The 519,991-nt window shown below is 43.6% G+C and overlaps 4 protein-coding genes and 1 pseudogene across 6 annotated transcripts; 4 read left to right on the top strand and 1 right to left on the bottom strand.

Annotated features, from left to right (window-relative positions):
• The first annotated feature begins 110,648 nt into the window (after nt 1-110,648).
• LOC149456817 (U2 spliceosomal RNA) lies at nt 110,649-110,770 on the top strand (annotated as a pseudogene).
• Nucleotides 110,771-119,722: 8,952 nt separating this feature from the next.
• CCN1 (cellular communication network factor 1) lies at nt 119,723-122,403 on the bottom strand. The gene is made up of 5 exons (XM_089684419.1): nt 122,218-122,403; nt 121,892-122,105; nt 121,241-121,588; nt 120,870-121,072; nt 119,723-120,670 (listed from the first exon to the last, which is right to left on the bottom strand). Exons 1-5 carry the CDS (start codon nt 122,278-122,280, stop codon nt 120,371-120,373), a joined length of 1,128 nt encoding a protein of 375 aa, XP_089540545.1. The 5' UTR covers nt 122,281-122,403; the 3' UTR covers nt 119,723-120,370.
• Nucleotides 122,404-134,484: 12,081 nt separating this feature from the next.
• DDAH1 (dimethylarginine dimethylaminohydrolase 1) lies at nt 134,485-353,619 on the top strand. Of its 3 annotated transcripts, XM_089684417.1 has the most exons (10): nt 134,485-134,731; nt 135,352-135,529; nt 192,844-192,940; nt 315,641-315,740; nt 318,466-318,539; nt 320,095-320,214; nt 339,809-339,952; nt 343,216-343,385; nt 348,385-348,469; nt 353,264-353,619. In XM_089684417.1, exons 3-8 carry the CDS (start codon nt 192,932-192,934, stop codon nt 343,330-343,332), a joined length of 564 nt encoding a protein of 187 aa, XP_089540543.1. In that variant the 5' UTR covers nt 134,485-134,731; nt 135,352-135,529; nt 192,844-192,931; the 3' UTR covers nt 343,333-343,385; nt 348,385-348,469; nt 353,264-353,619. The 3 variants fall into 3 exon arrangements, with proteins under 3 accessions (XP_089540543.1, XP_089540541.1, XP_089540542.1); XM_089684415.1 differs by lacking the exons at nt 134,485-134,731; nt 135,352-135,529; nt 192,844-192,940 and adding an exon at nt 221,431-223,262; XM_089684416.1 differs by lacking the exons at nt 134,485-134,731; nt 135,352-135,529; nt 192,844-192,940; nt 348,385-348,469 and adding an exon at nt 221,432-223,262.
• A 15,306-nt stretch (nt 353,620-368,925) lies between these two features.
• Nucleotides 368,926-392,678, top strand: BCL10 (BCL10 immune signaling adaptor). Its single transcript, XM_089684414.1, has 3 exons — nt 368,926-369,233; nt 384,837-385,125; nt 389,539-392,678. The coding sequence occupies exons 1-3, from the start codon at nt 369,183-369,185 to the stop codon at nt 389,907-389,909; spliced, it is 711 nt and encodes a 236-aa protein (XP_089540540.1). The 5' UTR covers nt 368,926-369,182; the 3' UTR covers nt 389,910-392,678.
• A 7,530-nt stretch (nt 392,679-400,208) lies between these two features.
• CUNH1orf52 (chromosome unknown C1orf52 homolog) lies at nt 400,209-412,332 on the top strand. Its single transcript, XM_089684413.1, has 3 exons — nt 400,209-400,500; nt 401,807-402,011; nt 411,870-412,332. The coding sequence occupies exons 1-3, from the start codon at nt 400,231-400,233 to the stop codon at nt 411,914-411,916; spliced, it is 522 nt and encodes a 173-aa protein (XP_089540539.1). The 5' UTR covers nt 400,209-400,230; the 3' UTR covers nt 411,917-412,332.
• Nucleotides 412,333-519,991: the final 107,659 nt, after the last annotated feature.

Below are 519,991 nucleotides of genomic sequence, written 5' to 3'. Positions count from 1 at the left end.
CATCCCAGAACTATACATGAGGATCTTGCCAATGATCTCAAGGCAGCTGGGACCACAGTCACCAAGAAAACAATTGGTAACACACTACGCCGACAAGGAATGAAATCCTGCAGAGCCCACAAGGTCTCTCTGCTCAAGAAAGCACATGTCCAGGCCCATCTGAAGTTTGCCACTGAACATCTGAATGATGCAGAGGAGGACTGGTTGAAAGTGTTGTGGTCAGATGAGACCAAAATTGAGCTCTTTGTTATCAACTCGACTTGCCGTGTTTAGAGGAGGATGAATGCTGCCTATGACCCCAAGAACACCATCCCAACTGTCAAATGTGGTGGAAACCTTCTGCTTTGGGGGTGTTTTTCTGTTAAGGGGACAGGACAACTGCACCGCATCAAAGGGACGATGGACGGGGCAATGTACCATCAAATCTTGGGTGAGAATCTTCTTCCCTCAGCCAGGGCATTGAAAATGGATTGTGGATGGGTGTTCCAGCATGACAATGACCCAAAACACACGGCCAAGGCAACAAAGGAGTGGCTCAAGAAGAAGCACATTAAGGTCCCAGAGTGGCCTAGCCAGTCTCCAGACCTTAATCCAATTGAAAATATGTGGAGGGAGCTGAAAGTTCAAGTTGCCAAACGTCAGACATCTGACCTCTGTGATTGCCAACAAGGGATTTGCCACCAAGTACTAAGTCATGTTTTGTGAAGGGGATCAAATACTTATTTCCCTCAAGAACATGCAAATCAGTGTATCATTTGTTAGACATGCATTTCTTTTGAATTTTTTGTTGCTATTCTGTCTCTGTGTTACAATACACCTACCATTCGATTTTTAGACTGATCATTTTTTTGCGAGTGGGCAAACATTCAAAATCAGCAGGGGATCAAATACTTATTTCCTTCACTGTGTGTGTATATATACAGTTGTGTTCAAAATAATAGCAGTCAGACATCACTAACCTGATCAATCACTGTTTTTGGTAGAAATGATATTTCTACATGGCAAATAATTTACTAGCAGGTGTAGTAGAGTAATAGAAATCCAATAGACCCAACAGTCATGACATGCATGCTGCTGATTCTGTGTAATTGAATCACTAATTGAAAGGGGCATGTTCAAAAATAATAGCAGTGTGGAGTTCTATTAGTGAGGTCATTCATTCTTTGAAAAATAGGATCCCTTATTTAAGGAAGGAAGACAGCAAATGTTGTACATGCTGGTTACAGTGCATTTCTCTCTGAAATTCTGAGGAAAATCGGTCGTTCCAGACATTGTTCAGAAGAACAGCGTACCTTGATTAAAAAGTTGATTGGAGAGGGGAAAACATATAAAGAAGTGCAGAAAATGATAGGATGCTTAGCTAAAATGATCACAAATGCTTTAAAATGGCAACCAAAACCTGAAAGACGTGGAAGAAAGCGAAAAACTACCATTCGAATGGATAGAAGAATAGCCAAAATGGCAAGGACTCAGCCAACCATCAGCTCCAGGAAGATCAAAGAAGGTGTAAAGTTCCCTGTGAGTACTGTTACAATTAGAAGACGCCTATGTGAAGCCAAGCTATCTGCAAGAAGCCCCCGCAAAGTCCCACTGTTGAAAAAAAGACATGTGCTGAAGAGGTTACAATTTGCCAAAGAGCACATTGACTGGCCTAAAGAGAAATGGCGCAACATTTTGTGGACTGATGAAAGTAAGATTGTTCTTTTTGGGTCTAGTGGCCGGAGACATTTTGTCAGACGACCCCGAAACACTGAATTCAAGCCACAGTACACTGTGAAGACAGTGAAGCATGGTTGCGCAAGCATCATGATATGGGGATGTTTCTCATACTACGGTGTTGGGCCTATTTATCGCATACCAGGGATCATGGATCAGTTTGAATACATCAGAATACTTGAAGAGGTCATGCTGCCTTATGCTGAAGAGGAAATGCCCTTGAAATGGGTGTTCCAACAAGACAACGACCCCAAACACACCAGTAAACGTGCAACATCTTGGTTCCAGACCAACAAGATTGACGTTATGGAGTGGCCAGCCCAATCCCCGGATCTTAATCCAATAGAAAACGTGTGGGGCGACATCAAAAATGCAGTTTCTGAGGCAAAACCAAGAAATAGAGAAGAACTGTGGAATGTAGTCCAATCATCCTGAGCTGGAATACCTGTTCACAGGTGCCAGAAGTTGGTTGACTCCATGCAACACAGATGTACAGCAGTTCTCAGAAACAGTGCTTATACAACGAAATATTCATTAAGTGATTCAAAGGAAAGCAAAATCTTCAAACATTTCTCAGTTTATATAGTGAATGTTTGAGTTTGTAAAGAAGAATACAAACACTGCTATTTTTTTGAACAGTCTAATATTCACTTTTCTTCAATTTTTTTAGAGGAGCAACACAAATTTGATATATTTTTGTTCATGTTTTGATTTGGAATAGAATGTGTAGTGTTCCCAACGCATTTGAGTGTATGGAAATAAAAGCTATTAGAAGGATTTTCAGCTTTATTCACTTTTTTCAACACAGTGCTATTATTTTGAACACAACTGTGTGTGTGTATGTATATATATATATATATATATATATCTTTTGGTGGTATTCCCCTGGTTGCTGTATATCGAATGGGAGCTGGTCTTTATATTGGTGGAGCATCGATGGTTTCTCTGTCTTTGTTCTTTCCTAGGACCTCACTGTCTTGTATGTGTTCCCTACAAGTGCTGGGCTAATTTTTGATGTACAGAGTACTGGATGTGACCCTGTTTTAAGCAATAACTTCTGTTCATTTTACTATGGTTTCTGAATAAATTACATTTATCTATGGACATTTTGGACAATATCCTTGATAATTACTGATACCGCTGTCTAGACTAGTGCACAGCATACAGGTTTCTTCAAGAGAGGCATGTTGCAGACTCGTCAGGGGCCGGAATTTCAAAGAAAAAAAAAAGGCTTTGGCATTGTCACGTAAAGCCTATGGATAACATTTAGGAGCATCTAGTAAAGTTTATCATTTGAAGTTTAAATATGGGCATGAGCATTAACACAGCCATTTTTTGTTTTTCTGTGTTCCCCCTGTAAAATAGAATTATTAACTGTTGATCCTGCCAGTAAATAGTTTTTTTTGGACCCCTTTCCATTGACAGGGTGAAAACTGTTAGTTTTGTCATTACATTGAGCAGCAGTGTTGTCATCCTGTGGCCTGGGAGGTCATAGATGGACAAGTAGATTCAAATAGACTTTAAGTGACAAAAAAAAGTAAAGCTTAACACCAGCCAACACTTTTTAAGAAGTTATGGTAATCATTTTAATTTATTTTGGAAAAAAATGTTTCAACCACATGAATAAAAGCAGACCATTGTAAAGCACCCCCTGTAGTGTTAGAATGTTCATCCTAACTCCTGTAACTACCACTTTTACTGGACCATTTTACCTTTGTGAAAATTTTAGAAAAATATAAATCAAGGAACCTGGAATTTAAAAAAAAAAATAATGAAAGTCCATATACTGAATACTTTCATTACAGGTATCAACCAAATAATTTGCCAGAATACAGTATTCTTTCTTTAGTGGTCTTTGTAAATGCTAATGCTGTTTGGATTACATTTTCCAGATATGTCGAGTAAGAAAAGCTTTTTACCCTCTTAAAGGTTTCAGCAGGCTTTTCACATTACTTCTGATTTGAACTTCTTCCACCAAAGTCTGTGCAGTGCTTCCTCTTTCCCAGTCTAAAATGTGAAAAAACGTAAATGTCATTTATCAATTGGAAACCTGGGTTGATATACACAACTGCCTTGATGAAATTAACGCCACATAAGTGCCCCCATCACAGAATCTGAGTGCTCCTATACATTAGAGCTCTCTCCTTGAGTTAGAGGTCTCCCAATCACAGGATCCGAGTACCCCTATACATGAGAGCCCCCTAACACTGAGTGCAAGTGACTACAATACATGAGAGCCACCCCCCAATCACATAAAAGTACCCCCCCACGACAAAGTCTCCCCATCACAGAGTCTATTCATCCATCACTGATGCAGGGAATATGGAATCTCGTGCTCTTAGCACCCTGGGGGAACCCAAATGGCACTCTGGGTGAGAATAACTATTATAGAGGGTAGGATCATTCAATACAGGTTTTGCCTTCTGGGGTACAGGGTGTCATTGCAAGACAATAAAAACACAGGATTCATGTAATTAAACTACTGGGCTTTAATATTGCATTTAACATGCTTTTAATTAATGCCGATGTGGGTTAAAGAGGTTTTTTTTTTTTTGCTGCTTGTTCATTTTAAGAATGTATTATTTGAATGTGTCGTCTGTGTGGTCCAGCTTATCGTGCAGTCTTTTAAAATGGCTTAAATGTTTGAAGTCAGTGTAAATTATTTCTGAAACTGAACTTGGCTACGAAAGGCTATTTGATGTACAAATATTTTATTGCATGCTTGCCAGCTATGTGTCTGTAATAGGGTCTTTTAGTGTTTCTTTGAAAGAATGTTGCCATTTTTCCATAGAAATGCGTGCTTTTTTTGTATGTACATGTCTGATCCATGTGCTTTGAAATTAATGCCCGACTGAAAATACTTTGGTCCATCTGGGAAATATTTTATTAGCTGCATGCGATCCTCTACAGTAATATAACCTATTATTGGCCAGCCAGCAGTGGTTATGCTGGGGGAACTGGTTGTGGCCATAAAATACTTCAGTTACAATTTTAAAAAAATAAATACATTTTTATATGTGTGTGAACTATGGTTTTCTATAACAAGGAAAAAAAAATCCAAATATTTCCTTGCAATAATGACAACAATAATGAGGACAGCACATTCATAGCCAAAACTTTGTTTCATTATGTGCCTAATTCATTTTATAACTCATTTGATATTTAAACCCAAGAGCAAAAATGTAATATAAAGGAGTTTACCCATCCTTTCATGTGGTTGCGGCATTCGGTTCAGCAAATAACAGAAATTACCTATTGACCAGAAATGTCCTGATCCGTACATCAGACCTGCATGAACATATACTCTCTGGGATGCATGTGGAGAGCCGTGCAGCTGACCACCTGTCATTGATTTGAACAGGCTGCCTACATGGGTCTTCACAAAACATCTCTGTAACTCACATGGGTGAACATCAGTACGCCCGTGTGACTGAGTCCTAAACAATGGATTTTTTCTTTTACTTAAGTTCATATTTAAAAAAATAAATAAAAATGCAAATATAAAATTTCAGTAAAAAAAAAAAGGCCATGGGCTTTAAGCTAGAGGAAGTATCATTGGAGTAGGAGTGCTATGATCATTACACTTTGTAGCTCATGTATTCACAAATCTCTGTGGGGGGAAAAGAACCCTGTCACATGGGGTGGGGGTGCTTAGCTACATGTTACACCCTAAACTGAGTGTGGCACGTTGCAAAAGGTGGAGTTGGCCTTTAAAAGCTTTCTTTTTTTTATTAATGTTTTTAGGCGTTAAGCCTAAGCACAGTGCCTTCTCCTAGACCAGCAATGGGCAAACTACGGCCCGGCGGACCTTTTAATCCGGCCCGCGGAGCGTGATACATTGGCTGTCAGGATGTGTGTAGGCGGGGCAGCGTGACGAACGTGAGGGGAGCTAGGCTCCTCTCACAGTCCGCCCTGAAGACCGGAACGGCGCGGGAACACGGCGAGAGGAACGCGCGGAGCAAAGGTAAGTGAATTGACACAGGGGGGACTTGGCTTACTACTTGGGGGGGAATAGTACTGTGGGGGATGAAATACTATATGAGGGATGAATTAATATGGGGGATGAATTACTATATGGGGGATTAATTACTATGCTTACTATGGGGGAATATTACTATACTTACTATGGATGACACATACACATCATTCATCTACTCTTGGTCCGGCCCCCGGGGCCAATATATGAACCCATTGTGGCCCTCAAGTCAAAAAGTTTACCCACCCCTGTCCTAGACCCTGCCTCTCCTTGTTGATTCTCATATACAGAATGGCCCTGAAGCTGAGAATGTAGGTGTTCCCTGGTTGCAGGTTCCACCCACCATAGCTGTCGATGCATAGCAGAAAATAATGGGGTTTATTTACTAAAAGTGGAAAGTGCACAATCTGGTGCACCTGTGCATGGTAGCCAATCAGCTTCTAACTTCAGCTTGTTCAATGAAGCTTTGACTATAAAACCTGGAAGCTGATTGGTTTCTATGCAGAGCCACACCAGATTTTGCACTCACCAGTTTTAGTAAATGAACCCTGTTATTTTCTGCTAGGCACTGACAACCCCCCCAATGTGTCTGGAAGATTCAGACGCAGCAGCCTCATAAAATCCTACTGAATTTGGTTGCAGTTAATCATGTGAGCTATTTTTTTGCTTCACAAATTTGCTGAAGCAATATGTATCATAGACGATTGCTATTTTTTAACATTCATAGGCAGCACAGTAACTAACTGGTTAGCACTTCCTCCTGGCAGCACTAGGGTTGTCGGTTCAAATCGCAACCACTGCACTACTTGCCTGGAGTTTGCATGTTCTCCCTGTGCCTGTGTGGGTTTCCTTCTACACCTCAAAGACATGCTGGTAGGTTAATTGGCTTCTATCTAAATTGGCCCTAGTATGTGTATGTATGAATGTGAGTTAGAGACCTTAGATTGTACACCCCTTGAGGGTTAGGGACTGATGTGAATGGACTATATATATGTAAAGCACTGCATAAATTGCCAGCTCTGTATAAGTACCTGTAATCATTTTTTTCCCTACCATTCTCATCCCTATGTGCTTGTGTAAGATTTTAGTGATTGAGTTTACATATCCTTTACAGTCTAAGTTTTGTCAAAAAGTCTATTGTTTTGTGTTTTTTTTAATTAGCACAAGGGACGTTACTTCCATTCAATAAGGAGTGCCCTTTGGGCTACTTGATGAGATTTTAGTTGAAATCTTCAATCCTCTGACAACCCCCTTTCCCCCCTTTTTCCTGACAGTAACAATCTCCTGGTGCAGTGGGGGTTAATATGAGCCAAGTGACCGGTCATATGCACTTGCCAAAGAGTGCTGACTATACCCGTCCGTTCTGCCCTCCTCCATTCATAGAAGCTATATTCTAGCTTCCCTCAATGAAAAGTGATCTATGAATGGAGGAACTTGCCTCCTCCATAGATCACAATTTATTTACGAAAACTATGGTAAATGGAGGAGGGGGGTCTGAAAGGGCAGGCTTAACCCTCATGCTTATGATAGACCACTCAGCTCATATTAACCCTCATTGCACCAGAAGATTACCAAGAGGGGGAGGGGCAGAGAAGTTAATATTTCAACTAAAACCTCAGCAGCAGCACAAGGGGCACTTCTCACTCACTGTAAGTAACATTCCTTGTGCTGATTTTATAAAAAAAAAAATCTTTTTGACTAAACTTAGGCTTTAAGATGGTAAAAACTTTTGTAATGTGAGACCAGGGGAGCTACATTTCGGAGTCATTTTGACAGTCGGTGAATTTTTTAGAGTTATTTTTGTAGTTTTACAAAAAGACAAAAAACTGCACTAAATGCGTGGTAAAACACAAAATAAATAAAAATAAATTATATTGCTGTCACTCCTAATAAATCAATATAAACAAAAAGAATCCTCAAAGTGATGCAGTAGCACAAATTACAGATACATAAGTGTCAAGGTGAAAACTGATAAAGGTGAAAGAAAATACAAGAAAGTCCTTATACATCCGGTGCCTGCATTGGTTGGGGAGTGAGGCGCGAGCTGAGGAGTACTGAGAATGAAAAACTCTGGTTTCAAGTTTTTACCACAAAGATCACGATATTCATCTATCTGTGAAATGCTGTCTGTGTATCTTGGAAAAGGGAGAACTTGGTGATTGGAGATGATTGATATCAAGTAGGAGTTGATCTTCTTCCCTTTGGATAATACCCTTTGAGCGATTTAGCCAGCCATGAGAATGGGGGGCATGGCCATGTGGTGAGTGCACATCCGAAAGGGGGACACCACGTAATTTGTACAAGTGGTGATTTTCTTTTGGAGAATTTGAAGACTTATGGGATTATAAGGACTTTCTTGGACTTTTTTTTCACCTTTATCAGTTTTCACTTTGACACTTATGTATATGTAATTTGCACATAAGTCTTCAAATTCTCCAAAGAAAATCGGCACTTGTACAAATTATGTGGTGTCCCCCTTTCGGATGTGCACTCACCACATGGCCATGGTTGGCTAAATCGCTCAAAAGGTATTATTCAAAGGGAAGAAGATCAACTTCTACTCGATATCAATCATCTCCAATCACCAAGTTCTCCCTTTTCCAAGATACACAGACAGCATTTCACAGATAGATGAATATCGTAATCTTTTTGGTAAAAACTTGAAACCAGAGTTTTTAATTCTCAGTACTCCTCAGCTCGCGCCTCGCTCCCCAGCCAATACAGACACCTGGTTTATAAGGACTTTCTTGGACTTTTTTTCACCTTTATCAGTTTTCACTTTGACACTTATGTATCTGTAATTTGCACTACTGCATCACTTTGAAGATTCTTTTTCTTTATATTTTTGTAGTTTTATTTATCTTGATGGAAAAGGTGAATCAACATTTTTTTAAAGTAACTTTTTTTTCTTAGTGAAACCTGTTGGATACCATTGTAGGCTGTTATAAGAGTTCCATGATGGTCCTTACTGTCCTCCCCCATATGCAGTCATATAGCAGCACATGAGCAGCACAGTGGCTAAATGGTTAGCACTTCCACCTGGCATTACTAGGGTCGTTGGTTCGAATCCCAGCCACGGCACCACCTGCTTGGAGTTTGGATGTTCTCCCTGTGCCTGCGTGGGTCTCCTCTGGGTACTCCGGTTTCCTCCCACACTCCAAAGACATGCTTGTAGATTAATTGACTCCTGTCTAAATTGTCCCTAGTATGTGTATGTATGAATGTGAGTTAGGGACCTTAGATTGTACACCCCTTGAGGGTTAGGGACTGATATAAATGTACAATATATATATGTGTGTAAAGCGCTGCGTAAATGGATGGCGCTATATAAGTACCTGAAATAAATAAATAAATGATATAGCTGCTTTATATAAGTTGCATCTGTTCTTCATCAAGCTGAGGGGGTAGTTGGGCTCTGGGCAGGGGTCGGCTGGCCTTTTATGTGACTGCATTTACGTATACCTGAAACTCCTTCACATCCCTAGAGCTACAAAATTCCAGGCACATTCCTTACATAAGACAGGCAGTTGTTGCCCTGCTATTGCTTGTGTAGAATATGGATCTAATATTTTTGTAACGGCATAGCTGGTAATAATTACATTTATGTCATTTTAATAAACCTCTCTAAGGGTGGCCAAAGGTATCCATTCTCAAGCTTGTAACACTCAGGCCACGTACTAGGTCTCCCCTTAGGGGCGATAACAAGCTCTTCTGACATTGAAGAGGAAACAAGGGTATCATTAAAGGTGCGCAGCCCTATGCATTGGTTGCATCAAAGGTAGGCTACAACAGGTCAGCACTTTGACAATAATTCTGAGAACAGATGATTCACAACCCACCTCTCCTGGTGAGACATTAACCCGTGTGTAACCAGCGACATATCTGAATGTGTTCGGTGTATCTTACTCAGCATTAACGAAGGATAGGCGCTTGTCGTCTTTGCATGACAACAATCTTTTCTGACACAAGATGGCGCCAGGCAATGATGCAATTACAGTTCCATATACAAGGAGCGTGAACCATGTGGAATGGCCGTGTTGTAGAACAGAGAGGGCCTCTCACCAAGGTGCCTGTAGGAAGAATTAGCTCTCACATTCTCTAGGGGCCCATTGAGACTTGTCCACTCTGGGCCGTTGTGCTAGCGCACATCATGTTGCACATTAATATGCATTATGTTAAGCAGCCCAGTCAAATGAATAGGCTGCCAATGCATTAGAATGGACATAACAAATTAGATGTGCACCATTTTTAAGATGCAGTGCATTACTGTGCATTGTGGTGTGTGGCTTTAATGCTTCACATTTCTGTAATGCACCATAACTGAGATTTATAAATCAGTCCTTACCCAAAGATGAAATAGGGCATTCAAATGCACCAACAGCTGGACCAGAGTTTATAAACAAAGGTGAGGTTTGGGTTCCCCCCTGGGGTGAAGCAAACATTGGATGCAATTTGCACTGGATTAACATTATGCGCTGCTTTGGTGGTGGCTGGCCACCAGCACCATGGCAACCATTAAGATCTAGGGCAACTTGTGGCCCACATGTGGCCTTTTGGGGTCTCTGATGTGGCCCTCCACCTCAAACTGAATGCAGGAGTTTTGGTTCACTTTCAGAAGTGCACTTCGCCCACAAGATATAATAGAAGTCAATGGCAAAGCACAGCTAACCTGCAGGAAAGCCACAGGTGCACTGTGCTGCTACCGGGGTGTGGGTAACCGCAATCTTATAACGGGCTCAGGACAGTAAGAGCTTGTTTACATTTGCCATTTGTGGGACAGTAAAACCCCATAGTTGAGACTTTTTTTTTACCACACCCTCTGCAACCACTGCTGTAGCATAAGGGGTTGCAATGGCAACCCCGACCCATGCTCCAGGGGGCCCGTGTGGCCTCCCTCTCACATTCTGTCTTACACTTGGTACAAGAGGGGTGGCATATACAGGAACCGATCCTCTCCATTTTCCTCCTGCAACTGCTAAAAGCTTGTTTTTCCTCCTCTCCCTCCCGCTGGCATTCAGTGGCTGCAGGAGGAAAATGTTCATTACGCTATTTAAAACTAAAGATGTGAAATTCTGAACCATTCCATTTTATTGTGGCCCGTGACCAGTTTACAAATCCCTATGTGGCCCTCGCTCTTCAAAAGGTTGAGCACCCCTGATCTTGGGTCAGGACATTAGGGGGTTTATTTACTAATACTGGAGAGTGCAAAACCTGGTGCAGCTCTGCGCAGAAACCAATCAGCTTCCAGGTTTTATTGTCAAAGCTTAATTGAAAAAGTTGAAGTTAGAAACTGATTGGCTACCATGCACAGCTGCGTCAGATTTTTCACTCTCCAGTTTTAGTAAAACAAGCCCATGGTGTACTTTCTGCACCATGGCAATGCATGGTGCTGACCTAGGACAAGTGGCATGCAGGGCTGCCCCCAGAGATCAGGAGTGGACAGACTGCACCTCTGTCCAGACCTGGTCCACCTCTGGCCATCTGCCATGCTGCTGGAGTAAGGTCGGACTCTGATGGAAAGAGATGACTCTGTGATGATTGTATTGGAGAGAAACCCTTGTAGTTGGGACTTTAAAGGCATCGAAAAAGTAAGTAAAAGTTACAACAATCTTTATTAAATATAGATATGTTGTCAGCAATAAAACATGAAAGAGGCGGTAAATTGAAAGGTAAGTACAATGCTACCATACAAAGATATATCAACATTACAGAGTTCCTAGATAGCATCTGACGTGTTTCAGAGTAAGTCTACGCCTTCTTCAGGGACGCGACTTTGTGCATGAATGGTATAGCCTCTAGAAGCTCAAACATACCTATTGAGATCATACAGCAATTCTATACAATGTCATTATGTGGACATCACATACATACACACTCACAGCATATTACAGTGAGAGCCAGAGAAAGAGAAGTAGATTTCCGCCACATTAAAAGTATTTGGTGTATAGCCGAGTTTGCATATTCTCCCTAGACCACAGGCAGGCACCAACCAGGCCGGGGCCCTCCAAGGAGGCACTGAGGCCGCACTGACAGCCACAAAGGCAAACTACGTACAAAGGATAATAACTACCATGTAGGCAAGAAAAGGGGGTATCATGTTGTTTTTTATAAAAAGTATGCTAACTAGTAGGTCTAACAAAACACCCATCGTTCCTAATGTGAGTACAAATTCTGTTAGAGCCAATATTCTCAGGGGACTAATGAAAAAAGCAGCTCCATACATACAGTAAGATCCTTCAGTTTTATAGACAAAATTGATCCTGGAACCTGGAAAGAATATCAGAACAAAGGCACAAGAAACCCATGTAAATCACAAAAAGGTGTGTATAGATGTAGTCATATATTCCACCCCATTCAGGAGCAGAAAAACAAGACAAAAAGAGAAACGGGGGCCAGCTTACCTAAATGGAGAACTGACTGCAAGACCACACAGTAGTATGTCAGGCTTGTCACCCAAGTATAAAGAAGAAAGAGTAAGATCAAAAAGGGGGATCTATTTATATCTCCAAAAGTATACGCAAAAGTGACTCTGTGATAGTGGGGACTTTTATGTGATGGGGAGGACCTCTGATGGGAAGCGGAGCTTTCAATGTGAAGTTAATTTCATCAAGGCTTTCGAGCATATTGTCCAAGGCTTTTGTTTCCTATAGATTTGATGACATTTACATCAGGGGTGCCTCAAGATTTGACATACTTTTAAAGGGTGCCATGACTGAAAAAAAAGGTTGAGAAATGCTGAGCCAGACAGTATACTGTATACAAGCTATAAAGCAATGGAACAATAGAGATTGTATGAGAAGTTCCATCCTGAATGTTATTCCTCCAAAATCAACCAGCCCAGGGATCTCTTTGCAGATTGGGCTTAGTTGAGAGAAGCAGTTTATCTTACCCCACTGTTCTACTGGTTGTCTTTATGTCCATGTGTATCTTCTCAGTAGCACCATTTTGGCATAATGAAAATAGTTACTTGGACACTCTGGGAACTCTCAGACTGCTGGTGGGTTGTTAGGAGAGGCCATTATAACTAATGTTTTTCAATCTCTTATCAGAGGTATTTTTCAAGTAATTAATGTTTTACTGCACATTGTTCCAATATTGCAATAGTATAGATGCATTAAAACAGTAGTAAAGTCTTGACCAAAGAAAAAATTCCCATCCCATACTAGCAGGTTATGAAAAACGTGCCTAAAAACTAAGCTCTCCAGTGGTGTGCTGTCACCACTACAGGGCTTCCATCATCGCCCAGTGTTTGTTCTGGGTTCAAGTCTGCCATCCCTTCAGAGCACATGTGCTGGTGACTTCACCAGCTGCCCAAACTAAATGCCTCCTAAATGGTGCATGTTTAGGAGATATTCCTTGTACCTAAAGGTAAGCGTTATTATAAGCTTGCCTGTACGTATAAGTGAGCAAGCAGTGTTTACTACCTCTTTAATACTGGTGTTGCATATAAATTGCTTTCTTTCAGCCATTTAGCTTCACCTTTTTTGCTAGGGTAGGCCTCAGCATGGGAAAAGCTGATTAGTTTCTAGGAGGAATCATGGACAATACATTACTAAAGTGAAATGTTTTATGCATAAAATCTAATATTGGGTGAAAAGTAGCACAGATATAGGCTTCGTGTACATGGCTGCAAAAGGGAACATAGCGTGGAATCTATATAGGAGGCATAAGGAATCCCCAAGTGCAACATACAGCTTCCCATTGCAATGAATAGCTGTATGCTGCTATACAAGGGTTTACACTGGCGCTTATGTAAACTCATGCATGCACACCCCTGTACATCCCTGGAAACAGTCTGTGTATGTTGGTATACATGAGTGAGTTTATGCAAGTGCCATCGTAAACCCTTGTATAGTAGCATACACCCATTCACTGCAATGGCAGGCTGTACGCTGCACCTGTGGCTCCCCAATGCCGACTATTCACACGCCATGCATTCTGTACACATTTAGGTGGCTGTGTGCAGAAGGACAAAAGTGGTCTTAAGATCTGATATGGCCTTTTTCGTGTTAAGTGCATGCATGCTAATTAATGTGTAAGTGAAACACTTACTGCTATTTATTACATCTCACAGGGATCACTCCCTGACAATGCCTTTATCAGCTTTTCCTTCCAGTAGGACAGAGCCATCTTTGTTTTGCCATCACTGGGACCATCATCTACTTCCTGGACTGGGATTCTGGTTCAGAGATGACACAATCATGTAAATCCTGCTGCCTGCATAGATTTTGGCTGTGTGCATCTAAACCATGTGGACTACTGCTGCAGCCTGTAACCTTGGACTAGCTACAAAGTTACAGTGCGATGTTGCAGTCTGATCATTGCTGTAGAGGAGACCAAGGAAATGCTTCCTCCTACATGCAGCAGACTGATGGCATCATCTGAACTTAGGGAAAGTCACTGGACTGGAGCTCGAGGACTGATTTTGAAAGATAACAGGTGGGGCTTTTTTTTTAGAAATATACTGTTTCTGTATATATCGACATGCCCAAAAATTATTTATGTAGAAATGTAAAGTTACTGAAAGGTTCGATTAACTTGTAGCAGCTCAAATATCCAGATAAGGGGGTGGCCAGGAGTCAGAGTATGCTTGTATTTGTATATGCTATGTTGTTTGTACATACTCTCCTAAAATGACATTACCATTAAATCGCCGTAAGTGCTGCTTGTAGGAAGAAGTCAGAATATAAATTTTTGTTTCTGCAAGGAGAGACCTGAAAAAAATATGAAGTAAAGAGATCCTAACACAATCCTCTAGTTAAATCCTTATTTATATTTTGCAGACACTGGCCTAACTGTTTCTCCAGACTGAATATGGAGGGAGGGTGGGTGACATACCAGGACTGCACGAAGAGGAGATGTGGAGCAAAGTCTTGTGTTTATTAGGAGCGGAAACCCATAAAACACAATTTCTATTTTTGCTGATCTTACTCATGCCAGGCTCATCTTTTATTTTCATATTACAGGCATAAAACCTTTAGAAGTGAAATGCTAATTTTCCTTCTGTCAACTGGTGAAACTGTTATTTCCATTTTCTGGTGCTAGCCGCCACTGTATTTAAAGAGAACGTCTCGGTAACATGAAAAATTCAATAGTGGCTGATGTCAATACTTCTCTAATTAACTAACATGCAATTTTCTATATAAAATAAGTTACATTGCCTAAGCAGGTAAGGCTGTCCAGGTTCACCTCCACCTTTTACAGGTGTGTAACAGTTTTTGGTGTCTTTTTCAAGTAAGGGACCAACAGGCTAGTGTCCGCAGCCATCCATGAACCAGTATCCAGAGTAACTGACCAGTCACTGAGGTCTACTGCTCATCTAAGACCAATCAGTACCTGTAGCCATTCAGAAACCAGTTACTAGTGTCTGCTGCCATCCCTCAACCAGTCACCAGTGTCTACTGCTGTCCTGGAACCAACCATCAATGCCATTCAAGAAGCAGCCATCAGTGACTCATGCTTGCCATAAATGAGATGCTGTCACATAGGACCCAGGGAATAAAGTCTGTTGACATCTTTTAGCCAGCTCCTTTTGTTTTCTACTATGGCTGCACCAGAGTTGCAATTCTTGATCTGTTCATAAGCTGGTCACAGAAGACTCACTGTGCCTTTAGAGACAACATCCAACTAACAGACAGTACATTCCCTTAAAAGAGCAGTGTAAGTCCATGGACAGAAACAGAGTCATCAAGTCATCAGACTGATGGACAGATCAGATGCAGACAAACCAATCCCAATCATAGTCTTCTTCATAAAAATAGTCAGATTAAGGACTTACAATAGCAAAGTTAATACATCAATGATTAGAATAAGCTGAGGAGAAACACAGTCCAAACAATATTCAGAGTAATCAAGGCCATGAAAAGACAGAAGTCATGCAGACCGGTACCAAGAGCATGAGCAGACAGACTAACCTGTTAATCAGACTCAGATGTCCAGCTAATATTCAGCAGTCTACTTAAACTTTCTTTATAGGTCAGGTGTGAAATGCAGAGCTTTAGTGCTGGAAACGACCAGCGGGTGACGAAAGCTCAAAGTGATAATAAATACTTTTTTTTTACCTAAAATACAAAAGAGGTTTATATTTACCTGCTCTGTGCACTAGTATTTCACAAAATGGCCCCTTACCTCCTCTTCTGGGATCCCTTGGCAGTTCTGTCTGCAACTCCTCTTTTTCATGTGCCCCCATAGCAAGCCACTTGCTTTGGGGGCATATGTGCAGGCCAGGCTGTGTGTGTCCATAGACACATGCAGTGTGGCTTGGCCCCACCCCCCACTCCCTCCTCACTGGATTTGATTGACAGCAGTAGGAGCCAATGGCTCCCGCTGAAAGCAATCTGTCTGGTGAGACCAGAAACAGAAATTAACACTGCTGCAGATGGGCACAGCTCTGAAGCGATACAGGACTCAGGTAAGTATATGGGGGAAGGGAACAACTAGTGAAAGGGTTTTTATTTACTTTAGTGCAGGTATTAAAGTATATAAAAAAAACCCTGTGACTCTAGAACCACTTTAAGACTGAGTATTACAATCAGCCATCAAGAAGTTTATATTATAGCAACATTTCCAAAAGGGTGCAGTATATTCCACTGATGAAATACCACTTGAAAATGGCTTTCTGTAGTCATATGAGAGAACAATACAACTGCTATTTGGAAAGTAGCATGACAAAAAAAGGAATGAACAGCAGACAATGCCATGGGAGATGAGGAAGTGATCAAGCAAACACTGGAGAAGCCTAAGCTTGAAAGGCATAGCTGAACAATATTACTGCAATGGTGTGGCACCTGTAGTCCAAAAAGACCCTGGACCATATTGTTAGCAGCAAGTTCATTGATTTGTGAAGGTGATAAAACTCTGCATTATAAAAATCATCTCAGCATCTCATAATTAGACACCATGAAATTTCAATGATATACAGAAGCTGCAGAATACATTTTTGTTGTAAGAGGTTTAAAGATGTTTGAGATAAAACTTAATAACTTGAATTCCTTGTCAAGGGAAAACATATAGTAAGTCTTCCATCACAATCTGTTTTTAATACAGCCTTCAGAAATAATCTCCTTTGCCATAAATGTTTGCATTTGCTCCTAGAAATATTTCCGGACTCCAGAAACGTTTCTTAGAAAACATCACATATGATGAGAGCTTGGATGCGACCTAGGCTCTTAGCTCCAATTGCCTTTCTTCCCCCTAGACCAATAAACTGGAAACTCTTGTCAAGTGGGATACGGTGGAGATCGCTTAGTAATGGAGCTTTATTTTGGCACAAATTACCCAACTTCTTGTTGCGATGGGAGGATGACATAATTGTGTTCAAAGAGAAGTAGGTCACACATGTAAAGATAAAAGCATAATAGTTGGTGGCTGGATCCAAGCACGCAAGAGGTCGGCCAAAGGGCATAAGTGCGAATGATTTGTAGAAATTATTTTGTGGGACATGTACTTCAATATACTACAATGACCAGATTGCTCTGGTAATCATTTACACCTGTTCCAACCAAACCATTGTCTGGAGGTAGGGTTGTGAAAGTAGAGTTGTAGTTCTTACTTCTATACCTGAGTTCTTCAATGTTCTCTTTAATTTTTGGTGAGTGCTCTTGATATCTAGGACAATTCAGCCTGTTCATTTGTATTGGATGATAAGCCTTCTTACTCCTAAGTTGGGTTGCCAAGTTTTCTGGGTGTGGTGGGTGAAGCTATTATTGTATTGTTCTGTTTTCCCATTCTCCCGTGTTCTTCAACTGTGTAAACCCACAAATAATGGAAATTATCAGCTATGGTTGTATCCTTTATACGTGACCTAGGATTAGATATATTTTTTATGTTAAGGCTGTCAGACAAGCTGGTATGTTACCTCCTGCCATACACTGAGAATAACTACAGCTGCTTCTTGTTGTCATATATCAAGGATGAGAAGTGATAATTATTGCTGTTGAGGCAAGAGTTCACTAGCCAATATGGAATGCAAAACTCCTCTATCCAAGAAATGAACTTTCCCGCAGCAATGTTTTTTTTTCCCAGAGAGATGCATTTATTAGGTTCCAGCAAAGGACACCAGATACTTGCAACAGATGACAAAATTCTGCAGAATATATGTAAATATTACAAATATTACTCTTTTAAAATACTTCATATCAAGCATAGATACACTACACAGTCCAGCATATGTCTAGTCTATAATATGCATCCAGGTAGCTTCCATGCATGTGTGTTATGCTTCCATAATGATGCTGTGTTAGCAATCAAAAAATCTTTTACTTGATATACAGTTTCTTCCCACCATCTAAAAACAGCTGATTGGTTGGTCAAGCATTTTTCATTCTAACATGAAAAGACCTTACTTGCATTTTACTGAAAGGAACAATTAAGACTTACGATTAAGCTATAGTGTCTACAATCCCCATTACCAGGACAGTAAACAACTGAACATCTGACCAATTAACATTTTTTATATTACAATTACACAGGAACCGCTGGCCTGTTGAGTAGACATGGCATAGGAATAGTCTGCCAGCTCTATTAATCTTTATGACCTCCCTTTTAATGTGTAAATGGACTTGTCACTGGTCTGTGTATGTTCATTCAATATCCATCTTTACACACATGCATATATGCAGTCATGGCCAAAAATATTGGCATCCCTGCATTTCTGTCAGAAAATGCATCACTTTGCCCAGAAAAAATTGTTGCAATTACAAATGTTTAGGCATCTTCATGTTTATTTCTTTTGTTTGTATTGGAATCACACAAAAAAGTGGAGAAACAAAAAGCCAAATCTGATACATCCCACGCAAAACCCCAAAAATGGACTAAACAAAATTATTGGCACCTTCTCAAAATTGTAAGAAATAATTGATTTCCAAGTTTGTGATGCTCCTGTAATTTGCAATTAAATTCACATGTATCAGTTAACAGATCTTAATGTTCCATTGTCAAGAAATTTACAGCCCATGGCACTGTAGCTAATCTCCCTGGACGTGGAGGAAAGAGAAAAACTTGATCAAAGATTGCAATAAAGGATTGTTCAAATGGATAAAAACCTCGATCAACTTCCAGACTAATTCAAGCTGACCTACAAGCACAGGGTACAACTGTGTCAGCTTGCCATCTGAATGAAAAGGGACACTATGGTAGGAGACCCAGAAGGACCCCATTGCTGACACAGAAACATAAAAAAACCAGATTGGAGTTTGCCAAAACTTACCTGAGGAAGCCAAAATCATTTTGGGAGAATGTGCTGTGGACAGACAAAACAAAATTACAACTTTTTGGTAAAGCCCATCATTCTACTGTATTAAAAAAAAAAAGCAACGAGGCCTTTAAAGAAAAGAATGATGTTCCTACAGTCATACATGGTGGACTTTCACTGATGTTTTGGAGTTGCTTTGCTGCTTCAAGCACTGGATGTCTTGGATGTGCATGGCATTATGAAATCTGAAGACTACCAAAAAATTCTAGGATGCAATGTAGGGCCCAGTGTCAGAAAGTTGGGTCTCTGTCAGAGATCATGAGTCTTACAGCAGGACAATGACCCAAAGCACACGTCAAAAAGCATCCAGAAATGGTTTAAGACAAACCGCTGGAGAGCAATGAACTGGCCAGCAATGAGTCCAGATCTCAATTTCATAGAGCACCCGTGGAGAGAGCTCAAAACAGCAGCTGGGAAAAAGAACCCTTCCAATCTGAGAGACATGGAGCAGTTGGCGAAAGTAGAGAGGTGCCTAAATATTTGTAATTGCAACAATTTTCTGGACGAAGTGGTGCATTATCTGACAGAAATGCAGGGGTGCCAAACTACACTTCTCCCTCCAGAAACTCCATACCATCTTTGTTAAGGCATAATTCGGGGTTACCATCTGCATCCTAGACTGAGATGTTGGCTTAGAGATGACACAATCATGTAAATCCTGGAATCTGTGAAGTTTAGTTTTTTTAGGTTTTATTTTTCCTTTCTTTCCACCTGGTGATCTCACCAGTTACACACTTCCTGTCATAGGATGCTTCTACTCTACACTACCCCAATCCCATCCCTATTCTCTTAGGTTGCAATAAGGGCAGAGCTTATGTGAAACTAAAATAAAGTCCCAATAACTGCTTTCCTTCCTGGTCAGGTGTGTTTCCTAATATACCTTACTGCATTATCTGCTGGGAGCACTTTTACGTTTTCCTGGAGTTAAGCTATAAAGGATAAGTGCATTTTAAAGGGTGTGTAAAGCCCAAAGTATTGTGTTTTATCTTTGGATAGGATAGAGAAGAGTTAAAAGCTCTATTAGATTTTTTTTTCCATTTGAACATCCTTGGGGAGATTTCAATTTAGTTTGTGTGCCAGAGATGAAACAGAAAATTTGAGTAAATCTCTGAGATCAAGGAGAGCTCCCCTCTTAAACAGTTGTTTCTGACACTATGAGACAATTGCACTTATCATTTTTACCCATTTATCTTGACCTAACCAACCCCTCCTCAGCCTCTGTTGACTGTATACATCCAGTGCCGCAAGTCTCGCTGTCCTGTCTGCAGTGTCCCAAAGCCAGAGATTAAGAAAGATGGCTGACAAGGCCTCATGAAAGTCTATGGGGCGCTAATGCACAGGTAGCACTAGGATGTAAAGAAACACCAGAGGTCACAACTGCCAGATCAAGGTAAGTATGCATCTGTGGAAGGGGAGGGGGAGTTAGTTTAGCTCAGGGCAAAGGGGCAGAAAGGATGTCATAAAGTACATATCCTTTAAAGTTAAAATCCTGGTATTGATCCAGCATTGACCAATGCAAGTATGTACATTGTACAGTATGTTTCATTCCCGTGGGATCCCTGTGGAAGCAGGAAATCAATTATACAATGAAACTACAAAGATCTCCACTAGCTTCTGGATCCTGTGCCAAGTGGCTGCTTTGCACAGGAGGTCCTTCACTTGGAACAGGCTTAATTCAAAGAACACTGCATTTCCTCAATGAATGTAAAGTGCTTACTGGTTGGAAAAGGTGGACATCATGACATCACTGTCCTGCCTCTCCATCTCATCCACTCAGAGAATACTTTGCAATAATTAGGAAAATGAAAAATGCTCCCTGAATAGCACCTGTTGACAACACAGCAGGGCAGCTGCTTGACACAGGATGTGAAAGCTAATAGAGATCATTTGAGTAGAGGTACCTGCTCCAGTGATGTCAAGCTTCCATGGGGAATTCTAAAGAGTTCTGTAGATATTTTTCCTTTATTCTTTTTCTGTTGACAACTCTAAAATTTTGAATTTACCATAACTTTTCTGTCCAGCGACAAAGGTTACCAGGATATAGGAGGGGTATATATATCCCAGTTGAAGCTGGAAACCATTGTAGTAGGCACCACTCCTACACTGATTGCCGCTAGCTTTCAGGTTTTGGGTTAAGTAGGGAAGGGTTAGAACTCGGTGTATATATATATATATATATATATACACACACACACACACACATATACCCAGATTTCTAACCCTTCCCTACTTAACCTGAAAGCTAGCAGCAATCACTGTAGGAGTGGTGCCTACTACAAGGGTTTCCAGCTTCAACAGTGATTCCACAGTTATGGCACATACTGTACATAGTTACATTGGTCCAAGCTAGGCCAATCGAACTATATAACATTTCCTTACCTGTCAAACATAGGATATCTCTCAAAACTTTCTGCATTATTAGAAGGATAATTGGTTACAAGACACTACTTACAAGACCTAGGAATTAGCAGCAATCATTGTAGTAGTGATAATTACTACAGTGATTTCCATCTTGCATGGTTATCCCACTAGTATGATACATACATATTTACGAGGGGCTTTTAAGTCAAACTGGGACTTTAGAGTTTATATAAGAAAATAACAAATTTCAGGGAGTGAAAACTGCATTTATATTTCGACATACTCCCCTGCTACATTTATACACTTATCCCAGCGTTTAACTAATGCCTGGAAAGCTTCGGCCTAGAAAGATTTGTCAGTATGCCTGAACCATCCTAGGACAGCCTGCTTCACTTCATCATCAGTGCTAAAATGCTGACTTCCAAGGAACTGTTTTTTGGGTCCAAACAGTTGTAAATCACTCGGAGTGAGGTATGGTCTGTAAGAGGGATGTGGTAATATCTCCCTTGTCAAGTTGCTGTAATGTGAATGTAGTGAGGTGAACAGTAAGACCACATGCGTTGTTCTGGAGAAACAGGAAGCCCTTAGTGATCAAACCAGGCTGTTTTTTCTGCAGACGCATATGCACATCACTCAGAACATGACAGTGATATTCCTGGTACCAAGCGTGTGCTAACTTTTCGAAAATGTTTGTGAATGATTGTGTTCACCGTTAGTACTGAAAGATTCATCTCTTGTGCAATTTAACGACATGTTATGCATCAGTTATCCAGGATCAGGTATTCCATGCACTGAATGTTCACAGAAATGACTACTGTGGGCTGGGAACCACCACAACTGGGATTGTCATTGACAGACGTATGGCCACCTTTGAAATGTTTACACCATTCAAATGTCTTACTGCGGCTGAGCATCTCATCACCGTACTGTGCCTGAAGTCTTCTGTAGATATCTACGGGTTTTTACGCCTTCGTTCACAAGAAACTTCATCACCAAACGCTGTTCCATGCACACACTAACACTGTTGTCTGCCATCTTGATTAACGGTCTCTGGACTGGCCCGCGACATGTGCGCCGCCTATCAGTAATAGGACACGCTACTGCTGCGTGTAGTACCACCAGGCTAACATCCCTTTTTATACCTGTAAAATAAAAGTCCAGATTTGACTTGAACGCCCCTCCTATATTGGACCACGTTGGGCCAATGTATCTATGTAAAAGTTGTCTAAACTTCAGCAATAATGTGCAAAGCTGTCATGTTGGTGGGAATTGGAGAATATGGCAGCTGCATCTCTCTTTGCAGACATACAATATTTTCCACCTGCAATGGATGATACTATTTTCTGCTCCTTCTAAAAGTTTGTGGAATGTTCTTCTGCTCCAGGGAGTGGTTCGTAATTTCTCCAACTTGTACTGTCATGCTTTTTTTTCCAGTGCCTTTTTTATATTATTGATGTCCCACAGCAAATATTTCATTTTTCTTCATTATGGAAATAAACGATCACGTTACATTATTGTATGGGATGAAAGCGGTATGGAATACAAAATTCGAATATCTAAAGGATGCAATGAAAAATGTCTTCTGTCTGCTGTTTTTGTCTTGACTGTTGTTATAGTACAGAACAGAAGAATCATTTTGCAAAGATTAATAAATGTTGATTAAATTTTCCTGGCACAGACAACAACCAATTCACAATAGTAGCTTAATGACAGCAAAGATTAAATTGGTTTAAGTAGAACTCCAGCTTAATCTTTGTTTCTTTTTTATTTTAGATCCACAATGGAATGGTTGGAATGTCTGCTGGGTTTGTATCAGTGTCTGTAACCCCAGTAGAGAAATATGTCTTTTCTTCCTGTCCAAGAGATAAGTCCGGTTATGTGATCCCATGTCAGCCAGCGCCGAGTGGTGACGTCACCCATATGCTTTCTATGGCCAGCGTCAAGTGGTGACGTCACCCATATGCTTTCTATGGCCAGCGCCGAGTGGTGACGTCACCCATAGGCTTTCTATGTCCCATCTAATGTCGCTACTCTCTCTTCTCCCCTGAAGCCGCCCCTACCTATCTGACACAGGCATCATGTGACCGGACTGGTTTACCGTGAAAATAGGTAAGTATACAGATGTTTTCTTACACATGTTAGACAGAACTAGCGTTAGGCGTGGGGAGGGAGCATTTTTAACCACTTGCCCTCTGGAAGATTTACTGCCCTTCATGACCAGGCCATTTTTTGCTATACAGCATTGCGTGACTTTAACTGTCAATTGCGCAGTCATGCAACACTGCACACAACTGAAATGTCACTTTTTCACACAAGTAGAGCTTTCTTTTGGTGGTATTTGATCAACATATCCAATAAAGTAATTAAAAAAATAAAATTTCGTAATAAATTTAGGCCAAAAAATGTATTCTGCTACATGGCTTTGGTAAAAAAAAATTCACAATAAGTGTATATTAATCGGTTTGCGTGAAAATGATGGCTTCTACAAACTATAGTATATATACTGGAATTTTTATTTTATACTAGCAATGGCGATGATCAGCGACTTATAGTGGGACTGTGATAGTACGTCAGGCATTCTGACACTAACTGACACTGGGTGGGAACTGACACTGACATCTCCAGTGACCCTAATACAGTGATCAGTGCTAATATAAAGCACTCTCACTGTACTAATGACACTGGGCAGGAAAGGAATAACATATGGGGCGATCAAAGGGTTAACTGTGTCTTAGGGAGTGCTTTTACTGTTTTCTGTGTGGTGTTTTACATCTCCATCGGCAGGAGAAAGATCTGTTTTGTTTACATTCACAGATCTCTGCCCTGTCAGTTGCTCCACCAATCACCTGGTCCTGTCCATGAATCGCTGGCTGAGACCCGGTGATTGACACCTACAGGAACCACTTGCAACACCTGGAAATGCAGAATCATGTATATACACTAACTTACCAAAAGTATTGGGACATCCCTCAAAATCATTGCATTCAGGTGTTCCAATAACCTCCATGGCCACAGGTGTATAAAATCAAGCACCTAGGCATGCAGACTGCTTCTACAAACATTTATGAAAGAATGGGTCGCTCTCAGTAGCTCAGTGAATTTAAAAGTGGTACCGTGATAGGTTGTCACCTGTGCAACAAGTCCATCCGTGAACAAGTCCATATTGCTACTAAATATTCCACAGTCAACTGTTAGTGGTATTATAACAAAGTGGAAGCAACTGGGAGCAACAGCAACTCAGCCACCAAGTGGTAGGCCATGTAAAATGACAGAGCGGGATCAGCGTATGCTGAGGTGCTCAGTGCGCAGAAGTCGCCAACTGTCTGCAGAGTCAATAGCTAAAGACCTCCAAACTTCATGTAGCCTTCAGATTAGCACAACAATGCGCATGAAATGGGTTTCCACGGCCGAGCAGCTGCATCCAAGCCTTACATCACCAAGTGCAATGCAAAGCATTGGATGCAGTGGTGAAAAGCACGCCACCGCCGGACTCAAGAGCAGTGGAGACGTGTTCTCTGGAGTGACAAATCACACTCCTCTGTCTGGCAACCCGATGGACGTGTCTGGGTTTGGTGGTTACCAGGAGAACGGTAGTTGCCTGACTGCATTGTGCCAAGTGTAAAGTTTGGTGGAGAGGGGATTATGGTGTGGGGTTGGCCCCTTAGTTCCAGTGAAGGGAACTGTTAAGGTGTCAGCATACCGAGACATTTTGGACAATTTCATGCTCCCAACTTTGTGGGAACAGTTTGGGGATGACCCCTTTGTGTTCCAACATGACTGCACACCAGTGCACAAAGCAAGTTCCATAAAGACTTGAGCATTGCATTGATACATGATATTACTTTAAAGCAGAACTCCGGGAAAAAAAACTCTTTACATGTCCTTGTTGCTGATTTCCTACCTTCACTGAATATGTCATCCATCTTCTGGTTCACTCAGTAGTTGCTCTGAAATAACTTATTCATTTTCAAATTAAACTGTTAATTCTTTGTGGTTTCCTGTGTGTTAGATTGGTGGCTGCTATGCATCCTATTCCCCCAGCCACTGGTCTTGGCACATCCCTTCTGTAGCTCTTTCTCCAGGAAGCTGTGATGTAATTCAGCCCCACTTGCAGTGGTAGGTGGACTGAAACTCTCAGATACTTTCAACATGTACAGGCCTAGTGTACCCACCCACATTCACTACAATTCCCTGTAGTTGATGGGAACTGTAGTTTCCTTTTACTGCAGAGAGAGAGGAGTGGATATGATGCACTCCCTGCTGTTACATCTCCTCTTTGCCAGAGCAGATGCTGTTATCTTTTAAATTACAGAGATGAGGTCATAAAAATTCAATTAGACTTTTCTCCTAAATGGTAAGGAATGGATTTTCGAAATTTGATTAAGTGTTTAGTGTTTTGTGTAGGGGGGTGAACTAATGGGTGTTTTTTTATTTTTTGCCTATCCCAGAGTTCTTCTTTAACCTCCCTGGCGGTATTCCCGAGTGTAGCTCGGGGTAACATTTCAGTACCAAAAGCGGTAACCCCGAGCTACACTCGGGAATACCATGCGGCACTGCTCCGGCATGTGTTCTTCACTTACCTTACCCTGTGCTCCCACGATGTGTCCCCTGCAGCGTCCCCGGCCATCTCCTCCGGCCGATGCCGGCATCCGGCTTCTGTGTCCTGTCCCTGTGACGTCGGGACGTACGGGCGCCGGCGGCGGCGGGAAATTAAAAAATTTTAAAAAATGTCATTTTTTTTTTTTTTCATTTTACACAGTAAAACATTGCTGTTTCAACCTATTTCACATACATATTGTCCCTAGTGCTTTGTCCGGTGCCCTGCCTGCATTTTGTCTGTTCTTTCTGCCTGGAAACTGAGAAATGTCCATGGCGTCCAAAAAGTGTCCCTTTAGGTCAAAAGCGGTTTAGATCAGCTAGAGAACAGCGATAGTAAATCAGAACCACTTACAGAATTGAGTGATAATGATTCGTGGGGGAAATTCGTCATCAGAAACTGAAAACGATTTTGCGACTGAGCTCAGCAATGTGCGAACTTGGCGCTATATTTCACATTTCAGTGTTTTTGGTTTGATTATATTATTGAATTAAATTTTTTATTATTTTTATATTATTTTTATGATTATTTATTAAATTATAATTTATGATTTTGTGTTTCAAATTTTATCATACCCGGGATGTTTACTAGACTCTTGTTCGGACAGATTTCAGTGAGTTTTTCCTAAAAATTACAGCCTACAATAAAAAAAATACATATTTCCATGCAAAAAAATGGTACCGCTTTCAGCACCAAAAATCTGAAATAATCATACCGCCAGGGAGGTTAAGCAAGATTATATTGCTGTCTATGTTCCTATTGGGGAGATTTCTCCTTACTTCCTATTAGGGCAAGACGTGATAGTAAATCCCTTCAGTAGGGACACAGAGGGAAAATCTCATCAATGAGGTCACGGACAGAAATAAAAACCTGTTGGAATGTTCATTCCCCCCAACTCCATCCACAACAAAAAGAATATTTGGATGGAGTTTTAATATAGCACAGGCTCCGCAAAAATCTTCATTACTGGAGCATGCACCCCTCTTACACCTCTATGTTTATTTATACAGGTACTCTTTAACCATAGATTCCCTGTGAGCTCAGCAGGATAGGTTCATAGGGTCATCATAAATAGTAATCGTACTATAATCTCATGCCTAGCTCATTTGCCAGGACTTGTCGGCCACACAGCAGGGAGCACGTTGACAAAAAGCCCCTGGAAACCTGGCTTTTGGGCCCCTATATGGAAGCGATTGAAGTGGATCAAGCTGTGTACTAATTTCTAAACTGAGTCACATCTGGTTGAGAGGACTGAGCACATCTGTTGACCCAAAAAGCTAATTTGATGGACTTTAGCCAGTGACAGGAATGAGTTAGCAGGAGAAATATCTGGGAGGCTTAGATAGTTTCCACTTCCAAACAGAAAGGGGATAGCTACAACTACACAAAACAATGGCAGCCTTCCATCCGCTTTGGATCTCAACTACACTAGAACAAATTATCTTGAAAGTGGCTGCCCTGTGAGTTTTGTGTTTTTCTTGCTGATAATCTGTGCTGGTGGAGTTTGTATAGGGCAGGCGGGCGGGATAAGATTGGGAAACTGGCTACAAGGGTCTGCAAGGATTGTAGACAGAATAAGGGCCCCTTTATACTTCTGCATTGCAGCAATGCATGTAGCATGAGTTGCTATGTTGTGGTGCCATTAATTCTGAATGGTACTTGAACACACTAAAGAAGGGAGTCTCTAAACAAAAAAGCCAGTTTATTGTCTTTCAGGCTTTAGGGGAGCCAAAATGTGCAAAGAAAAAACTGGTCACCTACCCAGGTCTATAACTGGCTTTTTAAACAGTGAACATGGAAGGCGGCACAAAGTAAAAAATAGGACTATCCAGTTCAACTTGCCAGCCTACCCCAGTCTAATAATGGCTATTGTTGGCAAGGAACATGGATAAGTATAACTTATCAAAAGAAGGGGATAAGAAAGCCAGTTCAAACTGCCAGTCAGTTAGCCAACTATCAAAAACCAAGTTAACCTGTCTAAGAACATGCGTTTAAAAACGGGTTTAGTTAGCACACATTTGCAAATACATACGTAAGCCACAGAGCCACATCACGGCACCCAAATGTGTCCAGTGGGAGTGGAAAAATGGCATAGCACCTATTATCAGTAAGCAGAGCAATATTGCCTCATCATTGGTATTAGTGGCAGGAATAATATCTTATTGTTGTCAGTGGATTAAATAATGCTCCATTATTGGTGTCAATGGAAAAAATGGTGCTCCGTCATTGGTATCAGTAGGAGGAATAGTGCCGTGTCAGTGGGAGGAATAGTGCCCTGTCGTTGGTGTCAGTGGAATAAATAGCGCCCTGTCATTGGTGCCAGTGGGAGAAATAGTGCCCCATCATTGGTGTCATTGGGAGAAATAGTGCCCCATCATTGGTGTCATTGGGAGAAATAGTGCCCCATCATTTGTGTCAAATGAAGGAATAGTGCCTATCGTTGGTGTCAGTGGGAGGAATAGTTCCCCGTTGGTGGTGTCAACGGAAGGAATAGTGCCCTGTTGTTGGTGTCAGTGAGAGGAAAAGGGCATCATTGTTGGTGTCAGTAGGAGGAATAGTGCTCCATTGTTGGTGTCAGTGGGAGGAATAGTACCCTGTCATTGATGTCAGTGGAAGAAATAGCGCCCTGTCGTTGGTGCCAGTGGGAGGAATAGGGCCTCATCATTGAGGTCAATTGAAGGAATAGTGCCTATCGTTGGTGTCAGTGGGAGGAATAGTTCCCCGTTGGTGGTGTCAGTGGAAGGAATAGTGCATCATCATTGGTATCAGTGGAAGGAATAGTGCTCTATCGTTGGTGTCAGTGAGAGGAATAGCGCCCCATTGGTGGTGTCAATGGAAGGAATAGTGCCCTGTTGTTGGTGTCAGTGAGAGGAAAAGGGCCTCATTGTTGGTGTCAGTAGGAGGAATAGTGCTCCATTGTTGGTGTCAGTGAGTGGAATAGTGCCCTGTCATTGATGTCAGTAGATGGAATAGTGTCAGTAGGAGGAATAGTGCTCTATTGTTGGTGTAAGTGGGAGGAACAGTGCTTCATTGTTGGTGTCAATGGAAGTGTAGTGCACTCCCTAAGAAACCACTAGTGAACCTGTCCTATTCCTCTAGTTAGAGCACTCACAGCCAGGCACACAGCATTTTCTTCACTTTTCCACTGGCTCAAAGGAAGAGTCTAGGGTTGTCTATTTTTGGGGGGAGGGGGTTTATTGGACATAGAACTTGGATGGGGATGAGGGGACCACAGGATATCCCAAAACTAAAGAACTGGACAACTTAAGGACCCTTTACCTATCTTGCTAAATTGTGAAAAGGGGACATCCCATAGAATCTTTATGCTGACGGTGACTAGTACACCTTCTAGGGCCAAAAGGTAAACACAGTCGCTGACTTTCCATCACTGGGGTAATTTACTCACACTCATCGGTTGCCTCCTGTTAATATCCACCAGGCCAGTGAGGGAGATGCAGACTCACCACTATAGGACAGCTTGACTCTTTCTCACCAACTTTCTGCTGGCTCTCTCTTGTGAGATTCTCCACACCCAATTCGATTCTGGGACTAAGCTTGCGAATAGGCCCCCCCAGATAAACCTAGCTGTAACCTTGATGTCTTACTAATAACTACTTCTAGTGTTCTGCCCCAGGGGTAGAGCCCCCTGCACAGGGGTCTCCTCCAGCAGTACTGGACCCAGGAACTCTGCATCTGCTGCCTCAGGCCTCTTTAAGGGCTGTCCCTCCACCTACTTGGGACACCTCCCCAGGGATCGGCTGGAGTCTCATAAATATTCAGGCTGCCCACTCTGTTCTCCCTCCCACTATAAAGTCTATAATACTCTAAAACAGTGCTCTCCAAATTGTGGTCAGGGGTCCAGATGCTGCCCTCTAATTGCCTTTATCTAGACCTTGGGGTACTGTTCCACCAACTGACGTCAATAATAGGGCACCATTCCCGCTACTGACACCATCAATAGGGCACTATTCTTCTAATTGATACAACAATGGCACACTATTCCTTCCATTAAAACCAATGAAGGGACACTGATACTGGAGCATTTTCTACTGTCACTGGCTACAGTCCGGCCCTCTAAAGCTTGAAGAACAGTAAACTGGCCCTTTAGAAAGTTTGGAGACCCCCTGCTCTGGAATACAGTGGGAAGTAATCAGACCAGCAATCCTAAATAATCAACTCCAGCTCCTCTGATTACAGAGGAGCCAACTAAATTTACCTAACAGCCTACACTACACTAGGAAGGTGCTAGAGAAGGAATGGTGCCTCATTGTTGGTGTCAGCAGGAAGATTAGTGCTTTGCAGCAGTAAGAGGAATAGTGCCACAAGAGCTGGGTCAAGGCAAGTGAAGGGCCGCAGTTTGGAGATCACTGTGCTAAGGCATTGCATCTGCGTTGTAATGCAGTGCATTGCATTAGAAAAGAAAGGGTTGTTGGGGGGCGTTGGCAGTCCATTTATTTTAAATGAGCCCACCTTAAAAAAAAATGAATGCTCATATTTATGCAGAAAAAAATGTGCATTTATTATTCTTTTACATAGGAGCCTGCAAAGCATTGTACCTGCAGTCAGTGGATCCTGGAAATATTGTCATCTGTTTAGACTTAGAGAGCTGGAGGAAGTGCCAATGGACTACAAGTTCAGTGATTACCGCACTCTTGTTTCATTGAGAACCAGAAGTCCACCTTTAGTTACCCCATCTTCCGCTCCTCTGCACTGCTAGACCAGTCCCCACAGTGTCTTCTCCTTCAAGCTCCAGCAATCTAGGGTCCTGACGTAAATAATTCCTATAGACTATGGACCCTGCATTGGATGTAATGACGCCAAGGGACAGTCCACCACTGGAGAGTGGGGAGCACGACCGGCTGGGGAGCAAAGGATCAGGTAAGTAAAAGCGCTTCTCCTCTCCCCTAGATTAAATGCACAAATAACCCTTGCAGGGCTGGTGCAGTCCCACTGCAAATAATCATTTTCAAATTCCCCAGAGTTGGTCTTTACTGCAACAAAACTTAACTCGTGTTAATGCACCCCAAATAAGTAAATAGTATTTAAGGCCAAAGCTTTTTTTTTTTCTAGTTTTGCCTAGTGTTTAAGGGTTGGTTAGAAGATTTGAGGGAAACAAGAAAATCAAAGTTTTTTGGTGCCAGAACAGGAATAGTGGGGAAACCTTTCAATGGGGACATCTGTTTTGGTAAGCGCTGTCCAAGAGGGGATTTTACCTTTTTGGTTGTGTGGAAATGGAAATGATCCAAGTAAAACACAGATGGCAAAATAAAGACCGGACTGGGGTTTTAACCATGCACTATGCTATTAAAAATGAAAAGAAAAAAGTTTGGTATTAGATACACAAAAAATACAAAATATATATATTATTACATGTATTACAATATGATATTACAATATTAAATATATGTAATATTACAATATCCTATTTTTCCTATTTGCACCAGTGCTTTTTTTTTTACTTTAAAAAGCATTTTTTTTCTGCAATCAGTGCATGCCATATACAAAGTGATTTTTTTTTAACTTATACTTCCTCTGTCGCATTCTGCTGCTCCTATGTCTCCATGTAAAGCAACAGTCTTTAAATTCCTTCCCTCTGGCCATGTAGCATCTCATTCTTTATAAAGTAAAATAATATCATTTACAAAAAAAAGCCTAACTGGGATACAGGTCATTGTGCTGTTGAATAAAGACCATTATATTACCTATTACGTTACAAAGCCCACCTATACAATAATATTCCTAGGCACTTGCATTGCATAAGCTGCGAGGAAAGGTGTTCTAAGGCAAGATGATGAATTTTCTTTTGACTTTTATTTTTTTATTATTTATGCTGCTTTTGCTGAGTAACTAGCAATGGCAACCAGAGGTTGATACTAGTTCAGATACTCTTCTTAGTCACATTTAAAAATGCATGCAATGAAACCACTGCTGCTACACAGAGAGCAAGGGTCCCTCAAAGCAGCTGCTGGCAGGGATGGGCTTTTCTACTCAGGCTGTGGCTGTTTTAGAAAGAAAACAAACCGTAAAACATTGAATACCTTTTGTTTTGACATATCTAGAATGGGGGTCTGCAAGCCATCGATCACGATCGACCACGGGGGCAACTGACAGACTGATCGGGAACACAGCCCAGCACATAGTTTTTCCCCCAGCCTCCGTCACTCTTCTCTTCACTGCAAAGTGGTTAGTGGGAAGAGTCACTGTACTGGATAGAGGGCGGGGGTGGGAGCTGCTGGAATTTTTCACATTACCCAGCAGGTGATTGGTTGCCAGGCAGTCTTAGCAACCAATCACCAGGTCCTGCTCCCGCCCTCTATCCAGTACTGTCATACTTCCTGCGCTCTGCTCTGCTATACACCAGTGTAGGGTAGGAGAGTGCTACCTACACACTGGTGTGAAGAGGACATCAGACACTACAGTGGGGGGGGGTGTAAGGGACAGAAGACAATGCATGGGGGGGCGGAGGACACTACAGTGGGGGGGGGGGGGTGTAAGGGACAGAAGACATTGCATGGGGGGGGCAGAGGACACTACAGTGGGGGGGGGGTGTAAGGGACAGAAGGCAATGTATGGGGGGGTGGAGGACACTACAGTGAGGGGGGTGTAGGGGACAGAAGACATTGCATGGGGGGGGTGGAGGACACTAAAGTGGGGGGGTGTCAAGGGGATAGAGGATACTCCATTAGAGGAAGGGGTGTAAAGGACAGAGGACACTACTTAGGGTGTAAAGGGAACAGAGGACACTACAGTTGGGGGGGGGAGTAAAGAGGACACTACATTGGGGAAAAGGGTGAACGGGACAGAGAACATTGCATGGGGGGGTGAAGGAGACAAATGACACTGCATTGGAGAAGGGGGGTGCAGAGGACATTACAGTGGGGGAAGGGTGTGAAAGGGACAGAGGACAATAATTTGGGGGGTGGTGGGGTTGCTGAGGACACTACAGTGGGGTTGTGTGAAAAGGACAGAGGACACTGCTTTGAGGGGGCACAGTGCACTGCTATGGGGGTGCAGAGGACACTACAGTGAGGGGGTTTGTGATGTGAAAGGGCCAGAGGACACTGTTATGGGGGGGAAGGGGTTGATGTGAAAGGGGACAGAAGACAATGCTTAAGGGGGGGCATAGAACTGTACTGTGGGGTGGAAGGAGGGCATATGACACTATAGTGGGGAGGTGATGTGATGGGGGGCAGGGCACTGCTATGGAGAGGCAGAGGACACTACTGTATGGGGGGTAGAGGATACTACTGTGAGGGGGATGATGTGAAGGGGAGAGGAGGACAATAGTGTGGGGGGGGGGGGGTCACAGGACACTATACTGTGTTGTTATTGGGGGCTTGATTTTTTTTTTTCCCCGGGGATCTTTGATTTCCTCCATGTTGTCCATTGGATGCAGCCACTGATCGGCCAAAAATACGACAAGCTCCTTTGACAAAAGTTGACTGAATGACTATTGTCAAACAACGCAGACCCAGCAGGGCCACTCACTAAACGAATTTGTAACAGTTTGTCGTGATTCGCTGAAATTTGCACACTGTATGCCCATCTTTATCGGCTGGTAAAAACAAAGGAAAACAAGCCAGAAAAAAGGAAACTAAAGCAGCCACCACATCTAAGGACTGGTAAACTGCAATATAGAACCATTCTAGCTTGAGATCCACTTTAAACCCTGGCAACGCCAGAGGGGTTCAAATTTTTCCATAGTCAAAATAGTTTGCTCAGTTGATGTCTTAGGGTGAAATCTAAAATTTCAAGTGACCTATTTTCTATATTCTGGATCCCTTTTTCAGTTGAAGGGGGTGTGTGGCACGTGTTTGGAGATTAATTCTTTGGCTGAATATCATAGAAAGGGTGTAACAGATTTTAATACTTTTGATCAGGTGAAATATGAAACAGTGTGATCCACGACTTCTTGCCAAACTATGAACTCTTAATTAAGCTATGTTTGCTTTTTGTTTTACATGAACTATTAGCCAGAGAAAATATGTCCCATAAAGGATTGGTGCTATGGCAGAAATATAAGCCTGTAGCCTTGAGCTCTGTGAATACCAGCCAGTGCATGCGATGGAAACCTAGTCTTCATATGACATATGCCCCAGAGATTTGGGGCTGCCAAATTATGCGTGTACCGTGTAAAAGAAGTAAACCACGGCTGCTTTATAGATGATCCGTAGGCTAATTTGAGTAAAAAAAATCTTTTTTTTTTAAGCAGGTAAACAAATAAAAGATTTATATTAAAAATTGTTTTTTATTTGTGCGTTCAAAGGCATAGAAATTACTGTATGGTATATTACTCATACATTTTAATTTATTTTAGCGCTGCACTATTGTTTTGTGATGTTTATTATACTATGTATGGTATATTAATAACTGTAAAGTAAGTAAAGAAATGTTTGCTTCTGAATCTGAAATTCACTTGTATATCCAAAACTGTTTAACCGCCTCCCGCCCGCCATATAAGGAAATAACGGGCACAAGGCGGTTATTACCCATCAGTGCCACCTGTCAGTGCACATCAATGCCACATATCAGTGCCTACCAGTGCACAGCAATGCCACATATCAGTGCTCATCTGAGCTGCCTATCAGTGCCAGTTAGTGCCACCTATGAGTGCTGTCAGTCAGTGTTGCCTATCAGTGCCCATCAGTGCCACCTAACAGTTCCAGTCAGCACCGCCTATCAGTGCCAGTCAGTGCTGCCTATCAGTGCCATATATGAGTACTGCCTTTCAGTGATGTCTGTGAATGCTCACCAGTGATGCCTGTCAATGCCCATCAGTGCCACCTACCAGTGCCTCCTCATCAGTGCCCATCACTGCAGCCTCATAAGCGCACATCAGTGAAGGAGAAAAATTACTCATTTACAAGATTTTATAACAGAAACTAAGAAAAAAACTTTTTTTTTTTAAAGTTTTCAGTTGTTTTTGGTTTGTTTATCAAAAAATAAAAAACCCAGTGGTAATTAAATACCACCAAAAAAAAGCTCTGTCTAAAAAAAAGAATAAAAATGTCATATGGGTACAGTGTTGCATGACCGCGTAATTGTCATTCAAAGTGCACACGAGGACGTGCAGCTGCAGTGCTTCCCTCCCAGACTCTTATCCTTAAAGGAGGCTCTCACTCTTTGTCAGTGCTGACTGGTCTTCATCTAATTCCCTGTATCCTGCTGTATCCTGTGTGTATCGGTTACTGACCTGGCTTGCCATCGACCTGCTCTTGGATTCTGTTTATGCTTCTGCTCATCGGTTTCTGATCCTGGCTTCCTCCTGACCTTGTCCCTGTCTGATGTTCTGGTACCTCATCACCTGCTCGTTGCTGACCCTGGCTATTACTCTGCCAGCTCCAGTCTGGCTCTACAGTCCTTCTGAGTACTTGTCCTGGCTATCCATTATATCAGCTACGGTTGTCACAGTGTGTTCCGGCCTCACGCTTATCATAAGTTCTGGCAAGCCACGTACCCAGATCTTGCAGTTCCAGTGAAGTGCCTCCTTAACCTCAGCTGGCCATTCCAGCATCCCCTCTGTTCCTGACTGGATGATCGGCTTGATTCACCAAGGCTACACCACCAGCCGCAAGTTCTACAATCAATACCCAAAGGCACTCGTTTTTCTCCTGTCCCATGGCACCATCTGTTCCACCTTCAATGGGGCCTGGGTTGGAGATACAAGAGAGGCTGACCTCATCAATTCAGACTTCTATCAGGTATGTGACAACCCCACTGGATATAGCTGACATGATGCCCTGTGCATTCAATGTAGTGATCCGTACACCATACACTGCATATCCATCACAATGTGCGCAATGGCAAGTGCTCATTGCTCATTTCTATGGACAGATTTGCATCAATGTCCTTTTCAGCCAACTGGGGGCACTAGAAAAAGATGTCTCCTTTTTCCTCTCTTGTACGCCACTGAGGTAGAACCTATGGCTGCTTGACTCAGGAAACATTCCTATATTAATGGTCTACAGCAGGGGTCTCCAATCATTATAAACAAAGGGTCAAGTTTACTGTCCTTCACACTTTATGGGGGGCCACAGTGTGTTGGCAGCAGAAGTAGAAAATGTCCTGAAATTAGTGGGAGTAAAGAATGCCGTATCTTTGGTATTAGTGGGAGAATAGTGCTCATTTGTTGGTGTCAGTGGGAGTAATAGTGCCCTATTGTTGGTATCAGTGGGAATTACAATGCTCCATCGTTTGTGTCAGTGGAAGGAGTAGTGCCTCATTCTTGGTGTCAGTGGGAGGAATAGTGTTATAAGGGCTGGATAAAGTCAAGCAAAGGGCTACATTCAGCCCTCGGGCCATAGTTTGGAGGCAGTGTGAGGACGGGCACCATTTTGTTGTAGTCAAAACCTTGTTGAATCTAAAAGGAGAATTTAATTTGTTTTTCCAGAATCCTCAGCTTAGATATGCAGCCACCTGGAAATTTAGGCCCGTATTAACTATACTTGCAAAAATGTGTTTGGCTGCTGGTTATGGCTAGAGCTTCTCCCCCAAAAAATTATTTTGAAATTCTAAGCAGCTACAGATTATCTTCTTGAAAACTTACTGATAAGCTCACCTATCAATATATAAATTATTGTATCTATTTGACACCAATTTGGTTACCAAGATAGAAACCACCTTCTAATCCATTATGCCCTAAGTGTCAAGTGTTTTTCTACCAGATCCAGTCCTACCCACAGCTCTACTGGAAGCAAATAATAAACTTTATGCATGGTGTCATGGGTTCCCTAATACAATTATACCTTTGGCTATACCTGCTGGCTCCTCCTGAGTCTTTAGAATGAAACATTTATCTGTGCACTTGTTTTGCTTGCGGTATTGTTTACTGCCAAGAAGCTGATAACTAATACGTGGACCGAGGCTGGGGTGCGTAGCTTACAACAATGGAAAGTGTGGATTTATAAAACACTCCCATTTAAAAAACTGATCTATTGCCACAGAGGTTGCCCAAAAACATATAAGAAAATTCAGGATATGTAGCAGGCAGAATTCACTACTTGCTGTCCATCATAATAACCACATAATCCAAGTATTAACCAGGCCCAGCCCTGCTAGCTTCTGAGGTCAGACAAAATCAGGCGCATCCAGGGTAGTGTGGCCATAGGCCTTACCCCCCCATGTCTATTGTTCACAGCAATGTGTGTAATTAAAATGCTTTAAATGAAATGTGATATTGTGATAAAATACAAAAATATAAATCAACAAAGTGTTTAAATCCAGGAATGAATATAGAGGCATATACACTAGAAAATACACTAGGACCGAATAGAAAGTGTTCTACAAGCCATGATGAGAAAATAGAATGAGCTCTTCAGGCTGTCACCATCATAGTAAGATCTCCCCGGTGTCGGTGCTCACATACAAGGTTTATGAAATAGTGCGACCCTCCATATAAGAGTGGTCACATACGCATAGTCAAATTCCCCAGAGAAAGGCGCTCTCTCCAGGCTCTGCTCAGAGGCACCAGGAATTTTGCTTTCAGTTGTCACCCACAACTTGTAGGGAACCACTGCACCACTGGAAATTAGCTCAGGGAATTCCTGTATGGCAACTGGCACATATAAATTTGCATGCACGCAATATCGCGCTTAGAAATGAGCACAGGTGCATTGCTAATAGAAATGAGCATAGGCTCGCGCATGCTCGCAAGAGTGCACACACGCGGGAGCGTGCTCACAGTTTCTGGCGTCAGATGGACTATTTAAAGGAGGCTCTCACTCTTGTCAGTGCTGACTGGTCTTCATCTAATTCCCTGTATGAATATAGAGGCATATACACTAGAAAATACACTAGGACCAAATAGAAAGTGTTCTACAAGCCATGATGAGAAAATAGAATGAGCTCTTCAGGCTGTCACCATCATAGTAAGATCTCCCAGTGTCGGTGCTCACATACAAGGTTTATGAAATAGTGCGACCCTCCATATAAGAGTGGTCACATACGCATAGTCAAATTCCCCAGAGAAAGGCGCTCTCTCCAGGCTCTGCTCAGAGGCACCAGGAATTTTGCTTTCAGTTGTCACCCACAACTTGTAGGGAACCACTGCACCACTGGAAATTAGCTCAGGGAATTCCTGTATGGCGACTGGCACATATAAATTTGCATGCACGCAATATCGCGCTTAGAAATGAGCACAGGTGCATTGCTAATAGAAATGAGCATAGGCTCGCGCATGCTCGCAAGAGTGCACACATGCGGGAGCGTGCTCACAGTTTCTGGCGTCAGATGGACTATTTAAAGGAGGCTCTCACTCTTTGTCAGTGCTGACTGGTCTTCATCTAATTCCCTGTATGAATATAGAGGCATATACACTAGAAAATACACTAGGACCGAATAGAAAGTGTTCTACAAGCCATGATGAGAAAATAGAATGAGCTCTTCAGGCTGTCATCATCATAGTAAGATCTCCCAGTGTCGGTGCTCACATACAAGGTTTATCAAATAGTGCGACCCTCCATATGCATAGTGAAATTCCCCAGGCAAAGGGCGCTCTCTCCAGCCTCTGCTCAGAGGCACCAGGAATTTTGCTTTCAGTTGTCACCATATACATCCACAACTTGTAGAGAACCACTGCACCACTTGAAATTAGCTCAGCAGGACCCATGCACATATGATAAAAGAGACACTCCACATAGCGTAAAACCATTCATAAAAAGGAATTTATTAAGTCTAAGCACAATACTTACAATCATCCAGAAGTACAACATCATATCACATGGCATAGCAACATGCAATTCCAACATCAAAGGTGGCCACCATTCCTTCGCACATGCGCCGTAGCATGTATCTGGGTCTGCCCTATCAGTTTCATCACAAATGACGTCATCAGGGGCATGACTCTTATATGTTTAGGTCCAGTGTTCTCAGACTACAGTGCCATATACTAATTTGTGATCTAATATTTCTAAAGATACTACTAAGTTCCAAATATCCATTAACACAACACTTTTAGCTTTGGTTTTCATGGTTTGTCAGCCGATTATACTCTAATTTTATGGGCTTTGCTATATTATTTTGCAGCTACCCCTACAAACAGTCTGTGATTAGGTCTCTCATTTAATTTGTCTTCAGCAATCTGATAACTTGTCAATTATCTATGTAATGCATTCCTTCTGTGTATGCTATATTGCAGAGACCTTGTCCTATCTATTCCTTTGACTGAATAAGTACGACATAGGTGCATGTCTTTGTCGGAATTAATGTTGTTATTTTATGCTCATTTCAATACTAATAAAAATGCCTGGATTAGAAAAATATTACATACATTTTTTCCATTTTCCACCAAGCTTGTCTGCAGTCCCACTTTGTACATCCATGTTATTTCAGATGGTGCTGGTTTCTAGGAGTTTAATACTGGAGGCCCATCATTCAGATGGCGACGTACAGTGCAAGTTGACACAGTTGTACCCTGCGCCTGAAGGTCAGCTTGAATTTGTCTGGAAGTTGATTGAGGTTCTTTAGCCACTATTAGAACAATCCTTCATTGCAATCTTTGATCAAGTTTTTCTCTTTTGTCCAGAGAGATTAGATACAGTGCCATGGGCTGCAAACTTCTTGACAATGCTGCGCACAGTGGACACAGGAACATTAAAATCTGTTCATTGATACAGGTGAGTTTAATTACAAATAACAAGAGTCACAAACTTGGAATGCAATTATTTCTTACAATTTTGAGAAGGTGCAAATAATTTTGTCCAGTCCATTTTTGGGGTTTTGCGTGGAATGTGTCATATTTGGCTTTTTGTTTCTCCATTTTTTTGTGTCATACCAATACAAACAAAATATAAACATGAGAATGCCTAAACATTTGTAATTGCTACAATTTTGTGGGCAAAGTGGTGTATTGTCTGGCAGAAATGCAGGGGTGCCAATATTTTTGTCCATGACTGTAAGTGCCTATTACAGTATGTGTTCCTGGCAGTATATTGGAGCTTTCTCTAAGACACAAGGGGGTTTATTTACTAAAGCTAGAGCGTGCAAAATCAGGCTCACTTCTGCCTAAACACCAATCAGCTTCTAACTTCAGTTTGTTCAATTAAGTTTTAGAAATAAAACCTGGAACCTGATTGGTTTTTATGCAGAAGTGAACCTGATTTTGAACTCTCCAGCTTTAGTAAATAAACCCCAAGGTGGCATGTCAGTAACCACGCTGTCCCTTTAGGAGGACCACCCAGCATACACTTAACAAACACATAAAGAACCCATTGACCGTTAAACCAAAATTAAGTAACTGTTGAATAGCACAAACATAGAAACATGCCCACAGTTAAGCTCTAAAAGCTGTTATGTAAGAAATATGGCATTCACCATTGCATACTTCCTTATGGGATGGATTTATGACCCAAATACATCAAACCTGTTCCAATCAATCGCAAAAAGATTCTGAGATAAAATATTTTCTTCTTTAAACTGCAAAAGTTACTGGAAAAGCAATTGAATGTCTTTTGGCACATTAAATATTTTGAGAACTATAGTGATGAACAGTATAACCCTTTTGAGTTACGCATCCAAATCTTTGTTACGAAAATTGATCCTGGCTTTGAGCAGCTGTGGGGAAACAAATGTCCAAAAATGTTCCTAGAATATGCTGGAATGGCTTATTGAATATTATAGGAAGGAGTTACTTGATATTGACGAGGAAATACAACGGCTATATTCATAGAATGTGAGAACTCTCCTCTTGTTTGGGAAAAAGGAAAAAGAAACGAGAGAGCATTTGGAGGAATTCCATAACAATCTAACTGACAAAAAAGACAAAAAAAACACCTAAGGGACAAAATGGCGTACTGTGGAGGTCAATAGACTATGCAACATAGAATGAGACCATATCTTTATAAGAATCAGATAAGACAAATTTCAAACCCAACTATAAATGAAAATAGATCTGATTCATCACCCCATTCTTTTTTGTCATCACAGTCTACACAACAGTTGTGGTATCATTCAGATGATTACACATGCACAGGACACAAAATAATTTAAGATGGTGGGTATGATAAATCGCCCGCTCCGCTCCTCCTAAGACATCTTGCTCTCTAGCTCCCTTGTCAACTCCTCCCACGCTCACCACCAGGACTTGTCCAGACCCTCTTCCATCCTCTGGAACTCCCTATCTGCAGTATGTCCAGTTAGCCCCCACCCTGTCTGCCTTTAGGCAATCTTTGAAAACTCACTTTGCCTACCCCACCTCCACCTAAGAACTGTACTTGAGCCACCTCCATCAGAACATCGCCTACAACTATCACCTTTTGTATTGTAAGATTGTAAGCTGCACAAGCAGGGCCCTCCTATTCCTTCTGTACTGAAATGTATTGTAATTGTATTGTCTCCCTTTATATTTTAAAGCGCTGCACAAACTGTTGGCGCTATATAAATCCTGTATAATAAAAATAATATTGATAATGATACACGGTTAGATGGCATCCAACAATGGAATATTACTCCTCATAAACAAAATGGTGAGGTTTCAACAAAATTGAGAGAATCCAGTGCCCATTGATTTTGCACCCATACAGGGTCCGACATATGATGGAGGCAATCCTTTGATAAAATGTATTATGGTAATGGATAATTTATATAATGTGGTTATGCAAGCATCAAACAACACTCCATTAGGGACATACATAGTCAATGCACAGACCTCAACAAATGTTAACCAGGGTAATCAAGTAGATGGGTCACAACCCTTGAGAGCAATCCCCAAAATTCTTTTTTTTTAAACAACATGCATCAAGCAGAAAGAATAACTTTACACAAGGAGGAGGAATGGAACAATTTCTGCTCAAAGTAACCCAGGAAAAGAGCAATTAGAGGTACTTAACCTCTCATCATACCAAATATCGACTTCTTAGATTGTAAGCTTCAACGAGCAGGGTCCTCTGATCCCTCCTGCATTAATTTGTATTGTAATTGCACTGTCTGCCCTTATTTTGTAAAGTGCTGTGCAAACTGTTGGCACTATATAAATCATGTATAATAATAATAATAATATTAGCATGAAGTTTAAGCTGGCCGTACTTTGAGTGAACTTAGGCCGGTTCCTAATGAACTGGCCAAAATTCCTAATGTGGGTGGCCCTGTCATATCTTATTCCCCACCCAATATTCTTCAACTGAAAAATCAAAGGTGCCAGATGGAACATTTTTAGGTGAGCAGCAGCTGTATCCAATCATTTGCAGCCGCAGTTTGGGTATTCTGATGGCACACAGCTGTCAGAGTAGAGTGAGAACAGCAGGAGATTTCCCCATTTGCGCTGGATAGTGTGGATGAAGGAATCCGTTAGATTCTGTTAAATCTAGCTGTGTATGGCCAGCTTTAGTCGTCTGGGCCTCGGTTTTTGCCAGTATGAATATTTGCACAAGCTTGAGACAATTATGATGTCAACCTTTTTGCCCATAGCTTATTGTTGAAGGTATTTATATGATGAAGAGCATAGTCTTTTGACATAGCAGTTTGATAGGAAGGAATAATGGAAGGTTTTTGACATACAGGAAATATGTGATCCAGCTTTTACAGGAGAATGAGAGGGGCAAACTTTCTGGAGTTGCTGATGCTTGACAGTTTTGATAATATGGCTTCCAACCAGGAGGGAATGGAACAGTTACATGATAGCAATATTGGTCTTTAAATTATAAAAGAAAATCTAGGTCATTCCCAGCTTTACACATAAATGGTAACATCTGTGCTTTTGTACAGCAAGTCAGTAAAGAGATTTCAACAACTATCGCTAAACACAAATTGACTGATGAATTTAACCAGACATCAGAGGCAAGGTCGGCTAGCCCTCCAAAGAATCATCAGATAGTAATTAAACCACCGGATAACGGAAGGTATGTAGTAGTTATGAATAATGTTCAGTATCAAAATATGTGCCATGATATCTTATGAAATAGGAAATGGTATCTCAACCCTCTTTGATATGTATTAATAACTTTTGAAAGCAAATTGCTGGAAATTATACGTAAGGCTGGTCTGATTGACAAGAGTACATTGGAATACTTTATTATTGAGCATCCCTATATGCCTATGCTTTATGCTTTGCCAAAGACGTATTAGAATCGAACCCCCCTGGGTAGACCCATTATCTCGGGAGTTAGTTGTTTGACTGAAAAAGCAAGTATGGTTACTGATGACTATTTGAGACTGCGTGCCATCTATTTATCTTAATGCATCTAAATTATTGAAGGTAGTTGAGGGATGACCATACCTGCAGAGGACATCTTCATGGTGTTGGCAATTTTAGCTCTATATTGCAGTATTCCTCATAGCAGGAGTCTCCAAACTTTGGAAACAAAGGGCCAGTTTACTGCCCAATAAACTTTAGGAGGACAGGACTGTGACTAGTGGGAGTAGAAAATGCACTGGCATCGGTGGTAGTAAACAATGCTATAGGCGTGGTGGTCACTGGGAATAAACAAATTACATCATTGGTGTCAGTGCGAGGAATCGTGTCCAGTCACTGGTTTCAGTGGGAGAATTAGTTTCTCATCTCTGGTGCCAGAGGGAGGAATAGTACCCCATTGTTGGTGTCAGTGCAAGGAATAATGCTTCGTCTTTGGTGTCCCAAGGACTTGATAAAGGCAAGCAAAGGGCCACATCCAGCCCATGGGCCACAGTTTGAAGACCCCTGCCTCATAGTAAAGGAATACAGATGTTGGATATTGTTTTGAGGGAAAGAGAACAAAGTTTTGGCCTTATGATACATTTATTTTGTAATTATTACAATATATACATATGAAAAATGTCTTTACATCTAGACTGTAAGCTCGAAAGAGCAGGGCCCTCAATCCTCTCATGTTTTGCATTGTATTGGTATTGTTCTGTCACATGTTCTGTCCCCCTTTGTAATGTACAGCGCTGAGCGAACTATTGGCGCTTTATAAATACTGTATAATAATAATAATAATAATACATTCTGGAGTCCCACTACTTCCAGTTGCAGGGGGCTGCAGTGGGACTTGTGCCCTATATTATGCAAACCTGTAGCTGTTTTATGATTAGGTCTTGTCTATGTATCTTCTACAATCAATATAGTGTAGCACTACTTAATAATACATTAAAATAACAATATATTAATCAATCCATAATGACCCGTAGATTAAAAAAAACATAGTCCATCATTCCATAGTGTCACAAACCACCAGTGGCAGAGAAAAAAACTTTTTAATCAGTATGCCAACAAGTGAAAACATGCATTCCACCACATGATCATCCTAATATGTTCACCTACTCTTCTGACCTTCAATAATATATGAGGTCACACAGCACATTTTATCGCGCAGTGGGGTTGATCAGCATGCCCAAATTTACTCCACAGATCCTCCTTGTACGCTCTCACAAACTGCTCAGACACGAAAAGATAAAGATCAGCGGCATTTAGTCGGTTCCCACTCAGTGTCAGTGCCCACTGAAATATAACAGTCCTGCTATAATTCGCTGATCGCCATTACTAGTATAAAAAAAAATCCAGTAAATATACCGTCATTTGTACATGCCATAACTTTCACTAGGCACACACTTAACCCCTTGATTACCCTGAGATCTTAACTCCTTCACCGCCAGTGTCATTAATACAGTGACAGTGTATAGTTTGTAGACGCTATAACTTTCATGCAAACCAATTAATATACACTTATTGGTATTTGTTTTACTAAAGACATGTAGCAGAATACATTTAGCCTAAATGTATAAAGAATGTATTTTTTTAACATTTTTTTATTGGATATATTTTGACATTATTGACATTATTTTGACATTATATTTTGAAATGTCATAAAATATCCTATTTTATGACATTTCCTTTCTACTGAATATTCCACGGTCAACTGTTAGTGGTATTATACCAAAGTGGAAGCAACTTGGAACAACAGCAACTCAGCCACGAAGTGGTAGGCCACGTAAAATGACAGAGTGGGGTCAGCATATGCTGAAGCGCACAGTGCGCAGAAGTCGCAAACTGTCTGCAGAGTCAATAGCTAAAGACCTCCAAACTTCGTGTGGCCTTCAGATTAGCACAATAACAGTGTGTAAAGAGCTTCATGGAATTGGTTTCCATGGCCGAGCAGCTGCCTCCAAGCATTACATCACCAAGTCCAATGCAAAGCGTCAGATGCAGTTGTGTAAAGCATGCCACCACTGGACTCTAGAGCAGTGGAGATGTGTTCTCTGGAGGGACGAATCCTGCTTCTCTATCTTGCAATCCAATGGATGTGTCTGGGTTTGGTGGTTGACAAGAGAACAGTACTTGCCTGACTGTATTGTGCCAAGTGCAAAGTTTGGTGGAGGGGGGATTATGGTTTTCAGGGGTTGGGCTTGGCCCCTTAGCTCCACTGAAGGGAACTCTTAAGGCATCAGCATACCGAGATATTTTGGACAATTTCATGCTCCCAACTTTGTGGGAACAGTTTGGTGATGGCCCCTTCCTGTTCCAACATGACTGCGCACCAGTGCACAAAGCAAGTCCTGACCTCAACCTGATAGAACACCTTTAGGATGAATTAGAGTAGAGACTATGAGCCAGACCTTCTCGTCCGACATCAGTGCCTGACCTCACAAAGTGCTTCTGGAAGAATGGTCAAACCTTCCCATAGACACACTCCTAAACCTTTTGGACAACCTTCCCAGAAGAGTTGAAGCTGTTATAGCTGCAAAGGGTGGGCAAACTCAATATTGAACCCTATGGACTAATACTGGGGTGCCATTAAAGTTCATGTGCGTGTAAAGGCCGGCCGACCAATACTTTTGACAATATAGTGTATGTAAAGAAAAAGGAAATTATGCAACAGCACGCAATCTTGAGATGTATGATATCTTTAAATTTGTTTTTCATGTAAACCAGGGGCGGACTGACCATTTGGAAACTCGGGCACTGTCCGAGGGCCCGGGGTCAGTAGGGGGCCCCATGAGATGCCCCTGGTACCTTTTTCATAGGCTTTTTTGAGTTTGAGCAAGGGCACAAGGGCCCCATGATCCCCTATTGCCCGGGGGGCCCATGAGTTGTCAGTGCACCCCTGATGTGAATAGAAAAGACTGTAAGTTTTTAATTGTCAACATTTTGTCTGTTCATTTATACATGCTTATTAGTAGCTTGATAGATAGGGTAGATGATCTTTAATACATCCTTACATGTTTGTTTTTTTTTTTAATGCAAGCAGTGTAAGTACCTACATTTGACTTTGTATTGGCTTCTTGCAATGCCTGTACAGCGGAGGTCAGACTAAGGGAGGGAGAAGTTGCCCAAGTAGCTGGTCAGTTATGCTGCACTGTAGTGTGATATAACGGTGGCCACTAGAGGGCATATTTACAAATTTGTATGTGACATACAGTGAACAAATAATGGAATAGCCAGGGAGTAAAACCGAAAATGACATCAGACATGACTTACAGCTAAACATTATAATCGCTGAAAACACTATATAGATTCTTTGTACAATTGTTATATTAGGTCTACTTTTCATAGATGGTGTCTTTGTTACACTGTTTCAGCTTGGAGCAGAGTTCAGCCACTTGGATCGCACCGAGAACCGACACATAGCTGGTTGGATAACACAAATTTCGGCTACTGTATGTTTTGCTTCTGCACTCGGCAGTTAAAACAGGAAGTCTTAGGCTTGGCAGAAATCGAGCACTTTTGTTTTTGTGGTTAAGTGCAGAGGAGAGTCCAGCCCCACACCCAGCTCTCTCCAGAAAGGCTGCATGTCTAAGATAACGGGCGTTTAATTCCACACAACTATGTTAAACTAAAGACTGCTGTTTGCTTTCATATTGATGGTACTTCCTAAGATAAACTGGCCTCCAGCCCTTCATAAAACAGTCTGTCTGACTTGGATGCTAAAGTGGGATTCTGGATAAAGCACTAAGTTACATAATATACACTCACTGGTCTCTTTATTCGGTACACCTGTCAATTTGCTTGGTAGCACAATTTGCTAATCAGCCAATCACATGGCAGCAACTCAATGCATTAGGCATCTAGATGTGGTGAGGACGACTTGTTGAAGTTCAAACTGAGCATAGAAATGGGGAAGAAAGGGGGTTCAGTGACTTTGAACATGGCATGGTTGTTGGTGCCAGATGGGCTGGTCTGAGTATTTCAAACACTGCTGATCTACTGGAATTTTCACACACAACCATCTCTAGGGTTTACAGAGAATGATCCGAAAAAGAGAAAATATCCAGTGAGCTGCAGTTGTGTGGATGAAAATGCCTTGTTGATGTCAGAGGTCAGAGGAGAATGGGCAGACTGGTTTGAGATGATACAAAGGCAACAGTAACTCAAATAACCACTCGTTACAACCAAGGTATGCAGAATACCATCTCTGGATGCACAACACCTTGAACCAGATGGGCTACAGCAGCAGAAAACCACACCGGTGTCACTCCTGTCAGCTAAGAGCAGGAAACAGAGGCTACAATTCGTACAGGCTCACCAAAAATGGACAATAGAAGACTGAAAAAACGTTGCCTGGTCTGACACAGGCCGGCTCTCTCTCTCTGTGGGACGCCGCCACGTCATGAATGATCCTCCAGCTGAGGGGAGGGGTGGCAGAGGGGAGGAAGAAAGGACAAAGGAAGATGCCCGATGTGTGGGGCCAGTGTAGCAGCTGAGCTGCCGCTCCTTACAGTGTTCCTCTCAGACTCAGTGCCTTACTGCAAGCTAGCTAGCAGCTGCTTGTCACTGTGGAGTTCCAGCCCTTCTCATTCATCAACGGAGGCGGAGCTGCACCTGCGGAGGAAGGTTGTTTCTGTGTGAGTGTGACCCAGCTGGCCAGCCATCCATCAGATGTGCAATGTGTCAGTGAGTGATGACATCATAGCAGTCCCACCGCCTGCTCTTGTGTCGGATCTGTCACTGTGTGGGATCGCTCAGTTCTGGTGTTCTCTGTGGGTGGGCTGGGCTGTCTGCTGTCACAGCATTTTATTTCCCCCCATTGCCTGGGAAATTCCAGCCCAGTCCAGGGATCTGTCAGAGTGTGAATCCATCACCCTCCACTCACTGCAACTGTCACCCCACCACTGCCAGCCACAGATACAGTCCGTCCGTGACACTGATTTTGTCTTTAATATTGGTGCTGGTTGCATATTATGGCACTTATTTTTGCAAATCAAAAGAAATTAAGCAGTTTCATGTTTTGTTGATTTAATATTGTCTACTGTTTTTAAAATGCTTTATTTATTTATGTTATTTTCTTTTTTTTGGGGGGGGGGGGGCGCAAGGAGCTGATCTTGCCTAGGATGCAAAATAGTCAAGCACCGGCCCTGCTTGGTCCCATACACTTAAATTAGTCATGGTACAACCTGCCAAATGCGACATGTTGTTTTGCTTTGCAGGGTCAAGAAACAAAGAGACTGTTCCTTCAGTACAGCGTCCTATGTTGCTTGTCAACACAGAGCTCTGGGCTGTCATGATTGGGCACAGCTGATCAGCAGGTCTGGCCATGAATCACTAGCCGGGACCTGCTGACAAAATTTGGCTGTGTACAATCACAGTGGGAATTTTTTTTTATTATTTTGTTTTTTATTTTTTTTTTTTTACTATTTTTTTTGGAAGCCCTGTTGGGGGGCTTTGGTGAGATATCAGGGGTCTAAACAGACCTGGCATCTCACCTTTGATAGGGAAAGGAGATTGAGGACACAGCCCTCGAGCTCCATCTCTGCAGCCTCAGCAGCACAGAATGAATAGACAAGAATATCTCTGTACAGTGCTTCCAGTTCATTCATAAACAGAAGAATAGTAAACACAGTTTACTATGCCTCAGTTATGAATGGACAAAGTCAATGATCAGTACTGATCACTGACTGTCCATTCAGACAAGGAAGGTGCCAGTAAATTACATATTTACTGGCCCCTTCCCGATCTCCATTCTGACAGTTCTCCCTCAGCACCTGGCGGGAGAGGAGAGGGGGGAACCCGGCAGCACTGTGTGGGAGGAGGGGGGCCAGGAGAGAGCACACAGGGGCCCGGAGAGAGCACAGGGGGGACCAGGAGAGAGGACAGTGGTCTGAGGGTAGCAGAAAGAAGATGGATAGGAGAGGTGGTGGGGTGGCATATACAGGAACCGATCTGTCCATTTCTGTAGTGCAGCTGCTGAATGCCTGCAGGAGGGAGAGGAGGAGAAGTGAGCATTCAGCGGAGACAGGGGTGAAATGGACAGATCGGTTTCTCTATATGCCGCCCCCACCTCCCCTCCTATCCAGGCGGTCCCAGCCTACAGGGCAAATGCCCAGTGTGACCTATGGCCGGTCTTTACGTCACTGTGCCAGTAGGAGCCACCCATTCACATTACAATGTGGAAGTCTTGACCTGAAGTGGTTAATTTGTGCCGTGAAGCAAAGCATTGCAGTCTCTGCACAGGCTTGAGCGGCTGCATGTCCTTCTTTAGGGGGGTAGTTCGGGGGTAATGAATACCATAGTTCAAATTCATAGTTTTACTGCCCCCCTGGCTGCCCATGTGAACAAGGGGATTTTCACTCACTCCTGATGGATTCCCTCTTACTTCCTGTGGTATTAGGCCTCTATACTAAAAAAAAAGGGTCAGTGGGACTGAAAGGGAAAAAAAGGGACTGTCCCTCTAAAAGAACATATGGGAGCTATGAAATAGCAATTTCACTGAAATCATCCATCACTCCGCTGATTCTCTCAATTGGATGACAAAACTACAGAGAGCCCCAGAATTAATAGGACGGGAGAATTCCTTTAGTCTTCAATATAAATGTCAATCACTGAGCCATTTATATAAGTGCCGTGATTGTAAACATCCATCCATACCTGCAGTCCGGCACATTCTGTTCACCTGCTCCAGGGCAGGAGATATAAGAAAAAACATGTCTACCGACAGCCTGCAGCTAACATCGGATGCTATGATGAGAAACTGGAACATTCAAGGACTAAAAATGGATGTACACTGTATGATGGGGTACTAAACATGTTCAGGTGCTTTATTGGTTTACAAGGTAAAACAGCATGAAAAGAACATGTTTAGGTCATGTATGATACATTGCCTGCTAGTTACAGAGAAGTTATTTAGTTATTTTTTTGCAGGGAGTACACATTTTGTTGCATTTGCCAAGTTATAAACATTTGTTTATAGTAGTATCTTGTAACTGATTAACCTTCCCATAATGCAGAAAGTTTTCAGCGATATCCTATGTTGGCCATGTATGGCAATTTATACATCGTTCCATTGGCACAGCTTGGACCAGTGTAACTATATATATATACATACACATTATATTTACAAAAGTATTGGGCCAGCCCTCCAAATCAATTAGATTCAGGTGTTCCAATCCCCTCCATGGCCACAGGTGTATAAATACAAGCACCTAGGCATGCAGACTGCTTCTACAAACATTTGTGAAAGAATGGGTCACTCTCAGGAGCTCAGTAAATTCAAGCGTGGTACCGTGATAGGTTGTCCATCTGTGCAATAAGTCCATCTGTGATATTTCGTTGCTATTAAATATTCCACGGTCAACTGTTAGTGGTATTATAACAACGTGGAAGCAACTGGGAACAACAGCAACTCAGCCACAAAGTGGTAGGCCATGTAAAATGACAGAACGGCGTCAGCGCATTCTGAAGCGCACAGTGCGCAGAAGTCGCCAACCGTCTGCAAAGTCAATAGCTAAAGACCTCCAAACCTCGTGTGGCCTTCAGATTAGCACAACAACAATGCATAGAGAGCTTCATAGAATGGGTTTCCATGGCCGAGCAGCTGCATCCAAGCCTTACATCACCAAGTGCAATGCAAAGCGTCGGATGCCGTGGTGTAAAGCACACCGTCACTGGACTCTAGAGCGGTGGAGATGTGTTCTCTAGAGTGACGAATCACACTTCTCTGTCTGGCAATTGCCAAAACGGTACTTGCCTGACTGCATTGTGCCAAGTGTAAAGTTTGGTGGAGGTGGGATTATGGTGTGGGGTTGTTTTTCAGGGTTTGGGCTTGGCCCTTTAGTTCCAGTGAAGGGAACTCGGCATCAGGATACCAAGACAATTGGACAATTTCATGCTCCCAACTTTGTGGGAACAGTTTGGGGATGGCCCCTTCCTGTTCCAACATGACTGCACACCAGTGCACAAAGCAAGGTCCATAAAGACATGGATGAGCGAGTTTGGGGTGGAGGAACTTGACTGGCCTGCACAGAGTCCTGACTTCAACCTGATAGAACACCTTTGGGATGAATTAGAGCGGAGACTTTGAGCCAGGCCTTCTCGTCCGACATCAGTGCCTGACCTCACAACTGCTCTTCTGGAAGAATGGTCAAACCTTCCCATAGACACCCTCCTAAACCTTGTGGACAGCCTTTCCAGAAGAGGTGAAGCTGTTATAGCTGCAAAGGGCGGGCCAACTCAATATTGAACCCTACAGACTAAGACTGGGATGCCACTGAAGTTTATGTGCATGTAAAGGCAGGCAATATAGTGTATAAATATAGGTATATACCCTTCCTTTGTCCTGGCAACCAATGTCACCGGGATAGAAAAGTGATGGAAATGTCAACATTTTAGAGTTGTCACCAGAGCAAGAATAGAGGGAAAAAAATCTACAATACTTTTTAGAATTCCATGTGGAAGCTTGAAATCATCGTAACAGGCACCACTACTACAATGATCTCTACTGGCTTCCGTGTATTGTGCCAAGTATCTGCCCTGCTGCATTGTGAGCACAGAAGGTCATTCCATTAAGACGGGCACCATTCAGGGAACACTTTCCATTTTCTCAATAAATGCAAAATGTTTTCTGATTAAGCAAGATGGAGAGGTGGCTTGAAGTGTGATGAAGTGCTGCACCGCTGCTAAAAGGTCCAGAAGTGAGTTTATTCCACTAAAGATTGAAAGAGTATCCAATGCATTTCGTGGGTCCAAAAAAGTCTTATTCATCAGGGCTAGGAAAAACCAATCCATATCAATGCAATATTAAAGTGTTACTAAACCAAGGACCCTGCATTCCCTATATTCGGTCTTCCACACTACACAGAGAAAATGGAAATGCAATTATTTGCATTTAACTGCTAAATACAGTACCTTTTCTCATCAGCAGTATATGGCAGCCTTGTGACTTCCATCAGTGTCCAGCAGAGCACTGGTTTAAGTTTGTAGGAGGAGTTTTCATTCTCCTCTGATTGTCCTACGAGACTGCAGGACCCCTGACCTCTGTCTGGGCAGTGCTGATTGCCCCTGTGTCGATCACATGCACTCTCCAAAGTAAAAAAATACTCTCTAGCAATACACACCAAACTGAGCATGTGCTGCTTGCCCCCGAAGCTTTGTTCTATCAGCAGATGGATTAGGGACAGTAGAAGAAGGGGAGGGTGGGAGAAGACAAGATCAAACATCCTTTTTCAACAATGCAGAGGATTAACCCCTTAGGTTCCACAGTGAGTATAACAAGCATGCTTTACTGCATATACAGACTGGTTTTACTGTTGTGGGTTTAGTAACACTTTAACTGCTTGCCAGCTGTCGATCAACAGGTCCTGGCCAGAGATTCTCTACCAGCACCCAGTGATCACCGAGGAACACTGACAGGGGAGAGGTTTGTATGTAAACAATACAGATCTGTCCCCTGTCAGCACCAGCATGCTGCGTTGTATTGCTCTGCATAGCAGAGCAATACAAAGCAGCATGATTACATAGTAAAGCACACACAGACAAAATAGTAAAACAGCACACAGATAACCCTTTGATTGCCCCAGATGTTAGCCCATTCCTGCCCAGTGTCATAAGTACAGTGTCAGTGCTTTTTATTAGCACTGATCACTGTATTGGTGTCATTGGGATGTCAGTGGCAGTTAGTCAGTTCCCCCCCAGTGTCAGAATGCCCGCCGCAGATCCGCTATAAGTCGCTGATCACCACCATTACTGGTATAAAAAAAAAATCCAGTATATATACCGCCATTTGTAGACGCTATACCTTTCACATAAACCAATTAATTTACACGTATTGGGATTTTGTTTTTAGCAAAGACGTAGCAGAATACATTTTGGCATAAATTTATGAAGAAATTTAATTTTTTCAAATTTTTTGCTGGATATACAGGTGAAACTCGAAAAATTAGAATATCATGCAAAAGTTCATTTATTTCAGTAATGCAACTTCAAAGGTGAAACTAATATATGATATAGACTCATTATATGCAAAGCAAGATAGTTCAAGCCGTGATTTGTCATAACTGTGATGATTATGGCTTACAGCTTTATGAAAACCCCAAATTCACAACCACAGAAAATTATAATATTGTGAAAAGGTGCAATATTCTAGGCCAGTGGTTCTCAACCTTTCTAATGCCGCGACCCCTTAATACAGTTCCTCATGTTGTGGTGACCCCCAACCATAAAATTATTTTCGTTGCTACTTCATAACTGTAATTTTGCAGTGGGAGGACTAGCGCCCCATCACTGATGTCAGTGGGATGAATAGTGTCCCATCGTTGGTATCAGTGGGATGAATAGTGCCCCATCGTTGGTGTCAGTGGGAGGAATAGTGCCCCATCGTTGGTGTCAGTGGGAGGAATAGTGCCCCATCGTTGGTATCAGTGGGAGGAATAGTGCCCCATCATTGGCATTAGTGGGAGGAATAGTGTCCCATCATTGGTATCAGTGGGAGGAATAGTGCCCCATCATTGGTGTCAGTGGGAGGAATAGTGCCCCATCATTGGTATCAGTGGGAGGAATAGTGCCCCATCATTGGTGTCAGTGGAAGGAATAGTGCCCCATCATTGGTGTCAGTGGGAGGAATAGTGCCCCATCATTGGTGTCAGTGGGAGGAATAGTGCTCCATCATTGGTGTCAGTGGGAGGAATAGTGCCCCATCATTGGTGTCAGTGGGGGGAATAGTGCCCCATCATTGGTGTCAGTGGGAGGAATAGTGCCCCATCATTGGTGTCAGTGGGAGGAATAGTGCCCCATCATTGGTGTCAGTGGGAGGAATAGTGCCCCATCATTGGTGTCAGTGGGAGGAATAGTGCCCCATCATTGGTGTCAGTGGGGGGAATAGTGCCCCATCATTGGCATCAGTGGGAGGAATAGTGTACAATCATTGGCATCAGTGGGAGGAATAGTGCCCAATCATTGGCGTCAGTGGGAGGAATAGTGCCCCATCATTGGCGTCAGTGGGAGGAATAGTGCCCAATCATTGGTATCAGTGGGAGGAATAGTGCTCCATCATTGGTGTCAGTGGGAGGAATAGTGCCCCATCATTGGTGTCAATGGGAGGAATAGTGCCCCATCGTTGGTGTCAGTGGGAGGAATAGTGCCCCATTGTGGGTGTCAGTGGGAGGAATAGTGCCCCATTGTGGGTGTCAGTGGGAGGAATAGTGCCCCATTGTGGGTGTCAGTGGGAGGAATAGTGCCCCATTGTGGGTGTCATTGGGAGGAATAGTGCCTCATCATTGGTGTCAGTGGGAGGAATAGTGGCCCATCATTGGTGTCAGTGGGAGGAATAGTGCCCCATCGTTGGTGTCAGTGGGAGGAATAGTGCCCCATCGTTGGTGTCAGTGGGGGGAGGAATAGTGCCCCATCGTTGGTGTCAGTGGGGGGAGGAATAGTGCCCCATCGTTGGTGTCAGTGGGGGGAGGAATAGTGCCCCATCGTTGGTATTAGTGACACAAATGATGGGGTACTATCCCTTCCACTGACACCAATGATACTTACCTTGCTGACTCCTGCTCCAGCCTGGGCTCGCTCTCTCCCTCTCCCATCTACAGCCTGCATACCTGGCTGCAGCAGCAAAAATTGCACTTACCTGTCAGCTGTCTTCTTTCTCTGGCCTCTTTCTTCACTCGCTCCTGCAGCTCCCTCGATCTTCTTCGATCTCCGCGCGCTGCCGCTCGGCTCCTCCTGTCCAAGCTCCACCACCTCGCCGGTGATTGGCCGCCTGTGTGCCTCTCCTGAGCTACAGTTCCGGTGGCCAATCAGCGGCGAGGAGGCGGAGCTGTTGAGTGATCCTGGAGGTGTGGCCAGGTTACAGGGGCAGCATATCATCCTGCCCACAGATCGCCTGAGACAGGAGCGGTGTCTCGGTTCCTAAGACCATCGGAAATATGTGTTTTCCGATGGTCTTAGGCGACCCCTGTGAAATGGTCGTTCGACCCCCAAAGGGGTCGCGACCCCCAGGTTGAGAACCGCTGTTCTAGTCTCTAATGCAGGCCATAGACGGGTCAAAAACTGGCCGTTTTTTTAAAAAAAAAACAAAAAATCGGTCATTCAATAGGCCGACGTTACCACCAACTTCTCTCATGCGCAGATTTTTTATCGGTAAAAAGATCGGCCGATTTGCCCATCATTTTTCCAACTTCACCGATAAAAAAATGTGCCAAAATCCCAAAAAACGGCCAACCAATTAACCCACTAACGGTGCAAAAATCAGCCGATTTCTAACACCTGCAAAGGGTTCCTGAGCCTTTAAATGGTCTCTCAGTCTTGTTCAGTAGGAATCACAATCATGGGAAAGACTGCTGACCTGCCAGTTGTGCAAAAAACCATCATTGACACCCTCCATAAGGAGGGAAAGCCTCAAAAGGTAATTGCAAAAGAAGTTGGATGTTCCCAAAGTGCTGTATCAAAGCACATTAATAGAAAGTTATGAGGAAGGGAAAAGTGTGGAAAAAAAAGGTGCACAAGCAGCAGGGATGACCGCAGCCTGGAGAGGATTGTCAGGAAAAGGCCATTCAAAAGTGTTGGGGACTTTCACAAGAAGTGGACTGAGGCTGGAGTCAGTGCATCAAGAGCCACCACACACAGACAGATCCTGGACATGGGCTTTAAATGTTATATTCCTCTTGTGAAGCCGCTCCTAAACAACAAACAACGTCAGAAGCGTCTTACCTGGGCTAAAGAAAAACAGACCTGGTCTGTTGCTCAGTGGTCCAAAATCCTCTTTTCTGATGAGAGCAACGTTTGCATCTCATTTGGAAACCAAGGACCCCGAGTATGGAGGAAGAATGGAGAGGCACACACTGCAAGATGCTTGAAGTCCAGTGTGAAGTTTCCACAGTCTGTGTTGATTTGGGGAGCCATGTCATCTGCTGGAGTTGGTCCACTGTGCTTCATTAAGTCCAGGGTCAACGCAGCCGTCTACTAGGAGATTTTGGAGCACTTCATGCTTCCTTCCGCAGACGAGCTTTATGGGGATGCTGACTTTTCCAGCAGGACTTGGCACCTGCCCACACTGCCAAAAGCACCAAAACCTGGTTCAATGACCGTGGGATTACTGTGCTTGATTGGCCAGCAAACTCACCTGACCTGAACCCCATAGAGAATCTACGGGGCATTGCCAAGAAAAAGATGAGAGACATGAGACCGAACAATGCAGAAGAGCTGAAGGCCACTATTGAAGCATCCTGGTCTTCCATAACACCTCAGCAGTGCCACAAGCTGATATCTTCCATTCCACACCGCATTGAGGCAGTAATTGCTGCAAAAGGGGCCCAAACCAAGTACTAAGTACATATGCATGCTTATACTTTTCAGAGGTCCGATATTGTTCTATGTACAATCCTTTTTTTATTGATTGCATGTAATATTCTAATTTTCTGAGATTGTGGATTTGGGGTTTTCATGAGCTGTAAGCCATAATCATCACAATTATGACAAATCACGGCTTGAATTATCTTGCTTTGCATATAATGAGTCTACCTCATATATTAGTTTCACCTTTTAAGTTGCTTTACTGAAATAAATGAACTTTTGCACAATATTCAAATTTTTTGAGTTTCACCTGTATTTTGTAGCAAAAAGTAAAAAATATTGTTTTTTTTTTTCAAAATTGTTTATAGCGCAAAAAATAAAAACTGCAAATGCAATCAAATAACACCGAAAGAAAGCTCCATTTGTGGGAGAAAAAGGACGTAAATTTAATTTGGGTGCAGTGTTGCATGACCGCACAATTGTCAGCTAAAGTAACACAGTGCCGTATCGCAAAAAATGGCCTGGTCAGGAAGGGGGGTAAATACTCTGAAAGGCAAGTGGTTAAATACAATATCCCCTTCACAGGTCATTGTTAAAACCAAATAGTCAATAGTATTGGATGTGTAAAATAATGGAGTTGGTTAACACTGAATAAATAACTATTGCATTCTAGAACAGGAATTATTTTTTCAAAACAGCCTTCCCGGCTCTTTTATTTCAAAACACACTTGTCCCTATAGTTCACCTTTACCAAAAAACTGCCTATGCAGATACAAGGAATTGTACAATGACCATAGGTGTAGGCCATTTATGTACCTCATGACTGCCTGACTGGAAAACTTCTAAGACATTGCTAAGGACGTTGCTAAGAGAAGCCTAGTGTGACTTCTCACCTCCACCACCACAGGAGCAAGCTCTTAAACACTGAGATCATGCTACTGCATCAGGGGAAGGAAACCACAGAGGAAAGGCTTTGAACAGAAACACAAGGCTTCTCTTAGCAGCATCCTTAGCAACGTCTTAGAAGTTTTCCAGTCAGGCTTCATGAGGTACATACATGGCCTACACCTACAGTATAGCAAGGGCATTATTCAGCTTTGGTCAGTGCTGCACAGCTTGCTTTTATCTACAGACATTCCATATCTGCACAGGAAGTTTTTTATTATAAAGGCGAATTAACCCTTTAAATACATAGTTCACCTTTACAAAAATAAAAAACAACCTGCCTATGCAGGTAAGGGGTGTCTGTAGATAAAAAACAAACCATGCAGTTTTGACCAAAGTTGAGTAATGTCCTTGTTTTAGGTGTAGGCCATTTACGTCTCTCCTGAAGCCTGACTGAAAAAGAGAGGTGACATGTCCCTGTCCTGTCTTGTTGCTAGGACACTGCTAAGGGTCACTCCCAGCCAGTACTGTTCACCTCCACCATCACAGGAGTGAGCTCTCAAATGCTGAGCTCAGAGCTACTGCATCAAGGGAGATAAAGCACATGTGAGGGGGTTTGAATCCGAGAAAAACCTCACTCCTGTGAACAGTAACAGCTAGGACTGACCGTTAGCAACATCCTAGCAACAAGGCAGGATGAAAGGATGCAATTTTTGGGAATTATTCAGTCAGAGTTTATGAGGTATGTAAATGGCCCACACCTATAGCAAAGGCTATTCAACTGTTCAACTTTGGTCAAAGCTGCACAGTTTGTTTTTTATTAATAGACACCCCTTATCTGTATAGGCAGTTTTTTGGGGGGGTTTTGGTAAAGGTGACGTATACCTTTAACCGCTTTCCCGCCGCCCTATAGCAGTTATACTGCTACAGAGTGGCAGGGATGCGCAAAATCACGTATATATACATGATTTCGCATTTCCGGGTAGGGGGTGTGCGCCCTACCCACGCCACTATTAGCGGTCTCTGCTGTCAATCGCTGGGTCCCAACCGGTGATTACTCACAGGCACCCGGTGATCGCCGAGCATCTCCGACGAGGGTGGGGGTGAGAACTGTGTGTAAACAATACAGATCCCTCCCCTGTCAGCTCCTGCACACTGCTTTGTATGGCTCTGCATAGCACAGCCATAAAAAGCCACGTGCTTACAGTGAAACACACACACAGCACACAGTTAACCCTTTGATCGCCCCACATGTTAACCCCTTCCTGCCCAGTGCCATTAGTACAGTGTCAGTTTTTCATTAGCACTGATCACTATATTGGTGTCACTGGGGATGTCAGTGACACCAAGTCAGTTCCCCCCTAGTGTCAGAATGCCCGCCGCAGTCCCACTATAAGTCGCTGATCACCGCCATTAATAGTAAAAAAAAATCCCACTATATATACCGCCATTTGTAAACGCTATAACTTTCACGTAAACCAATAATTTACACGTATTGGGACTCTTTCAGCAAGGACGTAGCAAATCACATTTTGGCCTAAATTTATGACGAAATTTGATTTTTAAAATTTTTTTACTGGACATGTTTAATAGAAAAATGTCAAAAATATTGTTTTTTTCTCAAAATTGTCGGGTTTTTTTGAGAAATATATATTTTATTTTTATATAGCTCAAAAAAATGTAAAACACACAAGTGATCAAATACCACAGAAAGAAAGCTCTATTCGCGGTAAAAAAAAAAAGGACGTCATTTTAATTTGGGTGGAGCATTGCATGACCGCGCAATTGTCAGTTAAAGTAACGCAGCGCTGTAATGCAATAATTGGCCTAGTCAGGAAGGGGGGTAAATCCTCTGGAGGCCAAGTGGTTAAAGCTTGTGCCTAGTGACCCGAAAGTAGATCGGTATAAGAGGGTCAGAAGGATTTCATCCAAAAGAGAGGGCTTGTTTGTGTGTGAGAAGGCCACTGTGTAAGTCTACCTGAGGGGTAAAGATTAAAGCCAGGAGTTATAAGTGGGCTTGGTCAGTGCGGAAAAACAAAACAAGAAGGCCTCAGAATGTGCACAGCTATGCCTAGAATTTTCTGCAGGGCGCACATTCCAGTGAGATAGATTTCCCTCACACATGACGCAAGAGTATTAGCTTAGAATATGACTTGTAGAAAAGTTTGTTGTTCCAGTACTTCAGCCTCTTTTTCTTTTCCATCCGCAGTGACCTCCATAGAAGCGATTTTCTTCAGGATTATGACAGAGGGCTTACAGGCAAGGTGTTCCCCCCATATGGGCTCATTCACACCAGCCCACCGCTGCCCTACACAGTTCCTTTGCATAGGTGAGACAGTTTGCCTTATGTACTAATGTTTCAGTTCACACCAACAGTCTGTGTCAGTGTACCCCCCCCAAAAAAAAAAAAAAAGCATTTTGTGGTGTATTAGCGTACATAACAAAGTTAAAGTGGTTGTAAACCTCAGACATGAAATATGAACAAAGCATATCCCTCTATAGCAGGGGCGGACTGACCATTCGAGCACTCGGGCAGTGCCCGAGGGCCCTGGGTCAGTAGGGGGCCCCATGAAATGCCCCTGGTACATTTTATAGGCTTTTTTGGGTGTGCTTAGAGTGTGGGCAAGGACACAGGGGCCCCATGATCCCCTATTGCCCGGGGGCCCCATGAGTTGTCAGTCCGCCTCTGCTCTATAGTGTGTACTTGTGTCAATTAGCACTAAGTGTCACTTCTGCCTGCTGCCTTCTTCCTCTGTGGTCAGCATGAGTCACTTCTGACAAGTTTTCCTGACACAAGGATAAAAATGGTGACAGAGGAGGGAACTCCAGCAGATTGACAGCCTCAGCTCCATCCCTGTGAGCTCTCCTCACTGAGCTCTGCAGAGTGTAATTTCAGCACTAAGTGTCACTTCTGCCTGCTGCTTTCTTCCTCTGCGGTCAGCATGAGTCACTTCTTACAAGTTTTCCTGACACCACGAAAAAAATGGTGACAGAGGAGGGACCTCCAGCAGATTGACAGCCTCAGCTCTGTCCCTGTGAGCTCTCCTCACTGAGCTCTGCAGAGTGTAATTTCAGCTCTTCGACCCCTTTTTTGACACTTCTACAAGCACTTTCAATGGATGTAGAGAAGAGAACATTGTAGATAAGCAGGTACAACTTATGTAGGAGGATTTGTTTCATCTCTGTGTATCACCTGAGGCCAGTCACTTCACTGGGTGTATGTAAGGGTTTACAAGCACTTTAAATCTGAATTTCAGGTATGGATTTTCCAACTTGGACCAATGGATGTATGCAGATGCCATACCTCGGGGACAGAGGCTAAGTGGTAAGCACTTCCACTTAACAGCACTAGGCTTGTCAGTTTGAGTCTCAACCAGGGGCGGACTGACAACTCATGGGGCCCCCGGGCAATAGGGGATCATGGGGCCCCTGTGTCCTTGCCCAAACTCATAAAAGCCTATGAAAAAGGTACCAGGGGCATCTCATGGGGCTCCCTACTGACCCAGGGCCCTCGGGCAGAGCTCGAGTTTCCAAATGGTCAGTCCGCCCCTGGTCTCAACCACTCCCTGTGCCTGCGTGGGTTTCCTCTGGGTACTCTGGTTTCCTCCCACACTCCAAAGACATGCTGGTAGGTTAATTGGCTCCTGTCTAAATTGGCCCATGCGTGCATGAATGTGAGATAGGAACCTTAGATTGTAAGCTCCTTGAGGTCAGGGACTGATGTGAATGTACGAGCAATAGATATGTAAAGCGCTGCGTACATTGACGGCACTTTATTAGGCTTGGTTCACATCTGTGCTGGTGGTGCTGCTGTGGGACCCGCACAAATACCTGCAGCCACACCACCCACACAGAGAAATGAGGGACCCATTTCCATTAATTCTAACGGCACGTCGCCCGCACTGGAGATTGCAACCATACTGGGAACCTCGGTTTCCGTGCGGGCTGCAATTTCCCAAGTAGTCCAGGGACTTCTTCCCTGCATGTCCCGGGGCGCAGGAGTCCATTCAAATGAATGGGCTGTCATGCCTGCGCAAATCGTGACCCACATGGCCTCACATATGTGAACCAGGGGTAAGTCCATGTAATAAATAAATACCTCACTGGTCCCTGTGGAAGCTGGAAATCACTGATGTAGGCGACTATACTACAGTGACCACTGTTGTCTTCCAGGTCCCATGCAGAGCGCCTACCCTGCTTCACAGTGAACACAGAGAGACACTAGCTCAGAACAGGTTCACACAATGCCTTGCAATTTTCTCAATGAATGTAAATCATTCTCTGGTCAACTTCAGTATAACCATCCTGTCGTTTTTTTTCCCTGATTACTGCCGGTGGCTATAGCAGCCAGCAGTGATCATTGTATTCTGCTAGTGGGAAAGGCTCCCTGCCGGAAGAACACAATAGCGCTGCAAGGGGAAATGGGAGTCTGTTGACGGGGGAATGGAGGATTTTATTTGGTTGAGGGAAAGAAAATTGCATAACATATGGCCTAACTTATTCTTTTTGTTCTTTTGCCCTGACCGAAACAATCCCACCCTTCCCCTCTACAATTGCATATGTAGCCCTACCCTCTTGAGGGCTGCTGTGTTTTTGGATCCCCCCTAAGCCTTGCTCAGCCAGGCAACACGCATTCTTTTTCCACACTTGCATCCACAGTCTGTGAACAGTCCAGGAGTTTGGTTTTTGGTATTTTATTAAGGGAAATAACTTGGATGGGGTAATAGGGATTATGGGATGCCCAACTTGAATGAATCAATGCTCAGGGACAACTGCCTTCCTATGTACAGAGAAAGATCCTGGACTGTCCTTCTCCCTTGATACGGTCAGTCTTTACAAATCAGCAGCAAAGGCCACTTTTGGGGTAGGAACTCTCAGCCCCTCTGAAAGTTAGCCCAGATTGTTGCAAACTACATGCAGAAGTATCTCCTTTCCCTTGTAGAACTGCTTCCAGCTCCACAGCCTGCAGACACTACCAGCCCTCCTGGCTGCTCTGAAGATCTCCAAGGACAAGGATAAAGGGTTAGGCACAGCGCTGTCCCTTGAAAGCTTGCTACATGTGGCAGTCTCTACCCTTGTAAATCCCTGGGTGTGCTGATGTACTCACGCTGTCCTCCTTGCTCCCAGGTAATGATCCTGTTCATACCGTGAAACTGACTGGGTCTTCCTGAGCCAGCCTAAGCTCAGCTTGGAGGCAAGATCCCCCCCCTAGGCTTGCTGGCAGATCCCTATGACTACGTGTTTGGACACCAAACGCGTCAGAGTATAGCCGCAGTGTCCCGACATTTTACCGCCGAGGCCCACGCCGGTCCGACGGCCATATTGGATTTCAGATGCATGGTCAGTACTGCATGTTTACACTTTATTGTGATCATATCTTTGGCTAATAAATTATTGAAGCAGTACTACTCTATCCTGGCATCCTTTTTTGGGGGCTCTTGATTTGAGCCCCACCACCTACAGAAAATTCCATCCAGATGAGAGGTGCCATTGATGTTCCAGGAGTGGGTGCTTACCCAGAGATTGACGCTTTCATGACGATCCAGCTGACTTCATGAGTTATATATTCTTTAATGTGCTATAATATTGCGCATCTGGTGAGTGCGTAATTTTTATCACTTGTGTCACACCAGAAGAATTTTGATTGGTCACCTGGATTATGAGTCTCACGTCTACTCTTTAATGGAAGGACTTTTTCACTTTCACGCACCTGTGACCACTTTATCTTGAGGTATATGTGCACTTTGTCACTTTATGTTTGACATTATGTGGGCACTTATTTGTCATTATTTTATAACAGTTTAGCTCTGTACCATCAAGACCTTGTCACACTGCGCTTTGATTTTAGGCTTGCTGTTTGCCGTGTATTGCAATATATGTTTAGCGCTGCACCACCTGTATATATTGTTCACATTCAGAAGGATTATTTGGTATCTTTTTGGTGTATTCAGCAGCTTATCAATTAGCGCTCACTTTTATATATTTTTTGTAAGATCCCCCCCTAGACCTAGGTGACCCTTCCCAGGTGACCAACAGCTTCCTCAGCACTCCATCTTCCACCTGACTCTCCCGCTAGCATGACTCTCCCTAGCCTTACCACATTACCAGGGCCTCTTAGCCTGTGATTGGTCAGACTCTCATGAACATGCATATTTAGGTCTCCACCCCTTTTGCCCACTGGTTTCCAGAAGCTTCCATGGGCCTCCAGAACCAGGTGAAGGCGATAGGGTCCCAACCTGCTGAGTCACCCAGCCTGACTTGCAGTAACCTGACCTAATTACAGACTCCCACAGTTACCATGACTCATGCCATAATAGATTTACCTACATTAACACTAGTAGCACACTAGAGGGTTCTATACATACTTACCAACATCAGATGGTGTTTGTTTACTTCCAGAGGTGAAAGGCTCCCTCTCCTGGCTGCACCTGCACAGTACAGCCCTATAGATCTCTATGGGACTGTTTCCTGGGAGGAAGATGGCCCAGTAAATGTCTATGATGCTGTACTGCACAGGCTTGACCTGAAGAGGGGGCCTTTCACTGCTGGATGTAAACAAACAACAGACAGTTTTGGGGTTACATTAGGTAAACTCAGCCTTTGCTGGAAGAGAGGGAGAGAGTGCACTGCATATGTCTGGAGTTTAACACAAGGAGAACACTTGCCTGTAAGGCTAGGGGTGGGAGACAAAAGGTTGGAGCATCCTAGCAACAAGATAGGAACAAGGCAAAGCCATCTAAAACGTTTTTTTAGTCAGGCTTTATTGGGGGTACAAATGGCCCACAGGTATGGCAATTATATGAAGAATTTCAAAAGCTGCAGTTTTTCTTTACTTTTTAAGGGCCTTTGACTGCATATGCAATTTTCTTTCAAAGGTGAACTAACCCTATAAGTTCAGAGGTTGGGCTTAGTGAGGTGCTAAGCATTAAATGGTGGGTTAGGGGTTAAATCCAAGCATTAAATCCCAAGTGTTCAAGGACCATCTAGTTGCTGTGAGCCCCCCCCCCCAGCACTTTAGTGCAGTGGTCAGCCCTGCTGCTACAGCCTGTAAAGTCTATGGCAGGCTGCAGCTGAATGGGTTGTACTTACGTGTTTAAGACCCTATGTGCTCAGGAATGAATCCTCAGAACATACAGTTGTGCTCAAAAGTTTGCACACTCTGGAAGAAATTGTAAAATGTTGGCATTGATATTAAAAATATGACTGATCATTGCAAAAAAATATATTTAAGGATAGTGATCATATGAAACCATTAATTATCACACAGGTGTTTGGCTCCTTTTTAAATCATAATGATAACAGAAAACACCCAAATGGCCCAGATCAAAAGTATACATACCCTGCAATGTTTGGCCTTGGTACAGACAAACACAGGTTAAAATGGCAATTAAAGGTTAATTTCCCACCTCTCAGGCTTTTTAAATTGTGTTAGTAATGTCTGTGTATAAATAGTCAATGAGTTTGTTAGCTCTCACGTGGATGCACTGAGCAGGCTAGATACTAGGCCATGGAGATCAGAAAAGAACTGTCAAAAGACCTGCGTAACAAGGTAATGGAAATTTATAAAGATGGAAAAGGATATAAAAAGATATCCAAAGCCTTGAAAATGCCAGTCAGTAGTATTAAATCATTTATTAAAAAGTGGAAAATTCAGAGATCTCTTGATACCAAGCCAAGGTCAGGCTGCGCAAGAAAGATTGCAGCCACAACTGCCAGAAGAATTGTTCAGGATACAAAGAAAAACCCACAGGTACAGTGGGGAAAAAAAGTATTTAGTCAGCCACTAATTGTGCAAGTTCTCCCACTTAAAAAGATGAGAGAGGCCTGTAATTGGCATCATATGTAGACCTCAACTATGAGAGACAAAATGAGAAAAAAAATCCAGACAATCACATTGGCTGATTTGGAAAGAATTTATTTGCAAATTATGGTGGAAAATAAGTATTTGGTCACCTACAAACAAGCAAGATTTCTGGCTCTCACAGACCTGTATCTTCTTCTTTAAGAGGCTCCTCTGTCCTGCACTCATTACCTGTATCAATGGCACCTGTTTGAACTTGTTATCAGTATAAAAGACACCTGTCCACAACCTCAAACAGTCACACTCCAAACTCCACTATGGTGAAGATCAAAGAGCTGTCGAAGGACACCAGAAACAAAATTGTAGACCTGCACCAGGCTGGGAAGACTGAATCTGCAATAGGCAAGCAGCTTGGTGTGAACAAATCAACTGTGGGAGCAATAATTAGAAAATGGAAGACATTCAAGACCTCTGATAATCTCCCTCGATCTGGGGCTCCACGCAAGATCTCACCCCGTGCGGTCAAAATGATCACAAGAACGGTGAGCAAAAATCTCAGGACCACACGGGGGGACTTAGTGAATGACCTGCAGAGAGCTGGGACCAACGTAACAAAGGCTACCATCAGTAACACACTACGCCGCCAGGGACTCAGATCCTGCAGTGCCAGACGTGTCCCCCTGCTTAAGCCAGTACATGTCCGGGCCCGTCTGAAGTTTGCTAAAGAGCATTTGGATGATCCAGAAGAGGATTGGGAGAATGTCATATGGTCAGATGAAACTAAAATAGAACTGTTTGGTAGAAACACAACTCGTCGTGTTTGGAGGAAAGAGAATGCTGAGTTGCATCCAAAGAACACCATACCTACTGTGAAGCATGGGGGTGGCAACATCATGCTTTGGGGCTGTTTCTTCACAAAAGGACCAGGACGACTGATCCATGTACAGGACAGCATGAATGGGGCCATGTATCGTGAGATTTTGAGTGCAAACCTCCTTCCATCAGCAAAGGCATTGAAGATGAAACGTGGCTGGGTCCAACATGACAATGATCCCAAACATACCGCACGGGCAACGAAGGAGTGTCTTCGTAAGAAGCATTTCAAGGTCCTGGAGTGGCCTAGCCAGTCTCCAGATCTCAACCCCATAGAAAACCTTTGGAGGGAGTTGAAAGTCCGTGTTGCCCAGCGACAGCCCCAAAACATCACTGCTCTAGAGGAGCTCTGCATGGAGGAATGGGCCAACATACCAGCAACAGTGTGTGCCAACCTTGTGAAGACTTACAGGAAACGTCTGACCTCTGTCATTGCCAACAAAGGATATATAACAAAGTATTGAGATGAACTTTTGATATTGACCAAATACTTATTTTCCACCATAATTTGCAAATAAATTCTTTCCAAATCAGCCAATGTGATTGTCTGGGTTTTTTTTCTCATTTTGTCTCTCATAGTTGAGGTCTACCTATGATGCCAATTACAGGCCTCTCTCATCTTTTTAAGTGGGAGAACTTGCACAATTGGTGGCTGACTAAATACTTTTTTGCCCCACTGTAATCTCAAAAGAAATACAGGATGCTCTAGAAAAAGGACAGTATGGTTGTTTCAAGAAGCACAATACGATGATACTTGAACAAAAAATGAGCTGCAAGGTCGAGTTGCCAGAAAGAAACCTTTACTGCACCAAAGCCACAAAAAAGCCCGTTTACAGTATGCCTGACAACACCCTGATACAATGTACTGGCAGAAAGCTTGCGCTGACAATCTGCAGGAGTCCTGCACGGCACCAGTGATATGCTGATTGCTGGTGCAACTCTTTCTAGGTTCCGAAAAAAAAAATAGTTAATGCACTTTTTTACTTGCAAAATAATGTGGATTTATTATTATTATTTTTTTAAACGGAGAACTAATCATTTAAGCTTTTACAATAAAGCCTGGAAGCTGATTGGTTATACTGCCCAGCTGCACCAGATTCTTTGTGCACCAGTTTTAGGAAATCCCCCCCCATAATGTGTTACCAAAGTAAATGCCAAACAGATAAGATGTGAAGCCTACATTTAATTATTTTTCTTTTAATGAGAAGGTATTTACGTTCAATGTGAAATGTCTCTTGTGTTGTTGGCTGTAGTCCTAGTTGAAATCTTTTATCTTCTTCCACTTAGTAATCTTCTGGTGCTGCGGGCAATAATACGAACCAATGAACCTATCTTAGACACTAGTCATGAGTGCCGACTATGCCCTCCCTTTCTGTGCTCCAGTAGGCAGGTGCAGATTTTCCTCCATCCAGTTGGTGACGTTGGGCCATCATACAGATGGAGTGAAGCTTGTTAGAGGAAATTGTTCCCCCATGGACTCCATTGGTGTCTCAGAGGGAGCAGCTGTCTAATTGGACACTGCAACCTCTGGCGACCTTCAGTAGCCATCTTGGCTGGGGGAACCTTTTAAATAGGGGTCCTCATGTCATTGTGGTGTGCTTCTGGTGTGTTAGGGAAAGAAACTTGCACGTGAAGGACAGTGATTAGCTCAGGGTCAGGCTCCTGGTGAGGAGGGATAGCTCAGAGAAGGCTCCTTCTGCACTATATATATTCAGGTGAGCAGTGCGCAGAAGTGGAGCCAATGCGGGCAACAGGAACATCCTCCACTTCTTCCTAAAAGGGACACTACCCCTGATAACGGAAGCAGTCCTCCATTAACATATCCTGTGAATGCTGAAACTGTATATTCCTTGGATTGATGATTTCAGTACCAAAAAACCATTTATATGTGCACAGCAACTGTGCAAGAGTTATATAAAGGACATTAGTGCATTGCATATTGTGTGTACACTTCCTTTACAAGGTAAAGGCCCTGTTGACACTCCATTCATAGAAACTGTATTATAGCCTCCATGAATGAAAAGCACTCTATGAACAAGAGAAGGTGGACCTTTCATTCATCCGCCTGTTCTCCATTCATAGAGCGCTTTCATTGATGGAAGCTACAGCACAGCTTCTATGAATGGAGGAGGAATGCAAAAACAGTGGGTGTAGTCCGCACAAGTGCTTGATAAGTGCCTATGACAAGTCTAGCAGTTGTATGACCTCCTGCAGCGCTGGAAGATTACCTGAGGCAGAGGAAGGAAGATTTCAGCTAAGAGAGCAGCCATCAACACAAGGGACACTTCTCATGTAAGTAATGTCCCTTGTGCTGATTAAGTAATGTCCCTTGTGCTGATTAAAAACGTATAACTAAACTTATGTTTTAAATCTACTATACTGGATCTCTTTAGGAGTTGAGTTCATTTAGGAATTCTTCACTATCGTCACAAACAAGGGTTCTCAGATCACCAGCTTGCCAACCATACCAGCCAATGAACCTATCTTAAACACTCTGATGTAAGTACTGTCCCTTGTGCTGATTAAAAAATTTTAACTAAACTTATGTTTTAAATCTACTATACTGGATCTCTTTAGGAGTTGAGTTCATTTAGGAATTCTTTACCTTCGTCACAAACAAGGGTTCTCAGATCATGAGCTTGCCAACCATACCAGCCAATGAACCTATCTTAGACACTCTGATGTAAGTACTGTCCCTTGTGCTGATTAAAAAAGTTTAACTAAACTTATGTTTTAAATCTACTATACTGGATCTCTTTAGGAGTTGAGTTCATTTAAGAATTATTCACCTTCGTCACAAACAAGGGTTCTCAGATCACCAGCTGGCCAACCATACCAGCCAATGAACCTATCTTAGACACTCTGATGTAAGTACTGTCCCTTGTGCTGATTAAAATTTTTTAACTAAACTTATGTTTTAAATCTACTATACTGGATCTCTTTAGGAGTTGAGTTCATTTAGGAATTCTTCACTTTCGTCACAAACAAGGGTTCTCAGATCATCAGCTTACCAACCACAGGGGGCATGGTTGATTGATGCCTAACGACAATGCCTAGATGAATTTGGGAACTTCTGGGTAACAAGGTTGTGTTTATTTTTCAATTGTGACCGGAGCATGCCTTTAATATCAGGGCTCCTTCCGTCGTTCTGATTTGATTTGCTTTGAACATGTAGGAGGGAGGCAAGCAGGCCATGTTCCATCTGTGATTTTATTTGGTTGCAGTCGAAATGTTTGAAGAATGCGGAGCTGGCTTTCTCAATAACACACAATTTGAATTGCTGTTTGTGTTGTTGCTATGCGATTGGATTAAACCGTATGCAGATGCGGATTCTGGTCCGAGCTGTGTACGCGCACTGTTTGGGTCGTCATGGCAACGCCTGTGTGTTGATTTGGTGGAAATTTGTAAATAAGTCCCAGGGAGGGATGTGCATGTATTATAAACACCAGGAACAATGCTACACAGCAAAACAGGCAACAACGTCCACATTGACCATTGGATTCAGGGGAGGATTGCAACATCCATAAGCTTCGGGACAATGCGCATTGAGAAAAAAAATGTTTATGGAAGACAAATAGCAATCATGATCATGTTTACAGGGGTATTTAATGAAAGCAGCATGTGAATTTAAAATGTGGCGCTGCTGAAATAACTAAATATGATCTATCATTTTACATAGTTTCCTTGCAACGGGAGAGCAATTTATACTCAATGACGCGTTCAATAACGTTGTGTCTATGCTGACTGCTTCCATTGCATCATGCTGACAGCACAGGTGAGGTTACAGAGCAGAATAGGGGAAGATCAGACCTGTAACCTACCTTAAGGACGTGTTTGCACTTACAGTTGGAAGTTTTCTTTACAAATAAAGCTTAATGGGTTAGTTCATCTTTACAAAGAAAAAATGTCAGTAGGTAAAAACAAACTGTGCGTCTGGGACCAAAATTGAATAATACCCTTGGTATAGTCATAGGCCATTTATGTACCTCATGAACAGGGGTGGACTGACCATTTGGAAACTCGGACACTGCCCGAGGGTTCGGGGTCAGTAGGTGGCCCCATGAGATGCCCCTGGTACCGTTTATCATAGGCTTTTTTGAGTTTGGGCAAGGACACAGGGGCCCCATAATCCCCTATTGCCCGGGGGGCCCCATGAGTTGTCAGTCTGCCCCTGCTCATGAAGCTTTATTGGAATACTCCCAGGACGTTGCTAGGACGTTGCTAAGTGAAGCCACCCCCCTCTGTCATTCCCTCCACTGGCTTCCCAGTGCCCAACGCATTAAATTCAAACTAATAACACTGACGTACAAAGCCATTCATAACACTGCCCCGAACTACCTCACCGACCTGATACCCAAATACCACCCAACCCGCACTCTTTGCTCCTCACAAGACCTCCTACTTTCTAGCTGCCTGGGCTCCTCCTCCCACGCCCGACTGCAGGACTTCTCCAGGACTTCCCCCATCCTCTGGAACTCACTACCCCAATCTATCAGACTGTCACCTACCCTTCTCACCTTCAGGCGCACCCTGAAAACCCATCTCTTCAGGGAAGCCTACCCCACCCTCACCTAACAGCCGATCTCCTCCACTCCTCCTACCACTCCATCCCCCACAGCCACTTCCTCCTGTGCCACTATCCCCTTCCTCCTAGATTGTAAGCTCGAAAGAGCAGGGCCCTCGAACCCCTCGTATGCTGTTTTGTTACTGTATTGTCTCATGTACTGTCCCCCACTACTCTGTACAGCGCTGAGCAAACTTTTTGGCGCTATATAAATACGGTATAATAATAATAATAATAAGCCTAGTGATTACTGCTCACCTCCTGCATCACAAGAGTGAGCTTTTTCTCTGATTCAAACCCTCTTAAATGTGCTTTCTCAGCTCTGATGCAGTAGCTCTGAGCTCAGAGTTTGAGAGCTCACTCCTGTGATGGAGGAGGTGAGCAGTGATGACTAGGCCTCACTTAGTAATGTCCTGGGAGTATTTCAGTAAGGCTTCTAGAGGCATATAAATGGCCTACACCTATAATAAGGGCATTATCCAACTTAAGTCAAAGCTGCTCAATTTGTTTTTATGTAAAAGCCTCCCTTATCTGCATAGGCAGTTTTTGGTAAAGGTGAACTAATCCTTTAGTTAAGTTTTTTTTTTTTAATTTTGAAAAGTATTAGAGCACATTTTTAAAAAGCCATGCGTTTACAAGGTGTTGGCAGGTACAGTTAGCTAGTTTGCTACTAGGTGTCTCTGTGCCAGAATAGTTTCTGGTTTCAGCAGAATTTCATCATCAGGTGCGATAGCCCTTTAAGTTAGAGCCCTCCTGCAGTGATGTCAGGGGTGAGTCAGTGCCCAGTTATAAGCTAGGTTGGGAGGAGCCCTGGTGGACTTGGGGCATGGGAGCCAAACACTCCACAGCAGTTCAGATGTAACCAGCAAATGAAGGCCCTGGACAGGGTAGGGAGTAGACCTGCATCCAGGAGAGCCGGCTTTAGACTTCCTGATCCTTATGGAAGTGGGGGCTAGGGTGGGTTGCAATAGGCCAGACCAAGAGTTCCCTGAGTGAGGCTATTCCCTTGGAGGGTCCCGGGAGAGGTGTACCAATGTAGGAGGTGCCTACAGAGAACCCAGTCCTAGGAATACCAATAACCCCAAGTGCAGAGAAAAGCAGAGAGGGAGATGGATGTTCAAAGTGCTGCAAATGCTTTCACATGTGACTGCTGCAGACCGTCCACTATTTGTGATTGACTATGTATTGTCAAATGACTCCAGAATGTATGTCGATGTGATGTGACTGTTATGCCATTTCCTGAGTACCATCACCGCAGCAACCTTATACATGTGTGGATATTCCTTCCTTGGAATATAAAGGTGAACTGCCAGGAATGTTGTGTGGAGGCATCAGGCATAAAGTGGGCACAATATGGACAATGGTTCAGCTTTAACAGTCGGAATAGTGTTGAAGAAAAGAACAAGAGCAGGACAGGGACTTGTGCTTTTGGAGTCATCACTAGCTCATTGGGAAGTCCCTCTTACAAATGTACACTTTGTGATGTGAAATAGTTCCCCTTTAAATCCTAGGTAGCTGTTGACACCAACAACATATGACATTTGCTGAGCATTTTGAAAAGTCCTGCAAGCAACCTCTTTGGTGCATTTTTCAAAAGTACCTTCAATTGTAGTTCAATAGCAACGCCCCAAAAACCCATAAAAACGCAACTGCAGTTTGTTTTGGTGAGTTTTCTGAGTCACATGTCCACTTTTCACAGGTCCAGCAAATGCACTAAAACCTTGATATGTGTTTTTGCAAAAAAGTGCACCAGTGTGAAAGGCTCAACTCTATCCTTATCCTTATCTTTCCCTAATCGTAATGTAAACCCAATTACTAACATCTCATGTTGTATAGGCTTGTTTTGTTTTTTACTTTTTTATATGCATCCTGGTATAATATCACATGCTCCCCCATACCCAGAATCATTGGGTATTTCCTGAGGGCTCTAGGGTGAAGTGTGGCAGAAGAGTAGTAAATTGAGGGTGAGCTTTCAGTGTGAGTTGAGCTGCTTTGAGAACAACTACAGTCAGGTCCATAAATATTGGGACATCGACACAATTCTAACATTTTTGGCTCTATAAACCACCACAATGGATTTGAAATGAAACAAACAAGATGTGCTTTAACTGCAGACTGTCAGCTTTAATTTGAGGGTATTTACATCCAAATCAGGTGAACGGTGTAGGAATTACAACAGTTTGCATATTTGCCTCCCACTAATTAAGGGACCAAAAGTAATGGGACAGAATAATAATCATAAATCAAACTTTCACTTTTTAATACTTGGTTGCAAATCCTTTGCAGTCAATTACAGCCTGAAGTCTGGAATGCATAGACATCACCAGACGCTGGGTTTTATCCCTGGTGATGCTCTGCCAGGCCTCTACTGCAACTGTCTTCAGTTCCTGCTTGTTCTTGGGGCATTTTTCCTTCAGTTTTGTCTTCAGCAAGTGAAATGCATGCTCAATCGGATTCAGGTCAGGTGATTGACTTAGCCATTGCATAACATTTAACTTCTTTCCCTTAAAAAACTCATTGGTTGCTTTTGCAGTATGCTTTGGGTCATTGTCCATCTGCACTGTGAAGCGGCGTCCAATGAGTTCTGAAGCATTTGGCTGAATATGAGCAGATAATATTGCCCGAAACACTTCAGAATTCATCCTGCTGCTTTTGTCAGCAGTCACATCATCAATAAATACAAGAGAACCAGTTCCATTGGCAGCCATACATGCCCACGCCATGACACTACCACCACCATGCTTCACTGATGAGGTGGTATGCTTAGGATCATGAGCAGTTCCTTTCCTTCTCCATACTCTCTCTTCCCATCACTCTGGTACAAGTTGATCTTGGTCTCATCTGTCCATAGGATGTTGTTCCAGAACTGTGAAGGCTTTTTTAGATGTCGTTTGGCAAACTCTAATCTGGCCTTCCTGTTTTTGAGGCTCACCAATGGTTTCCATCTTGTGGTGAACCCTCTGTATTCACTCTGGTGAAGTCTTCTCTTGATTGTTGACTTTGACACACATACACCTACCTCCTGGAGAGTGTTCTTGATCTGGCCAACTGTTGTGAAGGGTGTTTTCTTCACCAGGGAAAGAATTCTTCGGTCATCCACCACAGTTGTTTTCCGTGGTCTTCCAGGTCTTTTGGTGTTGCTGAGCTCACCGGTGCATTCCTTCTTTTTAAGAATGTTCCAAACAGTTGTTTTGGCCACGCCTAATGTTTTTGGTATCTCTTTGATGGGTTTGTTTTGTTTTTTCAGCCTAATATGGCTTGCTTCACTGATAGTGACAGCTCTTTGGATCTCATCTTGAGAGATGACAGCAACAGATTCCAAATGCAAATAACACACTTGAAATGAACTCTGGACCTTTTATCTGCTCATTGTAATTGGGATAATGAGGGAATAACACACACCTGGCCATGGAACAGCTGAGAAGCCAATTTTCCCATTACTTTTGGTCCCTTAACAAGTGGGAGGCACATATACAAACTGTTGTAATTCCTACACCGTTCACCTGATTTCGATGTAAATACCCTCAAATTAAAGCTGACAGTCTGCAGTTAAAGCACATCTTGTTTGTTTCATTTCAAATCCATTGTGGTGGTGTATAGAGCCAAACATTTTAGAATTGTGTCAATGTCCCAATATTTATGGACCTGACTGTATGTGCTGAATTGTGCCTCAAATCACAAATGTTATTTGTCATGCATATTCATCACCTTCTTGTGATAATCAATACCACATGTATCATAAACAGGTGAAGACAGGATAATATATGTGTACAGAACAATTATAAGTGTTAAATAAACAAAGTGTCCATAAGTATAACTCTATTAAAACTCCCACAAATTATGAAAAACTGCTACAAATGAAAAACTACTGTGTTCAGGTGTGACACCTCTGCCATTTTTTATGGGAACCCTCTAACCTTATCTTATTTACCTCTAAAAAACAAATCTTGTGCGCATTTTGCTTTTAGAGCCTGGGCAGTGCTGTCACTCCACTGATGTTTCCAGATCTCATTAAGCATCAAGAATCAATAAATATAACTGGCTGATATACAGAAACACCATAGTGCTCTCTGCAAATCAAAATATTTATTTATATAATAAAATCGAAATGAAAATAGATCACTTTCACTTTAAATCACTCGAACTGGGGAGAGAGAATGAGCCTGGCACTGCTATAGCAGTGTATTTTGATTCTTTGGGGATGAATTGCTCCACTATGGCTGCAGCTATAGAAGACAGTGAAGGCCAGTGAAGGCTTTTTTGGAAGCTCATTTACTGCTTGTTAAGAATATGTAAATCCTTGTGTAGCCAAGTCTGGTAGAGGTTACAAACATTTCTTTCCCTGTTTGGAAGCTTCACTCCTTCCATCTCATTTGGTGGCAGCCCGTCTAGCACCCAGCCTGAGTGCTTCCATCAAAAAACTGCTTCCTCATCGCTAGGACACAGAAACAAGGTATAATAGCTGGGCATTGCACCCAATAACTAGACAACACTAGCTTAGCTGCCACTGGAACTTTTTATTGAACAGAAATGCAGGTTTTATACACTTCAAAAATAGGGGCAGTCCCAGGATGAACAATAAAAACAAATATTACACATTGTGATAAACATCCTACACTGATTAGGTAACGAAGTAACGTTAATATAAGACTAATCCCATCATGTAGGAACCTCTAGGAGGACACAGTAAACACATAACAACTTAATAAACAGATTGCAGCAAGAGACTTCAGCATCAGGTTGATTATATTAACCTCTGCTCTGAGTCTAGTAGGGGAGTTGAAGCAGTCAATGCTGGTTTGGGCACAGAGACCCCAAATCTGTATCCTGGTCCTCCAGTTCTCAGAGTCTGTGTGTTTTGGGGAAACATGGACTTGAATCCAAAGAAAACTATTCCAAAGATGTCCCCAGGCACACACCTTCAAAAGAAAAGAGCTCCCTCAGATGCCAGGGCCCATGGTCAGTAGGCAAGAGGCAAGCCTGCAGTTCCCTCCAAAAGCTCCTGTCCCAGTTGGGTTTGTAACAGACTAATCAAAAGTATATATAAATGTCACAAATATAGGCAAAAGCCTAAATAATAGCTCTCTGTCTCACCATAAGCATTGGTGTTGGTTTAAACTGAAAAGATAATAGCAAAAAAGAATACAGCTGTAAAGAACAGACTGTGTGCAATCGGTAATTACAAATACCCAAGCAGAGTAGCATATACACCAAATTATTTACCAAAAAACTTTATTAAGTATAATCAAAAGATTAGTTGAAGAACATTGCTATGGCAAGGAGCACACACATACAATAGCCATATCCAATGAAATAAAGAAGTGAAATAAAAGAATACGTCCATACTAAGGGCGTAGCAGTTGGTCAATATTGTGCATTAAAAATGGCTATGGAATCCAAGTATATTCCAATGCTTTGATTAGGGAACTATACAACGAGTTACTGAATTGCTAAATAAGCAATATGAGCTTTTCGCCAGTATCATGCAGTAATCCATGTAAATAGAGCTTGGTAGTGAATGGTTTATGGAAGGTTTTGCAAAGGTTTGGATCAAACACATCCGTTAGGCCTCCATACGCTCAAATATAGATCGATGTAATCATCTTCAAAACACCTGGATCTGATTGCTGCGTTGTGGTTAACATGAAGATGTAAACAATAGGATCTCAGTGATAGTTTCCCAAGTCTAGTAACCATCTCCAATCATTGAATATAAGGCATGATGAGGAGCAAGAGCAGTGACATAAAGAGATCTTGTGGATCATATAATATGATACTCATATAGTTAATGTATTGTTCAAAAGTTAGGGACTGCCTAAGCAGTGATGTAATCAATAGTGTCCACTCAATGTGAGGAGTTATTACAGCTCATTCAGGAAAGGATAAGCATATATATAAAAAGGAAGTCCAATGCAGTATATATTGAACAAGGATAGTGGTGGTTAAAGCATGAGACCATAGCCGAATACATTGGTTTGGTTGAAATAGTCACTTACTGCCACCTCCGATCAATGCACTGCTGTAGATCCACTTGGTGGTATGAATGTTTCACTTTCCAGTGTAGAGCTGTTCCCATTACCTCAAGTTGGTACTATTAATGTGCCTCCATAGTGCTCAGCGGAAATAAAGGTTACTCCAATACGGTGTGCAGTATGGATTGGCTTCCAACTGGCCATGTGGAATCCAACATGGGGACACTTGCATACGTTATTTTCCGGACGTGATGATGTCACTACGTTGACCAACTGCTACTCCCTTAGTACGGACATATTCTTTTATTTCACTATTTTATTTAATTGGATATGACTATTGTATGTGTGTCCTCCTTGCCAGAGCAATGTCCTTCAACTAATCTTTTGATTATACTTAATAAAGTTTTTTTGTAAATTATTCGCTGTATATGCTACTCTGCTTGGGTATTTGTAATTACCGACTGCACACAGTCTGTTCTTTACAGCTGTATTCTTTTTAGTTTGTAACAGACTGCCTAGTATATTGGCAGTGACAAAAAAAACTCTAAAAAGTACCAGATCCAGTTACTATGCGATGGACAAGCCTTATAAAGTAAACAAATACTATAACTTCCTTTACCTACAAAAAGTCAGGGGAAATCCAAAAGTTGTCACCAGAACATGAGGTGAGATCTTCCAAAAAGGACACCTGTTCTGGTGATCACTGTATAAGAGGGGAACTTCTCTCAGAAGTAGAACATTTCCTTTCACTTTCTATTGCATCTCTGTAAGCTCTACCCTACACGTTTCGTCACTTGATGTCCTCACGGAGCCCTTCCGCTCCATGAGGATGTCAAGTGACGAAACTCAAAGGGTTGAGCCTTGGAGTGACGTCACCACGCCCAACGAGCTGTCGGCATCGGCTGACACCAAAGCAGGCTTTTTTAAATTTGTGCTGTATACGCTGTTCAAGCTAGTGTCGGCTTTGACACTACGGAATGTGAGTGTAATTAGTTCCCTCTCTCTTCCTTTATGAATGTGTTTGATGTCAAGAAGATATTAATGTTCAATGAACCTCTACCGGTTCCAGATGAACCTTGGTGCTGCATTTCCATGGACTTTATTTCCGAAATTCCCCCTTCAGCTGGTTCTACTGTTATCTGGGTGGTTGTGGACAGGTTTTCTAAAATGTGCCACCTAATTCCACTTCCAGGACTTCCTTCGGCCGTCACATTGCCCTCCAACTTTATTAAGGAAATCTTCTGTCTTCACGGTATGCCTTCTCACATCATTTCGGATAGAGGAGTTCAATTTACTGCGCGCTTCTGGAGGGCTCTAGCCATGTCCTTCAGTGTCGAGTTGGACTTCTCTTTAGCTTTTCATCCGCAGTCTAATGGCCAAACCGAAAGGGTCAACCAGAACGTGGAACGCTATATTCGTGCTTTCATTTCGGCCAATCAGGATGATTGGGTAGACCTTCTACCATGGGCAGAGTTTGCCCTTAATAACCATGCCAGTGCCAGTACTGGTGAGTCACCCTTTTCACGGTGTATGGTCATCATCCTTCGGTGCCATTTCCTGTTCCTATCTCCTCTACGGTACCCGCGGCTGCAGATAAACAACGATCATTCAATTCCATCTGGGCAGAGGTTTCTAAGAATTTACATCTGGCAGCTTCCAAGAACAAAACAGCTGCAGATCGCCATCGCCGCGTGAGTCCCAAATTCCTCCCTGGTGACAAGGCTTGGCTCTCTACCAAGAATATCCGTTTACGAGTACCCTCTATGAAATTTGCTCCTCGTTTCATTGGTCCATTTACCATCCTCCGCCAGGTCAATCCAGGTCAAGCTTTCAAGCTTCGTCTCCCTTCACATCTTAGAATCCCTAATGTTTTCCATGTTTCTCTTTTGAGACCATATAGTATCAACAGGTTTTCCTGTCCTCATCATCATCCTTCCCCAATAGCGAGTACTTTGGATCAGCATGAAGTCAAGCAAATCTTGGATTCTAAGTTCATCAGAGGGAAGCTTTTGTATCTTATTGACTGAAAGGGATATGGTCCTGAGGAGAGGTGTTGGATTCCTTCTGCTGATGTTACTGCACCCCGTCTGGTAGAATTTTTTCATCAGAAGTTTCCCCTTAAGCCTGGCCCTAAAAAAGGGGGGAGGCCTCGTAAGAGAGGGGGTACTGTCACAAGTTAACCTGCAGCCTCCTGTTGCTTTGTCTTACCTCCTTGCTGTTTGTGTTTCCTTCACATGTGTGTCTCTCTCTGCTCACCTATGGGCGTCGTCTGCTATTCCCTGAATTTTATGTTCTTCCCTCTCATCACTTCCTGGCCCGCCTCCTTGTCTGCCTGTCTATTTAAGACCTGCTCAGTCTGTCCCACATTGCCTGAGCAAAGTTTGTTGTCTGTGCTCCCCAGTGTTCTTCCACATATCCGGTTTAGTGTTTCTGTGTACCGACCCCAGCTTGTCCCTGACTTCTTTCCTACATCGTCCACCTGTGTACCGACCCCGGCTTTGTTCCTGACCTTGCTTGTCTTCCGCCTGTTCCGACTTCGGCTTGTCTCCTGGATCTCTTAGTCTACTCCCATTGCACCCTACTCCCGCTAGCGGTCTCTTCTACCACAGCTGGGTGTACCTGGGGGCCGCGACCTGGTTCCAGCCTGCTCCAAGTCCATCCCCCCCATCAGGGGCTCTGGTGAACAAGCAGGCTGGCGCTTACACTCCGCGTCCTGGGGAACCCCAAGCTGTGGATTAAGAGCTCACCACCACCGGTGCTGACAGTTGCTCCCAGAGCGAAAGCGTGTGTGCTGGTTTATAATTTGATCAGCATGTTGCTCTGATGAGTTTATTTAATTCATCTGGTGGTGAATTTTTCACTGTGTTTTGGGTTTATTTCAAGAATTAACAGTTTGGAGCACTGTATTTTAAGATAACACACTTTTTTTTCTCTATCAAGTTGCACCTTGGAATTTGATGCAAAACATTTTGTTTACGTATTATTTTATACTTAAGGACACTATTATTGGACATATTTTGATGTTTGGTATTGATTTTTTAGAATATATTTTTTTCATGATGAAATTGGACATTTCATTTGTTTGATAAAATAAGTTTATGATATTTTATTTGCATTTAAGATCATATTTTTGGATTTTGATACACTTTTTTCTTCTTTTTCAATTAAAATATATTTTCTTTTCATGTTTTATTGATGGTTTTATATTATTGATTATTTGGTTAGAGCGCTACCTTTTTTCTATTTTTGTCACTTTTTACCTTGTTTGAGGGTGAGGTTTTAGCTGCTCTTTTATTTACAGATTTATTATATTTTTTTGTTTAATTAGGTGTTTTCTATTGGCATTATACATACCCTAAACTAAAAGCTTGATTGAATGTTGATCTCGGTTACCCTTGGTCACCACTTGATTGACTTCATACCACGATGATTTTTTGTGTAGTGTCTTCATACCCCATTGTGTCTAGTGACCCATAACAAAGATCCAGGTTTAAGATGTGCCGATTACCTGCACTGCACTCCTTTAATAATATCAGACTAGGCATGAAAGGAAGTTTAAATCTTTACATAAGAAAGTTCAAAACATGACAAAGTCCACATGCATGAAAACTTTTCTTTCCTACGTCCCTACATCCTAACTCAGGCTTGTGTGCTGCCCCAGTATACCTGCAAAGGTGTAGTCCACTTACTTAAAAAAGTGCAAAACGTGACAAAGTCTACATGCATGAAAACATTTCATTCCTATATCCCGACAACCTAACTCAGGCTTGTGTGCTGCCCCGGCATACCTACGCTCCTATCGCGATATCCTGACAAAGTCACGCGAACGGTGACGTAACGCATAGATACGCAAGGACGCAGCATCCGGACAGCGGTGCCGTACTTCCGGTACGGCCGCCATCTTAGTCCACCCAGGAAACAGGCACTTTTTACCCATGCAGTACACCCATGCGTGTGGGGAGAACCGTTCATTATGACATTATGACTTAATGTAAGTGCAAGTTTTATTCTACAAATAAAGCACTTTACTTTGGCATACTACACTATCAAAGTGTCTCCTTATATTTACATTATCTTGATGAGTGGTATACCCAGCGGAGATTAGGAGCCAGTGCTTCCAGTGTATCATCCCCATGTGATGAGAGGTCTGAAGGAGCTTACCTGACAGCATTGGAGGAAGATCCTTTGGTGATCTTGAAGGCGCATAGGCCCAGTGGGCCACAGAGTGGAGGTGAGGAGGCAATTCAGCCATAGGAGGAGAGTCACTCACCAGCACTGGAAGTTTTGTGTGATCACGCACAATGCATGAATTTCTACTATGTTGAACACCATCACTTACCATTTATGAACTTTGCATATCCACCTTGAATAGTTCTACCCACTGGTCACGTTATAGAGTGGGAATGAGGGGGGCACGTTTATTGTTATTTTTCAATATTAGTCACTTTAATATTTCTCAATAGTGTCTCGGCTTCAATTATATCATTGTGTTACTTTGATATATTTAAAAGCATTATTGTACTATTTATTTGGTACTTGTTTGGATTTTATATAAGTTTGTGATTGAACGCTGCACACCCCTTTTGTATGTATTAGTTTTACTGTATGGTACCAGTCTGAGTGCGAGCTGCTTATAACTATAGGTACTCCATTAAGCGCAGGAGGATTATTTAATATTTATACACCTGCAAAGGTGTAGTCCATCAACGATAGAGTCCCCGGTTATTGGCAGTGTCCAGCACCTGGTGACTTTGGGGTGAATCCCTAGTTCCCTACATTATGGAAGCAAGGTGCCAGGCAGAAGCAGAATGAGAGCTCACTTCAGCTCGCTTTCTCTAGCCTAGGAGTCCAGACCACTGTCCCTTTTATATGATCAGGATCAATGGGTTGGACCCAAAAAGCCCATCAAGAGGAAAACCTGGAAACTAGGGTTAACCCTAACCCTCCTGTCTGAGGCAGCACCTAGCTACCTAAATATCAACCCGCTTACAATCTAACCAAGTTGGTTTCCTATCAAATTTTGTTTGCAGTCATTCATATGAAACAACTTTGTTTCTTGAAAGAGAGGAAATAAGCAGAGAAATTTCTAACAGGCAGTCATATCTGTCCCCTGCATCCCTCACATGCAACCTGGAATTACTATGTCCCGGCATTGGACTGAACTGTTAAGACTTGTTTGCACCTAGTGAATTGAGTTGCAGTGACCTGTGTTAAAGCAGAGATACAACAAATATCATTGCTGTCTATGTGCCTAGTTCACACCAAAGGTTTGCGTTGGTGTACACTGTCACAAACGTGTGCACCAGAGACTGATGCAGTCCGCCATTTGTTAAGAATCTCCATTTTCTCCCCTCACTCTCCCTCCCCCCTCACTCTGAGAGTCACAGTGACAGTGCATGTGTGTGTTAAAAAATGTCACAGGAGGGTCATAGGAGCTATAAAGGCCCCCCAGGGAGCCGGGGCCTAGCTATCCTAGAACCTGTGCCATTTCACACCTCGGAAGAAGATAAGGCAAGCTTTCCCAAGAGTTGAAAGAGATTCTGACCTAATGAACCTAACTCAGCATAGGTGACAGAATCAGATAACACTTCTCAAAATCCATTTTTCCCCTATGTCTCATATCTTGGAATATGAGAGACTTACATAAAAGTGGGACATATCGTCAGATGGACGATGAGCAGGCGAACAGCTTGAGGGGTCACTCGCCTTGTCTCAGACACACAGGAAAGCAGAAAAATAGATCTCGTGAACCGTTCAGTGTACACTTTCATAATTCATATCTAATCAATCCTCAGACTTGTCTGCATAATAATCTACCCACGGGTGCAATGTCACTTGTGCAGATGGAAAGTTATAGGCCAAAAGATGAGTTATGGGAGATTTGTGCTCTGGTTGAGGCATCCACCCATATCTCCACGCCCTAAGCGGGGATTGGTCTTCGACTTCAGAGCCACCCCCTTCTGGGGACTACAAAATAGGCTGTCAGGCCTAAGAAAGGAAGTTGAAGAATTCTCCCATTGACCATCGTAACATAGGGAGATCAAAGCACCCTTCTGCTCTGAAACTTGGATCTGCTAACCCAGGACTTTGGCAAGTACTTTAACCCTTTCACCTCTCTCTGATATCTCTTTGCTGTGCTGTGGTTCTTTATATATTTATATATATATCTTAGTTACATCTTTTTTCTGTAAATATTTTTATTGCACCCGTTTGACCTTTTAGTAATAAATCTTTCTTTCTGAAAGTGTTGAACTGTTTCTATAGCTCTGTATTGCAATTTACGAATCCCTGCCTCTAAAGAGAACGCTACTGTTTGTTTAACCCTCTGTATAACAGGCCTGTGTTATGACCGTGTTATGCAGTCGATTATTTCAATCATTATAGCGTTATAGCTGATATTGCCGAGTTTCCTCTTTCTCTGACAAAAAGGAGGTGGTGGCAGTGTGAAGGGTTAATTGTGTAATTACAAAGAAAGTGGCTACATTATGAACAGAATGTGATACTCAGAAAAATTTCCAAAAATTATGCTTTATTACACATATAAATTTGACATTTGGGCAATCGCCCTGGTTTCCCATCACCTCAGTATGAGACAATACACACAGACCTAAAACCATATAAAATGACACCAAGACCGGTCTAAATACATGTGCAACAAAGACAGTGACTACTAGAGTCTAAAGTCTTTGTAACACTAGCGCATAGGTGAACACTTCCCACAGGAGGTGTATGCAAAAATTATACCATAGGTATACCATATAACATGTTGTAAATATGTAGACATATGCTACTACCAAAATGGTTATATCCCAAACAGGGAGTTTCAAAAAATTATACTATAGATATAAAATATCACATGTATGCAATGCAGCAAGCACAGTATGCGTCAAAAAGAGAGGCATGCCTCTAGGCCTATATAAGACAAAAAATGAATGTCATATATGTCCGGTCATGCGCACTAGGTGGAACGCACGCTGACCTACAAGGAGGAAGCCATTTTCACATGCCATGAGGCAAGCTTAAGCAGCACAGGCGCCGAGAAGAGGTCGGAACCCGCGGTATATCGGCTGATGTCAGCGGTGGTTCCCTGGCCTCTCTGGCCTTGCACGGCAGTACTTATGAAGGACATCTTTTCCTCTCCTATTATCCATTGCGCAGGTGGTGAGTGGACTGTTACAGGACACTAGTTATATGGTCCTATGTGATCGATATGACCTATACATCTCATATAGAGTGAAAGCTCCTCCAGTGACTTTCCACATATTGTCTGTTTCACTACAGGATGGGGACATCATGGTGCTTTTCATAGGAAACAAGATATACCACGTGTATCTCAACAGGCAGAAGATCTATTGGGATTTGTCTTGTTTTCCTTACAGAAAGTGGTGTGTAGTCCACATACAGTGGTGAAGAAACCATTTCAAGCAGTGCTCTGCTTTTTGCATCTATCCTTCCATCCTGGTAACAAATGGGGCTTATTCTTATTTAAGAGCCCTAGGAAACAGTCGCCTATATTACAGATGAATGGGCCCCAACCATATGTGCCGGCATAGGAATGTACTGCATTTTATATATGACATTCATTTTTTGTCTTATATAGGCCTAGAGGCATGCCTCTCTTTTTGACGCATACTGTGCTTGCTGCATTGCATACATGTGATATTTTATATATATAGTATAATTTTTTGAAACTCCCTGTTTGGGATATAACCATTTTGGTAGTAGCATATGTCTACATATTTACAACATGTTATATGGTATACCTATGGTATAATTTTTGCATACACCTCCTGTGGGAAGTGTTCACCTATGCGCTAGTGTTACAAAGACTTTAGACTCTAGTAGTCACTGTCTTTGTTGCACATGTATTTAGACCGGTCTTGGTGTCATTTTATATGGTTTTAGGTCTGTGTGTATTGTCTCATACTGAGGTGATGGGAAACCAGGGCGATTGCCCAAATGTCAAATTTATATGTGTAATAAAGCATAATTTTTGGAAATTTTTCTGAGTATCACATTCTGTTCATAATGTAGCCACTTTCTTTGTGAATTTCTTTTCACAACCCCTCCTTTTTTTGCATGTCTTTTTTGGCTACTGAATGGAGGCCATCTACTGGGTGATATGGTAATTTATTTTACAACCTCTAAATAACTATCTTTAATTAATTGTGTAATTAACCTGAACCAGTAACAATCGCCCAGGCTGCCGGTACATTGATTGTGGTCCATTAGCTGGAAAATTGTTGTGCAGGGTGTAGCTGGGTGTGGCATTGTTATGCACATCACATCGCGGTTTTAGATCGGCTAGTCCTTCGGTCACGAGTTGGGTGAGAAAGTCTGGGGTCTGATGCCGCAATTGTGACATACACTGGGAAAAAACGTAGACATGCCGCATTTTTTTTGCAGTGCATTGACATTGAAACCAACAAAAATGCACAGCAAAGAATTTCGAAAACAAGATTTTTTTTTGCGAAACTTACTCTTTCATATGGCCGATGAAATTTACAACCCCTCTAAAAATTGATTCATGGTGGATCACTGTTCCGAGGTGGCTGATTTGATATGTTGATTTTCTTATATTTTACCTTGAAATACTGCACCAAGACCTCACACACTTTTGGCATGTGGTTGAGGTGTAACTGCTTTGACTTTTAAGGGGCATATTTGGCAAGTGGAATGCCTGCCAAATGGGATATGGCAAGTTAAATTTACTGCACTGCAAAGATTTATGGCTGTGACAATATGAACAGATTTGAGTGGCAGCCATATCGGCTTGTAAGTAAGCAGTTGGTAGGTGGGTGTGATAATAATGCAACTCCTCCGCTTATTTTTACCACCCCCTTGCCACCTGTGTTAACAAGGCCTTACTAAGTCCCTACTGCCAAAATAAATGCTCTATACCATTTTGGGGGGGACTTCAGTTCCGCTTTAAAAGGAATCTGTCAAACGCAAAATCCCTTTTGCAGAGACTGTCTTCCTCAAACACTGAGCTGTATATGAGTTCCAAGGCAGTAGTGTTACTTGCAGTAAAGCTGAACATGTTCAGCTTCATTGTACCAAGATCAGTCCTTAGTCTGGGTGTCAGAAAACAGTGCAGCACACCAACCTGGCCCAGCCTTACTGTCTATTCATTAGGGAAAGGAACCCGAAAAGGCATCTCACATCTGTTTCCAATCAACATGCCGACTGTCCGTTCAGCTCCAAATTTTACAAGCATTTTTTGTGTCTACTTCATTGTGTTTACTGAATTTTGCGTTTTAAAAAAAAAAAAGGATTAATTCTCTAAAACCGAGCAGCGGCCTTGTGTAATAGTTGGAGATTTTATAATACGCACAGGCACATACCTGCGTGAGCAGCTCCATGTGAAGGAAGAACGGGAAAGACAAATGTACTTTATTTTCCTCCGTATAATTCCTCCGGTCACATGGGAACATGTGGAGCAGATTAAAAGTGTTTTAATTCTTTTGAAGAGTAAAACATATTTTGAGACCACTATCAGACGGTAAATTCACAAAAGCTGGACTCTTCTTAAATGAAAACGACTTGCGGAGGCAAGCGTGGCTAGTTGTGCGATGCTTTGATCCGCACAGACTCAATATTGTTCGTATTGTATGCCTGTATGATTCCATCTGTCTGGGAGAAGTTGGTCAGATTGTATCTGCTGCTTGGGGTTAAACTGTACTGTGAGAAGCAGCCTAAACACAGCCCGGCTTATTGAAAGTTCTAGATACCATAGATGGGGCTTTCAAGGTACTTGTTATTTGTAAAATTTTAAATTATTTCTAAATTACATAAAAAAACAAATACCCCATTAATGAAATTAAAAAAAAGGTTTTTAATAAAACTCTGCTCATGTCTTTTTTAACACCATGTTAAAGTACAATCCAAAGGCAACAGCACTGCTCCAAGCACTAAACACCCCTAGTCCTCCAACGAGATGCTGAGTGCCATGGAGGACTAGGGGACTTCTGCACTCTGCATTACTTATCCTGACCCCAGCACTCTGTGTTACCTACTCCTGACTCCTGCACGCTGTGTTACTTACTCCTGACCCGTGCACTCTGCATTACTACTGACCTCTGCACTCTTACTTACTCCTGACCCCTGCACTCTGTGATACTACTGACCCCCAGCAGTTTGTTACTTACTCCTGATCCCTGCACTCTGTTTTACTTACTACTGACCCCTTCACTCTGTGATACTACTGACACCTGCACTCTATGTTACCTACTTCTGACCTCTGCACTCTGTTTTACTTATTACTGATCTCTTCACTCTGTGATACTACTGACCTCTGCACTTTACATTACTTATGCCTGACCCCAGCACTTTGCTTTACTTACTACTGACCCCTGCACTCTGTGATAATACGGACTTCTGCACTCTGTATTACTTACTTCTGCACTTTGTGTTACTACTAACCTCTGCAATTTGCATTACTTACTCCTAACCCCAGCACTTTGCTTTACTTACTATTGACCCCTGCACTCTGTGATAATACGGACTTCTGCACTCTGTATTACTTACTTCTGCACTCTGTGTTATTACTGACCTCTGCACTCTGTATTATTTACTCCTGACCCCTGCACTTTGTTTTACTTACTGCTGACCCCTGCACTCTGTGATACTACTGACCTCTGCAGTAATTACTCCTGACCACTGCACTCTGTGATACTACTGACCTCTGCACTTTGTGTTACTTACCACTGTCCCTTCACTCTGTGATACTACTGACCTCTGCACTCATGTTATTTACTCCTGAACTCTGCACTCTGTGTTACTACTGACCTCTGCATTCTGCATTACTTACTTCTGACCCCTGCTCTCTGTTTTACTTACTACTGACCTCTGTGCTCTGTAACACTACTGGCCCTCTGCATTCTGCATTTTCTCCTGACCCCTTCACTCTGTAGAAAAAACCCCGCCAAAAGCCAAAAACAGCAGCTGTAAAAATGTCCAGTGTGCATGAGGACTTTAGGTTTTGCTCTATGACCCACAAGCTCCTGATTTGATTACTCTCACTTTGTATCCCCAGGATTACCTAGATAATTCTGGAATATAGGTGTGGAGGAATGTAAATGGAAAGCATGAATTGAATGCCTTAGCCATCTTGTGGACCCTTGCACAGGTGGCTGCAGGGTATAAATATAAATAGTTTGGGCTCTAGAGCAGTTTTGTCTTATCCAGAATAAGAGAAGTCCAGCCTGGAGGGCACGCTGCCCTCCCAGGCAACCCTGCCATGTGCTTGCTGTTCATGCGGCCTCAGCCGAACTAGTTGAGAGGCCTGGAAGCTAACTGAGGGATTGCCTCATGATGGATCTGGTCTGGGACTACTGGCAAACATTGAAAAGTGGTATCCATTCTTCAGAGGGCTTGTGAGTACAGACTGTGTGAAAGATACTAAAGACTGAGTCTGTGAGCCACTGCCAACCATCCCTCTGGTGTTTGAGAGTCAGCTGAGAGTGCAGGAAAAAGGGGGTACCGGCTGGTATCCTAAAGAGCCTGGTCCATCTTATTTCTTGCTAAAAGGACTTTGCTCAAATTACTGAAACAAGTCTGTGCCTTTCATCTGCTTCAGCTAACCCAAGACCCTTACTGGCCCCTGCAAGGACTGTGCTTAAAGTGCTGCAGAAGAAGAAAGTGTCCTCAGATGGACATAATTCTTTTTGGAGCACCCCACTTTTCCCCAATCCCCAACCAATTTGCCCCCCCAAAAAACCTTAAACAGAACACCCCTGGACTGTTTACTGAGCCAAATAGTGACTGTGTTTGTGTGTCTGGCTGTGGGGCAGAATACGTGAAAAGACCCACGGGACCTACTGTATATAACTGCTGGCTCCTACGGGGGTACCACTACATTTATGCTGTACTCATGTAAATGTTAGAACGTATAGTGGTGGGGAGGAGGGGGGGGCAGAAATAAAAAAAAACATTTGCGACTGCATAGGAGGGGAGAGTTTGAACAGAACAACCTTCATATTGGAAGTTAAGTTTTGCTTTATTACAATTACCAAGGAATGTGTTAAGACAAATGCTGATTGTCCTAGAACAGGATGAAAGGATGGGAAGTGTGATAGTTGATTTATTCACTATCATCTACATATAAACATGCATCTCCTTTAAAGTTCCTTCATAAAACGGGAACACAATTGACAAACAGAAATGTATTGTCACGTGGTCAGAGACTTGAACCCTGAACCCTCAAGTTAAAAGTCTGAGGCTCATTGTGTTGGGGGAGAGAGGGAAGATGCCTCTCCATTTTTTGTTCTAAGTCGTCCTCAGTTGCCAGCCAGTTATGCAAGGTCGATTATGGACTATGATGGTCCAATTGTTGCTCAATGCTCTGATTACGGTCTGGTGACGGCTCAGTGTTTTATTCTGTTTTTTGTTTTTATTCCTCTTTTTCTTTTTCTCACTGTTGTAATATCTGGAAGGTTGAAAACTTACATTATTCAATAAAAATTATTATGGAAAAAAAAATGTGAGTTTCCAAACACTGAACTATCCAGGCTCTATAGTAGATGGTGTTTCACTTTATAGGTAAGTCCTGGGATATACCTCCAAAACATGCTTCAGTGCTGATATGCATCTGTGCTCTCCAAAAAAAATGGATATATAAAAAAATACAAGCAGTACAACACTAAACATTTACCTATTATATTAGGGGGTCCCAAAAATTTATGCCGACCACACAGATATATTGAGAAATCTGTATGACTTGCATTTCAAGGTTACTCTACACTTCAGGGTTTGTTGTGGTTTCTTTATAGGACCTGGCTGTGTTGTAAAGCACTTGTGAACCAAGCCCCATAAAGTGTTGAACTCAATACCTATCCTAAAAAGTGGCAGTATTATTCTGTCATTATTAGAGTGTCATACATGAGTACTTGTAACGCTGGTGTTACATTGTACAACTACAGTACAGTCTCCTTTATATTTACCCAAACCAAGGGCAGGACGAGGCAGAAGACACACCCTAAAATTTAGAGTTAAAAATTTTAGTTCATTCTTTTAATTTTTATTTTAACTAATTTATTAAAGTGTTATTAAACCCAGGACCCTGCAATCACTATATCTGGTCTTCCACAGTAAACAGAACATGGAAATGCAATTAGTAAATATAAACTGCTAAGTACCTTTTTTCATCAGCAGTTAGAGCAGTCTTGTGACTTCTATCAGTGTCCGTCTGTGCACTGGTTAATCTTGTAGAAGGGAGCTTTAATTCTCCTCTGACTGTCCTATGAGGCTGTATGACCCCTGCTCCACTGTCTGGACAGTGCTGATTGGCCCTGTGCTGATCACATGCAGCCTCCCCCCCAAAAAAAAAAACCTCTCTAGCAATACACACTAAACTGAGCATGTGCAGGGTCTCTCCTAGGGAACTGTACTATCAGCAGATGAATTGGGGACAGTAGAAGAAGTGGAGGATCAGAGAAGACAGGGTCAAACAGCCTTTTTACATGATGTTGAGGATTAACCCTGAGGTTCCACAGTGAGTATAACAAGCATGCATATACAGACTGATTTTACTTGTGTGGGTTTAGTAACACTTTAAAGGGTGCACCTCAATGTTCTCACCTTGGGTGCCTGAAGAACCTGCCCCAGCACTCACCAGAACTATGCAATTTGAGACCCCTACCTAAACAATCTATCCAATCGGGCAGGTCATTACCGTACATAAAAAAGTTGCAAATACGAAGTGCACAGAGGTTCCAGGGGATATTTAGATAACCACAGTATGGGCAGCTCCAACAACTCATCTGACCAGCAATGAGACATGAGCACAAAAAAACAAATAATGGAGCGCTCCCAACTCTGTGGAAGTCAATAGAGTCACAAGCCCAGGAATAGTCTCAATTGAAATTCATTTTATTCATTTTAATGTTGGGTTAAGAAGCATGACATGTAGGAGTGCCTAGATTGATACATCACCAAGCCAGTGGAGAAGAGAAACACATATTCCCAGAAGCTGGAGGATGACACATGATCCTGGACCCAACAGTGGGTTGCTCAGCTCAGGAGGGTGTGTGGATGGCAGCCGCTGGGATCACTAAGGGCTCGTTCACACTTGACTTTATTTCTAACTCTTGCCAAATGCCCCTATAGCGTTTGACAGGCGTTAGACAGGCGTTTGTGAAGCGTTTTTAACGCTCCTTAAACGCTCCCCAAACACCCTATGCGCGGTTTTGAGGTGGTTGATAGGCATTTGCCAAGCGTTAAAACCGCACCACGAACTCCTATAATGAAGTTAAATGGTTTTAACGCTCCGCAAACACCTCACAACTGCACACGCATGCCAGGCATTTGTGGAGTGGCACCATAGACTTGAATGGGAGGCTTCAACTCCTCCTGACTGGACCCGAGGCTTCAGTTTTGCCGCAATCGCTTCCGTGCGAACAGCACTGTGTGCTGCCATGTGCAGAATTTTCATAGGCATTTGAGAAGCATTAAAAACGCTTCACAAACGCCTGTCTGACGCCTGCTGACAAAGCTAGTGTGAACGCAGCCTAAGATGGCACGTCCATTAAACAAGGGCTGGTGAGGGCAACGTGGAAGCCTCGGGGAGCAATCAAACCATGTCAAACCAAAGAAGAGAACATGATAACATGTTTCAGGGACTTGCCCCTTCCTCAGATCATGTCATGACATGGTTTGAGTGCTCCCCTAGGCTTCTAGTTTGCCCTCACTAGCCGTTGTTCAGGTGGTCTGTCGCCAGGTGCATGACATAACAGCCAGATCTGGAACACGTGACTTCCAGCAGATGTACCATCTTAGTGATCCCAGCAGTTGCCATCCACACACCCTGCCCACTGTCCTGAGGCTCCTGAACTAAACAACCAACTGTTGGTTCCAGGATCATGTGTCATCCTCCAGCTTCTGGAAACGTGTTTCTCCTCTCCACTGGCTTGGTGATGTATCATTCTGGGCACTCCTACATGCCATGCTTTTTACTCCCAGTTAAAATGAATTTTGATTTTAACTGTTCCTGGGCTTGTGACTCTATTGACTTCCACAGGGTTTGGGAGCATTACAGTACATACAGTAGTTGGGAGATCCAAAAAATATTGGACAATCAGACTGCAATGGCCAGCATACTACAGGCTTCATTCTCTCCTAAAAAACCACTGCCTACATTTGTAGCACCCACTTCTAGTTAGGGTGCTAGGTAGGTTTCTTTTTTGGCTCCATTGTAGTGAATGGAGCAGTGATTGATTGTGTTGGTCTGATCAGAGTTTTCCTGAGCTTAGAGTTTGATTAAACCCACCTGCCTCTGATAAAAGTTTCCAGAACATGGGTCTGTGAGATTCAAATGATCAGTTGAATATTTATCATGCCCCAGCCAATCCCTGGAAGGAGGCATTCAGAAGGTGGCTAGGGAGGTGATAAATGTGAAGGAGGCTTGAGCACATTGTTCTTTTCTCTCAAAGGAGAGTTTCAGTTGTCTGAGGGGCTGTTGCCCTTGGGAGATAGAGAGACAAAAGACAGTCTGGGCCTCGGAAGCTGCTGGGATATCGGCCTAAGGAAGACTGCCTAAGGATGACATTTGCTGGAAGGCACTCTACCAAAGTCTTAGGTGTTTGGAGAAAGTACTTGTTATCTCTCTCACTATGGAACTACCTGTTAATGCTGGGTGGCAAACAGCTCCTGAGACACTATGAGCAAGTGCCAGAAGGGAATGGCCACATCTGCAGTAGGGTCCTAGATATACTGGCCATTCCCTGCTACCTCCAGAAAAGCTGCTTTTGGAAGAGACAGAAGTTTGTCCTCCTATTGTTGCTACTGATCGGGTTTGGAGTATCTGGTGACCCTAAACATCTCTCATGTTAAAGTTCTTCAGCAATAAATACTAAAAAGATATCCCCTAGACTGAGCCTGAATTGCTAGTATGCATGGGACTGAGCTTGTGTGACTGGCAGCCTCTGTACTATTGTGGGAGACCTGGGAACATTCTCAGCGGCCTCTTCGGGAGTTGGCAGCCTCTGTACTATTGTGGGAGACCTGGGAACATTCTCAGCGGCCTCTTCAGGAGTGAGCTCTACACATGCTTTTTAGCAGCTCCTTCAGATGGATTAATTAAAGTGCATCCAAAGCCAAAATATTCTCTTTTTGAATAGAACCCTTGGCAGTTTTATTGTTATCTATCTGTGTCCCAACTTGGGAGAGTCATCCTAAAATGCTGAGTTGTCAACTGGAACAGGACACATGTTTCAGGGACAACTGTCTAAATAGGGGTTTCTTTTAAGTTGAAACGATTTCCGCTCACTTCCTGTTGTACATATTCAACAAAAATTGAAGAAAATTCTACCTAATAGGTCATGACAGCAAAAAAAAAACCAAACAACATACCACAAAACACAAAAATGATGCAGGGCTTATCCATACCTTACTCAAGTAAAAAGAGCATAAGGTTTTGATTGCCCTCTTCTTTTCTTCTTCCTAGTATTCTCTATCCCAAGCTCATCCAACCCATAATTTCTCCCTTTCCAGTACCCTGCCCCCCCCCCCCCCCCCCCACACACACACATTTTTACTGCTTACGCTTTCTCCTCCCACGTCATTATTACATATGAGGTTTTCAAAAGATGTCACCAACACCCCCTAGCCTAAAATACACTATATTGCCAAAAGTATTGGGCTGCCTACCTTTACACGCAGATGACCTTTAATGGCATCCCAGTCTTAGTCCGTAGGGTTCAATGTTGGGTTGGCACGCCCTTTGTAGCTATAACAGCTTCAACTCTTCTGGGAAGGCTGTCCACAAGGTTTAGGAGGGTGTCTATGGGAATGTTTAACCATTCTTCCAAAAGTGAATTTGTGAGATCAGGCACTGATGTTGGATGAGAAGGCCTGGCTCGCAGTCTCCGCTCTAATTCATCCCAAAGGTGTTCTTTGGTTGAGGTGCACGCCAGTCAAGTTCCTCCACCCCAAGCTTGCTCATCCATGTCTTTATGGACCTTGCTTTGTGCACTGGTGCACAGTCATGTTGGAACAGGAAGGGGACATTCTCAAACTGTTCCCACAAAGTTTGAAGCATGAAATTCTCCAAAATGACTTGGTATGCTGATGCCTTAAGTGTTCCCTTCACTGGAACTAGGGGGCCAAGTCCAAACCCTGAAAAACAACCCCACACCATAATCCCTCCTCCACCAAACTTTACACTTGGCACAATGCAATCAGGCAAGTACCGTTCTCCTGGCAAATGCCAAACCCAGACACATCCATGAGATTGCCAGACAGGGAAGCGTGATTCGTCGCTCCAGAGAACAGACCAGTCTCCACTGCTCTAGAGTCCAGTAGCGACGTGCTTTACACCACTGCAACCGACGCTTTGCATTGCACTTGGCGATGTAAAGCTTGGATGCAGCTGCTCGGCCATGAAAACCCATTCCATGAAGCTCTCTGTGCACTGTTGTTGTGCTAATACCACTAACAGTTGACCGTGGAATATTTAGTAGGAAGGAAATTTCACGGATGGATTTGCAAATGTGGCAACCTATCACGGTACCACGCTTGAATTCACTGAGCTCCTGAGAGTGACCCATTCTTTCACAAATGTTTTTAGAAGCAGTCTGCATGTCTAGGTGCTTTATTTTATACACCTATGGCCATGGAGGTGATTGGAACACTTGAATCCAATGATTTGGAGGGCTGGCCCAATACTTTTGGCAATATAGTGTATTACCCCCGCCCTTCACTTTATTTTTATTACAGGTATTTATATAGCACCGCCAATTTTATGCAGTGTTTTACATATATTATACATTCATATCAGTCCCTAACCCTCAAGGAGCTTACAATCTAAGGTCCCTAACTCACATTCATACATACAAAAACTAGGCTTAATTTAGATAGGAGCCAATTAACCTCCCAGCATGTCTTTGGAGTGTGGGACAAAACTCACACATGCACAGGGAGAACTTGCAAACTTCACACAGGTAGTGCCATGGTTGGGTTTTGAACCAATGACCCTAGTGCTCCTAGGCAGAAGAGATAACCACTTAGCCACTGTATTGTACATTATGGTACTTACACTGCTTGATTTAACCGCATTCTGCCCGCCATATAGTAATATGACGGACGCTAGGTGGTTCTCTCGTTCTGGGAGGACGTCATATGGCGGTGCGCTGTGTCCCTCAGACACAGCAGATCACAGATCCACAGAAAGAGCTGAAGATGTCGGCTCTGTTATGTGATCAGCTGTGTCCAATCACAGCTGATCACATGTAAACAGGGAAATGTTGGTTATCGGCATTTCTCTCCTCTCGAGCTGAGACTCGAGGGACAACCGGTAATCGGCATTCCTCGGAGGGGACATGTACACAGATCATCAGAGCACTGATGATCAGTGTGCCCTAATGATCTGTGTAGCCCCAGCAGCGCCACCTGTCAGTGTCCATCAGTGCCAGCTCTCAGTGCCCATCCATGCCACCTGCCAGTGCCCATCAGTGCCACATTTCAGTGCCCATCAGTGCCACATCAATGTCACATATCAGTGCCCATCTGAGCTGCCTTTCAGTGTCACCCATCAGTGCCAGTCAGTGCCACCTATCAATGCCAGTCAGTGCCACCTATCAGTGCTGCCAATCAGTGCCACCTATCAGTGCCAGTCAGTGCGGCCTATCAGTGCTAGTCAGTGTTGCCTATCAATGTGCATCAGTGCCGCCTATCAGTGCCTGTCAGTGCTGCCTATCAGTGCAGCCTAACAATGCCAGTCAGTGCCACCTAACAGTGCCAGTCAGTGCTGCCTATCAGTACCAGTCAGTGCCACCTATCAGTGCCATATATGAGTGCTGCCTTTCAGTGCCCATCAGTGATGCCTGTCAATGCCCATCAGTGCCACCTACCAGTGCCTCCTCATCAGTGCCCATCAGTGCCACCTACCAGTGCCTCCTCATCAGTGCCCATCAGTGCCACCTACCAGTGCCTCCTCATCAGTGCCCATCAGTGCCACCTATTAGTGTCCATCAGTGCAGCCTATCAGTGCCCATCACTGCACCCGCATTAGCGCACATCAGTGAAGGAAAAAAATCACTTATTTACAAATTTTATAACAAAAACTTAGAAAAAATTTTCAGTGGTTTTTGGTTTGTTTAAGAAAAAATAAAAATCCAGAGGTGATTAAATACCACCAAAATAAAGCACTATCTGTCACAAAAAATTTGAAAAATTTCATATGGGTACAGTTTTGCATGACCACGCAATTGTCAATCAAAGTGCAACAGCGCTGAAAGCTGGAAATTGGCCTGGGCAGGAAGGGGGTATAAGTGCCCTGTAGGCTAGCGGTTAAACAAATAAAAAAACCAATGATATATTAATGATTACAGAGCTGCCTTTATTTATATTTTTATAGCTTTAGAAAGAATATTAAAAAAAATTCTTATAAGGAGTATTTTTTGCTGGCAAAATGGAGCTCATATGGGAATCTCTCCTAGAGGAAAAGGGACAAAATTAATGAGAAGATTTGTAATGATAAAAGCTATGCGCCCCTCCGATGCACTTCTCCAAGTATGCATTCTCTGATTTACATAACCCTTCATTGACCTTGAAAGGTAAGAGGCAGAATATCTCCTTCTTCTTTAAGATGTTGATTGATATGAGTACACGGGAGGTTTAAATTTAGCCTTGTCTGAAATATTCATCTAAATCCCAGCTTTTGGGACTTTTTTTTGCAAGAACTTTTGCACTGACAAGTACACCACTTTCTATACAAATGCCATATAGTATTTAAATTCCAAAACAGCTAAATTGCCTTTGGCAAGGAACAAAAAATGTTCTATCAGAAGATATAATGCTGTAATTTTTCAGGGAGTGTCAGAGAGCCAGTGGTAATGTGCTTTAAAAATGCTGAGGAATTTTATGGTGAAAAAGGAGAATTTTAAAGTGCAACTCCACCCCCCCTTTTTACGTTTTGGGGCAATTTAACCCCCTGCTGCATATTTAGCAATTTCCATAGGAAGATCTGGAAGCTCTTCCCCTGTGTCTGTAAGATGGGAACCTTGAAGCTCATCTCAGGGCAAACTAGCCATTACACAAAATGCATGTTTCAAATTCCGCTTTATGCATTAACATACGTTCTTAGAGCCAGCCTGTCTGGAAAGTATGGTCACCTGCTGACATGGCACCATCCACAAGCAGCTTAACTCTTCAGTCAGACAAAGAAGCAGAATCCAATGCAATTTTGCTTCAACTAATGGATGTTTTTCCAGTCTTTTAAAGTATAAGATGACATTGACTTTCCTGAGCCCTGTCTCTCTGAAGACTGAGTGAGAGAACATGGAGTAAGAGGAGAGGGTCTAACTAGGACTAAACCAACTAGCACTAAACCGGAGGGGAGGACAAAGGAAGATAACCAAAATCACACTGTAAAGTAGTTGCCCAGAACTGCCAGTAGATGTCAGCATAATACAGAAAACTGTTAACCTAATGCAGTTCAATACAACACATATAAAATACATGAAAGTGGGCAGAACAACCTCTTTATCCATAACTGAGAATTAGAAATGTATCCTCAGCTGTGAGGGGCAGATTTATAAATATCCTTCAATGCACCAGCACTGCCAATTACAATGAAGCCCAGATGACCTCATATTATGTAAATTTAGAACTGCTGCTTTGAAAGCCGAGTCCTACTGAAATCCACTTAATCCTAACTCCAGGCAAATAGTTAAAGTTGAACTCCGGACACATATTCTTTCATTTACATATAAAGTATATTCCTTGAAAGCCACAAAGGATATAAATCCAGTTTATATGTTCTTAATGTCCTTTCAAATTCAGATATGATTTTGTAAAAGTGGCAGTGACAACATCCCTGTGCTCGACGTAGGCTGTGCAGATAGCAGAGGTGTGGGAGGGGCCCAGCAGGCTCCTCACACTACAAAAACAACAGACGGGGCGGAGACAAGACCAGTCATCCTGCACAATGAGAGAGAGCAGTAGTGACCGGTCTTTATTACAAGAAGCTTCAGCACAAAGGCAAAGCTTCCCACTGGATTACTGAATAGATCTGGAAGAAATATACAAAGCACACCAAGATTCAAGTACAAAGATTTAAATACATCTGTATTTAGACCATATTTGTTTTTTTCCCGGAGTTCAGCCTAATGAGGCTCTAAAGGTTGAAGGTTTCTTTTAACCTTAAAGTGTTACTAAACCCACAACAGTAAAATCAGTCTGTATATGCTGTAAAGCATGGTTGTTATACTCACTGTGGAACCTAAGGGGTTATTCCTCTACACTGTGTGAAGAGGCTGTTTGATCCTGTCTTCTCTGCTCCTTCTCTTGTTGAAATGTCCACCTGATACAGACTGAATCCGTAGTCACATGCACATGCTCAGTTTGGTGTGTATTGCTAGATAGTTTTTTTTTTCTTGGGAGGGTGCATGTGATCAACATAGGGCCAATCAGCACTGTCCAGACAGAGGGTCAGAGGTTTCACATCCTCCTAGAGCAGAAAGAAAACTCCTCCTACAGGCTTTAGCCAGTGCTCTGCTGAAGTCACAAGACTGCTGATGAGAAAAGGTATTTAGCAGTTTATATTTACTAAAATAATTGCATTTCCATTCTGTGTGTACTGTGGGAGAACAGATATAGTGAATGCAGGGTCCGGGGAGACCAGATATAGTGAATGCAGGGTCCTGTGTTTAGTAACACTTTAATGCATTCTTTGCATTAAAGAGGTGGTCCAGGCTCCTGATAAAAAAAAAGGTCAGCAGCTACAAATACTAAAGCTGCTGACTTGTAATATAAGTATACTTACCTGTCCAGGGGTCTGGCGCTGTCCTCACCCAGGCTAGTTCTTCTCTAGCTTCTGGTTTCCAGCACCAGCATTGCAAGTAAGGGAAACCGGCTTCACAGACAGATTCCTACAGCACATGTGCGAGTCACCTTGAGATTGGTACCGAAGTCTTATGGGACCTGTGAACTGTCCCAGAAGGCTGCGGGGGGAAGGAGAGGGGCCAAACCTCCACAGTGAACTGAGCTGGAAGTGGGAGCAGATACCTGTCAAAACCAGGTACCCGCTCCTCCCCTCCCCCCAAAAAAGTGCCAAATATGGCAGTGGAGGAGGGGAGGAAGCAGACAAGTGTAGTTTCCCCCTTTAACCGCTTCTGCTCTGCCCTATAGCAGAAATACTGCTATAGGGCGGCTTGGGTGTTAAAAATCACGTATATGTACATGATTTTTCAGTTTCAGGTAGGCCATTCGCGGCCTCAGGTGTCAATCTCTGGGTCCCGCCCTGCGATTCCTCACCGGCACTCGGTGATCGCCGAATAGTACAGACGGGGAGAGACCTGTGTATAAACAACACAGATCTCTCCCCTCTCAGCTCCTGGACACTGCTTTGTATGACTCTGCATAACAGAGCCATGCAAAGCAGTGTGCTCTCAGTGTAAATCCCTCACACAGCACACAGTGAAACAGCACACAGTTAGCCCTTTGATTGCCCCTCATGTTAACCTCTTCCTGCCCAGTTCCATTAGTACAGTGTCAGTGCTTTTTATTAGCACTGATTACTGTATTGGTGTCACTGGGGATGTCAGTGGCAGTTAGTTCCCCTCAGTGTCAGAATGCCTGCCGCAGTCCCACAGTCCCGCTATAAGTCGCTGATCGCTGCCATTACTAGTATTAACAAAAAAAAATTACAGTATGTATACCACCATTTGTAAACACTATAACTTTCATGTAACCCAATTAATTGGGATTAATTGGGATTTTGTTTAGTAAAGACATGTAACAGAATACATTTTGCCTTACATTTATAACGAAATTGATTTTTAAATTTTTTTTACTGGTCATAGCAAAAAGTAAAAAATATTGTTTTTTATTTCAAATTGTCGGTCTTTTATTGTTCATAATGCAAGAAATAATAAATGCAGAGGCAATCAAATACCACCAAAAGAGAGCTCTATTTGTGGGGAAAAACGTTAATTTCATTTGGGTGCAACATTGCATGACCGTGCAATTGTCAGTTAAAGTAATGCAGCGCCATGTCGCAGAAAATGGCTTGGTCAGGAAGGGGGGTAAATCCTCTGAAGGGCAAGTGGTTAAGGTAAAAAAACCTTCTGTATGCAGTTGCCCCCCCCTCCCCCTTTATACTTACCTGAGTTCGAGCACGATCCAACGACATACACAAGGGCAGAGGTTCTCTCGGCTCTCTCCCTCCGCACTCCTCACTGGCTCAGAGACAGCAATGGGAGCCATCGGCTCCCGCTGCTGTCAATCAAAGCCAGTGAGGAGGGAGCAGGAGGCGGGGCAAGACCGCATTCTTTGTGTCTATGGATACACAGAGCTGGCTCTGGAGTGAGCCCGCATGATCAGGGCTGCTCTCTGCAAATTGTACAAAGCAGATAAGTATGATATGTTTGTTATTTAAAAAAAATGGATTTACAAATCACTTTAAAAGGAAAACGAAATAAAAAAATATGTTAAAATGTATAGCCCATTAAATGATAAAGTATCAAAAAACTGTTTTTGATACAATATTCACCTTCAAACCAGAAATTCACCCAGTACTTTTTTTCTGCCACTAGATGTCCCCAGTCTAATGGTCAACATCTTTTAATCCAGTTCATCTGATCCCAGGTCATCCTGGAGCCACCCTAGTCTGTACAAACAAAAGTTTTCCCAGCAGAATTACCAGCTAGCCTGTAAAAAAAAAATAAAAACTGATCCTAACAATTCACCTTAAAAACAAGGCTTAGCTCCATACTGGAGCATATATAGCAATGAATAAATTAAGGGCAGGTACTCCTAGAGGCAGCTCATTTCTCCTTAAAGACACAGTGACACACCAGAATCCCAGCAGAGAACAAAAGAAGTTGAAGGCATCTAATGTGTCCCCACACTAATTTCAGTGAACGAGCTATACAAAAATGTGACTGGACAGTGAAAGGAAAAGCAGCACAGTAATGAGCTCATCTTGCTGTCACTCTGCTTTCTCCTCCTAGCATGCTTCTTGCCAGCACATGAGCTGATCGACTCTTTGTGCTGCATCTTCCTCTCACATTTCAGCTCTTCTGTTCAGTGACTGTATGAGGATAATACTAGGTCACATTCAGGTAATTACACTGCTTACCTTCACATGCATCACTTTGTGTCTTTTATATCTGCCCAGAGCTCAGCTTTATTACACAGATGAAATACATATATGGGAGTTATATCATCATGCCAGACAGCACAGCTAGGTTATTGACCCAGATTTTCTCCACTGCAGATAATACTGCTTGGCCAACTCCTACCCCACAAGCCCGTGATTGGATAGTGAAGGAGCAGCAGTTGTAATGCATTGTCATTTTCTGCTTTCTTTGTTGGCTGCCAAAGCTGCGGCATTGGTGCCACATTTGTCCATGCTGAACAAAGCTGAGCTCCAGGAAAACATCGAAAATGTACAGATGAAGTCAAGCTGATTTCTATTTCTGTCCATCCAAAACTGTAAAATTAGATGTCCACAGCACCCCACTGCCCTTACATCAGATGTCAACAGCATCTCAACATCAGAAATCAAGAACCCCCCACCTTCCCTTACATCATAGTGCACCCCCCTTGTCTTGTGTTGCTGCCGGGAAGAAGCTGAGGTTGGAGATAGGAAGCAGAAAGTTCAGAGTCTAAAGGAGGACCAGAGGAGGGCTGGAGTCAGCCGAATGCTGAAATTAGGGGAGGTGGAAGCGAGGGCTTGCTGTGGCTGCACAGAGAAGTGCTGGTTCTGTAGGAGGAGTTCTGTCCTCCTCTGTACTGTCAACTGCTGAGACAAGGGGGGGGGGGGGGGGGGGCAGAGAAAAGCCTCTATGCCACTCCATAGAGCTCAGGATCTGGTGGAGGAGTTCTGTCCTCTTTGCTGCCAACTACTGAGACAAAGTGGGGATAGAGACGAAGGGGGTGCTGCAGGAGAGGTGCAAGAGCCACATGAAATGTCCCACGGGCCTTGTGTTTGACACATGTGCCCTAGACTATGACTGGACAGTGAAAGGAGAAGCAGCATACCTCTGAACGCATCTCTCTTATTCCACTCTCTCCTCTTATCAGCAGGACACTTTTTTAGCACTGCAGCACAACCCATTGGCACTTTGTGCTGCTTCTCCCTCTCTCAGTCTGAGCTCTGCTGTACAGGGACTGCAAGAAGCTGCTTCCAAGTTTAATTCAAGTGCGTAAACTGCTTGCATTTAATAAAAAATGCAGGTCAGCCATCCAGCACTTTGTAATTCCTCTTCAGAAATCAGCTTTATCGAGAACTACAGCAACAAATTAGAACAACACTATTAGATTCCAGCTCCATCTGTCATCCACACGTACAGAGCCCATTGTGTCTGCTGTTTTTCTTGGATGTGAAATATTACCACTTTCCAAGATGGTAGCCGGAACAAAATAGGAAAAAAATAAAGAAAAACAAGGAGCTAGAGTTCAGTACATAATGAGAGGCAGTGAAGGCTCTTCCAACCAGGGCTGTCCTTTCCAACCAAGGCCGCTGAGCTCCAGGCAAAACATTTACACATTTAAAGTACATAATTGTACTGTAGTTGTATTGCTTTACCTGCAAAAAGTCTGGTCTCCCCGGACCCTGCACTCACTATATCTGGTCTCCCCGGACCCTGCATTCACTATATCTGGTCTCCCCGGACCCTGCACTCACTATATCTGGTCTCCCAGGACCCTGCATTCACTATATCTGGTCTCCCCGGATCCTGCATTCACTATATCTGGTCTCCCCGGATCCTGCATTCACTTTATCTGGTCTCCCCGGACCCTGCATTCACTATATCTGGTCTCCTAGGACCCTGCATTCACTATATCTGGTCTCCCTGGACCCTGCATTCACTATATCTGGTCTCCCCGGACCCTGCACTCACTATATCTGGTCTCCCAGGACCCTGCATTCACTATATCTGGTCTCCCCGGATCCTGCATTCACTATATCTGGTCTCCCACAGTACACACAACATGGAAATGCAATTATTTTAGTAAATATAAACTGCTAAATACCTTTTCTCATCAGCAGTTAGAGCAGTCTTGTGACTTCTATCAGTGTCCAGCAGAGCACTGGTTAAAGCTTGTAGGAGGAGTTTTCTTTCTGCTTTAGAAGAATGCAGGACCCCTGACCTCTGTCTGGACAGTGCTGATTGGCCCTGTGCTCATCACATGCACTCTCCCAAGAAAATAAAAACCTCTCTGGCAATATACACCAAACTGAGCATGTGCAGAGTGTCTCCACACCATATGTCTTATCAGGAGATAAGAGGGGGGCACTGGAAGAAGGGAAGGATCAGAGAAGTCAGGATCAAACAGCGATTTTACACAATGCAGAGGATTAACCCCTTAGGATCCACAGTGCATATAACAAGCATGCTTTACAGCATATACAGACTGATTTTACTGTTGTGGGTTTAGTAACACTTTAAGTACCGGTAATACAGCTTGGTCAGGGAACCGCTTCCTGCCATTTGGATCGACTATAAGAACACATCTCACTAATGATGTCATGATGACAGATATTTAACCACCAGCAAGCTAGAGTGGCAGCACTGTGCAGTTCAGGGGAGCCTGACTGGCTTACAATGATGCCCCTGCACCCTCCAGTCTGGGTCGTGCTATGCAGAGGGTTACAGGGAGCTAATATATAGATGTATGTAGCTAATACTAGATGGATAGATGGGCAGCACAATGGCTAAATGGTTAGTATTTCTGCTACAGAGTACTAGGGTCATTGGTTTAAATCCAAACCATGGCACCGCCTGCCTGGTGTTTGCATGTTCTCCCTGTGCCTGTGTGGCTATCCTCTGACTACTCCAGTTTCCTCCCACACTCCAAAGACATGCTAGTAGGTCTAAATTGCCTCTAGTATGTGTATGAATTTAAGTTAGCGATCTTAGATTGTACACCCCTTAAGGGTTATGGACTGATGCAAATGGACAATATACTGTATATGTAAAAGCACAGTGTAACTTGACTGCACTATATAAGTATCTGTAATCAATAAAAAAATAAATAAATGTATTTGTTGTAGCTGTCTAGGTGAGGCTCATAGCAAAACTGCTGAAATACTAATCTGTAAGAGCGTCAATCCCTTGCTCGCTTTTTGTTTTCTCAGCAATCCCATTGTTGTCTATTGGGACACAGTGGCTGCATGGACACCGCCACTGTGTCCCAGTATGGCATCCTTGTGGGTGTGGGTCCCCGAACTCACCCTGTGTGCGTTCGGGAACATGCACCCATACCCACATGGATGTCATTTTGGAACACAGTGGCGGTGTCCGTGCAGCTGCTGTGTTCCTATAGATAACAATAGGACTTCCGGAACAGTGATGCATGGGGCACTCATGTAATCACCCTGTGTGAACGAGCCCTATTTGAATCACCCCCGGAGTCTCTAAAGAAAAAAAAAACATCTAAAATGTATGATTTCATCAGAATGTAGGATTTGCTTCTCTCTGATCACCTGAATTCTGACAATTGCTGACCTATCAACTGTCTGACTTCACACACATTCTCCTAGATTGTAAGCTGGAAAGAGCAGGGCCCTCGATCCCCTCATGTTTTGCATTGTATTGGTATTGTTCTGTCACATGTTCTGTCCCCCATTGTAATGTACAGCGCTGAGCGAACTATTGGCCCTTTATAAATACTGTATAATAATAATAATAACTGTTGATGCTGTTATGTGCACTTAGGAGCAGGGAGGCAGCATGCAAGCTCTAGCTGCTAACATGGCAGCAAGAGTCAAACTTCAGTTGGTTGCTGACTTCCCACTAAATGCTAAAATTTTAGGGTCAAGGTAAAGCTTAATAAAATAACAGTAAACCTTTCATGAGACTTTGAGAAAAGGAGATTGTAGGGCGCATCTGCCTCAGAGACCTTCAGGTGTGGAGGATGACAGCTGGAAGAGGGCACTAGAGCAGCACTTCCAAGAGCTCAAGCAGACTAAATGTGAACAAGAAGGAAGCAAGAAGGTTCTTCTAAGTGCAGAATTTCCAAATGATTATTAAAAGTAACACTTAAAAAAACTTACAAGAAAGATGTCAGGTTCAAGCATGTAAATAGCATCGGTGCAGGGCTCCTGTCAATATGTTCTGGATCTCGTTGAGTTGACCATCAGCTGCAGGTAGCAGTGTCAAGATGGTTGCTGCTCTTCCTGGACTGCTGTAGAACGTGCGCCATCCACGTGGGTTGCACAGTCCAGAAGGGACATCAATAGTGGACAGAGATGTGTTTCCAAGCATGTGCAGATCGCTCCTTCCTCAAGACCACAATCTGGAGGAAGGAGTAATCTGCGCATGCTCCGAAACGCTTCACCGTCCACTATTGATAAAGGAGCTATCTGCGCATGCTCCGAAACACGTCACCGTCCACTATTGATAAAGGAGCTATCTGCGCATGCTCCGAAATGCGTCACAGTCCACTATTGATAAAGAAGCTATCTGCGCATGCTCCGAAACGCGTCACAGTCCACTATTGATAAAGGAGCTATCTGCGCATGCTCCGAAACGTGTCACAGTCCACTATTGATAAAGAAGCTATCTGCGCATGCCCCGAAACGCGTCACAGTCCACTATTGATAAAGGAGCTATCTGCGCATGCTCCGAAACGCGTCACCAGCCCAGGGACGGACTGACCATTTGGAATTTGGGCACTGCCCGAGGGACCAGGGTCAGTAGGGGCCCCATGAGATGCCCCTGGTATCTTTTTCATAGGCTGTTTTGAGTTTGGGCAAGGACACAGGGGCCCCATGATCCCCTTTTGCCCAGGGGCCCCATGAGTTGTCAGTCTGCCCCTGCACCAGCCACTGTAAGAAGTCACTTCCGGACCATGCGTTCCAAGCGGATGGTATGTTTTCCACGGCGGTCCAGGAAACGTGCCGGCCATCTTGACACTGCTACCTGATCTTTCCTGTAGCTGCTGGTCAGCACAGCGAGATCCAGAACATAGTGACAGGAGCCCTGCACCAACGCTGTTTAAATGCTTGAGCCTTCAAAGGGGTGGATGGGACAACATGGGGCGAACTGACAACTCATGGGGCCCCCAGGCAAAAGAGGAACATGGGGCCCCTGTGTCCTTGCCCACACTCAAAAAAGCCTATAAAAAAGGTACCAGGGGCATCTCATGGGGCCCCCTACTGACCCCGGGCCCTCGGGCAGTGTCCAAGTGCTCGAATGGTCAGTCTGCCCCTGGGGACAACCGAGACTTCCGCCGCTGTAATGGCCCGCTGTTGAGTTCCAAGCAGTGGCGTCAGTGTCTGATGTCATCAAAGTGCGACGCGTTTCTGGGCATGCGCAGGGTCCAGCGTACACCAGCAGGTTCCATGCGCCTATGACTTTCCTGAACATCCTTGAGCCTGACATCTTTCTTGGAAGTGGTTTTAACTGTTACTTTTCATAAACATTTGGAAATCCTGCTCTTAGAAGCACCTTCTTGCTTCCTTCTCTTTCATGAGACTTTGCAGTTCTCATAACTAACCTAAGAGAGAATATTCAGCGTCTTGCATAAGAACAGACCTTACTGGGTCTCTTTAAGAACACATCAGCGCTCACATTTCCTCCAATTATAATCGCCTATTAAGCATTGTGTAAGTATGACCCTCCAGAGACGCCAGCTCTAGAATGTCACCCCCTGCAGAGCCAGCTCTGTTTAATAAACTTCTACTATATAAAATGTCACAATAATGGGGGCATTTTTTCCTGGCAGCCGCACTCCATTGGAAAGTTCTTGACATTCCTGGCATTCCGATGTATTTACCAGCCTGTTTATCTTTAATGATGTAGTTATTGGTATTAACCGTGCTTGCGGCTTCCAGCTCATTTAGGGAAAGCAGGCTACCTCCTATGGGGAGGGGGGAGTATTCACCGCACACGGGGCACAGGGCCTCACGGCTGCCCGTTATGTAATGCACAGATATGGGAACACTGAGAGAACCCAAGTCATGCTACGAATGCAAGTCACTTCTATCCACCCCTGATAATCTGCAAGCAAATACATTCCAGTACATTCATTTCTTGACATTTGATCTTCTGGCAGCTTTTATCTCTGACATTGTGCCTCTTCTGTGATGTCATCATACTTAAAGTAGTATTAAACCCTCAGCATTTTTTTGTTTAAAAAAACTAAAATATACATTCTCCAGTAAACTTTTTCTTTAAATTTTTTACCCCAGCGCTTGTTGTTTACAACTTTTAATGCTACTGGCTCCTGCTCTCTTAGTGTTGCTTCCCTGAACTTCCAGTCTTCACAGGAAAGAGTTAAAGTTTTACTTAACCCAGGACCCTGCATTCACTATATCTGGTCTCCCACAGTACACAGAACATGGAAATACAAGTATTTTAGTAACTATAAACTGCTAAATATCTTTTCTCATCACCAGTTAGAGCTGTCTTGTGACTTCAATCAGTGACCAGCAGAGCACTGGTTAAAGCTTGTAGGAGGGGTTTTCATTCTCCCCTGAATGTCCTATCAGGCTGCATGGTCCCTGACTCTCTGGACAGTGCTGATTGGACCTGTGCTGATCACATGCACTCTCCCAAGAAAAAAAAATCTCTAGCAATACACACCAAACTGAGCATGTGCCGCTTGCCCCCAAGGCTCTCTTCTATCAGCAGATGGATTAGGGACTGTGGAAGAAGGGGAGGGTTAGAGAAGTCAGGATCAAACATCCTTTTTACACAATGCAGAGGATTAACCCCTTAGGTTCCACAGTGAGTATAACAAGCATGCTTTACTGCGTATACAGACTGATTTTACTGTTGTGGGTTTAGTAACACTTTAACAGTGGACAATGTCAGGCCAGTCTGTAAGCTTGCAGAAAGGAGGGAGAGGAGCAGAGCAGGAGAGTCTTAGGCCACGGGGTTGTGTGTTTCTGTTGATGCACATAGTGTAGTAGACACATCTCTTGTCCCTACATGCAAGGGTGACTCCATAGTATGCTGCAAGAGAGAGGAGCCACCCTGAAACAGGAAATCTTGGGCAACAATCATCACTTTATCACTTTAAAGACAACCATTCATGCCATAATGTGTGCGTTAAGGCATTGTTTGCATTGACACTTGCAGCCTATTCATGTTTATAGGCACACAATGCACCATAAGGTATGAATGTAAAAAGCATACAGTATGTCGTCAGCACACCATGGATCCATAAATAGGCCCAAGAATTTAATTATAAAGCGATCACAACACAATAAATGCAAGGTATAAATGTTCACACTATTTTTGTCAATACATTACTCCACAACACACAGCATACTTCAAAGGATATAAATCTGCTATATTTGCATCAAAGCCCATCAGCTCCTTTCACTCCAGGATCCCTACAGAAAAGTACAGGAGGGGGCGGAGACCAGACCAGTCGCCCTGCACAAGGAGAGAGAGCAGCAGTGACTGGTCTTTATTACAGGAAGCTCCTGTGATAAACGTTTCCCACTGGATGACTGGGCAGATCTGGAAGAAATACACAAAGCACACCAAGATTCAACTAAGAATACACATGCCTCTTGTAATTAACCAATATGTGCTGATCCTGGAGTTGAGTTTTAACCATTTGCTGCTCCGCAACAATATATTTACTGTGGAGGGGCGGTAGATGCAGGCACAGTAACATACAATCACCAGCCACATTATTAGGTACACCTTGCTATTGCCAAGAAAATCTCCCCCACACCATTGCACCACCAGCCTGAACCATTGATACAAGGCAGGATGGATCCATGCTTTCATGTTGTTTACGCCAAATTCTGACACTGCCATCTGAATCTCGCAGCATCCAGTCTGCCATTCTCCTCTGACCTCTGACATCAACAAGGACACACAACTGCTGCTCACTGGATATTTTCTTTTTCGGACCATTCTCTGTAAACCCTAGAGATGGTTGTGTGTGAAAATCCCAGTAGATCAGCAGTTTTTGAATGACCGTCTGGCACCATCAACCATGCCATATTCAAAGTCACTTAAATGCTGCTGTAGCCCATCTGCTTCAAAGTTCAAGGTGTTGTGCATCCAGAGATGGCATTCTGCATACCTTGGCTGTAACACGTGGTTATTTGAGTTACTGTTGCCTTTGTATCATCTCAAACTAGTCTGCCCATTCTCCTCTGACCTCTGACATCAACAAGGCATTTTCATCCACACAACTGCTGCTCACTAGATATTTTCTCTTTTTCGGACCATTGGTTGGTGATTGAGATGGTTTTGTGTGAAAATCCCAGTAGATCAGCAGTGTTTGAAATACTCAGACCAGCCCATCTGGCACCAACAACCATGCCATGTTCAAAGTCACTTAAATCCCCTTTCTTCCCCATTCTGATGCTCAGTTTGAACTACAGCAAGTCGTCTTCACCACATCTAGATGCCTAAATGCATTGAGTGGCAATTTGAGCTACCAAGCAATTGAACAGGTGTACCTAATAAAGTGGCTGGTGAGTGTATATATATACAGTATATATGATCCAGCCTTTTCCAGTAATTACTAGTATGGGTAATTGGTAACTTGGTATCGTGTAATCACTGTGATAGTGTGATGGTCATAGCGATCATGATAACAATGTAAACAACCTGTCATGAATGGCTTTCCATTCATGAACAGCTTGCTTACTGTTGTGATCTGTGATTGGCCCACAGCAATCACATGGTACCTGGCTACCTGTACCATGTGATTAGCTGTAGCCAATCACAGATCACAACCATATGAATGTGAAACCCATTCATGACAGCTAAGGCTATTGCTTATATGGTGAACATCAATAAATAAAATGGTCCCCTGCAGGTTAATACCATTAACACATAGCACATTATGAAAAGACTTACCTTACAAACAGAGCCCTCCAGCTGCACCCTGTTTACTTGTCAGCGAATGGAGAAACAGCACAGTGATGAGCTCATCTCTCTGTCACTCTGTTCTCTCCTTCTATCAATATGCTTCTTGTTAGCACAATGAAAGGGATTGACTTCTTGTGCTTCTTCTTCCTCTTACATTCCAGCTCTGCAAAAGGGTTAAAACCAGGTCAAATGGAAAGAGAAATAGGACCATAGCTCTTGTGGCCCTACTTCTCCTATGGATCATAAGAGTGCACTGCATTCTGCTCTCTTGTGGTCCATTTTCAGCTGACAGTGGGCTAAAGTCCGCTGTCAGCTGATGTCACAGAGCCAGTCCAGGTTCTTGAGAGATTCTGACTTTAAAGTCGGGATCCACCCAGATGCCTGGCCCTGCAGCTGACTCAGCCTCTCAGAGAGACACTGGGGGGTTTATTTACTAAAGCTGGAGAGTGCAAAATCAGACTCCCTTCTGCATAGAAACCAATCAGCTTCCAGGTTTCATTGCCAAAGCTTCATTGAACAAGCTGATGTTAGAAACTGATTGGTTTCTATGCAGAAGGGAGTCTGATTTTGGACTCTCCAGCTTTAGTAAATAAACCCCTGGGAGTCTGAATCAGATGCTCCCACCCCCTCCACAGCCCAGCACTCCAGTGAGCACTGGAGGGGCGGAGCACATAGCCGGTGACTGACAGTCACCAGCTTTCTTCAGACTGAAGTCCGAGAACTGAGTGATTAGTGGTTGCGATTTCCAGTGCAGGCGGCGTGCCATTAGAATTAATGGCACCCGCCTGCGGGTCCCACATTCCTCTGTGTGGGTGGTGTGGCTGCAGGTATTTGTTCGGGTCCCACATTCCTCTATGTGGGTGGTGTGGCTGCAGGTATTTGTTCGGGTCCCACATTCCTCTATGTGGGTGGTGTGGCTGCAGGTATTTGTTCGGGTCCCACATTCCTCTATGTGGGTGGTGTGGCTGCAGGTATTTGTTCGGGTCCCACATTCCTCTATGTGGGTGGTGTGGCTGCAGGTATTTGTTCGGGTCCCACATTCCTCTATGTGGGTGGTGTGGCTGCAGGTATTTGTTCGGGTCCTGCAGCGGCACCACCCACACAGATGTGAGCCAAGACTTAGTATGACTTTAAGGCACTTGCGCTGCATTTAAAAATACAATTAATGATGTGTTAATGATTACAGGGCTGCATTAATTTGTGACTTTTATAAATGCCTGGAATTCAGCCTTACCTGAATAGCAGCACAGTGGCTAAATGGTTAGCATGTCCACCTGACATTACCAGGGTTGTTGGTTCAAATTCCAACCACAGCGCCACCTGCCTAGAGTTTGCATGTTCTCCCTGTTCCTGTATGGGATTCCTAAGGGTACTCTGTTTTCCATTCTACCCTCCAAAGACATGTTGAAAGGTGAATTAGTTCCTGTCTAAATCTCCCGTGTATGTATGAATCACTTCTTGGCATTTTGGCTAAGATCAAGTTTAGTATCTGTTCTTATCAGTGTCCAGTAGGGGTGCTCCGCTGTCATTCTTGTGTTTGGGCTAGGATGGCTGGCTGTACAGTAACCCTGCTGGTATGATGGGGGCTCTGAAGGTTAGTGCCGGCTGGAAGAGAAACCGAGGCATCCACAGGCTGTTGGGGCCCGGGAGTAATTCCCCTGGGAAAACTGGAGGGGCCCTGTTCCACCTGCTTTGAATGGTGTACCTTGTATGGCCAAGGACTGAGGAGGCAGAGAGTCCATGGAGCAGTGCCCCCTGTGGGGTGCTCTTATTAACACATGGGGTTGGAATCCCAAGTGTGAAAAGTAAACATGGTCACTGTTCCAAACACTTTTTCTGCAGTGAGCCTTTTAGGGCTAGGCCTTTTGGCTAAGTCAATTTTTTGGCTGCGTGCCTCAGGGCCTAGCCAGTGCACAATTGCACAGCCACTTATTTATTTATTCATCTCCCACTGTTTTGTCTCTCTTCACTTTTGTGTGTGTGTTTTTTTTTTCTCACTAGGATGGAGGGGGTGGGTCATTGCCTGCCCTGAAGTCAAGGGGGAGGATGCATGGCTATTAGGTTCCTTCCTCCCCTGTTCCTGGTGGGGGCGGGTCTCTCTTTGGGAGAGCTCCCTGACCTAGTACTTGGTGGTTGGCTTTGGCTAGCCACAAGGAAAGGGGTCTGCCAGTTAGGGGTGTCCCTAGGCAGGTGCGGGGGATGCACGCCGCCCCAGGCGACACCTTTTGTATGGGGTGATACTGGACCAGCTCCACCAGGGGCAGACTGACCGAAGGCCCAGGGTCACTACAGGGCCCCATGAGAGGCTCAGTCCTTCCCTGTATGTGCCTCTGCTGAAATAAGCAAGCATTGAGGGGACGGACAGTGAGGCAGGAACTTAGACACCTCTCCTCCTCTGAAGTTTCAGCAGTGGGGTCTACATCCCTGCCACGGGTGCTGAAGTTGGAGAGCTGGAGGGGTGAGCAGAGTATGCAGCAGGTCAGTGTGTAATCCCCAGACCCTTTTGACAGCACTGCAGCTTCATGTAGTAGGTAGGGGGGAGAGAGAGAGGGGGGGAGAAAGAGGGCAGAGAGAGGGGGGGGGAGAAAGAGGGCAGAGAGAGAGAGAGGGGGGGAAAGAGTGCAGAGAGAGAGAGGGGGGGGGGAAGAGGGCAGAGAGAGGGGGGGGGGAAAGAGGGCAGAAAGAGAGGGGGGAGAAAGAGGGCAGAGAGAGAGGGGGGGAGGGGAGAGAGAGAGAGGGGGGAAAGAGGGCAGAGAGAGAGGGGGGGAGAAAGAGGGCAGAAAGAGAGGGGGGGGGAGAAAGAGGGCAGAGAGAGAGGGGGGGAGAAAGAGGGCAGAGAGAGGGGGGGAGAAAGAGGGCAGAGAGAGAGGGGAGGGAGAAAGAGGGCAGAGAGAGAGGGGGGAGAAAGAGGGCAGAGAGAGAGGGGGGAGAAAGAGGGGGGGAGAAAGAGGGCAGAGAGAGGGGGGGTGTCACCAAGTGTGCTGCCACCGGGTGACACCAACCCTAGGGACGCCCCTGCTGCCAGGCCTTTTGGCTAGGAAACCTTTGTTCCTGTCAGGAGTCTTGCGCCCCGGGGGATCAGGTAGAGGTCCTACCTCTTTGGGGGGTGGACTAAAGCACACCCCTAAGTGAACTTTTTTGTGTTTGTGTTTTGCACTTGCACGTTTTTTTGTTCACCTACAGGTTTTTTCGCACCTCAGTGGACTTAAAATAAAAAAATGTGTATGTATGAATGTGAGTTAGAGACCTTAGATTGTACGCCCCTTGAGGGTTAGGGACTGATGTGAATGTACAATATGTATGTAAAGCACTGCGTAAATTGACGGTGCTATATACAGTGGGGATCGAAAGTTTGGGCACCCCAGCTAAAAATTTGTATTAATGTGCATAAAGAAACCAAAGAAAGATGGAAAAATCTCCAAAAGGCATCAAATTACAGATTAGACATTCTTATAATATGTCAACAAAAGTTAGATTTTATTTCCATCATTTACACTTTCAAAATAACAGAAAACAAAAAAATGGCGTCTGCAAAAGTTTGGGCACCCTGCAGAGTTAATATCTTGTACTGCCCCCTTTGGCAAGTATCACAGCTTGTAAACGCTTTTTGTAGCCAACCAAGAGTCTTTCAATTCTTGTTTGAGGTATCTTTGCCCGTTCTTCCTTACAAAAGTCTTCCAGTTCTTTGAGATTTCTGGGCTGTCTGTCAGGCACTGCTCTTTTAAGGTCTATCCATATATTTTCAATTATGTTGAGGTCAGGAGATTGTGAAGGCCATGGCAAAACCTTCAGTTTACGCCTCTTGATGTAATCCCCCGTGGATTTCAAGGTGTGTTTAGGATCATTATCCATTTGTAGAAGCCATCCTCTCTTTAACTTCAGCTTTTTCACAGATGGCATCAAGTTATCATCCAAAATTTGCTGAAATTTTATTGAATCCATTTTTCCTTCTACTCGTGAGATGTTCCCCGTGCCACTGGCTGCAACACAACCCCAAAGCATGATTGATCCAACCCCATTCTTAACAGTTGGACAGAGGTTCTTTTCATTAAATTCTGTGCCCCTTCTTCTCCAAACGTACCTTTGCTCATTTCGGCCAAAAAGTTCAATTTTAACCTCATCGGTCCACAGAACTTGTTTCCAAAATGCATCAGGCTTGTCTATATGTTCATTTGCAAAGTTCAAACGATGATTTTTGTGGTGAGGACGTAGAAGAGGTTTTCTTCTGATGACTCTTCCATGAAGACCATATTTGTACAAGTATCTCTTTATAGTGGAATAGTGTACCACAACTCCAGTGTCTGCCAGATCTTTCTGGAGGGATCGTGCAGTCAAACGTGGGTTTTGAATTCTTTTTCTCAAAATCCTGCGAGCTGTTCTGTCTGATATTTTTCTTGGTCTTCCAGATGTTGCTTTAACTTCCACTGTTCCTGATGACTGCCATTTCTTAATTACATTCCGAACAGTGGATATTGACATCTGAAAACGCTTTGCTATCTTCTTATAGCCCTCTCCAGCTTTGTGAGCGTCAACTATTTTCAGTTTCAGTTTTCTAGACAACTGCTTAGAAGAACCCATGGTGCTGATTGTTGGGGCAAGGTCAGATGAGTCTGGGCATTTAAAACCTTTGAGAATGACATCACCTGGTCTTCCCAGACGATGATTGAGAACAATCCATGACACTGGCAGGTCTCAGCTTGGCAAAGGGGGCAGTGCATGCTTTAAATTCTGCAGGGTGCCCAAACTTTTGCAGACGCCATTTTTTTGTTTTCTGTTATTTTGAAAGTGTAAATGATGGAAAAAAAATCTAACTTTTGTTGACATATTATAAGAATGTCTAATCTGTAATTTGATGCCTTTTGGAGATTTTTCCATCTTTCCTTGGCTTCTTTATGCACATTAATACAAATTTTTAGCTGGGGTGCCCAAACTTTCGATCCCCACTGTAAGTACCTGAAATAAATAAATAATAAACTTGCTCTGGGAAACTCCAGCCAATATGTTTGTTGAGGGAAGGGTTAAAATGTTGCCCTTTATTATTGCTGCCTTTGTCTGAATTAGAGAGATATCTTATTTCCTGTTGTGTCACTGGAACAGGAAGTGAGGAAACCACTTAAACCGGGAAAGAGATGGCAAAACACCTTTTTACAACAGCAGGGAAGTCTGATAACATGTATGGGGATTTTATTAGTGTACTGGCCCCCGCTGCGGAGAATTCCGTGCATTTCCTGTCCCAGGGACAGATGTTACAGGGAAAATCTTCCCAGTAGGACACAGACATCAATAAAAACGTTCCAAGGGTCTAAATATCATCTCTTTTCCAAAAAGTTTGGGCTGCAGTTCTACTTTAATGAATACATTGTTTAAATTTTGTATATGAAGGTTATCCAAGATTTTTGTGTAAAGCCAAGTGCGCTGATCCACTTCCATGAAGTACAGGCTCCAGGGCTCACTGTGCACTCCTGCCTTGCCTCTGAGATCACATGATGTCACATTATGATGTCACACGTTGTCCGCTCTTCTGGTTTTATAATACACGTCCCATAGGTAAGCTTCACATACAATGGTACTATGCTGTCATCATTAAACATTTAAAGTATATCTGAATCCAAAACCAAAAATGCAATATATGGAAGCTTACTTCCCCTCGGTGTGGTTACCTTTAGCCAGGGGCGGACTGACAAATCATGGGGCCCCTGGCAATAGGGGATCATGGGGCCCCTGTGTCCTTGCCCAAACTCAAAAAAGCCTATGAAAAAGGTACCAGGGGCATCTCATGGGGCCCCCTACTGACCCCGGGCCCTCGGGCAGTGCCCGAGTTTCCAAATGGTTAGTCCGCCCCTGCCTTTAGCATTAGCTTTTTTTTCCCCAAGCTTCTTTTGATTTTTTTTTCACCTGGTTATTCTGCAATTACACACTTCCTGTCTGGGTGGCTACGTCACTCCTCCACGTTGTCTATGGAGGGAGCCATGGTTGTCACCCTAGGCTGCTCTTTTGATATGGAGTACTAACATGTCCTCATCTCTTCGTCTTCATTACAGGGGGGGCAAGACAATTGGTAGTTTACAGAGGATGGCTAGGATAGCTAGGAAGGAAGATAGGAAGTGGCAAGGACATGGCATTTCTGGCAGGATCAACTGTTATATTCTGTACTGGCTGAATATATTCTTAGCTTGAAAAAAGAAAACTAATGTGGCCACCACATCTAAGGACTGTAAACTGCAACATATTACAGTCTTGTTCTTGGGGTTAGTTATCCTTTAGCTTTTTTCTCAGAGAATAGGTGCAGCAACTCCTCCTCTGACACACCTTTTTCTCTGCCACCTACTCACCTCCAAGCACTGTCCCTTGGATTCACCCCCTACCCAACTTCCAGTACTGTCCCTTTTAGAGAATACAGAACCAAGTATCATTTTATATTTGTATAGAATGTGTTAATCATAACAATAAATGCAGTGAAATAGATCCCCCTGCAGCCAGCAACAATAGACCTCCCCAGAAACAATAGATTCACCCAGCAACAATAGACCCCTTGCAGCAACAACAGATCTCCCTGCTATTAGCATCAATAGACCCTCCAGCAGCCAGCAATAATAGACTCCTCCCTCAACAGTAGATCTCTCCCAGTAACAGATGACTCCCTAGAAACATAAGACGCCCTAGCAACAATAGATCCCCCACCAGCAATAATAGATCACAACCACGCAAAAATAGATCCCCACCAGGAACAATAAATGCCCTAGCAACCAGCATCAATAGACCCTCTAGCACCCCTTACATATATTCAGTGCTGGAGGTGCTGGAAATGCGTTACTCCGCGTTCCCGCTGAAAAAAAGTCCTGTCCTTTAGTATTTGGCTAAAAAGATGTTGGCTACTGGTTCTCTTTACACCCTGGTTCACACTGAGCACGTCCTGTGCATTTCCCACACCATATAGCAATTGCACTGTGTTCTGAAATTTGCTACCAGTGTCAACGGAAAGTTAGCAACACCCCAAAATAAGGTTACAAACGCAGTGCGTTTGCATGAATCGGATCGCATGGTTATAAACCGGTTCCAGTGCAAAAAAAAAAAGAAGCTGCCTGCACTTTTTTTATGCAGATGTGATGCGATTTAAGCCATCCAAAATGAATGGGCTCAAATCACACCACACAGAATTGAATGTGATTTCCACAGGAATGTGGTGCAATTCTTGTGCGATTCCCATGTGGTTCACAGTGTGAATCTAGGCTAAATGTCAAGTCTGTACAAACAGCTGGCAGCACAGTGGCTAAATGGTAAGCACTTCCACCTGGCAGTACTAGGGTCGTTAGTTCAAATTCCAACCATGGCACCACCTGCCTGGAGTTTTCATGTTCCCCCTGTGCCTGCATGGGTTTCCTCCAGGTACTCTGATTTCCTCCCACACTTCAAAGACATGCTGGTAGATTAATTGTATCCTTTCTAAATTGGCCCTAGTATGTGTATGTGAGAGAGGGACCTTAGATTGTAAGCTCCTTGGGACTGATGTGAATGTACAATATATATATCTAAAGTTCTGTGTAAATTGATGGTGCTGTAATAAATATACATGATAAGTCAGTATTCAACAGGCCCTGGTGAGTTATATCATTTTTTAAAACCCTCAGGGCCTATTTGCACTTAGGGCTGATGTACACATTGGACTACATTATGGTCGTATTTTGTCACCTGGGATCCACAGGTGTTGCATACAGGCACCTGTACAAACTAAATTACAAGATATAGCTGTATACAGGTATACGCAGTTTTGAGCGGAAATACGGACGTATCCCCCCCCCCCCCTCAGACCGGGGTCAGTAGGGGGTCCCATGAGATGCCCCTGGTACCTTTTTCATAGGCTTTTTTGAGTTTGGGCAAGGACACAAGGGCCCCATGATCCCCTATTGCCCGGGGGCCCCATGAGTTGTCAATCCGCCCCTGCTTGTGGCTCGTTTGCTGAAATACAGCCATATTTTATGTTAGATGGCCCAATATGTGTATGAGCCTCCTAGCATTCACTTTCTGTGTGTTTATGCACAGCATTAAAGCACAGGTTAACATGCGCTGCGTTAAGACAAACCATTCATTATGAAAGGGCTGCCAACACAGTGCAAAAGATGAAAAAACACTCCAGGCCTTTTTTTTTTAAAAAACACAGCGCACCACAGTGCATAGTATATGTGTTGTGGTGCGCTGCGTTGTTTTGGGCTCTACTGCACTATGTACTAGGTGTTGGGGTACCATTGATAATAAATGGCACCACATTGTACCACATATAGAGCAGGAGTGTTGCTACAATTCACAAATGCAACTGGGACCTTAGAGATTCTGCACCTACATCCACAACGTGGCTGTTTTAAAATCCTAGTATCCCCTTTTCCTCCGGTAAAGCTCTGCCCCCCCCCCTGCTGTCCATTCTGCCCTTTAAAGCCCAGTGTCCTATGGAAGGTCCAGCAAGGCAGAAAGTAGCAACTATGATGCAATGGAACCTGACATGTGTGCTGCTATTTTTTACTATTACAGAAAAGGTTCCTCCCACTGTTTACGGCAATGCTGGCAACTGTGCTGGTGGGATCTTTAAAGAAAATGAATCACGCATTCTAATGGGCGCAGTGGTGGGCTGCTGCCAGGATCTTCGATGGAGATATCCCACAGTAGGAAACCCATGGATTTATGACATAACGGTTGTCTATAGAGATTTTTGTCCATCCAGCTCATGGGATTTAGTAGCATTTATTGAAAAAGTAACTTGACTTGCTGGATGAACAGCAAGACCCATTACTTTTTTAATTACTGCAATTAAATAAAAAAAAGCTGGTTAAAGTGTATGTAAAGCTAAAATGTTTATTTTCAGTTTTAGATACAGTAAAGAAGGGGTTTAACCCCCCCTTTTTTTTTTTGCTGCCTGTGTCCTAGAAATTTTCTTTCACTTCTGGTTCTGGAGACACATCAGGAGGTGAGAAGATATATCTGCAAATTCAGGGGAATTCCGCTCTTAGCTTGGCCACACAATGAAGTTTAATGGATTCCTCCATACATGCTATATAGCATGGATAGACAAATCTCCCTCTGGGGCTAAAATATTCTGACAGCTGGTGCTACCATCTGTCAGAATCCCAGAACACTGAATGTATCTGATTGGATGCTGGCATTGTTAGGCCAACCATTTTCCATCCGGCTCCTTCAATTTTTCAAGTGAAAGGATGTGGCGCGGAGTGGTGCTGACAGTGCCACCCACTGACTAAATTTCATCTGGTTCATCAAGAAGCAGCTGAAATTCGCTCAGTGTACGGCCAGGTTTGGACAACTGTCAATGGACAAGTGTCGTTATTGGAAGATTTAACCTCACCTCTTATTCTGGTGACAACTTTAAGTTTCCCAAAAACAGACAGTCCAAAAAAAAAAAAAAGGTTGCAGGTGTGACTTTTGGTGCATGTGGGAATACAGTCAAAAAAATGTCAAGAACTAGAAAAAAATAGCAGCTAAATTCTCATTAACTGCCAGTTACTGCATAAAGCCGGACATAGATGGGGCAAATCTGAAGCTGCTGAGATTCGAACCATGTATGGGCAGACTGAACGTACCCAAGTTTATCGATCGATCAACTTGGGTACAACCAGCCTGTCGGATTTTACATGCAATTATATCCACTAGCAGTAATCACTGTGTTCTCCCAGCGGGTATGGCTTCCCCTGCTGGAGGAACACAATGGCTTCGCGGGAAGGATTGCCCATTAACACTGTGTTGATGGGGAAATCTAGAGATTTTCTTTCCTGCAACTCATGTTGCAGGAAAGAAAGTCGCTCCCTCTTTGACCAGCTTTAGTGTGCACATCTCCTACATAGAGCAACCACAAAAGTATAGTATCAAAAAAAAATCAAAATATAAACTAGATTTGGAAATAGGTCAAATCTGTAAGGGGGTCCAAGTTTACATTTTGAGAATATCTGTTTTTAATACTTTCTTAAGGTGGAGTAAAATGTTATATAGTATTGCTCCATTAATTCAATATCAAATAACATGGCAATATTGAGCTTCTTAAAGGGATACTGAGAAAGATGCAGTGCTGATTTGCGATTTCTAGCTTCAATACAATTTGACTTACTGGCCAGCAACAAGTATGCAGCCAGGGAAGTCAAAACTCCTGATCTGCATATTTACTCCAGGTCAGAGACTCAGAAAGTATTGAAAGAGGCTCATCCTTATAATAGGAAACTAGGATTTTCAAACCGGAGATCAGCATTAGCATCCTCCATATCTGACGTGCAGTAGCAAATCAGCATATGTCTTTTAATTATCTGGACAAAAGCTAAAATCCCATTGGCTGCTATGGTACATTTTACATCTCTGTACTTCCTATTCAAATAAGCACACCATTGTAGTTTGATGTAAAAGCCATGGAAGCTCGAGTTACCAAACTATGTTGGAACACACAGGGTTAATGCAATTAGCATTCTTTTCAAAGCACACATACTCTATAGAAGAAAAAAAAGAAAAAAGAAAAGGCAAACAGGGAAAGCGATCTAAAAAATAGGTAAATATTTTTATTAACTGATTAATTCCATAAATAAATTCTTTAATTCATTGAATATAAAAATTAAAATCATTTACAATTTATTCCAGTATTACATTTGTCACAAAAAAAAGCTACATTTTGATAAATAAAAAAAAAAAAAAAAAAAGTAAAAAAAAAAAAACATTTCATCTAAACTTCTGTTTGCTGGAGAACTGTTGGATTGTGATAGCTGCCACAGATTAACGCTTCAGTAAGCGCGATCCATTAGGAAGGAATGTAACTTAACCTTTTCTCTTTTTTCCCAAGTTTACCAGTTTGGTCATTCAATAGAATTATGCAGAAACAACTCTGTTTTGTTTTGTTTTTTTAAAGGGACCAGAATACTTAAGAAGATAATTTACTAACAGCAAAAAAATAATAATATAATATTAATATAAACTGCTCCAAAAAAAGAAGCAACTTGTTTGCTCCAGTATTATGAAGCTGTAAATATTTTCAGCCTGTTGTAATGAAGTCCAGGTGGTAATGCATTCTAAGTCTCTAGTGCCACACAGTGTCCAAAGAAGGCATTGCAACGTCTTCACAACAGTATATTCCCATTTTTAAAAATAAAAAATTTCCTCAAGTGTGTCCATGTGTTGCTTTGCCTTTCAGGTTTAATCTCTGAATTTGTGGATGTCGTTGAATAATCTGTAGTAAGGGTAAGCTTCGTTGGCGTGTGGGCAGTTGTAGTTGCACCGGCAGGATTGGATCATCATAACATTCTTGGTGAAAGTTTCTCCATCTTCACACCTGAATCTAATTTTGACAGTCCGTGTCTGCTGTGGGGTGCAGCATCTGCTGTCCACGCAAGATCCACAATATTTGGGTCGGTATTTCTTCACGCTTGTGCAGCCGGCATAGCTGTATCGCACTGGAGCCTTAGCTTTTTTGGTTTTTGTGCATTTTTTTCCCTTCTGTAGAGTTAAGGGAAAAAGAAAATTCATCAGCAAGATATTGATTAAAGAAACGAAAAAGTACAAATAAAAAAAAGATAAAAGTGCAGAAAGTTACATATCAGTTGCAAAGAAAGAAAAAGAAAAGGAAAAGAAAGGAAAAGTAGAAAAGGGAAAAAAGGAAAAGTGCACAAAGTTACTAGTATGCTAAGGATCTTACCTTTAATTGTGAGTAGTTTGTCTCTCCACACGGCCGGACCTCGCAGATCCTGGTCTCTCGAACGAGTCTGCAATCTTTGTTGTCATTGGTAACTCTTGTTGAGATGCCAGTTCCGCATGTCTTGGAGCACTGGGACCAAGATGTGGTTTGGACAATACACTTCTGGGTCTCGACAACATGGGCTTGTGGATTGGAGCCAAATGCTGTGAAGAAGACAACACAATGCTTAGTGGATGCAGAATAGCATGCTGCATGGGCTCCCTGTCTACAATACTGACAGCTGTCAATCAATCAAAGTGCCGTCTGTCTAAATCTACTGCTAGGAATGACAGTTGGATATGAAAGCAGTTAAACCAAAAAACAAAACTCACCAGGTAGCATTTTGAGCCCTCCTTTCACAATAGGGACGAACTCGTTCTTGCTGGTAAGCTCTCCTTCATTAGCATCCAGACCAAATTCTTTGCTGAAGAAGTCTTCCATGTCATCGGCTGTGTCCCTGGCTTCATCACAAACCCACTCCTCGCAACACTGCCCGGGCACCTTCACCAACCTTGGATTTGGACATCCCAAGTTGGGCAGAGAGAGTTCTTGAGGGCACAAAGGAAGGCAGCCAACAGCCCCGTCTATGCATGTGCACTGGTGTTTGCAGTTAGGCTGAAAGCTTTCTCCGTTCTGGTAGATCCTTGAGTTGTATTCACAAGGTCTTCCTTCAGACTTTGCTGTAAAGGAAGCAAACAAAAAAAATTTTGAGATTCCTTGGAGACACGTAAACAAGATCACAATCCTTAATGTTAATCATGGAATAATGATTTGCTCATTTTGCTAGACCCAGACACTGAATTGCATTCCAGACTGCTGAAATCATGTGTCTTTCTGCCAAGCTAGCATCAACAAAGCATAACCATACATGGACTGAGATTCCCTAAACTCCTTGACTAGATAGAGCAAAAAGACTGCAGTTCTGCAAGGGAGGATTGGGGGGGGGTTGATAGAAATTGGGGTGAACCCAGAAATCAACTCACCTCTGCAGATGCCCTTGGTGGCTCTGGAATTTGCCCCGAAGTTGCACTCCAGCCCCTTAGTGTGGTCGCATGGCTGGCTCTTGCTGCAGTCTTCGTTCAGCTGTTTCGCACACACCTTGCAGCATCCGCAGCTGTCAAGGACCAATCCAACTCCTGGGGCGCATCGGGGTACCTCCAGGGGACACTGGCACACGGCCGGGCAGGATGAGAACGCCTGCGGGTGAAAAACAAAAGGAATGTTAAGCCATGAGCAGAAGACATTACAGCATGTGCACAGAAAGGCAAGATTATTGAAACATTCTGCAGCTCTATATACGTCTACTCACCAAGTCTACGAGTCCGGTGAGGATGGCCACGATCAGAAGAGGGCTCATTCCTAGGAAAGCCATAGTTCCTCTAAAATAAAAGTGCTGGGAAGTCCGGTGCAGCTTTCTTGTGCTGTGCTTATGACTGGTGGCAGTGCTTGTACTGGTCCCAGTCTGGAGTTGGTGCCTCTGCTCTCTGAGCTGCTCCAGGCTCCCTCCTTCTTATATAGGAGACGGCCGAACGTGACGTCACCGCTGCCTAAGTTCCACATTCACAAAACATCCCAGGAATGCGGCTGGGCTCGAACCGTGGCCAAGACCCTCCCCGTCTAATGGGAGCCTGACTGTGTCTCCCAAGGAGGGAGAAGAGACAGAGAGGGGGAGTGCAGCCTCACCAGCAGACAGGAAAAGGCTCCTAGTCTGCCATTAGGAGGAGGGAAAGGCACCCAGACCAGCATCACTTATTTACAGGGAGCTCCATGCAGGCAGCACAGTGGAGAAAATTGCCTGTATTAACACTGGCAGCAATGGTGTGAATTAACTCACCCAACCCCCACCCTATGATATGCTTTGCAAAAGTTTAAAATGTATCTAAACCCAAAAACTCATTCACACCAATTGCACTTTTCTGCACTCGATAAATGACAGTCACCATTACAGCACATTATTATTATTATTATTATACAGTATTTATAAAGCGCCAATAGTTCGCTCAGCGCTGTACATTACACATGGAAAACAATTGTTTTCTATGTACCGCGTTCACACCATAACGCAGGTGCATTTTTCCATGTTGCTGCACTGCACACACATAAATGAAGTGTCACTATGTTACCCTTCAAATAAAGTTTTTAAAAAATGAAAAAAAAAAGTAAACAGTGCGATGCACTGAAGCGTGAATTGTAGCGCTCCCTGCTGGGGTTCACAGGCACAGCTGCTGTGTTTTACCATGCAGGCTAGTGTGAACCTAGCCTAAATGCCAGTTCACACCTCATGTAGTCCAGTGCGATTTGTTTTTTTTTTTTGCTGCATTTTTTTCTGCACTGAACTGTACTGGAACACGGCAAAACACATTAAAAAAAACATACCGGAACATATCAAAACTCACCAAAAAAGCACCAGAAGGCACATGTCCTCATTAACCATTTGGTGTCAGCCGCCTCCGAGCTCTTTAAGGGTTCTAAGGGTCTTGTGAGCACTGTGATTGGAAGTCACAGCAGTCACATGATTGGAGAGCTCCCGATCGCAAGTATGCATCGGGAGCTTACTGATCACTGCTGGTTACTGTGCTGGGAGTGTGCAGGGATCACGCTCTTAGCGTGGTAAGTAGTTTTAACAGGGCTAAAAATATGCGGCCACTCAGTGTCAACAGGTTAAGGTAAAGAAAAAAGAATAGGGGAAAAAAATGCACCGGAACACATCAAAAGCGTGTTTGCAGAAACGCATCTAGACTGCATTTCTATGGTGTGAACCGACCCTTAAAGTGTATATAAACCCTTGGGTTTGGTTCATAGCTATGCATGTCAGGAACGCATGCAAAATTGCAAGTTTCCCATCACGCACAAAAGCCGTCCCTACCAGGAGAACATAGTGATTACAGCTAGTGGCTATTATAGCTGCTAGCAAAATCGCATGTAAAACCTGACAGGCTGGTTGTACCCAAGCTGATCGATCAACTTGGGTACATTCAGCCTGCTAGTACATGGTTCGAACCTTGGTCAGTTCAGCAGGGACCGGCCAAGATCCAAACAGTCTATGGCCGGCTTAAGGTGTGAAAATTATTTCAAGGGTTCCTCAATGGTAAAAAGGTTGAGAAAGGCTTAGGATCTCTAGGCTTTTTTTTAGTTTTGAGTAAAGTGGAAAAGAGTTGGACCAGCCTTTCCCAACCTTGAAATATTTTTGAGGTCTTGGGGAACAATGTAATTGATAACAGTCAGCACAGGCAGAGAGCACACAATGTTATCAGCTGACAAGATTGATTTTTAGCAGGATCAGCAGGTATGTTTTAAATGGTACAGCGTGGTCGTCCAGTTCTCAGAGGGCGTCATATGATGTCCTCCCAGAGCACGCCCCCAGCGGCGCGCACCCGGCACTGTCTGTAATCACTGTGTCCTTTGGACACAGCTGATCACATGACATGGTAAAAAGGCAATTACAGCGGCCTTTTACCATGTGATCAGCTGTGTCTAATCACAGCTGACCACCATGTAAATACACATGCTGGTTATCGGCAGTACTTTCCTCACGCTGTCACAGCGTGAGGAAAGTACTGCAGATAACCGGCAACTGTAAAATGTGACATCTGCACTGATAATCAGGGCACTGATTATCAGTCCAGCCCCAAAAGTGACAATCAGTGCCCAACAGTGCTGTCCAGCAGTGTTGCCAATCTGTGCCCGGCAGTGCTGCCAGCCAGTGCCATCAGTCAGTGCTGCCAGTCAGTGCCCTTCAGTGCTACTTATTAGTGCCTATCAGTGCCACCTATCAGTGCCCATCAGTGCATATCAGTGCAGTAGCATCAGTGCCTCCTCATCAAGTGCCACCTCGTCAGTACTGCCTATCAGTGCCTATCAGTGCTGCCTATCAGTGTAGCCTCATCAATGCACATCAGTGAAGGAGAAAAATTACCTTTTTGCAAAATTTTGTAATAGAAACAAAGAAAACCTTTTTTTTCCAAAATGTTTGCTCTTTTTTTGTTTATAATGAAAAAAATTAAACACCCAGTTGTGAATAAATACCACCAAAAGAAAGTTCTATATGTGTGAAAAAAATGATAAAAATTTCACATGGGTAAAGTGTTGCATGACTGCGCAATTGTCATTCAAAGTGCGACAGCGCTGAAAGCTGAAAATTGGCCTGGGCGGGAAGGGGGTAAAAGTGCCCAGTATGGAAGTGATTAAAGCAAAAACTAAGGCTCTTTTGAGCAGACTGCGGGCAGGCAGGCTATTATGCAATGTCTTTTATGATAAAATACACCTACCTGCCTGCTCACAGTCTTCTGTGGAATGTAAGCTGAGCTGTGGATGACTGACTGCAGATGCATGCACAGGAGTTATGTCATCCTGCGCCAGCCTATAGAGATGCCTGAAAACCAGCACCCAGGGAGAAAACCATTGGAAGGAGGTAAGTTTAGTTTTATTCTTTTGTTAACAGGCCAAAAATGAGCCAAGATGTTTATTTGTGGCATTTACATACACTTTAAGGCTCCATACACACTAGCGTTCTTTTAACCTCTTGGCGCAAATGTGTGGTCTCCTGGCGTCTGGGCCTAGACACCGAGCGGCTGCACATTTGCCTTCTATTTAAAAAAAAACATATGTTCTGAGAGCGCGCGCCCTGTGCACTCCCAGCACACATGTCCGGTACTCACGGAAAGGTCCCGATCTCCTCTTTCGATCGGGACCTTTCCCGATCATGTGACCACCGTGACAGCGTGTCACGGCAGTCACATGACCCTAAACTCTGCCCCACCTCCCGGCATCTGAAACCCTTAAAGGGCCGGGAGGCGCCGGCGTCAAGGAGTTAAGCTGAAAAATTGCTGGAAAAAAACGCCGGTAATAGCGTTTTTTTAGTAGTGTTTTAGTAGTGTTATAGAGGCGTTCAGAAGCATTTAGGAGCTTTAGCATTTTTACTGTACATGTAAAGGAAAAAAAAATAAAAGGTAGAAAAATCTGTTAGCAGTGTTTTATTAGCGTTTTTTTTCTGCTGGAAAAACGCTCCAAAAAACTCTACAAAAACATTTTTTTTTACTCCTGGACGCTGAAGCTTAAAAATGCCAATAGCCTAAACAAAGGACGACACTATTTAGCTTCTAGAAGCAGAAAAAAATGCTAATAACAGCTACTAGGAGCTTAAAAAACGCTAGTGTGCATGGAGCCTAAGAGGATGACTCTTGGATTTGAGAGTCAGAGCTGAGAGTCTTTTGGAGGTTTGATCATTACTACCCCGTCAACTGCCTTAGGCTGGCAATAGGCTATGCAATTTTCTTTCAAGAAAATCACTAAATTTTTCTATAAACACAGTCAGTGTTGATGGGGGAATCCCTCCCGCTGCAGGAGGTTTCCCCACCATCAGAATACAATGATCACTGCCAGCTGCTATAGCAGGCTGGTTGTTCTGAAGCTGATTGATAGATCGATTTCAGTACAACCAGCCTGCCCAGAGATGGATCAAAATTCAGCTGGTTCCTACTGAACCAGACAAATTTCAATTCATCTATACCCAGCTTTAATTCTTGCTCACAAGTTGTGTCTTCCAGCTCCTAGGTCCATAAGTCACCAGTCACACTGCTGCGATTTAAAATCGTGCGATTTGTATGCAATTTCAGCGTGATTTCTGGTGCGATTTCTCAAGACTTTATTCCTACTTGTGAAAATTTTCAACAATTTCTTGCAATTTGCAGTGTGATTTCCATTATATTCTATGTATATGAAATTGCAACAAAACTGCAGAAAAAGTAATGCAAGAACTACTTTAGAAATTGCGCTGCAGAAAGTCGCACATGTCAAGTATATACTGTCATTTGTAGACGCTATAACTTTCACGTAACCAATTAATTTACGTGTATTGGGATTTTGTTTTAGCAAAGACATGTAGCAGAATACATTTTGGCCTAAATATATGAAGAACTTAGATTTTTAAAAATTTTTTACTGGAAATGTTTTATAGCAAAAAGTCAAAAATACTGTTTTTGTTTTTTTCAAAATTTTTGGTCTTTTTTTGTTTATAGCACAAAAATTAAAAAATGCAGAGGTGATCAAACACCACTGAAAGAAAGCTCTATTTGAGGATGAAAATGATAGAAATTTCATTTATGTACAACGTTGCATGGCCACGAAATTGTCAGTTAAAGTAACGCAGCGACGTATCGCAAAAAAAAAATGGCCTGGTCAGGAAGGGGGGTAAATCCTCTGGAGGGCAAGTGGTTAAACATTGCAGATAGCAGTTAGACCCCTGGTGCCCAATCTGTGGCCCATGGTATATGATGTGCATCCCTCAGACCTCAGCAGTATGTAGTGGGAACATTGATTGGGGTAACAGCATTGATCTCTACTATCCTCATGTACGATGTTCTCAGTAATGTTCGCTGCAGCATATCCCCGCCCAAATATGTAGCATATCCACACTCTCTGACCATTTTCTCTATTGGGTCTGCAGTCTCTGACAGTTCTCCCAAGCATTACATATATTGAACATTATGTGCGGACCTTTTGGTGATCTCAGGGGCCACATATGATGTACCATTTAGCTCATAAGTTGACAACCACTGTTGACACACAGTAGCACCCTGCCCCCCTCCAAGAACAAAATGAGAACTGAGCAATTAACTTCAGGACACACTTTTAGACCCGGTGTTTGCAGGGCACTTGGCAGAGGTTAGAAGCACCTGTCAAGTGCATTCAAAACACCAATAAAAACTGCAATGTGAATGAGTCCTACAGCAGGTAGCACATTACCTGCAATAGTGTGTTCTCATATGTCAATTAGACATGTGCAGAAGGAAACATTTGTTTTGTTTCATTAAATAACAAATTTAGTGTAGTTACATTTGTTTAGTTTTGTTTTGTTTATTCGTTTTCGAATTTCGATTTGAAATTTCTGAATTCAATTTGAAAAATTCAAATTGGCATTTCGAATCTGAATTGACAAATTTTTTGCATCTAAGAATTGCAATATGTTTACATTTCATATTTGTTTCCAAATTCAAATCGAGTTTTGTTTTATTTCGGAGGATTCGTTTACATTCATTACTATTGTGATTCGGAATTCGAATACATCCAAATTTCCGAATAGCAAAAAATTTGTCTGAATTTTGATTTGGAACAGAACGAGTCGCACGTGTCTAATGTCAATAGCCCCATATACAGCCAGTACAAAGAATGGTAGGAGTATAGGTTTGTCTAAAGTGTAGAGATGGCCATAAACAGTTTGAATTTCAGCTGAAGCAGCCAAAATGTGAGCTGTGGGAGGCCCAGTAAGCATCACCCAGTATGACACAAGTCCATATAAATTTTGAGTGGAGGATTATTGGTCTAATTCAAATAGTTCATGCTATCAGATGCAGTCCCTATTCCACAACGCCATTGTATTCAAGCAGCCAGGGTACTGCGACTGCCTGTATACAATAGCCGGCAGTATAGATTCCTTTATCTTTTGGGGGCTGAACAAGAGAAAGTCGAGTCATCTATGACAAGCCCAAACCCAGAATCTGAGTAAACCTTCGATAATCCGAGTAGGTGAGTCCATGGGGAATGAGCAGAGAAGCCCAGTGTAGTCCTAGAAGAGCCAACGCATATCAATGAGTCTTCAAAAGTAAACTTTAAGGGCATAAATGTGTACAAATTTCATTCTATTTTGCTAAAAGGTTTCAACCTACAAAGGGGTCTTAATCATCTACAGCTTTAGTTACAGTACTTAACTGAAATGAAGTATGTCCCACAATGTGCAGGCTGCCGGGTGCTGTAGAAATCTTCACTGCAGGGCTGCCCTGTCCTCTTCCTGCTGCTGAACTTCTGACACTGTGATGCACTGAAGACACACCTCCCCCTGCCCTCTCTTCCATTGAGAAAAGTTATTTCACTGACTACACTGCCTGTAACACAATCTATGAATGGGGGGGAGAGTGATCTGTCACAGGATAGGAGGACAGGAGGTGGTGTCCACATCAGATCATCTTTAGTGCAGCTGAGCCCGGAGCCCGGTATTAAACCGAAAACCAAAAATGTATTATATTGAAGCTTACCAATCCTTAAAGCGATACTAAACCCTGGACCCTGCATTCACTATATCTGGTCTCCCACAGCACACAGAACATGGATATGCAATTATTTTAGTAAATATAAACTGATAAATACCTTTTCTCATCAGCAGTTAGATCTCGTGACTTCTATCAGTGTCTAGCAGAGCACTGGTTAAAGCTTGTAGGAGAAGTTTTCTTTCTGCTCTAGGAGGATGTAGAACCCCTGACCGCTGTCTGGACAGTGCTGATTGGCCCTGTGCTGATCACTTGCACTCTCCCACGAAAGAAAAAAAAAACGCTCTAGCAATACACACCAAACTGAGCAAGTGCATGTGGCTACGGATTCAGTCTGTATCAGGTGGTCATTTCAACAAGAGGAGAGGCAAAAAAGAAAGTATTAAACAGCCTTTTTACACAATACAGAGGATTAACCCTTTAGGTTCCACAGTGGGTATAGCAAGCATGTTTTATTGCATATACAGACTGATTTTACTGTTGTGCGTTTAGTAACACTTTAAATGTAGTGGCTGCATCAGTCTTCTTTTCTTTGGCTTTTTTTCCTTTGTTTTCCCCTGGTGACCTGGCCAGTAACACACCTCCTGTTTAGTGAGACACCACTATGGAGGAATGAGCACAGGACACAGCAGACAGCAACATTGTCTGCCTGGGGGGATGGAAGAGTTAAATGTATAAATATATTTACATACAAATAACAAATTGAAGCCAAACTCCAGCTAGCATTTTATATTCATTTACAGCAAACTTTCTTTTCCTTTTGGGAGAAAGGTTTTACATAAATAAATAAATAAATAAATAAAAGCTGATTATTTTAATCACCCCTGTCAGTGGTAAATAATTGGTCTCATCCATGTAAGCTGATACATTCTGCTGGAAAGCTTGAACTAAAAAACAGCAAAGTTGCTGGCTGAATCACCTTATGAAAATAGAAGAAAGTAAGCTGAAAGAGAAAACTAATGCAGCCATCACATCTAACAATTGGTAAGCTCCAATATAATAAATGTTTGATTTTGGGTTTTATACTGATTTAAGCTGTTAACTCTCACAGGTCTGGAAGTTAAGATGCAAGAAGAGGACAGGACAGCCCTGCAGTGAAGATTTCTACAGAATCCAACAGTCTGCACATTGTGGAATATACTTCATTACAGGTAAATAATGTTACTAAAGCTGTAGAGCAGGAGTGCTCAACCTGTGGCCTGCAAGCCACATGTGGCCCTCGGAGCCCTCACTCAGATGATGCCCGGGGAAGTGCATAGATAGATATTGATAGGAAGCGCTGGATCATCTACCCTGTAGGGGATAGGGGGTGGACTATAAGTGGAAATATTAATAGAAGGTCCATGTGGAAATATCCTCCAAGTCTTTCTTTGGTGGGAGGCTTGTGGGTATGTGGGCTTGTAGGAGAAGGCAGCTGGCTGTAAGAGCTTGTAGATACTCCTAAATGCAGGTAGAGAAGAGAATGTAGATGGTTTTAAAAACAGGCAAATTTAATAATAAAATGCACTCACAAGAGTAGATAATAATAGGCATGTCATGAGGAATGGTGGTCCGGTGGAGCAAATTGTTCTTTGTGGTACTCTGGGTGTATCCGGTGGTGTTCAGGGCTCCGGGGGTAGCAGAGAGGCACAGGGAGGCTCACTCGGATGGACCAGGTTTCCAAGACGGCACGCGTTCGAAGCATGCGAAGGAGCACTCATGTTCCGAACACCTCCCTGTGCTTTTCAGCTACCCCCTGAGCCCTGGACACCACCAGACCGGCAGGGACACAGCCAGAGTGCCGCAAAGGACGACCTGCTCCATCACTCCTCATGACATGCCTATTATTATCTACTCTTGTGCATTTTATTTTTAAATTTTCCTGTTTTTAAAACCATCTACACTCAGAGTGGAACCGCTGTCTCTCTTCTCTACATACCCTGGGGTATGTCTACCCTTTCATCGTGATCTCAGCTTGCCAACCCGCCATCCCAGAGCTTTGGAGTGCATCGAGCTGGTGCTGGCAGGGGAGGAAGCAGGAGCTGCATAAGCCGATGCTTTGTCTGTAGTGCCGGCTCCTGTCCAAGGCAGAGTGATACCACGTGCACAGGGGCCGACTGACAACTCATGGGGCTCCCGGGCAATAGGGGATCATGGGGCCCCTGTGTCCTTGCCCAAACTCAAAAAAGCCTATGAAAAAGGTACCAGGGGCATCTCATGGGGCCCCCTACTGACCCCGGGCCCTTGGGCAGTGCCCGAGCCCCTGCACATGCACTCCTTGCGGCTTCGCAGCTGGCTCCCCAGTGCACATGCGCTGCACCTTGTGAATGGTCCTGCATCCGTCTGGGACCTGTGGCATGTCCAAAGAGGCTGCGGGCAAAGGTGGGGGGGGGGGTTTGAACCTCCACTCAGATTGCCTAGGCAACCCAGGCAGATGTAAGAGTGGGTACTTGTCAAAAACAGGTACCCGTTCAACAAAAAAACACTTTAATGGCCCTGTAAATCTATATTTTATGAAATTGTGTCTTGTTTTTTTCCCTCCTTTTAATATTCTCCCTGTGCTCCTGAACCTCTTCTTTTCCCCCTCACTGTTTCTTTTCATTACTTACAGTCTTGTACACTGCCCTATGCACACTACACATCCCATAGTCCATCTAAGGGGTGAGCAAGAGAGGGTGACTATGTTCCTAAATATAATGGGACCATGGAGAACGTAAGTAGCCGCCGTCTAACAGGAAGTCAGATTGCAGCAGCAAAAAAAAAAAGTAATTTGGAGGAGACTAAGAGCAATAGAAGAGTTGAGAACACATACTGGAATAGAGTTAAAAAAAAAAACAGATTTTAATGTCACTTTAAGGTGCATTCCAGTCAAAACAGAAAACAAAACCTTGAGCTACAAATAGACATTTTATATTTCAGTATTGCTTAAACCTCAACTCGTCCCACTGTGATGCAGGACAGGATTCAGAACACAGAAACACATTCACTGTAGGCTCACACACAGAAAGCCTGATTTAAAAAAAACAAAACAGTTCCAAGATGTTCTCACAGCTACCATTCAGAGTCAAACCTGCCTTGGAACATTGAATATGATTGGTAATACAAGGAACGGAGAGAGTTACTCAGTTCATGTTTCCTGGAGAACATGCCCAGTGACCCTTTGGGGTGCTCTCTGGATTCCAGATGCAGCAGATTCAGGAGATCTCAGGTCAAGAAAAAGTGAGAGAACATGCTGGTTTTAGCACCGTTGCAGTATTTGCTAGCTAACTGAATTTACTTGTTGCCTGGAACTGCTTAATACCTACGATGGTTTACAGTGGAAGCATATGGACCTTCTGAAGGTTTGATATCTTATTTTCTTTTCTCTGTAGTAGAAAACTATGATAGTCACAGGAGGCTGGAACTCAGGATTACATATAATTGGGATACATGGGGTGTAAATTGTATATGTAGAACTGATATGACCTATCAGCCATGATTGGACAACACAGACTGTGGTTTAATGAACCTGGGGCAGGAGCTGGAGAAAAGCAAAACTGTGGAAAGTGACACAGAATGAATTAGAATGCATGTAAAACAAAGAGGTTGTAGTAAAAATACCTAAAGGTGGTAAGTTCATTTTAAATGGGATGGGACATGTGTGGTCATCTTCTAACTTCAGATTCCCTGCCAGATCTGTCACCTGGTTGGTTGCTAGGAGAAACAACTGTAACTAATTTGACTATTTTTAACACCTTCCACATTGCATCCTATTTGTCTACCCCTTCCTTCTTACCTTTTCATAGTTCCTTATTTTCCTTCTATATTTCCTTCCTTCCTTCATTCTTTCCTCCCCAGTCCCATGTCTTTTTTCTTCTCTTTTTCCTCTCCTCTCCTCTCCTCTGCCCTTCCCTTCCTTCTTTTCTCCCTTCTTTCCCTGCTTTATTTTTTTCTTTCCAAATTCCCTCCCTCCATTCTTTGCTTTCTTCCTTCTTCCTCCAACCCTCCCTCTCTTCTTTCCATTTCTTCCTTCCTTCCTTCCTTCCTTCTTTTCTCCCAAGTCCCTTGTTTTTTTCTCCTCTCATCTCCTCTCTCCTTCCTTCTTTTCTCCCTTCATTCCCTTCCTTCTTTTTTTCCTTCCATATTCCCTCCCTCCATTCTTTGCTTCCTTCCTTCCTCCATTCTTTTCTTTCTTCCTTCTCTTACCCCTTTACTTCCTTACTTCCCTTCTCCTCCCTCTTCTCTTTCTTCCTTCCTTTTTGTCTTCCTTCCTTCCATCTTCCAATCTTTTGTTTACTCCCTTTTTGCCTGTTTCTTCCACCCTCTGTTCCCTTCCCTCTTTCCTTTCTTCCTCCCTTCCCTTTAATCCCTTGCTTCCTTCCTTTTTTCCTTCCTTCCGCCATCCCTCCCTTACTTCCATCCCTTCCAAACACATAGATTTACTGGTTTCCAAAAAACTGTTACATTCCTGGAATGCTGGGATTGCTGTCACATTTGCTTGTGTCCTCAACCAAACTGTCAAACCATCAAATGGCTGCTATTATAACTGATCATATGTGTAGCACCATGGCAGTTGCAGATCAACAGAAGCAGCTTCCTTGGCTGTAAAGGATAGGAGGGTTTAATTCTGCTTTGAGGCTGTCAGCAGATCGGCAGCAGTGCCTAAAAATGCCTTAAAATTGGAGAGCAACTGAGCATGTTCAGAGAAGGGGGAGACAGTGTATTACTAGATTTCAAATGGTATAGTCACTTATTTTAAATGTTTTACATATCTATACCTGCAAAAGGGGCCATCCTGAAGTGATCTAGCAGGACTTAATTTTCTGACTAAAGTTTCACTTTACTCTGGTGACAGGTCCTCTTTAAATTATCTATCTTCCTAGTGGCAGTGTATCCTCCATGGTAGAAGAACACAAGATTAAATAACCAGCCAGTAAAAGAATGTGATTTTTTGCTTGTGGAACTTGTCTATACTTTCAGCTCTCTGTTGACTTTGGTATTAATGCTAAATCCCTGTGTATGTAGCCAGTATAATGCAGACAGTCTTGTCTCATTAGGCTGTTGTGCCTGTGAAATTGACCCAGAATATGTCAGTGTTTCCTTGCTCAGTTAGCATCATTTGGGGTACAATGGCTTTTTCAGTCTGCAGTGACGGGTGACGGTGGAGGGGGGTGGGTGTATTAGGGAGCCAGGCTGCAAAGAGTCTGTACTGAATATTTCCAGATGTGGAATCACATCCAGACGTTAGGAAATTTCCATATTTGGAAGAGCTGGAGTCTTGCGTTTTTTACATTTTTCTGCCTCTGTTATCCAACCACAAAACATTCTTGACAGTTTTAGTTGCTGTTAAATATAGACTCGCCTTGTGTTCCAGGAGCAGGAAATTCAGTGGAATGCCTCATTATTCACGCAATGTGTCTATCATGATAGGCTCAAAAATAGACTTTTAACCATCCAATTGGCCTTCTGGGCTGTTCAGATCTGAAAAAGGCATAAGGATCCAGACTGCCTCCCCCCCCCCCCCCCAACTTTCTTAGCCTGAAATAAGTCACATACCACAGATATCTTGCTCCCATCAGATTGCTTGCAAATTTGGGTTTCATCACCGTTTCAGCATAGTAGACAAGATTTGTTTGCCTGGCCAGCTACATATTAACCAAAACCTCCACCCAGAATCCACCCAGAGAACTCAGTGCTTTTTTTTAACCTGTTGCAGGGGAAGAATAGCAGTGTAGTGCTTACTACCCACATCATGTCAAGAAGGGGTCTAGTGACACACATCAGCATCTGCTGTCCTCCAGGAACCTGACTATTGGACAAGGGGTAAGTCATCTTTCCTTATGTAAGCCACCTTGCCTTACGCACTGCTATCTCTTGCTTGCCCACTATATTGACAACCAACCTCTTTCCATATGCATTAGTATAAAGCTTGTATACTAAGCTGTCAGTTTCATACCCTTGCCATCTTAGGTAGCCCTTGCTCACCCTACCACAGTCTTCAATATATTATCACCTACCCACTTGCACACCATATGCCCACTCTACAACAATCTCCTACCTTGCACATACAGCTCCTACCTACAATTCTTCAACCTTCTTCCCACTTTCCAATAATCTCCTACCCCTACCCACATTACCACTGCTTCCTACCTATCTCCCTTCTATCCCTACCCACTTTACTGCAATATGTTACCTTTGCCCACCCTTCAGCAGTCATCTCCCACTGCTTTTCTTTTTTCTCCCCTGCCCTGCCTACTCTGATCTATAGCTCCTTTATGCTGCAGTCTCCAGTATATAGTCTTTTTTTCACCCTACTGTTCTTTCGAGCCCCCCCTGTCCCTAGTCTGTTAACAGTAAGGGCAGCTGAACTGCACATGAACCATGCAATCTTCGCCCATTGTCTATGAAAGCCATCTATTATAATGAAATGCTCTCCCTGACAGGTAAGCTTACACTGAGGATCTCTGTGCAGAATCTGCTCCAGGCAATGTGTAGCTTGTGGAATGGAGAGAGAACTTGACCTTTGTTGTAGAGTGAGGAATTCAGCTTAATATCAGACACCTAGGTGTGAAAGAATGTGAAAGTCACCTGGGTGCTGCACTGTGACCTACGGTGCTCCAGGTAAGTGAACATGTACCAGGTGGGGGGGGGGTCACGGTGCAGCTACTCTCTAGCTCATGTGTGACCGCCAGTTTTGTTATGTGTCTATTCTCGAGGGATGTTGGGAGCGTGGGCATAGCGGATGTCAATTACATTACACTGTGGGGTCTTGTGAACTGTATTCCCCAGCTGGGAAATGATGCTGAAAGGGGATTCCTCCCCCACCTTCCTATCTGGTATTTTATTGGGGGGGGGGAGTTCCCATGTCAGAGGCAAAAAATATTTAACCCCTTGTGTTCCCATCACGTATGCTAAGTCATGTATGCTAATTTGAACACTAACCTTTAAAATCTAACCTCGTATTTTATTGGTAATGTCACAGACAGTACTTTTTAAATTGCTTTTCCTCCAGAACAAGATTATAGGTCAATAAAAATTAATAATAATCCAATATATGAAAAAATTGTAAAATAGTAATCACAACTGTGTATGTAACAGTCTGTACCAGTACAGAAATCAGATCTTGGATACCTTACTGTGCAGACTGTTGTCCTTGGATAGCAACTGTTAGGCACTAGAAGAATGGACTTAGTCCAGTTTTACAAGCGTATATTTCTTCTAGGGGATTACTGGACAGTAAAACAGACATGTGCCTAAAACTGAAGTACCATCTTCATCTAAACATCTGTTCTCCTAACACCCAGGCCAAACATTTATGTCTAATGACCAAGCCATGGATACTGGAGGTTGGTCAGTTGGCACCTGGATGTTTGACAGCTTTCTGGCATGTGTAGTCAGATTGAGCTGCTTACATTTTTTACCCCAACTCTTCATGTTGGCTTTGGAAAACAGCTTCTGGATTTACCAATGTCATTGTTTTTTTTCGTTTATCATCCTCCTACACGTTCCTTCTCTTTCATGTAGAATGTTAAACAAAGTATGGTATGCTTTGAGAATGTCTAATAAAAAATGTTGCTTAATAAAAATTTATATATATATATATATATATATATATATATATATAAAACACCCCAGTTGAATATCTTGCTTTAGTTAGTCACATTCAACTTGACTTGTTCTGTAATGTTGAAGTTGTTTCTTAGCTTCTCTAAGCCACTTCAGTTCTAATGAGTGTTGGGAAAATACCACAGCAATCATATTCAATCAGGTAGCAGCAACACCTTGTGCAATCACCATTGAAAGACAGATGTTATTTTCTAAGGACAGGATGGAATGTGTGAAAATTGTGGAACTATCCTGTTCTAGTTACATAATTCCCATCCCTGGTGTCAAGAAGTTTTCATAGGTGTTAATCCTTCAATTGACATGGCTGAATGTGTGAATTGTTGTCAAAAGCCAGTGTAGAAATGGCATTATATGTGCAACACAGATGGTGTCAAAGGCTCCCACCTCTATTCATTGATGGTTGTTACGGTTTGACATAGATTACTTCTTTCATGCCTCTTGAAGAATTGGTTTGGACAAGCTATGAAACATCTTCAACATTACAGGACAAGTCCAGTTGAAGGTCACTAACCCCTACTAGATATAACATGATCTGGATAAATGAGAACCTTCATGGACACCCCATTTGTAACAGAATGGTTTGGGAGGTTTATCTTAGCTCTAGACAGTCTTCATTTTTTCAACTAACTTCATGACTTCATTGACTTGCATGGTCATCTTGTGCTAGAGTATAACAACCAATCAGAAATAATTCTTTGTATTTTTCCTGTGATAAACCAAGAAAAAGTGACATGGTTGTTACTACCCTCACCGGCTACTTTATTAGGTACACCTGTTTAATTGCTTAGTAACACAAATTGCTAATCAGCCAATCACATGGCAGCAACTCAATTGATTTAGGTATCTAGACGTGGTGAAGATGACTTGCTGAAGTTCAAACCGAGCATCAGAATGGGGAAGAAAGGTCATTTAAGTGACTTTGAACATGGCATGGTTGTTGATGCCAGACGTGCTAGTCTGAGTATTTCAAAAACTGCTGATCTACTAGGATTTTCATTCACAACTATCTCTAGGGTTTACAGAGAATGATCCAAAAAAGAGAAAATATCCAATGAGCGGCAGTTGTGTGGACGAAAATGCCTTGTTGAGGTCAGAGGTGAATGGGCAGCCTGGTTGCTGCGACATTCAGATGGTAGGGTCAGAATTTGGTGTAAACAACATGAAAGCATGGATCCATCCTGCCTTGTATCAATGGTTCAGGTTGGTGGTGGTGGTGTAATGGTGTGGGGGAGATTTTCTTGGCACAAGCAAGGTGTACCTAATAAAGTGGCTGGTGAGTATGTTTCTGCACTGTTTACATTGTCAACAATAATTTGCATGATTGCAGTTTTACCCATCCTTTCAAAACTTCAACAAACACCTGTTGTTCAGCAAGACCCCACAGTTGCTGGTGAGCAGCCTCTAGGACTGCAAATCACCCATTGCTTTAAAGTGCTTCTGTATAAGGTTCAGCACTCCTACATCACAAAGATTACTGTTTTATTAAGGAAATTGAAAATGGGATTTGCTTATCAGCAGCAACAAAACCCCCAGAAACCATATTTCACCAGACTTGTTTTTATTATCTCAAGCTTGTTCCAGGTAGAAATCAAAGTTTTCTTAAAATACTTACCTTTCTTAAAATACTAATCACATGGCCATCATGCTGATCCTGTAGATTCAGTATTTTTGTGTTATTGGCTGGATGAAATTTAGAAGTTCTGACTTCACTCTGAAATTTTTTTTTATTTACATAATTATATCAGATATTAACGTATTGAAGCTAGAGAAAGAAAGAATGCTAGAAAACGAGCATTTTCAAGGGAGGAACAGCAGTGACAGTCTCTGTCATTACAGGTTTCCACTACGGTGTATTTCTGGCCTACTTCCTTACCCAATTGTCCTCCAGAGGATTTACCCCCCTTCCTGACCAGGCCATTTTTTGCAATACGGCGCTGCGTTACTTTAACTGACAATTGCGCGGTCATGCAACGCTGCACCCAAATGAAATTTATGTGCTTTTTTCCCCACAAATAGAGCTTTCTTTTGGTGGTATTTGATCATCTGTGCATTTTTTTTATTTTTTGCGCTATAAACAAAGACTGAAAATTTAGAGAAAAAAAGAATATTTTTTAAATTTTTCTACTAAACATGTCCAGTAAAAAAAAATGTAAAAAATCAAATTTAAACCTAAATGTATTCTGCGACATGTCTTTGGTACAAAAAATCCCAATACGTGTAAATTAATCGGTTTACGTGAAAGTTATAGCATTTACAAATGACGGTGTATATATACTGGAAATTTTTTTTGTTTTTACTAGTAATGGCAGCGATTTATAGCAGAACTGTGGCAGGCATTCTGACACTGGCGGGAACTGACTTGGTGTCACTGACATCCCCAGTGACACCAAAACAGTGATCAGTGCTAATAAAAAGCACTGACACTGTACTAATGGCATTGGGCAGGAAGGGGTTAACATGTGGGGTGATCAAATGAATAACTGTGTGCTGTTTCACTGTGGGCTGTGTGAGTGCTTTACACCGTAAGCACACTGCTTTGTATGGCTCTGCTATGCAGAGCCATACAAAGCAGTGTGCAGGAGCTGACAACGGAGAGATCTGTGTTGTTTATACAAAGGTCTCTCCCCCGTCGGAGATACTCGCCAATCACCAGGTGCTGTCGAGAAATCACCGGCTGGAACCCGGTGATTGACAGCTTAGGCTGCACCCGTGCCGCCCTATAGCAGTATTTCTGCGGAAGCAGTTAATTATGAGGATCCGATACTGTGGATGCTCTATGGGGTCAAAACCATTGGGGATATAGTACACAATGGGGTCTTGTGGCCCTTTGTTGAGTTGAAGGCTAAGCACCACCTTCCAAGTACTCTTCTTTTTAGGTTCTTACAACTTAGATATGCATATCAACCACAGTTTGGGAGGGCCCCTGTCTCCTTTGCTCCCTTGGATATAGAAACTATGTTGCGAGATGAAGATCTACTTAAACCCCTGTCTACTATATATAAATCCCTGTTCCCTCTCACTCATAGCTTATTTACCAAATTTATGACCAGTTGGGCAGCAGTGGTCCCTGATCTAGATACTGAAGACTGGAAGGATATTTGGGATGCCCCATTTGTTGGGCTCATTTCTGCTCAGGATCAGCTCATACATTATAAATTTGTTCACTGTATTTATCTTATTGGTAACAACTTATCCTCCTGTTGGCATTGCTCAGCCTCTGGGGCGGATTTTATGCATGGTATCTGGGACTGCCTGCTATCCAGCGATACAGGTCTGGAGTGCTTCAGTGTGCCCAGTCTGTCACTACTATACCCCTTAGACTGTCTGTATGGTATTGCCTCTTGAGTTAAGTTGATGACTTGGAACCCACTAAGGCCATACATACTTTTCTTACCCTTCTTTTTTATTATGCATGTAAACTTATCTTACTGTCTTGGAAGAAAGCTGAGGCCCCAATTGTTGCTGCTTGGAAAGCTCTTATAAATAAGGCCCTCCCATTATATAAGGCCACTAATGCTAATAGAGGGGTACCCCATTCATTTGATACAGTCTGGGGTGGCTGGGTTGCTTCCTCTATTCGGTGGCAGACTGAGGGATATCGAATTTTGGTTCCCACAACAATTACATTAGACTGTTGCTGCCTATTACTTAGCGGCCTTGCTGGCCTGTGAGTTCATGTCCTGCACTTTGTGACACTGTGCCATTATCTGAGGAACTGGTGTGGTGGGTATTCTTTGTAACCTCTAGGATGTATGTTCTCTTGAGTAGGGGGTGTCTTTTATCTCCTGAATGTATATGTATAGTGATGTTCACTGTGCATCATGGGCATAGTTTCCTCTCTTTTGTATTTTGGATGACTACCTGGCCTGTTCTGGCCGTAGTCACAGATTGTTATTTCTTTTGTTTCAATTTTGTAGGTTCTATGTAAAATGCCAATCAACAGAATTTTACAAAAAAAAGGTGTATTTCTGGGCAAAATAATACTATATATAGTATATATACATTGTATGTATTTATTTTGCCCACACATACACTTACGCACTTAACTATTCATAGCTGCTGCGAACTATCACCAGATCTGGATGATTACAACTGCGTGTGTATGAGGAGTCAGTGACCTCAGCAGACACTTACCTGACCAGCCCAGAATCAGCCAGGATGGGTTTTCTTAGTTCATTACTCTTATTACTTTGTGTCAAGGGTGGTTGTTCATTGGTTAAAGGTCCGTGATGGCCTATTTGAGTAGTTGAACCAACCCATGTCTGTGGGTACCATTAGGCAGATGGGTGATTTTGTTTTATTGCATTGAAAACACCCCAGCCGCATCAGCTTGACGTCACAGAAATACCTGCTGATGATTCTGATCTGCCATAGGAATGTGGAAGAGAGAGAGGTCAGCTTCCAAAAATGCTGCATTCTTTATTGGTACAAAAGACTGACTCATACATCCTATCATTGGATGCAGATACAGATAAATTACTCATAAAGTATCTATTTGATTTGTAATCAGTAAATATAAGCAAAGCATCGCTTATTATAATCAGTGACAAATACTAATTAATTAGATATTGTACATCCTAGTTTATTCATTAACCACTTCCCCTCCTGAGGATTTCCCCCCCTTCCTGACCAGGCCATTTTTTGCATTACGGTGCTGCGTTACTTTAACTGACAATTGCACGGTCATGCAATGCTGCACCCAAATGAAATGTACATCCTTTTTTTCCCATGAATTGAGCTTTCTTTTGGTGGTATTTGATTGCCTGTGCATTTTTTTATTTTTTGCGCTATAAAAGAAAAAATAAAGACCGACAATTTTGATAAAAAATCTATATTTTTTAATTTTTGCTATTAAACATGTCCAGTAAAAAAAATTTAAAAATCAAATTTTGTCATAAATTTAGGCCGAAATATATTCTGCTACATGTCTTTGCTACAAAAAATCCCAATATGTGTAAATTAATTGGTTTACGTGAAAGTTATAGCGTTTACAAATGGCTGTATAGATACTGGAATTTTTTTTACATTTTTACTAGTAATGGCGGCAATCAGAGACTTAGAGCGGGACTGCAGCGGGCATTCTGACACTGGGGGGAACTGACTTGGTGTCACTGACATCCCCAGTGACACCAATACAGTGATCAGTGCTTAAAAAAAGCACTGACACTGTACTAAAGGCACTGGGCAGGAAGGGGTTAACATGAGGGATGATCAAAGGGTTAGCTGTGTGTCTGTGTGTGTGCTTTACACTGTAATCACACTGCTTTGGATGGCTGTGCTGTGCACAGCCATCCAAAGCAGTGTGCACGAGCTGACAGGAAGGAGAACTGTATTGTTTACATACGGTTCTCCTCCCCATCGGAGACGCTCAGCAATCACCGGGTGCCGGCGAGTAATCACCAACCGGGACCTGGTGATTGTCAGCCGCAGCTGCGAATGGCGGCACGGGTAGGGCACGCACGTGCCTCTCGTGCGCCCCCTACCCGGAGATGCAAAGTCACAAATGTGTACGTGATTTTGTGCACCCGTACTGCCCTACAGCAATATATCTGCTATAGGGTGGTCGGGAACCTGTTAAGACAAAGTGCAGAAAGCAGCGATAACGTGCTATAAGTCACACCAGCCAATCACATTTAATTTTTTTTTTCGAAAATTATTTTTATACTTTTACTATAGATATTTAATTTCTTAAAGTGGGCCTATACCCAGACTATGGACACCAATCATATGCTCTTAACAAGCAGTAAAATGTTCTATTGCTACTAGTTAGAGCTAGAAATTGGCAATATTGGTGTGGTTATTGGCTTAGAGATGGAAGTCTGTAACCTGTTGATCTTTTACAGGTAGAGATCAATATTTTATGGTCATAGTGGAAGTGGAAGAAAAACCTAACTGTAATTATAGAAATGTTCCTTACTCCACCCTCCTCCTACCTATCCTGCCTTACCTGTATAAAAAAGATTTGCGTATTTACATATTTTCAGTCCAGTCTGGTTCAGTCCAGTCACGTGATCCTGCAGCTTTGTGTAAGGGAGTGATCAACAAGGGTTGTAAATTCCAGGAGCTGTGACATCCCCCATGGGCTACCATGGCCCAGCTGTTGTCAACACTTCCTCCTCTCCCCTGCAGCAGCAGCTGCAGGATCACATGACTGGACCGGAGCAGATTAAAAATAGGTAAGTACACAGATCTTTTTTTATAGATCTGGCAGGATTGGTCGGAGATGGAGGGAGGGAACATTTTCAGAACTGTATAACGTATGTTATGATGGGCATTCAAGTCAAACCAGGACTTTTAATTTTACAGGTATAAAAAGATATGCTAGCGTGGCGGTACTACATGCAGTAGTAAGTGGCAAGTGTGTCCTATTACTGATAAGTGGTACACATGTCGCTGGCCAGTCCAGGGACTGTTAGTCAAGATGACAGACAACAGTGTTAGTGCAAGCATTGAACAGCATGTGGTGATGAAGTTTCTTGTGAATGAAGGCGTAAAACTCGTGAATATCTACAGAAGATTTCAAGCACAGTATGGTGATGAGACGCTCAGCCGCAGTAAGACATTTGAATTGTCTAAACGGTTTAAAGATGGCCGTACATCCATCAATAATGATCCCGGCCATGGTGGTTTCCAGCCCACAGTAGTCATACCTGTGAACATTCAGCACAGATAACGCCTGGTTCTGGATAATTGACGCATAACCGGTGAATCTTTCTGTGGGAATGGTGAACACAATGATGACAAAGTAAACCAAGCTGTCCTAGGATGGTTGAGGCGTACTGACAAATCTTTTTATGCCGAAGCTTTCCAGGCCTTAGTTTAATGCTGGGATAAGTGTATAAGTGTAGCAGGGGAGTGTGAAGAAAAATGAATGCAGTTTCCACTCCTTGAAATGTGTTCTTTTAATATATAAACATCAAAGTCCCAGTTTGAATTAAATGCCCCCTAATATAAATCAAGTGTTGTTTTTTGGCAGGATGGATCATTTTAGTATTCAGTTTTAGTAGTATGTTATGTATGACACCCTATATATATGACACCCCTCCCAGATCTTGGCTTGTCTAGTGCCCCAAATGGTTATCACCCCATGAATTTAAAGCAAACCTGTGCTTTATCCAGGGCAGAGCACATTCTAACTTTCCTCTGTTCCCGCACCATACAGTTTAGCACCAGGAGACAAAGGAGGAGCACGTGACTGGGAACCCCTTCACTCGTCTGTTTACAAAGCAGGATAGCTATTCCCAGACTCACCCACTTCAGCCTTTTTTTGTTTCTTTCAGAAACAAGAGTCATGCACAGGTCAAGTCAAGTGCAATTGCTCCAGAGCTTTGTAAATGAGATAAAGGGGTTGAGTTACTAAAGGCGAATAGACTGTGTACTTCGCAAAGTGCAGTTGCACTCTGCAAGTGCAATTGCATTGGGGCTTGGTAAATGAGCAGAATGACTTCCATCATCCAATCAAGTGCAAGCAAAAATGCCTTTTTTTTCATTTTCCTTACACGTGATTGGGTATTCTTTGCAAAGTGAAGCTTTACCTCATTTATTAAGCTCTGGAGCAACTTCACTTTGCAAGGTGCTCAGTCTATTTGCCTTTAGTAAATCAACTCCAAAGATGCACAATGCGATGCTTTGCATTGTGCTGCAGCTAAGATCACCCCTGCCGGCGCACTCAGCATGTGGTATCACCATTGAATGTGTCCCATTCTACTGAATGGGGGTGCCCCACAACTGCCCAGTGCTGCAGCTGCGGCGCACTAGTGTGGGGTTCAAGTGGTTACAGCATGTGATGAAGAGGCAATACAGTGCCTCCCCACCACCTGCCAAATGCTCTCTTAAGAGCAATCTGAACGCCAATCACTCTTCAGAGAGCAACAGTAGTGTAAACTAGCACTCTTATTAGATTTCCCTCTTAGTACTGTAGTCAAAGTAATAGGATTTCTGACTAGTTGCCATGGGTGACTGCCTTTGGATTTAGTTATTTGCCTTATTACGGGAAGGCGTACATGATACATTCCGGCGCTGAGTTATGTAATTGGAAAACTGGAGTCATGATGTTAGCACAATGTACAGATTTGGGAACATATTGTTAAATCCTGTGTGAATTGGCCTTGATAGCTATGAGGTTAAGTGAAGAGGCCTGTTCTGTGGTCACCCAATCAGCGGAAAACATTCCATCCGTGACATCACCACCCACCACCTAGAGTCCAGCTCTGATCCATATTTGGTACGGCCCAGGCGTGCGTCATAGCTGGCCCTCCTGGGGAAGGTCAGGATAGCTTGTAGAATAGCTCATGTCTTATGTAGTGGAATCCCTCCAAGCCTGAAAGACTGGGGGCTGTGCTTTTTTGGTGTTTACCTCATTTTGGAATTGTAATGAGTTGGAAATAATTACATCATTCTTTTTTCCATTTCAAGGAGAAAAAAAATGCTGTTTCCCTCATGGCAGATCATTTAAGTATGTTCCAGAGTACAGTATGTAAAATGCTTTATCATATGTAGCATGATGCATGCCCCTGGATACAATGAACCCCCTCAGCAGAGCTAAACATATAAAAATAAACACCTACACATTCGGTACATTGTGCTCTGTATAAAAAGGAATGTGTGTAATCAAAACAGGGCCTGCAGTTTAAAACATAGGGGTCCCAGTCCAAAAAAATGAAGTCAGGATTATGTAACTGTTTTTGTGATATTTGCGTATGGCCTTTAACAGTAAGCTGGCAGCTGCCCTGTGCCATAAACTCATAATGAGCAGACAAGTGAGTGCAAGGAGTTATAGGTGGAACCACTGATTGAGGAATACGGAGGCTACCAATGCTTATAGATGAATTCCAGGTATTGGAATTTTATACATAGTTATATTGGTCCAGCTTGGACCAACGTAACTATATACAGCAGATAAAATAAGTATTGAACACGTCATCATTTTTCTAGGTAAATATATTTCTAAAGGTGCTTTTGACATGGGATTTTTACCACACGTCGATACAAACCCGTGCAATCCATACATACAAAAGAAATCAAAACAAATAAGTTCAGAAATTAAGTTATGTGTCATAAAATGGAATGACACAGAGAAAAAGTACTGAACATGATAACTGAAATGTATTTAATACTTTGTACAAAATCCTTTGTTGGTAATGACAGCTTCAAGAAGCCTCCTGTATGGAGAAACTAGCCGCATGCATTGCTCAGATCTGATTTTGGCCCATTCTTCCACACAAAACAGTCCCCTTGAAGATTCCATGGGCTTCTAATATGAACCCTGATCTTTAGTTCTTTCCATAGATTTTTTATTGTATTCAAGTCAGATGATTGGCTGGGCCATTCTAGCAGCTTTATTTTCTTTCTTTGAAACCAGCTGAGGGTTTGCTTGGCTTTGTGTTTGGGATCATTGTCTTGGTGAAATGTCCACCCTCATTTCATCTTCATCATCCTGGTAGATGACAGCAGATTTGTATCAAGAATATCTTGGTACATTTTCCATTCATCCTTCCTTCAATGATATGAAGTTTGCCAGTACCATATGCTGAAAAACTGACACCATGGTGTTCCCACCTCCAAGCTTCACTATTGGTATGGTGTTTTGGGATGATGTGCAGTTGCATTTGACCTCCAAACCTGGGGTGTATTATGGCATCCAAAGATTTAAATTTTGGTCTCATCTGACCGGACAATATTCCCCCAGTATTTTACAGGCTTGTCTAAACGTTGCAATAGGAAGAAGAGTCAGCCGCACACCGGAGGATAGATGAATATAGTGTATATTTATTGGTCCATAGGACACACAAAACACCAGGACATGAATACAGGACTTGTTAACGCGTTTCACACAATCTCGTGCTTAATCATTGGTTATAGAGAATTCTAGACCATAGGGATTAGCATCTTTAAATGTCAAGACTTCCCTCAATGATTCCATACTTCCTTCCCAAATTAATAAAATATTGTCAGTGAATCTTTTCCATAACTTGAGCCCCTCCCATTTCTGTCCAAAGATCATATCCTGTTCCCATTTTGACATAAAAATGTTTGCAAGGCTGAGGACAAAATTTAGCCCTCATCGCAATGTCTTTTTTCTGAATATAAAATTCACCATCATACCAGAAATAATTATTTTACATTCCAAATTACAACAACTGGATTATAAATTTCCTTACTTTCTCTGAAGATCGGTGTATCCCGTATCCGTGTACGCACGCCTGTGTATTTAAAGGATGGACAGGATTTGGTATAAAACATGAGGATGGGGTGGATGCAGTCAAATGGGCTCTCAAAAGATACACAAATCTTCAGAGAAAGCAAAGGAAACATAATTAAGTTGTTGGAATTTGGAATGCAAAATAATTATTTCTGCTATGATGAATTTTATATTCAGAAAAAAGGCATTGCAATGGGGGCTAAATTTTCCCCAAGTCTTGCAAAATGGCGAACAGGATACGATCTTTGGAAATGGGAGGGGCTCAAGTTTGGAAAAGATTCATTGATAATATTTTATTAATTTGGGAAGGGAGTATGGATTTATTGAGGGAATTCTTTGCATGTATAGATGCTAACCCCTGTGGTCTAGAATGCTCTAAAACGGTTGATAAACAATTAGTGAATTTTTTGGATCTGAATATTTTGTTGTGAGAGAGGCAGAATCTATATGAAAACCTATTTTAAAGCTACAGTTTGCAATGGGTTTATCCCAGTTTCAAGTTGCCATCACCTCTTCTGGTTAGATAATGTCCTCAAGGGACAATGCTGTAGAGTGATGAGAAATTGTCCCAGGTTGGAGAACTACATAATACAATCAGAGATTATTAAAAAATGTTTTGTGGAGAAGGGATATGATTTGACAAACTGGAGAAAATACGGTTTGAGGTAAGCAAACATTACATGGGAGGAATAAGGAAAAAACCGAAGTCCAAAAGAAAGATTGATATTAGTAATAATTTGGAATATGCTTTTATTTTAGACTTCCATTGTCAATATAAAGAGGTGGAGGAAATTGTCAAATAATATGGCCCACTGTCAAGAAAGATAGGATACTGTGAGCTCTAGTACCTAATAAACCAAGGTTTATTTATAGAAGAAACTCTAATTTATGAAATAGACTGGTAAAAAAACATAATTCCCCCCCCATGGAAAAGTATTAATATGTTTGACCTAAAAGACAGTTGCATGTTAGACTGAGGCAACATGTTGCCAATATAAAGAAGGATAAAAAAGATCACAGCTTATCTAAACATTTTAGGAAAGCCCACAACTGTAACCTATCACTATTAAACGTTTGTGGGATAGATACAATTGGAGAGCATTGGAGGGGGCGTAATTGAACTAGAGAGATTTCGAAAAATGAGACCTTTTGGATATATGAACTAGATACTATGAAACACAGGGGGCTTAATGTGGAGCTGGATTTAAACTGTTTTATCTCTGACTTTTAAGGAATTATAGTAGTGATATAGGTAATATATTTAGTACATGTGATGTAGGGACCATTTTATCATAACTGAGGTGGGTCCCATAAATTGTCCCGTAAAGAAGGAACTTTGATTGGAGTTTGGTCCAATAAATATCCCATGAATTAATGGATTAATTAATAAGAGCAAGGGAATGGGGGTTGTTATTGAGGAATAATGGTTTTTGAATTTCACCTTAAAAGATTATTAACTATCCTTGTTTAAAAGGAGACTAATAGTAGGGTAATTTTATTGAATAATGTTATTGAATATTTAATTTATTTAAACAGTTGGCGAATCATCTATTTATTTTAGTTTATTCTCCCTGGAGGAGTAATAGTTATTTATTAGTTTAGCCCCTGGAGGTAGTATTGGGGAGTTTATAGTACATTGGTGTGCATAGAGGGAGCGCTAAAGATTGTTTACTACAGGGAGAGTGTGCATTGAGATAATTAGCTCTCTCCTGGAAGTATAGACATTGTTCAGGATGGGATGTATTGTAATATAGGATGTTTATGTATTAAAATTTAATGGTACTTATGAGTAATTGATATAGTGTTTAGTTTGATGGAACGTTAAGGTTACCTTTTTAAAAAATGACCGACGGCCGTCCGAGTGAGGGCAGAAATAGGTCATAAATGAGCTGACCCGCTGGTCTGACGTGCACATCCTATGAGGAAGTAATAATGACGAAATGCCTCAAAAGTGACGTCAGATGCTAATCAGAAGTCTAATGGTGGACACTTTTGGATAAGGTCTCAGACCAGGTTCTGTGTACGGGCAATTTGTACACTGTCAGCGCGTATTTTAGATAGTAAAGAACATTGATTTTGTTTGATCCCACATGGCTTGTGTATACATGGAGATATAGGGGTACTGGGAAGCGCAGAAGTAGAAATAGCGTTCTCTTGAATTCTCATATGCTCTGTTTGGAAGGACATCTGGTAAGGTACATGGTCTGAAGGGAGTGGACTGTGATAAGAACTAAGGTGAATTGCACAACATATGGGGTGGTTATATTTACAGGTGTACCTCGGTTTACGAATGCCTCGGTTAACATAATTTTCGGTTTACGAATGAAAATCCATTGAAAATAATGCCTTCGTTTATGAATTGTTTTTTGCAATACAAAGTACGTTTCCCCAGGATGCATTGCGCCTGACAGAAGTCACAAGACTGCTCTAGCTGCTGATGGGAAAAGGTATTTAGAAGTTTATATTTACTAAAATAATTGCACTTCCATGTTCTGTGTACTGTGGGAGGCCAGATATAGTGAATGCAGGGTCCTGGGTTTAGTAACACTTAAAAGTGTTACTAAACCCACAACAGTAAAATCAGTCTGTATATGCAGTAAAGCATGCTTGTTATATGCACTGTGGAACCTAAGGGGTTAATCCTCTGCATTGTGTAAAAAGGCTATTTGATCCTGTCTTCTCTGCCCCTCCGCTTGTTCAAATGTCCACGTCTTATCTCCTGATAAGACAGACTGAACCCGTAGCCACATGCGCATGCTCAGTTTAGTATGTGCTGCTAGAGATTTTTTTTTTCTTGGGAGAGTGCATGTGATCAACACAGGACCAATCAGCACTGTCCAGACAGAGGTCATGGATTCTGCATCCTCTTAGAAGAGAAAGAAAAATCCTCCTACAAGCTTTAACCAGTGCTCTGCTGGACACGGATAAAAGTCACAAGACTGCTCTAACGTCTGATGAGAAAAGGTATTTAGCAGTTTATATTTACTAAAATAATTGCATTTCCATGTTCTGTATACTGTGGGAGACCAGATATAGTGAATGCAGGGTCCTGGGAGACCAGATATAGTGAATGCAGGGTCTGGGGAGACCAGATATAATGAATGCAGGGTCCGGGGAGACCAGATATAGTGAATGCAGGGTCCGGGGAGACCAGATATAGTGAATGCAGGGTCCGGGGAGACCAGATATAGGGAATGCAGGGTCCGGGGAGACCGGATATAGTGAATGCAGGGTCTGGGGAGACCAGATATAGTGAATGCGGGGTCCAGGGAGACCGGATATAGTGAATGCAGGGTCCGGGGAGACCAGATATAGTGAATGCGGGGTCCAGGGAGACCGGATATAATGAATGCAGGGTCCGGGGAGACCAGTTATAGTGAATGCAGGGTCCGGGGAGACCAGATATAGTGAATGCAGGGTCCAGGGAGACCGGATATAATGAATGCAGGGTCCGGGGAGACCAGTTATAGTGAATGCAGGGTCCGGGGAGACCAGATATAGTGAATGCAGGGTCCTGGGAGACCGGATATAGTGAATGCAGGGTCTGGGGAGACCAGATATAGTAAATGCGGGGTCCAGGGAGACCGGATATAGTGAATGCAGGGTCCGGGGAGACCAGTTATAGTGAATACGGGGTCCGGGGAGACCAGATATAGTGAATGCGGGGTCCGGGGAGACCGGATATGGTGAATGCAGGGTCTGGGGAGACCAGATATAGTGAATGCAGGGTCCGGGGAGACCAGATATAGTGAATGCAGGGTCCGGGGAGACCAGATATAGTGAATGCAGGGTCCGGGGTTTAGTAACACTTTAAGTATAATATGGAGGTATATTGATAAGTATAGAAAGGTTCATCTTTGCCGTGAAAATCACAAGCTTTAAGCTTGCATTAAGGTGCCTATAGACACAAGCTTCTCTGACACTGTTGACTGTTTTTTAGACATGAGCAATCCTTGTAATGCCAGTCACTGTCAGGTATATGCCCAAAGTTTATTTGCAAAAATCGAATGATCTGTCTTTCAAAAGTGTTGCAAACATTGAACTTCAAACGATGATTTCTGATTGGTGGTGCTGGAAGACTGCATGTCACAAATCATTATTTCTCATTCTACCTCTTTAGTCCTCACAAATGTTATGTATATGTTTTAAGTTGTCAGAGTTTTCACAAGCTGGCCAATAACCTGTTTATTGATTCCTGAAATGGATGCCTACATTTGTGCAGGGAACAGGTGATGTGAGCTTCTATGCTGGCTTGCACGAAAGCCATGGTCGTTCTCACGTTCTCGGAATTATTGTGCTGTCTTTGACCCTGCTGGTGTCTAAAGTGTGTTATTGCTTTCCACCTGCCTCGATGCTTTGAATGCTTGCTGCGGTTTATGGCTGTGTGCTGCCTTCCCTGACCTTTGAATCACTTGACCTCACTCTAGTTTGACCTCAGGACCCTCTGGCAGTTTTCCACTGTGTACCTGACTGGGAGCTGTTTCCATCCCAGGTGCTTCTGCGTCAACCTGCCGATCAAATTCCACGGATCTTTTTGGCCTCCAAACATTGTCAGCAGAGAACTGGAAAAGACTGGAAAATAAATAGCTTAATCAAATTTTAATACTATTCCAACAATGTTGGGATACTATGTAAAGTCTACATTAAAATGGAATGCAATGATTTTTGAAATCCCATAAACCCATATTGTAATCACAATAGAAAACAGAAACAGAAAGTATTGACTCCGGGGGGGCTGAATGCAAATACACGCCATTGAAAGCCATTTATCATTTTCCTTCCACTTCACAATTAGGTGCCACTTTGTGTTGGTCTATCACATAAAATCCCAATAAAATACATTTACGTTTTTGGTTGTAACAGGACAAAATGTGGAAAATTTCAAGGGGTATGAATACTTTTTCAAGGCACTGTAAGCTGGATCTTTCTGCCAGGAGAACGCAGAGAAATCAAGCAAAAAGAATGTTCGGTTTGGTGTGTAATTACGTGCGTCTATGAGCAGTTACAAGCATATGATGTTGCGTGTAAACACATTCTATTGGCCAGAATATTCATTTATTCTAGCCAATAGAATAAATGTTCGCACATACGCATGTTTAGGCTCATTTTTGCACCTTTACACGTGTACGTGTGTAAAACATGCCAGTTCACACCAGAATGCGATGCGGGAAATCCATGTTCTGTGAGCATTTCCCACACCGCAATAGAAATGCACTGTACTTTCAATCTGCAGTGGGTGTCAGTGCAATTCTAATGACACCCTAACAGCAGGTTGCAAATACAGTGTGTTCGCCTGCACCGGATCGCATGGTACAGAAGTGCTAGGCATTTTGTAAAGTAGTGCATGTACTTCTTTTGCTGTGGTCCGGGGCACTTTCAGCTCATCCAAATGGCTGGGCTGAAATCGCACTGCACCCGGATCACATGTGAATAGCGCAGGAATGCACAGCGCGTTGCTGTGCAATTTATGGTGTGAATTGCCCTAAAGGCTCATTCAGATGGGTGATCAGGGCCATCCTATGGTCAGAGCCGCTGTCGGTTGTATGTGAATCCACCTTGAAGTGGATGTAGACAATCTGGCTACATGGACACAAAATCTGACATGCGGGCAGGAGCAGGTGCATGGATCCGAGCGCAGACATTGTGCAATGGTGGCTCAGCGAAGTGCAGCAGGACAACACAGGGTTCGCTGGATATAGGAGCATTTGGAAGATAAGGGCTCTTGCGCATAGGCCGGCTGAGCCCATTCAGCATAAATTCCAGTATATTTCGTCCACCCAGGTGACACGAACGGCTGTGCTCTGCTGCACTCGTGTATATAGCGGTGCCGTCGTAAACACGAGCAGCATGTATAGATGTATGCAAAAAGTACAAAGTACAAGTGTATGCAAAAATAAAGCTAGGAAAAAACGTAAAATGCAGTAAAAACGTGCATGTAAATACGCAAAGCACAATGCAAAAAGCATTATAAAACGGATCAAAAGTAAACTACATAGGTGTGAACCAAGCCTAACCCAGTGAACTAGGTAAGAGGGAATAAAAATTTGAAAAACAGGGGTTCAAGTTTGCCTTGAACAGAGCACATGGTTTATACTGAAAGTCTAAAATTTCCAGGGACAGATTTTAACTGTTTTCCCGCCGCCCTATAGCAGATATACTGCTACAGGGTGGCAGGGGCATGCAAAATCACATATATATACGTGATTTCGCATTTCTGGGCAGGTGGCGCGCACACGCCCTACCCGCACCGCTGTTCACGGCCTCGCCTGTCAATAACCGGGTCCTGGGCAGTAATTAATTACTCGCCAGCACCCGGTGATCGCAGAGCATTACCGACGGAGGGACAGAACTGTATGTAAACAATACAGTTCTCTCCCGTCAGCTCCTGCACACTGCTTTGCATGGCTCAATTCCCGCCCAGCACTCGGCAATCGTCGGGGAAAGTTGGCAGGGGAGAGACCTGTGTGTAAAAAACACAGGTCTCTCTCCTGTCAGCATGGACATGTTGCTTTGTATCTCTCTGCACAGCAGAGCAATACAAAGCAGCAAGTCTACCTAGTAAAACACAGCACACACAGTAAAACACACACAGCACACAGCTAACCTTTTGATTGGCCCAGATGTTATCCCCTTCCTGCCCTAGTGTCATTAGTACAGTGTCAGTGCTTTTTATTAGCACTGATCACTGTATTGGTGTCACTGGGGATAACAGTGAAACCAAATCAGTTCCGCCCAGTGTCAGAATGCCCGCCGCAGTCCCGCAGTCCTGCTATAAGTCGCTGATCACCACCATTACTAGTAAAAAATAAAAAAATTAAAAATCCCAGTATATATACCGCCACTTGTAAATGCTATAACTTACATGTAAACCAATTAATTTACACGTATTGGGATTTTTTTTAGCAAAGACATGTCGCAGAATACATTTTGTACTAAATGTATGACAAAATTGTATTTTTTTTATTGTTTTACTAGACATATGAAGGAAAGTGGTTATGGGATTTTGGAGGTCTGTAACAATAGACCAACTACTTTTTAAAAAAATTTTTTTACCAATTTATTGCAGTAGAGTTACATTAAATACAAGTAAGTACATCAAACTTTACAATCACAACATGCTTGACTGTTTTCTCTGGTGCATAGATGGTGCTTCCCTACATGTTTCGCCCAACCTGGGCTTCCTCAGGGAACAAGACAGGCTATCCACAGTACAGTCTACAAATGTATCAGAAACATTAATCAATTAAACATAATTATACCATATACATTAAATTGGAACATTTAGAAAGAATTGTACATTCCAAAAAAGACAAAGAAAACTTTGAAAAAAACTATATTGTCCAGAGAATTATGAGCCCCCGCTTACCCTTAGAACTATGTTGCCAATTTAATTTGTTAAAACAGTGACAGACAAATGCTGAAATAAAGGTCCAGGCGTCCGTGTAATTGCAGAAGGTACATAAAGGACCGAATATCCACCTAAACAGAGTATACATGTATGACCACCAGAAAAGTTTTTTTCATAAAAAAAGGGGGAATCCAGATTTTGTATCCACATAAATCACTTACAAAAAAGAGGGTAAGAGAGGAAATCATTAGCATCAAAGAGTAATTGCAAGATGTCAGAGGTCTCCCTCATTCACCAAGGCTCCACACCGGGAAAGAAAAAAACAAAAAAGAATTGCTCACAATGAGTAAAAGAAAGTCTGGGGGATCACATTAGTAAACACTGACTCAGCAAAACATTTCAGTATCGGTCTTACCACAAATACGGTTCATAGAAATGCGGAGATTACACACAGTTTCAGTGTAAGGCTGGTCATACATTATACAATTTTCTTGAGAATTTTACTTTAGATTTACCAAAGACCATATAATATGAGGTCAAACCTAAACAACACTTTCAATTGTATCCAATTAGGCAGACCCCTACACTACATAGTTGAAGGTAAATCTAAAGGAAATTGGGCAGAAATTGAACAGAAAATTGTATAATGTATGACCAGCCTTAAGGGATCGCCTATGTGTAACTCTATTGCAATAAATTGTTAAAAAAACGTATAAAAATTAGTTGGCCTAATGTTACGCACCTCCAAAATCCCATAACCACTTTCTTTCGTATAATTTTATTGGGGATGTGGTGCAATATTCTGATGGTCAATCACTCGCCATTTTTTCAATTTTTACTCGACATATTTAATAGCAAAAAGTCAAAAATATTGTTTTTTCTCAAAATTGTCAGTCTTTTTTTTTTATAGCGCAAAAAATAAAAATCGCACGGGCAATCAAATACCACCAAAAGAAAGCTTTATTCATGGTATAAAAAGGACGTAAATTACAGTTGAAAGCACAGGCACAGGTTACTGTGAAACAGCACACAGTTAACCCTTTGATCACTCTCTATGTTAACCCCTTCCTGCCCAGCGCCATTAGTACAGTGTCAGTGCTTTTTGTTAGCACTGATCACTGTATTGGCGTCACCAGGGATGTCAGTGACACCAAGTCAGTTCCCACCCAGTGTCAGAATGCCCGCCGCAGTCCCGCTATAAGTCGCTGATCGCCGCCATTACTATTAAAAGAGAAAAAAAATTCCAGTATATATACCGCCATTTAAAAACACTATAATTTTCATGTAAACCAAGTAATTTACACGTACTGGGATTTTTTGTAGCAAAGACATGTCGCAGAATACATTTTGGCCTAAATTTATGACGAAATTTGTTTTTAAAATTTTTTTTACTGGCCATGTTTAATAGCAAAAAGTCAAAAATATAGTTTTTTTTTCAAAATTGTCGGTCTTTTTTTTTTATAAAGCTCAATTTGTGGGGAAAAAAATGGCATAAATTTAATTTTGGTGCAACATTGCATGACCGCGCAATTGTCAGTTAAAGTAACGCAGCGCCGTAAAGAAGAAATGGCCTGGTCAGGAAGGGAAGGGCAAGTGGTTAAATATATAGACTGTCCCTGGAAAGCAGTATACTCATGTACGTGTGTACATTTGGATGTTCTTTTTAACAAGCGTGAGGTGAAGGTAATTTTCGTCATTTTACTGCTTCGGTGGCAGCAGAAGGTTTAACACAGAGAATGAATGCAATCTTTATCCGAGGCCTGTAGGTGGCCAGCATTTCCGTGGGAATGCCTCCTGTCCTAGGAAGTTAGGGCTTCTGGCTGGGACATGCGTCAGCTCCTAGGAATGTATCAGGCCAAGCAGAGAAGGATTCTTTGTACAGTTTCCTGGCTAATAAGAAACAGACTTAGCCGCAGACAGGCCTTGTAATGTGTAGGAGCTCGCTGCGTCTTATTGGCTTTTGAGATTGAATATTCTGTTACATAAAAGTGCTATTATTTATCCAAATATCGACCAAGTTTAGCAACTCGATGTATTGAGTTTAGGAGGTTCCTGAATGACAAAAAGTAAACTTCCTTTTCGTGTATAATGCTTGAAATTATCCCCATTCTTCAGTCAGGCCTCAGTGTAAACAGCTGCCAAGTAACTCTTTCAGCACGTGCTTGTAAATCCTGTCTACCTAAAGATACTATTCCTATTTGTTTCACTGTGCACATGCGTAGGTGGCATTCGAGGGATGGATAGGTGTTGGACCTAGTTGCTGAAATTGTAAAGCTCCGTTGTACCTTCAGTTTAAAAGCAAAGTTCACCTTTAGGAAAAAAATAATAAATGCACATATTTTTTGCAGGGAAAAAGCCCATTTATTATTATTTTCTGATCCTGTAGATCAGGGGTGTCAAACTCAATTTCATTGTGGGCCGCATCAGCATCATTGTTGCCCTCAAATAGCCAGTTGTATCTGTAAGACTAGAGAAGTGTCAGAGCACACCAACCCCTCTTACATCAGATGTCAGGAGCCCCCCACCTTCAGAAGTCAAGAGTCCCCCACCTCCCTTTACACCGCAGTGCACCCCCCTTACCTTGTGCTGCTGCTGGGAAGAAGCTGGGGGTGGAGCTGGGAACCAGAAAGTGCAGAGCCTGGAGAAGGACCATAGGAGGGCTGGAGTCAGCTGCCAGAGTATGCTAAATACTGAGATCAGGGAAGGAGGAGATGAGGGGGTGCTGCGGCTGCACAGAAAGGTGCAGCATCTATAGGAGGAGGTCTGTCCTCCTCTCTGCTGCTGACTGTTGAGACAAGGTAGGGACGGAGACAAAAAGGCTGCTGCAGCTGCAGGAGAGGTGCGAGAGTCATATGATGGCTGAATTCGGCCCGTGGACCTTGTGTTTGACACATGTGCTGTAGAGCATTGCACCCATGATCAGTAGATTGCGGGTGCAATGTAGGGCTCCTGCAGACACTGCCTCCAGCTTGCCTGCCTATACCTCCATACAGGTAGACATTTACAAAGCTGGAGGAAGTGTCAATGAACTACAAAAGTGCACATCAGTGCCCTCACAGCACATCAGTGCCCTCACAGTACATTGACTCCTCATGCACACTCACGTCTTGATAACGCTGGTAACGTTAGCTGTGTAAAGTCACGTTAAAAATGTGAGTTTTTCAGCTTTTTTTTAGCGTTTTTGCATTTGTGTTTAGCGGCATTTTGCAGCGCTTAGCTGCGTTTTTGTGTTTGGTATCGTTTCCCCCCCCAAAAAAAAGTTTTGGGGGGGTCAAAAAAAGTCCAAAAACACCAGTTTGTGGCATTTTACTGCATTTTTACAGCTAAAAAACTCCTCTAGAAACCCACTCGTCCTGGGTGTTTTTTTCAGCCAAAAACCGTCCCTGCCAATAAATGTTGATCCCAGTCTATGTGTGCATGGACACAGGACAACATGCTGGGGGGGGGGTTACTAGCTGTAGAAAAAAATGCCAAAAGCCCAAAACAGCAGCTGTAAAAATGTCCAGTGTGCACAAGGACTGAGAATTACAAGGCATCTGCCATAGTGGCAGATGGGGGTGGGGGGAGTAGGTGGTCAGACCTGAAGCATGTTACATGTGACACCTTAAATATGGGTGTAATATGTAATATGCTCCAAAAACTTATCCTTTAAATCAGCTAAACACTTTCCAGGTGCATTAAAACACAAGGTGTTCAATGTCTAGTTTGCTTTCTTTCTAAAGCAGCCACAGCCTAAGTAGAAAAGCCTTTCCTCCGCCAGAATGCTGCAGAATAGGACTCTTGCTCTTGATTGTTTTCTGCTTTATAAATACACTGCTTAAAAAAATTAAAGGAACACATTTTAATCAGAGTATAGCATCAAGTCAATTAAACTCCTGGGACATTGATCTGGTCAATCAAGTAGCAGAGGGGGTTGTTAATCAGTTTCAGCTGCTTTGATGTTAATGAAAGGCACATGGGGGCTTATTATACAAACTACCGCGGACCATTTTGAGTTGCTGCAATGAAATTTCAGCAAAATGGACTCGCCTGCTGCATCATTTTTTCACTTTGATTTTTGGGGTGTCTTTGAATTCAGTCCTCCATAGGTTGTTAATTTTCATTTCCATCAAAGGATGGGGCATCCTTACGTTCCTAACACATTACCCAGTCCATATCTGTACAGAGATCCAACATTATATGTTTCTCCATTGAGATCTGATGTGTTTTCAAAGTGTTCCTTTAATTTTTTTTCAGCGGTGTATATCCCTAAAGTCTCCTCACCGAATCTGCCTTAGAGGGATTCCCACTTTATCTGTTGGATTATTATTTTTTATTATATATTATGCAGCAGCGATTCTCAACCTTTTTTTTAGTCACAGCAACCTTTAAAAGTATAAATCTGGAGCCACTCCAGTCTAAAATATAAAATGTTACAAATCAATTGGAAACCTGAGCCTGGGAAAATGCACACAACTGCCTTGATTAACTTACCATCACATCAGTAGCCCCATTTCAAATCAGAGGTTCCCCCATCACATCAGTCCCTCCATCACAGAGGTCCCCCCCAAATCACACAGTCTGCTCTTCACATCTGAGCCTTACCTTTCGGCTGCAGCTACATGGCAGAGGGACGGAGGTGGATGAGGTCTGGAGGTGGACTTCTATCTTCTGAATGCTGGGGGTGGCCCTACATGCTGACTGCCCTAAATTAGAGTCATGCATTGCCATCCCCATAGCAACAAATGATGCCTGCCCTTACATCACCAGTGGATATCATGGTGCTGGCAGCCAGCTCCGCTGCACCATGACAACTCATGATACTGTTCCAGGGCAAACTGGGTTCCATGCTCGCAGCACCCCAGGGGAACGTTGATGGCACCTCTGGGTGCTGCAGCACTCTGGTTGGGAAACACTGCTATGAAAAATGCAAAAGGAAGAGCCAGAACAAACACAGATGGTGGGAACACCCAGATCTTTCAGATGGACAGAAAGAGTTGACCACTATGGAGGGGGGGGAGGGATTTTGCTGTGTGCAACACATATAAAAATCAAAGGACCGACTCAACATGCTCCACCTATCACTAAACTATTTCTGGGTGGATGTATCCTTTAAATTTTATGTTAGTAAATAAAAAAGTATTCTTCAGTCAACAAATCTTGTTTCCAGTGGGTTCACAGAAATCTCACTCTACTTACAGATCCTACATTTACACTTGGCCCTGCTATCTATATTAAATTGTCTTAATGCATTTGCATATGTGAAGCCAGAGGCCAACCCTGTATGTACAGGCATGATGTATTAGCAAAAGTATGTGAAATGTTTTTTAAATTTTCCTAGCTCCAGAGAATCTGATTCCGACAAGGAGCTGTGTTTGTTTTAGCTACACGCGTCTTGTTCTCTCTTAAGCACCTAATCCCTGTAGGACATATGTACCTCTTGGATGGACATTTTTTTCTGATAAATCTGACAGCCAGCAGCCAATGAGCAGAGCCCCTGTGCAGAGAGCCCCAAAGGCAGACTGATAGTGTAAACTGCAATACAGTGAAATGAAAGACATTGAAGAATTTACATACTTTCAACAAATGTATGAACTGAGGTGATGGAAAGAGCTGTTGATACGCAACTGGAAATGCCTGGCGAAAATCTTCCCTTTCATTGAAAATAGGAAAATAACCCAAATAATTGTTATAGAAATCAATCAGTGGCATAAAAACTGATTTTATGGTCCCAAATAAGGTTATATTTATACACTTGTAGCACTTCTCCTCTTGGGGTGGTGTGGAATGATTCACTAAGAAATATGGTAGATTAAAATTTCTTTCTAATAATTTTTATCAGCAGAATTTGAAGTATACAAAACAATTCCAAACAGTTGGAAAAGCCATAAACAAACATAGTCAGCCATCAGTAATATTCAAATAGTAAAAGACATATAAATAGGCATTGCTTCCATACCCCCTTGATAGTTACATTTCCCTGTCTTATTAGGTCATTTCCACAACAGCATAACCACGTCAGTGAAAGTTAAAACCATAGATACTTTATTGCAGAAAACTTACATCTAGAAATCCTTCGCTCAGCATGCAGGATGAAATGGTGAAGAGAGAAGTGGGACTGCAGTTCACTCTGTAGGACTGATTGATGTAGGCTACATAACCTGGAAGGGATCCGCTCATCGACTCGGCGGCATTTGTTCAAAATTTGTACCTAGCGGTAGAGGGATGTGGTTGGTGCCATGACAGTGAAATTCAACCCAAAGGGCTCCACACAGGACACTTAAGTTCCTCCCCACCAAACTCAACCAGTCTCAACAAACCATGTCTTTATGGAGATGACTTTGTTCACAAGGGCACAGTCATGCTGGAACATAAACTGGCCTTCCCCAAACGGTTGCCTCATGGTTGTAAATGCACAATGAAGTGTTTTTGTGAGATTTGTGATACTCAGCAGTCCCTGGATCTTGCCGGAAGAATCACGATGTCACCTTCTCCACGTGTCAAAGCCAGGTGTGAGGTAAGTATAATTTCTGGCCTCCACAGTTTTTTCTTTTTCCATCTTTAACTGAAGGATTTTATGGAGGGGAAGATTAAATTTGCAACAAACTTCACACATTTTCTTGGTGATTCCAGTGAATAAAAATTACTCCCAATAATGTGTGCTTCTGCCACTTTCCACATCCAATACTAAAGGCATCGATCAGACAGAACTGTCAAATCTGGTGGAAATATCTATCATCAGGTGTATCAAAAAGATCTGAGTTTCCAGAGTGTAGATCAGCTAACCAGGAAAAAAAAATCAACTGTTGGCAGTATCAACCCTTATCATATCAAGCAAGAGTAAACTGAAATCTGGTTTATAATGGCTCTTTGTGCAGATTATTGCTAAATCACTGAATCAGACCTGCAACGGATCTCCTCCAATTGTAAGTTAAAAAGGCCAATGGTCAATGGCAAAGCATGCCATAATCCTAGACTTTTGTTACTGTACATTAGGTGCTTTTCCAGAAGTGGGAGATCTTATTTCTGCTGAAATGTACTTACCTGTGCCTGAATTCTGCAGACATTCAAACCCTCCCCCTGTCACTGGTGTACATGGGATGAGGGGATTGCAATTAAACAATGATTACCGTTCTACATATTGAGATATTTACTGTAAATATGTGTAAGTTTTTTTGAGAACATTAAAGCATTCACTAAATGAAGATTAACTATGTGTTTTGGAGACCCAAGTAGCAGCAAATAATACATTTACTTTGCAACATTTACTTTGATGCTTAAAGGATAACTATTAGCCTTTGTTCAAGTTCTTCGGATTCCAACACTTTGTTGCATATGACTTAGGTGACTTACCAATAGAATCCTACTATTACTATGGGCAGCACAGTGGCTAAATGGTTAGCACTTCTGCCTGGCAGTACTACTAGGGTCGTTGGTTCGGATCCCAACCACGGCACCACCTGCCTGGAGTTTGCATGTTCTCCCTGTGCCTGCATGGGTTTCTTCTCTGGGTACTCTGGTTTCCTCCCACACTCCAAAGACATGCTGGTAGGTTAATTGGCTCCTGTCTAAATTGTCCCTAGTATATGTATGTATGAATGTAAGTTAAGGACCTTAGATTGTACGCCCCTTGAGGGTTAGGGACTGAGGTGAATGTACAATATATATGTAAAGTGCTGCGTAAATTGATGGCACTATATAAGTACCTGAAATAAATAATAATAATAAATACTACAGGATCAATGTGGTTTAGCTGGTGCTGTTTAATTTGTTAATTGCTCTAGATGCCCATGGCTGCACATAATGGGGTTTATTTACTAAAGCTGGTTCACTCAGAATCTTGTGCACTTCTGCAAAGAAACCAATCAGCTTCCAAGTTTTATTGCTAAAGCTTAGGTGAACAAGCTGAGGTTAGAAGCTGATTGGCTACCATGCACAGGTGCACCAGATTCTGAGTGAACCAGCTTTAGTAAATAAACCCCAATGCATTTATTATTTATTGAAAGAAGACAAATCCCCTTGGAATAGAAAAAAAGACTGGATTTTAAAGGGAAACATAGGTGAATATAATGAAGTTGATTTACTAAAGGCAAATAGATTGGGTGCTTTGGAAGTGTAGTTGCACTCTCCAAGTGCAGTTGCTCCAGAGCTCAGTAAATGAAGTAAAGCTTCACTTTACAAAAAATACTCAATTAGATACAAGGAAAAAGAGTAGCATTTTTGCTTGCACATGATTGGATGGTGGACATCAGCAGAGCTTCTGCTCATTTACTAAGCTCTGGAGCAACTGCACTTGCAAAGTGCACTGTCTATTTGCCTTTAGTAAATCAGCCTCAATGTTAATTACATAGCTCTCAGAAAATTTCCGCAGAGGCATCTGCACATATCCTTATTTATTTTTAGGTGCATTCTGGACACTCTTGTATGCAATCATGGACTTTATCTAGGAAGCCACCACCCAGCTCGCCCATTCCTGCTACTAATGCCTCATTATTGGTCAGTGACACCCCCAGGTAACATTCATTAGCATGTGGTGAGCCAATAACCCCACATTCAGTATTCAAATGTTAATCTGGGGTCTCCAATGCCTTCAAATTGGTCAATGAGACCCCAAAGTAACATTCAGTAGCCTTTAGAGAGTCAATGAAACCCCAAGTAACATTCAGTATAAGACCCCCAAGCAACAGTCAGTAACCCCTAGTGAGGTATGGAAAGGGGAAAGGGTGGGCCAAGTGCCAATGTTCTAGATGAAGTTTGGTTTGTATATTAGAGCGCCTGCTTTTTGGGGATCCAGGGGGCTTTAGAAGAGATAGATTCATCTAGGTCAGGGATCTCCAAACTTTTCAGTATTAGGGTCACATCATACTTTTTACAAATACAGGCCAAAATAATCCTTTTTATAAAAGAATATATAAAATGTAAATGATTGAATAAGTTTTACATGTAGCCAGCATAGTATGATGCAGGACAGAGAAAATACTTCAGTAAAAAAAAAAGCAAAGAAATTTGAAATAAACTTGAGCTCATCAGAACCTTACATGATTTTCACATCAGAATCTCCCCCCTCCCCTTAAATCAGGGTTTCAATCAGAATCTCTTCTTACATCAGGGTCTATGCTTACATCCTACTGTGAATTCTGGGTAAGCACATGATTAGTTTTAGGACGCCTGTGGTCCTAGAAACTAACAGCGGTACAGTGAAAGCGCAACTGGGGGAACCTGTGCTGGAGACCAGAGTGAAGATTGAGGAAGCTGGGGAGAAACCGAGATCATAGGATGAAGACCTTTGTAAGACCTGTGAAAGGGGCCAAGGACCCGAGCTGTGGGCCACATAAAACCTTGCAGCTGGGCCATAAATTGGAGACCCCTGGTGTAGGTGATTACAACAATTCCTGGAGGACAATTTATAAAGAATACATTTCTTACAGGTGCACTTTAATAGACTGTGATTAGTTTAAGCATAGTATTATGTAGCAAGAGGATGCATCTGCATTTAGAAGTACTGTGAAAAGTATGCTGAATCTCTCTGTATTAGATGATATGAAACCAATATACAGTAAGCATTAAACTGGATAGACTTTCTTAAACCTATTCCTGTTCAGATTCAATTTTTCTGTATGAGCAATATTAGTGAAATGGATCTAAAATTTATAAAGAAAAAGTGGAATTGGGATGTGTGAGATTACGTAATGCCTCCGAAGCACATAAATATTTAGTCTGATTTCTGATGAGTTCCTGGCAGGAATGCCTGTGACAACAATGCTATTTAAACATAAGCTCTGCACATATTCCAGTGGAAAGTTTCCACATCCTCTTGTCTGAGGCGAATCTTTAAAGACCTGGAAAACAAAATACATCTGTATATTTTCAGTCACTCTCTCGAGTCTTTTTAGATGTGGTTAAACAGAAGGATCTACTGTGCACAAAAATAAGGCCCAAGAGCTTTATAATATGTACCCCAACGATGTCTTCACAAAGTGGAAGGGACCATTTTGTGGTCTAAACCTACATCCTCTATAAATATTATACAACCATGCCCGTGACCACATTTCATTACGTACTGTACTCTCTGTACTGACTTCTGTGAACTGAAAAGGTCATTCAAGTTTCAGTGAAGCTGGGTTGGATTTACTAGACTGGTAAAATGGCCGTTTTCTCAAGAAGGTTAGCAAGTATTAAACTAAATGACCAAAGGCTTGTGGACATCTGGCCATCACATCTATGACCACACCATGAGCCATGGGTCATCTCATTTCAAATCCAAAGCCATTAATGTGGAGTTGCTCCTCCCCATGTTTCAGCCTAAAAAACCCTTCAGCCAATAGGCTGCATTCACACTTGAGTGTGAATGCAGCCTTAAGGAAGTCTTTCTACAAGAGGTTGGAAAGTATCTGTGAGAAATTGTGCCCATTTAGCCAAAAGAGCATTCGTGAAGTCAGGTACTGATGTTGGATGAAATGGACTGGTATGCAATTGGTGCTTCATTTGTGTTCGGTAGGGTTGAGATCAGGATTCTGTGCAGGCCACTTGAGTTCCTCCACGCCAAACTGGTCAAACCATGTCTTTATTGACCTGGTTTATGCACAGTGGCACAGTTATGCTGGAGCAGAAAAGGGTCTTCTCCAACCTTTCACCAGAAGGAAAGCACACAATTGTCTAAAATGTCTTTGTATGCTGTAAAATACACAACACTCCTCACTGCAAACACCTGAACTGAACCTAAACCTTCTCAGATAGAAAAGATAGGCACTTTTAAGCACAGAATATTTAGAAAACAGACATGCCTTTGCTGTACCCACAGTCACCTAGACTATAATGGATTAACGTAGGGATGTTGTTAGGATTATAAAAGGCGCATAGCACTCAAAGGAGGGGGAGTAGGCACGTAGGACTCCATGTTGAACGGATGCATGTTGTAGCCAAAATACAACAGAAGATTGGCCTCTTAGGGACAAGATTCATGGTTCATATACAGTACTATTTGTATGCATATAGAAGGGAGATATCCCTTCACTTCTTGGCCTGGAAACAAGACAAGAATATCTTCATATTGGGGGTAAATACCCCCTCAGACAGTAGTCAGTAGAACAAATGTTCCCATTAGAAGATTACATCTTTATTTCAGTTCTGAGAGCTGTAAAATTTTGGATTTTCTTTGTCTCATAGATAAGAGTTACCAAGACACATAGAGAGGGTGAATCCCTAGTTGGGACACAGACAGATGGCAATACAACCTGATAGGGGTTTTAACCCTTCCCCACTGTAAGTAAAACAAAAGATAAATTTAAAGCGGAATCAGTATCCCTTTGAAGAAAATGAGGTAACCATTTGCAGTACTGTTGTCCAATCAGTGGGCACTGCTTGATTGAGTATGCCCATTAATGTGACTTCTGAGGACCTGCAATAGTTGTAAACACCTAGGGTAAAGTTCTAACCATCTATGTGGCAAGTAAAACTAACTTGCAATTGCCTTACCTCCTGCAATTAGTTAGCTGCGCGATGTAGAAATCACTAGTCTGGTGTTAAGGGTTTAAACAATTAAGAGCACCCTGTTTTGTTCTATTGTAGATGGTAATTACTGGCATGTGACTATTGGAATTTGATGGCATGCTATGTGTTTACCTATTGTTGTGTACATCCTCATTTGGATGAGCTCACCGGCTATGAATGTGCCCTGGGCAATGTATAGTTTGGCTTAGCTGGAAGTCATTGTTTTCTGGGACACATGTAGCTCCATCCCTTTGGCACAATACATTTAAAGGTCAAGTCCATATAAAATTAATATTTATCTTTGGTAGGCAATAATTTGTGTCCCCACACTACTTCTTTTGGAGACTCCAAAAGTAGGATTTACCTGTTGTGTCTTCAGCTGCCCTCAGAAGGCCATATGAAAGTGCTGAGGTCCCTAATTATTTATTTTACCTTATGGTCATTCTGATGGAGAATCAAATTTGATTTTGCACTGAGCATGATAGTCAGGTGGAATTGGGGAATTTTGATGGCGATAACTTGCCACCTAACTTCCCAAGTGATATGTAAAATCGGCCTGTGATTCACCATACCTGCAACTAATTCAAAACAAATAACACTTTTGGGCGAAATTACCTTATAATAGCATTTCAATTGAGAAATGAAGTTGTCTACTGTACAGTGCCTTGAAAAAGTATTCATACCCCTTGACAATTTTCCATATTTTGTAATGTTACAACCAAAAACGTAAATTTATTTTATTGGGATTTTATGTGATAGACCAACACAAAGTGGCACATAATTGTAAAGTGGACGGAAAATGATAAATGGTTTTCAAAATTTTTTACAAATAAATATCTGAAAAGTGTGGTGTGCATTTGTATTCAGCCCCCTTTACTCTGATACCCCTAACTAAAATCTAGTGGAACCAATTGCCTTTTGAAGTCACCTAATTAGTAAATAGAGTCCACCTGTGTGTAATTTAATCTCAGTATAAATACAGCTGTTTTGTGAAGCCCTCAGAGTTTTGTTAGAGAACATTGGTGAACAAACAGCATCATGAAGGCCAAGGAACAAACCAGACAGGTCAGGGATAAAGTTGTGGATACGTTTAAAGCAGGGTTAGGTTTTAAAAAAATATCCCAAGCTTTGAACATCCCAAAAAGACTTGCAGCTGTAATTGCAGCTAAAAGTGGTTCTTCAAAGTATTGACTCAGGGGGGCTGAATACAAATGCACACCACACTTTTCAGATATTTATTTGTAAAATATTTTGAAAAATATTTATCATTCTCCCTCCACTCTGCAATTATGTGCCACTTTGTGTTGGTCTATCATATAAAATCCAAATAAAATACATTTATGTTTTTGGTTGCAATATGACAAAATGGGGAACATGTCAAGGGGTAAAGAGGGAACCCTTGCTAAAACCAATTCATTGGTGGGAAAAATGGTCCTTACATTGGTAACCAGTGGCAAGAATGCCCCATGTACAGCAATGATCAGCATCCCATCCTTACAGACAGCTAAAAATTGGCATTGGCCCCAGGTCTATGCAGGTGCCATCAGACAGGAGATCAATCAACCACAGTTCAAAGAACCCCTAGCAGCCTTTAGAGGAACCATAGGGTTCCAGAGATCCCTAGTTGAGAATGGCTCGCCTACAAGACAAGGTGGATTACTAGCAATGCTCCTCCTAGTACAAACAGGTATAAAACATTAGAGAAACTTACCCGCTTTATTAACAGTTAAATGTTTTAGAAGAATACATTTTGCAATGATAATATTGCGATGAAATACCAATGAAGAATTTTTCCTTTAAATCAACAAGAGGTGAGACATTTTTAATCAAATCTGCTCATTGAGCAATTGGCTGACCTACATTCTTAAATTCTTCATCTATATTGATTTTATTTCTTCCAGTTCACTTGTGATACCTTCATTTTTTTTCTGTCACTGCCTATCCCGAAGCTTTTAATACACGTGAGACAGAGTTCTCATTGTGCTTGAGGCCAGTGCCTAAACTTAAAGGTGGACTCCGGGATAAGCAAATGTTGTCTAAATACAAGAGTAGTGTATTCTTACTTGAATCTTGGTGTGCTTTGTGTATATCCTTCAGATCTGTGCAGTTATCCAGTGTGAAGCTTTACCTCTGTGCAGGAGATTCCTGTCATAAAGACCGGTCACTACTGCTCTCTTTCTCTCCTTGTGCAAGGTGACTGGTCTTGTCTCTGCCCCTCCTTCTGGAGGCAGCCTGTAGTGGGTGGAATCTGCTGAGTTCTTCCCATAGCTCTTCTCTACCCACAGCCTATGTGCAGCACAATAAACAGAAAATGGGTTTTCAAGACATCCTTAGGGATAAAACATGTAAGGCAGAGTTAGCATTGATGTCATCACGCACGCTCATCACCAGGGGAGTGGCCATTTTATTTGCTTACTTTCAGTTTTGCTTTGTGAGTACCTCCTTGGTCTTTAAAAGAAGGTGTCTTAAGTTTTATTACTATGGAGCATCTCTTTTTATTTTGACTTGATAATTATCTGCACTAATACCCAGGAAACCATCAATGGAAGAGTGAGCCAGATGTGCGATCCTGACGACACATTGGGCTTTGATTCCTGAGCACTTTTAGACCTCTTTTACTTTGGGGGTCTGAACATCTGGTAAGAGGCTCTATGTGGTGGTGCATGTGGAGTGATTTCACAAGAAACAACACACAATGTTAGACTTCACTGGACATTTTTATTCACGCGCTCTTGTTTTTCTTAAAGTGGTTGTAAACCTCAAACATGCAATATGAACAAAGCATATCCCTCTTTAGTGTGTACTTGTCTCAATTAGGAGCACTAAGTGTCATTTCTGGCTGCTGCTTTGTTCCTCTACTATCAGTCTGTATCACTCCCAACAAGTTTTCCTGACATCAAGAGAAAAATGGTGACAGAGGAGGGACCTCCAGCAGATTGACAGCCTCAGCTCTGTTCCTGCGAGCTGTGTGGAGGGGGGTGTGTCTTTTCCCTCCAATCAGCTCTCAGAACCCTCCAATCACCAGATCCCAGCCGGTGATGACCGAGTATTACCGACGGGGGGGGAGAACTGTATGTAAACAATACAGTTCTCTCCCGTCAGCTCCCCTGTCAGCATAGCAGAGCCATACAAAGCAGTGTGCTTACAGTTGAAAGCACAGACACAGCTTACTGTGAAACAGCACACAGTTAACCCTTTGATCACCCAACATGTTAACCCCTTCCTGCCCAGTGCCATTAGTACAGTGTCAGTGCTTTTTCTTAGCACTGATCACTGCATTGGTGTCACTGGGGATGTCAGTGACACCAGGTCCGTTCCCCCCCAGTTCCGCTATAAGTCACTGATCGCCGCCATTACTAGTAAAAAAGAAAAAAAATCCAGTATATATACCACCATTTGTAAACGCTATAACTTTCACGTAAACCAATTAATTTACACATATTGGGATTTTTTTCACAAAGACATGTAGCAGAATACATTTTGGCCTAAATTTATGACAAAATTTGTTTTAAAAATTTTTTACTAGACATGTTTAATCGCAAAAAGTCAAAAATATTGTTTTTTTTCTAAACATTGTCGGTCTTTTTTTTTAAAGAGAAAAAAAAAAAGAATTCACAGGTGATCCAATACCACCTAAAGAAAGCTCAATTTGTGGGAAACAAATGACATAAATTTCATTTGGGTGCAGCGTTGCATGACCGCCCATTTGTCAGTTAAAGTAACGCAGCGCCGTAACTCAAAAAATGGCCTGGTCAGGAAGGGGGGTAAATCCTCTGGAGGGCAAGTGGTTAAAGGAACAACACAACACTTTTTGTTTATATTGTTGGTTTGATATTTTGGTATCTAAAACATCATGAGTGCTGCTGTTTGTTTTTCTGTTTTTTTTTGTGATTTCTCTTGTTTTAATTAGAATACCAAGTGCAAGTTTAGCACAATAATGATGTAATTGCCATTTTTTAAAAATAAGGTCTGGATTTGCAAAAGCATTTGGTGCAAACAAAGTGGATTTATATCTTTTGTGACTATAAAGGAATATATTTAAATGAAGGTTTTTGAAACCAAAGCATTGTGGTGATGGACAGACAACTTTCAGTAGGAAAAGTCAACATTTTCTCATGACAGGTTACCTTTAATGTTATCCCTCTTCATACTCATTGCTGTAGTCTGCAATCACAGGTGAGCAGAGTGCAGAAGCTTTGAAGTCCTAATAGAGAATGTCTGACCTATATTTTTGAGCGATAACACTTGTCTTCCTGTCATATGTTCTTTCTTCCAGTTCACTTGTGATAAACTCTAATTATTCTATCACTGTTTATCCTGCAGCTTCATGAGTCACTATTCTCCGAAAGCTTTAGGCCAGATTTTCAGCATAATCACATTATACATCCCCATTGAACAGCACAGCATACGGATCAAACCAACTCCACCAAATAGAAAATACTGAATTAATGTAGCACTATATATTAATAGATCATTAACGTGTTACTAAAACCACAACAGTACAATCAGCCTGTATATGCAGTAAAGCATGCTTGGTATACTCACTGTGGAACTTAAAGGGTTAATCCTCCACATTGTTTAAAAAGGCTGTTTGATCCTGTCCTCTCTGATCCTCCCCTTCCTCTACTGTCCCCAATCATCTGCTTGATAGAGCAGAGCCTTGGGGGCAAGCTGTACATGCTCAGTTTGGTGTGTATTGCTAGAGAGGTTGTTTTTTTTTCTTGGGAGAGTGCATGTGATCACCATAGGGCCAATCAGCACTGTCCATACAGAGGGTCAAGGGTTATGCAGCCTCATAGGACAGTCAGAGGAGAATAAAAACTCCTCCTACAACCTTTAACCAGTGCTCAGCCGGACACCAGTCAAAAGACTGCTATATACTTCTGATGAGAAAAAGCATTTAGCAGTTTAAATTTACCAAAATAATTGCATTTCAATTTTCTGTGTACTGTGGAAGACCAGATATAGGGAATGCAGGGTCCTGGGTTTAATGACACTTTAAATGTGTTTTCTAAATGCAACCAGTGAGTATGTTCAATTTTATTTTGGTATAAGCTTCTTGCAATACCCTGTACAGCAGAACCCAGACTGGAAGGAAGGGGGGAGGGGACAGTACAAGGAGCAAATTAGTTGTGCGGCAGTGTTCCTGTGCTAATAAGGAACATGCTGATTGGAAGCAGAGGGAAAGAGAAGTCCCTTTTTCCTTTTTTATTGTCCACTCACAGGCAGGGGAACAGACCTGTAAGTGTTACGTAACTGTAGCAGAAAAAACTCAGGTCTTCTTCCCTGCCAAACCGGACTGTGCAGTGTGACAGAGCTGTGTAAATCTCAGGACTTGATGTACAGCAATACAAATCCCTTGGAAGGTAAAACAGCTTCCTTTTTTGTGTTTCAGCTGTGTATTTAGCTGCTTGCCAGGAGTTGAGCTTTAAAGGAACACTCCATCTTTATGTGTTTTTCAGCTTATAAAGTTAAAATCAAAGCGGATCTTTACTCTCTCAACCAAAATGGACTATTTTTAATCCTTATGCTGCTAGTGAATAGATTGGAAGGTATATCATATTTATTTGTTAAAATTTATTTTGTACATTTCTTCAGTTACTTCCTGGTTTCCATGCATAGTCATACATCCCAGGAGCCTTCAGGAAGGGAGGGAGGGTTCTCAGCGCAGCCAATGCCTGAACTAAGGACAGATGGATCCCAGGAAGTAAATGCTACATGAATCATCTGCCCTTACTCAAGATGGCCACTGCCAGAAATACCAGGGGGTGTTTTTCAAAAGCAATTCTCAGCAAAATAAAGCATGGAGGCATGGAGGCATGGATGGATGGGGGAGTTTGCTTTGAATATTAACAATGAAGTAAATAGCATTTTTGGTTTGTGGTGCTCAGATGCAGTGCAGTTCCACTTTACATCACTTGTACAGCAAGTGCTTTATAACTACCACTGGACATGTTAAGGGCAATACAGAAATGAAATAAAACCAATGATGACTGCTTTATACAATAATTTGAATATTTAGTCCTAAGGGCTGTAAGCTGTCAAGAAGGACCCTTTCTCTCTTTTTAAAAGCAGTGGTCTTTCTGCAGAGGTCCTATAAGCCCTCTAATCAGCAAACCTCATGCTACTTGCTGATTGGAGAGCTATGACTCAGTGGGGGAATGCTATGAACCAGACAGACCACTGTACAGAGCAGGGATCCTTCTTTGCAGCCTGCTGTCAGGGGGCAGGCCTTTTTACTTAGGCTGTGGCTGGTTTCTAAAGAAAACAAACTGTAAGACTTTGCACACCCTTGGTTTTGAGACAGCTGAAGTATGTTTAGCTAATTCAAACTGAAAATCTAGTCGGGATTTAAAGCTCAACTCTGGGAAATTTAAAAATGATCCCTTGCAGTAAGACTGCTTGTTTAATCTGGGGGAGAGTTTTTACACTTTAACTTACCTGATCTCCCACTCCCCCAGCAGATGGTGCCACACTCCGGCTGTGGACTGTCCCTTGGCATCATCATGTCCAATGTAGGCCTAAATACCCTGCATAGGTCTTAACCTCTTCCCTGTGACAGTATGCATACACTCACTGGCAACTTTATTAGGTACACCAGGTTGGACCCCCTTTTGCCTTCAGAACTGCCTTCATTCTTTGTGGCATAGATTCAACAAGGTGTTGGAAACATTCCTCAGAGATGTTGGTCCATATTTACATGATGATACTTACTGTTGCCTTTCTATCCTCTTCAATCAGTCTGCCCATTCTCCTCTGACCTCTGACATCAACAAGGCATATTCCTCCACACAACTGCCGCTCACTGGATATTTTCTCTCTTTCGGACCATCCTCTGTAAACCCTAGACATGGTTGTTTGTGAAAATCCCAGTAGATCAGTAGTTTTTGAAGTACTCAGACAAGCCCGCCAGGTACCAACAACCATGCCACGTTCAAAGTCACTTAAATCCCCTTTCTTCCCCATTCTGGTGCTCAGTTTGAACTTCAGCAAGTCGTCTTGCCTAAATGCATTGAGTTGCTGCCATGTGAGTGGCTTATTAGCAATTTGTGTTAACAAGCAAATTGACAAGTGCATCTTATAAAGTGGCTGGTAAGTGTACATGTGGCCTCACAGAAGAGGGTCTTTATCCATGAAGCCACATACAGTATATGCATACCTGTTTATGTGCTGGGAGCACGCCAGGTTGCACAGTGTATGTACCATGTGCCACTTGTACCATAACAACCAATGACAATGTGTTCTAGCAACCAGTCATGCTGTGCAGCCTGGTCGCCAGCATCCTAGCAACCATTGAGAGACGGGAGGGCCACAGCCAGTTCCAGCATGGCCCTGGTTGTGTTGAGTCCCTCTAGAAAAGCATAGTGATGGAACATAGACACTGGTAGTTGTGCTTCTGCATCCACCTCTTTGGAGACCAGACTATATCTATTCTTGTATAAGTCCACTAGTGGATGGCTCTTAAAAAACCCTGTCAGGGGGTTAAAAACATCTGAATAGAAATGCCCTATGAAAGAAGCAGGTTTACACTTACCTGTCCAGTGGCTGGTTTGCTGAAGCTTCATTCTCTTGCTGATCTCTGAATACGAATGTGTTCCCCCCTGAACTTTATGGTTCCCCCACCAACCCCCTAGTTAGTGGTAGTAGTGGCATATGGATTTTCCATAAGGAACCACTGTGGTCAGCAAGGGACACATTGCACATAACCAAAAGTGTGAATTTTTTTGGTGCACAAAGTTCCACAAGGCAGTGACGTTTTTGCAAACCAACCACCAGATTGCTAAGTATAAACCTTCTTCATTCATGGGGTATTGCCCTTTTCATTTTTGTAATACCCTGACAATGTCACTTAAAGATTCTATGGAAAATTTGGATGGAAGCTACCTAAACTACCATTATATTTTTGGACTGTAGAAGAAAAACATTGCGCCTGGAGGAAACCTCCATAAACACAGGGAGCACTCATATGGATGGAGTGTGGTCATAACCCAAGTATCACAAGCCAGTGCTTACTCCTGAGGCATACTGCTTGTAAAGAAGTTTTACCACTCTCTGTCAAAAGTCTGAATGTCCGGATTACAGTATAGTTGTCGATGTCATGTTATTTCTGACATTCTGGTGACGCTGATAAATGTTCTCTTTCTCTAATATTTCAGAAAGATTGATGGTGGAGGAATACAGTGACGTCAACACATTCTTCAGATACTTAAAATAAAAGATTAATTTAGCTCTGTCACCTAGAGCATCCTAGGGAACAAGTTACAATAGCCAGTTTGCTTTATAAAAAGCGCCAGCTGTGGTAGCAGGACCAAAATAGAGTGGTGCTCTGTGAACTTTGGCCTAAATGGACGCTTGCCAGGCGGTACTGCAACAAGAGGTCACCATAGAGCAAAAGCTATGAGCATCCAAAAGAGTCCAAACTGTCTCTGTGGTCGTGGACCATCTACCTTCATCCAGCATAACGATCTATGGGCTGGATCCAAATCATAGGGACAAACAGAGTACAGTCTGTGGATACTAATAGCCAAAATTGCAAAGCTGCAAAAAAACATTTCTATACTAATTTTCGTAACTTACCCCTTTAGAATGAAATATGACGATTGCAATTAAAGCTTTCATGGTCTGTAGAACAGATCAGGACCACAGTCAATTAAAATTCGTAAAGCAAACCTGTAGTTTACGTATGCATGACAAAACAGCATGTTTGCTTTAATTCAGGTATAGAGGAGCATGTGAGAGCACTGCGCCAATCACTAAGAACAAGTGCTGTCACATTGGAGAATCCATAAGCTCGTGTAAGATGCAGCTTTGAGTCTGCTGGGACTGCTTACATTAAATCTTAGTTAGCAGCACCCAGCAGCAGTCTCAGGGCAGCGGCAGTGACAGCAACAGATGCTTAAAGAGTTGCTGCCAGTTTGCAGTAAATAAGACTAGATCTGAGTTGCCATATAGAAGCACCGCAATACTCAGAGTGGGGTGTGTCTGTGCTGGGAAGCTGTCATGCATGTGACAGCGTCCTGCACAGGGCTCTATCCCTGGCTCCATTCAGCAATCAGCCGGGAGATTCCCCGGCCAAGTGCTAAGTGTATACATAGAGTTCAAAATAGTGGTGATGTCATTACCCAAATACGGCAATGCCCATGCGTCACTGTGTGGGTGGAACCTGTTGGGGAACTAAGAGACTAATTTTAAAAACTGCTATTGGACTGAATAGTGGCTATGGATCTGCCCACAGTCATGTGCAGTCAATCAACAGCCAGGTGGACCTGATGTGGAACTAGTCTCTCAGGTTGCACCCACCCCTATTACAAAACTCATTGCGAGATAGGCAAAGTGGCCAGATAGGGAGGAAGGGAGCACACTGAGAAAGGAGTATCCAGCATAGACATTCCGACACCAGTGCCCAGCACCAACAGATTCATGTACAAATCTGTGGCAGGGGTATGAATTGTCTACAAGCATCAACAATTTTTTGAATGGCAGCCAATAGAATTCTAAAGAATGTCTACATCAGTCTGACAGCGAAGGAGGAAGGGAGCATATTGAAGAAGAAATGCCCAGTTTGGCCACTCCGGCCTTAGTGCCCGGCACCAATACATTCAAATAAACAAATACATCATCTGCAAGCATCAACAATATCGGTGAGGCTACCAATTAAATTCTAAAGGGTGTCTACAACACCCCTTATAAATTCCTCCCCACCTTACCCCTATGTCCCCCAATGTCATTTGCCCTATGTCCCCACTATGGGCCTTTTCACATGTCAGTTGCGGTAAAGCATGAGCATTACCACAATGCACAGTAATGCATTAAGCGTAGTGTGATGGGCTACAGTGCCCCTCATTTTAAAGGGCATTTATTTTTAATGGCACCCCACCCACACCTACAGAGTGTGCCCGTGTTATATCAGTGAAAAAATAGAGCAATCACAGGTTCTCCTGCCTTACAGCCTGTTCTAAATGAACACATCACTCAATAAAGCACGTTGTGACACAAGGGTTACCACAAGATAGAATGTCCATGCCCAGAAGATAACGGTATACACATTTGGGGGTTGGTTACAGAGGAATGGACTGAAAGATGCTATTAGAGGACTGGAACTTCCAGCGCTAAGTATAGGATTGTATAACAATTTATTGGCAGAGCAGGATGGGGTCAATGGTATTACCTCATCGTACAGACCTCACCTCCCTTAATTCCAAACCCTTTAAATTGTTTGCTATTTATATACCTAAACCATACTCCACGTAGAGTCCTGTTTTTCATCTAGTCCAGCACCAGCCTCTGTTTGTGTCATTGGTGAAAGCATACCTCTGACATGACAGTCCTTGCTAATTGCTCTAAGTATTCCGATTAAAGAATTACTGTGCATTGTCCTTTGACAGGTGATGCAAAAGTCTGAGAAATACAAGGAGGTGTTTACATTCTTGTTACAAGAACATTTTGCATTCTCACAAAGCTAACCACAGAGATACCATTCACACCTACAGACAACTATGCAAAAGCAGCTCCAGTCCAAAGAATAAAAACACCTTTTATTTAGTACAGTGTTCAATTCCTACCTTTAAATTGTTTCCTGTGAAGTCAGTCCTTGGCTCTATTAATGTGCTCAACATTTTATAGCTGTTGTGGTCAGTAGAATGTGACTCCATTTTTCTGTCCCTGTAATCCTTTACAAAACTTCACTTCCTAAGACATCCCTGCAGCCTAAGTTCTTGCCAAATCTCCACCAATTGCCAAAAAATAGTAGGCTGTCATAGTTGTTGTGAAGGAAACCAATTTTTGTGTTGCCAAGTTTCTTTAACCACTTGACCTCCGGTAGATTGAACCCCCTTCCAGGGGTGGACTGACAACTCATGGGGCCCCCGGGCAGTAGGGGATAATGGGGCCCCTGTGTCCTTGCCCACACTCAAACCACACCCAAAAATGCCTATGAAAGGTACCAGGGAAATCTCATGGGGCCCCCTACTGACCCTGGGCCCTCGGGCAGTGCCCAAGTACCCAAATGGTCAGTCCACCCCTGCCCCCTTCATGACCAGGCCATTTTTTGCATGTTGGCACTGCGCTACTTTAAATGACAATTGCATGGTCATGCAATGCTGTACGCAAATTAAATTTATATACTTTTTTTACTAGAAATAAAAAATCAAAAACCCAATGGGTATTTTATTTTTTGCGCTATAAACGAAAAAAAAACACCAACATTTTTGCAAAACAATATTTTTACTTTCTGCTATAAAAAAAAATTAAAAATATAATTTTTTCATAAACTTAGGCCAATGTATACTCTGCTACATATTCTTGGTAAAAAAAATCCCAATAAGCGTATATATTGATTGATTTATAAGACCGTTATAAAGTAGCATCTACAAACTATGGTATGTATACTGGAATTTTTTTTTTCTATACTAGTAATGGCGGCGATCAATGACTTATAACAGGACTGCGATATTGCGGTGGACAATCTGACACTAACTGACACTTTGTGGGAACCAGTGACACTAATACAGTGATCAGTGCTAAAAATATGCACTGACATGTAACTAATGACATGGGCTGGGAAGGCGTTAAACCCAGGGTGATCAAAGTGTTAAATGTATGCCTAACCAATGCTTTTGTGTTTACTTTCAGGTGCTTTCACTAAGGGATGTGCTGGAATTTATTCCCTGCAGGGAAACAAAATTCAGCACATCCCTGCTGACAAGGCAGAGTTCTGCGTTGTTTACAAAGGCAGAGCTCTGTTCCGTCTTTCTCTTTGCCAATGGATGACCACCAGAACCCGCTGATCGGCTTTTACTGTGTCTAGTCACAGCACAGCCGGGTCGCCTGTCCGTGCCAACTACCAGGAAGTGTCAGATCACATACTAGGAGTGTCACTTTGCCGCCGTATAACTAGGTTGCTTAAGTAGACCCATCATAAAATGTGCCCAGACTACGACATCAAGGAGAAACCTCACCAAGCTTTCCAGAAATAAAAGTCAGGGTATACAAGTACTATAGCAACTGACCTTTAAAAAAAAATCCAAAAAGTAAGAAGTCCAGCACTATCCACCTCGTACCTTAAGTCTTCACAGTTCTAAGTAAAGTATTTGCAGTACATATTCCTAATAAGCAGTAAATTAAATCTAAACAGATCCTCCCTGACCTCTGCAGCTGTAGGTGCTGTAGAGTAATTCATCCTAAAATATCCCAGCAGTGACTCTGAAGTCAGGTTTCAGTCTATTTTTAACAGCTCCCAGCACCTGCTGTTTGCCTAAATTAGAAGACTGGCAGGCCAAGACCCCACTGCCAGGAAAAAACAAGGGCTTTTTCACATGGGCTTTGCCTGCTCCATTCAGTAGGTTATCCAAGAATAGATCCCCTCCTGAATTGAAGCAGAACAGAACAGATTACACTTTTTTCACAGTGGACCTTTGCAGACCTGTGTTAGATCTGTGGGTGGCTGGTTGAAAACAGACCTGAGTACATTTACATCAGGCCACCTCCAATCCATCAGTTAGGTTTACAAAAAACTGAAAAGGATGCAGTCCTTTTTCATTTATGTCAGTAGCCGGATGGACTCAGAGGTAGGGGAATATAAAAAGACAAATTTTTGTTATCACCTGCCTTCCCATAGACTTCCACAGAGCTCCCCATCAGGTCCACCTGATAAAAACTGACAAGCAGAGGGCAAATGTGAGCGGACACTAAGAAGAAAGAAGCTGTGTTGTCAGTGGTTATGTAGTAAACAATTCTTTTCTCCACAGTGCTTACAGCTAAAGAAGTCAGTTAAAATACTTGAATGTCCATAGTTTGGGCAACGGGGCATTTTTTAGAATGCCTATATGAAGAAAAATTCTGCGCCTGCTATTCCTTCAGAAAATGGTAGTAAACTGGTTGTCTCTGATTACAATACTTTATGATACTGGTCAGGAACAGGCATTTAGATCAAGCAAACACTGTCATAGTTCCCAATCTGCTTGCTTCTTCTGAGTCAGACTCTGAAAGTAATAAAGTCTTTGGATTGACAGCCAGGGAACAAGTATTTTCAGTGGGAGAGGTCCAATCAGGAATAAACAATAATGTCAATGTCTCTGCATAGGTTTGATATGTGTCCCTGTGGAGTTACAACTAGAGCTCTCCAATCAGCAAAGCCCATGCTCCTTGCTGATTGGTGAGCTCTAGATCTGACTTAGCAGGGGCGTAACAGACCTCTGCAGAGAGACCATTGCTTCCACACAGAGAGAAAAGATCTTTCCTTGCAGCATGCTGGCAGGAATCAGGCTCGTCTACTAAAGCCGGCCATAGATGGATTGAATCTCAGCTGGTTTAGCAGGGATTGGCTGAGATTTGATCCATCTATGGGCAGGCTGATTGTACTGAAGTTGATCGACCAGCCTGTCAGATTTTTTGCTTATGATTACTGCTTGGGGCTATAGCCAGCTATAACAAAACACACCTTTTGGTCTGATGCACCTGAATGCATTTAGCAGATTCATTTTGACTTTCTTTTCCATAATTTTAAAGTGCTGCTCCCATATGAAAAGTTTATGCAAAAGTAATATGTCCTTTGGTTGTTATGTGTGGGTGTTTCCTACCATTAGAGCCTGCAGAGAATACTGTATATTGCTTCCTCTTAGTCATGCACTGGAAGATTGGCAGCGAGATAAGATCATCAAGGCAACAATGGGCACCACTACTATACAGGCAGCAGAGCCTGCATGTATAAAGAACGCCACACATGTGCACATATTAATAATAATAATAATAATAACCATAATAATAATACAAGTATTAATATAATTATTTGTATTAAATTCATTACTTTTATATGTATGTTTAATAATCATTAAGGCCTTATGAGCACTGGACAATTTTGATACTGCTCTTAGGGGTGTCTAGCGGGAGTTTTTTTCTGCCTCTAAATACCTCTGCATGTTAGCCTATGTGTCCATGCACACATAACGTTTAGAGGAGTATAGACTGGGGGGCATTTAGAGGCAGAAAAATAAACTCACTGCCAGCACATTCAGGAGCAGCGCTGTTAGCAGAAAAAACGCTTGATGTCTGTAAACGTGTAAATGTATCTAAGCATAACTAAGTGCTAGGTGCCTTTAGCACTTTGGCGTTATTTCATTTGAATGGCCAGAATAAATTATTATTCTGGCCAATTAAATGAATAAAGCCCAAGCACTTGAGTTGATGCTTCTAAATGCGTCTACACACGTTACATATGTAGCACTACCCCCTTAGGAGTTGCTGAAGATTTGGGTCCCATATAGTCCTGCACAGCCAGGCCACACACGTTTCCTTCCAGACTTGCACTCCAGAGACAGTAAACAGTCCTTGAACTTGAGGGATACATGGGATGCTCAAGGAACTGTAAAACTGAGGACAACTTCCTGGAACTATGTACAAGTGCTCAGAGGTTTCCTCTTTTTGGAGAGCTCTCCAGCCTCTCCTGGGTTACCACCTCAGACCACAGATGAAATCTTCTCTTCACCCAGCTGCCTGAGGGAATCCCTGGGCAAGATGACTCAGAATCTTCCTCTTAAGTTGAAAGCAGTCCCAGATGGGGGCTAGTCAGGATTGGCATCCGAATGCCCTTTCTGCTTATTCAGTCCAGGGGGTGTGGGATTACTCACTCAGTCTCTCCTGCAAGCTTGTGGGTTGGTGGCTGCCTTCAGGCCTTACGCTGGGCTGGCTCCTTCCCTGCTTTCCAGGCTGTACTTCCTCAGGGAATGAGGAGGCCGAGAGATCCTCCCTTCCAGCTTCTCTGCCTGTAGGTAGGCCCCTCTCCTGGACCCTCTCTCAGGCTCCATGCACACCACCCTGCTCACTCCATCTTCCACCTGTACTCTCCTGCTGCTGAGCAGGCTCAGTATTTTCTAAAGCTGTCCTGACCCCATGCCAAGCCTCCTGCTTGGGGATTGGTGAGAATCCCTTGAGAGTGCAGACCAGCCACTTCTCACCCCCACCCACTGAATTCTATAGACTTCTCCAAGTCACTGGATCAGGGGGAAGTTCCAGAGAGCTGGTCTGCAGAGCCTCTCAGCCCTGACCCAAATTTGACCCCTTCTGACTATTCCACCAGGCTGGTACTTAGCTGCTAACTAAAAAATAATCATCTAGTTCCTCCTAGCTACCTAGGAGGGTGTTACACATGCATGTACAAGAGTTAATCCTTTTTTCTGCCAAATCACCACTGACAGGAGAGCCAACTAGGAGAGAATGTGCAGCATGCATGAGGCGTAAAATATCTACAGTTCTATTTGGGTGGTCACCATACCTGCCCATTGCTTATCTTCACTTGAGCTTTCAGGAGGGCCACTAATATTCTGTATACTAGGGTTACATAACCCAGCCTGAAGAATGTAACCTCAGGTTATAGCTCTGATATGTATCACAGATCCTGTATTCTCTCAAACTGTGTGGGTGTACTCTAAGTGTTCCGTGTCCTCCTACTTTCCAAAAACATACTGGCAGGTTAATTGGCTTCCATCCAAAACTGGTGTGTGTGTGTGTCTATAATAAATAAATTATTGCAATAGCTGCACTTTTTTATGGATTTCTGTTGGTGGATTCATCTTCTTTGTTGTGCACTTACAGTTCCTACGCTGTGGGTCCGTACACTGGAACTGGGTAGGCAACCGATTGCCTACTATCCTAGTCCATGGCCCTAAGTGTACTGACTACGGATGAGTGAAATTTCAAATTTTTGCTTTGTTGAAAAATCTAGATGTTTAGGCAAATTTTTGCCGTTTTCAGAAAACGCTATGGAGTTAACGAGCAAAGCGAAATTAAACCCCAACACAAAAGATTTATTATAGTGCAGCTTACCAATCCTTACATCTAGTAGCTGTATTGGTTTTCTTTTTTCCCATTAATTTCACCTGGTGATCCAGCCAGTATTTTTCAGCTTTCTTTAACAGACTAAACTGTAAGGACTCGTTCACATTTGACTTTATTTCTAACTTTTGTCAAACACTCCTATAGCGTTTGACAGGCGTTAGACAGGCATTTGTTAAGCGTTTTTAACGCTCCTCAAACGCTCCCCAAACGCCCTATACGTGGTTTTGAAGCATTTGCCAAGCGTTAAAACTGCACCACAAACGCCTATAATGAAATTAAATGGTACTAACACTTCGCAACCGCACCGCAAACGCCTGCCAGGCTTTTGCGGAGAGGCACCGTAGACTTGAATGGGAGGCTTCAACTCCTCCTGACTCGACACGAGGCGTCAGTTTTGCCGCGATGTTAACGCTTCAGTGTGAACAGCACTGTATGCTGCCATGTGCAGAATTTTCATAGGCGTTTGCGAAGTGTTAAAAACGCTTGACAAACGCCTGTCTGATGCCTGCTGACAAAGCTAGTGTGAACAGAGCCTTAAGGTGGTAGTTAGAGGGCTGAGACAAACCATTTACCCCTATCAGGCGCGCTTACAATGATCAGCTTTTATTCATTTATATAAAACCTTTATCACAAAAGGAAAAAAAAAATATTGATATAACTGCTTAAAAAGTGTTAGTTGGGGTTCAGTTATCATTTGTTAGCCAGATCCATCTAAATCTGCTAATGTATTTAACACTACCCTCTGCCCTGACTGACAGCGCTGCTGTGCAAAGGTGTCTCTGTTGCTCTTCCATCCAGAGTGGAGACACACGTTGACAGAAAATGTGTTACTGGCTAGATCACCAGGAGACGATAAAGGAAAAATGCTCCCAAAAAAAAAAACTAATGAAGCTACGACATTTAGGATTGGTAAGCTGAAATATTAATGTATTATAATAATAATTAATATATATATTTATATAAAATTTTTATTTTTTTGGTTTAAAACCACTTAAGTAGGACTTTGGCGTTTAAAAGGTCATCAATAAAAAGTCGAGAAAAAAGAGCAGTGTAAGGGCTCTTTCACTCGGACGTTCCGATCAGGTCTGCCTGCCCGTTTTTCAGCGGACCCGATCGGAACCTTCATTCTCCACTATAGACAAGCGGGTGTAAACGGACATGTGTCCATTTACACCCGCCATCATCCATTCTGATCCGCCAAAAAGGGATGGATGGGGATCCCATTCTCCTTCTAGAAGTCAGATCCAACCGCCCATTGAGGAGAGCAAGCAGCTCTGTGTCTGCTCTGCAGCAGCGGAACGGACACAGAGCTGTCATTCGCTTGCTCAGCCGGGATCAGTGGAGAGATCCCCTGCTGAACAATTGGATCTGCTAAACAGGTCCCCTCTGTGTGAAAGGACCCTAAAAAGAGGAGGAATAATGCATACCGATCCTGCCACTGGTGACTCAGATCTTCTCTTTTTTAAGAGTTACAACATCCAAAGAATCTTCAGCATCTAGCTCCCTTCCAAGAGTGCCACTTGCCTATGTCACTTACTAGGTACCATAGACCTACCTGTTGACCACTACATCACTACTGCATCCCTGCAGCTTGGTAGTGACATAGTGGGCAGAAGGTGGAATCACAGCATGTCCTGGAGGATGCAGCCAACACACCCAGAAAAGTTGCATGGCGCTAGTATTAGGCTCAAGAGGCTAAAGCAGACGGTGGTAGGTAGGTGATGCATCGCTTCCTCGCTGCCTATAATATGTTCTCTGAAGAGCGATCTGAACATGAATCACTCTTCAGAGATCAAAACATGTGTGAACGAGCCCTAAGGGTACAATGGGCTTTAAATAGCTCATAAAGGTTAGGAAATTTCCAATGAACTATCCTGGACCTGTTCTTGTGTCATAAAAGAGCCCCTCCTTAGCTTAGAATGTGATGTTAATGGGCAGTATATATGCATTCATTCTATCACCTGTACATTAAAAACAAGTGCTGTGCATAGTGATGCCTTCCATCAAAGTGAACGGACTTCCCTACTGCATTAGAGGTCATGCAAAAAAGTGTGTGTGTGTAACATATGAATAGGTGTGAATTGGCCATAATATAAGTACTGAGGTGGCCATTCACTAGGTAGTTTCTAGGGATGACTTCAAAAGCAACAAGGGAAGATTTTCTTAAGGTCCATGATGCCTGGTAAATTAGAGGCTCATGCACTCATTCCTATCACTGGCAAAGAGTGGGCACACTCTCCCTTTCAGTCACTTCACCTCGGTGAACCTTGTATGTCTATGATGTCTGATCTTGTCATTGTGATACCAAGGCTAGCCAATGTGGTAGGAGGCAAGGGAAGTGGGCCAAGACAGTTGTCTTACGTGGCAGGAATGATATAACCAGCCAGCCAACCTTCACTGTTATCTCATTTTAGGAACATTTTAAGGTCAACTTTAAGATGTATTTTATTATTACATGCAATAAGAATTGGAAACACCATTTTCCGTAGAGGGTGGGGAAGGCTGAGAAGTCTTAACAGATATGTTTACTGATTCTTCTCTGTTTAAAGTAAGAAACTTCTGCAGGTATGGGAAGCGTCCTATACCAGCAGAAACCTTCTATAAACAGCGAATAATCAGTATATCAATCTTGTAAGAGTTCTCAATACAGCCTTTTATGCATATGCAGCTGAGGCCCTGATGAAGGAGAGCTATTCTCTAATCACCGAACCATGTTGGCAGTTTTATTCCATGTCATCTTGAACATGCGTTAACCCCATCGCGCCTAACAGTGAAACAAATCTTAACGCCTAAGTACAATTTTGCAACTTTGACATGTTTTTGAAAAACCTACATACATATCATCACAACTACTTTGTGCATCCAGGTGGATTATACCGCGTTTTCTTTCAGGACAAATTGGGCTTTCATTTGTGGTAAATGGTAATGGATATCTACTGATTTTTTTTTTTTATATATTTTTTTTAATTTTAGCTGTATATTTCTTGCTACTACCATAACCTACCACCAAAGGTCAACCCAAAATAATTTTTCCTGCTCCTGACGATCGCAGCGATACCACATATGTGTATGTTAGTTGCTGTCTGTACCAGTAGTATGGCCCAGAATCAACAGTGCGCATTTTGCTTTTTTTATCCTGCCACTAACTGACACTGATTCTAATTTAAAAAGTAAAAGAAAAATCCTGACCAAAAAAAATACTGACCCAGGACCTTGACCCTGACCTTTTAAGAACGCACCTTTGGCTTTCCTGCGGGCTAGCTGTGCTTTGCTATAGACTTCTATTATACCTTGTGGGTGTGGTGCACTTTCCAAAAGCACAACCAAAACTCCTGCATTCACACTTCTCTCTACGAGCCTCCGACAATCGCATGCATGTGGTTGTGGTGTGCTAATGCAGAAATCAAGAAGCAGTACACACCTCCTCCCTGCCTGTCAAATGCTTTCTGAAGAGAAATTTGAATGTGGATTGCTTTTCAGACAGCTCCACTCATGTGAACAAACCCATACTCCCTATTTTGTAATATTTTGAGGTCTCTATTTTGAGGTCCTCCAGTCCCCTTATTAGCTTTGTTGCCCTTCTCAGGACATTCTCCAGCTGTTTCAAACATTAAAGTGGCATTAAAACCAAAACCAAAAAATGTAATATATTGCAATGGTTTGTCTCAACCCTCTAACTGACACTTTTTCTGGACAGCTTGGTCTGTTAATGGAAGCTGAAAAAAGAAAAATAACTTACTGGCTGGTTCACCAGGTGAAAATAAAGGGTAAAAAAACTTAAACATAAAACAAATGCAGCTTTCATATCTAGGAATTGGTACACTGCAATATAATGCATTTTTGCTTCTGGGTTTAATACCATTTTAAAGTTGAACTTTGGGAAAAGAAAATATTGTGTAATTGCAAAAGGCATGAACTGTATATTGTTTAAATATTAGGGTGCTTTGTGTATTTCTTCCAGATCTATGTAGTAGTCCAGTGTGAAACTTTACCTTTGTGCAGGGACCTTATTAAGACCAGTTGCTGCTGCTCTCTCTCCTTGTGCAGGGTGACTGGTCTTGTCTCCGCCCCTCCTGTATTTTTCTACAGACAGCCTGTAATGGGTAGACCTTCTTGGCCCCTCCCACTGCTCTGTTCTTTGCACAGCCTATGTACAGCACAGTGATGATATCACTGTTGGCTTTACAAGGTCATATCTAGGTTTGCAATAGCATTTGGTAAACACAAAGCAGATTTATAGCTTTTTTGAGCAAAGAGTTCAGCTTTAATGTATCTAAAACCAAAATGCAAACTGCGTGCCCACTAAAAAAGAGTTTCCCTTTAAATGGAATTTGAGTTTTCTATTCTGGAGCTGAGTTCCTGCTGAATATAACTGCATTTTTTACATTGGCTTCACCTGTAGGGTTATTAAAACAACCCTGACTGTCCACAAACAGTGGAAAGTATGTCTGCTGTACCATGTATGTTTGTGTCAGACAAGAGATTAATGACTTTTCTCCACTGCCGAATGGAATGTCTAAGGAAAACCATTTGAAATAGAGTGAAAGGAAAAATAAAGATTACCCGGAGCGTGGTCCAAATTTCCGAACTCAATGTCTCTGTTATTAGAGAGAGCTAACGGGACATAACTCACCCCTGCCACCTAGAAACACAGCCGAAAAAATGTGATTTTCGCACTTATTGGGGATTTTTCCCTCCTGAACATTTTTTCCTCTCTGGTGTAAAAGTATTTTGTATCTCAGTGGAATGTGGTGTCGCGTACACTTGTCTAGGCCAGTGTGCTTCATTTTTTTTTTTTTAAGGAAACATGAACCAAAATACAAAATGGTATAGCCACCATTTGAAAAAGAAAGGAAATATGATTTCTATTACAGAGTCATCTAGTACTTTCTATAAGTGGTACCCTGATGTTATTTTTACTTGGGTCCCTCCTTGGAGTCTAACAAGAAGGACAATGACTTCAAGCAGTTTCAAAGTCTAGTGGGTTAGTAAGTAGCCCTGTCTAGCAGTCTGAACAGCCTGTCAATGAACCCTGTCTGTGAGCCCTGTGAGAACTCTGACCAGCCTGTCTATGAGCCCTGACTAGCCTGTCTATGGGTCCTGTTCAGCCTGTCTATAAGCCCAGTCCAGTCTCTGAGCCCCGTGGAGTCTGGTAATTAGGATTGTCTGCCTGTCTATGAGCCCTGTCTAACCTGTCTATGGGACTTGTCTGCCAACAAGCCCTGTCCAGCCTGTCTATGAGCCCTGTCCAGCTTGCCTATTGGTCCCATTTAGCCTGTTGATGAGCCTTGTTTACCTATGAGCCCTGTACAACCTATTGATGGGTCCTGTTTCCCTGTCTATGTCAAACCCTGCCACACCTGTCTATGAGTCCTGTCTAGCCTGTTTATGAGCTCAGTCCAACCTGTCTGTAAGCCCTCTCCCAGCCTGTGTATAAGCCCTGTCCAGCCCATCTATGAGCCCTGTCTAGCCTGTCTGTGAGCCCTGTTTAGCCTATCCAGGAAACCTGGCCAGATTGTCTTTGAGCCCTGATCCATGAGTTCTGTCTATGAACCCGTCCAGCCTGTCTATAAACCCAGCCCAGCCTATCTATGAGCCTTGTCTATCCTGTCTATAAACCCTGTCAACCAGCCCTGGCCACCCTGGAAACCTGCCAAGTCCATCTTTGAGCCCTGATCTTTCAGCTCAGTTCAGCCTGTCTATAAGCCCAGTCCAGCCTGTCTGTAAGCCCTGTCGAATTTGTTAATGAGCCTTGTCTGCCTGTCTATGAGCCCTGTCTAACCTATCTATGAGTCCTGTGACGCCTGCCTATAAGTTCTGTTTAGTATGTTGATGCCCTGCCTGTTTATGAGCCCTGTTTCCCCTGTCCAAGAGCCCTGCCCAGGCTGTTTATAAATCCTGGCTGCCTGTCTGTGAGCCCTGTCCAGACTGTCTGTGAACCCTGTCCAATATGGCTATGAGCCCTGTTCAGCCCATCTTTTAGCCCTGTCTGCCAACAAGTCCTGTAAAGCCTGCCTATGTGCCCTGTCAAGCCTGCCTATAAGTCCTGTTCAACCTGTCGAGGAGCCCTGCCTGTTTACGAGTCCTGTTCAGCCTGTTGGGGAGCCCTGCTTGTCTATGAGCCCTGTTCAGCCTGTTGACGAGTACTGTTTGGTTTGCCTATGAGCCTTGCCCAGCCTGTCCGTGATCCCTGTCTAAAACTTTGTCCAGCCCTGTCTGGCTGTCTGTTGGCCCTGCTCTGTGTTTCCCTGGCTGCAGGGTTGACGGTTTCCCACTTTCTGTCTGGAGGGTTCTGGAAGATAGGGGGCTGGGAGAGTCAAGCCTGCAGTTGAATATTTATGCAGCCCTAGCTAATCCCTGTGGAAGAGGCTGAGTCCTCAAAACTCGTTAGCCAGTTGGAAGTCCAGGGTTCAATTATTGTGGACTTAGATGCTATATGGATTGGACACTGCTGTATATTGTGATGTGCCTTTGTTTTATATGTCCATTATGAGTATGATACCGATTTTTTATCCGTTTAATAAATATTTTTTACAATAATGTATTAGGTCGGGGAGCCCTCTTTTTGTTTTCTTTTGCATCCGGTGACTTTGGACTACCCCAGTCCATTGAGGGCAGAAATGAGTGCATATTCTAGGATATTTGAATTGTCACCTTAGCCTCTGCTGAGTCCATCCCCAGCGCAGGAGTACAGAATTTGCTGTGTTTGAGTTATCTGTTGGCCCTGCTCTGTGTTTCCCTGGCTGCAGGGTTGACTGTTTCCCCCTGTCTGTTTAGAGGGTTCTGGAAGATAGTGGGCTGGGAGAGTCAAACCTGCAGCTGAATATTTATGCAGCCCTAGCCAATCCCTGTGGAGAGTATGCCCAGATGGTGGCTGGGAGGAAGCATAAATACTCTGAGTCTTGAAGCAGAGGGTTTTTTTTCTGGAAGAGGAGATCCCAGCCTCGAAAGACTGCTGCCCCCTAGGCAGGCCTGCTATGTGTTTGCTTTTCATAAAGGTCCCAGCTATACTAGTTGGGGGCCTATTTTGCTGAAATTTTCTGGAGCTGACTGAGGGACTTTTTTTGTGGTTCTGGTCTGAAGAATGCACAGAGGTATCTGGAAGATATTGGAAGGAGGCATTCAATTATCCAAGGACATTAGTGAGTACAGACCAATGTGAGATCAATGACCATGTGCTGCTACTATCCCTCTTACACTAGAGTCAGTGTTACCTAAAGGGTCATTGTGTTTGGTGTCTCAGTATAGTTCAGCCCAATATTTCCTGCTGCAAGGACTCTGCTCAGATTCTTAGGAGAAAGATAGGTGTCCTCAAGTTGTTGCTTGATATTGCTGGAGTACCCCACAGTTACCCTGCACTCATCCAAGTTCAAGTTGTGAAATAAAGCATTAGAAAAACGTACCCCTACACAGATCACTGAGCCAAAGGAGTGACTGCGACTGTGTGCTTGGCTGTGGATACATTACTGGGAAAGAACCATTTGACCTAAAACAGCAGGCTCCTTCGGGGTGATCACTACATCAATGGAAAGAATCTCTGTCACTTTCTATCCTGACCTGCTTAAACCCTTCCCTGCTCTATGCAAAACTAAGTCTGGACAATACAATAGTGTGCTTCCTAGTGGTCGCAGCTGGCAGTTCAGACTGCATGTGTGCGCAGTGTTCTCTCTCCTTCTGTAGCTGAGCTTAGCTAGAGAATGAGTTCAACATCTCAAAGCCACTGTTACTGAGCTCAGCTGTAGCAGGGGAGAGTGCACTACATGTGATCACAGAGCAGCCGCTAAGGGGCACACAATTGTGATTTTCAGCCCATCCTGCAAATTGCAGCACAGAGGGGGACTGAGGGGTCAGTGGTTTTTGTCGAGAGGCCCCCCAACAGCCGCATGTGTAATGGTAGGCTGTGGGGTGCTTCAAGACTGTCCATAATTTTAAAGGGTGCCTTGACTGAAAAAAGGTTGAGAAACACTGGTCTAGATCAGCCACTCTTAACTAGGGATCCATGGAACCCCAGAGTTCCTCCAGAGGCTGCTAAAGGTCTCTTGAGCAATGAGCAATTTCTACCTCTCATACAAGTAACTAATGGCAATGATATTTTTAGCTATCTGTAAGAGTTCTCTGGCGAAAAATGTGTGTCATGCTTGCGGTGCCATTAATTGTTGATTGGATCCCAAACGTGGCTAGGAAATGTGTGTTTTGTTGGACGAAAAACAATCCAAAACATTTGGTAAAAAAAAATGCATGAAGCTCATTGCCGGAAAAGGTGTGGGAGCTTCTTTTGTGCATTTTGTTGTATGTAGTGCAGCCCACTCAGCCCAAGCTGGGCCACTGTAACTATGCAATTAAGACCATATCTTGACTTCAGTTTTGATGTTCTCTTGGCACAGGGAACAGTGCCTGAGAACATTGATCTGGAGATTGTGTTCTTCGAGGTGTTAAAGTGTGACAAAGTTTTATAAACTTGCTCTTCATATTTTTGCTGTTGTATCATTTGTATTAATATTTGTAGATTAGTCACTAGAGGGTACTCTCTGTGACTTACTGTAGTTATATCTAAAGAGGACCTGGACTGTGGAAGCTCTGCCCAAAAATGGTAAGCAGAAGATAAAGGACTGGTCACCTTGTATTGCCTGTAGGCCTTCTGCAGCTGATCTTTTTGCTTCACTGACTTCATATGCCTTGTTCTGCACTGTATCCCTGTGTGTAGGTTGTAGGCAGGTGCAGTTCTCAATCAGTGTATTGCCACTATGCAGATGGAGTGGAGACTCAGATGAACATTGTTCCTCTGAAGCCTTACATGGAGAACCGCTATCCAACTGGACCCTGTGATCCCTGGTGACCTTCTGTGACCATCTTGGTTGGGGCAGTCCTTTTAAATTGGGGACCCCACCGGGTTCTGGCACACATTCTGTAAGTGGTTAGTGTAGAGATAGGAAACCACTCTGTCAGGTTCCTGTGCGAGAAGGGCAAGCATAGGGACACCTTTATACACCCTCAAGACACTGGACTCCAGAGTTGCCATAGCAGATCTTCTTATCTTCTCTGAGTGCTGCCAGGGTCTTCTGCCCTGCCAGTCAGCCACTCCTCTAGCAGATGCTGTCCCGGTAATGTAGGCATTGCCTGTGTTATGACTTACAGGACGGCTTATTCGCACTGCTAGTCTTCACCTGTGCCATCAAGGGCTGTGTCGGGACTCTACTGGGAACTGTTACTATGCCGAACACTGCAAGTGTTATTGCGCCAGTTTACCGCAAGTGTTGTTGAATCTGAACTGTAAAAATACAGAACTTTTTTTTTTTGCACGCATATGATTGGATGATGGAAATTAGCAGAGCCCTCCCCCAGTCACTAAGGTCTAGCGCACAGGGGTCAAACTGGCGGCCCCCCAGCTGTTGCCAAACTACAAGTCCCATGAGGCATTGCAAGAGTGATAGTTGCAAGCATGACTCCCAAAGGCAGAGGCATGATGGAACTTGTAGTTTCACAACATCTGAAGAGCCGCCAGTTTGACACTCCTGCTCTACAGCAACTGCACTTGCAAAGGGAAATCAACTCCATTGTGCTCTGCAAGCATCCTTGTCACTTTTTAACCTTCATACTTCTAAATACAATAACCGTTAACTTATGCGGATTATAGGTGATCCTCAGGCTAGAGGTACTTGTCCTTGAGCCAACCGCTATGAGTGCTGTCTGGGAACAAAGCTCGTCTCAGCTCCAAACTTAGTGTCCATAAACCACACATCATACACAGACCTGAAAGTGAATGGTAGCCTCAGCCTGGGCTCCAGACAAGCCATGCCCCCAATACACTTTACTCCGCCCCTTGAAGCTTAGTCATGGGGATGGCTCCGAGGTGCAGAGCGAAACGCGTTGTGGGTATGGCCTAGCTGGAGCCCAGGGTGAAACTTCCTTTCACATCTCCTACAGGGGTTTGTGTATGATGTACGGTGTATAGACGCTTCCTTTGCTACAATAACTGTTAACCCTGCAGAGCTCTATATGTACTGCTTCCTTACGTTGGGTACCCCATCCCTGGCCCCACCTGCAATGTGGCCATCTTGGTAGAGGAGCAGTGCTTTGCATGCTTTTGTCAGGATTGTCCTGCTGATAACTGGTAATGTGAGATAGCTGTTAGGGGAATGGTAAAGAAGTAGCAGCAGCAGAGGTTCACAAATTCACAGAATAAATGAAGCACATTATTAGCCCATGCTAAATTCCACAAGGACTTGTCTCTTCCAAGCGCTGCTTGAACAACTTGACATCTCACGCTCTGTACCTCCACCATTCAGTGAATGTCTTATATTTTTTCGTTTGACTCAATGTTTTCTCTTATTGGACAAGGCAGAGAGGAGGGGCAGATGAGGTCACAAGCTCTGTCTTTTCCAATCAGAGAATGCCTTGTATTCACATTTGTACCTACAGGTAAGCCTATAATAAAGCTTACCTGTAGGTACAAGGACTATCTCTTAAACTTGCACCGTTTAGGAGATATTCATTGTTTCTGCAGCTGGTGACGTCACCGGCGCATGCCGCGGCCAACCCTCCTGTGCGAGTCTGTGAAAGTGACGTCAACGGCGCTAGGCTATTCAAATGGCCGGAGCCTCTGAAGGCGGAAGGAAGACCGGGTGAAGATAGAAGCCCTGTCAGCAGTGATAGCGTGCCACTGGAGGGCTTCCTTTTAAGGTAAGTCCTTCATAATATGCTAGTATATAATGCATACTAGCACATATCATCTTACAAGGGAATTTTTTTTTTTTTTAGTTTATTACCGCTTTAAGACATTCTATGAATAGTGAAGGTGCTGAGCAAGTGATCCCATGTTCACCATACAGAATGCAAGTCACTTGAGCAGCACCCAGAAGGAATCAGCGCTGACTGTCTGTAGTACAGGCCACTACAGTGAATTTCTGCATCCCTCCAGATGTGAGATATGAAGGGTTAATTATTCCTTGAATTCAGCGTTAACAACTGAACTATGTGAACAGCCACACAGGGAGTGAATTGTTTTTAGTGAGTCAGCACTATTATTGTGAGCCGTAGAGTGCAGCACTGTATGAAGCAGAACTGTACATGTAATTACATCCTTACAAATTATACATAGAATTAAGGATGTATAAAAATCACGTATTGATAAGATTATTTACCGTAAGCTGATATCTTTTGCATGTCTACAAAGAAAAACTTTGAAGTGGCTCCAAATTCTAAGAACTGCTTAGGTCCTTAGGCAGCTCCTTCACTAGTCCTGCCCTTGAGTCAGGCCAGTTGCATATTTGCACAACATGCTGAGTCACCAGTCTTCTGTTTGGCTAATGAAATCGGTCTTCAAACACATTTCTTGAATTGTGTGAATAGCTTATGTACCTTTTAGATGCGGAAACCTCCTGATTTTCCGATTCTGTGTATACATTGGTGTCTGCTTCCTCCAACCCCAGCAATTGACTCTTTTTACTTTCTTTTCTACAGCCAAGCCATCCAATGACGGTCATAACACCATGAACACAGCATCTATTAAAGCGGACTGTGACTCAGTCTCTTGACCGGATGACCATGGATGCCCAAGGTAAGGAACAGCTTGTGCTTCACTTTCATAGTTGTTAGCTGGCTGTAATCTCCAGGAAAATTCGGGGATATGACCCTAGACACAGCCTTGGTTTATAAAACTCACTTAATGTATAATGAATACCATCCATATACATGATAAAAAAAAATCTTGGAATCTGGTAATGTGTTTTAGTTTAAATCAGCTAAGTAGTTTTTTGGTACATCAAAACAAAAAGTGTACAAAGTCTTAGGGAAGTAAGCTTACTACCCTCTGCAGTGGATCACTTTTCAAAGGACAGTATAGCAGCAGCTGGCAGGTATTCAGGATGCGCTACTACATAGAAACATAGAAAAGTGACGGTAGAAAAAGACCAAGTGGTCCATTGAGTCTGCCCATTTTTTTTTCTGTTTTGTTTTTGTTTTTTTTTCTCATTGGCTTTTATTTCTGAGTATGGATCTATGCTTGTCCCAAGCATGTTTGAAGCTATTTATTGTTTATTGGCTCACTACGTCTGCTGGAAGTTTATTCCAAGCATCAACTACTCTTTCAGTAAAATAATACTTTCGGAGATTAGTTTTGAACTTTCCTCCAGTTTGTTTAAGGTCATGTCCCCGTGTTCTTGATTTTGATTTCATATTGAAAATACTGCCCTCCTGAACCTCATTCACCCCCTTGATGTATTGAAAGGTTCAGTTATGTCTCCCTTTCCTTTCTTTCCTGCAGACTGTACATGTTAAGTTCCTGAAGTCGCTCTTGATATGTTTTATCCCCCAGACCTTTCACCATTTTTGTTACCCGTCTCTGGACTCGTTCTGTCTTATCAATATCTTTTTGTAAGTGAGCTCTCCAGAACTGGACACAGTATTCTAAATGAGGTCTAACTAAAGATCTATATAGAGGAACCAGGACCTCCTTCCTCCTGCTGGTGACCCCTCTAGTGTTGCATCCTAAATTATATTTGCTTTCCCCACTGCCTGGCCACACTGCTCATTTTGCAATCATCTGAAACAAGTACCCCCAAGTCTGTTTCCTTTGTAGTGCTGGCAAACACTGTACTCCCAATGTTGTACTCTCTCAAGGGATTCTTTTTCCCTAGGTGCATTATTTTACATTTAGAAAACTTGAACTGCAATTTCCACTTCTTTGACCAATCTTCCAGCAATGCCAAATTAAGTTCCATGTTACATTGACCTCCAGGGATATCAATCCTATTACATACCTTTTTGTCATCAGCAAAAAGACACGCCTTATCCAACAAACCTTTACTTATATCATTTATACGCTGCTCAAAAAAAATTAAAGGAACACATTGAAAACACTTCAGATCTCAATGGGGAAAAATATCATGCTGGATATCTATACTGATATGGAATGATCAACCTACAGAGGAATGAATTCAAAGACACCCCGAAAATCAAAGTGAAAAAATGATGCAGCAGGCTAGTCCATTTTGTTGAAATGTCATTGCAGCAACTCAAAATGGTACTCAGTAATTTGTATGGCCCCCACGTGCTTGTATACATGCCTGACAACGTTGGGGCATGATACTGAGAGGACGGATGGTGTCCTGGGGTATTTCCTCCCAGATCTGGACCAAGGCATCACTGAGCTCCTGGTCAGTCTGAGGTGCAACCTGGTGACATCAGATGGACTGAAACATGATATCCCAGAGGTGTTCTATTGGTTTTAGGTCAGGCGAGCATGGGGGCCATTCAATGGTATCAATTCCTTCATCCTCCAGGATCTGCCTACATACTCTTGCCACATGAGGCTGGGCATTGTCGTGCACCAGGAGGAACCCAGGACCCACTGCACCAGTGTAGGGTCTGACAGTGGGTCCAAGGATTTCATCCGGATACCTAACAGCAGTCAGGGTGCCATTGTCTAGCCTGTAGAGGTCTGTGCATCCCTCTATGGATATGCCTCCCCAGATCATCACTGACCCACCACCAAAACGGTCATGCTGAACGATGTTACAGGCAGCATAACGTTCTCCAAGGCTTCTCTAGACCCTTTCATGTCTGTCACATGTGCTCAGGGTGAACCTGCTCTCATCTGTGAAAAGCACAGGGTGCCAGTGGCGGACCTGTCAGTTCTGGTGTTCAATGACAAATGCCAATTGAGCTCTATGGTGACAAGCAGTGAGTACAGGGCCCACTAGAGGATGTCGGGCCCTCAGGCCACCCTCTCGAAGTATGTTTCTGATTGTTAGGTCTGAGACATTCACACCAGTGGCCTGCTGGAGGTCATTTTGTAGGGCTCTGGCAGTGCTCATCCTGTACCTGCTTGCACAAAGGAGCAGATACCGGCCTGCTGATGGGTTAAGAACCTTCTACGGTCCTGTCCAGCTCTCCTAGAGTAACTGCCTGTCAACTTGAATCTCCTCCATGCTCTTGAAACTGTGCTGGGAGACACAGAAAACCTTCTCGCAATGGTGCATAGTGCCATGCTGGAAGAGTTGGACTGCCTGTGCAACCTCTGTATGGTCCAAGTATCGCCTCATGCTGCCAGTAGTGACACTGACCCTAGCCAAATGCAAAACTAGTGAAAAACAGTCAGAAAGATGAGTAGGGAAAAAAATGTCAGTGGCCTCCACCTGTAAAACCATTCCTGTTTTGGGAGTTGTCTCATTATTGCCCATCTAGTGCACCTGTTGTTAATTTCATTAACACCAAAGCAGCTGCAACTGATTAACAACCCCCTCTGCTGCCAAACTGACCAGATCAATATCCCAGGAGTTTAATTAACTTGATGCTATACTCTGATTAAAAAGTGTTCCTTTAATTATTTTGCACAGTGTACATAGATTTAGATTTAACTAAACCCACAAAAGTAAATTAGTCTGTATATGCAGTAAAACATGCTTGTTATACTCACTGTGAAACCAAAGGGGTTAATCCTCTGCATTGTGTAAAAAGGCTGTTTGATCCTTTCTTCTCTGCCCCTCCTCTTGTTGAAATAACCACCTGATACAGAATGAATCCGTAGCCCTTCTGCACATGCTCAGTTTGGTGTGTATTGCTACAGAGTTTTTTTTTTTCTTGGGAGAGTGCATGTGATTAGCACGGGGCCAATCAGCACTGTCCAGACAGAGGTCAGGGGATTTCCATCCTCCTAGAGCAGAAAGAAAACTCCTGCTACAAGCTATAGCTAGTGGTGGGCTGGACACTGATAGAAGACACAAGACTGCTCTAACTGCTGATGAGAAAAGGTATTTGGCAGTTTATATTTACTACAATAATTGCATTTCCATGTTTTGTGTACTGTGGGAGACCAGATATAGTGAATGCCGGGTTTGGGGTTTAGTAACACTAGTACAGAGTACAGAGCCTTGGGGTACACCACTAGTGACTGGTCTCTGTTCCGAGTGAACCCCATTTACAACCACACTCTGGTATCTATCCTTTAGCCAGCTGCATATCCAGTGAACCACCCAAGGGCTAAGTCCTAGATTGTACAACTTTTGTATTAGCTCTTTATGTGGAACTCTATCAAATGCCTTGCTGAAATCAAGATGTGCTATGTCCACAGCACCACCCTGATCCAAACCTTGGTAATATAGTCCATTCAGATTAGTCTGACATGGTCTGCCCTCAGTAAAGCCATGCTGCTTTGGGTCCAGCAAATTGTGTGTTTTTAAGTGATCAATGATCCTTCCTTTCAGAAGTGATTCCATTAACTTGACTACAACCAATGTTAAACTCACTGGTCTGTAATTGCCAGCTTCTATCTTGCTGCCCTTCTTGTGGATAGGTACAATATTAGCTGTCCACCAGTCATGGGGAACTTCTCCTCTTAGAAGAGATTGATTAAAAAGATCAGTTAATGGTCCAATAACTATTTCTCAAAGTTCTCTTGGAACTCTGGGATGAATACCATCGGGACCCATTTCTTTATTAATCTTCAACCGAGCCAGTTTCTCTGCTACCTCTGTTCCCGGAAATCCTCAAAATGAACCATCAATACTAGACCCAATATGATTTCCCAACTTATTATTGTTAGTACAATTTATTTCTGAGAAGCCTGAACAGAAGTAATTGTTTAGGTGGTTTGCTACATCCAGGTCTCCCTCAACATACAGTAAGTGTTGTTCCCAGTTTTCATTTTAGTGATCCCATCATATTTTTTCTTTTTATCGCTAATGTACCTAAAAAAAGGTTTTATCTCCTTTCTTAATAGATTTAGCAATTTCCTCCTCTATCTGTACTTTGTCAGCACTGATAATGTGTTTGGCCTCCTTTTGTCTATTCTTATACTCTTCTCTGTCAGCTACACCTCCTGTATCCTTGAATCTTCTATATGCTGATTATTTTTTCCCTCTACTATCCCACTCATCTCTTTATTGAACCATATTGTTTTTTTCTTCCTTTTATTCTTAGTAACTTGCCTGACTTTTAATCTAGTTGCCTCCAGGATGTTAGACTTTACCAATGCCCACTGATTACTTACTCCTGTCATTTTACTCCAACCTTTCAATTCATTTTTTTTTTATATTCACCAATTTCAGCAAAAATGTGTCCTTTAAAAATTTTAAACTTTTGTTTTTGTATATGATTTTTTTGGTTCTTACTTTAATATCAAACCAAAGACATTGGTGATCACCAGAACCCAAATTTTCTCTCACCTCAACATTAGACAGTTGATCCCCATTTGTCAGTACTAGGTCTAGAACAGGGCTTAAAATTTCGAGTCTAGACCTACTAGCCAGGCACAAACGTTACTGTCCACCAGTTGCCCCACCCAACCTTGCCCAGGTCCGCCTCCAACCCCACCCCTGGCCCGTCCCCCAACCACGCCCACAACCACACCCCCTTAAAGTTTACGAAATTATATTTTTCTTTAGAATAAAGAGTCCAAACTATAAAAAACTGCAATTATAACATAGCTTTATTATGCCAATTGCTTAATAGCAATAGGGTGCAATCAAAATATCAAGTTTTACAGCTTTAAACCTGTAGTAAACATTTTGTATTTTTTTTGTTTATCTCCTGCATCTTTAAAAAGAGACTTTAGTAACTAAAGTCTCTTTTAAAAGACGTAAGTTTAGTTAATGTCATTTACCTTAAACTGGCGGGTGTAGTGATGTGCACCGTTGGTGGGTCTCTCCTTCATGTGTCCCCCATGCCGGTGTAGAGCGGGCCTCTCCTCGTGTCCCCCAAGCGGTGTAGAGCGGGCCTTTCCTCGTGTCCCCCAAGGCGGTGTAGAGCAGGCCTCGTTTCCTCCAAGGCAGTGTAGAGCAGGCCTCATTTCTCCCAAGGTGGTGGAGAGCGGGCCTCGTGTCCCCCAAAGGCGGTGTAGAGAGGGCCTCAAGTCCCCCAAGGCGGTGGAGAGCGGGCCTCATGTCCCCCAAGGTGGTATAGAGCGGGCCTCGTGTTCCCCAAGGCGGTGTAGAGCAGGCCTCTTGTCCCCCAAGGCGGTGTAGAGCAGGCCTCTTGTCCCCCAAGGCGGTGGAGTGTGGGCCTCATGTCCCCCAAGGTGGTGGAGAGCGGTCCTTTCCTCGTGTCCTCCATGGCAGGGGAGAGCGGACTTCTCCTCGAGTCCCCCGCGGTAGTGGAGAGCGGGTGTCTCCTCTCAGCAGAGGAGAGCGGACCTCTCCTGCACCTGTCCCCTCATCGGCGCTGCCAGTGTAATGGCGGTGCCGAAGAAGTCGGAAACCGGAACACAGCTTCATTATGAGGCTTTTGGCGAGCGGGTGAGCAGCTTTTTCAAGCCCTGGTCTAGAATATGATCACCTTAGGTTGGACTCTTTACTAACTGTTTTAGAATAACCCCATTCAGTGCTTCCATTACATCCCTGCTCCTGCTTGTAATAGCAGTTTGAGAATTCCAGTTAATATCAGGCATGCTGAAGTCACCCATAACCAAAACCTCTCCCTTCATTGCCTTTTGAGTTATCTCGTCAATCAATAAGTTATTATAATCTTCAGTCTGTCCTAGGGGGGTCTGTATATTACACCAACTCTAAGGGAAGATCCCTCTCTGGTTGGAAGACAGACCCAGAGGGTTTCTAGTATTTCATTTGTTTTTTTAATTAATGTCAGCGTTATGCTATTTTTGACATATATGGCAAGTCCACCTCCCCCCTTCCCTTTCCTGCATAGTGTATACTCTGGCATAGTTATTTCCCAGTCATCTGAATCCTTGAACCACGTCTCTGTAATTGCAACAAGATCCAAGTTCCTGAAGCTCCTGAAACCTGTTTTTCTTATTTTAATTTCTCGTACGTCAATTTTACATTGCAGGACCACGTCGCAACTGTAAGGCAAGCATTTGCCTCATGGTTGTGGTGCAGCCCTGCTGATCCCAGTGGGCGGTGCCACCTGTCAAATTCTGCAGTGCGAGTTAAAATGCAGAAACTGCAGCATGTGTACAGCTTTGTAAGGCTGAAATGCTGGAATTCTGATACGTGGCTGGGGGGCAGTAAAATTGCAACTCAACCACCTGTTTTTACTTTTATAATGGAAAACTTCTCTTTGACACACCCTCTGTAGGCTGCTTCCTGTGTCTCATGCAGAAAGCCTCAGTGCTAAAAACTGTTTTGACAGCCAACAATCAGATTGAACCTGACCTTGGAAATGTGGAATTTGAATATGACTGGTGATACTTTAAAAACAATTTGCCCTCCGCCCTATAGGAGAAGTACTGCTACAGGGCGGCAGGGCTGCTCAAAATCACGTATATATACGTGATTTTGTAATTCTGCTATTGGCGGCTAGAGATGTCAATCACTGGGTCCCGGCCAGCGATTCCCGGCCAGCACTCAGCGATCATAGGGGAACACTGACAGGAGAGAGACCTGTGTGTAAACAACACAGGTCTCTCTCCTGTCAGCATAGATCTCTCTGCACAGCAAAGCAATACAAAGCAGCATGTCTCCCTAGTAAAACACAGCACACAGTAAAACACACACAGCACACAGTTAACCCTTCAATCGCCCAAGATGTTAACCCCTTCCTACCCAGTGTCATTCGTACAATGCGAGTGCTTTTTATTAGCACTGATCACTGTATTGGTGTCACTGGGGATGTCAGTGGCAGTTAGTTCCCACCCAGTGTCAGAATGCCCGCCACAATCCTGCTATAAGTCGCTGATCGCTGCCATTACTAGTATAAATTTAAACTTACTGGGATTTTTTCTTAGCAAAGACATGTAGCAGAATTCATTTTGGCCTAAATTTCTAAAGAAATTAGATTTGTTAAAATTTTTTATGGGATGTTTCCTAGCAAAAAGTAAAAAATATTGTTTTTTTTTTTTTTAAATTGTCGGTCTTTTTTTGTTTATAGCGCAAAAAACAAAAAATGCATAGGTCATCAAATACCACCGAAAGAAAGCTCTATTTGTTGGAAAAAATGACATAAATTTCATTTATGTACAGAGTTGCATGACCACGCAATTGTCAGTTAAATTAACACAGCACCCTAACGCAAAAAATGGCCTGGTCAGGAATGGAGGGGGAAATCCTTTGGAGGGCAAGTGGTTAAGCAGATGTAGAAAGGGTGACACAAAGGATGAGATCCAGCAAGAAAAAACATCTATAACATACAAGATAAATACCTGTGCTATATGTCTGGTTATCTGAGCTCTTTGAATCCTGTGAGTGAATGCAATCCAGGGGCGGACTGACCATTTGGAAACTCGGGCACTGCCTGAGGCCATTAGGGGGCCCCATGAGATGCCCCAGGTACCTTTTTCATAGGCCTTTTTGAGTTTGGGCAAGGACACAGGGGCCCCATGATCCCCTATTGCCCGGGGGCCCCATGAGTTGTCAGTCCGCCCCTGATGCAATCCAATCTGGCATCTGATCATCTCAGTATACGCTTTGACATCTGACATTGAGTGCCGTTTACCATCCAGTGCTCTCTGTGTGAAGTGAACTGACATTGTCCATAAGTATTGGTGACATAAAATTGTGCTCATGTGTGCTCCCCCTTATTCACCGCAATTTTAGACCCCAATTGCAGATTGGATTGTATTCACTAACAAGATTCAAAGACTTTTTTGTGGATATACCACATGTTTTTATTCACTCACAATGTTATGTACTCTATTGTGATTTATTAATGTGGTATACACATTTATAAGGTATTGCATGTTTAGGGGGAGGTGCACTATAATGTGTGGTATTTTACTGTTTTCATAAGTCACAGATCCTTCATTTATAATTTAGGTCATAGTGGATCACTAATTATAAAGATTTTTTTAATTCACATTGCAGCCTAGTGTTCCATGCACCAAAGTTTTTTTGTTTTAGAGGGAGGTGTACTATAGCACGAGTGTGCACATTTGTTTCTCATTGCCATTGTAATCAATGATAGGGGCAGCGCCACGTCAATTTCTTGTGTTTATTAGAAATGATACAATACTGTATGCACAATCCTATATCCGCAGTTGATCCAGAGGAAGGCAAAAAAAAACCAATAAAGCATGATCCAATTTGCCCCAGCAAGGAAAACAATTCCCTCCTGATCCTCCAAGAGGCAATCAGATATTCCCGGGATTAACTTTACCCATATTAGTATTCAGTTATATTCTGTGCATCTAGGAAAGAATTCAGGCGTTTGTTAAAACAATGTACTGAGCTGACCAGAACTAGAACTTGAGGGAGTCTTTTCCACATTTTTACAGCTTTAACTGTGAGGAACCCTTTGAGTATTTGGAGGTTAAATCCCTTTTTCACCAGAACTACAGACCTTAAAGTAAATAACTCTACACCAAGTTCATCATATGGACCACCTATGTACTTTTACATGTTGATCATATCTCCCCTTAATCTCCTCTTCTCAAAAGAGAATAAATTCAGTTCCTCTAGTTTTTCCTCATAGCTGAGCTCCTCCATGCCTCTTATCAGTTTGGTTGCCCTTCTCTGCACTTTCTTCAGTTCCCCGATATCCTTTTTGTGAATTTGTCCCCAAAACTGAACTCCATATTCCAAATAGATTTTACTCGATTTGGAAACTGCAGCTTGGCATTGCATGCCATTACTAAGCTTAAGATCTACCAGAACACCCAGATCCTTCTCCACCATTGATTCCCCCAGTTGTACTTCCCTTAATATGTATGATGCATATTCTTAACCCCCGAGCGCATAATTTAAAATTTATCAACATTAAACCTCATTTGCGACTTAGCTGCCCAATTAAACAGTGCATTGAGATCAACCTGTAAGATGGAGACATCCTGTAAGGACGTTATTCTACTGCACAGCTTGGTGTCATCTGCAAAGACTGAAATGGAATTTACAATCCCAGACCCTATATTGTTTATAAATATATTAAAAAGTAAGGGTCCCAACACTGAACCTTGGGGTACACCACTGACACCCCAGACCATTCAGAGTATGAATCATTAACCACTACTCTCTGAATATGATCTTTTAGCCAGTTTTCTATTCATTTACAAACTTATTTTTCCAAGCCTGTAGAAGTTACCTTACACATTATCCGTGTGTGGGGAACTGTGTCAAAATCCAAGTATACCACGTCCACAGCCACACCTCAGTCCAAGGTCTTGCTTACCTCCTCATCAAAAAAAAATCAGATTTGTTTGACAACTTCTGTCTTCCATGAATCCATGCTGTCTGTTGTTTAACATATTTTTTCCCACCAAGAACTCATCTATGTGGTCTTTTATTAAACTCTTCAACATCTTCCCAACTATAGAAGTTAAACTATCCGGCCTATAATTACTTGGCAAAGACTATGATCCCTTTCTAAATATAGGCACCACGTTGATCTTACGCCAATGCAGTAGTTCTATGCCAGTCATTAAAGAGTCTCTAAATATTAGAAACAATGGCTTTGAAATGACAGAGCTAAATTCTTTTAGGGCCCGTGTGTGTATGCCATTTGGTCCAGGAGCCTTATTCACCTTTATTCTGTCTAAATAATTCTGGATCATATCAATTCTGAGCCAATGTGGATCATTTGGGGTATGTGTCAATATAATCACCATTATGAACATGAGCTCCCCCATGCTCATTTGTATACACAGAGCTGAAGAAGGTATTTAATAAATTTGCCTTCTCTTTGTCCCCAGTCACCCACTCTAGATTATTTTGTAAAGGGCCTACATGCTCGGACCTGAACTTTTTACTGTTAATATGTTTGAAGAATTTTTGGGTGTTTACCCTACTTTCTTTTGTCGTTCATTTTGAATTTTAGCAGCCTTGATTTTCTTTTTACATATTCAGTTGTATTCTTTGGAACCCTTAAACGATGATAGTGTTCTTTCATTTTTATATTTTTTTAAAGCTCTTTGCTTATTATTTATAGCTTTTTTTTAACTTTGGCCGTGAGCCACATATGTTTTATTTTTAGCCTTTTAAACTTATTGCACAAGGGGATATGCACTATAATGCCAACAGTGTTGAGAAACCCCTCCAAATCATTGGATTCAGATGTTCCAATCACCTCCATGGCCACAGGTGTATAAAATCAAGCCCCTAGACATGCAGACTGCTTCTACAAACATTTGTGAAAGAATGGGTCACTCTCAGAAGCTCAGTGAATTTAGGCATGGTACCGTGATAGGTTGCTACCTGTGCAATAAGTCCATCCGTGAAATTTCCTTGCTACTAAATATTCCACGGTCAACTGTTAGTGGTATTATAGCAAAATGGAAGCAACTGGAAACATCAGCAACAATAGCTAAAGACCTCCAAACTTCATGTGGCCTTCAGATTAGCACAACAACAGAGTGTAGAGAGCTTAATGGAATAGGTTTCCATGGCCGAGCAGCTGCATCCAAGTCTTACAGCACCAACGGCAATGCAAGGCGTTGGATGCAGTGGTGTAAAGCACGCCACCACTGGACTCCAGAGCAGTGGAGACATGGTTTCTGGAGTGAGGAATCACGCTTCTCTGTCTGGCAATCTGATGGACATGTCTGGGTTTGACAATTGCCAAGAGAAAAGTACTTGCTTGACTGCATTGTGCCAAATGTAAAAAAAAAGTTTTGTGAAGGGGGGATTATGGTGTGGGGTTGTTTTTCAGGGGTTGGGCTTGGCCCCTTAGTTCCAGTGAAGGAAACTCTTAAGGTTTCAGCATACCAAGACATTTTGGACAATTCAAAGCTCCCAACTCTGTGGGAACAGTTTGGGGATGGCCCCTTCCTGTTCCAACATGACTGCACACCAGTGCACAAAGCAAGGTCCATAAAGACATAGATGAGTGAGTTGGGTGGAGGAACTTGACTGGCCTGCAGAGTCCTGAACTCAACCCAAAAGAACACCTTTGGGATGAATTAGAGCGGAGACTGCGAGCCAGACCATCTCGTTTGACATCAGTGCCTGACATCACAAATGTGCTTCTGGAAGAATGGTCAAACATTCCCATAGACACCCTCCTAAACCTTGTGAACAGCCTTCCCAGAAGAGTTGAAGATGTTATAGCTGCAAAGGGCGGGGAAACTCAATATTGAACCCTACGGACTAAGACTGGGATGGCAGTAAAGTTCATGTGCGTGTAAAGGTAGGCTTCCCTATACTTTTGGCAATATAGTGTATTCTGCAGTGTGTTTGCAAAGAGTGGTGTTGAAGAATTCCCATTTCTGTTCTGTGTTCAGCAATACCAAAATTCCCTCCCAGTCTAAGTCTTGGAGAGCAGCCCTCAGCCTTGGAAAATTTTCTCTTTTAAAGTTAAGTGCCTTTATCTTTTCAGTATGTGTTTGTTGCTTATAGCCCACATTAAATGAAATCATGTTATGGTCACTGATACCCAGATGTTCTTTTAAATAAATATTAGTAATAAACTCTGCATGGTTCAACAGGTTCAGCAGAGCATCATTTCCAGTTGGGGCCTCTATGAACTGTATCATAGAATTGTCTTGTAATAGATTTATAAATGTTTGCCGTTTAACTATTTCAGCAGTGTCATTACTCCAGTCGATATCAGGGTAGTTGAAATCCCCCATTATCATCCCTGTGCCAGCCCTTGCAGCTCTTTCTATCTGTGCAGGGAGCTGAGTCTCCACCTCCTCATTAACACGGGGTGGCCTATAACAAACTCCAATGAGCACCCCCAGTTTGCTACAACAATACAACAATATTTTTGCTGAGATTATTAGTCTCGCAAAAGGGTCTCTTTAACAAAGCCCAGGATAGTAGTAAAAAACTTCTCCCTGCTCCATCCAAAGTTAAAAAAAAAATTGGCTAGACATACATGTTAATGCAATGTAAGATATAACTGATGTGTGTGTACACTGTTTGTAGCCAGAAGAATGCATTGGTTGTATTGTGTTTATTATAGTGCCTGCAGAATCCAGAATATTGTCAAATGCAACACAACAGATGAGTTCTGCTTGCTGTGATCAGGGCATACAGTTGTGACCAAAATTATTCAACCCCCACTGAAATTGAGTGTTTTGGCCAGTTTGACATTGCTTTTGATCATTCAGTCATCTTGCTTACATTTACATTAAAGAGGCACTTGTAGGTCAGACAAATATAACATAACAGTTATAATGAAATAACCACAAATGTCTTTTCTGTGCTCACAGCATTATCAGTTTTATTCAACCCCCAAGTGACATTCAATCTTAGTACTTAGTACAGCATCCTTTTACAGTTATAACAGCTTTTAAACGTGAAGCATAGCTTGACACAAGTGTCTTGCAGCGATCTACGGGTATCTTCGCCCATTCTTCATGGGCAAAGGCCTCCAGTTCAGTCACATTCTTAGGCTTGCGCACTGCAACTGCTTTCTTTAAGTCCCACCAGAGGTTCTCAATCGGATTTAAGTCTGGTGACTGCGATGGCCACTCCAAAATGTTCCAGCCTTTCCTCTGCAACCATGCTCTAGTGGACTTGGAGGTATGCTTGGGATCATTGTCCTGTTGAAAGGTCCAACGTCTCCCAAGCCTCAGGTGTGTGACGGACTGCATCACGTTTCCATCCAATATCTCCTGGTACTGAAGAGAATTCATGGTACCTTGCACACGCTGAAGCTTCCCTGTACCTGCAGAAGCAAAACAGCCCCAAAGCATGATTGACCCTCCACCATGCTTCACAGTAGGCAAGGTGTTCTTTTCATCATAGGCCTTGTTCTTCCTCCTCCAAACATAGCGTTGATCCATGGGCCCAAACAGTTCTAATTTTGTTTCATCAGTCCACAGAACACTATCCCACAACTTTTGTGGTTTGTCCACATGGCTTTTGGCATACTGCAGTCGACTCTTCTTATTCTTTGGAGACAGCAAGGGGGTACGCCTGGGAGTTCTGGCACGGAGGCCTTCATTACGCAGTGTGCGTCTTATTGTCTGGGCTGAAACTTCTGTACCCACATCTGACAAATCTTTTCTCAGTTCCTCAGCAGTCACACGGGGACTTCTCTCCACTCTACGCTTCAGGTAGCGCACAGCAGTCGAAGTCAGCATCTTCTTTCTGCCACGACCAGGTAGCGTTTCAACAGTGCCCTTTGCCTTGAATTTGCGAATGATGCTTCCTAAGGTGTCTCTTGGTATGTTTAACATCTTTGCAATCTTCTTATAGCCATTGCCCTTCCTGTGAAGAGAAATCACCTCTTCTCTTGTCTTCCTGGACCATTCTCTTGCCTTCACCATGTTTGTAACCACACCAGTAAATGTCTAGAAGGAGCTGAGTATCACAGTCATTTTAAAGCTGCCTAATTGGTGCTTATTATGCTTGATTGCTGCTCGGTGACATCCACAGGTGTTTTCAATACCTGATGGAAAGCACCTGTATGAACCTCTGTTCTTCAGAGTGGTAGTCTTTAAGGGGTTGAATAATTGTGGCAATGAAGAAACCACATAAGAACCATTTACTACTGTATTACATAAACAATTGATGTCATTTTAGTTGCATTTGGGTAGTTACAACGTCCTTGTAGGATTTGATTCTGAATACAATTCCAAATGTACACTATAGTCCCTAAACCCCTTTACAGCATTGGGGGTTGAATAATTTTGGTCACAACTGTATGTTAACACGCTCACCTCGCATTAAATCCAACAGCGTTTGATGAGCAGAGAATGCAGCCCGCTAGGTGGAAATACATTCTCTGTAAACAGTAACAGTTATATAAAACACTGGCTGTATAGTGTATATACTTATTATCTGCTTGAATGCCAGATGATGTCTGTACTCACTGAAACTTCTTTTCTTTGTGCCTAGAACAAAATACAGATAAGTTAAACTAATCATTTGCTAATAACTCCATTGTTCCGAAAGGCATTCCACCTCCAGGAAAAAAAGATAGAGTTTTATGGAAAGGCTGGCCAAAGGACACCCGTCATCAGAAAAATATAGGCATTGACCTTTTCTTCTGAAATTGCTGGTTGACTGGCTGTTATGCCACCCCTGCAGCATCAATATTTTATGACAACAAATATAGGAATAAGGAGAGTGGCTGGAGGTGCAGACTTAGTATGGCCATCATCAGACACACTAATTGTCCTGCAACCCCAATAACAGCAAAATTTGCTTAACAGAAGTTATTTTATGTGAATAAAGAGGCAAGATGGGGAAATAAACAGTAAAATTAATTTCAAACACTATCAGGACAGAATTGATTGTCTCCCCTAAGCATTAGACTGGTCATCTGAACGAAAAAATAATGACCTGATTCCTCCATCCATACATTCGAGGTGGATGGGGAAATCACTCTCACTGTGCTATAGTGTTCTGACGACGAGGAGCCTTCTTGCCATCAGAACACACTAATCAGTGTTGCCAACAATGCTGGTAGCACTGATCGTTTGGGATAAACCTGACAGGCTGGTCGTACAACCACCCTATCCATACATGGATTGAAGTTTGGCCAGTCACTGCTGATCCGACTGAATTTCGATCCTTGTATGGCTGCCCTTATTTTACAGCTGTCATACAGAATTCCCATAGAAACTAGATTTTTGCTTGATTGGGCTAATCAAGTGAAAACTCCAAACTTTTTGCAGAATTGTTAACATGATTTTAGCTGGGTAGCACAGCCCTGCGCACCGATATCCCTAGTTCAGATCCTCATAATGAAAATATCTGTATGGAGGTTGCATGTTCTTCCTGTGCTTGTATGCATTTCTTCTTGGTGTACTGATTTCCTTTCACACTGCAAAGTCATGCTGGCAGGTTAATTTGCTACTTTCAAAATTGGCTCTAGTATTTGTGTGTATGTATGCATGTGAGATCGTAGGCTCCTCAAGGGGGCAGGAACTGATGTGAATGTAAAGTGCTGCATAAATTGTGGATGCTATGTAATAGGAAAGAGACAGCTGAGAGGCGTTACAAGACTCAAGTATCAAAAGACATGCAATCTTTTACCTCTCCAGGCTGGTGCTTGATGGGCTGTACAGCTTATGACAGTTCTTCATATGATGGTCCATGGTAGCTGTCATCCAGTAGAGCATTCCAGCTTTTATTTTCCTATTAATAATGATAATAATAATGTCACATGGTTGGAGTTGATAGGTGGGAAACCTGTGTGAAGGGCAAGCAACATCCTGGCATGCATGCAATTTATGTCCAATAGTTTTGCCAAACTTTTGTTTTGCCAGATGTCCATTCTGGGGGTAGCTAGGAACTACTCATATGAGAATCTTTGCTTACTTTTTTATGCTTGCACACCGCTGGCTTATAGCTCTTGATTTACCCAGAAGTTTGGAGGACTTCTATAAATCTTTTTCTATCCTATAAAAGCTTACCTTTTAGTATTCCCAAAATAAAATGAACCCATGGCCAGGCTATGAACATTCAAATAATTAAATAGTCTTAAGAGTATATGAGTTGTGAAGCAAGCCACCACTGACCTCTGTAGCTGCAAGTATTGTGGTGCCATTTAACTGTCAAAGTTCTCAGCAGCACAAGTCTTACTGAGCAGAAACCCGTAAAAGTACAGGTGGTGTCTCTAGCGGCAAGTAAACCCAAGGACCCTAGTGTTGTATACCAACAGCAAAGGTCATATAACCACCACGCTGACTTTAGATATCATTTAGTTTGAGTACCTTGATAACTAAAAGTGTTGCTGAGATTAGTAGACTGTTTTAGGACTGCTAGGAGGCTATAAACAGCCCCTCTTGTGGTGAGAGGCACATCTTAGAGTATAGGGAGAGTTTTTAATCCTTTCACTCCTCTATAGGAGGTGGCGTGATGGTAGGTTATAGAATCAGCAGTTTCCTCATCAATTACAATCCATTAATAAGGCTACTGTGCTCAGGTCGAAGAGGGGATCTCAATTTTTATACCTGTGTTGAGAAAAGTACAGAAACTGTCAAAAGTTTGGCTGCATAACACATAAATAATATTGCATTTTATTTTTTTTATGTGATTAAAACAATAAGAAGCTCTGTGCTGTGCTGACAGCATGTTGGAAAGCTGGACTGCTGCTGTCATACAGAGCTCAGCCATCCGAGTCTCCACTGGTTTGACATGACCCCTTCACAGTGTTGTGAATTGATGCATTACTCAGGGAATCAGACCACTGGCAACCTGGATTGCTGCACTGCATGTCTTTTGGCCACATGTATACAGATAGATCAGTATCCAAATTTAATTTCATTAGAGCATAAATCATATGCTGTTAATATTATTATTATTATACAGTATTTATAAAGCACCAATAGTTCGCTCAGCGCTGTACATTACAAAGGGGGACAGAACATGTGACAGAACAATACCAATACAATGCAAAACATGAGGGGATCGAGGGCCCTGCTCTTTCGAGCTTAATATGGACATAAACCATGCGCATCTCCATCCACAGGCCAACAACTAAACCCAAAAAGGGAGAGAAAACAGGAGCCTTTCCCTCTGAGTGGATGGCCAAAAAAGACCCTAAGCAAGGACAGCGCTTCCACCAGATTGCAATACAAAGTGGGGCAGGTGTGCCTTTGACTTTCTAGAAGTCTGGATTTGCAAAGGCAGTATGAGGCACGTGACTGGGGAGGTACATTATATGGCCAAAATGTTGCAGACAATACTTGGGGTGATGGGGAAACCTTTTGGGTTTCAATAATGTTGACCAGTGAAACCACATAAAAAAATAAAAACTAGTTTATTATCATGCGATTGCAAAGAGAGCAAATACAATACTGCAGTGTATTTAAAAGGGTGCCAGCTATGGCCATGAATACAGTTTTTAAAGTATAAATGGGGATGGGAACCTCACTAACTGGTCAGACCATAGAATGCTTTAGAATCAGCATCTGCTATTGGTCTTCTGGTCATCTCCAGATAGTTGTCATGTTTCACTTGTTCTGCCAGTTCGTCCTTGGGTATGAAGTTCTTTCCCTCAGGACATATGGAGTTTCTCATGCAAAGACAAATTACAGAGAAATAGAAACACAGTGATTTTACAGGGTGTTAGGAAAACCAGTTATATCACAAAAGGGTTTCAATACACAAAATGGTTCTCATTTTTCCCCTTCAGTTGCTTCTAGGAATGGAGGAGCAATGTGACCAAAGGAAAGATGACACCATTCTCCATAGACTATGGTGCTGGCTGAAAGGTATCAGGAGGTCTAAAGGAAGGGTGGTGGACTTAACCAAGATAGTTTGCCTTGAATGGACAAGATGATTGTGTCTTAAACAGATAGTGTTTGGTGCCTATCTCCCTTTGCCCATTGATGGGGCATAGCATCACATTCTGTGACCCTCAATGTAATATCTGAGACATACTAGCTATTCAAGTGCAATGCTTCTCACAGTGCCTCCTCAACAGTGAGCATGCAGGGGAGGGATCATGGATTTCTGCATCCAGTGCCCATATGTATGAGCCCTAAGTTGTTTTGAAAAACCGTTCCCTGCCTTGCTGTGTATTGGAACCAAACTGTTGCAATGTAACAGTTTTTCCTATAAAATATAAACCCAGTAAAATGTGATATTTTAGTTATAGATGAATATGGGTGTCCTCATTCAGCCCCCTATGACTTGGATACTACAACAACGAGATTTTCCTGCCATAATTCAAACCTAAGAGTGTTGGGTGTTTCCACCTTTGTATATTGCAGCTCAGCCTGTTACATTATCTATAATATGAACTAACTTAAAAAATCCTAACGATCTTTTGGGAGCCCCTCCTAATATCCACAGCATGTGAGCAAACCTAGAAACTCAAGATCAGAGATCACAGTAATTGAATCCACATTGGTAATGCCTAAGTTCGGCAATAAAAAAAAAAAAAATAAGCACAAGGGACATGTCCCTTGTGCTACTGGTTGGTGCTTTAGTTGAAATCTTCTGATTCCCCCTTTTTCCTGCCGCTGCAATCTTCCAGTGTAGTAGGAGTTAATAGAGTTGAGAGACCTGTCATATGCACTCATCAACAGTACCCTTTATGCTCCCTCCTCCATTAAATCAAGCTGTAATATAGCTTCTATGGATATAAAGCAGTTCAAGATTGGAGGAGGGGGGCCTATCATTCATCCGCACGTCCTCCAGTCATAGATTGTACTTTATTCATAGACGCTATAGTACAGCTTCTATGAATGAATGAATGAGGCGGGTGGAAAGGGCAGGCATAGCATCAGCCCAGGGACACATCACGTTAATTGTAGATAATGGGCACAATTCACTAAAGGTTATCGCATGAGTTTAGTCAGTCACATGACCACTTATCGCATGCAATACTGAAAATGTCAATTCACTATTGCTAGTATGCGGTATTTACCGAACATTTCAAAAACACTCATAATTACCACATAAAAAGACCTTAAAGTTAACTCACATTAAGAAATAAATAAATGCATGCGTTAATTAAGTAGTGGTCCAGGCATTCAGTATGTACTGGTATCTGTCAGTACTGTCATCGGTTGTTAAGGAATGGGTGGCCAGAGTCCTTAACAACCAATGAGTCATCAGCTGTCAGCAGGGTTCCCCACTGACAGCTGAATGTAAAAAAAAATTGCCGGCAATTAAAAAATAATTTTAAAAAATGGCGTGGGGTCCCCCCTCCATCCATACCAAGCCCATTGGGTCTGGTATGGATTTTGAGGGGAACCCCCATGTCAAAATCTTTTAAAAAATTGTGTGAGTCCCCCCCAAAATCCATACCAGACCCTTATCCGAGCATGCGGCCTGGCAGGTCAGGCAAGGGGGGAGGGCGAGCTAGCACCCCCCCTCTTGAACCATACCAGGCCACATGCCTTCAGCATGGAGGGGTGCTTTGGAACAAGAGGGGCTCCCCCCCAAAGCATCTTGTCCCCATGTTGATGGGGACAAGGGCCTCTTCCCCACAACCCTAGCAGGTGGCGGGCTGTCAAGGTCCTACCTTTCCTCAGAGTTGGTGCTGCTCCATGTGCTGGCATCCATCTTAGGTTTCTGCAAAGCATGGTGGGAGCCTTTTATGCTTTTAGGCCTCTGTGGTCCCTCCTCCAGAGGGGTGTGGTTGATCACATTTAAGCCTGTTGTCTGCACTTGCTCTTTGCATTCGTGTCCTGTATGATTGTGTTGCAGCAAGCTCTTGTTCTACTCTCGTTGCTGTCCTGGAAACCGACTCGGCTTTGACTAAGACTATTCTCTGCCTTATTCCTTTATCTGACCTCCTGTTGCTGAACCCGGCTCGTGACCTGTGTATTCTTGCCTACCGTCTTGTACCGTCTGTTCCGCTGTTATCGACCCGGCCTGTCCGACTACGCTATCGTTTCCCATCTGATTCCCACCAGCTATACGCCATTGGCGGTGGCCATTACCACAGCTGGGGTTACTCGGGGGCCGCGACCTGGTCCCTGGCTGCATCAAGTCCATCCCCACCATCAGGGGCCCTGGTGAAAAGCAGCCTGGGGCTTAGACTCCGCGCCCTGAGGGACTCCGGTCTGTGGGTGGTGGTTGTCGTCAGTCGGTGCGTGACCCTACCATTAGGCCTGCCCGTCCATTCCACCACTCCTGCCTTGACACGGGCACCGTGATTGATGTTGGATTTACTTCTTTAAATAACTGTCTCCTGTCTTTTTTCACTCTACATTTTTGCTCCTGCCCCAAAGCACTCCCCCTATGTTGAGGGCATGTGGCCTGGTATGGTTCAGGAGTGGGGCGCTCGCTCATTCCCCCCATTCTTTCCTCACCTGCAAGGCTGCATACTTGGATAAGGGTCTGGTATGCATTTTTTTTACATTTTGGTGTGGGGGTTCCCCTCAAAATCCATACCAGACCCAAAGGGCTTGGTATGGATGGAGGGGGGACCCCACACAGTTTTTTACATTATCTTTTTAATAGCTGACAATTCTTTACATTCAGCTGTCAGTGGGGAATCCCGCTGACAGCTGAAACATTAACGCATGGTTTTCACTACTAAAATACCGCATGACTTGATAAAATAACTCATGCGGTATTTTAGTAGCGTTTTTTAGTGAATTCAAACATTATTTTTCAAAAATGCTGTGCGGTATCCTACCGCATACTCGGATGCGGTAAGATACCGCTTATTGAATTGTGCCCAATGTCCCTTGTGCTGATTTTTTTTTTTTCACTGTACATAGGTTTTAAACTCTGCAGGTTCTACCAAACACAGACCCTTTAATGCAGCAGTGCAAGGACCTGTCTAAAATAAACCTAAATTAGAATTAAAGCCTAATATTAACCATTCCTAAAAAAACATTCCCTCCCCCTTCCTACCCTGTTTAAAACAGTTCTGTATACTTACCTTTTTTCAGACTGGTCCGGGCTGGTCATGCAATCCTGCAGCTCCAATGCTCCTGTGTTATGTGGAGCTTGACAACAGCTGGGAATTCTGGGAGCTGTGACATCAACCATAGACTCCCATGGCTCAGCCGCTGTCAGCGCTCCCTCCTCTCCCCTGCAGCTGCTGCTCACCGACAGAGGAAAGACGAAGCTGCAGGATCTCATAACTGGACCAGAAAAAAGGTGAGTATAAAGATCTTTCTTTTCACAGCATTAGCAGGATAGGTAGGAAGAAGGGGAGGGGAACGCTTTAAGAAATAGTGTTAGGCTTTCATTGCACTTTAAATCTTGGATAACATTCATTTTTATTCTTCTATAAAATAAATCCCCTCACTTATTATGGAAAATACACTAGAGAGTCAACCATTTATTCTCTTAACTGCAGAGTGTTCTGAAAACATGTTTTAATTATTAACAGCATTTATAAAACACAGACACCAAATACAGGAACTGAGAAGTAGGTTTTACTAGTCCCAGTAAGGCAGAAAGGCAATGTGTGAGGGGCAGTATCCCATAGCAGCTACTCCAAATGTATCATCGGGACGGATGGCAGTCGGTTGACGTCTGCTGTGGTTACTGCACCTTGCATATGATGCTTGCTCTCTATGGGGCCTTACTGAATGAGCTTGGCTGTGTTGTGGTATGGCTGCCTCTGTGCGGATGGCATGCTCTCTGATGCATGGGTAATTATCTTGCATTGTGCACATGAATATTCATGATGTGCCCAGCACTTACGTCATTGAAATCTGGCTCACACAGGCTGTTATTACCAAAACAAGCTTTGGATGATGCTTTCTGCTTGCTGCCGCAGCCCAGCTGAGAAACAAGAGATGGTAATTCAGTGGCAGGGGAAAACAAATAAAGTAGATCTAAACCCTTTCCATTCAGTTTGCTAAAGCACTATGTATCATATTCAATTGCCATTATTAAAAAAAAAACATTTTCACCATTTTTTAAAATCCTTTTTTGAACCTCAGTGCTGCTGATCTCTTCCGGCCTCTTTCAGACACTTTGGGGTTTATTTACTAAAGCTGGAGAGTCCAAAATCAGACTCCCTTCTGCATAGAAACCAATCAGCTTCTAACCTCAGCTTGTTCAATGAAGCTTTGGCAATGAAACCTGGAAGCTGATTGGTTTCTATGCAGAAGGGAGTCTGATTTTGGACTCTCCAGCTTTAGTAAATAAACCCCTTTCTGTCTACATGTACTCCCTCCAGTATTGACTGTACATAATTGAACTGGCTTTCTCATAGAGGACCATACCTGTGCAATCTGTACGGCTGCTTGTAGCCTTCATTAGGGGTGCATGTGACAGGGATGTGTGTACGAGCCATTATGTTAAAGTGGTTGTAAAAGCTGCATTCTATCCATGAAGATAAAAAACCTTCTGTGTGCAGCAGTGCCCCCAGGCCCCTCAATACTTACCTGAGCCTCATCGCGATCCAACGATGTGAATGACAGCCTCGGCTGTCCAGGGTCTCTGGCTCCTCATTGGCTGAGACAGCAAGTGGGAGCCATTGGCTCCCACTGCTGTCAAACACAGCCAGTCAGCCAATGACGAGAGCGGGTGGGGCCAAGCCGCGGCTGTGTGTGTGAATGGACACATGGAGCAGCGGGTGCCCCCATAGCAAGCTGCTTGCTGTGTGGGTACCCAACAAGAGGGAGGGGCAAGGAAAGCCTGTGGGGGACCCAAGAAGTGGAGAATCCAGGCTGCTCTGTGCAAAACCACTGCACGCAGCACGTAAGTATAGATGTATGTAATTTTCCCAAAAAAAAAAAAAGAACATTTAGAATCACTTTAAGGCCAGGTTCACATATGTGTGGCCGCACGGGCCGCGATTTGCACAGGCATGAGAGCCCATTCATTTGAATGGACTGCCGTGCCCCGGGACACGCAGGGAAGAAGTCCCTGCACTTCTTCGAAAATCGCAGTTCCCAGTATGTTTGTGATTTCCAGTGTGGGTGGCGTGCCATTAGAACTAATGGCACCCGCCTGCGAGTCCCACATTCCTCTGTGTGGGTAATGTGGCTGCAGGTATTTGTGCCGCAGCGGCACCACCCGCACAGATGTGAACCAAGCCTACGCCATAACAAGTCATGAGGCTGCTTCATGACAGGTATAATACCCCATGTCCCTTTCAGCGGGTGTAGTGCCTGCTGAGCGTGACCCATTCAAGTGAAAGGGGATACTCTGCAAGCGCCTCTCAACCACATGCAATGCATGCAGCTGCGACATCGTAGTCTGGCATTTAGGGGTTTAAAACAGGCAGTACATCCTCACCACCTGTCAAATGCACTAAACAATTTCCCCTCATGAAAAAAATGTAGGATTTCAACTTCATATCTGTCTTGAAGACAATGGTAACTGCAAAACAGAGAGTTGAATCTCCCCAGTGGGGACGCTCTCCAAAAAAAACAAAAAGTATCCTTTGAATAAATGCTGAAGTATGTACAGGGTAATGTTTAGACCACAAAAAGTGGTGTAGCTGCAAAATGTATTACACATTATCCTGCAACTAAATATTTATTGTTAAAATTTAACCAAACTTAATGGACAACATGCTGACTTGCTGAATCAGGTGAAGTAGAAGTCCAGCCAAATACTAAGCTTAAAGCTGCTCTCACCCCATTCTAAACCCTTTACTAACTAGTCCGTAGAGGAAAAATGTGTATACTTACCTATTCTGAGGGCTCTCTGGTCCAGTGCAACGATCATCTCCAAGTCCTGGCTTCAGGGGAGAGGAGGGACAGCCGACAATGGATGCCCCATAGTAAATCTATGGGTGAAGTCACTGTCCAGGCAGGACTGGAGTGCTTTCAGAATAGACAGTTATACACATCTTTTTCAAACAGGATAGTTGGTACAGAGCTTATAATGGGGGTGGGAGCATGTGTAAGCTTAGATATTATTTGACTGAACTTCTACTTTAAATTCCCATGGCATTGTATAAGATGGCTAACATTTTAGAGACCGAGTTCACAAACTGCAACCCAAAATCCACTTATTTATCGCAAAGTGCCAACACTGCAATTAAACCTGAATAATGAGGTTTTAGTTTACAAAAAAACAACCCACTGACCACCAGCACAAGGGGGCAACGTTCCACTGACCACCAGCACAAGGGAGCAACGTTCCACTGACCACCAGCACAAGGGGGCAAAGTTCCACTGACCACCAGCATAAGGGGCAAAGTTTCACTGACCACCAGCACAAGGAGGCAAAGTTCCACTGACCACCAGCACAAGGGGCAAAGTTTCACGGACCACCAGCACAAGGGGGCAAAGTTCCACTGACCACCTGCACAAGGGGGCAAAGTTCCATTGACCACCAGCACAACCTAAAATCTTGTGTTAATAAAAATGAATATATTAAAACTCACAGCCAGTCCAATATATATATCCTTGGCAGTGCACTGACTGGCCATGCGAAAGCTTGGACGAGTCGCGGCTTGTGACGTCATTGCCTCATGCCGCTACTCCTTTCCGAGCATGTGCATGGTCTCCATGTGCGCTGTTATCCGATGCTCGGCTGCTGGAGCGACTTGGCTCACGTGCCAACAGAGAGGGCTCTGCATGCCCACTGCGGTTCACCACCTTTGGTATAAGAATATGTATTTTTCTCATCAGCAATATCATTCCTGAAGGCTTACAAATCAAAAAAGAGCACCTACAGGTGAAACTCTAAAAATTAGAATATCGTGCAAAAGTTAATTTATTTCAGTAATGCAACTTAAAAGGTAAAACTAATATATGAGATAGACTCATTACATGCAAAGCAAGATAATTCAAGCTGTGAGTTGTCATAATTGTGATGATTATGGCTTAGAGCTCATAAAAACTGTGATTTTTTTTTGCAAAAAGTTGCATCAAAGTCATTGCTTTCCTATTGGCGGAAAACAAAATGCATCAAAAATGCAACACTTGCATTTTTGGTGCAGATCCATTGAAATCTATTATACGCAAGATGCAATCTGCTGCAGGAAAAAAAAGTCCCTAACCGTTTCCAAAAAACACATCTGCTTATAGTATATTGTGTGTATATATGTATGTACTCTTTGCTATGTTAATTTTATGCAAGTTCACCTTGGTATTTGGAGAATAGCCTGTTTATCTAACTAGATATTTCAAAGGGTACATTGTTCACGTTTAATGTTGATAAAGAATGTGATTTGACCATACAAGAAGTATTTATTGATGATAATTAGACTCCAGGGGGTATTATATGGTGAAAGGATGACTTGATTATCTGGTAAACACTATATTGACCCTAATCCTTATCTATAATAATGACAAGTAAAGTCTTTTCATGTAAGATCAAAAATGTCTTGTCAGCCAATCAGAAACCCCTCCAGTAAACTATTACTAAACTATAAGGGAAGTTATTTTGGCTGGGAGAGGAGCTTCTTCCTTTCATCAATTTGGAAGCACAAGTATAAGTCATAACTCACACTATTACATGCATGGAAGCTACCTATGTGCATATTATAGATTGGACATATGCAGGACGATGTAGTATCTCTATGCTTGATATAAAGTATCTTAAATGGGACTCTGAAGGCTGTTGTCCATTGCTATTTTACAAGTATTCAGCTGAATTTCTTTCATCTGTAACAAATATCTTTATCTGAATAAATACATCTCTCTGGAAAAGAACTAGTGAACTAGTTGCTGCGGAAAAGTACATTTTATAAATACACATCATTGTCATCTCTCATATTTCATCCTCCTTCATTAATATAAGACAACACTGCTCAAAACATAGATGTGAACTAGATCCATAGGAAATCATGTTAAATGGACTGTAGTGCGTTTCTTCAAACTGGAAAACATACTGAAACCCACATAAGTGTGAACCTAGGGTAAGTCTGTAAAGCTGAAGAACTACTTGCCATATCCTTCCTCCCCAAACAGCTGGCACTCTACTGCGAGGAAACACTGACCCAATGACCTGAGGACATTGACAAGGTAGTGGTCACAAGAAGAGGAGCAGCTGGGGGAGCTGGTGGTCTATCCCGGATCTGGCAGAGAAGAACCCTGCAACCCCCCTAGAGTAAACAAGGAATAGACCTGCAGGTGTGACAAAGCATGAGCCTTTCCACTTGTAGCACACCCCATATGTTTCAGTGGGCTACCCTATGTGTGAGAAGTGCACATAAGATTTCCCTGGCCCTTTTGCAAAATTGCACTGCACCATGTGCTTTGCATGCGTTTCTGTGTATGTCATCAAAGTGCACAATTTAGCACGTGTTCCCAGCAAGCTGAAGAAATGCTGAAGAAATGCATCCCCACAACATGATGCTGCCACCACCATGTTTCACGGTGGGGATGGTGTATCCAGAGTGATGTGCAAAGTTTTCCGTCACACATAGCATTTTGCTATTAGGCCAAAAAATTCAAATTGATCTCATCTGACCAGAGCACCTTCTTCCACGTTTGCTGTACCCCCCACATGGCTTCTTGCAAAGTGCAAACAGGACTTCTTATGGCTTTCTTTCAACAATGGCTTTCTTCTTACCACTTTCCATAAAGACCAGATTTGTGGAGTACACGACTAATAGTTGTCCTGTGGACAGATTCTCCCACCTGAGCTGTGGATCTCTGCAACTCCTCCAGAGTTACCATGGGCCTCTTGGCTGCTTATCTGATTAATGCTCTCCTTGCCCAGCCTGTCAGTTTAGATGGACGGCCATGTCTTGGTAGGTTTGCCATACTGTTTCCATTTTCGGATGATGGATTAAACAGCGTTCCTTGAGATGTTCAAAGCTTGGGATATTTTTTTATAACCTAACCCTGCTTTAAACTTATCCACAATTTTATCCCTGACCTGTCTGGTGTGTTCCTTGGCCTTTATGGTGCTGTTTCTTCACTAATGTTCTATAACAAACCACTGAGGGCTTCAAAGAACATTTGTATTTATACTGACATTAAATTGACACAGATGGACTCTATTTACTAATTAGGTGACTTCTGAAGGCAATTGGTTGCACTAGATTTTAGTTAGGGGTATCAGAGTAAAGGGAGCTGAATACAAATGCATGACACATTTTTCACATATTTATTTGTAAAAAATTTTGAAAACCATTTATCATTTATCTTCCACTTCACAATTATGTGCCACTTTGTGTTGGTCTATCACATAAAATCCCAATAAAATATATTTACGTTTTTGGTTGTAACATGACAAAATGTGGAAAATTCAAAAGGGTATGAAGACTTTTTCAAGGCACTGTGAGTATAAAATCACCACATAAGCATACAATAAGTGAGTATAAAATCAACACACAGGGCTAGTCAAAAAGCATAAAATCAGGACATAAGTGAGTAAAAAAATTGAGACAAAAGACATAAGTGAGTAAACAATTAAGATACAAATCAAGAATAGGGACACAAAATAGTAAGTAATGATAAAAACCACCATAAAATAAGCAAACAGGACATTAGCTAGTCAAAAACAAAAATCCGGACACAAGACATAAATGAGTATAAAATTAGGACGCAAGGCATTAGTCAAGAAACATAAAATCAGGACACAAAACAAGAGAGTAAAAAATAAACATAAAAACATAAACTCAGGCCATAATAAAGAGGAAATGAAACATAAGGACACAAAGCACAAGTGAGTAAAAAACATAAAATAAATAAACTAGATAATATATTAGCTAGTCAAACAAGCAAGCATCACATGACATAACTGAGTATACAATTAGCACACAAGACATAAGCGAGTATACAAATCGCATGTACACAAGACATAAATATAAAATCACCACACAATCATACAATAAGTGAGTATAAAATCAGCACACAGGACATTAGCTAGTCAAAAAGCATAACATCAGCACACAAGACATAAGTGAATAAAAAATCAGGACATCAGCTGGTCAAAAAACAACAAAAAAGGACATAAAATATAAGTAATAATAAAAAAACCCCATAAAATCAGGACACAAGACATAAACAAGTATAAAATCAAGACACAAGACATAAACAAGTATAAAATCAGGACACACGATTTTAGTCAAGAAACACAAAAAATAAATAAATCAGGCCATAATAAAGAAGAAACAAAACATAAAATACACTGTGGCTAAATGGTTAGCACTTATGCCTGGCAGTACTAGGGTTGTTGGTTTGAATCCCAACCACAGCACCACCTGCCTGGAGTTTGCATGTTCTTCCTGTGCCTGCGTGGGTTTTCTCCTGGTACTCCGGTTTACACCCACACTCCAAAGACATACTGGTAGGTTAATTGAATCCTGTATAAATTGGCCCTAGTATGTGTATGTATGAATGTAAGTTAGGAACTTTAGATTGTACACCCCTTGAGGGTTAGGGACTGTTGTGAATGTACAATATATATGTAAAGCGCTGCATAGATTGATGGCGCTATATAAGTACCTGTAATAAATAAATAAAATGAGGACACAAAGCACGAGTAAAAAGCATTTAATAAATACACAAGCGTATATATTAACTAGTCAAAAATGCCAGCGCACATGCTACTCAAAAAGCATAAAATCAGAACAAAAGTATACAATAAAGACACAATATATTACTTGGTTAAGAAACATAAGATCACGACACAAAACATAAGTGAGTAAAAAAAAATCAAACAAAATCAGGATATAACAAAGAAGTAACAAAACATAAAATAAGGACACAAAGCACTAGTAAAAAACATAAAATAAATACACAAGCTTATATATTAACTAGTCAAAAAAGCCAGCGCACATGCTAGTCAAAAAGCATAAAATCAGGACAAAAGTCAAGAGTATACAATCAGGACACAAGCTTATATATTAACTAGTCAAAAAAGCCAGCGCACATGCTAGTCAAAAAGCATAAAATCAGGACAAAAGTCAAGAGTATACAATCAGGACACAATATATTAGTTAGTCAAGAAACATAAGATCAGGACACAAAGCATAAGTGAGTATAAAAGAAAAAACCTCAAAACATAAAATCAACCTATAAAAAAAGAGGAAACAAAACATAAAATAAGGACACAAAGCACGAATAAAAATCATAAAATAAATACACAAGCTTATATATTAACTAGTCAAAAAAGCCAGCGCACATGCTAGCCAAAAAGCATGAAATCAGGACAAAGGACATGAACATACTATCAGGGCACAATACATTAGTTAGTCAAGTAAGATCTGGACACAAAACATAAGTGAGTATAAAAAACAAAAAAAAACCCAAAACATAAAATCAGGCCATAAAAAAGAAGAAACAAAACATAAAATAAGGACACAAAGCAAGAGTGAAAAACATAAAATACACAAGCTTATATGTTAAATAGTAAAAAGACATGAGTATACTATCAGGACACAATATATTAGTCAAGTAACATAAGATCAGGACACAAAACATAAGTGAGTAAAAAAAAATCAAACAAAATCAGGACATAACAAAGAAGAAACAAACCATAAAATAAGGACACAAAGCAGGAGTAAAAAATCATAAAATAAATACACAAGCTTATATGTTACCTAGTCAAAAAAGCTAGCGCACATGGTAGTCAAAAAGCATGAAATCAGGACAAAGGACATGAATATATTATCAGGACACAATACATTAGATAGTCAAGTAAGATCCGGACACAAAACATAAGTGAGTATAAAAAAAATCAAAACATAAAGTCAGGCCATAAAAAAAGAAGAAACAAAACATAAAATAAGGAAACAAAGCAGGAGTAAAAAGTCATAAAATAAATACACAAGCTTATATGTGAAATAGTAAAAAAAAAGGCAAGGCACAAGCTAGTCAAAAAGCATAAAATCAGGACAAAAGACATTAGGACACAATATATTAAGATCAGGACACAAAACATAAGCGAGTAAAAAAAAAAGAAAATAAATTCAGGACATAACAAAGAACAAAGGAAAGCATCAAATAAATACACAATATAAGATATAAGACATCAGCCAAAGAAGCACAGAGGACATTATCTAGTCAAAAACACAGTATAAAGCATCAACTAAATACACAATATAGGATGTAAGACGTTATCCAGCCAAAGAAGCAGAAAGCAGCACAGAGCCCATCATCTTAGTGACAACCCTACAATCTGGAGGCAGGACATGGCTGTGCAGCACATGGCACATGTATGTGTCAGGGGATGCTGTGAATGAGTTGTGTGTACACAGGGTTGTCAGGGTACATAGGGTTGTCAGGGACATCCTCTGAATGAAATGTTGCCCCAGCCTGAGAACCAGCAAGGATGTCAGCCGGAATGGCGCAGCATCCAATCAAGCAGCACTGATAAGTGGCCAATTGCAATGTGCATTACATCTCAGTGCTGGAGACCGGTTTCCAGGCTGGCACAGTGCGGGTTGCTCATTGATCTCGGTCAGAGTCCAGCCAGAGCAGTCGTCGTCGCCCGCCGTGTCCCCGACTCGCCCCCCAGTGCAGCATGTTAGCGCAGGCTGGCTCCATCCTAGGTAGGTGCACGCACGCCGTAGTGCGCTCCGTCCCCGAGTCCATGAGCCTGGAAGCTCTGAGGCGCACGGACAGCGGGGCGGTGGACATAGCCAGAGCCAGGAGGGAGCATGAGCTGTACACCCGGATCCTCAAAGACAAGCTGGGGCTGCAGGTCATCGAGGTGGAGTCGGACAGCACCATTCCGGACGCTCCCTTTGTGGAAGACATCGCTGTTATACTGAATGAGACCGCCCTGGTGACCAGACCTGGAGCACCTAGCAGGAGGAAGGAGGTAACCGGTCGCCTTAGCTGACAGTGAGAACCCTTTCCTCTCCAGACCGTGGAGCTCAGGGCAGCTGTAGCCTTTAGCAACCAGACGGTGATCATCATCAGTTTAGTTATCGTAACAATCGCACATAATTGCTGATTGGATGGGTTGCATATTGCATACGCTTATGTTTAGGTTTGTGTGTGTGCCTGCCTAATATTGTATGGGTGTCTATGTAAGCCTTTATTAACCTTTTTTTTGAACCCCAGAGGAACCCCTAAAATAACTTTCAGGTCTCAGGAAGCCTTACTAAAACCATTTTATCAGGGGTCAGTGGCAAAAATTGGCCCTACAGTGGTGGTCAATAGGAAGAATGCAAACCCTACATTAGGGGTCAGTAGGAATAAAGCAACCCTAACAATGGTGGTTAGAAGGAAGAATGCCCCCCTTACGTTGGTGGTCAGTAGAAAGAGTCCTCCTTACCTTGTGGGTCAGCAGGAAGAATACACCCTTATGCTGGGGGTCAACAAGAAGAATGCAGACCTTACATTGGGGATCAGTAGGAGGAATACAACCCTTTCATTGGGGATCAGTAGAAAGAATGCCGCCTTACGTTGGTGGTCAGTAGAAAGAGAGTCCTCCTTACGTTGGGGGTCAGCAAGAAGAATACAACCATTACGCTAGGGTCAGCAGAAAGAATACACCCTTACGCTGGTCAACAAGAAGAATGTAGACCTTACATTAGGGTTCAGTAGAAGGAATACAACCCTTACATTGGGGGTCAGTAGGAAGAATGCCGCCTTACATTTGGGGTCAGTAGGAACAAATCAACCCTAACAATGGTGGTCAGAAGGAAGGATGCCCCTTCACATTGGTGGCCAGTAGAAAGAGAGTCCTCCTTACCTTGGCGGTCAGCAGGAAGAATACAACCCTTACACTAGGGGTCATCAGGAAGGATACAACCCTTACACTGGGGGTCAACAAGAAAAATGCAGACCTTACATTGGGAATCAGTAGGGAGAATACAACCCTTACACTGGTGGTCAGTATGAGGGATGCCTCCCTTACGTTGGTAGCCAGTAGAAAGAGAGTCCTCCTTACCTTGGGGGTCAGCAGGAAGAATACAACCCTTACACTGGGGGTCAACAAGAAAAATGCAGACCTTACATTGGGGATCAGTAGGGAGAATACAACCCTTACACTGGTGGTCAGAAGGAAGGATGCCTCCCTTACGTTGGTGGCCAGTAGAAAGAGAGCCCTCCTTACCTTAGGGGTCAGCAGGAAGAATACAACCCTTACACTGGGGGTCATCAGGAAGGATACAAACCTTACACTGGGGGTCAACAAGAAGAATGCAAACCTTACATTGGGGATCAGTAGGGAGAATACAACCCTTACACTGGTGGTCAGAAGGAAGGATGCCTTCCTTACGTTGGTGGCCAGTAGAAAGAGAACCCTTCTTACCTTGGGGGTCAGCAGGAAGAATACAACCATTACATTTGGGGTCATCAGGAAGGATACAAACCTTACACTAGGGGTCAACAAGAAGATTGAAAACCTTACATTGGGGATCAGTAGGGAGAATACAATCCTTACACTGGTGGTCAGAAGGAAGGATTCCTCCCTTACGTTGGTGGCCAGTAGAAAGAGAACCCTTCTTACCTTGGGTGTCAGCAGGAAGAATACAACCATTACACTAGGGAATGGAGAGGCCAATCAGGCACAGCTCAAGCAACCTCTGAAGAAACACTAGGGTTCCATGGAACCCTGATTGAGAATGGCTGCTCTGTAGTATAAAATTGTAAGAGCTGTTTTGTGTTCTCACTTTTTACAGTGCTATGGACCATGCTGGCTTTATAGAAATCCATATTATTTGGGGCGTGGAACTTATTGTACTTCCGACAGGTTAGCTTCCCATAGCCAAGCAGCAATGTGCTTTAGCCAGCTTGGGCATGTGCGGGGCTCTTGTACAACCCTGTTCTTTGCAGACGGCAGTTCACTAATACTTAAGGTGTGGCATGGCTCCAGAATGCCAGGGCCTGACTATGCCCACACAACCAGATGCCTGCTGCAAGCTGCTGATTGGGAAAACTGAGTCTTTTATCTGCTCAGTAGATTTTGCACAGGAATATATCAGACGCACAGCAAAGAGTTTGCAATATTGTATATTTCATTGCTTTATGTAGACATAATAACTAATTTTAAAATGCTGATTTCTCTGTCCTGGCAGTGACTAGCCAGTTGGAACTAGCAATAGGCTGTAAATAAAGAACACAATGGAAGGGACAAATGTCTGTGTGTGCAAATACCCAATAACATTGTTAGTGCGGTTGTGTCACTTGTCACATGATCATGGTAACTACAGCGTATGCCCACTGATGTACTCAGTATATATATACGGGTTGCACATATATATTTGTGTGTGTTTGCGTAAATATATTATACAAAGTGGCACACTTATTAAAAATAACGAAACGTGATTGTTAAAATACACCCTTGCTATACCAGGACATTTTTTGGGGGCAAAGGGTGAATGCAAATGAAGGATTGCAATGAATATTTAGCAAGTTGGATCCAATGCAGTGGGGTCTCTAAAGTCAGTAGTAGAAAGAACTGACACCTGAATTTCTTATTTGAAGAATTAGAACCCCAGTCGTCAGGGGAGTGGCAGCCAATTCCATTGACCAAGAGGATGGGCTGTTATGGATAGTGAGGGGCAGATTTACTAAAATAGGTTCACTCAGAATCTGGTGCACCTGTGCATGGCAGTCAATCCATTTCTAGCCTCAGCTTTTTCAAGTAAGCTTTAGCAATAATATCTGGAAGTTGATTGGTTTCTTTGCAGAAGTGTGCCGGATTTTGCACACTCCAGCTTTAGTAAATAAACCTCCTTGAGCTATGGCAAAATGATCTCCTTTACTTACAATGACTCCCAATGCAATGGTGTACTACTTCAGTGACCCCCCCAAGCATGGGTGTACTTCTTCAGTGTCCCCCACTGCAAGGGTGTACTTCTGCAGTTACCCCCCCCTCCCACAATGCAAGGGTGTACTTCAGTGACCCCCCCTAATGCAAGGGTGTACTTCTGTGATTCCCTCCCCCCAATGCAAGGTTGTACTTCTGCAGCGACCCCCCCCCCCCATGCAAGGGTGTACTTCTGCAGTAACCCCCCCAATGCAAGGGTGTACTTCTACAGTGCCCCCTCCCCCAATGCAAAGGTGTACTTCTACAGTAACCCCCCCCAATGCAAGGGTGTACTTCAGCAGTGACTCTTCCCCCACAATGCAAGGATGTACTTCTACAGTGACCCCCCCAATGCAAGGATGTACTTCTACAATGACCCCCCCAATGCAAGGGTGTTCTTCTACAGTGACGCCCCTCCCAGTGCAAGGGTGTACTTCTACAGTGACCCCCCCAATGCAAGGATGTACTTCTACAATGACCCCCCCAATGCAAGGGTGTTCTTCTACAGTGACGCCCCTCCCAGTGCAAGGGTGTACTTCTACAGTGACCCCCCCCAATGCAAGGATGTACTTCTACAATTACCCCCCCAATGCAAAGGTGTTCTTCTACAGTAACCCCCCCAATGCAAGGGTGTACTTCAGCAGTGACTCTTCCCCCCTAATGCAAGGATGTACTTCTACAATGACCCCCCCAATGCAAGGGTGTTCTTCTACAGTGACGCCCCTCCCAGTGCAAGGGTGTACTTCTACAGTGACGCCCCTCCCAGTGCAAGGGTGTACTTCTACAGTGACCCCCCCCCCCAATGCAAGGGTGTACTTCAGTGATGCACTCATGCAAGGGTGTACTTCAGTGACCCCCCCCAATGCAAGGGTGTATTTCAGTGACCCCCCTTCTACCCCCCTTCTACAGTGCCCCCCCCCAATGCAACAGTGTACATCTACAGTGACATCCCCAATGCAAAGGTGTATGTCTACAGTGACTCCCCCCTCCCATGCAAGGGTGTACTTCTACAGTGATCCCCCCCCAATGCAAGGGTGTACTTCAGTGACCCCTCCCAATGCAAGGGTGTACTTCAGTGACCCCCTCAATGTAAGAGTGTACTTAAGTGACCCCCCCACAATGCAAGGTTGTACTGCTACAGTGACCCCCCATGCAAGGATGTACGTCTACAGTGACCCCCCCCCCCCCAATGCAATGGTGTAATTAATTGACCCCCCCAATGCAAGGGTGTACTTCAGTGACCCCCCCCAATGCAAGGGTGTACTGCTACTTGGACACCCAGTGCAAGGGGTTACTTCTGTACTGGCCCCCAATGCAAGATGTCACTTCTGCACTGACCCCCAATGCAAGATGTCACTTCTGCACTGGCCCCCAATGCAAGGGGTCACTTCTACACTGACCACTAATGTTAGGGGACATCACAATTTTTACTGTCTGCATTTTCCTTTCTGTTATCATTTTTCATTTAAATGTAAAATTATTCCTAAAAATATTGTTGGAGGGTTTGAAAAATGATCTTTCCAGGGTGTCAAATATGCTGGGTATGTCATATTATTTTTAGTGATCATGCTAAAGTGCTTCAAACTGTAGGAATATGTATTGTTAGCAAGAGTTCCCCAATACCTGTAAAATATTTTAAGGGTTCCTCCAAGGTATAATAGTTGAGAGAGGCTACTTTAATGTAGTAACATAACTTACTGTGCATTTATAGAAATGAGTTGAAGGACTCAACTCAGCAGGTGGTGGGGCTTTTATCCATGGACAGTATATGGAGGGACTTTCCTATGCTACTAGCTAGGGTGTGTCTTCGATTGTTCTTATAAAAGGCTCGTTCATTAATCGGGCATCATGCAAACTGACTTATTCATGAAGGTGAAGAGCAATATACCAATTGCAGACAATCAGAAGTGATTTTATGCAGAACAATATCCTATAAGTTAAAATCTGTTTAGTTGCTATGATACTGCATGCTGCGATAATATTTATTACAATTTGTATTCACATTTTTTTGTATACCACGCATGCATTGGTGTATATCAGTGAAGCAGCTGCCACCTCCCCAAAAAGGGTTAAAACAAAGTAGTTGGAACTTGGAATTGCAGCAAATGCTGAGCATCTGAAAGAAAAGCATAACATTTGTGTTGGTTATGTTCTGAGTACCAATTTGGATCATTAGTGATGGAGCATGGTACTACATATTCTCTGTTCTGTCAGCTCCCACCACACCCCTGGACCATCTTTGTTGCAGTTCTCTCAGCCTGCAGGAGGCTGGGGGGGATGCTCGTTAGTACATAATGACAGAGGGAAGGGGCAGCCAGCCGGAAAATAGAATCTAAGTGACAGGGCGGAATCTCAAGCTGGAAACGATCAGGAGAACAATAACTGAGCTGGGAAAGTCAAAACCAAATACATACCAAGAAAAAAGTGTCTTTTTTTATAGGAATCATTTACCAATTAATGATAAAACGAAGACAAAGTGTTGGGTGAGTTAAGTATCTGAATATAGTCATACTAAGATCAAATGTGTCATTATTCTCAAACGTAACGCATCACGGCATCATCAACGTAGTACCCCTAATGTCAGACTGTTATTGTTCTGGGCTGTCAACGTTCACTGTGTCATGATTCCAGGTTCCAATATGTCAGTGTGCCATTGCTCCAGGAGCCCAGATATTAGTTTGCTATTATTTAGGGGCTCAGGTGTTTGGGCTGCCATGAACTCAGAGACCCAAACATTAATGAGTCATTAATCAGGCAATTCAACTGGCAGATGGCAAGTATTTAGGGCCCCCATAAGTCAGTTGCCCTGGTGCACCAAACAACAGACTGTCATTATTCTGGGACGTCAAGGTTCAGCATGCCATAATTCCAGTGGCCCACATTTTAGTGTGCCATTATTCCAGGGGCCCTGATGTCAGTGTGCCATTATTCCAGGGGGCCATGTAACATTTTCCATTATATTAGGGGCCCAGATGTGCCCTTATTCCAGGGAACCATATATCAGTGTGCCATTATTAAAGTTGCTCAGGTGTCAGTGTTTCATAATTTAGTAGCCTGGGTTTCAATTTGCCATCATTCCAGGGGTCCAGATGTCAACGTGCCATTATTCCAGGGGCTCTGATGTCGGTTTGCCATTATTTTAAGAGCCCAGATGTTAGTGTTCCAGAAACTCAGAGACCCGAACATTAGTGAGTCTTTAATCAGGCAATCTAACTGACGGATGGTAAGTATTAAGGGATCCCAAGAGATAATTTTCTATCATTCTTGCACCTAGTGTTTTCATTCTGGGGCCTCCAAATATCAGTGTGCCATTACTCTAATCAGATCAGTAATTATTGGTACAAACATTTCAGTCCTGTTAGGCAGGATAGCTTCAGTACCTGATAGGGCATTTCACAGGTTAATTGTGTTAGGCTGGCCACAGATGGAGCGATTTTTTATTTTTATTTCCCTTCAACCATGGGTTGCAAGAAAAAAGATCACTCGATTCCCCTATCAACACAGTGTTGATGAGGGAATCTCTCCCATGGAGCTATGTGGGGGTTAAGGCAGTGATCACTGCTGGTGTCTATAATAGCCACTAGCAATAATCGCATGTCAAATCCGACAGGCTGGTTGTACCCAAATTGATCAAGCAATCAACTTGAGTACATTCAGCCTGCCCATACGTGGTTCGAATCTCGGCCAGTCCCTGTTGAACTGGCCAAGATTCGAATCGTCTCTGGCCAACTTTAGGCATTTGATTAGGAATAGTATTAGAATCTGGTGTTAAGTTGTTAGGTGTTAGTATTTTTACATTACGTGGAACATTTAAGGTTCAAGTTCAGATCATTAAAGCCCAATTCCAGGTAATGATGTGATATTGTTCTCTGCAGAATGTTCCTGTGACCCCAAGGACACTTGATGATGTATCCTCAGGGGAGGGGTCTCTCAGGTGTAAGGCTTACAGGAAATGGGTTGAAGGACACTGATTGTCTTTCAACCTGAGGGAACAGCGCTGAATCACAGAGCAATGAGTCTGCGAGAGACAATGCCAAAGATACAGTTAGTATTGCGTAAGAGAACTACTTTTGTAGGGCCTGGACAATAGATCATTTATTTTCTTTAGAATGTGACGTTGGGATTTAACACTCTGACTACCTCTATCTGAACAGCCCCTCATAGCTGCCACCTCACACAGGTTTGGTCCTTCGCATCTTGTTAGGTGAAAGATAGAAATGTTGAGGCCATGACTGCTAGAATTTTGGTAGACCTAGCCTCAGCAGGAAAGAAGTATGTACATGGAGGAGGGGGTGAGTTATGACAGCGTCTGGGAGGACCAACAGGAATTTTTTGTTTTGCTTTTGGTCAGGATTACTTGTGCTGAGATTTGGGCAGGTAAGGTTAAGCGCTAGGGATAGTGTAGAGGTCAAGAATGTTTAAGGATACTTTTAAACTCCTTTTTGGTGCAGACAAACCTGTTCTACAAGCTCCAAAAACTACAAGACAGCAAATTCCTTTCACTGAAGATTTTTGGATGCCAAACACATTCTGTATCATTAACTGGTCTCCCACCTCTGCAGACAATGCACATCCTCTGCAAAACATGTCCATGCCTAAAACTGATGTGTACATTTCATTCACTTCCATTAGAGACATGAAAATTCTTGCCTCTCAGTGATCTGATATTGACCTGTCTAAAAAAAAATCAATTAGGTTTAAAAATCTCTCAGTCTATTGCAATAAACAAACATGTGTGGTCTGAAATGGAAAGCGGTTGGTGTGTATTATTGACTCATTAGTAAGTCCTGAAGAGTGATAAAACAGTGAATGGATGGCAGACAGATATAAGTGTGTTATTTACTACTGTAATCCTATAAGTCATCTGACCATCTGTGCTGTATCTGGCATTTATCTGTATAACTTCTAATCTCTCGGCTTTCATGAAAGATTCCATTATGAAGGGTCTACCTTGACGAGCTGTGCTAGTTTTTATATCAATATGGCATGCCCCAAATTCAGATTGACTATCAGGCAGCTCTGGTACATGGAGATGTGGATGACTTCCTTGGGCTACTTCAAAGACCCTATTGTATACAGTAAAGCTGGCCTGTAGATCTTTGATTGAACGAGAAAAGATCAAAATCACTTGTCCGAGCACTTGATGGTTCTTTCATAGACTGCATTCATTTTGAACAACTTTCCATTCTAGTACGATGTCAGTGTCTCGATTTTCAATGGACAATCCAGGCTAACTTTGACTAGTTATGATTTTTCTTGGCCGGGAGTCAATTTAATGAATAGAAATGTGTTTGTTACTATTAGACTTGATAAACATTTTACATGCTGAGCAAACTGTTGGCGCTATATAAATACTGTATAATAATAATAATCTCTGTCCTTCAATTTTTCCAGATCACTCAGCTTGAAAGCAATTGTTGAATTCTCCCCTTTAACTCATAGATAATTGAATAAAAGTTCCGAAATTGAGAATTTTTGAACAAAAATCTTCTGATGTAAGGCCAGTTTTGGGGATCTGCTGATAAAGCCTTACCACTTCTTTAAAACTGAACTTTACCCATAACAACTTGATAAAATAATGTTCTTTAGCAAGGAACATGCATTCCACATTAATAATTATGCTTACAAAATTAGTGTGTGCTGCAAATTGGCTCCAATATGGTTCCTGTTTCTTCTTGCTGGAGGTCGCCATTTTGTTGAAGTCCAGAGCCCCTGAGCAGCAGTAAATCTTTAGGCTGTTAGCAGATCTGCCTCTACATTTTCAGCACAGTGCCAAAAAGTAAAGAGTAACTGAGCATGTGCAAAGCAGGATGAGACAGTGTGTTACTGGATTTTAACAGTATAGGCACTTTTAATGTTTTCCATAGAAATACCTGCAAAAGGGGCAAGTCCTAAAGTGATCTATCGAGACTTAATTTTCTGACTAAAGTTCCACTTTAAATGATAAAAAAGACTACTGCGCATTTATAAAGCTCAGCAGTCTGGATTTTATGAATAGGCTGTAAAGTTCAGGGAGGATAATAGAATAACCCCACAGAGTATACCAGAGGGCAGATTATTATCCGCTCTCCTTTATAAATGAATCCCTTGGTCTATTCTGTCCCTATGATGGTACAGAACAGGAGTACTTGGCTCTGTTCTATAGCAGGGTAAGGGTCTGGCCATTTGTTATTGCCTCCTGTAGAAATGGGAAGTTATCACAAGCAGTTCGCAAAATGGGAAGAATTGCTTTTAACAGTCCATCTATGGCCAAAGTGAGATACCAATGAGTGATTGGGTGAACTGAATCAACCAGCCTACAGTTAGAATTAAAAAATCAGTTTTGGGAAGAGATTCGGTTTAAAAGAAGAACTGTAGATTTTGTGTAATATTTGTGTGTGTTTGTACTTGTAGTAGTCACCCTCAGGAGAACCTTAAATGGAAATATAGGGTCCACATACAGTATGTAAATATAATTTATATTTTTAAGAAGTAAAAAATAATTACTGTACTCCATGGCCCCGTATTGTTCTCTACAAGGTGGGGGTAATGTCTCTGGGCCTTCTTCTCATGAGATTCAGGATCTCAAAGTGAGGCCCCTTGACTTCCCAGATGCCCACAGGAGTGTCAAAACTCAGAGGTGTTAGGTGAGCATTTTCAAAAATATTCTTTATAGCTTTAATTGAGCCTTTTTTACTTCGATACCTGCAGTATAAGCGGTCTGTATTAAGGTCCAGTAAATTATATCAACGTGTGATAAAATGATCAACCATTTCAGTCTTGCTTTTGTGTATACTTTGTAGTGACATAAGAACATCGGGGTGCACATAATTACTGATGACTTATTAGATTATGAATAAAGATGGCCATACATGGCTCACATTCCAGCCCATTGCTTGGAACTGCCATGGGTGGCCATGCCAACACCACCCAGCTTGACAAACTTCTATCGAGAAACTAAAGGAGCTGGGCAGATAAAACAACCACCAAAGAGTGACTGCAGCCATTCAGCAGCAGTCAACATTCGGGTATTCTCAAAAGTGGAGGGGGCCATCTGTTAGAATACAATAGCAACAGTGGGAGATCTGTCCGTCCATCCATGCTGTAGCATGGATGGGGGAATCTATGAATTTCTTGAGCTACTAGTATGGCTAGCTTTAGTGTTGGTACACACACAGGATCTCTATGACTGAAAACAAAACACTTTTTACAATCTATAATATTGTAGAACACCTACAATGCTCTTAGTAGCTAAAAACCAAGTGATGGTTGCCTATGCTTTAGATGAGTGAGATACAGAGTAACGCATTTCTACTTATGACCGATCAAAGGCCCAATGAAGTCAATCTGATTTAGGCTCACTTCACACTTGTGCAACTAGTCATATGACTTTGATCCCTAAAGTTGCCAGACAAGTTGCGTCAAAGTCACAAAGTCACAAAGTTGCGTCAAAGTCACATCAAAATAGCGTCGAAGTTGCACTCCAGTCGTATGACTTTTGAGTCGCACAAATGTGAATGAAACCATAGGCAATTTATTTTTATGGCTATAAACATTTATTTGCAAACCTTTTCCAGAAACTGCCCATGTGCTTGTTTTCATATTCATTTGTATATTCAGTTTTTCTGATAAAGAATCCAATGTCTTTGACATTAAGAAGAATAGATATGAGGACCGCTTAGTTAGATATAATAACTGTCACTGTGCTTCCTCCACCTGGATGGTCTGGTGACTGGTCCAATTCTGTGCATTCTTTTCACACAAGGATGTAAAGAGGATGGAGAGGGTTGCCGTGACCTGGCAGCACACTGTGAATATAACATGATATTGTGAAATAGAAGAGGAAGCAATTAAACCACTCGCTTGGTAGAAAGATATTCCAACCAAGGGAAGGAAGTTCATAATGGACACTGTATGGAATTCCTGCAATTGATGTTTTATAAGTTTTAAAAGCTAAACAGCTAAACAGCTTTTATGCCTCTTCTGTTGCAAAGCTCTGCTACTATAACTAAACTCCACCCCTGAGGAGCCTCCCTGCTGCTGTACACATTGGTAACAAGTCAGTCCCACAGTGGCTGAAGAATGAGCTGGTTAGGACACACACAGAAATTTGATCGTGTTGCTCTTTTCAAAGTCGGGGAGCTAATTAGAATGATCAATTGAAGTAGAATTTCACGCAAAACCTAACTAGTCCTAAAAATACTCCCTCCCCACCTCTTAACACCTATTCTTACTAACCTGTGTATGAAAGATGTACACAGTTTACTTACCTATTTTCAGGCTGCTAAGATCCAGGCACTCGATCTCCCCTGCATCAGCCAGCACTGGCTGCAGGGGAGAGGAACGCGTACTCAACAACATCTGTGAATACCTGGGAGTGGTGACATCACTATATCCCATCCATTGTCGGCGCTTCCTCCTCTCCCCTGCAGCCACCAGAGGGGAGCTGAATTGTGCAACTGGACTGCAATAGCCTATAAAATAGTTAAAACGGAGCTCCAGTCTATTCTAAAAAAGTAAGTCAGCAGCTACAAAACAGCCACTCGCCTGTCTCAGGATCCAGCGGTGTGCTCACCGCAGCTGAGTTCACTGGGCGTCTGCTCTCCCCAGTGCCAGCATCTTAATTGTGGGCACCCAGGAGCAGGGGATCAGTGTTTAAAGCGGAACTTCCCTTTTTGGGTGAAGCTCCACTTTAAGTATATACATCTTTCTTACACAGAGTAGTCAGAATAGGTGCTAGGAAAGGGGGGGGGGAGCATTTTTAGTCCTCATGCACACTGGACGTCTTTACAGCTGCTGTTTTTGGCTTTTGATGTTTTTTTCTACAGCCAGTAAACCCCCCAGCATGTTATCCTATGTGTTCATGCACACATAGACTGTAATGAACGTTTTTTGGCTGAAAAAAACCCAGAACTAATGGGTTTCTAGAGGAGTTTTTTAGCTGTAAAAACGTGGCAGAATGTGGTAAATCATGGCAAACCGGCGTTTTTTGACATTTTTTTGACCCCAAAAAAATTTGGGGGTTAAAAAAAAAAATGAAAACCGCAAACATGAAAAAACATGGCAAAATGCTGCTAAAAGCTATTGCAAAAACATTAAAAAACTTTGAAAAAAGTCAAATTTTTTAGTTAGGTTTTGCAATGAATTCTAGTTTTCATTTCTTTTTGCTCAGAATTCATCCTGTTATTCTTCTCTAGCTGTCATCCTCTGTAAGGAATCATATCATGATTAGATAGTTGGCGGATATGGTGTGAGATAAGAAGCAGAGGTGATCAGTAGAGGGAATTCACAATGACATTTCTGTGAATTATAGAGATCATGTTGGACAGGTTCTTGTTACTGCCTCTTAGAGAACCTTTAAGTGGCTCAGTCTGCTAAGATCAGTCTTTTTTTTAATAGATATTGATCAATTTCTACAGGATCAGGCAGTGACAAAGCTTTTGTTTTCCTGTTCTAGCAGTTATATGAGTAGCTCCAGAGATGTCTGCACCCAATATAGACTACGTGTGTGTGTGCATTTGTATCCCTCTGGCAAAGTGCAAATCTGAAGGCAGCTGATCATTTTTTAATATCTGCACTCAAGCAAAACAAGTAACTGTTGCCTGTGCTAGGACACAGGCAAAAAAAAAATTATCCTAGCTGGCTTAGGCTACTTTCACACTGATTCGCCGCAAAAACATAGCAAAAGTACGCAGGCGTTTTTACCGCCCTTTTGCTGTGCTTTCTGGGCATTTTTAAAGGACACGTGACTTAAAAACTGTACCAAAAACACTTCTCAGAGGCGACTTTAAGGTGCTTTTCAGACTTTTTCCATTGATTTCAATGGGAAGAGGCGTTTTTTGGGGCGTTTTTCTAACTCCCAAAACATGCCCCAAAGATGCTGCAAGCAGGAGTTTTTACAACGCAAGCGCAACAACTCATTGTGAAAACATACATAGATATACATTCACACACATAGGGAAGCAGTTTTCTTGAGCTTTTCAGGCTGCTTTCAGTGTGAAAACAGCCTTATAATTACCTCGGAGTAGTGATGTCTTAGTCAGGCTTTAATCTCCAGATATGGAAAGGTTTCTCTACAGTAAGAGCTGCGAAAAAGTGGAATAGACTCCCTCAAGAGTTGGTTCTGACCAGCTCAGTAGATTGATTTGAAAAAGGCCTGGATTCTTTCTTGGATACACAGAATATAACTGAATACTAACATTTATAGGGAAAGTTGGTCTAGGAAATATCTGATTGCCTCTCGGGGGATCAGGAAGGAATATTCCCCTGCGGTAGCAAATTGGATCGTGCTTTGCTGGGTTTTTTTGCCTTCCTCTGGATCAGCTGTGGGTATAGGATTATAACTTTTTTTTTTTTTATGGTTGAACTAGATGTACTTTTGTCTTTTTTCAGCCAGACTATGTAACTCTGTAACTATGAGGTGGGTCAGTGACCAAAATGTTTTTGCTTAAATAAAAGTGATGTCACCAACCTGGCTCTACTGTCTAGAAGAGGTGCCTGGATGCTAAGCCTGGCTTTGTAAAACTACAGAATGTTTGGCAGGTGAAGCTATTACCATTGTTAACAGAAGTCTAGGCAAACCACTAAATAAAAACATAATATAGATATACTGTATCATGTCTGTATTTAGCTGTTTTCCTAGACTTCTGCTTTAAATTAATACTAAAGATGTATTAAAAAAAAAAAGTAATCCTTACCTGCTCTGTGCAGTAATATGGCACAGTAATATCCCTTACCTCCTCTTATGGAAGTCCCCCTCTAGCGCTGTCAACTTCTTCCTGCTGAGGTGGCACCTGTGCACGTTCCCGGGTCGGGCTGTGTGCATCCATAGACACACACAGCACCAGCCAACCACACCCCCTGCTCCATCCCCACTTGAGTTTGACTGACAGCAGCAATAGCCTTTGGCTTCCGCTGCCTTAAGTGTCTTATGTGAAAGTGAGTGGAGCACTGCTGCAGCTGAGATAATCTTCTTGGTTGAGCTAGTCAAAAGTGGACTGCCGTGGGTTCTTGGTTTATGGATGGCTCTGTTGCCTTCCATGATCCTATGAAGCCACCCCTACTTGCTCAGTCTTAGGAGAGAGACTTGAAGCCTTTACTCTATGAGGCTTCCTGTGCTAACATGCACAGGCAGACAGGGAGGAATATCTAGGGCACGCATGCGCAGTGGCCGTAGCTGCATTATGGGACTTGTAGTCCTAAGGAGGGGTAATACACTGTGGAAGGCAAGGTTGGGGCACGCATTTGCTTTGGCAGTGGAGATATGGGACTCTAAAGTAAGGTGAAGAAGAGGAATTTTTTAGAAATCGTTAGTGCACACTTCCTGACCGGACGTTCAGGGAAGTGGCACACAGGAACCTTGAGGCCTGAAATCACAAAATATATGGGTGTTTCTGCACACTTATTAAAGATCATGCTCACTTTTCTATGCTTAACCGTATCATAATAATGTGATCATGATACAAAATATGCACTTTTACTACTACTTAAACGTTTTTGCTTTACATCTGCCTTGTTAAAGTGGAACTTCACCCAAAAGGGGAAGTTCTGGTTGTTTGTATCCTCCTCCACTGCCACATTTGGCACTTTTTTTTGGTGGTGGGGAGCTGGTACCTGGTCCTGACAGGTACCTGCTCCCCCTTCCGGTCCAATACGGTGATCCAAGCCAAAAGTTTGGCCCGATCGCTGTACGGGACCTCTGTGTGAGGGCCCGATTCATGTGATCACTGATTGGCCAATCAGTGATCACAGTAACAGTAGTAAACAAGATGTCACTTCCTGACATCATTGCTTACTGCTAGTGAAATCCGTGAATGATCACAGAGGTCACATGGTACAAAGCTATTCACAACAGCCTTTTACCATGTGACAAGCTGTGACCAATCACAGCTCTCACAGTGTTTCTCAATGGCTGCAAGCATGCAGCCAGAGAGAAGGAGAAATGATTGCTTTACAGCCTTTATGGGCGTAAAAGCAGTGTAAAAAAAGAAAAACAAATCTTCATCACCCCCCACAAGTAGTACAGTGTCACTATGGTGACACTGTACTGCTAGGGTGACAGTATGTTAAAAAAAAAAAACAATAAATAATATAAAACACTAAAAATTGTAACACAAAATTCTCATAATTATAATTTTTGGTTATTAACTAATTTGGATTATTTTTTTTACCAACAAGATAGATGATTACATTTTGCCCAATTCTTCGTTATGAAGAATGATTATTTGCAAAATGTTATAAGAAAAACACTTTTTTTTCCAAAATTTTTGGACTTTTTCATTTATATAGCAAAAAAATAAAAATCCCAGTGGTGAATAAATACCACCAAAAAAAAGTTTTATCTGTCTCAAAAAATTGCTGAAAAATTCATATGGGTACAGTGTTGCATGACCACGCAATTGTCATTTAACATGTGATAGCACTAAAAGCTGAAAATTGGCCTGGACAGGCAGGGGGTGAAAGTGTCTGGATTTGAAATGGTTAATCATTCCTCATCATGGGGGGGGGGGGGGTGCAAGCAAACAGTACACTTTGAGTTATGTTCTTGTTAATTATTACCATCCTGTAAAGAGTCATCTAAATTTTATGTGCATAGTATAGGCATTGTATATATGTTCTAGTTTTTTGAATTCGCCACACCAGCTTCCATATTATCGCTTTCCAAAAAAAGAGGAATGGTCCATCTTTGGGGAACCATATCAAAGCATGCAGAGACTGCTGCCACCATTCATTAGGCACCAAATGAATACATAAGACCTTATGGTATTGATTTACTAAAGGAGTAGCCCATGGTTTCTTTCAGGGTCCATTCACACGGGGCTTAAAAAATGCTGTTTCTACAGGAGTCTTTACCTGTAGACGCAGCTCAATGTTATCCATGCACATTAGGACCTTTATTTTAGGCTCAGCATTTAGAAGCAGAAAAAACCCTTCTGGATTGTGTTTTTGAGAGGAGATTTCTGGCAGAAAAACCATTAAACACTTGTCCAAAAATGCTTTTTTTCTGCCAAGGGAACTAATGTGTTCTTTTTGCCTAGTGTGCATGGACACCTTAAGATGAATTTTCACTTATCTTAGTGAATGAGGTGAAGCAAACTGAAAATTCACTTTTCAAAAAATACCCAATCATATGCAAGGATTTGTTTTTTATTTTTTGCAGAGAAAATTTTAACTTCTCTTAGTGGATGAGGTGAAGTTTTGCTGACATCACTTATCCAATCACGTGGCAGCAAAATCCAGTTTTTTAAAAATGTTCCTTGAACACGATTGGGTATTCTTCCCAAAGTGACTTTTCACTTTTGCATCTAATTCATTAATATAAGTCAAAGTGTACTTTGAATGTGAACATGCGCTAGGGGTTATAAGACAGCCCTAGGGGCTATAAGACATTCTGCCCATATTCTCCCATGAGAAGAGGAAAGTAACAAGGATAGGATCATTTTGTATAAATACATAATTAGTCAATATAGAAAATTTTGTGCAAAGTTATTAACTTTAAGATTATTGCAAAAGACAAGAGGGCATCTGGAGGAAAAAATGTTTAACCTCTGCATGTGGAAAGGCTTCTTTACCATAAGAGCTGTGGAAATTTGCAGTAGACTTCCACAGGAGTTAGGTCTCTCCAGCTGGTTAGATCTTAAAGTCCTGCACCATCAAATCCCAGCACACTTCTCAGTATACCACTACCTCTACTATTTTATAGTCAGTTGTAGTTAAGCTGGCCATAGTTGGATCGAATCTCAGCCAGTTCAGTATGGACCAGCCAAGATATAACCCATCAATGAGCAGGCAGTCGATCTATCAATCAACTTCTGTACAACCAGCCTGTTGGATTTTAAGTATGCAACTACTGCCAGCGGCTATAGCTTCCAGCAGTAATCACTCTGCCAGCCGAGAAGACTTCTGCTGGCAAAGCGCAATAGCGTTGCAGAAGGGATTTCCCTATCAACACGTGGTTGAAAGAAAGAAAATCCATTCATCTATAGCTTGCCTTAGTTGCAGTCAACTGGACTTGTTCTGTATTGAAGATATTTGTCGCTTCTCCATGCCACTTCATAGGTGTAATTGCTTGAATTACATGGGTAAAGCATGGGTGAGACCCTTTAACACCATCTATCCTCAAAAAATAATACCATTTTAACATGTCTACTCTGACCATTTGATAACGATGTACACCTTTACCCTTCAAGTAAATTTACTTATGTCAGTTGAGGAATTTACTCTTATGTAGACTTCTTGACACAAAGGATAGGATTATATACAGTAATTGCCACATTTCTGTCAGATAATGCACCACTTTGCCTAGAAAATTGTTGCAATTACAATGGTTTAGGCATTCTCATGTTTATTTCTTTTTTTTGTATTGGTATAACACAAAAATGTGGAAAAATCCAAATCTGACACATTCCACGCAAAACCCCAAAAAATGGACTGGACAAAATTATTATTTGGTAGCATACTCCATGGAAAAAATAACTGAAATCAGTCGCTACCTGTAACCATCAATGAGTTTCTTACACCTCTCTAATGGAATTTTGGACCACTCTTCTTTCGCCAACTGCTCCAGGTCTCTCAGATTGGAAGGGTTCCTTTTCCCAATTGCTGTTTTGAGATCTCTCCACAGGAGCTCTATGGGACTGAGATCTGGACTCATTGCTGGCCAGTTCAGTACTCTCCAGAGCTTTGTCTGAAACCATTTCTGGGTGCTTTTTGACTTGTGCTGTGGGTCATTGTCCTGTTGTAAGACCCTTGACCTCTGATGGCGACCCAACTTTCTGACACTGGGCACTACGTTGTACCCCAGAATTCTTTGGTAGTCTTCAGATTTCATAATGCCATGCACACGGTCAAGAGATCTAGTGCCTGAAGCATCAAAGCAACCCCAACACATCAGTGACCCTCCACCATGTTTGACTGTAGGGACATTATTCTTTTCTTTAAAGGCCTCATTTCTTTTTTTGAAAACAGTAGAATGATGGGCTTTACCAAAAAGCTATAATTTTGTTTAGTCTGTCCGCAGCACATTCTCTCAAAAAGGATTTTGGCTTCTTCAGGCAGTTTTGACAAACTCCAATTTGGCTTTTTTATGTTTCTGTGTGAGCAGTGGGGTCCTCCTGGGTCTCCTACCATAGCATCCCTTTTCATTCAGATTGTGACATATAATGCAAGCTGACACAGTTGTACCCTGCGCCTGAAGGTCAGCTTGAACTTGTCTGGAAGTTGATTGAGGCTCTTTAGCCACCATTTGAACAATCCTTCGTTGCAATCTTTGATCAATTTTTCTTTCTTCCATGCCGAGAGAGATTAGATACAGTGCCATGGGCTGTATACATCTTGACAATGTTGCGCACAGTGGACACAGGAACATTAAGATCTCTTAATTGATACAGATGAGTTTAATTGCAAATTACAGGAGCTTCACATACTTGGAATGCAATTATTTCTTACAATTTTGAGAAGGTGCCAATAATTTTGTGCAGTCCATTTTTGGGGTTTTGCGTGGAATGTGTCAGATTTGTCTTTTTGTTTCTCCATTATTTTTTTTTTGTGTGATGTCAATACAAGCAAAAGAAACAAACATGACAATGCCTAAATATTTGTAAGTGCAACAATTTGCTGGGTGAAGTGGTGCATTATCTGACAGAAATGCAGGGGTTCCTAATATTTTTGGCCACGACTGTAACTAGGATAGGATTAAATAACTAGAACAAGGTGTTTTTCACAACTTTACACCTCCCATACGTTTTTTGGCCAATCAGTGTCTACATGCAAATGAGATCACTTTTCGTGATACTAGTCATAGACTTGAGTAGACCGATACCATTTTTGCCTAAATTTGGGGATATTCTTATGTCTGACAAACTTCTGACCATCAGGAATTGGTCGCTTTTTGTGTACACAACAAAATGAGCAAGCTTAAAAACCAGCCTTGCTCACTATTGTTCCCACCTGAGACAAGAGGACCCATCACTGCAATCCTCTTCCACCCTTCTCTTTCCATTTACATGAAAGAAGAATGTTAGGCCAAACTAAACATTCCTGTTCATAGAGAAGGGGTCTCCAAACTATGGCCCTCCAGGTGTTGAGGAACTGCAAGTCCCATGAGGCCTTGCAAGACTCTTACAGCCAAAGTCGAGACTCCCAGAGTCAGAGGTATGATGGGACTTGTATACTTCAACAGCTGGAGGGCCATAGTTTTGAGCCACCCTGCCATAGAGCAATGTCATAGTTGTCAGAAGGGTTTACCCTTCTGAAGAGTTACCCTTTAAGCCTGCTTCATTATGCAGACAGTTATTCTTACTATCGCTGACCTGCACATTTGCTAAAGTCCTGACTATGGAAACTTGTAAGGTATGGAACGCAGGAAAACATCAAAGTAATCTATTTAAAATAGGCCAAAAAAGTCCTCTCTCTTTGATGAGCATGTTTCCCCAGATGTGTTGACTGGAGTGCTGTATGGGAGGTCGTAAGTTCCACACAACAGATGTTTGAAAAAATGAAGTATGCTGTCTAGTAGTTTTGCTTCTTTACGATGTATACACATATATGTCCTTGTGAATATTTTTAGCTTAGGAGAAATAGGACCAAGGCTTTTTTTTATGGGTCATAGGTGTGCACTTATTTCTGCACTCCTGTAATGCTGACATCACAAAGCTGGTCCAGGCCTGGAAGGATCCTAACTGTAAGGTGGGGTCCACCCAGATGCCTGATTGGCATTTGACTCAGCTTCTCTGCACGCCACTGAGAGCCTAAGTAAACCAATTCCGCCCCCTGCACAGCCTGGCATTTCAGAGAGTGCTGGAGGGGCAGAGCGGAGAGCCAGGGACTGACAGCCATAGGCTCTCTGCCCACTGACGACCGAGAACTAGGTGATTAGCAGTCATGTAATCGCTTGGTTCTCGGTCTTAGAAATAAAATTTAAAAAAAAATTCAGTAAGTCTTTCCAATACGTGTACATTTCACCTTTTTTTTTCTCTATGTAAAATTGATACCTGCCCTATCAGCCCTGTCCAGTTCACTTCCATGGACTACAGAACACTTCTCCTCAATGTTCTACAGATGAAGAGTGTTCTGTAGTTCTAACATGCTTCCTGTCCTAGGGTGACAACACTGCGTCTCAATACATACAGTATAGGGAATGTGCATTGTTACTGTAGGACAGGATGTGGTTAAATGCAAGGTCACCAGATGAAAATAAAGGAAAAAAAGCTTAAAAAAGAAAACTAATGTAGAAGTAATGTTTACTTGCAGGGTCACCAAGTAAAAATAATGCAGCCACCACATCTGAACACTAGAGAGGTGCAATATATTATATTTTTGTTGGGTTTTAATCCATTAAACCAGCCATTCTCATCTAGGGTTCCTTCAGAGCTTGCGAAGTGTTCCTTTGAGCTGTGGTTGATTGCCCTCATATGGTGCCGGCAAAGTTCCAGGGCCAACAACTTTTGGCAAAGACAGCAGCATGATACCATTGATCATTTTAGCCGACTGTATGGTTGTCATTCTGACCATCACTGAAAGCTTTTGTGCTCTTCCAACTGATCACCACAGTAAGGGGATTTTTTCCCAATGACCCCTGACGAGCTGGTTTCAGTAAGTGTTCCCCGAGACCTGAAAATGATTTTAAAGTTCCTGTAGAGCACACGTGTCAAACACAAGGCCCGTGGGCAAAATGCACCCCTCACGCCTCTCCTGCAGCTGTGGCACCCCCCTTATCTCAGGAGTCGGCAGCAGAGCACAGGACAGCAGTCATCCTACAGATCCTGGTCCTCTCTGTGCAACTGCAGCACCCCTTCCTCTCTGCCTCCCCTGGTCTCAGCATTCAGCAGACTCCCACAGCTGATTCCAGCCCTTCTCTGGTCCTCCTCCAGACCACGCACATTCTGCTCCCCAGTTCTGTCCCCAGCTTCTTCCTGGCAGCAGCACAAGGTACACTGGGATGTATAGGAGGGTGGGGGACTCTTAGCTTCTGATGGTGGGGGGGGGGCTCTTGACATCTGATGTAAGGAGGGTAGGGTGCTCTGGACATCTAGTCCTACAGATACAACCAGCCCTTTCAGGGCAACTATAATGCTGATGTGGCCCGTGATGAAATTGCGTTTGACACCCCTGCTGTAGAGTGAAAAGGTTGAGAGACTGTATCAAACAGTAAAAAGAGCCAGCCAAACCAATGTGAGTGTTCTGTAGTCAGATCAATTAGGAAAAGGTTTCAGATGGGTTACTGTGGTTTGCTGCTCTTTGTACATACACACTTGGTAATATTACAGAAGCCCAGATGGGTTTAACCACCTTTCACGTTGTTTATTCTAATGTATAATGCAGCATTGTAAATGGAAAAGAACGAGCATTCAGAAAAAAAAAAACATCAGTTGGCTGGTGTCCAGTTTGTCAACTTTGTATGTGTCATTATTTAAATGGATACTATTAAATACAAGCTATTCCATCATTTGATACGTGAATTCCTTTAGAATGTGTGTTATGTGTAACTAAATATGTATACAACCCAACTACCAGAGCTGATACCTAACTGCTCTCAGGAAAGGGTTAAATGTCAGTTAAGTTGACATGTAATATGGGGATCAGCAGGTGGTCATAGATGCAGACAACCTATCTGTGAACAAAGATGTTTTGTGTGAGGGACATTGGGGGTATTGTTCTGTCTCCAGGTTTCAGCATTCCATTGTCAGTTCTGTAACAATCTGTAAGTACGCTGATACTAAAAGTTAAGAACAATTCATCACTTTCTGTCCAGCTGCCAAGCAAAATGTCTGAGTTGGGCACTAGCCATGCAAGGAGCAGCGACATCCCTTCATTCTGTCCTAGTGTAGCCAGGCCAAGGTGTATAGAAAGACCAAGGCAGCCAGTGCCTAGAGCAGTAATGTTCTTGATGGGCCCACACCTTTCCCTTGTTCTGTTAACGCTTTTCTGTCTAATGGGAGCTTGAACTAAACAATATGATATTAACTTTTCATTACTTGCATAATTCATGTGTTTTTGGCTTTTTAATGAGCTGTACAAGTGCATGGTCGCAGAGGTCTGTAATCATAGCTGCTGGTGCAGTATAAAGCTGGCCTTACACTTGTAGAATAGCAATCAAAACTTGTTAATTTTTTTGTTTGATTATCTAAGGGTTAAAGGAATAGTTCATTTACCAAAAAATTGCCTATGCAGGTAAGAGTAAAGGTGATCTAACCCTTTAAAGTGGACAATTCGACAATTGATTTAGACCAGAGTGAACAAAACCAAAGAAGGACAAGGATGGAAATGTTTTGTTGAATCTAATGGGAATAAACAAAATGCCAATTGTTCAAATGACTTCTGGCCAAGAAGAATCGTAACTAGTCTTTTGTGCATGCACTTGTCAAATCCTTCTATGGTAAATCGAGACATTGATATGGTGCTCAGAATGAAAAGTTGTTCGAAATTAGCCAAATCCATGGAGGCTCCATTGAATGGTCAGACGAGTGATTTTACACATAATAACTGGATACTAACATTTATAGGTAAAGTCGATCCAGGGAATATCTGATTGCCTTACGGGGGATCAGGAAGGAATTTTTTCTCCTGCAGGAGCAAATTGGATCATTCTTTGCTGTTTTTTTTGCCTTCTGGATCAATGGTGGGTGTAGGATTATAACTTTTTCTCATTTTGTTTGGTTGAACTGGATGGACTTTTGTCTTTGTTCAGCCAGACTAAGGCTGGCCATACATTATACAATTATCTGCAGATTTTTGGTTTAGATTTACCAAAAACCATATAATAGGAGGACAAACCTAAACAACACTTTCAGTTGTATCCAATTAGGCAGGTCCTTGCACTACATAGTTGAAGGTAAATCTAAAGGAAATTGGGCAGAAAATCTGCAGATAATTGTATAATGTATGGCCAGCCTAACTATGTAACTATGTCATTTTATACTTTCTCATCAGAATGTTCAAACAAAATTCTACAGGTGTAGGGCCAGCTAAAGTGATCAAACAAGTTAAATCCATCCCTATTGATGTAGTCTCTGGCTTGATCGGTGATGTTGGACAGGTGTTGCATGAGTTAGGAATTGAGTCCCAGGTGACCTGGTCTCCCTTTTTTTAGATCTCCAAACTGTCCCTTTTGGATTACTTCCTCAGTTGACCCTTTTGTCTGGCTTGAGTATTATAACCTACAGCACTGGGGTGGTCATCACTGTACCCCCGTTGTACCATTGTGTGCTGCCCATGTATGCATTACATTACTGCAGGTCAGAGGATACTGGATGAACATTTTGTGTATCCTTATATCATGCCTTGCTTCATGAATTTGCCCACCCATGAACTCACAGATGTTTACATGCTTTCACCAGTGTGAACACTGCTTAATGGCCTATTAGTGTAAAGAATTGCAGCTAAGGACAATCAAGTAGGGAGCAAGTGAGGAAGGCCTGTAGTCCAAACTTACACCGGGGCTCAGGTATTATAAACTACTCCACTGGGGTTGGCATGCCTAATGCTGGCTTTACACTTGTAGAGATTAAACATTCAGGCAAGAAATTAAAAAAGTTGCATTTGTGGGACCATTCAATAGTGCCCTCATGGATTTGACTAATTTCGAACGACTTTTTTGTTCCAGTATCATGTCAGTGTCTTGATTGGCGTAGAAAGGTTTCAGTGTGCTCAGAAGTGCATGCACATTAGTTACAATTTTTCTCAGCTGGGAGCCAATTCAACAGTTAGAAATTTGTGAGTTCCCATTAGATTCAACAAAAAAATGTAATTCCTATCCTTGCTCCGGTAAAACTTGTTAAATTATGTCCTTTAATGTTTACATAGTTGAATAAAGATTCTGAAAACCATTTTGCAAATGAATTTCTACCGATGAAAGTCCAGCCTTTCTGTACCTAACTAGTGCCGTTGTGTGCTGCCCATGCATGCATTGCATTGCTGCAGGTAAGAGGGCACTAGATAATCATTCTGTGTATCCTTAAATCACAACTTGACCTATGGCCAATCACAGCTAATCACAAGAAAACAAACTGAATGAATCAATTTTATTCAGTAAAATGCTTGCTTATAGCAATGAAATTCATTGCTATAAGCAATCACAAAGTGTGTGTGTGTAAAGAAAAAAAAAACTGATGACTTCCCCATAGTACAATGTTACTATGGTAACATATTAATCTGGTCACAGTGTGGTATAAAAAAAAATCACAAAAAAAGAAAGAAAACGTAATTATTGAGAAACTTTTTTTTTTTTTTTCGTACTGTCACATGTCAGTGTCTTTGATCACTGCCACACCAGTTATATGATGACATTGTACTGCACTGGTGACAGTATGTAAAAAAAAAAAAAATAATTGTGAAAAATAAGTTGTCTTCATTGTCCAACTTCAAAAAACTCACCATGCCTCTTACTAAACACCTCAGACTGTCTCCTTTCCAAAAAGGGGTAATTTGGGGGATATCTGTCCTGACATTTTTGGGCCTCAAATTATGAGATTAGTGTTGTCTTGGGTTATTTTCACCAAAGAAATGTAGCAGTAACAGAACCGAAAAAAAACTTTTTTTTTTTTTTTCAAAATTTTCCATCTTTTTCGTTTATTTAGCAAAAAATTAAAAATCCAGTGGTTATTAAATACCACCAGAAGAAAGCTATAGTTGTAAAAACAAAAAGATAAAAATGTAGTATAGGTATAGTGTTGCATAACTGCGCAATTGTCATTGAAAGTGTGACAGCGCTGAAAGCTGAAAATTGGCCTGGGCAGGAAGGGGTATAAGTGCCCGGTATTGAAGTGTTTAAACGCAAAATGTGTCAAAAATGCACTACGTGCTTTTCTGTCTCCAATAAAGACTATTGAGCCAAAAACGCACCCTTTGGCATTTAAAAAAGGCCCTGACCTTTTCCAAAAATGCAGCAGCTGAAAAAAGTATAGATGTGAACGTGTCCCATAGGAAGCCATGTTAAATGGACTGTAGTACGTTTCTGCGCAAAGCACCAAAAACGCATTGGTGGTGTGAACCAGGCCTTAAACCTACCAGAGGTCGAGTGGGTAAATGATCATTGCACCATAGACTCCTGGAATGTTCTATGGATGTGTAGAAAATCTGTGCTGGAATAGAAAAGCGAGATTGATAAATACAATTCACAGAACTGACTTCATAATAAAAGCAGAGAGACCCTTGCAGTCTGTAGACCCTTGCAGTCTGTAGACCCTTGCAGTCTGTAGACCCTCGCAGTCTGTAGACACTCGCAGTCTATAGCATTATTTTGCACACTATAATCTCTCCATCACTGCTCTACGCATTTTCTGAATTCCTGAAAGTGGAATCTAGCAAGGTGATGAACCTTTAGAAAACACCAAGGTAGTAAATTTTAAATAGACAAAAAGGAAGAAAAAAAAAGCTTCACAATGAGCAGGTGTTGCAAAATGTGCTGACTTGCACAGGTCATAGTTTCCACAGACAGCGACTGGTGCAGGAGTTCCTGTTGTAAAACTTTTGTAGACTTCATCTGCAGATCAGTGGTGGATGTAGACCATTGTGCAGAAAAGCAGTCCTGTTCATTGCTTGTCATTCTCATTGCTAAACCCTAAGGCCCCCTTCCCATGTGTTGTGTCCCCTCCGATCAGCAGGTCCATGATCAATGAACAGATCCTATTTAATATGCACAAATCCCCCTGCCGAATCCATTGACAAATCCCCCCTGCGAGATCCATGGATGGATTCCCATCCTGCCAGATCCTTGTACAGAAGCCCCCCCATTCCTCCCCACCACTGGATCTGTTGATCCAGTTGACAGATTCCACCCCCCCACTAGATCTGTGGAAGGATCCCCCTTCCTACTGGATCTATGGATGGATCCCCCCCCTCCCTCCGCTGGATCTGTGGATGGATCACTTGGTGAATATCAGAGCAGATCTGATACAGATCACTTTTGATGCATTTGAATACCAGAACTTTCTGGACCCATATTGTATCTGAGTGGCCAAATGTAAAAAGACTGGAGTTTGTTTACGTCGGGCTACCACTGATCTGTCACAATTAGGTCTGAACGGACGCAGGCCTTTTCATTTTGTTTTTTCAGACTTTTGATGCTGTAGCCTGGCTACCACTGTCCTAGCAATCAGTGAAACTGTGTGGCTGTGTATCATTGGTTGCTAGGTGGCTAGTAACTATTGATGCAGCATCCTAGCAACCAGTGATGCTGTGTTAAAAAAATGGATGCAGACCTTTTACATTTTTTTCAGACCTAGATGGACTCGGAGGTAAGCAGACATAATTCCATTTACATCCAGCCACCCTTTGGTTACTTTTGATGCTGCCAGCAACATAGCAACCATTGACAATGTGTGGCTGTGCATTATTGATTACTAGGACACAGGTGCTTAGCAACCAATGATACTGCATCCTAGTAACCAGTGAGGCCGCGTGGTTGTACATCATTGGTTGCTAGGACCCAGGCACCATAACAGGCAATGAAGCTGTGCAGCCCAGCTGCAACCGTCCTAGATACCAATCCTGATTTGAACTGCTGAACAACTGCTTTTCAATTTGCACTGAAACCGGAGCTGTCAAGCCACACCTCACATATCTGGATCAGCATTAAAGTAGAGGTCCAGTCAAAATCTAACAAAACCTGTAGCTGATGACTTTTTTAAAACAGCCACTCACCTCTCCCTTGTTCCAGTGTCCTCACTGCAGCTGGTTTCACCGGCTGTCCTCTCCTCCCAGCGCTGACATCTTAAATGTGGGCACCTGGCTGTCACAGCTTGCAGCTTCACAGCTGGCTGCCCACTGCACATGCTCGAGTAGTGCTGCGCCTCATGAATGGTCCCGTAGTCTTGTATCACAAAAGACTACAGGGAGGGAGGACAACTTTTGCTTCCTATTGCCTAGGCCAGGGGTCTCCAAGCTTTAAAAACAAAGGTCCAGTTTACTGTCCATCAAACTTTAGGGGGGCCAGACATTGGTATCCGTGAAAGGAAAGGCGCCCCGTCATTTGTGTCAGTGGGAGGAATAGTGCCCCATCATTGATGTCAGTGGGAGGAATAGTGCCCCATCATTGATAGTGGGAAGAATAGTGCTTATTTGTTGGTATCAGTGGGAGGAATGGTGCCTAATCATTGGTGTCAGTAGGTGGAATAGTGCCCCATCATTGCTGTCAGTGGGTGGAATGGTACCCTGTTGTTGGTGTCAGTGGGAGGAATAGTGCCCAGTTATTGGTAGTGTGAAGAATAGTGCTCAATTGTTGGTATCAGTGGGAGGAATGGTGCCCAATCATTGGTGTATGTGGGAGGAATAATGCTTCATCATTACTGTCAGTGGATGGAATGGTACCCTGTTGTTGGTGTCAGTGGGAGGAATAGTGCCCAGTTATTGGTAGTGGGAAGAATAGTGCTCAATTCTTGGTGTCAGTGGGAGGAATGGTGCCCAATCATTGGTGTCAGTGAGAGGAATGGTGCCCAATCGCTGGTGTCAGTGGGTGGAATAGTGCCCCATCATTGATGTCAGTGGGAGGAATGGTGCCCAATTATTGGTGTCAGTGAGAGGAATGGTGCCCAATCGCTGGTGTCAATGAGAGGAATGGTGCCCAATCGCTGGTGTCAGTGGGTGGAATAGTGCCCCATCATTGGTGTCAGTGGGTGGAATAGTGCCCTGTTGTTGGTGTCGGTGAGAGGAATAGTGCCCAATCGTTGTCAGTGGGAGGAATGGTGCCCAATCATTTGTGTCAGTGGGAGGAATAGTGCCCCATTGTTGGTGTTAGTGGGAGGAATATTGTGGGAGGAACAGTGCCCTAAGGGCCAGTTAAAGGCAAGCAAAGGGCTGCAGTTGGCTCCCGGGCCACAATTTGGAGACCAGTGGCCTAGGCAATCGCAGTGGAAGTGGGAGCAAGTACTTGTCAGAATTGGGTACCCACTGAAAGCCTTAAAGCGGAACTTCCCCTTGTGGGTGGAGTTACGCTTTAACTGTCCTATGGTTGTATTAAGAAGCCATATCAAGTCATGAAGCTGTCACACAACATTTCCTTGTCATTTGTGAATAACACGTCTTTGCTCATATTTTTTTTAAGCCACGTAAATAGGTTTGAATGCATTCTGTGCCCCCATAGTCATTTCCACAGTGCTGCTGAATTCACTTCATAATAGGGCTGGACAAATCCCAGGAGCCATTTAGTCAATGCTCAATAAAAATTACAGCTGGCTCCGAACTTTAAAGGTTTCCTCTAGTTGATCTCAATGTACTTGCCGCCTAAAAAAAAGAAAAAAAAAATTGGACAGACTGTCTCCTAAATTTCATATTATTTGGCCTCCATTGCATTAAAGCATGCTTTTGCTTTACAAGATTTCCCCATCAAGCTCTAGATGACTCTTGTTTCCAGTTGTGTCTAGCAGTCGGTGCATGGGCAAAGCTCAGGCTTGCTTTAAAGCCCAGCTCCGGGAAACTTGAAAATTCTTCTTTATAGTGGGGATATGCCTGCAATGAAAGGGTTAACTGCCCATTTAGGTCTAGGGGGCATGAAAAAGAAGATTTACATACCTGATCCTCTGCTAGACATGTCCAGCGCTCTGATTTCTCCATAAGGGCCAGTTCACACTACATGTGTTTCAGGTGCTTTTTTTTCTGCATCCAAACCGCACAGAAAGTAAGTTATATGGTTTTCAATGTCGTAGTTCACATCAGGGCTTGCAGTTCCAGTGCGTTGCAGAAAAAAAAGAACAGGCTGCATTTTTTCTGCACAGAACTGTACTGGAATGCGATAAAATGCATCAGAACTTACTGGAATACATCAAAACGCATCAATAATGCACTGGAACACACATATCCCTATTTAAATTGAAGAAAAAGAGAGGGGGAAAAAATGAACGAAATGTTTAAAAAAGTACTGGAATGCATCAATAATGCACCGGAATGCATCAAAAACGTGCATGCGGGAATGCATCTGGATTGCGTCTCTATAGTGTGAACTGGCCCTTAGGGCTAGTTCACACTAGATGCAGTCCAGTGCAGTTTTTTTCTGCATCAAAAATGCATGCACGTTGTTTTCCCTGTATTCTAATGGCCCTGGTTCACACTAGTGCAGTCAGTTTCCGGTGCAGAAAAAAAGTAAGAACATGCAGCATTTTTTCTGCACAGAACCATACTGGAACATAGCAAACTGCAGCGGAACGGAATGTGGTGTGAACTGTAAGCAAAAACGTATCCGGATTGCGGTGTGAACTGACCCTTAAGCTCCAGCGGTCTAAGGTTCTGATGTCATCAAGACAGATGCAGGGTCCATAGCTCTGTATTAGATGTGATGATGCCATGGGACAGTCCACTGACAAAGCGTGGGGGGGTGCTGTCTGCCAGGGGAGCAGAGGATGGTGTAATGCAGGCCATAGATGGGTCGTTTATCGGCAGAATTTTTGTACGAACGCAAAATCAGCCGATATTCACACCATTAGTGGGGCAATGCCGTCGGCTGTTTTTTCGCAGATCTTCTCGTTTCTTTTTATCGGTCATGCTGGAAAATCCAACGGCCGTTTTTCGTAAGCATTGGTGGCAACATCCATGGCAGTAACAACTGATTTTTCATTTATTGGCCGACAATTCAGCCGATAAATGGCCTGTCTATGGCCAGCCTAAGTAAGGGTTTGTTCATACTAGTGGTGGTGAGGGGGGTGAAACCTTGAGTTGAGCTGCGCTTTTACCACCCTCCCAACTACGACCTTCCTTAGCTGCAAAGGCAGTGGCCAGGGGTGTACATATGCTGTGGGTGCAGCAAGACTTATACAACCTGTCCCCTGCTGAATGCGACCAGTAAATGGGGCCACTCTGCAAACTCCCGCAAGCAATACACATGATTGTGGCGTGCTAGTGCGGAGATCAAGAGGTTAAAGTAGGAGGTGATACAATGCCTCCTCATTGCCTGTCAAATGCTCTCTGAAGAATGATCCAAACATAGGCTCAGATTCAGAAACAAAAATACTGCTACTATAGGGATGTGGCCACCAGGGGGGGGGGGTGAAATGGGAATGCCACGATCAACTGCCACTTAGCAGGCAATGTTCATGTGTAGATGGAGGAACCGTTTAAAAAGTCATTCTAAACATAACTATATTAAAAAATAAATTAATTAAAAAAAAAAATATATATATATATATATATATATATATATCTTCATAAATCAATGCCCATGTGAAGGAGCCCTAAAAGTGCTTTTTACTCCCCCCTAGAATAAATGAGCAGTTAACCCTTGCAGTGCTGCTGCAGCCCCACTACTGGGAATACCTTTCAGATTTTCTGGAATTGGGCTTTAAAAGCTGTGCGTTTGCCAATAAAGGTCATGAGCTGTCTCTCTGGATGCAGACTCCTATTAGTCTGTGTATGTCGAATGCTTTCCATGCTTTAGTTGGTTTAATCAATAGATAAGATGCGGAGGGGCCATATGTCTGTATCTGTCAGTACAAATATTCCATATATCTTCTGTAATATGAAAACAACATTTCAGTTACAGATTACTCCATTATTGCAGGATACGTGACACTTGTACTGTACACGGAGCCCAATCACATCCCAGGGAGAGCTCTGTTTCTAATAAGTGTCAGCAATGAAGGATGCCCAGTCCACTTCTTGGGGATGACTATGCAGAACGCGTTCCTATGCGCCATCTAGTGGAAAATCTTTAAACTACAATTTAAATGCTGTCATTTATTATTTGTACAGCACTGATCCTTCCTGCAGAGCTCTACAGAGAACCCCAACTGCTCACATCTGTTCCCTCCACAAAGGAGGATTAAATGTCACATCCCTAGCTCAGCCATTCACAGGGTGAGGGTCAGCCTCATTGGAAGCCTATACGTATATTTTTGGATTGTGGGAAAAAACTTTGACACATGCATTCAAACTCCATGCAATGATCCGGTACCAGGATCTTGCCAATTGAACTGAATCTTTTTTATCAGATATAACTCCATCCTTTCCTTCTGTCATGCATGGTTTTACAGACTCTTCTCCTGTGCTTACTGTGATTTTGCTGCACACTGATCTTCTCACAGTGTGCATTAGAAGCTGAAGAAAATCCAGCCTACATCATTTTCTGGCTGAAGACCCTCCAGCATTATCTAGTTGTTTCTTCCCCAGCCTGATTTTCCTTGGCCTACCCCTTTCATTCATTGGATGTCAGTTCTTTCAATCATGGAGGCTTAGCAACACATATGGGCATTACCTAAGCCAGTCTGCTTTCAAATGCAGCCTGTCTAGGAATGCCCACTTCTCCAGACTGAAGTCTACCCATCAAGGCATTTTTATGTTTGCATAACTCCAACTTCACTACTTGCATCAAGGTAGTGGGTTCCTGAGAGGCATAGGGATGTTCAGCATCATCTAGTCCAGGGGTAGGCAACCTGAGAGCCGCAGGACTACAAGTTCCATCATGCCTCTGCAAGTCATAGCTGTAACTGTCAGTTTTGTAATGTTTGCAATGCCTCATGGGAAATGTAGTTCCACGACAGCTAGAGAGCGGCAGGTTGCCTACCCCTGATCTAGTCCAATGGTCACTAAATGGTCCGTGAACGGCCCCAGCAGCGCTGCCGCCCGGACTACCAGCCTGCAATGACAGATCTGCCGCTGAGCAGGGCAGTCAACACAGCAACATGACATCACCTGTGCACCCCGCCCCTTGCAGCTCACTGTCTCTCCGGCTCTCGCCCCTTGCAGCTCACTGTCTCTCCCTCCACAGGCATCCAGCAAGGATCCCGGCACAGTTCCTGTCTGCCCTCAAGGTAGGGTGTAGTCTTACAGGGGCACTCTGATGGGCACATTGAATGTTAAGGGGCACTCTGATGGGCACAACATAGAATATTGCCCATCAGATTGCCCCTTAACATAACGTGCCCATCAGATTGCCCCTTCATATAAATCAGAGTACCCCTTTAGCATAACGTGCCCATCAGATTGCCCCTTAATATAAATCAGAGTACCCCTTAGCATAACGTGCCCATCAGCATGCCACTTATTTTATATTAAGGGGCACTCTGATGAACATATGTTATGTTAAAGGGCACTCTGGCACATTTATATTAAGGGGCACTCTGATGGACCAACATAGAATGTGCCCATCAGCGTGCCCCTTAACATAACGTGCCCATCAGAGTGCCCCTTAATATAAATGTGCCCATCAGCATGCCCCTTATTTTATGTTAAAGGGCACTCTGATGAGGCAATTTTATGTTAAGGGACACTCTGACGGGCTCATTTTATGTTAAGGGGGCACAAATTGGCACATACTGTGGAAAGGGGCATTTTGATGGGCACATATGATGTAAAGGGGCACTTTGATGGGGAATATGATGTAAAGGGGTACTCTGAGTGTAAGGGGGCACTCTGATGGGAATACCTGATGTAAAGGAGCACTCTGATGGCGACACCTAATGTAAGGGGGCACACTGATGGGCACACCCTATTCGGACCTCGGCCAGAAGAAAATTTTAATGACTGAACCTCCTTGAATTTTAATTCAATACCTCTGATCTAGCCTAGCAGCATCTACCAGCAGCACTCATGCAGCCCCACAGAAGGACATTGCCACCACCATGTTTCACTGTACGCACCGTGCATTGTTCTTTGTACTCCTCACCTTTTGAGTTGCAAACAGTTTTGAAGCCATCAGTTCCAAAAATATTTATCTTGGTCTCATCACTACAGAGTAAAGAGTTCCAGTAGTCTTCTTCTTTTTCAGCATGAGCCCTGGCAAATTCCAGGCACGCTTTTTTGTGCATGGGCTTTAGGAGAGGCTTCCTTCGTGGATGACACCTATGCATGCCATTCCTCTGCAGTGTATGTTGTATTTTGTCACAAGAAACAATCACCCAAGTTTGGCTTTCTACTTCTTTAGCCAACTGCAGTGAATTTGCATGCTGATTTTCTTCATCCCTTCTCATCAGAAGACACTCCTGTCGAGATGTTAACTTCAATGGACGGCCTGGATGTCTCTGTGAGATGGTTGCAGTTCCATCTTTGTTACATTGTTACATCACTTGCTACAGTATTCTGACTGATAAATAAAGCTTTGCTGATCTTCTTGTAGCCTTCACCTTTCTTGTGTAAAGAAATTATTTTCTATCTCAGACCTTGTGACATTTTTCTTCCATGTGGTGCCAATGCTGACAGCATGAAATGGGAAGGGGTTTTCTTTGTTAAGTAACTCCCTTTTATAATCAACTGTCTGCTGGACACCTGTTTAATTAATAATTAGACTCACCTGTAGTTGAATTCTTGTTAATTAGGATTTTGTAGTCTAAAATTTAGCTTTGCTTCTAAGACTGTCATTGGGGTGTATTCATTTTTGCAACATGGTCTTGAATGAATTTGTAAGAAAAAATACTTTTTTGAGTGTGAAAATTAACAATTCTTGTTTGTCATCAATGGCCCGCATTGGTGGGAGTATTTTATAGTATAGTGTCCCATAGAAAATGTTGATTCTGGAAGGAAAGTAAAGGATTTCTGACAAATCTGTTGGGGTGTACTCATTTATGCTGAGCACTGTGTATGATATGTGTGTGTGTCAGCCTTAAAGGGGGAGAAGGGAACTGTAGTTCCCCCGACATCTGAATGACCTTGAGCTGTTCCAGCAGGATCTAGACTGGCTTCAGTGGGGATCAGCAGGTAAACTCTTTACCAGTTTTAGTTTGTTGTTGTCTGTTAAAGCTCCTTATATTTAGCACCAATACTATAATTTTGGCTGTTAATATGTAGCCTGTTGACACTTTTTACAGCGTCTTCATGTAATTAGCGGTTTGGAATGTGGGGTTTCAAATTCCCCGCAGCGCTCGCTCAGGCTCAAGTCAGTGGCAGCATTTGAATTCTTCAGTTCTCAGGAATTTATTCAGATTTTTGTGCTCTTTCCAAAACTATTTCTTCTTTGACACTGTAGCTTATTCAACTGAGTATTATGAAAGCTGCAGTGTTAGTTCGGCCGAACCCACAGAAATAAAAAACAGTAAAGGGGTACAGCATATACTATAGAGGGGTAGACTCTAAATGAGTAGCAGTTTGCTAAAGCACTGCATATCACAAATAATTACCCTCTCCTAAATACAATACTTCTTTTAATTTTTAGTCCTCATGCACACTGGACTTTTTACAGCTGTTTTTGGCTTTTGGCAGCTTTTTCTGCATCCAGTAAACCCCCAGCATGTTATCCTATGTGTCCACCATGCACACATAGACTGTAATCAACGTTTTTTGGCTTGGGGAAAAACCCCCCGAACTAGGGGGTTTCTACAGGAGTTTTTTAGCTGTAAAAACACTCTAACACTGAAAAACGTGGTAAAACGCGGCAAACTGGCATTTTTGGATGTTTTTGTTTATCAAAAATGAAATTTTTATTTGGTCTAAAAAATGCAAATGTGGGAAAGCGCAGCTAAATGCTATTGCAAAGATGATTTAAAAAACGCTGAAAAACTCACATTTTTAACGTGACTTTACACAGTGTTATTAACTACTTGCCGACCGCAGACGGCTACACTGCGGCCGGCCAGTTCTGCGTGGGCGTCATATGATGTCCTCCCAATCACAGTGGCCTTTTACCACGTGATCAGCCATGTCCAATGACACGCTGATCACCGGGAAATGCAATTGCCAGTTCTCGGCTGCACTTTCCTCACGCTGTCAGATCGTGAGGAAAGTACTGCCGAGAACCAGCAGTTGTTAGAGCAGGGATCGGCACTGATCATCAGGGCACTGATGATCAGTGCCCTGATGATCGGTGCCCAGCAGTGCCACCCACAAGTTCCGCCCAGCAGTGCGCCCACTAGCTCCACCCACCTGTGCCCAGCAGTGCACCCACCTGTGCCACCCAGCAGTGTCACACACATGTGCCCAGAAGTGCCACCTACCTGTGCCCACCCACCTGTGCCCACCAGTGCCACCCACCTGTGCCCACCAGTGCCCATCATTGCAGCCCAGCAGTGCTGCCAGTCAGTGCCACCAGTCAGTGCCCAGCGGTTGTGCCAGTCAGTGCCGCCAGTCAGTGCCCAGCAGTGATGCCAGTCAGTGCCACCCATCAGTGCTATCAGTAACCATCATCAGTTTCGCCTATCAGTGCCGCCTATCCGTGACACCTCATTAGTGCTGCCTATCAGTGCCGCCTATCCGTGACACCTCATTAGTGCTGCCTATCAGTGCCCATCAGTGCCGCCTATCAGTGCCCATCAGTGCTGCCTCATCAACACACATCAGTGAAGGAGAAAAATTACCTGTTTGAAAAATTTTATAATAGAAACAAAAAACTTTTTTTCAAATTTTTTGCACTTTTTTTGTTTATAGCGCAAAAAGTAAAGCACCCAGCGGCGATTAAATACCACCAAAAGAAAGCTCTATTTGTGAGAAAAAATGATAAAAATTTCATATGGGTACAATCTTGCATGACCGCGCAATTGTCAATCAAAGTGCGACAGCGCTGAAAGCTGAAAATTGGCCTGGTAAAGAAGGGGGTATAAGTGCCCGGTAGGCAAGTGGTTAAAACGCCTTGTGTGCCTTATTCCACTTATTTATTTCAGGTACTTATATAGTGCTGTCAATTTACGCAGCGCTTTACATATATATTGTACATTCACATCAGTCCCTAACCCTCAAAGGGCGTACAATCTAAGGTCCCTAACTTACATTCATACATACACATACTAGGGACAATTTAGACAGGATCCAATTAACCTACCAGCATGTTTTTGGAGTGTGGGAGGAAACCGGAGTACCCAGAGGAAACCCACGCAGGCACAGGGAGAACATGCAAACTCCAGGCAGGTGATGCTGTGGTTGGGATTCAAAAAACGTTTGCTGCTTCTTGGTGCTGCTGACCACCTACAGCCTCTTTACAACTACATCCTGTCTACATGCAGTCCAGTGATCGCTGCATTCAAACAAAAGAGGCTGCATTTGACCCTACTTTGCATGCAATGCAAACACACTATTAGCACCTACCTGCTGCATCCAGAGAAATACAGCACATTTTAAAGCTAGGTTCATACCTATGCAGGTCGTGTTTGACCCGTTTCTGCACTGTTTTGCGTTGCGTTTTGCATTTTTACTCCTGCGTTTTTTGCCGTGTTTTTGATGCATTTTTTGTTTTTCATTTGTTTTTCTTGTTGCTAGGCAGTTTTAAAATGCATCAAAAACAGCAAAAATGCACTACATGCTTTTCGGCAGCGTTCCCATAGAGGTCTATAGAACCAAAAACGCAACTTTTTGCGTTCAAAAAAGTCCCTGACCCTTTGCAAAAGACGCACAAGGTGAAAACGTGGAGATGTGAATATATCCCATAGGAAATCATGTTAAATGGACTGTACTGCGTTTCTGCAAAACGCTGCAGAAAACGCTTAGATGTGAACCTAGGGAAATGCAGCTTCAGCGCTGTCATCTACTTTGTACCATTGAGGTACACAAGAATCAGCTGATCTGCATGTCAAACACAGGTAAATAACAACCGTGTACACAAGCTCTTAGGCTAGGTTCACATCTGCTCGCACAGAGAAATGTGGACCCGCGGGCGGGTGCTATTACTTCTAATACACGCCGCCATACTGAAAAACGCAACCGTACTGGGAACCGAGGTTCCCGTGTGGGCTGAGTTTTCAGAAGAAGTGCAGGGACTTCTTTGCGTGTCACGGGCACGGGAGTCCATTCAAATGAATGGGCTCTCAAGCCTGCACAAAACGTGGCCCGCATGGCTGCATATACAGTCAGGTCCATAAATATTGGGACACCGACACAATTCTAACATTTTTGGCTCTATACACCACCACAATGGATTTGAAATGAAATGAACAAGATGTGCTTTAACTGCAGACTGTCAGCTTTAATTTGAGGGTATTTACATCCAAATCAGGTGAACGGTGTAGGAATTACAACAGTTTGCATATGTGCCTCCCACTTGTTAAGGGACCAAAAGTAATTGGACAATTGGCTTCTCAGCTGTTCCATGGCCAGGTGTGTGTTATTCCCTCATTATCCCAATTACAATGAGCAGATAAAAGGTCCAGAGTTCATTTCAAGTGTACTATTTGCATTTGGAATCTGTTGCTGTCAACTCTCAAATGATTTGCAACCAAGTATTAAAAAGTGAAAGTTTGATTTATGATTATTATTCTGTCCCATTACTTTTGGTCCCTTAACAAGTAGGAGGCACATATGCAAACTATTGTAATTCCTACACCGTTCACCCGATTTGTATGTAAATACCCTCAAATTAAAGCTGACAGTCTGCAGTTAAAGCACATCTTGTTCGTTTCATTTCAAATCCATTGTGGTGGTGTATAGAACAAAAAATTTTAGAATTGTGTCGATGTTCCAATATTTATGGACCTGACTGTATGTGAACCAGGGCTAAAGCCTTGTATGAGATTTATGCTTGCCATACACTAGTAAATTTTTGAAAAAATGTTCACACAAAAGTTCTCATTAGTAACAGTATCAGTATCCGACATGACAAATGTCTTTCAAAAGTACTTAAAACATTTTTCTTTTTTTTTTACAGGTAAAAGTTTTATTGAATAATGCACAGGTTAATATCAAAATCACAATTGATTGAGCACAAAATCAAATTATTACAGGTAGGCCGGAGATAGGCAATATAAAAATACAGCATGTCATGGCACACTCTTCACTGATAATACAAAATTAGAGATAAGGGTAAATATGCAGGTTGGCAGGGAGGATGGCAAAGCTTACACCGCAATCCAAGCATGAAACAAATATCACCCAAAAAGTCTCCCCAACCCTGTATAACTCTCCACTCTAAACTTTTTTGAAGTTTTCCTCTACTTAAATTACAGCTTAATTTTTACATTCTATTTTGGAGTGAATTAACTTTTTTTTCATGAAAACCACATTCACAGTTATAAATGTGTTTGATAAAAAACATTTTTTCCATCCCGCTCCTTTGAATTTTCTTCTTACTGCAGTCAAAAACAATTTATCTTCAAATCAAACAAATGCTCTAAAAAATGTAATTAAATTCTACTTGGTAGATATCAAAATCGTAAAGTAAACCTGTCACTTTGCCAAAATAACATATTGAAACAGATAAATGTCCTCAATGGGAACAAAGATGGCAATAAAGACACAAGAGAAGCTCTAACCTCTCCATCTAAAACGGGGAAAAAAACTGCTGTGGTTGGTCTTTTAGGATGGCCAAAAGAAGCCTAATCCTTTTAAAAAATGTTGGATTGTGTGAGGAATGGTTTAAAACTGTTTTATTGCTGTCCACTTTGGAAAGACACAGACATAATCTTCCCAATGGAGAGACAAAGTTCACACTTCACTGGAAAGCATTCCCTATCTTTGGATCGTGGTAAGTAAAAGAAGATCTACCTCAACAGGTAGGTAGATGCTGCCATTTCATTCAGCCACTAGCCTCCAGTTTCCTGAAACTCAGGGGTGGAATCTCTTGGGTTGGGTGGGTTGAGTGCTTGGTACCATCTCCTGAGCTTATGGGTCAGTTGAGTCACCTGCCACAGCAATGAACCAGTAATGGGACTTATAGAGCAGATGTTGTCAATCAGGGTTCTGTGGAATCCTAGAGTTCATCCAGGAGTTGCTAAGGGTTCCATAAGCTGTGGCTGATTGACCTCCCATTGGATGGTGCCTGCACAGTTTCAGGTCCAACACCATTTGGCAGAGACAACAGCAGGACACCAATTATAAATTTTAGCTGTCTATAACAATGGCATTCTAACCGCCACTGTAATCCTTCTTCCTACCGACAAGCAATGTTTTTTTTTTCCTATTTTCCCATTGAATTGGTTATGGCAATCAGACCATGAATCCATCAGACCTGAAAATTATATTCTGGGTTCCTTTTACTCTGCATTCACACTTGAGCAATTTAAAAGGAAGAAGAGAGGCGCCCTCTGAGTGCAATGTAAGGAAGTTAAACGAGCCCATCAGTAGACCGTTACTGTGCAGGACACAGTAATGGTCTACTAATGGGCTTGTTTAACTTCCTTACATTGTGAGTTTTAACATTGTGGTTCATTAAACCTTTTCTTACATAATGTACTCAGAGGGCGCCTCTCTTCTTCCTTTTTTCTTTTGTATAAAGAGCTGGCTTACTCTGCGATGGCTGCTATCTGAACTGGTTACTAGCCATAGACTTTATTGGGACATTTGGACATATAACACTGGACATTAACCATTAGTGCGCTAAGATCTATCTTTTACACTTGAGCAATTTGTAGCTTGAAGTTCAAAAAATGCTTAAACTTAAAAAATAAATAGTTCTCTGTGATGCCTGTTCGCGCGATCTGGTGTGAACAGGCACTATAGAGAACAATTGATTTTCTAAGTTTGAGCATTTTTTGGAGCTTCAGGCTACAAATCACTCAAGTGTGAATGCAGCATTAGGGTAAAAAGGTTCTGTTTGGATGGAAGTGGATCCAGGCACTCAACTCCTGACTTAGGATGCATGTACCTGTTAGAGCACCTTGCTTTTCCAGACACCTGCCATGTAGGCACCCAGATATGCATTTGATGTGCCACACTACTGGTTTTCACACCAGTAAGATATAAAAAATATTACATTTGAAACAGTAGTTTAAGAAACCTATTGAATCTGGCTGTTTTAGATGTTCTAATCCAGATTACAACCCAAGTGTTGTTTGTACAATCTACTTTAGATTCACCAACAATTGTGTAGTGTGAAGGTTTACCTATACAACCCATTCAATCTATAACAGGTAGGTCAGCACACTATATAGCCGTTGGTAAATGTAAAAAAGGTTGTACAATCGGTAGTGTGTGTGGCCACCTTTAGACTAACGATGGGCTGGGTGGGCCCTCTGACCATTGCAGCGTTTCTTGAATAGGGTTAGTAATTCCCTTGGATGAATGGTTGACCCAGTAGTTCATCGTCTGCCAACGAGCCACACAGGTTACATAAACCTGTCATCTCTATGTGCTCTAGTACCCCTAATGATCCTTATTTTGATATAATTCCGGATTAAAGCCAGTTTCTCTTGGAAAAACAGATTCCAAAATAAGCTCATTTAGAAGTATTTCTGGCTGTTCCGTTACTGGAAGAAAATTCCTTTAAAGGGGAAAAAAAAAGACTGTGAGGCTGCACTTGTCCAATAATTGGCAATGGAGGACAAGTACGGCCCTCTTCCCATCTTTCACATTAAAGGACCGGTCGCCCACAGCCGTTCCAAGATAAATATTTGCAGGACAGATTGCCATTCATTCCAGCCCTGGCACGCACCCCCTTTCTGCTAAACCAGAATCACAGATCTTACTGGAAGTCGGTGTAAGCCTGTTTTCAGCTCTGCAGAAATATGTTTTGGAAGCTGAATTCCTTGGCTGGTAAAGAGCACGACATACTGTTTATCAGAGAGGACTTTTTCCGGCCATTCTGCAGCTGCTGGGCACGCCAGAGAGAAGTGGGCAGTGTGCTTTGTGCTGTGCACATTCCGCTATGGCTTTCAGGTCACTGGTCACCGCCATACAGAGGCCTTTCATAGGCTAAATGTTTGCCGAGCATTGATGGGATGCTTGAACGTTACGTGTGGCAGCCCTGTGTGGCCTGCAGATACACATCGTTACAGGTGGCATGGAGATGAAGTTTCAGGGAATTCTTCATACAATGTAGCCTTTTGTATCTGCAAATTCTTTTTCATGGCATTACATAGGCCATTTGTTCAGGTAATACTAGATCCTATCAGTCCAAAAACATTACCTAAAGTGAACATTTACTTTGCCCATGCTAGGAAAGGTAACAGGAATAGTTTATAGAAGGCACAGTAAGCATTGTGTACTTACCTTTCTAGTGCTCCACACCATTCCAGTTTGTTGTTTGTACCAAGTATGGGGCAAATGGGGATTTTTAGCCTCCCAGGCTAAAAGAAAGGAGGTTAAGTGGCATTTGATATTCAATGTCTCCATCAGTGCACCATCATGTGTATATATGAGCTGCTGATCCTAAAGAGTAACATGGAGATATGTTTGAGTTTGGAATGTTGTCTCCCTAAAAATTGATTGGTTCCTGGACAGCCAATTGTCAGTGTTGTCATATAAAGTCCAACTACTGGCAAATAAAACATTTTCCCTTGCAGTGAGGTTGTGCCTGCGCTGTAAAGGCTAATAGCTTGTTTTGTCTAGGGTAGAGGAGAATCAGTTTTACCTACCTGATCCTCCTCTCCCCTGGCAGATCTTGCTCCCCCATGCTGTGGCAGTGGACTGTTCCTTTTCATCATGGCATCCAGTGCAGGGCTGTGGCCCCCTCTTTGGTCTTGACCTCAAGCTCCTAGACCACTGAAGCATGCGGTACAAGGAGCTGCAGGGACTGTTCCAGCTTGGGGAATATTGGGATGTTGGGTAAATAAGTCATCCCCCTCTTTTCTTCCCCTAGACCAGGGGTCTCTGAACTTTCTATAAACTTTTCTACTCTCATTGGACGGACTGTGGCCATTGGGAGTAGAAAATACCCCAGAGTCAATATAAATTATGGCTCAGGATTAGTGGTCAGTAGGAGTAGAAAAATACATAGCTCCTGCAGTCAGTAAGAGGAGAGATAGTGACCCATAATTTTATATTAGTGGGAGGAATGGTGCCCCATCATTAGTGTCAATGGAAGGAATAGTACCCTATCATTGGTGTTAGCAGGAGGAATTGTGCCCCACTGTTGGTGTCAGTTGGAGGAATGGTGCCCCAATGTTGGTGACAGTGGGAGGAATAGTGCCTCGCTGTTGGTGTCAGTAGGATGAATGCCCCATTACCATGAGAGAAACCGTGCCACAGAGGCCAGATAAAAACAAGTAAAGGGCAGCACTCAGCCCATGGGATGCAATTTGGAGATCACTGTCCTAGACCAAAACAAACAACTAACCTTTGCAGTGCAGGAAAGGCCCCGTTACAAGGAAAAAAAAAAGAAAAATAAAATAATATATATGTGTGTGTGTGTTTTTATATTTTTTTTGGCCCTCTGCCCAGAGCTGGGCTTTAAATCTGAACCTCAGATCCACAAATTTTTATTTAAATATATTCCTCAAAAGGTATAGATCCACTTTGTTTGGAACCAAATTTCTTTCTTTTTATAAGGAATAAGTGTTGGGGTTTGGGTAGAGGGAGAGCTAAGTTTTAGATTTTGGGTAGGGAGAAGGATTAGCATGTAAGCTTGAGTAGAATGAGGGTTAAATGTTATGGTTCAGGTAGGGGAAATATTTTTTAAATCCCATGCAGAACTGCTATTTCAAATTGTATGGTTGTTAACCAATGGGATCACATGGCTTTATGTCTTTTGATTACCTAAATTCAATTTTCTTCTGTTGTATCCATTGCAAAGCTAAGTGTTGAAATCAAACTTTGGGGTTTGGGCTCTGAGAATGACATCTTTGTCCTGACTGTTTGTGTAGGGGACAGAAACATAGACTGCTTCCAGGACATGTCTATCCTTGGAGCCTCCAAGGACTTTACAAAGCCAATGGTCGGCTCACTCTAAACAAACCATTTTAGGTACAGTTGGCTTTAAACTGCTTTATTTAGTGACGTCACTAAATATTGTGTATTTTACATCTTGGGTCAGAGTGTGGCTAGTTACTATAGACAACAGCTCCACTTTTGTTCCTGTATTAATACATTTGGCCTCCCTGGTTACTGGGCTGCTACTCCTGGCTTTACTTACCCCTTTTTATCTGTTCTTTGTTCTCTTCCATCCTGACGACTTTCTTCTTTACTTTTCCCATTTTTAGAATGGCAGAAAAATATGTGCATAAAATCTGGAACATTCTGTCCTGTGACGGCCTGTGTGCAGTTTAAATTCACTTTATGATTTAACAGTACCGCAGCCGAAGTATTTGAGCACAAGGAATGTACCGCACTGCCCAGATAGCACAGAAAGGATGAATTTTTTCCTCCTCTTCTTCTGTAATTTCTATAAAATAAAATAACAGATCTAGCCCACAGCATTCTTCTTGTATGATTAAGCTAAACAAAAGTATCTCTGGACCCCCGGAGGAGATCCTTTGTATAAACCAAGCTTTTGCACGATTTCTGAGATACCGCTGGTTTCCTGCAAACAGGATGTGCTCTGCTAGATACAGATTTATGGCACTTACGTTATTGTTTATCGAAAACACCTCCAACCCTATTTTTATTTTCAGTTATCTGTCTGTTGGAAATATGTGGGGGTTTTTATGGGATGATATGGTTGCTATGCAACTTATTTAAAGCCTAAGTCCTCATTAAAATGAAATAGCAGTTTTGGCAGGACATCACTGGGGGTTCCTCCTTAGTTGACTCATCTAGCTCCATGGTTGGCTCCAAGAAGGAAGTTTCTTCATCCACAAGAGTTCCTGATTTGCACTACCATGACCACAGTTGCTGAGGTTCTGTCTAGGCTGGCTGTAGACCAAGAAAGATAGTTAAGCTCTGTAAAATTCACTAGAATGGTTTTGGCAGTATGTGATATAGGTGCGAGAGACCCAAGCCTTGCCATGTGAGGACTACAGTGTTCCTCGAAATGTTGAGAATACCTACACCATGAAGAAGAGATAGCACAACTGCAAGGGGCGGTGTGATTGAGTACTCTTGAACACATACCTAGCATACACTGTACAGGTCTAACTGTAGAAAAGTTCCCTACATGAACTGTAAGGACCCCTGACGTAATAGCAGTACCCTTACCCAAAATGTTTTAAAACTTAACTCCAGCCAGTTTCTTTTTTGGGGGGGTAAGAATTAAAATAGTTTTCTCTTCGTTTGTGGCCCCATTGGAAAGTTTCTACTTCACTTTCTGTCATTGTGTTACCACTTGAGGAATAGGGGATAGTGGTCCTCACAGAACCAGGCACAGACATTCTGTCTCCGTTGGAGAGTTTCCCTTAACTGCTTGGCTGTCCCAAATAGACAGTCATAAAAACTAGATAGAGGTTCTAACCCTACCTTGCTCTATCCTAAACTAACCTCAACCATTCACATCAACCCTTTTCTCTGAAGGAGCTTATTCTAACAGTTCATTCATATTCTAACAGTTTAAATTATTTGAAAGATCTATTAACATGTCTGTTTAATAGATTTTGGCTTTTCTACTGGGTCCAGTCTTCCCTTTTTAAATAAAACCATTTGTTGGTGGAAACAGTCTTTGGTGCAGGCAGTCTCTTTCTCTTCAAAACAATTGTTACATGAAACCATTGTATCAATGTGTGGATGGGCAGTATTTTGTCCCTTGCCACACACAAGCTGGCCTCTTGGCTAAGGTCATTGCAATTCTCCAGTTGTTACTAGCCATTCATTTTAGTAGCTTCATAATTTAAAACTACCGAATATTTTTTTTTTAAATCGAACAAATCTTCTTTAATTGGAACAGAAAGTAAGAAGTTTCTAGGAAAGATGTGACTCATATTTCTTTTCCATGTGTTGGAAGTCTTGGTAGAAATACTTTTTTTTATCTATGAGGTTTGTCTCCTAGCCTAGAATTTGGTGAATTCTATTTTCAGCTCATAACTCATTTTGTTGTTTTAAGGTCATAGAACAGTAAGTCCTTAATAATCCTCTTGTCTTATCAATTGGCTGTTGTGTCAAGCTTCAGGAAGATCATTATTAGCAGCTTGCAAAAATTCATTATACAGAAGATGAAAATGATTCAATTCAGATGTAAATTGAAATTGCAATTGAGACAGATTAGATGCAGAATTATTGACTTCTATGGACAGCTTTTGTTTATTCCACATGGTAGATATCAAAATGGGTCCTAATTAAAGACTGTATATTGCCTGACTTCAGGTGCCCCAGGGTACCTGGAAGACCTTGAAATCAATTTGTGTGGGTGGAATTGTTTGCTACATATTTAAATTGCTTGGTCACCAAAACTATGGTATCCCTAAGAATGGTAATCCAGATTTGTACCAGTTTCTTTAGATGCCTGCTACATCATCCAAGGGGCAGATTTTTCTCCAACTTTAGAACAATCCGTTGGAGGCCACAAAAACTATGGAAAAGGGGCAGTCTCTTGGGAACCAGACTATTTGTACAGCATTCTCTTGCCCTATTACACTAGTCAGATCATTTAACAGGAGAACCACTTCAAAATCTGTCAGAGTGTTCATAATTATAAAAATGCATAGACACTGGGGTTGATTTACTGAAGGCAAATAGACGGTGCATTCTGCAAGTGTAGTTTCCCCAGAGCTTAGTAAATAAGGGGAAGCTCTGCTGTCTTCCATCATCCAATCACGTGCAAGTAAAATTGCATTATTTTTATTTTCCTTGAATGTGATTGGGTATTCTTTGTAAAGCGAAGCTTAACCCCATTTACTAAGCTCTGGAGCAACTACACTTGAAGAGTGCACAGTCCATTTGCTTTTAGTAAATCGACCCCAAAGTGTACCTTTTAATGAAAACTAAATGTCAGAAGGATCAGTAGATCTGCACATAGATGGGGAGATTTATGTAACGTGTCACAGACACCCTTTAGATTATCATCAGGTTGCTGTACCAAAATTGTTTGTGCTTGCACTCGATTTATTTGATTTGATATATTTTAAGTGATTCTAAAGGTTTTTTTTTTTCTGGAAAAGGTTTTTATTTCTGGAAAACATAACAAACATGTCAATGCTTACCTGCTCTGTGCAGTGGTTTTGCTCAGAGCAGCCCGGATCCTCCCCTTCTTGGGTCCCCCGCAGACTCTCCTGTCCCCTCCTTCCTTTTGGGTGCCCCCACAGCAAGCAGCTTGCTATGGGGGCACCCGCTGCTCCATGTGTCCATTCACACACGGAGCCGTGGCTCCGCCGCCCTCTCTTCTCATTAGCTCATTGGCTGTGATAGACAGCAGTGGGAGCCGATGGCTCCCGCTTCTGTCTCAACCAATGAGAAGTGAGAGTCCCGGGATAGCCGAGACTCCAGTGCACATCGCTGAATTGATAGGGGGCTTAGGTGAGTATTATGGGGGGGGGGGCTGGGGAGGGGATGCTGCACACAGAAGGTTTTTTTCCTTCATGCATAGAGTGCATGAAGGGAAAAAACCTTGAGTCTTTACAACCATTTTAATTTACCTGATAGGGACAGGTACTTGAATCTGTCAGAGTATATCTTGACTGTCCTTACTGCTAAGTCTTCATAATCCGTCTCGGCCACTGTGCCCATCACACTGACAGGCGCTTGGCTGCAGAATTTTGTAGTGTGTTGAGTGGAGGGACCAGTTCCCCATCAGGGCCACCTTGCCATTGAATGACCGTGCACAGCAGTGGGAGCGGATCCCTAGCCACTATTCAGTCCAGTAGCAGCTTTCAAATCTTCCCATTGCCATCTTCTGGCAATCAAAAAGAGGGACTAGTTCTCCATCATGCCTGCCTCCCCATGGCACATCATTTCCCAAATATGGGAAAATAAGGATCTTCACCAGCACCAGGGGTGGACTGACAACTCATGGGGCCCCTGGGCAATAGGGGATCATGGGGCCCCTGTGTCCTTGCCCAAACTCAAAAAAGCCTATGAAAAAGGTACCAGGGGCATCTCATGGGGCCCCTTACTGACCCCGGGCCCTCAGGCAGTGCCCGAGTTTCCAAATGGTCAGTCCGGCCCTGACCAGCACACCTTGGTTCACATAAAGCAACAGGCATCACAGGCCATATGTTGGTAATGACATCGCCACTATTCCTTTTGCTTACATTTGGCTCCCCGCTGACAGCTGAGTGTTGCTGGGTATAGATCTGGTCTTAATTACCACCATGTTTCTAATCCGTGAACTGGCAGTAAATCTTTAACAATCAATGGCTGCCATAGCTACAGGTTCCTAAAGTATGAATTTATCACCCATCTCATTAATATTATTGAAACTGCTGCGGTTGCTTGCCTAAATTAGGTGCAGGTAGTTCTTAAGGGACCTATCTTCAGAAAAGTGTTTGTTTAATCTTCACTGAATTCTCCAGAGAGACAATTGATGTTCTATGTAAATCCTGACTTTCCTTGTAAAAGTCAACCTTGCTTCTATTTAACACAGTTTTTCATGCTATTTATAGATTAGTAAAGCAATCAGATCACAGGGCTACTGGAAATATTCTCTCTATCTATTGATCATTTTACAGCATAATTTCATGTTCAGGAACATGTTACATGTTCCACCTGTTTTTAGGGTAGAACATGTTGCTGCTCCTGCAGCTCTTAGCCCTGATCCCCCCTCCTTCCTTTAACAGTGGGTCAGGGATATTCTCCCCGCACCCGCAGTCACATGTCTATGCACACAGATACACTCACCGGCCACTTTATTAGGTACACCTGTTCAATTGCTTGGTAACACAAGTTGCTAATCAGCCAATCACATGGCAGCAACTCAATGCATTTAGGCATCTAGATGTGGTGAAGACGACTTGCTGAAGTTCAAACCGAGTATCAGAATTGGGAAGAAAGCAGATTTAAGTGACTTTGAATGTGGCATGGTTGTTGGTGCCAGACAGGCTGGTCTAAGTATTTCAAAAACTGCTGATCTACTGGGATTTTCATGCACAACCGTCTCTAGGGTTTGCAGAGAATGGTCCGAAAAAGAGAAAATATCCAGTGAGCGGCAGTTGTGTGGACAAAGTACCTTGTTGATGTTAGAGGAGAATGGGCAGACTGGTCCGAGATGATAGAAAGGCAATAGTAAGTAAAATAACCACTCTCTGAATGCACAACACCTCAAACCTTGAAGCAGATGGGCTACAGCAGCAGAAGACCACACCAGGTAGCAAGGTGTACCTAATAAAGTGGCCAGTGAGTGTATATACAGTATATAAATAAATTGGGAGGAAGTGTGCCTCACCAGAAGCGGACAGGATTAATTTAAGGATATATTAGTGTAGGACTTCTCTGCTCACCTACAGACAATCCTTTTGATTCAGACTTCGTTTTTGGATGCGTCAACTAACACAAATTGCCATTTCTACCATTTTTGGCCAGACAGTCATTGCAGAGTCAGAGAAAGCGGGAATCCTCTCCCGTTCCACTTTCTGTTCTCCCACAATTAAAATTTGAATTGTTCCGAGAAAAGATATTCTTTTTGATTGTACTCCACTGAGGAAAAGGATTTCTCTCCTCCAAAGCTCTTGATGTCCTGCGCATATTTTATTTCCAGATGTTGAACTGTTGTTTTTTCGGAAGCCTTGTTAGGCTGCCAACTGAGTAGATTATTGAAGGATTTTCCAAACCCAGCTGATTATCACAACACAGAGGAATCTGGACTTTCAAAGCCACTTCTTGGCGGCTGATCATTGTAACAGCTGCACAAAACGTGTGCGGAGAAGGCCCTTTCCGACCGTCAGTGTTTGTCCTTATAAGGCAAAACAGTGAGTACATTCTTGTCTTCTTGGTGTCGTTGGGACACTCGAGTCATGCAGTCTCACATGAAGTCAAAAAATGATCTATGATATTTCTCAAAGTTGTAGGTGCTCTTTGGCCTTTGGGGTTTATGCCCTGTTTTTAGGTCTGCCTGTGGAGGTCTCCACAAATGTGGAAAGCTTACAGGACCACGATACTCAAACATTAAAGGTACATTGCATGCATAATGTGAAAAGGCTATTTATGTAGTTTTCAACTATTAATGTAAAATATCCACTATGGTATAGAAATTTAAAGAGACCCGATCATTTTGCCGTTGCCATTTAGAACATAGTGATGGAGTCTCTTGAAAATCCACCCCCTGGCCTTCCTAAATTCACAGTAATTTGTGGGGTTTAAAGAAACTACCTCCCTTCCCCACTGCAAGGGTTAAATGCATTTTTTTGCCTAGGGGTAAAGGAATAAAGAGTTATACCGAATTACAGCAGGGTTCCCCCACCGGTGCGACCACTCCCACAAAGCAAGAAAAAAATGTCACCAGCACACCGAGGATCACCAATATGGGTCCAAAGGTTTTAATAAACCATCACATAGTTACAGCAAGGCAACGTTTCGGAGTCTCGCAGGACACCTTCATCAGGGTCACATGCCTGATGAAGGGGCCCTGCGAGACTCCAAAACGTTGCCTTGCTGTAACTGTGATGGTTTATTAAAACCTTTGGACCCATATTGGTGATCCTCGGTGTGCTGGTGACATTTTTTTCTTGCTGATTTCGTTCGGTTCCAGCCGACGGTCGCTGCAGCACCCACTTATACACACAGCCATTTTTAACGCAGGAACATGTGCGTTTGGATCATACACTTGCACTCCCACAAAGCCTCCAATCTAAAGGTGCTCCCAGATGTGGTTGCACCCCTGCCTCTTCCACATACAATACAGGGTTAAATCAGAACTTGGCCTCAGTTCACACTGCTGAGCCTTATCATGTGACTTGCGACTCAGAGAAATATTGCCAGCACACCAGGTTTCTCCACTATGTGTCCAAACCTTTTAATGTGTAATCACATAGTTAGAAGGAAAGCAACAAGAAGCGACGTTTCAGAGTCTCGCAGGACCCGTTCATTAGGCGTGTGATGTCACAGTGATGTCACAGTGTGTGATGTAAGCATTTAGAATAAAGTGTCTTTCTGAATATTACTTTGGCGGTATTACACTATTTGTCCCTCATATGCTTTTGTTTATTTGGTGCCAATGATATGGAGACATGGAATATCCTGTTTAAATAGTGCCTTGAATGCAGTGGAATCTGGGGGAGCACTATAGGAGGGTCCCATCCATATGATACTATAAAATACTGAAAGCAGGTTTATTGAGGAGTGTTGGTAAGGGTATGCATTTCTTACTATAATAGAAGTGGCACGGTGTGGATTTGTTTTGGAGCACTGTAAAAGTGATTCACAGTACACAGTGTTTTGCACTATTTTTTTGAATATATGTTTGCTCACTTGATTCACTTTTTACACTAATTACCAAAAGGGAAAAAAATTATATTCCTATTTGGATAATCACCAGAGTGCTGTCACAAATATTTTATTGTATTATAAAGATAATACACTATGTGATATTTCTTTTTTTTGAGGTTTATTATCGTGAGAAAGGATTGGAAGGATTTTCATTTTTATTTTTTTCATAATTTTTGGATTTATATACATTTTTTTGGACTTTTTTGGACTTTTTTTTATTATTTTGAACATTTATAGTATATATATATTTGTTTTATGGGGCGGATTGTGTAAATATTAGTTTGTATAATTTTGGCACATTTTCATATTATTGTTTTATTTCTTCAAGGGTGAAGGTGTTATTTGTGCTATGGGGATTTAAGTTTTGTCTTAATTGAATTTTTGAAATTGTCACTTATTGTATTTAAGGAAGTGGTATTTATAGATATGTGTGACGTGACCTGCCTGATGAAGGGGCCCTGCAAGACTCTGAAACGTTGCTTCTTGTTTCTTTCCTTGTAACTATGTGATTACACATTAAAAGGTTTGGACCCTTATTGGAGAAACCTGGATATTTTTCTTCTATGATGTATCTCCATCTCGGTTCCAGCCGACAGTCGCTATAGCATCCACCTACACATACAGCCATCTTCTGATGCAGGAACGTGTGTGTTGGGATTTACAATTACACTTTACGACTCATAAAGTCGCATGACAAGTCAAAATACATTAATTTCAATGGGTGCCATCTTAATCAATGTTACTCAAGTTGCAGTGACAGAAAATTTGTTCCTGGACTACTTTTCTGCGACTTTAGTGCGACCTGAGTTGCACAGATGGCAATGTTAAATTGCAAAAGTTGCAAGGAAGTTGCAAGCAAGTCGTAGGACTTTGGGGTTGCGGCAGGGTGAACCGAGCCTCAACCTAACTTTTAGAAAACTGTGAGTTGTCAGTTTTATATTGCATGCTATGTCTCTTTCAGGTGTACAAACTTGCCTGCCTGCTTGCAGCTTTCTATCAAATATACACTGAGCTGCGCATATGCAGCATTCCTGATACACTTCTGCGGTGCAGAAGTGACTGACTGCCATGCGCAGGAAGATGTCATCTCCCACCAGCCAATCAAAAGGCCAAAACCTGGTAACATTTAAATTTCCTAAATAGCAATACAGACCTCAGATGCAGGCTTGTTGTCGTTTTCACTGCCAGCTACCCCTTGTAATTGTGGGGCATGTGTTCGTGAAAGGCTCTGAGAAAAATAAACGTTGCTTTTCTTACATTTTAATAGCTGTCAATAAGGCAGGGGAGAATATAAACATTGTTTTGTTTGCATTCAGGTTGTCTGCAGTTTGTATCAACAAGTCTGCAGACCAGGACTGACAGCAAGAAAGACATTCTGGAGGATGGTGCAAAAATCTGGTGCAGCTCTGCATACAAGCCAATCAGCTTCCAGGTTTTATTGTCAAAGCTTAATTGAACAAGCTGAAGTAAGAAACTGATTGGCTGCAATGCACAGCTGCACCAGATTCTGAGTGCTCCAGTTTTAGTAACTCTACCCCTCTGTCTGGTATTACATGGGATGGAGAAATGGATAAGACCTAGCTAAACGTGTGCAGGCTCCTTCGTTGGCAGTTTGTGATCTGTTTCTCTAGTGACTACATGGGAGGAATGCAATCTAGAATTCATCATTAAGCCCTGGTTCACACTGATGCTGTGCGGAATTCTCAGCGTTTTCAGTGAGAATTCTGCACCACATCAGAATTGCACCCCGTTCATGCGAACTGCTGCGGGTGTGTACGTTAACAACACCCTGAAAGTGGTCCGCAAAATGCGGTGTGATGTGCAGAATCAGATCGCAGAGGTGTGAATACCCATGCGATCTGATTCTAGTGTGGACCAAAAAGGGGTCCTGCATGTTTTTTGTGTGGGTGCAGTGCATATAGAGCCAATACAAAATCTATGGCTCCAATCGCACCACATACAAATCGCATGTGATTCGCACAGGAATGTGGTGCGGTTCCTGTGCGAATCACGTGCGATATACCGCACCGCATATATGTGAACCCAGGCTTTTGGCTTCTGGCATTTTGAAGGCTTTGAATTGTACTGGTATCTATATCACAAGCGTTCTTTGTTGTCGTCCGTCCTGGTATGCAGACATATTCCTCCCTACACTGTACAGCCTTCCTAGTATTACCTAGCATCTTTATATTCACAATTCTGTATCTTTTGTTCTGTGTCTGTTTTCATAACTTGCAGCAGCCAGCTGCTTTGCAAAATGACTTTCGACATGCCTCATCCTGCAGTATTAAATTTCCATTCTCTCACCCTGTGGCCTCGGCAGTCCCAGTCCTTGTGCGGCCTTAAAGTGCTGAACTATTTATGTCTCAGGTGGAGAGCGGTACCCCTTGCAGCCTTTTCTCTCCGGAGAAAAGACATTTTAATGTATAGAGAACATAGGACATGGTTTAGGCATTACAGAATGGAAAAACTATTAGGATGGAGAAGACGACGCAATACGGAGGATTTTGATAGCATGGCGTAACGTGTACTGCATTCCCGAGTGTGTCTGCTAATGTTCTCATACGCTCTGTCTGCTTTTACTATCAGCATGGTCTGGTTTGGACCAATGCAGAGGAATATGTTCTAGACAGACTGCAGTCAGACAGGTGCAGGCTTTTCCTGGAAGATCACTGGAAAGGAATGGAAAGGAAATGTTTCTGTGTAGCTGGGATGGCCCATTGAGAGGCAGACACGTGTGGAAAGAACATTTATCTCTTCATCTAACCTCCTTCATAATCTGAAGTATAAATGAAAAACTCATCCTCGGTATAAAGAATACAACTTGCAATCTCATTGTACAATCTTCTTGAGATCTACCAACATCTGTGCAGTAAGAGAGCCTATCTCTTTGGAAACAAATGAAATGAATAGTTACATAGTTAGTCTGGCTGAAAAAAGACAAAAGTCCATCCAGTTCAACCTTGAAAAAAAAAAGTTATAATCCTATACCCACAGTTGATCCAGAGTAAGGCAAAAAAAACCCAGCAAAGCATGATCCAATTTGCTCCTGCAGGGAACAAAATTCCTTCTGATCCCCCAAGAGGCAATCGGATATTCCCTGGATCAACTTTACCTTTAAATGTTAGTATCCAGTTATATTCTGTGTATTTAACAAAGAATCCAGGCCTTTTTTAAAGCAATCCACTGAGCTGGCCAGAACCAACTCTTGAGGGAGTCTATTCCACATTTTCACAGCTCTTTCCATGTTTGGAGATTAAATTTCTTTTCCTCTAGACGTAAAGAGTGCCCCCTTGTCCTCTGTGATGACCTCAGGGTGAATAGCTCTACACCGAGTTCACTGTATGAGCCACTGATGTATTATACATGTTGATCATATCCCCCCTTATGTATTATACATGGATATCATATCCCCCCTTATGTATTATACATGGAGATCATATCCCCCCTTATGTATTATACATGGAGATCATATCCCCCCTTATGTATTATACATGGAGATCATATCCCCCTTATGTATTATACATGGAGATCATATCCCCCTTATGTATTATACATGGAGATCATATCCCCCCCTTATGTATTATACATGGAGGTCATATCCCCCCTTATGTATTATACATGGAGATCATATCCCCCCTTATGTATTATACATGGAGATCATATCCCCCCCTTATGTATTATACATGGAGGTCATATCCCCCCTTATGTATTATACATGGAGATCATATCCCCTTTATGTATTATACATGGAGATCATATCCCCCCTTATGTATTATACATGTTGATCATATCCCCCTTATGTATTATACATGGAGATCATATCCCCCCCCTTATGTATTATACATGGAGATCATATCCCCCTTATGTATTATACATGGAGATCATATCCCCCCTTATGTATTATACATGGAGATCATATCCCCCCTTATGTATTATACATGGAGATCATATCCCCCCTTATGTATTATACATGGAGATCATATCCCCCCTTATGTATTATACATGGTGATCATATCCCCCCTTATGTATTATACATGGTGATCATATCCCCCCTTATGTATTATACATGGAGATCATATCCCCCTTTATGTATTATACATGGATATCACATTCCCCCTTATGTATTATACATGGAGATCATATCCCCCCCTTATGTATTATACATGGAGATCATATCCCCCCCTTATGTATTATACATGGAGATCATATCCCCCCTTATGTATTATACATGGAGATCATATCCCCCCCCCCTTATGTATTATACATGGAGATCATATCCCCCCTTATGTATTATACATGGAGATCATATCCCCCCCTTATGTATTATACATGGAGGTCATATCCCCCCCTTATGTATTATACATGGAGATCATATCCCCCCTTACGTATTATACATGGTGATCATATCCCCCCTTATGTATTATACATGGAGATCATATCCCCCCTTATGTATTATACATGGAGGTCATATCCCCCTTATGTATTATACATGGAGATCATATCCCCCCTTATGTGTTATACATGGTGATCATATCCCCCTTATGTATTATACATGGAGATCATATCCCTCCTTATGTATTATACATGGTGATCATATCCCCCTTATGTATTATACATGGAGATCATATTCCCCCCCCCCTTATGTATTGTACATGGAGGTCATATCCCCCCTTATGTATTATACATGGAGATCATATCCCCCCTTATGTATTATACATGGAGATCATATCCCCCCTTATGTGTTATACATGGTGATCATATCCCCCCTTAATCTCCACTTCTCAAGAGAGAATAAATTCAGTTCCTCTAATCTTTCCTCATAGCTGAGCTCCTCCATGCCTCTTATCAGTTTGTTTAGGTAGAGATCCTCTAAAGGAAATTGTATTATCAGATTGTGCTGTGTATGACCAGCTTAAGATATGGGGGTAGATTTACTAAACCTGGAGAACTCAGAATCTGGTTCAGCTGTGCATGGTAGCCAATGAGCTTCTAACCTCTTCTTGTTCAATTAAGCTTTGGCAGTAAGACCTGGAAGCTGACTGGTTTCAATGCAGAGCTGCACCAGATTTTGCACTCGCCTGTTTTAGTAAATAACCCCCATGGATTTCTTCATGAAGCAGACTAGCGTAGATTTAGTTTGCTGGGCAACGATGTTGCATTCTGCAGTGTCATCGATCTCTGTGTATCTGGAACCTGCTTTTGTATTCTTGTAAGAGGGGAGATTCTGGATGGGTTTCAATATTTGAAAGCCAAGTATATGTGAAGCCAAAACCATTTTTTTTTTTGGATAGAATAGACAATGGTTACATCCCCTATCTGGTAGTTTTGCTGCATGTCTTTGGATAGAATTCCCATTACTTCCCCTTACACTGTCACAGCAGACATAGCAGAATGTTCGAGGAAAGCACCTCCATTGGAAGATTTCTCCTCAATTCCTCTTCTATTGACAACTCAAAATTTTAGATTTAACTTCACTTTTTGACAGTGGAAAGGACCATGGTACAAGATGCTGTGCTGTCCAAGATACCGGTCCAAAGTTGAAGATGCCGGACTGTCCTGGTAAATCTGGGACAATTGGCACCTGTGAGGAAGCTTACAGACTAATGTCTCTATCCAAGTTATACATACACAGGGAGGCCATTTTTTGTGGGAAATTGTTACTAAAAGAAGTGTCCCCATTGGAAGATTTCACCTCTTTTTGCTCCAGTGAGATGACAGTGGACAGGACCAAGGTCCAAGATGCCAGACCAAGGCTCAAGATGGTGGACTGTCCAAGCAAATCCAGAACAATTGACATCTATGAGGGAGCTTACAGTCTAATGTCTCTATTTGATTTATACATAGGGGAGGGAAAGCTGTCACCAGTAGAAGTTACTCCATTGGAAGATTTCACCCTTCTTCCTGTTCTGGTTACAACTTTTTGGATTTACCTTCACTTTTTGTATAGGTGACCGTGGTCACTAGGATTCACAAAGTGGGTGAGTTTCCCCAGTGGGGACACAGACCACATCAAAACTTAACAGAGCTTCTAACATTTTCACATTGTATCCAACTAAAAAAAAGTTTTGGCATTGGCATATGGTTCAAGTCGCTGGCTAGGTCCCTCACTAGCTGGTGGCCTAGACTTTGATGTGAACTACATGCCGATTACCTGCATCCTGCTTGTATGTTTTATGCTCTAGAATTGCTTCCTAATCCTGCGAGTACTTTTCTAGTAAAGCAATTGGTTTTAAGATATAACACTATTGCAGTCCCTTTTGGTTCTTTTTGGAGGAACTGGTTTGTAGCTACAGGCATGATATAGAATATCCATCAATACTTTCTAACAACATGGTGAAGTTCAGCATGCTTCGTGCTGGGTACACACAATCGCATATTGATCTATATTTATTTGAGATCAAATTATTTGGTAAGAGGCCAGCTGTATGTGGTGGAGGATACATTGTTTACACTCAGTTCTTTGATGGATGAACTTTTGTCACAATTTTACAGCATACTCACCATTTGGTTGTTGAACTGATTTTCTGTTACAGCACTTTCATTGATTCATCGTCAAGCACTTGATTATGTGGACTTTCATTTTATTCACCTTGTTTTATTCAGAGTGTTTGAATTATAGTATGCTCCTTCTTTTTTTTTTTACCAATTCATGAGGATAATTGTATGTTGATTGTCAAGGATTTATATTATATGATAATATTATATGATATATATGATATAATATCATATTAAGTGATTTTGTGGTATTAATTGTTGCAGCAGGTTTCGGGCTGATATTGGTTGCAGCTTTTCTTTTGTTTCACACATAATTCCATTTTTCACTTAGATTTCTTTACTTCAAACCACTAACCTCAAGATATACCATGGCACAAAATTGAATACACTTTAACCGACCATGGAACACACATGTGGTGGCAAGGGAAGAGGGCCCACATTCCGCGCTTGCGCACCCATGGCACCCCAGGTTTCTGTGCTGAGAATGCACTCATCGCCTGGTATACAGCATCATTAGGACTCAGGTCTAAGCCAAGATGCTGGCCTCTCCGGCAAATTTAGAACAGTTGATATCTATGAGGCAGCTTACAGTTTAATGTACCTATGAGTTATACAAGTGCATGGAGGTCATTTTAGGGTGATTGTGGGATGAATCTTGGATTTTGGAAGGAAACCCACATAGAACAAGTAAACTCTATGCGGTGTTCCTGGCAGGGACTAACCACTACTACTCGGAAACCAGTTACAGCTCCAGCGGTGAGCCTTGGAGGGGTTGTGATTCCAGATGTACGTTGAGGAATAGGAGGAAGAATCCTCTTGTGTGAAGGAATGAATGGGGATTGTTGTGGTGGGACGGATTATCACCATGGCAGGTGAAATGACAGGTCCAGACAAGAGAGTTGAAGGAATGACAGCGGTGCTTAGAAAGGTGGGCTGTGATTAATCACTGCTATTCTTGATAGGTTTCACAGTAATATGGGAAGTAATCCACAATGACTAAGGCCCACCAGTGCTGCCAGATCTGTTTTCTCGCGGTTAATCAAATTTTGGCTTCTGAGACGCACACAGCCCACAGACTGAGGACAATAGGATGACGCAGAGCGAGCGTTCAGTGCTAATTTTCGTAGTATGCTAAGCTCTCAGTCCATGTCATACAGCAGTGATGTAACATTATAGGGTCTAATTTATCAAAGTGTGCCGACTGGAACTGACTGTTCCTTAAGCAAATTGTAATCGTCATTTTTCCAGTGCGCATATAAAACAAAGAATAACGTGACTGTGAGGGACAACACAGACCATTCATTCAGACAAAAAGGGAAAATATTGTGAATCTTATTTATGGAAGAATGTCAATTTACAAAAAAAAAAACAAATCTGCAAATGGCTTTGAAATGAGGAACTGCTAAACTCATTTATGGTGAATTCACATCTGTGTGTTGATGGTAACGTGCGGTAAAACACGAAATTTAACCATACATTTACCAAAACACAGTGACTAAGTGGTTAGCACTTCCGCCTGGCAGTGCTAGGGTCGTTGGTTCAAATCCCAGCCAAAGCACTACCTGCCTGGATTTTACATGTTCTCCCTGTGCCTGCGTGGGTTTTATCCGGATACTCCAGTTTCCTCCCACACTCCAAAGACATGTTGGTAGGTTAATTGTCTGCTGTCTAAATTGGCTCTAATATATGTATAAATGTGAGTTAGGGACCTTAGATTGTGCGCTCCTTGAGGGTCAGGGACTGATGTGACTGTACAATATATGTGTAAAGCGCTGCTCAAATTGATGGTGCTAAATAAGTACCTGTAATAAATAAAACCCTTGGTAACACAAGACACTGACTACAGGGCATTTGTTTTGAATGACATCTTAAGGGCTGCATTACATTTGCTATGCTCTCGTTTGGATCGCTCTTCAGAGAGCATTTGACAGGCGGTAGGTTGGCATTGTATCACCTTCTCACTGTCTACTTTAAACCCTTGATCCCTGCACCAACGTGCCACAACATACATGCGGCTACAGGACACTTGTAGAGTGGCCCCATTCACTTAAATAGTTTGACAGGCACTACACCTGCCAAAAGTGACGGGGGGGTTAATTCTTGCTGTGAAGAAAGGCATGTGCACACCCGTCTGCTACTTCTGCAGCTAAAGGGGGTTCAGCCATGGGGTTTTACCATCCCCCGACCACTAGTCTGCACAAGCCCTAACGGTCCTTGCCAGGAGTTGTTCACACCTGTGCACTGTAGTGCTCTATAGTGGGAGAAATTATCCCTAAAACCTGCTTTTTGGTGTTTTGGTTTTTTTGTGTTAAGGCAACGTATGTATTTTGAACAGGTCTGGCAGTACACCTTAATCCATAGAAATCAAACCTGCCCCATTTTTGGCAACGCAATACACCTCCAGGCACAGTATGTGTGTTGTGGTGACCTGTACTGCAGGTGTGTTGACAGCTTCATTATAGATGGGTTAACAATTAGGCAAAATAGGCAAGTGCCTGGGGCACTACAAGAAGGGGGCATCACAGAGATGGCCCCAAATTATCATGTCCTTGAAGGAAATGTGCACTCTAATAAAGCTCTGTGGTAAGCTATCCAATACCACCCTCCCCCCTCCACAGAGGTGGCAGAAATCCAACTGCCACAATCTCTGTTATTTCTTTACATACCCCCCCCCCCCCCCCGTCTCCTGACCAGACAGGCACTTTACAGTCCTATAAACTTCCACAGGGCTCATCTACCTTCACCTCTTGATCAGCCCTAATGCTCCTTGATTAATTTGGTCCATGCCCGATCTAAAGTATTATGAAAACAATTTTATTAGGGTCTGATCTGAAACTGACCTGGAAGAAAGCTGAAAGTTTAAAATGTTTCAAACTTATATTTTGCTTTTAACCCTTATTGAAACTTAGGGGTGTATTTTGCGAATGTCTCAAGCATTCACACGTGAATAATCATCATAATGTGTGTAATATGTTTATTTCCTATGATTGTCAGCTCCATCTAGTGGTCATAATATGGTATTTTCCTGATGGCGATATTTGTGACAGTTTTACGTAAGTTTGAGACATTCACACAACAAATGGATTCCTTAATGTCATGTCATTTAAGTAGAGGAGGGGCTGAATGGGGGGCTCCATTGTTGAGCTTTTCTTAGGGCATCAGTTGCCCTTAGTCCACCCCTGCCGCTGCTGTACATGTTAAATGGTTGTGCCGTTCTAAATTAATTGTACGGCAACATAATGTACGTAGTACCAGCCAGCCTGAAGTCTAACTCTAGCCCAAATTATTCAATTTTTTTTTTTAACTTCTCTAGTTATTTTTCTAGATGAGAAATAGTGTTAATATGTTGATTTTATTTTATTGCTTTTTATTCCTGACTATAAAACAAAAAGTATAAGAAAAAATTAAAGTGACATATACCATATAACCAAATAAGTATCTACTTAAAAATAAATAATATATACATATATACACACTGTGTGTGTGTGTAGGTATGTATGTATATATGTAGCTTCAGAAAAAAAAAATAAGTATCTACTTAACAATGAATATACACTCACTGGCCACTTTAATATGTAGCAATACCCCCTTAGGAGTCGCTAGAAGATTTGGGTCCCACTATAGTCCTGCACAGACGGGCATCACGCCCACCACTGAAGCTTGCATGCAGAGTCAGAAATCAGTCAATGAGCTTTGGTTTTTTGTTGTTTTATTTAGAGGATTTTGAACTGGGATAGGGTTAGGGGTGTACAGGTTTCTGATGAACTGGGGACAACTTCCTGGAACTATTTGCAAGCCTTCTCTGTTGGAGAGTCAGCCAGCCTCTCCTTAGTGTACCACCCAACACCCTAGATGAACTTCTCCTCTTCACCCAGCAGTCTGGAGGTATCCCTGAACAGGGGATCCGGTTCCTGTCCATTTAAGAGTAGGTGGCTAATCTGGTTTTCCACCATAGTGCTCCGTCCCCTATCTGTCCAGGGCGTGTAGGTGTACTCACTCAGATCCTTTCCTGTACTGTTTGTGGGTTTTGTGGCTGCTACAAGGTCTATTAGCTGGGCTGCTCCTTCCCTGCCATACAGGTGGTCCTCGCTCAGGGGGCAGATGAGCTCTGAGTTTTCCTCCTATACAGCTCCAGCTCCAACTGGGCCTCCTTGCAACCTCCTGCTCTCAGCCTCAGATCATCCACCCGAACCCACCTTCCAACTCTCCACTCTCCTGCAACTCAGCAGGCTCAAAAACTTTTAAGGGTGTCCAGCCCCTTTCCAACCTCCTGTTGGGGATTGGCCAGGACCCCCTAAGAGTGCAGCCAGCCACTCCTCAGATCCACCCACTGTCTCTAAGGCTTTCCTCCAAAAGCCCTAGAGCAGGAGGAAATTCCAGAGGGGCTGGCCTGAAGAGCCTTTCAGCTCTGACCACAATTTGACCCATCTCTGGCTATTACACCTGGGCTGCTGCTCAGCCCCGATCTACCCATTGGAGTCTAGCTCCCCCTAGCTAAACTAAGAGGATGCTACATTTAGGCACACCTAATGCTAGTGCCAAGAAAATCTTCCTACAACATTACACTACCACCACCAGCCTGGACTGTTGATACAAGGCAGGATGGATCCATGCTTTCATGTTGTTTACACCTAATTCTAGCCCTACCTTCTGAATGTTGCAGCTGAAATCAAATGCCCATTCTTATCTGACCTCTGACATCAACAAGGCATTTTTTGTCCACACAACTACCGCTCACTGGATACTTTCTCTTTTTCGGACCATTGTCTTTAAACCCTAGAGATGATTGTGCATGAAAATCCCAGTAGATCAGCGGTTTTTGAAATATACCAGCCAGTCTGGCATCAACAACCATGCCATGTTAAAGTGACTTAAATCCCCTTTCTTCCCCATTATAATGTTTGATCTGAACTTCAGCAAGTTGTCTTCACCACGTCTACATGCCTAAATACATTGAATTGCTGCCATGTGATTGGCTGCTTAGCAATTTGTGTTACCAAACAATTGAACAGGTGTACCTAATAAAGTGGCCGGTGAGTGTGTGTATGTATATATATATATATATATATATTTTCATATACACTGTAGATATGTCTTTAAAAAAAACCCTAAATACACCCAAAAAATAAAGTAGATTTTTTCAAATGAAAATCTGATTGAGAATTTTGCAGGAAAATTAATTTTTCTGAACTTGCTCATCTCTAGTGCCTAGATGTTCCAGGTAGACAGAAAAATACAGCTCCATTCACTAACCACCCAATAACCACATCCTACTTGAAAGCTGAACTGTTTGCGCTGCCTGTGGCAGTAAATTCACTCCCTTTCATGGTTTTTAAGGGCAAAATTGAATGACAGGAAGAAGTTGATTGATTGCCGGGGGGGAAACCAAGATTATTCTTTCACACATGTTTGATCAGGAGGCCCAAAAATGGCATTATATTTCTGTCTTTAGCAGCAGTGAAAGTCACATATGAGTCATAGATTCTAATGGGGCCTATCTTGGCTTAACTTCAGTCTACCAGCTGTGATTATGTTTTCATTAGTGATGAGTAACGAGAAAAAAAAAAAGGCTAAGCATACCGTTGTGTTCTTGAAATCATTTCACTGGTTCTATGTGATGAATAATGGAAAAAACAAAATGGCTGACTGTTCCAAAATAGCCAAAGTGGCCGTACTTAGAACTGTCAGTATTCCTCCTCAGCCACCAATCAGAACCCTGCCCTGGAAAATGATAACTGGAAACCAAAAGTCTAAATCAGTTGACCTTGGGAGATGGGGTATTGGTGGAATTACAACAGCGTGATCAGAATTTTTGTTTCTATGGTCTTTGGTGCTTAGATTGTTTTGGGGGATAATGTTGGTACTTTTGTTGGGATGATGTGTAGTTTTCACTAAGACATTCTTTTGGGTTAGGGGCTTAGGTTAATTTTAGATTAAAGTGTAAGTAAAGCCAATTTTTGTTTTGTTTTGGGTAGAATAGGGAGCAGTTTTGACCTATGTCACTGTATCCTGTTGGGAAGATTTCTCTTCACCTCCTATCTCAGAGAAGAGTAATGTTAGTAAGAGGATCCCGAAAGCAAGGTCAGTAGCCCTCCTTATACAGTTGCCACCAGAACAAGTGTTCCCATTGGAAGATCTTCCCTTACAGCTCTTTGGATCTCATCTTGAGAGTTGACAGCAACAGATTCCAAATGCAAATAGCAAACTTGAAATGAACTCTGGACTTTTTATCTGCTCATTGTAATTGGGATAATGAGGGAATAACACACACCTGACCATGGAACAGCTGAGAAGCCAATTGTCCCTTTACTTTTGGTCCCTTAACAAGTGGGAGGCACATATGCAAACTGTTGTAATTCCTGCACCGTTCACCTGATTTGGATGTAAATACCCTCAAATTAAAGCTGACAGTCTGCAGTTAAAGCACATCTTGTTCGTTTCATTTCAAATCCATTGTGGTGGTGTATAGAGCCACAAATGTTAGAATTGTGTCGATGTTCCAATATTTATGGACCTGACTGTATATATTTATGGTGGAACAACATTTCTTTGAGCTTGGAACGTTTGTTACATATTTTACCACCTTTCTATCTTTTGAGAATGATTTATTCACTTTTGACTTTAGTTTATTGTGTTTATGTTTTTAGCACTTTTCACTTTTTAGGTAAATATTTTTATTCTGCTTTACGTTTATTATTTATTTAATAATTTGTTTACAAAAACTATTAACGCATTCACATTTGTCAACATCCATATAAGGTTTTAGCACGACACATATTTTTTTATTTGTACCAAGAGAGGATATCCTCTTTTGTGTTTACTGCTTCTTTATTATTATTTTTTAAGTATTTTCTACCAATTTGTGTGGTTTATCTGTATTTTGTTGGTATTGCCATGTAAATCGTTCCTTTATGCCCCATCAGCTGGATGCACATCCAGACCGTTGGTGTAAAGCTCAAATATAGCCTAATATTATACAGCCATATATTTCAAAGTGCATTTTTTTTTAATAGAGCTCCACAGTGGGGGTGCTTAGTCAATCCCCTGTGAACTAAAAAAGGGAACCATGAAATCAAAGCACTCTAAAAAGTGCACAAAGGGTACAGAAAAGAACCAACCTCTCAGATGAAAGGGCTCAATCCCTGAACCCTCAGGGCACAAAGCTCTTGACAAAGGCAAGGCATATGATGGTCTACCTAGGTCAAAGCCAGGTGCACCCCACTCTTTAGGGACCTGCCAGAACTGGTCCTCCAGGTACTTAGTGAGGACTCACCTACAAAGAAACTTCTGGTTGGGAAGAGGAAAAAGACTGAAGGCCACTGATCCTCATCCCAACATCAAAGCAGCCCCCGACAAAAAAACACACATGCAGTGCGCTCGATGACAACTTAAACATTTCCATCACTTGCAGGACTGAACACAATAGAGAAAGAGATGTCTCAAGTGAGGACACAGACAGCAGTAAAATTCTTGAGCTAGTAGTGGAAATAGGGAGTGCTGGATCACTTTTGTTGTGACTGGATAGAAAGTTATAGTAGGAATATCTTCATATAGTAGTCTGTTCTTTGGCATACAGGAGTCATCTCGGTTCTTGGAAGAACATCTTCAAAGAGGTAAGAAAAGGGAGTGCTAACGGTGTAGATAATGTGCCAATCAAGTTCATTAATCATTATATCCAGATAAGTGATAGTAAACCTTTACTTTTTTTTTTCATTAAAATAACAAACATGTTATACTTACCTGCTCTTTGCACAGATACTCCTCTTCTCCGGTCAACCACTGATGCTCCTGGCTCCTCCTCCACTGAATGACCCCCCCCCCCCATAGGTAGCCACTTCCTATGAATGCACTCGTGCAGGCTCATTCCTGAGCCAGACTGTTTGCGTTTATTCAGACACATAGCTTGGCTCAGCCCCTCTCTCTACTCCACAGGTTTTGACTGATGGCAGCAGGAGCCAATGGCTCCCTCCGCTCCTAGCCAAGCCTGTGAGAGCGGGGAGAGGGGAGAACTACTGCAGATGTGCACAGCTCTGGACCAAGATCAGGCTCAGGTCAGTAAAATCAAATCCTGTAGCTGCTGACTTGTAATAAAAGGACACTTACCTGTCCGTTTATTACAAGTCAGCGCCATTCACACCTGGGCTAGTTCTTCACTAGCCTTTGGGTTCCCAGCTGCTCTTAGAGTCTACTCTGAGACTGGGAAGAAGGAGAAGCGGTGCTGCAGTGGGGACAGCACTGGATCAGTGGAAGAGTCAGGTAAGTGTTTGGGGGAAGGGGGGGAGGGGTATGAACAAGTTGTGGGACATTTCTTAATGCAGAGAATGCATTAAGATATAAACAATTTGGCTTTGGAACCACGTTAACTTGCTGTAACAATAAATAAAACGATCTTGACATTATCCATACAGTTGGCAATTTTTCTTTAACCTCTTCAAGCAATAAAAACTTGACAAGGGTTCTAACACACCACCATTTTAAAACACCACACCCAACAACAGAGTTGGGTATTAAGTTATAACTAAAAGGCATTGTTTGGGTTTGGATAGAGTGCTGAGTGATTACCATTGACTGTGTCCCTGTTTCAGGGATTTACTCGCTTTAAGTGTCCTGTGTCATGTAAAATGAAACCATAAATTCTAAATTTTGAGATGCCACCAGAACAAGAATAGAGGAGAAATCTTCCAATGGGGATACTTGTTCCTGTGACAGAAGGGGCTATTCCTCAGGTTGGAAAGATATCCACTCAGACACAGATGGGTAAAAAACTGACAGTGGTTTTAACCTTCCTGCACTCCAGAATTATTGGCTTTAGGTATACTTTCATCCAAAATGGCTCACATAACCACAACTCACTCTTGAATTTACCTTAGCTGAATTATGGATTTCTCCTCAATGTTCTCTTTAATACATTTTTGTTTGAAGTCCACCGTTTCATCACCCAACATAAACACTGTGCGGGCATTTTGGTGAAAGGGTTGGTTTGTGGAAGGAATGCTTTGATTGATTAATAATCTCAGCTACCTGAATGGCATTTAGGAATGGCGTTATGCAAATAATGACCTGGTAAATAAATCAGACATTCCTCTATGCTAAACATACTAAGCGTTATCCTTGGAGGAGCTGCCTCGTACAGCGTCTCCGGGAGTTTATGGAAAACTTGTGCATCTTTTCCTCTGGCTAAAAAGTTGTCTCCTTGCCAAGTTTTTACAGAACAGCTGGGGAACACTGAATATTTTGTTTGCAAGAACAAGGGCTTGCCAAGCTTTCCAATCTGTAGGAGAAAATGTTAAACTTCATTCAGAATGTACTAGTCTTTTTTCTCATAACATCGTGGGGTCTTCTGATTAGATCTCATCACCCTTCTGAGAGGAGTTTTTGTATGACATTATTGTATGATTGGGTCATCCAGGAAGTACAACCATTTTTGGTTCTTATATCCTGTTGCCGTCTTCTTCTTGTTGCCATGTAAAGACATACAAAGCAAATGATGCGTAAGCCCCGTTCCTCACGAAACATGACTGGGGGAGGAGGGGAGGGGGGAGTTCACGAAAGGGTCCTCTGAGAGCATGCATCTATTGTGATTCAACAACTTTGAGTTAAAAGGGTAACTCCAGCCAGGCAGTTGAGGAAACAGTTCTAGCACAAGTATAGGATTTGGGTTACTGCTCAAAATAATCACTACAGTTTCATGATCCAACTCTTTTGCTTTGCTATATGCCTCATAATACTTTTAATACTGTACTTTTTATTTGCAAGCTACAAGTCACTTTTTTTTTAAGGAACATCAATCGGATAAGGAACAGCAGTACAGCTTAGTGATCAGAATTGGAACAAAGTTGGAGGTTTCACCAACAAAATCAAACAGAAGAAAAAGCGGAGCATGACACCAACTTTTGGCCACCATATCTTACAGTACGTTTTATTAAAAGTAAATTATCAAAATAAAACCAATACCTATACTCAGCATCATGTGTCCATCTCTGATCCTCCTCCGTAACCCTCTAAATCCCCTGGAAACCCCCCATGAAATAACACCCACCCCACCCTGACACCCCCACCCTTCATATATCTATGAATAAACCCTTAGGGTCTGCATGTGTAATTGCTCCATAAATAAGTACTGAAAAGCGTGAGGGGCCACAATGAGCACTAATTGATTTACTAAAGGCAAATAGAGTGTGCACTCTGCAAGTGCAGTTGCTCCAAAACGTAGTAAATGAGTTAAAGCTTCATTTTGCAATGAATACCCAATAACGTGCAAGGAAAATTTAAAAAAATAACTGCATTTTTACTTGCACATGATTGGATGACGAAAGTCAGCAGGGCTTCCCCTCGTTTACGAAGATGCGGAGCAACTGCACTTTCCAAAGTGCACAGTCTATTTGCCTTAAGTAAATCAACCCCTATATGTATAAAATGCACATACCAAATCCCGGATTTGACATGAAAGAACCCTAGAAATACATTTCAGATCTTAATGAACCCTGACAAAAATGACTATTTCCATAACTCACGGTAGCATGGTGGTCAGTGGGAAAATGCTCCTTACATTGGTGGTCAGCTCACCTGTTTCTAATGCAGCAATGATTTTCTGATGCACGCCCACCACCCACTGTAGAGTCTTTGTTGTCCATCATATTTAGAAGGCCTGGTCTAATAAAGCATTATTCTTAGATTAGATGGAGTTGCTTTGCCACTGCCACCAATCATATTCAAACCAAACTGTTATTATAATTATAATATAGCATCACAAAATTGAGGGGAGACATTGCACAGCTTAAAGTTAGGGAAATGGCTCCATCCGCTGCACATGTGATTAGCTCTCTGGAAATCAGTTGCTGTAAGTTACAAAGAACTCTGTTTGAGTTGATTGTAGCCGTATTAGTGCATTTGCGACAGAAACAATTGAGTACTGTCCGTGATACTTTTCTTATTTGCACTAACATACAATTTTGAGGACAAGCTATCGGGGAATGTCCCCTTCTTCAAGGTCTAAGCAGTACTACTCACAAAGTTAGCAGAATGTTAGAAGAGATGAAAGACAAAAAAAAAAAAAAAGGGGGGCTAGAGATAAGATGCAGTCAAAGCGACGGTAGGGGGGGGGGGGGATACTACACTCACACAGAGGGAGTCAAGCTACAGCTAATAGTCATAAAAATGTCGGATAATGATTGAGGAATCCCATGTCCAAATTAAGGCCCTTATCTTCTGTGTCAAATAGAATTATCATAAGGAGAGTTGATTGTATTTAGGCAAGGATTTTTAATCCGGAGGGCTTGTGGTATGAGATTCCTCTTTTTGCATCTTGAGAGAAAGAAAATATCACTGTTGATCTGTGTTTCCTTTAAACAACTCTGTTAAACTGGTTGTAAAGGAGCCAATGGCTTCCAGTGCCCCAGCAAAGCCAGGGTGACCAGGAAGTGAGGGGAGAGAAGAGCTGCAGACATGCACAGTGCTGGATTGAATGAGGGCTCAGGTAATTAAAAGGGTCAGGGGAGGGAGGTTCTGATGAATAAACATTTTTAGCATTCCTTGCATTATGGTAAAAAAATAGGCTTTATAACCACTTAAGAATTCAGATTACATGTCAAAGCAATTGAGGTATATGTATAATTGGCAGTATGCTGATGTGTATACGGTTATCTATTTTTTGTTAAGAATACTTTATTATTATTATTATTCAGGATTTACATAGTGCCAACAGTTTGTGCAGCGCTTTACAAAATAAAGATGGATTGTACAGTTGCAATACACTTCAAGACAAGAGTTAAGAGGGTTCTACTCTCTTCTCCACTGGGAAAAACACATGAATGGAGGAGTGAATCCTGTGCCTCATCAGGCTCTTCCCTATTTACAGATCGAGTAAAAAGCAGTAAAAGCAATGAGATAAATTTTTTCAATGGAGGAGGAAGAGGTGGGCCCTCATAAGGACCCTTTTCACAGCAGCTTCACAGAAGATCTGAAGCTTTTAACCCCTGAAGTGCTGAAAGTTCATAAACAGGAAGAGGACAGGGCATCTCTGCACTGAAGATTTCTATATGATCCATCTGTCTAAATAACATGGGACATAATGTATTACAGATAAGTCAGTAAAGCTACAGAGAATTTTTTTATTGCTAAACTTCAACTTTTTACAATTTATTTTTTTTTCAGCAACTTACTTTTTCCCTTTATTTTTTAGAGCTCTTTCTGTTGATTGAAACCAAATTTATTTGCAAGTGGCTTTTTTTGCAATTTAATGACATATCTGGTATTCATCAGTAATAAAGGTTTCAGCTGATGTTCTTACTTTGCCCCTCACTAATTCAGATTACATGACAAAGCAATTGAGGTATATGTATAATTGGCAGTGCACTGATGTGCATACGGTTATCTATTTTTTGGTTAAGAATACTTTATTATTATTATTATTATTTTTTTAATATTATTATTCAGGGTTTACATAGTGCCAACAGTTTGTGCAGCGATTTCCAAAATAAAGATGGATAGTACAGTTGCAGTACATTTCAAGACAAGAGTTAGGAGGGTTCTACTCTCTTCCCCCCTGGAAAAAACATGAATGGAGGAGTGAATTCTGTGCCTCATCAGGCTCTTCTCCATTTACAGATCAAGTTAAAAGCAATGAGAGCTTTTTTCAATGGAGGAGGAAGAGGTGGGCTCTCATAAGGACCCTTTTCACAGCAGCTTCACAGAAGATCTGACGCTTTTAACCCCTGAAGTGCTGAAAGTTCATAAACAGGAAGAGGACAGGGCATCTCCGCATTGAAGATTTCTACATGATCCGGCTGTCTAAATAACATGGGACATAATGTATTACAGATAGTTCAGTAAAGCTACAGATAATTTTTTTTATTGCTAAACTTCCAACTTTTTACAATCTTTTTTTTTTTCTGCGACTTGCTTTTTCCCTTTATTTTTTATAGCTCTTTCTGTAAAACAGGTTTTGGATACAAAGGAAATAAGTAGAGCAGAAAGTGGCTAGCACGTTGCCCTCTAGCTGCCAAAGGCCAAGACCTCGTCCCAGAATTTGTCCTTGGTCCTCACCCCATTCTTCTCCCCTGTTAAAATTGCCCATTGTTCATTGGGTGTTGCCATGGCAGCTACTATTGTGCCAACTGCAGACCAGAGATCTCCGCTATTGTCTACAAACAAAGCCTGAACTTGGCCATCCTTGTTTTCTTACTGAGTGCTTTCACTTTTTTTTCAAGCAAAAGAAGCTTTTTTTCATAAATTAAATGGTGGTGTCTAGTTTAACTTCATTTATTTTGTGAACCTTTGTGTAAAAAGAGAAAAAAAAAGAAATGGCTCAGCTGGAAAGCAGCCCTTGACAGTGAAATCTATCCAAGGAATTTCTGTTGATTGAAACCAACTTTATGTGCAAGTGGCTTTATTTGCAATTTAATGACATATCTAGTATTCATCAGTAATAAAGGTTTCAGCTGATGTTCTTACTTTGCCCCTCACTTTCCCATACTCTTCGGAATGGCTAGAATGTGACAGTCAAGCTTTCAGCGAGCCTCATGAATTTCAAATGCTTTTCAGCAGAAAAATAGGACACATGGTTAGTGGTCAGGAGCGGTAATTAAACTGGGCTTCTGGATGCCAGCGGTACATACAAGAACTCTCAGAGGAGCTAAACCTCCTTCAGGCTCTGAAAAAACACACAGAATTCTGGAGTAACAACATTTTTGGGGTTGCAACCCTTTGTCAGGTGATTATTATTATACAGTATTTATAAAAAGAATATATCAGTATAAGCTACAAACTAGTTTTAAGATAGTAATCCCCCATCCTTGGTGTCACCAGTTTGATCTTTAGCTACTACCTACAGACCAGGTTTTCTCAACCAGTAAACTGTTGAAGCCTGGGATTCTTTCTGAGGTTGCTAGGGGTGAGTAATGACAGATTAATCTCCAACCTAGAAAGACTACCAATGCAAGGGGACATTTCCTTGCTGACATTCAATATAAGGCGGCGTTCTCCAAACTTTCCAAAGAAAGGCCTAGTTTACTGGCTTTCAAACTTTAGTGGGGACAGCTATGCCCAGTGAGAGTAAGCAATTCTCGATTTTTGGTATTAAGGCGAGAAACAGTTTATGCCAGTAGGAAGAATAGTTCCCCATTGTTGGTGTCGGTGGAAGGAATTATGCCCCATCATTGGTGTCAGTGGAAAGAATAGTGCCCTATTGTTGGTGTCAGTGGCAGGAATATTGCCTCAAGGGTTGCATACAGGCAAGCAAAGGGCTGCATCTGGCCCCAGGGTCACAGTTCGGAGACCACTAATACTGTATGAGGGGAGACTACACTGATCTCCAGTACAAGGGTTTTTTTTACAGACCACCAATGTAAAGGGCACACTTCTCCGCTCACCAGTAATGCAAAGTGAGATTATGATTTTCAAAGACTGTGTTTATGGAAACTAATTTTCATGATCATTGTGTTTTGGGGGCCATGCACCCACATGGATGTCAAATTGGAAGCATGGACACAGCCGCTGCAATTGACATAAATGGGACTGCTTGCATAAGGGATGCAAAGAACACATGTGCTTCCCTGTGCGGGTAAACACGGATGTACTCGGGTGTGAACAAGGCCATATAATGAAGTCTTGTAAAATAGTTGCCTCTAGGTGTCAAATACTAGGTATGCTATATTCTTCCATTTAAAACCTTCAACAGCATACTGATCATACTATTTTACACTAAAATGTAGAATAATTGTTAGCAGAGGTTCCGTGAGACCTCCAAATTATTTCAAGGGTTCCTCTAGGCCAGGGGTCTGCAACCTTTAAGACATAAAGAGCCACTTGGACCCGTTTCCTAGAGGGAAAAAAAGACTGGGAGCCGCAAAACCATTGCAACATTTAAAACAAATCCGACACTGCATATATTGCAAAAAGCGCTCTGGTCATGAAGGGGGTTTAAGGGCCCAGTAAGCAAAGGGTTAATCAGGGCCACAGTGTATCGTCATAATCACAATCATAGCCTTAGGTCAGTGGTGGGCAACCTTTTTTTTCAACTGAGCTAAATCTCGCCAAAACCACGACTGAAATTTATTTTGAGAGCCACATTTTTTAAAACTGAAAATACATCCCCCATATAGTAATTCATCCCCCATATAGTAATTCATCCCCCATAGTAATTCATCCCCCATAGTAATTCATCCCCCATATAGTAATTCATCCCCCATAGTAATTCATCCCCCAGATAGTAATTCATCCCCCATATAGTAATTCATCCCCCAGATAGTAATTCATCCCCCATATAGTAATTAATCCCCCATATAGTAATTCATCCCCCATATAGTAATTCATCCCCCATAGTAATTCATCCCCCATATAGTAATTCATCCCCCATAGTAATTCATCCCCCATATAGTAATTCATCCCCCATAGTAATTCATCCCCCATATAGTAATTCATCCCCCCTATAGTAATTCATCCCCCATATTAATTCATCCCCCATATTAAGTCCCCAAGTCCCCCCTGTGTCAATTCACTTACCTTTGCTCTGCGCGTTCCCCCGCGCCGTTCCGGTGTAGCATGAAAATCTGTCTCCTATGAGGATCTGTCCCCCTCGACGTATCTGCGCATGTGCCAGTTTCAGGCATTAGCAGCCGATCGGCGATCTCCGGCACATGCGCAGATACGTCGAGGGGGACAGATCCTCATAGGAGACAGATTTTCATGCTACACCGGTCTTCAGGGCGGACTGTGAGAGGAGCGTAGCGGGAGCCTAGCTCCGCGGGCCGGATTAAAAGGTCCGCCGGGCCGTAGTTTGCCCATTGCTGCCCTATTGCCTGTCACCTGGTGGGCAGTGTGCTCCGGAGCCGCAGCCAAGGTGAAAAAGAGCCGCATGCGGCTCTGGAGCCGCGGGTTGCCGACACCCGCTCTAGGGTAAAAAGGGGTGAGAAAGGCTGCTATAGACATTGGACTGTAGCTTGCTGTGTATACATTACCAACCGACAAACAGTCTTTCTGAGGCCTTGCCTCAAAACTCAAGTTCTCATTGGGTGAACTTGTGTGATTCTGACTATAGAGTAGGCAGATACAATAGTGACTAGCTAAGAAAATCCATCAATCCATCCGTTTTTCCCATGCTGCCTTGGGAGCTTTGGCCAGTGTTGTGAAGGTGTCTGCAAAAATACTAACGTTCAAGGTTGCCAGACTGGGCAAATGTTTCTTAATGGTTGAAAGCACCTTAAGTTGGCCATAGACTGATTACCTTTTTTTCAGCAATTGAAAATCCATCTTTTTTTCCCCATCCATGCAACAACTATTGTATTCAGTGCCATTGGCCCCCCTGGCTGCCTCTATGGTGTCTGCATCTTTTATGCAGTTGCTGTTCAGCTGATTGCTTTCTACCCAGCTCAGTCGATTTTTAAATTGACTTGTCAACCTGGGTGGTGATTGCAGGGCTTGGAGTAAGCCAAAATTCGAGCAGTCTATGGCCAGGCCTTGTTTTGTTACTGACCAGGAGTAGAGGGGGTCAGAGATGCTATTGCTGCATAAGGCTCCATGGGACCTGCGGCTTTTAAAGCTAGAGTGGTCCTGAATTATAGCCGGACTAATTGGGCATGTGAACAAACATGTTTTTAAGACACTGAAGAGAACCTGCATGAATAGAGGTTTTCAGGTAAGACTTAGTGATATTTGCTGATCTAAAATAGGAAAGGCTCCTGCCAGGATTTGGGCTTTAAGGTAGAAGTGCAGCCAGCCTGTGGGCATTCAGACATTTACATATCTTTAACATAAAAATAAACTTTCAAGTAAGCTTTTAGGGATCTACGTAGCTGCAAACAGTATGGATCAATTCATCTTTAAAATTCACAAGAGAAGCAATGAGATTTTACTTAGTACTCAGTTGTGCCCCCTACCTGTAAATCTGCTCTGTGTTTACATTAGAGATTAGAAGCTGGCAGGCTACCGAGTCACTGCTAGGATGGAGAACGGGGTAATTGAAGGCTTGTTTAATATCCTATCCCCTATTTTTTAAAATATGCATATGTATTTAAATAGCATCCAAGAAGGTTTAAGCTGTGTCGTGTTCAGGGCCGGTGCTTCCACTAGGCAAACTAGGCGGCTGCCTAGGGTGCACTGCCACCTAGGGGTGCCTGGGCGCTCTGTGTGGGATGCCGCCACATCTTGAATGATCCTTCAGCTGAGAGGAGGGGCATCAGGAGGGAGGAAGAAAGGACAAAGGAAGATGCCAGGTGTCTGGGGCCAGTGTAGCAGCTGAGCAGCTGCTCCTTCCAGTGCTCCTCTCAGACTCAGTCCCTTACTGCAAGCTGACTGGGAGCACTGTGGAGTTCCAGCAGTTCTCTTCCCATTCATCAGCGGAGGTGTAGCTGCTCCAGTGGAAGAAGGTAATGTCTGATTCTGATGTCTCGTGTCTGTGTGAGTGTGACCTGGACAGCCATCCATCTCGTGCAGTGTGTCAGTGAGTGATGACATCATCTCGATCCCACATCCTGCTCTTCTAGTGCCTACTGGGCCTACTGATCTGTGTCAGTGTTGGTAGTGGTGTGTTGTGTCAGATCTGTCAGTTTGTGGGATTGCTCAGTTCAGCTGCCTGTTGTCACAGCGTTTTATCTCCCCCCATTGCCTGGGGAAGTCCAGCCTGGGATCTGTCAGAGTGTGGATCCATCACCCTCCACTCACTGCAACTGTCACCCTGCCACTGCCAGCCACAGATACAGTCCGTTCGTGACATTGATTTTGTCTTTAATATTGGTGCTGGTGGCATCTTGTGGCACTTATTTTTGCAAATCAAAAGACATTTAGCAGTTTTATGTTTCATGTTTTGTTGATTTAATATTTTCAACTAGGGGGCGCAAGTAGCTGGTCTTGCCTAGGGCGCAAATAGTCTAGCATCGGCCCTGGTTGTGTGGCACTTCTAGGTCTCGCCTTCAGATTTCCCCCATTGCTGACTGCCGATTTGTTAACAGACACTCAAGAAAATCATCATGGAAGTGTGCAAATCCATAAACAGGCAGAGGACTGAGGCAGACAAATACCAATAGCCAAATAGAATAGGCAGAACACCATTCTGAAGGACGAGGAACCAATGGAAAAACAGTCCACTGAACTATTTTCCATTTTTATTTCTAGCCAAAACATTTTTTAGTTTTGATTTGGATAGTGGTAAACGGGTGCAACTAAATCTCTGCCAGGTTTTTAAAGCTGTCTACTTCTCTTCTTTTGTGAGTTTTCCCTTCACTTTCTGTGTGATCACTGGAACAGAAATTGAGGAGATAACTCCTTAATGGAACATAGATTTCAATAAACATCAGACTTTTCTGTCTAAACCTATATTTTTAAAAAAAATGCCTGGAGTTCCCCTTTAATTTTGCTGCTTGTGGCATTACAAATGTGTGAGAGGACAGCTTTATTCAGTAACTAATCTAAACCAGCAGATGGTGCATGCATCCTAGCAAGACCATGAATGTTGCGGGATGGTAGACTGTGAGTAGGGACTTGGCATGACCATAGAGGACAAGTCAGTGCCTATAGGAGGGGACTAGGGACCAATAGTTCCTCACACCCTAAAAGTTTTATTTAGACTGTGGCACAGTACATTGTTTATTCCAACCTAAGAACTGAGCTCCTTCATCTGTTTTGCACATAGTGGTGGGGAGCTGGCATGCAGTCTAGGTCATTTGGGATATATCTGGTGCCTGAAAGATAACAAATTCTTGGCTAGTCCAGGTACATTCTTGGCCCACCGAGCATGTCCAGACAGAATGGGGTATGTACCTTTTGCCCAGTACAGAACAATTGATCATTTTGTAATAGTAAAGTGAAGTATTCAGCGATGGCCGTTCTCAGCAAGCTCGTACAAGATTCTCATTTCATGTCATTGTTATCGTGTAGGATCTGTGCTGGTATTTCGGGGTTGTCCCTAAGTGCCAGTAAAACTGTTATATAACTTTTTTCCTTCACCGACCTGAATGCTTTCTTGTGTTTTCAAAACAAATGCGCTCCTCTGCTGCAATGCACTGACCCAGCTCGACTTTTGGGTTAATGAAATTCGTACTTGTTCCCTGAAAAATATGTGTCTGGGCTTATGGGAAAATGCTAGGGTAGCAGTTAAAATTTACATACATTTTAGACTGCATAAATAAATTCCTGGCATGTCACAATACTTAGCAAAGCTCAATTTAAAAAAAAAAAAAAAAAATTCTACCCATTACTATTTATTTATTTATTTCAGATACTTATATAGCGCCGTCAATTTATGTAGCACTCATATATATATATATATATATTGTACATTCACATCAGTCCCTAACCCTCAAGAGGCATACAATCTAAGGTTCCTAACTTACATTCATACATACACATATTAGGGCCAATTTAGACAGGAGCCAATTAACCAACCAGCATGTCTTTTGGAGTGTGGGAGGAAAATGGAGTACCCAGAGGAAACCCACGCAGGCACAAGGAGAACATGCAAACTCCAAGCGGGTGGTGCCGTGCTTGGGATTCGAACCAGTGACCCTGGTACTGCCAGGTGGAAGTGCTAAACAGTTAGCCACTGTGCTGCCCATTAGTTAAAGTGGTTATGAAGCATAAACATATTTTACCTTAATGCATTCTTTTCTCAGTATCCCCCCCTCCCCCAGTATTCGGTCCAGCGCTGTGCTCGTCTCGCCTCTCACTTGCTGGTCTCAATGGGTTTGCTGACGCACCGGGAGCCACTGGCTCCCGCTGCTGTCCATCAAAGCCAGTAACAAGGGAGCAGAGGGCAGGGCCAAGTCCCACAGTCTGTGTCAATGGATAGAGCAGCAGGGCTCAGGAGTGAGAACGCACAATTTCTCCCATGGGAAGCGGCTTCCTATGGGGCACTGGACAGAGTGGAACTAGGCGCACCAGTGGAGGACCCAAGAAGAGGAGGTTCGGGGCTAGTCTGTGCAGTTCCATTGCACAGAGATGGTACGTATGCCAGTGACAAGGGGGCAGGGCTGAGTTACGCTGTCTGTGTCAATAGTTGGCGACTTCTGCACACTGTGCGCTTCAGCATGTGCTGACCCCGCTCTGTCATTTTACATGTCCTACCACTTCGCGGCTGAGTTGCTGTTGTTCCCAGTTGCTTCCAGTTTGTTATAATACCACTAACAGTTGACCGTGGAATATTTAGTAGCAAGGACATTTCATTGATGGACTTATTGCATATACCCAGTGAAGTGACTGGCCTCAGGTGCAACACAGAGCTGAAACAAATCCTCCTACATAAGTTGTACCTGTTTTTTTGCAGCCGTATTTCCCCTACATCCATTCAAAGTGAATAATTTACACAGGATCTCCCAGCTCTGAAAAGCAGGGGGCATGGAGCTGAAGTTACATCAGTGAAGAGAGCTGAATGGAGGGAAGGGACACCCCCCTTCACGCAGCACTCAGGAACAGAGCTGAGACTGTCAATCTGCTGGAGGTCTCTCCCCTGTCACCATTTTTCTTTTGGTGTTAGGAAAACTCATCAGAAGTAGTTCATGCAGCTAGGAGAGGAACGACACACAATGACTCTGGATTGAGACAAGTACACACTTTAGAGGGATATTCTTTGTTCATATTTCATGTCTGAGGTGTATAACCACTTTAATACTGGTATTGGGATCTTAAAAGTACCAGAATTTCTAACACCCCACCAAGAAATGAAATTAGTTTCAAAAATCTTCAAAGCTTTCATTAGTAATACATCAAAATATTTGCACCATAAAAAAATTACTGTTTTGAGTATTTTGGCTATTTTGGCACCCCAGTGTCCACTCATAATTAAGATATCACTCCCGGGTAGACCTAGCCTTTCATTTCCACTTCACTCTCAGACTTATTTGAAGCAGGCACGTATCTAATTATTTTTTAAGTAATAAGCAATTGGATTCCGGTAATGGGAAATTAATAAGCAGCCCACATTTTAGTAATTGCAGGTCATGATTTATGAGCTTCATAAAACAATGCTGTCTTTTGAATGAGTCTACACAAGGAGCTAGTGTGCGGAATGACATGTCATGTTTTTATTTCAGCCGTGATTGTGTCTGCAGCCTGGAAAATATTTGCCGGGGGGGGCGGGCGAACAATTCTGATGTAAGATTCTGAAGCAGTGTTGACGGATGCTTCGTAATTGTAACAGCCGTACAGTGGCAGAATCCTGAGCTTACTCATGTATGCCTAAACCCTGCTCTGGATGTCCTCCTCTCACCCCTTTTTGTTTAGACAGCCAGCAGAACGTGCGTGAGTTCCCCTCTTTAGCGACAGGAACATCGCCGCTGGGGCCCGAGGCCTTGACACGAGCTGTCGCTGGGTCATGTCTTACGCATCATCAACCTACATAAGGAATATTGACAAATCAGTTTGACAGTGCCAGCTGTGTTCAAGTAATTGCTCCTCGTATGATTAAAGGGTCATCCCACCCAAAACGGAGATTTCATTTCCCAGTATCTACCCAAAAAAATAAATGAAAACACCTGACAGTTTTGCATAAAAAATATGCTGTCAATCGTTCACACAGGCACAAGGAATCTCACCGTCATTTGCTTAATATGTGTATTTCTTAGGATCATCAGCACCATCTAGAGGCAATAATTCAATATTTTGTTCCGATTGATGTGTTTTAGGAAAAATACTTGATTATTGCTGCCAGATGGCGCTGACGATTCTAGGAAATAAATGCATTAAAGCTGAACTAGAATGAATATGAGCACCACAAACTGAAAACACTATTTAATTCATTTTTAATCTTCAAAGCAAACTGACCCATCTGTCTACTGATATTGTGCAATGCTTATGTAGAGATACTCCGATGAAAGCATTGCCAGAGAAGTACTGTGATTCCTAGGTTCACACCTATGCAGTTTGCATTTGATCTGTTTCTGCAGTGCTTTTTACGGTGCATTTTGCACATGCGTGTTTGACGTGTTTTTGATGCATTTTGTGTTTTTCATTTTTTTTCTTGTTGCTAGGCAGATTGGAATGCAAAACACATAAAAAAATGCAGCAAAAACACACTACATGCTTTTCTTCAGCATCCCCATTGAAGTCTATAGAACCAAAAACACAACTTTTTGCATTTAAAAAAGTCCCTGACTCTTTCCAAAAAAACGAACCAGGTGAAAATGCGGCGATGTGAACGTGTCCCATAGGAAATCATGTTAAATGGACTGTAGCATGTTTCTGCAAACGCTGCAGAAAATGCTTAGGTGTGAACCTAGGGTAAGGCTTGTTAAAACCACAGCTCAACCACTTGCTTTTACCACCCCAAACCACCCACCTAAAGGAAAGTATGCTGCTGCTCAGGGCTCTACACATGCCACGGATGCGATGCTTTGCTTCACAGCCTCTGAACATTTTATACTGCATGTTGCATTTGTTAACTGGTACTGCCTCCAGACATGACTCATTTAAGTGTATGGGCCCACGGTGCAACCACGTGCAATACATGCAATTGCTCCACAGTGGTTCAGGGTTTTAGGGCTGCCACACTTGAGAATCGTAATACATGTTTGCAAATGTTGCATTTGCACATTATTTATCATGTACAGTGAGGAACAGAAGTATTTGAACACCCTGCGATTTTGCAAGTTCTCCCACTTAGAAATCATGGAGGGCTCTGAAATTCACATTGTAGGTGCATTCCCACTCTGAGAGACAGAATTTTAAAAAAAATTCAGGAAATCACATTGTATGATTTTTAAAGAATGTATTTGTCTTGCACTGCTGAACATAAGTATTTGAACACCTGAGAAAATCTGTGTTAATATTTGGTACAGAAGCCTTTGTTTGCAATTACAGAGGTCAAATGTTTCCTGTAGTTCTTGACCAGGTTTGCACACACTGCAACAGGGATTTTGGCCCACTCCTCCACACAGATCTCCTCTAGATCTGTCAGATTTCGGGGCTGTCGCTGAGCAACACGGAGTTTCAGCTCCCTCCAAAGATGTTCTATTGGATTTAGGTCTGGAGACTGGCTAGGCCACTCCAGAACCTTGATATGTTTCTTACGGAGCCACTCCTTGGTTATCCTGGCTGTGTACTTAAGGTCGTTGTCATGTTGGAAGACCCAGCCACGACCCATCTTCAATGCTCTGACTGAGGGAAGGAGGTTGTTGCTCAAAATCTCACAATAAATGTCCCCATTCATCCTCTCCTTAATACAGTGCAGTCATCCTGTCCCCTTTGCAGAAAAGCACCCCCAAAGCATGATGTTACCACCCCCATGTTTCACAGTAGGGATGGTGTTCTTGGGATGCAACTCATCCTTCTTTTTCCTCCAAACACGACAAGTGAAGTTTAGACCAAAAAGTTCTACTTTGGTCTCATCTGACCACATGACTTTCTCCCATGCCTCCTCTGGATCATCCACATGGTCATTGGCAAACTTCAGACGGGCCTGGACATGTGATGTCTTGAGCAGGGGAACCTTCCGTGCAATGCATGATTTGAAACCATGACGGCGTTGTGTTCTGCCGACAGTGACCTTTGAAACTGTGGTCCCAGCTCTCTTCATGTAATTGACCAGCTCCTCCCTTGTAGTTCTGGGCTGGTTCCTCACCTTTCTTATCATCAGTGATACCCCACGAGGTGAGATCTTGCATGGAGCCCCAGTCCGAGGGAGACTGACAGTCGTCTTTAGCCTCTTCCATTTTCTAACAATTGTTCCAACAGTTGATCTATTTTCACCAAGCTGCTTGGCAATTGCCCTGTAGCCCTTTCCAGCCTTGTGGAGGTCCACAATTTTGTCTCTGGTGTCTTTTGACAGCTCCTTGGTGTTGTCCATGGTAGTAGTTGGCGTCTGACTGACTGTGGGGTGGACAGGTGTCTTTAAAGAGCTCAGACAGGTGCTACTAAGTTAGATTAATGAGTTGAGTAGAGGTGGACTTTTTAAAGGCACAGTAACAGGTCTTTGAAAGCCAGAATTCTTGCTGTTTCTTAGGTGTTCAAATACTTATGTTCAGCAGTGCAAGACAAATACATTATTTAAAAATCATACAATGTGAACCTACAATGTGAATTTCAGACCCCTCCATGATTTCTAAGTGGGAGAACTTGCAAAATTGCAGGGTGTTCAAGTACTTCTGTTCCTCACTGTATGCCCTTTATCATCAAAATATATATCTGATGCTAGGTCCATGTTAATTTAATTCCTCAAAGTAGCTGATCAGAATATTTTTTTAAAGAAAAACACCAGCCAAAGAAAAAAGGTAAAAAAGGAATAGCCCTTTAAAGGATAAAATAACAAAACCAGCATTTTCTGCAGTATTCGCCTTCAATCCACCACAGTACTTTTTTCCTTAGCCAGATGACCATCACCATTCAGCCTAGTTTTGCTGAGCCAAGGTTGCCCTGGATCTACCCCCATTTGTGAAAGGACACTGAAAAGAGAAGTAGCATAGGAATGAGCTCCTCTCTGTCATTCTCCTCCTATCCGCATACTTCTTGTCAGCACATAACCTGATTGACCTCTTGTGCTTCTTCTTCCCTTCATACTCCAGCCCTGCTGTACAGGGACTGCAAGAGGCTGCTACATGGTCCAGTGCTTGGATTTAAAAATATATATATTTATTGATGTGTTTATGATTACATGGCTGCATTAGTCTGTGCCTTCTTTATATCTGCTTAGAGTTTAGTCTTAATTTGACATTTCCGTAGCTTTTATAAGTAACATAGACAATTCCCCTGCCATCTCCTACGCAGAAGTGCTGTTGTGTGGTTTTTATTTTTGTAGGTCATTTATTTTTATCTCCACTTATGGTCTCTAAATAACATGACTGACTGCGTTTTACGTAATATTTTTACGCAAAAGGATTAGGATCAAAGTTGAAAATGTGTATTGCCCATATTGAACTAATATAGGGATAACTAGAAAACTTTCAAATATGCAGTAACTCTGTATTCTATTTAAAACTGTAATCCACTCCAACCCTTGATGCTAATGCCTTCAGCAGATCCATTCTTGTGTGGAAGAACTGCAAGAAAGTAAAGCAAAATTGTTGCTCAGAGCATCGAAATCTTTCCTTCCCTGCTGCCCATACCACCAATCTGCTGTTGTGATGAGAAACCGCCGGCGGATAAATCTGCAGAATCCAAAATTTCCAGCAACGTTGATTTTCCGTGCCCCAGCTATGCTTGGTTTGATCCACCAGTCCCTATGTCATTCCTGTGTCCTGTAGTGATGCAGGGTCTGACAAGAAGCACCTTCACAGCACAGCTGTGGTTACCTTTTTTTTTTGGTTGGAAAATGAATCAACTGGATGAAATACACACAAAAGCAGAGAGAACATACAAACTCCATGCAGACTGTCTGTAAGCACAACTGAACCCAGAAAAAAGGAATAGACTGGGAGGTCTATGGGCAGGAGGATGGAAACTTATGTCTGTTTATATCCACCAACTCCATGTTCATCCAGGTCCAGAAAAAAAATGGAAAACAACCACATCCTTTTCTGTATTTTTGGACCTAAATGTGACAAGTCTGAGGTATCCTGATGTAAATGGACACAAGTGTATTTACATTGAGCTGACCATAGATCCAAAACAGGTCCAGCACAGCCCACTGTCAAAATGCAGACAGGAAACAATGTAACCAAACTGACATACTTACCATTTAGCTCCAGTTCTGCAAATGGATTCCCTGCTGAATGGAGCAGAACACTCCCATTTGAAAGGACCTTAAAGAAATGCTAGCTTCTAGTCAATGTACAACCCACCTTGCCCTAAAAAAGATTTCAATAGCATTTCATTCAAATGGTCATTTTCAAAACAGTTGTTCCATCTTCCAGTGGTTAATGGGACAGTTGGAGGACCAAACGTAGTGATGAGAAATATTGAAGGAGCAGGATGTTAGTTTTTTTCCATTTATCCAAATCAACAAAATTCTAATGGGAAAATTTGTACGTATTGTAATGCATATGTGCTGGGGAAATTGGATCCTGACGAAAACCTTTTGTCTGTCGCGAACAATCATTCATTCTAAAACTGATATATAAGCGATGTTGTACGGCAACAGGCATAAATATTACATCATGTCTTCCTCTTAGGAGATTGGGCAATCACAAGCTTTCAGATGGTGGATGAACATGTCGCTTTGAGGGATATGTTCTCCAGACCAGGGGCGTATTTGCCACGAGGCAAACAAGGTTTTTGCCTTGGGCGGCATTTTTCAGGGGGGCGGTGCGGCTTCCCCGGAAGAAGGGGCGCTGGTTCTCCTGGTTGTTGGGGGGGGGGGAGGGAGGGGGTGCTGGCCTTAGATTCTTTGTGTTGCCTAGGGCAGCACAAATTCTAAAATACACTTCTGCTCCAGACAAGAACTCCCTGGACGGGAGGTCGCCATTATCTAGCATACCCAGCTAGACTGATTAGTGTTTTACATGGTTGATACCTGGTATTTTGTTTTTAATGGAGGACTATTAATATGATCTTGAAGATGGACTGGATGACACCGGAAGGGACCTTCACCAGATTCTGTAATATATTGAGTCTTCTTGTTGGGTGATGGTACAGAATTATAATTAATTTTTTTTCCTTTTTTCCCCGAACCTTATTATATTATTCATAGTAACTTTATATTACGCATTTTGTATTTTGAATGCTTTGTAATTTTTCATTAAAAACATCTCAATAAAACATTATGGAATATAAAACAATTACATCATTTCTGTGCATCCCAAAATCTAACGCTAAAATTGGAACAAGGGCATTCTAACAAATCTGTTGATTACTGAGGTACCATGGCAAGCTTTGCTGAGCAGTTTTTCAGAATTTTCATGCCAAAGTTTAAACTAAATTTTACTCCTGTATGGCTAGCCTTTGTAAAACACCTACTACTCCGGAGTTCCAGCACTGGTGTCTCCTGATTCAAGAAGGCCCCACCACTTTGTAGTCTGAGGAAGTTGCAATAGTCCAGCTTAGTGTTAGCAGACCAAGAACATGTAAGAATCTGCAATGTAGGTTTCCTAAATTATTGCAACATGTATGTGTGTGTGTAGAATTTCATTTTAAGGCCAGATCTGTTTAAGACCCTATGTTGACGGGCTTTTGCTTGCTTTAAATGTGTTTTGCATTCCCATACAAGTCTATGTTAGTGCAAAACCTGCTTGAAGCAGGTCAAAGGTCAACTGAAGAACAAAGACACCTGTCAATGGTTTTTGAATGATCTTAGAAGCATCTCAAACTGATGCCATTGACACAAGCCCAATGCCCATCCACATAGGCCCTTGGACTGAATTTTTAAAACCCAGCTGCAATGCAAAATGTATTTCTGATATCTGTATAGCACCAAAATATACCAAGGTCCTCTGCAGAGTGCGTAGAACTATGCACTTGAGTCCCTGTGCCATGGAGCATATAGTCTTTTACCTCTACCACATCCATGCAGACATATGCTTGTACATTGTAAGGCCAGTTTGCTCAGAGGAACATTAACTTATCATTACCTTTGTGTGTTTGTAAATTCAAGCAAATGAATGAAATTCACACAAGAACAGAGAAAACATTCAAACTCCATGCAGACTTTGTCCTTGGGAGCAAATGAAGCCAGTAAACCAATGCTGTAAGGAAGGAATGCTAGCTACTTAGTCAATGTATTAGCCACCTATGCATGATAAAAATTTAGGATGTTCTTACCCTAGAAGACAGATCAACAGTTTATTTTTACTCATAGCTAAAAGACCCTCCTTCTCTGAGAGCTGACTGGCTGGATACACGTGTACTGGGAATCATGTGCTACAGGATGGATTTTACTGTGAGCCGGATAACAGGAAATTCTTAGAAATGTCATTAACACACATTTATTGCTTCTTTCCCAGAAACTGAGGAGCACTGGCAGATCTTCTATGTCTCTCATCTATATTTGTAGACATTTTCTAACTCAGGAATGTGTCTGCCTCAAAACCTCAGGATGTCTCTCCGTTAGTCCAATTGTCTCGGTGCTGTGAAGTGCAAATATTCTCCAATGAAATCCAAATTTTAATAACATTATAGCTTGTCCCATAGACAAGAATGCAAAGTGAATATCAAAGCTTAGAAAATAAAGCTGTCTGCATATTCTGAAACACCCATAGTGTAGGTTGGGCCTAAATGAAAATGCAACCTATCACCTGTGTAGGAGATAGATAACTTTGCAAGGAGTGAATTTTTGATCCATGACAGGGAAGAAATGCAGACAATTCACACTGAAAAATGTAAATATTTTTAACTGGAAAAGTACACTGTGGCCTGAATTGAAAAACCAGACCTTGAGATGCAAACAGGAAGCATAGCCTTTCTGCTAAGCAGTCTTTTTTTTATCCAAACATTGCTTGAAGGCTGGTGGACTCCACCAGTCCATAACATTTGCTTCTATAATCTGGTGATCCTGGACCACACGTGTAGGTGATACTGGAACACACCTACTAGTGATGATCGAATCCACCTGTTGGTGATGCTGGAACACAACGACTGGTAATGAAAAAACGCACCTGCTAAAAATGTAGCATACCTGCTGGTCATGAAAGAACACATCTGCTGGAAATGAAAGAACATACTTGCTTAAAAATTATGGAACACACCTGCAAGTGATAATGGAACACAATTGCTGAAAATTATGGAACACACCTGCTAGTGATGGTGGAATCCTGTTGGTGATACTGGAACACACCTGCTGGTGATAATAGAACACACCTACTGGTGATGATGGAATCCATCTGTTGGTGATGCCGGAACACAGTTGCTGATAATGATGGAATACACCTGCTGGTCATAAAAGAACACACTTTCTGAAACTAATGGAACACACCTGCTGGTCATGAAAGGAGACACTTGCTTATAAATGATGGAACACACCTGCTAGTGGTGATGGAATCCAATTGTTGGTGATGCTGAAACAAATTTGCTGGTAATGATGGAACACACCTTCTGGTCATGAAAGAACACACTTGCTAAAAATGATGGAACACACCTGCTAGTGATGATGGAATCCATCTGTTGATGATCCTAGACTACAATTGCTGGTAATGATGGAACACACCTTCTGGCCATGAAAGAACACACTTGCAGAAAATGATGGAACACACTTGCTAGTGATCTGCTAGTGATGATGGAATCCATCTGTTGGTGATCCTGGAATATAAATTGCTGGTAATGATGGAACACACCTTCTGGTCATGAAAGAACACACTTGCTGAAAATGATGGAACACACCTGCTAGTGATGATGGATTCCTTCTGTTGGTGATCCTCGAATAAATTTGCTGGTAAAGATGGAACACACCTTTTGGTCATGAAAGAACACTCTTGCAGAAAATGATGGAACACAGCTGCTAATGATGATAGATTCATTCTGTTGGTGATCCTGGAACACACCTGCTACTAATGCTTGAATGCACTTTCTACTAATGATGGAACAAATCTGCTGATGATGATGTTTGAACACCCCCTCTGCTGCCTCTTATAGATAGATATTAAAAAATTCCAGAACTAAGAAGTATCCCAGAGCCACCAATCAGATTCAAAGTTGTCTTAGATGTTTCAATGTGATTAGTGATGGTACAGGCAGGAGAAAATACATTCCTGCTCATCCTGCATAGAGTTGTATATGCTCATTCTTCTTCCTCTTACAGTAAATCTAAACCAAATCATTCATATTAGCCATATTAGGGTAAACATTTTTCTTTTCTTTTTTTTATCTGCAGCTTTCATTAAAATAATACCAGGTGATCTTGCTATAAAGGCCTTTGTTACAGTTATGGGGTGACAATTGTCTTTCAATTGCATTGTCACCCTGTCACATGCTCCCTGGAGTAGGCTGCAAGTGGCTGTGACAATCTATATTGCAAAGAACACATCTGTCCCACCCCGTAGGGTGGCCAACAAATCTCTGAAATTTTGAAGATGAATGGTATTTCAGAAATTTTCAACTAACACTTAGGGGTTGATTTACTATTATTATATTATTATACAGGATTTATATGGCACCAACGGTTTGCTCAGCGCTTTACATTATAGTGAGAGACAATACAGTAACAATACAATTTGATACAAGAGGGATTTGAGGGCCCTGATCCTTGGAGTTTACAATCTAGGAGGGCGGGGTGAATGGTACAGTAGGTAGTCACTGTGGGGGATGTAGTGGTTGGAAGAGTAGAGGATTCCAGAATTAGCAGAGGACGGGATAGGCTTCCCTGAAGAGAGAGGTTTTCAGTGATCGCCGAAAAGCAAGTAGAGTAGGTGATAATCTGATAGATTGGGGTATGGAGTTCCAGAGGATATTTAGAGATAAGATCGGTTATGTAAATTGGGGCAGTGTTGTGGATGGCTTTATATGTCATTGTTAGAGTTTTGAATTTTATCCGTTGGGCAACTGGGAGCCAGTGGAGGGATTGGCAGAGAGGGGAGGCCGATATGGAACGGTTAGTGAGGTGGATGAGACTGGCAGCAGCGTTCATGATAGACTGGAGGGGGGATAGTCTACGATGAGGTAGGCCAATGAGGAGGGAGTTACAATAGTCGAGGCGTGATATGACAAGGGAGTGAATAAGTTGCTTAGTGGTTTCCGGGGTTAGAAATGGGCATATCTTGAGATGTTGCGCAGGTGAAGTCTACATTTACTAAAGTCAAATAGACTGCACTCTCTGCAGTGCAGTTGCTCCAGAGATTCATAAATGAGGTGAAGCATCACTTTACAAAGAATAGCCAATCACATGCAACGAAAATAAAAAAACAGCATATAATTGGATGATGGAAGTCAGCAGAGCTTTACCACATTTACTAAGCTCTGGAGCAACTGCACTTGCAGAGGGCGACTGAGCTTGCAAGGTGCATGGTATGTTTGCCGTTAGTAACGTAACCCCTACGTTTTATATAAAATCCAAAGCTTTATTTAGTTTGACTCAACCTAAACAGCAGGTTGGTTATGTTAAAAAACCACAAAGTTAAGTGAGAAAAACATAAATGGTATGAAATCACATGTAAACGGAACCCCTTATACTGCTAACTCAACCACAGCTCACACATACATCACATATCTACTTAGGGAAAGATCAGAAGGTTAACATATACACCGTATAATACAACAAATTAAACATCAAAAGCCGTGGGGGAGGTCCAATATCAACACGTTTCACAGAAGTGCTTCTTCAGGAGAAGGGTGTTCTGAAGCAAATATACATCAAGGTGATTAATACAAAAAAGTCACATGGAGAGCACCATATGCTTAGCACAGGAGGGGAGTGGAAGGAAAAAAAAAAGATGAGCATCATAAGAAAGTCTCAAATCTAAAGGGACTTTACAGATTGGTGAACTTCTGCCTACCTTTATCTCTGAGACACTCTGGGGAGATTTACAAAAACTGATGCACACAGAATCTGCTACAGCTGTGCATGGTAACCAATCAGCTTCTAACTTCAGCTTGTTCAATTAAGTTTTAAGAATAAAATCTAGAAGCTGATTGGTTACTATGTACAGCTGCTCCAGATTCTGTGCACCAGTTTTAGTAAATGTCCACCTCTGACTCTCTAAGATGCTCTTTTTATACCCAGTCATGTTACTGACCTGTTGTCAGTTAACCTAATTAGTTGTAAAATGTTCTTCCAGCTCTGGTTAGTACCACGTACTTTGGCAGCTTTTTGTTGCCCTGTCCCAACATTTTTTAGCTGTTTTGCTGCCATCAATTTCAGAATAACCTTATTTTTTTCTTAAAACAGTACATTTTCTCATTTTAAACATTTGAAATGTTTCTAATTTTCTATTGTGAATAAAATCTGGGTTTATCAGATTTGCAATCATTGCGTTCTGTATTTATGTAGATTTTACACCACGCCCCAACTTTCTGTAATTGGGTTGTACACGTAGGCCTAGTACAGTGGTCGGCAAGCCGCGGCTCGCGAGCCACATGCGGCTCTTTACCCACTCTAATGCGGCTCTTCTGTGTGCCGGGCGCCTGCTCCCCTCCCTCCTCTCGGTCGGCCGCTCCCCTCCCTCCTCTCGGTCGGCCGCTCCCCTGCCTCCTCTCGGTCGGCCGCTCCCCTGCCTCCTCTCGGTTGGCAGCCCCAAACGTCCGCGCGGATCTTTTAATCCGGCCCGCGGATGTGGCTGTCAGGATGTGTGTAGGCGGGGCAGCGTGCCGAACGTGAGGGGAGGGGAGCTAGGCTCCTCTCACAGTCCGCCCTGAAGACCCGAACGGCGCGGGAAGACAGCGAGAGGAACGCAAAAGGTAAGTGAATTGACACGGGGGACTTGGCTTACTAGAAGGGGGGGGGGGGGATAGTACTGTGGGGGATGAAATACTATATGAGGGATGAATTACTTTATGAGGGATGAATTACTATATGGGGGGATGAAATACTATATGAGGGATGAAATACTATATGAGGGATGAATTACTATATGAGGGATGAAATACTATATGGGGGGATGAAATACTATATGGGGGATGAATTACTTTATGAGGGATGAATTACTTTATGAGGGATGAATTACTATATGGGGGATGAAATACTATATGGGGGGATGAAATACTATATGGGGGGATGAAATACTATATGAGGGATGAATTACTATATGAGGGATGAAATACTATATGAGGGATGAAATACTATATGAGGGATGAATTACTATATGAGGGATGAAATACTATATGAGGGATGAATTACTATATGAGGGATGAAATACTATATGGGGGGATGAAATACTATATGGGGGGATGAAATACTATATGAGGGATGAAATACTATATGAGGGATGAATTACTATATGGGGGATGAAATACTATATGAGGGATGAAATACTATATGAGGGATGAAATACTATACGAGGGATGAAATACTATACGGGGGATGAAATACTATACGAGGGATGAATTGCTATGGGGGATGAATTACTATATGGGGGATGAATTACTATGGGGGATGAATTACTATATGGGTGATGAATTACTATGGGGGATGAATTACTATATGGGGGATGAATTACTATGGGGGATGAATTACTATATGGAGGATGAATTACTATATGGGGGATGAATTACTATATGGGGGATGAATTACTATGGGGGATGAATTACACTATGGGGGGTGAATTACTATATGGGGGATGAATTACTATGGGGGATGAATTACTATATGGGAGATGTATTTTCAGTTTTAAAAATGTGGCTCTCAAAATAAATTTCAATCATGGTTTTGGCGAGATTTGGCTCAGTTGAAAAAAAAGGTTGCCCACCACTGGCCTAGTAGAAGCCAGTGGAGGGATTGGGAGGGAGATCACAAAAAAAGTATTTCCCAGCACACTTGCCAGCCTGCAAAACAACCCAAATTGGCACAGTCTAACTGTTTAGGTTAAAAGCAGAGGGTTTTGTTGGTACATATTTGCAAATATATGCATAAGCTGCAGTGCCCACGCCAAGGGACCTCTGTATATACTGCAGTCGTAAATCTAAATTTCCAGAGTCTCCATAGTAAGAGCACATATAAGAATGGATAGATTAAACACAGGTATGCCTGGAGGGAGCCCACCCCTCCTTAAAGGTAAAGGTATGCACATGACACCCAGCAAGAGCACAGTGGCAGCGAAGGCATCCAGTGCATCCCTGCACCCAATTTGTCCAACTGTACAAAAGAGTGGCAGCCACCCCAACCTGTAACTGGCCTTTGCAGCAAGGAGCACATGGAAGGGCAATGCACATCACAAACAAAGGATTTCCCAGCACACTTACCAGCCAGCCTGCAAAACAACTGAATTGGCCCTGTCTAACTGTTTACATTAAAAGCAGAGGATTTTATTTGCACACATTTGCAAATATATGCGTAAGCTGCAGTGCCCGCACCAAGGGACCTCTGTATATACTGCGGTCCGAACTATAAATGAAGCTCCTACTATGGAGGCTCTGGAAATGTTGAGTTAGGACCGCAGTATATATAGAGGTCCCTTGGTGTGGGTACTGCGGCTTACACATATATTTACAAATGTGTGCAAGCCAAACCCTCTGCTTTTAATGTAAATGGTTAAACAGGGCCAATTTGATTGTTTTGCAGTCTGGCTGGTAAGTGTGCTGGGAAATCCTTTCCTTGTGACTTGCATCGCCCTTCCGTGTGCACCTTGCTGCAAAGGTCATTTATAGTTTGGGGTGGTTGCCACTTTTTTGTACAGGTGGAGAAGAAGTGGCCGCTGATTGTTCAGTAAGTTTGGTTGAGTCTAACAGCAGCCTTCATGTTAGGCTGAGGAAGGATAGGTAGGCCAACGAACTAAAAGGTAATTGCAGTAGTAGAGGTGAGAGATAACCAGAAACTGAACGAGTATCTTGGTGGTGTCGGTAATTCACAAGGGGCTAATTTTGGAAATGTTATGTAGGCAAAGGTGGCAATATTTGGTCAGTGATTGGGTGTGCAGCCTGAAGGAGACATGCCTGATGAAGGGGTCCTGCCATACTCCGACATGTTGCCATGCTGTAAGTATGTAATCCTGTAGTAAAGCCTTTTGGACCCATATTGGAGATCCTTGGTGTGCCGGTGACATTCCTCTTGAATCTGCTTGGTTCCAACCGATGTTTGCTGTAGCAACCTATGCATACAGCCATTTTGTAGCGTATGCATATTTTCATTTTTCTATACTCTAACCTTCCTGAACTGTAAAATGTTTCCAGTCATATTTCTACTGAACTGACAAGATCTGGTTTTATAAATAGTACATAACCCAAGAAAATGGCCTCTTCCACTCTGTTACGACAAGTGATCTAAAAAAAGTTGTTTTCCATGACTAAAGAATGTTCTATTTCTTTTTTTTTCGAGATGGCCATATCATCACGGTTCAAATTATTGCAAGTGATGTAACTCTATTGTCAGATTTGGTTTGCAGGGATTCTTCTGTGAATGTTCTCAGAAATTCTATACGGTTTCAGTTTTCTTCCAAATGTCAGGCTCGTAATTCTGTCACTGGTGAAGGGTTTAGAGAAGATATACTGCCATGTTTACATTGCTGTGTATCACCTTGTACTCTGACATATGCCATCTCCTGCCTGGGGGGACTCTGGGCAGACATTGCAGAAATTCATGTTTCTCTAGAACTCGGAATAACCTCTTTATTAAATAAAGACAGTGTAAATAAACCTCCACAAACGTCATTTGATGTTGGTTACCTGCTTTAATTGTAGAAGTATGAGGAAGTGAATGCCTACCGGCTCCGGGTGCCAAAGTTCAAACAATGTGCATTCATGGTTTGGAACTGAAATAATTTATTAGTAAAGAAGATATTTAATATAATTAAAAAAAGCAGGATGTTGATTTAAAGTAAACCTGTCATGTCTTTTAATATGCTAGAATAATAATATTATTAATAATAGTCCCGATACCAGGCAATATACCATTATGTTTTAATGATAACCCCTCTGGTTGCCTTAATGCTATGCCAAGGTTCCTTTTCAAATAGCAGCTATGTGTCCTTTTGCATGTTGGGCAAAAATAACATTTTCGGTTTCCTTTTTTACTGATTAAGAACCTGTGCTTCTAAAGCCCAACTTTGGGAACCCATAAAGTTATCCCTTGCACTGTGGCTGTGCCCGCACTGCAAGGGTTAACTGCTCAATTTGTCTAGGGTAGAGTATAAATGCCTTTACTTACCTGATCCTCAGCAGATGGCGCTTCCCCACATTTCAGCGGTGGACTGTCAAACTTGGTCCCACCTCCTTCCATCACCCATGCTTCCCTATTGGCTATCTAGTGTGTTGCACAGCCTACCTGAGGCTTGAGGATATGGCCAAGCTCTACTTCTTCAAGAAATTTGAGATTTTTGTATACATTCTACATTATTATATTTTGGCGCACAGTGGCTAAATGGTTAGCACTTCCACCTGGCAATACTACGGTCACTGGTTCAAATCTCAACCATGGCACCACCTGCCTGGAGTTTGCATGTTCTCCTTGTGCCTGCATGGGTTTCCTCCAGTTTCCTCTCACTTTCCAAAGACATGCTGGTAGGTTAATTGGCTCTTGTCTAAATTGTCCTTAGTATGTGTATGTATGAATATAGGTTAGGGACTTTAGATTGTACACCCCTTGAGATTTATGGACTGATGTGAATGTACAATATATATGTAAAGCACTGCATAAATTGACAGCGCTATATGAGTACCAGAAATAAATAAACATTGGCCTTCAGTTTCTCTTACGCTAGTTTCCAATGCAAAGTTTTAGAACTATAACTTAATTGCCAAATAAATTTTTTCTGCAGGTGGAAGGTGTTAAGAAAGCATTGCAAGACCTGCAGCTGAATATTGTTGAGATGACAGATGAAAATGCAACGTTGGATGGAGGCGATGTTTTGTTCACAGGTAATCCACTGTATTCCCAACACGTTTCAGCTGTATAATATCAAAGGTGCAAGTGATGTAGATTGAGCTGACATCCAGATCGCCCAGTGGACAATGAAAGCATTCACAGGATGACTCTATACATTCAAGAACTGCATGTCAACTCTTTTGGCTGCCAGTAGGTTTGTCATTTTCTTTAGGTGTCCATGTGGCAGTGGCTAAATGCTTCCATGTGCAGCACAGTGGCTGAATGGTTAGTACTTCTGCCTGGCAGTACTAGGGTCATTGGTTCAAATCCCAACCACGGCACCACCTGCATGGAGTTTGCATGTTCCCCCTGTGCCTGTGTGGGTTTCCTCTGGGTACTCCAGTTTCCTCTCACACTCCAAAAACATATTAGTATGTTACTTGGATCCTGTGTAAATTGACCTTAGTATGTGTATGTATGAATGTAAGTTAGGGACCTTAGATTTTTTGCCCCTTGAAGGTTAGGGACTGGTGTGAATGTACAATATACAGCATAAGTAAAGCGCTGACAGTGCTATATAAGTACCTGTAATAATAATGTTGTCCAGACCCCCTGTCACTGCTTAGACTGTAGGGTGACACCGCTATCTCCTGCTGGACGTTTATCTATTGTACAAAAAATGGAGCTGAATTATGGGAGGATACTTTAAAAGCTAATTTCTTAAAAAAACAGATTTTTAAATACATTTTTATGAAGACTTAACTAGATTAAATGTTTTTTTTTATATTTGCCCAGAGTTTTCTTGTAAATGTATTTAAACATAAGCATTGACCTTCAGCTGGCTATAGAACAGCTGAGATCCGAACCATGTATGGGAAGGCTGAATGTACCCTTGTTGATCGATCGATCAACTTGGGTACAATCAGCCTGTCGGATTTTAGATGCGATCAGTGCTAGCGGCTATTATGACGGTTAGCAGTAACCACTGTGTTCTCCGTGTGGGGAAGGGGGATTCCCACATTGCTGACTGTGTTGATGGGGGAATTGAGCGATTTTCTTTCCTGCAGCTCTTGGTTGCAGGGAAGAACAATCGCTCTATCTGTGGCCAGCTTTATTTGCTCCCTTTTGGTCTCTTAAACATTCAGTTGAAAGCTTATTGATATACAGTATCTGTCCAGTAAGTGCAAAATATACCTGTTGATCCTTCCAGAAATCTGTTGAGCTCTTAATTACATGCAGTGAGCTCACAATGCTGCACTGAAATATCTATCAATGTTATCAGCCCTACATCTACTGTCTTTCTGGACTACAGAACACCTTCCCATGTTATTGAGAGGAGAAGGGGATGTTTTGTAGCCCTAACGCTCCCTCTTCTAGGTTGACAACTCTTTTCCTCTATATCTACAGTATTGTGAATGGGAGTTGTCACCTTAGAACAGGAGATGTGTTACTGGCAGGTTCACCAGGGGAAAACATATGAAAAAAAAGTCTGGATAAAACAATGCAACCACCGAAAGGATGGTAAGCTGCCGTATCGCTTTCTAACGTACATAGTTTATTATTTTTTGTATAGTTAGAGGCTTGCTAGAAGCCTGGATATTAATCAGCCTTTGAGTGAGGCAGCGAGGTTACTTCATGTTAAGGCTGGAGGGCTCTGCAGGTCAGTTCTCTGATACCTCCCCCTGCTCTAGAGGTTTGTAGAAGTTTCCTGAAGCCAGTGGGCGGGGGTGAAAAGGGGGTGATCTGCATACTTAAAGGAATCTGGCCAATCCAAAGGCAGTATGGTGGCTAGGTCAGCCCTTAAATATGAGAGAGCTTGATCAGCAGGGGAGTCGGGTGGAAGATAGAGTGATGAAGTGCTGCTGGTGTGGAGCCTGAGAGGGGGCCCCAGAGGAGAAGTGTCTGCCTACAGGCTGAAACTGGACAGAAGGCCCTCCACTGTCCCACAGTCTGTCTGAAAAAGACAGCCTGTCTGCAGGGAAGGAGACAGCCCAGCATAAGGCCTGAAAGCAGCTGAAACCTTTAAAGCTACAGGAACAGGACAGTGTGAATACTTCTACATGCCCTGGGCCAAAGAAGGGAGAGAGTGGTCAGGTGCAGTGCCCAATTAGTTCTCCCTGGGACTGTATTCCTTGTGTGTCTTGGAATCCCTTTCCCTGGGATACTCTCAAGATAGCCAGTGGATGAGATTTTCATCTGGGGTCTGAGGAGGGTCATTTAAGGGGGCCAAATGCTCCTTGCAAAGACTTTGTGTCCATTGTTTGGAAGATAAGAGCCACTCCTGAAGGAGTTGATAGCCTAGGATCTGTTCTTTTGTGATTTTGCTGAATTGTTTACCTTTTTGTGCCCAAGAATGTGTCCTCTAAGTTGTTTCAGTTCCATTGGGCATCCCATATACCCCTAGACCACATCCAAGTTGTTAACCCCTAATAAAACAACAAAAACCAAGCTCATGGACTGTTTACTAACTGTGGATAAAAGTGTGGAAAATGCGCGTTGCCTGGCTGTGCAGAGCTTAGGGGGACCAAAAAACTCAGTGGCCCTCAAGAGGGTAGTGCTACACTACTATATATTACATTTTTCATCTTGGGTTTCCATACGCTTTAATTTCAACACGTCAGAAAACCAGAGACAGGTGGAAGCCATGCACTAACAGGGCTTTAAGTATAACTAAGGGCAACTTTTTTTTTTTCGTTTTTTCTTTTTACAGGGTCTCTTTTAAATAAATTATTATCGTTACCAACTTTATTTATTGCATTTATTTGTGTTACTTTCCAGGACGAGAGTTCTTTGTCGGCTTATCAAAAAGAACCAATCAGCGAGGTGCAGAAATACTGGCTGATACCTTTAAGGTCAGTACCAAATGTATGTTTTACTTTTTAGCCTAGATAAGGCACTCTTAAGCCTAGTACAGGCTATCAGAAAATCATATGAAAAATACAATAATCTGATCATTGGTACACAGCTTTTGACAGCCAATCACGACAGTTCATCTGAATGGGTCCCATGTGCAGGGGCGGACTGACCATTTGGAAACTCGGGCACTGCCCGAGGGCCCGGGGTTAGTAGGGGGCCCCATGAGATGCCCCTGGTACTTTTTCATAGGCTTTTTGAGTTTGGGCAAGGACACAGGGGCCCCATGATCGCCTATTGCCCGGGGGCCCCATGAGTTGTCAGTCTGCCCCTGCCCATGTGGCAGCAGTCCCAGCTGGGCTACCACCTCATCCCTTAAAAACTGAACAGATATTACACAGGTTCTGGGGCTGATTAAGGAGGTAATTAAACTCAGTACCTTACCTGCACTAAATTAGCCCCTGAACCTGTGTAATTAATATGTGTACGGTTTTAATGGGATGAGGTGCCAACCCTACTGACATACCGTTTTAACGTTTGCTGCAAAGCAAAACATCATGGCTGCAGCCCTAAGCTGCTGCATTGTTTTGTTTAGGTTGGCAGCCGGGGATGGTAAAACTGTGGACTCAGCCTGCTTTTGGGCAGAGTTGCTGACTTGTTTTGGTGGTCTTCATTCTCATTTGTACATCATTAATCATTGACCTGAAACTAGTATTCACTCAGTAAAGCTAAAGCTAGCCATACATGACTTGAATTTCGGCTGATTCAAGCGGAATCGGCTGAAATTTAAGTTGTGGTGGTCCTGCACACTCCAGCAGCTTAACAAAAGGAAATTAAAAAAAAAATTGACTGAATCAGCTGGAAAATGATTGGTTGAACTGTGATTGCAACCTAGCTTTACAGGGTTGTTTTTTTTTTTGCCTTCCTCTGGATCAAGTTTGGATGTAAGCTTCTGTATATGGAGGTTTTCTATTTATTTATTTTATTATATTTTTTTTTTCTTTTCCTTGAATTAGATGGACTTGTGTCTTTTTTTGCAAACTATGTAACTTAGTCTAGGTTCACACCTATGCAGTTTGCGTTTGATCGTTTCTGCAGTGCGTTTTGCATTTTTGCACATGCATTTTTGATGCTGTTTGTTTTTTTATTTTCTTGTTGCTAGGCAGATTTAAAATGCTTTTCTGCAGCATTTCCAATGAAGTCTATAGAACCAAAAACTCAACTTTTTGCGTTTAAAAAAGTCCCTGACCCTTTCCACAAAACGCACAGGGAGAAAACATGGAGATGTGAATATGTCCCATAGGAAATTACATTAAATGGACTGTAGTGCGTTTCTGGAAAACACTTAGATGTGAACCTGGGGTAAGATGCAGTCATTGTTCAGGTTCTCAGACAGCTGCAGCTCTCTAATTACAATAGCTGGCAGTGCAGGTTCCTCCATCCACAATGCTTAGCTTGGATGGAGAAATCTATTGATATTCCTTACATTCAGTAAGTAATCCAGGTTGCTAGCGGAAGCAAAGTATTAATTTTTCTGTGATTTTCTTTTTGCAGGATTATGCTGTTTCCACAGTCCCAGTGGCAGACTATTTGCATTTAAAAAGTTTTTGCAGCATGGCTGGACCAAACCTCATCGTCATCGGCTCAAGTGAGCCTGCACAGAAAGCTCTGAAGGTAAAGACTGCAAATAAGCCCCAGTGTATGTCGTGTCTTCCATACCCCGTGAAACAATGTAACCAGAATGAGGGATGTCTGTTCATCCTCACACACTGTTTAATGTTCTGTATCTGGAATGATGTAACCCGTATTAAACCTCTTAAGAGGCTCTGTGCCTTTGGCAGATTAATGTTTAATCACCCCCCACCCCTTGGCTGCAGGAAGCCTCTGGGCAGAATCTAGGTGGCTTCTTAGGTTTGTGCCGTATATCCAGATCATAAAATAAAACCTTTGGCATTATTAGATCTCAGGGAGCAAAGCCAAAGCATGTATTAGATCACTGTCAACATTCCAGAGAGTTTCATTCTACTGTGTGCATCCTGTATATCAAATTCAAGCCGGATCTGAAACCGGGTGAGTTGGGTAAAGAACAAAATGGTCTGGCATTTAAAGCTGGACTCAGGGCAAAAAAATTAAAAATAAAAAAGGAACACAGGTTAATCCAGTTATGTCTTTAGATAAAAAACATTACATAAAGATTGTATAAAGCTGAATCAGTTTTGATATACCAGTCCTGTAACCCCCTAGTACCAGAGCACTATGACTAGGAGAGGGATTGTTAGCACTGTAACCCAATCAGGGCTCTATTGCTTACAAAGAAAATATCCTATTGGTGGGGAGAGCAGAGGAGTGGCATTATCCATGTGCTGCTGCTCCTTTAATGTCCAATCACGGGCTTGGGCAGGTCCTGGACCAGGCTGCTTTCCTTAAACACAATGTAGTCCCTAGGGACAGTATTCAGGGGTAATTAAAAAAAATGGTGCCCAGACTCATCCATCTGGTGTTACAAAACTCTAAGACTTTTCATTACCATGTGGAGCTTATTCGTAGAATGACTCTATGACTCTAAGTTCCATGTAGGAGTGAAACACGTTAGAGTTGGTGATGCCAGGTGGACAAATCTTTTTTACCAGCTTTAAACAGTGAGTTGCTTCATTCCCCAACACCCCCCCTTCCCCCCCCCCACACACACTTTTTTTTTTTTCTCTGTTTGAAGACTGGAGTAGTGGAGTAGAACCTAGACGGGCTGTCTACCACCAGCCTGGCTGAAGAGAATTAGGGATCCTTTGGCAAGTAAAATTATTTGCACATATGTATATGATTGTATATTTATCTGTTTGGTATTCAGCTTTAAAAGGGAAGTATGGCCAAACCTCCTTTGGTCATAATTCTGTGGGCTACAGAAATCCACTTCCTTCTGCACTCCTATTACCCAGATTCAGCTGCCAGTGGCTCTGCAGGGATCCTGACAATAATGTTGGGATTTGCCCAGATGCCTGACTGGCAGCTGGCTCAGCCTCTCAGTTCTCCGTTAAGAACCTGAGCCAGCTGCTTCCGCCCCCTCCACAGCCCAGCACTCCAGTCAGTGCTGTAGGGGCAGAGCACGGACATTCACCACTCCGTGCTCAGAGCAGACTCGAGAAGTGGGCGATCAGCGGTCTTTGATTGCTCAGTTTTTGGTGTAGAGCGGCAGGGCACAGCTTGAAGCTCCAGATCGATGCTGCATCTACATAGGTGAGCCCTATACTTCTCTTTTAAAGAAACCTGTGCTGAGAGAAATATGAAGGCTTACCTCCTCCTCCCCTGGCTCCAATGCAAGTATGAAAAGAATCCACAGGATAGCCAGGCAAGCAGAATATTCAAGATGTTGCCAGCAATGGCTGCATAAATATATATATATTGTTTTAAATATATGGTCTACCTAAATCTGTAGAATACTGAACACAGCCTTTAATATACTGGCAACTATTGCAGCCTTCATATTTCACTCAGCATGGTAATGCACAGCAAAATGGACAGTTCATTGATTATGAATCGCACCCCAACACAATTTGTGTGCACATTACAGTACATTGGCTGCTGTTAACAGAATACATGTAATGATCAATACTGAGCGGCATTAATATGTGTCTTTTTCAACTACCTGGAGTTCAGCTTTAAACTGACTCTGGTGAAGCACTCCACATGTAGCCTTTCATTTTAATGCTGCAATTTACAGTATATTCTGCACCTGACTGCCCTGCCCAGCAAATCCTTGTGGTTTCCGGTAGCACCTTCTGGGGCCTGGTTACTGTCTGCTCCAAGTCCATCCCCACCATCAGGGGCCCTGGTGAACAAGCAGACTGGGGCTTAGACTCCGCGCTCTGGGGAATCCTGTCCTGTGGATCGCTAGAGGTACCACCAGGTGGTATCTGACAGAACCATACGGCCTGCCTGACCATTCCACCTCTCCAGCTCTGACTACGCCTGTCTTCCCGCACATACTGATATTAGTGGAAGGTTGGTTTTGTTACTGTGCGTTTTTTGTATATTTGGGCGGCTAACAATAAATTATATTGTTATTACATCATTCCTGAAGCCTGTTACTTCCCTTTGTCAGTCCACACATTTCTGGTCATACCTGGATCCCTGACACTGTGTGTTGCAATAATGCGCAAGTGTTGACATGCATTTTACATGCGATGTATAAGGAAGACCATTCATTTTGATTGGGCCGCAATGCACCAAAGATGCTGTATGCCACTCTTTTCTTAATGCAACACACATTGTCCACTCTGTGTGCTGTGGTGCGTTACGCATGTATGCTGTATTATGTTTTGGTATTGCACTGGGTTCTATTCAAAATGAATGGTTTGTATTGCACAGCTTGACATTACACGTTGCCGTATGTTTGCAGTACTGTATGGTAAAGCATGCTTTTACTATGCGTTAACACAATGCTGAAATGTGAACAGGCCACTGACATTGTTGAATCTGGCTGAAGTGAATTTGATCAAATTCAGAATAAATTGTAGGGACTTAGTTGTACTAATGGATTTATCTTGCGTAGATGCCATTACCCTTTAACAGTTAAAGACAAACTAAACCCATCAATTTAATAGTTTTCCAGAACGGTTTCTTCCAGGGCATGCCGTGAAAAATAACTGTCACAGTTGCATGAGCTCTCAACTTTACAATCAAGCCATCAAATTGCTGGAGCCTTCACTGATCACATTTTCAGCACCATGAGAGCTGCAGATCAGAGACGTAAGCCAGCCATACATGGATCAAAATTTGTCCAGCTCAGCAGGGACCAGCCGAGATTTGTTCCATGTATGGGCATGCTGATTGTACCCAAGTCGATCCATCGATGGGCTTGGGTGCAATCAGCCTTTTGGATTTCTCATATACATTTACTGACGACTGATAGCAGTGATCCTTGTGTTCTACTGACAGGGAAGGCTTCCCGTGCCCCACCCCCGAAAGAACACAATAGCACTGCAGGAGACATTGATTGTGTTGATGGGGGAATCTACAGATTTTATACCAGTGGTGGATGGAAAGAAAATCGAATCATCTATGGGCTGCCTAAGATGGCAGCTTCCTTGCTTGGAGTTTTTAGTTCCATTTTAAGCCTGATTACAACTTAATTTTTTATCATCTTTGCATGATCTGCAGGGCAGTATTTTCCCCGATCATGTTTTATTATTCTGACTCAGATTGTTGTGATAGCGATTTATCCCTTGTGAGACCTCTCTGCCTAGCCTGTATAAGCAGATATAATCACTGTGGGCAATCCTTGTCAGATAGCTGAACTCACCAATACTGTGTTCATCCAGAAGTTGCTTTATTCTGTACATGTGAAACAGGATACAGCAGAATGAATGGTTTCCAGTATTATGCGGTCAAAAGATGATCATTTCTGTAGCGTACTATGCAGAATACATGTGTCCCTGTTACATGTGGTCTGTTAGCTGCATCCATGACACAGGAAGTGCTGTACTGAAGAAGAAGGGAGGAGCTTCATATACAAAGGAACTGTGTCATAGATCTCAGGGAGGCAATATAAAACAAAGTGTATTACCAAATAAGGCCACTGGATGGCAGCATAACTAACTATAGAAATGTCCATAGGAAATGGTACAAAAAATAAACTATATGAATTCTCATGTACATTAACATAAATATTAACTGTGTAACAGCATACTCCCCGTCTGGCATTGTAAATGTCACTATTTAAACCATAACGGTAGTTATACAATTGCAAATAAACAACAGTGCAATTTGCTTGATGTCTTGAAGACCTGAAAGACATAAAAAAGAGAACATGCATATAGTGCAACAATTATAATGTAAGGCTTCAAGTTGTATCGAATTAAAGTTCAAGACACTTCCTTCTTGAAGTCACATGTTGGATCCAGCATCATACGCAAGCAAGTTCATTCTCCAAAGGGCAAGAGCAGAACAAGTTCCGTGATAGGTCTGCTGAAAGTCTTTACAGTCCCTTGTCTTGCAACTTTCACCTCCACCTTGCGTACCTTGCCGTCATCACTAGGAATGCTCTTTACAATGAGTCCCATAGGCCACTCGATTCTTTCAGCTTGCTGGTCCTTCAGCAGAACGAGATCTCCAAATTTAATGTTAGGGTTCAGGCGTTGCCATTTTCTGCGTCCTTGCAGAGTAGAAATATACTCCATTCTCCAACGATTCCAGAAGCAGTTGGAGAGGTGTTGTACTCGCTTCCACTGGTCATAGCACATATTTCCTGTTTTAAAGTTTCCAGGTGGAACAGGAACGGACCCAAGCTTCTGGGTAAGTAGAGTAGCTGGGGTAAGGATAGTTGGGGTCTCTGGATCTGTAGAAACTGGAACAAGTGGTCTTGAATTGATTATGGCAGATGCTTCTGCCAGGAAGGTGGTTAGAATCTCATGGGTAAGTCTTGTGGAGTTCAAGTCCATAAGCATAGAGTCCAGTATTTTTCGTGTGATGCCTATCATTCTCTCCCAAGAGCCACCCATGTGGGAAGAATGAGGAGGATTGAAAATCCATGTACAGCCCTTTTCAGCTAAAAGGTCTTGGACTGGCCTAGAGTTAAGCTGTAACTCTCGACATGCTCCAACAAAATTAGTTCCACAGTCAGATCTTAGTGTCTTGACTGGTCCTCTGATGGCAAGAAATCGTCTTAGAGCATTGATGAAACTTGAGGCATCCATAGATTCTATGACTTCAATGTGTACTGCGCGCACACTCATACAAGTGAACAGCACTGCCCATCGTTTGCTGTTTTCTTGGCCTCCTCGAGTTCTACGGGCTGTTACCATCCATGGTCCAAAGACATCCAAACCAACATGAGTGAAAGGTGGGTCAGTACTTAATCTGTCGGCTGGCAAATCTGACATTTGCTGTTGCTGATGTTTACCTCTTAGTTTCCGGCACTGAACCCAGCTGTGCAGTGTAGTTGTAATCTGTCTTTTTGCTCCTATAATCCAAAGGCCTGCAGCTCTTATGGCACCCTCTGTGAAGTGTCTTCCTTGGTGCTTAACCCCTTCATGGTAGTGCCGTATGAGCAGAGTGGTGATATGATGGCGGGCAGGTATAATGAGAGGATTCTGTTCCTGATCTCCCAACTCAGCCTTGTTTAAACGTCCACCAACCCTTAACATGCCGTCACTGTCAATGAATGGGTTCAGGTTTGCAATTGAACTGTTTTTTGGAATGTCCCTCTTGTCACGGATACATTTAATTTCTGAGCCAAAGACATCCTGTTGTACATTGTGGATTATGATCATTTCACCTTCAGCAATGTCTTTTGCAGAAAGAAGCCTTTGGCACATGTGCCACCCTTGACATTGAACATTGGTGGGCTTTGTGTGAAAGCAGTGTGCAATATGGACTAACCTTGCGATGGTGCGTACAAGTCTTATCCACTTAGAAAAACGTTCAAAGCGTTGACAGCCCAAGACGAGTCTTTGTTCAGTTCTGGTGACAAGGGTTTTGACTTCAGGACGAATCTCTGGATCTCTGTCAGGTTCTAGAAGACTGAAGATATCAGCTGAGGTTTCTTCTGGATGATCCAGCAGGAATTCAGGACCTGTTAACCACGAAGAGTTTGCAAAGACACTTGCAGACACTGGCCTGGTGGCATGATCTGCAGGATTCATTTCAGATGGGACATAATGCCATTGTTCAGGTTTAGATGATTTTCTGATTCTTTCTACACGGTTGCTGACATACACATAAAAACGTTTAGTCTGGTTGTATATATAGCCCAGAACAACTTTGCTGTCTGTGTAGAATTTGGTGTCATCTATCTGAGTGTCCAACTCGCGCAGTATGAAATCGGCAATTTCTACAGCTAGCACAGTTCCACAAAGTTCAAGCCTAGGAATTGTGTGCTCAGGCTTAGGTGCTAACTTAGCTTTCCCAAACAGAAACCCTATGTGGGTTTGATTAGAGTCTATTACCTTGAGGTAGGCAACAGCTGCTATGGCCTCAGTAGATGCATCTGAGAAGATGTGAAGCTCTTTCCTCTGACTTGTAGCAAGGGAAGCTGAGGTGTAACAGCGTGGTATACTGATTCCATCTAAGGCATGTAGAGATTGTTTCCAGGACTCCCACTTTGGAAGCTTGTCTGTAGGCAGCGGAGCATCCCAATCTTTAATAGACTCTGAGAACTGTCTAAGTAAGGCTTTACCTTGTATGGTGATGGGAGCCACAAATCCCAATGGATCGTATAAACTGTTCACCACTGGCAGAACACCACGCTTGGTAAATGGTTTGTCTGCAGAGCCGACTTGAAAGCCGAAGGTATCTTTTAATAAGTCCCACCGTAGGCCCAGACTTCTCTGTACAGGTGGCATGTCCATTCCAAGATTTAAATCTTTAAACCCAGTGGCATGATCACCAGGTTGAAAGGCTTTCATAACAGCAACACTATTCGAGGCAATCTTGTGTAGTCTGAGGTTAGCCTCGGAAAGCATACCTTGTGTCCTTTGGAGCAGGTCTATGGCTTCTTCGTCTGTAGGTAAAGACTTAAGTCCGTCGTCAACATAAAAGTCTCTCTCAACGAAGTGTCGAGCATCCGCACCATACTCCTTTTCTCCATCAAGGGCAGTCCTTCGTAAACCATATGTTGCAACAGCGGGTGAGGGACTATTTCCAAAAACATGTACCTTCATGCGGTATTCAATTATCTCATTGTCCATGTTGTTGTTACGGTGCCACAGAAACCTTAGGAGGTTCCTATGGTCTTCACGTACAATGAAGCAATGAAACATTTGCTCAATATCAGCAGTTATGGCAACTGGTTCTCTTCTAAATCTCATAAGTATACCTACAAGGTTGTTGGTTAGATTCGGGCCAGTGAGAAGAACATCGTTCAGGGATACGCCTTGATGCTTGGCACTGGAGTCAAATACTACCCTGATTTGTTTTGGCTTACGTGGATGATACACTCCAAAGAAAGGCAGGTACCAGCACTCATCATGTCTTTGAAGTGGTGGCGCTGGTTCGGCGTGATCCTTTTCATAAAAGCGATGAAATGTTCCTTCATTTCAGGCCTGTTCTTTAGTGTTCGTTGAAGTGAGTTGAATCTGGATAGAGCCTGTTCACGATTGGTTGGGAGTGTGGCCCTTGCAGCACGAAGAGGTAATGGTGCGATCCAGCTGTTAGACTCATCCTGGAAGAATTCTTCGTCCATTATTTTGATGAACTCTCTATCTTCGACCGACAAGGCTATTTTGTTGTCATCACTTGTAGTACAAAACACTGTGGTACCTAGGTTGTCATCACAAAGAACAGGAGTAACATCAGGTACTTGGATGATGTCAAGAGGCTTCTCCTTTACTTCATAATGGTGAGGGCACTGTTTGAAGTGGGATGCACGTCCATTTCCCAACATGTAAGTTTTGAAGGAGTGGATCTCAGTTGATGTTCTGTCCAGGCATACATCGCCCACTATTACCCAGCCTAGGTCAAGTCTTTGTGCATAAGGGGCATTGTTAGGTCCATCGCATTGGTCGCGTACTTTATGTACTCTGAGAATGACTCTTCCTAGCAGGACCAAGATTTCAGCACTCTTGTCCATCGCAGGAATCTCATCAGCAAGGTGCCTTAAGTGAGGATGATGATATGCAGCTTCTGGAGTAGGAATCTCTTCTCTTTCGTCTGGTATCTGATCACACTCAACTAATGTTGGGAGGGGTATGCCTTCTCCATCCTTGATATGAGAGACCATGAATCCATCGACCCTTCTGCCAAAGGTCTCTACACGACCAGAACAGGTTCTGAGAGTATACGGTGTTGCGTGACCTTCTAAGCCAAAGATCTCAAAGAATTTAGGCTTAACCAGGGATCTGTTGCTCTGTTCATCTATTATGGCATACATCCTAGCAGCTTCCTCAGGATGATCCTTGGGGTATATCTTGACTAGGCATATCTTGGCACAGCATTTGTGATCCAGTCCCTCTCCACAGACTTCTGTGCATGAAGAAGAAACATTACTTTTGGCTAGAGCGTGACTTTGTTGCTCCCCGCCATAATTTGGGACAGGGGTTGAGGTAGGTAGCTGCTGCGGGTTGTCTGGAAGTGGAGTAGGATGCATGGCTGTAACATGTCTGTCGCTACCGCATTCTGTGCACTTGATGACAACCTTACAGTCTTTAGCAAAGTGGTTATAAGAAGCACAGCACTTGTAGCATATTCCAAGTTTCTGGAGAATCTCCCTGCGCTCTTGTAAAGGCTTTGCCCTAAGCCCACGACATTTCTTAAGAGGGTGAGGCTTCTTGTGAATAGGACACTGACGATTAGGGTCTTTATCTCTGGCATCTACAATGCCTTGGTCAGTAGGCGAGGTTGTGGAGGGTGAGATGTCTGTTCTTTTAACAGATATTGCTCTAGTATAGTCTCTACGTTTAGCTGCTGTGTTATCATACCTTGATGATGATGAGGATGAAGCAGGCAAGTTTGGTTCGCTGAAGCTGGGATCGTTTCTCGTCCAGGCTTGATCACTAATGAACCTGCAAAAGTATGAGAATGGAGGAAAGGATACGTTATAGTCTCTTTTGTACCTTGAGCCCTGTTGTGCCCATTTCTCTTGCAGGCCGTATGGCAGTTTAGACACCACTGGGTTGACACCATGAGCGGTGTCCAGGAAGCTTAGTCCAGATAGACGTGTGTCTGTCTTTGCCAACTCTAGCTCCATGAGGAGGTCACTTAGATCTTGGAGCCTGCGATAGTCTTTGTTTCCTATTTTTGGGAAGTTTTGCAGTCTCTTGAATAGAGCGCTCTCTATGGCTTCAGAGCTACCATAGGCTTGCTCAAGTCTTGCCCATGCAGCAACAAGACCTGCGTCTGGGTGGTCAACATGTACTGTTCTCAGTCTTTTAACACGATCTGCAGATTCTGGTCCCAGCCACTTTATGAGCAAATCAAGTTCTTCCTTAGTAGTAAGGTTGAGATCAGCAATAGCAGCCTTGAAGGTTGATCTCCAGGCCCTGTAGCTCTCTGCACAGTCGTCAAACCTTGAGAGGCTGGTGTTAATGAGCTCACGGCGAATCATATATCTGGCAAAGTCATTCAAGTCTGATCTCTCACTCTTTGGTGCCAAAGTAACTTGTGGAACCCCTTGGGTGTGAAAGTTCTCTGGTGATGTAGGGTGAGATTTACCAGGGTAAAATGATGTTGCATGAGCGTTTAACTGTGGTGTAGTCTCTAAGGCTTGTGCTGACTGTGGCTTGAGCTGCGACTTGTCACTGGAAGTCACCTTGTTGTTGGCAGGAGTTGATGTGGTTTGCTGCATAGATGTACTTGTGTTGTAGATTTGAAGAGGCTTAGGCATATGAAGCTGAGAGGTCTCTGTGTTGAGAGTCAGAACAGTGTTGTTAGTAGGAGGTACAGGAGATGACTCTGTATCTTCGCAAATGTTATGCTTTAATACGTATTCACTGGTGCGTTCAACTGGATCTTCCAGTTCTGCTGGGATAAGGCAGTCTGAATTAGTACTTTGTCCCATCGCTTGTTCAAGGACTTTCAGCCTTGCTAGGGAAGCTGCTTCCTCCCCTTCCATCTGCAGAATCTTTATTTGGGAATCTGCCTCTGCTTGCTGAGCTTTGCTTTTAGCTTCCATCTCTGCTTGCTGAGCTTTGCTTTTAGCTTCCATCTCTGCTTGCTGAGCTTTGCTTTTAGCTTCCATCTCTGCTTGTTGAGCTTTGCTTTTAGCTTCCATCTCTGCTTGCTGAGCTTTGCTTTTAGCTTCCATCTCTGCTTGTTGAGCTATCTTGCGTGCTTCTACCTCTGCTTCCTTTCTGGTAAAAAAGCTTTGCGGCTTTTTTGATTCAGCATCAGCGCGGGCCTCTATTAGCTTATCGCTTAACGTCGAACTTCTGGAGCGAGAGGATCTAGAAGAAAGTGCAGTGCGCTTGGTTGAGGTGGATCTGTGAGATCTGGTCTCCTGCAGATGAGTAATGCGGAGTTCTGCTTTAAACTTAGCATTTTGCACTGCAAGATCCCTTTGTTGGTTTAGTGCATCGGTCCTGGTCAGTTCTGCTGAAGAATCCTCTATATTAGAGTCCTGCAAGAAAGCTGAGTATTTTACAAACAGCCGCTGGTAGCGTTCATATGCAGCAGATAGGCGATTTATAGAGTCTCTTAATTCAGCTGGTTGATCATTAAAGTGTGACAAAACTGACATGCATTGTGAAGTTCGGTCCCAGAGGTCTGACAGATTACTGGAGAACTCATCTCTAGTGGCTTCATAGTTTTCCCTGAGTTTCTGTGTCGGTTTTATTGTACGTTTGGGTTTTACGCTCTGTTCTGGAATGTCTGCAGAATCGGCTCCCTGTACGTCTGCTGGTTCAGAGGAATGATGTATCTGCGTTGGTTCGGCCATAAAGGAGTGTTCAGAGCCTTGTCTAGACATTTTTTACTGTTCTGCAAAAATTGGTACTGTCTCTTTAAGAAGACGAACAGCAGCTTAGTCAGGTGGGGTAACACAGTTCAATGCAGAGAAACAGTTTTCAGCATTCACATGAAGTGCAGTAAGCTTGTGCGACCATGTGCTTTGCAAGATAGCGGATGGCACTGAGCTTGATTGCAGATTAGGCACACACATATACACAGCAGGCTGTAGGGATTCTATGCATCTTTTGACTATTCTGACTCAGATTGTTGTGATAGCGATTTATCCCTTGTGAGACCTCTCTGCCTAGCCTGTATAAGCAGATATAATCACTGTGGGCAATCCTTATCAGATAGCTGAACTCACCAATACTGTGTTCATCCAGAAGTTGCTTTATTCTGTACATGTGAAACAGGATACAGCAGAATGAATGGTTTCCAGTATTATGCGGTCAAAAGATGATAATTTCTGTAGCGTACTATGCAGAATACATGTGTCCCTGTTACATGTGGTCTGTTAGCTGCATCCATGACACAGGAAGTGCTGTACTGAAGAAGAAGGGAGGAGCTTCATATACAAAGGAACTGTGTCATAGATCTCAGGGAGGCAATATAAAACAAAGTGTATTACCAAATAAGGCCACTGGATGGCAGCATAACTAACTATAGAAATGTCCATAGGAAATGGTACAAAAAATAAACTATATGAATTCTCATGTACATTAACATAAATATTAACTGTGTAACAGCATATTTATGGGTAGGTTTGGGGGAGTTATGAAACTTTGGGTTCCTTATATTTGGCTGTTTATTGTAGGCACGTTAGCCTACAAGCTCCACTGACACAGGGGCTGATGTAGGCAATCCTGTGTCTTCTGTAAAGCACAATGGAATATGTTGGCACTAAACAAATATGGGTAATAGGTCTTTAACTAGTTGCCGACCGCAGATAGCCGAATGACGGCTACACTGCGGTCGGCCAGTTCTGGGTGGACGTCATATGACGTCCTCCCAGAACGCGCTCTCCTGGGGCGCGCACCCGGCGATCTCCGTGATCGCTGTGTCCTACGGACACAGCTGATCACTTGATGTGGTAAAAGACCAATCACAGCGGCCTTTTACCATGTGATCAGCGGTGTCCAATGACACGCTGATCACAGGGAAATGCAATTGCCGGTTCTCGGCTGCACTTTCCTCACGCTGTCAGATCGTGAGGAAAGTACTGCCGAGAACCGGCAGTTGTCAGAGCGAGGATCGGCACCGATCATCAGGGCACTGATGATCAGTGCCCTGATGATTGGTGCCCAGCAGTGCCACCCACAAGTTCCGCCCACCTGTGCCCAGCAGTGCGCCCACTAGCTCCGCCCACCTGTGCCCAGCAGATCACCCACCTGTGCCCAGCAGTGCCCCCACCTGTGCCACTCTGCAGTGTCACACGCCTGTGCCCAGAAGTGCCACCTACCTGTGCCCAGAAGTGCCACCCACCTGTGCCCACCCACCTGTGCCCACCAGTGCCACCTACCTGTGCCCACCCACCAGTGCTGCCCACCAGTGCCACCCACCAGTGCAGCCCAGCAGTGCTGCCAGTCAGTGCCACCAGTCAGTGCCCAGCAATTGTGCCAGTCAGTGCTGCCAGTCAGTGCCCAGCAGTGATGCCAGTCAGTGCCGTCTATCAGTACCCATCATCAGTGTCACCTATCAGTGCCGCCTATCAGTGCTGCATATTAGTGCCGCCTATCCGTGACACCTCATTAGTGCTACCTATCAGTGCCGCCTATCCGTGCCACCTCATTAGTGCTGCCTATCAGTGCCCTTCAGTGCCGCCTATCAGTGCCGCCTATCAGTGCCCATCAGTGCTGCCTATCAGTGCCCATCAGTGCTGCCTCATCAACACACATCAGTGAAGGAGAAAAATTACCTGTTTGAAAAATTTTATAATAGAAACAAAGAAACTTTTTTTTTTTTTTCAAATTTTTTGCAATTTTTGTATTTATAGCGCAAAAAGTAAAGTGCCCAGTGGCGATTAAATACCACCAAAAGAAAGCTCTATTTGTGAGAAAAAAATGATCAAAATTTCATATGGGTACAATGTTGCATGACCGCGCAATTGTCAATCAAAGTGCGGCAGCCCTGAAAGCTGAAAATTGGCCTGGTAAATAAGGGGGTATAAGTGCCTGGTAGGCAAGTGGTTAAATACCCCAAGGCCCATGTTTGGTAGACCTACAATATGTACACCAGAATGCCTTCTCTTTGTCCTCTGTTCTCTGACTCCTATAGACAATAGTATACTAAGGTTAATCCATGGGATGCAATGGAAATATTTGCCTGCAACCTTACTCTACCTCTGGAAGAATGATAAACTACTGATATCTTTCAGTGTTTGTGTAGAGACCTGGAAAACATTAAGCAGCATTTCCAGACCTCTGGGGGAGCTGATACACTCCATCAAGAGCAAGCCAGAGGGATAAACGGAAAATGTTATCTATAAGTTGCCATGGAAAGTACAATATGTACTCTTTCCACTAAATCACGGGTGTCAAACTGGCGGCCCTCCAGCTGTTGTCAAACTACAAGTCCCATGAGGCATTGCAAGACTGACAGTTACAAGCATAACTCCCAAAGGCAGAGGCATGATGGGACTTGTAGTTTCGCAACAGCTGGAGGTCCTACAGTTTGACACCCCTGCACTAAATCATATACACTAAGACCTTTAAAGAAAAACTGTACTGAAACAAGCGAGCTACTGTTGCTGATCTCAGCCTCTTGTCCGGTTCTCACACTTATCCAATGGCTTTAATATTTTCTAAAGCAATGACCTAAAGCAAGTATGCAGATATAAATACATCAGTGGTTCATATAGTGAACTCGGTGTAGAGCTATTCACCCTGAGGTCATCACAGAGGACAAGGGGGCATTCTTTACGTCTGGAGGAAAAGAAATTTAATCTCTGAACACAGAAAGGTTTCTTCACAGTGAGAGCTGTGAAAATGTGGAATAGACTCCCTGAAGAGTTGGTTCTGGCCAGCTCAGTGGATTGCTTTAAAAAAGGTCTGTATTCTTTCCTAGATACACAGAATATAACTGGATACTAACATTTATAAAAGTTGATCCAGGGAATATCCGATTGCCTCTCGGGGGATCAGGAAGGAATTTTTTTCCCTGCAGGAGCAAATTGGATCACGCTTTACTGGGTTTTTTTGCCTTCCTCTGGATCAACTGTGGGTATAGGATTCTAACTTTTTTTTTTATTTTTTAGTGGTTGAAATGGATGGACTTTTGTCTTTTTTTCAGCCAGATTAACTATGTAACTCCCTTTCTTCATGCTTCCTCGAGATCAGTGTCTCACAGCAGCCTTCTTTTCCTACTCATTCATTAATGTGGAACTTTACTCTCTCAATCAACATTGACTATTTTGAGTCCTTATGCAGCTACATTAGTAAATGGATAGGAAAGTATATTATCGTTCCTTATTTTTAAACTGTTTTTTACATTTCTTCAGTTACTTCCTGGTTTCCAAGCCTAGGCAAATGATGTCATACTTCCCAGGAGTCTATAGGAGGGGACAAGGGTTTTACAGTGTAGTTCTGCTTTAAGGGACATGGGGTTAGGATTCTGAAACAGGGTTATACTGCTGCCTGCAAGAGAATTGAACACTGACAAATCTGTTAGGCCTCGTTTACACAGATGGCAAGGAAGGTGATAAAAATGGGCAGATGTGCTGCAGTTTTAATACCCTCTGATCACCCACCTATAAAGATAACATGCTTCCAGAGCAACTGTACATATGCCACAGTGCTTTGCTTTGTGGTTTTGGCAATTATTTTAATGTGCCTTGTCGAGTTCGAAGGCCAGTACTGCCTGTCAAACTTGTCCATTGAAATCAATTGTATAAATCCTGTATAATAATAGCACAAAGTGTGGTAATCTCATTCAAAATCCCCATTTGGCAAAAAACAGCCAAAAAAAGAGACATTCAGTATGCCCACAAGCCGTTGCTGTACGGGCCTGCTGCATCTACCATGGATCACTTCTCAGAAAGCAAGAGGAATATGCTGTATATGTAAATTTAGACTTAAGTTGACCATAGATGGATCAAAATTCCATGCATGTGTGGCCTTCCACTTTTGACAGAAGTCAAATCGTTGTTGATTAGCAGTTTCAGCCACTGATCAGTGTATTTGACAGCAGTGGAGTCCCGATATCAGAATACAATGTCCCAGCTGGGAAGACTCGTTCATCCACCTCTCTTGTGTTGATGGAGAAATCCCTTTTTTTTTTTAGTTCAGTCAGCCCAATGACTGATCAGAAAAACTGAGTCATCTGTGGCCAGCTGAAGTGAGCCAGGTATAATTTAACGCATCCCCTCATGCTTCAGTTTTGTGCCAGTGTCCTAGGCTAGGACATCCACCTCCCAAGGTCTACCATCGCACTTGGAAAGCATATTATAAATGGTGTGGGCAAGGCATTTCTATTTTAGGAAATGCTCCTTAGGACCTATCCTTACCTTTTTTCAATCTGGTCTGGATCACCATTTTGGCCTTGAGTACCATCAAAGAACAAATCTCGTCTCTAGTCATTCTTTTTGAAAGATCGCTTGCTTCTCATTTCTTGGTAAAGTCCTTTGTACATGGTGTTGCTCATATAACTCCACCTGTATGTCCACTTGTGACTCTGCGGGACCTGGTTGTGTTGGATCTTCAAAGACCACCCTTTGAACCTGTGAGATATTCCTCTGTTCACATTCTCCCACAAGGTTGCCTCAGCAAGGCAAGTATCTGAGTTGGCAATCTCTTGTAGAGTACCATTTTTTCGTTCTACACAGAGACAAGGTTATCTTGAGGTTTAGGGTATTGTACTTCAATCTATTTGTCCTGCTGCAGTACATCCCAATAAACATTCTCTCCATTGCTTCAACAAGCTGTTCAAATTTGTCCTTCAGCCACATCTTTTAACAAGCTGACTGACCTTATCTTCCTCATTCCTGAAGGTCCCCATAAGGAACAGTTGGCATCTTGTTGTTGTCATTTCTAGATGGATTAGGCATCTCACCATTTAAGCCTATAGGCTTAAGGATATGGCTCCCCCTTTTCCTGTCAAGGCCTACTCTGCTTGAGTGTCATTGCCTTAATGGATTTTTTAGCATCAGGCACTTGTTTCCCAGATTTGTGAGCTCTGAGGAAGAGGCAAGTCCTCGAAACGCGTCAGCCTATTGGATGACTACATTCCCCATTACGGACTGTCACTCAGCGCGGTGTTGACCCAGCTGTTCTTTTATGATGTGCCTTGACTTTATTGTCGTTTGTGAGTACAACACCTATTTTATTTCTTATTAAACATTTTTTATGGTAATGCACCAGGCCTGTGCACCCTCTTTGTTCTTTCCCTCATTCAGGTGGCACTGATAGGTGGCACTGATTGGCATTGATAGGTGGCACTGACTGGCACTGATGGGTGACACTGAAAGGCAGCTCAGATGGGCACTGATATGTGGCATTGATGTGCACTGGTATGCACTAATATGTGGCATGGATGTGGCACTGATGGACACTGACAGGTGGCACTTCTGGGGCCACACTGATCATCAGGGCACACTGATCATCAGTGCCCTGATGATCAATGTACATATCCCCTCCGCGGAAAGCCGATTACCGGCTCTCCTCTCGAGCTGTCAGCATGACAGCTCGAGAGGAGAGAAATGCCGATAACCGGCATTTCCCTGTTTACATGTGATCAGCTGTGATTGGACACAGCTGATCACATGACCAAGCCGACATCTTCGGCTCTTATCGCCGTGCTGCGTGCTCCCTGAGCCGCGCATGCGCAGTGAGAATGGGAGGACGTCATATGATGTCCTCCCAGAACGAGAGTGCCACCTTGCGCCCGTCATATTACTATATGGCGGGCGGGAGGTAGATGATTACCGTAAGGTTTGGGATTCTTGACTTACTAATACAGCTCAAGCAGGACTTTTTAAAAAAAAAATTATTTCTGGCTTATGATAGATACCCCACAATCTCTTACCCTCACACTTTATATATTTTTTCTTTTTTTATTATTATTATTATTATTATTTTTTTTTTTTTTTTATAAAGTTATAAACCTTTGTTATATTTATGTAACAAATATTTATTTTTCTCTGTATTTTTAGCTGATCTTAAAAATAAATAAATATTGAAGTAGACAAAACCCTTGATTGTTAGCTAGAGAAAGGCAAAAAGTTCCTATTAAGTATGCCCCAATTTGCAGGAATAGAAAAAAATCCTTCCGAATCCCTAAAGGCAATTAGATAATGAACATGTAGATCAGCTAATTAACATTTTGCAATCCTTGAAAATTTTAGGAGACAATATTTTGTTTTAAGAAACCCTCCTGCGTTTATTTGAAGCAATCAGCTGGAAGCTGTTCTTATGGAGGACTGTTCTACATTTTTTGCAGCTCTAACAGTAAAGAGCACTTTGCTTACGAAGACGTTAAACCAAGTGGCAAAAAAACGCCCTAGTGTTTTCTTTAGAAACTTTGGGACCATTTATGTGTGAATACATTAAAACATGTTCTTAACCACTTACCAACCTGCTCACAGTAAATGTACTGCAAGCAGGCGGCAAGTGCAGGCATAGCAATGTACATGTTCGTTGCCTGCCTTCTTCCAGGTCAGGTTTCAGCCAATGATTTCAGCTGAAACCAGCTGATCGACTGTGTCCAATCACAACAGTTCTCTGTTTCCAATCACACAGAACTCTGTGTAAATAGAACCACAAACTTGGCTGCTAGATCTGCAAGTAAAAGCAGCACACATTACATTTGATAGGCACACAGTTAACCCTTGATTGCCCCTAGATGTTAACCCTTTCCCAGCCAGTGTCATTATTAGTGTACATTATTATATCTGATCACTATATTAGTGTTACTAACGGCGTCAGTTGTTAGTCAGTGTCCCTCCCAGATAATGTCTGTTAGTGCCAGAAGAAATTCGATTTTTTTTTTATTTCTTTATTGGATATGTTTTATATAAAAAAAATAGAACATATTTATTTTTTTTTAATGATTTGGTCTTTTCATTTTATATAATAAAAACAAATTTAAAACTGAATGGCAATCAAATACCACCAAACGAAAGCTCTATTTGTGTGGAAAAAAGTGATATTTTATTTGGATACGGTGTTGCATGCCTGAGCAATTTCCAGTTAAATTGGCACAGTGCTGAATAGTAAAAAATGCCCTGGTCATGCAGGGGGTAGCGCTTTCTGAAGATCAAGTGGTTAATGAAAGGCAAGTGAAGATGCTCTGTTGGTGTTGTATAGAGCCATGCCATTACAGGTAATGAAAAGGGGACATCCCTTGCCAATGTCAATTTAAGGGATTGGAGGGACTGCTACCATGCCTAAGGCCTTATTTCTTTTCTTTTGGAGACTTTTAATTATACACACCTCCTGGTCATTCCCAAAATATATTCGTTCCCCTGTCTATCCTCATTGTCTCCTGGAAACATCACATACAGAGATGTGTAGCTGTAGCTCTGAGGGTCTTTGCATAGCACAAAATGATTGTAAAAAGCCTGCATCCTACTCCTATTCATGGGCACTGTGAAAATCCTTCTGAATCTGGCTGTAAGGGATCTTGGAGATATTGCATAAAACTCAGATTAATATGGATTAATTGTACCTTAAAGTGTTACTAAACCCAGGACCCTGCATTCACTATATCTGGTCTCCCCAGACCCTGCATTTACTATATCTGGTCTCCCCGGACCCTGCATTCACTATATTTGGTCTCTCTAGACCCTGCATTCACTATATCTGGTCTCCCCGGACCCTGCATTCACCATATCTGGTCTCCCAGGACCCTGCACTCACCATATCTGGTCTCCCCAGACCCTGCATTCACTATATCTGGTCTCCCCGGACCCTGCATTCACTATATCTGGTCTCCCCGGACCCTGCATTCACTATATCTGGTCTCCCCGGACCCTGCAATCACTATATCTGGTCTCCCCGGACCCTGCATTTACTATATCTGGTCTCCTCGGACGCTGCATTCACTATATCTGGTCTCCTCGGACCCTGCACTCACTATATCTGGTCTCCCAGGACCCTGCATTCACTATATTTGATCTCTCCAGACCCTGCATTCACTATATCTGGTCTCCCAGGACCCTGTATTCACTATATCTGGTCTCCCAGGACCCTGCATTCACTATATCTGGTCTCCCACAGTACACACAACATGGATATTTTTTATTTTAGTAAATATAAATTGCTAAATACCTTTTCTCATCAGCAGTTAGAACATAGTTACATAGTTAGTCCGGCTGAAAAAAGATAAGTCCATCCATTTCAACCATTAAAAAAAAAAAAGTTATAATCCTATATCCACAGTTGAAGGCAAAAAAAGAACAGTCTTGTGACTCCTATCAGTGTCTGGTTGAGCACTGGTTAAAGCTTGTAGGAGGAGTTCTAATTTTGCTCTAGGAGGATGCAGAACCCCAGACTTGTCTGGGCAGTGCTGATTGGCCCTGTGCTGATCACATGCAGTCTCAAAAAGAGAGGGGGAAAAAAACCTCTCTAGCAATACACACCAAACTGAGCATGTGCAGAGTGACTCCACACGATATGTCTTATCAGGAGATAAAAGGATGACACTGGAAGAAGGGGAGGATCAGAGTAGTCAGGATCAAACAGCATTTTTACACAATGCAGAGGATTAACCCCCTAGGTTCCACAGTGAGTATAACAAGCATGCTTTACTGCATATACAGACTGATTTTACCGTTGTGGGTTTAGTAACACGTTTAGCATAAGTGTAATGTTAAATGGGTTGCATTTCCAGTTCAGCAGTTATGTTTGTTAACCTGTTATGTGAACAGATCTGAATTGATATTACTGTAATTATTTGGCAGACTATGCAGCAGATGAGTGATCACCGCTATGATAAGCTGACTGTCCCCGATGACAAGGCTGCGAATTGCATCTACTTGAACATACCAGGAAAAGGGCATGTACTATTACACAGAGCACCCGAGGAATTCCCAGAAAGTGTCAAGGTAACCTAAACCTAAGTGCAGCCTTAGATCAGGAAACAATGTTAACATATCACATGTTAAATGTCAGATCTAACTAGTAATTGGTTATTAGGGTGTGTATTAGTACTTCAGCAAGGTCTCGATGGTATATCTATTGGATAATTGCAAAAATATACCTTTTGATCCTTCCAGAAATCCTGTGCGCTGATAACTTGTGCTCCATGCCTGTGCACAAGGAGGGAGGAGGGGCTGTGGAGAGGGCGGTGTGCTTTGTAATCCACCATAAAAAAAATTGCCATGGCTGACACCGTGTGCTTAGAATTCAGAACCAAAACTACACACTGTTGTCGTGTCACAGAGGAAGGCAGGAGCATTCTGAGCAAACTGCGCATGTTTCTGGTACATCAACTGCATTTGTTTTGTACTTGCAACTTTTATATTAGAGCATGAGGAAATGTGCATGAATTGTAGAGATGAGTATGAATTTGTTTTGTGTTAATTTTGTCTTGTAAGCAGTTTTTTGTGGCCTTTCTTGGTCTTTAACCCTTTTACTGTTACTGCTGTAAGGCTGACAGCGGTGACAGCAAGGGGTTTTACATAAACTCCAGGCATCTGCAGCACCGAGAATGTATGTAAACTCCACATGCCAGCAGCGGGCTTTGTAATGAAAGTGATCAGGTGGTTGTACAGCCACCCAATTGCTTTCCATGACTCCCGATGTGCAGCCCTGCTGCAACCCCCTACCATGCTTCCTGGGCTCTGCTTTCCCACCTACGGGTTCAGGACCCACATGGGTAGTGTTGCTGGTTTGAGGAGAGGGAGACCAGCAAATACCAGTTTGCTGATCTCCCCTAGCTGGAAGTGACATGTAAAACATCACTTCTGGTCTCAGATGACGCTCTTAAGGAGAGAAGCTAATGGAGCGCGATCTGCATTCTATTAACTTCAATGGAAGGCACGTGAGACATCAGGGGTCTAAAAGACCGCTGATTTCTCAGTTAAGAGAACTTGCCTTAAAAATTAATATATCACATTGGGGATGTTTTTTGTTTTAATGAAAACAATAAATGTCAAAAAACAATGTTACATTTACGTTCATAAACCTCCCCCCATTGACACTTTGAGCCTGCCCTGTCTTTATGTATGTGCACACAAAAATGCAAGCACACTCGTTGGGGGAGCCTACCTATGAAAACGTTGCTTGCAATAGAAATGTCACATACTGACACACCGGAACAAGAGAAATAATTCTAGGGTTAGTGCTAAACCGATGACCAATTGGGGCTATTAAAGCCCTGCCTATGGAAAATATAGAGGACCATAGAGAATTGTCATTTTGCAGGTGTAAGCAAATTTAATGCCTTGGCACCATGCCTCCCAGCCCTTTAAGGGTTTTGTGATGCCAGTGGGCAGGGTTTTAAATCATGTGACCACCGTGATTGGCAGTCAGAGCAGTCATATGATCGGAAATTCCCAATCGCAAGTAGAGATTATGAGCTTTCCAATAGGTGCCGGTAACTGTGCCGGAAGCATGCAGGGACCGCACATTGGTTTACATTGTTACACAGATATGTGGCCTCTCGCAACAAGGTGAGACTTGATAAAGCACATGCCGCGAAACATGTTGTCCCAGCAACCGGCCTCTTCCTTCTAAAGCTGCGGCTCCAGCAAGAGTTCTTCCCCCTCCGTCTCTCCACATCGTGGTGACGTCATCCAGGACGCTGGGACGTCGGGTACACGTGGTCACTGCACTGACAGGCATTCTACTCCACTGCTTCCCTCTGAGCGGATGGGCCGTCCATCTTGGAACCTGGCTTTCTAAAGCCACAGGCTGGTTATTTATTTTTTTACCATATGAATTATTAAAGGCACACCTCCATACAAGGTGTATTATTTTTATCACAAAACTACACAGCGCCTGGCTCCTGTTTATACCTCCCACAAACCGATGTGTTTTTACCATGGCAGCAGTGAGTTTTTTTCCCCACCAATCATAGTTGACATATACCATTCACTTATTTCCTTTGGGAGACATCTGTGCGCTTTTATCCAGATCGTTCTTCGCAACAAGGTCCACCTGCTGAGCGCCCACATATTTGCGTACCATCGCCTGGCTCCTGTTTATACCTCCCACAAACCGATGTGTTTTTACCATGGCAGCAGTGAGTTTTTTTCCCCACCAATCATAGTTGACATATACCATTCACTTATTTCCTTTGGGAAACATCTGTGCACTTTTATCCAGATCGTTCTTCGCAACAAGATCCACCTGCTGAGCGCCCACATATTTGCGCACCATCGACGCCAAGAAGTTAAAGCTTGACATGTTTGGTGCAAAAAGACAGAGGGTGCACAGGCCTAGTGCATTACCTTTTTAAAAATTGATTTATTATATAAAAAGTGATATACTCACAAAGGAATAAAAGTCAAAGGCACATCATAAGAAATACAGCAAGGTCCAATCTCCCTGGAAAGTATCTTGGCAGGGACTATAGACCACCAAATGGCTGCCGCATTTCAAGGCAATGCCTCTTCCTCAGAGCCGATACCCTGTGGGTTCTTATGATGCGCCTTTTATTCCTTTGTGAGTATATCACTTTTTATATAATAAACCAATTTTTAAAGGTAATGCACTAGGCCTGTGCACCCTCTGTTTGTCTTTTTTGAATGCAGTTCATTTAAATCCCCCTGGTCCGTTGAGGGCAGCAAGGCATATATTCCATAGGCTATCCATGTATAGTTACTGACACTTCGAAGTCCATCGTCCAGCGCAGGAGTAAAAGCATCTGTTCGTTTTTCTTCAAGTTTGACATTTTGGGTATCTGTGTACATGGCACAGCCTCATCTTTTACATTTTACAAAAACACGGGGAATATATTGCATTTGTGTGACATAAAATATCTTTAATTTTTATTTTTAATTAAAATTTTGTACTTGTGCAAATATTGCTTGGCGTAAGAAATTTGAACTACCACTATTTTATTCTCCAGTGTAACTGCTTTCAAAATAGAAATGATTCTTTGGGGTTTTAACTAGTCTTCAGGCCTAACTAGTGTGCAAAAAAAATGCAAAAACAACTCTGGCAAGAAAAAGGATATAAAAAAATGTTCATAAATTGCAGAGATGTCTTTTTTTTTTTTAAATACATTTTAACCCTTTGCTGCTCTGTTCAAAAATAAAAAAAGAGTTTTGACTTTACATATGCGTTAATGACATTTAACACAGGGCAAACGCACATAACATAAGTAAAGTCATCACCAATGCTGCTCATTTTACTCTTGCAGGTGTTTGAGAAGCTGAAGGAACACATGCTGATCCCTGTAGCCAGTTCGGAATTCGACAAAGTGGACGCATGCCTGACCTGCCGCTCCCTACTGATAGATAAGTCACCCGACCTCTGAGCTGATGGACTCCGCCATGACTACGGCATCGGTTCAATCCTGTGGCCACTACTGTAATGCCCTTTAATCTGACAATCTACCACTGAGCTACTAATACTAAGCGACACGTCTTGTGGGGGGAAAAAAAAAAAAAAAAATTCTAGGGCTGGATTTTGATTACTAGATGATTTTATTCTATCACTTTATATTCATCTATGAACGCCTTAAATTCATAAACACAAAAGCCTGTTTTGTAATTCCGTAATTAATAATTCTTCATCATTATACAGCATGTGGGTTTGTCAGAATTTCACACATTTTGACCATTCATGAAAAACTCCACCCAACACTGTTCTGCACTCTTGTGGTTCTGGTCCAACCCTGCTGGCTCCTGGGTTCTCGTTGCGTCAGTACAGGGAGGGGGGCGGGGCAGTGACTCATGCTATGTAATGCATAGTCAGACAGAACAGAGGACACAGCAGTGTGGAAAGATGCCATTGAAAGAGGCCCATGCAGCTGTTGTTTGCAGTGATTTGCAGGCGACCATAAAAATATGACAATCGCTCCAGTGATTTATTGTGTTTTTTTTTCTAACGGGCTGCATTACTACAGCCCAAATCTGCAAGGCGTGTAATGGAAATATGCTGTGTTTATTCATCCATGAGTCACGCACAAGGGATTTCCAGTTATCTATGAGGTCCCCTTTAAAGGCTAACCCAAACTGGTATTTCAGTCTTAAGTGGATTCCAGTGTGTTGACTCTGCTTCTGATTTCCTATATATCTTAAAGGGTTAGTTCACCTTTACAGAAACAATACACCCTGTTCCAAATTATTATGCAAATGATATTTTTCTCATATACCTAAATAATTGATGTAAATAACAGTCAGCATAATTCTCATGTTATCAACTATTAAAGAGTACAATTCAAATTTTATTGAACAAACCTCCTAATGATAACAGGATTTTTTTTAAACATAAATAACTTCCAATGCACTGTTCCAAATTATTACGCACAGTACGTTTCAAAACACTTTATAGGTTGTAAAGAACTGAAAATTTTCATTTGTTGTGTTTGCAGCATATTTACTGAAATCAAAAGCTATTTCAATCAAACTTTTAACATTTTAACTTTTTAACAGGTCACGTTACATTGTAACATAGGACCCCTTATTTGATAGCAGCTTCACAAGTTTTGCATCCATTGAACATGTAAGTTTTTGGACAGTTTCTGCTTGAATTTGTTTGCAAGATGTCAGAAAAGCCTCCCAGAGCTGCTGTTTGGATGTAAACTGCCTCCCACCCTCATAGATCTTTTGCTTGAGGATGCTCCAAAGGTTCTCAATAGGATTGAGGTCAGGGGAGGATGGAGGCCACACCTTGACTTTCTCTCCTTTTATCCCCATAGCAGCCATTGATGCAGAGGTATTCTTTGCAGCATGAGATGGTGCATTGTCATGCATGAAGATGATTTTATTACGGAAAGCATAGTTCTTCCTTCTGTACCAGGGAAGAAAGTGGTCAGTCATAAACTCCACATACTGTGCAGAGGTCATCTTTACACGTTTGGGGACCCTAAAGCTCTGTTCCCATGATTCCGGCCCAAAACATGACTCCACCACCGCCTTGCTGACGTCGCAGCCTTGTTGGAACAGGGAGGCCGTCCACCAACCATCCACTACTCCATTCATCTGGACCATCAAGGGTTGCACGGTACTCATCAGTGAACAGGACTGTTTGAAAATTAGTCTTCATTTATTTGTCTGCCCAATGCAGCCGTTTCTGCTTGTGAGCATTGGTTATTGGTGGCCGAATAGTAGGTTTATGCACAGTTGCAAGACGCTGGAGGACTCTACACCTTGATGTCCATGGGACTCCAGAGGCACCAGCAGCTTCAAATATCTGTTTGCTGCTATGTAATGGTATTTTAGCAGCTGCTCTGTTGATCCGATGCATGGATCTGGCAGAAATCTTCCTCAATGTGCCTTTATCTGCACAAACCCATCTGTGCTCCGAATCAGCCACAAATCTCTTAATAGTGCGATGATCACGCTTAAGTTTTCGTGAAATATCTAATGTTTTCGTACCTCGTCCAAGGCATTGAACTATTTCACTCTTTTCGGCAGCAGAGAGATCCTTTTTCTTCCCCATATTGCTTGAAAATGGTGCTCTGCTTAATAATGTGGAACACCGTCCTTTAGTAGTTTTTCCTTAAATTGGGCTCACCGGCCAATCTAATTATCACAGGTGTACAAGATTGTTTTCAGTGATCAAAAGAGCCCTGACACACAATGCCATCCATGAGTTACACTGAAAAACAAAATATTTAATCTTTGTGCCACTTAAATAGAATTTGCATAATAATTTGGAACAGGGCATATATAGGTGAACCAACACCAGCCAATCTCCCCACCCCCCTGGTCCTTGCAGTACTTACCTCCGGAGATGCCGAGTTGTCACCACCCCGCTTCATCAGTCTGGAGATTTGAAATCTCTGTTCATCTCCCTCTTCTCCTGCAGTGCTTCTGGCATGAACCAGATCAATTCTGATTGGTCAGTGTCACAACATTGATGATGCTGACCAATCAGAATCCATCTGGTCTATCCCAAAAGCTCTGATGGAGAAAAGTGGGGATTTCAAATCTCCGGACTGATGGAGTGGATGCGGGGGTGCTGACAGCTGGGAAACCCTGGAAGTAAGTACAGCGGGAACTGGGGGGTGGTCATTGTTAATTTACATACACATTGTTTCTGCAAAGGTGAGCTAACCGTTTAGGATGACTGCATACATTACACTCTGGTTACACAATCACTTGTAGATGTAGTGACAACTATGTAATAGAAGGGACTACCTGACTAGATCTAAAACAAATAGGGTTCTTTTGCACAGAGGGCAGTAAAAGCATACAGCCGAACGCAGCTTTTACTGCCCCTCAGCCACTCAACTGAATGCTAACATTACAGATCCTTTCACACTGCTCTGTTAAAAAAAAAAAAACAAAACTCACCAAAAATGCATATGTAATTTAACTGTGTTTTGGGTGCATTTTCTGGATGCTTGATTCTAATCATTCACCTGTGAAACAGACGTGTGGCTCAAAAAGCACACCAAAAATGCAAACATGCTGTATTTTTTTTATGCATTTTCCATTCATTTCAATGAGCAGATGCAGTTTGGTGCGCTTTTTAAACATGCACCAAAAATACAGTATGCAGGACTTTAAAAAAACAGAGCATTGGTGTGAACAGTTCCATAGAATTTAAAGGGATACTTTTTATGCATTTTTGTTCCGCTATTTAAACACCAAAAGCGCATCAAAAACTGATCAGTGTGAAAGGGCCCTACAGCCTGACAGGCATTTTCAACTGCGGCTGCAGGTGCGGTCCTGCAATGTTAAATTGTTGTTTGGCAATTTAAAAAAAAAATACAAAAAAAAAAAAAAAACAGACAGCAGTAGTGCCTCTTAAACACCTGTCAGAAGCTGCTCTACTGCCCTCTGAAAAGTGATCCCTGGCAGATTGTTTTTCAGAGGATGGTAAGCACTGCTACCTGTCTGAGACCCTAGGAATGAGTAGAGTGATTTCTACAAATTTTGATTTCACTATCGCTGCTTAAGCAAAATTTGCATGAGAAACCATCTTTTTTTTCCCCTTTTTTTTTTTGGAGGGTCTGGGGTTTTGGAGCATATTTAGAGTAGTTTAACTAATTTCATTTAGGGCACTTTTACGATACTGTAATATTACATGCGTTACTGCATTGCAGCGCCATTCATTTTCTTTTCTTTTTTTTTTTAGGTGGTGGTGGTAATGGTGTGGTGGTGGTAATGGTGTGGTGGTAATGGTGTGGTGGTGGTGGTGGTAATGGTGAGGTGGTAATGGTGTGGTGGTGGTGGTGGTAATGGTGTGGTGGTGGTAATGGTGTGGTGGTGGTAATGGTGAGGTGGTAATGGTGTGGTGGTGGTGGTGGTAATGGTGTGGTGGTGGTAATGGTGTGGTGGTAATGGTGTGGTGGTGGTAATGGTGTGGTGGTGGTAATGGTGTGGTGGTGGTAATGGTGAGGTGGTAATGGTGTGGTGGTGGTAATGGTGTGGTGGTGGTAATGGTGTGGTGGTGGTGGTGGTAATGGTGAGGTGGTAATGGTGTGGTGGTGGTGGTGGTAATGGTGTGGTGGTAATGGTGTGGTGGTGGTGGTGGTAATGGTGAGGTGGTAATGGTGTGGTGGTGGTAATGGTGTGGTGGTGGTAATGGTGTGGTGGTGGTAATGGTGAGGTGGTAATGGTGTGGTGGTGGTAATGCTGTGGTGGTGGTGGTGGTAATGGTGTGGTGGTGGTAATGGTGTGGTGGTGGTAATGGTGTGGTGGTGGTGGTGGTAATGGTGAGGTGGTAATGGTGTGGTGGTGGTGGTGGTAATGGTGTGGTGGTAATGGTGTGGTGGTGGTGGTGGTAATGGTGAGGTGGTAATGGTGTGGTGGTGGTAATGGTGTGGTGGTGGTAATGGTGAGGTGGTAATGGTGTGGTGGTGGTAATGCTGTGGTGGTGGTGGTGGTGGTAATGGTGTGGTGGTGGTAATGGTGTGGTGGTGGTGGTGGTGGTAATGGTGAGGTGGTAATGGTGTGGTGGTGGTAATGGTGTGGTGGTGGTGGTGGTAATGGTGTGGTGGTGGTAATGGTGTGGTGGTGGTGGTGGTAATGGTGTGGTGGTGGTAATGGTGTGGTGGTAATGGTGTGGTGGTGGTGGTGGTGGGTGGAACACCATTCATTTTCAATGGCACCCCTTTGCAGAAAGGCAACACACCTGCCTTACAGAGCGATGCATCGAAGAACTTTGTGGTGCATTGCCAAAAATGGTACCTATCCAGTGTTTGGCACGTTAGGGTGCATTTGCAGCCCATTCATTTCAATGAGATGCCTTAAGAAAAGACACATTAACACAGAGCCTGACACATTTGCTTTGAATCTAAGATCCAGCTAAAAAAAGTTAGGAGCCAGGTTTTTTTTAAACTAACAAACCTTTATTTTCAACAACAAAAAAAAAAACCTCTTCTCTTATGTAGCCCTGATGTGTATCATTACAGATGTACGGCACAGATTTACACACGGACAATACATGGAGGTGCCGGTATGTGAAGAAGGAAACAAAAAAAACTAGCTCTGCTGCAGGTAAGCAGCGGAGCTAACGTTTCTTTTTTTGTTTTTAGATATTAAAAGTTGCCCATTGGGTACTTTCACCCCCTTCCTGCCCAGGCCAATTTGCAGCTTTCAGCACTGCCGCACTTTGAATTGACAATTGCGCACTGTGCCCAATGACAATGCAACACTGTACCCAAATGAAATTTTTATCATTTTTTTAACAGATAGAGCTTTTTTGTGGTGGTATTTAAGCACCACTTGGTTCTTTATTTTTTGATAAACAAAAAAAGACCATTTTTTTTTGTCAATTTTCTAATTTCTGTTTGAAAATTTAGCAAATAACTAATTTTTCTTCTTTACTGATGTGCACTGATGAGGCTGCACTGATAGGTGGCACTGATGAGGAGGCACTAATGGGCACTCGGGCAGCACTGAGAGGCTGCACTATTTAATAGAGCACTGATGATCAGTGTTAAAGCACCTGTCAGAATTGACGATTACCGGCTCTTCTCTCCTCACGCTGTGACAGCGCATGAGGAAAGGACTGCCGATAACCAACAAAGTTTGTTTACAGTATGATCAGCAGTGGTTGGACACAGCTGATCACATGGTAAAAGGCTGCTGTGATTGGCCCTTTTTTTGCTCGATCACAGAGCACGTGCGATGCGTGCCCCTGGAGCACAAAGTGGGGGCAGGGTTTTGGGAGGACATCAGACTCCCTCCCAGAACTAGCCAGCCAAGCTGTAGCCATCATTCAGCTATAGCATGGCAACTAGGAATGGGCTATCAAAATCCTGGCATTTGTCGAGCCCTGTATTAACATAACGGCCATTAACACATGTGCTTCAGCACACCTCAAAAACATAACTGGGCCCTTGTATTTTTTTTTTTCATTTGTCTATTATATTGTTATGTGCAGTATTGCTTCAGATGTTTTATTTTACTTTTTACAATGTTTCTGTAAAATAATGGGGAAATTTTTGGCACAACAGTAGTCCTAGATTAGTTGAGACCCCGTTCACATAATGCGATTTGAAATGGCAGACAGAATCACTGCCATTTTGCCGGCAATTCAAAATTGCGGCAGAACGCTCTTTTGGGCGCCAATATTGTTTAAATACCCCAAATGCGGTGCAATTCTGCGGTTGTCAAGTGACAGAATTGCTCAGCAATCACAGCAAAACATGCAGTTAAAAATTGTGCTAAGCTTGTCACCCAAAAAGGAGCAGGAGCTTCTTTTGGATCGTCTAGCACGCATAGGGCAGCTCATAGAAGTGAATGGACTACCCTATGCGTGACACGCAATTCCACATTTAAATTGTGCTTTCAAAATCACAAGCAAAACTCTTGTTCCCACTATGTGAGGTCTGAACTAGGCCTGAAAAGAACATCCATAGCCCTCAGAAGCCATTTCAAACCCATCGCACCATTGAAACCACCAAAACCACCTTCATTTTGCCTTACCCATTGACACCAATGCATTTCATCATACTGTTGAAGGTTACAGAAATCTCCCAATCTTTGCTGAAATTTCAGGGAAATGAAAACTCCCAATTTCACTCCTCCAAAAAAATGTATTGTTTAGTCTTGTGCGTCAAAATATATTTGTTGATACATCTAAAGGAGATGAGGATATAATGTTTATGGCCCAGTGCCATCTTAATAGCATCACAGACCCCTGGGAAAAGTAATGCACTGGGACTCCTACCAGCTTGCCCCAATTTATGCACCTACTTTCAAGAATTAAAGTATAAATAGTTAATAGAATTAAACATTTATTAGTATTTTCAATAAAATCGATTTGAAACAATAAGAAAGTATACCATAAATCAAAGACTAATCAACACAGGGCACAGTACGGGGAGAGAAATTGTAGATTTAGCCCAGTGACAAGCTGCTGCTGTCCCCATAGCCCAGATTCTGAGACACTATCTGGGACATGCCTATTGGGACAGCTTAGTAAAAAGAATGACTGTCCCAGCAAATCAGTTGGCGAGTATGAAGTAATGCAAGATTATCATGGGGCCCCCATGCACCTGGAACCCCTGGGCAGTGCCCAAGGGAGCCCAGGCATTAAGATGGCTCTGGTGTAGTCAGCTTGAAAAACTCAGGTGGAAAGTTTTTATTGGCAGTAGTTTGTCTCTGTCCCCTACCTACAATGCTATGATAAAGATGTCACTCTCCAGCAGCTCACTGTCCTAATTTTTTTTTTTTGTTAACCCCCCCAAGGGAGGGTGACACCATCCTTTGTCTTTGTAATGGCTGTGACTGTTGAATGGAACTGTGAATACCAGTGGTGGTGATCTTGCCTTTTGAGTTGCTGAGCAAGAGTAAAAATTGTTTTGGGTGGAGTTTGATAAGTTAGGCCATGTGAAGCCAAGGTACAGCTTAAATCTTTAAATAAATCATTCCAACTGTCTGATGTTTGTTAACAAGTTAGTCCACTGAAAATTAATATCTTTGATTTGGATAGCTTTCGGCAGGTTGGGTCAGCCACCAATTTCTCATTGACCCCACCAGCATGATCTCTTTATCTAAATTTCATGTCTGTTAAACTGGTGCAGCTACTTTTTTATGTAGAATGCAGTCCGAGAAATGTGCTTTATCCTACTGCAGCAGGAGGAGTGAGACTTCTAAATCAGGTTCTATACTGTTAATTGCCAGGAACAATCACCCACCCCCACTGGAGTTCTCAAAAGATAAAAGGATACAGAGACCTTCAGCTCAATTCACAAAGCTAACAAAGCAGGATAAGGGTCTCTAATTTTAAGCCCTTTCCATACCTGCCCTGCAGCCCTTAAATGGGCCTTTGTGTGTGTAGTGGAGGCGAGAGATAGCCAGGGATGCATTAGAAGCTTTGTGGTGTCATTAGTAAAAAGGGGCATTATCTGGAGATGTTGTGGAGGTTGAAGCGGCATGATTTGGACAGGGATTGGATGTGGGCCTTAAAGGATATTTCAGAGTTCAGGATTATACCTAGCACCTTGGCATGCTGGGACAGGTTTATAGTTGAACCGTTGATCTTGACAGAGAAGTCAGGGGAAGAGGCACGTGGGTGAGGAAATATTATCAGATCAGTTTTAGATAGATAGACTGAGTATGAGGAAGTGGTGTGACATCCAGGCTCATATGTCTGTTAGTAAGTCAGTTATGTGTAAAGAAACTGATGAGGTGAGCTGCGGGGTAGAGAGATAGTATTTCTATGCTGATGACCCCAAATCTGTTGGAAGCCATGGGAAGCTATCAGCTGACTCAGAAAAATTGTAGATCAAAAATAGGAGAGGTCCAAGGACAGAATCTTGGAGGACCCCAACAGTAAGAGGAATAGGAGAGGAGGAAGAAGAGTTGTATGTGACACTGAAGGTGCGGTGAGAGTTGAACCAATGGAGAGTACAGTCACAGAGACCAAGGAAAGCATTTTTGGAGGAGGAGGGGGTGGTCAGCAGAGAGGTCCAAGAGTAAGAGTTTGGAATAATGACCATTGAATTTAGCTGATGGTAAGTCTGTTGTGAGTTTTAGGAGAGCAATTTCTGAGTGTTGCGGGTGAAATCCAGACTGAAGGGGATAAAGAAAATTATTCTCAATGAGATGGCAGCTCAGCCGGTTGTAGACTAGACGTTCAAGAAGTTTGGAGACAAAAGGGAGTAAGGGGATGGGTCTAAGGTTGTTGTGGGGTCCAGTGAGGCCTTTTTAAGTATGGGGGTGGCTAGTGCGTGTTTTAGAGGGTTGGGGAAGATGCTAGTTGAAAGGGAGAGATTGAAGATATGAGTTAAAGAGTGTAGGATAGAGTAAGAAGTTGACCAAAGTATTTGCTAGGGAACAGGGTAGGGTCCAGGAGGCAGGTGGTTGGTTGGGCATTAGAAAAATGTTTAGTGACTTCCTCTATAGTAGCTGGGTTTAATTGAGGGAAGTATGGATTGTGCAGGTGGACAAGGAATGTAAGCTGAGGGAGATATATGTACAGTGGAGATCTCATCCTGCAGCTAAATTTCTGTGCCTCCTAAAGTGGTCTGCATTTGGATCATTTTTTAGAGGCATTTGACATGCAGTGAGGAGGCAATATGATGCTTCCTCACCACCTGTGTTACCCCGCAATTGCTCCACGAGCATGCTGCAACTGTGTGAATTGCACGTGGCTATGGGTCATTTGTACCATTCACTTGTGGGTTGTGCTCTGCAGTGGCACTACACACCAAATGCCAAAGTGGGGATCGTTTTTGCTGCAGACGAAAAGTAAAATGTCACACAACTGCAGCATGTGAACACCACCATCTAAAAATGCAGCTCAACCATGTGTTTTTAACACAACCCTCCCCACACCCCAACTGCATGTATAAATGCGCTCCTACCAATCACTTGATCATGGTTATTGGCTGGCATAGTGGCCATATGAGCACCATCTCCCAATTAAGAATAGAGGCTGGAAGCAGTTTTGGCACACCACTTTGAATGCGCAGCGAGCACGCTCTCAGCACAGAAACCCTCCGTACTTCCATACACGTGTATTATATGGTTAAAAAGCTATGTGAATTGAGCCTATCGTCAGCATTCCAACTTCTCCCCAAACTGGAACCTTTTTTAGGGTGCATTCACACTTGGGAATACTGCATTGTGATTTAGATGTGAGAACCCCAGCGATTAGTTGCAAGAGGCCCATTGAAGGCAATGGAATGCTGCCCGCTCTCGCAGCTAATCGTGACCACTCACATGTAATGCAGCAATCACATGTGAATGATCGTCCCTGGATGCGGGCAGTGGACTAAAGCTTTTTAGGTGGACTAAGCCTTTTTATGTTCATCACTGAAATATAACTATCCTTTGCAGTCAAAGTGGAAATCGTTTTGCAAGCTGAGCCCTCCCTGTGGAAATCTACTGCCATCACTGTGCTGACGTAACAGACTGAATGTTCGATCAGCCCGAACTCGGCTGCTGCTCCCCTCCTAAAACTGTTGTAAACAAATTGAAGAGAGCGATATTTTATTGTGTTTTTTTTTTTTTTTAATGTTCTGCTGAATAAAAGTAATTTGAGCAAACACGTTTTAGACTTGAACTAGACTTCTAGCATTAATCTTGAACATGTGGGTGTTGTAGTTTTCAAAGAAACTGTGATTGCACATGTGAAAAAATGTAACACTGTCAGTGAACAATAAAGTTATTACCATAAGGGATTTATTAAGACATTTCTGAAGTTGTCATTTTGTTGTGAATTTTAACTTGTATCTAAATACAAGAATAAATATGTCATATATTGCAGGTGACCCGTGCTTAGATGCTGAAGCTGCATTGGTTCATTACAGGTATTTATATAGAGCTGTCAATTTGCACAGCACCTTCCATAGTGTACATTCACACGGGCACGTCCAGGGGCAGACTGACAACTCATGGGGCCCCGGGCAATATGGGATCATGGGGCCTCTGTGTCCTTGCCCAAACTCAAAAAAGCCTATGAAAAAAGGTACCAGAGGCATCTCATGGGCCCCCCTACTGACCCCGGGCCCTCGGGCAGTGCCCGAGTTTCCAAATGGTCAGTCTGCCCCTAGGCGCGTCTACGCGTCTAGTGCTAGAACTTACATTGCGTCCATTTCCAAATATCTGATGCTGATATTGTAGTTACCTTTACTATAATAGCAACTTAAAAATGTAAGTCACATTTCTTAATCATCAGGAGTGACCCCTAAACTTCTGAGTCCCCCGTACACATCAGGAGTGTCTGCCAACACGTCAGAGTCCCCATTATACATCAGGAATGCCATATTATATTTCGGAGTCCCCCATTACATATTAGGAGTGTCCACTTTCATGTCACAGCACCCACATTACACATCAGGAGTGCCCCTCTACACATCAGTGCCCCTTTAATACATCAGAGCCCCCCGTTGCATATCTTGAGTTCCTCCCTACAAGTCAGAGTCTCCCATTACACACCAGGAATTCCCACTTATACACCAGAACCTCCATTATGCATCGCGAGTGCCCACTTACACATTACCACCCTCTCTTTACACACCCGAACCCCCCCATTACAAATCAGGAATGCCCACATCCATCGGGAGTACCCTCTTTCACATCAAGAGAGACTCCTCACACTTCAGAACCCCCCTTACACATCAGGAGCATTCCTTTCACTTTAGAACCCCACCCCTTACACATCAGGAGAGCCATCTTACATCTCAGAACCCCACTCAGACCTCAGGAGAGCCATCTTACACTTCAGACCCCCCCCTACTTACAGATCAGGAGCACCCCCTTACACTTCAGAACCCCCTCTTACACATCAGGAGAACCATCGTACACTTTAGAACCCCCCTCTTACACCTCAGGAGAGCCGTCTTAAAATTTAGATACCCCCCTTACACATCAGGAGCACTTTTTACACGTTACAACCCCACCCCTTACACATCAGGAGCACCCCCTTATACTTCAGAACCCCCCCCCCCCCACTTGCACATCAAGAGAGCCATCTTACACTTCAGAACTCCCCCTTGCACATCAGCAGAGCCATCTTACACTTCAGAACCCCCCCCCCCTCCCCCCACATATCAGGAGAGCCATCTTACACTTCAGAATCCCCCCTTATACATCAGGAGAGCCTTCTTACATGTCAGAATCCTGCATTACATATCAGGAGTGCCTCCTTACACATTAGGTGTGCCCCCCCCATTACACATCAGGCATGCCCCCTTACATGTCAGAGTCCCTTATTATTATTATACAGGATTTATATAGCACCAACAGTTTGCTCAGCGCTTTACAATGTAACAGGAGACAATAGAGTAACAATACAGTTCAATACAAGAGGGATTTGAGGGCCCTGATCCTGAGAGCTTACAATCTAGGAGGGAGGGGCTAGTGGTACAAAAGGTAGTAACTGTGGGGGATGGAGTGGTTGGAAGAGTAGAAGATTCCAGTATTAGCTGAAGGCAGGATAGGCCTTCCTGAAGAGATAGGTTTTCAGAGATCGCCCAAAAGTGAGCAGAGTAGGCGATAGTCTGATAAATTGGGGTAGAGAGTTCCAGAGGATGGGGGAAGCTCTGGAGAAGTCCTGGAGATGAGCATGGGAGGAGACAAGGGAGCTAGAGAGTAGCAGGTCTTGCGAGGATATTATATATCATATTATATATCAGGCATGCCTCTTTACACATCAGAGCCCACACACTACACTTCAGGAGTTCCCCCCCACCCCATTACACATCAGAGCCCCCCCATTACAAAGCAGAAGTGCCCGTATTCTATGGGAGTGCCCGTTACACATTAGGAATGTCACCATATGAATGTTTATCTATACAGACATTATCATCATTTGTTTACCTATTTATAGCGCTGCACTTTACTTATTTGATTGGATTGAGGTTTTATTTGGTTACATTTTAGTGCATAGCTGCTGATACTGAAAGCGCTCACTTTGTTTTATATATTTATTAAGAATGTCCCCCTTTCACATCAGGAGTGCCCCCCTTACACTTCAGAACCCCCTCTAACATAACAGGAGTAAACTGCACCCCTCAGTCAGAGACAATATTACTGGGCAGACCATGTAAACTGACAATCTCTTTGATGAAGGTTAGTGCAGTCTCTGGTGCAGATGGCGTACTCACCATTGGTATGAAGTGGGCCATCTTGGATAGCCGATCCACTACTACCAGAATGTTAGCAAACCCCTCCAAGGGCGGCAAATCCACAATGAAGTCCATTGCGACCATCTCCCAGGGAGGATCAGGAATGGGCAGAGGCCTCAGCAACCCCCAGGCCTTGGCTTTGTCTCCCTTGTTCCGCAGACACACTGTGCACAACTTCACATAAGCTCTACAGTCATGATTCAAGTTGGGCCACCAGAAGGATCGCTGGATTAGTTCCATTGTCTTACGAGCTCCAAAGTGTCCAGCCAGTTGATGGTCATGAAAAGCCCTTAACACTTGAGACCTCACTTCTTGGGGTACAAAGATTTTTTCCTTGTGCCACAGAAGACCATCCTGCCTTCTAAGAGAATTATGTTCAGGTTCAGGACATAGTGCAGAGGCTTGCTTGATCAAAGACTTTAGGCTGCATAGGATCAGCAAAAAATTTTGGGCTGACACAATGGTGTTGGGGGGAAACGGCTCCTCTGGGTCCGGGAACATGCGGGAAAGGGCATCTGCCTTCCCGTTCTTGGATCCTGGGCGGTAGGTTATGTGGAAGTTGAACCTGGAGAAATATAAAGCCCGTCTAGGTTGTCGAGGTCTTAGGCGCTTGGCGGACCTTAGATACTCCAGATTTTTATGATCTGTGAAAATCATAATTGAGTGGCTGGCTCCTTCCAAGAGGTACCTCCATTCTTCGAAGGCTATTTTAATCGTTAAAAGTTCCCTATCTCCCACATCGTAGTTCCTCTCGGCTTGGCTTAGTTTTCTAGAACAAAAGGCTATTGGGTGAAGCAGAGCCTTTGGGCCCTGGCGATGGGAGAGTACAGCTCCTGTAGCAACATCAGATGCATCTACCTCCAGAATGAAGGGGAGTGTTGGATCTGGATGCTGTAACGCAGGAGCGGAGGTGAATTGATTTTTTAATTGCTCAAACGCTTTTTAAGCTTCCTGGCTCCAGCAAAATTGTGTATGCTGGCGGGTGAGTTGAGTAATAGGGGCAATGATTGTGGAAAAGCCCTTAATAAATTTCTGATAAAAGTTGGTGAACCCCCCAAATCTTTGGACCCCTACTGTCTGAAGGTGCAGGCCAATCCAGGATAGCAGATACTTTCTGAGGGTCCATGGAGATCCCTTCGGTGGAAATTATGAGCCCCAGGAACTGAATGGACTGCTTCTCAAACCCACACTTCTCCACCTTGGCGTACAAGCCATGCATCCTTAGAGTGTTTATAACTTTCTTAACGTGATCACGATGGAGTTCCAGTGAGGTAGAGAAAATTAGGATATCATCCAGGTAGACGATCTCAAAAAGTTCTAGGTATTCTCTAAAGATGTAGTTCACAAAATGTTGAAACGTAGCCGGGGCATTACATAGCCCAAACGGCATCACCAGGTACTCCAAATGTCCGAAGTGTGTTCTGAAGGCGGTCTTCCACTCATCACCCTCTCTTATACGGTCTAAATTGTAGGCCCCCCCCCCCCCCGTAAGTCCAATTTAGTGAATACCCGGGCAGTTCAAAATCTCTGAAACAACTCAGGCACCAGAGGATACCGTTTTTCAATGGTAATTTTATTAAATTCCCTGTAGTCAATGCAAGGTCTAAGAGACCGATCTTTTTTTTCTACAAAGAAAACACCAGCCCCGGCAGGATAGGAAGAGGGGCAGATGAATCCTTTAGTGAGATTCTCATCTAGATAGTGCCGGAGGGCTTCCAGTTCAAGTTCAGACAGACAATGGGAAAATTCGCCCAAATGGTATTTCTGGCCCTGGGAGTAACTCAATTGGTCAATCGTAAGACCAATGAGAAGTCAATGTGTCGGCCTTCTTCTTATCAAATACATCAAGGAAGTCATGGTAGGTAGAGGGAACTGATTGGCCACTGGTGGAGGTTGGACTGAGAGACATACGGAAGAATTTGTGGATGTAGGGGCACCACAGTGTTGTAGACAATATTCAGAAGAAAAGATGATTTCCTTCTTGGGCCGATTGATCTGTGGGTTCTGGGCTTGCAACCAGGGTATTCCTAGGATAGCTGGAAACATGGGGGATCTGATCACGTCAAAACGAATAAACTCATGATGGCCGGAGTTGGTGGTTGCAAGAATAGGAATGGTTTCCTGGGTAACAGGTCCGGAACTCGGAGTAGTGCTATCACGACGTCGAGTCTCTGTTTCTTAGGCAGAAGAGATATGTGTAAGTCTCTGGCCAATTGGATGTCTAAGAAACAGCTACAAGCTCCTGAGTCAACGACTGCCTGCAACTTGACATCCCTTCCAGCCACCTGCAAAGACATGGGGAGAATGACATGGGTGGTCAAAGTCCCGGATAGCTGAAGGTACGAAGGATGGGCCTGGCTGGACTTACTTGGTCGTACTGGGCAGTTACGCAGGAAGTGGCCCGTGGCCCCACAGTAAAGACAGAGGTTGCCTCGCTGTCTGCGTAGCCTTTCTTCCAGAGTTAGGGCAGGTCGGAGAAGGCCGATTTGCATAGGTTCTACCTCCGAAGTGTTGATGGGTTGCAGACCAAGGGCAGGAGCCGTTGGTCCTGGAACTTTTGGCAGAACCTAAGTGGGCCGACAGGTCTGAGTGCGCTCTACGTGTCTTTCCCTTAGAGGCCGATCCAACTGAGTAGCAAGCAAGATAAGGTTCTCCAAGGAGGGAGCTTCCACCCTAGCTAACTTGTCCTTGAGGGACTCGGACTGGGCTAGGCGGAACTGTTACTTCAATGCTGCATCGTTCCAACCGGTGTCTGCAGACCATTTACAGAACTCCATTATGTAGTCCTCCACAGGGCGCCAACCCTGTAGGAGAGCATGGAGGGCAGACTCAGCAGTGGAGGTCCTCTGGGGATCATCGTAGAGGGCAGCCATGGCTTCAAAGAATTCACTCACTGAATTAAGTGAGGGCTCTTTTGTTCCAGAAGACCATGTGCCCAAGACTGAGGTTCTTCAGACAAAAGAGAGATGATAAACCTGACCTTGACCGCTTCCAGAGAAAAGGTCCTGCGTTGCAGAGCAAAATATAGTTCACAGGCATTTTTGAAAGTTCTGAACTTACGTCGATCCCTTAGAAAACGTTCCGAAGTAGGAACTCTGGGTTCCGGAGGTGGTAACACTATAGCAGGTGTGGTAGCAGGAGACTGACTGGCAGGTGCGGCTACTGGATTGGAACTGGCTGAGGAATCCTGGTCCGCGGAAGTAGAGAGGGAGTGAAGAAGCCCTTCTAGCTGGAAGTGTCCTTGCTGTAGATCCTTCACTGCTTGGGTAAGTGCCGTCATCTGTTGGCACAGGGACTCTAGTGCAGAAGCACCTCTCTCGGTCTTGGACATACTGGCTGGATGATACTATCACATATCTGGTGATGGAGGCCAATGGAGAGAGGGCTTCCCTTGTGGCTAAGTTCCAGTCTCCCCTGAGAGTGGGAGAGCGGGAGTCTGGCCCAAAGTTGCACAGGTCGCCTGTAGGAGTGCTGGTTGGTGGTCCACTCAGAAGCACAGCTGGTGCATGCAGATAGGTCTGCAGACAGGAGGCGCCTGTGCGTGGTATGCAAGCCCTTCCGGGATTTGGATGTTTACTGGATAGTCAGTTCAAGCCAAGGTCAGGTACCAGGTGGGAATCAGAGCAGTCGTAGTCAGATGGTATAGCCGAGGTCATTCACAGAGGAGCGAGAGAGTGTCCGTAAGCCAAGCCGAGCTCAGATCAGGGGTAAATCAGGGTAGACAGGTCCAGGAGCAAGCCGAGTCGGTAACAGGAAATCACAAGTCAGAATACCAGGAACAGGGCACGGGGAGCTAGAGATCATCCAGCAACCAGAGGAAGTGATGAGCCTCCTTATAAAGGCCGTCTGATACCAGACTGAGGCTGATGTGTCCTTTTGCGGCCATGTAGAGTATTGGCAGAAATGCCAGATCTTCCAGAACTCCTGCCGTGAACAGGACCCTCACAGCACAACTATTCCTAGGCAGCTTCTATGGGGCCTGGGGTCCAGAGGGGGGCTGGTTAGTATCTGCAAAGAGATGGAACAATAAAATTATGAAAGATCCCTCCAATTTTCTGTTTTTTACCAGCCACTCGTTGTCTCCACAGTGACTCACCTGGATACAATTACTTTCCTCATTAGTCCAGCCTACAGCCAACCCTTCTTACTATTTTAACAGTTTAGCTCATTTCCTCCTTGCTCTTGCATCGTCTCTGATCTCCAGTGTGTTTCTGCCTGTGTTCCTGAGTACAACTCGGTCTGGCTGATTTCTCTTCTGATTCCTGTTCCTGATTTTTGCTCCTGACTACGCTGACTTCTGGTATCCTGACCACGGCTTATCTGATTACCCACTCTGGCATCCAAACCCTGGCTTCTGGTTTTGACTAAATTCCTGAACTGTGTTATTTCTGCTATTTCATTAAAGGTGTGATTTTAACTGCACTTTCTGTCTCCACCTGATTTATGGTTCCTGACAGTATTGTTAATTACCACTATACCAGTCATATGATGACGCTGTACTGCACTGGTCACAGTATGTAAAAAAAAAATTGTGAAAAAAGAAACATTTTTTAAATTTCTTCATTTTCCAAAAAAATCACAACTTTAAAAAACTTGTCATGCCTCTTACTAAAGACTTCAGACTGTCTACTTTCCAAAAAGGGGTATTTGTACTGTCCTAGCAGTTTAGAGCCTCAAGAAATGAGAGTACATCAGGAGTGATCAATTTTCAAATATATAGTATGTACCATAGTTTGTAGGTGCTATAACTTTCACACAAACAAATTAATAAACACTTACTAGGATTTTCTTTTGTAACCAATGACGTAGCAGAATATATCTTGGCCTAAGTTTATGAAGAAATGTGATTTTTTTATTTTTTATATTGGATATGATTTATATTATATTTATATAATAAAAAAACAGTGGTGATTAAATACCACCAATAGAAAGTTCTATTTTACCCCCCTTTACCATCCTGTCCCCCTTTTCACCTCTCCACCCCCCCCCCTACCCCCCTCTTCACCTCTCCTTCCCCCTCTTCACCCCCCTGACCTCCTCTTCACCTCTCCTTTCCCCTCTTCACCCCCCTGACCCCCTCTTCACCTCTCCTTCCCCCTCTTCTCCCCCTATACCCCTCTTCACCTCTCCTTCCCTCTCTTCACCCCCCTGTCCCCCTCTTCACCTCTCCTTCCCCCTCTTCACCCCCCTGACCTCCTCTTCACCTCTACTTCCCACTCTTCACCCCCTGACCCCTACTTCACCTCTCCTTCCCTGTCTTCACCCCACTGTCCCCCTCTTCACCTCTCCTTCCCCCTCTTCATCCCCCTGACCTCCTCTTCACCTCTACTTCCCACTCTTCACCCCCCTGACCCCCTCTTCACCTCTCCTTCCCCCGCTTCACCCCCCTGACCTCCTCTTCACATCACCTTCCCCCGCTTCAACCCCCTGACCCCTCTTTATCTCTTCTTCCCCATCTTCACCCCACTGTACCCCTCTTCACCTCTACTTCCCACTCTTCACCCCCCAGACTCCCTCTTCACCTCTCCTTCCCCCTCTTCAACCCCCTGACCCCTCTTTATCTCTTCTTCCCCATCTTCACCCCACTGTACCCCTCTTCACCTCTCTTTCCTCCTCTTCTCTCATCTGTTCCCCTCTCCTTCCCCATCTTCACCTCCCTGTTCCCCTTCACCTCTCTCCCCCCTTACACCCCTGTCCCACTTTTCACCTCCACCCCCCCCCCCCCCTTTACTCCCTGTTTACCTCTCGCCCCCCTCCCTTACCCTCCTGTTCCCCGCTTCACCTCTTTTTCAATCCCCCCCGTCCCCCTCTTCACATGTTGATAAACTCATATACATCACTGATCAGAATAATGACTTTTACAGGTTCACGTAAAAACTTAAAATAACAAATTTAGTAATTTATGACCATCAGGTACAATGATCTGAAGCAGTAAATGTAGTTGTGCGCAATCACATACTTATTTACAGCAAGCAAAAAAGAGTGGACATGTGCGCCTCCTGCTGGTTATTATTATTATTTTTTTTAATTGAAGCCTTGAAACAACATACAGTATAGGGGTATTTTTATAATGCAGTGAATCTGACATTCTCTATAGGAGAATCTTCCAGGCCCATGTGTTTTAAATGACAGTGAATAATTCTCCAAAATGTTTGGTAAACGTCACCTTCACTGCTTTTTCGAATGACCCCTTAGAAACCCCTGACTCAATGATCAGCTTCCTATATCTGCACAATTTTCAGGCAATTTCCTTGAAGCCTTTAAAGTGCTCTAAAGCTCTGGTTTGGAGTTATTAACCAATTGCCCTCCAGAGGATTTACCCCCCTTCCTGAACAGGCCATTTTTTGGGATACAGCGCTGCATTACTTTAGCTGACAATTGTGTGGTCATGAGATGCTGTACATAAATTAAATTTATGTCCTTTTTTTCCCATGAATAGAGCCTTTTTTCAGTGATATTTGACTGCCTGTGTGGTTTTTATTTTTTTGCGCTATAAAAAAAAAAAAAAAAAAATTTTGATAAAAAACTGTATTTTTGACTTTTTGCTATAAAACATATCCAGTAAAAAAATCTAATTTCTTCATATATTTAGGCCAAAATGTATTCTTCTACATGTCTTTGCTAAAAAAAAATTCCAATACGTGTAAATTAATTGGTTTACATGAAAGTTATAGCGTCTACAAACGGCGCTATATATACTGGAATTTTTTTTTTTATACTAGTAATGGCGGCGATCAGTGACTTATAGCGGGACAGCGGCGGGCATTCTGACACTGGGGGGAACTGATTAACTCCCTAACTCCCACTGTCATCCCAATGACACTAATACAATGATCAGTGCTAATAAAAAACACTGACACTGTACTGACACTGGGCAGTAAGGGGTTAACATGTGGGGCGATCAAAGGGTTAACTGTGTGCTGTTTTACTGTGTGCTTTGTGTGTTTTAGTAGGGAAACATGCTGCTGTGTATTTCTCTGCTGTGCAGAGAAATACACAGCAGCATGTTACTGCTGGCAGGAGAGAGCTCTGTGTTGTTTACACACAGGTCTCTCCCCTGTCAGTGTTACTCAATGATCGATGGGTGCCGGCAGGGAATCTCCGGGTCTGGTGATCGAAATCTGTAGCCACCAATGGCGGCGCAGGTGGGGCAGCACGCACCCCCACCTACCCAGAAATGCAAAATCACCAATATATACGTGATTTTGCACAGCCCTGCCGCCCTGTAGCAGTAGTTCTGCTATAGGGCGGTCGGGAAGTGGTTAAAGAACACCTAAAGACAAACCTTTTTTTTTAACATTTTGGATAGAGTGGAGAAGGATTAGAATCCCTGTCAGATTTGTATTGCTGTCTGTGTCCCGTTACGGAGATTCACCCTATTTTTCTTGTTTAATGTTATAATCAAAAGTGAAAGTAAAAGAAAATCCCAAAGTTTGGATTGGCTCCAAAAGAGGAATAGAGTGGAAATCTTCCAATGGGGACCCTAGTTGTGGTGACAATTCCCTCACATTGGAGAGATTTATAAAAGCATGAAAACACACCAGAAGAGAACCATGTACTTTTTTTTTTATAAAATGCAGCACATCACAACACACAATAGTGCATTACCATGCATTGTGGTCATTAAATCACTGGTGTTTGAATGCATTGTGGTGCCATTAAGAAGGAAGAGCACTAATAGATACAGTTGTGTCCAAAATTATTCAACCCCCACTGAAATTGAGTGTTTTGGCCAGTTTGACATTGCTTTTGATCATTCAGTCATCTTGCTTACATTTACATTAAAGAGGCACTTGTAGGTCAGACAAATATAACATAACAGTTATAATGAAATAACCACAAATGTCTTTTCTGTGCTCACAGCATTATCAGTTTTATTCAACCCCCAAGTGACATTCAATCTTAGTACTTAGTACAGCATCCTTTTACAGTTATAACAGCTTTTAAACGTGAAGCATAGCTTGACACAAGTGTCTTGCAGCGATCTACGGGTATCTTCGCCCATTCTTCATGGGCAAAGGCCTCCAGTTCAGTCACATTCTTAGGCTTGCGCACTGCAACTGCTTTCTTTAAGTCCCACCAGAGGTTCTCAATCGGATTTAAGTCTGGTGACTGCGATGGCCACTCCAAAATGTTCCAGCCTTTCCTCTGCAACCATGCTCTAGTGGACTTGGAGGTATGCTTGGGATCATTGTCCTGTTGAAAGGTCCAACGTCTCCCAAGCCTCAGGTGTGTGACGGACTGCATCACGTTTCCATCCAATATCTCCTGGTACTGAAGAGAATTCATGGTACCTTGCACACGCTGAAGCTTCCCTGTACCTGCAGAAGCAAAACAGCCCCAAAGCATGATTGACCCTCCACCATGCTTCACAGTAGGCAAGGTGTTCTTTTCATCATAGGCCTTGTTCTTCCTCCTCCAAACATAGCGTTGATCCATGGGCCCAAACAGTTCTAATTTTGTTTCATCAGTCCACAGAACACTATCCCACAACTTTTGTGGTTTGTCCACATGGCTTTTGGCATACTGCAGTCGACTCTTCTTATTCTTTGGAGACAGCAAGGGGGTACGCCTGGGAGTTCTGGCACGGAGGCCTTCATTACGCAGTGTGCGTCTTATTGTCTGGGCTGAAACTTCTGTACCCACATCTGACAAATCTTTTCTCAGTTCCTCAGCAGTCACACGGGGACTTCTCTCCACTCTACGCTTCAGGTAGCGCACAGCAGTCGAAGTCAGCATCTTCTTTCTGCCACGACCAGGTAGCGTTTCAACAGTGCCCTTTGCCTTGAATTTGCGAATGATGCTTCCTAAGGTGTCTCTTGGTATGTTTAACATCTTTGCAATCTTCTTATAGCCATTGCCCTTCCTGTGAAGAGAAATCACCTCTTCTCTTGTCTTCCTGGACCATTCTCTTGCCTTCACCATGTTTGTAACCACACCAGTAAATGTCTAGAAGGAGCTGAGTATCACAGTCATTTTAAAGCTGCCTAATTGGTGCTTATTATGCTTGATTGCTGCTCGGTGACATCCACAGGTGTTTTCAATACCTGATGGAAAGCACCTGTATGAACCTCTGTTCTTCAGAGTGGTAGTCTTTAAGGGGTTGAATAATTGTGGCAATGAAGAAACCACATAAGAACCATTTACTACTGTATTACATAAACAATTGATGTCATTTTAGTTGCATTTGGGTAGTTACAACGTCCTTGTAGGATTTGATTCTGAATACAATTCCAAATGTACACTATAGTCCCTAAACCCCTTTACAGCATTGGGGGTTGAATAATTTTGGACACAACTGTACATTGTGATAACACCCATGTAGGAAGGTGCAATCTATTTTCTCCACTGCAGGTGGGGCTCAACCCAGCAGCATTGCAGAGGGAGAGGAAGTCAGGAGGAACATGTTCCTCTATGGTTTCTTGGGTCACTGGGGAAGTGATCTGGTTGGATGGAGTCTACTTAAGACCATGGCTCCCAGGCTTGACGCACATTTTGCCAGTTGGGTAGTGCAGGGACAGGTCACCCATCTGCCAGGGAAAGTGAATAGTGGTAGGGAAAGAGTCAAGACGAGTCGGGATACTCCATCTTTCCTGGAATCCTCCAATTTGGGTACAGACCGGCCAGGCAGCATTTTGCCCTCTAAGACAGATGCTGTTGGCACATCTGAGATTTGCTCTGTTTCACTTTACCGTTACAAAACTGTGAGTGTTCCCAGGTGGGTGGCTTCCCACCGGGCTGTTTGTAAAGCTGAACATCATACCAACAGTCAAACATGGTGGTGGTCGTGTGATGGTCTGGGGCTGCTTTGCAGCTTCAGGACTTGGACGACTTGCCATAATTGATGGAACCATGAATTCTGCACTCTACCAGAAAATCCTGAATGAGAATGTCCGGCCATCAGTTTGTGACCTGAATGTCAAGTGCACTTGGGTTATGCAGCAGGACAATGATCCGAAACACACCAGCAAGTCCACCTCTGAATGGATAAAAAAAAATAATTAAGGTTTTGGAGTGCGCTAGTCAAAGTTGGGACTCAAATCCAATTGAGATGCTGTGGTTTGACCTTAAACAGGCCATTCATGCTTGAAAACCCTCCAATGTGGCTGAATTAAACCAATTATGCACATACGAGTGGGCCAAACATCCTGCATAGCAATGTGAAAGACTCACTGCCGGTTATCTGAAACACTCGATTGCAGTTGTTGCTGCCAAGGGTGTCACAACCAGTTATTAGGTTTAGGGGGCAATTACTTTTTCACATAGGGCCAGGCAGGTTTGAACAGCTTTTTTCCTTTAATAAATGAAATCATCGTTTAAAAACTTCACTTTGTATTTACTCGGGTTATTCTTGTGTAATATTAAAATTTGTTTAGTCATCTGAATTGTTTAAGTGTGACAAATATACAAAAAGAAAAAAAAATCAGGAAGGGGGCAAATACTTTTTCACAGCAGTGTACGTGTGCATGAACACATAGGCTAACATGGAGAGGCGTTTAGAGGCAGAAAAAAAATGCCAGACACCCCTAGGAGCAGCTGAAAAAATGTCCAGTGTCCATGAGGCCTTACTCTTCTATCCAAACTTTACCATTCTCTATTCTACACTGTTTTTAACCAGTTGCCGCCTGGTCTATTGTAATATGATGGCTGGACGGGACTTTCATCTTTCCGGATGGTTGTCATATGATGTCTTCCTGAAATGAGCCTTGCGTGAGGCCATGGAGCCGTGCTGCATCGCAATCTGTCACTGGCTGTGTCCACCAGCTGGTGACTGATCACTGCCTGCTGTCAGTATCATGTAATTACTGTGACCATTCACAACAGATTACATGACATTTGTAAAAAACGAATGGCTATCTTTCATGCCATTCATTGCTTACAATTGTTTTGCTAGCTGTGATTGGTCACAGTGATCACATGGTACAGACAGGGTCAATCGCAGCCCATCTGTACCATGTGATTAGCTGTGACCAATCACAGCTAATTACAAAAAAACATACCAAATTAATCAGTTTCATTCAGTTAAAATGGTTGTTTATACCCATGAAATTCACTGGTATAAGCAATAATGTGTAAAAGAAAAAAATTCTTATCACTTCCAAGAGCAGTTCAGTGTTACTATGGTAACACTGTATTGCTCTGGTCACAAGGGTAAAAAATTAAGAAAAAAAAGTAAAAATGTAATTTAATTTTTTTTTTTTTAATTATTAAATAAATACTGTCACCTGTCAGTGTTCCTGATCACCGCCACACCATTTATATGATGATGCTGTACTGCATTGGTGACAGTATGTTGAAAAAAAAATTGTAAAGAAAGAATTGAATTTCTTAATTTTATAACAGAAACAATGCATTTTTTTCACAAATTTTTTTTATCTTTTTTCAATTATTTAGCAAAAAATAAAAAACCAGTGTTGATTGAATAGCACTAAAAGAAAGCTCTCTTTGTGTGAGAAAAAAATTATTAAAAATTTCATTTGGGTACAATGTTGCATGAGCGCGCAGTTGTCTTTTAAAGCGTGACAGCGCTGAAAGCTGAAGATTGGTCTAGGCCAGTGGTCGGCAAGCCGCGGCTCGCGAGCCACATGCGGCTCTTTACATGCTTTAATGCAGCTCTTGTGTGCCGGGCGCCCGCTCCCCTCCCTCCTCTCGGGCGGCAGGGACTCTGCAGCATGATCCAAAAAAAAAAAAGCCAGGGCAGCGCGCTCAAATGCAATGATTGGCCAGTCTCGCTGCCACTCACATCCTGATAGCCAGTGATTGGCTGTCAGGATGTGTGTAGGCGGGGCAGCGTGACGAACTTGAGAGTAGCTAGGCTCCTCTCACAGTCCGCCCTGAAGATCGGAACGCCGCGGGAACACGGCGAGAGGAACGCGCGGAGCAAAGGTAAGTGACACAGGGGGGACTTGGCTTACTACTTGCTACTTACTTACTACTACTATATGGGGGATGAATTACTATGGGGGATGAATTACTATATGGGGGATGAATTACTATAGGGGGGATGAATTACTATATGGGGGATGAATTACTATATGGGGGATGAATTACTATGGGGGATGAATTACTATATGGGGGATGAATTACTATATGAGGGATGAATTACTATATGAGGGATGAATTAATATGGGGGATGAATTACTATAGGGGGGATGAATTACTATATGGGGGATGAATTACTATAGGGGGGATGAATTACTATATGGGGGATGAATTACTATAGGGGGGATGAATTACTATGGGGGATGAATTACTATATGGGGGATGAATTACTATGGGGGATGAATTACTATATGGGGGATGAATTACTATGGGGGATGAATTACTATGGGGTATGAATTACTATATGGGGGATGAATTACTATATGGGGGATTAATTACTATATGGGGGATGAATTACTATGGGGGATGAATTACTATATGGGGGATGAATTACTATGGGGGATGAATTACTATAAAAACTTATTGAAACTAAAAACAGTGTACTATCCTATGTATTTTCAGTTTTAAAAATGTGGCTCTCAAAATAAATTTCAATCGTGGTTTTGGCGAGATTTGGCTCAGTTGAAAAAAAAGGTTGCCCACCACTGGTCTAGGCAGAAAAGGAGTAACATTGCCCGGTATTGAAGTGGTTAAAAAGTTTTGACTTTACATACACTTTAAATGATTTTAGCAATTTGTTTGGACAAATTACCTGACATTTGTCTAGGAGCATCCATTAAATTTCCTTCATTATCTCACAATTTCATAGATACATGTTGGAGATATCACCCACTAGCTAGCAATCTGCAGCCATGTTGTGTTTGCATACTGAAGGAATTCAGGAAATGTGCCCGAGCACGTCACAGACAGAAGTATGAGGAAGCTCTGAGCACAATGCCTGTGACAACCTCACTGACAGGAAGCCCGCAGACGGGACTTTCTTGTTCAGATCACCTTTTGGGACAGGAAGTCCCGTAGAAAACACTAGAAACCAATGTGCGGTTTGAAGGTGAAGGCAGGCTCATTCACGGAGAAGATAATTCATTATATCTTCGTGTTTCTACCCTTCCGGCTTTCCCTTCCCAAACACCTGACTGCACTTCGCCCCTCTGCCACACGAAGAAAGGCCTAAGGGGGAGGCCAAGATGACTACAATGAGGCTGGATGAGGATGACATGGCAGATATTAAAAGGAATGTAAGTACAAAAAAAAGAAAACAATGACTTTCAACAGATGAAATTTACATATTTAAATACATTGGTTGCTTTGCTCGGTGTTAGATGGATTTGCTTATGAAATGAGTCAGAGATGATGTACAGTGTACCACAGACAGTCCCATACAAGTACACACAGACCTTAGAGGGCCACCATCCAAACCAGCCTTGGCTTCATTTCCCAGTTAGGGATGAACAAAATAAAGAGTTTTCATTTCCCCAAAATGTTGATGAAATTATGAAATAATGCCATGTTGGCTATTTGCATGGAAAGGCAAATTTAAAGTATCTCTCTAGGCCAGGGGTGTCAAACTGGTGGCCCTCTAGCTGTTGCGAAACTACAAGTCTCATCATGCCTCTACTTTTGGGAGTCATGCTTGTATCTGTCATTCTTGCAATGTCTCATGGGATTTTTAGTTTGGCAACAGCTGGAGGGCTGCCAGTTTGACACCTGTGCTCTAGGCCATAGTTTTTACTTACTTTGGATGGTGTGGGGAAGAGCTGGACCCTCTATCAAGTCTTTATTGTGGTCTGTGTCTACCTGATGACTATTGTCGTTGTGACAGAAAGTGAGGAGAAATCTAAAATTTCAGTTGTCCCCAGAACAAAGGGTAAGAGGAAATTGTCCAATGGGGACACCTTTTCTGGAGACATCTGTCTAATGCAGGGGCAGACTGACAACTCATGGGGCCCCCGGGCAATAGAGGATCATGGGGCCCCTGTGTCCTTGCCCAAACTCAAAAAAGCCTATGGAAAAGGTACCAGGGGCATCTCATGGGGCCCCCTACCGACGCCGGGCCCTCGGGCAGTGCCCGAGTTTCCAAATGGTCAGTCCGCCCCTGGTCTAATGCTGGCCTAGAGCTGGCCATAGATCAAATGTTTTCTTTCATTCATCCAGTGGGCTGAATGAAAAAAATGAACGAGTGACTCCATCCACAGTCGAGGTGGGTAGTGGAACTCTCCCCACTGGGACATTGAATTCTGACAGCAGGAACTCTCCGATCAGCAGCTTCAGCCCATCGACTGTAGACGCTGACTGAGGAAAGTCCATTTGAAAAAAGTCGATTGTTATATCAACTACAGTCGAGCAGAAGTATTTACACATTGATTGAAATGAGGCCAGCCCCTTGTATGCTGAGTGCAGCATGTTGCGTGGCAGTAAAGACACTGAGGCCTGGGATGGAGAAAAAAATATATTGAAAAACTTGAAAAATAGCTACAATCACCTAACAGGGAGAACACCCATCCGGTAAACTGGCAGTCAATGCATCGGAGAGTAGTGATAGTAGGCCCAAGCTGAAGACAGCATCTGGCGAGGAAGGTGCAGTGCAGCGTGGCCGGTCCGACCCAAGCAGGAGCTTGTGGAAAAGAAGACGCAGGCCCTTTTCTTTCCCTACTCCTCTGAAACATCTCCCTGCCGCTAGTGCTGTCCTTGGCAGACAGAGCCCTACACTAGGCACTTCGCAAAAGGTTGCCAAAACCTGGAGGTAAGCAATTAAAAAGCCTCTGTTTGACCCAAAATAGCCACCAGAGTCACCTGGATGCAGTGTAGCCAACTGGAACAGTGCTCCAGGAGCCCAAGGAAACCATAGAGAAACCAAGTTTCTCTTGACTTCCTCTCCAACTGCAGTACCGCTCCGGTCAAGCACCACCTGCAGTGAAGAGAGCAAACTGCACCTACTACACCCTGCTGAACTGACAAGATTTCAATCCATCTATTGCCAGCTTTACACGGCTCAAATTTCATTTGATTTCTGCTGAATTGGCTGAATGTTGAGCTGTGTCAGTTGAACAGTGACTGCACCCTAGCAAATGCAGTCCCTATTCTGGTATTCAGATTATGCAGGTGCTGTGGCCAGGCCTGGTGGGCTAGGGCCGTGGGATAGCATGTCTGAATATCCTCAGTGGTAGCTGCCTATCCGGCAGCGTGAGGTTCCTCTCTCTCTCTCCCTCTGTATTGTCTCTCAATGAGAAGCTTCTGAGGAACTACAGTCGCCCCTGTCACTGGATGGTCACTGGCTCCTGTCACACAGGATCTGTTTGAATTGAAACAAAGTAGGCACAGCTTAACCTGGGGGGATTATAATGGGCACAGCCTAACCTGGGGGGGAGAATTATAGTTGGCACATTTTAACCTGGGGGGATTATATTGGGCACAGCGTAACCTGGGGGGGAGAATTATAGTTGGCACAGTTTAACCTGGGGGAAGGGAAATATAGTTGGCACAGTTTAACCTGGGGGGGAGAGAATTATTGTGGGCACTGTGACGATCGCGGCGTCAGACCCCGGCCCTTCTCACCAAACTCGTGAATGAAGGACTAGCCAATTTAAAATTGCGCTGTCACGTGCGTAACAATGCCACACCCAGCTGCACCCTGCACAAAGATTTTCCAGCTAATGAACCACAATCTGTGTACTTGCAGCCTGAGAGCGATTGTTACTGGGTCAGGTTAATTACGCAATTAACCCTTCACACTGCCACCACCTCCTTTTTGTGCAGAGAAAGAGGAAATTTGCCAATATTAGCAATAACACTATGATGTTTGAATAATCGTTTTTATACACACTGTCACCGCAGACAGATGTATGCAGATGTTTAAAACACACAGTGGCGCTCTACAGAGACAGGGGTTCTTAGCTTGCATTAACGAGCTTTAGAAACAGGCAACACTTTCAGAAAGTAAGATTTATTACTAAAAGGTCAAAAGGGTGCAATAAAAATATTTACAGAAAAAGATATAGCCAATATATATATATAAATATACAGAGAGCAATAACACAGCAAAGAGATAACAGAAAGGATTTTAGAGAGATAAAGTACTTGCCAAAAGTCCTGATGTAAGCAGATCAAGTTTCCTGAGCCAAAAGGGTGCCTTATCTCCCAAAGTTAGTTCCGATGTTAAAAGGGAGAATCTTCAACTTAGCTCAACTCAGCTTAGCTTAGCTCCAAGCATAACAGCCTTTTTCTAGGAACTCAGCAGGGTGTCTCCTTAAAGCAGAGAACCAATCGCCTCATTTGGGGAAGGGTGTTGTAGGCGGGGAGCTCAGGCTATGACCAAATCCCTCACAATTTATACTATGGTCAATACCTTTTCCTAGGTACTTGTAACATTCTATCCACGGGTAGATTAATACGCAGAATCATCTGCTGAATGTCTAGATATGAAATATTACATACCTGCTGGGATGGTTAAGGAGATATAATTTTCTCCTCTACCGTTTGTGTCAGCTGGGGGGGTGTAATATATCAGACGACTTGTATTAAAGTGATGGGTCTGAATATATGCCTGGTTTTTATGTAAGTCTTTCATATTCCAAGATATGTAATCATAGGGGAAAATGGATGTTGAATGTGTCTGGTTTATGACTACCTGGAATGTCTTTGAGCTCAGTGAAGGACTTGGTTTTATGGCTTTACGATATCCCAGATTGAGAAGCTAACAGACATCTTGGCACCAGCTAGGTTGGGATTTTATAGCCCTGGAGCTCTCCTGCTGAGCCTGATGCCTTTTTGAACTCAGCATCCAGGGTCCACCTGTCACTCAACAGAGATGGAGGGGGGATTTGGAGGGAGAGAGAGAGATACAAGATGGAGGATCCTTAGCAAGATGGGTGACCGCGTCCATCTCTGTATGCACAATTGCTACAGGCACAGTTTAACCTGGGGGGGAGAGAATTATAGTTGGCACAGTTTAACCTGGGGGAGGGAATTATAGTGGGCACAGTTTAACCTGGGGGGGGGAATTATAGTGAGCACAGCTTAATCTGGGGGGGGGGAGAATTATAGTGGGCACAGCTTAACCTGGGGGAAGGAATTATATTGGGCACAGCTTAAACTGGGGGGGGGGGGTTTATAGTGGGCATAGTTTATCCTGTGGGGGAGGGATTATAGTGGGCACAGCTTAACCTGGGGGGGAGATTATATTGGGCACAGCGTAACCTGAGGGGGGGATTATATTGGGCACAGCTTAATGGGGGGGAGAATTATAGTTGGCACAGTTTAACCTGGGGGGGATAATTATAATGGGCACATCTTAACCTGGGGGGAGAATTATAGTTGGCACAGTTTAACCTGAGTGGGGGGGATTATAGTGGGCACAGCTTAACCTGGGGGGGGGGAATTATATTGGGAACAGCATAACCTGGGGGTGGGGAATTATAGTGGGCACATCTTAAACTGGGGGGGTATTATAGTGGGCACAGTTTAACCTGTGGGGGAGGGATTATAGTGGGCACAATTTAAACTGGGGGGGGGGTTATAGTGGGTACAGCTTAAACTGGGGGGAATTATAGTGGGCACAGCTTAAACTAGGGGGGGGAAATTATAGTGGGCACAGATTAAACTGGGGGGGATTATATATATATATATATATATAAATAGAGAGACCAATAACACAACAAAGAGATAAAGAAAGAAGTTTAGGAAGGTAGAATACTTGCAAAAGTCCTGGTTTAAGCAGAGTTCAAGTGTTCTGAACAAAAGGGTACCTTTTCTCCCGAAGTTGGTTCCTGATGTTAAAAGGGAGAATCTCTTCATCTTCTCTCTCCAAGCATGACAGCCTGTTTTCTAGGAACCCAGCACGGTGTCTCCTTAAAGCAGAGAACCAATCGCCTCATTTGGGGAGGGGTGTTTAGGCAGGGACTCAGGCTATGACCAAATCCCTCCCACGTTTATACCATGGCCAATAACATTTCCATAGGTGCATACAGCAGCCTAGCAACTGGCAGGTTAATATGCAGAATGATATTCTGAACGTCCAGACATCAAATATGACATATCTGGCTGTGACGGTTAAAGAGATATCGCTTTCTGCTCTCTGGTAGACATTATCTAGGGGTGTAAGGTATCAGGTGACTCGTATTAAACTGACCTCTCTGAATATATGCTTTGTTTTATTGTACCTTGTTCCTGCAGGGATTTATGAAATTATATGAAAAAGTGGTTTCAAGTGGGATGTATGTTTTACTGGCCCTGTGGAATGCTTTCATGTCCAGTGACTGACTGGTTTATAGCTTTACGACCCGGGCCAAGGCAAGGGTCTGTCAGACATCATGGAACCAGCTAATTGGGTTTACAACCATGAAGCATATTGTCAGGAATCCCCGCTGCGATGGGCTCGGCGCAGGCGCAGTGCACTGCCCCGTGTCAGAATGCGGGCACTGAGACCTGGCCGTCCGCGGCGAGGGAGTTCGCGCATGTGCAGTAGGGACCGCGGGCGCGCGCGTGGCACCAATGGCAGCGCAGGGCGGGATATTTAAACGGCCCTGAGCTGTCATTCAGTGCCTTCTGGTCTTTCCTTGTATCCTGTAACTGCGAACCTGTTCTAAGTAAGTTATTGACCCGGATTGTACCTGACCTTGTTGCCTTCTCCTGCCCAGACCCTTGCTTTGCCTGACCTCTCTCCTGAATGCCCCCGTTTGGATCTGACCTTCCGTTGCTGACTTGGCGTGTTACCCGACTACTCTCTACCCGCTGCCTTGTACTGCTCCGTCCCCACTGTTACCGACCCGGCCCGTTTGACCCCGCACTTGCTCAGCCATCCATCCATCCATCCCGACGGGATCACCCGACCTCCTCACATCAGGCTCTTCCCTGCGGGAGCCCCTGGCGAATACCGCTACCACTGACAGGCGTGCTCAGTAGCCACGACCTGGTCTCGGGGTACTTCAAGTCCATCCCCACCATCAGGGGCTCTGGTGAACACGTACCCTGGGGCTTAGATACCGTGCGCTGGGGACGCCTGGCCAGTGGAGTGCTAGTGGTACCGCCTGGTGGTCCCTTACAGTACCAGAAGGCCATGACTGAGCCTGGAGGAGGGTCAGCCCCGCTGGGAGATATTTGCAGGCACCTATCAGCCCTGACACAGGCTGTGGCAACCTTGCAGGACAAATGCACGCACCTGGAAAACCGTTTCCAGACCCGCTCTGCATCTGGCCCTGCTCCACAGGCCCCTGTTTCCGCTCCCCTGGTAGAAGAAGCTCTGGGGCCAGCTTCAGGGGCCTCTGCTCCTCTACCGAGGGTTGAACCCCGAGTACCACTACCTGAGCGTTTTCACGGGGACCGAACACGCTTCAGGTCTTTTCGGGATTCTTGCCTCCTGTTTTTTGAATTGCAACCCCGCACCTTCCTAACGGAATCAGTGAAAGTGGGATTTTTAATTTCACTATTGCAGGGTGAACCCCAAGATTGGGCCCATCGGTTAAGGGCAAACCATGACCCTCACCTGGGAACGGTCAGCGTTTTTTTTGAAGCTATGGCCATCCTTTGATCCACAGCGGGCAGCCTCTGCTGAAGCAACGCTATCCACGCTTCGACAGGGCCGCCAGGCGGCAGAAGAATACGCCTCTGAATTTAGGTGTTGGATGGGGGACACACGCTGGAACGAGTTCGCGTTGCGACACCAGTTCCGTATGGGTCTGTCAGAGCCCTTGAAGGATGAGCTGGCCCGAGTGGGGGTTCCCGAGTCACTAGAAGACCTAATAGCCCTGACGATTCAAATAGACCGTAGACTGCGGGAACGCAGGTTGGAGAGGTCCGGTCAGGGTCACGGAAATGCATGGGGTCCAATTCCAGGCCCCAGCCAACAAACCAGAACAAAGATCCAGAACCCACTTCCAGGAGATGCGCAGGAACCAATGCAACTAGGCCTGGCTCGGCCTAAATTATCGCCAGAAGAACGCCAGCGGAGACGCTCTCTGAACCTCTGCTTCTACTGCGGTGAAGCCGATCATATGGTACGATCCTGCCCTCAGAAAATGAGTAAGTGCACCTCTTTTTCTTCTCTGGCTATTGGCAAGGTCAGTCCGTCCCAATACTTAGTGGTGCCCCTCTCCTTTCAGCTTCCAGAAAGGACCGTGGAGGTGACGGCCATAGTTGATTCAGGGGCATGCAGTTGTTTCCTGGATTTAGATTTTGCTCATCAGCAGGGGATTCCCCTCCAGCCCAGAAAACGGGGCTTTAACATATTTCTGGCAGATGGCTCCCAGATAAAGTCAGGAGTAGTTAACCAGGAAACTCCCCCTATCGCCACTACCATTGCTAACCAGCATCAGGAATTCCTCCGCCTAGATGCCATTGCGTCACCTCTTTTTCCAGTCATTTTGGGACTCCCTTGGTTGCGGGCCCATAACCCCCAAATTGACTGGGAAACCGGGTCTATCTTGTTTCCGTCCCCGTATTGTCAGGAACACTGTCACACTGCGGGCTCTGCAGCCCCCCAAGTCCTCCTGTGCTCCGAGGGAGACTCCGACCTGAAACAGGTTATTCCCGCAGCATACCACGAATTCTTAGATGTATTCAGTAAGCGGGGGGCAGACACCTTGCCCCCCCACCGCCCGTATGACTGTCCAATTGATCCGTTGCCCGGCTCCGAGATCCCTTTTGGACGGATTTTTCCCCTGTCTGAGCTAGAATTGGGGGCCCTGAAGGAATACATAGAGGACAGTCTCCAGAAGGGGTTCATCCGTGCCTCTACTTCACCAGCCGGAGCGGGGATCTTCTTTGTAGAGAAAAAAGACAAATCTCTGCGACCCTGCATTGACTATCGTGAACTGAACAGAGTCACGATTAAAAATCGCTACCCACTGCCATTGGTACCCGAATTATTTCAGAGCCTGAAGGCTGCGGCAATATTTACTAAACTAGATCTCAGGGGGGCCTACAACTTGGTTCGCATAAGGGAAGGGGATGAGTGGAAGACAGCATTTCGTACCCGGTTTGGGCATTTCGAATATCTGGTAATGCCATTTGGACTGTGCAATGCCCCAGCCACATTCCAACATTTTGTAAACGACATTTTCCGGGATTACCTTGACGTTTTTGTAATAGTTTACCTAGACGATATACTGATCTTCTCATCCTCTCTGGAGAATCACAGAATACACGTGACAAAGGTATTGGGTCGATTGCGCCAGCATGGGTTATACGCCAAAGCAGATAAGTGCAGTTTCGAGCAGTCCAGCATTGCGTTTCTGGGGTTGATTATCTCCACCACGGGAATCGCAATGGACCCTCAGAAGGTCTCTGCAATTTTGGATTGGCCTGTGCCCACAGACAAAAAGGGCATCCAGCGCTTTATAGGCTTTGCGAATTTCTATCGGAAATTCATTAGGAACTTCTCGGGTCTGGTCTCCCCCATAACTCAGCTAACCAAACTTGGAACCCGCTTCAGATGGACGCCGGAGGCTCAGGAAGCCTTTGAGGCCTTGAAAAAACTATTTACCACGGCACCCATTTTGGGCCATCCAGACACTTCCCTGCCCTACGTACTGGAGGTAGATGCATCTGAGAATGCGGTGGGTTCCATCCTGTCCCAGAGAAAAGGCACCAAAGAATTACTCCACCCCATAGCGTTTTTCTCAAGGAAGCTCACCCCAGCCGAGAAGAACTACGATATTGGTGATCGGGAGTTGTTAGCCATCAAAACTGCACTGGAAGAATGGAGGTACTTGCTGGAAGGGGCCTCACACCCCATCTTGATCTTCACTGATCATAAAAATCTCGAGTACCTGAGGACTGCCAAACGGTTACGTCCGCGGCAGGCAAGATGGGCACTGTTTTTCTCCAGATTCATATTCCATATCACTTACAGGCCTGGGTCCAAAAATACAAAACCCGATGCGCTATCACGCATGTTCGAAGACTCCAAAGAAGAACCGGTACCTGATACTATTCTGTCCTCAGGGAATTTCTTGGCTCTCCAAACTGACCTTCGGTCCAAACTAATGGATGCGTCCACGACCACAGTGACCCCAGCTGGGGTACCCCTCCAAAACAAGGGGGGACTCCTCTGGAAGGAAGGATTGATCATGGTACCCGAAGAGGTCCGAACCCTTGTCTTGGGGCAGTGTCATGACCATCCAATGGCGGGACACTTTGGCCCAGCAAAGACCCTGGAACTTCTCCAACGTTCCTTTTGGTGGCCAAACATGGCCAAGGATTGCAGGCTCTACGTAAAATCTTGCACCATCTGTCAGAAGAACAAGCCATCGAGGAACAAGGCCTGGGGGCTGCTGCGGCCCTTGCCGATCCCCGAGCGACCTTGGCAAAGGATCGCAATGGACTTTATAGTCGAGCTCCCCCCGTCTCAAGACCACACCGCGATCCTCGTAGTCATTGATCGGTTATCGAAAATGGCTCACTTTTTACCATTAAAGAAGACTCCGTCAGCAGCCGAGACTGCGCGAATTTTTATCCAGGAAGTTGTAAGACTACATGGAATCCCGGAGGACATCGTCTCGGATCGAGGGGTTTAATTCACGTCTAAATTTTGGAGGGCACTGTGTAAGGCCTTGGATATCAAATTATCCCTCTCCTCTGCGTTCCACCCCCAGACCAATGGACAGACCGAGAGGACCAACCAGACCCTAGAACAGTACCTGCGTTGCTACACATCCTTCCTACAGGATAATTGGCTACCACTCCTACCCCTGGCGGAGTTCGCGTACAACAACGCCAACCATTCCGCAACAGGGCAATCACCGTTTTTTTCAAACTACGGATTTCACCCTGTCTTTCTCCCTGACTTGGTCCCTGAATGCCCAGTTCCGGCGACACAGGACACGCTAGCTTTCTTCTCCTCCAACAATAAGATACTACAGGAGGCTATTGCTCGGGCCCAGGAGGACTACAAGAAGGCGTTTAACAAAAGACGAAGAGGGGACCTGGTGCTGCAGCCCGGGGATAAAGTGTGGTTGGCAACAACGAACTTGAAAATGCTATGTCCATCAAAGAAATTAGGACCAAAGTTCATAGGCCCCTTTTGCATAAAGCGGGCGGTCAATGAGGTGGCATACGAACTTGTCCTCCCCGACACACTCAAGATACACCCGGTCTTCCATGTGTCCTTGCTGAACCCAGTAATCCCCGATGCCTTCCCAGAACGAGAATCTCGACCTCCGGAGGCCATAACGGTCGAAGGAGAAGAAGAATTTGAGGTGGAAACAATCCTGAAGTGCCGAAGGAGGGGGGGTCAGACCCAATTTTTTATTAAATGGAAGGGCTATGGCCCTGAGGATAATTCATGGGAACCAGCCCATAATGTCCATGCACTCCGACTTGTCCGGAGGTTCCTTCGTGATCACCCGTGGTGGAGAGATCGGGTGGGCACCCGGAGGTTGCCCGTAGGGGGGGGGCAATGTCAGGAATCCCCGCTGCGAGGGGCTCGGCGCAGGCGCAGTGCACTGCCCCGTGTCAGAATGCGGGCACTGAGACCTGGCCATCCGTGGCGAGGGAGTTCGCGCATGCGCAGTAGGGACCGCGGGCGCGCGCGGCACCAATGGCAGCGCAGGGCGGGATATTTAAACGGCCCTGAGCTGTCATTCAGTGCCTTCTGGTCTTTCCTTGTATCCTGTATCTGCGAACCTGTTCTAAGTAAGTTATTGACCCGGATTGTACCTGACCTTGTTGCCTTCTCCTGCCCAGACCCTTGCTTTGCCTGACCTCTCTCCTGAATGCCCCCGTTTGGATCTGACCTTCCGTTGCTGACCTGGCGTGTGACCCGACTACTCTCTGCCCGCTGCCTTGTACTGCTCCGTCCCCACTGTTACCGACCCGGCCCGTTTGACCCCGCACTTGCTCAGCCATCCGTCCATCCATCCCGACGGGATCACCCGACCTCCTCACATCAGGCTCTTCCCTGCGGGAGCCCCTGGCGAATACCGCTACCACTGACAGGCGTGCTCAGTAGCCACGACCTGGTCTCGGGGTACTTCAAGTCCATCCCCACCATCAGGGGCTCTGGTGAACATGTACCCTGGGGCTTAGATACCGTGCGCTGGGGACGCCTGGCCAGTGGAGTGCTAGTGGTACCGCCTGGTGGTCCCTTACACATATCCAGCTGTGCCCGATGCCCTTGTGACCCCAGCATACACACACACCACATGCCATTCAAAAAAAAAGGAAGGGGGACTGATTTGGAGTGAGAATGACATTTGCAGAGTATGATCCAAATTATGGTTGTCATTGTCCCTATCTGTGCACACAATTATCACACCTCCCCTCTCAAGTGGTTGCATGGGAGGGAACTGCAATTTCCCTCCTGACGCAACTGACTTCTGCCGGCTCGACCTGTCTCGATAACCCATCAGCATTGCCATAGGTGCTGCCCTTCTTATGCTGTATGGTGAAATCGTATTGCTGAAGAATTAGGCTCCACCAAATTAGTTTGCCATTCTCCCCAGCAACACGATTTAACCATCTTAGAGGATTGTGATCGGTGATCACTGTGAAGTGCCGCCCATAAAGGTACATTTGCAACTTCTGGAGAGCCCACACGATCGCAAGACACTCCTTTTCGATCATGGCGTATGCTACCTCTCTGGGAAGCAGCTTCCGGCTCAGGTAGAGGATGGGATGTTTCTCTCCTGCACCATCCACCTGGCTCAGGACTGCACCCAATCCATATGCAGATGCATCCGTCTGCACTAGGAAACAGTGGGTGAAGTCTGGAGCCTGTAGCACAGGGGGCGCTGGCCAGCGCCTCCTTCAAGGCCTGAAATGCCTTCTCACAATCGGGTGTCCAAGACACCACCTTGGGCAGTTTCTTCTTGATTAGGTCAGTCAAAGGTTTTGCCAGGCTACTATAGTTACATACAAACTTCCTATGTCATTACCGGCTGTCCCCAGGAATGACATGACCTGTTTCTTGGTTTGCGGGGTAGGCCAGGCCAGGATGGCCTCCAACTTCCCTGTCTCGGGCCTCAGGGTTCCTCCTCCTACCTGGTGTCCCAAATACTGGACATCCATCATGCCTATCTGACACGTACTGGGTTTGACGGTCAGATTGGCGGCTGTCAGTTTGTCCAGAACCTGTGACAGATGCACCAGATGTTCTTCCCAGGTGGGACTGAACACGGCAATGTCGTCCAGGTAGGCTACTGCAAAGGGTTTCAGACCCTCCAGCAAATCATTCATGACTCTCTAGAAGGTAGCTGGGACATTCTTCATCCCAAATGGCATGATAGTGAATTTGAACAAGCCGAATGGGGTGATGAAGGCAGACTTTTCCCGAATCTCAGGCGCCAGAGGAATTTGCCAGTACCCCCTGCTCAGATCCATGATTGTGATATAGCGGGCCAGGTCTGCTGCAGCTTTGGCAGATGTGGGTTCTCTCTCCAATACAAACTGTCTGACCTCTGCCGGACAGAGGTGCAGTAGTTGATCTCCTTTAATGAGATCCTCCAGGGACTCGTAGGAGTCAGCTTTCAGTCCTTTGGTTCACTGCCGGAATGTGGTGCGTAAGCGACTTACCACATTCATGTAAGAGTCCCAAGGTCCCATTTTCAAGGACCTAAACCACTTGCGGTACACTTCCGGGGTCAGTTGGTACTTTGATGGCTTCTTTTAGAGCTTCATAACTGTCGCCCTGCTCCTCTGGCAATTCGACAAACACATCCAGGGCCTTGCCTCATAGCCCTGGTGTCAGGTACCGAGCCCATTGTACTTGGGGCAGATGGTACTGACGGCAAGCTTTTTCAAATGACAGCAAATACATGTCAATGTCACCGTCTTTTTCCATCACTGGAAACTTGGCTGCTGTGCCCACGGCCGTAGAGGCGTCCCTGTGCTCTAGAGACCCGAGGTTCTGAGCCTGTTGCTGCTGCTGGAGCCTAGCCATCTCCAGATTGTGCCGACACTCAGCTTCCCTCTGGCGTTATGCAGCTTCTCTCTCAGCCGTTGCCTGGTGTTCCGCATCCTCTCTCTCAGCCTGGTGTTCCATGAACTGCAGGTGTGCCAGAGGATCTGGCTCCATGATGCGTTTCAGGGCTTCCTGCATCTGAGGAGAGTCTCTGCTGGTTGCAGGCACTCCGGTAACATTCGGTGATAATCCAGTGTCAGTCTCTGTATGCCCATCCTGCAAGGCCGTATCTAAGCCACTGGGATCGGAGGTAGCAGGAACCCCTTCATTTTCAAGCTCCCATGAGTTCTGGTCTGCCCGGATATCATGCTCCTGTAGGTCACGAATCAAATTTTCACGAATTTTCACGAACCGACGTCAATTCCTTGTGCCTCACATTCAGTAATTAAATCACTTTTGTTCATTTTCTTGTATTTTGCTACACCAGGCATAATTGCAAGCAAAAGTAGAATAGAAAGCAGAAAAAGGAAGGGGCTGTTGCTATATGTCTCTCTCTCTCTCTCTCTCTCTCTCTCTCTCTCTCTCTCTCTCTCTCTATATATATATATATATATAAAATATGCACCGCTTGTCTCTAAGGACTGTTTCTACAAAGGTTACAATCCTTCAGTGCAGAGCTAATTCCAAACAATGCACTGAATGCTCTACTGCAAACTATCCCACGTACGCTGCCAGTCAATATGCAACGGGCACGGCGTCAGACCCCAGTCCTTCTCACCAACTTGTGACCGAAGGACTAGCTAATCCAATTGTGTAACAATGCCACTCTCAGCTGCACCCTGCACAGAGATTTTCCAGCTCACTGGACCACAATCTATGTGCCGGCAGCCTGAGAGTGATTGTTACTGGGTCAGGTTAATTACGCAATTAATCCTTCACCCTTCACACTGCCACCACCACCTTTTTACAGAGAAGGAGGAAACTCACAAATCTTAGCAGTAACACTATGATGTTTGAATAAGTGTCTGTATACCACTGTCACCACAGACAGATGTATCCACAGGTTTTAAAACACACAGTAGCACTCTTCAGAGACAGGGATTCTTAGTTTGCATTAAAGAGCTTTAGAAACAGTTCAACACTTTTCAGATAATAGGATTTATTACTATAAAGGTCAAAATGGTGCAATATAAATAATTACAGAAAAGATGTAACAACTATATATATACATAAATGGAGAGAACAATATCACAACAGAGAGATAAAGAAAGAAGTTTATTAAGGTAGAATACAAGGAGCAGGGCCCTCCTATCCCTCTTGTATTGAACTGTATCGTTGCTGTTTTGTCTCCCGTCATATTGTAAAGCGCTGAGCAAACTGTTGGCGCTATATAAATCCTGTATAATAATAATAATAATACTTGCAGAAGTCCTGGTTTAAGCAGAGTTCAAGTGTCTTGAACAAAAGGATACCTTTTCTCCCGAAGTTGGTTCCTGATGTTAAAAGGGAGAATCTCTTCATCTTCTCTCTCCAGGCATGACAGCCTGTTTTCTAGGAACCCAGCAGGGTGTCTCCTTAAAGCAGAGAACCAATTGCCTCATTTAGGAGGGGTGTTTAGGCGGAGACCCAGGCTGTGACCCAAATCCCTCTCAAGTTTATACCATGGTCAATAACCTTCCATAGGTGCATGCAGCAGCCTAGCCACTTGCAAGTTAATATGCAGAATGATATTCTGAACGTCCAGACATCAAATATGACATATCTGGCTGTGACGGGTAAAGAGATAATCAGGTATCAGGTGACTTGTATTAAACTGACCTCTCTGAATATATGCTTTGTTTTATTGTACCTTGTTCCTGCAGGGATTTATGAAATTTTATGAAAAAGTGGATTCAAGTGGGATATATGTTTCACTGCCCCTCTGGCATGCTTTCATGTCCAGTGACTGACTGGTTTATAGCTTTACGACCCGGCCAAGGCAAGGGTCTGTCAGACATCATGGAACCAGCTAATTGGGTTTACAACCATGAAGTGTATCCAGCTGTGCCCAATGCCCTTGTGACCCCAGCATACACACACACACACCACATGTCATTCAAAAAAAAGGGAGGGGGACTGATTTGGAGTGAGAATGACATTTGCAGAGTATGATCCAAATTATGGTTGTCATTGTCCATATCTGTGCGCACAATTATCACAGTCAGTGTGCCCTAATGATCAGTGTAGGCCCAGCAGTGCCACCTGTCTGTGTCCATCAATGCCACCTGCCAGTGCCCATTAGTGCCACATCAATGCCACATATCAGTGCCTACCAGTGTACATCAATGCCCATATGAGCTGCCTTTCAGTGCCACCTATCAGTGCTGCCAATCAGTGCTGCCTATCAGTGCACATCAGTGCCGCCTATCAGTGCACATCAGTGCTGCCTATCAGTGCCCGTCAGCGCTGCCTATCAGTGCCGCCTAACAGTGCCAGTCAGTGCCACCTAACAGTGCCAGTCAGTGCCATCTATCAGTGCCAGTCAGTGCCACCTATCACTGCCACCTATCAGTGCCATATATGAGTGCTGCCTTTCAGTGCCCATCAGTGATGCCTGTCATTGCCCATCAGTGCCACCTATCAGTGCCTCTTCATCAGTGCCCATCAGTGTAGCCTCATTAGCGCACATCAATGAAGGAGAAAAATCACTTATTTACAAAATGTTATAACAAAAACTAAGAAAAAAATGTTTTTTTCTCCAAAAGTTTCAGTTTTTTGGTCTGTTTAGCAACAAATAAAAAACCCAGAGGTGATTAAATACTACCAAAAGAAAGCTCTGTCTCAAAAAATATAAAAATCTCATATGAGTACTGTGTTGCATGACCGCGCAATTGTCATTCAAAGTGTGACAGCAATGAAAGCTGAAAATTGGCCTGGACTGAAGGGGGTATAACTGCCCTGTAGGCAAGTGGTTAAACCTGTCTAAAAAATATCAACACATTTTTTTATTCCTCCGGTTGTTTTCCAGGCCATTGAATGCCTCCGTCACTACCTGTGTGACAAACTGATTGCGGAAAGGCACTTTGATTACTTGCGTTCAACCAGAATAATAAACAAGGACGACACAGAAGAGATCATGAACCAGACTACCAGCAGTAAAAGAGCGGGTGAACTTCTGGACCGACTTGCGAAAAACCCCAAAGGCCTTGACAAGCTGATTGAATCAATTAAACTGTTACGGACACAGGATTTTCTCATTGACAAGATCACAGATGAGGTACTCCGACTGAAAAACGAGAAGCTGGAATCCTACAAAGGTAAGCGTGTCCCGCTCAAGGCTATAATGTAGACAAGAGGTACTGTAAACTATAAAGCTGTGTATTGAAGATAAGACAAAGCCTTTATTAGGGCGAGGAAGAGATAGTCGGATTCCTGTAAACTACCTGTGATGTATATTATAGCCTCTGGATCTGTAGACTGAGAACAAACCTATCTATTTCCCATGCGGTGCCCATCTGGCACTTACATATGACTTTCAAACACTATGATGTAATGATACAATGAAAAGAAATAATGAAAGGAACCTAATTCAAGACAAAAATGATTACAAACATGTATAATATCAAGTTACATCTACTAAACATTTTCAGTACAGCATCTATTTATCAATGTTTTCACCCAACGTTGACCAAACTCTCAACAAATATTCACTCATTTTTCACATAAGATTCAACCAGAAAAATGCAAGAAACATGGATAAAAATTGTGTGAATTTTGGATGAAAATTGTAATAAAAAGATCCCCGGGATTTCCAAGTTTTTGTACTGACACTTTAAAATGCCAGCACCTTTGGTAGGTCTACTTTAGTCCTCATGCACACTGGATGTTTTTACAGTGGCTGTTTTTGGCTTTTGACATTTTTTTTCTACAGCCAGTAAACCCCCCAGCATGTTATCCTATATGTCCATGCACACATAGACTGTAATCAACATTTTTTGGCTGGGACCTTTTTTTTGGCTGGAAAAAAACCCCAGGATTAATGAGTTTCTAGAAGAGTTTTTTTAGCTGTAAAAACGCTCTAATGCTGAAAAACTCAGCTAAACGCGGTAAAATGCCGCAAAGCGTTTTTTTTGGACTTATTTTGACCCCCCAAAAAAATTTGTAAAAAAACTGCTAAAAATCACAAATGCGGGAAAACGTCGCTAAACGCGTCAAAACGATGCTAAACAATATGCAAAAAAGCTGAAAAACACACATTTTTAATGTGACTATACACAGCTAATGAGATATTTAACATGCATGTTTAGGAACACCTAGGTGACCCATAGGTGCATGCTGGTGTCAAAAACAGGGTGCCTACAAGAAACAAAGGACAGTTAGGTAGTGTTTGCACCCCTGATCATATTCTTCAAGAAGAACTGTGAATAGACTATGGACATTCAAATGTTTACATATTCTTAACAAGCAGTAAATAAGTTTTAAAACAAACCCTGACTGACCTCTGCAGTTACAAGCACTCTTGAGTAATTTATCATCAGGGAAGCAGAAATTTGGCCTTAGGAGTCATTGTGTGCTCACTTAGCAATCCTTTCACTGGTGAGTTGGCCAGTAATAGGATTGCTGATGTCACATGACATTTAAAGTAGAATTCTAGGCAAAACTTTTTTTTTTTAACGAAGAAACAAGTGTATTGAAAATACAGAGAGTTACAGCTGTTAGTCAAGCATATCAAAGCATTAAACAATTGAACAAGCAGCTGTGTAAATTATATCAATCAGATCGTATGTAAGTAGCCGGGGTAAATCATTCAACATCTGATGCCTCCAGTAGACAAACCAAAGGGTCCAAAGAGAGTTGTATGTCATACGCTTGATTAATAACATTTATGATCTCTCCCCAATACTGAACAAGTTTGGGACACTTCCAGATCATGCGAATAAAGTACTCAGTGTGAGCATTACATTTAGGACAAATGGGAGAGTCCCTTCTACCCAGGGGCGCACTGACAACTCATGGGGCCCCCGGGCAATAGGGGATCATGGGGCCCTTGTGTCCTTGCCCAAACTCAAAAAAGCCTATGAAAAAGGTACCAGGGGCATCTCATGGGGTCCCCTACTGACCCCGGGCCCTCGGGCAGTGCCCGAGTTTCCAAATGGTCAGTCCCTGCTTCTACCCCAGGCATACAGTTGTGCTGGTGTACAGTAGGTGCGGTGAAGAATGAATAGGTAGGACAGTTTCTGCGCAGCAGACACCGACACCAATAGCACAGCAGCCAACACCGCCTCCCAACCCTCTCCATCTATAAGGCCTATATGTGCCTCCCACCTTCTCCTGAATGGCAATGAAGCCAAATCCTGTTCCTGCATGAGTAAATGCGAGTAAATTCTAGAAATGGCTCCCTTCTTGTTCCCTGAGAAAATAGAATCTAAGGCTGCTTTCACACTGGTTCGCCTCAAAAATGCTTGAAAAATGAAAACGCTACTAAAATACTGCATGAGTTATTTTATCAAGTCATGTGGTATTTTAGTAGCAAAAACCATGCGTTAATGTTTCAGCTGTCAGCAGGATTCCCCAATGACAGCTGAATGTAAAAGAAAGAATTGCTGGCAATTAAAAAAATAATTAAAAAACGGCGTGGAGTCCCCCCTTCCATCCATACCAAGCCCTTCGAGCCTGGTATGGATTTTGAGGGGAACTCCCACGCCAATGGGGTGGGGGGAACCCCCCAAAATCCATACCAGACCCTTATCCGAGGATGCAGCCCGGCAGGCCAGGAAAGGGCGGAGACAAGCAAGCACCCCCCCCCTCCTGAACATACTAGGCCACATGCCCTCAACATGGGGGGGTGCTTTGGGGTGGTGGGGGGCTCCCCCCCAAAGCACCTTGTCCCCATGTTGATGGGGACAAGGGCCTCTTCCCCACAACAATGGGCTGTGGTTGTGGGGGCCTGCAGGCGGGGGGCTTATCGGAATCTGGAAGCCCCCCTTTAGCAAGGGGGCCCCCAGATCAGGCCCCCCCATGTGAATGAGTATGGGGTACATGGTATCCATTCACAAAAAAAACTGTAGTGTGAAAAAAGACAGGAGCCAGTCGTTGACAAGTCCTTTATTAAATGAAGGAAAATAATGAATGTCCCCCGAAGTGGATCCTTCATGTGAAAGGGGCCTAAGAGTCCATAGCTAAAGTTTATTCTGCTCAGTCATCAGCCTCCAGGACCTCCACTGGGATCAGCACATTAAAATCCATGATACTAATTACAAAATGTACAGTTTCTTAAAGTAAACTTAGTCTCTAAAATATCATACAAATGTTAATGTGATTTAAAGTCATCACTACCTTAAACTCAATCTTTCAAAAACCAAGCTTGTAATATTTCCTCCTCCCCGATCCCCCACTCACGACTTTACCATTAAGATCAACAGCACAACCATTGGTCCTTCCCCTCATGCCAGGGTGCTAGGCGTAATCCTAGACTCTGACCTCTCCTTTGGGCCTCACATCCACTCACTGGCTAAATCCTGCCGCCTCAACCTCCGGAACATTTCCGAAATCCACCCCTTCCTGACCAATGACACCACAAAATAACGTATCCACACCTTGGTTATATCCCGCCTCGATTACTGCAACTCCTTCCTCACTGGTCTACCGTTACACAGGCTATCCCCCCTTCAGTCTATTATGAATGCTGCTGCTAGACTCATACACCTTACCAACCGATCAGCGACTGCTGCCCCTCTCTGCCAATCCCTCCACTGGCTTCCACTAACCCAACGTATAAAATTCAAAATACTAACCACAGCTTACAAAGCCATCCACAACACTGCCCCTAGCTACATTGCCAACCTCATCCACAGATACCGCCCAAATCGCCCACTCAGCTCCTCCCATGATATCCTCCTCTCTAGCTCCCTCATCACCTCCTCCCACGCTCGCCTCCAGGACTTCTCCAGAGCCTCTCCCATCCTCTGGAACTCCCTACCAAAGCATGTTTACTCAGCCCCCACCCTGTCTGCCTTTAGGCGATCTTTGAAAACTCACTTCTTCAGGGAAACCTACCCCACCTCCACCTAAGAACTGTACTTGAATCACCTCCGCCAGATCATCCCCCACAGCTATCACCTTTTGTATCATCTCCCCCTTCCTTTAGATTGTAAGCTCCACGAGCCGGGCTCTCACATTCCTTCTGTACTGAAATGTATTGTAATTGTACTGTCTCCCTTATATTGTAAAGCGCTGAGCAAACTGTTGGCGCTATATAAATTCTGTATAATAATAATAATAATAATAAAAAAGTAATTTCCAATATTTTTAAATCTGTAGGTTTCAGTAAAATGATTCCTGGTGATCCTGTCATGAAGGTTCTTGTTTAGACACTTCCTGTTATAGGGTGACAACACTTTGCCTGTTTCCCAAATGTTCTCCTGCTTTGTTACTTGGACTTCTGATGGAGACTACAATGGTCATTTCCACATACATTACACAGGTTTGGTCCATTGTGCTCACCATCAGGAGACCCGCTCTGAGAAATGCCATGCAGCCAGGAGGTGGCCACAAAGAGGCTGCAAGGAGATCATCAACACGGAGATGCAACAAAAGACGAAATAGTGAAAACAGTATTTTATTACTAAAAAGACAATATTTTATGATACATAGTGCTTTAACTAACTAAATGTCATTCATTTCGGGATTACATCTACTTTAATGATTTGTATCTATACTCTGTCTTGCAGGATGCTGCCTGAGCACTTCGCCGGCCACACCAAATGGATTAAGTAGTGATCTTTATAGACAGCACTCCACAGATAGCAAGTTATTGTCACCAGAAACAGAATCCACGGTTCTTTATCACCCCGAGGGTGAATCTAGCCTTCCTCTTTATTTTAACACGACCCTGACATTAACTGATCAGTCTGTTGGGGACAACAGAGCAAGGAGCCCCAGGCAAAGTTCTCCCTATTCACTTCGGCTCCCCAGACCCGGAGAATTCGGAGGTCCTCCTCTTCCAGTGGCCCTTCCTCAGGAGCATGAAGACATGTGTAACAGCTTCCCGATTGACAATCAGTTTCTTCCCCTAAGGTCCACTTCACCCTCCAACCACTGAAAGTATCCAAGACTGTCATAACGTATTATCATCTGGCAAAGCACCACAATTTTGGAGGTTCTCAAACAACTTTTATGGACACCCAACTGTACTGGGAGTAAATCATGCAGCACTGAGGTTGTTAGCTGAAAGAAGTCATGGACTTCATATAAAAAACACATACACACTATTGGGTGTATTTATAAAATATTTGCATAGCAATCCCACCCAGTGAAAGTGCGATTTATATTTGTTCTGCGGGAAGAGGGAAAAAAACTGGTTATTATGCTATTTCGTGTGCTGAACAAGTAGGTGCTATGCCCAGAGATAATCCCCATGGAGGGGGTGCTCTGCCTCTGTGTGTCTTCCCAGCACAGATACAACTGAATGATGAGGATTGGTATAGCCGGCACTTGTCTTCTCGAATAATAAAGTTTATTGAGTGAGTAAAATGTGCATATAAAATGGCTTACGCATTTCGGCAATAAGCCTTAGTCATAGCCACCAATGCTATGCCGAAACGCGTAAGACATTTTATATGCACATTTTACTCACTCAATAAAGTTTAATATTCGGGAAGATAAGTGCCGGCTATACAAATCCTCATTTTTCAAGTGCTGGTCAAATACTTTTCATTGATATAAAATGAAAAATACCACATTTGGCCACTAGACGGCACTTAGTATCATAGGAAATGCCTATGATACTTAGATCCATCTAGTGACCAAATGTGGTATTTCCTGTTTTATGGCCCAACTCCAGAAAAATTTAAAAATGATCCCTTTCAGTGCCCCTCCCACTGCCTCACTGCAAAGGTGAATTTCGTAATTTTTCTGGAGTTGGGCTTTAAATCAATTAAAAATAAATTGACCACCAATAGCCTACTGCATTCGTTTTTTTGCCCCATTTGCTCAGAACGAATGTAAATGGGGGAATTAAAATGCAATTCTTTTTTATAAATACGCCCTTATGGGTACTGGAGTGAACCTGTGCTCAAGGTGGCCTGGATAACAGTGAGATCTTAGTGTGACTTTGTCATTAGCCCAATGCAGCAGATGTTAACTCTAAGAGCACAGCCGCTCAGTACACTGAAAATCACATGGTTGTTGTCCTGCTATTATATCACCTTGCTTAAAGTATTTTTTTTTTTAAATAAAGTAGGAGAGTAAGGAATGGTTAAATACAGGTCAAGTTTTTTTCTGCTGTATGTGTCCTTTTGCAGAGATTTTCCTTTACTTCCTGTCCCAGGGACACAACAGGAAGTACGGGAAAATCTCTCTAGAACCCTGGTGCCAGACATGCCGCCTGCTAGCTCTTTTTTTTGTGTGGCCTGGTGACTCCTGGGCTGAGTCTGCCACCTGTGGCAATAGGGTGCTGGGACACTCTCTACATTCCTACACCCGGAACTAAAATGAAGCGGATACTGTCAGGCACAGTGATCGCCACCCAACAGTAGAAGTATAGTCCCAGCCTGACTTCATCGGGAAGGGGTGGGGACTGGGTGATCAGGTAAGTAAACAGTGGGCACTAACCCTGGTAATGAACAACAGTGTTGGTAGTTAATAACACTGCCACTGACCACGAATACAAAAGGTGGCTAATTAATATTGTCACTGACCAGCAATGTAGTTTAAATAACACTGCCACTGAATATCAATACAGGAAGGGGGTTAAGGGCGCGGTCGATGGTGCCAATGCTGGGGGTTATTATTGCGGTCACTGGCACCAATGCTGGGGGTTATTATTGCGGTCACTGGCACCAATGTGAGGGTTATGATTGTGGTCACTGGCTCCAGTGTTTGGGGTTATTATTGCCATCAATAGCACCAATGCTGAGATTTATTATTGCAGTTCCTGGCACCAATGCTGGGGGTTATGATTATGGTCACTGGCTCCAATGCTGAGGGTTATTATTGCGGTCACTGGCACCAAAGGTGGGGGTTATGATTATGGCCACTGACACCAATTCTGGGGGTTATTATTTTGCTCACTGATGCCAATTCTGGGGTATACTACTGTGGCCACTGACACCAATGCTGGGAGTTATTATTTTGGTCACTGACACCAATGCTGGGGTATAATACTGTGGCCACTGACACCAATGCTGGAGGATACTACTGTGGCCACTGACACCAATGCTGGAGGATACTACTGTGGCCACTCATACCAATGCTGGGGGATACTACTGTGGTCACTGACACCGAAGCTGAGAGTTACTATTACTGCCACTGACACCAACAGTTGCAGTTATTTTACATTCACCTTCTCTTCATTGCGTGCTCTGGTAAAAAAAAAATGCAGCAGCATTGAAGTTTCTGGGCAATGAGGTGCATTAGAGTCTATTAATTTTGAATGTGCTGCCTAACCAGATACAATGCATTTCAGTGCATCAAAATTAGCTACTATTGTACAACCGACAGGACACGTCGGACCTCAATAATTTTCAAGTTAACTACCACTGCTATTGAGTGAATGAGTAAAGGTAATCTTCTCTTAAACAGTTGTCACCCAAACAGATACTCTCTTTCAACCTCTATTCCTGTGCTGGTGACAACTCAGAAGTTGGCTTTTCCCTCTTTTCCTTTCCCAGTAACAGTGGTCACCATAGCAAATAGAGAGGATGAATCACCCCAGTGGGCCAAACCTGCATCCTTACCCCCAGAATCTTTTGTCCTTTGTCTCCATCTATATTCTAAATCCTGAGAAAGGGTGTTCTATCCCTGAAACATGTTGGAAACATACAAAATGTTTTGGACTGTTTTCATTGAATAAAGTTTACAATTGAACGCACATCTTTGAGTGTTGACAGTGAATCTAATCCTTCCCTACGCAATCCAAAACTCCACAACACGCGTGCATTTTAGCACACCAGACAGAAGGCAACTATCTGCGCTTTGTGGTGTGCTGTGCTGAAAATAATGCTGCAGGTTCATTACCACTTACATGAATGCACAAAATGATCCAAATAATACAAGTTAAGGTGTAGCACTCCCTAGTGTGCTACTAGAGTAGTTTAGGTAAATCTATTGTGTATGAGTCATGGTAACTGTGTGAGTCTGTAAATCAGGTCAGGTTACTGCAGGGCAGGCTGGACGGCTTAACAGGTTGGGATGCTATCGCTTTCACCTGGTTCTGGAGGACCATGGAACCTACCAGAAGCCAGTGGGCAGAAGGGGCGAAAACCTAATCTGCATGTTTATGGGAATTTAACCAATCCCAGGTTTGGAGGCCCTGGTAGAGAAGTGAGGCCAACCTATAAATATGGAGTCAGGTGGAAGATGGAGTGTGGAGGAGACGGTCGGTGGCCTGAAAGGTCTAGGGGGGCTAAGCTTGGGCTGGCTCAGGAGGGACCATTCAGCATTACGGTATGAACGGGATCAAGGACTGGGAGCAGTGGGAGCAAGTTGGGCATCCCATAATCCCTATTACCCAAAGTTACATCCCCTAATAAAATAACAAAAAACAAGCTCATGGACTGTTCAATGACTGTGGATGCAAGTGTGGAAAATGTGTGTTGTCTGGCTGTGTGAAGCCTAGGGGGACCCAGAAACACAGTGGTCCTCAAGATGGTAGCACTACACACGTATGCACTAACACACCACTGATATCCAAACATATGTTCCTCCTTATGTCTGATCCTTGCTGTCAATGTTCATGGACACTGGCCTGTTATACAGAGCTCGTACTACTGCGGCATCACCCTCATCCATTCACAGGGTTCTGTTTTCATGAACTTGGTGCAAGGCTTACGACTACATTCACAGCGGCAGAAATGTGTCGCAAATGCCTTGTAAATCTCCCCCAATGTTTTTAAAAATGTGAGATTGCTGTTGGCTGGGTAACTTCTTGTTTGGCACTAAATGAAAAAAAAAGGCACAGAACACCAGCAGGAAAAGATCAAAAGGGGAATTGAAAATGTGAAGCAACCCTGTGTATAGGATGTTTAATGCAGATTGTGAAATAGGTTCTTAAAGTGGAACTAACCCCATTGATTTACCTGTTTCCCCAAACACACACAGTCTAGGCATGTTATGAATGATAATTGTCACAGTTGCTTGTGTTCTCAACTAAACTATCAGGCCATTAAATGGCTGACATCACCCACATGGAAGAAAAATATATTTGAAATATATTTTAAAAATATTCTTCCCAAATATATTGATATATATTTGAAATGCTACAATTTTGGCCGTATTCAATATATTTAAAAATATGTTTTAATAAACAAATATCTATCTATCTATCTATCTATATACTGTATGTTGAAATGCGTTATTACAAAATATATGAAAAATATTTTTAAAAATACATTTCAAATATACTGTGTGTCTTTAAAAATATAAATCTACATTTTTGGAATGCATTTACAAATATATGTAAAAATATATGTTAAAGTGACTTTTTTATATGTTAAAAAAAAATCTGAAGAATATACTTAAAAAATATATATTTTTAAAAATATACATATGTATTATACATGGTGATCATATCCCCCCTTATGTATTATACATGGAGATCATATCCCCCTTATGTATTATACATGGAGCTCATATCCCCCCTTATGTATTATACAGGGAGATCATATCCCCCCTTATGTATTATACATGGAGATCATATCCCCCCTTATGTATTATACATGGAGATCATATCCCCCCTTATGTATTATACATGGTGCTCATATCCCCCTTTATGTATTATACATGGAGATCATATCCCCCCTTATGTATTATACATGGTGATCATATCCCCCTTATGTATTATACATGGAGATCATAGCCCCCCTTATGTATTATACATGGAGATCATATCCCCCCTTATGTATTATACATGGTGCTCATATCCCCCTTTATGTATTATACATGGAGATCATATCCCCCCTTATGTATTATACATGGTGCTCATATCCCCCTTATGTATTATACATGGAGATCCTATCCCCCTTATGTATTATACATGGAGCTCATATCCCCCTTTATGTATTATACATGGAGATCATATCCCCCCTTATGTATAATACATGGTGCTCATATCCCCCTTATGTATTATACATGGAGATCATATCCCCCTTATGTATTATATATGGAGATCATATCCCCCTTATGTATTATATATGGTGATCAAATCCCCCTTATGTATTATACATGGAGATCATATCCCCCTTATGTATTATACATGGAGATCATATCCCCCCTTATGTATTATACATGGAGATCATATCCCCCTTATGTATTATACATGGAGATCATATCCCCCCCCTTATGTATTATACATGGAGATCATATCCCCCCTTATGTATTATACATGGTGATCATATCCCCCCTTATGTATTATACATGGAGATCATATCCCCCCCTTATGTATTATACATGGAGATCATATCCCCCTTATGTATTATACATGGAGATCATATCCCCCCCTTATGTATTATACATGGTGATCATATCCCCCCCTTATGTATTATACATGGAGATCATAGCCCCCCTTATGTATTATACATGGAGATCATATCCCCCCTTATGTATTATACATGGTGCTCATATCCCCCTTTATGTATTATACATGGAGATCATATCCCCCCTTATGTATTATACATGGTGCTCATATCCCCCTTATGTATTATACATGGAGATCCTATCCCCCTTATGTATTATACATGGAGCTCATATCCCCCTTTATGTATTATACATGGAGATCATATCCCCCCTTATGTATAATACATGGTGCTCATATCCCCCTTATGTATTATACATGGAGATCATATCCCCCTTATGTATTATATATGGAGATCATATCCCCCTTATGTATTATATATGGTGATCAAATCCCCCTTATGTATTATACATGGAGATCATATCCCCCTTATGTATTATACATGGAGATCATATCCCCCCTTATGTATTATACATGGAGATCATATCCCCCTTATGTATTATACATGGAGATCATATCCCCCCCCTTATGTATTATACATGGAGATCATATCCCCCCTTATGTATTATACATGGTGATCATATCCCCCCTTATGTATTATACATGGAGATCATATCCCCCCCTTATGTATTATACATGGAGATCATATCCCCCTTATGTATTATACATGGAGATCATATCCCCCCCTTATGTATTATACATGGTGATCATATCCCCCCCTTATGTATTATACATGGAGATCATATCCCCCCTTATGTATTATACATGGTGATCATATCCCCCCTTAATCTCCTCTTCTCAAGAGGGAATAAATTCAGTTCCTCTAATCTTTCCTCATAGCTGAGCTCCTCCATGCCTCCTAGTTTGGTTGCCCTTCTCTGTACTTTCTCCAGTTCCCCAATGTTCTTTTTGTGAATTGGTGCCCAAAACTAAACTTCATATTCCAGATGATTTGTACCAGGGGGTGATATCTCTCTCTGGAGTCTATACCTCTTCTAATACAAGAGAGGATTTTGCTCACTTTAGAACCCGCAGCTTGGCATTGCATGCCATTACTAAGCTTGTGATCTACCAGAACTCCCAGATCCTTCTCCACCATTGATTCCCCCAGTTGTACCCTCCTAGTATGTATGATGCATATTCTTAGCCCCCAAGTGCAGAACCTTACATTTATCAACATTAAACCTCATTTGCCACATAGTTGCCCAATTAAACAATGCATTGAGGCCAGCTTGTAAATTGGAGACAGCTTGGTGTCATCTGCAAAGACTGAAATGGGATTTGTAATCCCAGACCATATATTAGGGTTCATTTTAGTGTATTAGATTGTAAGCTCTAACGACCAGGCCCTCCGATTCACACTACATTGTACGGTAACTGTGATGTCTGCCTTCATTTTGTAAAGCGCTGCGCAAACTGTTGGCGCTATAGAAATCCTGTATAATAATATTTGTCTCCTGAAAATATGCATTTGATAAAAAAAAAAAAAACGCTGCAATTACTGTACAACATAAATTGCAACTACCACCATTTTATTCTCCAGAGTCACTACATTGGATAATACAGTCAGGTCCATAAATATTGGGACATCGACACAATTCTAACATTTTTGGCTCTATACACCACCACAATGGATTTGAAATGAAACAAACAAGATGTGCTTTAACTGCAGACTGTCCGCTTTAATTTGAGGGTATTTACATCCAAATCAGGTGAACGGTGTAGGAATTACAACAGTTTGCATACGTGCCTCCCACTTGTTAAGGGACCAAAAGTAATGGGACAGAATAATAATCATAAATCAAACTTTCACTCTTTAATACTTGGTTGCAAATCCTTTGCAGTCAATTACAGCCTGAAGTGTGGAACGCATAGACATCACCAGACGCTGGGTTTCATCTCTGGTGATGCTCTGCCAGTCCTCTACTGCAACTGTCTTCAGTTCCTGCTTGTTCTTGGGGCATTTTCCCTTCAGTTTTGTCTTCAGCAAGTGAAATGCATGCTCAATCGGATTCAGGTCAGGTGATTGACTTGGCCATTGCATAACATTCCACTTCTTTCCCTTAAACTCATTGGTTGCTTTTGCAGTATACTTTGGGTCATTGTCCATCTGCACTGTGAAGCGTCCAATGAGTTGTGAAGCATTTGGCTGAATATGAGCAGATAATATTGCCCGAAACACTTCAGAATTCATCCTGCTGCTTTTGTCAGCAGTCACATCATCAATAAATACAAGAAAAGCAGTTCCATTGGCAGCCATACATGCCCACGCCATGACACTACCACCACCATGCTTCACTGATGAGGTGGTATGCTTAGGATCATGAGCAGTTCCTTTCCTTCTCCATACTCTTCTCTTCCCATCACTCTGGTACAAGTTGATCTTGGTCTCATCTGTCCATAGGATGTTGTTCCAGAACTGTGAAGGCTTTTTTACATGTTTTTTGGCAAACTCTAATCTGGCCTTCCTGTTTTTGAGGCTCACCAATGGTTTACATCTTGTGGTGAACCCTCTGTATTCACTCTGGTGAAGTCTTCTCTTGATTGGTGACTTTGACACACATACACCTACCTCCTGGAGAGTGTTCTTGATCTGGCCAACTGTTGTGAAGGGTGTTTTCTTCACCAGGGAAAGAATTCTTCGGTCATCCACCACAGTTATTTTCCGTGGTCTTCCGGGTCTTTTGGTGTTGCTGAGCTCACCGGTGCGTTCCTTCTTTTTAAGAATGTTCCAAACAGTTGTTTTGGCCACGCCTAATGTTTTTGCTATCTCTCTGATGGGTTTGTTTTGTTTTTTCAGCCTAATGATGGCTTGTTTCACTTATAGTGACAGCTCTTTGGATCTCATCTTGAGAGTTGACAGCAACAGATTCCAAATGCAAATAGCACACTTGAAATGAACTCTGGACCTTTTATCTGCTCATTGTAATTGGGATAATGAGGGAATAACACACACTTGGCCATGGAACAGCTGAGAAGCCAATTGTCCCATTACTTGTGGTCCCTTAACAAGTGGGAGGCACATATGTAAACTGTTGTAATTCCTACACCGTTCACCTGATTTGGATGTAAATACCCTCAAATTAAAGCTGACAGTCTGCAGTTAAAGCACATCTTGTTCATTTTATTTCAAATCCATTGTGGTGGTGTATAGAGCCAAAAATGTTAGAATTGTGTTGATGTCCCAATATTTATGGACCTGACTGTATACACATTTTTGGGGGGTTTACAGTAATTTCTAGCAAAAAATGCCGATAAAAAATAAAGTGTTACTAAACTCACAACAGTAAAATCAGTCTGTATATGCAGTAAAGCATGCTTGTTATACTCACTGTGGAACCTAAGGGGTTAATCCTCTGCATTGTGTAAAAAGGCTGTTTGGTCCTGTCTTCTCTGATCCTCCCCTTCTTCCAGTGCCCCCCTCTTATCTCCTGATAAGACATATTGTGTGGAGTCACTCTGCACATGCTCAGTTTAGTGTGTATTACTAGAGATGATTTTTTTTTGGGGAGAGTGCATGCGATCAGCACGGGGCCAATCAGCAATCTCCAGACAGAGGTCAGAGGTCCTGCATCCTCCTAGAGCAAAATTAAAACTCCTCCTACAAGCTTTAACCAGTGCTCTGCTGGACACTGATAGAAGTCACAAGACTGCACTAACTGCTGATGAGAAAAGATATTTAGCAGATTATACTTGTACAATCATTGCATTTCCATGTTGTGTGTACTGTGGGAGACCAGATATAGTGAATGCAGGGTCCGGGGAGACCAGATATAGTGAATGCAGGGTCCGGGGAGACCAGATATAGTGAATGCAGGGTCCGGGGAGACCAGATATAGTGAATGCTGGGCCCGGGGAGACCATATATAGTGAATGCGGGGTCCGGGGAGACCAGATATAGTGAATGCGGGGTTCGGGAGACCAGATATAGTGAATGCAGGGTCCAGGGAGACCAGATATAGTGAATGCGGGGTTCGGGAGACCAGATATAGTGAGTGCGCGGCCCGGGGAGACCAGATATAGTGAATGCGTGGCCCGGGGAGACCACATATAGTGACTGCGGAGTCCGGGTAGACCAGATATAGTGACTGCGGGGTCCGGGTAGACCAGATATAGTGACTGCGGGGTCCGGGGAGACCAGATATAGTGAAATCGGGGTCCGGGGAGACCAGATATAGTGAATGCGGGGTCCGAGTAGACCAGATATAGTGACTGTGGTGTCCGGGTAGACCAGATATAGTGACTGCGGGTTCCGGGGAGACCAGATATAGTGAATGCAGGGTCCGGAGAGACCAGATATAGTGAATGCGGGGCCCGGGGAGACCAGATATAGTGAATGCGGGGCCCGGGGAGACCAGATATAGTGAATGCGGGGTTCGGGAGACCAGATATAGTGAATGCTGGGCCCGAGTAGACCATATATAGTGAATGCAGGGTCCGGGGAGACCAGATATAGTGAGTACGGGGTCCGGGGAGACCAGATATAGTGAATGCAGGGTCCGGGGAGACCGGATATAGTGAATGCAGGGTCCGGGGAGACCAGATATAGTGAATGCGGGGTCCGGGGTAGACCAGATATAGTGAGTGCGGGGTTCGGGGAGACCAGATATAGTGAGTGCGGGGTCCGGGGAGACCGGATATAGTGAATGCAGGGTCCTGGGTTTAGTAACACTTTAAATGGCAGATGGTAAAAGGCATGGATACTTCCTGAGTCACTGGTCCAGGACATGTTGTTTATGACTCAGTAGCTGGAGACAACCCATCAGTAGTGGCCGCCATACAGCTTTCTGTGCAGAGGGCGCAGTGCGCGGAGGGGCCGCAGGGTGGCGCCGTTCGGCAGCAGGACGCTCCTCTTCCATAGAAAGGAGGTGTGTGAACCCGGAAATGACTTCCTCTCCCGGAAGCCTGGCTGATGAGGGACGGTATTGCAGGGTGCACCATGGCGGCGGAGGAGAAGGATCCTCTGAGTTATTTCGCGGACTATGGGAGCTCGGAGAGCAGCAGTGAGGAAGAGGACGGGGATAGGAAGGGAAGGGCGGCGGAGGTGAAGAGGCCGCCCCCAGCACGCCGCCTCCCCGGACCTGATGAGCTCTTTCAGACTGTTAGCCGCCCGGCCTTCCTGTCCGCCCCTTCCAGCTCCACCATCAACTGGGAGAAGAGGCTCATCCGACCCCCCGAGGAGGTGACAATGAAGGAGGGGCAGGAGATTAAAGGGGGAGGGGGATAGAGATGAGATGACTGGAGGGGACAATGGGTTTCTGGAAGGAATTCAAAGGAGAGATGGGGACAGGGGGGGGGGGGGAGATGGAAGAGATCAGGACATCACTGACTGGGGGGGTGTAGGGGGGCATCGGGGGAGGGGGTTACAGGGGAGATGGGGGACGAGGAGGTGATGGGGATGAGGAGGTCATGGGAGATATGGGGACTTATGCATATCATCATGACGAGGAGTTCATGGGAGAGATGAGAATGGGTAGGTCATGGGAGAGATGGGGCGAGGAGGGCACGGGAGGGATGGGGGTGAGGAGGGCACGGGAGGGATGGGGGCGAGGAGGTCATTGTAGAGATGGGGACGAGGAGGTCATTGTAGAGATGGGGACGAGGAGGTCATTGTAGAGATGGGGACGGGGAGGTCACGGGAAGGATGGGGACGGGGAGGTCACGGGAGGGATGGGGACGGGGAGGTCACGGGAGGGATGGGGACGGGGAGGTCACGGGAGGGATGGGGGCGAGGAGGTCACGGGAGGGATGGGGGCGAGGAGGTCACGGGAGGGATGGAGGCAGACAGGTCATAAGGATGGGTACGATGTAGTCATGGGAGAGATGAGGAGATGACAAGAGAAATGGGGACATAGTGACAAGATGCTAACGGGGACATAGTGACAAGATGCTAACGGGGACATAGTGACAAGATGGTAACGGGGACACACACACCAGGGACATGGGACTTCCATGGGGATGAAAGTGCTTACACTTAGATCAATAAAGGGTGTACTCACAATTATCACTTTTCCTGGCAGAGTGAAGGCCAGGATGGCAAAATAATACCGTTTGTAAAACACATTCCTTTCCGTTTTGTCCCATGATGTTCTTACATGTTGTAGTTTCATTTCTCCTCCATTGAAAATATTTTCATTTTGCTTGTTGCCATGCGGGAACTATGCAAACATCATTCTGAAATTCACTGAATCCAAATAACAAAGTGATTTGGAGCTATAGATTGCTGCATCTTTAACATGTAATCTCTGAAGTCACATCTGTGTTCAGCCCCCAATGACATGCAGCAGAATTTGACAGATTCCTTTAGGGGTTAATAGAAACTTCAAAAGCCTAAACAGGGCCAACTAAACATATCTCTGGATGGACATTGGTTACAGAGTTAAATATTTCACAGCTCTGCTTTACAAGTTTGATGGAGTTCTACTCTAAAGATACACTTTCTCCTAAGTATTAGATGGTCTCTAATGTTCTTGTTTTTATTGGAACAGCCTCCCAGAGAGTTTAAGGTGTGGAAGACGAATGCAGTTCCTCCTCCGGAATCCTACAAGATAGAGGAAAAGAAGGGGCCGCCCCCTGAGTTGGACATGGCTATAAAATGGTCCAGTATGTACCAAGACAACGGAGATGATGCTCCTCAACAGGTGAACAAGGTTACGTTTCTTCCGGATGAAGAGAACCCTGATGACTCTCCCGGTAAGAGAACATTCTTACGTCAAAAAACCTCTATAGTGTATACAGCTTAAAGATTATGCAAATGCATGAGAAGGGTTCTACCCTTTGTCAGGATTTATTCAGGGGATTCATTACTCTGTCCTGGTGAGCTTTGTTACGGAGACAGAAAATGGGGGGTAAATCTCAAAAATGTGAATTGCCATTAAAGCAAGAGGTGAGGGAAAATCCTACAATGGGGACACTGTTCCTATGACAACTAGCTGAGATGGCAAATCCTTTTATGTTGGAAAGATCGCCTCTCATTTTCTGTTGTGTCTTCAAAATGAAAGTAACCTGATAGAGTTCCAACCCTTCTCTACATGATCTATCGCTAATGAAAAAAATGTTTTGGCTTTATATTAACTTTGTGGCAGAAAGCAGTAAATGTTTTCAAATGACAGTCCTGGTAACAACCAGGGATTCCCTCATTTCCTGTTTTGGCTGTGGGATAGGAAATGAAGGGAAATCTCCCTAATGGCAGTTAGGTGAGTCAGCTTACAATGTTTTTGATATGATATTACACACACACGCACACATGCGTACACACACACGTACACACGTTGGAGGGGTATGATAGAGCTACAAGGAAGTCCAAAATGTCCATCAACAAAGTCCAAAAGCGGGGGAGACTATGAGTGTTCACAATGGCAAATGGCAGCATCCTTGGCAGCACCCTCAAAGCAAAGCTGGACTCTGTATGCAAAAGAAAGAGGATAGGGGTGCTGGACTAAGTGCAGCATTAGGTGTACAGTTCATTAGCACAATGACAATTGGCAACTTACGATTAATAAAAAAGAGATAGGCATGTCACCAATGATGTGGTCCAGACTCCCGGGAACCGAAGGAGGAGAGGAGGTGTCCAAACGTCAAGGTTGTAGCTGGAGAGAGGATCCTGGAGCTTCCGGCCACCGCAGGGAACCAGCGTGGAATGCAAATGGCGCCAGGGCGGACGTGACGTCAGCGCTGGAACGTGATGACGTGGATGGGCGGTAATGTGTTTCGAAGCTTCTTCCTCAGACCTCAGGAACTGTACACCTAATTCTGCACTTAGTCCAGCACCCCTCTCCTTTCTTTCCTTTACAATGTTTTTGTAGTTCTATGGACAGAGTGATGCACATACCTCATACTGCAGTGAAGTGTGTGTCGCCAATACTGGTAGACTGGCTGCTGAATATAGCTTCTTTAGTCCAAAACACTACAAGAGGTATGGACATAATGGGCAGTGCATTAACTTCCAGGTTGAGCAACAGTGGCCATCATTCAACCAGGCTGCAAGGGATTGCGCTGATGAGAAGGAAGTAATGCAGCAGGAATAGCTGCCTTTTCAGTTTAGTTGGCCATTGGGATGGCTGTCTGATAGGCTGGGTAGGTTTCCCAATGGCCAGCTAAGCAAGCTCACAAGGACAGCTAGCAATGCTTCTGCTAATTTCAAGGCAGTGGCATAGGATTGTCAGTCTGCAACAGGACGTGCCATCACTGGTAGGATCTTTAGGTAAGACACTTTGTAATATATTTGCAAAACGGGAGGTGCTGGAGTCCTAACACACCTCCTGACCTAAGGAGACAATGCTGCTCTTCCAGGGATACAGTAGAGTGAGAGGGCATTGTCACCCTATGACAAGAAGTGTGTTACAGGCAGCCTGGCCAAGTGAAACTAAATACAAAAATAGTTTGGAAAAAAGGAAATGCATGCAGCCACCACATCGAAGGACTGGCAAGCTGCTGTTTAGTACAGCTTTGTTCTTGGACAGCGCTTTAATGAAAGCTGTAGGTTTAAAAAAATGTAAGCCAACTTTTAAAATGGAATCAATATGAAAAGACTGTGCTCCTCTGCTGCCCTTGTGAAACAAAGAAATTCAATGTGAAAGCAAAACTAAAGCACAAAATTTAAAACAAATGTGCATTTAATTATCGTGCATTAATGTCCATCAAAATTACCCTGATGAAGTCACGTGACTAGTGACGATATGTATGGCGCAATTAGGTGACACCAGATTAGGACTGGATGTGTGGTAAACGTGCTGGATACTTTCTATTCCTTTTTTAACCTGTATAAATATGAGCGCAGCTTTAAATAAACTCCATGTGTGTTTTGAATGCTACACAATGGCAGCATCTATGTGGCTCTGAGTAGATTTTATAGAGACACACAGAGGCATTACCGAGCATTTAAAGCAGTGGTTCTCAACCTTTCTAATGCCGCGACCCCTTAATACAGTTCCTCATGTTGTGGTGACCCCCAACCATAAAATTATTTTCGTTGCTACTTCATAACTGTAATTTTGCAGTGGGAGGAGTAGTGCCACATCATTGGTGTCAGTGGAAGGAGTAGTGCCCCATCACTGATGTCAGTGGGATGAATAGTGCCCCATCGTTGGTATCAGTGGGAGGAATAGTGCCCCATCACTGGTGTCAGTGGGAGGAATAGTGCCCCATCGTTGGTGTCAGTGGGAGGAATAGTGCCCCATCGTTGGTATCAGTGGGAGGAATAGTGCCCCATCGTTGGTGTCAGTGGGAGGAATAGTGCCTCATCGTTGGTATCAGTGGGAGGAATAGTGCCCCATCACTGGTGTCAGTGGGAGGAATAGTGCCCCATCGTTGGTATCAGTGGGAGGAATAGTGCCCCATCGTTGGTGTCAGTGGGAGGAATAGTGCCCCATCATTGGTGTCAGTGGGAGGAATAGTGCCCCATCATTGCTGTCAGTGGGAGGAATAGTGCCCCATCATTGCTGTCAGTGGGAGGAATAGTGCCCCATCATTGGTGTCAGTGGGGGGAGTAGTGCCCCATCACTGGTGTCAGTGGGGGGGAGTAGTGCCCCATCACTGGTGTCAGTGGGGGGGAGTAGTGCCCCATCACTGGTGTCAGTGGGGGGGAGTAGTGCCCCATCACTGGTGTCAGTGGGGGGGAGTAGTGCCCCATCACTGGTGTCGGTGGGGGGGAGTAGTGCCCCATCACTGGTGTCGGTGGGGGGGAGTAGTGCCCCATCACTGGTGTCGGTGGGGGGGAGTAGTGCCCCATCACTGGTGTCGGTGGGGGGGAGTAGTGCCCCATCACTGGTGTCGGTGGGGGGGAGTAGTGCCCCATCACTGGTGTCGGTGGGGGGGAGTAGTGCCCCATCACTGGTGTCGGTGGGGGGGAGTAGTGCCCCATCACTGGTGTCGGTGGGGGGGAGTAGTGCCCCATCACTGGTGTCGGTGGGGGGGAGTAGTGCCCCATCACTGGTGTCGGTGGGGGGGAGTAGTGCCCCATCACTGGTGTCGGTGGGGGGGAGTAGTGCCCCATCACTGGTGTCGGTAGGAGGAGTAGTGCCCCATCACTGGTGTCGGTGGGAGGAGTAGTGCCCCATCATTGGTGTCGGTGGGGGGAGTAGTGCCCCATCATTGGTGTCAGTGGGGGGAGTAGTGCCCCATCACTGGTGTCAGTGGGAGCAATAGTGCTCCATCACTGGTGTCAGTGGGGGGAGTAGTGCCCCATGACTGGTGTCAGTGGGGGGAGTAGTGCCCCATGACTGGTGTCAGTGGGGGGAGTAGTGCCCCATGACTGGTGTCAGTGGGGGGAGTAGTGCCCCATGACTGGTGTCAGTGGGGGGAGTAGTGCCCCATGACTGGTGTCAGTGGGGGGAGTAGTGCCCCATGACTGGTGTCAGTGGGGGGAGTAGTGCCCCATGACTGGTGTCAGTGGGGGGAGTAGTGCCCCATGACTGGTGTCAGTGGGGGGAGTAGTGCCCCATGACTGGTGTCAGTGGGGGGAGTAGTGCCCCATGACTGGTGTCAGTGGGGGGAGTAGTGCCCCATGACTGGTGTCAGTGGGGGGAGTAGTGCCCCATGACTGGTGTCAGTGGGGGGAGTAGTGCCCCATGACTGGTGTCAGTGGGGGGAGTAGTGCCCCATGACTGGTGTCAGTGGGGGGAGTAGTGCCCCATGACTGGTGTCAGTGGGGGGAGTAGTGCCCCATGACTGGTGTCAGTGGGGGGAGTAGTGCCCCATGACTGGTGTCAGTGGGGGGAGTAGTGCCCCATGACTGGTGTCAGTGGGGGGAGTAGTGCCCCATGACTGGTGTCAGTGGGGGGAGTAGTGCCCCATGACTGGTGTCAGTGGGGGGAGTAGTGCCCCATGACTGGTGTCAGTGGGGGGAGTAGTGCCCCATGACTGGTGTCAGTGGGGGGAGTAGTGCCCCATGACTGGTGTCAGTGGGGGGAGTAGTGCCCCATGACTGGTGTCAGTGGGGGGAGTAGTGCCCCATGACTGGTGTCAGTGGGGGGAGTAGTGCCCCATGACTGGTGTCAGTGGGGGGAGTAGTGCCCCATGACTGGTGTCAGTGGGGGGAGTAGTGCCCCATGACTGGTGTCAGTGGGGGGAGTAGTGCCCCATGACTGGTGCCAGTGGGGGGAGTAGTGCCCCATGACTGGTGCCAGTGGGGGGAGTAGTGCCCCATGACTGGTGCCAGTGGGGGGAGTAGTGCCCCATGACTGGTGCCAGTGGGGGGAGTAGTGCCCCATGACTGGTGCCAGTGGGGGGAGTAGTGCCCCATGACTGGTGCCAGTGGGGGGAGTAGTGCCCCATGACTGGTGCCAGTGGGGGGAGTAGTGCCCCATGACTGGTGCCAGTGGGGGGAGTAGTGCCCCATGACTGGTGCCAGTGGGGGGAGTAGTGCCCCATGACTGGTGCCAGTGGGGGGAGTAGTGCCCCATGACTGGTGCCAGTGGGGGGAGTAGTGCCCCATGACTGGTGCCAGTGGGGGGAGTAGTGCCCCATGACTGGTGCCAGTGGGGGGAGTAGTGCCCCATGACTGGTGCCAGTGGGGGGAGTAGTGCCCCATGACTGGTGCCAGTGGGGGGAGTAGTGCCCCATGACTGGTGCCAGTGGGGGGAGTAGTGCCCCATGACTGGTGCCAGTGGGGGGAGTAGTGCCCCATGACTGGTGCCAGTGGGGGGAGTAGTGCCCCATGACTGGTGCCAGTGGGGGGAGTAGTGCCCCATGACTGGTGCCAGTGGGGGGAGTAGTGCCCCATGACTGGTGCCAGTGGGGGGAGTAGTGCCCCATGACTGGTGCCAGTGGGGGGAGTAGTGCCCCATGACTGGTGCCAGTGGGGGGAGTAGTGCCCCATGACTGGTGCCAGTGGGGGGAGTAGTGCCCCATGACTGGTGCCAGTGGGGGGAGTAGTGCCCCATGACTGGTGCCAGTGGGGGGAGTAGTGCCCCATGACTGGTGCCAGTGGGGGGAGTAGTGCCCCATGACTGGTGCCAGTGGGGGGAGTAGTGCCCCATGACTGGTGCCAGTGGGGGGAGTAGTGCCCCATGACTGGTGCCAGTGGGGGGAGTAGTGCCCCATGACTGGTGCCAGTGGGGGGAGTAGTGCCCCATGACTGGTGCCAGTGGGGGGAGTAGTGCCCCATGACTGGTGCCAGTGGGGGGAGTAGTGCCCCATGACTGGTGCCAGTGGGGGGAGTAGTGCCCCATGACTGGTGCCAGTGGGGGGAGTAGTGCCCCATGACTGGTGCCAGTGGGGGGAGTAGTGCCCCATGACTGGTGCCAGTGGGGGGAGTAGTGCCCCATGACTGGTGCCAGTGGGGGAATAGTGCCCCATGACTGGTGTCAGTGGGGGGAGTAGTGCCCCATGACTGGTGTCAGTGGGGGGAGTAGTGCCCCATGACTGGTGTCAGTGGGGGGAGTAGTGCCCCATGACTGGTGTCAGTGGGGGGAGTAGTGCCCCATGACTGGTGTCAGTGGGGGGAGTAGTGCCCCATGACTGGTGTCAGTGGGGGGAGTAGTGCCCCATGACTGGTGTCAGTGGGGGGAGTAGTGCCCCATGACTGGTGTCAGTGGGGGGAGTAGTGCCCCATGACTGGTGTCAGTGGGGGGAGTAGTGCCCCATGACTGGTGTCAGTGGGGGGAGTAGTGCCCCATGACTGGTGTCAGTGGGGGGAGTAGTGCCCCATGACTGGTGTCAGTGGGGGGAGTAGTGCCCCATGACTGGTGTCAGTGGGGGGAGTAGTGCCCCATGACTGGTGTCAGTGGGGGGAGTAGTGCCCCATGACTGGTGTCAGTGGGGGGAGTAGTGCCCCATGACTGGTGTCAGTGGGGGGAGTAGTGCCCCATGACTGGTGTCAGTGGGGGGAGTAGTGCCCCATGACTGGTGTCAGTGGGGGGAGTAGTGCCCCATGACTGGTGTCAGTGGGGGGAGTAGTGCCCCATGACTGGTGTCAGTGGGGGGAGTAGTGCCCCATGACTGGTGTCAGTGGGGGGAGTAGTGCCCCATGACTGGTGTCAGTGGGGGGAGTAGTGCCCCATGACTGGTGTCAGTGGGGGGAGTAGTGCCCCATGACTGGTGTCAGTGGGGGGAGTAGTGCCCCATGACTGGTGTCAGTGGGGGGAGTAGTGCCCCATGACTGGTGTCAGTGGGGGGAGTAGTGCCCCATGACTGGTGTCAGTGGGGGGAGTAGTGCCCCATGACTGGTGTCAGTGGGGGGAGTAGTGCCCCATGACTGGTGTCAGTGGGGGGAGTAGTGCCCCATGACTGGTGTCAGTGGGGGGAGTAGTGCCCCATGACTGGTGTCAGTGGGGGGAGTAGTGCCCCATGACTGGTGTCAGTGGGGGGAGTAGTGCCCCATGACTGGTGTCAGTGGGGGGAGTAGTGCCCCATGACTGGTGTCAGTGGGGGGAGTAGTGCCCCATGACTGGTGTCAGTGGGGGGAGTAGTGCCCCATGACTGGTGTCAGTGGGGGGAGTAGTGCCCCATGACTGGTGTCAGTGGGGGGAGTAGTGCCCCATGACTGGTGTCAGTGGGGGGAGTAGTGCCCCATGACTGGTGTCAGTGGGGGGAGTAGTGCCCCATGACTGGTGTCAGTGGGGGGAGTAGTGCCCCATGACTGGTGTCAGTGGGGGGAGTAGTGCCCCATGACTGGTGTCAGTGGGGGGAGTAGTGCCCCATGACTGGTGTCAGTGGGGGGAGTAGTGCCCCATGACTGGTGTCAGTGGGGGGAGTAGTGCCCCATGACTGGTGTCAGTGGGGGGAGTAGTGCCCCATGACTGGTGTCAGTGGGGGGAGTAGTGCCCCATGACTGGTGTCAGTGGGGGGAGTAGTGCCCCATGACTGGTGTCAGTGGGGGGAGTAGTGCCCCATGACTGGTGTCAGTGGGGGGAGTAGTGCCCCATGACTGGTGTCAGTGGGGGGAGTAGTGCCCCATGACTGGTGTCAGTGGGGGGAGTAGTGCCCCATGACTGGTGTCAGTGGGGGGAGTAGTGCCCCATGACTGGTGTCAGTGGGGGGAGTAGTGCCCCATGACTGGTGTCAGTGGGGGGAGTAGTGCCCCATGACTGGTGTCAGTGTGGTGGAGGGGAGAATAGTGCCCCATGACTGGTGTCAGTGTGGTGGAGGGGAGAATAGTGCCCCATGACTGGTGTCAGTGTGGTGGAGGGGAGAATAGTGCCCCATCATTGGGGCCGGGGGGGGGGGGAAATAGTGTCCCATCGTTGGTGTCAGTGGGGGGAGGAATAGTGCCCCATCGTTGGTGTCAGTGGGAGGAATAGTGCCCCATCATTGATGTCAGTGTGGTGGAGGGGAGAATAGTGTCCCATCGTTGGTGTCAGTGGGGGGGGAAATAGTGCCCCATCGTTGGTGTCAGTGGGGGGAGGAATAGTGCCCCATCGTTGGTGTCAGTGGGGGGAGGAATAGTGCCCCATCGTTGGTGTCAGTGGGGGGAGGAATAGTGCCCCATCGTTGGTGTCAGTGGGGGGAGGAATAGTGCCCCATCGTTGGTGTCAGTGGGGGGAGGAATAGTGCCCCATCGTTGGTGTCAGTGGGGGGAGGAATAGTGCCCCATCGTTGGTGTCAGTGGGGGGAGGAATAGTGCCCCATCGTTGGTATTAGTGACAGCCTGGGCTCGCTCTCTCACTTACCTGTCAGCTGTCTTCCTTCTCTGGCCGCTCTCCTCTTCACTAGCTCCGGCAGCTCCCTCGATCTTCTTTGATGTACGCGCGCTGCCGCTCGGCTCCTCCTCTCCAAGCTCCACCTCCTCGCCGGTGATTGGCTGCCTGTGTGCCTCTCCTGAGCTACAGTTCCGGTGGCCAATCAGCGGCGAGGAGGCGGAGCTGCTGAGCGATCCCGGAGGTGTGGCCAGGTGACAGGAGCAGCGTATCATTCCGCCCACACATCGCCGGAGACAGGAGCGGTGTCTCGGTTCCTAAGACCATCGGAAATATGTGTTTTCCGATGGTCTTAGGCGACCCCTGGGAAATGGTCGTTCGACCCCCAAAGGGGTCGCGACCCCCAGGTTGAGAACCGCTGATTTAAAGGGAGAGCTACCTGGAATTGACCAGTGAGAGATTGGAGTGCCTGTCAAAACTGAGGGGCACCAGATACAATTCCCTAGAGAAGGGGCAGCGCAATTAGTATGTTGTATTACACCTATAGGTCACAGGATTGAGGCGAGAGCACAACCGCTATCACTGATTGGGTGTTCACAGACTGAGACAAGTATTGGCAGCATCAGGATTATGTAATTGTGTCCAATAGCAGGATATCGCTGTGGGGCTTTGATATCCCAGTGTGACAGGAGGCATCTTTGTGATTGGATCTATGATACTTGGGACTTTTGATGGACATTCATGCATGCTATTTATATTAAATTTTAACTTTTGTGTTTTTAGTTTTTCATATTGAATTTGTTTGTTTGACAAGTAATTTAACTAGTTTAGGGTAGCAGTGCAGCACAGTGTATTTATATTGATTTGGTTTTAGTGGGGAACGCACACTGTCGGTGTTTGCAGCAGCTGCATAAGGATAGAACATTTGAGATCAGTTGTGGCCGTGCGCAAGAGGTTTAGTTTACACAGCTTTTGAAATTGCATGGATTAGGTAAAGCGTTTGCGAGATGTAGCGATTGGTTTTAGTTTTACTTTGAAGCAGAATTAAACTTTTCGTGTCCTGCAGGAGTTTTTGTGATTTAAGTTGCAAGGATGTACAGTATGTTTGCACATTATGGCACCCTTACCTTGTAAAGTACCTGATCCAGCACTGTGACTCCATGATCTCGCTTGCTGATCCATCGTTGTTGCATCCATTTCTTTTCCATCTTCTGAAAACTTGTTTTCCACCACCTTGATTAGCTGGGCTTAGATGGTCTAAATTCCGTGCACGTGTATGGGATTTTATTCATCTCGGCACATCTGGCATCTGTAAGATGCAGGATTGTATATGGAGCTGTCCAGGCAGAGCTGCCAGTCTGCAATTCATAAAAGAAACTCTTAGCAGGCATGGAAAAGATTCTATGGCAGAAGAGGCATACACAGCCTCTTCCATTAGAAAAATGTATCAGGTGGTATGTTTTTTATATTTAGGATTTGTTCCATTTTTATGTCCTCATGCACACAGGACGTTTTTACAGCAGCTGTTTTTGACTTTTGACGTTTTTTTTCTATAGCATGTTATCCTATGTGTCCATGCACACATAGACTGTAATCAACATTTTTTGTCAGCGGTGTTTTTTGGGTGGGAAAAAACACCCAAAGCTAGTGGGTTTCTAGAGGAGTTATTTAGCTGTAAAAACGCTTTAACACTGAAAATGCGGTAAATCACAGCACACCAGCATTTTTGGATTTTTTTTTTTTTACCATAACACACAAACACGACAAAAAGCCGCTAAATGCTAATACAAAAACGCTGAAAAACTGACGTTTTTAATGTGATTTTACATAGCTAACGTTATCGGCGTTATTAAAACGCCCTGTGTGCATGGAGCCTGACACAAAACCAGTGTTGAATTTAGATTCACTATTGATTTAAATGTCTTGTTTTAGACTGCAGTTCATCATCTTTAGTTATTCTGTTTTTTTCTTCCAGACGAAGAGGATGAGCCAACTTCAGCAAAGAAGCGAAAGGTCTCCTAGCTGTAATTTGTACACGAGCTATCTGGATGTGATCAGATTGGAAAACCATTCTACTAGAGTCGCATGACTCACAAAGTGTAGATGTTTCACATGTCCGTAGTCACCAGTGCTTTAGCATACATGTGAAAGAGCAGGACTACTGTATAATGTGTATAATACACGCTTGTCTTGGTGAATGTATTGAGTTGTAAAGAGCCTTCTGTCTAGCAATACATCAATGGTTTTTATTTTCTTTTATTTCTCTCAAGCAGTGAAAATGCAGTTTGGTTCGGCCGCTCGTCTGCATTGTCTTAGAAACCTTTTATAAAGGAGTGTGTTTCAAACTAAGTTATTGAAATAATCCCCCACAGGGGCTGTTTTACAGGAAAAACTACTTTGTAAATAATTCACCAAAATAAAATCTACATTTGATAAAATGTGTGCCTTTGGCTTATTTAAATGTTTTCTTCGGCACTAAAGACAGATACTCAACTTACCAACGGTCCCTTGAGCGCCGGAATCTTCTCCTGTGTGCCAGTTTTCAGTCCTCTTCATTGGTCAGCGAGGGACTATGTCACTCCTGTGCATGCGCAGGACCTAGTCATCTCAGAACACAGGATCGGGCCAGCCGCTGAGACATTGCAAGTTTTGTCTGCAATAAATAGCCAGCCTGCCTGCCTGCCTGCTCACAGTTAACACAGAACTTTAGTTCAGCTTTAAGACAAACTCCATCCAGACATTGAAACACTTATTTAGTCACATATTAGCAGAGTAGAACCTACATTGAGAAGAAAGGGCCAGCGCTTCAAGGCAATCATGGCTTACCTGTCGTTTTGAGTCTCCATTATATGGTGCTTACTGACCGGTACTATTGAAGATTTTCCATCACGGAGCCATTATTCCATCCGGGAGACGATATCCATTGAAAATATTCATTATATCCACTCTTTATTACACTGCGCATACTGACCACTTTAAACGATCAAAGCATCCGGTAAGGGGCCATCTTTTTCCGGGTGTATGGTGTTGGTGTATATGGTCAAGACTAGAGATGAGCGAATCGAAGTATCCGAAGTGGAATTCGAGTCGAATATCGGAAAAATTTCGATTCGTGCCGAATCCGAAAAATAGCCTAATTCGGACGCGCGAATCGAAATTTTTCAGAAAATGGCGGCTGACATGTGCGGCGACGGAGCGGGGATGTCTGGGAAGGCGCGCAGACAAGGCGCGCTGACCCATAATGCATTCCTCAACTACATGTGATCGCATCAGCCAATCAGCAGCCAGCCAGCCAGCACTGTGTAATGGTCGAGCTATAAATAGCGGCCATTTTGGAATTCTTCATTTGCCTGCAGTTATTGAACAGAGGCAGACCGCTCTGTACTAGGGACAGGGACAGAGTTAGGGCCACAAACGATAATTGGGGACAGAGAAAAGTTACTTAGGGACAGAGAACCATTACTCAGGGACACAGAATTGTTAATGAGGGCCACAGAATCGTTATTTAGGGACAAAGAAACGCTAGTTAGGGCCACAGAATTCATAATCAGGGACAGACAGAATTGTTACTCAGTGCCAGAGAATTGTTACTTAGGGCCACAGAAACGTTATTAGGGCCACAGAATTTTTACTCAGGGACAGACAGAATTGTTACTGAGTGCCAGAGAATTGTTACTCAGGGACAGACAGAATTGTTACTGAGTGCCAGAGAATTGTTACTTAGGGCCACAGAAACTTTAATTAGGGCCACAGAATTTTTACTCAGGGACAGACAGAATTGTTACTGAGTGCCAGAGAATTGTTACTCAGGGACAGACAGAATTGTTACTGAGTGCCAGAGAATTGTTACTTAGGGCCACAGAAACTTTACTTAGGGCCACAGAATTTTTACTCAGGGACAGACAGAATTGTTACTGAGTGCCAGAGAATTGTTACTCAGGGACAGACAGAATTGTTACTGAGTGCCAGAGAATTGTTACTCAGGGCCCCAGAAACTTTACTTAGGGCCACAGAATTTTTACTCAGGGACAGACAGAATTGTTACTGAGTGCCAGAGAATTGTTACTTAGGGCCACAGAAACTTTACTTAGGGCCACAGAATTGTTACTCGCACAGACACAGAATTGTTACTCGCACAGACACAGAATTGTTACTGAAGGCCACAGAACTGTTACTTAGGGCCACAGAATTGTTACTCGCACAGACACAGAATTGTTACTTGCACAGACACAGAACTGTTACTGAGGGCCACAGAACTGTTACTTAGGGCCACAGAATTGTTACTCGCACAGACACAGAATTGTTACTCAGGGCCACAGAACTGTTACTTAGGGACAAAGAAACGCTAGTTAGGGCCACAGAATTCATACTCAGGGACAGACAGAATTGTTACGGAGTGCCAGAGAATTGTTACTCAGGGCCACAGAAACTTTACTTAGGGCCACAGAATTTTTACTCAGGGACAGACAGAATTGTTACTGAGTGCCAGAGAATTGTTACTCAGGGACAGACAGAATTGTTACGGAGTGCCAGAGAATTGTTACTCAGGGCCACAGAAACTTTACTTAGGGCCACAGAATTTTTACTCAGGGACAGACAGAATTGTTACTGAGTGCCAGAGAATTGTTACTCAGGGACAGACAGAATTGTTACTGAGTGCCAGAGAATTGTTACTTAGGGCCACAGAAACTTTACTTAGGGCCACAGAATTGTTACTCGCACAGACACAGAATTGTTACTCGCACAGACACAGAACTGTTACTGAGGGCCACAGAACTGTTACTTAGGGCCACAGAATTGTTACTCGCACAGACACAGAATTGTTACTCAGGGCCACAGAACTGTTACTTAGGGACAAAGAAACGCTAGTTAGGGCCACAGAATTCATACTCAGGGACAGACAGAATTGTTACGGAGTGCCAGAGAATTGTTACTCAGGGCCACAGAAACTTTACTTAGGGCCACAGAATTTTTACTCAGGGACAGACAGAATTGTTACTGAGTGCCAGAGAATTGTTACTCAGGGACAGACAGAATTGTTACGGAGTGCCAGAGAATTGTTACTCAGGGACAGACAGAATTGTTACTGAGTGCCAGAGAATTGTTACTTAGGGCCACAGAAACTTTAATTAGGGCCACAGAATTTTTACTCAGGGACAGACAGAATTGTTACGGAGTGCCAGAGAATTGTTACTCAGGGCCACAGAAACTTTACTTAGGGCCACAGAATTTTTACTCAGGGACAGACAGAATTGTTACTGAGTGCCAGAGAATTGTTACTCAGGGACAGACAGAATTGTTACGGAGTGCCAGAGAATTGTTACTCACGGCCACAGAAACTTTACTTAGGGCCACAGAATTTTTACTCAGGGACAGACAGAATTGTTACTGAGTGCCAGAGAATTGTTACTCAGGGACAGACAGAATTGTTACTGAGTGCCAGATAATTGTTACTTAGGGCCACAGAAACGTTATTAGGGCCACAGAATTGTTACTCAGGGACAGACAGAATTGTTACTGAGTGCCAGAGAATTGTTACTTAGGGCCACAGAAACTTTAGTTAGGGCCACAGAATTGTTACTCAGGGACAGACACAGAATTGTTACTGAGGGCCACAGAACTGTTACTTAGGGCCACAGAATTGTTACTCGCACAGACACAGAATTGTTACTGAGGACCACAGAACTGTTACTTAGGGCCACAGAATTGTTACTCGCACAGACACAGAATTGTTACACAGGGACACAGAACTGTTACTGAGGGCCACAGAACCGTTACTTAGGGCCACAGAATTGTTACTCGCACAGACACAGAATTGTTACTCAGGGACACAGAATTGTTACTCAGGGACACATAATCGTTTAATTAAAGAGTATGTCAGACAACATGCAGAGGAGTGGCAGAGGAGGCAATGTTTTAGGAGCGAGCAGACGTGGCAGCAGAGGAAGGGGTCGAGGCAGCACTATTCGCAGCCAGAGGCCAGTGCTCCCGGTGTCATCCAGCGGTCGTGTCTCCACCGACAACCCTGCCGTCATCGATTGGTTGGCTCGGTCGTCTTCCTCTTCCCAGGTCACCTCTGACACCTACAGCCAACGGTCGGTGGGTACGTCAGACACAACCGTTAGTTGGCATGGCCCGGGACCAAGCCCACTGAAATCACGTGTCCTCTACCTGCCCCTGTCCTTTGGTGTTCCCTCACCAAGCGAAGTATCGCATGCTGTGGGCTCAGCCCCACTGTACAGTGAGGAAGAGCTAACAGAGGGCGGTCAGGAACGGGGGGAGACATCCGCCTTTTCAGCAGCTAGGCGAAGAAGTAGTGGCGAGGAGAGTGGCCCGGTAGCCGGTCTAGAGACAGGTCTGTCTCCTGACCCAGACGCAGCCGAGGGGGCTAGTAGTGAGGCGGAGACCCTACTTGATGATGAGGAGGTTGATCGCACTTGGCAGCCTCGTCGTCATCAGGCAATTTCTTCCGCATCATCAGGAGAAGAGGGTGGCAGCTTGGCAGTGAGCGAAACAGTCGGTGGGTTGCCCAGGAGACAGCAGCAGGGTCGCAGCAGTGTCAGTGGAAGCAGTGTCAGTGGAGCCAAACGGCCACGGAGTAGAGCACCAGCTCCACTGCAGCCTACCACCACGGCCAGTAGTGGTGCCGGTGTGCACGGAGGAAGCAGCAGTCAGCCAGTGAGGAGTATCGGGGGCAAAGTTTCCTACTCGGCGGTGTGGCAATTTTTCGTCAAGCCGCCCGAGGAAGTAAACATAGCCGTATGTCGACTATGTGGCCAGAAAGTCAAGCGTGGCCAGGGGGCCCATGTTGGGACTATTTGGGCCATGTTGGGACAATGGGAGACCTCCCATTGCTGCTGTCTCCATCGCCACACTCTGCCATGTGCCACTTTCAGGTCTCCTCACACACTGCTGGTGTGTTGAATTTTTTGACATAGGGTGCTGGCAGATTACGGGCCTCCCATAGCTGCTGCCAGGCCCCTAATCTGCCATAGGCCCCTATATATTGCCTCCTCATGCTGCTGCCAGGTCCAGAGTCTGTCATGGGTCCCTGTACGGCCTCCCATTGCTGCTGTCTCCATCGCCACACTCTGCCATGTGCCACTTTCAGGTCTCCTCACACTGCTGGTGTGTAGAATTTTTTGACATAGGGTGCTGGCAGATTACGGGCCTCCCATAGCTGCTGCCAGGCCCCTAATCTGCCATAGGCCCCTATATACTGCCTCCTCATGCTGCTGCCAGGTCCAGAGTCTGTCATGGGTCCCTGTACGGCCTCCCATTGCTGCTGTCTCCATCGCCACACTCTGCCATGTGCCACTTTCAGGTCTCCTCACACTGCTGGTGTGTAGAATTTTTTGACATAGGGTGCTGGCAGATTACGGGCCTCCCATAGCTGCTGCCAGGCCCCTAATCTGCCATAGGCCCCTATATACCGCCTCCTCATGCTGCTGCCAAGTCCAGAGTCTGTCATGGGTCCCTGTACGGCCTCCCATTGCTGCTGTCTCCATCGCCACACTCTGCCATGTGCCACTTTCAGGTCTCCTCACACACTGCTGGTGTGTTGAATTTTTTGACATAGGGTGCTGGCAGATTACGGGCCTCCTATAGCTGCTGCCAGGCCCCTAATCTGCCATGGGCCCCTATATACCGCCTCCTCATGCTGCTGCCAGGTCCACAGTGTCTCATGCCATGTGCCACTTTCAGGTCTCCTCACACTGCTGGTGTGTTGAATTTTTTGACATAGGGTGCTGGCAGATTATGGGCCTCCTATAGCTGCTGCCAGGCCCCTAATCTGCCATAGGCCCCTATATACCGCCTCCTCATGCTGCTGCCAGGTCCAGAGTCTCTCATGGGTCCCTGTACGGCCTCCCATTGCTGCTGTCTCCATCGCCACACTCTGCCATGTGCCACTTTCAGGTCTCCTCACACACTGCTGGTGTGTAGAATTTTTTGACATAGGGTGCTGGCAGATTACGGGCCTCCCATAGCTGCTGCCAGGCCCCTAATCTGCCATAGGCCCCTATATACCGCCTCCTCATGCTGCTGCCAAGTCCAGAGTCTGTCATGGGTCCCTGTACGGCCTCCCATTGCTGCTGTCTCCATCGCCACACTCTGCCATGTGCCACTTTCAGGTCTCCTCACACACTGCTGGTGTGTTGAATTTTTTGACATAGGGTGCTGGCAGATTATGGGCCTCCTATAGCTGCTGCCAGGCCCCTAATCTGCCATAGGCCCCTATATACCGCCTCCTCATGCTGCTGCCAGGTCCAGAGTCTCTCATGGGTCCCTGTACGGCCTCCCATTGCTGCTGTCTCCATCGCCACACTCTGCCATGTGCCACTTTCAGGTCTCCTCACACACTGCTGGTGTGTAGAATTTTTTGACATAGGGTGCTGGCAGATTACGGGCCTCCTATAGCTGCTGCCAGGCCCCTAATCTGCCATAGGCCCCTATATACCGCCTCCTCATGCTGCTGCCAGGTCCAGAGTCTGTCATGGGTCCCTGTACGGCCTCCCATTGCTGCTGTCTCCATCGCCACACTCTGCCATGTGCCACTTTCAGGTCTCCTCACACTGCTGGTGTGTTGAATTTTTTGACATAGGGTGCTGGCAGATTACGGGCCTCCCATAGCTGCTGCCAGGCCCCTAATCTGCCATAGGCCCCTATATACCGCCTCCTCATGCTGCTGCCAGGTCCAGAGTCTCTCATGGGTCCCTGTACGGCCTCCCATTGCTGCTGTCTCCATCACCACACTCTGCCATGTGCCACTTTCAGGTCTCCTCACACACTGCTGGTGTGTAGAATTTTTTGACATAGGGTGCTGGCAGATTACGGGCCTCCCATAGCTGCTGCCAGGCCCCTAATCTGCCATAGGCCCCTATATACCGCCTCCTCATGCTGCTGCCAGGTCCAGAGTCTCTCATGGGTCCCTGTACGGCCTCCCATTGCTGCTGTCTCCATCGCCACACTCTGCCATGTGCCACTTTCAGGTCTCCTCACACACTGCTGGTGTGTTGAATTATTTGACATAGGGTGCTGGCAGATTATGGGCCTCCTATAGCTGCTGCCAGGCCCCTAATCTGCTATAGGCCCCTATATACCGCCTCCTCATGCTGCTGCCAGGTCCAGAGTCTCTCATGGGTCCCTGTACGGCCTCCCATTGCTGCTGTCTCCATCGCCACACTCTGCCATGTGCCACCTTCAGGTCTCCTCACACACTGCTGGTGTGTAGAATTTTTTGACATAGGGTGCTGGCAGATTACGGGCCTCCTATAGCTGCTGCCAGGCCCCTAATCTGCCATAGGCCCCTATATACCGCCTCCTCATGCTGCTGCCAGGTCCAGAGTCTGTCATGGGTCCCTGTACGGCCTCCCATTGCTGCTGTCTCCATCGCCACACTCTGCCATGTGCCACTTTCAGGTCTCCTCACACTGCTGGTGTGTTGAATTTTTTGACATAGGGTGCTGGCAGATTACGGGCCTCCCATAGCTGCTGCCAGGCCCCTAATCTGCCATAGGCCCCTATATACCGCCTCCTCATGCTGCTGCCAGGTCCAGAGTCTCTCATGGGTCCCTGTACGGCCTCCCATTGCTGCTGTCTCCATCGCCACACTCTGCCATGTGCCACTTTCAGGTCTCCTCACACACTGCTGGTGTGTAGAATTTTTTCACATAGGGTGCTGGCAGATTACGGGCCTCCCATAGCTGCTGCCAGGCCCCTAATCTGCCATAGGCCCCTATATACCGCCTCCTCATGCTGCTGCCAGGTCCAGAGTCTCTCATGGGTCCCTGTACGGCCTCCCATTGCTGCTGTCTCCATCGCCACACTCTGCCATGTGCCACTTTCAGGTCTCCTCACACACTGCTGGTGTGTAGAATTTTTTGACATAGGGTGCTGGCAGATTACGGGCCTCCCATAGCTGCTGCCAGGCCCCTAATCTGCCATAGGCCCCTATATACCGCCTCCTCATGCTGCTGCCAGGTCCAGAGTCTCTCATGGTTCCCTGTACGGCCTCCCATTGCTGCTGTCTCCATCGCCACACTCTGCCATGTGCCACTTTCAGGTCTCCTCACACACTGCTGGTGTGTAGAATTTTTTGACATAGGGTGTTGGCAGATTACGGGCCTCCCATTGCTGCTGCCAGGCCCCTAATCTGCCATGGGCCCCTATATACCGCCTCCTCATGCTGCTGCCAGGTCCAGAGTCTCTCATGGGTCCCTGTACGGCCTCCCATTGCTGCTGTCTCCATCGCCACACTCTGCCATGTGCCACTTTCAGGTCTCCTCACACACTGCTGGTGTGTAGAATTTTTTGACATAGGGTGCTGGCAGATTACGGGCCTCCTATAGCTGCTGCCAGGCCCCTAATCTGCCATAGGCCCCTATATACCGCCTCCTCATGCTGCTGCCAGGTCCAGAGTCTGTCATGGGTCCCTGTACGGCCTCCCATTGCTGCTGTCTCCATCGCCACACTCTGCCATGTGCCACTTTCAGGTCTCCTCACACTGCTGGTGTGTTGAATTTTTTGACATAGGGTGCTGGCAGATTACGGGCCTCCCATAGCTGCTGCCAGGCCCCTAATCTGCCATAGGCCCCTATATACCGCCTCCTCATGCTGCTGCCAGGTCCAGAGTCTCTCATGGGTCCCTGTACGGCCTCCCATTGCTGCTGTCTCCATCGCCACACTCTGCCATGTGCCACTTTCAGGTCTCCTCACACTGCTGGTGTGTAGAATTTTTTGACATAGGGTGCTGGCAGATTACGGGCCTCCCATAGCTGCTGCCAGGCCCCTAATCTGCCATAGGCCCCTATATACCGCCTCCTCATGCTGCTGCCAGGTCCAGAGTCTGTCATGGGTCCCTGTACGGCCTCCCATTGCTGCTGTCTCCATCGCCACACTCTGCCATGTGCCACTTTCAGGTCTCCTCACACTGCTGGTGTGTAGAATTTTTTGACATAGGGTGCTGGCAGATTACGGGCCTCCTATAGCTGCTGCCAGGCCCCTAATCTGCCATAGGCCCCTATATACCGCCTCCTCATGCTGCTGCCAGGTCCAGAGTCTCTCATGGGTCCCTTTACGGCCTCCCATTGCTGCTGTCTCCATCGCCACACTCTGCCATGTGCCACTTTCAGGTCTCCTCACACTGCTGGTGTGTAGAATTTTTTGACATAGGGTGCTGGCAGATTACGGGCCTCCCATTGCTGCTGCCAGGCCCCTAGTCTGCCATGGGCCCCTATACCGCCTCCTCATGCTGCTGCCAAGTCCAGAGTGTGTCATGGGTCCCTGTACGGCCTCCCATTGCTGCTGTCTCCATAGCCACACTCTGCCATGTGCCACTTTCAGGTCTCCTCACACTGCTGGTGTGTTGAATTTTTTGACATAGGGTGCTGGCAGATTACGGGCCTCCCATTGCTGCTGCCAGGCACGTAATCTGCCATGGGCCCCCGTACCGACTCCTCATGCTGTGACGTTGCAACAAGGTGGAATTCAACCCTACATATGTTAGACCGCCTTTACGAACAGCGAAAGGCCATCACCGATTTCCTGATGTTAAAAGCGGATAAAGGTACTCCCTGTGTAACTTAGATGTCAGCCATTGGGAGCTCATGCGTGACACCTGCGCTTGCTCAGGCCCTTTGAGGAGGCCACGCTATTCGTGAGTCGCCAGGACTATGGGATGAACGACGTCATTCCTCTGTTGCACGTCCTGGAACAAATGCTGTTAACAATGGCTGGTCAGGGTGCGGTAGACGTGGCGCACAGATCTCAACGCCACATGACCCCTGTGGGGGCAGGACAGGAAGAAGAGGAGGAGGTAGAGGAGGACATTGGTGCTCAGGAATTATTGAGTGAAATGGGTGGTTTTTCCACTCAGCGGACAGGAGTGGAGGAGCAGGAGCATCTGGTAGAGGAGGAGGAGGAGACAGAGGACCCAGACGCACCGTGGCAGTATGCTGTGGAGATGGAGGCAGGGAGTCCCTCGCATTCCTTGGCACAAATGGCCCATAGCATGCTCGGTTGCTTGCGTAGCGACAGCCGAATAATAACCATCAGACAGAGGGATGACTTTTGGCTGTCCACCTTGTTGGACCCTCGCTACCATTCAAAAATGGTGGCCTTTTTCACACCTGCTGAGAGGGAGGCCAAAATAACGTACTATAAAAACCACCTATGTAGTCAGCTGGTCTCTGCCTGTCTGCGCCAACGTCCATCCTCAGACACTGTGGGCCCTGTGCGCTCGCGTTCCGCTGCCATGGCAGCAGGGGAGGGGTGGGGTGGTAGGAGCAGTGGCAGCTCCACCAGCAGCGGCTGCCTCAGTCTGCAGTCGATGATGAGTAGCTTTCTTCACCAGCGCAGTGAGGAAACTACTAACCAGCCGCAGCAGCAGCAGCAGCAGCATCAGGTGGACCTGGAGCAGGACCTCAAACAACAGGCTTGGGCCTACTTGGACAGCACCCTGCCAACCGAGGTAGACAATCCCCTTGACTACTGGGCAACGAAACTTGACCTTTGGCCCCAACTAGCTGAATTTGCCCTTGAAAGGCTGTCATGCCCGGCCAGTAGCGTGGCATCGGAGCGCGTGTTTAGTGCGGCAGGAGGTATTGCAACTCCGCGGAGGACACGACTGTCCACCCAAAGTGTGGAGAGACTGACGTTTGTGAAAATGAATCAGGCGTGGATTAGTCTGGATTTCAAACCACCAGTTCCTGACACAACTGACTAAATCCGCCATGAATCATGCCCCAAACATGTGCCACTTTCAGGTCTCCTCACACTGCTGGTGTGTTCCATTTTTTGTCATAGGGTGCTGGCAGATTACGGGCCTCCCATAGCTGCTGCCAGGCCCCTAATCTGCCATGGGCCCCTATACCGCCTCCTCATGCTGCTGCCAAGTCCAGAGTCTCTCATGGGTCCCTGTACGGCCTCCCATTGCTGCTGTCTCCATCGCCACACTCTGCCATGTGCCACTTTCAGGTCTCCTCACACTGCTGGTGTATTCCATTTTTTGTCATAGGGTGCTGGCAGATTACGGGCCTCCCATAGCTGCTGCCAGGCCCCTAATCTGCCATGGGCCCCTATACCGCCTCCTCATGCTGCTGCCAGGTCCAGAGTCTGTCATGGGTCCCTGTACGGCCTCCCATTGCTGCTGTCTCCATCGCCACACTCTGCCATGTGCCACTTTCAGGTCTCCTCACACTGCTGGTGGGTTCCATTTTTTGTAATAGGGTGCTGGCAGATTACGGGCCTCCCATAGCTGCTGCCAGGCCCCTAATCTGCCATGGGCCCCCGTACCGACTCCTCATGCTGCTGCCAGGCCCGTAATCTGTCATGGGCCCCTGTTGTCGCTTGTTGGCATATTCCGCTCGTTCAGATGCTCCTTCTCCTGCTACTCCTCTTCACGGATTCCGTCAGCAGTCTTTCTTGGAATCCGTTTCCAAGAGACAACAGTTTGCGAGCACGCACCAGACGGTGCAGAAACTGAACGTCCTCCTGTCCAAGTTGCTGCTGCCAGGCTCGTAATCTGTCATGCGCCCCTGTACCGCCTCCTCATGCTGCTGCCAGGTCCAGAGTGTGTCATGGGCCCCCGTACCGACTCCAAATGCTGCTGCCAGGCCCGTAATCTGTCATGGGCCCCTGTACCGCCTCCCCATGCTGCTGCCAGGTCCAGATTGTGTCATGGGTCCCTGTACGGCCTCCCATTGCTGCTGCCAGGCCTGTAATCTGCCATGGGCCCCCGTACCGACTCCTCATGCTGCTGCCAGGCCCGTAATCTGCCATGGGCCCCTGTACCGCCTCCTCATGCTGCTGCCAGGTCCAGAGTGTGTCATGGGTCCCTGTACGGCCTCCCATTGCTGCTGTCTCTATCGCCACACTCTGCCATGTGCCACTTTCAGGTCTCCTCACACTGCTGGTGGTTTCCATTTTTGTCATAGGGTGCTGTATGGCCTCCCATTGCTGCTGCCTCCACCGCCACACTGTGGCTCCACACTCTGGTTTTGGCCCCGTGACTGGCCAAATGAGTGAAGTGTGCGGTGATTCTAAGATCGACGGCACTCATCTGCATGTCATACTGCCTGACAGTATTATTTCTCTTCCCCAGCAGACTCCAAGGGCATTTAAATTAAAGGTACAGTGTTCAGCACTAATATTAAGTCTCTCTGAAGCCTAGAAACACCCTTTTTTAAGTTAAATTCACAGCGAATATATTCGACTCGAATCGAAATTTTTCCACGAATTCGCCGAATCAGTCGAATCGAATTTTTGAATACTTCGCTCATCTCTAGTCAAGACCAGTCTCCTACAGTTTTCGTTTTATAATGTTTTGAGAACTTAAGATTTTAATTTGGAATTTACAATTATTATTTTCTTTCATTAGCGCTGCATTCTCTTTAGTTTATAATCATGGCTCACAGACTGACTTTAGATGTATGTTGCAGCTTCTTCATTGTCCAGTCATCAGGCTGGGGAAGGCTCCAACTAGGCTGTATGCAGGCTCTACAGTAGAGAAAATTGAGGTTGTAGAGCACAATATGCGGTCTTGCAGGGATAACTGTATCAAAGGAGTGCCTGAAAATAATTACAAAACTACAGAAAATATTTCACATCTATGTATTTCAAATTTGTATTTAGCCATTTAGTTGGATGAATTTTTATTTTTTTTCCCCCATGAAGACTGAACAGTAGCAACACTGTCTGCACTATTGAGCTTTTGCTGTCATGTATTTATTTAATATAAAATGAACTTCCAACAAAGGCACCTTTCACACGGGTGATCTGGTAAGGTCCGCCTGTCAGTTTTTCAGCTGGACCTGATTAGATGGTCCACGCATTGCTATGGACTGGTGGGTGTAAAGGGACTTGTGTATGTTTACACTCGCCTACCATTAATCCGATCTGGTCCGCTAAAAAGCTGAAGGGGATCCGTCCTCTTCCATCTAGGCTGATCGGATTGGAGGGCAGTCGGGCGTAAATTGACAGCGGAGTTCATTTACTCCCAGCCAACCATAGAGCAGATCGGGCTGAGTCCGTATCCACTCTGCATAAACTGAATGAACACGGACCTGTCATTCGCACGCTTTGCTCTCAGCGGACAGATCCACTGCTGATCTAAACAAAGCTGCCCCATGTAAAAGGGGCCTAAGAGAGTGAGACCCCTGTGTAGCATCTGTGCCAGAAAACTCGGGTGCAGAGATCCCACCACAACAGATCTACCAAAGCGGATTTTAGTTTTTATTTTTTTCCTCCTTGCTGTTTTTCATATTTAGTATTTTTGATTTATTATTATACAGTATTTATATAGCACCAACAGTTTGCTCAGCGCTTTACAATATAACGGGAGACAATACAGCAACAATACAGTTAAATACAAGAGGGAAAGGAGGGCCTGATCCTGGGAGCTTACAATCTAGGAGGGAGGGCTAGTGGTACAAAAGGTAGTAACTGTGGGGGATGGACTGGTAGGAGGAATAGAAGATTCCGTTATTAGCTGAGGGCAGGATAGGCTTCCCTGAAGAGAGAGGTTTTCAGAGATCGCCTAAAAGTGAGTAGAGTAGGCGATAGTCTGATAAATTGGGGTAGAGAGTTCCAGAGGATAGGGGAAGCTCTGGAGATGAGCATGGGAGGAGGAGACAAGGGAGCTAGAGAGTAGGAGGTCTTGCGAGGAGTGGAGAGTACGGTTTGGGTGATATTTGGAGACAAGATCGGTGATGTAATTTGGGAGTTATAAATGGCTTTATACGTTATTGTTAATGTTTTGAATTTTATCCGTTGGGCAATGGGAAGCCAGTGGAGGGATTGGCTGAGAGGGGTGGCAGATAACAGAACAGTTAGTAAGGTGGATAAGTCTGGTAGCAGCATTCATGATAGACTGAGGAGGGGATAGCCTGCGATTCGGTAGGCCAATGAGGAGGGAGTTACAATAGTCAAGGCGAGAGATAACCAGGGAGTGAATAAGTTGCTTACTGGTTTCCGGGGTTAGGAACGGGTGTATCTTGGAGATGTTGCGGAGGTGATTTGTGTTCATTGATTCTCACTCCTGTCATACATTATCCTGTCCACATGAGCGTTTGGTATAGTAGATTCCAGTTTTGCTCTATGCTGGTCTTTGCCTCTTTATCATATTATCAAAAGGTCTTTGCGAGGTATTTGTTCCAAAAAGAAAATATGCAGATGCAAAGCGGTATGTAAAAATAGACCAATTAATTCATAACTTAGGAGAAAAAATAATGTGGACATTAATAAAATAAAAAAAAGTGTTTTTTTTTCATTGGCAATGCTGGATTATATGCAAATGTACTGCAGGACCGTTCATTTTATTATCACTACCTGTCCGTTCATGCTCTGCCACTCCTGAACGCAGTCTTATGCGGTATGTTGCTATAGGATCTGGGATAGTTGTCTCTTTCTCGTTATCTCACCAACGCCCAAGGTTCCCCATCTAGTAACCATTTTTACCAGAAGAGCCTGGATAAGAAATTGGTATTAACTGCTTCCTGTCCGCCCTATAGCAGAAATACTGCTACGGGATAGCATGGGTGCGCAAAATCACGTGTATATACGTGATTTCGCATTACTGGGTAGGGGGCGCATGCGCGCCCTAACCATGTTGCCAGCCACGGCTTTCAATCACCGGATCTCAGCTGGTGATTGCCGAGCATTTCCAACGGGGAGGAGAACTGTTTGTAAACAAAACAGTTCTCCCTGTCAGCTCGTGTGCACTGCTTTGCAAAGCAGTGGCCTTACAGTGCAGCACATGAACACAGCTTATAGTAAAACAGCACACAGTTAACTCTTTAATCCCCCCTCATGTCCCCAGCCTTGTCCTCATCAACACTGACTTCTGTGTTAACAAGAGAATCACTGACATGATGTCCGCTTTTGTGGCAGGGCTGAAATGCTGTGGAAATGTTTTTTTGGGGGGAATTAAGGTCATTTTTATGGCAAAGAGGGACTTTGCTTTATTAATTGCAATTCATCTGATCACTCTTCATAACGTTCTGGAGTATGTGCAAATTGCCATCATAAAAACACTGAAGCAGCAGACTTTGTGAAAATTAATGTTTGTGTAATTCTCAAAGCTTTGGGCCAGGGCTGTACTAAAACATGCTGATACCATACTGCAGTATTGCCATCATAAAAATGTAGGCAGCAGGCTTTGTGAAAATTAATATTTGTGTCATTCTCAAAGCTTTTGGCCAGGGCTGTAGTTACACTTTGTGAATAGACCTAGTCTGACAGGACTGCTGTATCATATTTCGTCACTAGATGGCAGCATTTTCTGTCTTTTGTATGATGGATGATGGCTGGAAGCTGACACCACCACAGCAGTATGTCTGCACAAAGTTCAACATGATTCCCAGTATGGGCTTCCTATGGGTAACGTCTTCTCCAGGAAAACACAGAAGCACAACCGGATCACATGCAGATGTAATTTTTCCTGCCTCAGGTCCACATGCTTGTTTTATTCTCCCAGAGTGCATACGTGAACAAAAAGCAGATTTAGCATTGGTTCACACTGTACTGTCGTGTGATTTCCACTGCAATTTTCATGCAACTTGAGTCACATTGATTGGAACAGCTGCCATTGAAATTACAGGCGTACCTCGGTTTACGAATTGAATGTGTTCTGCGGGACATTTCGTATTGCGAAAAATTTGTCAACCGAAACACAGTTTCCCATAGGAATGCACTGAAAACCAATTAATCTGTTCTGGAGGTCAGAAAAAAGTTTAAAAAAAAAGTCTTTTATCTGTTCAAAACTCTTTATAAAGTGCACTTTAAAGGCATAAATACTGTACAGGGACATGATTAAAAAAAAATTTGTAAATACATTGAAAATCAATTAATCCGTTTGTATTGCAAAAAAAATGTGTAAACCGAGGCATTATTTTCAATGATTTTCATTCGTAAACCGAAAATGATGTTAACTGAGGCGTTTGTAAACAGAGGTACGCCTGTATTAGTTGTCATGCGACTCTAAGTGTAGTAACTCGTATGCCAAGTCGCATCAGTGTGAACCGGGCCTTAAAGTATTTGAAGTTGGATATTGCATATTTATGCAGAAGAAAATAGTTCTAGGTTGTGGACTGTTTGCAGTCTGCAGGAGGTATGGAATAACAAAGACTAAAGCCAGTTAGGCTGAAACGCGTCAGTTGCTGTATTGGACATGTACTGTACACTGTGGATCTAATAATATATTGAAGATTTTATGAGCAATGAACAGAGGTGAAGATCGTGTGGGGGGGGGGGGGGAATGTATCTTCCCTCCAATCAGCTCTCAGAGCTCTCCTCACTAAGCTCTGAAGTGTGTAATTTCAGCTCTGCCCCCTTTTTTCTGAACTGTTGGATTGATGGGCACAGAATGGCAGCACTGTTGGGCACTAATAATTCAGCACTTTGAACAGATGTAGAGAAGAGAAGACTGCAGATAAACAGGATTTGTTTCATCTCTGTGTATCACCTGAGGCCAGTCACTTCACTGGGTATGTATCAGGATTTACAACCACTTTAAAACAAGTTTGGGATTTAAATACAACAAACAAACATACTTACCTAGGTGGATGCAGCATCAGTACAAATGCTGCATTTGTCCCCCACTGAGAACTAAGCGATCAAGCACAGCTGATCACTTATTTCTCCATCTTCAATCTACAGAGAGCAGTGACTGTCAGTCACTAGTCTCTGCTCTGCCCCTGCAGGCCTCACTGGAGCGCTGGGCTGAGGGGGCGGGAGCGGTTGTCTCAGGCTCTCAGAGGCATGCTGAGAGGCTGAAGCAGCTGCCGTCAGGGATCTGGGTGGATCCCAACATGGTCAGGATCCTTGCAGAGCCTGAAGTGGCACTGTGATGTCAACTGACAGGATTTAGCCACTGTCAGCTGTAAATGGGTCACAGGAGTGCAGAACAAAGTGGACTCCTGTGATCCATAGGAAATGTAAAGCCAAAAGAGCTTTGCCCCACTTCTCCTTTAGATTGGTATCAGGACAAGGACTGTGGCTTCATAAGTAAAATAGGTGTGTAGAAGAGCAAAAAGAGTCAGAGAGAAAAAGCAGGATACAAACTGATAAATCTTCTATAAAATAGATGAAAAGGGGGAAGAATGTACATAAAGCTGATCTCCAGGCAGATCTAAAAACACAAATTAATGCAGATCTGAATTTAGTAACCCCTTGCCTACCAGGCACTTTCACCCCCTTCTAGTCCAGGCCAATTTCCAGCTTTCAGCGCTATCACACTTTGAATGACAATTGCGCGGTCATGCAACACTGTACCCATATGAAATGTTATAATTTTTTTCACACAAATAGAGCTTTCTTTTGGTGGTATTTAATCACCACTGGGTGTTTTATTTTTTGCACTGTAGACAAAAAAAAAAGTTTTTCTTTGTTTCTATTATAAAGTTTACAAACAGGTAATTTTTTTCCTTCATTGATGTGTGTTGATGAGGCGGCACTGATATGCACTGATAGGCAGCACTGATGGGCATTGGTGGACATTGATGAGCAGGCACTGATGGGTACTGACAGTTGGCAATGATGGGCAGTAATAGGCAGCACTGAAGGGCACGTACTGGTGGCACTGTTGGGACTGATGGGCACAGAATGGCAGTACTGTTGGGCACAAATAAGCAGCACTGATGGGCAGTAATGAGGCAGTACTGGTGGGCATTGATGAGGCACTGATGGGTACTGATAGTTGGCACTGATGGGCACTAATAGGCAGCACTGAAGGGCACGTACTGGTAGCACTGACTGTTGGACTGATGGGCACAGAATGGCAGCACCTTTGGGCACTAATAAGCAGCACTGAAGGGCACTTGCTGGCGGCACTGACTGATATCACTGGCTGCACTTATGGGCATAGATTGGCAGTACTGTTGGGCACTGATGGGCAGCACTGTTGGGCACTGATTATCAGTGCAGACAAATCCTTTCACAGTTGCTGGTTATCGGCAGTACTTTCCTCACGCTGTTAGTGTGAGGAAAGTACTGCCGATAACTGGCATGTGTATTTACATGGTGATCAACTGTGATTGGACACAGCTTAAGTGGTAAAAGGCCGCTGTGATTGGCCCTCTACTGTGCCATGTGATCAGCTGTGTCCAAACATATCACAGACAGTGCTGGGTGCGCACCGCTGGGAGCATCATATGACGCCCTCCCAGAACTGGATGACTGCTCTGTTGCCATCATTCGGCTATAGCGCGGTTAAGAAGAGGTTAATATATCAGGAAATTATTAGATATCGTTTTAAACTGGTCAGCATTCAGAAAATGTCAGCACTCACAGTGCTAGAATTTCTATAATATGCCAATAACATCCATAAAATAACATAAAATAGATAAAAGTCAAGAGAAATAAGAGTATTTTTCTATTTTTTTTTTCAATTTTTATGATGGCAATTTGCACATACTCCAGAATGTTGTAAAGAATGATCAGATGAATTGCAATTAATAGCAAAGTCCCTCTTTGCCATAAAAATGAACGTAATCCCAAAAAAACATTTCCTCTGCATTTCAGCCCTGCCACAAAAGGACCACCTGATATCATGTCAGTGATTCTCTCCTTAGCACAGGTGTCAGTGTTGATGAGGACAAGGCTGGAGATCACTCTGTCATGATGATTGAGTTAGAATAACAGACTGGAACCTTTAAAAGGAGGGTGCTGCTTGAAATCATTGTCTTCCCCTGTTAACCATGGTTACCTGCAAGGAAACAAGTGCAGTCATCGTTGCTTTGCCCAAAAAGGGATTCACAGGCAAGGATATTGCTGCTACTAAGATTGCACCTAAATCAACTATTTATAGGATCATCAAGAACTTCAAGGCAATTGTTGTGAAGAAGGCTTCAGGGTGCCCAAGAAAGTCCAACAAGCACAAGGACCATCTCCTAAAGTTGATTCAGCTGCAGGATTAGGGCACCACAAGTGCGGAGCTTGCTTAGGAATGGCAGCGGGCAGGTGTGAGTGCATTGGCGCACACACAGTGAGGCGAAGACTTTTGGAGGATGGCCTGGTGTCAAGAAGGGCAGCAAAGAAGTCACTTCTTTCCAGGAAAAACATCAGGGACAGACTGATATTCTGCAGAAGGTACAGGGACTGGACTGCTGAGGACTGGGCATTGAAATGAACGCTCAAGCACTGAACGCGCCGTTACATGTGTTTAAGCACTTCAAGCAGTTTTCTGCCAAAACGGCGCTGCTCTATGATGCACTAGCAGTGGGGTTTTTCCTGCCACTAAACTCTCCTGCCACAAAATGCTGCTAAAAGCCTACATGTGCATGGGCACATGGAACAACATGCAGGGGAGTGTAGAGTCAGTAAAAAAAAACATGGCTTCAAAAACGTCCAGCGTGCATGAGAACTTAGTAATCAAACTTGACGTGGTACCAGCCTCCTGCAGTCACTGGGCAGAGGAGCTCAGGCTAAGAGAGGGAGGAGCAGGACATAGAGCCAATCATTTGGGCTGTAGTACTTATATGCTAACAAGGAACATCCAGATAGGAGGAGAGAGGAGCTCATCAGTCTGCTGCTTCTCCTTTCACTGTCAATCATAGGCTGGGGGGAACAAGGCCTGTAAGTGTTACTGCGGCAGAGAATAATCAGGTCTCCTGCCCTGCCAGACAGGACTGTGCTGTGTTGCAGTGCTGTGTAAATCTCAGGACTGTATGGACAGACATATAGAATTACAAATCCCTTTGTCAGATAAAACAGCTTTAAATATTCCCCCCATATATACACTATATTGCCAAAAATATTGGGACACCCCTCCAAATCATTGGATTCACCTCCATGGCCACAGGTGTATAAAATTAATCCCCTAGGCATGCAGACTGCTTCTACAAACATTTGTGAAAGAATGGGTCACTCTCAGGAGCTCAGTGAATTCAAGCGTGGTACCAGGATAGGTTGCCACCTGTGCAATAAGTCCATCCGTAACATTTCCTGGCTACTAAATATTCCACAGTCAACTGTTAGTGGTAATATAACAAAGTGGAAGCAACTGGGAACAACAGCAACTCAGCCACCAAGTGGTAGGCCACGTAGAATGACAGAAGCGCACAGTGTGCACAAGTCGCCAACTGTCTGCAGAATCAATAGTTAAAACCTCCAACCTTTGTGTGGCCTTCAGATTAGCACAACAACAGTGCATAGAGAGCTTCATGGAATGGGTTTCAATGGCTGAGCAGCTGCATCCAAGCCTTACATCACCAAGTGCAATTCAAAGCGTCAGATGCAGTGGTGTAAAGCACGCCGCCACTGGACTCTAGAGCAGTGGAGACATGTTCTCTGGAGTGACCAATCACGCTTCTCTGTCTGGCAATCCAATGAACGTGTCTTGGTTTGGCGATTGCCAGGAGATCGATACTTGCCTGACTGCATTGTGCCAAGTGTAAAGTTTGGTGGAGGGGGGATTATGGTGTGGGGTTGTTTTTCAGGGGTTGGGCTTGGCCCCCTAGTTCCAGTGAAGGGAACTCTTAAGGCGTCAGCATACGAAGACATTTTGGACAATTTTATGCTCCCAACTTTGGGGATGGCCCCTTCCTGTTCCAACATGACTGCACACCAGTGCACAAAGCAAGGTCCATAAAGACATGGATGAGCGAGTTTGGGGTGGAGGAACTGGACTGGCCTGCACAGAGCCCTGACCTCAACCCGATAGAACACCTTTGGGATGAATTAGAGCGGAGACTGCGATCCAGGCCTTCTCATCCGACATCAGTGCCTGACCTCACAAATGTGCTTCTGGAAGAATGGTCCAACCTTCCCATAGACACCCTCCTAAACCTTGTGGACGGCCTTCCCAGAAGAGTTGAAGCTGTTATAGCTGCAAAGGGCGGGGCCAACTCAATATTGAACCCTGTGGACTAAGACTGGGATGCCATTGAAGTTCATGTGCGTGGAAAGGCCGGCCGGCCAATACGTTTGGCAATATAGTGCCAAATACTTACCTGTTTGCCAGCTTTAAATCCCCTCTCTGAACACCAGAAAAAATAACCTGAGGCCTTCCAGCACTGCAAGAGTTAAATGCTCATTAAAGCTAAACTGCTATTTCACAATGGGTTCCCATGCGTCAAAAGTTAAAATCCATTTCTGGAAATAATTGACAAAACTCTGTAATGCAATTACATTATCACTTGTGACTTAGACATGACAAACAGCAACCAATGAAATGAATGGTATATAATGTGCTGGGTACCATGTGCTATGCATGTGGATCCTATCAGACAATTTCCTGCTCATGGATGCAAATTACTAGTTTAGTTGAATTAAATAAATTACAGGAAAGCTACGGCTAAGTTCATTGGCCGATGACGATCTAAATGATTTTACTGGTTGTAATTGTCATTAAGTTTAAATAGTTCCCTTTATAACAAGTAAGTAAAACAATGTGAATTTTTAACCAGTTCAGCTCCAGAGCAATTTTTTTTATTTTTCACATACATGTAAAAATCTTAATTCTTGTCAAAAATATAACTTAAATCACTAGAACATTATATACTTTCTGAACCCAGAGATCCTGTAGAATAAAAAGGTGATAGTTGCAGATTTTTATGTCACATGATATTTGCACAACTGTTTATTAAACGCAAAATTTTAGGAAAAAATATCAAATTATTTTAGTGCAAAAACACACAATAGTATACCCATGTTTGGTTAAAATATAAACAACGAGGTTGCATCGAGTAAATAGATACCAAACATTCCGTGTCTTAAAATTGCATGCACCCGTGATTTCGCCAAAAAGTATGTTGCCCAAAAATCAAATAATCAGCTTAGAGTTAACTAGGAGCTCTGACTGTTCTCGCTTTGACATTTGCGGCGATATGTAACACGTGTGGTGCAACCATGGTTTACATACACGTGCACACCCTGGGCTTGGGTTTGCACAGGGGTGTGGGGCAGTGGGGGTTATTGCAATTTTTTTTTCATTTTAATATATTTTATTGTAATTTTATTTTTGTAAACTTTTTCTTTCTTTTTTATTTTTACTTGATTGCTAATCACAAACCCTTAGGTCAGGGGTGTCAAACTGGTGGCCATTCTGTTCTCTCTCTCCAATCTAAGCATTGAAAGTGTGATCTCTGTAACTTACAGTTATGATGAGATAGCGATAACTCCAATCTTAGTTGAATATCACAGGCAGTGACTCAATCCAGAAGACATCTTGTAGATCTTGTGAAGTTTATTCCATAAACTGAGAGAATCTTACAACAATGAACATTGGATAGCTCAAAAGATCATAATGTGATCTACTTCATGACATGAGGCTTGAAGCTGAAATGCATTTCTGGGAAAGGGGGTGGGCTATCTATACAGCATGAACTAAACCAGAGGAAAGGGAGGAGCAGAGATAAAATATAGAGAACACTTAAAGGCATATGACAGTCATGTGAAACATGACAATGCCTCTGCCTTTAAGAGTCATGCTTGTAGCTGTCAATCTCGCAATGCCTCATGGGACTTGTAGTTTGACAATAGCTGGAGAATCGCCAGTTTGGCACCCATGCCCTAGGTGACAACATTGGGCAGGTGACAGGTACTCTTTTTGGAGACATTAGGCATCTATTAGACCCCAATGTCTCCCTGTCCTTTACACCATCCCTCCAAGCACAGACCAGCTTGGTTAGATGTGTCCCCTGGCTGTACTGGCCAGGGAATGGTGCATCTGAAACCGGAAGTGACGTCACTTCTGGTTTCAGTGTTTGCATGTGAGATCGAGGCATGGATCCCTCCCTTTCCTGGTGGTTGTGTTCCTGGGCACCACGGGAGGACAAGAGCCGCCAGAGGGGGGAAGTGGAAATGGGGCACTGTGCTGCCGGCTTCATCAAAGTGATCAGCAGCTATGGAGCTGACACATCACTTTCACTTTCAAGCCAGGAGGCGGCTGAACATAAAACACACAAGTTGATGGCTGCTACTGCAACCATCAGCTTGTGATTAAAGGTTCCCCAAACCTGTAACCAGCTCAACTGGCTACTCTACAGTGCAGTATTTTTGTTTAGTTTTGGACAGAGTGGAGAGGGACTAGAATATCTGTCAGGTTTTCATTGCTGGCTGTGTCTCCTTTGGGAAGATTCACCCTTTCTATTTGTCCTGTTTACCATTATAGCCAAGAGTGATCGTGTTTTTTGGATTGTCAGCAGAACAGAAATAAAGGGGAACTCTTCCAATGGGGATGCTAGTTCCATGTGTGTTCAGGGCTGCATGGCGTGAATGCAGAATTTCACCCTCCTGAACGCCTACAGACCTAAACACTGCTTGGTAGAGTGTCCAGCCACTGGAGGCCTTATTCAGTCCTCAAGGGGTCCCTGTGATGACTGAAGTGAACAGTTTTCCACTAAATTTGAATCCATTTATGTGTTGGTGATCATTCTCCCCCTTTTCAATGAGCTCCTGGAAACATAACTTTGTACAGTGTGACCATTGATTATCTACACATGGGGTTCACCTGTGCACACCACCCTGCACTTCTGCCAGCAAGTCATCACAAAGGCTTGTGATACACTCCGGCACCCTCTAATTTCGACTCCCTCTTGGCAGAAGCTGGGAAGGTGCAGAAATGTGGAACAGAACAGGTCATGAGATGACAGTTGTTCTTCTGAGAGCCAGCTGGGAATCCAAGTGTTATTTGATCATCCAAGTAGTACTTGACCAGCCATATTGGGGGTCAACATCTTCTGGTGAGTGGGAAATGCATATGTTACTCACAAGTGGTGGAGAAGACCTATCTGGATCAATGTAACACCCTTTTTTAGGACTCTCATCCATTCTGGATTTATGCAACACCCCTTTAAAGGATTTTCACTATCTAATCTAATGTGGTGTCGGGCAATGCAGTTTATTGATACACATATGTTGGTTTCTTATGTTTTTCAATTTATATGATTAATGTTGGAGTCATATTCATGATTTTGCAATTTAGAGTGATACAGTATCTCCCAGAAGTCAGTCCACCCCTCATATTTTTGTAAATATTTTCATGTGACAACACTGAAGAAATGACACTTTGCTACAATGTGACGTAGTGAGTGTACAGCTTGCATAACGTAAATTTGCTGTCCCCTCAAAATAACTCAACACTCAGCCATTAATGTCTAAACCTCTGGCAACAAAAGTGAGTCCACCCCTAAGTGAAAATGTCCAACTTGGGCCAATTATCCATTTTCCCTCCCCGGTGTCATGTGACTCATTAGTGTTACAAGGTCTCAGGTGTGAATGGGGAGCAGGTGTGTTAAATTTGATGATATCGCTCTCACTCTCTCATACTGGTCGCTGGAAGTTCAACATGGCACCTCATGGCAAAGAACTCTCTGAGGATCTGAAAAAAAGAATTGCTCTACATAAAGATGGCCTAGGCTATAAGAAGATTGCCAAGACCCTGAAACTGAGCTGAGGCACGGTGGCCAAAACCATACAGCGATTTAACAGGACAGATTCCACTCAGAACAGGCCTCGCCATGGTCGACCAAAGAAGTTGAGTGCACGTGCTCAGTGTCATATCCAGAGGTTGTCTTTGGGAAATAGACATATGAGTGCTGCCAGCATTGCTGCAGAGGTTGAAGTGGTGGGGGGGTCAGCCTGTCAGTGCTCAGACCATACGCTGCACACTGCATCAAACTGATCTGCATGGCTGTCATCCCAGAAGGAAGCCTCTTCTAAAGATGATGCACAAGAAAGCCTGCAAACAGTTTGCTGAAGATAAGCAGACTGAGGACATGGATTACTGGAACCATGTCCTGTGGTCTGATGACACCAAGATAAACTGATTTGATTCAGATGGTGTCAAGCGTGTGTGGTGGCAACCAGGTGAGGAGTACAAAGACAAGTGTGTCTTGCCTATAGTCAAGCATGGTGGTGGGAGTGTCACGGTCTGGGGCTGCATGAGTGCTGCCGGCACTGGGGAGCTACAGTTCATTGAGGGAAACATGAATGCCAACATGTACTGTGACATACTGAAGCAGAGCATGATTCCCTCCCTGGGCTGCGGAGCAGTATTCCAACAGTGTTTTTCGTGCATATTTTGCTGTGATTTTTACGCGTTTTTAACCATTTTCATAGTGTTTTTAGCCATTTTTGAGCTTTGGTGTTTTTTTATTAGCTAATAGAGAAAAATATCATCTGTTGCATCATTTGCTGCTAGGTTTTTCTGCTTCAGCTTTTCCATCAGCTTTTATTTCTTTTCTTCTTCTTCTTCTTCTTCTTCTTATTATTATTATTATTATTATTATTATTAATAATAATAATTTATTATTATTTTGCTTTTTGTTAGGATAAGGGGTTAGAGTTAAGGTTAGGTTAGAGTTAGGATTAGGGGTTAGGGTTTGGGTTGGAGTTAGTATTTTATTTATTATTTTTTTTTTGTTTTTCTGTTGTTGGGTTAGGATAATAATAATAATAATAATAAATTAATAAAATGTAAAATAAATACAGAAGAAAATAAAAATAATCATAAATAAATACTATGTAATAATAAATAAATAATAATTAACCCCTAACCTTAACCCCCTAATCCTTAAAACTATATTAAACAAATTATTATTATTATTAGTATTATAAAATAAACACCTAAACCATAAAAAATAATAACAATAATAATAATGTAATAAATAAATGTAAAATAAATACACAAATAAATAAAAATATTAATAAATAAATACTTGTAATAATTAATTAATAATAATTAGCCCATAACCTTAACCCCCCCTAAAACCTAAAAAAGTAATAAAATAATAACTATAGTTTATGATTATTATTATTATTATTATTATTAATAATAATAATAATAATAATAATAATAATAATACATTTTTTTGTTCAGGTGTTTATTAATATTATTTATTAATATATTATTACAAATGTTTTTACATATTTTAATTTGAGCAGAAAATATTGCACAACGCTTGTTAAAACACACAAAAGCGTTAAAAAATGCAATCTCGAGTTTCTATGGGAATAAAAAAGCGCCAAAACCATGCAAATCTGCCCAATTTGAGTTACAAAAGTAGCTCCAAAACTTTTTCTGAGCTTCAGGCGTTCTGTTTCAGGCGACTTGGAGTGGAGATGTGAACCATCTCCATAAAATAATATTGATTTTTTTTTCCCTGAGCGTTTTGTAGCTTCAAGTTTCGCGCTCAGGTGTGAATGGGGCCTTAGAGCTGGAAAGTGGAACAAGCTTATATACAGTAGGTGTAATGGTCAGATACTTTTGACCATATGGTGTAAAGCAGTGGTTCTCAACCTTCCTAATGCCGCGACCCCTTAATACAGTTCCTCATGTTGTGGTGACCCCCAACCATAAAATTATTTACCCAGTAATTATAATTCATGAGTGTCGTTTTACCTCCAATACTGCTGCTTTCAACACAGTAGCTGCTTTTAAGAGAGTAGCTGCTTTCAACACAGCAGCTGCTTTCTACACAGTAGCTGCTCTTTACACATTGGAAATATGTGTTGTCCGATGGTCTTAGGGGACCCCTGTGAAAGGGTGGTTCGACCCCCAAAGGGGTCACGACCCACAGGTTGAGAACCACTGGTGTAAAGTGTAGAACAGCCTGGAAGTGGGGCTTATTCTCATAATTTACCTCTCTATTGGATATCAAACACAGTGAACCTCTTTGCCAAAATACCATGTGATTGTGAGAAAAAGGCTAAGAATTGCACATGCAATAAAACAGTCTTTTTTTTAACATGACAGTAATGTGATCCCAGAAATATTCATGCTTACTTGGCTCCATGCGTCATTGCTGGAGGGTGAATACTGTATCTATGCAGTTTCAGGACACTAGACATGCTGCAAGGCTTAAGCTATGCTATAGTTGTTTCTTCAATCATTTTTAGTGGAAATTTGTATTTAATGGACAAATGGTGACATATTTATGTTCCAACATATTCAGCTACATATAAATAATGTCTTGAAGTTATAGTGGTTGTAAACCCTCACTTTGTAAAACAACCAATTCAGTTTAAAATAGAAATGAAAGGCAAAACATTTGTGTAGATATAAAAATGTGTGTAGATATAAAAAAAAAAAAAATAATAACTCCTCCCCCCTTTTTTTTATAAGTGATTGCATATATTCTGTTCTCAGCTGCTTAGAGAGGTGGGGAAGGAAAAACAGCAGTATACTGGTTTTCCCAGGGTGGGGGTGAATGTCAGCTGATAATTGGAGGAGAGCAAGCTAGGTTCTCAGCACCGCTAGAAAACTGACCACGCTGTGCTCTCATGCCTAGCGTGGTCAGTTTTTCAGTTAGGAAAGCAGAGGACACCAGGGATTTCAAGCAAGCAATACAAAGAGAACAGGTTACTTTTCCATGCAAGTACATGGTACAGCAGGCACATATCAGGAATAGAAGATGATGGGTCTACATACTCTTTAATAAAGAAGACATAGTATTATGACATAAAAAATCTCTAGCACTGACTATTATTAACCATTTCAGCTCCTGAAGATTTTACCCCCTTCATGACCAGGCCATTTTTGCTATACTGCACCTCTTTTAACTGGTAATTGCACGCTCATGCAACATTGTACCCAAACAAAATTTATATCATTTTTTTCACACAAACAGATCTTTCATTGGGTGGTATTTGATCACCATTGTTTTTTTTTATTTTCTGCGATATAAAAGAAAAAAAACCTGAAATTAAAAAAAAAATAAAAAACAATATTTTTTTACTTTCTGCCATAAAACGTATCCAATAAAAAAAAATTAAAAATTTTGGCCAAAATGTATTCTGCTACATGTCCTTGATAAAAAATAAAAACAAAAAGTGTATATTGATTGGTTTGTGTGCAAGTTATAGCGCCTACAAACTATGGTACAGTATATACACTGGATTTTTTTTTATACTGCCAATGGCGGTGATCAGCAACTTAAACTTGAGTGCGGTGAGCAATCTGACACTAACTGACACTGACTTCACCAGTGACATTATTACAGTGATCAGGGATAATACTATACACTGTCACTGTACTAATGACACTGGCTGGGAAGGGGTTAACATCTAGAGGGATCAAGGGGTTAAATGTGTGCCTAACTATATGTAAAGTGTGCTGCTTTTACTAATTGATCTCTAAGTTTCTCATCGCTGCTTTGCAGGGGTGAAAAACATACAGAAAAGCAGGGATGAGAAACTTACAGATCGCTTGCTCTGTACAGAGCTCTGTGTTGGTAAACAACACAGAGCTCTGGGCTGTGATTGTACACAGCCGGTCAGCAGGTCCCGGTTGTGAATCTTTTGATGGGACTTGCTGACAGCCACCCGCTGTGTACAATCACAGCGGGGGCCCTCCTCACCACCTGGAAGTAGGCAGCGATGTACCCGTATGTTGCTTTGCCTACATCGACTGCCCATCTGCACTACATTGTGGGCGGGCATACAGTGGTTATAGTTGTTTCTGAGCTGTCAGAGGTTAAAGGGCAACTCTACAAAAAAATCTGTTTTTAACAGTTATGGTGGTTGGTTGCTGATTACGTCTTCTAACCCGACTCCTGCACTGACCACAATGCCATTACTGTATATGCATGGCTTGCAGTAGCATTCATTTTTAATATCAACCCAATCCACTAAGGCAGTGGTCTCCAAACTGTGGCCCTTTGCTTGCTCTTATCTGGCACTTGGAGCACTACTTCATTCACTGACACCAACGATGGGACACAATTCCTCACGATGACACCAATGATACCAATGATGGGGCACAGTTCCTCCCAATGTAACAAACAGTGGGGCCCAATAACATCTTTCCAATGACACCAGTGTAGGGGCAGAATTCCTCGCATTGACACTAGTGATAGGGCACAATTCCTCCTGATGACACCAATGATGGGACACAATTCCTCCTTTAAATAGTTACAGTATAAGCAAACCAATAGTGATTTATCGTTTAAAAAACTGACATTTTTTAAAAATATACAACGGCCACTTACATGGTACAGGTGCTCCATTGCACCAAAGATTCCACACATAAAAACAATCTGTAAAACTGTAGCTGACACCCTCAGGCTCTAATGGATCTCACTGAGAACTCTCTCTGGGACAGGTCAACTGACTGCGAGAGTTGTGATGTCACCAAGCCCCTCCGCTAAGGAAGGGTGACATCATGATGTTTGTGGTAAGTTGACCTGTCCAGGAGCGTGTCAGCTGATTGGCTCCTTGTTTATTTTATTTCAGGTACTTATATAGCTCCGTCAATTTACACAGCACTTTACATATATATTGTACATTCACTTCAGTCCCTAACCCTCAAGGGGCGTACAATCTAAGGTCCCTAACTCACATTCATACATACACATACTAGGGACAATTTAGACAGGAGCCAATTCACCTACCAGCATGTCTTTGGAGTGTGGAATACCAGGAGGAAACCCACGCAGGCACATGGAGAACATGCAAACTCCAGGCAGGTGGTGCTGTGGTTGAGATTTGAACCAGCGACTCTAGTACTGCCAGGCTGAAGTGCTAACCATTTAGGTACTGTGTTCTGCTTCTTGCTATCGCATTCCAGCCCTGCTGTACAGGAACTACAAGAGGCAGGTCAAATGTGGGTACTTACACTGCTTGCATTTACAAAATACATCTAATTACATATTAATGATTACAGAGCTGCATTAATTAGTATCTTTAACCACTTCATGTCTGGACACTTTTACCCCCTTCCTGACCAGGGCAATTTTCAGCTGTCAGCGCTATCACACTTTGAATGACAATTGCGCGGTCATGCAATTATACCCATATGAATTCGTTACCATTTTTTTGAGACAGATAAAGCTTTATTTTGGTGGTATTTATTCACCACTGGGATTTTTATTTTTTTTTGCTATATAAATGAAAATGTCCAAAAATTTTGAAAAAAGTGGTTTTCTTATAAAATTTTGCAAATAAATAATATTTCATCATAAATCTTGGCCAAAATTTATTCCGTTATCTTTTTAGTAAAAAAAAAAAAATACGCCAAATTAGTTATAACCAAAAATTATAATTTTTAAACATTTTTTTTTTACATTTTTGTTTTATTCTTTTATATTAATATTTATGGGTTTTTTTTTTTTTTTTACATACCATGGTGATACTGTACTACTTGTGGGGGGTGATGAAGATTTTTTTTTTTACAGTGATTGCTTTTACAGTCATATAGGATGTAAAAGCAATAATTTCTCTTTCTCTCTGTCTGCATTCTTGCAGCCATTGAGAAATACTGTGTGAGCTGTGATTGGTCACAGCTTGTCACATGGTACAAGGCTGTTGTGAATAGCCTTGAACCATGTGACCTCTGTGATCATTCACAGATTTCACACGTAGTAAGCAATGATGTCATAAGTGACATCTTGCTTACTACTTTGCATGTGATCACTGATTGGCCAATCAGTGATCACATGATCGGGACCTCGTCCAGAGGACACAGCGGGCACCGGATCGCGGTGCTGTGCGCTCCCAGGGAGCGCGCACAACTAGAAATAGCGGGTGCCGTTTATGAACGGCAACCCGCCCCTGGAGTGCCACCGCCCTGCCATTTAAAAACAGTAGGCGGACGGCAAGTGATTAACCACTTGCCCTCCAGATGATTTCCCCCCCTTCCTGACCAGGCCATTTTTTGTGTTACGGCACTGAGTTACTTTAACTGACAATTGCGCTGTCATGCAACACCGCACCCAGATGAAATTTATGTTCTTTTTTTCCCACAAATTAAGATTTTTTTTTGGTGGTATTTGATCGCCTGTGCATTTTTTCTTTTTTGCGCTATAAAAAAAAAGACCAACAATTTTGAGAAACAAACAATATTTTTTACTTTTTGCTATTAAACATGTCCAGTGAAATTTTTTATAAAAAAATCAAATTTCGTCATAAATTTAGGTCAAAATGTATTCTGCGACATGTCTTTGCTAAAAAAAACTATTTATTTTAGGTACTTATATAGCGCCATCAATTTATGCAGCACTTTACATATATATGGTACATTCACATCAGTCCCAAACCCTCAAGGGGCATACAATCTAAGGTCCCTATCTCACATTCATACATACACATACTAGGGACAATTTAGACAGGAGCCAATTAAAATCAGCATGTCTTTGGAGTGTGGGAGGAAACTGGAGTACCCAGAAGAAACCCACGCAGGCACAGGGAGAACATGCAAACTCCAAGCAGGTGGTGCCATGGCTGGAATTTGAACCAATAACCCTAGTACTGCCAGGTGGAAGTGCTAACCATTTAGCCACTATGGAAATTAATTGGTTTATGTGAAAGTTATAGCGTTTACAAATGGTGGTATATATACTGTAATTTTGTTTTTCTATATTTACTAGTAATGGTGGCGATCAGCGACTTCGAACGAGACTGTGTGACTGCGGCGGACATTCTGACACTAGGGAGAACTGACTTGGTGTCACTGACATCCCCAGTGGCACCAATAAAGTGATTAGTGCTAAAAAAAAAAGCACTGGCACTGTGCAGGAAGGGGTTAACATGAGGAGCAATCAAAGGGTTAACTGTGTGCAGGGAGTGTTTTACTAGGGGATGGTGTCTGTGTGCTTCACTGTAATCACACTGCTCTGGATGGCTGAGAGATAGGATGACTGTTAGCAAACAAAACAGTCCTCCTCCCAGTCGGAGATCTTCGGAAATCATCAGGCGCCAGCGAGTAATTACCGTCCGGGACCCGGTGATTGACAGCTGCGAATTGTGGTGCGGAGAGGGCACGCACCCTCCCGGAAATGCTAAATCATGTATATATATATTTCTGCTATAGGATGGACAGGAAGCGGTTAATAGCTGCCTAGAGTTCAGCTTTAAAGTGGCTGTAACCCCTTCCATATACCCCATGAAATGGCTGGTCTCAGGTGATACACAGAGATAAAACAAATCCTCCTACATAAGTTGTACCTGTTTATCTGTTGTATTCTCTTCTCTACATCTACTGAAAGTGTTGAATTTATAAAGCAAGTAGAGCTGTCAAAAAAGGGGGCGGAGAACTGAAGTTACACTCTGCAGAGTGCAGTAAAGATATCTCTGAGAGTTGATTGGAGGGAAGGGGCACACCCCCTTCCACACAGCTCACAGGAACAAGGCTGAGGCTGTCAGTCTGCTGGAGGTCCCTCCTCTGTCACCATTTTTCTCTTGGTGTCAGAAAAACTTGTCAGAAGTGATTCATGCTGATGACAGAGGAACCAAGCAGCAGACAGAAATGACACTTAGTGCTTTTAATTGAGACACAGAGATTAAACAAATCCTCCAACATAAGTTGTACCTGTTTATCTAAAGCCATCTGTCCCCTACATCCATTCAAAGTGCAGAATTTACACAGGATTTCTCAGGAAAATCAGGGGGCAGGAATCTGAATTTACATCAGTGAGAAGAGCTCCAAGAGCTGATTGGAGGGAAGGGACACATCTCTCTCCACACAGCACACAGGAACAGAGCTGAGGCTGTCAATCACAGGCGGTGCCCTCCCCATCACCATTTTTCTCTTGGTGTCAGGAAAATTATTTATTCTGATAGCAGAGGAATGAGGCAGACAGAAATGACACTTAGTGCTCTGGATTGAGACAAGTGCACACTGTAGAGGGATATATTTTTTCATATTTCATGTCTGAGGTTTACAACAACTTAAAGTTACACATTTTGGGCATATAAAAACCAAAAAGGCTTGAAAATGTGTTCTGTATGTGACCTTAGAACAAATGTTTGCATTAAAGACTTCCAAGGGAAGGCAATGATTCATTTTGCTGAAATAACATTTTGTTGTGAGTAATAGGCTAAAAATGATGCTGATGAGATCCAAAGCTGCTATTTTTATATGGTGGTAATGTGGTCTCCGATCCGTTCCCGCTTCCTTGGACACACTCGATTTTCCTTCTCTGGAATGTGAATATCTATGCACTTTGAGCCGCATGGCAGTTTACATTGTACTAAAGATAGTTCTGAGCTGTTAGAGGGTAAAGTGGACCTGAACTCAGAAAGAGTTGCTGTGTTACAGGGAAAATCTACACTCCGGTCTCTGTCCCATAGTGTGTCCCATGCCTGCCCCCCCCTCCCGCTGGGTGCTGTGGTTCCTTCCTCCGGCCTCTGTCCCATAGTGTGTCCCATGCCTGCCCCCCCCCCCTCCCGCTGGGTGCTGTGGTTCCTTCCTCCGGCCTCTGTCCCATAGTGTGTCCCATGCCTGCCCCCCCCTCCCGCTGGGTGCTGTGGTTCCTTCCTCCGGCCTCTGTCCCATAGTGTGTCCCATGCCTGCCCCCCCCCTCCCGCTGGGTGCTGTGGTTCCTTCCTCCGGCCTCTGTCCCATAGTGTGTCCCATGCCTGCCCCCCGCTGGGTGCTGTGGTTCTTTCCTCCGGCCTCTGTCCCATAGTGTGTCCCATGCCTGCCCCCCCCTCCCGCTGGGTGCTGTGGTTCCTTCCTCCGGCCTCTGTCCCATAGTGTGTCCCATGCCTGCCCCCCCCCTCCCGCTGGGTGCTGTGGTTCCTTCCTCCGGCCTCTGTCCCATAGTGTGTCCCATGCCTGTCCCCCGCTGGGTGCTGTGGTTCCTTCCTCCGGCCTCTGTCCCATAGTGTGTCCCATGCCTGCCCCCCCCCTCCCGCTGGGTGCTGTGGTTCCTTCCTCCGGCCTCTGTTCCATAGTGTGTCCCATGCCTGTCCCCCGCTGGGTGCTGTGGTTCTTTCCTCCGGCCTCTGTCCCATAGTGTGTCCCATGCCTGCCCCCCCCCCTCCCGCTGGGTGCTGTGGTTCTTTCCTCCGGCCTCTGTCCCATAGTGTGTCCCATGCCTGCCCCCCCCTCCCGCTGGGTGCTGTGGTTCCTTCCTCCGGCCTCTGTCCCATAGTGTGTCCCATGCCTGCCCCCCCCCCCCTCCCGCTGGGTGCTGTGGTTCCTTCCTCCGGCCTCTGTCCCATAGTGTGTCCCATGCCTGCCCCCCCCCCTCCCGCTGGGTGCTGTGGTTCTTTCCTCCGGCCTCTGTCCCATAGTGTGTCCCATGCCTGTCCCCCGCTGGGTGCTGTGGTTCCTTCCTCCGGCCTCTGTCCCATAGTGTGTCCCATGCCTGCCCCCCCCCCCTCCCGCTGGGTGCTGTGGTTCCTTCCTCCGGCCTCTGTCCCATAGTGTGTCCCATGCCTGCCCCCCCCCCCTCCCGCTGGGTGCTGTGGTTCCTTCCTCCGGCCTCTGTCCCATAGTGTGTCCCATGCCTGCCCCCCCCCCTCCCGCTGGGTGCTGTGGTTCTTTCCTCCGGCCTCTGTCCCATAGTGTGTCCCATGCCTGTCCCCCGCTGGGTGCTGTGGTTCCTTCCTCCGGCCTCTGTCCCATAGTGTGTCCCATGCCTGCCCCCCCCCCTCCCGCTGGGTGCTGTGGTTCCTTCCTCCGGCCTCTGTCCCATAGTGTGTCCCATGCCTGTCCCCCGCTGGGTGCTGTGGTTCCTTCCTCCAGCCTCTGTCCCATAGTGTGTCCCATGGTGATATAGGACTTGGAGGAAAACGCTGCAGTACAATTATTATTATTTCAGTGCTGCTGCTATTTTGAGGGCTATTAACATTCCTGGATGGAACATCTTATGAAGGCGGCCAATGCTTTGTGCTGGTTGTACTGCTGACACCACTGAGGACTTCATGGGGACGGGTGGTCATAACGAGCAATCTCATTGTACAAAGTCATCAGAGCCTGCTGAGCCTGCTTTACTCATGTTGTGTGTACTGTGGGAGACCAGATATAGTGAATGCAGGGTCCGGGGAGACCAGATTGTAAGCTCGAAAGAGCAGGGCCCTCGAACCCCTCATGTTTTGCATTGTATTGGTATTGTTCTGTCACATGTTCTGTTCCCCTCTGTAATGTACAGCGCTGAGCAAACTATTGGCGCTTTATAAATACTGTATAATAATAATAATAATAATATAGTGAATGCAGGGTCCGGAGACCAGATATAGTGAATGCAGGGTCCTGGGAGACACGATATAATGAATGCAGGGTCCGGGGAGACCGGATATAGTGAATGCAGGGTCCGGGGAGACCAGATATAGTGAATGCAGGGTCCAGGGAGACCGGATATAGTGAATGCAGGGTCTGGGGAGACCGGATATAGTGAATGCAGGGTCCGGGGAGACCAGATATAGTGAATGCAGGGTCCGGGGAGACCGGATATAGTGAATGCAGAGTCCGGGGAGACCGGATATAGTGAATGCAGAGTCCGGGGAGACCGGATATAGTGACTGCAGGGTCTGGGGAGAGCGAATATAGTGAATGCAGAGTCCGGGGAGACCGGATATAGTGAATACGGGGTCTGGGGAGACCGGATATAGTGAATGCAGGGTCCTGGGAGACCGGATATAGGGAATGCAGGGTCCTGGGAGACACGATATAGTGAATGCAGGGTCCGGGTTGACCAGATATAGTGAATGCAGGGTTCTTGGAGACCAGATATAGTGAATGCAGGGTCCGGGGAGACCGGATATAGTGAATGCAGGGTCTGGGTTGACCAGATATAGTGAATGCAGGGTCCTGGGAGACCGGATATAGTAAATGCAGAGTCCGGGGAGACCGGATATAATGAATGCAGGGTCCAGGGAGAGCTGATATAGTGAATGCGGGGTCCGGGGAGACCAGATATAGTGAATGCAGAGTCCGGGGAGGCTGGATATAGTGAATGCAGGGTCCAGGGAGAGCTGATATAGTGAATGCGGGGTCTGGGGAGACAAGATATAGTGAATGCAGAGTCCGGGGAGGCCGGATATAGTGAATGCAGGGTCCGGTTTGACCGGATATAGTGAATGCAGGGTCCGGGGAGACCAGATATAGTGAATGCGGGGTCCAGGGAGAGCTGATATAGTGAATGCGGGGTCCGGGGAGACCAGATATAGTGAATGCGGGGTCCGGGGAGACCAGATATAGTGAATGCGGGGTCCGGGGAGACTAGATATAGTGAATGCGGGGTCTATTGAGACCAGATATAGTGAATGCGGGTCCGGGGAGACCAGATATAGTGAATGCGGGGTCCGGGGAAACCAGATATAGTGAATGCGGGGTCCGGGGAGACAAGATATAGTGAATGCAGGGTCCAGGTTGACCGGATATAGTGAATGCAGGGTCCGGGTTGACCGGATATAGTGAATGCGTGGTCCGGGGAGACCAGATATAGTGCATACGGGGTCCGGGGAGACCGGATATAGTGAATGCAGGGTCTGGGGAGACAAGATATAGTGAATGCAGGGTCTGGGTTGACCGGATATAGTGAATGGGGGTCCGGGGAGACCAGGTATAGTGAATGCAGGGTCTGGGGAGACCGGATATAGTGAATGGGGGTCTGGGGAGACTGGATATAGTGAATGCGGGGTCCGGGGAGACCAGATATAGGGAATGCAGGGTCCAGGGAGACCGGATATAGTGAATGCAGGGTCCGGGGAGACCGGATATAGGGAATGCAGGGTCCAGGGAGACCGGATATAGTGAATGCAGAGTCCGGGGAGACCAGATATAGTGAATGCAGGGTCCAGGGAGACCGGATATAGTGAATGCAGGTCCTGGGTTTAGTAATACTTTTAAGAATATATACTTGAATATATATTTTTTTAAACCAAGTTTAGAATCACTTTAAAACTATGAAAGGGACTTAGCGCTGATAAAGTTCATCTTTCGCATGCCAACATTTTGAAAACAACCTCTAGAAATGCTTTTGTGTCAGTGAAGTGAGTTTGTTCAGGTTGTGCAATGTACACAGAACATTATGCACTATTACACACTGTGCCGACTAAGGACAATCCAGCCTCCAGCAGGACCTGACCATCGGATGTCACCATCAAAGTGGAACTGCATTTAAATCAAAGATGATGCTGTCTGTTATTAGCATTTAGCCTGGGTTCACACTGATGAGGTGCGGAATTTGCAGCGTTTTCTGTGCGAATTCTGCACCGCATCAGAATCGCACCCCGTTCGTGCGAACTGCTGCAGGTGTGTATGTTAAGTTAACAGCACCCCGAAATCGATTTGTAAAACGCTGTGTGATGTGCAGAATCTCATCGTATAAGTGTGAATACCCATGTGATCCGATTCTAGTGCGGACCCAAAAAAGGTATCTGGTCTCCCACAGTACACACAGCATGGAAATGCAATTATTTTAGTAAATATAAACTTCTAAATACCTTTTCTCATCAGCAGTTAGATCAGTCTTGTGACTTCTATCAGTGTCCAGCAGAGCACTGGTTAAAGCTTGTAGGAGGAGTTTTCATTCTCCTCTGATTGTCCTATGAGGCTGCAAAACCCCTGACCCTCTGTCTGGATAGTGCTGATTGGCCCTGTGCTGATCACATGCACTCTCCCAAGAAAGTAAACAACTCTAACAATACACACCAAACTGAGCATGTGCAGCTTGACTCCAAGGCTCTGTGCTATCAGCAGATGGATTAGGGAAAGTAGAAGAAGGGGAGGATCAGAGAAGACAGGATCAAACAGCATTTTTACACAATGCAGAGGATTAACCCCTTAGGTTCCATAATGAGCATATACAGACTGATTTTACTGTTAAGGGTTTAGTAACATACATAATCAGTAACCCAAAAGCAAACATTTCTAATATTGCAGCTTACCAATTCTTATTTTTAAGGCTTTCATGCCATTGTTTTCCTCTGGGGATCTGGCCAGTAAGTCTGTTGCTTTTCAAAAGAACAAGCTGTCCTGCAGATGTATCAGTTACAGGGATAAGACAAACAATTATCACTAACTGGGGTGCTTACAATGATCAACTTTTATTTATGTAAAACTTTTATCCCAAAGGAAAAAAAAACTGCTGCAACTGCTTATAAAGTGTTAGCTGGGCTTGGGCTTCAATTTGTTAGTGTATCTAAATCTGCTAGTCTGGTACACTGAGTAAGACGCTGTACTAACGATGCTACTTTGTTACAGAAATCTCCCCGCTGAGCTATTGTGTACTGACGGGAACCGCCCCCTGCCCCAGAACACTTCGGTCAGGCTCGCAGCCATTGGCTGGGAGTGCTGATTGGATACTGATCAGCTGCTGGTTTTCCAGCAAGCTCGCTCGGCAGAACACTCCCCTCCCCCTCAGACTGACAATGCTGCTGTCCAAAGGTGTCCCCTGTGCTCCTTCATCCAAAGTGGGGGCACTCTAATACAGAAGGTGTGTTCCTGGCCAGATCACCAGGTAAAAACAAAGGGAAAAAGCCTAAAAAAGAAAACTAATACAGCCACCACATCTAATGATTGGTAAGCTGCAATGGCTATGGATTTGGGCTCTTTCACATGAGTGACAGTGCCTACCACCTTCTGGAAAGCAATTCATGTTGGATCACTTTTCAGAGGGCGGTTTAGCCTTAGCTGCTAAGTGTTCAGAAGGCAGTCCTGCCACTTTCTGAATGTCTTTTTTGTTTTGTTTTAATACCAAGGGGGATTTTGTCATAAAATACTGCACTGCAACCGTGAGCCAAACATCAGGCTTGCGGTTGTGGCGCGCTTCTATTGACTTTTATTGTGCATCTGCTAGCTGAGTTCAAAATTGTGTCAGCTGCAAAGCAGAGCATTGCAGGAGTGGCATGTGTGCAGCCCTGTACAGCTGTAATGGTAGAATGTAGTGGGGTGGGGGGTGGTAAAACAGCAGCTAAATTGCCTGTTTTTATGACTGTGATGAACCACCTGGCACCCTGCCTGGGTGGTTCCGTCAGAGAGCTGCTTCCTCGCCACTGGGACACAGGAACAATGTATTAGAGCTGGGAATTGCACCCAAGACTAGACAACATTAGCTTAGGTGCAAAACTGGAATTCCTTTATTGAACAGAAATACAGGTTTTTATACACTTCAGGAATAGGGGCAGTGCCCACATGAACAATAAAAGCAGATATTACACATTGGGATAAACATTCCACACTGATTAGATAAAAATTATCCTAAACAGTGCAAACGGTAAACAGTAATATCATCAGTACATCTAATGACCAGCCAACAGTAATATCAGTACATCTAATGACCAGCCAACAGTTATATCATCAGTACATCTAATGACCAGCCAACAGTAATACCATCAGTACACCTACTGACCAGCCAAAAGTAATATCATCAGTACATCTAATGACCAGCCAACAGTAATATCATCAGTACATCTAATGACCAGCCAACAGTAATATCATCAGTACATCTAATGACCAGCCAACAGTAATATCATCAGTACATCTAATGACCAGCCAACAGTAATATCTTCAGTACATCTAATGACCAGCCAACAGTAATATCATCAGTACATCTAATGACCAGCCAACAGTAATATCATCAGTACATCTAATGACCAGCCAACAGTTATATCTTCAGTACATCTAATGACCAGCCAACAGTAATATCATCAGTACATCTAATGACCAGCCAACAGATAACAGTGGTCTAATTAACAGTACACTAGCCAGACACCCAGGCCAGCCAGTAGCCCACCCCAGACAGCCCGGCATCTCCAACCCTGAGATGCCGTCAAACTCATACAATATTCCAACAGTCAGAAAAAGTGGAATTAATTTATCTTCATAGATTTCTTGAGGGAGATTGTTGATAAATATTTCTGTCTCAAGCAGGGCTGCTGTTAGGAACAAATGGGGCCCCATACAGCCAACCTGACAGGGCCCCCTTCAAAAAAACCCAAAAGAAAACAGAACACAGTTTACTAGGCCTCAATTATGAATGAACACAGTGAGTGATCAGTACTGATCACTCATTGTGTTCATTCAGGAAAGGAAGTGGCTGGTTAATGCGATATATTTATCGGACTGTTCCCCCACTCTCCATCCTGAAGGATCCTATTGTGTGCTTGCAGCTGGAAGGAGAGGATGGAAGCCGGCACTGTGGGCGCCCAGACAGCTGAGTGAATCAAATGTGCACAGGGAGGGTGATCGGTATGGTGGACGGAGGGACAATTGGTGGAACTGATCCCCTGTACGGCTCTCTCTGCAGCAGCTGAAAACCAGCAGGAGGGAGAAGAGAAGAATCCAGCTTTCAGATGCTGCAGAGAGAGCCATACAGGGGATCAGTTCCACCAATTGCCCCTCCCCACTGTTCTGACCACCCTCCCTGCTCACAACCGATTCACCCAGCTGCCTGGGCCCCCCTGCTAGCCTAGTCCCCATACAGGAGGACTGGTCGGTACCCCCTTATTCACGACCCTGGTCCCAAGTGGAGGAGCTTCTCCAACCCAGTCTACAGGACGACCCCATATTTTCCTGACCATTACCTGTATAGGATTAATATTACACCTTTCCATCCACCCCAGAAGGGAAGATTTCTTGTCTGTAGTCAGAGAATTCATCCAATCCTCACTCCCAGCGTTCATCACGTTATTAGCCACCATTACAGACTGATCCGCTCGAGCCACGTGATCGGAGGCTGAACTAAGCTCTTTTCCATGCTCTGACCAGGAGAAGCACACAAAATCCCCGGTCTCCTCCATGGGCCACAATCAGTAGGTAGAAGTCCCCTCCAAAAGCCCCTACCCCGGTTGGATTTGTCACAACGACCGCCTGACTGCCCATGTGAAAGACCCCCGGGGGATTTGTAGTGTGCATAGAGCAGTCACCACAACTAATGTGCACTGCTCCTTCCAAACAAAGGAAAGTGAGGGGGAAAGGGAGAGGTATGGGAGCTCACAGAGGACACTACAAGAATGCAGAAAAACACAGTAAGAAACAATTTCATGAGAAATAAATTACAGGCCATTACGTAGTGGATGTGTGTGGATTATTTTGGAGGATAAGGATTAGTGTCACTTTAACAAAGAAATGTGCGTTTAACACATGTAAGCACTTGTTGTCTAAACAGCGTAATTCCCCCGTGAACTGTCTGCATGTTCCAGGACTTTCTTTGCGTTGTTCAGTAAAATATGCAGGCATTGTGTATGCTCCTTTCCAACAAAATATAAACAGTTCCTGCAATTCTTTTGTGCTCCGGTAATTATCCCCCTTCTACCTCATTCAGAAGAAATCCACGAAGACGCGAAGGGCGCGCTTTTGTGTGGGTTATCCCTTATCGGCGCACATCGAATGACTGCGGCTTGTGTTTTTGTAAGCCGAGGCTGCAGCCTCTCCTATTTTATTTGTTCTGCAAATATATCGGGAACCGTTCCCACAGCGTTCCATTGAGACAAAATAATTCCTTAATTCCTTTCTGCTAGTTTGGCACTGGAGCAGAAAAAGTGTCTTTCTCACAAATCTCGCAGGAAATACGGAATGTGTATCTTGTTGGCCTGATTTCTGCAAACACCAGCTGGAAGACCTGCGGACGTCTTATTTCTTATACAGGAAATGTCAGGAAAATATACTCCTAATATACTCCTACACAGGGCTTATTTCTCAAATAGGTGCAGGAACTCCCCCCTTCCGAGTCACTTCTTGTCTCCGCCCCCTACCCACCGCCGAGCACCGTCCCTTGTTTCCACACCTACCCACCTCCGAGCACCGTCCCTTGTTTCACCCCTACCCACCTCTCAGTACCTTCCCTTGTCTCCACCCCTACCCACCTCCGAGCACCATCCCTTGTTTCCACCCCTACCCACCTCTCAGTACCTTCCCTTGTCTCCACCCCTACCCACCTCCGAGCACCGTCCCTTGTCTCCACCCCTACCCACCTCTGAGCACCGTCCCTTGTTTCCACCCCTACCCACCTCTCAGTACCTTCCCTTGTCTCCACCCCTACCCACCTCCGAGCACCGTCCCTTGTTTCCACCCCTACCCACCTCTCAGTACCTTCCCTTGTCTCCACCCCTACCCACCTCCGAGCACCGTCCCTTGTCTCCACCCCTACCCACCTCCGAGCACCATCCCTTGTCTCCACCCCTACCCACCCCTGAGCACTGTCCCTTGTTTCCACCCCTACCCAGCTCCGAGCACCATCCCTTGCCTCCACCCCTACCCACCCCTGAGCACCGTCCCTTGTTTCCACCCCTACCAACCTCTGAGCACCATCCCTTGTCTCCACCCCTACCCACCTCCGAGCACCATCCCTTGTCTCCACCCCTATCCACCTCCTGAGCACCGTCCCTTGTTTCCACCCCTACCAACCTCTGAGCACCATCCCTTGTCTCCACCCCTACCCACCTCTGAGCATCGTCCCTTGTCTCCACCCCTACCCACCTCTGAGCACCATCCCTTTTCTCCACCCCTACCTACCCCTGAGCACTGTCCTTTGTTTCCACCCCTACCCACCTCCGAGCACCATTTTTTGTCTCCGCCCTTACCCACCTCTGAGCACCATCCCTTGTCTTCACCCCTACCCACCTCTGAGCACCGCCCCTTGTCTCCACCCCTATCCACCTCCTGAGCACCGTCCCTTGTCCCCACCCCTGAGCACTGCACCTTGTTTCCACACCTACCCACCTCAGAGCACCATCTTTTGTCTCCACCCCTACCCACCTCCGAGCACCATCGCTTGTCTCCACCCCTACCCACCTCTGAGCACCATCCCTTGTCTCCACCCCTAGCCACCTCCTGAGCACCGTCCCATGTCCCCACCCCTGAGCACTGCACCTTGTTTCCACCCCTACCCACCTCCGAGCGCCGTCTCTTGTCTCCGCCCCTACCCACCTCTGAGCACCATCTCTTGGTTCCACCCCCTACCCACCAACAGTACCGCCCCTTTTATAGGGTACAGAGCTAAGTATCATATTGCGATTTGTATGGAATTTGTTAACGATAACAAGAAAAGCATTAAAATAGGTCCCCCTCCCCAGCAACAACAGATTTAACCCCCAGCAACAATAGACCCCTGGCAGCACCAACAGGTTTCCCAGCAGCCAGCATCAATAGACCCCCTAACCCAACAGTAGATCCCTTCCAACAACAATTGACCCCCCCAGAAACAGTGGATTCCCCTCCAATAACAATAGATCTCCCCAGAAACGATAGACAGCCACCCAACATAGATGCCTTCCAGCAACAATAGACCTCCCAGCACCCAGCAACAGTAGACCTCCCCTCCATCAATAGTGGATCTCTTCCAGCAACACACAAACAACAATAGACCTTCACAACAACAATAGACCACCATGCCAAAATAGATTCCCCCCAGCAACAATAGACCACCCAACAGCCAGTATTAATAGACCCTCCAGCACACCCCAGCACCCCTTGCCATTACATATATTCCATTCCCCTACATTCCCACTGAAAGAAAAGCCCTGCTGCTGACCTTTATGGTGGGTAACATCTGGTCACATGAATGATGATGCAGATGTGGGTGGGCTGTAGCTGGTTTTTTCACTTTAGTTTTGATAAAAATTCCAAATGGAGGGCATTACTGTAAGACACTACTTACCTTCCCCTACTGCAAAGAGTATGACAGAATGACGACTTTTGTAACACAGACTGGAGTCACAGCCCAGTGTAGGAAGGTATAAACATTTTAGTACAATGGCCTCCAAACTACGGCCCGGGGACCAGATGCAGCTGTTTGCTTGCCTTTATCTGGCCAATGGGCACTATTCCTCCCACTGACATTTACAATGGGGCACAATTCCACCTACTTTCACCTACACCAACAATGACACACTATTCCTCCCACTGACACCAACTATGACACATTATTCCTCCCACTGACGCCACTGATGGGACACTATTTCTCCTACTTACACCAACAATGAGACACTATTCCTCCCACTGACGAAAACGATGAGGCACTATTCCTCTTACTGATACCAATGACAGGGCACTATTCCTCCCACTGACACCAACGATGACACACTATTCTTCCCACTGACACCAACAATGACACGCTATTCCTCCCACTGACACCAACAATGTCACACTATTCCTCCCACTGACACCAGTAATGAGACACTATTCCTCCTACTGACACCAACGATGAGACATGATTCCTCCTTCTGATGGGACACTATTCCTCCCACTGGCACCAATGATGGGGCACTATTCCTCCCACTGACACCAATGATGGGGCACTATTCCTCCCACTTACACCAACAATGGGGCACTATTTCTTCCACTGACACCAATAATGATGCACTATTCCTCCCACTGACACCAATGAAGAGCCACTATTGATCCCACTAACATGAACATTTGGGCACTTTTTTGCCCACTGACACCAGCAATGGGGCACCAGTCCTCCCACTGACACCAACAGTGGGGCACTATTCCTCCCACTGACACCAACAGCGGGACACTATTCCTCCCACTGACACCAATGTTGGGGCACTATTCCTCCCACTGGCAATGGTGAGGCACTATTCCTCCCACTGACACCAATGATGGGACACAATTCCTTCCACTGACACCAACGTTGGGGCACTATTCCTCCCACTGACACCAATGATGGGACACAATTCCTCCCACTGACACCAAGGTTGGGGCACTATTCCTCCCACTGACACCAACAATGGCACACTATTCTGTAATACTAAGAATATGGCATTGTTCACTTCCACTGACTCTAGGACATTTTCTACTCCCACCGGCCACAGCCAGTCTCCTCTAAAGTTTAAATGACAGTAAACTGGTCCTTTGTTTAGAAAGATTGAAGACCCCAGTTTTAGTAGATCAGGTGACATCACTATTGCAGAAGCAACGTGCCAATATTGAGTTTTTCACAAATGATGGGTTCAGGCTGTCCAACATCCACAAGAGTCACCAATGATCTCTGACAATAAAAAAGAGTTACTGTAGAGGAAGAGTTACTCTACCGACATGCAAAATTTGAATCACCTATGTTAATAAAAAAAGTTAAAGTGATATTAAAGTCTTATTTTTTTCAATAACATACATGTCATACTTACCTGCAGTGCTTTTGCACAGAGCAGCCCGGATCCTCCTCTTCTCATATCCCCACTGGTGCTCCTGGACCCTCCTTCCTGTCAGGTGCCCCCACAGCAAGCAGCTTGCTTTTGGGGCACCCGAGCAAGAGCTGCGGCTTGGCCCCACCCCCTCCCTCTCCTGATTGGCTCACTGCCTGTAATTCAAGGCTGCTGCCTCAGCCAATCAGGAGTGAGAGTCCCTGGATAACTAAGGTTCTCATGAACATCACTAGATCAAGAGGGGGCTCAGGTAAGTGTTAGGGGGAACTGGGGGGGATGCTACACACAGAAGTTTTTTTTTACCTTCATGCATAGAATGCATGAAAGTAAAAAACTTGGAGCCTTTAGAATCACTTTAAGCCCACTTTTGCATTACTTTCTGTACAGCCCTTGTAATAATAAAAAAGAATATGGCACACCTAGAGTACTTGATACTCATGGTGGATCATTTTTAATAGTGGTGCACCAAAATTAAAATTCTGGTGTGGGCCAGTTTTTATATATATTTTTTTAATTTTATTAATTGAAGCGTTTTTGCATTGAAGTCAATGTGGATTCGACTTTGTATGAAAGTCTACGAGATGCGATTTTGCATTGAAGTCACTAGGGGGCGTTTTTTGCATGAAAGTCTATGAGACGCGACTTTGCATGAAGGTCTATGAGATGCCATTTTGCATTGAAGTCACTAGAGGGCGTATTTGCATGAAAGTCTATGAGACACCATTTTGCATTGGTCACTAGAGGGAGTTTTTGCATGAAAGTCTATGAGACGGGACTTTGCATGTAACAGCACCTTTTTTCCTATCGGCAGAATGTCAGTAACACTATTTTTGGCCAATATGTTTCCAACGCCGATGTATCGGTGCATCCCTACTTTTTAACACACCTCTATAAAAAAAAAAGAAATTCCAGTAGTAACCACAAAATTAAAAATAATAATAATGGCCAGAAAAGAAACAGATGACTCCCTTGCATCAGTGGTCAATGGAGAAGTGCCTATTTACTAGAGATGAGATTTGGCTCCACCCAGGGTTCACTCCGAATCTGTAAGTTAGCTGTCAGTGTCGGGACAATGCTGTTGAGGGAGATTGCCCAACTCATAGTCACATGTACACAAAGGGGTGGGGAAGCTTATGAAATCATTGACCTAAAAGGTCCACATGGGCATAATAGGCCACTGTGATTGACCAAATATGGACCCACAGTTCATTGGCTCAGGAATCACTGCTATCCTCCTTTGGCCAAAGCCAAGCTCATTGTTAAACTTTACACTGTTCTTACACTGGTGCTCAGTGGGAAAAAAAACACCCTTGCAGACACCTAAAAAATATTTGGTGGAGTGCCACTAACTCTGCCAAGTGGTGTTGGCCCCCTTAAGTATGCAGTCATCTGGGAAGTCAATCTGCCACTGCTCAAGGAATCCTTTCTTTGAAAGGAACCCTAGAGTTCCATGCAACCCTGGTTGAAAATGGATGGTCCATGCAACCCTGGTTGAAAATGGATGGTCCATGCAACCCTGGTTGAAAATGGATGGTCCATGCAACCTAGAATAGTGAAGGGACTCGGGTTAGCAGTTTTATTTGATGTACTGTGCTGCACGTAATATTGTTTAAAACAAATTGCTGGTGACACATCTGTATGCCCAAGGGTCATTCAACTTTATGAACAAAAAAAAAAAAAGGCTCAAGCCGTGAAAACAACAGCAGCTGTTAAGCTTCAAGAGAAATTACAGAGGGATTTTTATGTCCTGTTTTTGGGATGTGAGGCTTCTTCTTCCTGTGTAGACCAGTCACAGAGGTCTCTGTGGATGACTTCATATTATACACCTGGTTCCACTAAGTTGTAATGTGCTGCACTAGTCCAAATCCACAGAAAACGCTTACATAGAAATCTACAAACAAAAAAGAATACGTTTTATGTAAACATCTGTTCCCTGATGGTTCCTTGTGCTGATTATTATAGATATCCATGTTTTAGTGTATCTACTAAGTGGTGGATCCACCAACTGGCTTCTTATAAATCTCAGCAACTCCAATTTACAATCTCTCCCTTCAAGGTCTTTCACAGAGATGTCATATTCCTTTTGGTATGAATTACATGAAATAGCATGACTGTGGAGTTCATCTTTAAGCTGTTGGCCAATAAGAATCTGGACATTTCCCTTCACATTTTTACATGCCCCTATTGTCTCAGATTAACCCATTGTTGTCTGACTTTTCACCTAAACATACCAGGATTTTCCCTCCAGGCTGCATGTTGATCAATGTGAAGAATTTGTGTTATAAAGCTCTTATCTACTAAAGATCTGCATGTCCTAGATTAAGAGCAGCAGGAGAGCCTGGAGGCCACTGCTTGATGCAACTTCCAAGTGTGTTCAGAGCTGGACATTTTTCACTTCAGAATATTTTAAACAAACATGAAATGTGAAGAATGATAATAAAACCTATGGAAGTGGGTTACAGGTGGACTGTAAGCTGTTGTTGACATGCAAAGAGCAGCATTCCCTTCTGTAGTTCCACAGTATAATTTTAGTAAGCACTTATTTTATCATATGTCATCATTGTAATGTGTACATTAAAGTAATATTTGAAGGAAAGTTGCAAAGTATATTTGTTCTCAGTTCTTGGAGCCAAGCACTGGTATTTTTTGGCACTAAGAACCAGTGTGAATGGTGTAGCTGGCCAGCATCTCCGTCATTACTATTAAAGAAAATTGCACACAAGGTTAACAGCCAGAGAAGAATATATATTCTTACCTTTACTGCTGCTTGTGCCATCAGAATGCCATTTGGTTCAGGAGAAATCATTTGCTTAAAAAGCCTTAGATGGACACCACCACTCTGAACAAATTAAGACCCCTCTCTATGCTCCCGTTTTTTTTTCAGAATTTCTAGAATGCCTAGCCTACAACCAACTGAACCACCACCTCACTGATAGCAACCCTCCCAAACTCCCTACAGTTTGATTTTCACCCATAATACTTCCCTTGCTAACAACTAGAAAACTGCTAAGACCAATGACCACTATGTACTCATATTATTAGACCTTTCCGCTGCCTTTGATACAGTTGGCCAACTGCTCCTCCTGAAAAAAACCTCACTGTCTTGTCAAGACTCTGCTCTTTCCTGGTTCTCCTCCTTGCTAATTCGGCACTTTTTCATTGTCACCCACAACTCCATTTCCTTTTCTCCTCTTCTTTCGTTGAGGTTCTCCAAGGCGCTGTTCTTGGACCCCTTCTATTCTGAATGTACACCTCCTTCTTTGGTCAGTTGATTGTTTCCAAAGGCGTCCAATACCAGTCTATGATGACAACACCCAAATTTATCTCAGCTCACCCCTTCAGTCCCCTTGTTTATTACTAATTTATTATCTGACATATCAGAATGGATGCCACACCACTCTCTAAAATCCAGTCTTTCCAAAACTGAATTCATAACCCCCCCCCCCACACACACACATTTCCATTGAGATCAACAGCAGTCCCCATGAGATGCCCCTGGTACCTTTTTCATAGGCTTTTTTGAGTTTGGGCAAGGACACAGGGGCCCCATGATCCCCTATTGCCTGGGGGCCCCATGAGTTGTCAGTCCACCCCTGGCTGGGTATAATCCTCTCCTTCAGACCACATATCCAATAACTGTACAAACCTTGCTACCTTCACTTCCAGTTCCATAATATTTCCATAATGCATCTCTTTTTAACCAATGACACCACCAAAAAGCTTATTTACTCCCTGTATAGCGCTTACCCCAGCAGGAGCCACAGGATATGATGGGTTCTCTGTGCTGCCACGACTCTCTAAGCTGTCTGGTCCCCACACACCTGGTAGTAAGTTGGAGGCTTCTCACACCTGTGTAACTTAAGCGTTAGTATACTGCCACTCTATAACAGTACACAGAAAATAGGTAAGAAGGTAAGAAGAATAAGTATATTAAGGCAAGGTAATGTAACATGAAGTACAAACTAATAAATGGGCAAAGATCATATTAGAATATATCAGGCTAACTAATTGAAATACTAGCCTTAAGTATGGCAATTAGCTTAGATTACATTAACGCTAAACCACACTAACATGGATTTCACAGCATTAATAAGGAACCACATAAACAGTGAGGTATATAATGGCAGTAAAGTGAGTCTCACAATAACTCTGTAATAACCAATTCAAAGACCGTGTCCTGGAGTGCACTCTGTAGTGATACCTGGTACTTAGTATGAAAAGTTAAGCTGGTTGATGTGGGGGCCCTTCTGTGAGTTGGTGCATGTGAAGCTGTTTCTTTAGGGATGTGCAATGGATGGCTGATGGGCTATTAAGTAAAGAGAAGTCTTTATTGCATTAATAGTGTTAGTGTTGTGATACACACAGATGATTCAGTTCACCACTCCTGGTGCACAGGAATTTGGTCCAGATCATTTGGTGGCTTGCTGTCCACAGGTAACTGGGACTCGGTGACTCAGTCCTCACAAACAGGTCCTCAGAAGGCTCAGTCTCTCAGCTTTGGTCTTCACTGCTTCTCCCTTGCTGTAGACACTCATGGCACGTATTCTTTCAGCTCCAGTCCCAGCGCAACAAGCAATCTCTCAATGGCTTAGTCTTACTAGTGCTATGCTTAGAAACCAGCAATAGGTCCGTGCACTTTCTCGTGGAGTGCACAGACACTCCAGTGGTGACCACTTTCTGGTCCCCATGCTGCAAGAAACTCCAGTGTGTACAGTTCAACTTCCTCTTGCAAAAGTCCCAGATCTCTCCAGAATTGCCAGGGAAAAATCCTATTTGTCCATCTCTGTTGTGCAGGGAATACTGGGTAGTGAAGTCCACAGCTCCATCAGCCTCCCCCTTCACTTGCATTGCACTGTGCCCCTTTAGGGACTACATTACCCAGAATCCATGGCGGTCAATGCATATATTATATATATATGTATTTTTATATATTTAAAATAATTTTTTGTATATTTTTTCATATGTTTTTGTTTATATATTGTATAGAGGAGATAAACGTTTGTAAAATAAATGCATTAGATGAATTAAGATTAGGTTTTGAATTAATATTGAATTAAATTATGTAATAAATGGAGGTTTTTAACTATTTAATAAAATTAAGGTATTATATGATTTTATAAGATGAATTAAAATATTAATATTATATATCCATGGGGTTCCATATAATGGCAGAAATATTCTATATGATTAGGGTTTTATTTATCTGGGCTAGTGTGGCAATATATATGTTTCCGTGTGATTCATATATATATGTGCTTTTGGGTTAATCGCATAGGCTAATTGCATAGTAGTCCCCTGTGGTCTTCATAGTAATGGCCGCGGAAAATAGAGGAGGATCGATGATGAGGCGATAACCTCCTTTGAGGGCGTTTCCTCTCATTAAGTTGGGTATATAAGGAGAGATCGTCACTATGATTGACAGCCCTGAGGAAGTCACATGACATTGTGACGCAACGCATCGGCTGGACGTGGTGACGTATTTCCGGCGTGGCGGCCATCTTGGTACACCTGTATACTGAGCTGTACACCCATACATACATGCCCTCATCCGAAAGCATGAGGTTTTGAATTGGCTGCCACGTGAGTGAGAAAGTTTTATGTTATCTGTCCCTACTTCATAAATAAAATATACTGCACTATGGGAGGATCTATTTTATGTCTCATTTGAGAGATTGATGCTGCAACTTACCTGGAGAGGAGCCATTGGTGGAATATTAATTTCTGAGAGATATTGGTGCGACAAGGAGCAACATTTGGAGTGATAGCTATCTTGGAGGATCCGTGAGTGGGATCCACAAAAGCGCTTTGAGAGGCTTATCCAGATGGTGGTCGGATTGTCAGATTCACATGCACCCAAAGATCCACACGAGTTCTTGTTAATTTATGGTCACCAACAGTAGTCATTGGAAGCACATGTTTTCTTTGGTCACTATCAGCATTTATTGGACTTTGAGAGCACTGTTTTATGTATTGCTATATTGTGGTTTTTTTCACTACACGAGAGGCACGTGTGATTTTATATTCACAGTATTATATATATATATATGTATATATATGTACAGTGGGGATCGAAAGTTTGGGCACCCCAGCTAAAAATTTGTATTAATGTGCATAAAGAAGCCAAGGAAAGATGGAAAATTTCCAAAAGGCATCAAATTACAGATTAGACATTCTTATAATATGTCAACAAAAGTTAGATTTTATTTCCATCATTTACACTTTCAAAATAACAGAAAACAAAAAAATGGCGTCTGCAAAAGTTTGGGCACCCTGCAGAATTTATAGCATGCACTGCCCCCTTTGCCAAGCTGAGACCTGCCAGTGTCATGGATTGTTCTCAATCATCGTCTGGGAAGACCAGGTGATGTCAATCTCAAAGGTTTTAAATGCCCAGACTCATCTGACCTTGCCCCAACAATCAGCACCATGGGTTCTTCTAAGCAGTTGTCTAGAAAACTGAAACTGAAAATAGTTGACGCTCACAAAGCTGGAGAAGGCTATAAGAAGATAGCAAAGCGTTTTCAGATGTCAATATCCTCTGTTCGGAATGTAAATAATAAATGTCAGTCATCAGGAACAGTGGAAGTTAAAGCAAGATCTGGAAGACCAAGAAAAATATCAGACAGAATAGCTCGCAGGATTGTGAGAAAAACAATTCAAAACCCACGTTTGACTGCACGATCCCTCCAGAAAGATCTGGCAGACACTGGAGTTGTGGTACACTATTCCACTATAAAGAGATACTTGTACAAATATGGTCTTCATGGAAGAGTCATCAGAAGAAAACCTCTTCTACGTCCTCACCACAGAAATCATCGTTTGAACTTTGCAAATGAACATATAGACAAGCCTGATGCATTTTGGAAACAAGTTCTGTGGACCGATGAGGTTAAAATTGACCTTTTTGGCCGGAATGAGCAAAGGTACGTTTGGAGAAGAAGGGGCACAGAATTGAATGAAAAGAACCTCTGTCCAACTGTTAAGCATGGGGTTGGATCAATCATGCTTTGGGGTTGTGTTGCAGCCAGTGGCACAGGGAACATCTCATGAGTAGAAGGAAAAATGGATTCAATAAAACTTCAGCAAATTTTGGATGGTAACTTGATGCCATCTGTGAAAAAACTGAAGTTAAAGAGAGGATGGCTTCTACAAATGGATAATGATCCTAAACACACCTCGAAATCCACGGGGGATTACATCAAGAGGCGTAAACTGAAGGTTTTGCCATGGCCTTCACAATCTCCTGACCTCAACATAATTGAAAATCTATGGATAGACCTTAAAAGAGCAGTGCGTGACAGACAGCCCAGAAATCTCAAAGAACTGGAAGACTTTTGTAAGGAAGAATGGGCAAAGATACCTCAAACAAGAATTGAAAGACTCTTGGCTGGCTACAAAAAGCGTTTACAAGCTGTGATACTTGCCAAAGGGGGCAGTACAAGATATTAACTCTGCAGGGTGCCCAAACTTTTGCAGATGCCATTTTTTTGTTTTCTGTTATTTTGAAAGTGTAAATGATGGAAATAAAATCTAACTTTTGTTGACATATTATAAGAATGTCCAATCTGTAATTTGATGCCTTTTGGAGATTTTTCCATCTTTCCTTGGCTTCTTTGTGCACATTAATACAAATTTTTAGCTGGGGTGCCCAAACTTTCGATCCCCACTGTATATATGTAAATGTTTTTTTCACATGCTCTGGGTTATTTGATTTTATTTTGTAGATTTAATGAATCATGGGCACCAATTAATAATAATTGATATCACTATCACATTTATTTTTATTATTATTTAATTTGATGTAATTTTGAGATCACACATCACCTATTAATTTATTATTTATGTGTGTATGTACCTTAAGGAGTAGCGCTACATTCTTTATTGTATTTATTTAGCACAATCACTGGTATATGATTTAATGTTAGCAGCTTCTCCTGGTGTGTTTTTTATACAGTTGAAACACTTGGGAGCGCAGGAGGTTCACACCACTACGGTCAATGCATAGCGAGTCCTCTTGCTTCTGATTGGCATGGATCCTCTGCGCTCTGCTGCCAGGAGGAAGTGGGGGGGAGAGCACCTGGCTACACCTGGTTAGAAGGTGCTGAGAACCCCTTCTGAAAATGCTAGTTGCCTGGCCCTCAAGCTTGTATACTTTGTGAGTCATGTGAGTACGCAGATGAGTTCTGACCTCCTTCTGACATCACTTGTTGTATTCCTCTTTTCTGGGTCATTGACTTAGTATGTACTGGAACCATAAGCAGCCAAGAGGCTAAAATTTCTAGCTAAATCAACACTCCTATTTTTGAAAGCTGTCAGCTGATAGCCCAATGGGTCAATAATTTACTTACAAATGGCATTTACCCAGAAGTCCCTTCTTCTTTTGGAGAATTTTGTGCATACATTTCACAGGCAGTATTTGCCTGAAATCCTCATATGTAGTACTCCAGTGAAGTCTGTTTTGATGTCAGTGTCAAGTTAATACTGACTTTTCTGTATCTAAAAGGTATGTACAACAAGTACTGCCTCTAATAGTCATTCAGATTGAAGGGTATGATTGTAACTGAGATGTCTCTGCATACCATATAATTAGGTCAAGGTGCCACGAGTGAAACACATCGGTTACATTACATTAGATAATGAGAGAGCTCCTGAATTGAATATGTGCCATCAACATTTCTATTGTTTTATAGTACAGGAGTTCAAACTTGTCAGTATGAGGGCCAAATTGTATTGTTCACAGATATTCGCAGGCTGAAAAAAAAATAAGTTCTGTAAATGAATTAATTGAATTCAGATGAACAAATAATTTCCCCCTTACATCCAGAATTGTCCAGCAGAGCACCCCCCCTTACATCCGGAATTGTCCAGCAGAATTGTCCAGCAGAGCCCCCCCCCCCCCCTTACATCCAGAATTGTCCAGCAGAGTCCCCCCCCCTTACATTCATGAATGCCCAACAAAGCTCCTTCTTTACATTCAGGATTGCTCAGCAGAGTTCCTCCTTACATCCAGGATTGCCCAGCAGAGTTCCCCCCATTTACTTTCAGGATTGCCCAACCCCCCTTTACAATCAGGATTGGCCAGCAGAGTTCCCCAGTTCCCCCCTTACATCTAGGATTGCACCCCATAAAAATACACTGATCAGCTCTGCCAGCTATATTCTGCATTATTGGATTTTGATCCATGTATGGCCGGCTTTGCATTCAGGATTGCCCAGCAGAGTCACCTCTTACATTCAGCAGTGCCTAGCAGAGCCCCCCCTTACATCCAGAATTGTCCAGCAAAGCCTTGGTGCCTTAGACTCAGTCTGCACCACTCACCAAGGACCCTTCCCATTCTACTACAGAAGTGTATTCTGCCTCCCACCCAATTTTTCCCAATCTTAGCCTAATTCTGTTGTTTCGCCCTAGGAGTGTTAAAGGGATGCCATCCTTATTCAGCGTCACTTAATGGAGAAGCTTCTCTTACTTTATGTTCACCTCCTTTAGAGAACTCCTACCATTGCATCTAGAGAGATTTGAACCTTTATGTGCACTAACCAGGGCCCCATCAAGTGCGCAGAAGATTAAACATTGCAAGTTAAAAGGACATTGATCCATCCTTTTACAGAGCTCTTCCTCTTTCAGAATTCTTACTCTTTCAGAATTGAACCCAGTCACGGGTACCTGAGGGCCCAAAATGAACTCGTCTGTCAATTTGATTGCTTCCCATTCTGCCCACTTTGGAGAAAACATTTCAGGGCTGAGGTTACTGTTCAAATTCTAAATTGCAGGACATACAAAAGAACTGATTTGAGTGTGCTATGTTGCAACCCTTGTTTGAGTTTATCAAGAGTGTTAACTGTCATTTTTTGGCACATATCTTCTTGTAATGTTAATGTGCTTAATTTTACTATGCTAACCATTTGAACTAAAAAATAATCAAAGTGTCAGTTCACTCTAACCTGTGTGTGAGCCTGTTTTTTGGTAAAAGGCCAGAGGGTTCTTCTGACCAAAGGTTTAAGGTGGTGTCAGCTGGAGTTGGGCTTCCAAAGCAGGCTCAGGGAGACAGGAAACCTGAAAGCAATTCAGCTGCCCTCAAGGGGGTAGTGCTACACTTATATTCAGCATTTCCCAAAGGAGTTCCCCACTTACATGCAGGCGTGCGTAGCAGAGACCCATTACATCCAGGGGTGCCCTGCAGAATCCCCACTTACATTCAGGAGCGTCTAGTAGAGTCTCCCTTTACATCCAGGAATGGCCAGCAGACCCCTTTTACATCTAGGAGTGCCTAGCAAAGTCCAAAATTACACTGAGTAGTGCCCATCTTACATCCATGTATGCCCAACACAGCGCCCCCTTACCAGCGGTCCTAGCAGTGGTGGAGGGGGGGAACTGTGGACTAGGGGAGGGTCACGACTGGCTGGCAGTGGATGTGTCCTTCTCTGTAGTACAATACACAGACTGGTGAATCCTTTGTCAGCCAGCCAGGGTTGCTGAGAGCAAGATAAAATCTTGTACCAGGCCAGATGGCTGTACTTTGGAGACTCCCTGTTTTTTGAGGGGGCTATTTGCTCTTTATTTTAATGCTGCAAAAACACTCTTGTCTTTTCACGGCTACACTCACTTCTCTACTGTATCTATGTGAGCAGCCATGGTTTTCACACAGGCTGGACTTCAGACACATCTGCTTTTGTTCATCTCCATTACCTGGTGGATTTATTGGACTAGCAGTTTACACTAGAAAGATAAAGATGTGGGTGCTTTCTTTTCAGCTCACAGGAAGTGACAAAGACATGACATTTGATTTTCTCTACTATATATACTCTATATATAATTATACGGTGTTTATATATATATATACTCTAGCATGAATGGGTATTTGAATAACAATGGTTCAGCTGCAAAGAAGTCCCTTTAACTAGAAATAGAAACTTAAGTCCTGATATGTTTAATATTTCTGATGTGATAGTAGCTGTTGTCTTCTGCTAGCAATAGTGGGGCCCATATACAGTAGTGAGTAAGGGTAATTCAATGAAGATAACAGGCTGTTTTAAATGCTTACAGCAAAGATGTCTTTGTACAGAGGTGTAAAGGTGTCTACATGCAGTGTCTCTAGAGTGTTGCCAGAAAGAGGTTGGATATCTTTCCGGTCACCAATCCCATGGATAGCACTGCCTCCTAGGAGTAGGGTTCTTGCATTGGCTGTTGGCTGTTCGCAGAGAAGTGCAGAGTGTGGCGATCGTTGTTACCGCTGTTCCGAACTGGTATGCAGAGCCCAGCAATAGAAGCCAGAAAGCTGTTTCTGGAAGAGTTCCCCCCATGATCAGCTCTGATTCTTCACCAAAGGAGCAAGTCAATTCCTCGCTGTAGAATATATCTGCTCTCCCAGCAACCTTCTCATTCCCCAGATCTCTGGTAGTTGTAGTTCAATCAGCACTCAGAAATACAGTATGTATAGGGTACAGGACTACAGGTCCCAGCATCCTCTGCTGTTAGAAGAACTGGATCCTCTCTGCTAACAGGAAGCAATGCAGCAGACCTGGAGCTGGGCACTAGGGGGAAAAGGAGTAATCATTGTCTCATCTGTAAGTGTCCCATAATGATATAGCCAGCACCTGTCTATACATAGTTACCTTGGTGCAGCTTGATTTAATCTAAGTACAGTGTGTATGTGCCATACCTGTGGGATGCCACTGAAAGCCAAAAATCACTGTACCTCTACTACAGTGATTGCTGCTAGCTTCTGGGTCCCATGCCAAGCGGCAGCCCTGATGCTTACTGAACACAGGAGGTCGCCTTCTTGACACAGGTGCCATTCAAAGTACATGTTCTATTTTTTTAATGAATGCAAAGAGTTTTCTGATTGGATGAGGTGGAGATTGTGGCATGACCACCCCAGCTCCCCACCTTGTCCATTCATAGAAATCTTTGCCATTCATTGAAAAAATAAACCTCTTAAGAGACAGGGCAGCCACTCACCACAGGACCTGAAAGATAGCAGTGTCTACTGTAGTTATTCCCAGCTTCCACAGGGATTCCACGGGTATGGCCAGGGCTGACGTTAGACTATTTTGCGCCCTAGGCAAGACCAGCTATTTGTGCCCCCCCCCCCCCCCAAAAAAAAGATAAACAAATAAAAATTTAAAAAACGGTAGAAAATATTAAATCAACAAAACATAAAACTGCTAAATTTCTTTTACTTTGCAAGAATAAGTGCCATACGATGCCACCAGCACCAATATTAAAGACAATATCCGTGTCACAGAAGGATTGAATCTGTGGCTGGCAGTGGCAGGGTGACAGTAGCAGTGAGTGGAGGATGATGGATCCACACTCTGACAGATCCCTGGCTGGAACTCCCCAGGCAATGGGGGGAGATAAAATGCTGTGACAGCAGGCAGCCCAGCCCCCCCATACACAGAGAACACCTGAACTGAACGATCTCACACGGTGACAGATCCGACACAACACACCACCACCAACAATGACACAGATCAGCAGGCACTAGAAGAGCAGGCTATGAGATCGTGATGTGTCACTGACACATTGCACAGATGATGGATGGCCAGCCAGGTCACACTCACACAGACATGAGCCATTAGACATTACCTTCCTCCACAGGAGCAGCTCCGCTTCCGCTGTTGAATGGGAAGAGAAGGGCTGGAACGCCACAGTGATCAGCAGCTGCCAACTGGCTTGCAGTAAGGGACTCAGTCTGAGAGGAACACTGGAAGGAGCAGCAGGTCAGCTGCTACACTGGCCCCAGACATTGGGCATCTTCCTCTGTCTTTTCTTCCTCCCCTCTGCCACCCCTCCTCTCAGCTGAATGATCATTCATAACGTGGCATCGTCAGACACAGAGAGAGTGCCGGCCTGTGCTGCTCCCAGGCACCTGAAGTGACATTGCTGCCTAGGTGGCCGTCTAGTTTGCCTAGTGGAAGCACTGGCCCTGGGTATGGCACATACATACTTATATTGGTCCCAGCTGGACCAAAGTAACTTTGTAAAAATTGGATGCGGGTGCAGGAATTGCACCTGTTCCCACACCCGCAGTCGAATCATGCTGCTCTTGCGAGACGCATTTATTCTGTCTGCCATTTATTCTGAATGACACCCCCACGCACCTCAGCCCACAGCGCAATTTTGGGTGCGGAATTCGCAAGGAAACCACATAGTCAAAAAGATCATGCGGTTTCCCTGCAGATGCACTTTTGTAAAGGTGCATGCACCTTTTTTGTGTGGGGCACATGGCACAGCAGCCCATTCAAATGAAAGGGCTGGTGTGCCCGAGCAAACGCAGGCCGCGTGACCAGCACTAGTGTGAAACAGGCCTAAAAGAAGAAGTAACTACCTTCACAGGAGTCTTTCATTCTCTCAATCTCTTACAATCCTTGGGAATGCCAGAGCATGTTGCTCTATAAAGAGGCACCATGTGGCAGCAGCTTTGGATACAAGAACTCCTGTTTATTTTTGGGATCTAGACCACAGCCCCTATTTCCCAGTTAGAAAGGGTTTTGAAGCGTAGGGACATGGAGCCCGTGTGTATAAGGATTATATAAGAACTACAGTGAAGGAAATAAGTATTTGATCCCCTGATCATTGATTGATCATTGACAAGATCCTCATGTGTAGTTCTGGGATGATTCCTCACTGTTCTCATGACCATTGACACTCCACAAGGTGAGATCTTGCATGGTGCACCAGATCTAGGGAGACTGACACTTGTTTTGTGTTTCTTCCATTTGTGAATGATTGCACCAACTGTTGTCACCTTCTCACCAAGCTGCTTGGTGATAGTTTGGTAGCCCAGTCCAGCCTTGTGTAGGTCTACAATCTTGTCCCTGACATCCTTGGACAGCTCTTTGGCCTTTGCCATGGTGGAGAGTTTGGAATCTGATTGTTTGATTGCTCCTGTAGACAGGTGTCTTTTATACAAGTAACAAAGTGAGATTAGCAGCACTGCCTTTAAGAGACTGCTTCTAATCTCAGCTTGTTACCTGTATGAAAGTCACCTGGTAGCCGGAAATCCTGCTGAATGATAGGGGATCAAATACTTTTTTCCCTCATGAACATGCAAATCAGTGCAGAATTTGTTAGACATGCATTTCTTTTGAATTTTTTGTTGCTATTCTGTCTCTCAGTGTTACAATACACCGAACATTCGATTATTAGACTGATCATTTCTTTGTGAGTGGGCAAACATTCAAAATCAGCAGGGGATCAAATACTTATTTCCTTCACTGTAGATTGCTCACCACTCAGCATGCACGTCTGATATTTTGTGAGCCCATTGTGCTACACGCCCTGTATTTACAGTAATTGAAAGGGCAATTTACATTTGATTAAAGACGATGTTGGAATTCCACAATGCAATGCTTTTATCCCCCAAAAAAACTTGTCTTCCAGCCGTTACAATTCATGTTTCATTTCAGATGTTCCCTTTAAATTGGATCATTAGAAATCGATTTGGGGGATTTTGTCATGATCTGAGAGCTCGGTGCTTTTCATCTTCTATTATTTCAGCTTGTTCTCCGTTACATGGAATGACTTATCCTGGCTCCTACTCAAACCGTTTAATTGACAAGTGGGATTCAGATCAAAGTGTCTTCAGGATTGTGAGCTAAATTATATTCACATTTTGCCCAGTTTGAAAGAAGAAATGTTTTGATGTGGATCCTGGAAGAGAATGTTAAATATTTGCTTACAGTTGAAAATCATAATATTTAGAATGCAGGATTCTCACTGTTTTATTAACAAAAGACTAAACAAGTAAACCTATTTAATTATTTGTATCCTGTCTTCAAATACGAGTCTGACCAATACTGATTCTTCTGTTTTAGGTGGATTCTGGTAGATTGTATATCATGATCTTGGACCTTTATTACATCAGGGGATCTATCCTTGCCGACAGCTCAACAATAACAAAATCACTCAGCCTGGGTTCACACTTGTGCAGTGCGGTATATAGCATGTGATTCGAAGAGGAACCGCACCGAATAACTGTGCAAATCCAGCCTTTAATCCAGGGCTTGAAAAAGCCGCTCGCCTGCTCGCCAAATGCGAGGAGAAATTCTTTAGCGGCTAGCACAGACGATGGAGCAGCTGCGCTCCAAGCCTCATTGTGAAGCCGAGTTCTGGTTTCCCACTTCCAGTTTCTGGCTTCTTCGGCACCGCCGCTGAGGGGACAGGTCCGCTCTTCTCCACTGAGAGGAGACACCCTCTCCACCGCCGCGGGGGACTTGGAGGGACTAGGAGTAAGTACTGTATACATGTCATATCACTATAATGGAGTACAGGGGAGGGGGGATATACATTACTGTATACATGTCATCACTATAATGGAGTACAGGGGAGCTGGGATATACATTACTGTATACATGTCATATCACTATAATGGAGTACAGGGGAGGGGGATATACATTACTGTATACATGTCATATCACTATAATGGAGTACAGGGGAGCTGGGATATACATTACTGTATACATGTCATATCACTATAATGGAGTACAGGGGAGGGGGATATACATTACTGTATACATGTCATATCACTATAATGGAGTACAGGGGAGGGGGATATACATTACTGTATACACGTCATATCACTATAATGGAGTACAGGGGAGCTGGGATATACATTACTGTATACACGTCATATCACTATAATGGAGTACAGGGGAGCTGGGATATACATTACTGTATACACGTCATATCACTATAATGGAGTACAGGGGAGGGGGGATATACATTACTGTATACACGTCATATCACTATAATGGAGTACAGGGGAGGGGGATATACATTACTGTATACATGTCATATCACTATAATGGAGTACAGGGGAGGGGGATATACATTACTGTATACATGTCATATCACTATAATGGAGTACAGGGGAGGGGGATATACATTACTGTATACATGTCATATCACTATAATGGAGTACAGGGGAGGGGGATATACATTACTGTATACATGTCATATCACTATAATGGAGTACAGGGGAGGGGGGATATACATTACTGTGTACATGTCATATCACTATAATGGAGTACAGGGGAGGGGGGATATACATACTGTATACATGTCATCACTATAATAGAGTACAGGGGAGGGGGGATATACATTACTGTATACATGTCATATCACTATAATGGAGTACAGGGGAGGGGGGATATACATTACTGTATACATTTCATATCACTATAATGGAGTACAGGGGAGGGGGGATATACATACTGTATACATGTCATATCACTATAATGGAGTACAGGGGAGGGGGATATACATTACTGTGTACAGTTTTATATTTTCGACTCTTTATTCTAAAGAAAAATGTAATTTCATAAGCTTTAAGGGGGTGTGGTTGGGGGCAGGGTTGGGGGATGGGGTGGGGTTGGAGGCGGACCTGGGCAAGGATGGGTGGGGCAACTGGTGGAGAGTAAGGTTTGTGTCTGGCTAGTAGGTCTAGACTCGAAATTTTAAGCCCTGCTCTAATCGCACTGCACCCGCACCAAAAACACACAGGACCCTCTTTTTGGTCCGCACTAGAATTGGATCGCGGATGGGCAGCCGATGTAGGCAAAGCGACGTACTTGTGGGGTTCAGGGGTGCATATGCACGCTCCCCGGCCAACACCCACTGTGGTTGTATACAGCTGGAGCCTGTCAGTAAGTCCTGGCTAATGATTCATAGCTGGGACCTGCTGATCGGTTGTGTACAATCCCAGCCCAGAGCTCTGTGTTGACAATCAACACAGAGCTCAGTACAGAGAGAACTACTTCTCTGTTTCTCATCCCTGCGAAGCATCTTAGTAAAAGCAGCACACTTTACACACATCACACCTATTTAGGAAAACATTTATCCCTTCGATCGCCTTAGATGTTGTTAACCCCTTTCCAGCCAGTGTCATTGGTGCAGTGACAGTGTATAATATTATCTCTGATCTCTGTGTTAGTATCACTGGTGATGTCAGTGTCAGTTAGTCATTTCCCCCCAGCGTCAGTTAGTGTCAGATTGCCTTCCGCACTATCACAATCCCACCATAAGTCTCTGATCAATGCGATTAGTAATATAACAAAAATAAATAAAGATTCCACTATATACTCCAAAGTTTGTAGATGCTATACCTTTCATGGAAACCAATCAATATACACTTATTGGGGTTTTTTTTATCAAAGACATGTAGCAGAATACATTTTACCCTAAATTTATGAAGAAATTTTTTTTTTGTTTTGTTTTATTGGCTATGTTTTATAGCTGAAAGTAAAAAAAATATCGTTTTTACAATTTTTGTGCTTTTGTTTTACAAAAATGAAAAAGCCCAGTGGTGGTCAAATACCACCAAAAGAAGCTCTATTTGTGTGAAATAAAATTATTTAAATTCCATTTGGGTACAGTGTTGCATGATTACGCAATCGCCAGTTAAAATAGCGCAGTGCCGAACTGCAAAAAATGGCCTGGTCATGAAGGGGGTAAAATCTTTCAGAGCTCAAGTGGTTAAAGCGGAGCTCCACCCAAAAGGGGAAGTTCCACTTTAAGGACTGCTCCCCATTAAGGATTAGCACCTTTGAGGGGCGGGTACCTGAATTTGACAGGTACCCGCTCCCACTTCTGGTTCAATGGCCTAGGCAATCGGAAGCGGAAGTTTTCCTCCCTCCCTGTAGTCTTTTGGGACACGTGACAGGTCCCGGAAGACTACAGAACCATTCATGAAGCGCAGCACTACTCACGCATGCGCAGTGTGTACCCGACTGTGTACCCGGCTGTGCCAGCCTCCTAGAATAAAGGACAGCCGGTGAAATGGGCTGCGGGGGACACACTAGGGGACCGAGGACAGGTAAGTGGCTGTTTTTTAAAAGTCAGCAGCTACAGTTTTTTGTAGCTACAATATAAGTGCAGCGCTACAGACAATGTCCAAGTGGCAATTGAAATATATACGATCGTCAAATATAAAAGTATTAAAGATGATAGACAGTTCAGTGATGGGGCACTCGCAGGGAGTATAGGTGTAATCCAATCCCAGGAATAGATAAATTGCCCGCTTACCAGAAGCGCAATTACAATGCGCATGTACAGGTTTCATGTAGCCGGGGTCCCATGTAGGCGCTGCTTTATAGTACCCAGATGGTCCGTCGGTGGTAAGACGATACTGGTCTGGTCGGATCACACTGCTCCTTGGGTCCACACAGAGAACCTAAAAATGCTGGGGCTGAGGTATGGGAACTCAGTGCCAGGTGTAAGGAGTAAAAATACTCATAGTGTAGTATGTTTTTTAAAAATATTTATTAAATCCAATACGTAAAAACCATAGGAGTTACAAAACACATGCCTGCAGCCTGTAGCCAGTAAAAGCAGCTTGAAAAAAAGATTCTAAACACTGACCAGTGAGAACCATGGGTGGGCCGCCGGACCTCCTGACCCGGCGGCGTAACGTCAAGGCGTGCGAAGGCTCCTCCTAGACGCGTTTCGTGTCAATACACGTCTACAGTAGAGCTGTGGCTTTACCACCTTCTGACCGTGTGCCTGAACACTAACATACACATGCTGTGGCTGAGATGCTGTGTTACTCACCCGCAGCAAAATGTAAATACCATGCTGGTTTTGGTTGGCAGTGTTGCTGCTGGACGTGACTAATGCAGTTCTATGGGGTCGTACCGCAACCGCGCACAATGCATACAATTGCGTCAATATATGGCAATTATGGGGTTTAATCAGGATGTGAGGAGGCAACAAACACATAGATCACTTTTCAGAGGAAGCAGCAGTCACTACCGCGTTTGTAAATGAGCGCTAAGAACTACTGCACACAGACACTTACCAGCTCAGTTCTAGCTACAGGCAATGTTTTAAATTGCCATTAAAAAAAAAAAAAAAAAATACTTGTTTTCACTTTAGTTTTTCCTTTGTTGTAAGGGCTCATGCTCAAGGGGCGTTTGGAAAACTCTTCTGAACAATATAAACTGACTGTAGGTTAAAAAACGTCCGTTTAGCCACTTTTGCATACCGCGTTTATGTGCATCTGCGTTTAGAAGTGTTTTTTAAAAGATAACATCAGGACACCTTCCAAAATGCCCAGAATGCACTGCAAAATAGTAAAAAATTAACTATTTCAGACATTTTGAGAGGAATAGAGAGAGCAGTATGTGTTGACAGGTAATATTTAGAAGGTAATCACCTGTCTTTTCTGGTTGTATTCACTATGGATCCCATCATGAGCATAATGCGGCACATTCTACCATTTCATCCTTCACGCAAATCCTGGAATACATGGAAAACGCTTTGCATGCATTTCTGATGATGAAAAAAGGCTCTGGATAGCATCTGGACATTAAAAACGCTTCTAAACGCAAATGTTTATAAACGCGGTTAGCCGTGTTTACACGCATTTACAAGCATTTGGCGTTTGAAACGCCGGTAAAATCTACTCCTGAGCGCAAGTTTGGTGCATTAAATAAAAATGACTGTAAAGTCAACTGCCTGTAAACAACACATAGGAAAACATTAGGGAGAGTTCAGGGCAGGGGCGGACTGACCATTTGGAAACTCGGGCCCTGCCCAAGGGCCCGGGGTCAGTAGGGGGCCCCATGAGATGCCCCTGGTACCTTTTTCATAGGCTTTTTTGAGTTTGGGCCAGGACACAGGGGCCCCATGATCCCCTATTGCCCTGGGGCCCCATGAGTTGTCAGTCCGCCCCTGGTTCAGGGGCTGCTGAAAAACCGCTGAACAGCTCCTGAACATCAGTTTATCAGTTGCAGAGTACATGAGCCCTAGATCAGTCCTGCTGATCTGCAATGCAGCCTCCATGCAGTCACTTCCTGTCTATGTGCACTATAAAGGTGGCAACATGACACTTTTTGGGGTGGGCTTTCTTATGGTGACACCAGCAGACCATGCCAGACACTAGGACAGAACATTATCTCCCCAAAACAGGATGTGCCTGAACAAGGACGTGCATGGCAGGATCACCAGGGTTTTTTTTTAAATATTGAAAAATTCCTTTTGAAATTACATCAATGTAAAGCTTATATGAAAATATAAGTGACTGAGTTATTACATGCACATGCGACTCCCTGTAATAATTGTTAATAAGAAGGCTTACAGACAGGTAAGAACAAATGTGAACCAATTGATTCTCCGTGCTACCATTACCTTGGTGACACAATTCTTAAATTAAGACATCATAAAACTAACATTCACTCCCAGATGCTGCTATACACTGTTATGTGTTCCCAAAACAAACAAAATACATCATTATAATAAATACATAATTAAAAATGAATAATATTTAGACAGGTAAGAATCCTTTACACTAGATGCGATTTGCATGCCATGCGACTTCCAAATCGCAGCCTATTGTCTGCGAGTAGAGCGGTCATATCGGTGCGGTTCTGACTTGGTCTTGGTCGGAGCTGCACCAATTGGACTTGGACTTGGTCGGAGCCGCACCGATTTCTAAAGTAGTACATTATTAATATTATACAGTATTTATAAAGCGCCAATAGTTCGCTCAGCGCTGTACATTACAAAAGGGGACAGAACATGTGACAGAATAATACCAATACAATGCAAAACATGAGGGGATTGAGGGCCCTGCTCTTTCGAGCTTACAATCTAGGAATATGCACTACTTTTGGTGCGATTTGCATAGACATCTGTATCAAATGTCTTGCAAATCGCACCTCAAACCGGCATGTCATCCAACTTTGAAATTGTGCGACTTCACTGTAACACCCCGGACACATCAAGCCCAACTTTGAAATTGTGCGACTTACAGTGAAGTCACATGATTTTAAAGTTGGGGGACATGCTGATTTCAGGTGCGATTTGCAAGTCAACTGACACAGATGTCTTTGCAAATCGCACGAAAAGTATTGCATGTACTACTTTAGAAATCGGTGCGGCTCCGAGTCGGAACCGCACCGGTTTGACCGCTGTAATTGCAGACAAAAGGGTGCGACTTGGCATACGATTTGCAAGTCACATGGCATGCAAATCGCATCCCAAGTCGCACCGATGATTTCAAAGTAGGGTTTGATGTGACCGGGATGTTAGTCTAGGTTCACACCCATGCAGGTTGCGTTTGAGGCTTTTCTGCATTGTGTTTTGTGTTGCGTTTTATGTTTTTACACTTGAGTTTTTTGCCGCATTTTTGATGCGTTTCACTTTTTTTTCCATTTTTTAAATTTCTCTTGTTGCTAGGCAGATTTAAAATGCAAAACTACTCAAAAACGCATAAAAACCGCAACACATGCTTTTCTGCAGTGTTCTCATCGATGTCTATAGAACCAAAAATGCAACTTTTTGCGTTCAAAAAAGTCCCTGACCCTTTCCGAAAAACGCACCGGGTGAAAACACAGAGATGTGAACCTGTCCCATAGGAAATCATGTTATATGGACTGTACCGATGCAGCAGAAAAGGCTTAGGTGTGAACCTGGGGTAACTGCAGAAAAGAAAAATAGTTGATATCCTGTGGCCACTAGATGGAGCTGAGCATCACAGGAATTTTCTAAAATACTTAGCTCCTTCTAGTGGTCAACTTGGGTATTTTCTATTTCTAATCAATAATCTACATACTAACAGCACAGGGTATAGCCTATATACAATCATTTTCTGCTCCATTCATACAGAACAAATGTACATGCACTTTCACTGAGTGAATGACTATGTGAGTGCTTTATAAATCAACCCGTAGTATGTCTCTTCTTGAATACAAAGCCTTTAGATGGAGTCGGGAACTGCATTGGATTGGTTGAGTTATTTATAATCTTTTTTTTGTGATTCCGCAGGTGAATGGTGGTGTTTGCCCCCCTTTGGAGGTATGGGCTGCTACCTTGCTGGTAAGACTGCAGTGTCAGTTCAGCGACAGAGCTTTTCAGATGGAGAGAGAGCACAACGTATATAAAAAAAAAAAGAATTTTATTGTTACAAATATTTAAAACATTGCATTTTGAAGATACAAAACAAATTAAAACTAGATACGGTGGCTGAATATATCTTCCTGGTTGAACATATTGATAAGTGTTCACATGTCTTTCCTTGGACAATGGGGAGGCAATATTAACTCAGAAAAATACCTGATGCATCAGAACATTATTAATTCTTTCATCAGGGGTAGGATGAAGAACAGACCCGGATTGGCCATGGGGCACAGTGGGCATTTGCCCAATGGGCCGGGGCCGCTTGCAAATGCACCCTAGCCACGATTATATGTGAGAACCACAAATGGGGGTTCCTGTGATTAGCTGTGAGCGGCACCACCACTGAAAGCAATGGGAGGCTGCCGGCTCTTGCAGCCAATCGCGCCTACTTGTTGAGATTAGATGATAGTGATTGGCCCTAGGCACGTCATTGCTGCTTGAGAGATTACTTGCAAAGGGGCACGTTTAGCTGTGAGTGCCGGCAGCCTTTCATTACTTTCAGTGGGGCTGTTGCTTGGGTCTAATCGCAGGAACCTCCCGATGAGTTTCTCACATGTAATGCACCCTTACAGGGGACTGAACTCTATTGGAGTGGCAAGCTCTCACCTCTGAAGACCCTGTTAAGTAGAATTCAGATCAGTCTGAGGGTCTTTTAGAGGGTTTCTGTGTGCGGGGGTCAAAGCGGGTTGTTACAGATTGCTATGTCCTATTCTATAGTGTTTCACTGCAAACATTACCATCTGCATTTACGTCTGTAGTGAGCATGGATTGTTATGCTTGCAGAGTGTAGGTCAGGAATGCATTGAAGTGTACCCAAGCTAAATAGGTGTGTCTAGACTAGCACTCCCTGTACACGGCAACCTGTCTTCAATACAAATGAGAATAATAACTGTTAGGTATGGAGAGAGATGCATTCCAGAAAACTGTCCTTTAACCTCCCTAGCGGTCTGATTATGTCAGTATTTCTGTGCTCAAAGTGGTAAATTTTTTTGCATGGAAATATAATTATTATTATTATTATTATACAGTATTTATGAAGCACCATTGGTTCGCTCAGTGCTGTACATTACAAAGGGGGACAGAACATGTGACAGAACAATACCAATACAATGCAAAACATGTAAGTTGTTTTTTTTTATTGTAGGCCTGTAATTCTTAGGAATAACTCACTGAAATTTGTCTAGTAAACATCCCGGGTATATTAAAATCTGAAACACGAAATCATAAATTATAATTTAATAAATAATCATAATTCAATAATATAATCAAACTAAAAACATTGAAATTTGAAATATAGCGCCAAGTTCGCACATCACTGATCTTAGTCGCAAAATTATTTTCAGTGTCTGATGACGAATTTCCCCACTAATCATTATCACTCAATTCTGCAAGTGGTTCTGATTTACTATCGCTGTTCTCTAGCCGGTCTAAAACTGCTTTTGACCTAAAGGGACGCTTTTTGGACGCCATGGACGTTTCTCAGTTTCCAGGCAGAAAGAACAGTAAAAATGCAGGCAGGACACACGACAAAGCACTCGGGACAAAATGTATGTGAAATGGTTTGATACAGTAATGTTTTACTATGTGATTTTAGTGTATTAGTGAATGTCACTTTTTAAAATGTTTACATTTGCCACCATTCTGTCCCCGTATGTCCTGATGTTGCAGGGACCAGAACCTGGAAGACGGATGCCGGCATCGGTTGGAGGACATGGCCGGGGATGCTGCAGGGGGGAGATCGCGGGAGCGAAGGACAAGGTAAGTAATCGAGGGAGCTAGAACATTTTTCTAACGGCTGAAACACTCCTTTCCAATAGGGAGCATTAGTGCATTACAGTGACATTCAGTTTCCATGGCATCCCAAGGCATTTTAAGCTCTGATACACGTGTTTTAGCACACCAATATGCATGGTAACTCATCACATTAGTAAAATTTCAATTGCCAAAAGCCTTAAAATTTCTTCAAGCTGGAAAACCCATTCACATATGTTTTAGCACTTAAAGATGAGCACAGGGCCTTTTTATCTCAGAGAATAGGTACAGAAACTCAACCATGTCTCCCCCAATACAACCCCCCCCCCCCGACACGCACACCCACCAAGTAGCATCAAATAGTAGGTGTGGCCAAATTTCACTAACAATGGGAGGGTTTTAAAGGGGCATTAAATACCAGGAGTGCATTATGTTCAGAGTGCAGATTTCAGGAGTGCGCTACACACAGAGTGCAAAGTTCAGGAGTGCGCTACACACAGAGTGAAGAGTTCACGAGTGCACTACACACAGAGTGCAAAGTTCAGGAGTGCACTACACACAGAGTGCAAAGTTCAGGAGTGCACTACACACAGAATGCAAAGTTCAGGAGTGCGCTACACACAGCGTGAAGAGTTCAGGAGTGCACTACACACAGAGTGCAAAATTCAGGAGTGCGCTACACACAGCGTGAAGAGTTCAGGAGTGCACTACACACAGAGTGCAAAATTCAGGAGTGCACTACACACAGAGTGAAGAGTTCAGGAGTGCGCTACACACAGAGTGCAAAGTTCAGGAGTGCACTACACACAGAGTGCAAAGTTCAGGAGTGCACTACACAGAGTGCAGAGTTCAGGAGGGCGCTACACACCGAGTGCAAAGTTCAGGAGTGCTCTGCACACAGTGCAAAGTTCAGGAGTGCTCTGCACACAGAGTGCAAAGTTCAGGAGTGTGCTACACACAGAGTGCAAAGTTCAGGAGTGCGCTACACACAGAGTGCAGAGTTCAGGAGGGCGCTACACACCGAGTGCAAAGTTCAGGAGTGCTCTGCACACAGTGCAAAGTTCAGGAGTGCTCTGCACACAGAGTGCAGAGTTCAGGAGTGCGCTACCCACAGAATGCAGCGTTCAGGAGTTTGCTACACACCGAGTGCAAAGTTCAGTAGTGCTCTGCACACAGAGTGCAAAGTTCAAGAGTGTGCTACACACAGAGTGAAGAGTTCAGGAGTGCGCTACCCACAGAATGCAGAGTTCAGGAGTGCGCTACACACAGAGTGCAAAGTTCAGGAGTGCGCTACCCACAGAGTGCAAAGTTCAGGAATGCACTACACATGGAGTGCAGAGTTCAGAGTGCAGAGGTGTACTATGTATAGAGTGCAAAGTTCATGGGTACGCTACGCACAGAGTGTAGAGTTCAGCCCTCTTCCACAGCTGCTTACGTCTGCATCCCCCATTAACATCTCACCTTTGCGACTCTCCAGCTCTGATCTGCACAGAACTCCCCTGGCCTAGTGCATTATCTTAAAACACATTCATTAATAAAAAAAGGTGATAAGTAATATACTCACAAATGATAAATACGTCAAAGACACATCATAAAAGAACAGCACTGTCCAGTCCACATTGGACTGGACTCTGAGGAAGAGGCAAGTCCTCGAAATGCGTTAGCCTGTTGGAGGCCTAGGGCTCCTATTGTGGACAGGCATGTAATGTGGACTGGACAGTGCTGTTCTTTTATGATGTATTTTTGACATATTTATTATTTGTGAGTATATTACTTATCACCTTTTTATTAATAAATGTGTTTTAAGGTAATTCACTAGGCCAGTGCACTCTCTGTTTGTTTTCTTTGCATTCAGTGTTTTTGGACTTCTTTGAGGGCAGCAAGGTGTTCACTATCCAGGACAATTGAGATGGAGTTGTAGCCTCTGTTGAGTCCACCCCTAAGCACAGACGTATTTGTATTTGTCTTATACTTGGAGCAGCCTGGTCCCCTGAACTAGTCCCAATTGAGGATACGCGATCCAAAAGGCTGATTCAAGGGGTGATCCCCTCTTCCTAAGAGTAGGGGTGATCCCCTCTTCCACAGAGTGGCTCTAAGAAAGAGGGGATCACTCCTCAAAACATGTCAGCCCTTTGGATCGCCTTTCCTTATTTGGGACTAGTTCAGGGGACCAGGCTCCTCCACGTATACTGTGGATTGATGTGCAATTATTCCGATGTTGCTTGTGAGTATACATCTGGTTTTTTTTTACATTAATAAAGGTATCGCTGAGATGATGCACTAGGTTCCTTGTCTTTTACCACGTGGCCCCTCCTGTCCAGGGGCAGACTGACCATTTGGAAACTCAGGCACTGCCCGAGGGCCCGGGGTCAGTAGGGGGCCCCATGAGATACTCCTGGTACCTTTTTCATAGGCTTTTTTGAGTTTGGGCAAGGACACAGGGGCCCCATGATCCCCTATTGCCCGGGGGCCCCATGAGTTGTCAGTCCGCTCCTGCACTGTCCATGGCTGCACTGCACCCCAGGCACATGCATTTCCCTTGTCCCTGTTCTGCACGTAGTGGGAGCTGCTCAGATCAGATCTGTGGGAGCCTTTATAAGACAAGCTATCATATGTAAACACAGAAGCCGGGACTTCTGTGTTTACAAGAGGTGACAGAACTAAGTTCCACCAGGTTCTAGCTGAAAAAAGCCCCTGTGAGAGTATGTCAAGCCATCATAGTAGAGGATATAGAAATTCTCCACAATGAAACAAATGTCCAGATACAGGGCACTGAGACAGTTGAACTGTGGATCAATTTGCATGAATTAAAAACGAAAGGGAATTTCAATTAAATTTTTTCATATGGATCTATACATCAGACCAAATAGAAGGACAACCGAGGAGGAAAGAGTCACAGTCCCCCCAAATGAAGGACAGATGGGAGCTATAAATATTAGCCAAATTCCATTGGCTATTAAGAAAATAATGACACAGTCCAAAAGTAATTGTCCCTCTGTGTTTCTGGGCCCTCTATGTACATCATAGTATGCCAATATTGCTGCTTATTTGGCCAGTTCACTAGCATCCACAGTCCAACAAACAATGTGAAAGGCTCCAAGCTTTATCTCCTATTACTTGAAGACCTTCAGCAATACTTTTATCTATGAAGCAAGTACATAAGGACAAGTAATGTGTGCCAACAATAGATCAATAAGACAGGGATTGTGGAAGGAGCCTGAGGCCACTGGGTGGATGAGGTCACTACCCATTAGTCTATTTAATTACATCTGTCTGCTGACTTACAAAAGATAAATGTGACAGATGAGACCCAGTCACAGTGTGCATATTGCATCCTCCTAGCAGTAGAGTGGATAGACGCTCATCTGTATGTGCAGCAGAGTGACAGAATGTAACAAACATAACCAAAAAGCAAAATATGGCAAAAACATGCCATGGACATTAGGTAAGTTCCGGTCTCATGGGTATTATACAACCAGACACTGGTGGCATACAGTTCTTGAGAAAGCACCTTTGCTTTCCTGTTAGTGGTGACGTCTTCTCCTGGTCCCTCCTCTTCTCTCCTTAGGAACTTTTGACCATAACATTATTATTATACAGAAATTATATAGCGCCAAGAGTTTGTGTAATACTTTACGAAATGAAGGCAGACAGTTACAGAGTTACAATACAATTCAATACAGGAGTAATCAGAGGGCCCTGCTCGTTGTAGCTTACAATCGACCATATATAAGATTTCAGAGCTGGGAGCTCTGTAACGCCCCTTTTCAGCAGGTTCGTCTGAGCCTCAGAATCTGACAAAGGCAAGTTTCAGAAAGGTCATATATAGGAGGGTCAGTAACCCAAGCCATATCTACGGCTCACTATTACACAGTTTAACATTAACAGGGGAACACCTTGACTCCAGGGGCCTCTATTATCCTAGAGCTCCAGGAACTTTACAATGGGCCAATGCTCAGTCCTGGCCTGTGGGACAATGCAGTCTTCAGCGATCAGCCTGCTTAAAGAAGTTCTTCACCCTGTTTGAAAACAATTAAGTCAGCATCAGGGGCGGACTGACCATTTGGAAACTCGGGCATTGACCGAGGGCCAAGGGTCAGTAGGGGGCACTATGAGATGCCCTTGGTACCTTTTTCATAGGCTATTTTGAGTTTGGGCAAGGACACAGGGGCCCCATGATCCCCAATTGCCCGGGGGCCCCATGAGTTGTCAGTCTGCCCCTGGTCAGCATCTACAAATAGCTGCTGACTTTTAATAAAAGGACACTTACCTGTCCAGGGATCCAGTGCCGTCCACACCCGGGCCAGGTATTCACCCATCTTTGAGTCCCTGGCATCACAGTCAGCTCCCCACTGTGCATACAAGAGCCGCGATGCACTTTGTGATTGGTCCCACAGCTTTCTGGGGCCTATGACGTGTCCCAGAAGGTTGTGGGGGGGTATAGAAAACTTCCAGTTGATTTGCATAGGAAATCCACTTTAAGTTGTTGGGGAAGCCAGCATTTTGCTCCAACACTGTGTCCTCCTTATAAACCCCAACTACCCCTTTCCCACAAGGCCCATCAGCCTCCTGCCCACCCAGGCATTGGCTACACTGCTATGATCTTGGAAAGAATGGAAGACCAGCCCAGTATATTTGATTTCCAGGCATGTAAGCAGGTTACAATTCGCTGGTAAAATGCTGCCACAGCCGGAAGGGCAAGCATAACTTAGTTTCCCAGTTTCTCTTTTTGGAGGAATCTTTTGATCCGACCCTCTGTTCCTGTGAATATAAAAAGAGAAAGTGGTCCAAGGCCAGAGAGTTCCCTGGAAAGAGTCTGAGAGCTTTGCTGCTGGTCCATCTGCCCCGTGAGCAGTACAGACACTGAAGAGCGAAAGATGTGAAACCCACAGACTTGGGGCTCACCCCGAAGACACCAACTGCTGGAGAATGCCACTGATGGACCTTTTTACACATGGACTCTACCTTTGCAGGTTTGCTGGGGCAGCACATAGCCTGAGGAGGAGTAGGGATTAGGGATCTAAGAAGAGACTGCTTTCCTCTTTTAGACTGTAAGCTGTAACGAGCAGGACCCTCTGATTCCTTCTGTATTGAATTGTATTGTAACGGTACTGTTTGCCCTCACACTGTAAAGTGCTGTGCAAACTGTTGGCGCTATACAAATGATGTATACAGGGGCGGACTGACAACTCATGGGGTCCCCGGGCAATAGGGGATCATGGGGCCCCTGTGTCCTTGCCCAAACTCAAGAAAGCCTATGAAAAAGGTACCAGGGGCATCTCATGGGGCCCCCTACTGACCCCGGGCCCTCAGGCAGTGCCGAGTTTCCAAATGGTCAGTAGCCCCTGGATGTATAATAATAATATATTAATAATCTGTTGGACTCTGTAATGTTTGCACTTTGATTCAGTAAATTGTTGAACTTTGCCTTCTGCGGGGCCTGAAGTAATTTAAAGGAGTGTAATGCACCCTGCTACAGTTTTTGGTCACTAAAACATGGGTGTATGAAGACAGCATTTAAAGAGTCATCCTAGTGCAGTTCTGCAGGTGGTTTCCATGGGTAACAGAAGTTTACAGTCAAAGTGGCCTGTCAGTAGCGTGTACCTGTTAACAGCGAGGTAGAGGTTGCCAGCAATCCTTCTGCAGCAGCCTGCCCATAGCAACAGGAGCAGATAGGTACTGCTAAGGTCCCCAATCTGTACAGAGGTACGGAAGCTCAGGAGTTAAGTCAAGTGAATGTATGGAGCCCATGCTAGGTGCATGGTGGGGCCCATTCTGTTGATGGGAGAAGAGTAATGGAAATCATGGATGGGTGGATGTGGACATAGGCTCTGCGTGTTCCTCCTAATTGCAAATTACTGTGAGCAGATGTACACTTACACAGTGACCTGAGAACTAACTGGAGAACAGTTATGGTGCAAGAGTGCATGGTGTAAATTCCTCTTTAAAAGTGGCTTGCTATTGGGGCACTGGTCAAGGGGGAGGAGCAATGATAGAGGTTATTTCTGCCACAATTTGACTTTGAGGTAGGTCTCTCTATGTTCTGTCTTGCCACCTATAGTTTGGTTGGTCTTTATCTTGTGAAGATATATGGTGCCATAGGATTAGCCATGGTGAACACTTTTTGGGTTTTTTTTGCTATAGGCTTTGGATGTGGAAAGCAAGATTGTGGTTAGAGCAGGGCTCCTTATATCTATCTTCTTGGACCTTTTTGGATATTCCTGGATAGCTCTCCATATCAAGGTAGCTTTTATATATAAATAGCTGTATTTCTGTAATATCCTATACTGTTACTATGGCAATTCCTTTACAGGCCCTAATGTCATGCCCCTTATATTTTTGTTTTGTTTATTAAACTAAGTATTATTAAAGGGCCGTATTATTAAAGGGGCCATCTGTGGGGTGTATTGTGGTCCCACCCCTCTATGTTTAGCCCGCCGCGGCTCCCAGATTGGGTCTCTGCACATGGGGCTCACCTCCTGTTTTCCATCTTTCTACCTCTGACCTCAGCAGTCGTGCACTTTTGGGGCATCCATCAGCCCAAGTTAAACACCCTTTGTGGTTATTTTTGGAAGTTATTTATTTTTCTCAATACATGACTGCATATTGTATACTATTTATGTTTCGTTGTTGGTATTATGTGGATATTATTATATTGTTTTTCTTTTTCCAGCAGCTACAGCTAATTGAACCCTCAAAGAAGCTGTGTGCGAAACGTGTTGGGATAACATCTACACATTCCCCCCACTTTCTATTTTTTGATTACACTATTTTTGTATTATTATATAAAATTATCTATATTGGGGGATGATGATGTTGGGGGTTGCTGAGCTGATAATGGTTTACCTTTACATGTGTGTGGGTTTTAGGGGATAATATCGGAGATATTTTAATGAATTTTGCAATAATTTTTTTTTTTCATTTTATGAAAACATCTTGATGAGTTTTTTTCTGAAGGAATGTTTTCAGCACTGCTTAAAATCCCAATATTCTTCTTTTGGTTTATATTCTACATTTTTCTGGGATGAGGAGCTGAGTTAGTCAACTGGACCATTTATCTATTTTTTTTATTTCCTTGCATATAATTAGGGATTCTTTGCAAGATTAAATTGTAATTAGTTTTACCTTTTTCACTAATATAAGTGAAAATTCATTTTGAAAGTCAACATGCTCTGCTCCTTTTGTTAATCAACCCCATAATGGGAACTCAATTGGAGAATCTCTCCCTGAGAAACGAAAAAACAGGCAGCAAATTTGTTACAGGCAGAATATTAGAGGAAACATACACTTTCTGCACTACTACTGCCTCCCCTACACTGCAGGGACTTTGTTCCCAGAGCTTCATTCAGAGTGAGAATTCGGAAAAAGGACAGAGCAGACATTTCTGATGGAAACTTTCTGCAGAAATATTCGTTCCCATGAGAAAAGTAAATATTTTACATGCTTCTGCTGCCAGACCTTCCAACAACAAACAGCCTTATCATGGTTAGAATTTTACATTATTTAAGTCTATTATGGATTCCACAAGGGTTTGAAGTTGGTAGGGAATGGATAAAAATGTACTAAAGGTAATTCCTTTCCAGCCCCCTTGGGCTGTGTTGGGCAACGCTGCCCAACGTAGCCAAGTGGTATCGTAGTTGGTAGAGAATAGAAAACAAATTACTAAGGGCTCATCCATACTAGCCCCATTAGGTTGTGTTGGACAAGGCTGCCCAACATAGCCCAATAGAACTGAATTTGGTAGGAAATAAAAAAAAATTACTAATGGCTCATTAATACCAGTCCCCTTGGGCTGCATTGGGCAACACTGCCCAACATAGCCCAATGGGATTGAAGTTGGTAGGGAATAGAAAAGAAATTACTAAGGGCTCATCCATACCAGCCCCCAGTGGACTCCATTGGGTAACGTTGCCCAATATAGCCAAATGGGGCTGCTATGGATGAGCCCTTAGTACAGTTCTATCCTTTCCTTACCAACTTTAATCCCATCTTTGTTTGGAATTTTACATTATTTTTATGAATTATGGACTCCACAAGGGTTTTAATGTTTTAAGGAATAGATACAAATTTGCTAAGGGCTCATCCACACCAGCCTCCAATGGGCTGCATTGGGCAGTGCTGCCTAGTGTAGTAATGGGGCTGGTATGGACAAGCCCTTGGTAAACATTAATTTATTCCCTACCAACTTCAATCCCTTGTTTTGTTGGAATTCTACACATTTTGAATGAATTATGGACTCCTCAAGGGACTTAATTTTTTAAGGAATAGATAAAAATGTACTAAGGGCACATCCACATCAGCCATAGTGGACACAGCCCAAAGGGGCTGGCATGGATGAGCCTTTAATACATTTTTATTCATTCCCTACGAACTTCAATCTCCTACCCTCCCTTCCCCCCTGCAGCAAAGATTGTGGAGGACCTGGTGGTGGTGACAAAGAACAACATGTAGGTACTTGGCAATGGGGGCTTGTAAATGTACTGGGGTATTTTTTACCTTAATGCTGTGAATGTATTAGGGCATGTTCTCAAGTGTGGCAGCCTTGGTCACTGCTCTGAAAAGTGGCCAGCAGTGGATCACTTTTCAGAGGCACTTGACAGGCTATGAGGAGATGATTTGTCACCTCCTCACCACCACACCACAATTGCTTGACTTGCATGTGGTTGCTACTCCATAGGCTTGCATAGGTTGCATTCAGTGGCAGTAATGCCAGCCAAATCAACAAGCTGTTTAACATGTCTACATGCCTGTGTTCAGGTGGGTGGCAAAACCGGGTGGCAAATGTCTGGTTATGACACCCCCTGACTGCACATGTTAAGGAACCCTAATTGTAAAAACATTTATCCTTTTGTACTACTTTATTGTAAATCATAAAACAGGCCGTAGATTAATGAAAATTCTTGGTTGTTCGTTTTTCCGCATCATAAGTGTGTCAGCTGTGACACATGATTTTCAAGTCACTATCAAAACTGATCCAGCATGCTGGATTTTGTTTTGAACATTGAAACAAATGATGGCACAATCGTATGCGCCATTTCCGTTTTTCGATCGGCAGAGCATTTGGTGGTGTGGGGCACGTGTGGGGTGGCCCAGTAAGAGAACCAGTCACTATGACTGCTAACATAAAACTGTAAGGCGGATCTGTTAAAATATTACAATTATATTAGTTTGTAAGAGTGGATGAAGGTTATGGAAAATGGGATGGAAAGTGGCGTATTCCTTTAAGCTCAGTCCTACAATTCACAAAGGAAAATGATTAGAACTGAATATGATGCCAAGCCAGAGTTTCCATTTCATGAGGCCAACTTCACTATAAATAACAGACAAAACCTTGCACGAAAAATGATCATCTTGTGCAGTGCTGCATATACCATGGCATGAAATACCAATTATAGTGAAAAATAAAGAGCCCCTGATAGTTCAGCCTCTCTACAATAAAATAACACATTCCTCAAGATCCTTTCACTTGATGGGAACTCTTTGTCCTGCAAGACTCCGCACTCCAGATGGTAGAGGCCAAACCACATCCTTCTCAGAACATGATATAATGTGTCTTATGTAGTAAGGCTGAGCAGAATGCAGAACTAAGTAATTTAACATGAAATGCCTCAAATCCGTTAGTAGTATAGAACTGTAGAAAAAGAGGTTTCTGTTCAAAAGAAACTCCAACTTTATTTTAATTTTATATATTGTAGGATGTGATAGAATGAGACTATACTATGAGTGAATACCTTTTGTTTTAAGGCTTTACTGTACTAAGCACTGATTTAGTTGGAGTAATGGTGTATTTTGGCTGTGTGCCCCCCTAGGCAAGAGTAAAATCGCGTGGGGTTGTGGAGTGAGAGAGATTCCAGCACTCACCTGCCGCTCACCCTGGGAGCCATGATCAGGAAACCCCAACATCTTCCTTTTGTGCTGATCTCTGACCGGGAACAAGAGTCAGAAGCCCTTCAGCAGCCCGAAGCAGCCTGCGCTGCTGTGCCTCCCCACATGATAAAAAATATATTTGAAATATATTTTTAAAATATTCTTCCCAAATATATTGCCATATATTTGAAATGCTACAATTTTAGCCATATTCAATATATTTCAAAATATATTTCAATAAATAAATAAATATATATATATATATATATATATATATATATATATATATATATACTGCATGTTGGATTGCGTTTTTATTACAAAGTATATGAAAAATATTTTTAAAAATACATTTCACAAATAAAAATCTACATTTTTGGAATGCATTTACAAATATATGTAAAAATATATGTTAAAATGACTTTTTTATATGTTAAAAAAAATCTGAAGAATATATTTAAAAAATATATATTTTTAAAAATATATATTTTTTAAATATATTCTTCAGATTTTTTTTTAACATATAAAAAGTAATTTTAACGTATATTTTTACATATATTTGTAAATGCATTCCAAAAATGTAGATTTGTATTTTTAAAGACATACAGTATATTTGAAATGTATTTTTAAAAATATTTTTCATATATTTTGTAATAAAAATGCATTTCAACATGCAGTATATATATATATTTATTGAAATATATTTTGAAATAAATATATTGAATATGGCCAAAATTGTAGCATTTCAAATATATGGCAATATATTTGGGAAGAATATTTTTACAATATATTTCAAATATATTTTTCTTTCATATGGGTCTGCCTCACCTGCTCCTCATCCTCAGTCACCGGCTGACACGTGTCACATTTATTTTATTTATTTAGCAAAAAATTAAAAAAAATGATGATTAAATAGCACCAAAATAAATTTCCGTTTGTGTGAAAAAAATTATAAAAATTTCATATGGGTACAGTGTTGCATGACCATGCAATTGTCATTTAAAGTGTGACAGTACTGAAAGCTGCAAATTGGCCTGGGCAGGAAGGGGATTAAAATGTCTGGTATTGAAGTGGTTAATAAGGCTTTACTTTGCTACACCCTAATTTGGTTGGCAGGATTTTTGATTGCTTTAGTCCCTTTTCACTATAATCTATACAGTTATACTGTCAACCTAATGTAATGTAAAACCTATGATTGAAATCCTCATGTAAGCTTTAGCATATTGGTGAAGTTACATATGTACCGTAATTTTCAATATTTGTAAGTTTGTAAACCCTAAGGTCCCTTTCACACTTGGACACTGTTTGTTCTTTTTTCATCTATTTGTTAACTGATAAAAAATGGACATTAATGCATCTCTATGGAAAAAGGATGTAAATGGATGATCATCCATTTACATCTGTCTACATCCGCATCCACTAACATCCATTTTTTTAAATGGATCAAAGCCCTATTTTTGTTCCTTTAAAAAAAAAAAAAAGGAATAGACAAAAAACAGATATAAACAGACAAATGGTCTTTTTTTGCATTGCTAGTGGATGTAAAAAAACTGATGTAAAAACTGATGAAGTGTGAAAGAGACCTACAGAGGGGAAAATAATTATTAGATCCCCTGCTGATTTTGTACACTTGCTCACTTACAAAGAAATTAAGGGTCTAAAATTTTATCATATATGTATTTTAAATGATAGAGACAGAATAATAACCAAAAAATCCAGAAAAAAACATGATACAAATGTTATAAATTGAAACAGTTCAATTAGTAAAATAAGTATTTGATCCCCAAGCAAAACATGACATAGTAGTTGGTGGAGAAACCCTTGTTGGTAAGCACAGAGGTAAGATGCTTCTTGTAGTTGGTTGCCAGGTTTGCACACATCTCAGGAGGGATTTTAGTCCACTCTTAAGGTTTCTTGGCTGTCGCTTGGCAGCTCAAAGTGTCAGACTCCATGACCTTAATGTGCTTCTTCTTGAACCACTCCTTTGTTGCCTTGGTGGTATGTTTTGGGTCATTGTCATGCTGGAAGACCCATCCACGGCCCATCTTCAGTGTTCTGGCTGAGGGAAGAAGGTTATCATCCAAGATTTTACAATACATGGCCATTGGCCTCTCAATGCACCAAAGTTGGCCTGTACCTTTAGCAGAGAAACAGCCCCAAAGCATAATGCTTCCACCTCTGTGCTCGAATGGTGTTCTTAAGGTCATAGTCAACATTGTTCTTCCTCCAAACACAGAGAGTCGAATTAATGCCAAAGAGCTCAATTTTGGTCTCAACTGACCATAGCACTTTCTCCTAATCCTTCTCTGAATCGTTTAGATGGTCATTTGCAAACTTCAGATAGGCCTATACATGTGCCTCCTTGAGAAGGGGGATCTTGGAGGCTCTGCAGGATTTCAGCTTAAAATGCTACAGTACCAGTAGTGTTCTGGTGAGAGTATATCAATAAGAGGTGGTGGATTCCCACACTGGATTATGAGCACCATTTTGAACATCTCACACTGGCATTGCTGTACCTTGTAGTACCACGGATTCCTTCACTGGATGACGAGCACTATTTTTAACAGTCACATTGGTATTGCTGTGTTTTGTAGTACCATGGACATTTTTTCATACTCTGACATTTGAATGGTCATATGTGTAATACATTAATACTTTGTTACATGCTTTATTGTAATCAGGTGTTCACATTTTTCACCATAACACTTTATGATGATATTCAATGTTTTGCGCTGCACTTCTATTTGTAACAGCTGCTGTGGTTGGACGGTGCACCTAGGGGTATGTACGTTTAGGGCAGTATGCACCCAAGGACAAATGCCCAGAACGTAAGCAGTAGTTATATTTGTCCATCTTGGACCAATGTAACTATGCGTAGACCAAACTTGGCCGATGCCACTGGAAGCTGGAAAACACTGAAGTGGAGTTCGCTACTCCAGTGATCTGAGCATGTTTCCGGGTCCTGCGCTGAGCAGTGTCCTGCTGCATTCTGAACTCAGAAGGTCTGCTCATTTTAGAGAATACTTTGCTTTTTATGAATAAATGGAAAATGTTCTCAGACTGGATAAGGTGAAGAGGAGTGGCAGTGACATAATGCTCTCCACCTTGTCCAATCAGAGAATGCTTTGCATTTGCATCGGCCAGGTATGATATGTTCATAACAGGAGCAAACTGACCATTTGGAAACTCGGGCACTGTCCGAGGGCCCGGGGTCAGTAGGGGGCCCCATGAGATGCCCCTGGTACCTTTTTCATAGGCTTTTTTGAGTTTGGGCAAGGACACAGGGGCCCCATGATCCCCTATTGCCCGGGGGCCCCATGAGTTGTCAGTCTGCCCCTGGTTCATAATTAAATTGGTCCAAGCAGGACCAATGGAACTACGTATAAAATATCCATACCTGGAATTCATCAACTATTTTAGATATATACACAACGGTGGCTTTACAGGTAAATAACATGCAAGTTAAATGCACATATAATCCTACAGGAAGCTTGTTGCTGAAATAATTGGTTGGGCGACAGGCTCACTTTTAGAATATTTTAAACCAAATAAGAATTTCTAAATGCACAGAACATAACTAGATCTTGCTTTAGACTGCATTCACTACACAGTTACAAAAGGTGCCAAAAAAAAAAAAAACAGGCATAATGCTTGTGGACCCATTTACCACTAAAGTGGCACAAAAAAAGTGTTGCTACAAATTATGCAAAGCTCCAAAAGATACTTAAAGTGGTTGTAAAGGTTGAAGTTTTTTTTTACCTTTATGCATTGTATGCCATTGGCTCCCATTGCTGTGAATTGCAGCCAGTGAGGAGGGAGCAGGGGTGGGGCTGGCCCCGTTCTGTGTGTCTTATGGACACACAGAGCAAGGCTCAGGAGCAAGCATGCACAAGTGCCCCCATAGCAGGAGGAGCCAGGAGAATTGGTGGGGGACCCTAAAAGAGAAGGAGCTGCTTTGTACAAAAACATTACACAGAGCAGGTAAAAATGTTTGCTTCTTTGCCACGTTTGTCATGTTTAGGGCAGCCCACGGAAAGGAACGGGCTGCCCGGTGCATGAAAATTACACGAAAATGCGTCTCTCTACATACAATGAATGGGGGACCATAGGGTTTTTTTTTGCCTTCCTTTGAATCAACTGTGGGTGTGGGGTTCCATTCTATTTACTGTATTTATTCGTTCTATTGGTTGAACTAGATGGACTTGTGTCTTTTTCAACCTAACTATGTAATTTAAGCTCATAAAATACAAAATGTGTGCCTCCTGAAAATATATGATACTTTCCCTTTAATTATCTCTTTAATGAAGGTTCAGGAAAAAAAATGAAATCAAGTTCATAAAGTGATTTCAGTATAGGAATATATAGTCTTCAGATGTTAATGTCAATCTTCTTGGAACAACTTTGTGTCTTATTCTGGAATTATTTTCTATAGCCCAATATATCTTTCTTTTGTAATGTCTGGAATCAGCCAGGATGTAAAAAGAAAAAACACAAGTGTGGAGAATGTGGAATAATAGCAGCGGGACGTAAGAATTACACAGAGTAGCTGGCACGGTGCAGTGAAATATGGAGGGCTGGTGCAGCAATAAAATGTTACTGATCACATCCATCTGTCTCGCTCAGGAACAATGCATGCATTCCTTCTATTCTAGATACTACAAGAGGGATCAGACCAAAAATGGCATGGAAAGAATTCTATCAGAATGTGAAGCATGACCTTTCTGTCTTAATGTGCATCCGCTTCTTATAAATGTCCCAGCTTTTTGGTATTATTTTCACAGTTCCACCTCTGGACAGCAGACTATTGTTTGAGAACAAACATGAGGAATCCAGATGGTCTAATCCGTGGCAGCAAATCTCGAAGTTTGGTCACACTTTGCATCCATCAGCTCAGCAGAGCTTCTGCCAGATGGAGTCTTCCCAAGGTTATTTAGCGTTCCTCCTAAACTGCTGAATTGCTGTCTGAACCTCTCAGGATAGCAGATATCAGACAACAAGTGTAGCCCCCTTCTGCCCCTCATTTAGAGGAACTGTCCTTCTTTTGTGACCAATTCGTCTGTCCCTCAATCCTCCTCTGCATCCCTCTTTTGGCTCTGATGTAAAGATCTATATATATAAATGCTCTATTTATAGCATACCTGTGGCCAAAGCTTTTGTTTTTAACCACTTGCCCTCCAGAGGATTTACCCCCCTTCCTGACCAGTCCATTTTTTGCGTTGCGGCGCTGCGTTAATTTAAGTGACAATTGCACGGTCATGCAACGCCGCACCCAGATAACATTTGTTAACATGGTTTACATGAACGTTATGGCATTTACAAATGGCGGGATAGATACTGGGATTTTTTTTCCTACTAGCAATGGCGGTGATCAGCGACTTTTAGCGGGATTGCAGTGTGCATTCTGACACTGGGGGGAACTGACTTGGTGTCACTGACATCCCCAGTGACACCAATACAGTGATCAGTGCTAAGAAACAGCACTGACACTGTACTAATGGCACTAGGCAGGAAGGGGTTAATGTGAGGGGTGATCAAAGGGTTAACTGTGTGTAGGGAGTGTTTTACTAGGGGGCGGGAAGTATGTGCTTCACTGTAAGCACACAGATCCGGATGGCTGTGCACAGCCATCCTGAGCAGTGTGCCCGAGCTGACAGGGAGGAAGACTGTTTGCAAACAAAACAGTCTTCCTCCCCGTCGGTGATTGTCGATATTCGGATGTCAATTACCGGGATCTGGTGATTGACAGTCGCGCCCGTGAATGGCGGCACAGGTAGGGCGTGCACGTGCCTCCTACCCGGAAATAAAAGTCACGTGTATATATGTGATTTTGACCACCCGTGCTGCCGTGTAGCAATATATCTGCTATACGTCGGAGCGGTTAAAGTGGTTTTAAAGGCTCTATGCATGAAGATAAAAAACCTTCTATGTGCCCCCCTAATACTTACCTGAGCCCGCTCCCAATCCAGCGATGAGAGCAGTGGGACTTTTCATCCTCATTGGTTGAGACAGCAGCAGGAGCCATAAGCTCCCACTACTGTCAATCACAGCCAGTGAGCCAATGAGGAGAGTGCAGGTCAGAGACATGCTGGTGTGTAAATGGACACATAGAGTATTGGCTCAGGAGTGAACGTGCTTGGGTGCCTCCATAGCAAGCTGCTTGCTATGGGGGCTCTCAGCAGGAGGGAAGGGCCAAGAACGCCAGTGGGGACTCAAGAAGAGGAGGATTGGGGCTGCTCTGTGCAAAACCATTGCAGAGCAGGTAACTATAACATGTTTGTTATTTTCTTTAATCTGCCTTTAATATCACTTTAAGCCCCAAACCAAAAATTTTATATATTGCAGCTTACCAATCATCAGATGTGGTGGCTGCATTAATTTTGTGTTTTAGACTTTTTTACCTCTGTTTTCACCTGGTTATTTGGCCAGTGACACACCTCCTGTATTAGAGTCCCCCACTCTGGATGAAGGAGCACAGAGGCACTTTTGGACAGCAGCATTGGCAGGCTGGGGAAAGAGGAGAGTTAGATGCACTAGCAGATTTAAATACACACAAACTGAGGCCAAACTCCAGCTAACACTTTATAAGCAGTTACAGCAGTTTTTTTTTCTTTTTGTGATAAATGTTTTACATGAATAATTTTTTGAGGGTTTAATTTGGGGTTTAATATTGCTTTAAAGTAGTTGTAAAGGCTCAAGGTATTCTACCTTCATGCATTCAATGCATGAAGGTAAAAAACCTTCTGTGTGCAGCATCCCCCCCCAGCCCCCTCAATACTTACCCGAGCCTCATCGCAATCCAGCGATGTGGATGACAGCCCCAGCTGTCACGGGTCTCTGCCTCCTCATTGGCTGAGACAGCAAGCGAGAGCCATTGGCTCCTGCTGCTGTGAATCACAACCAGTCAGCCAATGAGGAGGGAGAGGGGGTGGGACCAAGCTGTGGCTCCGTGTGTGAATGGACACACTGAGCAGTGGGTGCCCCTATAGCAAGCTGCTTGCTGTGGGGGCACTTGACAGGAGGGAGGGGCCAGGAGAGCCAACAGGGGACCCGAGAAGAGGAGGATCCAGGCTGCTATGTGCAAAACCACTGCACACAGCAGGTAAGTATAGATATGTTTGTTATTTTAAAAAAAAATTAACCTTTAGAATCGCTTTACGTTTTGGACAGAATGGGGAAAGTGTGGAACCCCTGTCAGGTTTTACTGCTATTCAGGGCTCATTTGCAGAGATTTTCCTTCACAACCTTTTACTAGACAGGCAGCAAGGGAAGGGGCAGCACAGTGGCTAAATGTTTAGCACTTCTACCTGGCAGTACTTGGGTTGTTGGTTCAAATCCCAACCACAGCACCGCCTGCCTGGAGTTTGTATGTTCCCCCTGTGCCTTTGTCATCTCTCCAAAGCAATGCTAGGTAAATTGGCCCTAGTATGTGTATATTTGAGTTAGGGACCTCAGAAGGTTAGGGATTGATGGGTATGTACAATATATGCAAAGCACTGCATCAATTGAAGTACCAATAATAAAATCTTTAACAAAGAAAAAGACAATAATAAAAAGGTGATGGGGTCAAGCATTCCCCTAATTAAAACCTAAGTTTAGTCAAAATGAAAAAAAAAAATTGAGCTCCTGCATTCCTTGAAATGTTGACCCTCTGAACCCACCTCCCTTCATTCTTCTGGTTCAGTGGGGGTTAATAGAGTTGAGAGAGTTGTGACAGACACTGATCAAGAGTGCCCAACTATGCCTGCACTTTCTGCCCAGCTCCTCCATTCATGGAAGCTGCAGTAAATCTCAACTATTCTGCTACAATGCCTTCTGCTCACCCAACCAAAGGATGCTCCCAGACGGTCCGCGATCTGTTAGAGAGAAAAATGGAGTCACTCAACTTTTATACAAGGAAAGATGCCTATACTTACCTATTCTGAAGTCGCTCCAATCTGGTCACATGATCGGGTGCTAGTACCAGATTCAGTGTAGAGCAGGAAAAGCTGACAATGGCTGTCCCGTAGTAAGCCTATGGGTGACATCATCGCCTGGGGTTTGCAAGCGTTGTTGGCGATCTCTCCTCTTCACTGAAGCCGGTGCTGCAGAGATTATGTGATCAGACTCCTGTTAAAAAAAAATAAAAGCTGCAGCTAAATTATAAAAAACAGCCACTCACCTGTCTCTTGATCCAGTGGTGTGCTCACCACAGCCGGGTTCACGGGCCATCCTCTGTCCCTGGTGCCGGCATCTTAAGTGTGGGCACCCGGCTGTGAATGCTTGTGGCTTTACAGCCCGGTACCCACTGCTATGCTTTGTGAATGGTCCCGTAGTCTTCTGGGACATGTGACAGGTCCCAGAAGACTACGGGACCATTCACAAAGCATAGCAGTGGGTACCGCGCTGTAAAGCCACAAGCTGTCACAGCCGGGTGCCTACCGGGAACTACCACTTCCGATCACCTTGGCGGTCGGAGCAAAAGAAGTGGGAGCAGGTACCTGTCAAAATCAGGTACTCACTCCCCCTGCTTCGCAAAGGTACCAATCTTTAACAGAGAGCATGGGTAGAGCCCTTAAAGCGGAACATTTAGGAGGATCTCTGCTTTAACATACAGTGGGGATCGAAAGTTTGAGCACCCCAGCTAAAAATTTGTATTAATGTGCATAAAGAAGCCAAGGAAAGATGGAAAAATCTCCAAAAGGCATCAAATTACAGATTAGACATGCCTTATAATATGTCAACAAAAGTTAGATTTTATTTCCATCATTTACACTTTCAAAATAACAGAAAACAAAAAAATGGCGTCTGCAAAAGTTTGGGCACCCTGCAGAATTTATAGCGTGCACTGCCCCCTTTGCCAAGCTGAGACCTGCCAGTGTCATGGATTGTTCTCAATCATCGTCTGGGAAGACCAGGTGATGTCAATCTCAAAGGTTTTAAATGCCCAGACTCATCTGACCTTGCCCCAACAATCAGCACCATGGGTTCTTCTAAGCAGTTGTCTAGAAAACTGAAACTGAAAATAGTTGACGCTCACAAAGCAAGAGAAGGCTATAAGAAGATAGCAAAGCGTTTTCAGATGTCAATATCCTCTGTTCGGAATGTAATTAAGATATGGCAGTCATCAGAAACAGTGGAAGTTAAAGCAAGATCTGGAAGACCAAGAAAAATATCAGACAGAACAGCTAGCAGGATTGTGAGAATAACAATTCAAAACCCACGTTTGACTGCATGATCCCTTCAGAAAGATCTGGCAGACACTGGAGTTGTGGTACACTATTCCACTATAAAGAGATACTTGTACAAATATGGTCTTCATGAAAGAGTCATCAGAAGAAAACCTCTTCTACGTCCTCACCAAAAAATCATCGTTTGAACTTTGCAAATGAACATATAGACAAGCCTGATGCATTTTGGAAACAAGTTCTGTGGACCGATGAAGTTAAAATTGAACTTTTTGGCTGGAATGAGCAAAGGTACGTTTGGAGAAGAAGGGGCACAGAATTTAATGAAAAGAACCTCTGTCCAACTGTTAAGCATGGGGTTGGATCAATCAAGCTTTGGGGTTGTGTTGCAGCCAGTGGCACAGGGAACATCTCACGAGTAGAAGGAAAAATGGATTCAATAAAATTTCAGCAAATTTTGGATGGTAACTTGATGCCATCTGTGAAAAAGCTGAAGTTAAAGAGAGGATGGCTTCTACAAATGGATAATGATCCTAAACACACCTCGAAATCCACGGGGGATTACATCAAGAGGCGTAAACTGAAGGTTTTGCCATGGCCTTCACAATCTCCTGACCTCAACATAATTGAAAATCTATGGATAGACCTTAAAAGAGCAGTGCGTAACAGACAGCCCAGAAATCTCAAAGAACTGGAAGACTTTTGTAAGGAAGAATGGGCAAAGATACCTCAAACAAGAAATGAAAGACTCTTGGCTGGCTACAAAAAGCGTTTACAAGCTGTGATACTTGCCAAAGGGGGAAGTACAAGATATAAACTCTGCAGGGTGCCCAAACTTTTGCAGACGCCATTTTTTTGTTTTCTGTTATTTTGAAAGTGTAAATGATGGAAATAAAATCTAACTTTTGTTGACATATTATAAGAATGTCTAATCTGTAATTTGATGCCTTTTGGAGATTTTTCCATCTTTCCTTGGCTTCTTTATGCACATTAATACACATTTTTAGCTGGGGTGCCCAAACTTTCGATCCCCACTGTATTTAGGTATGTTATTATGTAGACATCCATAAGCCCGAGTCTGCTGCTGGCTGCCGCCATCTTGGATGTAGTATCAGCAGCTGTCACTCACAGAATTCCCATTTGCTTCTTCCCCAGCAGCTACATAAAAGGTAATGTGGGGAGGAGAGGAATGGTGGATCTTGACCAGCTCAGAAAGTAATTAGACTGGGCATTCTCAACAAGGGTTTCATGGAACCCTAGCGTTCCTCCAGTGGTTGCTAGGCTTAAGTTTTGGTTGATCAACCTCTCATCTGTTTTAGAGCCAATGTTACTTGGTAGAGACAGCAGTATGTACCAATTATCCATTTAGCTGTCTGTAAGGCTGGTATTCTTCCAACTGACAATGAAAGTGGCATTTTTACCAAGGACTCCTAATGAATTGGTTTTTGCAGGGGTTTCCTGAGACCTGAAAATGTATTTAAGGGTTCCTGTATGGTAAAAAAAAAAAAGGTTGAAAAGGGCTGAATGTGACAATCTCTGAAGAGAGGAGAGTTATGATGTACAAGGAGGTAGGGGGCTGTTATTGGTCTCAAGACCTCAATGGAGAGGACGATCAGCCAGACCGATCCTTCGTTTTAGTAGGGATCACACGTTCAAACCATTCCATTAATTTTTATTTATCTAAGAGCATAAGACTACTCTTTAAAGTGGTTCTGAGTGCTCAAGTTTTTTTTTGTACCTTAATGCATTCTTTGCGTTAAAGTGGAGTAGCACCTACAAAAAAAAATAAAAATAAAAGTCAGCAGCTATAAAAACTGTAGCTGCTGACTTTTAAAATACAGCCACGCACCTGTCCCTTGGTCCTGCGGTGTCCTCACCATGGCTGGTTTCACTGGCAGTCTTCTCTCCCTGGCGCCGACATCTTCAGTGTGGGCACCCGGCTGTGACAGCTTGCGGCTTCACAGCTGGGTGCCCACTGCGCATGCGCGAGAAGCGCTGCGCTTTGTGAATGGCTTCGTAGTCTTCTGGGACGTGTCCCAGAAGACTATGGGGAGGGAGGAGGGGAAGACAACTTCCGCTTCCGATCGCCTAGGCGATCGCAGCGGAAGTGGGAGCGGGTACCTGTAAAATTTGGGTACCCACTCCCCAAAGGTGCCAATTCTTAATGGGGAGCGGGGGACAAAGGCTTAAAGCAGAACTTCCCCATTGGGGTGGAGCTCCGCTTTAAGGAAAAAAACCTTCTGTACAACAAAATCTCCCCCCACACCCCTTCCACTTACTTCAGCCAATCTCAATCCAGCAATCTGGATGAGAGCAGGTCCTGCTGCTGTCAATCAAAAGCTAAGATGAGGGGGCAGGGGCAGGACTAAGTCCTGCTGTCTGTTTCTAAGGACGCAGACAGCGAGGCTCTGGAGTGAGCCCGCATGAGTGTACCCATAGGGAGCAGTTTCTTATAGGGGCACCTTCCAAAGAGGAGGAGCCAGAAGTGCCAGTGGGGGACCTGAGAAGAGGAGGATTGGGGCAGTTCTGTGCAAAACCATTCCACAGAGCAGGTAAGCATAATATGTTTGCTTTTTTTTTTTAATTTGTACCTTTAGAATCACTTTAATATGTTCACATTTACATATTTATCCAATAAACTTTAAACGCACCACCATTTCTTTTTATTATATTGATCTTCTCTGAATTCTTTATCTTATCACTTGTTAGCATATTGTGAAAGAGCCATTGAAGAAGACGTTACACTGAGTTCACCATTGTCAACGTGGCTTTAGTCCCCTCTTTGGCTTGTAGACGGGTGAAAAATATCTGGTTCCTATGTGCACTCATCCAGCTATGTGTCAGTACGTGTTTCCTGCTGGTTATATAGAATGTGTCTCATGACTGTTCTGGCATCTAATATAATCAGCTGGTGACGTGCTTGCACAGGCGGACTGCTGATTCCAAAAGAACTTTTCTTTAAACAGATTACAGCACAGTGAGCTCTAGTGTATCACTGTCCTTACCCAATTGAATAATTGCAAATGAGGGGACCTATTTAAAAATCAGTCACAGTAATCAGGCAATATAGGACAAGCTATGTTAATGGTTTTTGTTTAGCTGTTCTTTCTTAAAAAATGCTTGGCTTCAAATTGTCCAACTTTATAAGATCAGCATGGTATGGCTATGGGTAGGCCACGGAAGAACTGTAATGAGGGGATTTGGATCACACCCTACATATGTAGCCAGGTGTCCACCAAAATGCTCCACCCAATGGAACAAGTACAAAAGAAGAGAAGAAAGAAGATGCCTGATCAATAGCCAACATCCCCAAAATTGCAAGATAAATGAAGGAAGAGAGACTCCCTATAAAATGTGGGATTTTAAGGGCATAAATATATAACAAAAAATTGTAAAAAGTACAAACTCTTTATTATGTCAAATGTTCACATGTAGACATACCATATAACAGATCATCCTAAATCATAGTACAGCATCACCATCAAAGGTCTGTGTTTCTACAAAGTTGTGGCCATGCACAAATTGACAGCAGCTAATTGGCCAGTCTGTATGTGGACATTGCACAGAGTGTTACTGTGTCCAGAGATATCATTTATCAGCAAACTATCTGTTTCAAAACTGCAGTGTTAATGTTGCCTAAGTATAAGGCCACGGGCTACAATACGTGCATCTTCAGGCTCACTCATGCCACAGCAAAGCTCATGCTATCTAATAATTAGAAAGCATTAACTCTGACTATGTAGGGTAAGTAAGGAGGGTTGTGTTGTACCTCTGCAGGGGGACCACTGCTTCCACACAGAGAATAAGGGTCTTTCTCTGCAGCATCCTGACAGGGGACAAGCTTTTCTAATGAGGCAGTGGCTGCTTTCTAAGACCTGTTTCACATGCGCTTCAGTTTGTATAGGACAGTGGTCGGCAAGCCGCGGCTCGCGAGCCACATGTGGCTCTTTACACTCTTTAATGCGGCTCTTCTGTGTGCCGGGCGCCCGCTCCTCTCCCTCCTCTCGGGTGGCCGCCCCAAAAGTCAGGACTCTGCAGCTAGCCCAGCAATGGGCAAACTACGGCCCGGCGGACCTTTTAATCCGGCCCGCGGAGCGTGGCAAACATTGGCTGTCAGGATGTAGGCGGGGCAGCGTGACGAACTCCTCTCCTCTCACAGTCCGCCCTGAAGACCGGAACGGCGCGGGAACACGGCGAGAGGAACGCGCGGAGCAAAAGTAAGTGAATTGACACAATATGGGGAATGAATTACTATAGGGGGGATGAATTACTATATGGGGGATGAATTACTATGGGGGATGAATTACTATATGGGGGATGAATTACTATGGGGGATGAATTACTATATGGGGGGATGGATTACTATAGGGGGGATGAATTACTATATGGGGGATGAATTACTATGGGGGATGAATTACTATATGGGGGATTAATTACTATGGGGGATGAATTACTATATGGGGGATGAATTACTATGGGGGATGAATTACTATATGGGGGATGAATTACTATGGGGGATGAATTACTATATGGGGGATGAATTACTATGGGGGATGAATTACTATATGGGGGATGAATTACTATGGGGGGTGAATTACTATATGGGGGATGAATTACTATGGGGGATGAATTACTATATGGGGGATGAATTACTATGGGGGATGAATTACTATATGGGGGATGAATTACTATGGGGGATGAATTACTATATGGGGGATGAATTACTATAGGGGATGAATTACTATGGGGGATGAATTACTATATGGGGGATGAATTACTATGGGGGATGAATTACTATATGGGGGATGAATTACTATAGGGGATGAATTACTATGGGGGATGAATTACTATATGGGGGATGAATTACTATGGGGGATGAATTACTATATGGGGGATGAATTACTATGGGGGATGAATTACTATATGGGGGATGAATTACTATATGGGGGATGAATTACTATATGGGGGATTAATTACTATAGGGGGGATGAATTACTATATGGGGGATGAATTACTATAGGGGGGATGAATTACTATGGGGGATGAATTACTATATGGGGGATGAATTACTATATGGGGGATGTATTTTCAATTTTAAAAATGTGGCTCTCAAAATAAATTAGAATCGTGGTTTTGGCGAGATTTGGCTCAGTTGAAAAAAAAGGTTGCCCACCACTGGTATAGGAGATCCTAATAGAAGTGCTGATTGCCACTTTGAACAAGTTGCTAGCAGGCTTTCAACAAGCTTCAAGAAGTGCTGAAGCCTGCTAGCAGCTTGTTTAAAGTGGCAATCAGCACTCCCATTAGGATCTGTATTCAATATTTACAAACTGAATGGTACTTTCAAAGCTTAACACCTTCCCGCCCGGCCTATAGTAGATTGATGACCCGGCGGGACACTCGCCGTTGTGACTGGGCATCATATGACGTCCTGTCAAAACAAGTCAGTCACGCGACCGCGGGGCTGCACAGCGGCGCAATCTGTCACCAGCTATGTCCACGGGACACAGCCAATGACATATCACTACACTGGCCCGTTGCCAGTGTCATGTGATCGCTGTGACCGATCACAGCAGATCACATGTCTTATTGTATACAATGTATGGCTTCCTGTCATGCCATCCATTGTATACAATTATGTTGTTAGCTGTGACTGGTCAAGGCAGTCACATGATACAGACAGGGCCATTTACAGTATCATGTGATAAGCTTTGCCCAATTCTGTATCATGTGATGAGCTTTGCCTAATTACAGCTAATCACAACAAAAGACTGAATGAATACATTGGTATTAGCAATCACATTGTGTTAAAAAAAAAATCCTGATCACTAGCCCAGAGTAGTTCAATGTTACTATGGTAACATTGTATCGCTTTGGTCACAGTGTGCTGAAAAATAAAATAGTAAAAAAAAGAAAATAAATAATAAATAATAAAATAAAAAAAACAATAGAAACATTTGAAAAAAAAATACAAATGCAATTGTTATTATTATCTTTACCAAAGAAATGTAGCAGAATACATCTTGAACTAAATTTATAAAGAAATGTTATTTATTTGCAAACTTTTATAACAAAACTAAGAAAAGTGCGTTTTTTTTCAAAAGTTTCAGGTGTTTTTTGTTTTATTTAGGAAAAAAAATTTAAAACTCAGTGCTGATTAAATACCACCAAAATAAAGCTCTATTTGTGTGAAAAAAATTATAAAAATGTCATATAGGTAGAATGTTGCATGACCGCGCAATTGTCATTCAAAGTGCAACAGCGCTGAAAGCTGAAATTGTCTTGGGCAGGAAGGGGGTATAAGTGCCCTGTACTGAAGTGGTTAAACAAAGCTTGTTAAAGGCTTTGCAAATGCTCTGTCAAAGCACACTGTTCACACAAGCTGAAGCCCATGTAAAAGAGGCCTAAAAAAAGAAAATGTAAGACTTTGTACACCTTATGTTTTCAAGCACCTCAACTATATTTAGCTAATTTAAATGGAGAGAGTTTGAGTGTCTGCATTTAACTAGGGAGAAATTCATATCACTGACTTTATGAAATAGAGGATAAGTTAAAAGGTGGTCCTTGCAATTTACACTAACCAACCACTTTATTAGGTCCACCTGTTCAATTGCTTGTTAACACAAATTGCTAGTCAGCCAATCATATGGCAGCAACTCAATGCATTTAGGCATGTAGATGTGGTGAACATGACTTGCTAAAGTTCAAACTGAGCATCAGAATGGGGAAGAAAGGTGATTTAAGTGACTTTGAACGAGGCATGGTTGTTGGTGTCAGATGGGCTGGTCTGAGTATTTCAAAAACTGCTGATCTGCTGGGATTTTCATGCACAACTATCTCTAGGATTTACAGAGAATGGTCCGAAAAAGAGAAAATATCCAATGAGTGGCAGTTCTGTGGAGGAAATTCCTTGTTGATGTCAGAGGTCAGAGGAGAATGGCAGACTGGTTGCTGCGACATTCAAAGGGTAGAGTCAGAATTTGGCGTAAACAACATGAAAGCATGGATCCATCCTGCCATGTATCAATGGTTCAGGCTGGTGGTGGTGTAATGGTGTGGGGGAGATTTTCTTGTCACTAGCAAAGTGTACCTAATAAAGTGGCCGGTCAGTATATATTGCTTATTCGTCCTGTTGCTGTTAGCAATTATTTTTTTCTTGGTAAGGTTTTGTTTATGAACGATCGTTCTTTTTAACTTGCAGGGCAAAGTTTTGTCACATATCACAGTATGAACAGTACCATTTTCAACCGCCGGGAAACACATTACCCTCCAATCAATCTTTTCCTTCCTCTCAAAAGTTGAAACCAAAATGAAAAATGAATGAACAGTCCAAATGTAATATTTTCAAACAATTTTTTTTGTCTAGTGCAGTGGTCTCCAAACTGCGGCCCGGGGACTGGATGTGGCCCTTTGCTTGCCTTTCCATCCTGCCTTGTATCAATGGTTCAGGATGGTAGTGGTGCAATGGCATGGGGGATATTTTCTTGGCACTAGCAAGGTGTACCTAATAAAGTGGCCGGTGAGTGTATATCAGGGGCGGACTGACCATTTGGAAACTCGGGCACTGCCCGAGGGCCCGGGGTCAGTAGGGGGCCCCATGAGATGCCCCTGGTACCTTTTTCATAGGCTTTTTTGAGTTTGGGCAAGGACACAGGTGCCCCATGATCCTCTATTGCCCGGGGGCCCCATGAGTTGTCAGTCCGCCCCTGGTGTATATAACCAATAATAGGGATGAGGATATTAAAACTCACCAGGGTAACTGTCTGTACCCCCATTGGGGTATAAGGGCCAGGTACAAATCAGTCTTCCAGGTCGCCGATCCCTTTCCTCATCAGTATACAAACACCATCGGCTTTAGCATTTACATTGAGTCAAGATTCCTCCTACAGCACAGAAAATGTTTCTTTAACAGCTCGTAAAACATGGAATGTTTTACACAGGAAGGAAATGTTGGTTGATACAGTCGCTCATTTTAAAAGACATCTTGATATTGTTTTAGGACAAATGGATATAAATACTTACCCGGGCCCTGGGAAAATTGTTATTCCTCAGCACTTTTTTTTAAGCTGAGAATTTATTTTCTTCCTGGTGTGTGACAAGTTGTAAAAGCCTGCCGTGTATTCACTAGCGATCGTATCTGACCACTCTTGCACAAACAGGCAGCAAATAAAATTCGTAGGATGAAACACCGGATTTATGTCTTATTTCAGCTACAAAGAAGTGTTTAAAAAAACTCATCAACCTGCTTCCTGCTGTGGGTGGTTAATTGATAAACAGTAATAAATTAACCATTCTGTGCTCAGGTTGCATTCAGCGCTAAGGAACATGGGAAGAAGTTTTACCAAAGGAATAAAAAAGTCTCAGAATAAATCTGGCCATGCATGGGTAAATTTTCGATTGAACGTTTGTACGGAAATTCTGAAAAGTCAGAGCACTTAATCTTGTCATCATTTGTGTTGATTTACTAAAGGAATAAAGACTGTGCAAAGGCATTATTTCTCAGAGAATAGGTGCAGGAACTCCCCTTGTCTCCGCCCCCTACCCACCTCTGAGCACCGTCCCTTGGCTCCACCTCCTGCCCACCTAACAGTACCTCCCCTTTTTGAGAATACAGAACCAAGTATCATTTTGTGGTGCTAAGTATTTTTTTAATGATAACAACAAAAGCAGTAAGATATATCCCCTGCAGCCAGCAAATTCGAAGCCCCCAGCAACAATAGATCCCCCAAGAATAAACCCCCACAACAAACAAACAACACAATACCACACTGGCCACAATAGATCCGCAGCAGCAACAACAGATCTCCCAGAAGCCAGTATCAATATACCTCTCCGTCAACAGTAGATCCCTCCCAGCAACAATTGGCCCCACCAGCAACATAAGACTACTTTTCCTCAGGAACAATAGATTTTCCACCAGCAACAATAGACCCCCAGCAACCGTAGATCCCCCAGGAACAATAAACCCCCCCAGCGCAACAATGGACCCTCCTCAAAAATACCACCCCAGCAACAACAGATCTGCCAGCAGCCAGCATCAATAGAACTCTCCATCAACAGTAGATCCCTCCCAGCAACAATTGACCCCCCCAGCAATATAAGACTACTTTTCCCCAGGAACAATAGATTTTCCACTAGCAACAATAGACCCCCATCAACCATAGATCCCCAAGGAAAAAATAGACTCCCCCAGCAACAATGGACCCTCCTCAAAAATACCAGCCCAGCAACAACAGATCTGCCAGCAGCCAGCATCAATAGAACTCTCCATCAACAGTAGATCCCTCCCAGCAACATTTGACCCCCAGCAACATAAGATCCCTCCACCTCAGCAACTATAGATTCCCCGCCAGCAACAATAGACCCCCATTTAAAAATAGATCCCCTCCAACTACAATATATCCCCCAGCAGCCAGCATCAATAGTCCCTCCAGCACACCCCAGCATCCCTTTCCATTACATACACTCAGTGCTGGAGGTGCCAGAACTGCGTTTCCCCCTGTGCACTTTGCATGTGCAGTTCCTCTGGTTAGTAAATCCTGCAAGTTATTTAAACTCATTCCAGCAGACCAGGTAAGAGGGGGTTCGTTTTAAAATTAACCCCAGGGTGGGGGCAGGGGTTGAAGCTCTTTACGTTTTGCATAACAGAGTGTCATAGATAGATAGATAGATAGATAGATAGATAGATAGACTATAGATAGATAGATACAGTAGATGGATGCAGGTACATAATAAAATAATTTGTCATTTCAAAATGTGTTTCAGTGTAATCAAAGCTGGCAAAAGTAATATTGGCTGTTCCCTTTTAGATTGTAAGCTCTAACGCACAGGGCCGTCTGATTCCTCTTGTACCACATTATATTGTAACTGTAATGTCTACCTTCGTTTTGTAAAGTGCTGCGCAAACTGTTGGCGTTATATAAATCCTGCATAATAATAATCATATCCCTTTTTAATTGTAAGATTTCACAAGCAGGAGCCTCTTAAGCTGGGTACACAAATAAGAAAATATAAGAAAATCGGGCAAACGATTCTCTGCTTTTCCTCCATGTTTCACAGCAAGTAGAACCTGAGGATGGTATTAACTGTACAAAAATTTTCGAAGAAAGGCTTTTTTTTTGCATGCATGCACAGTCTTTGTATCCGATTTTTCTTGTTCAAAAACAGTACACATTAAACAAAAATCATTAGTTCGGTTCACGTACAAGAACAAATTTGGGGTTTGTCCTTTCTGAATTTTTCGTTTGGAAAGTGTGAGTTGGATGTCAAAAGTTGTGTACACACTATACGAAAATCGAATGATCAGTCCTTGTATGGAATTTTTCTTCTGCTTTTCTCATAGCGTGTAGCATATATTAGTGCTGCACATATAACCCTATATACTTATATACAATCTCCTACGTACATCAAAAACATCCAAAATATGTGATTATTGAACACTTGTGAATACAATGATTACAACTTATAGTCCTTCATATGTGATTTTATCCGTGCATATACGTCAGACACAACCGTTAGTTGGCATGGCCCGGGGCAAGCCCACTGAAATCACGTGTCCTCTACCTGCCCCTGTCCTTTGGTGTTCCCTCACCAAGCGAAGTATCGCATGCTGTGGGCTCAGCCCCACTGTACAGTGAGGAAGAGCTAACAGAGGGCGGTCAGGAACGGGGGGAGACATCCGCCTCTTCAGCAGCCAGGCGAAGAAGTACTGGCGAGGAGAGTGGCTCGGTAGCCGGTCTAGAGACAGGTCTGTCTCCTGACCCACACGCAGCCGAGGGGGCTAGTAGTGAGGCAGAGACCCTAATTGATGATGATGAGGCTGATTGCACTTGGCAGCCTCGTCGTCATCAGGCTATTGCTTCCGCATCATCAGGAGAAGAGGGTGGCAGCTTGGCAGCGAGCAAAACAGTCGGTGGGTTGCCCAGGAGGCAGCAGGGTCGCAGCAGTGTCAGTGGAGGCAAACGGCCACGGAGTAGAGCACCAGCTCCACTGCAGCCTACCACCACGGCCAGTAGTGGTGCCGGTGTGCACGGAGGAAGTAGCAGTCAGCCAGTGAGGAGTAGCGGGGGCAAAGTTTCCTACTCGGCGGTGTGGCAATTTTTCGTCAAGCCGCCCGAGGAAGTAAACGTAGCCGTATGTCGACTATGTGGCCAGAAAGTCAAGCGTGGCCAGGGGGCCCATGTCTCCATCTCCACACTCTGCCATGTGCCACTTTCAGGTCTCCTCACACTGCTGGTGGGTTCCATTTTGTCATAGGGTGCTGGCAGATTACGGGCCTCCCATTGCTGCTGCCAGGCCCGTAATCTGTCATGGGCCCCTGTACCGCCTCCTCATGCTGCTGCCAGGTCCAGAGTGTGTCATGGGTCCCTGTACGGCCTCCCATTGCTGCTGTCTCCATCGCCACACTCTGCCATGTGCCACTTTCAGGTCTCCTCACACTGCTGGTGGGTTCCATTTTGTCATAGGGTGCTGGCAGATTACGGGCCTCCCATTGCTGCTGCCAGGCCCGTAATCTGTCATGGGCCCCTGTACCGCCTCCTCATGCTGCTGCCAGGCCCGTAATCTGTCATGGGTCCCTGTACGGCCTCCCATTGCTGCTGTCTCCATCGCCACACTCTGCCATGTGCCACTTTCAGGTCTCCTCACACTGCTGGTGGGTTCCATTTTGTCATAGGGTGCTGGCAGATTACGGGCCTCCCATTGCTGCTGCCAGGCCCGTAATCTGTCATGGGCCCCTGTACCGCCTCCTCATGCTGCTGCCAGGCCCGTAATCTGTCATGGGCCCCTGTACCGCCTCCTCATGCTGCTGCCAGGCCCGTAATCTGTCATGGGTCCCTGTACGGCCTCCCATTGCTGCTGTCTCCATCGCCACACTCTGCCATGTGCCACTTTCAGGTCTCCTCACACTGCTGGTGGGTTCCATTTTGTCATAGGGTGCTGGCAGATTACGGGCCTCCCATTGCTGCTGCCAGGCCCGTAATCTGCCATGGGCCCCCGTACCGCCTCCTCATGCTGCTGCCAGGTCCAGAGTGTCTCATGGGTCCCTGTACGGCCTCCCATTGCTGCTGTCTCCATCGCCACACTCTGCCATGTGCCACTTTCAGGTCTCCTCACACTGCTGGTGGGTTCCATTTTGTCATAGGGTGCTGGCAGATTACGGGCCTCCCATTGCTGCTGCCAGGCCCGTAATCTGCCATGGGCCCCCGTACCGCCTCCTCATGCTGCTGCCAGGTCCAGAGTGTCTCATGGGTCCCTGGACGGCCTCCCATTGCTGCTGTCTCCATCGCCACACTCTGCCATGTGCCACTTTCAGGTCTCCTCACACTGCTGGTGGGTTCCATTTTGTCATAGGGTGCTGGCAGATTACGGGCCTCCCATTGCTGCTGCCAGGCCCGTAATCTGCCATGGGCCCCCGTACCGCCTCCTCATGCTGCTGCCAGGTCCAGAGTGTCTCATGGGTCCCTGGACGGCCTCCCATTGCTGCTGTCTCCATCTCCACACTCTGCCATGTGCCACTTTCAGGTCTCCTCACACTGCTGGTGGGTTCCATTTTGTCATAGGGTGCTGGCAGATTACGGGCCTCCCATTGCTGCTGCCAGGCCCGTAATCTGCCATGGGCCCCCGTACCGCCTCCTCATGCTGCTGCCAGGTCCAGAGTGTCTCATGGGTCCCTGTACGGCCTCTCATTGCTGCTGTCTCCATCGCCACACTCTGCCATGTGCCACTTTCAGGTCTCCTCACACTGCTGGTGGGTTCCATTTTGTCATAGGGTGCTGGCAGATTACGGGCCTCCCATTGCTGCTGCCAGGCCCGTAATCTGCCATGGGCCCCCGTACCGCCTCCTCATGCTGCTGCCAGGTCCAGAGTGTGTCATGGGTCCCTGTACGGCCTCCCATTGCTGCTGTCTCCATCGCCACACTCTGCCATGTGCCACTTTCAGGTCTCCTCACACTGCTGGTGGGTTCCATTTTGTCATAGGGTGCTGGCAGATTACGGGCCTCCCATTGCTGCTGCCAGGCCCGTAATCTGCCATGGGCCCCCGTACCGCCTCCTCATGCTGCTGCCAGGTCCAGAGTGTCTCATGGGTCCCTGTACGGCCTCCCATTGCTGCTGTCTCCATCGCCACACTCTGCCATGTGCCACTTTCAGGTCTCCTCACACTGCTGGTGGGTTCCATTTTGTCATAGGGTGCTGGCAGGTTACGGGCCTCCCATTGCTGCTGCCAGGCCCGTAATCTGTAATGGGCCCCCGTACCGACTCCTCATGCTGCTGCCAGGCCCGTAATCTGTCATGGGCCCCTGTACCGCCTCCTCATGCTGCTGCCAGGTCCAGAGTCTCTCATGGGTCCCTGTACGGCCTCCCATTGCTGCTGTCTCCATCGCCACACTCTGCCATGTGCCACTTTCAGGTCTCCTCACACTGCTGGTGGTTTCCATTTTGTCATAGGGTGCTGTATGGCCTCCCATTGCTGCTGCCTCCACCGCCACACTGTGGCTCCACACTCTGGTTTTGGCCCCGTGACTGCCCAAATGAGTGAAGTGTGCGGTGATTCTAAGATCGACGGCACTCATCTGCATGTCATACTGACTGACAGTATTATTTCTCTTCCCCAGCAGACTCCAAGGGCATTTAAATTAAAGGTACAGTGTTCTGCACTAATATAAAGGCTCTCTGAAGCCTAAAAACACCCTTTTTAAAGTTAAATTCGCAGCGAATATATTCGCCTCGAATCGAATTTATTCCTCGAATTCGCCGAATCAGCCGAATCGAATTTTTGAATACTTCGCTCATCTCTAATACTCTCACCTCCTTATATCACCCAAATTGCATAGGTCAAATACCGACTTTCCCTTTTAACCCGGGTAGGTATATTTTATTGTTGGCTCCACTCTCCTCCTCACTCTGCTGTAGATGGACTCGTCTCCTCTTTATCCCACATATCCTCCACATATGTAAACAGAAACGCTTGCCATAGTGTAGTACTTAAATATTGTGTGATTTATTTAAAAAAACAAAGTGCACTCACATTTAAAAGTGTCCTGCTGGGACACCACAGTAAAAAAGCATTGTTACAATATAATTCCAATGTGTTCAGGAGTTTCCAAGATGGCGGCTCGTAAACGTCCGGTTTAGCGGCTTGACGTCATCGGCCCACCCATAGCGTGTACCCCACTTTTACCATCTTGTATTGACCCACTTTTACCATCTTGTATTAATTGTACTGTAACTGTACTGTCTCCATTTATTTAGTAAAATGCTGCACATACTTTTGGAAATATATAAATCCTGTGTAATAACAATAATAATAGTAATAATAACACATCTCATGTTACCGTGAACTAGAATTTCCACTGAAGGGAATTACTGACGTTAGACAAATGTTAGATTGTGGCTGCTTTGACCAATGTAGAAGGAGACTGGTTTTATAAATAAGACAAAACGTCCAATGATCATGCTGAATGATAGGCAAATCAATCATTTGCCACTTTATAAATAGGCCCCCTAGAGTCTCTATCTGGATTCTGCACAAAAGACTTTCTTTCCATACATACGTTGGCAGCATATGTACAGGAATCTTGCCCTCTTCCAGGTGGGTGTCCGTTAAAGGTCACTGCTTACAAGGAACGGTATTTGACCTTGAGGCATGACCTAGTTATTTGTGACAGACAAGTAGATTAACAGCTTCAGCAATGATGACTAAAACAAGACTACTTTGTTTCACTATGGACCTCCGTAAATGATGTTCTGTTCAACACTTGCCACAAGGAAATTTCTGATCATCAATTTTAGTAAATATGTCATGATGGGATTGTTGTGTTCTGTGAACCTCCAAGGCAATAGCATGAATAGCCTACATAACTCAGCTGCCGTGTCTCTGGAAATTTTTGAGTGTTGTTTGGACTATAGAAGAAGGGGGTATTACCCGAAACTTGTCCTGAAAATGTTTGTTAGTTCCATTAAATGGGGTTGATTTACTAAAACTAGAGAGTGCAAAATCTGGTGCAGCTGTGAATAGAAACCAATCAGCGTCCAGGTTTATCTTGTCAAAACTTAATTGAAAAAGCTGGAGTTAGAAGTTGATTGGCTACCATGCACATCTGCACCAGATTGTGAGCAATCCAGTTCTAGTAAATGTCCCCGAATATCTTTTATGGCACAGAATGCCATCCGGCATATTTGGATTATATTTTCTGCATGGAATGGGTGGAGGCCATAAGGAAACACAGGTCCACACATTTTTCAGTGTTTGGAAATCTTTTGTTTAAGCGCTGCCTACAAATACCCAACAATCCATAATTCAATATTTTCAATACACTCAGTGGTATCAGACAAGACTATTACCTAATGACCCCCCCATTTGATCTTTTACCTCCCACCTATATTATATTCCATGTTCAATTAGCAGAGGACTTCCCCCTTCTTCCAATTGCTAGATAACAGACCGCCATATCCAGGGGCTGACTGACAACTCATGGGGCCCCCGGGCAATAGGGGATCATGGGGCCCCCGTGTCCTTGCCCAAACTCAAAAAAGCCTATGAAAAAGGTACCAGGGGCATCTCATGGGGCCCCCTACCGACCCTGGGCCCTCGGGCAGTGACGGAGTTTCCAAATGGTCAGTCCGCCCCTGGCCATATCACTAACACACACTGTTTAGTCTTTACCACTAGTACCATCAGTTCAATTTTAACCCTACTACTGAAAAGAAAACTGTGATTTTTGTTTTGGTATATTGGCTGCAACATCTGGCCAAAAATAAAATTAAGAAAAAGTTTCACAGATAGTACTCAATTGGTTTGTTAGAAATTATTGCAAATTTTGAAAGTTTAAGGCTGGGTCCACCTGTCAGTTTTTTAGGCGGACCCGATCACACCCTCCAATGTCCTCTATGGAGGACACATGTCCATTTCAGGGGCAGACTGACAACTCATGGGGCCTCCGGGCAATAGGGGATCATGGGGCCCCTGTGTCCATGCCCACAATCAAATCACACCCAAAAAAGCCTATGAAAGGTACCAGGGGCATCTCATGGGGCCCCTACTGACCCTGGGCCCTCTGGCACTGCCCGAGTGCCTGAATGGTCAGTCCGCCCCTGGTCCATTTACAACCTCCGACATCTAATCTGATCCTATCTGCTAAAAACAGACGGATGGGGATCCATTTCCCATCTGTCTAGCGGATCGGATGGCCATCGGGTGTAAATGGACAGGCGGTCCATTTAAATTCCGACCGCCCCAAAGAGAACAGTGGGCTGTGTCTATGTCCGCACCAGGGGCGGACTGACCATTTGGAAACTCGGGCACTGCCCGAGGGCCCGGGGTCAGTAAGGGGCCCCATGAGATGCCCCTGGTACCTTTTTCATAGGCTTTTTTGAGTTTGGGCAAGGACACAGGGGCCCCACGATCCCCTATCTGCCTGCTCAGAGGGATCAGCAGACAGATCCCTTGATACGCTTGGTGGAGTCTGCCCGTGTGAAAGGGCCTAAATCTTGTCCCTGGAAAAACTGACATGATATCGACCCCTTTCACATGGGAGGTCTGATCAGGTCTGGCTGTCATTTTTTCAGGCAGTTCTGATTGGAAGATCCATGTTAGTCTATGGGTGTCCAGTTACCTCCCAGTCTGCTCAGATTCAACATTCAGTAGGGAATCTGGTAATTAATCTTCTGTTGATCAAACTGACCACAGCCCATATGAATGGAGCCTATGCACGGATACTAATCATTTTCTAGAAATTCAAGAAAGTTTGATCTCTATGGACTGGAAACAATGATAATTTTATGGGCCTTGCCCTTCCCCCACTGGTATTCCCATTTGTTGGCTAATCTGTAATACAGCACCCTGCTTTGGACAGTGCTCTCGGGTGTGGGTGAGAAGCAGCCAGTACACAACTTATAGTTACTCATTCTTGTTTCCACTGACACCAACCAAATAGAGCCTATTTTATCCCACAGTGTCTAATGATGAGACTTACCTACTTCTACTGACCCCAAGATGGGACCTACCTATATATTTTATGTCTGCTGACACCAATAATAGGACTTTTTTGCTCACACTGACACCAAAGTTGGGATTTATTTACTCCAAATGACATGGGGCTTTTTTTAACTCTCACTTCACTGATGCTAATGATGGAACTTAATTCATTTTTTCTGTTGGCTGTACCTCCAGGTCCAATTCTGTCTACAGAAGGGTGCCAGTAAATCAAACAAACTGTGCTGCTATGAACAATATGGAATAATGTGTCTGCTATTGTTCTAGGCCATGGGTCTCCAAATTATGGCCTGTTGGCCACATCTGACCCGCTACAAGATTTTATCTGGCCCTCATTTAAGGTCAGTGGCATATCCTCAGTGTGCACAGACTGGGAATTAAAGTGATCAGAGGCTACCTTTGGTCTATGCTGTTCCCCCCTCCAAACCTGCACCCCTACTCTGTAAAGAGGGAACTTTGAAGTAAGCATGGGCTCTGATGGGGACCCTGATGTAAGGGGAAACTCTGATGGGAATTCTGATCTATAGGGACTCTGATGGGGATCCTGGCATAAAAAGGAACCTAATGGAGACCTTGATATAAGGGGGCAACTCTGATGTAAGGAGGACTCTGTGATTTTTTTTGGCCTGCAATTGTTGGTAAAACATACAGTATTATTATTATTATTATTATACAGGACTTATATAGCGCCGACAGTTGTCTCAGTGCTTTACATTATGGAGGGAGACAGTACAGTAACAATACAGTTCAATACAAAAGGGATTAGAGGGCCCTGCTCCTTGGAGTTTACAATCTAGGAGGGAGGGGATAGTGGTACAAGAGGTAATTAGCTGTGGGGGATGGAGTGGTAGGAAGAGTAGAGGATTCCAGTATTAGCTGGGGTCGGGGTAGGCTTCCCTGAAGAGATGGGTTTTCAGAGTACGCCTAAAAGTGAGCAGAGTAGGCGAAAGCCTGATAGATTGGGGTAGGGAGTTCCAGAGGATGGGTGAAGCCCTTGAGAAATCCTGGAGACGAGCATGGGAGGTGGAGACAAGGGAGCTAGAGAGTAGGAGGTCTTGCGAGGAGCGGAGAGTACGGTTTGAGTGGTATTTAGAGACAAGGTCGGTGATGTAATTAGGGGCAGTGTTATGAACAGCTTTATACATCAGTGTTAGCATTTTGAATTTTATCCGTTGGGCAATTGGAAGCCAGTGGAGGGATTGGCAGAGAGGGGTGGCAGATACAGAGCGGTTAGTAAGGTGAATGAGTCTGGCAGCAGCATTCATGATGGACTGGAGTGGGGATAGCCTGCGATGAGGTAGGCCAGTGAGGAGGGAGTTACTGTAGTCAAGGTGTGATATAATAAGGGAGTGAATGAGTTGCTTAGTGGTTTCCGAGGTTAGGAACGGTCGTATCTTGGAGATGTTGTGGAGGTGAAGTCAGCGTTTGGACCTGGGGCTGAAATGACAGATTGGAGTCTAGGATTACACCTAGTACCCTGGTGTGAGGGGTGGGACTGATGATAGTGTTATTGATCTTGATGGAGAAGTCGGGGGGGGGGGGGGCACGGGCTGGGGGGAATACTAGGAGCTCAGTTTTGGAAAGGAGGAGTTTGAGGAAGTGGAGTGACATCCAGTCCGATATGTCACTTAGTAGGCTGGTGATGCGATTGGAGACTGAGGGGGTGAGGTGAGGGGTAGAGAGATAGATTTGTGTGTCATCAGCATAGAGATGGTAGTTGAAGCCGTGGGAGTTTATCAATTGGCCAAGGGAGGAGGTGTAGATGGAGAAGAGGAGGGGTCCGAGGACAGAACCTTGAGGGACCCCTAAAGAAAGAGGGAGTGAAGGGGAGGTGGCAGCGTTATAGGTAACACTGAAGGAGCTCTGCGATAGATAGGAGGACTACCAGGAGAGAGCGGAGTCTCTGAGGCCAAGAGAATGCAGTTTTTTGAGGAGAAGGGGGTGGTCAACCGTGTCAAAAGCCACAGAGAGGTCAAGTAGTAGGAGTATAGTATAGTGGCCACTGGTTTTGGCAGTTAGTAGGTCATTGGTATTGGTATGCCCCCTATACTGAAAAGTTTGGAGACCCCTGCCCTTTTACATTCTAAAATGGCGCCATTCTCATCATAGAACGTCGTTGAAATGGCGCTGGCACGTGACATCAGGCCAGTCTAGTTCCTACACCCCAAACTCACTCACCCATGTCTTTATGGACCTTGCTTTGTGCACTGGTGTGCAGTCATGTTGGAAGAGGAAGGGGCCATCCCCAAACTGTTCCCACAAAGTTTGGAGCATGAAATTGTCCAAAACGTCTTGGTATGCTGATGTCTTAAGAGTTCCCGTCACTTGAACTAGGGGGCCAAACCCAACTTCTGAAAAACAACCCCACACCATAATCTCCCCTCCACCAAACTTTACACTTGGCACAATGCAGTCAGGCAAGTACCGTTCTCCTGGCAACTGCCAAACCCAGACACGTCCATGGGATTGCCAGACAGAAGCGTGATTGGTCACTGCAGAGAACACGTCTCCATTGTTATAGAGTTCAGTGGCGGCGTGCTTAACACCACTGCATCCAACGCTTTGCATTGCACTTGGTGATGTAAGGCTTGGATGCAGCTGCTCGGCCATGGAAACCCATTCCATGAAGCTCTCTATGCACTCTTGTTGTGCTAATCTGAAGGCCACATGAAGTTTGGAGGTCTTTAGCTATTAACTCTGCAGACAGTTGGCGACTTCTGCGCACTGTGCGCTTCATCATGCGCTGACCCCACTCTGTCATTTTACTAGGTGCTTGATTTTATACACCTGTGGCCATGGAGGTGATTGGAACACCTGAATCCAATGATTTGGAGGGTGGGCCCAATACTTTTGGCAATATAGTGTAGGTTATACCAATGATGGAACACTATTCCATCCACTGACACCAACAATAGGACACTATTCCTCCCACTGACACCAATGAAGGGCCACTACTCCTCCCACTGCAACCAATGAAGGGGCACTACTCCTCCCACTGACACCAATGAAGGGGCACTATTTTCTCTCAATGACTCCAACAATAGGACACTATTCCTCCCACTGACACCAATGAAGGGCCACTACTCCTCCCACTGCAACCAATGAAGGGGCACTACTCCTCCCACTGACACCAATGAAGGGGCACTATTTTCTCTCAATGACTCCAACAATAGGACACTATTCCTCCCACTGACACCAATGAAGGGGCACTACTCCTCCCACTGACACCAATGAAGGGGCACTATTCCTCCCACTGACACCAATGAAGGGGCACTATTCCTCCCACTAATACCAAACATGTGTTGTGTACTCCCACTGATGCCAGGACCAGGGGCGGACTGACAACTCATGGGTCTCCCGGGCAATAGGGGATCATGGGGCCCCTGTGTCCTTTCCCAAACTCAAAAAAGCCTATGAAAAAGGTACCATGGGCATCTCATGGGGCCCCCTACTGACCCCGGGCAGTGCTGAGTTTCCAAATGGTCAGTCCGCCCCTGGCCAGGACAATTTCTACTCCCAATGGCCACAGTCCGGCCCCTCTAAAGTCTACTGAGCAGTAAACTGGCCCTATGTTTAGAAAGTTTGGAGACCCCTGGCCTAGTGTATAGGGGTCATAAGATGGCAGCTTCCTGTCCTGGAAAGGGGAGGAGGGTTTAGTTCCATTGA

This window comes from Staurois parvus, unplaced genomic scaffold, assembly GCF_062004578.1.
Source record: "Staurois parvus isolate SC_StPar_1 unplaced genomic scaffold, SC_StPar_1.0 ptg000347l, whole genome shotgun sequence".
Classification (NCBI taxonomy): Eukaryota; Metazoa; Chordata; class Amphibia; order Anura; family Ranidae; genus Staurois; species Staurois parvus.
Note: the sequence above shows the minus strand (reverse complement) of the source record. Positions and strands in the feature narration are given on the sequence as shown.

Coding starts and splice junctions, on each gene's coding strand:
- DDAH1 (XM_089684415.1), top strand. CDS start 222,963: ATGTTAGCGCAGGCTGGCTCCATCCTAGGTAGGTGCACGCACGCCGTA. Junction 315,741..318,465: donor AGGCGATGTTTTGTTCACAG/GTAATCCACTGT, acceptor GTTACTTTCCAG/GACGAGAGTTCTTTGTCGGC. Junction 318,540..320,094: donor TACTGGCTGATACCTTTAAG/GTCAGTACCAAA, acceptor TTCTTTTTGCAG/GATTATGCTGTTTCCACAGT.
- CUNH1orf52 (XM_089684413.1), top strand. CDS start 400,231: ATGAGGGACGGTATTGCAGGGTGCACCATGGCGGCGGAGGAGAAGGAT. Junction 400,501..401,806: donor TCATCCGACCCCCCGAGGAG/GTGACAATGAAG, acceptor TTATTGGAACAG/CCTCCCAGAGAGTTTAAGGT. Junction 402,012..411,869: donor GAACCCTGATGACTCTCCCG/GTAAGAGAACAT, acceptor TTTTTCTTCCAG/ACGAAGAGGATGAGCCAACT.
- BCL10 (XM_089684414.1), top strand. CDS start 369,183: ATGACTACAATGAGGCTGGATGAGGATGACATGGCAGATATTAAAAGG. Junction 369,234..384,836: donor TGGCAGATATTAAAAGGAAT/GTAAGTACAAAA, acceptor GTTGTTTTCCAG/GCCATTGAATGCCTCCGTCA. Junction 385,126..389,538: donor GAAGCTGGAATCCTACAAAG/GTAAGCGTGTCC, acceptor TCTGTCTTGCAG/GATGCTGCCTGAGCACTTCG.
- CCN1 (XM_089684419.1), bottom strand. CDS start 122,280: ATGGCTTTCCTAGGAATGAGCCCTCTTCTGATCGTGGCCATCCTCACC. Junction 121,073..121,240: donor AGGGCTCAAAATGCTACCTG/GTGAGTTTTGTT, acceptor TCTTCTTCACAG/CATTTGGCTCCAATCCACAA. Junction 120,671..120,869: donor CAAACTACTCACAATTAAAG/GTAAGATCCTTA, acceptor TTAACTCTACAG/AAGGGAAAAAAATGCACAAA.